At 43.9% G+C, this 576716-nt stretch overlaps 2 protein-coding genes, 1 non-coding gene and 1 pseudogene across 6 annotated transcripts; all 4 read left to right on the plus strand.

Moving 5' to 3' along the window:
- Positions 1-81837: 81837 nt before the first annotated feature.
- LOC128332243 (uncharacterized) lies at positions 81838-81964 on the plus strand (annotated as a pseudogene).
- Positions 81965-164506: 82542 nt separating this feature from the next.
- CPNE4 (copine 4) lies at positions 164507-481831 on the plus strand. 3 transcript variants are annotated; one of them, XM_053263929.1, is made up of 17 exons: positions 164507-165102; positions 223331-223457; positions 227868-228055; positions 329661-329840; positions 335236-335307; positions 341816-341890; positions 363385-363468; positions 366518-366607; positions 419250-419348; positions 442030-442116; positions 444584-444643; positions 452780-452913; positions 465689-465755; positions 468390-468441; positions 469126-469259; positions 470710-470946; positions 481256-481831. In XM_053263929.1, the coding sequence occupies exons 2-17, from the start codon at positions 223442-223444 to the stop codon at positions 481385-481387; spliced, it is 1707 nt and encodes a 568-aa protein (XP_053119904.1). In that variant the 5' UTR covers positions 164507-165102; positions 223331-223441; the 3' UTR covers positions 481388-481831. The 3 variants fall into 3 exon arrangements, with proteins under 3 accessions (XP_053119904.1, XP_053119906.1, XP_053119905.1); XM_053263930.1 differs by having other exon boundaries at positions 164512-165102; positions 465689-465743; XM_053263931.1 differs by lacking the exon at positions 223331-223457 and having other exon boundaries at positions 164508-165102.
- Positions 168930-169001, plus strand: TRNAA-GGC (transfer RNA alanine (anticodon GGC)). Its single transcript has one exon. It is a non-coding gene; the product is annotated as a tRNA-Ala (tRNA).
- A 12933-nt stretch (positions 481832-494764) lies between the features above and the next one.
- On the plus strand, positions 494765-544485 carry MRPL3 (mitochondrial ribosomal protein L3). 2 transcript variants are annotated; one of them, XM_053263524.1, is made up of 10 exons: positions 494782-495118; positions 496473-496654; positions 497416-497507; positions 499797-499895; positions 508987-509086; positions 510265-510325; positions 516331-516439; positions 522797-522874; positions 523514-523591; positions 543853-544485. In XM_053263524.1, the coding sequence occupies exons 1-10, from the start codon at positions 494886-494888 to the stop codon at positions 543997-543999; spliced, it is 1179 nt and encodes a 392-aa protein (XP_053119499.1). In that variant the 5' UTR covers positions 494782-494885; the 3' UTR covers positions 544000-544485. The 2 variants fall into 2 exon arrangements, with proteins under 2 accessions (XP_053119500.1, XP_053119499.1); XM_053263525.1 differs by lacking the exons at positions 522797-522874; positions 523514-523591 and having other exon boundaries at positions 494765-495118.
- Positions 544486-576716: the final 32231 nt, after the last annotated feature.

Below are 576716 nucleotides of genomic sequence, written 5' to 3' on the forward strand. Positions count from 1 at the left end.
CTTCACAGGGTTGTTGTGAAAGAGAAACTCAAGTATGTAGTACACCGCTCTGGGCTCCTTGGAGGAAGAGCGGGATATAAATGTAGTAGTAGTAGTAGTAATAATCATCATCATCATCATCATCCACAATTTACAAAACCTTTTAAAAAATCATTTAGGATGATGTTGTATCTATCTATCTATCTATCTATCTATCTATCTATCTATCTATCTATCTATCCAGCACACGCACACACACAAAATTTACTATGCTTTTTGTTACCACTATTCAGCTTCATTTAAGATTTCTTTACTTCATGAGCTGTGCTTCAGTGATAAGGCCGGCATTTTAAAATCTTGTCTCTGGGCCCACTACAACCTTGCTATGCTCCTGCCCCCCATTCCTTTGCAACTGATTCTGTTTAGCTCTAAATCCTGGGGTGAAATCCAGGACTCCGTTTCTTGTGGGAAACGTTTGACTGAGTTGCATGTGAGAGACCGATAGAGACACTGTGTACAATAAAGACAAATAAGAAATATAGAGGTCATTCACACCATCGAGAACTGTGTTCTACCCAGGTTTGGGAGCTGAGTATGCTCCCAATTTGGGAACTGATTGTGTTCCTAATTTTTCGTTGTGTGGAAACAAGGTAGGAGGGAAAGCTGGGTAGCTTTTCCTCCTATCTTGCTTCCACTACCTTGCTTCTACCCAGATTTTCCTCTTACCTTGCTTCCACACAACACAGTTTTTGATTGTGTGAATGATCTCATAGAAGCATTGCCGCTGTGTGATGATCTTAACTGATTATCGTCGGTATATATATGTTAAAAATGTTTCTGAGCTAGGGCAAGGCATGCACACAATTGTGTGTGAAAATGGCTACGTGATGGGTAGTGTTTGATAATATTGGCAAGATAATATTGGCATGCTGTGAATGTCCAGTTTTTCACCGTGTCCTTGCAGTTCTTCTGCAGCAAATTTACAGGGAGAGGTGAAGGAGGTAGGAGGCCTGCAGGACATTTTCACTTTTGGCCTGCAAGGGCATTTAAGAACAGCCCTGCTGGATCAGGCCCAAGGCCCATCTAGTCCAGCATCCTTTTTTGCACAGTGGCCCACCAGATGCCGCTGGAAGCCACAGACAGGAGTTGAGGGCGTGCCCTCTCTCCTGCCATTACTCCCCTGCAACTGGTATTCAGAGGCATCCTGCCTTTGAGGCTGGAGGTAGCCCACAGCCCTCCGACTAGTAGCCATTTGTAGACCTCTCCTCCATGAAGTCATCCAAACCCCTCTTAAAGCCATCCAGGTTGTTGGCTGTCACCACATCCTGTGGCAGAGAGTTCCACAAGTGGATCACGCATTGTGTGAAAAAGTACTTCCGTTTGTTGGTCTTAGACCTCCTAGCAATCAATTTCATGGAGTGACCCCTGGTCCTAGTGTTGTGTGAGAGGGAAAAGAATTTCTCTTTCTCCACTTTCTCCACACCATGCATGATTTTATAGACCTCTATCATGTCTCCCCGCAGTCGTCTTTTTTCTAAACTAAAAAGCCCCAGGTGTTGTAGTCTTGCCTCATAAGAAAGGTGCTCTAGGCCCCTGATCATCTTGGTTGCCCTCTTCTGTACCTTCTCCAGTTCAACAATGTCCTTTTTAAGATGTGGTGACCAGAATTGTACGCAGTACTCCAGGTGTGGTCACACCATAGTTTTGTATAAGGGCATTATAATGTTAGCCATTTTATTTTCAATCCCCTTCCTAATGATCCCTAGCATGGAATTTGCCTTTTTTACAGCTGCCGCACATTGAGTAGACACTTTCAACGAGCTGTCCACCACAACCCCAAGATCCCTCTTCTGGTCCATCACCGACAGCTCGGATCCCATCAGCATATACTTGAAGTTGAGGTAACATTGAACCGCATTTGCCATTTTGTCGCCCACTCCCCCAGTTTGGAGAGATCCTTTTGGAGCTGCTCACAATCCGTTTTGGATTTCACTACCCAGAAGAGTTTGGTATCATCTGAAAATTTGGCCACATCGCTGCTTACCCCTGCTTCTAGATCATTTATGAATAAATAAAAAAGCACTGGTCCCAGTACAGATCCCTGGGGGACCCCACTTCTTACTTCCCTCCATTGTGAAAACTCTCCATTTATACCTACCCTCTGTTTCCTGTCTTTCAACCAGTTTGCAATCCACACATGTACTTGTCCCTTTATCCCATGACAGCTAAGTTTCCTCAGGAGTCTTTGATGAGGAACTTTGTCAAAAGCTTTTTGGAAGTCCAGGTAGACTATGTCAACTGATCACCTTGATCCACACACTCGTTGACACTCTCAAAGAAGTCCAAAAGGTTGGTGAGGCAAGATTTACCTTTGCGGAAGCCATGCTGGCTCACTCCCAGCAGGGCCTGTTCTTCTAGGTGCTTCACTTCAACCTTGCTATGACTCTGAACAGGATTAATTAAAAATTACCTTTTGAACATATTCTGGTCATTGAGGCTGTGCAGTTCTTCTTCTGTGCTTCAGCATTTCACATAAGATACTTTCAGCGAAGTTCCAGTTTTGTTCACACACAAAATTGGAACAAAAAACTTCTCTGCCGGCACTTCCTGTCTCTGTTGCAAAGATCTCTAGTACTGCAAGAATATATGTGAACAACTACACTCCACAGGGTTTCTTAACCTTGAGCCCCCAAATGTTGTTGGATTACAACTCCCATCATCCCCAGACATGGCCTTTGTGGCTGAGGATGATGGGAGTTGTAGTCCACCAACATTTGGGGGCCCAAGGTTAAGAAATTAACTGCTAACTGCTAACTGGGAAAACAGGCACCTTTTACCGTGGTGATTCTCTTTATTTAGCAGGGGGAGAGTAACTGGCCATATCCACCCCCAGGACAGGACCTCCAGTGACTGTTGCTGGTGTCTGTCTTATGTTTCTTTTTAGAATGTAAGCCCCTTGGGGACAGGGATCCATCTTATTTGTTTATTTCTCTGTGTATTCACTCGCCCTGAGCCATTTTTGGAAGGGTAGTATAGAAATTGAATTAATAATAATAATAATAATAATAATAATATTCAAAGGTCTACAAATCGAAATTGAAAGGCTGTGGCAGAAGAAAACCAAAATAAAGCCTTTCAATTTCAATTTGTAGACCTTTGTATATTATTATTATTATTATTATTATTATTATTACAAAATACAAAGATCTATAAATTGAAATTGAAAGGCTGTGGCAGAAGAAGACCAAAATAATTCCAGTGGTAAATGGCACCCTAGGTGCAATTCCAAACAACTTAAAGAGCACCTCAACACCATAGCAGCCACAGAAATCACCATCAGCCAATTACAAAAAGCAACTCTACTGGGAACAGCCTATATTCTGCAACGATATCTATAATAACAGCAACAACATTGATAATAAAATTCAGCCATCCCAGGTCATTGGGAAGGACTTGATGTCTGGATAAAACAAACCAGTCAATAACACCTGTCTGACTGTGCAAATAAATAAATAAATAAATAAATAAATAAATAAATAAATAAATCCTGACACTCCACATGCATTTCAGGTTCCAAATTAACTATTGATCACTCTGTTACCCCTCCTGGTGTGTTACCAACTACCCTCTGAGCTCTTTACCTTTTGATAGTTGTCCAGACATGCCTTGCTGTTGTACATAGGATTCACCATGCAGAATTGGATTGGGGTACACGTTTCTCACCCTAGCATTGGCTTCTCCAGGGATGCAGGCAGAAGTCTATCTCAGAGATGCCAGGGAGGGAACTTGGAACCTTTCATAAAAGGAAACTATCTGTCTCCAACATTATACTGTTAAATGCTTCCTAAATCCCAAATGACCCTTCATGACTTTCAATGCATGCAGCTCCTAGAATTTCACTTTACATCTCTTGGCCAATGAGCCAAAGTTTTAATAAAAACAGCAGCATCAGATCTTCAAAGATAGCTTTTTTTCAGAAAGAGAACAGCTGCTGAGCTTTTAATGTGTCACCAGAGGGTTCAGTTAGATTAACAAGTTGCTTGGAACTTTCTTGACTATGTTGACAACCGGCAGCTTTCTGTTGCTAGAGTGCTGCCCCAGATCCCATCTCTTGGCCCCTTTTCTTTTGGGAGGTCTCTAGAGGGCATCAGTATCAGAGACAAACAAGCTCATCTTGGATTCTCTTTTGGGATGTCAACTACATCTGAGATCAGACAAATCAAGTCAATTACAATAATGATGCCTCTGGTCACAAATAATATATAAGCTATCTCTTTGTGACCAGAGGCATCATTATTTATAGATTATTTGTGGCTTCTGGTCACCAATAATCTATAATCTATTTTTGATAAGAGGCATCATTATTTTAATTGACTTGATTTGTCTGATCTCAAATGTAGTTGGCATCTCCAATGAGAATAGGTAGCTGTAGTGTTATTGAATAGCTGAAGCTGACAGAGGTGCTGATTTCTTTGTTGTGGAGATCCTTGACCAAATAAGAGCTAGGGATGTGCGAAATGTTTCGGATACAAAACGTTTTGTACCCAAAACAGCCTGTTTCAGGTGTTTTGTAGACAAAACAAAACACCCATTTTCCAGATCCAAAAGTTTTGTATACAAAACAAAATGTCCCTGTTTTGGCTACAAAACGTTTTGTTGTTTCGGACCTCCATTTTGTGGTGATCTGAGTCAGTCTCCATTTTGTGTTTGACATCTCTTTGAATTTCCCACCCTTCCAGCCTTCTGATCAGTGACCTAAATCATGGGCTGACCTGCTGACAATTCCCTCCTTGTTCCTCATTGGCTCTTTTGCTTCTTCCCACTCTTTACTGACCCCACATTGGCCAGGGGAAGGGTTGCTAACCCATGGAGTGCCGAGTTCTGCTGTTTCTGTGGTGCTAAGTGTAGATTCTCTGGTAGCATATGAGAGTGGATTCTTGTTTTTCACTGAAAATCTCATATGCTACCAGAGAATCTACAATGAACACCTCAGAAACAACAAAACCCAGTACCCCACAGGCCTGTGGGTGTGGGGGTGGTTGGCACCTTATGTGCACTACACAACCCCTCGCTCTGGGCAACCCCAGTGCCCCACAAGTGGAATTATGGGGCTGCTGAAACCTCCATTATTCCCCATGGGAGAAATCTTAAAGACACGTAAACTTCAACAAATCACAAAAGACCAGCCCTTTGCCCAATTCCTTTGAAATAATTCTGGAAGTTTCCTTGCCCCCATTGGGCACTACCACCCACCACACTCTGCTCTGGGTCATCCCTTTCCCCTTGATTTGAAGCGATACATTTGCTGGAATCCCCATTATTCCCTATGGGAAAATTCTTAAAGATGTGTAAACTTTTTTTAAAAATCACAAAAAAAAAATCAACCCTTTGCCTAATTCCTTTGAAATTTGGGTCGTAACTTCCACCCATTGGACACTACCACCACCACCCACTCTTTTTGCCCTTGGACCCTTTTTAAAAATCCAAATCGATTCGGATTCGGATTCGGAAAATTTGGCTACAAAACAAAACAGGGCTGATTCGGATTCAGAAAATTTGGGTACAAAACAAAATGGGGATGTTTCGATTCGGATACAAATCGAAACAAGAAAATTCCAAAATGCACACCCCTAATAAAAGCACTTGTAAGAAGCAGAATAAAGAATATTTTTCCTCTGTGGGAAAGGAACATTCTCACAATAACCCTGTGAGGTAGATTACGTTGAGAGAGATAAGTGACTGTCCCAGAGTCACTCGGTGAGTTTCATGGCTGAACAGGGATTTGAACCCGGGTCTCCCCAGTCCTACTCCCAAACACTAAGCACTCAATATGATGCAGCTCTCCCCTCCTTTGCTTGGCTTATTTCATAGGTGATGAGTGCTTTGTATTTTCTAGCTCACCTTCTCAGGGAGTGTAAGGGAACCAACCTTCCCCTGCCTGTCACTTGCCATGCTATTTCCTGGCTTGGCGGATATTTCAGAATCCACCTCCTCCACCTCTCTGGGCCTCATCCAAGGTCTCTTAATGGAAGTGCATGGGCAGCCCCCCCGCCCCCTCGCCTACTAGATTTACAGATGTCATGTGCTGCTCTGGTCTTGGGGCTTCTTTCTGGGTCTTACTGCCTGCCTGGTTCTTAGCTGTCCTGCCTTCCCTCTCTGTCTGAGACCCAGCTGACGGGTCCAGTTGCTTCCATCTCTATCAACTGGCTGGGCTCACATGCATGTATAAAAGTTGGATGGAATTTACATCCCATAGCAGATGCATGACGAGTAATCTTTTTCTGTTTCTTCAACTATGGTGGCATTGTTTGCACCTGTGAAAAGATAACGCCCATTACCTATAGCATTTCAGTTTCAGAAAGTAATGCTCCAGAGCTCCATGCCTGCATGTGCAAATGAGCCATCACAAATCATACGGAACAGTCAGAACATTCGCAAAGCATCACCTTAGATGCAGAGGTGCACCTAAGTAATTTTGGAGCCTGGACCTAAAGGCCCTTCACACACACACACCAGCCCCAGCCCCCCCCCCCCCAATAAGCTGCAATGCACTATTTTTTTACACCAGAACATGCTCAGGGAAAGCTGGAAACCTTTTTTTAAAAGAAGAAAATTCTGAATAAGATACTGCCCACAGATCTGCAGATATCACATTTTGCATGGACAAACCTGCCACTTCCATTAGTTGAATGCACTACCCTCCACCCATCCACTCACGCTCACTGTTACCTGTTGCTGTTCTCTGGACTGGACTGGTCTGGTGGTGGTTCTCTGTTGGTGTGTATGTGCATGGTGGCAAGCAAGGGAGGTGTGTGCTGGCTGGCTCGCTGCAGGTGCTTGCCTGGTACTACTGTTTCACTCTGCCTCTCCACTCATGCCTATAGTCACTGTTCAGCCAGTGGGGGTCTCTCTCTCTCTCTCTCTCTGAGTCTGTCTATGTTTCTAGTGCTACTCGCTTGGAGGAGTATCCTTGCATCAGTCTCCACTCACGCTGATGGTGTAGACACGGGTAGGCGGCACAGACCCAGCCACACCCGGCCCAACCACTCCTGGCCCTCAGTATCTCTGTGCAACAGGAGATCTCCGTGCAAAAAGAGATCAGGCAGGCTGTGGGCAGGCTGGCTGTATTGGCTGTCTGGCTGTGCGAGCTGCAAGCTATTGGGAATTCTCTCTGGTAAGAGAAACCCTTTTTCATTATAGCAGAGTGCACAGAGGCACAACACAGCGGAATTTGGTTAGGCATGCGTGTATGCTGAGAGTAAAGTAACTTGGAGCCAGTTCATAGTTTTAAATCAATATAAGTGGTATTTATTAGAGAACTCCATTCTAGATAGGAAAGTGAGGAAATAGAATCTCTAATCTACCTGTCTAGCTGGATGCAGATGGATTCTGCATCTCTGCACACATGGTGCAGGGGAGAGGAGCTTGCATGTTGCAAGGTAGAAGGAAGGGAAGAGAAGGGAAGGGAAGAGGAAGTGGCAGGAAGGAAGTCCCTGAGATTAGCAATCTACATATCAAAGGGATAGTGTCAGAGCAGTAGAGAAGGGATGACCAATGTCTTGACCCTCTAGCCCTCTGACTCACTAGTCTGTCCTCCTATGTCATTGAGACAAGAGACAGCATATAGTCCTTCACTTCCAACACAAGCCTGCATGATTGGCAGGTGGATGCTGCCGGGTGTCCTGCAGCAGAGGTGCAGGCCAGGCCAGTGGTGTGGCCATCACCTGCAGGACATTTGGGGGGGCCCCCAAGTGGTGGAGGACTGGGCTTTGGTCCAGAAGTCCGGTCCAAAGGGAGCAACTGCCTGGATGCTGTTCAATGGAGGTAGTTGCATGTTAACTCAGAGTTGCCAAGTGATGAGAAATCTAGTGGTGATACACATGTATGAATGTTATGGAGTGGGAAGAGATGGTGTGCCCCTGCTAACTCAGCAAAGAGACACCTTTTATAGTGGTGCTTCTCTTATGTTAAGCAGTGGGAAAGCAACTGGCCCTATCCAGCCCTAGCACAGCATCCCTCCAGTGGCTGTTGCTGGCATCTGCTTGTGTTTCTTTTTAGATTGTGAGCCCTTTGGGGACAGGGGACCATCTTATTTATGTATTATTATATTTTCTATGTAAGAACTCTGGTTGAAGGCGATATATAAATATTTGTTGTTGTCATTGTCAAGCAACTCTTTCTTCATGTGGTGTTGCTGAACTCTTGCCTGGAAACAGGCACCTATTTTGCAATCCTTAGCTTGCAATCACACAGAGCCAGATAAAACCTCATGCTGTTCAATTTCTTTCACAATGAATGTGCAGGCACTTTCTGTGTCTGTCTATCTATCTATCTATCTATCTATCTATCTATCTATCTATCTATCTATCTATCTATCTATCTATCTATCTATCATGTATTTATTCATTTTAATTAGAGGAAGCATTGATCTTGGTTGAGAGGGTATGTTTTTCATAGATACACACTCAAAGAGACCAACAGACACAATCAGATCAGTTCATTAAAAAGCAGCACATGTAACACTCTTAGTAATTAATTGCTTCAACTCATATGAAGGAATAGAGTGACATCTAGTGGTTACAATGTTTTTGTGCAGGGTGGGTTCTGGGGTTGTTCCCTTCCCTTCTCCCAATCAAGAACAAGAGCCCTTTGCTTTTTTTTTTTTTTTTTTGCATTGTAAGAGGGGGATCACTTCCAGATTGGTCTGGTAGTTTTCTCCGTGCTTTTATTTATTGCTGAGACGACCATGGAGACATAACTGTGATAATGCACAAATACTGGGAAAAGCCTGCAGTTATATATTGAGGCCAAGGACCCTAATCTAAATTGTGTTAAACTGGACACGGTGGAAAGTATGCCTGCTGCACTGCAAACTACAGCTGTGGGTATGAAGTGGGATGTAGATGTATCTTCAATATATGAAAATATAGTGGGTTTTGTATGTAACACACACAGTGTAACCCCTGCTAACTGAGCAAAGAGGCACCTTTAAAAAGTGGTGATTTCCTTTATTTAGCAGGGGGAGAGCAACTGGCCCTATCCAACCCCAGCACAGCATCCCTCCAGTGGCTGTTGCTGGTGTCTTTCTTATTTTTGTTTTTCAGACTGTGAGCCCTTTGGGGACAGGCAGCCATTTAATTAATTGATTGATTGATTCAATCAATTTTTATTATAGCCGTTGGCCAGCCAAAGATTGACTGATTAAATAAAAAAATAAATAAATAAATAAAATTTCAATTAATTAATTTTAATTAAATCAATTAATTAAATCAATTAAATTAAATTAATTAATTTCTGTATGTAAACCGCTTTGGGAACTTTGGTTGAAAAGCTGTATATAAATACTTGTCGTATTCGTATTCGTCATAATGTACCTATCTGCCTATAATGCTGCATGAGGATTCAGATTCCTACTCAACATTTGAGACTCACTGAGTGCGGGAGTTAAGGCCAAATTATACCTGATGTTAAATCTGTCTTTAGGAGACTTGTTTAACCTGGACCAGAATCAGTCCTTTTGTCTTTATCTTTATTAAGTATTTATCTACTTATTTTTTTATCCCACTCCTCCATTCTAAGGGTACTTCACAAAAATAATAAGCTGAACACTAAAAACTAGCAGACCCTGCGCAGAACGTTTGTACCCTCTTTCCCCGGGCATCTTTGACGCCCGCCAGGCCCAGTCCCCCCCCCCACCGGGAGTGGGGGGGGGGTTCCTGTTGAGGCAAATGTGGGGGGGAACTGTGTAGGAGGAAAGTATTAACCTTCCTCTTGCCACACACCTGGCTTGGATTGGGCTTCATCGGGCTTATTTTTTAAAGATAAAAGGACCACTTCTACATTAGGTGCATCTTCTTAAGTCATGTTTAATGTTGCATGTAGTTTGGCCCTTAGACTGGAGAAACTCAGATTTTAAATTCTGCTCAGCCAAAAAGCTTCTTGGGGGACCTTCAGCAAGTTGGGGATGCACATTTTCCCTCCCTCTTCTAGTCTAACCTGTCTCAAAAGGTTATTGAGAAGAAAATATGGGTGTACGCTGCCCTGAACTCCCTGAAAGAAGTGGGGGGGATATAATACTATGCAAGCTGACATGGGCTTTATTATGAAGCTGACAGTCCCTGACTGTCTGGAGAATAAAGTTGAACATGAAGATGACAAGTTGGCCATCCTTGTTTTCAACTAAATGTCAATATAAATGAACATCAAGTATAAGACTCAAGGAAGAGAACAGAGAAGATTTTTGCATTATGCACAAAGAGCATGGTGAATCCAGCCAAATAAACTCTTGATCTCGTTGGGAGATGGTGAAAGACATCATTAACTCTCCCGTAGAAACTACTTCAAACTGTTCAAGTTGCAATAAATCGTGCCCTTATTCCCACACACCCCAGTCACAGGCAGGCATCTTCAGCAGAGGAGGTGCGATTGCAAAATATGATGCACAAGTTTGTGAATAAAGCAATCAGAGCTTGCTCTGTTGTTTTGTTTGCTACAGGCAAGCCTGCCAATGTTCTTGGAGTAGTTTGACATGAGATCATTTCCAGATAAAAACAATTGTTTTAAAGACCACTAAAAATTCAGTACAGGCAACTGGATTTTGTTGGCAGCTTCTCTTTGCCATTCCTGTTCGATACTTTCTTGCTCATTAGTATGAACATTTCTATTTCTCATGTCTTCATCTTCTCTACGGAAACTAAGGCTGAATTCAGATGTAACACAAATATTGAGTGCCATCTGGAAGGCAGCAATAGTGGTTCCATGCTGTGAAAATGAATTGCATTATACAGAGTAGTCAGTACAATGAATTAGACATTACAAGAATAATCTAGGCCAGGGGTAGGCAACTTGGCTCTCCCGTGTCATTGAACTGCAACTCCCATAATCCTCAGCCAAAATAAATGGCTTTACTGTGGTTGCCTATCTCTGATCTAGGGGTGTACTAGATCAGGGTTGATCTAGATTCAGATTGCCTGCCCCTGATCAAGCCAAAGTTAAGCCCTTTTAAGTCACATTGAATTTAAAAAGGATTAGAAGTTCTAGACTTTGGATGGATCATGCCTCAATCATTATTGTTTAGTTAATTGAATTGATGTAAAGCTGTTGTCAACTCTGTTTATAATAATCTGCTCTGGCATAATGGTGGCTAGTTCTAGAAAGACATCCTAGAACTAACCACCATTGTTCCAGAGGAGATTATTATAAACGAACAGAGTAGATAGCTTTTTCCCAGTTCAATTAACTGAACAATAATGGTTTGTTTATTTTATTTATTGAACATATTTTTATACCACCCAAAACTTGCATCTCTGGGCAGTTTACAACAAAGCAAGATAAATGACAGAAGAAAAGCTTAAAACATCAGTTAAAACAAAATACATGAGAACAGAAAAAGTTAAAACATTACAATTTAAAATTTTTAAATTTTAAAACAATGTTAAAACTATTAAAACAATATTTAATTAAATGCCTGGGTGAATGGATGCATTTTTAAAAACTTTTTTAAAGTTGTCAGAGATGGGGAGGCTCTTATTTCAGTAGGGAGTGCATTCCAAAGCTTCAGAGCAGCAGCAGAGAAGGCCTGCCCCCAAGTAGCCACCAGACGAGCTGGTGGCAAATGCAGACGGATGTCTCCTGATGATCTCAATGGGCACTGGGGTTCATGACAAAGAAGAAGTTATCTTAAATACCCAGGGCCCAAGCCATTTAGGGCTTTATAGGTTATAACCAGCACCTTGTATTTTGCCCAGGAACTTATCGGCAGCCATTGTAGCTCTTTCAATATGGGAGTAACATGGTCTCTCCGAGATGACCCAGAGACCAACCTGGCTTCCACATTCTGGACCAACTATAGTTTCTGGACTACATACAAGGGCAGCCCCACATAGCGCGCATTACAGTAATCCAGTCAAGGTTACCAGCAGATGTACCACTGTTCTGAGGTCGTTTATCTCAAGAAATGGACACAGCTGGCATATCAGCTGAAGCTGATAGAAGGCACTTCTGGCTACTGCCTCAACCTGGGACACCAGGGAGAGGCTTGGATCGAGAAGCAACCCCAGACTGCGCACCTGTTCCTTCTGGGGAAGTGTGACCCCATCGAGAACAGGCAGATCAAATTCATCTCCTGAGTTTCTACCCTGCACAATGAGTACCTCCGTCTTATCTGATTTCAGTCTCAGTTTGTTATCCCTCATCCAGCCCATCACCACCTTCAGGCAGGCATTTAGGGAGGTTATGCCCTCTCCCAATGATGCAGACATGGAGAAATAGATGTGGGTGTCATCAGCATACTGATAGCACCCTGCACCAAATCTCCTGATGATCTCTCCCAGCAGTTTCATGTTGATGTTAAACAACATCAGAGACAGTATGGAGACCTGAAGCACACCATACAAAAGTTCAGATTTTGAAGAACAATAGTCTCCAAGAGACACCATCTGGAACTTGCCCAGGAGGTAGGAGCAGAACTACTGCAAAGCAATGCCTCCCACCCTCAACCCCCTCAGATGCTCCACAAAGATACTATGGTTGATAGTATTGAAAGCCGCCAAGAGGTCCAAAAGAAGCAATGGAGTCACACTTCCACTGTCAATTCCCAATTAGACATCATCCATCAGGCCAACCAAGGCAGTCTCCACCCCATAGCCCACCCAAAATCCTATCTGAAATGGGTCTAGATAATCAGTTGATAATAAATGGTTGGGGCATGATTGTCACAAGCTCACCCGATGAAAGACACCGGTCAGCGATATCAGGTTTCAGTTGTTTTATTTGCTAGAGAGGCAGATTCAACACTCTCACCAGGGATACAGGAGTGAGGAGTGAGAAGCCCAATTTCAAGGTCAAAATCTCTCCGATGGAGGCTCAAGCCGATTTGATGTGTTGTTTCCAGCAGTTGTTCAAGGCAGAGGTTGCCTGATTTATAGTCCTCAGCCCCGTACACTTAATCAACACTCCACCCCTGCCAGCTGTCATAGATTCAATCTGGCTCTGTTGCCTCCTCTTGAGGTGATGACTCCTCCATAATTCCCTCACCTGCTGCTGATGTTTTTTCTGTCTGCGTCTTCGAGGAGATAGTGGCCGTTCAAACTCTGGCTCAGATCCCGACCCTTCTCCCCAAAAGTCCCTGGGTCGTGATGGCTCCTCCTACGCCAAACACTCGCCCTGGCCTGTCTCAGTTATCTCACTGGACCGCTCCTCCTCAGGTGCCCCCCACCTTCTAGTAAGTTGCCTGCCCCCCACTCCTCTCCACTGTCCTCGAGTGGAGGCATGACAGTAATCCAACCAAAGTCTAGAACTTCTAATGCTCGTTAAATTAAATCTGATACTTGTTGCACTCCAATTGAAAAACAATCAATACATGTATTTACTTGTAGCCAAAAGCCATTGCAATCAGTCTTTATTCTTCAGCTCATGAATAAATATGTGTTCTCATGAGTGGATGAGAACTGTATATACTAAAATTATGCTATATTTTATATTGATTGTGAAATGCTCCAGCCCTCCTGTTTGTAGTAATATTGTAGAGGGAAAAGCCATGACGGAGAAAAAAATTGCAATTGCATGGCATTTTAGTTGAACTGCTCCCTGAAGTTCCCTAGCAAAAGTATGTGTGTGGGGGTGGGGGTGGGTGGGGGAGCTTTCCCTCACATGAACCCAACCTTTGAAAAACAATGGAGACACCAGCTGTGAAGACTAGGCTTCTTGGTTGCCCATTAAAGAGTTAATTTGGTTCACTCCAGAATTGTCACGGATGGTTGAAGCAGCAAGTTTCTCTGTCTGTAGGGAAAGGTAACAACTATGGCTGACATCGAGAAGCACCCAGAGGGAGGAGCTGTTACAAATTCATCACACCCTAGTGGTTGAGTGAGTGACTTGATTCAAGCAGGGTGGAGAACACAATCTCCTGTGTGAAGTATCAAGTCTGAGGTGATGAAGAAAGGTCAGAAATATCCCTAGCTTAGAGTCAGTATTAGGAAGTAGATGCAACTCTTTTATTTTTGTTTTCATTGCTGGTCATTTCCCCCCTTAACCTTTGAATTCCTTGTTCCTGTTTAGTGTGTTGGAGATGCAGCTCCTAATGGCTGGAAATGCAGCTCCTCATGGCACCGAGGATTGCTAGGAGCACTAGGGGTAGAGAAAGGCAAAATTCACACGTAATGAGGAACCGGAGTTTTAGGGGGCAGAGGTTTTCTCACTGTGTCATCCAAATGCTTGCAACTTTGGTTCCATGAGGTGATCCACTTTCAGTTTGGATTTTGTAACTGCAATCTGTACTCTTGGGTTGTGGTGAGTTTTGCCTCCTCATCCTAAGGTTCCATGCAGCCTGCGTGTCTTCCGATTCAGAACCACAGGCTGTGTTAGCTGTAGCCAGAGTTCCGGGAGAAAGCTCCTCCCTCCCTCTGGCTGTGGTTGGCTGTGTAAGCTGTACTTCATGGCAGAAGGAAGCCCACACGGCCAGTTACCCCTCTCTCTGCAGTGTCACTGACTGCAGAGAAATTGCTCTCCGTGACGTCCAAATTTGGACAGAAGAGCGGGGGGGGGGGGAGAGGAACTGCATTATGCATGAATGTGACCATTGTGAGCAAGGGAATCCCCTCTCTGACTATGCTTTCTCTACCCCGCCCTTTTAGACTGATGGTCTCAGGTTACACTCTCTCAGCTGAGAGACAGACTTCCTCTCCCCCCTTCCTTTCCAGATGTAGCAAACAACCAGACATGTAGCCCTTTCCTATCTCTCTGATGGATTTCTTAAATAAACTAATTTACTTAGAACTTTAGTTCCATATCTCCAGACAGTATTAATTAGCATTGCTCCGCTTACCCGTGGACTTCCACTGCGGCTGGAGTAGATAATAATAATAATTCGATTTTTATACCGCCCTTCCAAAAATGGCTCAGGGCGGTTTACAAAGAGAAATAACAAATCAGATGGCTCCCTGTCCCCAAAGGGCTCACATTCTAAAAAGAAACATAAGACACACACCCAGCAACAGTCACTGGAAGTACTGTGCTGGGGGTGGATAGGGCCAGTTACTCTCCCCCTGCTAAATAAAGAGAATCACCACGGTAAAAGGTGCCTCTTTGCCCAGTTAGCAGGGGTAAAGAAATCTCCCTTTCCAGCTCTCTAACATAGTGTCCAATGAACAAGAAGATTTTAACTGTTAAATTGGAGTTTGATGGTGTTGTCTAAGCACTCTGAGGAGAGAATCGTTCCCACCTACTTACTACTTGAACATGTTATCCTCCAGACACCCAAGGGTGGGATATGTCAGGGGAGGCTTGACTTCACAGGTGACACACGTTCTCCTAAGGGTGTCCTCCTAACAGAAGGAGGTAGTGGCAGCATACCAGGGGACGTTAGTAAATGGTTGGAGTGGGGTGTGTGGGGGCATCAACCAATGGAAAAAATGATTAAAGAAAGATGCAAAATTGGAATAATGAATCAATGTTATAATTTGTCCAGGGCCAACAGTCCTTCTGGATCCACTTGGCTTCCTGTTCTCTGCATTGCTCAACCTTCATCTCAGGGCCAACTTGCTGCCTCTAATCCCCAGCCCTCTGTTCTGCCACCCTTCTCTTCGGCCTCATTAGCCTGCTGTCTAAATACTGTAGGCACTAGGCAGGATTGTCGGAAGTCCCATGCCTGTGTACTAGTGCTGCAGGCAAAAATCCTGAGCTCTTGCAAGAGCTTGTTCCCAGGAATGGGGCGGAGCCACTATTGGGTGAACGGGTTCAAAGAACCCGGGCCACCACCCCCAGGGTCTGCGCCTCATGGCCCCAGGCACACACCCCATGTCTGACATCAGATGCGAGGGGAATTATTTCGCTTCCATTTGGGACCAAAATCGGTCTGCACTGCATTGGCATTGCAGCCTGAGTGACTCTCCCTCCCTTTTAAAGGCAGGGAAAGCCACTCCTAGCCTCACTGCCAATGCAGCAGGGCTGATCTCCCTCCCAAATGGGGCTGCGTAGCCCATTAGGGAGGGAGACCATGCCCCCATGTCTGACATGGGGGGCGTGGCTAGCCGGCCCCCTGCATCTGACCTCAGATGCAGGGGGTGGGGCCAGGGGGCCATGGTGGCAGCCCAACATGGGCTGCCACCAGTCTCCCTCTGCCACTGCCCAGGAGCTAGGGCTGCTTCTGGCTCATTCCTGGTTAATTTGGTGCATTGCTGAAAAACAGACAGAGCTTGAAGTGCACAAAATCCAACCAAGACAAAACTCCAAAGTGGCTGATAGGTCTAAGAGGTCCAAAAGAACCAATGGAGTCGCATGAAAACTGTCAATTCCCAAATGGACATCATCCATCAGGCCAACCAAGGCCGTCTCCACCCCATAGCCCGCTATAAATCCTATCTGAAATGGGTCTAGATAATCAGTTGATAGTAAATGTTTGGGGCATGATTGTCACAAGCTGGTCAGCAATATCAGGATTCAGTTGTTTTATTTGCTAGAGAGGCAGATTCAACCATTTCACCAGGGATACAGGAGTGAGGAGTGAGAAGCCCAGTTTGCTTCTGGCTCATTCTTGGTTAATTTGGTGCATTGCTGAAAAACAGACAGAGCTTGAAGTGCACAAAATCCAACCAAGACAAAACTCCAACATGGCTGATAGGTCTCCTATATTGACTGCTGTGATTCAGTTTAATTGGATGCTGAAGGAAATCAATGACTGGCTTCCCATCAGCCGTTATTGAGTTTCATCTTCACTTAATTCTGTGCAATTATTTAGGGCACTACATCGCATGTTCAGCAAGAGTCAGATGTAATTCCTGATTGATTGTTTGGTTTGTTGGTTGGTATGCCTCTGCTGCTATACCTGTCCTGTCCCATAAAGATTTATTTTCAAGTCTGGGTACTGACAACCCTAAACTGTAGGACAATTAAGGGATGGTTCCATTTAACCCAGCATTCCTTCTTTGGTTTTGAGGTATGTGGATCATCTCACCTAGCACATTGCTACTAAGTCATTCAAAGTGATTCTGTCTCACACCTATCATGTCAGGACCATGTTCAAGAAAAACAAAATACTTGCTGCAAAATAGGCCGTTAGTTTTCTCTTGTTTTTGCAGGCAATGGCACTTGTGATACCTGTAAGGACAGTTTTCACAAGGACACCTGTATGAAGATGGAGAAAGAAAAATGAAGCAAGCAAAGCGAATGCTTAAACATCTAGATTTTTAAAAGAAAATGTTGTGTTCTATTGTATATGTGATAGCCATCTTCCAGTGGTGTAGGGAGGGCATAGGTGACCTGTGTTTGGGTTGCCTACCCCCCATATGGCAGCCCCCACAGTACCCCTCCCCACACACAGCAGCCCTTCTCTCCTGCACATGCAGTGGCAGCCTCCCTGACTGAGCAGCCTGGGATAGGCTTCCCTGACCCCCCACAATTGTCTACTGCACGTATGCGGTGGCCAGCTGAGCAGCAGGGGAAGGGCAGCCTACCCTAGGCTGCGAGGTCAGGGTGACCACTGCAGCACGGGAGTCACCACTGGGTGCCTGCGGTGGTGGTGGGGAGGAGTAAGTGTGGTGGCCCCACAAACCACTGGAGGTGGCCCCAGTGGCAGCTGCACATGGGTTCTTGGAACCCAATTACAGCTCCTCCCCTGCCATTGCCTAATAATCAAATTATTTGTTGCCAAACAACCCATTGGAAAAACCCAGTGCACAAAACTTGGATTAGCAGGAAGCAGCGGTGGGGTGGGGGACTCCACTTCTGCAGACTGCCTCTAGTTTCTGGAGCGTCTGGACCAGGGGCAGAGCCACCATTGCACGAACCCAGGCCGTGCGCCTCAGGGGCCACGCCTTGCACCCCAGGCACTCCCCCTGTATCACACGTCAGACGTAGGGGGCGAAGTTTTGTTCACAAATGGGGCAGCACGCCCCATTTTTGAGCAAATTCCCAGCCAGTGCTGCATTTGTAGCATGGCCGGGAGCAGCTATCCCTGCTTTAAAAGGCAGGGAGATCCATTACCGGCCAGGCTGGGAAACCAGTGCTGGGCTAAGCTGCTCAAAAATGGAGCCACATGGTTCCATTTTGAGCAGCTTAGCCCAGATCTGGCTTCCCAGCCTGGCCGGGAACATGACAGGTGCAGGGGGTGTGGCTGGGGGGGGTGCCTGTGGTGGGTGGAACAGGGGCTGCCACTGGTCTCCCTGCATGCCTGATCTGGACCTAGGTAGGGGTTTGCATGGAACCAGCTGGTCCGGTCCAGTTCGAGTCCGAACTGGACGTGAACCAGTCCAGGCTAGTACGGTCCGGCACCCCCTCTAATCCCCCCCCGGTCAGGTCCAGTCCAGTGGGGTTCATGATTTTTTTAATAAATTAATTTTAATTACACTTACCCCTTCCGGGAGGAATTGTTCGAGATGGCGGGGGGGAAGGGTCCACGGAGGTTTCCCCTTCTCCACCAGCCTCCCTTACGCCATAGTTGGTCATCCCAGGCCACACAGAGGCCAATTGTGCAGGCACTGTGATCTCCAAAATGGCCGCTGAGCCGAGGGGGAAAGGCCAACGAGCAGAGGCTTGATGTCACATGCAAAGGAGGCATGATCTGGGTTCCAAAGAGGCCGAGCAAGCTCTTGCCGCTCATTTCAGGATGCCATTTGCTGCCTGAACACTGTTTATTTCACTTTCTCTCCCTTGCTGGAGGGAGAGGAAGCAAGTCCTCTGTGCTGCTGTGGCGAAAGCATGGATAACAGCACTTACTTTCTTTAAAACATAAAAGGGGGGTACTCTTCTCTCCTTGCCCCCCCTCCACCCTCCCTGCAGCCAACCACCTTACACCACCCTCATCCCGCCATGGCAGCAGCAATTTTTTGAGACAAGGGGGGATTTCCCCTTGTGCGCCCCCTCCTCGCAGCTACCACAGCCCCTACAGAGGCACGACAAAATTTGAGGAGTGGCAACTTGCCACTCCTCAAATTTTGCTGCCGTAGGCAGATGCCTACTCTGCCTATGCCTTAATCCGCCATCGTTCCCAATGCTGGCTTGGCTGACAACATGGCTGGGCACCTGGTCCCACTCTCCTCCAAGTTGTGTAGGCACGGCTGAGCATAGCTGCAGAGCACAGTGTCCCTCCAAGCCCTGACAGCTGGTCTGAGCCTTTAAAGCCCTATGTGGCCTGAAACCAGGATACCTTAAAGGCCATCTAAACCTGTACGAATACAACCTGGGTTTTGAAATCAGCTTCATAATTCCTGCTCTCCAATCCACCATTATTTCAGACAGGTTTGACAGTGACCAGAGGCGGGTCCTTTTTTCCAGTGGCACATATGGAATACCATAAAGCTGCATCAGGTGCCTTCCTTAGTGAGTTTTAAAAGAGCAACAAAGACCTTTTTGTTTCATCAAGAATGTGCGTAAGAGTATTAACTGTGTGTTGCTGTTTTTAACTTCTTTGGCTGTTATTTTATAGTGGTTCTAGGCTGTTGTTTTTAGATGAATTTTATTATGTATGTATGTATTATTTTATTTAACATATACTGCCCCCAAACTTATGTCTCTGGGCAGTTTACAATAAAACAGCACAAATTAAAACAAAATTAAAATGTTAAAACATTGATATAATTTAAATTTAAAACAATATTAAAATCTGCAAATCCAATAAAAAGTCTAATAAAAAGTCCATTGTGTGTGCTTTCTGGCTTCTTTGTTTTAATTCTGTTTTCTTCACCCTTGTAAGCTGCTTTGTGAGGCCAAATGGCCTGAAAAGTGGAATGGAAAACTTTTAAAAACTACATAATACAGAAGATATTTTTGCTCTATTTGTATTATTCAAAAAGACATGAATGCACGGAACCCATCTGATTCAGTATGACTATAAGTTATCAGTATGAATGTGTCATGAGTTAGTGTGTTCCTTGTTTCTTTTGTTAAATTGGCTGACTTATATTACTACACTTCAGACCTGGTTCTATGGCAACACATGATGATCACGACATTTACAGAGCACATTTCAAGTATTCGAAGGGTTTCACATACATCATGCCTGCACAATGGTATAACCCACTGAACTGCATGGCCATGGAGCCCGCCGGCCATTATATGACAAGATCCCTGTTCTTTGAATCCCAGGGAGTCAGAAAAGCAGACTCCTAGGGCTTTTATTAAGCTTTGAACAGCTTTGCCTGAGGATAAGCCTCCATGTGGAATAAAACCTGTCACTGAATACCAGTGAAGTTTTGCCATTCAAACGTATTGTCTGAATTCTGTGCTTCTAATTATGTTATTTTTCTCTCTTCAGAGAGATGGGAAGTGCGGGGGGGGGGGACCACCAAGGTGCCAGGATTAGGTGAACCTCCCTATGGGTGAACAAATAATTGCTCTGGGAGTAGAGGTGTGCATAAAAACCAGTTTGCCCTGTTCGGTTCAAATTCGAACAGGGTTTGCACCAGGGTGGGGTGGTTTGATTTTGGTTTTGCTCGAACACTCCCCCTCCCTGTTCGATTCAAATTAGAACCAGGTTTGAACAGTTCAATTTCTCAACCACTCCCTCCCTCATGATTTCACTGAAATACATTTTCTCAGCTCAGAAATGTAAATTCCATTGGTTGTTCATGATTGCCTCTAAAAGGGGGAGAGCATTACAGCCCCTCAAAGTTCTTCCCTGGCTTGGATTTTAATTTTAGCCAAAGAAGAAATATAATCCTCCGCTGCACCCTGTCTCCCATCCATGCACACCTCCACCTACCTATCTCTGGTGGTAGAAGCAATGGATTGAAAGAAGAGAGGAAGGCCTCTTCCTCCTCCTGCTTCTGGTGCCTGGGGCAGAGTTATAGCTAAGAGCCAGTCATCAAAAGCAAGAGGGAGAGAGAGACTTCCTTCCCTTCTTTCAGTTTAGTGCTGTGACTGAAGCAGCAAGCCAGATAGGGGGGTGAATAGGAGGTAGGTAGGAAAGTGGGCAGGTGGGTAAGTGGGTGGGGGAAGAAGGGGATTTTGAGAGAGTCAGATAGGCAAGTGCATGGTGGGCTCAGAGATTCAGTGGCGGTCTGTCAGGTTCCTGATATGGGAGGTCACAGGAAAAGTGGGGATTGAAGAGAAAACAAGGGAATACAGTTGTTGGTGCAGAGCAACAGTGATAATGCTGATGATAGTGCCAGGGAATAACACATGCATGTGACGTGGCATTTGGGATCTTCTTTTACCCTTCATGTGTCATACTTTAGGACCCTGAGGTATAAGGGAGAGGAAGTTGTAGCTAATTAATAATTTTTGTCTTATTTACAATAGCTCAAGTTGTTTCCTTCTCAGTTTGGGAGGCTCTTTGTGCCAAAGCTTATAAAAGTCCACTCATGGCTCCCTTCACATTAGAGATTAAAAACAAAACAAAACACGATGATGGATAAAGATACGGTTCCATGAATTTCTGCCATTATGCACAGATGCAAAAGCTAGGAAACGTTGACTTCATACATCGCATTTGACTATACCGTTTGATTGTTCATTGATGGAAGGGCCAGCTTTTACAAAAGAAGTGGGAAGGAAAGTTTTGACAAAATGGGTTAAAGATTTCTCTCACTCAGTCAAAAGGACTAATGGTCTCAAAACTGCAATTCAGCACAAAGGTGGAAATTATCTGGAGAAAGCCAGGCACTTTCCCAGAATGCGCTGAGGTCCTGAGAGGGAGCATGAGGAACATTTATCTTGTATTTCTTTGCTGAGGCTTCACTTTGTGCATTGTTTACTTGTGCAGTAGATGTAAATGGCTCTTATTCTGGCACATCCTTTCATCATATCCTTTCAGAGCAGTAAATATCATGCCAGGGAAAAGCAAAATGAACACATTCATATACCTTCAAAGTATACGTTTTAAATATGCTTGTCCCAGCCACGTTGGCTATAGCTTGCTTCATGGGGGAAGCAACAGAATGTTCACAGCTACTCTGTCCTGCTGCCAACTTTTGCCAACTTTTGAACCACTTCCTGTGCCTTTAACGGTGGCTGAATCAGCAGGTATTAGATATGACAATATTAATCTCCATGCAATTAAAGGCTTCTCCTACTGATTTCTGCAGTTCAAGTAGCTGGAAGGTTGTGAGAGGAGACCAGGCTATTTTTCTTGGTCAGTTGGCAACCCAACGTTACATATCTGCATATCTCACTGCAAGAACATGACTGAAATGAAATACTTTTAGAATGCAAGTATGTATCCTTTTAGGGTGGCAAAATATGGACTTACTTCAAAACAGGATTGGGCTGCAGAAGATCCATGGCATTTTAAAGTACTTCATTTTGATTGAATTGCACCCACTGTCATTTACCCTAAAAGACCACACTCATGTATCCAGATTCTGTTGACAAAATCCACCCATTTCACCACATCTTTCACCATTTTGCAAGTGAAAATGGATTCTCTTATGAATATGTGATGCTGTCTTATACCAAGTTAGATTATTGATCCATCTAACCCTGTATGATGATCTACTCCCTAGTGTAGACAATAAGGGCTACTCTCCCTAGAGCGCGGGGCTTCTATTGGACTCTTTCCCCTGAAGAAACCAGTTCTATGAGGAACAGTTAAAGGAACTGGGTATGTTTAACTGTACTAAAAGGCATCCTCAAAATCTTCTCAAAGACAACGTAACAGAGGGTGCATCTCAGAAACCAGGAACTGTCCTCAGTAAACAGAAGCCTTTGGAAAATATCCCAGTGCCAGTGACCTCTGAGCTAATTTTATGACGTATTAAAGCAACTGTTCCTTGATAAATATGAGATGACTTCACAGCTCAGGCACCCATTACAATGCCTTATTCCCCCCACCCCCAGGTTAATGCCCCAGGAAGAAAACTGAAGTTTGCTCTTCTAGTAAGTACACAGAGGCTTCCTTTAATAGCTGGTTATAGCAGGCCTGCACAACTCGTGCTCCACTTCGCTAAGCTCCTCAGTCATGTATTATGGCCCACCAGATGCCTGAGAACTCTGCCCTGTTTCTGGACTTGCATCCAGACAGGCAGAATATACAGGAGGGTTATCTGTGGGGAAACGATATACAGCTGCTGGGCTTCAGTTTTCTTCCTGTGACACTTTGGAGGAACAAAAGGAAGCAAATGCTGACCAGAGAGGAGCCCAAACTCTTGAGGCTGCATGCTAGATGTGTCACTCCTATCTTGGCAGCACTCCCAACACACTCTAGTTCAGTCGCTTGTCAAGTTTTAATAGGTTGTGCACAAGGTTTGCCCTTTTAAAAAGGGCAAAAAAAAAAAAAAAGTGGGTGGATCCTTTTTAATGCCAAGCATGTGAGGACTTGAGATGCAATTCTCTCACTGATCTATTTTTAATTGTTTTGCAGATCATTGGAAAGTTCCTTTAAAACATGGCTTCGATGTGGCAAGAAAATGGCTCCATAATGAAAACCATAATTCAGAGCTGACTTCAGCTCTAGCTGTTGCTGCACAACTCCCACAATCTCTGTATATTGGCCACTGTAGTTAATTATGAGCACTGTAGTCCAACATCAGCTGGAGGGCTGAAGTTATGCAGCCCTGCCCTAAGTGAATTAAATAGGCGCACTTTTGCATCATCTTCAGCAAGTAACAATTGCAGTAGAAAAAACTGTTGGTCAGAACAATGAACCTCCAGGTGTCTAGTTGTTTAGTGGCGGATGCGTCTTTTCATTGCTTCCTGAAAATAAAATCTAAGAAGTCATGCATGAACATAGGAAGCTGCCATGTACTGAGTCAGACCATAGGTCCATCTCACTCATTATTGTCTACACAGACTGGTAGTGGCTTCTCCAAGGTTGCAGGCAGGAATCTCTCAGTCCTATCTTGGAGATGACAGGGAAGGAACTTGGAACCTAGATGCTCTTCCCAGAGCAGCTTCATCCCTTAAGGGGAATATCTTACTTATAAAAGTTTGATATCTTGCAGCCTGCCTTGAACTAAGTTGAAACTTTAGACCCTTAGCCAGGATTTCCCTCTTTTCAAGGAAGACAGCATATGATCTGTTTAAAAATAGAAAGAAACCCTTGGCAACAAAGACTTCCAGTACAGAGGCTTTTCAGAGCTATATTTAGTCTGATATTAAAAAAATAGATGTCTGAAGGGCAACAGAAGGCTAGTTTTGTAGATCAAAATCCTACCATTGGAACAGCGAGAGGCCTGGACATAGCTTTTAACCTGTGTGTTCTTTGAAAAAGTACCACTTAAATGAAGCAATTATTTGCTTCAGACTGGTGCCTTTGTGTTGCTGAGCTGTGGATTTGTAGGCAGATACTTTTAAAATATCACAAAGGGTGCAATCCTATGCATACTTGCCTAGGCATTGAACACAATGGGACTTGTGTCTGAGCAAACACAATATTTTCACACTGTTCATAGTTTAAGGTAGTCCAGAAATGGCAAAGAATGGCAGCAGAATGAATCAATTTATTTATTTAAAATTAAAGATCATTTTACTGCACTCAAGGCAACTTACAATAAAATTGCAATTACAATGTCTAAAGCAATCCAAATTAAAAATGACAACATGCAAAAACAAAATAAAAGAACTCAACACAGACCTCAATAAAATGTTGAAAGGCATAAAAAAACAGACCACAGAGGGAACAGTGTTATTCCCAGGATTCAGATTGAAACAAAATGGCTTTGACCTACTTTGGGGAGACTAGCAGTGATCTAATGCAGTAGCCTTCATAGGGAAGGGCATTCCACAAAGGAGACACTTTCACTTTTTTTAAAAAAAAAGCCATATTCCTTGCCAGCTTTGCTGCAGACAAGGAGGGGAGCTGGGACAGGGCTATATCCATAGATCTTAATGCCTGGCAGGATTCATATGGGAGAAGATACTCCGATTTACCCAGACTATTTAGAGCTTTACCGGTGAAAACCAGCACTTTGAATTCAGCCCAGAAACAAATCAGTAGTCAGTAAATATCTCTTAAAACTGTCATAAGGTGCAGCTTTTCCCCCCATAGCATGGTCCCAGCAACTAGCATCAATTAACAATGGTGCGCCCTATTCTGGACCAGTAGCAGTTTCTGGACTGTCATCAAGGGCAGTTCCTTCTGCAAAATTGACAAAGTATCTTTCTCCTAAAAGAGAGCACCAGTGGGGATGAGGCCATAGCTCAATGGCAGATCATCTGCTTTGCATATAGAAGATCCCAGGTTCAATCCCTGACATCTCTCTGGTAGGAATGGGAAAGACTCCTGCTTGAAACCTTGGAGAAGCCACTCCCAGTCAGTACAGACAATACTGAGCTAGAAGGACCAATGGTCCAACTTGGTATAAGACAGCTTCCTATATTCTGTGTTCCACAGCAGGTGAACCAGCTGAAGCTGGTAAAAGGCATCAGTAGTATAGGTACATACCTGCTGTCAAAAGCCATCTGCTTTTGTTTACAAACAAATGCACATGGCTGGAGGATGACGTCATAGTAACGTCACAGGGGGGCAGGGCGTGCAGCTGTCAAATTGTGCTGACGTCACCGGAAATACATCACTGGATATGCATCAGTGGAAATACGTCGGCGGAAATGGTCAGAGGACACCCCCCATGTGGCTGGAAAGGGTCAGAAGTAGGGGTACGCCCTCACCCCAGAAGTTTGGCCCCCGCCCTTCCACTCCTACCCCCAGAATATGTCCAGACATGTCCCAAAGGTGGGCATGTGACCCCTCTACAAACGCGGCTAGCCATCCTGGACCAATAGGAACAGGTTTCAGACCCCGGAAAGGTCTGTGTGTGCAGCCGTGATAATGGTCAGGCGGCCATTTTATGTAACTTTATTGGCTGAAACGAGGTCAAGTGTCCCCTCTATGAACAAAACTCACCACCCAAGACCTATGAACAAGCCCCCACCACTTTGCCAGCATGGCTAACAAATAAAGTCAAGGAAGCTTTAGAGGGAAAGAAGACTTCCTTCAGAAATTGGAAGGCCTGCCCAAATGAAGAGAACAGAAAAGCGACACAAACTCTGGCAAAATAAAATGCAAGGGGTAGGTGAATAGCCTGTGTCTCTCTGAGCCATCTTGTTTTTGCAGACTCACTGTTTGTGTGATCATGGCGTCCCCAGAGAGATCACTGGAGCCAACTTGTACCCCTGACAGTTGTAAAACTCAGCCCAAGAAAGCATTCTATTAGCACAAGTTCTGATGATGAGAAGTTTCCACCAAAGCCCACTAATTTCCTTTCTTCTCACAAATACGCACATGCACACTTTTTTTAAAAGCAAGACTTTTCTCTCTCTCACACACACAATATAAACATTTATGGGATATATATCCTTTGGTTGCAAACCTAAGCACACAACAGTTACCTGGGAGTAAGCCCCCATGGGTTCATTAAGGCTTTGACTTAGAAACTGTATAGAATGGTTGCAATCTGGGCTGCTATGATTTAAACTACTTCACAGAACTTAATTTTAATGATTTAAATCTCAATTTAAATCACCATTTTCTAGTAAAAGTAAATTCTTGTTGTCTAATATAACCTTAGTACGTATTCAGAGATGTAATACGTATTCAGAGATCATAATGCTGTTTCATTCAGGCAACCAGACCTTGCATTTCTTTGTTGCACTGTTTGCATTTTTGCACACATGCCTGACTTACCCACATGTACAGAAACTTGATTAAAATACTCCCAAGTGAGGTCTCTTTTAAGCGTGCAACCATGATAGGTGTTTCCCTTCTAAAATGGAGGATACACTTAGAAAAGGTTTCCTCCATGTTCCTGTTGCTTGCCCAGATCTATTCCAACCTCCCCAGATTTCCTTGGCCTTCTTTATCCCGATTCAGACACTATTCTGTGGAAGTGTACACAAGTTGCCGTGAATTACTGTACCTGGGTTCATTTTAAAAATGCAAACCGGGATACAGGCCCTTCAAGTGCATGGTACAGATAGGAAGTATAATGCTGTACCTGTGTAACATTTGAATGACTGTACCTGTGCACAGATTTTTACCTGTGTGTACACTCATTGTACAGCTGTTGAACATAATGTGTGAATGGACCAGCAAGTTCACTGAATATAATTAGGAGTTATGATTAACACTCATGTTCCTGATATCTTTGACCTATGTTCTTTTAAAAAATTAATTGGTTTAAGAAAAAAATCCAATTTAAATTAAAAAATCTGGATTCTTTTTTTTAATCATTGTTTTCTATCACCCCCGGCTGTAATTCTATGCAACATTTACTTTATCAGTTTTAGCAGTGGGGTACTACTCAGTTTATGTTCTAGGATTTTGTTTTTTAAGTGTTTAGACTCTTTGGTGTCTAATAATCTTTCCTCATAATGAATCCCTATGAGGATTCATTACACACCAAAGAGTCTAAACACCTCAAAAATTCATAAAATATAAACTGAGTACCCAGTGGCTTGTGGGTTGGAGGGTAGTTGGCACATGCGATTCCACTAATTCCCCACCCCCACCTGCAAAGCAGTGGGGTCAAAATGAAGGTGTGTAATGAAGATATAAAAGAATCTATACACTTCAAAAATTCCTAAAAAATAAACTCAGTACCCCAGTGTGTGTTGTGTGTGTGGGGTGTAGTTGACACATGGCAGTTGACAAGTTGGCACAGTCCAATGACAGTCAAAATGAACAGAAGAAATGAAGGCATATAAAGAATCCTCATGAGGAAAAGTTATACAACACCAAATAATCGAAGCACTTCAATATTCCTAAAAAATAAACTGAGTACCCCACTGCCTTGCAGGTGGTGGTGGTGGGGTGTAGTTGGCACATGGCAGTTGACAGCTGGCACTGTCCCTCAGGGATCACCCCAATCTGTCACCAATACTTTTTAACATTTACATTAAATGGCTGGGTGAGTTCTTCAGGAGATTTGGTGCAGGGTGTTAACAGTGTGCTGATGGCACCGAAATCTATTTCTCCTCCTCCTCCTCCTCCTCCTCCTCCTCCTCCTCCTCCTCCTCCTCCTCCTCCTCCTCCTCCTCATCATCATCATCAGGAAATGGCATTCACTCCCTAAATGCCTGCCTAAGGGCAGTAATGGGCTGGATGAAGGATAACAAATTGAAGCTGAATCTAAGCAATATGAAGGTGCTCATTGTGGGGGATCCAAATTTGAGGGATAAGTTAGATCTTCCTGTGCTGGGTGGGGTTACACTCCCACAGAAGGAAAGTGTATGCAGCTTGGGAATGATCTTGGATCCAGGCCTCACCCTGGTATCTCAGGTGGAGGCTATGGCCAGGACCCACCTTGGCATGGATTCACACAATCATGCTAATGTCTGTAGCCTGCATTAAACCTAGATTCGAACTGTGTGAACCAGGTCATCCTGTATAACAATTCCAAAAGTGAAGCCTTTATTTTATTTCAGTGATTTTTCCTCTGTGGCACTCAGCACATCTCTTTCTCTTTCCTAAGAGGTCTCCCATCTGTGCAGCTAACCATACTAGCATTAGCATCAGAACTGCAAAGTGTATCTTCACATCATTTTCTAGGTTTCATGTGACCTTCATGACATACTAGAAATTTAGAATGGCAAGGATTTTCAGGGAGTTACATATTTCATCACTTTGCCTGGAGGCAGACTTTCAAATATTCCTGCGTAGTGCCTGGCAAATCTAACTTGTTTTGTAAGAGTCTGGTGACAGGAATGAACACAAAAATACTTGCTACAGAATGGATAACCACCTTCTGCTGGTCTGAAATACTCCTAGCAAATGAGATCCATTTCATATTAATTATGACAGCAGCTGGCAGAAGGTTTGACAATCATGTTAGTTAAACACGAGCCTCTGGTAAATGTACAGGATAAACATGTTTTGTGTGATAAGTTGTCTGGGAATTGTTTATAGATATTTTCCAAAATGTAGGAGTGAATCTAGCATTGCATTTTGGAAACCAAATGGAATTGACCCATTAAGACAACACATGACTGATGCCAGAAGCTGACAAAACGTATTTAGTCAGAGAGTTTGAGAGAGAGAGAGAGAGAGAGAGAGAGACACACAGAGAGAGAGACAGAGAGATAGACAGAGAGAGAGAAACCAGGAGGCAACAACACTGAAACACCTCATTTTGTACTGTATCTTTTGCAGTGGGGCAATCATATCATTCACTGCCCCAAGCTTTACTAAATATCTGCCAAGTCCTGACTTCTGCAGTGAACTGTCAAACAGGGATCAGATCACTCATGATGCCCAAAGACATAAATACTGGGTAGTATATAAATATGACAAATAATAATAAATAAATAAAATGCACTAACAACTGTGTGGAGTGATTTGAAGCAGCCTCCACAGGGCAACCCTAATAGAAAGCTGGTGGCTAACAGAAGATGAACACACACCCTTGGCAAACAAGTATTCCTATATCTGCATTTACTGAGGTGATCTGGGTGTGAATGTGGAGATGGGAGGAATTTGCAGAGGAGAATTGGTAGATGAGAAGAAGAGTGTTGAATCCTTCTCATACCAGCTGATTCTTTCCTGCAAATGTTCCAATGCTGTGTCCCTTCATTAGAGCTCATTTTCTTGGTTTTGGAATCACCTGGAATAAAAATGGCCTCCATCATGGGAAAACTGGTGGATAAGGGAAGGGTCAAACATCCCTTTGTGCATATGTCCTCGCCATTGCATTGGGAGCCCAAATTTGCCCCATGTTTTGCCACATGTTTTGCCACATTTGCCACATGTTAGGCTTGTTCACATAATCGTTTGAATATAGGTGTAATGTGGGTTAGCAACATTGAGGTGATTCTGTGAGGCTCTTCACAAGATCAGTGTGAAGAGCCGTAAGGGGGTTTGTGGGGAGAGCGGGCTTAGCCCGTTCTCCCCACAGATGATCTAACGTCGAGCCCTGGGCAGTCAGATCGGCCACCTACACAACTGCCAGCTCCGTCACGGAGCTGATGGGGGGCTGCTGGGATTGGGGGCCGTACAGCCCCAGGAAGTTCCAGGATGCCCCACGCGAGCATGTGGGGCATCCTGGAGAGACCCCTGAGCTAGGGAGGCTGCTTGCAGCCTCCCAGTCGGGGGTCTATTCATGTGTTGCCACATGCCGCAGCAACACATGATCAAAAAGATGAAGTTAACAGAGCTCTCACTCCATTAACCTTGTCTACGGGGAGGGGTACTTTGGGAGGTTTGCTGCTGGGAGCTGTGTGGCCCCTGTTGCAGCACACGATCGCTCAAAAGTGGGCTAGGCTCCCTTAGCCCATTTTGGTGGATCATGAGACTAGGCTCTGTGAATCCATGCCAAGGTGGTTTATACCCTGCGATTCCCACCTTGGCATAGATTCACACAATAACAAGCCTAGATTCAAATGAGTGAGCCTCTTCTCACAATCTGTGAGAAGGGCTAGAGGATGGAGAAGAGAGCTGGTCTTGTGGTAGCAAGCATGACTTGTCCCCATAGCTAAGCAGGGTCTGCCCTGGTTGCATATGAATGGGAGACTTGATGTGTGAGCACTGCAAGATATCCCCCTTAGGGGATGAAGCCGCTCTGGGAAGAGCAGAAGGTTACAAGTTCCCTCCCTGGCATCTCCAAGATAGGGCTGAGAGAGATTCCTGCCTGCAACCTTGGAGAAGCTGCTGCCAGTCTGTGAAGACAATACTGAGCTAGATAGACCAATGGTCTGACTCAGAATATGGCAGTTTCCTATGTTTCCTATGTCTATGGGGAGAGTGGGTTAAACTTACACTCCCCACAGATGATCATAGAGCCATTGCTGGGTGTGCTCCCTGGATGGCCAGATGATTCCCCACACACCAAGGCAGCGGGGAAGGTTGGGGACTGGGATATGTGATCCCAGCCCCCAGAACTACCAGGATGCACCAAGTGAGTATGCAGTGCATCATGGGGATCCCCCCTCCCATCCCTGGGCTCCAAACAGTGTGGCAGCTGTGGCTGCCATATGAGCAAAAAAACCCTTAACCTCATTTCTGAGGGTAGTTAATTAGGTGGGTTTGTCCCTGTAAAGCCTCTGAGATCACGGGATTGGATTCACACTCACTTGCAAAACCAGGCTGGACTCCCTTAGCCTGATTTTGCACGCATGTGTGAATAGCCTCATTGTATGAACAGGCCATATGTATAGTTCCACCTAAAAAGGAACAGCCAGCAAGGCCTTGCTTTATGCATGCAGGTCCCAATCTGCATGTTTGTGTGCCAAATTAAGGCAGAACCAGGACTTAATTTGTGCCAGGGCTCACCCCTAGCATCAATTTCCAATGCCAGGTCTTAGTTCTGAAACATATTGAGGGTATTCACATGAGCAGCCCAACCCAGGCTAGAGAAGCAACCCTGGGTTGGGCTGTTCATGTGGAACACTGGGATCTCTCCCAATCCTGGGGCTTTCACCTCCGCTAGCCCAACTTTCAACCTTGGCCCTTAACCGGGGTTAGAGGGTGTGAGTGTGTCCTCAACCCAAGGGCCTGGGTTGCATGTGTGCTAGGACTCCAAGCGCACACATAGTCAGGAGCCCAGAGCACCTGACTCATGGATTCATTTCCCTAATGCACTGCACTCGTTGCACAGTGCATTGTGAATTATCTAGAAGTTGGGACTCATTTTCTCTGCCTCCAGGATCACTCACAGCTCATGGCGACACCCATAATTTCGGTGTTGCAAGCCGCATGGCTCAGTTACACTATGGATCGTTTGGGGGAGAGGTAGGTCTAACCCTGCCCCCCCCATCCACTCTCCCCGCTGCTGCCATGGTAGTGTGCCTGACCTCATAAAGTTTGAATTGGTGTGTGTGCTTGAAGGAAAGTGTGTAAAGAGTACAGTCTGAGTACTGCGTACTTACACTTCCGGAACACAAGACACTGCCACTGTGGGTGCAGCCATGGCATACAAAGGATTCCATGTAGGCTTAATAGAATCCTGTTCCCCGCCTGGCTCCAAGTTCTTGTGCATGGGCTTTCACAAAGACAAGTGCAATGACATGTTGGCAGGGATGGGGGACTAGTGTGCTTTCCCCATCCACATCAAGCCCTCTCTCACTGCATCTCGCAAGTGCCTTGCACTCTGAATTACTGGTTAGGCTACCGCAGTATGTAAGTAGGAGTGCTCAGTGCCTTTCGTTTATAAACGTTGGTAGTGACATGCTGCTCCAGCAGCATCACGTAAGACCAGCCCATTCATACAGCAGTGTAAAGCAGCATGGGTGCACATTTCCCCTGGCAGGACAAGTTGCAGAACAGGCCACCCTGCCCGTCCCCACCCCATCGTATGTGGCATGGCTCACTTTGCATCCTGTAGCTGCAAGCACTAAACTTGACAATTAAAGGCACCTCTTGTTTGAACAAACTAAATAGTGGAGCTTGCCAGGTTAAGTGAGCTGAGGTCACATTCACCCATTACCTCTCCTAGAAAACAATCGGTCCCCGCCGCCCCGATTTTTGAACCAAAGAACAAAGTACTTCTTGTTTACTTTTCCAGATACCTGTGTCCACAGGCACACTTACCTCTGCCATCAATTCTCTCAGAATTTGAACAGAACAAAATCAGCATAATATTTATGACTGAAAGCCACCTTAAGTGGCGCAGCAGGGAACTGCTTGACTAACAAGCAGAAGGTAGACAGTTCAAATCCCCGCTGGTATGTTTCCCAGACTATGGGAAACACCTATATCGGGCAGCAGCAATATAGGAAGACTAGCTGACCCCTCACAGAGCATCTGTGTGCTCTTCAGGGCCAGCAGTTACCTCTCCTCCCCAGTCTCCGGCCATTTCTGTGGTTGGGCCCGCCGGCAGACCGAGTACTGCCTCCTCAGCTGGCCTACCAGCGGGCCAAGTGCCATCTCCGCTGGCGGGCTGAGTGCTGCCTCTGTGGCCGGGCCCACCGGCGGGTCGAGTGCCGCCTCCGCTGATGGGCCCGCCACCAGGCCTAGTGCCTCCTCCATGGCCGGGCCTGCAGCCGCTGCCGTTTTCCTCCGTGGCCGGGCCCACCTGCTGCTTGCCTCCCTGTCCATGCCCGCCATCGCCTCTGGTCTCCTGGGTGTGCCAGCGCCCAGCCAATTAGCTGGGAGCTGGGATGCACATTCCATGGCACACCCAGGAGAATTAATATAATAGATGCTGAAAGGCATCATCTCACACTGCACGGGAGGAGGCAATGGTAAACCCCTCCTGTATTCTACCAAAAGACAACCACAGGGCTCTGTGGGCGCCAGGAGTCAAAACCAACTCAACAGCACATTTTACCTTTACTTTATAACTCATGTAGCTAGGTTTGCAAGTTGAACGCAACAGCAGCTGAGGGGAAGAATATCCCAGTTATCACATACCCAACAGCCGTCACTTCTCACCACTCTTCTGTGCCTCCACAAATTGCACTCCATGTTGCCCCCCCCATTTCTTAATCTGTCAGTCTTGGGGAAAGGTGTTGTAGAGAAATCACTTATTCTCTATAAGTAATTGAACAGGAAGCAACTTTAACTGAGAAACAAAAGTTTCATATTGATTACTAACTAAAACATAGGTGGGGGGGCAAATAAACTGACTAACAGTCTCTTATGCAGAGAAAGGGAGAACCTCTCAGTTTGAATTCAAGGCAGCAAGTAAGGTGTTGACAAACAAACCATGACTCCACCCCCCCCCAGCCAATACATAGAGACATCCACACAGAGAAGCATATGTAGGACAAGAACTGAGATAATACTGCACAGTAAATTCCAACAAAAGGAACCCCCTTCCATAGGGTCTTACTGACTCTGTTGTGGCCACTGCTGCCTCTTCCTCCTCCTTCCAGACATCTTCTTTCACAGCTTGTGAGAAAGCAAAGGGTAGACTTAGATATCACAGAGAACTAGGGATGCCACACGTTATACTATAGACATTGCATATGAATGAAAAGCCTGCTCTTGACCTTTGTTTCATAGTGGCATCCAACCCAAAGGGACAGAAGTAAGTATGTTTTTCTACATATTTCAATTCATATTTCTATCGTGTGTCTCCCATGCACTGCTGCTTGGGGCAGCTCACAATAAAACATGATAAAGCGCCTACTCTCATGGTTACAGTGAATCCCTCTGCAGATGACCGCCTCTGTAACCTTGAGTGGCTGAAGAAAGGGGGTGAATGGCCGCTCTGGGGCGGGACTTCCTACCTGCTTTCGGAGCTGTAAACATGAGTGAGGTTTCTGTCAGAATGAAATCATGGGACTTATGTGTTTTACTGATGCTCCGGGCTTGTTGGTTAATTAAACCGGTGAGTTGTGATTTGGAGGACTGAATAATGATATCTCAGCCATGTTCTTGCCTGGGTCCTCAAAGCAAAGCTATGACAAAAGTGTGTGCTAACCCTCTAAGGAACTGGGAGGGCAAAGAATGGAAGGTGGAGGAATTACAACAGTATTCCAGTAAGATATCTCCCATTTAATATAGAAGAATCCTTCTACTCTTCAACTCAGTGGGTGGTGGCAGCTATTAATTCACTGAGATATTTTAGGGTGAATTTAGTGCTGTGATAAAGCTGGAGCAACTAGAAACCCATTTAATTCTACCTAGTGACCCCTGAAGTGTCAGGATAAGGAGAGAGATAAGGACTCTCCAAAGGACCCTAGGGACATCACATTATGTTTCCATTACATCCCTACTGCACTTGTAAAACAGAGGTAAATTTAACTAAATTCTATTAACCTTTTAAATTGGCTAGGAGATGTCCTTTGAAGTACTCTAAGTCAAGATTCTCACTTGTTCTACTGACTGCAAAACAGCTTTTCAGACTGGATATGCTGTGGTATATCAGATATTTTCTTGGAGTACACTTACTTTTTGTACAGGTGGTGGAGCTGTTGCCCTTAGGCAGATACAATTTTCTAACAAAAGGCAGTCTAAAACAGGTAAATTACATATCCTCTGATGCAAATGAGTAGTCTCATGCCCCATCCCACACCCAAAATAGAGCCAAAAAGAAACTAGGGAAGGTATTTCAGCTTGTTGAGGTAACTTTGTTAAAGGTATGTTAACATTCAACAGCAGTCAGATTCATGCACATAAAATTGGAATCCCTTGAGAAAAAACTTTATTTGTTTCAGATCCCCAAGCAAGGAGGTCCCCTGCTAACTGAGCAAAGAGGCACCTTTTAAAGTGATGATTCTCTTAATATAGTGGGTCGAGAGCAACTGGCCCTATCCATCCCCAGCACAGCATCCCTCCAGTGACTGTTGCTGGTGTCTGTCATGGTTCTTTTTAAGATTGTGAGCCCTTTGGGGACAGGGAACCATTTTATTTATTTATTTATTTATTTATATGTAAACCACGTTGAGAACTTTTGCTGAAAAGTGGTATATAAATGTCCATTGTATTTGTATTCATGCTTGCATTTGGTTCAGATTCATTCATTCCATTCCAAATTTACTGGTCAATGACCGAGATAAACTTATCTACCTATCTACCTATCATTTATTCAAAAAACAAATGCACACTTTTAGCTATCCAAACTTTGCTGGGCAATGGTCATAGTATCAGGAACTAAGCCCCCTATCCCTACCATGAAGTGTTGATCTTTATAATGAAGAGTTCCTAAAATTATCATTGAGCTGAATTATACTGAATGAGTGTAACTGACCTGGTCAAGAAAGCTCCACACTTTATATAGCCAATATAACTGCTGTTTGTGTTACATGTGTCTACACACATGCATGCCCCTCAGGTCCAGTGTTCCCAGCTGCATGTACATAGGTGTTGACAGACATATATACACACTTTTTTTTCCAAAACTTTATAATTTTTCCTCTCAGTTTGGAGAAAATATCAATTTTAATCTGAGCAAGAGAAGAATTTGGGTGCATACAATGCTCACCATTTTTTGGAGGCAAGCATTATAAGTGAACAAGCTCATTTCTGTGCCCAGCTGTCATGAACTTTACAGGAATCTGTAGTCTACGTTTACATTATTTTGTTTACCATATTGGGCTTTACTTCAGATCCACCTGTCTCATATTGCAATTTGTGGTGTGTGTGTGTGTGTGTGTGTGTTTTGGGGGGAAACTGTTTAGTGTTTCATGCATGTGTGTATATACAATCTTTCTTGCTTTGTTCTTTCCTTCCACCAACCATTAACCATTTGCCAAAGACTTTAAATGAAGCCTTGGAGGGCTGAAGAGATAATTGGTTTGAGTATATGCACAGCTGCTTTGTATTTGTCTCTAGATAGCCTAATGTAGTGGTTTGAGTCATGTCACCCTGAAACACAGCCATATGTTCATGGGGGGAGCACAGTTTTTGTAGACAGTGATTGACACTGGCCCTGCATAGAAAGACTGGTAAAGTTTTTCTACACAGAGAAAAAGAGGAAAGTTCTGAAGGGAAGCCTATTGAGTATTTATACCAATTTGAAATGCAATAAAGTAGAGGGCCACACATCATTGTATATAGGCTGAATGTACAAGTGGGACCTTTTGTTACTCCAGCCCAAGACAATTTACCATATGGATGTCTGTCATGCACTAAGCTATGAAAGTCCCGAGTGGGATTATAAATCTGCCCAAGATCAGGCTCAGGTTGTTAGGGGAAACAATCTAACTGAGGGAAGTTGGGTAAATGAAGACAGGTCAAGCTGGGATGACATGATTTTGGGGTTTGATGGAATCTGAGCCACTCATTAGTTGATCCTTGGAGGAGTATCCAAATGCACAGGGCGGGGACAGGAACATGAACATGGAGACTGAGGAAGTGGAGAGTGGTCTGGCCTAAGCAGGAAGTGAGTGAGGCCTGACATGAGGGAGAGCAATGTTTCAAAGCAATAAGGTTAGTGTTCTCTGAGAACAGCTACAGGTCAGAAGAAGACATTATACAGGGCTATACTGAACTGCAACTAATTTCACACAGAAGAAGATGTGAAGCAGGTTAAAAAGTGAACGAAACTACTTGGCCTTAGGAATTTCACTTGCAATGAGGGAGAAACTGGCGATGAGAACAAGGTTCCAGGGAGCCTGAACATGCTGCACTGAAGAAGCAGCTGTGGAGGCAGCAGTAAGGCATAACTAAGTTGGTGTGGCAAACCTGTGGGGTGACTTCACTTTAAAAAAAAATCATTTTTGTATATTCCACTCTTCCTCCAAGGAGCCCAGAGCGGTATACTACATACTTAGGTTTCCCCTCACAACAAACCTGTGAAGTAGGTTAGGCTGAGAGAGAAGTGACTAGCCCAGAGTCACCCAGCAAGTCTCATGGCTGAATGGGGATTTGAACTCAGGTCTCCCTGGTCCTAGTCCAGCACTCTAATCACTGCTAGGGATGTGCACAAAACCGGTTTGCCCGGTTCGGTTCGGATCCAAACCAGGTCTGAACCAGGAGGGGGTGGTTCGGTTTTGGTTTTGTCCGAACCACCCCCTGGTTCGGTTTGGATCCAAATTGGTTCAGACTGGTTTGGACCAGCTAGGATCAGTTTGGATACCTGAAAATTTGTAGGATGGTATCTGGCACCCAGGGGTACCTGTCACCCAAACCCCAAAGCAATGGGACACTCGTACGATTTTTTATGAATTTTTGAAAAATATTTTTATTTTTTTCTCATAGGATATAATGGGACTCGAACCAGACCATTATTCCTTATTGTGGAGCACCCATGGGTGCCAACAACCATGCAAACCCTGAAGCAATCAGACACCCCTATGATTTTTTATGAATATTTGAAATATTTTTAATTATTTTTCTCATTGAGTATAATGGGACCCAAACCAGTCCATAGCCCCTATTGTGGAGCACCTAGGGGCACAAAAGTGGGGTGGGTGGTAGACAGACAGGGTGCCTACCACCCAAAAAATCCCAAGGCAATTGGACACTCCTCTGATTATTGGTGAATTGTTAAAGTATTTTTGAATTCCTCATAGAGAATAATTAGGATTGCAGCAAATGTATAGCTTCACGTCGGGGGGAAAGGGGTGTCGTAGAGTGCTGTGTGGTGGGTGGTAGTTCCTAGGGTGGGCAAGGAAGCTATCAGAATTATTTGAAAGGAATTGGGCAAAGGGGTGATTTTTAAGTGATTTTTGAAGTTTACGCGTCTTTAAGGTTTTTCTCCATAAAGAAGCATGGAGGTGTCAGCAAATGTATAGCTTCATGTCGGGGGCAAAGGGGTGGCCTAGAGCAGTGTGGGGTTGGTGGCAGTGCCAGGTAGGGGCAAGGAAGCTATCAGAATTATTTGAAAGGATTTGGGCAGAGGGATGATTTTTAAGTGATTTTTGAAGTTTACACGTCTTTAAGGTTTTTCCTCATAATAAGTTATAATGGAGCTTTCAGCAGCCCCATAAATGCACATGGGGGGTGCTGGGGTGGCCCAGAGCAAGTGGTGGTGTGGTGCACATAGTGTGCCAACCACCCCCATGGGTTTCTAACCCATGGGGTACAGGGTTCTCTTGTTTCTGAGGTATTGAGTGTGGATTCTATGATAGCAAATGAGATTTTCAATGAGACACCATGAATCCACTCTAATATGCTATCATAGAATCCTATCATAGGATCGGTGACCTAAATCATGGGCTGACTTGCTGACAATTCCCTCCTTGTTCCCCATTGGCTCTTTTGCTTCTTGCCACTCTTTACTGACCCCACATTGGCCAGGGGAAGGATTGCTAACCCATGGGGTGCTGGGTTCTGTTGTTTCTGTGGTGTTCTGAGTGTAGATTCTCTGGTAGCATATGAGAGTGGATTCTTGTTTTTCACTGAAAATCTCATATGCTACCAGAGAATCTACAATGAACACCTCAGAAACACAAAACCCAGTACCCCAAGGGTTTGTGGGTATGGAGGTGGTTGGCACCCTATGTGCACTACACAACCCCTCGCTCTGGGAAACCCCAGTGCCCCCCAAGTGGAATTATGGGGCTGCTGAAACCTCCATTATTCCCTATGGGAGAAATCTTAAAAGACACAAACTTCAACAATTCACAAAAGATCAGCCCTTTGCCAATGGAGAGGAGAACTGGTCTTGTGGCTGAGCATGACTTGTCTCCATAGCTAAGCAGGATCTGCCCTGGTTGCATCTGAATGGGAGACTTGATGTGTGAGCATTGCAAGATATTCCCCTCAGGGGATCAAGCCTCTCTGGGAAGAGCAGAAGGTTTCAAGTTCCCTCCCTGGCTTCTCCAAGATAGGGCTGAGAGAGATTCCTGCCTGCAACCTTGGAGAAGCTGCTGCCAGTCTGTGAAGACAATTCTGAGGTAGATATACCAATGGTCTGACTCAGTATATGGCAGTTTCCTATGTTCCTAATTCTTTTGAGATAATTCTGGAAGTTTCCTTGCCCCATTGGGCACTACCACCCACCACACTCCACTCTGGGTCATCCCTTTCCCCTTGATTTGAAGCAATACATTTGCTGGAATCCCCATTATTCCCTTTGGGAAAATTCTTAAAGATGTGTATACTTTAAAAATTCACAAAAAAATTAGCCCTTTGCCTAATTCCTTTTAAATTTGGGTGGTAGCTTCCACCCATTGGACACTACCACCACCACCCACTCTTTTTGCCCTGGGACCCTTTTTAAAAATCCAAATCGATTCGGATTTGGAAAATTCGGCTACAAAACAAAACAGGGCTGATTTGGATTCAGAAAATTTGGGTACAAAACAAAACGGGGGTGTTTCGATTTGGATACAAATCGTAACAAGAAAATTCCAAAATGCACACCCCTAGTAGCAAGCATGACTTGTCCCCATAGCTAAGCAGGGTCTGCCCTGGTTGCATATGAATGGGAGACTAGAAGTGTGAGTACTGTAATTCCCCTCAGGGGATGAAGCTGCTCTGGGAAGAGGAGAAGGTTTCAAGTTCCCTCCCTGGCTTATCCAAGATAGGGCTGAGAGAGATTCCTGTCTGCAACCTTGGAGGAGCCGCTGCCAGTCTGTGAAGACAATACTGAGCTAGATAGACCAATGGTCTGACTCAGTATATGGCAGTTTTCTATGTTCCTACTTTTCTTAATTTAGTGAATTGAAGCAAGATAAATCATAGGCTAACAACAACAAACCAAACTCAAATGAGCAAAGACTCGAAGTATTTTCAGCATTTTATAGAATTGTGACATTGTTGGCAGCACCCCCGTGGTGAGCATGATGTGTGCTCTGAATTTTTTTTGCTATGGTTAGATTGTACTTATTGCTTAATTTGTTTGAGAGGTTTGTTTGTTTGTTTTAAATCAGGAGGAAGTATGGCATTCCTACGATGTGCCAGATTTATTCATGTGTCATTCCGTGATCTTGAAGACACAGAATGTTCTGTATATGTGGAGTTGATCAATCAGGAAGGTCGTATTTCATGGTAGGATGCTGGTGTAGATTGCCTCTTTGCAGCTCTGAATTCCTATCCAAACATTATGTTGTATGAGTGTACTGTACACTCATACATGTATTTGTGTGAATGACTGTACTTGTATTCATTTTAAAAATAAACTTGGGAACAGGTGCCTCAGGTGCATGGTACAGCTAGGAAGTCTACTGCTGTACTTGTGTTCAACATAATGCATGAATAACTGTACTTTGTACAGATTTGTACCTGTGTATACTGTACACTCATACATTTGATTGCTGAATATAACATCTGAATAGCGCTTATAGAAATGGGAGTTGAAATTGACATTCTCCACAGTGAAATTTGAAAGAGAACTTTATAGTTTCTCCAAGGAGAAATTGAAATTTGAAGGGAATTTCAGGGTTCCTTACAAGGAGTAACCTTAAGTGGTGCAGTGTGGAAATGCTTGACTAACAAGCAGAAGGTTGCCGGTTTGAATCCCCACTGGTACGTTTCCCAGATGATGGGAAACAACTATTTGAGGCAGCAGTAATATAGGAAGATGCTGTAAGGCATCATCTCATAGTGCCCAGGAGATGGCAATGGTAAGCCCTCCTGTATTCTACCAAAGAAAACCACAGGGCTCTGTGGGCTCCAGGAATTGGAATAGACTTGATGGCACACTTCACCTTTTTACCTCCAAGGTGAAACATCAGAAAAATTTCTGAGATCGTTTCTCCACATCCCTAAGAAGTGCAAAACATCCCTAAAAGGTATGCTGAAAAAGGCATCCAGCTCAAATTCAGCCCTGCACAAGACTCTGTTGATTTGATTCATTTATTATCATCTCTTTCTGAGGGTATCACATGTGGCATCCCCTTAATTTTTGTTGTAAATTGCCCAGAGACGCGAGGTAAATAAATAAATAAATAAATAAATAAATAACTTTTGATATAAGTAGGTCTCCACACTAATACATTTGGTCACCCATTTAACCCATTGACATTTTACCCTTCTAAACACTCTATGGTAAGGATGTGCAGAACATTTTGACTGTGGATTATTATTATTATTATTATTATTACTACAAAACAAACCATGGATACCAAACTTCAAAAACATCAGTTAAGCTTTCCCACCTTCTTTTTATGGACGATCTAAAACTTTATGGAAAGTCACCATCCGAAATTGAGTCATTACTCAATATAGTTAGAATTTATAGCTGTGATATCACAATGGAGTTTGGACTGGACAAATATGCTATGCTGGGAATAAATCGAGGAAAAATGACAACTAGTGAAGGAATTGAGATGCCAAATGGAAACAACATAAAGAGTCTGTCACCTGAGGAAAGTTATAAGTATTTGATCATTCTCCAAAGTGACAAGATCAAGCATGCTGAAGTGAAGACCAAAGTTAGTAAGGGATATCTCTAGCGAGTACGAAAGACACTGAAGTCCAAACTTAATGGTGGTAACACTATCAAGGCAATCAATACATGGGAATTCCTGTAATCCTATATACAGCAGGTATTGTTGATTGGACACAAGCAGAATTGGATGTGCTGGATCAGAAAACCAGGAAAATAATGACCATAAATCATGCCCTGCACCCAAGAAGTGATGTTGATAGGCTGTACCTGCCATGAAGTGAAGGTGGACATGGAATGTTGCAAGTCAGACAATCTGTTGGAGGAATACATCAATGACGACACAAAGATTTTCTGACAGGGCTCTGACTACGGCCAAGAAATACTCCTAAAATGTGTCACAACCTTGTCTGTCCACTGTCTGGTCCAAGGTCTCTCTATCAGAGAAGCTGGCAGCACAAGAGAACTAATCACTACCAGTACCTAGTCCACACTGTTCCCCCAAGACCTAGGTCTCTCACCAAATTCCAAACATCTTGGGCCCAGAGTCCAAGGCGACATAGAGGGAGATGTAAAGGCTGTTGATGAGTCTCCTCCATCAGTCCATCCGGAGAGAAGCTATCCGCCGCCTAGCTCAGGAATCCAGTTACAAGCAGGAGAGGCCAGGAACTCAGGAGTCCGATCACAAAGCCAGGGGATTCCACGTAATCGAAGGCTGGAGATGCAGCAAGCTCAAACGACGCATTGCTTCCATCAGCTTGTTCCTTGACTGCCAGCTGATTTATAGTCCTTGACTAATTGCTCTCCTCCTCCGACCAGCTGTTAGAGATTCAGTGTTTATCTTGCCTGTTAAGGAAGTGCTGACTCCTTCTGAGTGTCTGTACCTGCTGTCGGCGTTTTGCACATCTCCACTCTTGGAGGGTTAGTAGTTGATCCTCCGGCTCAGGCCTTGGCTTTTCGTCCCCATCTCCTCTGCTCCCGAGGGGCCTTCTTGTCCTGATCCTTCACCCTGGCCCTGGCTACTGAGTAAAAGTGCCCTCTCATCCTTTATCTGCCTCTACTCTGCCCCTTGCTCTTGATCCAGTTCTTGTTCATTGCTGCGAGCTGACCAGGCAACCAGAGAAGCAGCCTTTTGTTTGATACATTTCTTCTCTGTTTAGGTTGATCCTCTTGCTTTTTCTAGAAAGAAGATAACGCATAACTCTCATAACTCTAGAACTCAGGGTCACCCCAATGAAACCAATTGGCAAGATGTTCAGGACAGATAAAAATGTACTTCTTCTGACAGCACATAATTTACAGAATGCACTCCCACAAGGGGTGGCGATGACCACTCGCTTAGATGGCTTTAAAGGAGAGTTAGATAATACAATTTTAGAGTTGGGCAGCCCATGGAGGATTTCTAGGCCAACACCCTACTCAATGCAGAAAACTGCTTCAGCATCCCTGACAGATGGCTGCCCAGGGATCAGCCAGGATGGAAACTTCCAGTGAAGGATTGTCCACTACTGTACAAAGCAGACTGCTCCATTCCACTGTTGAGCAGCTCTTACATTTAGGAAATTCTTCTGATGTGTGGCTTAAAATTGCTTCTTTATAATTCCAAACCATTGGTTCTAGTCATACTCTTGGAGGCAACATTAATTCATAGAGGACATCTCTGTCAGGGGCTACTAGTCATGATAGCTATAGGCTACCTCCAGGTTCAGAAGCCCTGTGGCTTTGAAAACCAATTGCTGGAAGCAGCAGCAGGGATGATTTATCTATATGTCCCACGTCTGCATTTCCTAGAGGCATCTGGTTGATTACTACGAGAACCTGGATTCTGGACCTTTGCTACAAATGTTCTTTGTGGCTGTCCTTCATCCATATCTAAAACCCTCTCTTGTTCATGGGTGTGTAGTAGTAGTAGTAGTAGTAGCAGCAGTAGTAGCAGAAGTAGTAGTAGCAGCAGCAGTAGTAGTGTATTGGGTATGTTGTATGTTGGGGTGAGTGGTGGGTGAATTTTACAAGCAGCTCTTCACTTTGGCTAGTGCTGTCAAGCAGCTGAAACCAAATTTTCATTCCCATGCAAAATACAACAATTTGCATGTGTGCAGCACCAACAGCATGTGTGGACCAACATTACAAGCTGGGAGAGAACTCTTGGAAAACAAAAGAGTGTCTTTCAGATGCTTACAGAAGAAATTCATAAATACTAAGCTAATTCTGAATAGAGCTGAGGGGAGCTCACCCATCACTACTGGAGAGCACCCTTCAGCAGAGTAAAGAAAGCCAATCGAGTACAGTTTTTGTGAAAAAAACCATAGTTGCACAGTAAAGGAACCATCAAATGGAAACTGGCCTTGAGTTCTGCATTTGTTGAACAGCTCATGTTCAGATAGACTAGTCGGTTTGTTCGTCATTGAACTTATAATTGTGCTTGTTGCATTAACCTTAAGAGCATGATAGCAATACTCAAAGAGACTTCTATATGATGTTGTGTGAGTCATTCCTTATCAATGTCTAAAAAGTCAAAATATGAGCATGTGTTCCATTGCTTCAGAATGCTTGTTGTTGAGATCAAACACATTTTATTTTTTCTTTCACCTGCATTTTTATCATTTGTTTCCATCTTGTCTTCATATTTCTGACCTCTGCCCTGCTGGAAACTTTGTTCACAGGGGAAAAAATGTCTTACTGTCTGATCTTGCCTTTGCTAGGAGGCAACTGTTCTGTCAAGGGAAATCATCAGGGCCTGCAACTTCCATTTTGCAAAAAAGGAGAAATATGGAGTGCGATCTGAAAAGAAGAGAAAAATGTTTATGGAACAGTCGGTTTTGTCTTTCAGTATACATTTTGTTACGTCATCAGTTACAAGAAGTCGCAGTGGATGTGATACAGCCAAAATAAATGTCAGGAGTCTATTAGTAAGGTGAAATTTTTGGATGGGACAGAAAATAAAATAGAGGCCAAAGTTTCCAGCTTTAGGGCTGAATGTTGACTCCCTCACCCCAACCCATCCCAAACTGTAGAGTTGGCAGTAATGCACTACTAGGAACTAGGACTGGGACACAACTTTGAAAGGGGGAAGCTGGAAGTATGAACTTCCCATCGTGAATAGGCTGGCCCTGTTTTGAGCTGGGCCTGACTTGAAATAGAGCTTGCAGCTCTCCACCACAGCTTCACTGCCAACATCTTCCATTTCCTTAAGAAAAAAGCTTTACTGGGGAAAGGCTAATAGGCAGTGGAGGGCTCCCTTCAAGCCAGAAAGGCCACACAGATTTCATCTCTCTGAAACAAAACCCCTCTATCGCTTGTGACTCCCTCCCCCTTCTGCAAGGTAAGACCTATTTGATTTTGTTTGGTTTGTGCCATAGCAAGCATGCTCAGAGGCCAACTGAGCAGTGGGGTGGTGGGGCAGCCTGCCTGCAGGATGCCGAGTCAGTTGCCTCTGCTCTGTAGAGCATTTGGGGTACAGGTAATGGTCAGGTTGGCCACTGTTTAAAGTGATATTTTCCTGCCCTCACCGCCCGCCCCGAGCAGTGTTTACTGGCTGCTACTGACAGAAGGTTGGAATTTGGCCCGGATAAACAACCAGAGAAAGGCAACCACATCATATGTGTCAATTTAAAATACGTTCCTAACTACATGTATGTTTTTCATATAAAACGTTTACCCTCTACCTTTCGATTCCAGCAAAGGGATTATCAAGGTGGCTAACAGCATTGAATAAAACAATTCATAGATAAAACAACAATTTAGAATCATTTAAAACAGAAACAGAAATATAACATAAAATTCCCGAGTATCCCATTCTTCTCCTCCAGCATAAGTGTACATCCCTGCCTGCCTGCCTGCCTGTGTCTGGATCACACACCATGGCCTCAGATTGGTGCTGGGCCCTGGCTGACAGCCTGAAACTTGGGTTAGGGCACAAGTCCATATCTCACAACTGGCCATGACAGTGGCATGTGTCCGTGTCTGCATGTTTCAGCAGCACTAATGGGCAGACTGTGACACATCTGGTTTGTGCCGTTGACCAGGATGGGGTGAACTGCCAGCAATGTTGCAGTGGGTGGGAGTGACCATGAGTCACTCAGCCTCTGTGGCCAGCTCGGGAAAGAAGACTTCTTCTCATGGTAAGAGTCTAGAGGCTTTTTTTTCTTGTCAGACCACTGGACCACCAGGCCATGACTGCTGTTCTGTCCTCATGTCTCTCTGTGGCAGGCAGGATGGAAAGAAGGAAGGGAAGTGTCATGCCCTTTGTGGGGGAGGGTGGGGGGGAAGTTTGATTGCCCCCTGGTGGAGAAGGGAGGTTGTGCTAGCCTCAGAGTCATTTGTGTTGCTGGGTGCGCAGTGCTACTCCCAAGCTTGTTCTGCCCACAAGCCTTTCCCAGTTCTGCTCCCCAGTGCTCAGTAGGGTTCACAGGGCTCTTGCCAGTAGAACCTCTCCTCCTGGACTTGCCCCTCATCATCGGCCAGTCCTCCTTTATATAGTTCCCAACAGTCAGGGCAATTCTCGCGAGATCTTGTGAGAGACACTCCATGTCCCATGAGATTACGCCATTTTGTGCTGGTGTCTCGCTCACTCTCTGCAGGGGCCAGTCGGAGCCGAAGCAGGTGGCTGCCTCAGTGTCACACTCCCCCACATGGCCAGACCAAGCAAGAAAGAGCCGTGCGGAGGGGGCCCCACTTTGGAAAAGCCCCCGTTCGTCCGGAGTTCCCCACCCCTGCCTGGGGATATTCTCAGCAATGAGTAACTAAGCATAATATGCTTGCTGTGCTTGGTGTGCTATTGCTTGCTGTTAACTATCTGGTTTTGCTGGGTCTCAGATTGACAAAGGGAGAACTTGGATGCCTGCCTGTCTGCCTGCCTTGAGCTGTGGTTAGGTCTGTTTGTGAGATTGTGTCGGGGCAGCTCAGCTCTATGTGTCTGTGTGTAATATTTCTTGGTGATTGCTGTGATGAGCTCCACGTCTGGCCTTGAGACTAACTTGTGCACTCACTGCTCTTGTCTGCTCTGCATTGCAAGGTGTACTCAGTCATAAAACGCCTCCTAGTAGTAGATTTATCTAGAAACGTATTTTTATTTGCTTTATTCTCTTTTCTGTATCCCCCTCCCTCAAATAAATTCTTCTTTTAATTTGAAATGATCACCTTGACTCAATCCAGTCATTTATTGAGTCCAAACGTTTGCACAAATTAAAATTGGTGGAGCTGACCCACTTTAACAGCGAATTCTCCCACAAAGCCTGAACATTAGGGTGCTAAACCAACACCCCAATGCAGTTCCATTAACACTGGCCACATCTGCATGTAATGTGGAACCACTGGTTCAATGGATCTATGGTTCCACTCCCCCTGATCTCCTGCCTGAATTCGGATGTAACAAAGAGTTCCCTGCAAAGAGACTGCAGAGAGGAGGAGGAACTGGATGTGCGGGCTTCCTTCTTCCATGAAGGACAGCCTGTACAGCCAATCATGGCCAGAGTTGAGGGAGGCGCTTCCAGGGGATGCAGCCTGCAGTTCTGAATTTAGATGCAACATAGGCTGCGTCCAACCTAGGGTTGCAATGTTGAGACTCACTACAACCTGAGGGTTTAGACTGGAGTCAGGAAACTGAAACCTTGGGTAAGTCGCTGCGTGGAACCGTAGTTGCACGCAGCCACACATAATGCTTGTGGAATCCCTGGCCCCTTCAACTCTGGTTCTGCATTATGTGCGAATGCGGCCTCTGAGTTATAAAGGTAGTAAGGCTATTCACATGAGCGCTCTAACCCAGCCTGGGTTAGGCTGCTTGTGTGCAGCATTGAGACTGATCCTGATCTCAGCACTGCCCTTCCGCCCAACACAACCTTTAACCCCGGCCTTAAGCTGGAGTCAAACCAACCTCAGGTTCATCTCACTTCAGCAAGCGATTGTAAGAACAATTGCCACTGGGTTAAAAGGCTTGCACCTGGCCGGCCGCCATTTCTGGCAGCGAGCCGGGGGAAGGAACAGCCATGCCAAGCACGGCTGCTCTAATGCAAGCTGCCGCTGTGCTTGTGGCACATCCTGGGATGTGGGAGGGGGGAAGTCCTCTCTCTCCTGGCTTCAGTCTTTGTTGCATCACTGCTCGCATGGGTGCGTGGCACGGCAAAGGCAATGCGGGTTGCTGCTCATCTGCCAGTTCCTGGAGAGTTCCTGTCTTCCCTGCAGCCCTCCCAGCAGCCGCCATGAGGTCATGTGCCCTACCTCAGTATGTGGTTTACAGAATATTGTGTGTTTGTATATTATGATTAAAACTTAATTTATTTATTTTTTAAAAAAACACCACCTTAAAAGAGGTTGCTTTTCCCCTTTAGCAATGCAATCCTTTCCAGAGCAGGCTGTAAGCCCAGATCAGAACTAGCTTTCCTATTAACCAACACCACTTTTCTATTGCCTTACTTGGAAGATAACATATACATTACTGGGAAATCTTTTCTGTGATGTTTACTGGAAGTGTAACATTCCAAGTAAAATATTTTTCTGCTCCAAGCCGAGCCCTTTGAATATATTTCAATTAGGTGAAACTGCCTCAGGTAATAAGTTCTAGGAGAACGTTAAATAGGAATAGCAATGGATATTTTTCTGATGGCCTGTCTCCCCCGCCCCACCCCCAGTCGTAGTCTGACAATGGGCTGTGTAACTTGGCATTCCGATTAATCTTTTGAAAGCAACCAGTGCTTGTCTGTCTCTTCAATGGTTGCTTCAGACAGACTTTTCTCATCCTTCCCCCAAGAAGTGCACTAAAGTAATTAGTTTCAAGACCTTTTCTTTTCCTTATCACCTGTAGAAGAATACAGTATCTGCACATAAGGAGACACAGACGATAGCATAGAAATTTTAATTTCCTGCAAGCAATATTTCATGGTGTGCTACAAGGCTTAGTTTTGTTTGATCTGCCTCAGAACTTTTATTAAGGCACTGCTAAAGTATAGATTTAACTTTGCCATTTTACTAAGGTATATATTACAGCAATGGCATTTATAACCTGGCAGGTTCTGATATGTTACAGGGTTATAAATAAGGTGAAGGGGGGGAGCAGGTTTTTTTTTTTGGAGGGTATATGTGGCTGACATCCCAGTAATCTGGAGGGGCTTAAGCTCCAGTGACACAAATATTGACTTGAGGGGAAATAGCTATCATTAATTCATGATATGGCAAACTCCAGTCTCAGGGCCCAACACTGGTTTCTGAAAGAGATTCCAAGGATTTTTGAACTCAACCACACTGTAGTAAATGCTCAGATGATCCGGGTAGTCTTACATGCAAGGTAGGGCAATATTATTGTCCCCATAGTATACAGCAGGTGGAGAGTTGAAGCTGAGATAGTGGGAAGGTTCAGATGATACGGAGGAAGTAAGCAGGAGGCAACTGGAGGTTTCCAGCACAAGTTAGCACTTTTTATGTTGTCTGCACCCAGATATGTTGGGTGGATAATGTTGGCTTCCCTCTGCTACTGGACATTCTTTTGCCCAATTTCATCTCTTGATCACATATGTTGGATGAATGTTGGTGGTGGATGGAAGTCAATATTTTCCACCTTATATTTCTGGATTCCAACCAGATAGCGGGGCAGATTTCCGCAGAAAAATGAAGACAATGTGCTTTTTAGAAAAAGTGTGAAACTTACAGGGATTGTGCAGTTCATGGTCCTAAGTGTTTACAGATAAAGAGGTCTGAACTATGTGCAGACAAAACAAAATGGCGGCAGTACAAAGTTAGGCCTCATGTGACATGGGATGGATTGCGTTAAGTATTATGCTATTTATGATAAAAGCACAAAACGTTCAGGGATTGTGTAGTCTATGGTCCTAAGTGCTTACAAATAGGGATACTTGAAATATGTTCACACAAAACAAAATGGCAGTCATGCAGAGTTAGGTCTCAAAGGCACAGACAAAACACCTGTAACTTGTGAACCAATAGGTTAACAGACAATTATAAACATGAAACTTGTTCTTCGCGCTCCATTTGTGCATGAAATCTTATTGCAATGAAAAACTGGTCCGTTCAAAACAGAATGATGGCTATCACCTAAATTTAACCAAGTGTGAGTTAATGGTTGCTGTTCCCAGTAACAATGTTTCCCGTTGATGATGAAGCTCAATTAGTTTTCACAATTGCCCTTGCACTTGTACATTGATGTACACTGGAAATAGAATCTCATGCACTTGCAGTCCTGTGCACACTATGTGTAGACAACAGCAAGCCATAACCTCTAAACATGATTTCAAAGCCTCTGGAAGTGGTATCCAAGTCAGTTCCCAACCCATGGTACCATCCATCTATCCATCCATCCATCCATCCATCCCCATTCCATGGGTGAAGGTATCATTGGCTCTTTGATGTTTACCTGACTCCAAACATGACCAGCATATGCTGCCCTCTTAACATGCAGCAGAACTGCATCTTGCTTGTGTGTGTGTGTGTGTGTGTATTTTCCAGAGTACAACTTTTATGAAATAGAATAGGAATTGTCTTGAAGCATCAATATCAGTTTCTGAACATGTACAGTTGTACATGACTATCACAAGACATTGAAGGGTGTTGAAAACACCAAGTGATACCTCCTGTGCGTGGTCATGATATAGCAGTGAAAGCTGTTGTCTCTTCTCGGTATTTTGTCCAAGCTTCCTAGGCTGATTTCTTCCCCCATGTGGCAAATGCTGACACTATAATGCACCCAGAGAAGGCATGAAAGGCAGGCAGTATAGATGCTTTTTCATGTCCCATGGCTGCAGCAGCCCATGGGCAGAGATTCTTTGTACATTCTTCCCTGTTCCTAATTCAATCCACAGCTTCACATCCATGTACTGGGCAGTGATAGCAATGCCTGACACCAGGACAGCTGAATCAACATGAGGATTCATAGACATCCATGCTGAACAGCAGAATGAGCATGCAAGGTGAGTCATGTGTCCGCTTCTTACTTACTAGACAGACACACAGATGCCAGGCAGATATCAGTAGTACTTGCTGCATCCTCTCCAACTATTGTCACCACAGCTCCAACATTAGGTGTGATGTTCCTCACATGCACACTGAGGAAGTTAAACTCTTTCTTTTCTTCCATCTTTGGCAGGGGCATTTTTGATGTGACACAAGCCCAAGTGCCTATTCCATGTTTCTGTAAAGCAAATGCTTTCAAGGAATCCTAAAAGAACCTCCAGTCTGGTAGGGCACCTAAACTGTGTCTTCAGATAGGGAATAAACCCTTTATCCTCATAGTCTGCAAATGATTTAATGGCTTCAACTGGCCAAATAATGATTGCCATGATAGCTCCTTCCAACAGCATAACGTCTAGTGTTTCAGGCTCATCATGATAATGTAGCAACTGCTCCACACAGCCTATGATGTCACTCATCTTGGGCATTCAAAACTGACCACACCTATGTGTGGCAGCTGTGAAAAAGGTCAATTCCATGCTTGGAATCATTAGGAAGGGGATTGAAAATAAAAGTGAATATAATATAATATAATATAATATAATATAATATAATATAATATAATATAATATAATATAATATAATATAATAATGTGTAGCCACATTACGAGTACTGTGTACAGTTCTGGTCACCATATCTCAAAAAGGACATTATAGAACTGGAAAAGATATTCTGTTATGATAATAACTTGAAAAGGTGCAGAAGGGGGCAATCAAGATCAGGGGCACAGAGCGCACAGACAGAGGCACTCTTACCCCTGGACTTCAGGCCCAAGTCCAGGGACTCCACAGCCTTTGGGGGTATGGTTCTGGGTGGTATGGTCACCCGGTGGAGCATGATGATGCTTAATTTGCAGAGGCAGGGGGACTCCAAAGGCCTTTAGGTCCAGGGTTCAAAATTACCTAGGTGCACCCCTGTGCACACCACCTTAAGTGGCGCAGTGGGGAAATAAATGCTTGACTAACAAGCAGAAGGTTGCCGGTTCAAATCCCCGCTGGTACTATATCAGGCAGCAGCGATATAGGAAGATGCTGAAAGGCATCATCTCACACTGCACTGGAGATGGCAATGGTAAACCCCTCCTGTATTCTACCAAAGAAAACCACAGGGCTCTGTGGGTGCCAGAAGTCAAAATCGACTTGACAGCACACTTTACCTTTACCCCTGCGCACAGATGAAATTATTTCTTCAAGCTGTGGATCAAGGTCTTTTGGACTACCAGATGCTCATCACTGGCCCTTCCTCACTGGAAGAAAATGTCACATTGCTTTCATCATCTTCCCCTCTGTCAGTTCCGAATAAGTACTCTAATTCCTGCATAAAACAGCATCTTAAGAGGAATGTTACAGCATCTCAGCTTAATGCAGAGACAAGCCCACCCAGAAACAATGTGGTTGGAACTCCAACTGCTATAGATAATATCTATTTTGTGAACTCTAGCCTGGCTAGGTGCCCTCCCTACAATTTGGAGTGACACTCCCCCCAGCAGTGTCCTTTAATGTGTATCTCATGGAATATTGCTGGTTGGAAAACCAGAACAAGGACATTTCATTTGTCAAGTATATTTCTGATTATGACCTTTTATTTTTACGGGAGACCTGGCTTTCTGAGGATCCTTATTTGCATGGATTTCCATCATAGGAACATAGGAAGCTGCCATATACTGAGTCAGACCATAGGTCCATCTTGCTAAGTATTGTCTACACAGACTGGCAGCGGCTTCTCCAAGGTTGCAGGCAAGAATCTCTCTCAGCCCTATCTTGGAGATGCCGCCAGGGAGGGAACCTGGAACCTAGATGCTTTTCCCAGAGTGGCTCTATCCCCTGAAGGGAATATCTTACAGTGCTCACACATCAAGTCTCCCATTCATATGCAACCAGGGCAGGCCCTGCTTAGCTAAGGCGACAAGTCATGCTTGCTTCCACAAGACCAGCTCTCTTCTTTTTCATTAAGAGTGGTTCTGGGTGTAGGGAGAGGTAGACTCTGTGGAGGTTTGAGTATGTTCATCTCCACAACAGTACAGGCCACAGTTCCTAGCCTGCCATCATTTGAATGTTATGCAATGGCTTTAACAGTCAAATTCAGCAATGTTACCCTGCTGTTGATCAATGTATTCATGTAACCTATTTGCAAACATTCACAGATTAAGACCATGCTGGCTAAATTTGAATTTTATGTAAAAGCGCTGCAATGCTCTTTACCTCACGTGCTCTTAGTAGTTGCTGGAGATTTTAATGCCAGATTGGGAATAGATGATAGATCACTGTATACTAAATTTTATCCGAGCTCCCATGATATTCCATCACGACTTTTTTCTCACCAATTTAAATATATGGTAGGAAATTATGCAGGTCTAAGTTTGGTTCAACCCTTTTTTGATAGACTTTTTTATTTGTTAATGTTATTACAGCTGGATTACCCAGCCAAGTATACTTTGGGGGCTGGTACTAGATTATCCACCATCGATTATATAGCAATTTCCTCAGGCTTCTTGACTCATTTGGAGTGTTTCAAAATTGCTAGCTGGCTGGATAGTAGTGACCATCTGCCTGCAGAGCTGCATTTCAATTTTTCTGAAAGTCTCTTATATTTAGAACCTACTGACTTTTTGAATTCAGGGCTTGAGGTGCGACCCTCCCATGTTAGATGGTCTGAAAGAACAGAAGAGCAGGTCGCCTTAATACTGAATTCAGAATTTCTTATCCTTCTTCATTCTATTTTATTAGCCACTGGGATGGATAATAGCATTTTGGATTATTATATTAAGATGGTACAGGCATTGCAGGCAGCTTTAACTTACACTGGTTCATGGAAATTTCATGGTACTACACCCCACTCCAAGAGTTGGTTTGATACAGACTTTATTAATGCAAAGGGGCCTAGAGCACCTTCCTTATGAGGCAAGTCTACAACACCTGGAGCTTTTTAGTTTAGAAAAAGATGACCAAGGGGAGACATGCTAGAAGTCTATAAAATTATGCATGGTGTGGAGAAAGTGGATAGAGAGAAATTTTTCTCCCTCTCGCATAACACTAGAACCAGGGGACATCCCATGAAACGGATTGCCAAGAAATTTAAGACCGAAAAAGGAAGTGTTTTTTCACACAATACATTATTAACCTATGGAATTTCTCTGCCACAAGACGTGGTGACAGCCACCAGCTTGGATGCCTTTAAGAAAGGCTTGGATAAATTCATGGAAGACAAGTCTATCAATGGCTTCCAATCTAAGGGCTATAGGTCACCTCCAGTCTCAGGGGCAAGATGCCTCTAAAGACCAGTTGCAGGGGAGCAACAGCAGGAGAGAGGATCCAAGCTACGCACATTTGGTGTCCCATGATGAGACCCAGTAATATGCCTCTCTCAAGAACCAGCCTTTGCCTCCAACCTCCCTCCCCCTCACTAAACCCTGGCGCTCTGCCATTCCCCCTTCCAAGCAACTCCCTCCCCTCTCTCCTTTCCAGTCTCTTGCTAGTTAGAAGTAATTTCTGAGATGACATGCATCTCCATACATATGACAGGAACACTGCTTTGCTGTTACTAGTAGGTATAATTGATTGTTTTGTTGTCTGCTCAGTTAGATTGATGCTGTTGCTCTGACAGTCTTTTATACTCAATAAAGCCCTTTGAATTATGTGAGAGTGTTTGGTCTCTTTCTACCTTGGAGCCCAGACTAAACATGGTCACCATATAAAGAACTGGTCACTTTGTAACACTGGTGAAACAAGCCTAATTTCCTATGCTAGCTCCGGAGCATATCTCGTGTACAAATCAGTCTTGGCTCACAGCACCAGAGGTATCAGGTGGGCCATTGTGTGGAACAGGATGCTGGACTAGATAGCCCTTGGGCCTGATCCAAGAGAGCTCTTTTTAGGCCACCAAGTACAGAACCTTCTTCCACATTCTCAACAATGATGCAATACCATTGCAGTTCTTGGTGCAGAACAGCATGGGTGGAACACTCCCCACCCATAAGCATTATTGTATATTGTTGTATGTTGCCATTCAAAACCACCCAGTGGCATTGGATCATGTTGCTAAGGGGCAAAAGAAAAAAAAAGGTGGGGGGAGTCACTGCCAAGATCAGCACGCACTGATGAAGGCTGTGGGTTGCTCATTCAAATGACTTGTAAAGAAGGTACATTTCCATCATGTTGTTTTTTCCTCTGAATAGAGGAGAGAAAAGTAATGGTAAGATTTACCACACGAAAGAATGAGAAATGTGCTCAAGTATAATGAAATGTTTCATTTTAATGAAAATGTTAAACTGGTCTAAGGACCGTAATAAACTTACTATTTCTACTCATTTTAATCCTCCTGTATTTAAGGAAAAATTTTTCTGTGAGGCTGAGAAACACTAATTGCTAATCAGGTCAGCTTTAATGAGGCTCAGACATTGTATTCCCATATTAAAAAAAAGAACAAGCAAGTCGTGCTGGTGTTTTTATTCCTTGGGACCAATTAAGATGACAACAACAATAACAACACCACTCTCTAGTTTTTAGTCACTTGAAATAAAAATAGCTTCACAAGGGAATCTTCTTACAGTTATGACTATGTAGGTTTTTGAAGGAATCCAGTCATTTTCTCCAGTGTTTCTCAACTTTTAAAAATGGGCTAACTTTATACAATCCTCATAAGTATTGCTTTTCCTCTTAATTAACCCCTGCAAGCAGAAGGCTGCTGGTTCGAATCTCCGCTGGTACTCTATTGGGCAGCAGTGATATAGAAAGATGCTGAAAGGCATCAGCTCATACTGTGTGGAAGGAGGCAATGGTAAACCCCTCCTGTTTTCTACCCAAAGAAAACTACAGAGCTCTGTGGACACCAGGAGTCGAAACTGACTTGATGGCACACTTTACCTTAACCTTTACCTTTAACTAGTCAAGAAATGCAACTTTTCAAGTGGTGTCTCTTTCTTATTTGTCAGGGAGAGAAAAAGATTGTTAGATAAGTGAGGTGATATACCTCAGACTGCCCAGAAGGGGTGTAGCAAAGCTAGAGGGGGCCCTGGGACAAAATGTGAAGATGGGCCCCTCTCCCCTGCCTTCTTCAGACTGGTGAGAGAGTGAAGAGCAAGTTCTTGCTCAGCCAAAGGCCCCCTCCTCCCTCAGGGGCCCAGGGACATTTGCCCTCCCTATCCCCGCCACTTGTTCAATTATACCTATGCCCCTGCTGTCCAGTGAAGGCCAATTTGAAACAGCATTTGAAACAGTTGTATGCTACTTTCCTTTGATTATTATTATTTTTAAAAGCAGCTGCAGGAAGCAGCTGTTCTAAGCAGTAGGTCAGTGGAGAAGAGGCACTTAACCCTTTGCTTGTCTACCATTTTGCCACTCAAAATCTCCCTCCTTTGGGGAGAAAAAATAGGGCTTTCCCACCATTTGGGTGGGGGAAAAGGGCTACCCATCTGTGATGTATGCTAGGGGTGTGTGAGTTGGCTTGAGGTCAAGCCAGTTCACACGGCCTGGCTCAAGGCTTGCCCTTGAACTGGACTGGGCCCAGTTTGGCTTGAAGTCGAGCCAAACCCGCTGGGCTGCGGCCAGTTCATGGTTTTTTTAAAATAGTGGACTTACCGCCATTGCCAAACTCCAGGGGGTGCTGTCATGGCCATTGGGCATGCATGGTGGCCTCCAAAATGGCTGCTGCCACCACAGAGAGGGCTGTAATGGGCCAAAAATGGCAATAGCACCCCCTAGAGTCTGCCTCCCCCCAATTTTTTGTCTCACCACCACCACCAAGCTAGGTCTAAACCAATTCGGACTAGAGTGGGACCGGGATCGGCTCTAGTGTTATGTGAACTATAACTGGACCAGACCCAGTTTGGTTTGAGTCTGGTTCTACTTGTACCGGACCGAGTTTTCCGGTTTTGTGCACACCCCTACTATATACAGTACTTTTGCAGTTATAGCTTTACAAATGAATAAGGGTTTGAACTAGGGTTTTACCTATCCAAATGGGCCCCTCTCAATGTCCCCTTTCACCACATGGGTTGTTTTTATAGGAAGCTTGAATATTTTAACATAGTATTCCAGGGTTGCACAATTCGGACCCTCCAGCTGCTATTGTTCTACAACTCCCATTATCCCAACCACAGTGGCCAATAGTTCAGGGATGATGGGAATTGTAGTCAAACAGCAGTTGGAGAGCCATAGTTGTTCAGCCCTGTTCCATTGTTCTTTTTATTTCATTTCTCTCTCTTTAAAGACCAAGGAAAGGCTTTTGGGACTTGAACCTTTCTCATATAGATCAGCAAGTTTTCTATCCACCAGCAGCAAATTAATTATCTGTACTTCAAAGAATAAGCTCACCTGCTGAGCTCAGAAAGAAACATCCCTCTGTGATATAGATAGTGCATGATTAGATGCTGTTATGAGGCTTTTACACCTTCTGATTTATTCCCAGTGGTGATACCAATTTTCCTACAAAGAATGCATTCCTCATACAAGGATTTATTCTTTGTATGACATTGCCTATTAGTACTGTTTGTATGTAAATATATTTTCTCATCCTGTTAACAATGCTTTTCCAACGAAGGTGAGTGTCGTGGCAAGAAAGTACCATTCAGCAGCTGAAGGATACCTGAGGCAACCATTGCTGTGTTACTAAGTGAACCAGTTGTACTGACAGGGCCAGAAACCAAAAAGGATGGTGCATTTGAGTGAGTATTTTTGTTAGAAGTGTCTAAAATAATTTATTACTGTAACAAAATCAAAATTACAGAAAGAATAAAGAAAGCATAGAAATATTGCCACAATAAAAATGACTATAGAGCAGAGTTTTGAGACATCCTTTTCAGCCATGAAGCAAACTGCTCCATGGTTTCCCATTAACAGCGTGCATATATTTGGAGTAGTTGTTCAAACATTCTTCAAGCTGCAATATTAAAGAGGTTTGCTGCCAAAAATGTTCTGGCCACACAGGGATTCATTATATCCCAGAATGCATTTTGCATTCTTGTGAAGTTACAGGGAAGAGTTATCTGGTAGCTATACACGTTGGCAAGCCACTCTGCTCCTTCATGCCTGTCTGGAAGAAAGGTAAAGCATTGCATCTCTGATGTGACTATGGATCCTGAATATCTCTCAAAGCTTGCCGAATATTTAAAACTGCATAATGTGAGTCTGCTTAATCAGCCCACCTTCCCACTGTACAGGCAGTGGAGTTACCTTTTTAAAGAAAACTGAAGCTTTGTCTAGGCTTTTGGGCGGGGGGAGTAGGGTGCACAGTAATTTAGCAATAGGGTCTCAGAAGGCACTGCCCTGCCAGTGATTCCCATGGTTGGGGAGCATCAGGAGACAGTCATGGTCTTATCTACATGTCCTGATGATCCATTCCTCCCTATATTTTCTGACTCCAAGGACTGCTCCTTGGAACCCTCAGCAATACAGGATGACATGTCTTAACTACCAAAACACCCTACAGACCATGGGAGGCTAACCAAATCTGCCAGAGCCAGTGATGGAGAATTCAGGCACAGCCCCGTTAAGCATTGAGTTTCCTCTGGGGATGGAACTGGAAACACCAAGTGGACAGCTCAGAACTACTTCACTCACTTGGCTCCAGATTGTCGCTGGAGCAATAGCCTAGCTTATTCTTAAATGCTTGTATCCAATCTGCCCCCGGGCTCAGCTCTACACTGAGCTGTCCATGATCTTGCTCCCCTCCCTGGTCTCCTGCTGAAACCTTTATTGGATTCATTGTTGTATTCATTGTCATCGTTGCCCCCCTCCCCCTGTGCATTCAATGCTTGTCTGTAGAGGCAGCTGCTGAATGTGAAAAGAGTTTCTTTCCTTGTTCTAGTTCGTAGTCTAACATTCTAAGGTAGGGGTTTCCAATTTGTGGTACTTCAGATGTGGCTTAACTACAACTCACATCACTCCCAGCTACAAATTATTGTGGCTGGCGATGATGGGAATTGTAGTTCAGCAACATCTGGAGTACCACAGGTTGAGAACCCCTGTTCTAAGTGAACACATAGAAGTGAATGCTGGGAGAATGGAATATGAAAAGGGCTACTATCTTAAGGATGTTCGTACTGATGCCCTCAAGAAGTGGTGATCCTCCAACCAAAGCTCCACCTAACCACTTTTTGTTACTCTGATCCCTCATGCCTGGCTTCTACTCCCCTGTCTCCCCATACCCCCATTAGCCTCAGACTGGGAGAGGGAAGGTGGGGGGGAGGAAGTTTCCACTCAGCCCTACTCTTCCCTCCCTTGGATGGCTTCACCTGGCTTGCACTAAGGGCTGGTGCAGTTATCAGCTAGCCTTAGGTTTCCTCCTTGGTCCCTAAGTTGGCTGCAGTGCCACCATTCATGCGCCTGATGAGGCAAGTTGGCAACTCATCTGGATTGAGGTCTCTCAAGTCCTCATCAAGTGACCCCACTGGTGGCATTGCCACTTACCCATCTCATGCCACAAGCATCCACAAGCATACTTCATCACCTGAATCACAAGCATACTTCATCACCACAAGCATACTTCATCACCTTCATCCTCCCCACAAATCCTCCCCAATGAATCTGCTCCAGCTGCCATTTTGGGGCTCTTCTGATATTCGTTGCTATTCCAGCCACTTCCTGATTCCCTTCCCCATAATTCCCCTTAAGTATCACATAATTCCCCAACAAGCAGAGGGGGGTTGGGAATCATGCTATCTGGGATCACCCTCCTCTCCATGCCACCCTGCCTGGCCATGCCTTCTGGCAACAGTGTGCCCAGCTTCTATAAGAAAAGGGTCCTACTCATGTACTCATGGTTCCCGTTTGGGGAGTATGTAACTAGAGCCATTTTCTCATGAAAGCTGAACATGGAACCACCAGCAGACATGGCCAACAAGTGCATTAGCACCAGAATATGGAGCCACAAGTTGCGGTTCTGCTCCCCCTGCATTCATTAAATGCTTTTTAAACTTACATAAGAGGCAGCTATGCTCAATGGTATCCCCAAAGTTTATAATTAGAGGTGAGCCATATAGCAATAATCCATTCTCACATTTGTATAAATATTCTATCTATCTATCTATCTATCTATCTATCTATCTATCTATCTATCTATCTATCTAACATATTTTTATACCGCCCCAAAGTCCTGTCTCTGGGCAGTTTACAATAAAAGTAGTACACATTAAAACAGAATTAAAACATTAACACATTAAAACAATTTACAATTTAACACTACCAGGATATTAATATAAATATACTATCAGTGTCATAGCTATAATCGAACAAAGGGGTGCCAATGTTTTTTAAGAGATTCTTTTAAAAGTTGTTTTAAATTGGTATTTATATTTGTATCTCTGTTTTAATTGTTTTTAATGTTTTCTGTTTTAATTGTAAACCGCCCTGAGCCATTTCGGAAGGGCGGTATATAAATCAAATAAATAAATAAATAAATAAATAAATGTCCCTAAGGTCCTGAGAGAAGGGAGCCCAGGCAACAGCTTGCTCTTCGTTCTCTCCTCCTTCCTCTCCCACAAAAGAAAGAAAGAAGGGGGAAGCCAGGGGCCCCTCTGTCCCAGGGCCCACTCCAACCTGGCTGTGTCTCTGTATACTATCACTCAAGAAAAATTGCCTACAGTTTGACCCTAAACATGCTTACTCAAAAGTAAGTCCAACAGAGTTCACTGGGACTTCCTGCTTAGCAAGTGTGTCTAAAAATCTCTGTGGCCAGAGAAGGGAGGAATTTACACCTTAGGTGCCTCAGAGGAGGCTCCTGCTGGCCCCTCTCTGGCTTGCTGAGTCCACCAGTCATAATGCCACTCTGCCTTTCAGTTTGGATGAGTGCTGGAAATTCAATCTCTGAAGACTTTTCAAGAGTATTTCAAGGTTCCTCCCAAGAAGAAACTTACACTTGATGAGTATTTCAAGATTGAGCTCAGAGAAATTTTGGACAATTTTTTCAGATGGTTTCTCCACAACACTAGAAAGCTGACCAAGAAACCCCCTGACATCTCTGGTGCTCCCCAGAGCATGGTGCCCTCAGGCCTGGGCCTATCTAACCTATTGGGAAAGCCATCTCTGGCCTAGACTCCTGTCCTGTTATTTTGAAATGAAGCATAGAAAACAGCTCTAGCAACCTGTGAGATCCCTTGCTTCAGCTTCTGACATTTCTGAAAGGTAATCATGTCACTTCCCTTTGGTTTTATCACTCTGAGGGAAGAAAAGACATCCCCTCAGATTTTATTGTTGGATAAACAAAGGCAGTTTCTTAGATGTGTGAGACCCTGAAGTTCAGCTTTAGAATACTAAACATGAACTCTATTCCTTTCATACTGGTGGTGCTTCCTGCAATGTAAACTCTAGCATTTTTCTTATGTCTTTTCTGGGGAATTTACAAATTAATTACCAGATGCATAATTAAGCTGTTCATATTTCAAATGCTAAAAAAAACAAGTGTATCCTCTTATCCCTAGTCTTGAGATCCCAATTGTGCCCTTGGCAGCTCTCAAATGCAATTTACCAGGGATGGATCTATTGAATAGATGTCTCCAAACAAAGAAAAAAAATAGAAGCAGGAACACTTCACACAAAGGTATAATTTAACAGAAGCATGTAAGAGAGAGAGGGAGAGCACTTCCCCCTTCAGAAGTTATTCTTTCCCATTGAAAAGCACTAGATTTTTTTGCTCATCTCCAGTACACTAGGAGAAACACAGAGCACCTTAATCTACAATTATTGTGTTCTCAGAAGATCAGAAATTAACTTACAATGGAACCACCAAAGAATTATCACTTTTGTTCACTGTGCTTAAGTCTCAGGTGACTTTATTGAATAAGATACACAACTCCAGTCATTGGGCCCTGGCATGATTTTCAAGGACATCTTGTAGAAACATTATGAAGGCAGGAGAGTGCGGGTGTTGGGTAGGTAGATTGATTAATGGTGACCGGCTGGAGGGCCATTTTGAGTGAGGGGGGACAAGGAACAGCCTTTCGGGGTTTTTTGTGGTCTGGAGGGTTGGGAATGGCCCCCGCTTGGAGGAGGGGGGTGGCTCAACTCACCAACTCATAGCTTTGGCAGCTTGAATTGGAGGTGGGCTGGGTTGCCCACGGTGAGAGCAAGTCAGGACCTGGGGCCTGACCGAATCAGTATCCTCCAACTAAGTAAACTCAGTTTACTCCAACTAAGTATGCCCTGTCTTCATTGGGGCTGGGGGTGCAAAGATTTTGAACCGCAAACATCCATTTTGCCATAGTTATCTAGGTCAATATAACTGATTGCAAATAACCTCAACAATTGTTCTTTAAATTCAAGTCATTTTTACTAAACAACTCTTGCAGCTTTTCTTTCCTGCTTGCCAAAAATAAGCATGGGTTTTCATGATGTACTTGGGGCAATACATTTTCTGATTTTTGCTAGGCAAATAATGACAGCCAGCCTTGAAACCTGCAGGGAGTGTGAATTTTCTTGGGGGAGACTGCCAAAGTGACAGCAGACTCTGATCTGACTCCCAGTCATGGACCATCTTCAGTCACAGTTTCTGTCTGTGCCCTTCCAAGCAGCACACCACTGTTGCTATGATATGACTAAGCCGGGGCGCTTCTGAAAGCTGCCCTCTTGTCTTCAAAAGGAGAGTCATCAACACATGGAAGGGAGAGAGACTTGAAAAGAGTTATTGCCACCCTGAAGAGTAGGGAAGGGTCACTGCCTTCATGCCCTGCTTTGTGGAGGCTCCATTGAAGCATCTTGCTGGCGGTTGTTGGAAACAGGACGCTGGGTAGATTGAGGGGAAGGACCATACCTTGGTGGCAGAGTGCATGTTTTATATGCAAAGAAGTTCCAGCTTCATTCCCTCCCTGGAATCTCCAGGTAGGTCTGGGAAATACCACGGCCTGAAACCTCAGAGAGTTGCTGCCAGTCATTGTCAACAGTAGATGGAGCAATGATTTGATTCAATGTGAGGCAGCTTTGTCTGTTCATCTGATCCAGCACAGCGGCTTCTAGTGATAGGCAAACACCTCTGCCTTGGAATTTGTCAGAAACAATATGATTTCTTCCCCGCGAATGAAAAGTCAGATCATTTCCCCAACAATTCTGCAAAACTTTCCCCGCTCTCGGCTTCTGCCTCCTGCTCTTCCAGTTCCAACCTTTCACTCAGAGGCACTCTTACCCCTGGGCCTCCGGGTGGAAGCCCAGGGTCTTCCCAGCCCCTGGGGGCCTCCAAATTATCTTCAGCCTGTCCTGGGTGATGTGGTTGCTGCACTGCAGCAAGCGGCTGAGCCTGACTGTGACCTGCACCGGGGGGGCAAGTGTGATCTCTGCTTTATAGACAGAGTGCAGAAAGAAATATGGGGGATGGGAACGTGCTAAGCTGTGTGTTGAAATGATTCTGCGAATGCATATTTGCATAAATATACCCATTTTATATTTGTTCATTCTTTTGAGTTCTGTTGCTGTTCTGTTACCCTCAAGAACCCATGTGTTAAAAATACTGTGTGTCATGCTGTGTGTGTGTGTGTGTGTGTGTAGATGCTTAACTTGCAATGGGGGTGGTTTGGGGGGTTTCCAAAGGCTTTGGCTTTAGTTCTAGCTGCTGCTCCAAACTCTACCTCCACACCAGGCCTACACCCTGGACCACATGCAAGGTGCTATGTACAGAAACATCACCATCCTGTCAACCTCTTTTATTTTAAAATCACCAGTGATGAAACTGGAGTTTCTAATAGGCATTTGCTTGCTTATTTGATTTCTAAACTGCCTTTTGATCCAGAAGGAACTCCAAAGTAATGTACATAAAATTAAAGATTACAATTACATTGGATAGCTGCTACTCCCCTTAGACACATCATGTTGCTCTGGAGTAAAAGTAAAGTGTGCTGTTGAATTGGTGTCGACTCCTGGCAAACACAAAGCCATGTGGTTTTCTTGGACGAATACAGGAGGGGTACAGTATGAGATGATGCCTTTCAGCATCTTCCTATATCTCTGCTTCTCAATATAGGTGTTTCCCATAGTCTGGGAAACATACCAGTGGGGATTCGAACCAGCAACCTCTGGCTTGCTAATCAAGTCATTTCCCTGTTGCACCATTACGTGGCTTGAGTAGGACCCTCCTTTCCAAATCAGAGTTCATGTAGCTGTTCCCATCCCATTTCATCCTAGTTCACTTCTCTGGCTGTTGGCAACTGGGTGATCTGTTGCCTGACTGTGTATTCCTTCCCTGCTTTTTCCCCCTCAGTCATTTCACTGTCTAAGGATGGAGAGGGAGGACCCAGGTGCATCAGCTATATACTCTATGAAAGATTATAATTTATTGTTCATTAAACATTGTTAGGATGTGTGGGGAAGAATTTCTGTTGTAGCATTTTTAATTACTCTAGCCATTTGGGGAAAATGTGGTTAAATATTTTAGGAGTAATTAATTAATGTTAATGGAGAGCCTCAGGCAGTGTAAAAGTTATTATTAAGCTATAAGGATTGTAGCATGCATAGAAACATACATACACACAAAACTAGGAACCTAAGCACAGTCTGACTTCTTATGGATTGCAGTATGTTGATACAGGACTGCCTATTGTTTTTAGACTGTACTTATATCTACAAAAGATTTCTCTCTCAGTTTCTGCTATTTCTTTGCTTGACAAATGCTTGACAAGAGGCACCGCAGGATTTGGATGTTGGTGCATGCTGAAGCACTCAGATTCCAGTCTCAGCCTGTGCAGAGTTTTACCAAGTTAACTAAAAAGTCATATTCAGGCTAGAAAACATGCCAAAATTAGTTCTGGCATTGAACGCAGAACTGCTGTTAAATTTTATAGAATCCACAGTTTGTGGCAAGTCTGTTGGCTTTAGTTGTGAGATATTTTGCAAACCTGGGTTATTTTTAAGAACATAAGAAGAGCCTTGTTGGATAAGGGCCAAGGCCTTTCTAGTCCAGCATCCTGTTTTCCACAGTGGCTCACCAGATGCCTCTGGGATGCCTAAAGGCAGGAATTGGAGGCATGCCTTTCACCTGCTGTTCCTGCCCTGAAACTCTACATGGTATACATAGGCATGCTTTCTCTGAACCAGGAGGTAGCACATGGCTATCAAGACTAATTGCCATTCATAGATTTGTCCTGCATGAATTTGTCCAATCTTGTAAAGCTATCTAAACGAGCTGCCATTACCAATTCTTGTGTGAGCAAATTCCGTAGATGAATTTATTAATTATTAATTATTATTAATTCCCACTTATAACCGACCTCCGTTGTCAGTTTGTGCCTACTCTCTGCTTCCTGTCCTTTAGCCAGCTACCAATCCATAAAAGCCTCTTAACCTACAACTGCTACGTTTATTCAAGATACCTTAGCGAGGGACTTTTGTCAACAGCTTTTTGAAAGTCCAAGTATACAATGTCACTTCTGTCCACATGTTTGCTGACCCTCTCAAAGAACTCTAAAAGGCTAGTGAAGCAGGACATCTCTTTGCAGAAATCATGCTCCTTCAACATGGCTACTTCTTCTCCCATGTGCTTAATAATTTCATCTCTTATTACGCCTTCAACCAATTTACCTAGAACAGATGCTAAGCTAACCAGCCAATAATTTATTGGATCTCTTTTTAAAATCAGTGTTACTTAGGCTATCTTTGGAAGACAGCCAATGTAACATGGCCAGAGGCTAATCCTAGGGATCAGTTATATATTTTTGTTAGACTTTGTTAGAATGTTAGAATGTGTTATAATAACATATTTTGATAGATTTTCACATTTGAGTTCTTTAAGAATTCTTAGGTTGATGTTGTATAGACTTGGTGATTTGTTAATTTTTAATATTTCAGCATACCCTAGAACATTATCTCTTGTCCCCTCTGTTTGACTAAGTTCTGCAGACTTCCTCCTTGAGAAGATCAGTTTAAGCCTGGGTATCTGCCCAGCGTCTTTGATAGTGAAGAAGACAGATGCAGCAAATTCATTCATCTTCTCTGTAATCTCCATATCCTCCTTAAGGACCCCTTTCTCTGCCTTGTCATCTAAAGGCCCAGCAGCCTCTCTAGCAGCTTTCTTGCTTCTGATGTATTTAAAGAAGCCTTTATTGTTCACTGCCTTATTATTAGCCACATGCTCCACAAATTCTGTTTTTGCATCCTTTTGTCCACTTACATTTTTTTTGCCAAAGTTTTTCTAATCATCTCACAAAACACCATAGCATTTCTTGCAAGAGAAGTGTAGGTGCTTGTGCTGCTAAACCAGGAGCATGCAATGATAAAAATGTAAGAGCCTCCTCACTCAGAATGAACTTGGGATTCAGTTTGGTAGGAAACGTAACACACACTGGACAGGAGCTAGCTAAACATAAAGCACCAAGCTGGCAAAAATGAATGATAAATGTGAGGTGCCAACAAGTTCTCCCGAGCCTTTTAAGAACAGCCAGTGCAGAGGACATGGTGCCTTTAGTGATTAACGTATTCCTGAAAAGTATTTCAGCACCTCTCTTCCCTTTCTATATTTATTTGACATAAACAAATGCTTCTTTCCCTGCAAAAATCCCTACTGCAGAATCCTAATGGCAGATATTTATCTGTGACTTCATAGTTGTGGCAGTTATGTTGCAATGAAATTACTGAAATACCAAAAGGTGAAAAACAATAGAGGTAACAACCAATAGAAATAAGTATCTAAACAAGGTACAAAAGTAAAGCAGTCTAAATTTTTAAAAATATACAGGGACCAAATGCACGGAATTGTTAAAAGGCATTGTAGCACAGCATCACAAGATGCCCATTTGAATAACTCTGGTTAATTTAATTCCTGACAAAGGTTAGATTTCGAAGTCTACGTAACTCAATGAAGTCAAAATTTATGGGTAGTTCAGTGGCTTATTGGTAGCCAGTCACCATAAGCAGAAAGGCTCATGGTCAACTAGTCAATAAGATGCTAGGGCTTATGGGTAGCTGGGTACTGGACCCACTTCCAAAAAAGTATTCAAATGAAAAGTGAGCTGTCTATAGGAGTTATCTGCATATTGGCATGAGTGCATAAATGAGTGCAAATTGCAGTTGTGAAAACAATCCTACAAATTCTCAGTGTTGGTAATGGCAGCAAGCTCTTCAGGTATCCAAGATGAAATTTTCTAATATTTACAAATAGTATAAAGCCAGTTCTAAACTCTAATGTCAATTCAAAAAATTTAAAAATTGTAAAAACATAAATGCCTATAGTTTTGAGAACTCTTAAATAAACCAAAAATGTAAAGCTTCCATAGCATGTAATTTTCAAGATACAAAAGAATCTACAACCTGAAATATAAGAAACAATCTGAATGTGGTACAATAAGAACTGACACTAAGGGCCCTGTCAGGTGCAAAGTGGAGCCATGGATAGGCATTTGCATAAACTGTTCAATACCGAATCGCCTTGGCAGCTTGATTGTGAACCAAACTGTAAGCGGTTCAGTCAGCAATCAAACCAAAGCAAGCCCGGTTCTGGCAGACTGGTTTGACAGTTTGACAAGGGCAGCCACGGGATTGACAAGAGAAGCAGTTTTAAGTTCTTATTGGCCTGGCGTGGATGCCAGCACCGCCGCTCACCCCCCCAGATCACCCCAAGGTCATGGTGATCCCTCTTCAGCAAGCTGCCCACAAGGTGGCTGTGGGTTCCAGCCTCCGCAGATGCATGGCATCCACAGAGGCTGTAACTGTGCAGCCACACGGGCGGCCGGCTGAAGAGGGATTGCAACATCCTTGCTTGGGCTTTGCCAGGGGGGGCGGGTGGCAGAGCTAGCAGCTATGCCAGGCTGGTAAGAAATTTAAACCACTTCTCTCACTGCCCTCCCCCTGGCCGCCCTTTAGAGTATTTCCCCACCTCTTTGAATCCTGACTGGACTCCGCTTTACAAGTATAACCTGTGGAACCACCAAACTGGGTCAGTCAAATCTATCTATCTATCTATCTATCTATCTATCTATCTATCTATCTATCTATCTATCTATCATATTGGACTGGATCGGCTGGTCAATCCAACCAAAACATTTTGGGGACAGATGGTTTGGTTTGAATTTGGTCCGAATTAAAACCAAGCTGTAATTTTCAGTTCATGCATATCCCTAGCCACGGAAACTTCTAAACAAGCTTCCAAAAACGAGTGGTTCATCCTCTGCAGATGAACGGATAGCAGCATGATTTCTTTTGCTGTGGGTGGTAGCCATATTTTCTTTGGCCCCTCCCTCCACCATTCACTGTTTCTTGGCTGCTCTGTGCCAAGCCTCTTGCAACAAGTGGAGAATAAAGCTTGGGAGTCAGTTTGGATGCCGCATGATTGCAAATTCAGCTATGCTTAAAACAAATAAGCCAACTACACACCCTGTTTTCAAAGCTTGGCTTGTTTGGCAAAATTGAACCTTGGGAGAATCTGAGGGGCAGATTTGGACAGGAAAGCACAGCGGGGATTCTCAGATTCCACCAAGGATCTGTGCTGCGTCTGAAACAGCCCCAAAATATTCCAATTTATAGTGCTCATTATCCTATCGTGGTGTCTCCATGTGCTGGGGTAAATGATCAGGAACTCCAGACTTGCAACATTTGTTTAAAAATCATGTATACTGGATCACAACTGGTTGAATGCATAATTGTGGGCTCTTAAAAATCTTTGTATCACTCCTTAAGGAGATGCTGAGATGGAGAATACCTTAGGGAAACTACTTTAGCAATCCCTCTGGACTGATTTATCAACTCAGTTCTGCCACTGTATTGTACTACAAAAATTTGTGAGTTTCCCCATGCAAATCAGTGGATCAGTGAATTTATTTTATAAAATTCCACTGGAACAGAATTGCACCGTCATGTTCCCCCAGACATAGCTTCAGTGACTCCAGGAGCTATGAAGATCAAAGATGGTTTAGGTTTTCATAGTGCAATAACAAAGATCAAATAATACTATAGGGCTATTCCCATGATCGGGAAAAATCAGGCTAGGAAAGCCTAGCCTGATTTTTCCCACTCGTGGGAACCACCGGGCTCGGCTGTGAGCCCAGTGGTTCCTAGGTGGGTAACCCGCTTAAGTGCCCCTGCCCTTAGCCTGGGTTTGTGGAGCGAGCGCTCTGCAAAACTGGGCTCCCTGATCGTGAGTAGCCACAGCACAGCTCCGTGCTGCAACTACTTGTGTGTAGACCCCCAACCAGGAGGCAAAAAGCCGCCTCCCGGCTCCTGGAGTCTCCCCAGTATGCCCTGCATGCTCGCAGGGCATACTGGGGCTTCCAGGGACTGTGTGGCCCCCAAGCTCCCCAGCCCCCGCCGGCTCCATCTCAGAGCCAGCGATTGTGTGGGCGGCCAATCCAGCCACTCAGTGCTCCTTCCCCGCTCGTGAGCGGGGAGAGTGGGCTTAGCTCGCTCTTCCTGCTCAGCGCCCCAAATCGGGTCTCACGGATAGCGAGACCCGGTCCTATATATCTTTGTGTATGGAAAATAAATGAAAAGAAAAATTGTTGTGGATCTCAGAAATTCAGCACAGGATAAGAGTTGACTATGCAAAGATTCTAGCATTATGGGAGCAAAATTGTTGGAAGGAACATTTCTCCTCGGAGGTTTTTCATTGCATTTGTCCTTCATCTTGATGCTTAAGAATCAATTCAAATTCTTGAATGTCAAATCATCTACATTCCAGCGCCAGCAATAAATATTAACTCCTGAATTGTTAAATCCAACAATAGGAGAGGACAGGGAAGGGTTTCACTTTCATGTGTGCTTCTATTTTTATTCCATCAGTCTCATTACCAGTTGGAATGGGCAGCTTTATACTGTGCACCATTGTTAAAAGCTCTTTATGCTCTTTGCAGCTCACTAAAACGTGAGATATTTTAAGGCTGTATTCATGCATTATTATGTGTGCTGACAGGAATTTGAATATGGAAGATTCTGGCTTGATGCAGACATTTGATTTAGATGAACTTCAGATTTCTCTTAGATTATCCCTTTGTTTAAATCTGCTGGCCATTTGCTGTGTGGTGGTGGCGCAGTGGTAAAACTGCCGCCCGGTAACCAGAAGGTTGCAAGTTCGATCCTGACCAGGGGCTCAAGGTTGACTCAGCCTTCCATCCTTCCGAGGTCGGTAAAATGAGTACCCAGAATGTTGGGGGCAATATGCTAAATCATTGTAAACCGCTTAGAGAGCTTCCAGCTATAGAGCGGTATATAAATGTAAGTGCTATTGCTATTGCTATTATGGAGCAGTTGTTAATAGGACTACTCCAACATAATTATGCCTGTTTTGAAACAGCTACACTGGCTGCCAATATGTTTCCAGGCAAAATATAAAGTGCTGGTTATTACCTTTAAAGCTCCGAACGGCTTAGGTCCAGGTTACCTCAGAGAGCGCATTCTTCTGTGTGATCCCCACCGCACATTAAGGTCATCTTAACCGACGAAAGGCGGTATATAAATGTAAAAATAAATAAAAAATAAAATAAATCTGAAGAAGTCTGTCTCCACCTACCACCGGTGTTTCTGGTGGCGATTCAGAGGCAGGCCTTCTCTGTAGCTGCTCCTGGAGTGTGGAAAGCACTCCCTGCAGAAATCCACAATGTGAATTCTTTATTGGCCTTCAGGAGAGCCCTTAAAATGTTTGGCCTAGCCTTCCAGGGTTTTTAAAATGTTGTAACTGGTTTTAATGTTGTAACCTGGTTTTCAGCTTCTCCGTTGCTGCCCCGAGGCTTTGGAACACACTTCCTGCTGAAATAAGAGACTCCTCATCTCTTACAACTTTTAAAAAGGCAGTCAGGAGACATTTGTTCACCCAGGCTTTTAATTCGATGCTGTTTTAATTGTTTGATTTTTAACAGTTTTAACCTTTTAAATTTTAAATTAATTTGATGTCTGAACTGAAGGTGCCCAACCACTCCTCCATGTGATTCGACTGATCGGTTTCAGTTTGTGACTCCTGAGGATGTGGACAAGCTGCTTGGAGCAGTGAGGCCTACCACTTGTTCTCTTGACCCTTGTCCAACATGGCTTACTCTATCTAGCAGGGAGACTGTTGTAGACAGCCTGGTGGAAATAATAAATGCTTCTCTGAGGGAGGGCAGGATGCCTCCTTGTCTTAAGGAGGCAATCATTAGACCTCTTCTAAAGAAGCCTGCATTAGATCCCTCAGAGTTGAGGAATTATAGGCCTGTTTCCAACCTCCCATGGCTGGGCAAGGTAATCGAGATGGTGGTGGCCTCTCAGCTGCAGGTGGTCTTGGAGGAAACTGATTTTCTAGACCCATTTCAAACTGGGTTTTGTGCGGGCTATGGGGTGGAGACTGCCTTGGTCAGGCTGATGGATGATCTCCAATTGGCAATTGACAGAGGAAGTGTGACTCTGTTGGTCCTTTTGGATCTCTCGGTGGCTTTCGATACTATCAACCATAGTATCCTTCTGGAACGTCTGAGGGGGTTGGGGGTAGGAGGCACTGTTTTACAGTAGTTCCACTCCTACCTCCTGGATAGATTCCAGATGATGTTGATTGGAGACGGTTGCTCTTCAAAATCTGAGCTTAAGTATGGTGTTCCTCAAGGCTCCGTACTTTCTCCAATGCTTTTTAACATCTACATGAAACCGCTGGGAGAGATCATCAGCGGATTTGGAGCTGGGTGTTACCAGTACACTGATGACGCCCAGATCTACTTCTCTATGTCAACTTCTTTAGGAGCTGGCATATCCTCCCTGAATGCCTGCCTGGAAGCATATTGGGCTGGATGAAGGAGAATAAACTGAGACTGAATCCAGATAAGACAGAGGTACTTATTGTGCGGGGTCAGAACTCTAGAGACAATTTTGATCTGCCTGTTCTAGATGGGGTCACACTTCCCCAAAAGGAACAGGTTCGCACTCTGTGAGTACTTCTGGATTCACACTTCTCCCTGGCTCCTCAGGTTGAGGCGGTGGCCATGGGTGCTTTCTATCATGTCTGGCTGATATGCCAGCTGCACCCATTTCTCAAGTTCAGTGACCTCAAAACAGTGGTGCATCTGTTGGTAACCTCCAGACGACTTCTGTAATGTGCTCTATGTGGGGCTGCCTTTATACATAGTCTGGAAACTTCAGTTGGTTCAGAATGCGGCAGCCAGGTTGGTCTCTGGGTCATCTCAGAGAGACCATGTTACTCCTTTACTGATGGAGCAACACTGGCTGCCAATAGGTTTCTGGACAAAATACAAAGTGCTAGTTATAACTTATAAAGCCCTAAATGGGTTAGGCCCTGGGTATCTAAGAGAGTGTCTTCTTTACTACGAGCCCCACCGCCCATTGAGGTCATCTGAGGAGGTCCGTCTCAAGTTACCGCCAACTTGTTTGGTGGCTACACAGAGACGGGGCTTCTCGGTTGCTGCCCCGAAATTGTGGAATGCGCTCCCTGCTGAGATACGATCCTCCCTGCTCAGATACGATCCGAAACTGATGTGAGTGTTAAGATCTGGAGCTACCAGAACAGCATGTCTTTCTCTAGTACCATTAAATGACTTGCATCGTCCACAATTTACAAAACCATTTAAGATTTTAAAAAACTTTTATTACTTTATATGCATGCAATGCAATTTAAGGTACTGCTACTTGGCTTTATGCTTTTTATTGTAGCCATAGTTAAATCATTTCAATCTACTAGTAAAATGTAATACAGAATCTATTATGTCTTTTATTTCAGCCATAGCTATATTTTAGTGCATTCTTATGCCTCTTATTGCAGCCATGGTTATATCTTAAATCATTTTATGCTAGTAATGCATTTTAGAGTTTTTTATGTTTCTTATTGCAGCCGCAGTTATATTTTATATTTTTAAAAAATCTTATGATAGTAGAATGTAAAAGCTACTGCTACTTCAGCAGCACATGACCAGAACCTCCATTTCGGTCTTCAAGCCCATGAAACATACCATCAAACCAGTGGTGTCCATTGCTTAAATTTGGAGATGGAAATCCCACTCCTCTGTGGAAAGTCCTCTGAAGGCCCCTTGGCCTTCCATCATGCTTTGTGCTGCCAGCAGAATGGAAAAGCATCACAGTAGTCAGTGGCTGTCCTCTGATTAGCCACAAAGGAGCAGGAAGAGGAAGCAGCCTTGCTGAAGCTGCACCATCTTCAGGATTATAGAGCATGTTTTGCAGAGTGTCACGTCCACAAATGGCAGCCACTTTAGCCACAGCTCTTTGTGGTTCTCATGCAGGGGGAGGGTGTGCTTTGTGTGATGGCTGGACAGAAGAGCCATGTCGGTTCTCACAACCAGAGAATCAAAGTAGGGGAGCTCTCTTCTCCTCCACCCTCAGTTAAAATCAAGGTAGGGAAGCTGGGTTAATCTGCTTGGAAAAACCTGAGCTGGGGGGATTTGCATAAGTTCTCACAATCATTCAAAATAGGGTAGCCCAGTTTCTACCTTGATTTCGGTGATCCTGTGAACCAGCCTACTGTCAGCAATAATCATCAGTGGGTGGCAATGGAGGCAGGAGATCTCTTAGCCAGCATCGTGCAATTGACTGGTTGCTGCCAGGGTAGCAATCCCTGGGCCTGGGGCAGGTTTCTGATCTCAGCAGGGGCTGCTAGCCAAAAAGAAGTTTTAAACAAAAAATAGCCTAGTGCGACTCATTAAAAGAATACCAGATTGATTGACTGATTGATTGATTGATTGAATGATTGAACATATTTGTATACTGCCCAAAACGCAAGTCTCTGGGCAGTTTACAACAAAACAATAAAAACAACAAATAAAAGGTTAAAATATTACAAGAATGAATGAATTTTATATATATATATATATATATATATATATATATATATATATATATATATATATAAATTTGTACACCGCCCCAAACTTTCATCTCTGGGAGATTAACAATAGCATAAAAAAAGTTAAAAACATATGCAAAAAACTTAAAAACAATTTAACAATTTAAAAATAAACCAGAGATTAAAACCTAAAAAAAATTAGGAAGCTGAGAAAGCTTGGGTGAAAAGATGGGTTTTCAGGTGTTTTTTGAAAATTGCCAGAGATGGGGAGGACCGCATCCCAGCAGAGAGCGCATTCCACAATCTCGGGGCAGCGACCAAGATGGCCCGTCTCTGTGTAGCCACCAAACAAGTTGGCGGTAACTGGAGACGGCCCTCTTCAGATGACCTCAATGGGCGGTGGGGCTCGTAGTGAAGAAGACACTCTCTTAGATACCCAGGGCCTAACCCATTTAGGGCTTTATAAGTTATAACTAGCACTTTGTATTTTGTCCAGAAACCTATTGGCAGTCAGTGTAGCTCCATCAGTAAAAGAGTAACATGGTCTCTCCGAGATGACCCAGAGACCAACCTGGCTGCCGCGTTCTGAACCAACTGAAGTTTCCAGACTACGTACAAAGGAAGCCCTACGTAGAGTGCATTACAAAAGTCAAGTCTGGAGGTTACCAGCAGATGTACCACAGTTTTGTGGTCACTGAACTTGAGAAATGGGCGCAGCTGGCATATCAGCCAGACATGATAGAAAGCACCCATGGCCACCGCCTCAACCTGAGAAACCAGGGAGAGGTGTGAATCCAGAAGTACTCACAGACTGCGAACCTGTTCCTTTTGGGGAAGTGTGACCCCATCTAGAACAGGCAGATCAAAATTGTCTCTAGAGTTCTGACCCTGCACAATAAGTACCTCCGTCTTATCTGGATTCAGCTTCAGTTTATTCTCCCTCATCCAGCCCATTACTGCTTCCAGGCAGGCATTTAGGGAGGATATGCCAGCTCCTGAAGATGTTGACATGGAGAAGTAGATCTGGGTGTCAACAGTGTACTAGTAACAACCTCTCCAGCCATGGGAGGTTGGAAACAGGCCTATAATTTCTCTACTCTGAGGGATCTAATGCAGGCTTCTTTAGAAGAGGTCTAATGATTGCCTCCTTAAGACAAGGAGGCATCCTGCCCTCCCTCAGAGAAGCATTAATGATTTCCACCAGGCTGTTTACAACAACCTCCCTGCTAGATTGAACAAGCCATGTTGGACAAGGGTCAAGAGAACAAGTGGTAGGCCTCACTGCTCCAAGCAGCTTGTCCACATCCTCAGGAGTCACAAACTGAAACTGATCCAGTCGAATCACATAATCGTTTGTTATTTCTCTGTGTAAACCTCCTTGAGCCATTTTTGGAAGGGCGGTATAGAAATCAAATTAATAATAATAATAATAATAATAATAATAATAAACAAACCAGTCAATAACACCTGTCTGACTGTGTAAACAAGAAATAATAATAATAATAGGAGTCATTGGCCACCTCCAGCTCAGAAATCAAATTAATTGTGGAGTCTCCACCTAGGTTGGCTCAAATCCAAGAGATTTTATCTGCGAAAAACCCTTTAAACACATCACAGCGTGTAACTGATTACTCCAAATTCTGGTTCAAGGGAGGAGGGGCAGATACTCATCCCCTCACAACCCTGAACAACTCCTCTGGACGTGAATTCGCAGAGGCAATACAGGCAGAAAAGAACTGCCTCTTTGCAGCACGTATTGCCTGAGCATAGATCTTTAGATGTGCTCTATGTCACAATCTGTCAGATTCGAGTCGAGTCTTCCTCCACTTGCTCTCCAGTCGCCTACCTTGCCATTTCAGCCCCCGTAGATCTTCTGTATACCAAGGGTCCAATTTTGAAGCGGGTTGGAGGGGACGCTTGGGAGCAATCGTGTCTACTGCCCTGGTGAGCAAGTTGTTCCAATTCTCAACCAGGGCATCAACAGTATCACCAGCAAAGCCAACATTAAATCCCTCCAAGGCTTCTTGGAATCTTAATGGATCCAATAACCTCTTTGGGCGGAACATTCTAATGGGCCCCTCGCCCCTGTTTCCCTGGTGGGAAGTGGTTGTAAGTCAGGCCCGCTCAACTTAGGCCCTCCAGCTGTTTTTGGACTACAATTCCCAGAATCCCCAGCCACACTGGCCAATAGCCAGGGATTATGGGAGTTGTAGGCCAACATCTGCAGGAGGGCCGAAGTTGAGCAGGCCTGTTGTAAGTCCAACCTTAACCAGATGGTGGTCCGTCCATGACAACGGGGAAATCACAGGAGTCCCACCCATGGAACACCACCCTGATCAGAGTAAAAGACCAAATCAAGCATGTGACCTGCAATACGCGTCGGTCCAGAGACCACTTGGGATAGGCCCATAGTTGTCATGGCTGCTATGAACTCCTGAGCTGCCCCAGACAGATTGGTCCCGAAATGAACATTGAAGTCCCCCAGCACCAAGAGTCTGGGAGACTCCAACGCGAGTTCCGCGACCAAGTCCGTGAGCTCAGTAAGGGATTCCGCTGGGCAGCAGGGTGATCAGTACACCAACAGAAGTCCCAATCTATCCCTGGTCCCCAAACTCAAGTACCCTTTCTGTCATTTTGCTCTCGCAATGACATTTCTGGATGTGCTGAGGGAGAAAAGGAAGGAGGAAGGAGAAGTGGTGGGGCTGTAAAACAGGAGGTTATTATGCCCATAACGTTTATATTTCAGTCATACCAAATGGATTGGTCCTTGCCAGGACCAAATTGCCAGCCGTTAATTTTAACATTTCTTCATGCTGTATTACAGTGACAGTCATGTCAAAGTCAGGTTACTCTTGTGAAAACCGAATTGAGGAAGGCCAACTGAAGTGAGAAAGTCTTTCTGTCAAATGGCAGGTCAGTGCTAAACTTGCAGGGCCTACTAAACAATTTCTCTCAGGTTTTAATATTAGCATTTACTGTAAGAGCTTTACCATGGTGTTTTTTTAACCTTTGGCATGGAGGTTCTTGCTTTGCCTCAGAAATGGCACTTAAGGCAAACATTTCACTGTGTTTCGCTGAAGACTGCATCTTTTCTATTGGCAAGGGCTGTCACTTTTCAAAACATGAGGTAACAAGGACTTCTTGTAAACAGGTGTGTGGGCGAATTTCTTGTTCAGCTGAAGTCAAAGTCGTTCTGATTTCCATTCGTGCAGCTAGAGTTCAACTCTGCATGTAAAACCTGTTGCAGATGGAGAGCTGCTGACTGATCTGCTTCAGAGAAGTTCTTCCTTGGTGGTGGTGGTGGTGGTGTGTGTGTGTGTGTGTGTGTGCGTGCGTGCGTGTGTGTTTTGCCCCAGTCTGGTTGGAACCAGTCTTTTGTGTTTGGTCAAGCTGTGCAATGCTTTGTTCTGCTGGAACAAAGAAGTTTGGTTGTTCATCCCAATAGATCCTCCTGCTTTCTGGCTTTGGGGCAAACCTATCAAGAGACAAGCTCACCCAGTGAGTACTTCTCAGTAGACCCACATGTAGGAAGAGATTACAGGGTGCACTTCAATGCCTAGGTTTGTGACCCTATGCACACATTTTTCGGAGGGCGCCCTGCCCGCCAACTTGGTGGGACTTGCTTTTGAATAAGCACACATACGTAGGATCAGAGTTGCTTTTGAATAAGCACACGTACAATCAGAGTGCCAGCATAGTATAGTGGTTAGAGTGTTGGACTAGGACCGGGAAGAACCGGGTTCGAATCCCCATTCAACCTTGAAACTCACTGGGTGACTCTGGGGCCAGTCATGTATCTCTCAGACTAACCTACCTCACACGGTTGTTGTGAGGATAAAAAATAAGCATGTACACAGCTCTGTGCGCCTCAGAGGCAGAGCAGGATATAAATGTAAATGTAAATGTAAAAAATATTACCATAACAATATAGCAGATGATATTATTTATTTATTTTATTTATTAAAACATTTTTATACCTCACAAAACTTATGTCTTTGGGCAGTTGACAACAGGATAAAAACAAAGTAAAACATTTGTTAAGACAAAAATGGGGAGGGGGGAAACACACACATTACAACAATTTAAATTTTTTTAAATAATATTTTAAAGCAGCATTAAAACCATTAAAACAACATTAATTAAAAGCCTGGGTGAAGAGATGTGTTTTTAAAGACTTATTAAATGAAAACTAGAAATCTAACTAAAAGCCTGGGTGAATAAATATGTCTTCAGTTGCAAGAGATGGGGAGGCTCTTATTTAAACAGAGGAGAGGAGAGCTGGTTTTGTGGTAGTAAGCATGACTTGTTCCCCTAGCTAAGCAGGGTCTGCCCTGCCCTGCATTTGAATGGGAGACCACATGTGAGCATTGTAAAATATTCCCCTTAGGGGATGGAGCCGCTCTGGGAAGAACACAAGGTTTCATGTTCCCTCTCTGGCTTCTCCAAGATAGGGCTGAGAGAGATTCCTGCCTGCAGGAGAAGCCACTGCCAGTCTGTGTAGACAATACTGAGCTAGATAGACCAAAGGTCTGACTCAGTATATGGCAGCTTCTGATGTCCCTATGTTCCTAACAGGGAGTGCATTCCAACGCCCAGGGGCAGCAATGGAGACGGTCCGTCCCCGTCCCGAGTGGCTGCCAGACGAGCTGGTGGTAACTGAGTCTGCAGACGAACCTCTCCAGATGATCTTAATGGGCAATGGGGCTCAGGGTGAAGAGGACATTCTCTTAAATACCCTGGGCCTAAGCTGTTTAGTGTTTTATAGATAATAACCAGCACCTTGCATTTTGCCTGGAAACTTATCGGCAGCCAGTGTAGCTCTCAGTTCCCTTCTGCTTATTTGATAGAATTATGACAATAACTAAACTTATGAAATCTGAATTCAAAAGGTTGGTCTGGAGTTGCTCCATTTCAATATATTACAATAAAGAAGTTGTGATGGAGAAATTAAAAATGTAGTGCTTAAAAAAAAAAAAGCAATGCTCACGAGATGGCCACTTGGTGGCAGTCTGTTAGCAACTTCTTCAGTTTGAAATTCAATGGTCTTATAATTCATTGGGCTTAGTGTGTGCAAAGATGTCATTGTATAGAAAGCTTTTGGTATTTCATATACACACAGCTAAATGAGACTTTCAGAATTAGAAGAAAAGCACCCGAATGGAATGTATACCACTTAAAACATAAATGTTATGATTAATGGGCTGATGTTACAGAAAATCCAATTGGAAGCTGCCTTATACAGAATCAGACCATTGGTCCAATGGTCCACCTAGCTCAGGACTGACTGTCCACTCTGACTGACAGGAACTCTTTCAGACAAGTGCCTTTCTCAATCGTATCTGGAGATGCCAAGGACTGAACCTGAGAACTTCTTCGTGCAAAGCAGATGCTCTACCATTGAACTACAGCACCACTCCCAACTATAACCACTTGCTGCAAAGGTGAACCATATAAAGTATGCAGTCATTTGTCGAGGCTGACCTAACCTGCCTTCCAGTAGTCCTACCACTAGGGATGCCATTCCCTAGCTGTGTGGGAGCTGCTTTTTCTGTTAGTGGTTCCAAGTCAAATGGGGTAATATTCAAATTATCCAACCCCAGGGATAGAACCTAGATGTGTAGGTCCCACTCCCAACCACAGAACTGGCATCCTGCTAGGAGGGGTGGTGCTGATTCTATAACTCTTAGGATCAGTCTCACGCACATGGCTGGATCACTTAAATGTTATCTCAGCTGCAGGAGAGCTGCTTGTAGAAGACCTGGACAAAACAACATCTTTTTAAAAAGTGCTAGTGTTAGGCATTATCATATGAGCAATGGTAAGGCTAGGGATGTGCACGGAACCGCGGCAGGGCGGTTCGGCATGTGTGCGTGTGTAGCTTTAAGGGGTGGTGGTAGTACTTACCCCCCCGCTCTTCCCCCTCCGGCGCTGGTGCTGTTAAAAATCTTCTTGGGCGGCAGAGTTCCTCCCTGCCGCCCCTGCCCCCGTCGTTATCCTTGCTAGCTTAAAATCAGGAAGAGCTGGTGGCGCGCATGCACCCTTCATGGCGTGCGCGCTCATCTCCGCCGCTGGCGTGCGTGCAGTGTGACATATGCAGAGTGCGTGCCAGCGGCAGAGACAAGCGCGCATGCCGTGAAGGGCGCATGTGCGCCACCAGCTCTTCCTGCTTTTAAGCTAGCAAGGACAACGACGGGGGCAGGGGCAGCAGGGAGGAACTCTGCTGCCCCAAGAACGTTTGGAAAAGCGCCAGTGCCTGAGGGAAAGATCGGCGGGGGGGGGTAAAGTACTACCACCCCCCCTTAAAGACACACTCCCCCCCCGGGCCGTACCGAACCCCCAGAATTCCGGACCGGTTTGGAGGCCTTGACAATGGCCTCCAAACCGAACCATGCACACCACTAGATAAGGCTTTGACCAATGATGTAATTTTTTCAAGATACTCTCCTCTGCCTCAAGTATAGCCCAAAACATACTGGCCCACATGCTCCACAACATTACAACCATGGAAGTCAGGTGTTCTCACTAGTGCAAGAAGGTATAATAGCTGCTTCATGTCCAAGTGCGCAAGCAGCACAATTGTGCAGGTTATCTTGTGCAAGCAGAGGCTGGACTGCTAACTGTTCTTGGGCAAGCACACCATGTTAGCATTGGCTTATTTCTTGCATTAGCACAGTTGCACAAGTGGAAACACTGCTCCGCAACACAAGCTCTGCTCCGGCATAGTGGAACTTTGGCCCATGAATGTTGCGCTACCGTAACGTTGCACATCTTCCATGCATCCTTGCAGCCTTCCATGGATCTGGCACTAACTATAGGTTAAGTGCTAATGCATGTAGGAAAATCCTATTGCCACTTTTTTGAAAAAAGTAAAGCAGTTTTGGGAGGGGGAAATTCTGAACTGAGAAGCAGTGTGCTTCTTAGGAGGAGATGGTTAATACTTTACTTGCCCAGCCAATAATCCTCTCCAAGCAGCTTTCCCTCCTGTGGGATCCAGCAACACTGCTTGCAAAAATATTCAGCAACATCAAACCACTCTCCTAAGTTATCTCTAGAAACTAACTGGTACCAGTTCAGTGGTTTTCACCTTGAATCCAAAGTGAAACTTCATAACATGTTGACATTCATCAATGTACAACATCCCCACCACCACCACCACCACCACCACCACCAGGGAAACGTCTTGGTATTTTTATTTTATTTTATTTTATTTATTCAATTTTTATACCGCCCTTCCAAAATGGCTCAGGGTGGTTAACATAAAAACAAAACCATTAAAATCAATTAACAGTTAAAACAAAAACTATAAAAACAGCATACAACAACAATTAAACAATTAAAACATCATAAAACAATAGTTAAACAATCAGAACAATTAAAAAACCCTGGACGGCCAGGCCAAACAGATAGGTTTTAAGAGCTCTCCTGAAGGCCAATAAAGAATTCAAATTATGACTCTTGGCAATGGCGTCTTGACGGGAGGATCTCAGCAGCTGGGCTGCTGATGACTCCTTCGCCTATTTGGTCCATAATTCTTCAATCGGAATGATTGAAGACCAGAGGGCATGTGGAGCTTGACCTTCTCCTTGTCTAGGAAGATTCCAGGTTTGATAATGCCTGGACTGCCTTGGAGGACAGATCTGTCCACCTCAAGCTCCAGACTGAGTAGTATGTGGCACAGTCACCATGCTATCTTAAAGACTGCCTGCCTTTATCTACTTTTTATGCTAAATCTCTGAGCCTATAAGATTCTTCCCCCCCTCCTCTTCTTATGTATTTTAGACATTTTTTACTTTTTCCTTTGTTTTTCTTTTAAATCCGTTAATGACTCCCATGGATTCTTTAGAAGGTTACCCCGATGTTCCAGACTTAAGATGAGATAAGGTGCCATAAGTTTTAGATGTTTATGTTGCAGTTTAACCATTTTATTGGAGCAATCATAATTAGCACATAAGAAGATTTAACAACGGCAGCAGTGAAACCCTGATTGGAATGTCTACAAGATTTATGGTTTGTTTACATCTTAATTAGATTCACAACATTTATCAGAATGGGAGGTGTCCCCCCACATCCGCTTTTGGTTGCTGTAAGGAATAAACTGGACTGTGATTGATGGGCTCAGAAGTATTTTGAGTGTTTGCAAGATATCTAGGTTTTTATTTTTTATACCTTAGCTATTTGAATGCCATACACTGACTTCTTTGTATTTGTCAGATTGGGAAGATTTTGTTGGGTGTGTTAAAATTGGATATTTCAGAACTTTAATTAGCTGAGGGAAAGGATTGGATCAAAGTAATTTAATTTTATTTATTTTTTACTCTGTTATTCTGCTATGAAAAATTTTCAGCTTCTTTATCTCAGAAGGATTTATAGTAAAGAGTCCAGATCTTTCTTTTCCCTCCCTCCTCCTCCCCCCCCCCCCCGACCTGGAAGAACATATTTTCTCACTGGATCTCGTTAGCATCTGTGGTTTTTGGAACTATCATCTACGGAGATGATATCATTGTTCTGAACTGGAAGGATCTTTAGCAAAATGTATTGTTTTTCTCAGCGCAGGAATTTATTCTCCCATCGATCCTGTTACAGTTGTGTTTAGTCTTCTATTTCCACGATAGACGGGCCTTGTTACAAGATGTAACTACAACTTCTTACCACATGAGGGGACAAGATTGTTATATGTTTTCACTAAACTGACTTTACTACAATTGAGATATTTTACTTATCATATTTGAAATTAAAATTGAATCAATACAAAGAAGATATTAAGACACGAAGAAGCTCAGCATGGCCCTTATGAATGGATGGTAGCTAAATGTTTGAAATAGTCCTTATTTTGTGTCTTACTAGGTACCTCAGTACCCAAAATAACTGTAATTTTTATTTAACAATATTGGCTTTTATTCTAAATAAATAGGTTTAAATTTTTGTTAAACAATTGGAAACATTATAAATCTCCTGTTTGAGCATTTTCAAGTATTTTGAGAAAACTGGAGCTTGAATTAAATACAACTCTTTATAAGATATTAGGGATTTGGTTTATTCTGTTTTTGACAGAAAATCTGGGACAATAAGATGTATAATCTCCTTGAACTTCGAACTTCTTCTAAAAGTATTGTTTGTACTTGATTATGACCCTTAATTTCACAATTTGTAATTGGTTTGGCTTTTTCTGTGGCAATTAATTCTAGGGATTTCTGTTAGGGCTTCTTCAAAGATTGGTCATTGGTTTCCCCTGTATACAGTTACATAAAAATGCATGAAAGAGGGGATTTGAAGGAGAGGTCTTGCTTAGTTACATAAAGATCGGTGTTATTCCCTGAGATAATAATTACGAGGCTTGGAATAGGGAGACGGAATTGAGAGGTTTTATCTAGTTATATCCTAAAGATAAATGGTTGATGTTATAATTATTATCATCATTTGCCTGTTTTGGAGTAGAGATATAAATAAGTAATTATTTTATCATGACTAATATACTTTATATTAAACAGATCAACTAGTTTTTAAAACTCAAGGAGAACTTTTCATTGAAGGGATTTAATGCAGGAGAATATGGTTCTATACTAGAGATTAGATCTTCTTACTAGTTTTCAAAGATTATCACTAGGGAGATTGAAGTTTTTAGTTGTATATTTCTATCCTCCCCCCCCCTTATTTTTCTATGTTGGTTCGTTCGTTAAACTTTGGCTTGCAACACATCAGCAACATTAACATTAATGTGCTTCAACACATTAATGCTGATATTATAATAAACAATTATTGGTATTGATAATTGATAATAATTGATAATATTAATTATTGTTATGACAATATATTAATAATATTTTTAACTTATATTTTTAAACTTTTTGAGAAAGTCTGTTCCATGGGGGCTTGCTGAGTTTTGTTTTGTTCTGGGTTTTTCCTCCTCTCCCCCCCCCCGTTTTGTCTTTTTTTCTCCCTCCCTCCCTCCCTCCCTCCCTCCCTCCCTCCTTTTTTGATTTGAAGTATATGAAAGGTTATGGACTTATTAATACAAGTAAACCTGTAACTCATTTTTTGAAGAATTTCTAGGGAGAAGTAACATTGGGGAAGAGTATCTATAAATATATGTATCTTTTTGTTACAAATGGATCCTTTTGATGTTCTTAGAAGTATTGCTGTCAGTTTCAGTTCCATCTCCACAGAGGCCCTACAGAAGTCTCAGTTCGATCACCAAAGTAGCATTTTTAGTTTTCATATGTTTGCTCCTTTTTGGTTCGCCTTTGGAAATAGGTAACCGTCCAATCAGTAACATACATTAAAGTTCTGAATATGTTTTGTTTACAGGAAATCTAACCAGAATATAGAAAATTGTGGATAATTTAAAATAATATTCAAAATAACTGTAACATTTTTGTTTTAGTAATATTGGTCTTTATTTTTAAATAATTTGATCTCTTTTCTCTCTCTCTCCTACTTATAGTCAAATTACCATTTTCTCCAAGACAAGATTATTATTTAGGTATTAGTTGACTGAGAGGTCTGGTGGGAGTTGCTCAATTACTATTTTCTCTTTTTCTTATAATTTTCTTCTTTATATCAACTGGGGGTGTGTTAGAAAGTTATTGATGGGCAAGATCTAGCTTATTTTTGCATTTGTTCTGTATGTAAACAATTAACTATGATAAGTATGAATGAATGTAGCACATACATGGGTATGAATAAGTGTGATATGCCATATTGTGTGTTATTGGACAAGTTGGTGGCTCAGAGTTGTAACCTTTTTCTTATTTTTCTATATAATAAAAAGCATTTTTTTTCAAAAAAGAATTCAAATTACAGATTTCTGCAGGGAGTGCATTCCACAGTCCAGGATCAGCTACAGAGAAATCCTGCCTCTTAGTCGCCACTAGACGCACTGGTGGTAACTGGAGACGGACCTCCTCAGATGACCTTAACGTGCAGTGGGGATCATGTGGAAGAAGGTGCTGTCTAAGATAACTCAGACCCAAGCCATTCAGGGCTTTAAAGGTAATAGCCAGCACTTCGTATTTTGCCCGGAAAGATATCGGCAGCCAGTGCAGCTGTTTCAGAACAGGCATAAAATGGTTTCTCCGGGTTGCCCCAGAGACCAATCTGGCTGCCGCATTTTGAACTAACTGAAGTTTCCAAACTATATACAAAGGCAGCTCCCCGTAGAGTGCATTGCAGAAGTGAAACCTGGAGGTTTGACTAATGCTTGACATATGATGCTACCACATCATCATATCTGCCAACAGGTCCCTATTTCCCCATACTGGCAGGTATGCAGTCTTCCTTTACAAAGACCTTCACATGCAAACAAGTTGTACCTTAACAGCCTTTTATGTAAGTGCAGGAAATATCTAGTGCAAGAAACATCTGAACTACATTTGGAAGTCTGACTCGGCCTATCATTCCAGAGACAGAACCCTTAATTTAGTATACAGTTCTAAAGATAATTTACTCCACTCCTTCAAAATAAAAAGAGATTAACATGGATGCAAATGTTATTAGAGTGGTGTAGAGGGCTCTATGGATAAGTCAGACTTGAAACTTTGGACTTTTCAGAAGGGAAGAATCATTCATAAGTAGACATATGGTAGGTCTCTAATGTGATTGGCTGTCTATTGAGAGCTGTGTGGAAATGACTGAATACAGTTCTCTGAAGATTGCTTGGAGACATCACATCAGTAGGCTATTAATTAAAATCAGATGTGGAGGATGTGCTGAATTACCATAGCCATATTATCCACATTGACTAAGAGTGATACCCTTAAGGAAGAGGTTTACTGAAATGTGAAGAGAAATCCTTCAACTTTAATCAAAATTTCTAAGCAGCCAGGCTACAGTTTCTTTCCGGTTTGGATGAGCAACCTCTTCTTTTGCTCTCCATCACACACCAACAAAACAGCCAAGATTTTATTTTATTTTATTTTTTTGGTATTGTAATATTAGTGTTTTGTGTCTCTTTAGGCAAAGCAGGAAATATATATTTTAAAAGTAAATAAAAGTTGGGAGGCCATCTCAAGCTATTTATTAAGAAGTTCAAGACAGCCCAGAGGCATCTGCATACATGTGCTCTAGTTCAGAGCACCACACAAACATCACTTCCACCGAGAGCTGTGACAGATTGGGCTCCACAAGCACTCAGAGGTGCCAGGGTGGATCCAAGGTTGGTTAGATCAGGCACTGGTCAAGAACCTACACCCATCAGAGGGCCCACCAGGCCAGCCTCTGGAGCTTCAGTATCCGTGGGAGTGGTGAAATTCATTCATTCATGCATTCATTTTATTTAAATATTTATACCACATTCATTCAGTACACTACTGCTCAGGGTGGCTCACAACATTAATAAAATAGATATAGTGTAAAACAACAACAACAACAACAACAACAATAATAATAAACAAACAAAGGCATGACAAGGTAACAGCAATGATACATTGGGACTTCTGCAAAAATTACAAACTACCTGTAGCCAAAAATTGGTGGGACCACAAAATTGAAAAAGTTATAGAAATTGAAGATGTAAAAATATTATGGGACTTCCGACTACAAATAGATAAACATCTGCCACACAATACACCAGATATAACTGTAGTCGAGAAGAAAGAAAAACAAGTCAAAATAATTGACAGAGCAATACCAGGTGACAGCAGAATAGAAGAAAAAGAAATAGAAAAAATAACAAAATATAAAGATCTTCAAATCGAAATTGAAAGGTTGTGGCAGAAGAAGACCAAAATAATCCCAGTAGTAATTGGCACCCTAGGTGCAATTCCAAAATACCTTGAAGAGCACCTCAGTACCAATGAGGTCACGGAAATTACCATCAGTCAATTACAAAAAGCAACTTTACTGGGAACAGCTTACATTTTGCAACGATATTTATAACAACAATAACAACAATATTGACAATAAGATTCAGGCATCTTAGGTTCTTGGGGAGGCCTCGATGTCTGGATAAAACAAACCAGTCAATAGCACCTGTCTGACTGTGTGAATAAGTTAAACAAGTTTTAAAGTTAAACAAAATAATTTAAACTGTGTGAATAAGTTAAATAGGTTAAGCAAGTTAAAAGACCAGTCTGAAACCACTTTTAAAATTACAAGGGTGTTAAAAGTTTCAAATTAAAATTTATTAATAAAAAGCTAAAAATGGAGAACTATAAAAACTAAAGGACCTACCAGATATAAGCAGCAGGTAAAACATTTAAAAGCCTCTTTAAAAAGATGTGATTTTAATTAGTTTAATTAAAAAAACACTGAATACTGAGTAGTCATTTGACAGGCTTACACTGCCACTGCATATGACACCCCCATCTACAAATGCAAGTATCCCCCAGAAAGATGGTCATGCACACACACACACACACACACACACACACACACACACACACACACACACAGAATGAATGAATGAATGAATGAATGAATGAAATGAAATGAAATGAAATGAAATGAAACTGCAGTGACTTTTTTTGTGAAACTCAGGCAGAAGCTTGTCCTCCTTCCACCCTCCCCATCTGCCAATGGGCTTTTTCTCAAAAGCCCTTGCACTGACACAGAGGCCTTTGAAAGAAGGTCATTGACTTGTGGAAGAAGGACAAACTGCTGCCATCATTGAGGAACTCAGCGGTGGCAACAGCTCCTCTTCTTCCCACCTTCCATCTGTTCGAAGTGAACGACTCTGCACTGTCTCATGTCTCAATGATAGAGGGGGACAGATTAGTGAGTCAGAGGGCTAGAGGGGTCAAGACATTGGTCATCCCTTCTCTACTGCTCTGACACTATCTCTTTGATATGTAGATTGCTGCTCTCAGGGACTTCCTTCCTGCCGCTTCCTCTTCCTTTTCTTCTGCCTTGCAACACCCATGGTCCTCTCTCCTTGCACCATGTGTGCAGAGATGCAGAAACCATCCCTCTGCATCCAGCTAGCTAGCTAGATTAGAGATCCTATCTCTCCACTTTACTATCTAGAATGGAGTTCACTAATAAAGAATCCTTATATTGATTTGAAACTATGAACTGGCTCCAAGTTTATTTTACTCTCAGCATACATGCATGCCTAGGCAGACTCCACTGTATTGTGCCTCAGTGCACTCTGCTGTAATAGAAGGGTATCTCTTACCAGAGAGAATTACCTACACCATCCCCATCAGTGAGAGGTGGTTGGATGTAGTGGTGGCTCCTCAACCTCGGGAGGTGGAAATAGGAGGAGCTGCCTCTGATACAAAGATTCCTCCCATTCACTGATGGGGAGGGTGGGAAGAGTTGCTGCCTGTCGCCCCCCTATAGGTAAGATTGGGAGTGGTCACAGGGACTAAATGTGCCACTGGAGAGGCTGGTGAGGGCCAACGTGCCATGGGTGGGGGCAATGCAAGGCTTTTCTTCAGGGCTCTCAGAAACTGGCACAGACACTACAGGGCACTTTTTCTTGCCATAGCTAAAAAGAGGAAATCCTAATCTGTGTTTATGTGGCTCTATTGCTGGATCACAATAATCATGTTCCAACCTTTACTTTACTACAAACAGCAAACAGATGTACATCAAGGAGGATAACAAACCTAACAGGGCGATCTGCAGACCTGAGGGCAAAGGTGGCCAACTTGTTGTTGGACTGTATTTCCTCTCATCCCCAGCTGCAATACATTCTGGCTGGGAATGATGAGGGTTGTAGTCCAACTACAGCTGGAGATCCTCAGGTTGTAGTATTGCATGCTACAAAACTAGTTTACCCAATGCTGTAGAAAATATTTTAAAACGGTTGAAATAGAATAATAGTACAATCATTCTTGTCTCAATGTACCGTGACTTTGAAGGACTGATCCAAACCATTATTTAAAAAACAAAATGAAATGTGATGTTCTAAATTGCCTTATAATCAGCCTTTCAGCATCATGCTGTTGTGATCAGTTTTCTTGTCATACTGTCATTCCAAGATGATTTCTCTGCCTCAGTATTCAGTCATAGGTAATTTATTATATTCAGTCATAGGTAATTTAAGGCACGTTTTTCACCATTGTTGGATTTTATGCACAAGTAATCTTATTTTCTACAAGGAAAAAAAGTCATTTTGGTCAACATTAGTAAAGGTGACACAATCTGATATTGTTTGAATAATCTGTGGGCAATGCTTTTTTTAACCATTGTTTCTGGTTTTTCCAAATGAGGAGGAAGCAAGGTTTACTTTAGTGCTTCACAATGGGAGCTACTGTGTTGCACTGAACAGCATTGCTTTGCATTCCGTAATGTGGTAAATCAAGGTTCATGTCACTTAGGCATTGCTAGCAGTTTCACCACCACCACCAAACACCTTAGTGCAGTTTGCTTCTTAAATGTGGATTCCCCTTTACAGACACTTGAACTGGCAAACCAGTTCGAGCCGGTTCGGTTGGACGGACAGGACAGGACCAGCTGATCATTTCGACCGAACCAGTTCGCAGACTGCAGTCTGGTCCAAATTCTGACAGTTTGAACCTTTTGGGATGTGAGGAGCATGATGTGTGAAAATATTCAAATGTAGGCCATCCAAATATGAAACTCTATTTTCTGGCTGGTAAGGGCTGTCTTCCAAATGGTTATGAACCTGAAGAGTCAGCGTATGAACAGGCTCACTGTGTATTACATGCATAGACAAACCTGAATAGATTTCTGACACACCTCTACAACATTATAAGGAACTAGTCATTAAGCCCGTTTCATTAACGGGCGCTAGAAGAGTGGTGTAGAAATGCTACGCGGGCACACATGAGGCAGGAGATGAGGCTGATCTTGCTGCCGATGTACGGCGTCCCCCCACTCATGGTGGTGGTGGTGGAGGCGGCGAGGGGGGCCCCGCTCCCAGGCTGCCGCCTCCTCCTCACGACCTCTCGTGCCTGAGGCGAGCCCGGCCAGCCCAAGTCGCGGACGATGACGACCACAACGCCGTCGCTGCCTCCTGCTGCTGCCTCACCGCCACCTCCGCCACTTCCGCTTGGCTGGCCCCGCTGAGGTCCCGCTCCGTCCCCGCTCTGGCCCCCACGGCCTTCCTGGCTACATCCGCCCCGCTCAGCCCCTTGTTCTCAGCCTTACCCCCTCCAAGTTTTTTTCTATGGCAGGCTGCCTGGCCAACTGCTTTTTCTGGCCGGCTGGCTGGCCGCCTGCCCCCGCCCCCTTGCTCTGCTGCCCAGCTGCCGCTGCTTTCTTCACACACACACCCGCCACTTTACCCGGCACCACTTTCTTCACCTCCACCCCCACCGCTGCCATTTCGCTTTCCCCGGCACGGCTCTCTCCCCTGTCCATCCATTTCTGCCCGTTCCCTTTTTCCCCAGCAGCTCACTCGCAAACACCCAACATGGCAGCCGGCGCCCGCTCCGCTTCCCTCTCGCCCCGCCACGCATGCGCAGAAGCCACACATGCACAGAACACCCGGCCTCTAGAGACATGGATGCAGATACCCAGACACGGATGCAGGTACCCTAGCCTTTTATTATATAGGATATAAGATCCATGAAAGAAAGGAACCCTGGGGAAAATGCTGCTTTAATTAGGCAACCAGAGTCCTCATATTGTTAGTGGGAATACTCAGTTCATAGACAACACTGAATTTGGAGGAGAATAATTTAAAACATCATTTAAAAGATAAGGTCAGAAAGCCTCAGGAACAAATATAATTGCAGAGATTATATCTTTTAGAAAAACCACATATGAGAGATTACAGGAAGCAATTAAAAATGATGTACAGGTTATGTTGTGGACAATATCTAAAACAAGGCTTATTTTAAAATGCTGATTTTTTTTAAAAAAAGTAGAAATTACCTTTGTGTTAAAATCCCATTTTGCTTGGGTAATTAAATATGATGACCTGGACCCCGATATGAACAGCTGCCTCATGCTTTCCTTCTCCCAACTTCTTTGCCATCTGGCAGAAAGAATACACTGTCATGAAACATTCATTATGTTTTTCCGGCAGCACCTAGAACCCCATTGTGTAAGGCATTGTGCAAGCACAAGAAAAGGTCACATCAAGTGCTTCAGTCAAATACTGACCAAGTTCAATCACCTCCCACCTCCCCCAGGAGTAAGAAGTGTGTTAGAGTCACTGCTTGGATGAATTTGGAAAGAGAAAATGCCAGTCGCATGTGAGCAGAAATGCAGGTGTTCTGAGGGCAAAATGACTTCATTTATATCCTATTAAAAATAGGATCTATTTTTATTTATTTATTCAACACATTTGTATACTGCCCCAAACGCAAGTCTCTGGGTGGTATACAACAAAACAATACAAACAACAAATAAAAAAGTTAAAACATTACAACAATTTAAAATTTAAAATGTTAAAACTATTAAAAACACAATTAAAACAATATCTAATTAAAAGCCTGGGTGAAGAAATGTGCCTTGACTGCCTTTTAAAAAGTTGTAAGAGATGGGGAGGCTCTTATTTCAGCAGGAAGTGTGTTCCAAAGCCTAGAGGCAGCAACAGAGAAGGCCCGTTCCTGAGTAGCCACCAGACGAGCCGGTGGCAATTGTAGACAAACCTCTCCAGATGATCTCAATGGGTGGTGTGCTTCATAGTGAAGAAGGCATTCTCTCTACTGTTGATTGACTGATCGATTAAGAGCCATCAAGTTGGTGTTGACTCTACTGTTGCTTGTCATTTATATAGCACTGTCCCAGCAAACTGGCATACATCCAAGCCACATTAACTGCTGTCCTTTCTCTGCATCCAGTCCTTTCTCTGCTCCAGATGCTAAGTGAGTTATTACTGCTGTTATTACAATGGTTTTAATTTTACTTTTTATTTTATTTTATTTATTTATTTAACAAATTTCTAGAGCGCCCAAAACATATGTCTCTGAGTGGTTTATAACAAAAACACAATTAAAACAAAATTTAAGCATCCAACAATTTAAAACTTAAAACAAGGTTACAAATATTAAAACAGTAAATCTAATTAAAAGCCTGGGTGAACAGATGTGTCTTGACTGATTTTTTAAAAGTTGTCAGAGATGGGGAGGCTCTTATTTCAACAGGGAGCACATTCCAAAGCCTCGGGGCAGCAAGGGAGAAGACCCATTATACATGTTATACATTTAATATGTATAAGGCAACATTCCATACACACAGTGCATTACAGAGTATTGTCATTTTTAAAGCTAGGTCCAGGGGCACAACTCCCATTGAGTGGTCATGTGTAGTGAATGTGGACCACCAAGGGGTGCCATCACAGGTGCCATCACAGGCCCTGATATTTGCCTCGGCTGCCTCTGCTGTGTTGGCCAACCAGCAATGGGGGGAAGCAGAGAGCCAGTGGTGGCAGTCAGAGAGGGCTGCAGCGTCACTGGCAGGTGAGTGATCAGGCTGGCTGGCCGTTGGCCGGCAGAGGTAGCAAATGGCAGGGCCAATGATGGGTGAGCAGAAGTCAGCAGATGGGTGGGGGCTGTGTTGGTGGCAGTGGTGGCAGAGACTTGAAAAAGTCTTCAAAATTCAGCAGAACCCATGGCACTGCCCCAAATGGAGGGTGGGACGTAGGCATGGCTCAAGTGTTGTACATGGACCCCTTCAGAGCCTATTATACTCCTGGGCAGGTCTCTGCCAGAAGGATTTTATGTTAGGTGGAGGAGATTTAGAGACAAAAGATAAAGAAACCAATCTCTGACTATACTAGATGGTATTTGGGGGGGAGCTCTGTGCCTTGCAGGGGGATGCATCAGGCAGAAATACTGAGCTCTCTCTTGGAACCAGCTTTCAGTTCTGTATCCCTTGTGTGGCTCTCATCAGGGACGTAACTATTATAGGGCAAAGGGAGACAGTTGTCTGGGGGCCCACTGCCTTGGGTGGCCCCCCAGAAGCAAGTCACATGATTGACTCCCCCAGCTGCGCACCTGCCCGGGCTTCCTTCAGTTGTATTCATCCTCCGAAATTGATGTGAGTGTTAAGATCTGGAGCTACTAGAACAGCATGTCTTTCTCTAGTACCATTAAATGACTTGCATCGTCCATGGCTCTCATGTGCTTTCTTCAGTTCAAACAACTTGCCCTGGAGTTTTGAGATGCTCCCTGCTAGTTTCAGATGAAGACACCAGCTGCAACATCCTCAGGGCAGTGCAGTGCATTACTGTACAAAGCAAAGACAACTTTCTAGCTGTTGTGGGCCATATTGTATTCATATCCTCATGTTCTGGTTTGATCACTTCCTCTGCTAATCTTAAATATTAACCTCTCATTTGACTGCCAATGCTTCCTCACATATTTATACTTTCCTTGGCTTGTTCATTCACAAGGTTTCAGGGGGGAAATCAAGGAGAAAGAAAAGAAAATGGGGTAGCCAAAGCAATTCAGCAATTTCCTACTTTGTCCCCAAAGACTCCTCCTAATTAAGGTGTCAGCTTACCAATACCTTTCACTGTATTGTAACAGATTTTTTCAAAGTTGCATCTTTAACTATAAAGCATGTGCTGGGCACAAAGGAACTGTCACTGGAGAGTGGGAACCATTTCTGCATGTACTGAACTTTGCTGAGTCCAATACAGTTCTGTCTGATTTCTGAGAACTCACATAGTTTTTGTGGTTATGTTTTAACTCGTACCAGCAACAAAGCATTCATTCTATTCTGTATGCAATAAAGAGTGAGTTAGTTTTGTTACCTTCTCTTCTCTCACTGATGTATTAGTCAACCTGAACAGAGCTAGCAAGATGCCATCTTGTTCCATGCTGGTAATATACAGAAGCAGCTCACTTAATTTATAAATCTCTGGTGAAATGCACACTTAATTTGAGGGAAGACGACTTCATACTTTTTTGTTTGTTTGGATCACCAACGTAATTCTCTAGTGAGACTGTAAGTCACACAGCTTGTGCCTTCTGACACTAAACAGAAATAACTCTCAATTGTATCTGATGCCTACCCGTATAGTGAGAGTGAGCAAGATCTTAGTAATGTGATTTAAAGAAAAGAAGTTCTGCCATTCATGTAGCCCTCTTCACAGGCATGGTGTTTTTGCTTTTAATTTATTCGGAATATCTCAGTCTCCCAGTTTCAACTTGGCCTTTCTTTGGATGTTTTCCTAATTAGGGTCGATTCACTCAACCAAGCTGAATGGAACACAAATTGAATGTTCCAATGTGGGTAGAGATGGCGGCTTGTGACCTGGATGTGTGATGGGAACATTCATAGCATGCCACTGAAAAAGTCAACTCTTGTTAATGTCAATATGCTAACAATGGTCATATGAATCAGCCTGAAAAACTGCAGTGTAGACAAAAGTAACCCATACTTTAAACCGCCCAGAGACATAAGTTTGGGATGGGAAAGAAATACGTTAAAAATAAATATACTTGAATCTGATCCTATGCTCACATATAATTCCTTAAAGCTGCAGTCTTATGCAGACTCACTTGTGAGTAAGCACCATTGAAATCGATATACTTGCTTTTACTGATTGTTTAGCAAATGGGTTCATTCCCAAACTTGGGTCCCAGATGTTGTTGGACTACAAATCCCACCATCCCTAGCCACAGGGACCAAAGGCTGAGGTGATGGGAGTTGTAGTCGAAGAACATCTAGGAACCCAAGGTTTGGAACCTCTGGGTTAAGTTTTGTAATATACGCTGATGGGGTCTGAGCTGTTGGTGGCTGACCAGGAGAGGGATTTGAGGGTTGTGGTAGACAGCTCATTGAAAGTGTCGACTCAATGTGTGGCAGCTGTGAAAAAGGCCAATTCCATGTATGAAAACAAGACTGCTAATATTATAATGCCCTTACACAAAATTTTGGTGCAGCCACATTTGGAGTATTGCATGCAGTTCTGGTCACCGTATCTGAAGAATGACATTGTAGAACTGGAAAAGGTACAGAAGAGGGCAACCAATATGATCAGGGGACTAGAGCAGCTTTCTTATGAGGTAAGGCTACAACACCCGGCACTTTATAGTTTAGAAAAAAGACGACTGCGGGGAGACATGATAGAGGTCTATAAAATCATGCATCATGTGGAGAACTCCTTCTCACATAACACTAGAACCAGGGGTCATCCCATGAAACGATTGCCAAGAAATTTAGGACCAACAAAAGGAAGTACTTTCTCACACAACATATAATCAAACTATGGAATTCTCTGCTACAAGATATGGTGACAGTCAACAGCCTGGATGGCTTTAAGAGGGGTTTAGATAAATCCGTGGAGGATAGTTCTATCAATGAGTACTAATCTGAGGTCTATAGGCCACCTCTAGCCTCAGAGGCAAGATACCTCTAAATACCAGTTGCAGGGGTGTAGCAGTAAGAGAGAGATCTCTTGCCTGTGGGCTTCCCAGAGGCATCTGGTGGAATATGTTTATTTCCACTGTGTGAAAGAGGATGCTGGACTAGATAGGCCTTGGGCCTTATCCAGAAGGGCTTTTCTTATGTTCCTATGAGATGTGTGTTGTAAAAAAAAATGCATTAAAGTACTACGTGCAACAAGCATCACAGTGGTGAGTTCTCTGAGACTTATCCTCTGGTCTCTGTCTTGTCCCCCCATCCTTTTTTGTCCAAGGAACAGGGATGGTCCAAAGGATGAAGAGAAAAGCTGGTTGTCTCCAATGCATTTCTGTCCCTTTAGATGTGAGAACTAGGGTCACAGTGTCCCTTTTGCCAAGCAGTGGTGGGAGGAGAAAGGAGATGGCAAGGGGTGGGGCATCAGCTCTGAGAGGCAGCCAGCAGGAAACGTGGCCACACTAGAACTGATGTTTTTCTGGGCTGCTTTGAGCCAGCCTCTCAATGGTAGCTGGAAGAGCTTGTGCACGAAACCCTGGTTACAGCAGTGGCAGAATTCGGACGACACAATACTGCCTGCAAACCTGAGGTTTGAGCAGTGAAACTTACTACAATCTGAAGGTTCAAAGTATGATCTGGGATTGAAAACCTCAAGTTGATTGCGTGATGAATCCTCAGTTTCACACATTTGGACGACCATGAAATAAAACCTCTGGCATGTTCGCCTCCGGTTTGTTATTATGTCCAAAGGCGGCTGTAGTGTGTTAAGAAGACAGGGCATTTTGGCAACTGGAGATGGATGGATTTTATTGAATGAGCGTTGACTATTCTACAGTGGAGATTGTCTTGGGTTGTTTTAGGCATTTTATTTGTACTGCCTCATGATTTGTCTTTGTTGTTGTTGTTGTTCTGATATTTTGCAATTGGTTTTTATGATTGTCCATGTTTTCATTGTATATTTTTGTTGCTAGCCCCTTGGGATTGGTGACAAGAAAGATGGGGCGTGCAATACATTTCAAAATATAAATAAATGCCTCTTATGCAATAAGCTGATACACGTTGCACCTTTCTTCAAATGTCAGCAGCTTCCTGTGTCTGTAGTTTGGTACTAGTAGTATACAACTAGGAGTTTCCTTCTTTTAGTTGTATGAATACAAGGCATGAAATCACCAGGAAAGCTCAGGTTTGCTTCCATGGTAAAGGAAACTAGGTATTTCTTCCAGATTCTGACACAGATTTGGCACAGCTGTACTAAGTGAATAGAACTGGGAAGATTTATGCCAGCAAAGCTGGTGGCCCACAGGTGTCTGAGCAATTGTTATTACTAATAAAAGGTCATTGCCTTGGGAAATGTCAAAGAATCACCTTTTTTTTAAAAAAAAACTTTAATCTGGTTAGAATCTCAGCTCTGAAAAACTGAAAATGGATGCTATTTCATTGGAGTATAGGTGGCCTTCATTATTTGCAGGGTTCCTGTTCTCACCTATAGGTGCGAATATGGAAATCATGAATTATGAAACCTTGGGTCAATGAGAATTGAGGGGTTAGGTTCCTAACAGAGAAGGGGGTGGGGTTAAAAAGCAAGAGGTGCAGAAGTACATGAAGAAAAGGACAGTACCTTATTCTTCAGGTATTCAGCAATGCCCCCTCCAATCCCCCAAAATTTGCATATATTATATTATATTATATTATATTATATTATATTATATTATATTATATTATATTATATTATATTATAGAGCCACAAAATATATTATATATTATATTATAGAGCCACAAAATGGCTTTCTGCTGGAAAATGGCAGCTGGAAATGAAATCAGAAGTCATCTCTAAGTCATTTCTGGCCAGTCAAAACAGTGGATAGGTGAATTTTACATATCTTTCCACCCACAGATAATGAAACTGGGTCTCTAAGACTCAATCACAGATATGCAAAACTGCAGATACGGAGTCCGCAGATAACAAGGGCCACCTGTATATGGATTATTCCTTTATCTTCACAACTGCAAGTTGCAGAGGAATACTGAAACATGAACCAGAAGTTTACAAAGCAGGTAAGAGGCTTTAGAGCTCATACACTGAGGCAGGTCTCACGATCCGTGAGACCCGGTTTTGTTAGAACTGCGGGGAGAGCAGGCTAAGCCCACTCTCCCTGCAGACGAGCAGGCACGGAGCCAGCGGGGGGTGGGGGGAGCGGGGGCTGCGTGGCCCCCACAAGCCCCAGTATGCCCTGCGTGAGCGCGCAGTGCATACTGGGGAAACCCCCGAGCCAGGAGGCTGCTTTTGAGTAGGCGCGGTGTGAAGCCGCGGTGCGGCTACTCACGAGCCTAAAAAGCAGGTTTGCTGGAGCGCTCGTTCTGCAAACCTGCTTTTTAGCAGGGGTTTTCGAGTGGGTTACCCGCTCAAGAACCACCGGGCTCGGCTGCGAGCCCGGTGGTTCTTACGACCAACAAAAATCGGGCTAGGCTCTCCTAGCCCGATTTTTGTTGATCATGAGAATCGCCCCACTGACTATGAAAAGCTTCCTAAAAGCCAGAAGAAACACAAAAGCATTAGGAGTCTTCATTTTCAGTACCCACCCATTAGAGACTTGTTGGTTAATCAGTCTTTTGTCTTTTAACCAGAGAATTGCTTCATTAATTGATTTAATGTATTATGTTTTTTTTAAGATTTGCATCACCAGCACAACAGAATAAGGGACTTTCTGGCTTAAGATCTGTGAGATGACTCACAATGAAATAAATTTGAAATCATAAGAGTTTGGATGCTCAGAAAACACCAGCAATTTCAAAGACTTGTTTTGTGTTATTTTGTTGTGTTTTTAATTTGAGGAACAATGAGTGATTTACTGAAAATTCAGCATTGCAGAAGTAAGAACATAAGAACAGCCCTGCTGGATCAGGCACAAGGCCCATCTAGTCCAGCACCCTGTTTCACACAGTGGCCCACCAGATGCCTCTGGAGAGCTCAAAGGCAAGAGGTATGTGCATGCCCTCTCTCCTGCTGTTGCTTCCCTGCAACTGGTATTGAAAGGCATTGTGCCTCTGAGGCTGGAGATGGCCACAGCCACCAGACTAGTAGCCACTGATAGACCTGTCCACAATGAATCTGTCTAAACCCCTTTTAAAGCCATCCACGCTGGTGGCCATCACCTCATCCCATGGCAAGGAATTTCATAGATTAATTATGCGCTGTGTGAAAAAGTACTTCCGCTTGTCAGTCCTAAATTTCCTGACCTTCAGTTTCATGGGGTGACCTCTGATTCTAGTGTTGTGAGAAAAATTTCTCTCTGTCCACCCTCTCCACTCCAAGAGTGTAATTTCATAGACCTCAATCATGTCACCCCTTAGTCTTCTGTTTTCCAAAGTAAACAGCCACAGATGCTGTAGCCTAGCCTCATAAGGAAGGTGCTCAAGGCCTCTAATCATTTTGGTTGCCCTCTTCTGCACCTTTTCCAGTTCTACAATAGGGTCAGGCATTAAATATATCTCATACGGATTGCTTGAAAGTGTGTCACTGGCTGAAAGGTTAAGCCATCAATCCTTATGAAATATTATTTAATGCCTTAGAAAATCCTAAAAAATCCAACCCCATCACTCCTATCAATCTGGGGATTTCTTGGAGGGACTGAGGCCATTTTTACCATGGCCCCAGACCCACTTTGGGGTGCTGCCACCCCACAGAGGTGGGGTTCGGGGCTCCCCCAAATCCTCATTATATCCTATGGGGGAAATTCCCCCCCCAAAAAATCCACCAAAAAATACTAGGGTCACCCATCAATTGCCACCCCAGATTTTTTGCCCCTTTCTGAGCACCTTAACACCACCCAGGTCAGTCCACCTTACCTACCCAAGCAACTAAGATGACACAGACCACCAACTAGTGTTGACAATGTCAATGATCTAAAAAGCCACTGCTGCCTGCCAGCACAGCACACACAGAGAGAAGAAGCAGACCTGCTCTGCCGCTCCTCCAGGATGGATGATGCCAAAAAAAACCAGCACCCCAGTGCCTGCCCACTGAGGCCACCATAGACAGAAGCTGACCTGCTCTGTTCTGCTGCTCTCCTCCTTCATCATGGATGCACAGCTGCACACGCTACATCTGAAAAGGCCAAGAAGGGGTCCAGGCAGGCCTGGGGACCAATCCAAACCAAACCAAGCACAGACTACTAGCTGCTGCTACTACTAGTAGTAGTAGTGCTACACCAACATCACACACCACAGCATGAGCATAGCACACAGTCAGCAGTTGCTGCCCACACAAGCCAACAAGACCTAACTAGATGGCACACAGCAGTAGTAGCCTACCCGTGTGATGACGCAACTGCAAGGGGAGGGCATAATTATTACAGGCAAGAGGCAACTCTAATACATATAGAAAGTTAAAATATACTTGGTAAGAACCACCAGTGTATCTACATAGTGCAGCTGAGAGCTGAGTGTGATGATAGAGCAGATCATTGAGCACTGAGCATTGCAACACTCACTTGCTGGTTCAGTAGTTCTCTCTATTTCTCCAGTCTTGTCCAGTGTCACTGTCTTCTTCATCTCTTTGTGTGTGCAGTGCATGCCTTTTGCCTTGCTTGGGGAAAGAAATGGGTCTTTCTGGTCCACCACATCTTTGCTCTAGGACACAGAGGCCCAAGGCAGGTGGTGGCACCAGTGTGAGTGCATGCGTGCTTGTTTGGCCAGGTGTTGTGTGTGCGTGTGTGTGCTGCTAGCTAGGAGAGGGGAAGGGAGGGGGGGAAGGAGAGGGGAGGGGGATGTTCCAGAGGGGATTGAAGTGGGAGGAGGGTCTGGCTCAGAGTAGGTTGTATGCCACATATATGCACACACGTTATGTGTCTGCTTCGGTGGTAGACCAGTTCTCATCAGCTTGCCAGACCAGGGGCAGGTGGGTGTGGAAGGGAGGATGGAAGGGTGATGAAGAAGAGGATGGAAGGAGGGATGAGGGGAAGGATGGAGGGGAGGGGAGGGGGGAAAACATGCAGACACAGACAGACAGACACCACACAACAAGCATCCATCCACACACACAGACAGTACTAACAGCAACATCCATCCACACATACAGAACAGAAACAGCCTACACACACACACACCCCTTTCTCTCCAGACAAGTACAAGCAGCACAGAGAGACACAGACCCAATTCCCTCCCCCACAAAGAACCCAATCAATCAATCAATAAATATGTTGTGTTGACAAGTAAGTTCTATAATTATAATTTGTCAGTCAACATCAACAGTAACCATAATCAACAACATGAGAATTCATTCAGCAAGCATTAAAAAGATGTTAAACACATTTTTAATGAAAACCAACCCCACACATGATTTCTTTGATAACATATTTTAAAAAATCAATACTTTTTGGAGTCATCATTTGTTTACAAGTATGATTTTCAATATGTTTGGAGGGTTGATTAACAGAATTTTTTTGGAAATTGTTATTTACATATTTACATATTTACAGAATGTGTACCAGCCGCCGCCGGTGCTAGTCTGATGGTATTATTGTGGGGCTGTGCTACTTTTAGGTGTGTGTGCCGTGCCCATGCCAGGCCCCCGAATGCTGACAGGTGGAGATAAGGGCTTGTTGTGGTCAGCATCGGGTTTCTTATGTGGGCAGGGGGGTGTATAAACGTTTGGCCAGTTGCAGCACCAGTAGTAGGCATGCTGTGACTTGGCTGGCACAGCTAAGCATCTGTCACGTCAGCTCAGCTAGAGGTGGAAGGGGGGAGGGGAGGGATGAGCAGAGGTTGAGCTAGGCAGGTGACCAACCATGGGGCAACCATGGTAATCACTCACCCAGCTCAAACTCCAGCTTGGGGTAAACCAGAAGGGGGAGGTTGACCTTAAGGAAGACCAACTGTTCCACCAGAGACCAGCGTCCAACCGTGAGCAAGAGGGTGTCACCACGTCCCTGGCACGTGAAAACACCCGCCCGCTCTGGACACTGGTTTGGGGGAAGGAGAGGAGGCACACAGCAACCACCGCCAGGTCCAGCCAGACTTGGCGGTGGGTCGCCCAGAACTGTGCATGGTCCATTGAGCTGTCTTCCTCCACAGGCTCCTCCAAGTACTGGGCAACGCATTGCTCAGCACTGGAGGGCCTGGCAGGTCGAGCTCCTGCACACCAGGCAAGGCGCCAAAGCACACCGGCTGAAACCACTGGGTGGATTTCACAGCGGGAACAAGTGCCTGCTGCGTTGGCGCTGCCTGGAATGCCACGCTGCTGGACTGGGAAGAGGAAGGGAGAGGATAAGCTGATGCCACCGCACTGCCGCTGGATGCGGGTCGCTTGGGGGGAGATGCACCCGCACCACTGCCACCCTCCTGGTCTCTCCTGGTCCTAGCGACCTCTTCCTCCCTAACTTTCTGGACCAGGAGGTCCCTCCACCCGGGCAAGTCACTGGCACTCATGACATTGCCCTTGATGGTCAGGTTGCAGAGACAAGCAAGGACATACTCCTCCCTGCTACCCAACTCACCAACAAGCCGCTTGGCCACCACAGACTTCAGACTTCCAGCCAGAGCACGACCCTCTGGCATGGTCAGAGAAGTCTGGAGCTTGCCCATCAGCTTCTCCAGACCCAGAGCTGTGGGCAGCACCTGGCTCAAGGGAGTGGTGTCACCACATAAGCCCTTCGTGGCAAGCTGGAAGGGCTCGAATGCCGACACTGCCTCGGACATCTGCTTCCACTCTGCATTCGAGAGGTTGCAGATCGCCAAGGACTCATCCCTCACCAGGGTGCCAAGGGCTCTCTCCTGCTCCAGCAGGCACTGAAAAAGGAGGAAGGTGGAGTTCCACAGCATCTCTACATCCGTTGGGATGAGATGACAAGGAAGTCTGAGGTCATCCTGCTTCTCGCGAAGCAGGCGCCTGGACTTTTCGCTGCGGTGGAAGTGGCCAGCCAGCTTGCGAGCCTTCTCAACAAGCATGGCTGTGGCAGCAGAAGCAGCAGCATTGGGGGGACATGGGGGGGGTCCGGCTTGGACGCCTTCAGCTCCCTAAGGCTGAGGGTGTTCCTGACAGCCAGATGGAGCGTGTGTGCCATACACCGTATGTTCACACAGCCCAGGACTGTCTTGACAGTGGCAGTAACGTTGACTCCGTTGTCTGTGACAATGAAGCCGTGGGAGAGGTGTGGACACCCGCCAATCCACTCCTCAATCAGGCGGCCGAGTATGGCTGCCACCTCATCCATGGTGTGCCTCGTGTCCATCGTCTCCACATGCAGAACAGCCCACCTTTGCCATAGTGCAGTGGGATACACGCTGGACCCAGAGGCACTGCCCACGGACGTCCCCTCTCTCTCCGGGCCCCACCAGTGGGCAGTGAGGGCCAGGAAAGCAGCGTGCATCCCACTGACACTGGTCCAGAGGTCAGTCGTGAAATGCACGCTGGTGCCCACCGGGGCCACACACAGCCCAGCTGACACGAGCTCCCTGCACTGGCGGTACAGGGAGGGGATGATTTAGTTGGGAGCAAGGTACTGGAGAATGCGGCGGAAGCCGGACTTCTCGACCACCTGAAACAGCTGGTCATCGGTGGAAATCATCTCCCCTATAAGGCAGGTGAGGTGATGATGGTCCACATAAACAGTATGCTTACTGCCCTACACCTGTGTCCACTGCTGGACTGGCAGTGTAGCCTGCTTTCTGGCTGGCACAGGCACACTACCCTTGTCCGCCCTTGTGGCAGGAGCACCAGGCACACTAGTGCTGCCAGTGGAGCCAAGGAGAGCTGGGTGATGACGGTCCATGTGTCTCCACATGGGTATCGTACCCAGGTGCTTGGGATCCTTGCCCTGACTGACCTGCACCCTGCAGTGGACACAGCGGGCATGGTTTGGGGCATTTTCAGTGATCTCAAAATGCTGCCAGACACTGCTGCCCTTGGCCTCCTGCGCCCTGGGTGCTGTCTTAGGCCTCTTTCTTCTGGGTGGCTGCAGTCTGGGGGGGGGCAGCCGCTGCTGCCTGCCCACTGCTGCAAGCCAACCCCCTTCTGCCCTGCATGGAAGAGGAAGGGCCCGGCTCCACTGGCAGAGGAGAGGCAGGCCTCTCCACTACCTCAGCAGCAGACCCTTCCTCATCGGAGCCAGAATGGTGGGACCCACCACCACTGGACGCTGCCACGACTGCCCAGGCATCATGGGGGGGCCCAAGGGGCAGGAAAAGTGTAGGGGGGAGGGCCCCAAGAGGGAGGGAGAACCTGGCTGCATCGCTGCCAGCCGTAACATCCTCCCTGCCCTCTGCCTGCTCCCCCGCACCAGCAGTCTCCTCCACCATCACTGGTGGTGCCCCAGCAGCACCTGGCGCTGAGGGACCCATCACATCCTTAGTGCCTCTGCCTTGGCCTTGGCCTGCAGCAGGCTGGGGAAAATCTAGCCTGCACACAAACCCCTCAGCTGGAGCAAAGAATTCTGCAATGGGGAGGACTGGGGTATCGTCAGGCTCATCCCCGCGTCCTCTCCCTCTCTGCCCCACAGCCAGGCACAGCCCGCCCCCGGTCTCTCCCACCTCTGCCTGGCAACCTTAGGTGAGGCCTGGCCTGAACATGGTGCTCGCATTGCTCAGACATAGTAAAGGTGGGAGACTGTATGAGAAAGGCCAGAAAGGGGAAAAAATAGTTTGGAAGGGGGGAAGGGGCAAAAGGGCCAATTAATTTGGATCTGAGAGGAATTTTTTTGGGGAAAAGCCAATTGGGGTGAAGGGAAGACTTTTAGAAGGGGGGAGGCCAATTGAGGTGAGGGGAGGGAAACCTTTTGGTTAAGTCTGAAAAAATCACCCCTCTTCTTCTGGTCCTTCTCAATGCCGCACACTGCTGGTCAGATGCGCAAACCAGTCCCCCCGGGCTGGTACACAGACAGGGCGGCACAGGCAGCCAGGGTGGTCAAGGACAGTTGAGGGGGGCAGAATGAGGAGCCACTATTTGTGACTCAGCCATCCGCAAGCAGCGACAAATAAAATGAAATACTTATAAAAAAATATAAACACTGATGGCAGGTGCTGTGGGCTGCAGCTGTGGGAATGAAAGAAGGAAAGGAGACAGGAAGAGAGACTAGAGCAGAGCAGACAGAGAGTGAAGGAGGAGAGAGCAGAGCAGGAGTTGGGGGGGAGAGAGCGAGAAAGCGCAGCAGCACAGAGAGAGGGGGGGCTGAGTGGGGGTAATGTAGCTGGGAGTGGGGGAGTTAGGAGGTAGGGAGCAGCAGCAGCAGCAGGCCCAAGGGGGCAGAGAGGAGGGGGTGATTGGGGGTGATGTAGCAGGGAGTGGGGGTGTTAGGAGGAAGGAGGCAGCAGGCCCAAGGGGGCAGAGAGATGTGGGGGTGAAACTAGCTGGGAGGGGGGTTTCAGGAGGAAGTGGGCAGAAGGCCCAAGGGCCACACGGGGGTGTGACTGGGGGGAATCTGGATTGGAGGGGGAGATTAGCAGAGCAGGAGCAGGAGTGGGGGGCAGGGAATCAGCATCAGCAGGGAAAGAGATGAACAAAAAGAGAGGCAGGGTAACATTAAGGAAATCAATGCAGTTGTATGGGGGTGGGTGGGGGGAGGGCTAAGGCCTAGGGCCCTGGCCAAATAATAAAGGAATGAAAGAATGAATGAATGAGAGAAAGACAACTCAACAACAATAATAGATGGGAAAAGAAGCTTAAAGTAACACAGACACAGTGCAGAGAATGGACAAAAGAAAGAGCAAGAGGACAGACACAGTCAAGGACTCACACAGACACCAGCTAGTTAGCACAGCAAGGTCCATCCAGATGATCCCACAACTGCAGCCAAAGAGAATTTTCCAGGCCAAAGGCTTGGCTTAAATAGGTTTGAAACTCCCTCCTTTGGAACCCCCCACCTTTGCACTCCCCCCCCCCACCGGCCAACAGGGTGCCAGCTCTCAAACAGCGGCACACTCAACAGCCTACCAGAGCGCAAGACTCATTCTGGCCAATCAAATGATCAATAGCCCAGCCAATGCAAAGTCTGAAAAATAGGCTCACAAAATGGAAGCCAGGAGCAAAAGTGAAGAATATTCCACAAAATGGAACACACACACACACACACACACACAAAGTCTTAAACAGACCCTAGGCACTCCATGGCACATCCGAACCGGTTCAAACCGGTTCAAACTCGGACCAGAAGGGCAAAACCAGAGCCCTGTCTGGTCCGAGTTCAAACTGTTGAACCGAGCCGGTTCGAACTCGAACCGGTTCGCACATCCCTATCTTATAGTGCTCACACTTCTAGTCTCCCTTTCATATGGAACCAGGGTGGACCCTGCTTAGCTAAGGGGACAAGTCATGTTGCTACCACAAGACCAGCTCTCCTTCCAGCTCTCCTTTCCAGCAAAGGACTTTCAACTCTTTGGCTAGGTTAAAACATAGGCCCCATTTGGACATAATGGAAAACTGGAGTTGGAGGGACCTGATTTTTTTGTATGTCTGAATGTGTGCAACTACGGTTCGGACACCAAAGTGACCCAAGGTTTCTCTTCCCAAACTTCAATTTGAGCTATCGGTTTGTAGTGAGTTCTTGTACCTGAGATTCCACTCCTTGCCCATTATGTCTGAATGCTATATACTTCCTTAACTGGAGTTGCGGGAGGAAGTTCCTCCCTCACTCTGGCTGTGATTGGCTGCTGGGGCTGTCCTTCATCCCAGAATGAAGCTCATGAAGCCAGTTACCCGTCCTTTCTGCAGTCTTCCTGACTGAAGTTGAGGTCCCACCATTTACATCCAAATGTGGACAGGTAACTGCGCAAGCTTGTCCATTGCACCCGTTGTTACAGGTATGTTCAAAGGCGGCTTAAGTCTGCCCACAAACCATAGTTTGTTTGGGGCTGAGAAAACAGGATCTGAAACTATGGTTTGAAGCTGGTTTGCAAACCACAGTTTCTCTTACATAGTTTGCTGTTATAGATAAATTCACCAGTCATTGGGGCTGTTCTCACGACCAACAAAAATCGGGCTAGCAGAGGCTAGCCCGATTTCTGTTGGTTGTCAGAACCACTGGGCTTGCAGCCGAGCCCGGTGGCTCTGGAGCGGCTAACCCGCTCCTGTAGCCCACCCCTTAGCTCGGGTTTGCAGAGCAAGTGCTCCGTAAACCCAGGCTATCTGCTCGTGAGTAGCCGCGGCACGGCTCCATGCCGTGGCTACTTGTGAGTATACCCCCGGCCAGGAGGCTTAAAAGCAGCCTCCCGGCTCGGGGGTCTCCCCAGTATGCCCTGCGCAGTCACGCAGGGCATACTGGGGCTTCCAGGGGCCGCGCGGCCCCCGAGCTCCCCAGCCCCCGCCGGCTCCGTCTCAGAGCCGGCCATCGTGTGGGCGGCCGATCTGGCGCCCAGGGCTCTCTTCCCGCACACTTCCCAAAACCGGGTCTCACAGATCGTGAGACCCGGTCCATTGACAAACAGAGTTAGGGACACTGCGCCACCTCAAAAGGCTGCTATACCATGGTGACAGGAGGGAATTTATAAAGCTAAGTCCTTGAGAGAGAGGAAACAAAAACAGACAAGCATCTCCAAATCATAGTTTGCCTGCTGTACACTTGGAAGCACAAACCATGTTGTGGGTTTTTAGCACAAACCGTGTTACATCTCAACCCAGAAATTGTCTCAGTAATCCTTGCAATAGCTCCCTAAGGGTGTGTGTGTGATGGGAGACTGAGAACAATGGCTGGTCTAATGGCCAAACTAGATGTGGCAGTAAAGACATAGTTGAATCCTGTAACTGGCATTCTTGAAGTCTTTTTTCAGCAGAAACAGTGAGGGATGCCAATCCAGTTCAAAATTGTGGTGCAGGAGAAAGGGGGGAAATTTAAGGAAGACCAGCCTGCCAAGTCTCCTTGGAAGTAAAGTAGCCTGTCAAGTCTCCTTGGAAGGCAGCAACGTAGAGTCGTCCAGTTGGACACTTTAAAGAAATTTGCCAAAGTATGTGTGGTAAGTGGACCATCAATTATTGTGGAGGCTTTCAAGGTAGCTGGTGGCCTCCACAATTATTACTATTTTTTCCGACCCTCTGACAAATTTCTTGACACTTTTGCAATCTGCACCTTTTGAAGTTTTCAGCCTGGAAATTCATCTCTCATCCATCAACATGTGACAAGTATTATTTCTGGTTGTTCTGTACTGCACGTGAATGGCAAGAAAACAAACAATGGATAGTGGCTGGTTCACCATTTAATGATGTCAGAGCCCTCTTGTGCCATATCTGTTCATATCTTCTACCACAGGGGATGTCTATGCTTACTTTGTTTCCCTTCTCCCTATGGTTTTTGCACCCTTCAGTACACAAAAAATGGCATAGACCTGTGAGATTCAGGGAAATAAATCACTGAAGCAAGCCTAAATCTGGCAATATACTTATCATAAATATGTGAGGAAATTCAAGGAATTCACAAGTTTCTCAATGTCTTTTTTTAAAAAAAAGGTTAAAAGAGGGAGAAAATGCCTTACCACATTCATGATATGTGTACAGGTGCAACCTACGTAGGTCTGTACTTGTAGCTACTGAAGGGAAATTGGTTCTCAGTGTGAGAAATCTGCTTTTGGTTGTATAAAATGATCCTTTCTTCCTGATGGTGGTTGGTCTTCTGTGTCCATGTCATCACACACTTGTCAAGATAATTTTCACTCCAGCTCTATTTCTCTTACTGACTCTGCACATTGGAAGGCAAAGATGTATGTGATTCCCTGTATCATCTGTAAAGAGAGTGAAAAGCTGAAGGGAATGAGTGAACCCAACCAAATCTAAAAACCATGTCATCTGTTCTTTGAGAACATTTCTTGCCACTGGGTTGCTGATTTGAAGGATGAAGGAAGAGCAGCTGCTTCACAGAAGGAACAATCAACCATTGATGAAAACTGAATGAGTTCAGAAACATATTCTTGACCACAGTCTATTACATTAAAGGGTTCACACTGAATCCACATGGAGATGCTGACAGGTATTTGGGAGTGGCAGAATGACTTAGAACAGCACATTTATTTATTTTTATTTATGTATTGTATTTATATACCTCCTGATATGTGTATCTCTAGGTGGTATACACAATTTAAAACAATATAGAATAGAGTTAAATAGAATAAAATGGAGTAAAAACATTAAAAAAAATTCACAGGATAAAAAAAATTAAAAACAATTTCATAGAATAAAAACAGTTTGAAATTAATTTCAGTTAAAAGCATGAGAGAACAGTTGTGTCTTGAGGGTCTTCCTAAACGCAAACAAAGAAGGAGATGCTCTTATTTTGACAGAGAGCATATTCCAGGCAGCGACAAAGAAGGCCCAGTCCCAAGTCACCATCAAGCAAATCAGTGGCAACCATAACCAGACCTCTCCAGATGATCTCAATAGGCAAAAGGGTTCATGACAGAGAAGGCACTCTCTTAATTACCCTGGACAATTTTTAAATCGGTTTTATACCGTCCCTTTGGGTTGTTCCAGAGACTAGTCTGGCTGCTGCATTCTGTCCCAATGGCAGTTTTTGGACTATGTACAAAGGCAGCCTTATGTAGAGAGCATTACAGTAGACAAGCCTGGAGGTTACCAGCATATGCACCACTGCTTTATGGTCATTTATCTCCAGAAATGGGAATAGCTGACGCTGATAAAAAGCGCTCCTGGCCACTGCCTCGGCCTGAGAAACCAGAGCAATCCAGCAGCACTCCCAAGCTACATTCTTTTTTCTTTTTTTTTTTTAATTTAATGTTTTTAAACATTTCATAACAATTTATATTTTGCAACAACATGCCCAAATTGCCCCCCGCCCCCATGCCCCCCCCAAGAAATAAGAGGAAGGGGAAAGAAAGAAAGAAAGAAAAACAGAAGAGGGGGAAAGGAAGAGAAGAAGGGAAAATCACCATTGCACTAGAAGATGTGGATAGGTCAGAAGGATTCTTATTCTAAGAAAAGATTAAGAAAGTTATCCCAAATTTCAGACCATTGATCCAATTTATTTACTTTTAAGAGGGCCCATTTTTCATGAGCCGCAAGCTTAAGGAGAGGAGAGCTGGTCTTGTGGTAGCAAGAATGACTTGTCCCCATAGCTAAGCAGGGTCTGCCCTGGTTGCATCTGAATGGGAGACTTGATGTGTGAACACTGCAAGATATTCCCCTCAGGGGATGAAGCCGCTCTGGGAAGAGCAGAAGGTTTCAAGTTCCCTCCCTGGCTTCTGCAAGATAGGGCTGAGAGAGATTCCTGCCTGCAACCTTGGAGAAGCCACTGCCAGTCTGTGAAGACAATACTGAGCTAGATAGACCAATGGTCTGACTCAGTATATGGCAGTTTCCTGTGTTCCTATGTTCCTAAGCAGGTCCTGTACCCAATCCTCGCACCAAGGGGGATTGGGAGATTCCCACAGCCTCAATATCAACCTCTTGGCAACCAGCAGGCTCCGCCAAAGCCATTGTTTAGACCAAGCTACATTCTTGATCTTTCAGGGGCAGTGTAACTCCATCCTTGATAGGCAGATGAAAACCATCTCATGGGTCCCGGACCCTGCCCCCCCAACACACAGTCAGTGCCTCCATCTGATTTGGATTCAACTTCAGTTTGTTATCCCTCATCCAGCCCACTACCGAATCCAGGCAGGCATTTAGGGAAGTTATACTATTTCCTGATGAGGTCAATATGGAGAAATAGATCTTGGTGTCATCAGCATATTGATAATACCCTGCTCCAAACCGCCTGATGATCTCTCCCAGCTGTTTCATATAGATATTTAAAGAGCATTGGAGATAGCATGGAGCCTTGTGGAACTCCATTCTTTAGTTCTCGCTTTTCAGAGCAGCAGTCTCCAAGCAACACCATCTGGAATCTGCCAGAGAAGTAGGAATGGAACCACTGTAAAACAGTGCCACTCAATCCCACCTCCCTCAGGTAACTGCATAATCAACTTGTGGAATGCTCTGCCACAAGATGTGGTTACAGCCAACAATCAGGATGGCTTTAAGAGGGGTTTGGATCAGGGTTTCTTAACCTTGTGCCCTCAGATGTTGTTGGACTACAACTCCCAGAATTCCCAGCCACAAAGGCCATGTCTGGGGATTCTGGGAGTTGTAGTCCAACAACATCTGGGGGGGCCAAGGTTAAGAAACCCTGGTTTGGATAACTTCATGGAGGAGAGGTCTATCAACGGCTACTAGTCAGAGGGCTATAGGCCACCTCCAGCCTCAGAGGCAGGATGCCTCTGAATACCAGTTGCAGGGGCATAATAGCAGGAGAGAGGGAATGCCCTCAACTCCTGCCTGTACGTTTCCAGTGGCATCTGGTGAGCCACTGTATGAAACAGGATGCTGGACTAGATGGGCCATAGGCCTGATCCAACAGGGCTGTTCTTATGACCCAGAAGGATGCCATGATCGATGGTACTGAAAGCTGCTGAGAGATCCTAAAGGAGCAGCAGAGTCACACGTCCTTCCCTCTGCTGATAGCTGATTGGAGATCATCCATGGGGCCAACTAAGGCAGTCTCAACCTCATAGCCCACTTGAAGGCCAGTTTGATATGGGTCTAGATAATCTATATAATCCAAAACAGCCTGGAGCTGAAAGGCCACCACCCACTCAATCACCTTGCCAAACCATGGAAGACTGGAAACGGGTCTGTAATTAGCTAACTCAGAGGGATCCAATGCACGAGTGGTGTAATAATAGCCTCCTGAAGACAAGGAGGCATTCTGCCCTCCCTCAGAAAAGCATTTATAATGTTTACCAGACCCTCTCTGATAATTCAATTACCAGATAAAATAAGCCAAGTTGGGTACGGGTCAAGAGAACAGGTTGCAGGACATACAGTCTGAAACACTTTGTCCACATCCTCAGGCATCATAAACTGAAAGTGATCCAATTTAATCCTATAAGAGGAGTTGCTGCTGGATACTTCCACATTTGACTCTGCAGTAACTGTGGGATCCAGTTCAGCCCAAATATGAGAGATTTTATCTGCAAAAAAAAAAAATTTTTTTTCATTGAAGACCTCACAGCAAATGATTGATGGTTCCAAGTTCAAATTCAAGGGAGGGGGGCACATACTAGCCCCCTCACAACCCTAAACCACTCTGCTGGATGTGAATTTGCAGAAGCAATGAACCAACATTCACCAAGCATGAATTTGTGTAAGTCCCTAAACCGCAAATTACCCAAGTTAAGTTAACCAAGTTATTAATATTTATTTACAGAAGTCACTGGTGCATAAAATGATGACATCTCATTTTCACATGAGGGGGCTGCTCTTTTTCCCCTTTCCCCTTATCTTGGGTCTTTCCATATTTTAACTTAACAACCTCAGTACATCTATAAATATTTAATTTGGTGAGACCTGGAAGCTACAATATCCCTTTGGCTTATGCCTTATCTCATTTTTGTGTATGTATCAAGATTAATTCTCTTAAATAGGCTAAAATGCATCGAATGCTATAAATGTTGTCAGTGCTAGTTATAGAATTAGTATCACTAAAATAGTTAATTTTGTAACTAACTATAAAATCCAATGTCTGTTAAAGATAAGCCTTACATAAAGACTATATGCAGGAAACAGGGCTGGACTGGGTGATATTTCTTCCTTGATCCAGCTGATCACATGGAGCATTCCCGGATGGAGCTTTCAGCTCACTTCTCCATTGGAATGGAGGATTTGGCACATTGGCCGGATTTGCACTAAAGTCCTTGCGAGATATTGGCGAGCACTTCACATACGCCTTGGGTTTTTCATTGCGCGTTAGAACCTAACCAGATTTATGTCCAGGGTTAAAAAATCCACTTTTTGAGTCGGTTTTGCGGGGCAAATTTGAACTTGAAATAAAGCGTCATAGTAAACTCATGGTAAAGCCTGCTGTCTGGGAAAGCTCATGGAAAGGAATGGTAGCCTACCGTCCCCCCACCATCTGGTGTGCCTGCCCTGCTTCCAGTGTCCCTGTACATCCACACAGAAATATTGTATTTAAAAATGGCCTACACATTTGTTTGTTTGTTTGTTTGTTTGTTAGATTTATATACCACCTTTCATAAAATTACCCCAAGGCGGTTTACAGAATACAATAATATCCAATATTTATTTACTGTTAATATGTAAAATCTGACACGTGAAGGTCAAAATTGCATGGTAATCCACATAGATCTGCACTTTCTTAACATTACGTCCTTGTATGGATGTGAGGGGTCCAGGGATGCCAGAAGGGAGACAGAAGGCTATATGCTGTCTCAGTCCCCTCCATGTGCTGGTCTGGATTGGTAGAGAAGTATAATCCAATCTTGCCCATTAGCATTTTCTGACATGCACAGCTCTCTTCAGAGAGGTCTCCCAGGCCAAACTAGGCAATGCCATGTGTGTTCAGGTGTCTCTGCTATGTTATGTGATCCATCATATCAGCAGTTAAGTGGCACACTAGGCCTATCAGCAAAATGGAAGCTCCAGTTGGGCCCTGACGCTAGTGCTTGTCTCCTCCTTCCAAGTAGGGCAGAAAGAGGAAGGCACTGGGCTGTCAAACAAGCAATATGTAAGGGTTGGCTTCAGCAGAGGCCCTTCATCACTTGGGTGTGGAAGGTCTAGAAACAGGGTTGGGGTCCCATGTCATGGATTCCCTAGATATTGCAGTCTCCTTGAGTAGGGTGTCATCTAGGTCGCGACCTCAGGAGGCATTGACTTCCTGTGATCCCAGTCTGGGCTGAGAGGTGCAATAGGATCCTGCTCCTCTTTGAAGGAGATCTCATCAGGCATGGGGTACAGGTGGGTCCTGACAGTAGACGGCTTGTTAAGAAATTTATCATTTGAGCACTCCAAGTTCACAAGTCGTTCTGGTTGTGCTTGTCTGAAGAATGTGGAATTGCAGCTCATTAACAGGGGAAAAAATTAGCAGCTGTTTGTTATGCAACTGGTCTGAAGCACAGAGGACAGAAATGTGTTCAGTGAGCCACGACATCCTGAAATGCATTACATAATCCTCTGCAGACCATATTCTTAAACATAAGAAAGAGAACATTGAAGAAGCATGGACAGAATTGTGATAAAAATGATGGTGTGGGAGCAGAGGTGTGTGTGTTTTAATTTAGCAGAATGTTAATCATTCTCCTGCATATGGATGGCTCTAAATTCCCTAGGTCATTGAAACCTCCAGTGCTGATTCTTCCATCTAATACAACAAGGGACTGGAAAGAGCAAGCGTAAGTGAATGGTTCATCGTGATGATGAGGCTCTGATTATTCCTGGCAGGAAAAAGGAGCACTGAAGCACTTTTGAACTTGATGATGCTGGCTGCTGGTTGGGACTTTGGGAAAAATGGCTTAATGAACGCTGCTGCAGATCTGTTAGAATTTTGCCCTTGACATCTGGTGGTTATTAAAGTACAGTGGCTTTTTAGAAAAACTGATGCGAGCTATGTTTGAATCCAATAAGACCCACCCAATGCTCCAGAAATGCTCATATTTATTTTATGTGACTAATTATACAAGCATGGCAGGATCTGGATCTATGGCTCTTCATTTTGGCATTGTAATACATAGGTCTCACTGCTCTTTTCCTTGAAGAGGAATCGGGCATCAGCACCCACTGATGTGCATGAAAACACCCTTGCAAAGAAGTCAGGTAAATCTAAGCAGATGAGGTGGTGTGTGAAATGATGTAGTAAAATAAATGTATATATGAATGGTGGTGTGTGTTTGTGGTGAGGCAGCCTCACCCCCTGCTCATGTTGAATTGCCTTGAAAGTAAGCTGAGCGATTTTCAAAAACCTAAGAAGTAACTCAACTTTTCCTGAGCCAGGCTGATTCCCCCCACCCCCAACACCTTCCCTTTTTCATTTAAATAAACACCCACCTACCGGGCCAGTGGCAGTGCTCTGGCAGCTTCAGGGAAAGGGAAGAAGGGGTGCTTCTTCTTTTCTCTCCCTATGCTGCAGATGCTGAATCACTGCTGCTGCCACCACTACTGACCTTGTCTCAGTAAGTAAACTTTTAAAGAAGTGTGGGGGGGGGGAGGGTGTTTGGGAGAGGCTGTGTTGGTAGGAGGGATGCACTTTTGAGGGCAGGCAGGGAATCCTTCCTCTGCTTGGATTTAAATCCAAGCTGGAGAAAAATTCAGAGTCTTTGTAATGTTCCCATCTTCTTTGAGATGAACATTCTTGTGCCCAGAAATAAGCTTCAAAACCTATTTGTAGGTACAATCACAGTGGACATTGATGGAATCTTTAGCTTTAACAGATCTGTGATGCATACTCCGTGTCCACAAGCCACATGGTACCCATGCACAGCTTGCACTAGTTTACATACTGGGCAGCAGCCCATGGGCACTGCGGGAACTGATATAGGTTCATAGCTGCATGATGGATGACCATTGCAAATAATGGCTGTCCGTTGCACCACTGTGTTTATGCAATATCCTCTGTTTTTGCAAGAACACACTTGCTCAGCTGCAGCCACATTGTGTTACAAGCACACAGTAGTTCTCACAATGCCCACAATGCCCACATGACACTGTGCATCATGTAAGCCACTGATTCCTCCAACAGACTTCAGTTCTCTGCATCTGTCGTGGGATGCAAAGAACAGGTATGGAAGGGATGCTCCAGATGAACACCACATCCAGCACCACATTCTAACTCATATTATTCAAGTGCTGGAGTAAAGAACACTTCTGTGCAAGCATCTTCTAAGCTGTGTCCCAGTGCCCTTCATTTGATGGTTCACAACATGATTGAAGACAGGCCAAACTAGCAGTATCACACTCCCAACTTTGGGGAACAAAAGAAAGAGAAAGGAGATGGAAGGAGAAGAACATTGCCCACCACAGCAGAGGCCCCTTGAAGCTATTGGAGCCAGCATCAATCTGCAGAACTGAGTGGTGGCCCTTTAAAGCTGTCAGATCCTGAAGACAGAAGAGTGGAGCCAAAGCTAACAAGCAGCAGCTATGGGTTCCTTGGAGGAAGAGTGAAATCTAATGGGAAAATATATATTTTTAAATGTTCATGGCATGTTCCTGTTGACTGTGTTTGCAGGGGGACTATCACTCAGAGCCAACTCCTAAATGTTGTATCTGTTGGGGCAGAGGGGTTAAGCTTAAGGCTTTATGGAAAAGATGAATTTGGAGGTGGGGGTGCAAGGGAAAGAGATCTGGGGGTCACAAACCCTTGTCTGTCTACCACAAATCACCCAGAGATCTACCAGTAGATCCTCACGTACCTTCTGCCTGCCCCAGGTCTAGGGGGACATTTGGCCAGCCTGTTTAGAAGGAACCTATTAATTGTTCCATGACCAAGCCAGCCGGGTATTTCTCACAGCTAGCAAAGCTGTGCAAGAACCCCTGCTGTAATTTCAGAGATGTCGTTATTACAGACAGTGTGATACAGTGTGATACATTGTTACAGACAGTGTGCTTCTGTGATTTGTTTTCATGGAGTGAAGAAATTCCAATTGCTGCAGAAAGCTGGGAGTGCTTCTCCGAACTCATTTTCACTCTTAATATATGTGTTTTCCACTGTAGTTTATACTAAGATTGATGACGTGAATCACAACACTGCCCTCGTGCTTGTATTACATGCCTATTCCATACACCTACAGTCAGTGAATGAAAAAACAGTTCATAAATTATAGTCCCTCATTGGCATTCTCCACAACAATATTATGGAAACAATTTATAGCACTATTCTTTCCACCCTTGTAACAGCATAAGCCACAACGTGGAGCTTGTCCCACTCAAATGGAAAGTAATTGGAAATTTGCCACTGATTTTCATTAACCAGAGTTAGTCAGAACCCAGAATTGCTCTTATATATTTGTCTCTTTCATATAAAACACATTTTATATGCTACATCATGCAATTTTGCTACATGATGTAATTTTATTGTATACTTCTCCCCACCTGCGGGAGTGATAGCCTAGAGTCATAAGTCATATCTTGTACAACTGGAAGAGAAAAAGATGTGCTGGATGAACATTAAGTATTTCCTTTTCATAGACTGAAAATATATATCTTCTAGTACTGTCTGATATTATCAAATACATTGATGAAAAAAGAAAGGTATATTAAATAGGTTAAATTATAGGTTAAATTTAGTTTATTTTTTTAAAAAATGTTTAAAGTGATGCTCGGAATACTCAGACATTCTGAGTTCATTTCGTCTGAACAACCGGCTCAGCCGGTTGCTCCAGTGAAACATTCTGCAAATCTGCATTCCATTCCAAAATCGGAACGGAACACAAAACGTTCCATGCATTCCTCTAGTTGATTGTAATGTTACTTGCTCCAATGCAGAGTAGGTTAGAAGTCCAAAAAACCCCGATTTCATTTCAATTAATATAGCAACTGCAGAATGACCCATCCTCTTTAATCCACTGAATATTTGGGTTCTATTTTTAACAACCCACATTGACTTTTATACCTCTCTCAGAAACCTTCTTTCTCAGGTTTGCTCAATTTGATTGTTTCTTTAATTTGATGCAGAGTGAAAAGCTGCAGCCTTATGATTGGTTTCACCCACTTTATTGATTTTAACAAGATCATGTAACTGGGTAGCAAGATTGCAAACTACAGCTGTGTGCTGTTGCTCATGCAGTTCTGTTGAAACCAATAGAATGTCTGCTATGTACATAAATGGTTCCTGGGTTGCAGACTGTGTTCATCCTGGGCTTTATAAACTTATAACACAGGGGTGTTCAACCTGTGGTACTCCAGATGTTGCTGAACTACAACTCCCATCATCCCCATCCATAATACATTGTATCTGGGGATGGCGGGAGTTGTAGTTCAGAAACATCTGGAGTACCACAGGTTTGAAACCCCTGCTATAACACAACTTTATTTCTTGTAAATCTGCAAACAAAGATATGTTCATGACTGGCTCAGGGAATTCCCTTGTCCCCTGTCCCCTAATCTAAAGATTGTTGAACCATGTGAAGAGGGAAGTCCCATATCTCTGTCAGCAGTGTGATTTGTTTTGCTGGCCTGTAGGAGTGCTGGTTGCTATTGTGAGGTAGACTACCTCACAAATTTCAGGCAAGAAGCATAAAAATGGCTGAATTTGTGCATAACATAAAACCAGAGGTTGCCAAACCCAGAGTTAATTTTTGTACCTGTGAATTACATCACAGACGTTCATTCCACCATAGCCCAGCAACCACTGGTTTCAGGGTTGGGGAGCCACTCCCCTCTTCCTGTTCTGCTGAGTTCACATCCCAGCAAGCTCCGTGGCACTCATGTCACCAGACAGTGGGCAAGGAGTCAGCATGTCTCCAGACAGCAGAGGCAAGGAGGGGAGCCCTGATTATTTCTGATCCCAGGAGAGCAGGGTTGCTGTGCCAGGCAAAAATAAACATGGATATGTTCCAATGGATGACCGGACTGGCAGAGGGCCTGTTTTGACTGCTTCTTCATGGCAGTGGCCAAGACAGGAAGAGGTGTTCTGTTGAGCAACCATGCTGGGTGACATCTGGCATCCATCCATCCTGCATGTCTCCATGGCCTTTCACTCTCATGAGAGAGTGGTCCTTGGGAGAAGGGCTATCATCACATAATATCTATCTATCTATCTATCTATCTATCTATCTATCTATCTATCTATCTATCTATCTGTCTGTCTGTCTGTCTGTCTTGCTATCTATCATATTTCTATACTGCCTGATATGTACATCTTCGGTAATAAAGATGGACATGTGTGCCAATGTTCAGCTTTTTATATGCTGTGACAGTCTTTGAACAATTCTGGCAATGGAAGAGCTATAGAGCTGTGACAAAAAGTACAGCTGCTGTAAGGGAGGTGGGTAGTCAGAAACCCCAAATGCTGGCCTTCAGTAGGAGAGGATTTCAGGAAGTGCTTTGTACTTTTGCACTGGGTTATATAAAGCTGAACAGCAATATTATTATTTATTTACACAGTCAGACAGGTATTATTGACTGGTTTGTTTTATCCAGACATAGAGTCCTTCCCAAGGACCTGGGATGGCTGGATTTTATTGTCAATTGTTATAGATATCGTCGCAGAATATAGGCTGTTCCCAGTAAAGCTGCTTTTTGTAATTGGCTGATGGTGATTTCTGTGGCCCCTATGGTGTTGAGGTGCTCTTCAAGGTCTTTTGGAACTGCACCCAGGGCGCCAGTTACCACTGGGATTATTTTGGTCTTTTTCTGCCACAGCCTTTCAATTTCAATGTGTAGATCTTTGTATTTTGTGATTTTTTTCTATTTCTTTTTCTTCTATTCTGCTATCCCCTGGTATTGCTATGTTGATGATTTTCACTTGTTTTTCTTTTTTCTCGACTACAGTTCTATCTGGTATATTGTGTGGCAGATGTTTGTCTGTTTGTAGTCAGAAGTCCCATAATATTTTTACATCTTCATTTTCTACAACTTTTTCAATTTGATGGTCCCACCAATTTTTGGCTACAGGTAGCTTGTATTTGTTGCAGATGTTCCAGTGTATCATCCCTGCTACCTTTTCATGCCTTTGTTTGTAGTCAGTCTGTGCGATCTTTTTACAGCAGCTGATTAGGTGGTCCACGGTTTCATCTGCTTCTTTACAAACGCGGCACTTGCTGTTTGTGGTTGATTTTTCAACTTTTGCTCTTATTGCATTTGTTCTTAGTGCCTGTTCTTGTGCAGCCAGTATTAAACCCTCTGTTTCTTTCTTCAAGTTGCCATTCTTAAGCCATTGCCAGGTCTTGGTGATGTCTGATTTTCCACTTATATTGTGCAAATATTGACCATGCAGTGGTTTATTTTTCCATTTTTCTGCTCGGTTCTTGACTTGTTCTTTCTTGTAGGCCTGCTTTGTTTCACTGGTGTCGTATTATTATTATTATTATTATTATTATTATTATTATTATTATTATTATTATTATTATGCAGCTCCGAAGCCAAAGGATTTGGCTCCAAAAATAGGAGCTGAGGCAAGGTGATGGGAGGGAGGGAGCGTGAGCACACACATTGGGCCTAAGGAACAGCAGGGGACTGTGTGCTAATGAAGAGCTGTATTTCACAAATAATCGAAAATAACCAGCCAAATCTTTGACTTTTGGCCTGCAGTGATAATCTAAAAGGGCTATTTAGTTATAATTTGGGGGTTTGAAGAACCACTTAACACACAAGCTCAGAGATCAGCTATCTGGGGGCTCTAGTCCTACATGGACTGACTACAATATATTATTTTTGAAGTCAAGGTGAAATTCAATTGCCATTCTCTCTGCTGAAGTCCTGTTGGCATCAGTGGGATGTTCTGTGAGTACTCATGCATTGTACCAGTTGCTACAGTCCTGTGCAGGCAAGTCTAATTGAAATCAGCATCCTAATATTAAAGAAATGGAATGACTTTTCATTCTAACTTTCAAAAAGCACCACTGTCTCCAACACAAATGTAATGTACCATTTTCAGTGCAAAATTGTCCATCTCTCACTTGTCAAGGAAGACTTTAATGTGAGTAAGTCTTGCATTTCATGTGATCTGTATGGAAGATAGATAAGGAAGCTGTAAAGGATCCTGAGATCCACGGAAAATGGTAATTAACAGACAAGATTCAATCACAGCTGTAACACTACATCAGACAATTATATGGGGTTCAAAAGTACCTTTAAAAATGTAATTCAAAAGCAATTCCATGGCTGCTGGCACCAAGCAGAGCATTGTTAGAGACAGGTTTCGGGCAACTAAGTTTTCTACTTGGTTTTTTTTTTCCAGAGTGAGGGGTAGAAAGAAGACCCAGCCAGCAAATGAAGCACTCACAGCTGGGAGAGATGGACATGTCTGATTGGTCCCTTCCAGTCAGTAAGCACTTCATTTGCTGGCTGTGTGTGGGAGGGGGTGAGAAGGTGCTGTGGCAGCCCTCCAGACCCAGGGACATTTGTCCCCCTTCTTGTCCAGTGGTGGCTAAACCCATGGCTCTGTAACCAGGTTCACTTTTAAAATGAACCCATGTATAGTCATTCAGACAAAGGGCTGGCTCAAACGATACTGGTCCAGCATGTGTGAAGAAAGGGAGAGCATGCCTACTGTGACATCCTTCATGAATATTTCAGTGCCCTTCTGGTGAAGCTCAATAGCTTGTGAGAGCTGTTCATCCAAATTTTTAAATGAAGATTTTTAGCGCATGTTTAGGGGGCATTTGGATGAACAGTGCTCCCCCGCGCTGCCCGGCCACACACACACACAATCAAGGGATGCACCAGAAGGATGTCAGGACATCCATGGAGGACGTCCCTGTAGGCACGCTTTCGGTGTGCCTCCCCTTCATGTGTGCTGGGCTGGTATCATTTGAACCACCCCAAAAATATGTACATATGTACAGACACTTGAATGCTGAATGTCTGAAAAGGGCTATTGATTTACTTGTATGTATGGCAAAAAGGGAATGGTCTTTTGATAGAAGCCAATGAGTGGGAGAGGCACACTGATTTCTGCTATTTCTCTTAGGGTCTAAGGTTGGGAATGTATGGTCCTCCTGCTTCTCCCTCTTTCCCCATATAGCTCAATATTGTCTACTCCAGGGCTTCCAACAGGGGTTACTTGAAGGGTTTGCGGGGAGTCCTCAGAGTTTTCCTCCCTCCCCAAGCTGCAGCCATACTATTTGTTCCCCATCTGAGGATTGCTGGCTTGAAGACAACATGTCCTCACCAAAGTGACCACAGCAGAAGTGGGAGGGAAGACGTTCCTCCTCTGCTCCTGATTGTCTGGCTATGTACTGAAGCTCAACATACCCTTCCCGTCAGCCTGACAGACTTCAGAAAATTAGCACTGAGTAACATTGAAAGCCACCTAATGGTGCAGCAGGGAAATAATTTGCGTAGGGAGCAAGAGGTTGCCGGTTTGAATCCCCACTGGAATGTTTCTCAGACTATGGGAAACACCTGTATCGGGCAGCAGCGATATAGGAAGATGCTGAAAGGCATCATCTCATACTGCATGGGAGGAGGCAATGGTAAACTCCTCCTGTATTCTACCAAAGACAACCACAGGGCTCTGTGGTTGCCAGGAGTCGACACTGACTCGACAGTACAGCTTTACATTACTCCTATTGAAATTAACAGACAAAGACAAAGATGAAGATGATGGATATTTATATATCGCTTTGCAACAAAAGTTCCAAAAGTGGTTTACATAAATATGAATAAATACATAAAATGGCTCCCCGTCCCCAAAGGAAACACAATCTAAAAAAAGAAACATAAAATAGACACCAGTAACAGCCACTGGAGGGATGCTGTGCTGGGGGTGGATAGGGCCAGTTGCTCTCCCCATGCTCAATAAAGAGAGCCACCACTTTAAAAAGGTGCCTCTTTGCTCAGTTAGCAGGACCAACTCAATTAGCAGGGCCAATAGGACAAATAAACTTGTCTCATTAATGTCAATGAGAATGCTTGTGAGTAACTTAGTATGAATGTGAGCCAGTGCCTGTAGCAGCCTCTCTCCCTAATTGTATATATGTTTTCTCCACACACACACACACCCCGCCAATGTTATAGATATGAGATGGGCTACTCCAGTCACTGGCTGACCTACATCCAGATTTTGTTACTCATAAGCAATCTTACTGAAATTTATGGGACAAGTATACTTGACCCATTAATTTCAATGGGAGTACTGTACTAATGAGTAACTTAGTCTGAATGCAAGCCAGAGACTGGCGTCACCTGTCTCAGAACTGTCACATTTAAATTTGTGTGCACACAATATGTACTCAAAACCTGAGCTGAAGATTTGCGACAGAAGGGGTCCACTAGCTTTCAGAGGTTGGGAACCTCTGGTCTCCTCCATTGGCACTGGCTCTCCAAAGCCTTGGGCAGAGGCCTCTCCCTAAGGCCTACTGCATGCAAAAGCATGGGCTACCTCTAAGCATTTCTCTCTCTCCCACTGAGTTCCTGGGCCTCTTTGCTGAAACTGTCTTCCACTGTGCCTAGTTTTTCACTTTCCACCACTTTGTTGTATCTCCTCCCCCCCCCCCCGGTCTTCTTCCCACTTGGCCTCCATGCCTCAGTGGCTACATGATGATGGCTAGGTGACCTCAGGCAGTAATGGTGGATGCATTGGAGAAACCACTTCTTAATTCTCCTGTTCCTTCCCAATAGATGGAAATTCTGCAGATATCATCGCTTGCGAACGCGCCTCTGGGTGTGTGTGTGTGTGTGTGTGTGTGTGTGTGTGTGTGTGTGTGGCAGGAGTCAGCTTTAAGAGTAAAGTAATTCGGGACTCACCTCTGCCGCCGTGGTACCTGGACGCTATTCAGAGCCGCAACATGCCGCCCAGCACCCCCTATGGCAGGGAAGCGCCTCCGTCACTCATCTGGCCGCTGGCGGGGGCTTGGCTCCATGGAAGCCAGGTGAGTGGCGGAGCTGCTTCCCTGCCGTAGGGGCTGCTGGGTGGCATGTTGAGGCTCCAAATAGCATTCAGGTGCCACGGCGGTGGAGGTGAGTCCCGAATTACTTTACTCTTAAAGCTGACTCCCGCCACCCACCCACCCAGAGGCGCGTTCATGGGCCGCCACGGGTAGAGGGGAGGCTAGCTGAATAACTTCATAACCTTGAGGACAACATGCAGGAGCACCATTTTCCTTAAATGAATCCTGAACACTCCCCTCTAAAGCCATCTTCCAAATCCTAATCCAGATGTGGTGGAAAAGTGGAACATTTACCCCTGAGTCTGTGTGTGTGTGTGTGTGTGTGTGTGTGTGTGTGTGTGTGTGTGTGGTACACTGATTGCAGAACTTCTCCAGTAGCCATCACCCTTTTGGTGCTGACTGTCAGAAATTGCCTGGAGGCACTCACCAGCCAGGGTCAGCTGCTGCCTTTTCAAACTTGATATGCAGTTGATATAATGGTAAAATTCCACTGTCATTTCATTTGACCAAAAATGTTCATTTGTGATTTCCAGTATTTCTCTTCTCATGATATAGAAGTTCAGTCCCTGGCATCTCCAGGTAAGACTCCTGCCTGTAACCTTGGAGAAGATGCTACCAATCTGTGTAGACAATACTGAGCTAGATGGACCAATGTCTGACCTGGCATGGTAGCATGGATTGTCCCCTTTGCTAAGCAGGGTCTTCCCTGGTTTGCATTTGAATTGGAGATATGTGCGAGGACTGTAGGATATTCACCTTTGGGGATGGGGCTGCTCTGGGATGAGCATTTGCATACTTGCATGCAGAAGGCTCCAAGCTCCCTCCCTTTAATCTCCAAGTCAGGGCTGAGGAATATTCCTGCCTGCAGTCTTGGAGAAGCCTCTGCCAGTCTGTGCAGACAATACTGAGCTAGATGGACCATTGTTCTGACTTGGTATAAGGCAGCTTCTTACATTCCTATGCAGTGGATGGTGGAAAGCACACACTACAAGTCTCCAGTCACAGACATCTGACTCACTTCTATAACCCTTAGGTTAGAAGATCTTGGTTCAGGATCTCAAGAATGGATGAGTTTCCATCTTTAATTCCTGTGGGAATTGCTAACACCTGTAGGCCCCATCTGGGTTTGTCAGGTGTCCTATATTTTAAGGTGCATCCTTATTCCTGTTCTCCAGAACTTAATAAATGCTCTTTTATTGCACAACAGCTCCAGAAAAAATCTATTGAACAAGCATCAAAGTTGCACTTGTGTTTGAAGATTCTTTTTAATTTTGCAATCCCTAGCTCTAGTTGAAAGGGAAAGGATATCAAAATCTTAACTGCAATAAAATGCTGAAGGAGGTCATACATAATACGTATTCACTGCAGTTCATTAAAAATCACAGGATAAGTCATGAATAAATGTGTACACTTGCGGTGGCTCTTCATATTGATTTAAATGGATGATTAAACTAATCATCGTACAATTCTAGGAAAGCAGGATGTGTTCACTGTTACTCTAGGGTGCTTTTCCAGAAGAATGGGAACAAGCAAGGGCACAATTCAGCACCAGCCTGTGCATGATCATCTGAACCCACATCAAGATAGGCATGGGCATATGATTAGACAGTCGTCTGGGGGCCCACTGCCTTGAAGGGCCCCCCAGAGACATGTCACATGACTCCCCATTGCCCCTCAGCCAGCCCTCCTGGACAGCAATCTAAGCAGCCAGCCTGCAAGCTGCTAGAGAGCTCCTTCTCTCCCCACCTCTCAGCTGATCGAAGGGTGGGCAGGGCTTCCAGAGAGGCCTCTGTGCCTTCCTTGAAGCCTGAACTTGAGTGCCGGCCGGCAGGCAGCAAGGAAGGAGGGAGACAGTGTGGCCATCACTGGCTGCCTTTTGCCCACTACAGTTCTCTGCAGACCCTCTGCTCAGCATAGACCAGCCTTTGCCTGCTTAGTAATGGAGGTATGATGTGAATTCCTTTCTGTGGTTACCCCCCCCCCCATATATAAGGATCTGCTTGCCATAGGGCTTTGATAGGGTCAGGGGACGGGGGGAGACTGAGAAGTCTCTGAATATTTGAAACAGATTGGAAAATTTGCTGGCTTTAAAAAAAACTATCTAAAAGGTCTAAATCTATCTAAAAAGTCTAAACTATCTAAAAAGTCTATCTAAAAAAACTATCTAAAGTGGTTTGTTTCATGGCAGAAAATTACAAAAACTTCTGGAACAAACAATATTCATTCATTCATTCATTCATTCATTTATAAATGCATTTATGTTCAAGTTGTTTTGCAACCCAGAAGTTCTGAGTGAGAACTGTGAAGCATGTGTTGTGCTTTCATTTTATTTTTCTTTAGAAATGCCAAGCTGGTTGGGCATGTTCAAAAACCTCACTCACACTATTGATACTGTATGTCATCAGTCAGTATGATTCTCTAATGATATGAAATGTTAAGAAGGCCCTGCACATGCTGATTTGTCCCCCAGCCCCACACCCCACTAGGGATGACCCTGCTTCTGAGCATTTGCAGAGAGTGGTTTTTATCTCAGTAAAGTGGGAGACCACAACCAGCCCTACTTCCACATTGGGGAGCAGGGAGAATGACTTTTAGGACAGAGGGCATAACTTCATAACCTTGAGCCCTGGCACGTCTCATCTATCTTAAAATTGTACCAAGAAGAGGAAGATTCCTCATTCTCCCCATCCCCCCCACCTCTTTTTCTCCTGAGGAATTGTGCTAATTCTTGCTCTTTTCTCTATTTCACCCCACCTATCTTACTTGCTTCAGTGGGACTTACTGGTCTCCTATAGGGAGCAAAATATGCTGGGAGCACAAATTAGTTTGGTTTGCTTTACATCCCTGAGCATGTGCATTTACCAGGGAAGGATCTCAGACAGTTGAATGCAATGGAGTTTATTTTTAAGTAGACATGCTTTCCTTGCTAGTAAGTCTTTTAGGTTTCAGTGATATGTACTTCCAGCTAAATGTGGTTAGATTTGCTGCCTGAGGCTGCAATTCTCCACACACTTACCTGGGACTTTTACATACAGCAGGCTTTACTGCAAGTTTACTGGAAGGCTTTACTGCAAAACTGAAGTTGTCCCAAAGAACCAATGCAAAATAGTGGATTTTTTTTTTACTCCAGATATAAATCAGGCTACACTCTAATGAGCAGTGAAAAACCTGAATTGTGTGTGAACTGCTCACCAATCAGTGGCGTACCGGGGGGAAACGGCGCCCAGGGCAAGCTATGGCCCTGAAATGGCGCCCCCCCACCCCCACATACCTGGCCCGGAGCGGCAGCCGGCGATTCGGCAGTGGCGGGGTGGCGGCGGGTCACGAGTGGCGGCGGCGGCGGGTTGCCTGCCGAGTGCGGCGGTGGCTGGTGTGGTGGCTGGCGGCATCCCATGGCCTGTGTAGCGGCGGCGCGGAGTGCAGGCAGCGACACCGAGACGAGCGGCCCGGCGGCGGCGTCCCAACTGCACAGGTGGTGGCGTCCCAACTGCGCAGGCATGAAATATGGATGAATATTTGCAAATAAATTAACTGAGACCTGCAAGGGACTTCCCATGTGCTCTGGCATTGGTGCCCCGACTTCATAGTTTTTTTGGGGGGATGGGGAGGTTTGAATTTTTTTTATACCACCTTACCCAATTCAGCTCAGGGCATTTCACAAACAAAACAAAAACAGTTAAAATCAATCACCAATAAAAACAAAACATTTTAAAATACCATAAAACAATCAGTTAAAAACAATTTTAAAACCCTGAAAACAGAAGCCAGTATTTGGCTCCTTTGGTTGTTTGGCGACATTTTGAAGACTGAAAGTCTTTGGGTTTTTTGTTTTTTTTAAAAATGGGTACAAACCATTCTTGCACGACTTTCTGGAATGTCATACTGATCAACCTGTTAACATTTGTAAAGTGTGTTTAAGCTGTAAAATGTCCCCACTAGTGCTGCTATTATTATTACCACAGTGGCTACTTTTCACTAAAGGCTCGTGCTGTTCCTTTATGATGCTACATTGATGATGCTACAGAGAGCAGAAATAATATGATGAAGAATTGTCACCTAGCTGTCACATTGCTACAGTGGGGGTTATTCAAGCTCTGTGACCTGAACTTTCAACAACCATTTTAGCTGTCAGACTTCAGATAAGATTGATTTTTGCAAAATGGGATATTTGAATAGGTTATTGAAAATTACCAGATGCATTTGCTGATGCATTTGAATTGTGGACTTATTCAAGCATAATGAATTGCTCTCTCTTAGTTGTCGTGCCTAGCTCTAGAAGGCTCATCATGGCAGACCACATGCTTTGTATGCATAAGGCCCCAGGCTTAATTCCCAGTATATCACTTAAAGGCCTTCTAGGAGACAAGGCTAGACATGACCTTTGCCTGAAAGGTAGCTTTGAGGGATGCATGACCTGTCCAAAGCAGCTTCATGTACATGTTGCAGAGTGAAGGGTCAAAGCTGGAAAGTGGTTGATGATTCCACAATTGTCATAGAAAGTACCAGCATTACTTTGCAACTCACAATAAACTCTGAATATAATTGCTTCAAATCAGTTTGTCGATGGTTCCAAAATGTTCTAAACAAAGGGAGTGTCTAAAATTCTCTTTTTTTAAGGGAAAGTATATTGGAAAGAAGGTCTGGTGGGATCACATTAACTGTGAAAGAATGACTGCTGGGTTGAGTTATATAAAGTAAAGTGTGCCGTCAAGTCTATTTCGACTCCTGGTGCCCACAGAGCCCTGTGATTTTCTTCTGGTAGAATACAGGAGGGGTTTACCATTGCCTCCTCCTGCATAGTATGAGATGATTCCTTTCAGCATCTTCCTATATCGCTGCTGGCTGATATAGGTGTTTTCCCATAGTCTGGGAAACATACCAGCGGGGATTCGAACTGGCAACCTTCTGCTTGTTGTTGTTGTTGTTGTTGTTATTTTATTTTTATTTTTTACATTTACAGTATATCCCTCTCTTCCTCCAAGGAGCCCAGAGCGGTGTACTACATACTTGAGTTTTTCTTTCACAACAACCCTGTGAAGTAGGTTAGGCTGAGAGAGAAGTGACTGGCCCAGAGTCACCCAGCTAGTTTTATGGCTGAATGGGGATTTGAATTCGGGTCTCCCCGGTCCTAGTCCAGCACTCTAACCATGACACCACACTGTTAGTCAAGCATTTCCCCACTGCGCCACTTAAGGTGGCTGAGTTATATAGAACTATGTAATAAATTGTTAGGGCTATGTGAGGGTCGGGATGGATGAGTTAGAACATTGTGGTAGGCTGCTTCTCGGAATGGTTCACTCTCCAGGTCTGTGGGTCTTTCCACAGGAGAATGACTTATTGTAGTAGTAATTGGAGGGGTCTGCATAGTGGGTTACGGGAAAGACACATGAGTAGTTGCATGGACCATATGCAAGGATATGAATCTACCCAATAAGGAAGACTGTAAGAAAGGCTAAACAGGGGCATAGCTAGGGAGAGGGGGGCCGTGTTCGCCCCACTCCCCCACAGCCCCTCAGTGAGCGTGCTAACGAAGAAAATAGGGAGGCGTAGAGCTGGGGCCCCTGGGTTCTTTGAACCCATCCACTCAATTATAGCTGTACCCCTGGGGCTGAGGATTACATCAGTCAGAAAGAATGTAAAGAATGTGGCTCCAATGAAAAGAGAGTACAAAAAGATTATGTAAAGCAACAATCAGGGTAGCCATCTGTCAGCCCTTGCACAGGTGATAAGGACGTTCATGCACCAGAAGTGCACAGAACCTTCCCCTCTCCCAATGCCTTTTCCTAATCATGTAGGAAGTGGTTTGTCCAAACCGCCTCCTACATGGATACCAGCTTACTAATTAATACAAATTTAACTAGTCTTTATCCAGTGCGCAAGAGCTGATGAATGAAATATTGTCCAAACTGGCTCAATCAGATGTTCAAATGGTAGAATGGATGGTATCACTTAAATCTAATTGTGTGTGTATATGGGGGGCAGGCAGGGAGTTGCATGGTTGTATGTTTCCCAAGGAAAATACCCTTGTATTTCCCTTGTGTGGGCCTCTAAGGGGGCCTGTAGAGTTTGGTCTCCATTCACTAGTGTCACCAGTGAGTCACCATTGGATGCTAGTGCCTTCAGTGAAACAAAGCATGCTGTCTATATGCATCTGCAGTGATTATTTTTTTCTTGCAACTAAGAATATGAATACTTCCATGTGTTGATTTTTAAAGTTTTGGGTCTGTCTGTTTTTCCCCCTGAGTAGGAGATCCTCAGTGAGGGTAGTGGACTGCGCATGCCCGAGACAGAACTGGACCATGTGACTTGATTGTAGGCGGAGCCGCCTCCTAGCCCCAGTTCCAGTTCTGTCTTGCTCGGGACAGGACGTAGGAGAGAGCTCTGCTGCTTTGTTTACATTGGATTACTCTTTCGTGAACGCTGAATTTTATTTCTGCTCTACTCTCTCTCAATTGTGCAAGTGGGGGAGGAGAGTTGTGCTTCTTTCGGCCACCAAATTTCAGGTAATATTTTCTTCTTTTTCCTTTCTGATTCTGCTCAATTGGCTTTCGCAAATTAGTGCTTTATTTTTATTTTCCTCGTTTTCATGGAGCTGGCACACGCCGAGGAGTTCCTCCAAGGTTCCCTTTCGGAGGGAACTCCACTACCACAGGACCTGGGTAGCATAGCCACATCGCTCCTGCCTAAAGCAGCAGCATTGAAGGCTTCCGCTGTGCCTATGGATCCCTCCGCCCATGCTTTGGCGTCCGGCGCGGCGGTCGATCTAGATCCCGGGCGGCCCCCATCCAAAGCCACCAAAAAATCTAAGCACATTGGGGAGTCCCCAAAAAAGTGAAAGAAGAGAGCAAAGGAGAGTCTACACAAAGCGGAGACTGGAAAGCGCCTTAGTGAACGGCTCCTGATTCAGGCAGTTTGCCGCCGTTTGAAATCGAAACTAGTCAAAAATGGTGCCAAAACCGCGGGAAATTCTACCAAACGCCCCACTTTAGAGGTGGTTGACCGGAGCCCGGTGGGCATTCTCCCGGCATCCATTCCTCCGCCCCAAGAGGGCTCAGTGGTTGAGGGGGAACCGGCTAGCCCGCGCATTCCCTCCCCGCTGTCGGATCAACTACCTGCCGGACCAGACCGCACAACGCCAGCGCAACCTCCTGTAAGTAATGACCCTTTCTCGCCCAGAGCCACGCAATGGCTCAGAGATTTTTTCAGAAGGGAATTTGCTCTAGAGCCACCTGCGGATCCTATCTCCGGTCCGGGGGTTCAGGCACAACTGTTGCCCACTGGGAAGGACCAACCTATGCCTATAGGAAACCCCCCTCCCAGATTCAGATGGTCTCAAACTAGGAAAGGATCGGATAGACTATCGTCTTCTTCTCCCGACTCCAGCCCATGTCGCAGGGCCATTCCTCTGTCTGAAAGAGGTTTGTTTGTCCCTAGGGTCTTACCCCACAAAACCAAGTGCAGACACAGGAGCTCATCCTCCTCCTCTCCTAATCCCCAGAGAGACAAGCGAGTTAGGGGCTTCAAACCACCAGCACAGCCCAGACCTCAGCACCCTGTCCTCCCTCCCTCCCCTAATCCTCCACAGGTCCCTCCACCCCCCCAGGTACCCGCCAGACCATCAGTCCCTGACATACCTATTATTCCCTCTGGGAGTGACTCGGAACACTCTATGCCACTGGAGCCCTCTGGACCCATAGACTCCGAACGGGAAGAAGGAGAACTGTCTGAGGAGGATGTACCTCCTCCCATTTCTAATTCTATTAGACTTTTCTCCTCAGCAGATTTCGAAATCCTCCTGACTAAGGCGAAACGCACGATAAATGACATTACAGATCCCGTTCCTACGCACCCGACCTCCACTCTGGATTTGCAGGTATTTCCGTCTACAGAACCATCTGCACCGATAGTTCCCTTCCCACCTCTGTTCCAAAAGGTGCTGACTGCAGAGTGGCAATGCCGCACTTCCACTAAACCTGTCGGCAACCTCCCCAAAAAACATTACCTTCTACCCTTGGAAGTAAATAAATTACTGACCACCCCTAAGGTAGATCCACCTGTGGCGCAAATGGTCTTGGGCGCCATGGTCCACTCAGAAGGTCAAGAACAGTTAAAGTCTCAGGAGGACAGGCGATGCAACACCTTCCTTAAAAAGGTTCATGACGCCTTGGCCTCGGCCATTAAAATGGCCACAACCAACTCCATTTTTGCACGGGCTTCAGTATTGTGGGCTAAAGAGTTGGTCAAGTTGGTTCCACCTGAACTCCCTAGATTGCGCCAAAGCATCAATAAGATCACCAAGGTGGCAGCTCTGTCGGCCGACTCGAGCTTAGATTGCATCAACACTCATCCAGAGCCATTGCTGCTGGCGTGGCGGCTCGTCGCACCCTTTGGCTCAAACCGTGGAACGCAGACTCCAAATCCAAATTGGTCCTGACAGCCGCTCCCTTTGCCGGCATAGACCTCTTCGGACCGGCCTTGGATCCCGTCCTCATTGAAACTCAGGACAAAAAGAAGGCCATGCCATCCTCACGTAGGGGATCAAGGCAGTTTTTTCGAGGCTCACGTTCTTCCTTTCGATCTTACAGACAGGCCCTGATGCGGAACTTCCAGCCCAGGGACTCCAGACCTCAATCCTTCAGAGGCTCCAGCAGGCCCCAATGGCGACAGAGGTACCGCGGCAACTCCAGAGGTTCTGCCCCTAAACAGTTTAGCCCACCATACACGCAGCGGAAGCAATGACGCCATCCCAGTGGGCGGACGACTGTCAGAATTCTCCGCAACCTGGCTCTCCACGACGTCCAATGCCTGGGTATTAGACGCAGTAACACACGGCTACTGTATAGATCTGTCCTCCTCCCCTCCAAATCGCTTCATCCCAACACCCAGGTCGACCAACCCTCTCAAGCATCGGCGGATGCTTCAGGCAGTCCAACATCTGCTACAGATTCAGGCAATAGAACCCGTGCCATCTGCTCAAAGATTTCTCGGCACGTACTCCATCCTTTTCTTAGTCACGAAGAAGGACGGCTCATGGAGGGCCGTACTCGATCTAAAGTCCTTCAATCGCTTCGTTGAAAAACGGAAATTCCGGATGGAGTCCCTCCACACTATAAAGGAGGCTGTTCGTCTAGGGGACTACATAGCATCGATCGATCTCTCAGAGGCGTACCTACATGTCCCGAGCAGAGCCTTTGACAGGAGACATCTCCGCTTCGCATACAACGGCAAGCACTTCCAGTACAGAGCGTTACCCTTCGGCCTGTCATCAGCCCCAAGGGTCTTCACGAAGATTATGGCTTCACTGATCTCCCATCTACGCCTCCAGGGGGTGCATATCCACCCATTTTTGGACGACCTTCTAATCAGGGCGCACTCCAAACTTCAGGCCCTCAAGGACATCCAGACTACTCTGATGGCCCTACAGGACCATGGTTTTGTAATCAATCAAGAGAAGAGTCACTTGAGCCCGACCCAGCGCTTGGTTCACCTAGGGGCCCTCTTCAACACAACACAGGGCTGCATTTTCCTCCCAAGCGGACGACGGGTGAAAATCGTGACCCAGTTTCAGCCCCTGCTCCACAAGACCAAGGAGGACGTTATGGTGTTAGTCCAAGCTCTAGGATCGATGATCGCCTGCCTGGAGTGCGTTCCATGGGCACAATGGCACTCCCAGCCACTTCAGTGGGCATTGTTACCTCATCAGAACGCTATTATGGCGGTCTCCCATACAAGCATCGCAATTCCCTGACATGTCAAACAATCCCTTCAGTGGTGGCTATCTGCAGCCCTCCTCAAAGGGAAGCTTCTGACGGAGCCTCAACGGGTCATTCTCACAACAGATGCAAGCCTCTCAGGGTGGGGAGCTCACTGCCAGGGCCAGGTAACTCAGGGCACATGGTCCACAGATGAATCCAAACAGCCCATAAACTGGCTGGAGCTCCGAGCAGCCCGGTTGGCACTACTACACTTTCAGTCCTCCCTGCAGGGCCAGCATGTCCTACTCAGGATGGACAACGTGACCGTCAAAGCACACATCAACTGGCAGGGGGGCACCAAATCCAGGATACTCATGTCAGAATCCAACAGGCTTTTTCACTGGGCAGAGGCCAACATCATGTCCATCGTCGCCGAACATGTCCGGGAGGAGGACAACGACCTAGCGGACTGGCTCAGTCGGAGGTCCCTAGACCCGGGGGAATGGTCTCTTCACCCGGATGTCTTCAGCCAGATGTCCAGGATCCTGGGACATCCACAAGTGGTCCTTTTTGCCTCACCTGCCAATCGTCAGCTGCCCCGCTTAATCTCCAGATACCACTGCCCCCTGGCGGAAGCGACGGATGCTCTCCACTCCTCATGGCCGAAGGGCCTCCTGTACGCCTTTCCGCCCACTCCGATAATCCGGAAAGTCATCAAGAAGATGCTCCTGGAAAATGCAGAGCTGATCCTGGTCGTGCCCTTTTGGCCCCGCAGACCGTGGTTCTCCGATCTACTCAGCTAGCCACCCGCCCTCCCTGGCGACTCCCGAATCACCAAGACCTACTCCGGCAGGGCCCTCTTCACCACCCCGACCCCCTCTGGCTACAGCTATCCGCCTGGAGGTTGAGCGCGAGAAACTTAGGGCCAAGGGTTACTCTAAGTCAGTCCAAGACACCATCCTAGCCTCAAGGAGACCCTCCATGCACCGTGTGTATCAAACCACCTGGAAAGCCTTCCTACGATGGGCACGGGATCACCGAAAGGACCCCCTTAAAGCAGGAGTTCTGGAAGTTCTCTCCTTCCTCCAAAACAGTCTGAAACTCCATCTCCGCCCTAGCACCCTCAAGCATCAGGCTTCTGCGTTGGCTTCAGTCCTAGACATCTCATCCACCGTATCTGGTCAGCCAGCTCTTCATCCTCACATCTCCAGGTTCCTTCACGGTGCGACCAATCTCGCCCCGACTCCCGTCAAACGTTTCCCCTCCTGGAACTTAAACCATGTGCTAAATGCACCCACAAAGCACCCATTTGAACCCATCTCTGACATTCCTCTCAAGCTCCTGTCATACAAAGTTCTTTTTCTGGTGGCAGTCACATCTGCCCGTAGGGTTTCAGAGCTTCACGCCCTCTCAGCAAGGAAGGAGTTCTGCACCTTCCAAACGGACTCAGTGCGTCTCCACCTAGACGTTCTTGCCCAAGATCAATACCGCCTTTCACAGGGCTCAGCCCATTGTTCTTCCCTCCTTTTGCCCTAACCCAGTGCACCCCAGGGAAAAATTATGGCACAACCTAGACGTACGTAGGGCCCTGCGTACGTATCTCCGTAAGACCCAGGATATCCGCAAGACGGGTTCCCTCTTTGTTTCCTTTCACCCCCCCTACTCTGGGTAACAGGGTATCTAAAGCAACACTGGCGGGGTGGATCAAAAACTGTGTCATCCTGGCATATGAAGCTCTGCATCTTCCCCCTCCTGGGGGGGTGGTTACGGCTCATTCCACCAGGAGTACGGCCACTTCGGCAGCCTTCTCAGCCCACATCCCACTATCTGAGATTTGTAGGGCCGCAACCTGGTCCTCTATCACTCCCTTTATTCATCACTACAAAATTTAGGTTTTCTCGGAGGCCCAGGCAGCCTTTGGATGGACAGTCTTGCAACAGGTTGTCTAACTCTCATCCTCCCTCCCAGAGACGTTAAGGAGCTCTTTCTGAAAGCTTGGGTATGTCCCTCACTGAGGATCTCCTGCTCAGGGGGAAAAGGAACATTGGTCCTACCGTGAAGGGTTCTTTTTCCCTGTAGTAGGAGATCCTCAGGCCCACCCGGATATGTGGCAAGACTGATTTTTTTGCTGTAGTTTTTTCTGGGGGATGGGTACACAGCGGGTCACTGCTGCCAACTCTCAGGGTTTGTAGAATGTTAACCCTTCACTATCTATTTCTCTGTTGACTGACCTCTCCTCTAGTTTCTTTTTCTTTCCATATTCTTGAGTCTGTAGATCACTCGACACACACACACAGAGCTCTCTCCATGGACCTTACCTCGCTCGTCAGTCCTGGAACTGGGGCTAGGAGGCGGCTCCGCCTACAATCAAGTCACATGGTCCAGTTCTGTCTTGGGTATGCGCAGTCCACTACCCTCACTGAGGATCTCCTACTACAGGGAAAAAGAACCCTTCACGGTAGGACCAATGTTCCTTTCTTTGTGGGTCAAGTGGGCAAAGAGGCTTGAAGACCTAATAACAAACCTCATTTTCACTCTGCTGTGGCAGTGGCCATGCCTCAGTAGACAAAGGTAATTTAAACATACATATAATTTACTCCAGGTAAATCCTGCATATATGAATTGATTTGTCTGAAGCAGAGTACAGTGGTCCCTCGACTTACAAACTACTCGACATCCGAAGATTTCGACTTACGAACGACAAAAATGACCGGAAGTAGTTGCCGGTTTAGATGCGGCTTCCTCGACTTATGGATTTTTAGATGCGGTTTCCTCGACTTACGAATGTTTCCAGACCTCCATGGATGCGCTTTTCAACTTACGAAAATTTTGACCTACGAACGTGCGTTCGGAACGGATTATCTTCGTAAGTCGAGGGACCACTGTAGTTGTAAATGTATCATGAGAAAGATTCATAGAAAGAGAGAAAGGCCCGGTTCAGATGTAACAGGAAACTGGAGGTCCCTTCACCTCTGGTTTCCTAACCCAAATGTCCGAATCTGGGGAAATGGAGTTTGCAGGGGAAAGCAACCCGTGATTTCCCTTGCCAAACTCCACTCTGAACCTTTGGTCAGTTTTGCTGCCACAAACTCAATTTCTGCTATGCTAGCATTACATCCAAACACTGGCACCACAATTTGGGCACCACAGAACCGTAGTTGAGGAAGGAAGCTTCTCCCTCACTCCGGCCTGATTGGCTTTTCCTTCAGAAAAGAAGGAAGCCTGCCCCACACAGCCAGCAACCCCACTTCTTTGCAGTCTCTCTGACTGCAGAGAGGCAGCTCCCCACAATGTCCGAAAGTGGACAGGAGGGCGGAGGGAGGGGGGCATGGAATCATGGGTCCATTGGACTTGTGGTTCATGTTAAGTCTGAACCGGGCCAGTGCAGCATGAGATATTTCACTCAAAATGACCAATGTTCACCTCAATCCAGGGCTCCGATGATGCCCTGTCCCTTCCAGAGAGGTGGTCATTAGGCCAGTGCAAAGTTCTGGCTCCGAATATCTTAATTCTTTGCACCATCTTCCTGGCACCACATGGAGGCAACCATTTCTGCCAATCATCTCCACACAGTGATGGTGGGGGCCCCTTAAAGAGAAACCCAGTGTCATCATGCGGAGAAGGGCAGCCCATGCAAATAGAAGTGCTGTAGTCAAATCATCTGCTGGCTGGCAACCTTCCATAGACAAAGCTCTGGATGACTATAGAAATCTGATTGAACAGGCCTGCTTCTCAAAGATGAGTCAATGGGGCACAAGACCACTGATGCTAAGCTACACACAGCAGAGGATATTGGGTGGAGGGAACCTGTTCATGTTATGGAGAAAGTTTCTAGCTTTGTCTTTCTGTGAACAAGGGTATTTTCCTCGGGGAACATTCAACCATGCACCCCTATACACAGATTTAAGTGATACCACCCAGTCTACCACATGAACATCTGTTTGAGCCAGTTTGGACAATATTTCATTCATCAGCCCTTTCACAATGGATAGGATTAGTTAAATTAGTATTAATTAGTAAGCTGGTATGCATGTAGGAGGCAGTTTGGACAAACCATCTCCTACACCATTAGGAAAAGGCGCTGGGAAAGGGGAAGGTTGTGTGTGCTTGTGGTGCATGAATGTCCTTATCATCTGTCCAAGGGCTGACAAAATATCATCTGAAACAGGGTGCAGATTCTCTGAGCAGTCCCCCGATTTTACTGAACTCCTCCCAAATATCTTACTTCTTCCCCCCAAAACAATCATGAGTGAGGAGTTGCTCCTCAAGCTATCCTTCTGTCTGCACCCCTGGTCTGAACCCTTGTATGGACTGGATCTAAATGAAAGCTGTTATCCTGCATCATATGACATAGGTCAGCAAATCTGCCCCACTGCACTGTTTGTTGTTGGCAATTCCATTGCAAATGTTTATTAGCAAATATTATGCCTGTACTGTAGGTGTAGCTGGCTTTTTGCTAGCCAACTTCCTTTAGCTTCTCCATGTACGAAGGTCATAGTTGGATGCCCTTTTCCAAATGTCCTTCTCCAGGCATCCCTACCTGCTAAAAATGTTGACTAGAGAGATGGTCTTTTTGGCTATGCCATCCCTTTCTTATACTGATCTCCCCAGGTCAGTTTGCCAAAGGCCTACTTGTTCATCTCTCCAGCACCAAGCAAATCCTTTTTACCTGAATGGGCTTCTGCTTGTCACCTGGATGGGTTTTATTTTGCTGCTGTGATGCTTTTCTGTTTATATTGCTTTTGTTATTTTGATTTGTTACTTGGAGAGGTTGCTTTATTGTTTTAATTGTTCTAATTGATTGTAAGCTGACCTGAGAGTACATTACTGAAGGATGGGATATCATTTTTTAAAACAAATAAATATGGAAACCGTCTGAATCCTACCCCATCCCTCACGCCACCATGGTCCCTTTCTGCCCAGTTCCATGCATTACAACAGTTGGGTATGATGCCGCCGCCTAATCAGTAATGTTCATGTGTGCTACTGCAGGACCATGATGGGTGGAGCCCCCTCCTGATGGCAACCCAGCCCTGCACACATTTTATGTTTATATTGGCATAGCACTGATTGTGGTCTAAGCACGTTTACCAGTACAAAACATAAGAATTTGTTAGGATGTGCTTTTACAATCTTCTTTAATAAATATGACATTTTATTTTTGAAGATTTAACACTGATAATTGCTCTTACTGTGTAACTTGTAAATAACCAGTTGCACATGAGCCTGCTAGGAAGACTGTGCAGAGCAGCTTGTGTGGGATTTTGCTGTAAACAAATGTGCTGTGGAGAATGGGATCTCCTGAGAACAAAATGTTTGGAAAGAGGGATTTATTTTAAGCCCTTGCTACATTTGCGGCTGTATTTTGAAATGTACTGTTTAATGGAGAAATGTCCCTGGGAGATTCTTGCCTCCTGGATCTATAACAATTTGCTTAAGATTTACAATAACACATTTTAAGTAGCATGATGGTTTATATGATTGGTGGCTGGTGAAGGCGGTGCAGGTGGGGCAGTGCCAAGAGGTACCTTTAAGAGGCTTTCGTGGTGATACTGCCGACACCTGGAAGCCACCCAGCATCCCACATGGCGGCTGCCCCACCTACGATTCTCACCCAGTCTCTGTGCTGCACTCACAGTGGCCATTTGCGTGGTCAGCATGGTGTTGCTGATCACAAAAATGGCCACTATGCATGTGCAGAACCCAGGTGAGTGCCATAGGTGGGGCAGCCGCTATGCATGATGCTGGGTGGAGTTCCACTGCTTCCTGTGGCTTCCAGGTACTAGTGGTATCAATGGTGAAACTTTTAAAGGTACCTCTCACCGCCACACACACACCCTGTGCCGCCCTCACCAGCAACCATTGTGATTAGGAATAATGATTTTGGCACTTAGAGTTGTCAGTCCTTCAGGGTGGGCCTAGAGTCTCTGGGTATGGACATTAATCTCAAAGTGACTGTTGAAAACAATTACAGAGGTTTCATTATTTATTTACACAGTCAGACAGGTGTTATCGACTGGTTTGTTTTATCCAGACATCGAGTCCTTCCCAAGGACCTGGGATGGCTGAATTTTATTGTCAATGTTGTTGCTGTTGTTATAGATATTGTCGCAGAATATAGGCTGTTCCCAGTAAAGTTGCTTTTTGTAATTAGCTGAAGGTGATTTCTGTGGCCCCTATGGTGCTGAGGTGCTCTTCAAGGTCTTTTGGAACTGCACCCAGGGCGCCAATTACCACTGGGATGATTTTGGTCTTTTTCTGCCACAGCCTTTCAATTTCAATTTGTAGATCTTTGTATTTTGTGATTTTTTCTATTTCTTTTTCTCCTATTCTGCTATCCCCTGGTATTGCTATGTCGATTATTTTTACTTGTTTTTCTTTCTTCTCAACTACAGTTATATCTGGTGTATTGTGTGGCAGATGTTTGTCTGTTTGTAGTCGGAAGTCCCATAATATTTTTACATCTTCATTTTCTTCAACTTTTTCAATTTTGTGGTCCCACCAATTTTTGGCTACAGGTAGCTTGTATTTTTTGCAGATGTTCCAGTGTATCATTGCTGCTACCTTGTCATGCCTTTGTTTGTAATCAGTCTGTGCGGTCTTTTTACAACAGCTGATTAGGTGGTCCACGGTTTCATCTGCTTCTTTACAAAGGCGGCACTTGCTGTTTGTTGTTGACTTTTCTACTTTTGCTCTTATTGCATTTGTTCTTAGTGCCTGTTCTTGTGCAGCCAGTATTAAACTCTCTGTTTCTTTCTTCAAGTTGCCATTCTTAAGCCATTGCCAGGTCTTGGTGATGTTTAACGTTCCAGTTATATTGTGCAAATATTGACCATGCAGGGGCTTATTTCTCCATTTTTCTGCTCGGTTCTTGACTTGTTCTTTCTTGTAGGCCTGCTTTGTTTCATTGGTGTTGAATAGTTTCGCATTATTGACCATTTGAAGTGCATCTTCTTCACTGTCCTTGATATATTCTTCAAGGCCTCTTTTCTCCTCCTCTACTGTTTGATGGACTTGCAGCATTCCTCTTCCACCTGAGCTGCGAGGGAGGTATAGCCTATCTACAGTACTGCGGGGGTGCAGAGCATGATTGATGGTCATTATTTTTCTGGTCTTACGATCTAGCGTCTCTAGCTCTGCCTGGGTCCAGTCTATTATTCCTGCAGTGTATCTGATAACAGGTATAGCCCAGGTGTTTATGGCTTGTATGGTGTTCCCGCCATTGAGTTTGGACTTGAGGATTTTTCTAACTCTCCTGATGTATTCACTTGCCATTTTTCTTTTCACTTCAGTGTGTGCGATGTTATCAGCCTGGAGAATGCCCAAGTATTTGTAATGTTCTTTCTCTTCCAGGTACTTGATGTTGCTTCCATTGGGCAGTTCTATTCCTTCTGTTTTTCTTATTTTCCCTCTGTTCATTATTAATGCAGCACACTTGTCTAGTCCAAACTCCATTGCTATATCGCTACAGAATATGCGGACAGTGTTTAGCAGTGATTCGATTTCTGACTGGGACTTTCCATTATTATTATTATTTCTTGTTTACACAGTCAGACAGGTGTTATTGACTGGTTTGTTTTATCCAGACATTGAGTCCTTCCCACGGACCTGGGATGGCTGAATTTTATTGTCAATGTTGTTGCTGTTGTTATAGATATCGTCGCAGAATATAGGCTGTTCCTAGGGATGTGCGTTTCGTTTTGGATACAAAACGTTTTGTGCACAAAACAGGCCGTTTCGGCTGTTTTGTAACCAAAACAAAACACCCAATGCTCAAAACAAAAAATTTTGTAGCCAAAACAAAACATCCCTGTTTCGGATACAAAATGTTTTGTTGTTTTGGCTGTTTTGGAACCCCATTTTGCAATTGCAAAAAGTCTTTCTCCTTCAGTCTCCATTCTGAGTTTTGACATCTGTTTGAATTTCCAGCGCTTCCAGCCCACAGACTGGCCAGTGAAAGCATGGGCTGATCTGCTGGCAATTGCCTCCTTATTCCTTTTAAGCAAATTTGAGGGTAAATTTTACCCTCATTGGCTAGTGGGGCAGTGTGCGTTTACCCTCATTGCCCAGTGGGGGCAGTGTGCATTTCATTGTTGTTGTTTCACACTGTTGTGTGTAGATCAATTGCATTTTGGGCGGGGGGGATGTGGATGTGCATGATCTTTGGAAATCTGCCTGATTTTTTCCAAAGCTCTGCTGTTGTTGATGTGTGATGTTGATGTTATTTGGGGTGGATTGGGGGCAGAAAGGGGGCTTTGGCAGCAGGTAGTAGTGCCCCAATGGGTGCCTGCTGCCACCCAGATTCCATAGGAATTGGAAAAGGGCTGATTTTTAAAGAATTTCTGAAGTTGACATGTCTTTGGGGAAGATTTGGGGAAGATTTGGGGCAGAAAGGGGGCCTGAGGGGCAAAACAGTGGGTTGGGTGACCGTGCCCCAAGGGGTTCCTGCCACTTGCCCTATTCCAAAGGAATAGGGCAAAGGGCTGATTTCTTAGGAATTGTTGAAGTTTACGCTTCTTTAAGGCCCCGCCCCCAGGGAATATTGGAGGTTTCAGAAGACCCATAACTCCACCTGGGGGGCACTGGGGTAGCCGGGAGCGAGTGGTGGTGTAGTGCACACAGGGTGCCAACCACCCCCATGGATTGCATGGGGTGCTGGGTTCTGTTGTTTCTGAGGTGTTCTGAGTGTAGATTCTCTGGTAGCATATGAGATTTCCAATGACAAACCATGAATCCACTCTCATATGCTACCAGAGGATCTGAATCTACACTCAAAACATCTCAGAAACAACAGAACCCAGTACCCCATGGGTTAGCAACCCATGGAGGTGGTTGGCACCCTATGTGCTCTACACCACCACTCGCTCTGGGCCACCCTGGTGCCCCCCAAGTGCAGTTATGGGGCAGGAATTATGGAGGTCCATCATTCCCTATGGGGAAGAACTTTACAGACGTGCAAACTCCATTACATCTTTAAAAATCAGCCCTCTGCCCAATTCCTTTGAAATAATTCTGGCAGCTTCCTTGCCCCCACTGGGCACTACTACCAACCCTACTCTGCTCTGGGCCACCCTTTCCCCCCCAACATTAAGCTATACTTTTGCTGAAACCTCCATTCTTCCCTATGGGAAAAATCCTATACTTCAAAAATTCACCAAAAATCAGCCCTTTGCCCAATTCCTCTGAAATTTGGGTGGTAGTTTCCACCCATTGGGCACTACCACCCCCACCCACTAGTTTTTCCCCGGGGCCATTTTTCAAAATTCAAAACGTTTCAGATTCAGATTTTGCAATTTCGAACAAAGAACAAAATTGGGGGTGTTTTGGATTGGCTTATTTCGAACAAAGAACAAAACGGGGGTGTTTCGGATTAGGGCCAAAAACAAAACAGAAAACAAAACAAAATGCACAACCCTAGCTGTTCCCAGTAAAGCTGCTTTTTGTAATTGGCTGATGGTGATTTCTGTAGCCCCTATGTAGGGATGTGCACAAAACCGGTTCACCTGGTTTGGTTCGGATTCAAACCGGGTTCGAACCAGGAGAGGGTGGTTCGGTTTTGGTTTTGTTCGAACCACCCCCTGGTTCGGTTTGAATTCGAACCGGTTCTAACCGGTTCTGACTGGTTTGGACAGGTTTGGACACCCAAAAATTGGTAGGATGGTAGCTGGCACCCAGGGGTACCCGTCACCCAAACCCCAAAGCAATCGGACACTCGTACGATTTTTTATGAATTTCTGAAAATTATTTTTATTTTTTCCTCATAGGATATAATGGGACTCCAACCAGCCCATTATTGCTTATTGTGGAGCACCCATGGGTGCCAACAACCATGCAAACCCCGAAGCAATAAGACACCCCTATGATTTTTTATGAATATTTGAAATATTTTTAATTATTTTTCTCATAGAGTATAATGGGACCCGAACCAGTCCATATCCCCTATTGTGGAGCACCTAGGGGCAAAAAAGTGGGATGGGTAGAAAGACAGTAGAAAGACAGGTGTGCCTACCACCCACAAAGCCCCAAGGCAATTGGACACTCCTCTGATTATTGGTGAATTGTTAAAGTATTTTTGAATTCCTCATAGAGAATAATTAGGATTGCAGCAAATGTATAGCTTCATGTTGGGGGGAAAGGGGTGTCGTAAAGTGGAGTGTGGTGGGTGGTAGTTCCTAGGGTGGGCAAGGAAGCTATCAGAATTATTTGAAAGGAATTGGGCAAAGGGCTGGTTTTTAAGTGATTTTTGAAGTTTACGCATCTTTAAGGTTTTTCTCCATAAAGAAGCATGGAGGTGTCAGCCAATGTATAGCTTCACGTCGGGGGGAAAGGGGTGGCCTAGAGCAGTGTGGGGTTGGTGGTAGTGCCAGGTAGGGGCAAGGAAGCTACCTGAATTTTTTCAAAGGATTTGGGCAGAGGGCTGATTTTTGGTGAATTGTTGAAGTTTACGCGTCTTTAAGGTTTTTCCTCATAAGCTATAATGGAGCTTTCAGCAGCCCCATAAGTGCACTTGGGGGATGCTGCTGTGGCCCAGAGCGAGTGGTGGTGTATGGCACATAGGGTGCCAACCACCCCCATGGGTTTCTAACCCATGGGGTACTTGGTTCTGTTGTTTCTGAGGTGTTCTGAGTGTAGATTCTATGATAGCAAATGAGAGTGAGTGGATTCATGGTGTCTCATTGAAAATCTCATTTCATCTGGTGTCTCCTTGAAAATCTTGAAAATCTCCACTGGGGTTATTTTGGTCTTTTTCTGCCACAGCCTTTCAATTTCAATTTGTAGATCTTTGTATTTGGTGATTTTTTTCTATTTCTTTTTCTTCTATTCTGCTATCCCCTGGTATTGCTATGTCGGTTATTTTAACTTGTTTTTCTTTCTTCTCGACTACAGTTATATCTGGTGTATTGTGTGGCAGATGTTTGTCTGTTTGTAGTCGGAAGTCCCATAATATTTTTGCATCTTCATTTTCTTCAACTTTTTCAATTTTGTGGTCCCACCAATTTTTGGCTACAGGTAGCTTGTATTTTTTGCAGATGTTCCAGTGTATCATCCCTGCTACCTCATCATGCCTTTGTTTGTAGTCAGTCTGTGCGATCTTTTTTATTATTATTATTATTATTATTATTATTATTATTATTATTATAATATTTATTGTTATTATTATTAATATATTATTTATTCGATTTCTGTATATCCCGCTCTTCCTCCAAGGAGCCCAGAGCGGTGTACTACATACTTAACTTTCTCCTCACAACAGCCCTGTGAAGTAGGCTAGGCTGAGAGAGAAATGACTGGCCCAGAGTCACCCAGCAAGTATCATAGCTGAATGGGGATTTGAACTTGGGTCTCCCTGGTCCTAGTCCAGCACTCTAACCACTACACCATGCTGCCTTGATATTGGGGAAAATATTGGGGGGAAGGGCAGAATATCCTCTAGGAATAGCAGCCCTGCTGGATCAGGGCCATAACCCTTCTAGTCCAGCATCCTGTTTCACACAATGGCCCACCAGATGCCACTGGAAGCCTACAAAGAGGAGTTGAGGCATGCCCTCTCTCCTGCTGTTACTCCCCTGCAACTGGTATTCAGAGGCATCCTGCCTCTGAGGCTGGAGGTCGCCTATAGCCCTCTGAATAGTAGCCGTTGATAGACCTCTCCTCCCTGAAGTTATCCAAACCCCTCTTAAAGCCTTTCAGGTTGTTGGCTGTCACTACATCTTGTAGCAGAGAATTCCACAAGTTGTGGAATTCATGCGTTGTGTGAAGAAGTACTTCTGTTTGTTGGCCCTAGATTTCCTGGCGATCAATTTCATGGGATGACCCCTGATTCTAGTGTTATGGGAGAGGGAGAAGAATCTCTCTCTCTCCACTTTCTCCACATCATGCCTGATTTTATAGACCTCTCTCATGTCTCCCAGCAGTCAGCTTTTTTCTAAACTAAAAGGCCCCAGGTGTTGTAGCCTTTCCTCATAAGGAAGGTGCTCTAGGCCCCTGATCATCTTGGTTGCCCTCTCCTGCACCTTTTCCAGTTCTACAATGTCCTTCTTTAGATGTGGTGACCAGAATTGTACGCAGTACTCCAAGTGTGGCGGCACCATCGTTTTGTATAAGGGCATTATAATATTAGCAGTTTTATTTTCAGTCCCCTTCCTAATGATCGCTAGCATGGAATTGGCCTTTTTCACAGCTGCCGCACATTGAGTCAACATTTTCAACGCTCTGTCCACCACGACCCCAAATCCATCTCCTTGTCAGTCTCTGACAGCTCAGATCCCATCAGCGTATAGTTGAAGTTCCATGGGATCTTTGTGAAATCTACCCTCAAGATATGCCGAGGGCATGGTTTGAGAACATAAACTGGTAAATGCCTTCCTTGGTGGTGTGTTAGTGAGTGTGAGCAGGTGCTGTAAAGTGGATCTGTTTTTCTTGAAATGTGGATACCATAGGGAGACCTTTGAATGTTGGACCAAACCAGCATCTCGACTGGCATCCCACACAAGGAACCAATCATGGATTTCTCCCCCTACCACAGGACTTAAGTTCCTGTAGTGAAGGAAGAATATATTTGTAGAATACAGGATAGCATATTTGCCCACTGATTCCCCTCTTGGTAGTGCCAGTAGCATGATATAACTAGATGGTCTTCTGGAAGGTTGTCAAAATATTTTAGCAGTATCAGATGGGCTCTAACAGAGATTGAGATCTTAGGTGCTCAGCAAGAATGCCCAGGGAGGATTTTTCTGGTAATAGTCCATGTGTGCCCTGTCTACTTGGCCACTTACCACTGGAATTCTAAATGTACTAAAGTGTCTACATTTAAATTTTAAATCTACTGGATTTATTTATTCATTTATTGGTCAGGCAATCTTTATTTAAAAAGCCAAACCACAGCCAAGGATAACAGACTCTGTGCAAAATATGTGAAATGCAGCCTGGCTGGAAGGGGGATGTGTCTTGAATCTGGGTCTCTTTTAATGTCTGTCTGTGGTTAAATGGACAAATGAAAGCAGTTTCTTCCAAGTTAGTTCTGCATTATTAACTGCATAAAGGCACAGCTCAGGCCTTCAGGGCCTTGTTTCTCTTTAGCACCATGTAATGGTGTGGCTGCTGTCAGTGGTACTGCAGAGAGTCAGGTCAATGACCTGTGCTTATAATTAACCAACCATGCCTTCTCCCCACTCCCAGAATTATTGCTGTGGATGCCCTTGATACAACCTGCTCCCATGATGCCATTTTGGCTATTGTATCGCATTTGTAACAGCTATATTACAAATTGTAATACATGCCATCTGTAACAGCTATGTTTCTAGTCTACAGTCACCCCTCTCCAACTGCGAGGGTTCCGTTCCAGGATAACCTCGCGGTTGGCGAATTCGCGGTTGGCGAACCATTGAAACCAATGGCAAACAGAGGAATGGGGGAATCATAGTTGCGAAAGGACAGCAAACTACAGTTAAAAATAGAAAAACAACCCTCCAATTCTCCCCAAATCACCATGAGTCAGTAAGAGGAGTGAAGGGGAACCCAGAAAATCACCCCTGAGCCCTGAAAATTGTGACCCCACCCCCAAAATTGCCAAGAAATCTTGCCAAACAATAGATACTTGGGCGAGACCTTCCACAATTTTCCAGTCGCAAATACTTAAAACCACGATTGGGAAACCTGCGGTTGACGAGGAATGACTGTATGTGCTTGTAGTTTCACAGCTATATGTTTCTAGTTTCTAGTAATGGCACAGTGCCATAGAACATGGCCCTGCTAATACCACTTAGCAGTCCCATTACTAGTATCTTCTGACAGGACAACATATTACCAACAAGGGGGCTGCTCCTCCTGCCCCAGAGAGCACTGGCCGGCTCTCTGTTGGCTGTGTTCTGAGACTTAAAGCCGCTCCAGATGAACATGCTCCCAAATCCTCTGTAATATACAAGACTTTTGTGGCAGAAGCAGACGGGGTTATTTGACAGACATCGAGGCTATTCACACACACGCAAAACCGGGCTAAGGAACCCAGCCCGATTTTGCACACTCATGTGAACCACTGGGATCAGGCCCGATCTTGGTGGCACCACAGTGGCAAACCCACTTGTGGAGCATCCCACCAAAATGAGGTTAGGAAAGTGAGTGGTCTCCTAAGCCCGCTTTTTGGATAGTCTTTCAGCTGCGGCTGCAAGCAGCCATGGCTAACAGACTCGGGGAGAGGAGGGAGGATCTCCATAATGCACCACACACTCGAGGTGCATTACTGGAGCTCTGGGGGTGGGGCAAGGTGGGGCAATGCATCCTGATACCCTGACCCTTAGAGCAAGTGGCAGCAGCCGGTGATCGTCTGGGTGGGTGATCCGCCAGCTCAGAGGCAAAGAACTGCTCGTTTGCATGGACGGTAAACTTTTCGAGGCTTCGTCCCCTCACGCCGTCGGAGCCCTTTCTCTGCTTGTGAGAAAGTAGGTAGATAGTTTGAAGCCCACTAAGCTATGCCATTGTGTTTTAGCTGCCAAATACTAAATGCCATTGCTTGCCGAATATCAACATTCAGATACCACATATCACTGGGTGCCAAATATAGATATCAAATATCTGGCAGATATCCCCATATAGAACGAGAATACTTGGGGCACATTTTGAGAAGACTATTGGGAGCAAATTTCATTTCAGCTCTAACCCACATCAGCACTGGTACAGTACAGTAGCAGAGCTGTGTGCTTTACGTGAACATATGACACAAGCACAGTAACTGATAGTGGGTACAGAATTTATCCTTCTGAGAATCATCGTTTTCTTAAAATTTCTAACCTTTAAGATGATAAGATGATTGAACCATATGATGATAGGTTCAAAAAAACTGTTTGGGCATTTCCAGGTTGTAGAATTCACCTTTTCTTGATGATGAATTGGTTGCCTTGGTAATGCAAAATTTGGGCTTAAAAAAAAAAAAAAAAGTCCTATGTAGCAGTTGCTACTACCTCAATGCTGTTCCTTTACCATCCCCGATCCTACGTTTTGCTCTTCCAGAATGTGATTGTGGGAGGAAAAAACCACAGAACAAAGACATTGAAAGAAAAATCAGAGTTAACCTAAGAAGAAAAAAGATGAGAGAAGGGGAGCGTGAAGGCACACACTGAGTTAGGAGGCTGAGATAGAACACAAAAAGATCAAAAGTAAATACTGATTTTTTTCTCCCAGTGAAGGCTTTCTGCAGTTGCTAGTTTGAGGGTCAGAAGCAGACGTCTCAGTGTTTCCTGCGGAGAATGAGCTAATATTTTTATCATATGGAGGCTGTTATTATTAAGGGTGTTCTCTGACAAATGATTAAATGACTTCAGCACATGTGATCAGCTTCTGCGGAAAACCAGGATAGCCCTTGGCAATGTTTTTTTTTAACTTGTGAGAAGTTAAAAAGGGCATGCTGAGGGAAAACCTTTCCTCATTAGAAAGCCTGTTTAAAAAAAAAAATCACAGTACCCTTGAAGTCCTCTTTGTTACATGAAGGTGCTGTCTTCAGCAACTCGGTAGAAAAATATCACATCAGCAGCATTAGGCATAGGAGAATATGAGTACAAAAGACAGGACTTCCTGTAGGAAATCTAAGGGGCACTTCATCTTGTTCTTTATGACACAGAGTGTTTAAAAAATGGATTCTGTTTCAGGAAAGGTGGCTCTTGACACGTGGGTGTCAAATCACATGCACCAGAATGAGACAAATTCAGCTCTCTTTTTTAATGATTATTGTTGGCATGCCTATGCATTTCAGTTCTTTCCATGGTTGGTTTACTTTTCAATAAAAAAGTAATCAAAGTATTTTACATAGGAAAAGAAATAAGATGGTTCATTTGTCACCAAAGGGCCCACAATCTAAAAAGAAATATGAGGTAGACACCCGCAACAGTCACTGGAGGGATGCTATTCAGGGATTAGAGAGGGACCATTACATCCCTGCTAGATATAAGGTAGGATCAAGTCAAGCACAAAGATGATGAGACAGAATCAGACCCCAGCACCATCTGGCCAGGAAGCAGCAAATGGATAAGACCAAAGTCTAGTTCATACATGAGCCAAACATTTGAAGTTCACACACTCTCTCTTCCCATGACTCACATTTATGCACCTCCCCACAGCTTGTATAGAATTTAGTGTGAATTGAGGCCTACGTAAATAAGCACCTAGGTGAGCAGCTGTCTTGGTCAAGCCTGTCACAGCCCTCGTGCACAGTAGTGACCCTCTTGATAGCGGACTAGAATCTGAGAGAACCCCCGAGTTGGATTCCCCTGATGTAGTTCGCTGGGGGCCTGAGTTCCCTGGGGCAGCACCCTCAGAACTTCAGCCTACCACAGAGCCGGCCTCTCCCACACCATTACATCTTCCCCGCACACAGGGTTGCCATATTCTGGCTTTCCAAATCCGGGTGCCTATTTTGCATATTATGTAATAGTTTTTGAGCAGAATAGTAACTGCATGTTTTCCTCCATAATTCAGCTTCTACAAGGGCTAGAGCTTAGCTTAAAAAAAGAAAGAAAGAAAGCTGAAATCTGGGCAAATCTGGGTGGGCTAAGCAATCTGAGTGAGATGCTTAAAATCTGCGTGAAACCTGGAATTTCAGGGGGCTTGGCAAGTCTACCTGCAAACCAACATCTGCACGCCAGTGCCAGCAAAAAGCTTGGCAGCAGCATATAGAACAGAGGGCAAGTGCCATATTCAGACCAGAAGGCTTCCACTCTCCAGGCAGAAGCCCAGGCTGAGGTTTACTTCTAGGGCTGTCATAGAAGATGGTGATAGGAGTAATATTTAGCTGCTGCTGCCCCTCCTATAAATTCTGCCTTCCATTCAGCTGGAACACAGTAGAAGCAGGGGGCGGATTCAAATTTGAGTTTAGAGATGTGAAGGCTTTGGGGAAACTATGGGTGGGGGTAGGAAGAAGAAACCCTTTTTCCTGGGGTTTTTTTCCTCCCAAGGTCAGAGATGGAAAAATGGGAAATTAATATTTTCTTATGAAAAGATTACAAAATAAAATGATGCATGAAATGCTTCACAAGGCATGGTTTTAAATTATTAATTTTTATATCCTGCCTCTCCCCAGTATGATACTGCTCAGAGCAGCTCACTGAGACAATAAAACAGAGGAAACAATACAGAATTCATAAAATTCAGTTAAAAACTAGACCCAGTTAAAATCAGATTTACAGACTAAAGACTTACTGGAACAGATAAGGAATAAAAGCTAAAAGCCTCTAAAAAGACCAGGTTTTCAATTGTTTCTTAAAAACCCAGAGGGATATGTGTATCACTTCCCATTGCTCTTTCAAAATGCAATGTGTGCAATATGAAGATGTTTTATGTAAGACAATGGAAAATATTACCTATTTACAATTCTAATCCTGCACCATGTTGGATTATCTATAAAACTCTCTAATCCCACCCACCCCACACAGCCCCCAGATAGTTGATCACGGAAGCACACACAAGAGCAGTTTTGACATCTTGCTCTGCAAACAATCGTGATGTGACCATGAGTGATACCTCCAAAAGGGTGAGTGACGCGTCAGGCAGGACTTCTGGCCCCACTTTCAGCAGTGTAATCATGCACACCGCCACTTTACAATGATGTCTGAATAGAGCAACTATGTTTCACCTTCCTACAGGGAAACAAACAGCCTATTGCCCTACCTGCTTGTGTGGAGAGAGTTTAAAGGAAGTCAAAGGGGGCTACAGGCACAGTACAGATGTGCAAAAGGCTTGTGGTGGGCCACCAGGCTGTTTTCCACACAGAGCTTTTAAAGCCCTTTAGTTTGCATCTCCTCCAGAATGGAGGGTGTGTGTTCACATATTGAGCAAATTCACTTTCAAGTCCCTGCGAGCTATCAGGGATAACTTCACACACAATTTGGGTTTTTCACTGCACATTAGAATGTAGCCCGATTTATATCCGGGGTAAAAAAATCCACTTTTTGCATCGTTTTTTTAGGACAACTTCAAATTTGCAGTAAAGCCTTGCAGTAAACCTGGGGTAAAGCCTGCTGTCTGGGAAACCTCCAGCAAAATCTCAAGAGAAACCAGTGCAGACACTATACCTCAGATTGTAGGGGTTTGCAGGCTAATCCCTAGCACTGGATATAACTGTAACTATCGTTTGGTATATTATGAAATGTAATGTTAGAATTGCCTTCGTTTTGTTTTCAAAAAGGAATCTTAAGTGCCGACTATGCTGTACACTATTCATTTTGTTTCTTTAAAACAGTAAATTATGTTTCAATATGATACCAAAATAAGTATGGGTTTTTGTTTTTAAATTCCTACAATTTCTGTTTTTTTTTCTGGGCAAAAATTGAGAAAAAACTATGCCCCCCCCTCAACCCCACGTCTTCAAACTTTCTGGAAATTGTACATCTCTTTTTGGGTTTAGTTAACTTAAGATTGGGAAAGAACTTGCTCTTGCACTGTTGGTGGACCCAACACAGATAGTTTCTTGCCACTTGCCTCCTCTCTATCCCCTGCCCCTTGAACTCCTCAGAGAAAACAGGAGTTGTGGAGTTGTGCATGGGGAAGTATGGTCAAATCCTCTTTTGGAAGGTCTGAGAGTCCAGATTTGCCTGATGGGTGGCTATTTGAAACTTACTGAGAGACACATCCACTGCCCACATTATCATCATGTGATAAACATGGTCATCATGGTCATGTTGTTTTTCAGCCCCCGCAAATGTCAGGCCGCTTCTTGTGTAGTGAAGGGGAAACATGAATGCATTTGGATATGATTCTGTAATTGCTTTACTGATATAATTGGAAGTATTATGATGACCTTCCAAACTTTCTCCCAGCTGCTAGATAAAAAATGTAAAAGACTTGTTTCATGAAAGAAGAAAATAGGCCAGGATGTTCTTCTCACACACAGAGACTCAAAACAAACCTTTATAACTGAGGAAACATGCCACCTTTTTAATTTTAATACAAGTCACTGTAAAATTTAGTGAACAGCATGGACTCAAGGGAGTTATACCAATTGCTCTTATTCATGAGCAAAATAAAAAAATGTAGCGCCTTATAGGAGGGCAAATTTAAACTTCCTGCATGCCATTGACTCATCCACGTTGCACAGAGCAGTGCTTCCCTACATCTTTCTCCCCAAGGCAGTTATGTTCAAAAGAGGGGCACACACTGCCCCTACAAACAGCTACGGCCCCCCTCCCTCTGGCAGTGGCAAGGCTGCCACATGATTTTATATATGTATGTATTTTGTTTTGCTTCTTTCCTCCTCTGTCTTTATACGTATACAGTTCTTATTTGTATTTACAGAATTACACATTAGGGGGAGCAGAGGTAGAATGTGACACAGGGTTGCCAATTTCAACAGCAACTTTATGTTTGTTGCCACATCTAGTTCCAGCCTCAATTAAGTGAATAGGATAGAGCAGAGGCTCCCAACCTGGAGGCCTCCAGATCATGTTGCTGGACTACAACCTCCCCAGCCATAATAAATTGTAGCTGGGGCTGATGGGAGTTGTAGTTCAGCAACATCTGGAGGCCCCCAGGTTGGAACCACTGTGATAGAGCAATGACAGCGTTTGATGGGAAGAAATGGGCTCAATGAAACCCTTGCCCAGGCACAGCATTCTTAATGAGTCCTTGGACCATCTCCTAGCCTAACCTACCTTACTAGGGTGTAGCAAGAATGAAGTAATGTATGCTGCCCTAAACTTGAGAAATATTCTAAATCATATACTTGACAACCTCACTACATGTTGCTGTCAGGGCACTGATCTGGATTAGCAGCATAGTAAGGGCGAAAGGTTGAAGCTCCTCTTTCTCTAGACAAGGGTTTCTTAACCTTGGGCCCCCAGATGTTGTCGGACTACAACTCCCATCACCCCCAGACATGGCCTTTGTGGCTGAGGATGATGGGAGTTGTAGTCCAACAACATCTGGGGGGCCAAGGTTAAGAAACCCTGCTCTAGACCACTATCCTTGTTTGGACCCTCCCCACAAGCTGCTTTTTAGGAGGACAAATCAAGGATGTAATTGACAAGCTTATACTTGTTGTAGCAGGTAGTTTGGACCTATGGCATCCCTTCCACAATGCTGGGCATATTTGTGGGCATCACAAAGTTCCCACAAAGCATCTTTGCTTTGTGACAAAGATTAGAATCTTTATTCTAATAGGATTAGAATGGAAGCAGCAACTGAACAGGAAATGGTAAGTATATTATGGTTTCACCTTTCTGGTTTTCCCACAACAGAAGTACTATCTTTTTTTAAAAAAAGTAATCTAGGTCCCCTGTAACAAATAAATTATGATCTCTCTCTCTCTCTTCCCCCCAAAATAATGTGTGGCTAAATTTGCAGATTAATCCTAGCTGGAGTGGTTATTTTATAGAGTTTAGGAAGGGAGAAAGATGAGCCTTTGTTGCTAAGCAACTACAGGATACATTCTTCAATCCATACATCTCCTTTTGAACTTTTAGGTGGCTGGAGGACATGTGCCATTATCAAGTAACTGTCATGAGTTAACCCCTGTTTGTGAGATCTAGATAAGTGGAAACAGAACATTCAGCTAATGGAACAAGTTGTAGAGTCTCTACTGCTTGTTAGGGGTGTGCACGAACTGCATTTCGAACCGTGGTTCAAGCACAACCCTACTACTGGTGCTTTAGAAGAAATAGATAGTCCTTTCCCCAAATCTATATTTATCATGTGAACGGTGAATGACAGATACTTTTCTTTTTTATAGATTACTATACAACAGAATCCATGAGAAACAACTTGGTTGTCTGAAAGATGTCCAACATGTGATTAACTACTTAGTTACCAGACTTTCAGCAAGCCAGATTGTTTAATCTTACCAAAAGATGTTTATGGACCCTTTCAAATGCCACTTACCAGGATAAATGTGCATTAATGTTTGGATTGGAAAAATTGTGCGGTGGAAAACTGGCCTTCTGAATCTGCCCTGAAATTTTAAATATATATTTGAGGAATTGCTCTAGCTGCAAAGGCGAAACTAATCATCAATGCTCTCCTCAGGAAACAAAAATAGACTCGTTAAGGGCAAGTCATAAATGTCATGGCCACAGAGAGTGAGCAGAAAGCAAGCACCACATTTTTGTCCACACACACACCTGCCTAGAGCCCACAGTTCATTAGTATTCTTGTTATAAGTCAGAAAGCCTGCACCCAGCTACTCTACTAGCTTTCTTCTGCTGCAGAGCTGGACCTGTGTGCCCAGAGGGAGGGAAAAGGTGGTGGCAAGCAGGAGGAATGCTGCCCCGGTAGTGAGGACAGTGGGGAGAAAAACAGGGTTGCGGGGCAGTAGGGAGAGAAATAGGGCAGGTGGAGAGGCAGGGAGAGAAATGCGGGTGAGGGAGGCAGAGAGAGAAATGGGGCAGCAGGGAGAGAAACGCAGCAGTCTATGATAACATCTTACTGGAAAGCCTGCACCTCTTTAAATCCCTGCACCCCACTTTCTGTTTGCAAAAAACAGGATAACACAGGTACTATGCACAGAAAGAAGGTAGTTAGTAAGGATGTGCACAAAACAGATTTTGCATTCTGTATCAAGTTTAAAACAAGATGCAAAATGGCTGAAATGTTGCATCAAAACAGTGATCAAGCCAGCTGTTTTGACAGAACAAATTTGAAACGTTTTGAGTGTTTTGGCCATTGGGAACAATGGGGGAACTTGACATGGGAGAACATGGGAGAACATTGTTCCCCATGGGTAGCTCCTAGGAATACCAAAGTGGGTTGGGTGGTAGGGCATGATGGGTGCTTCCTACCAAACCACAAAAGAAATGGGCAAGCATGCGATTTTAAACTAACCTTTCTCCCCAACTCCCATAGGATTGATAGAAAACCAATCACCATGGGGAAAATAGGTCTCCAAAATGGCACTCAGAACATAAAAATATTTCAGTCAAAGTGAGGGTTCTGCTCTGAGCTTGGAAACAGGCCCTTTGTTTAAAGGGTGTTCTGTTTTGAGCTCGAAACACTCAAAATGGCCCATTTCACTGGTGAAAAATTCTGCACAACCCTAGTAATTAGACATTTTAAAAGAAAGAATCAAAGAGGAAACTAGCTACTAATTAAAGGGATAGTAGTCCCAAAAAGCCTCAATTGCACTTGGCCAGTCCACACTGGACAGGCTGGCTCTGCAACTGTAATTTAAAAACAAAGGAATTGCCACAAATCAAGTCTGAAAATATGTGGAAGGAGACCACAGAAACACTGGAATGGTATGGGTTGGCAGCAACATCATCCAGATTCTGCATAAAAACCAAATAAACAAAGGATGTTTAAATGGCTAGTGTGGAAATGAGGTTAGTATTCAGAAAGCCTAAGGATCATGGTAATAGTCTGCTCATTTCAGTATTAAATTATTTCAAGAAACAATTTTCTGTCCTCTGCATATTATTTTAACCTTCTTATCACTTGCATTTACTCCCGTTTCTGCTCCTCACACCTTCTTCTGTGACTTCATAGTGCCTGCATTGCTATCCCATTTGTCAAATAGCACCTGATTATGCCAGTTTCATGCTATTTCCTTCAAGGAGGAGAACTGTAAAGCTTGTTTAACAGTGGTGATCTATTGTTCTTACTCTTCAAAACTGGCTGAGCTGGAGAAATAAAAGGCATCTTTTATCAGGAATAATGGCCTGCTTTAAAACACCCAGACCCATTCTACTAAAGTTTGCACGCACAACAGGGAGCATTTCTGTGCACCAGCAACCAAAAGTATTGCTTGACTGGATTAGAGCCCTCATCTTGCAGTTGCAGAGTTCAGAATCCCATTGGTTCCAAAGCAACCTGCATAATAATAACCACCTTATCTGAAACCAGGGGCGTAACTACCATTAGGCAAGGGGAGGCAGTCGTCTTGGGGCCCCACTGCCTCAAGGGGCCCCCCAGAGGCACATCATATGACTCCCCACCCGCCCATGTTGCACCCCCTATGAATTATGTAGAGTCTCTTGGAGATCGGCAGGAGCAGAGAGTAAAAAAAACTAGATTCAATGTGTACTAGATTTTCACCGTATTCATAATGGGGATGTGAGTGTGAGTGCACAATATATTGTGAAGTGTGTTTGTGTGTGTATATCAGCGAGGGGCCCATTTTAAAATCTTGTCTCTGGCCCGCCTCCAACCTTGCTATGCCCCTGTCTGAAACACCAAAGACCCAAGCAAACTGATGTAATTTAGGAGATAAGATGCCCTGTTTCAGGACATGCAATCTCTACATGGCATGCGTTTCAGTTCCTCTAGTGCCTTTACTGGGAGTGGGACAATTATTCAGTCTAATCTACTGAGTAGAGGACAAGAAGTATTACGTTAACCCTTAGAGCAGTGTTTCTCAACCAAGGTTCCTCCAGATGTTGCTGAACTACAATTCCCAGCATCCCCAGCTATAATGTATTGTGGTTGGGGATGCTGGGAGTTGTAGTTCAGCAACATCTGGAGGAACCCCAGTTAGAAACCACTGCCTTAGAGAATTGATTTAGGCTCAACATTAGGAGGAAGCTGTCTTAGGCTCTTTGGGTAGAAATGTGGAGTCTGTTGGATCCAAAGTGTGAGGCCTTTTTGTCTGTTCACCAAACAGGACAGGGCAGGAGGTGCTTTCCCTCCATCCTTGTTACAGTGCTGCTGGATACATGTGGGTTGGCCACTGCTATGCTACCCAGATCATGGCTGGACCTCCAAGTGGTCATGTGGCTAGCATGTGACCACTTCCCACTCCTCCTATCTCAATTTTTGCCAGCACACAACCATTTCCCAGGAGCATGCACAGGGCTTGGAGCCTGATTGGATGCTCCTCCTACATAACTTCTGGATAAGACAACAAGTCTAATCTTTCATGGATGCTTGATTTGTTTTGAACCACTCTGGGGTCTTCAGGCCAAAGGTGGTCTAGATCAGGCATCCTCACTGTTGGGTCTCCAGATGTTATTAGACTTCAACTCCCACAATCCCTAATCAAAGGCCACTGGGGCTGGGGATTATGGGAGTTGAAGTCCAATAACATCTGGGGACCCAACGTTGAGAATCCTTGGTCTAGATATACTGGATAAAAATAAATGCATACATGCATAAGCAGCACTTGCTGTCTGTCATATCCCCACCACCACCACACAGCCCAGTGTAATGCCACAATGCCACATTTATATATATATTTCTCTTTGGCATACCCGTCGCTAATCCCATGCGTGGCAGCTTTTGCAAGAGTTCGGGAGCTGCCGGCAGGGGAAGAGGAAGAGGGAAAGGCTTTTGGGCGGGGTGGGGCAGGGTGAAAACGGTTGGCGGGCAGGGGGAAGAAAGTGGAGGATGGTGGGGGTGGAGAAAGCAAGGGCAGCGGTGGGAGAACTAGAGGCACAGATCCTCTATGCCCGGCCCAGCTAGTAATAGTAGTAGTAGTAGTAGTTGCTACTAAATAACTAAAGCAAATTTTATTTTTTAGCCACCACAACAAATGGTTCTCTGGGCAGCTCACAACACAGCATTAAAACATCAAATAAAAACAACACACGAAATCAAAACACACACACACAATATACAATGTTAAAACCTTTTAAAAAGTCAGTTTTAAAAATCTAATTGGAATCTGCTTAAAAACTCACATGGGGCACTGTGGAAACAAAAACAAGGTGGGCAGCCATTGGGGTCTAGAATGCTGTTGTGTTTCCAGCCTGCCAAGGATGAATGAAACCTATGGACACCAGCATTGTAAGAGGAGGGGGCCCACCCACCCAAATACTAGTTGGTGGCTGGACATAGTCCTCCCAGGGAGGCAGGGCAATTCTCCCAGGTGGGCAGGGCAAGCAGTACCCACTCCCAAGGTGCTGGGTCTTCAGAAATTGTCCAATGGTACCCTGTGCTGATGCTTTGCCCCTGGGAATAATATTGAACTGTCCCACAGATGGGCCAAGGGCCTGACTCCGTATAAGGTAGCTTCTATGTTCCATGGGACTTCCTTTATATGCACACCATTCTATGGATTTTGTAGGTTGATCATGGGATGGGGGACAGCTGACTGGAGAATGATCCTTCACTTGGGGGCAGGGGTTTGGAGTAAATGGTCTTGTGATTCCCTTCAGTTCATTGACTCTATTGACTTGACTGCACTGTCCGGATGTCAAGTAAGATGTCATGGCAGTGACTATATCTATCTATCTATCTATCTATCTATCTATCTATCTATCTATCTATCTATCTATCAGCATAGGGGGGAAATGGTGCCAGGAACAAATAATAGGCAATCGTTGAATGCCATGGGTCTAATTCAATTATGGGAATCAGGTGAAGTCATAAACCATCAGAGCAATTCTGAAGTGATTTGTCTCTTCATTACGACCTTGACATTTAATCATAGTCCCGTCATTCAAAGAGTCCCTGACTTTGATTATTTTCTATAATTCAAACAGTAGCTCCAAGCCTCACACAGAGAAGGATGCACTGGCAGCAGCTCATGGGAGCTGTTTGTTCAAATGTTATTGCCAAATTGACAAGAGGATTGGGATGGTTCCCTGCCTTGGGTACCATTCTGCATCCTTCTACATGCTGCGGCTCTGTTTCCCTTGAACCAGCCTGTAATGAGATGTTAGATACAAAATTAGGATGATTTCTGAGTGGAAAAACCCAACACTCTCTGTCCCTTGCCAAGGAAGATCTGGATCCCTGGATTCAGAACAATAACTAAAGAATTTGTTGACTTGAAAAACAAGAAACTTGTACAAATGACAGGTGATTTTCTCTTAATTAACAGGAATAAATAGGAATGAACATCTTTATTCTTTACAGCAATCTAGATCAGGCTTATAAGGACAACAGTGTCAATGCAGGCGGTTTTCAGGGTATTCCAGGAGAGATCAGCTCTGGAGACCCTTCTTGAAGTGCCTTCACCTTCATACGTGAAGTGGATGGCTACTGGTGGGAAGGTCTTCTCTGTGGTTGTACCCTGATCATGGAACTCTCTCCAGTGTAGATCTATCCAGAACCTTCATTAGCCTTCTTACAGTAAAACATGTCCTATTTATTCAGGATTTGGGGGACACATTGTTTTGTTGTATTTGCTGGGTTTGGGGGAATTCTTCAGAATATAAATGAACATCCTTCTACTGAATCAGACCATTTATCTATTTAGATCAGTATTGTCTACATTGACAGGCAACAGCTTCCAAGAGTTCTAGACAGGGGTCATTCCCAGCCCTATCAAGAGATGCCAGGGACAGAACCTGGGATCTTCTGTACGCAAACCATATGCTCTGACAGTGAGTTATAGCCCCGCAGGTTGGTCCATCTGCTGCTGACTATTTAATGGCCACTGCTACTGTAACCCAATGGCATTTGATTTCCCCCCCTACTGTCTATGATATTGATGTTTTTAATAATATTTTGTTAAATACACCTTTGGAAAACCAATTATGGCAGAATGGTGGCCAAAAAAAATCAAATGCATAAAAATTAATAATGGAATGTAGGTGGGGGCATTAGTTCAATGTAGAAAGAAGGGAAATCCAACATATTATTTAAAATAAATTTGAAATCAATTTGATACATACGTTAATGTTAAATGAAAAAGTTACTTGAGAGTGATTCATACACTGGGTAGACCATAGCTTCTCCAGGCCTGGTTCCCACATTGCCTCAGTAATTCATGACATCTCTGGGTCCAACCTTATCATGTTGTTTCTTTCCAGAATAGTATCAGCAGCCAGTGTGAGAAGGAACAAGGTGATCAGGACAACCACACATGCTTAGCATTTCCTTACATTACTGAGGCAGCATAGGAGCTGGCCATGAGAGAACTCAGGGACCCCGACCTATTCTAAGCTATACCCAATAGCAGTCTCATGTTCCAAGTAACAAACTGATCTCTCAGTTCCCCCTCTCTAAAAAAAACCCCTATTTTTGATGCTTTGGGGTCCCTTCTTGAATAAAACGCCGCTTACATGCAGGGGAAAAAATTAATTTCTGGCCTAGGAGCCTTTGCACTGGGGGGTGAATAACTTTTCCCAAGAACCTACCCATTTCTCTTGGACCTGGTACCCTTTCCTACCATTTCCTGGCTTGTTTTTAACCTTCAGAAGCACTGGAACACATTGAGGTCATTCACACAATTAAAAAAACTGAGGCTCCACACGATCATTGTGTAGAGACTCATGGGATTATGTGCAGTTGCTTATTGCTGGGCAGCCGGATTGGCCACCCAGACAAGAGGCTGCTTTGGTCGGGTGCTCCTGCAGGAGCTCCAGGGGTCGGGAGAAGAGGAGCGCTGCTGTGTGGTGTCCCAGCCCCCCAAAGCTCCAGGAAGGCACCACATGAGTTCACGGTGGCTTCCTGGGGTTCCCCCGAGTGTGTCAAAAATCGATGATATAAGGAACACACGATCCAAGAAACAAATATAATGGAGTGCTCACTCTGTTAACCTCATTTAAGGGGAGGAGTTCTTAGGCAGGTTAGCCACCGTGAGCTAGTGTGGGCTAGCTGCCGTGGGCTCATTTAAGGGGAGGGGTTCTTAGGTGGGCTAGCTGTCCGAGAGCCCGGTGGCTCTCACAATGGGGGGAAACCGGGCCCTTAGCCTGGTTTTCCCCCATCGTGAGAATTGCCTCACTGAGCCGGGTCTCACAATCAGTGAGACCCGGTTTGGGGAGCTAAGTGAGGAGAGCGGGCTAAGTCCGCTCTCCCCACACAAGAGCAGGGCGGGAGCCCTGGGTGGCCAGATCAGCTGCCCACACGATTGTCGGCTTCGTGACAGAGCTGGCAGGGCCTGGGGAGAGCGGGGGCCAATCGCCCCCTGGAAGCTCCAGCATGCCCTGCACGAGCGTGCAGGGCATGCTGGTGAGACCCCCGGAGCTGGGAGGTGGCTTTTTGCCTCCCCTCCGGGGGCATCCTTGTGAGTAGCCGGGGAGCCGCGCCACAGCTACTCACAATTTAAAAAACGAGTTTGCGGAGCGCTCGCTCCGCAAACCCGGATTTAGGGGAGGAGTACTTAGGTGGGTTAACCACCGGGAGGCAACCGGGCTTGCCTGCGAGCCCGGTGGTTCCCACGATCAGCCAAAATCGAACTAGGCTCCCCTAGCCTGATTTTGGCTGATCGTGGGAATAGCCTCATTGTGTTCTACCCAGGTTTGCTATGTGTGCTCCCAATTTTCAGTTCCATGAAAACCTGGGTAGAAGTGATGGTGTGAAAGCAAGTTAGAAGGAAAAGCTACCCAGGTTTTCCTCCTACCTTGCTTCCACATAACCAAAAATTGGGAGCACACACAGCTCCCAATGCTGGATAGAAAACAGTTTTTGATTGTACGAATGACCTCAGTGAGATACAGTTATGTTTTACTTGTTAAAACCTGTAGTTTTTACCCAATACCTGTGAGAACAATTCCTGTTAATGGGTGAGTACTGCTTACCTTGTGTTTATGTTTGTCATCAGTTTCTCTCTAGTTAAGCACGATTACATTTTACTAAAGCTGTATAAACTTGTGGTTTGTTTGTTTTTTAAAAAAATCCTAAGTTTTGCAACCATTTGAACTGGAACATGCCTGCAAAATTTTGCATAGCACATGCACAAAGGTGGTTAAAATTCTGGCAGTGTTCTGCTACTGATTATTGAAATCACTAAATTAATTTAAATTGCTAATTTTTTTGGAAAAAATCATTTGAACACATGACAAAAATAGAAGCCTTCCTCTCCAAGGCATAATTATTCTTTCCCCTCCCCCCACACCTTTTGTTAAGTTACTTCTTCAATCCTTCTTTCTGAACAGATCATTGTACACCAAAGATATTTTGATGCCACCCACAGGAAGAAGGTGGTATTTTTTGCTCCTCTGCCTGCCTTTAAACAGTTGCATCCTACGGATGATAAGAAAAACCTGATCTTTTCAGCAACACTAGATGGAGACTCAGCAGTTAAATCTAGCAAACAGTCAAAACTGTGAGAAGCATATCAGAGAGATATATAAATAACCACAGGGTGATATTCAAAGCTGCTTCTTATATACACACTAACGCCCATGCTCTGCAGTTCTGCTGGGGTTTATTTTGTCTCAAAGGCTGGTGTGTAAAGACAAGGAAAGGCAGGAAGTGAATTTTAAAATATTACTCTTGAAACGAAGATCCAGTCCTGAACATAAAATGCATTCTTCTTGCCTATGATTATTATTCTCCTAATTTTCGTTCTAGGATAATATGTCATCTGCTCTAGGGTCATAGTGGGTAGTTAAGCAGCTTGTCTGAAATAAAAGGATCTATAGGGCTGAAGGGAACAGAAATCATATAGGGATGAAGAGGTGTAGGGTGGAGAAGGAAGATGATGGAATAGTTATATTGGATTCACTGAATGCAGAACTTACTGCAGGAATCCAAGCAAATGTATTTATGCCATATATAATTTGTTTAGTGTGTATGCCTGGATCAGAACCAAATACTTGAGCTTTTGGCATACTTTTGTGTGTGTGTGTCAAGCAGTGGTTTGGCAAAAGGAGGAAAAAATATGGGCAAGGATGAATGGGAACATATGAAGTTGCTTTTACCTAACTAAGCCTTGTAGGTAGTAGCTCTTTAGTCTTGGGCATGGGTCTTCCTCTGCATTGCTGCCTGAGAAGCTTTTCAAAGGAGATGCTGACCACATGACATTTATGCATGTAAAGCCTGTGTTCCATACTGTGCCCTCCTAACAGTGGTGCACAGATGCTTGCAAAACCATGAGAGCTAGGAACTTCTTTTTTTGAAATGAAAGCAGTTTCTCATTTGCTTATGTGCTAATATGAGCAAATGTAACATACAAACTGGACATCCAGATAAATTCAAAAGGTGTGTGTGTGTGTGTGTGTGTGTGTGTGTGTGTGTGTGTGTGTACATGCATGCATTCAGTTACTGGGGAAATTAGCTACTGTGATTTTGAAACTGGTGCTGGCAACATATTCATGATCACCCAGTTCACATTATGTTTGCACACACCACAGGAAAGCTAGCACTGCTTGCGAGGAGGAGAAATGTAATGTATGAACAAACACAGATTCTTAGAAATTTTCCAAATTTGTGCTCTGGATCACACATAGAATTCTGAAAGATGAATCACCCTGGCTTATGCAGACCCAGTATGTTGACTAAATATGATTTTATTGTAAATATAAGGAAAATCTACCTTTTTTTTCCTTCCCATTCCTTGGTTATTGGACTCAATTTCTTCCTTCCTCCTCTCTGATAATCATGTGACGAATGTAGGACAATGTGATGAAGCTTGCTGTCCCTGATGTTATTAACCTGCAGACCCCTATGTCTGTATACAAAGCCAAGACACAAAGATTATCTCTGCTGTTGAAGCCCACAATTAGTTAAATATCTAAGCTATTTTGCTGTAGGTGTTCTAAATAAGGCATCAGGAAGGCAACCCTGCCTTTACATTGACAGTAATAGTTATAGGAAGGAGGTGAGTGGAAAACACATAGGAAATTGGTAATTATTATGAGCAGATATTACAGGTAGATGAGGTTTTTATGTAAATCTCTCTCAGAATTATAGTAGGAAATTAAGTTTGTTTTTGCAGATGCTTCATGCCCTTCCAGTTTTCTCTTTTTCTTATTTAAGATTGCAATTGAATCAGAAGATCAGAGTGCTTTCTGTAATATAATGTACTCTGATAAAAATGCTTATTTAATGCACTGCCTGTCTGCACTAAGAAAAACCAAGGTATAAGGATTTTTGTCATGTGTTAACAACAAAGCAACAAACATACCAGGTAGTTAATACCTTCTAATTAGAGAACTAGTACTTGCTGGCAGAAAACATGAGCTCCATTACAAGTTGTTAGTTCAGTGGCAAGGCAGGTGGGCGGGCGGGCGGGGAGGAGGGGGAAAAAAAAATCTGATTGTGGGCAATGGCAGCAGCCCAACAGGGGTGCAGTCAGCAGGGAAAAGCTTGAGGAGCAAGTCTTCACTTACATTTTTTGCAGGGAGAGGCAAAACCTTTTTGGGAGGAGAAAAATATGATTTGGGCAAAGTTTGGTAGAATGAGAGGGGGAACTCCTCGGCTGATTATTGTCTTCTGTACTCAGTGCCTCTCTCAGTGCATGCCCAGTACCAGCATTACAAGGATTTACGAATGTGTCATCTACCTAACTTCACTATACTGAGTGCAACAATTATTCATCTTGGTTTAGCGTTCTGTTTCCATGAAGAATTTGCTTCCCTAGAGAAACTTGGTCCATTTCTTTCTCTGTCTGTATGTGAGTCAAAGAGAGTCACATGTGGTGTTGGGTTGACTAGACCTTGTGTGAAAGCAAGTTAGGACGAAAAGCTACCCAGGAAAATGGATGTTGTACCCAGGCCATTTCTGAACAGGTAGGGCCATGCCTTCCATGAAATGGCTTTCTCAGGTGGTAAATTCTGGACACTATTAAAGCAGTTATTTAATTTACTATTTTGTTCTTACTGAAAAGGCTAGTAATTTATTTTTAATTACTGAGGGCTGCAATAATTACTGAGTGGGCACTGCTGGGATTTTTTTTTTAAATTTAATTTTACCTCAGGCACCAAAATGTCTTTGGCTGGCCTAGCTCCCAGGATTAAGAACGTTCCTTAAGAAAATCCCACGTTAAAGCAAGGTTTGTTATAACGTGCTGCTGTTCACATTTTGTGCAATACAAAAAATATTGTGCTGTGTAAACTAAGTTGTGCAGTAGGGCCTATGGAGTGTAATAAGTAGGTTGTTTCTTTAAAATAAATAGAGGAGGAAAAAGAGAGAAAAGTGGGAAATAAAAATGAATACTGTTTCCTTTCCATTTTCATAACCTTATACAAAAAGTACATGAAAGCCTTCTTTTCTTAACTCCCCTTCTTCCTGTCCATCTCTTTCTTTTTCTACTCATTTTCTCTTCCATTCCATCTTCGTTCCTTCCTGTTAGAAAATTCTGGAATAAGGAGATGATGGGGATGGGCTACACCCACTGCTTGTGCAGTAGGAAACAAGGTTTAGACTACACCTTGTAATAAGGCATGAATAGAACCTATTCAAATGTTTGGGGATGCTCAGGATGCAGCCCACATGACTTCCTCCTCAGCATGCTCATGAGGGTAGGTGGAGACTCAAAGCTTTATCCCAACATTCTGCCTTCCCACATGCAGGGAAAGGTTGGCTCGGTGGCTCAGGGTTGTAGTACACCTTAGGTCAGAGCTCCCTGAATGGAACTGGAATGGCATTTTTTTTCTTGCAAAAGCAGCTGTGATTTTGACCTGGTGGCTCTTTCAAACAGCGGATCCCCAACAGGTTCTCCGAGATCATACAGTCTGAGGGGTGTAGGTATAATTGAGCGGGTGGGTTTAAAGAACCCAGGGCCCCCAGCTCCACCCCTTCCTATTTTCTTCATTATCTCCCTCACGCCAAGGGGCCACTAGGGAGAGAGGGAAAGAGCCTCCTCTCCCCTGGCCACGCCCCTGCATAGTCCCATGAGGACAACAGCGGAGGCCAGAGCCACGGGTCACATGATACAGAAGTGCATCCCAAAAGCTGGATGGTGGTTTTCTCCAAGGAAAAGCAGCTGCAGGGAAGGGATCTGAAACAGAGAGCTTGTGGGGGGGGGGGGGTGGAGGGGGAGGGGAGGGCATTTGTATATCAAAGTCCATGTCATTTTGAGCTACTGAAGCTAGTGGAAGGTAATTTAAACCAAAAGCTACCATTCGTTGCCAGATGAAGCGGCCAGCTTCAATGTCTTCTTTTTCGTTTACAGCAACAAATGAGAAGCAGCCGAGCGCTTCCCCGCCCGCAAAAAAATCTAAGCGTACTTTTAACACACAGTCCCGTCCCATCAGTTAATATTGACCTTCACTCCTTCAAAGTGGCTTCCACGCACAGCTCTATCAACTAAACTCGACAGCCCTAGTCAAAAACTCTGACCTCGTTTAAAAAAAAAAAAAACTCAGCTAAAAATCCCCTACCCCGCCCCACCCCACCCCACCCCGGCGTCGGGTTGCTCGATCCGCAAGACGTGGGACTTCTTCAGAAGGAATTCTTATCGCTCCATGCAAGAGGGGGAAGCGAAACATTTCCAGTTAACTCAACTCGGTTGTGGCGCCCCCTGCGTCCAATGCCCTCAGTTGCCAAAGGCGGGAGGGGCGGGGTGCGCTTGGTCCTCCCCATCCGAAATCAACTTGGAGCGCGGCACCCCCTTCCGCCCACTCCTTCGTGCCACTTGACTCTAGCCGGAGTGCCGTAGACAGAGCGCTTGGGAGACCTTTAAGGGGAAAGGCATCTGATCTCTCCTTCGGTCAAATGCCCCCCTGGGGCTGTTCCGCTTGCGGGAAAGCGAGAGCTAAATGATACCAAGTAGTGCAGGGGAGGGGAAGCGCTCGGGCTCGGGGGTGACGCCGTACTGCCTAGCACCTGCAGGGGGCGCGCGAGTGGGGCTTCTCTGCCCAGCATCTGCCTCCTCCGGAGCGGAGGCGCCCGGGCTCCTCAGAAGGTGGGAATCTCTCCTTGCGTGAAGCCGCCTACTCGCCAGCCCCACACCTCCCACTTCTTCTCTGCAGCCCGTCTGTCAGCGAGCGGAGCCAGAGTCCTCTTCCCCTCCGGCGCGGAGGATGGAGCCAGGCTCTCCGCAGGGATGAAACTCCTCTCTTGCCAGCAGCAGCAGCTCCATCGCACACGCCAGCTGAAGTAGCTGGAAGGGCGGCTTCAAAGACCCGAGGAGATCCCCTCCATCGCCACCGTCCTCTTAAGAGAGAACGAGATCCCGATTGCAGAGCAGCTGCCTCCTTCCAGATCGGTGGCTCAGGTAAGGTTGCGCTCTGAAGCTGCTGGGGTTTTCTCAGAAGTGTGCGGGCTAACTTTTCCTCCCTCCGCCAGCCATGTTTTGCCGTTTATCCTTCCAAGATCAGGCGCTCGTGGCTTAGTCAATTTCACCCAAACTCCCTCCCAGCGACGAAGGACGACCTATACTGGGATTTCATGTGGGAAGTTTGCATATAGCCCAGAAGGAGGCCGTACGGACGGGACTCCTGTACAAATCTTTGATTTCCAGGCAACCATAGTGATGGTTATATATCATATGTGCTCCTTTTTACTAATCGTAGACTCAGATGCTGCCTTCAGTTCGCTTAGGAAAAACAGACGGCAGGATAGGACCATCGGGTTTCCCTTTATGTATTTTCTGCTGGTGAAGATTTTGAGGAGCTGCTATCGCAGCTCGGCCATACCCTACGCTAGGCTCGCTGTTACTTAACATCTTGATAAAGTTAGGGGGTCAAAGGAGGAAAAGAAGGAGAGTAACCGGTATCTGCGGTAGTCAACGAACGTCCACAGAGGTTGGAAGGGTTTTCAGTTCAAAGCATAAAGTGTACAGATTTATTGAAATATTCATCCAGGGAGCATATATTTAAAACTCCGGGTATTTGCTTTGAAATCGCAAAAGGAGGCTTCTGTTCTGATTTCTCTTCCGAAATCCCGGTGTTCCCTTTTTCTTGTTTCTTTCACTCATCTAGTCCACAAACTTTTTGTTCTGATTTATTTATTTATTTATTTATTTGGCTAAAAAGCCCACCAATGAAGTGCTGACATTACTTAGGAGAGCACACCTGTTCCACTTCAAAACTGCTATCTGGAGATGGGTTTGGGTTGAGTTGGGTTGGTGTTGTGTTGGGTTTTGTTGTGTCCATTACCTAATGCTGATGCTTTGATGACCCATACTTAGTCTCTGGTGAAATTTGTTGGGAATCTCAAACTGACTTTGGGGAAATAGTGACATTTACATGCCTTTTTCCTGGCTCAATATAACCCTAGGTCACTATCCTTGGTCTGAACGGCTCATTATCTGGGCATTCATGGTTTGGGGCAATCTAGAGACCTAAGGGTGGCTTGGTGAACAGAACCGTGAACAGAAACATAAAAGATCTGAACTCAAATCCATGGAACTGTTGTGTAGACTTGGACCATTTGCTATCTCTTAGCCTTTATCTTTCATCTGTATATTGGCATCCATAGTGTGGTAGCTGACCTCATGGGCTGGTTGTTGGGATGATGCACTGGATGGTGTTGTTTGACTTGAGCTTTAAGGAAATGCTGGGCTATAGCAAGAATGGAGTTGCAGGTCAGTGGTAGAGCATGGAGTGCAGAAAGTCCCACCTTCAACTCCAGGCATCTCCCGATAGTGCTGGGAAAGAAACCCCGGAGAGCTGATGTCAGTGAATGTAGATCATACTGACCTAGATTAGATGGACCCTCTCTAGATGGTGTGATCTGTCATGAGACTGCTTCATATGTTCAGATCTAAATAAGAAAAGGGTTTTATTCCCAGTTCTTTCTCTCCCACTAATGCTTTCCCATTAATGCTTTCCAGAGAGGAAGGGGATGAGAGCAAATATGAAGGTTTTTTGCCTTTAGTCCAAAGTTGTTGCTGCAGCTCCTGAAAAGGTCTGCATGATGTCCCGTTACTTGGAATCAGTTAAAAGCCATGTATGTTATTGAAAGAAAATATTTACAGGGCAGTTGCTGATAAGCCATACCTTAGTTAGCAGGCCACTTGAAATACATGCTGTGCTTGCATAAAGATCCATAGGGTGATACATAGAAAGACTGGCAGTACATGCAAGAGGAAAGGAAATGTATGGGGAAAGCAGATAAAGTTATGAGTGATTCTAAAAAAACAGAAATAGGGAGTATTTGCTGATAATATCAGAACCAATTGAATTATCAGAATAATAGCTGATAAATAATATATGTTCCTTATAGTATCAGAACCAATGTGACATTTAAAGGAAGAGGGAGGGAAATATTTGTTACAGGGTGCAGACAGTTCTCCAGTTTATGATTCTGATGTAAATTCACCTGTCTGGCAGAATTCATCCTGGGACACAAAGTTCAGTAACAGCATTTTCACATGCGAGGTTAATTCAGGTTTATTTTAAATTGGCTCCTGATGTGAATTGATAGGTTGTGATGTAAATTTGATAATTTTTTTGGTCAAATTTCTGCCTTTCATTCATGATGCAAAAAAAAAACAAAACCCACCACAAACATGTCCCAGGTTCAAACTTACTGTGTGCAGCTTAAGCCTAGGCAGGTTTACTCAGAAATATGTCCCACTGAGTGTAATGGGACTTGAACATGAGTGAATTCAGTGGATTCTTCTGAGTAAAGAAGAGTAAGCAGGACACCTGAGATGATGATGATGATGATGATGATGATTTATTCCATTTCTATACCGCCCTTCCAAAAATGGCTCAGGGTGGTTTACACAGAGAAATAATAAATAAATAAGATGGATCCCTGTCTCCAAAGGGCTCACAATCCAAAAGAAACATAAGATAGGCAGCAACAACAGTCACTGGAGGTACTGTGCTGGGGGTGAATAGGGCCAGTTACTCTCCCCCTGCTAAATAAGTAAGCATGCATAAAGTTGCATTTCAGCATTTGATGGCTTGATGCTTTTCTAAAACTCATTCTCCACATACTGAAGAGGAAAAAGAATCCTGGGTTTAGCTTTAGGGTTTACCCTTCAGTCATCCCCAGTGGCTGGGCAGAGAGATCCCTCTTCCAGTTGTTCAGTGAGGAAAGCCTTCTGTTTATCTGAACAGAGGGGAACGAAAGCTGTTTATATAGTTAAAGTGGAGAAGAGGGGTGAGAAGGTGGAAGACTCCCTACAAATGATGTGACAAGGGAGAATCCTGTTTCTGCAGGTTGCTCCTAAAGTTTGAGTTTGAAACTGCATACCCTCACTTTCATCCACAATAAGAACACACAGACTTTGTTTATTGTATAGTGATGATGATGAAAGTGGGGAAGTAACTTGCCTAGGGTGCAAGAGGTTGTTGGTTCGAATCTCCGCTGGTATGTTCCCCAGTCAATGGGAAACACCTATATTGGGCAGCAGCGATATAGGAAGATGCTGAAAGGTATCATCTCATACTGTGCAGGAGATGGCAATGGGAAAACCCTCCTGTATTCTACCAAAGACAACCACAGGGCTTTGTGGTTGCCAGGAATCGAAATCGACTCGACGGCACAGCTTTAGTGATGATGACATATTGAGATCTTTCACCCGACCTCCGGCGGCCACTGTGAAAAGTTGCGAGGAAGGCAGGAGATCACCTGCCTCCCCTGGTAGATGAGCAGGAGATCACCTGCCTCCCCTGGTAGATGAGCAGCACCCAGCCTCTACCCTGCCCCACCACACGCCCGCACTAGCAGAGGTGCAGCCATAGCAGGAGCTGGGAGTGGGAGGAATCCCTCCTCCCGCACCCCAGGTTGCCCCATGTTACGCGTGCGGCGGCGGTAGTTCTCGCTAGAGCAGCTGCTGTGCTTGGCACAACCGCTCCTTCCCCCGACTTGCTGCTGGGAATGGCGGTGGGTCGAGGGAGTGGGGAGCTCTTTAACCTGAATTTTAAATATAAAGCAGAAAAAAAGCCTGGAAAACTCTTTCAAAAAGCATGTGAATGATTGCCAGCCGCGGTTAAGTGAACCTGTGGTTGGCTGAACCTTGGCTGAACCTCGGCCAGGGTTACAAACTTGGGCTTGGTGGGGGAGTAGCACTGGGGTTGGTCTTGATCCTGGCACTTCACACACACAGCCTCGCCCAGGCTAGGCTGGGCTGAAAGCAACAATGATGGGGCTGTAGCTCAGGGGTAGAGCATCTGCTTGGCATGCAGAAGGTCTTCGGTTCAATCCCTGGCAGTTCCAGGTAGGGCTGGGAAAGATCTCCACCTGAGACCTCAGAGAGCTGCTGCCAGTTATACGCTCCGTTAGATGGACCGATAGTGTGACTCATAACATAGAAAGCTACCTTAGCACAACTCATCATTACTGCGCATTGCCAGAATGGCCAGAAGCAAATATCAGCTCAGGGTCAAGATGACGACGATGGCGAATATTTATATACCACTTTTCAACAAAAGTTCCCAAAGCGAGATATACAGTACATACATAAATAAAATGGCACCCTGTCACCAAAGGGCTCACAATCTTATAAAGAAACATAAGATAGACACCCGCAACAGCCACTGGAGGGATGCTGTGCTGGGGATGGATGGGGCCAGTTGCTCTCCTCCTGTTCAATAAAGAGAATCACCACTTTAAAAAGGTGCCTCTTTGGTAAGTTAGCAGGGGTAGTGCTGAAGACTAGAGTTGCTTGAAGTTTTGGAGAGAAGGTGGACCAAAAGTCTTGCCTAATGTAAAAGGCTTTCAGGGAGACCAAGTCCAGTTTTGGAGGATACAGTGATCTTTGGAATTCACTGCCAGGGGATGCGACAACTGTTCACAGTATAATTTGGTCCAAATTCAGGAGGGAAATGCTTGACTAACAAGCAGAAGGTTGCCAGTTTGAATCCCCGCTGGTATGTTTCCCAGACTATGGGACACACCTATATTGGGTAGAAGCAATATATGAAGATGCTGAAAGGCATCATCTCATACTGCGTGGAAGGAGGCAATGGTAAACCCCTCCTGTATTCTACCAAAAGAAAGGGCTCTGTGGGCTCCAGGAGTCGAAATCGACTTGATGGCACACTTTACCTTTACCTTTACTTTTTCCAAACAGCCAGTGCATATTTAAACTGGGTTTCTGCACCTATGCATTCATAATGAGCATGCCAGGAGTCAATGGCTCAAGTGAGTTCTACACTGGCATGCTAAAACCACATGGTTTTAAAAGAGAAGCTGACTTCATAAGACATGTAAGTGTTCCTTATATGCCCAGCATTATATTTAAACTGGATCCCCATCCCACTGACAGTGCAACTCCATTCATGCTTTCTTAGAAGTAAGACTTACTTTCAAGTAACTGTATAGGAATGCAGCTTTAATACATTTGTGGAAGTGGGGAATATCTATTTCTCTCCATATATTTATTTATTCATCATATTTTTCTACCGCCCAATATGAACATCTCTAGGCAGTGTAAAAAAGAAACAAATTAAACTACATGAAGCACAATTAAAACAGTATAAAACCGTTATTAAAACTAAACTAATTATAATTATATTATAATATAATATAATGTATGATAATTAAACATTTTAAATTAATATCCCCGTCCTGAAACATATGTATTTAGAACAATGTCCTGTTAATTTCCTTGTATCTTGCATCCAAGTACTACATTTAGGATTGCGTTTGCCTCTGAGGCTGTAATTCTAAACATACTGGTCAACATCCAGACTAAGTCCCATTGAAATTAAGTTCGTCATGATCACATTGGGAATTACGTCTGAGTGTAGGATTGTGCTCCAACACACTTTTGTGAAAGCCAGTTCCAGTGAAGTTGTTAAGACTGGGCATAAAGAAGTCTTATGAGGTATAATTCTCATGTTCAGGAGGATATCCTAAAACATACCCATAGAGACTGGTGTGACGTTTACTCTCTTCTGCTTTCCTAAATTATCAAGGGCTATTGCTAGAGATGGACCAGAGGGCCAGATCAGTTGTTTTCCTCAACCAGTGAGGCTGCTGTTCTGATCTGATTCTGCCATCCCCTTTTTGCTTCAGATGTTGCTCTGTTGGTCCTACAGACTGAAAGAGACAGAGTAGATAAGGTGATATCTTGTATTGCACCAGCCTCTAATGTAAGAGGACTCTGTAGACTTTCCAGCTCTTCTTAGTCAGATTATGGGCTGGTTCAGACATAACATGGAATTACAGTTAAGCTTGGTCCTGCACCATGTCTCTGAGATTTGTGAGTGTGCCCTCCTTCCATTCCATGCCTATGCAAGTGTCCACTTATGATTTAGATTAGAATAAACCCAGATCAGTCATGGCAGCTGAACTGATTGCTCTGTTTATTCTAACCTACTTACCCGAAATAAACCAAGATCTTTAACTCACTTCAAACCTAATTTCAAGTAAGTAGGTTAGAATAAACCAAGATCAGTTGCTTTGGATGTTACATCTGGGTTTATTCTAACCTAAATCAGAAGTGGGTGCTCTCACAGGAATGGGACAGAGGGAGGATGCACTCCTGAGCTTCAGAGACATAGGCTGCATTCGCATGTGACGCAGAACCAAAGTTGAATAGGCCTGCCGTTCCGTGGAATGTTATGTCTGAATGTGGGGGAACATTCAGCATGCGGCATGACAACGAAACAGAGGGTTCAGGATTGGGACTCCAACATGAACCCTCGGGTTAAATTAAACTTTGTTGCCTCAACCTGAGGTTTCAGGCAGCCTGTGGTAAGTCCAAATTTGGAACTGCAAGCTGCTGGCCCAGGAAACAGTGTTGAGGGAAGAAGCTCCTCCCTCAACTCTGGCCTGATTGGCTCTGTAGGCTGTCCTTCTGTCAAGAAGGAAGCCTGCACAGCCACCTCACCAGTCTCTCTGCAGTCTCACTGACTGCAGAGAGGCAGCTCTCTTGAACATCTGAATTTGGATGGGAGAGCGGGGGGGGGCAGGGAACTGTGGGTCCAGTGGACCCAGGGTTCTGCATTACATGCAAATGCGGCCATTGTGTGGGACCAAGCTTAACCATGGTTCCTTGTTGACTGGTTCCTGAACTAGTCATGCCTCCTTTATGAAAGTTGCAGTAGGAATGGATTTTACAATCCTAACAATGGGGTTATTCTCACGATCAGCCAAAATCGGGCTAGGAGAGCCTAGCCCGATTTTGGCTGATCGTGTAAACCACCAGGCTCGCAGGCAAGCGGCTAGCCCGCTTTTTTAGCCTTCTCCTTAGCCCGGGTTTGCAGAGTGAGTGCTCCACAAACCCAGGCTTTCCGATCGTGAGTAGCTGCGGCACGGCTCCATGCCACAGCTACTCATGAGGAGACCCCCGGAAGGGAGGCAAAAAGCTGCCTCCTGGCTCCGGGGGTCTCCCCAGTATGCCCGGCGCGCTCATGCAGGACATACTGGAGCTTCCACGGGCCGCGTGGCCATCGAGCTCCCCAGCCCCCTCTGGCTCTATCACGGAGCTGGCAATCATGTGGGCGGACAATCCGGCTGCCCAGGGCTCCCGCCAGGATTGTCTACAGGGAGTGTGGGCTTAGCCTGCTCTCCCCACAAAAGCGGCAAAAGCGGGTCTTACTGATCGTGAGACTCGCCTCAATGTTGAAAAAAAGAGAACACCCAATGCTAAGGTGGCTGTCCTAAGCATGCTTACTCAGAAGCAAATAACACTGAAATGAATTTAATTTACTCCAGAGTAAAGATGCAGAAGATCAGTGTGTAAGAACAGTTACTTGCCTGCATACACGTACTTCACTTGGTTTCTCTACTCTTAATGACCTGAACTGCCTCCATTCAAAAGTATTACATTTGAAGTGATGTGAAACTTCCGTCTGGAGTGGTCTATTGGCACATGGGAGTCATCAGCTGATGCTGTGAACATCGTATGATGAGCATATACATGTGAACCAGCCCTGAGCCTAACCTGCTTCTAAATTAACATGTTTCTGATGGGCTGCCGCTTTAAACCACTGATGTACAAGTGTGTTCAATGCTAGTTCTTGGCATTAATGAATGAATCTTCATCTCCCCTTCAGCTATATCCCTGCAATCTAAATAAATTGACTTGTTTAAGTCTTCCTCTGCCTCTGTTTTCCCCCCTCACTCACACATTTCTTCACTTTTGCAACTGCCAGTTCATCAGTTAGTTTCAGTACAAGGAAAGTGCCAGTGAATGATATTTTGCAGCCTTCGATTCAAGAAAGAGACTTTCCTTTTTTCTGTTTAAGGTGCTTTGAATTAAAATTAGCTTAATATTATTCCCCCACCCCCACTATCCCTATGAATCTTCACTGTTAGTTCCACATTAGCTTAAACCCTGTGTAAAATATGCAGCTAGAAAATGCTCTGACTGTTCATGCTGTGAATTTTATTTTATTTTCTATCTAAGAAAATGATGTAATTAATTCTAGGCATGGCAGATAAAACAAAAACAAGTACATGATGCTCTGATTGAAGCATGTCTTGTGAATTTGTGTAGATGTGATATTACTCGAAACAAACCATTTCCATTATTTTCCACTGATGAACTGGGAATACATTGGCCACATTGTTAATCTTTATAAGTCAAATTCTATATTAAAGTCAGCAGGGATCTCTGCCTGTTCAAATATTCCTAAATTAATGCCTGAAGTTAGTTAGTTAGATAGTGGGCTTTAAGTGCGCAATATGAACTTGATTAAATAACTTTACAGCAGAGTTTCTATTAAGTTATTGCAGAAAAGTTCAATTCGTTTTAGAAGCTCATTTTTAAAGTCTTGGATCTACCAACCAGAGGTATATATACAACAAGAACACTGCAGTTTCTTAAAGGCAAGAATTCTCCAACTTGGATCCCCAGACATTGTTGGACTACAACTTCCCCAGCCAGGCTGGGGATGATGGGAGTTGTAGTCCAACAACGTCTGGGGACCCAAGTTTGATAACTCCTGTCTTAAAGGTAATGACTGACGTACTGCATGGTGTTACGTGCACGTTGCAATGTAACATCTGCACAGTGGCACAAGAGCACTGTTGAGCTAAATGCTAGAAGTGCACACGGTTGCACAATTGACAGTCATTATTTCCACAGTGGCCATCATTTGTGCAACTGCTTTGTGCAATTCTGGCATTTAGCACAAAAGTGCTCTTGCCCAACTGCATGAGCATTAAATTGCAACTCACACATAGCATTGTGCAGTGTGTCAGCCAATGCATTTGTTTGTTAGGAAACCAAAGATGGATATGATGTTGGTTTGACATATTAATGGTCTGATCCTAAAAGCATGATGTGAAACCGACTATTATTCATGTGAAACCCATTATTGCAATGGGACCTTTGAGATGAATAGAATTATTTCTGTATTATAGCCACAATTTAACACAGAGTTAAGTACTCCCAAATCCATTGATTTCAAAGGGTGTAGACACATGTCTTGGTTGGTGTTGGATTGTGGCCAACTTGTTTTAGTAAGGAGTGTGAAACACAGTGATATCAGGCAATAAAGTCTAATAAATCCATAGACCTTTTCAATTATATGTGTGTTGATTATGCCACTAAGCCATTGTACATCATTGATTTTGATCTTCCTCCCCTCCCCTCAGTTTGTTAGCTCCCTCTCATTGTCCAGCTCATTAGGAAAGAGCTATAGTAATTCAGTAGAGCCAAGACCATGTATGTTGAAAGACTTGGATCTGAGCTCTGGGATCTCATGTAGGACTGGCTAGGGAGATCTTTGGTCCCTTTAGACGCAGACTGAAAATCAAGCTCAAAAACACTGGATTATGGGGGAGATTAATCTGACCAATGGTCTTAATGCATTTTCTAGAGAATAAATCCCATTGAACTCCATGAGACTCAGAAGTGAGTAACATGCTGAAGATCTTGCCAGGCAGCACAGCTCTTGGAGGAACTTGCCTCTTATTTTGCTCTGCAAAATGCAATGCTTTTTGACAGTGCTTTGAAAAGTATTTTGTAGCAATTCTGATCTTATACATTTCCATTTGGAAATGCACCGTGCAGTAGTAAGTGAGGTAATGTATCCTGTCCCTTTGAAGAGAGTGGCAGATCATTCCTTGACTTCACTGATCTCAGGATTTCTGCCACAGTTCAGTGTATATATATATAAAAAAAACTTTAAAGGAGGAACATTAATTTCACTGAGGATATGAGGAGCATGTCTTAGAAATGCCAGCGTGGTGTAGTGGTTAGAGTGCTGGACTAGGACCGGCGAGACCCAAGTTCAAATCCCCATTCAGCCATGAAACTAGCTGGGTGACTCTGGGCCAGTCACTTCTCTCTCAGCCTAACCTACTTCACAGGGTTGTTGTGAAAGAGAAACTCAAGTATGTAGTACTCTGGGCTCCTTGGAGGAAGAGCGGGATATAAATGTAATAATAATAATGTTTCCGGCATGGATTCCATACATTTCCAGATGTTTTGCTGTAACTTAATGGCAGAACACATGGCCATTCTCAACGGCTGGGCAGCCAGGATGGCGGGTGGGTGGCCGGGAAGGCTGCAGAAGCCTGCCTTGCCCTCACGCTATCTCCAAGGACCGCTATCTCCAAGGGCAGGCTGATTGGACGCACAGTCTGCCACTGCCCCAGGGAGTGCAGAGGTGTGGGTGCTGGGATGTGTTGTCTTGGCCCCTGGAAATCCCACAGTGCACCGCTCGAGTGTGAGGTGCATTGCGGGGTCCCTCTTCCGGCGGCTGGCAGGCCCCTGCCAGTGCTTCAGCACTGGCTGCAAGTAGCTGGCACATGATCGAGGGAATGTGGTTAAGGGAGCACTCGCTCTCCCTTAACCTCATTTACGAGTTGGGATCCCTGGGTGGGTTTGCTGCCGAGGTGCCGCCAGTAGCCGTGTGCCTCCCAGCAGTTCTTACGGGCAGCCAAGCCCAGGCTTGGTTTCCTTAGCCCGGTCTTGGCTGCTTGTGAGAACAGGCTCGTGATTTGCAAGTAGAAGGTTCCAGGTTCAAATCCCTGGCACATCCCGTTTAGACTGAGAAAGACCCCTGTCTGGAACCTAGGAAACTTGCTGCCAATCAGTCAGGGGCGTAGCCACCGTTGGGCGACTGGGTTCAAAGCACCTGGTCCGCCGCCCCTCAGGGGCTGCGCCTCACGGCCCCGACACACACCCTGTGTCTGACAACAGATGCGGCGGGCTTGTTTAGCCCCTGAGTGGGGTTGTGCGGCCTGGTTCGGGAGTTATCACAATTTATAATAGCTTTATTAAAGTTTAAGTAAAAAGAAACAGAAAAGGTTTTTGTGAAGTCGGCATCTTCTCTCTCTACTTGCAATCTTTTCTTTTTACTGGAGCTGTATTTTTCGATTTTGGTTAAAATTGAGTTTTGGACAGGTGGGTTTAGCCTCTTTGGCTATGAATGATGGTTTTAATTCGAGCTGGAAACGAGCTGTGTTGAGCAAATTTTCCTCTTTTGGCCTCTCCATATAGGATTTGCATACTGTAGGAATTGAGCAAGCCAGGAAGTTAGTTAAGCAACATGTCCTGGATATAGAAGTTCAACAAGAAGGTGCATGGCTCAAGCAGGGTTTATACTTAGGGAGTCAAGCTATTAATCTTAAACCAGCTAAATATTTTGATGTGGTGCTTGTCCCTAAATTTAGACGAGCCCTCACTTTAGCACATTTAAATGTTCTTCCTACAGCAGTATTGGATGGCAGATTCAAGGGAGTTCCGCTATTTTTACGTCTTTGCCCATGTGGCAAAGGGGTTATAGAATCCACCTCGCACATTATTCTTTATTGTGATTTTTATAGGGAACCCCGTTTAAGACTTTTATCTCCTATGTTAGACAATTTGCCTGGCCGGTCTGATGAATTTTATTTAAATTATCTTTTAATTAATGAGGACACTGATATTATTTCTGTTATGGCCAAGTTTTGTTATATTATTTGTAAAATACGTACTGGTTTATTGTAAATGTTTGCTGGTCAATGACCGAATAAACTAAAAATCTTTTCTTTCCAGTTCGGGAGTTAAATGGCCAGTGCTGCGTTTGCAGTGTGGCCAGGAAAGGTTCTCCTTCAGGAAGAGCCACTTCTGGCTGCGCTGTGAATGCAGCACTGGCCCTAATCCAGCTCCCGGACGGGGCTGGGTGGCCCCGCTTGGAAGCTAAACCAGCCCCCCCTGCGTCTAATGTCAGCACTGGCCTGGATCTAACTCCTGAACGGGGCTGCACAGCCCCATTCAGGAGCCAGACAACATACCTTCATGTCTGATGTCAGATGCGGAGGCATGGCTAACCCCCATGTCTGACATCAGACATAGGGGGTGGGGCGAGTGGGGCTGCCGTGGTGGCAGGACATGGGCCACCTCTGTCCTGGCTCCACTACTGCAGTCGGTGTAGACAGTTCTGAATTAGATGGACCAGTGGTCTGATTCAGATGTTCAGTGGTCACCGAAGATGTTTAGTGGTCACCTAAGGTGACTTCATACCTTCCACAATGAGTGCTAGAATACAGTGACAAGGCATGGACTGATGTAATAGTATAAGTTTTGTAGACAGACCTTTTCTGGAGTTTCCAAAGACTGTTGCTGGGGAAGTTTCTGCTATTGGGGCCCGTGGGAGAATTCTGGAGAAGTTGAAACAAGAGGTCTTGTAGTCACTTTGAAGAGATGCTTTAATTCCAATCAGCTTGTACAACCTTTGAGAAAGATGCAGTTTGGTAAAGTTCATTCATTGTCAATGGAAGAAAACAACAAGAACTGACTTATTCTTAACAAGCTCCAGGTATTATATGTACACAGATCATATCATTCTATGTATCATTCAGGTATTATATGTACACATATTGTTGATATAGTTGTCCTCTTCTATTTCAGTTAGAAAAGTAAACTGGGTTTGTTACACTGTCATAGATGAGTATAACATCAGGGCAGAAAGAGTGTGATCAATAGTGTCCATGTTAAAAGGAGGTTTTCACTTGCAACAATCCCACAGTGGGGTTGCCAACTTTTGACCTGGCCCCTGTAGAGGTTTCATCTATGGTTTACTTTTTGGAAATTAGCAGGTGATAACATTGATGCCCATGCCATGAATAGCTTCACTTGCTCCTGATTTCTACAGATCAACCTGCTGTTAAATGTACAGGAGCAGGTCAGGTTGTTTTGGGATCAGTTGGCAATTCTGTTTCTCAGTGACATTGAGACTTGATTACTCATGAGTAGACCTATTGAAATGAATGGGGCCATAGCTCAGAGGTAGAGCATCTGCTTTGCATGCAATAGGCCAGAGGTTCAGTCCGTGGCATCTCCCGGTAGGGTTGAGAGAGACTCCTGCCTGAAATCCTGGAGATTTGCTCAGTCAGTGTGACCAGCTGGAGAGGAAATACCTGCCATTTGTGGATGCATTGGATAATCTTCTGTCGAGTAGGTTGCAAGGTAGAAGACCCATCCACTCCTGTACCCTTTTCATATAGGTTTTTATAAAATGGAGGACTTAAACCTAGTTATCCCCCCTGCCCCCTGTCTGAATGAAGCAGTTGGGAACTTCTTTGTTTCTTAACTTTACCTTTATTTACTTTTTCATTTATCTAAATAATGGCTTGAAGATGGACTGGGAGTCGTGGTGATGTGGGCCTCCCCTTTCTTTCATAGGAATATAGGAGGCTGCCGTATACTGAGTCAGACCATTGGCCTATCTAGCTCAGTATTGTCTTCACAGACTGGCAGTGGCTCCTCCAAGGTTGCAGGCAGCAATCTCTCTCAGCCCTATCTTGGAGAAGCCAGGGAGGGAACTTGGAACCTTCTGCTCTTCCCAGAGTGGCCCCTGAGGGGAATACCTTACTGTGCTTATACATGTAGTCTCCCATTCATAGGCAACCAGGGTGGACCCTGCTTAGCTAAAGGGACAAGTCATGCTTGCTACCACAAGACCAGCTCTCCTTCTTGAACAGAGCTATGCAAGACACCAGCCGCAACCGGCACTGCTCAGACAGGGGTGGTGGGATGGTTGGTAAACAGCAGCTTGTCCCCACTCTCCTCTCCCACTCCAGCTGCCCCACTCTGCTTGCAGGGTTGACCCTTGGTTCACTGGCTAGTTATTCCCAAACGGCAAATAATCAGCTTGCGCAGCTGGGGCTAATACTGTGGTGAGTGAGGCCACAAGGCAGAGTGCAGTGGACGGGGTGGGGAGCAGAAATCAGGAACCCCCCGCACCTGTGGCTTGTTTACTGCACCCCCTTCTCCCTGTTCTAGGTTCGGTTGGGAGAAGCCCATCTGAAACCCTGGGGAGCCCCTGCAGTCAGTGTAGACAGTGCTGAACCAGAGAGACTGATGTTTTGATGATGCAACCGGTATCGCTGCCTGGTGGCTTCCCATGTGGAGCACACACATGTATGGGTTCCCACCCCTAGCCCTGGTGCCAATCCAATCTGCTCCGCAACCACCTCATCTCCATCTGCACTGCCGACCGATTCAGATGGTGCTTTATGTGTTAGATTAGTCAGGAGCTGTGTTGGCAAGGGGTTGTTTTGTGCTACTGACAGCACAGCAAACACCCGAGAAAGGGGAATCAAAGGTTTTGCAAAAAAATGAGATTTTCAGATAAGGTGGAGAATCTAAAATTGGGGTATACATAATCTACGTTTTTGGAAACCCAGTCAGTCAATCCAGATTACTATAACTATGGGAGGAGAGTAGCATGAATTGTCCCCTTTGCTAAGTGGGGTCCACCCTGGTTTGCATTTGAATGGGAGACTACATTTCAGTGGTGGATTACCTGTGTGAGCATTGTAACATATTCCCCTCAGGGGATGGGGGTATTCTGGGAAGAGCACCTGAATGCTTGCATGCAGAAGGTTCCAACTTCCCTCCCTGGTATCTCCAAGATAGGACTCCTGCCTGCAACCTTGGAGAAGCCGCTGCCAGTCTGTGTAGGCAGTACAGAGCTAGATAGACTTATGGTCTGACTCAGTAGAAGGCAGCTTCCTATGTTCCCAGTGCAGACTACCACATCTTCTCCATGCTATCTCTCCTGCATGTGGGATCACGTAGAAAAAGCTTCAGTGGGATTCACCTTGTACACTGCCAAAAGCAGCTGGTAGTAGCCATTTCTGTGATAATGGTGGCACCCTTTTCAGCCTGAAGAAAATGGCTGCTGCAGGTTGCAAAGTTTTAAAAAATAAATAAATCTAAGTTTCTGTATGTGGGTGAGGGATAAGATTATAGACATTATTTTGGAATCAGATTATTGTTAATTTAAATATGCGTATTTGACATGGCCATTATGATTACAGTTTTGGGTATGATTAATCATGGGTCTTGTTACCAAGTCTACAGAACTTGACCTAGCCATTCAAGCGGACTTTCAAATGAACAGCGCAACCTGTATTTGTGTAATATAGTTCAAGAACACTGTCGTTCTTCACCATGTTGTTATCAGTGTGTTGTCTTCCAAGAATGAAATGCACTAGCCAGCCTTTGTTGATAAACAGTGGACCGGATCTCACGATCAGTGAGACCTGGTTTTGTCTGGTGAGTGGGAAGGGCGGGCTAAGCCCGCTCTCCCCGCTCACAAGCAAGCAGGGAGCCCTGGGCAGCCGGATCGGCCGCCCACACAATGGCCGGCTCCGAGCCGGAGCCGGCGGGGGGTGGGGGGAGCGGGGGCCGCGCGGCCCCTGCAAGCCCCAGTATGCCCTGCGCGCATGTGCAGGGCATATTGGGGAGACCCCCGAGCCGGGAGGCTGCTTTTAAGCCTCCTGGCCAGGGGTCTACTCATGAGTAGGCATGGCGCGAAGGCGTGGCACGGCTACTCACAATCGCAAAAAGCAGGTTTGCGGGAGCACTCGCTCCACAAACCTGCTTTTTGCCAGGGGTTCTCGAGCGGGTTAGCCGCTCCAGAACCACTGGGCTCGGCGGCTCGGCAGAACCACCGGGCTGAGCTCGGTTGGTCGTTGGCCTCTGCTAGCCCAATTTTTGTTGGTCGTGAGAATAGCCCCAGTCTTGGCCAAATCAGCATTCTATTTCCCCCCAGCAATTTATCCCTGTAACTTAGAAATGAACGGTGTCCTGTGACGTTATAATATGGTTGCTGCTCCCCCCACCCTGATAGTGATGCTGGGCCTGTAACAGCTGCATAATGGCCATAAGTTCAACAGGTGAAGCTTTTACAGATGTGCAGGTGTAGTAGTTAGTGGCTGAACCTGTTGGTTTCTGCCTGCCATTCAGATTTTATAGTGAAAACAACCCTGCTAGGAGCAAAAGTGGTACGTCCCATTGTGATTTGTAATAATGGGATTTGGCGCACGGGGGGTGGGTGGGTGGGGTTCGTCAGAGATTTGTAACACTTTGTGAGACATAACTATTTTGCAGCTGTTTCCTTTCTAGAATTACTTGTGCTCAACTCCTAGCTTAGGAATCCCCTGGCAGGGATTCCCAGCCTTGGTTCTCTACAGGCTACTGGACTACAACTCTCATAATCCCCAGCCATGTCTGAAGGTGCCCACAATGGGAGTTGTGGTCCATCAACATCTGAGAACCCCAGATTGGGAATTTTGGGTCTAGGTGTCCATATTTCAAAGGAGGCAAGGATTCTATCCCCCCGCTTTTTTTTTTTTAGCTCTGGAGAAAGTGGAGGGTGCACCTGTTGTACATTAGTGTTGCAGTGCACTGGCAGGGGAAACTGCATCTGCTTTGAGTGACTTAGGATTTTTAATGGGAAAACCTATCTCATCCCATATGAAAGATGAGGAGTCTCCTGTTTTTTAGACAGTATTGCTAAAATAATGTTTTCTCTTCAGGCTGTAACAACTTTTTTTTTAAAGGGAAACCAAAACACACTATCTTTGCTTCTAAAAGGGTTTCAGATACTGAATGCTGAGTTTGTACAGCTGAACTGTAAAAACGGGGTGGGGGAGAGGATGTAAAGTAGGACATGTACATTAAAGAAGCAAGAAGAGCAAATGGGCTGGCAGCTGCTGTTTGAATGTCCAGGCACCAGAGGGCACTAGAGTACCAGCTGAAATGTGGCTCTTGGGAAATGCAGAGGGAATCCCCCTCCCCTTGGGGTGATCTCTGCTCCAGATGTGCATCTGAGTGTGGCGGTGGTGTGATTTTGCATCCCTCCTGAGTTGCAGCCCTGAGATACGTTGGCCATCCTTGTTGTCTACTATCCTCTAGCTGCAGAAGCTGCAGTCTCTCCACATTGCCCAGTTAGCAGGGATACTTATTTAATTTACAGCATTGCTTTAAGAATTAGGGTTGTAAGGAGCACAGTAAGGTTCATCTTAGAGCGCCTCCTTGCACTTTTAAAGAGGAAGGAATAACCCACCCTGATTCGGCACTTGTAGCCACTACTGAAGATTATAAATGTCTCCCCTCCGCCGTGTTTTAAATCCACGATGTTCTTGCACTGAAAGAGTGGCAAAGAAATACACCCTCTTCCCATTCTTTAATCACCCCAATCTGGTAGATCAAGCCAAGCCCTATCCCGTCCAAGATTCCATTTTCAGCAGCGACCAGCCAAGATGTTTTGGCTGACAAAGAAAATGTTGACATGTTCTACTAGATCTATTTAGCACTAACTATAAACTTGTTCTGCTACATGAGAGAGCTGCACAATTTTTCCAAGGATCCAAGAGCTGGATTCCTCATACCTTACAGGTCTCAACCTCAGCATGTCTTAGGCCTGTAAAGTGTGCTGTCGAGTCGATTTCAACTCCTGGCGCCCACAAAGCCCTGTGGTTTTCTTTGGTAGAATACAGGAGGGGTTGACCATTGCCTCCTCCCGCGCAGTATGAGATGATGCCTTTCAACAGCTTCCTATATCGCTGCTGCCCGATATAGTAGCAGCGGGGATTCAAACTGGCAACCTTCTGCTTGTTAGTCAAGCATTACGCCACTTAAGGTGGCCTGCACAAAAATGTCAGAGCTGAGACTGTCCCAGCCCAACGCTGCAGGGAAATTGTTGGGCAGGGCTGACATAGCCACACGCAGTGGTCAAGTCAGAACTCCAACATTTCTCTGATGTTTTGTCTTCAACATTTCCTCACCATTCCCCACACTGAGGAGACCCTGCCATCTCCTCCCCCTCCTTATCTTGAGCCTGATCATATGTGTGCAAAGTAAAATGTAGACTACTTTTATGGTAATGACTGTAGGAACATAGGAAACTGCCATATACTGAGTCAGACCATTGGTCTATCTAGCTCAGGGTTGTCTTCACAGACTGGCAGCGGCTTTTCCAAGGTTCCAGGCAGGAATCTCTCTCAGTCCTATCTTGGAGATGCCAGGGAGGAAACTTGGAACCTTCTGCATTCAATCATGCAGATGCTTGTCCCAGAGCGGCTCCATCCCTTAAGGGGAATATCTTACAGTAGTAGTCTCCCATTCATCTTACAGTACATGTAGTCCATCTTAAAGTACATGCTCCATCCCCTAAGGGGAATATCTTACAGTACATGTCGTCTCCCATTCATATGCACCCAGGGCAGACCCTGCTTAGCAAAGGGGAGAAGTCATGCTTGCTACCACAAGACCAGCTCTGCTCCTCACTCCACCAGCACCAGGTGGCTGGTGGAGTGAGTGCTCCCTTTAGAGAACTACCAGGATGTGATCCTCCCGAAGTGGAGCTTCCCACTCTGCCTTTCACCCCAGCTTGACTGTTTAAAAAGTCAGAGCCAAATGCTAGTGTGAGGCCGGTCCTCTGCATCATGTCTTCTTCACTCCCACTGGTCAGTCTCTTAGCCAATATGCTACACCAGTTCTGTATGCAATAGCAGTTATAGCTGCCTGATCCTATACCTGCCAGGTGGACCAATAATCTTCTCTCTGCAGCTTTCTGGCTTCCCACTTACAGTGGTAAGCATGAAGCCAGGATGTGGATCACAGGCAATGCTCTGAGGCCAAACTACACATTACATCCTACATGATAGGATTTGCAGCCTAGCATCTTTTCCTGGAAAAGTTAACCACACCAGTCTAACTGCAGTCAATGGGACTAGCTTAAGCATGAACAATTCCAGATGTAAACCAAAGGCATGTGCAGAGAACTGCATTTCTCCTCCTGGTCTCTGAAGGGAAATGACCTGAAGACACTGAACATGTCCCTGCCCCAGAGGAAAATGAGACTCTAGATCTCCATAGCTTCATGATCACAACAGGGTCACTGAATCATAACCATCTTATGAATGTAAATCCTGTTTTGTTGATTGCAATTCATTTCCACACTATGGACAGCGCCCCAGCTAAGTTAGCCATGACTAAGTCCTATTGAAATTAATGACTAACTAGTCTGGTTGTTGCCCAATATATCAAAGTATTACAATATTTTTATGTCAGTAAATTCTTTTATGTCTGAATTTATTGACCTAAAAACACTATAATACTTCGATACACTGGGCAGCAACCAGACTAGTTAGTCATTAATAGATTTACTTTCCATTGTAACGCAGTTAGGTGGTTTCTGAAATTATCAAGAAAAATATAATCTAAAAAAACTTGATTTTTAAAAATATTGTGTTTTTTTAAAAAAAACCCTGCAAAGCTTGAGCTAGTAAGATTTAAAGCAAAGCGGACAGCTGTGCTTTGTTGGATCTGCAGTTAATTACTTTCCCAAACTGCTGCTTATCACCAGTGTGTATGGCAATTGATGAGTGTCTAGACATGTATGTGTGCGCGCACACGCACACACTCCATATGTTGGCTTTTGATATGGATTTGGTCTCTATACACGATGCGTTCTGTCAAGGCTGCAGCAGATGTTTCATGAGAGTCATTATATTCAGTGAATAATATAGAGATGGTTGAAGATTATGACAGGCATCTCAACCAAACCATCTTCTATTTAGATGAGCCAAGTCAAAGGGTTCGTTGTGGGTGATTTTTAAAAATAAAAATTGCACATAACTTTTCAACGAGTTAAACAGGAATCGGCCTATAGGAACACAGGGAGCTGCCTTATACAAAGCCATTGTATAAGACCCTTTGCCCATCTGGCTCAGTACTGTCTACACAGATTGGTAGTGACTTCTCCAAGGCTGCAGGCAGGAGTCTCTCTCAGCCCAATCCTGGAGATGCCGGAAAGGGAACTTGGAACCTTCTGCATACAAGCATGCAGTTGCTCTTCCCAGAGTGGCCCCATCCCCTGAGGAGAATATCTTGCAGTACTCACACATGTAGTCTCCCATTCAAATGCAAACTAGGGTGAACTCTGCTTAGCAAAGGAGACAACTCATGCCTGCTACCTCAAGACCATCTTTCCCTACTACAGTGTAATATTATGCATGCTTAGAGTAAAGACCTCAGCCAGGCCTGGCCAACCTGAGACTCTATATCTGTTGTTGGACTAAAACTTCCACCAACTCCAGGTGCAATACATTACGTGTGTGGATAAGGGGAATTGTACTCCAACAGCAGCTGTAGAAGCTCAGCTTGGCGAGCTCATCCTAAACTGATCTCAATAAGATTTACTCCCAGATAATCTTGGAGAGTGACATGAGAGTTAAATCATTCTTGCTTAAAGAGCTCTTTAATGTGAATGTAAACTTTAAGTGGGGCAGTGGGGAAATGCTTGACTAACAAGCAGAAGGTTGCTGGTTCAAATCCTGTTGGTACTATATTGGGCAGCAGTGATATAGGAAGATGCTGAAAGGCATCATCTCATACTGTGCGGGAGATGGCTATGGTAAACCCCTCCTGTATTCTACCAGAGACAACCACAGTGCTCTGTGGGTACCAGGAGTCGAAACAGACTCGATGGCACACTACCTTTTAAAGCTCTACTTGATAAATAGCCAGCCTGCAGGAGTGTGGCTCTCATTAATGCTGGGGTGGCAGCCTGAATGAATCCCATCTCAGCTCCCTGAAATAGTGCCCTCAGAGTATGAGCCCCTGAAAAAATACTCGAAACCCAAGCTGGCTCCTCCAAAATTCAGGCTGCTGTGTCGGGGCCTGTAACTGGGTCTAGTGCTGGTCCTGCTTCCCCAGGGTCAGAATCAGAGGCACTACACAGAGCTGGCCTCATGACTGCCAGCACGCTTCCAGTTTCCCCACCATGAGTACAGGGCAGGCATTGTGCCTGCACAGGGCTTGTCTGTCAGAAACAGAAGCGACTTGTCCCAACAAGCCAGGGTCCCAAGTATATGTATGTATGTATGTATGTATGTTTGTATGTATTTGATTTCTATACCACCTTTCCAAAAATGGCTCAGGGCGGTTTACACAGAGAAATAATAAATAAATAAGATAAGATGGCTCTCTCTCCCCAAAGGGCTCACAGTCTAAAAAGAAACCAGCAACATTCACTGGAGGTACTGTGCTGGAGGTGGATAGAGCCAGTTATTCTCCCCCTGCTAAATAAAGAGAATCACCATGTTAAAAGGTGCCTCTTTGCCAAGTTAGCAGAGATATTGGAAAGAAGGTGTGGTGGGATCACATTAACTGTGAAGGAATGACTGCTGGGCTGAGTTATATAAAGTGTGCCGTCAAGTCTATTTCGACTCCTGGCGTCCACAGAGCCCTGTGATTTTCTTCTGGTAGAATACAAGAGGGGTTTACCATTGCCTCCTCCCGTGCAGTATGAGATGATGCCTTTCAGCATCTTCCTATATTGCTGCTGCCTGATATAGGTGTTTCAAAATAGTCTGGGAAACACCTATACTACATAGTCTGGGAAACATACCAGTGGGGATTTGAACCAGCAACCTCTGGCTTGATAATCAAATCATTTCCCCACTGCGCCAAAGTAGAGCTTGCAGACTGGTTAAACATTGGCCTCTGGCTCATTAGGTCAAGCCGCTCCTGGTCAGAGATTTCAGTGTGAGATAACTAAACAGAAGCTTATCTCTCACATTACATTACATTTAAAAATATACTATTTTAACTTAACATTTGCTAGATTAGTTCATTCCGGTGTTTAACACCAATCACAATTAACAGCCCAATCCTGCGCATGTGTACTCAGAAGCCAGCCCTGCTGTGTTCAGTGGGATTGTCTCTCAGGTTAATAAGCAGAGGAATGCTGCTCCATTCTTCTAAAATATGATGGCCCTGTAATGTTTTTCGCATTTGTTTTTCTTTTTAGACTAAGTGCTCCTTGTACATCAGAATGCATAGGGATGCAATTTTGGCCTCTCGTTTTGAAATTATGAAAAGCATTTGTCTCTATGAATTGCATCTAACAGAAACAATACTGCACTTTTAAAGTGCAGTGCTGGTGGGGGAAACATGTTGGGAGGGGTAAGAGCATCCCCGCCCTTATAGGTATCCTCCCCCCCCCCACCTTCGAGCCGCCCCCTGCTGGTTCTGTGCACATCCCTACTAGGAGTATTATGATGCAGCCAGCTCTTTGTGATAGCCAAAGCTCTCCTGTGACTCATTGTTTCGTATTTATACATTGATATCCCACTTTTTTGTCCATCGTGGAATGCAAGGTGATTGTCCGGCTACACGTCCCTGTCTCCTCTTCCCAGCTTGGCTAGACTTATAGGAACGGCCTCAGAGCCTGAAATGGTTTCTGCTTGGAGGAACTTTGTATCTTTCAACTGAATCAAACTATCTTTGAGTACAGTTCTATACATAGGTGCAGTTACTCACATGCTCAACACAGGATCCTGTAAGCTATGATATCAGGTACAGCAGTACACTTCCTATCTGTGCCATGCATTTGAGGGGCCTGTATCCACATTCACTTTTTGTCCAGCTACACGTCCCTGTCCCCTTTACCAAACCTGGCTAAGCTTATCGGGTCCGGCCTCAGAGCAGGGACAGGGAGGGGGTTGAGCATCACCCTGTGCCTCCTCGGTCCCAGGCTGCTTGCTCCTTGTGCCTGCCGCTCTCTGGGGGGGCCTGACTCCACCAGCCAGCCTCTCGTCCCTGGCCAGCTCCTCATATGCCTCCTGACAGGCTATGCATTGCCCACCCCCAATTACGGGGCCAACGCCCCTCTTTATTACCTGTAATTGATTACCCCTTTCAGCTGTTGCCACGGCCTCTCCCCCTTCTCCTTCCTCCTGCTCAGATCTCCTCCCTTCAGGAGGCATACTGCTGATATTATCCTCGCACACCTCCCCTTCAGTCCTATCAGGGCTCTGCTTCTCCTCCACTGGAGCTGAGTCCCTGCCTGTTGGCGGTCTTTCCTTCATCTCTCCCTGGCTGCCACCCTCCCTGCCGCCTTGGGCCCTCTCACCACTCTGTCCTTGGAGGTAAGGACAACCTCGCCGGACAGTGATGTAGATGGGGTTTCCAAGCAGTCACCTCTCCCGACACTGACCATACCTAGACCTGCTTGGCCGTGTGTAGTGTGACTCCTGCTGTTGCCACCAGTAATCCTGTGTGCTGGAAGTCTGGGAAGGACCTGACCACTGGATGCTCTTTGGCTGAGACATGGGAGAGGCTTGCCAGACATGGGTAGGTTCCCTGCAGTGCACCAGAAGTGAGGCCAGCATAATGGGGGAGAGGAGCATTACAGTTTATAGCAGGGATGCCTCTCACGTGCACACGTGCACATGGCTCTGTGTTTAACTAAGTTTCATAACTAAAATTTAGTTAAGGAGGGAGATCTCTGGGTTTCACTGTCCCCCTAATTAACTTGTATCTCTTTCTGTGGAATCTAAAGAGTAGCACACAAGGATAAACTACAGAATATGGTTGCCTAGAGAAAATATAGATTTACAAAGGATTTAGAGATACTTGGTTTACTTGCCATGTATACTTTCAGTTTGGACCAATGACTTATAGCATACAGTTTCAAGTGCACCAATTCTAAAATGTGTGTACTTCAGTTTGGAGACCAGGGATAGTTTGGGACTTCTGTTCATGTACTGATCATCCCACTGCCCAACAGAGTCCTTAACTGAGCTGATGGACATGGTCTCAGACTTGATGTTGGAGTCTCTGAGGCTTGTGGTGCTGGGGGAATTAGATGTTCACTTTGGGACCAACTTTTCTATGGTGGCTCAGGAGTTCATAGCAGCCAAGACAACTATGGGCCTATCCCAGGTAGTCTTGGGACCAACTCACATTACAGGTCACATGCTTGATCTGGCCTTTCACTCTGATCAGGGTAGTTCATAGGTGGGGACTCCTGTGATTTTCCCATTGTCATGGACAGACCACCATCTGGTTAAGGTTATACTCACAAACAAGCCCACCTCTGCAGGGGTGGGGGGCCTATTAGGATGGTCCACCTGAGGTTATTGGATCCAGTAGGGTTCCAAGAAGCCTTGGAAGGATTTAGTGTTGGCTCTGCTGGTGATCCTGTTCATGCCCTGGTGGAGAATTGGAACAGCAAATTCACCAGGAGAGTAGACATGATCACTCCTAAGCGTCCTCTCCAACCCTCTTCAAAACTAGCCCCTTGGTATATGAAAGAACAACAGGAGCTGAAGCAACAAGGTAGATGACTGGTGCGCAAGTGGAGAAAGACTCAACTCGAATATGACACATTATAGCAAAGAGTGCATTTGAAGATCTATGCTCAGGCAATACATGTGTCAAAGAAGCTATTCTTTCCTGCTTGTATTGCATCTGCAAGCTCATGTCCAGCAGAGTTGTTCAGGGTTGTGAGGGGGCTAGTACATGCCCCTCCTCCATTGAATCAGAATTTTTTCGATACTATCGGACATAGTATTCTTCTGGAGCATCTGAGGGGGTTGTGGGTGGGAGGCACTTCTTTCCAGTGGTTCCACTCCTAACTTTCAGGCAGATTCCAGATGTTGTTGCTTGGAGACTGTTGTTCTTCAAAATGTGAGCTTTTATATGGCATCCTCCAGGGCTCCATACTGTCTCCAATGCTTTTTAACATCTACATGAAACCGCTGGGAGAAGTCATCGGGATTGCTAGTGCAGGGTGTACTGATTTGGGTGATGACACCCAAATCTATTTCTTCATGTCAACATCATCAAGTGAAGAAGGCATAACCTCAATTGCAGCCTCGAGGCAGTGATGTGCTGGATGAAGGATAACAGACTGAGACTGATTCCAAATAAGATGGAGGTACATATTGTGCAGGGTTGGAACTCAGGAGACAAATGTGAGCTGCTGGTTCTGGATGGGATCACACTTTCCCCAAAAGGAACAGGTACACAGTCTGGGAGTGTTTAAAGACACATTTATTCACCTAAGCTTTTTAACTAGACATGTGGTTTTAAATTGTTTTAAGGTTTAATTTTTTAAAAAAATTGTTTATGTTGAGATGGAAGTTTGGTGCAGTGTACAAATATAATTAAAAAAATGAATAACTACTATATCCCAAGCTACTTTTGACCCACCCCAAACAATGGTACTGCCTTTATACTATTCTCCAACAAACCCCAGTAGTAATTTAACTACTTGTGCTGGTCAACGACCGTAATAAAGATTATTATTATTAATTTAACTTTTTTTATAAGTCTTAAATTTCAAGATTATATTTCTTGTGGGGACGCAGAAGGGACCAGTGGCTCTTTGTTAAGAAAACAAAAGGGGCTGTCCATAGCCTTTTTTTCTAAACATGTCTCTCACATTCTTTCCCTTTAGAGCTAAGTGTGTTATCACTGCTGCAACCTTTCCCCCATATAGTGTAATCAACAATGATCTTAATAACCTTTTGGAACCCCACTGGCATTTCCAGTCTGTCAGCCAAATGAATGCTTAGGAGGTATAGGCTTGTGTGGCTTTGCATTGTAATCACACATTTAGTGTGCCTCTTTCTAAAAATACAGTTGGATTCTTTATCTGCTGTTGTTGCTAGCTGGCATTGATGCCACATGCCCACACTGGTGTGCAGTGTGAAAGGTTAGAAAGCTGCCTTGTTTGTCATTTGAAAAGGAAGATTTCCTTGCAGGGCAGAGGTGCAAAACAAGCCTTAGCAGATCTTCATGGTTCCCTCTTGGTAGGCAGCTAGCAGCAGGGGCTGTGTTAAATCCTTGATGTTCCATATGGTTTGGAAGGAGAGGAAGATCCTATTTAGCTGGTGAATGTGTTATCTTAATGCCATTGCTTTGCAACTGGTGAGAACACAGTGTTGTATTTGAACAAATCTCTCATAGCTTAGCCAACTTGGTTTTATTCCTTAGCTAGCTTGCATGATTTTATTAGCTGATGGCAGGAGAGCATGTTCCCATTGCTCAAAGAGGTATTACCCCTTGCCCTGCCTCTCAGGGCCCCTTCATGAATTGTAAAAGATACAAGTCCCAGCATTTATATTATGCAGATGCATTCAATTAAGCCTCATTAACTTCAGTGGGGGAGTTAAGCACACAATTTGCTTTTCCTCCAAATGAATCCCATGGGACTTAAGAGCTTAAACTTGACTGGACAGTGGTCCAAGTCTCTATACTTATTTGCCCCTCCCGAATATCTCCCAGAGCCATAAGCTCTATTAACATATTAGGCCTGTTCACACAACTGTCAACATAGGGTAGAAGGCCTTGTTCCTTGGTTTACATGGTTGTGTGAACTTGCAAAAATCTCTCCAACCCAGGTTGCTCAAAGCAGGGTAGCCCAGCTTCTGTACCCTGCTCTTAACCAAGGTAGGAGGAGAAGAATGCTATCCTACCTTGCTTTTCTGCTCATCTTTTGTACCTCATCTTTTCTTGTACCTCATCAGGCCTGGAAACAATTGAGAGCTGTGGCTACAGGGGCTGCCATCTGTGGATGTGCCACTCTGCAAAACACACTCTATGACACTATATTTGCAACCACTTCAGCAGGGCTGGTCGACCTCCTGCCCATTTGTGGCCAATCAGAGGGTAGTTGCTGATTGTAATGAGGCTTTCTAGACTACTGGCAATGCAAAGCATGCTGGGAAGGCCTGCAAGGCCTTCGGAGGACTCTATGCTTCCAGCTCCCAATTTCAGCAGAGATGCCTCACCTGGCTTGCTCATTTGTTTCTTGGGTTTACTGACCCAAACAGAGGCTATGGTTGTCTGTTGGCATTAGGCTATGAGCTCTCTAAACCTACAATGCACCCAACTTGGTAATGTGAAAGGCCCTAATATGTCCAATGCATGTATAATCTGTATTCAGAGCATGTATATACAGTTAATCACACATTATTTCTGATGCATGCCCTATCTGTACCATGTAGAAGGGGCCTGCCCTGTACTGAGGTTCATTTGAAAAATGAATGAATGTGCATTTTTTTTAAAAAAGTGCATTTTAAAGAATGTGCATTTTAAAACATGAGCATGTGTACAGGCACCTCTGTGCACATGCAACGTAATATCTGAAAAGATCTTCAGTGTCAGCCAAAAGCAGCATTTCCTACGGCTTTCACAGAGTGCACTTTGAAATGTTGAAGTACTGGCTTAAATTGCAAATGATGGGAAACAGATTGAAGATCATTTTCCTATTTTAGTCTTTTCCTTGCAATAGAAATTATTTGGCAAATTCATTTGCTAGTCATCTGGAGTAGTTGCACTCATTAATGATTTGAGTGATTCTGAACTCTATCTGGGTCTATCATTCAGCAGGTGCCAGACTCCAGATTAGATCTAGTTTACAGGAGTGGGCAGTGCAAAAGCATATGAAGCAAACTGGAAGCTCTAATTGTGCACCATAGTCTGGCTTCATTCCATCAGTAAACAGTCCAGAAAATTAGTAATAGAAATTTGAGATCTCTTGACTAAGGGTGTTTGTATTACCTTATATGTGTGGGATTTTTGCCATGAAGCTCTGATTTCACTCACCTTTTCTCTTGTACCGACACACACCTAGCTCCATGAAGATCCAGGCAGACTTTCAACTTCTTAATAGGGATGTGCACAAATGCTGTGTGTGGGGGTTCCCTTTAAGGAGCAGGGAGATAACCCCCCCTTGCTTCCCCCAACCGGCACTGTCTCCAAAAACACTGGCACAGAGCTGCTGCATACCTCCTTGCAGCCCCAGTCAGCATTGTACCGGAAGTGGCCAGTGTGCATGCGCATGTCACACACATGTACATGCACCGGCTACTTCTGGTATGATGCTGACCAAGGCTGCAAGGAGGTATGCAGCAGCCCCCACGCCAGCGTTTTTGGAGATAGCTCCGGTGAGGGGGAGCAGGGAGGAGGATGGGCACCCTCCCAGCTCCTTAAAGGTAACCCCCCTGCCTCCGAATTGGTCCAAATGCTGGACCTCTGAACCGGCCTGTGCACATCTCTACTTCTTAATCCCACCCATCCTGAACACTTGGCACATTTATCTGATTATATATTAAATTAATGCTTAAAAAAATAAATACATCATTTTTTAATATTTGAAACACTGCTTTGGGCAGTAGAGAGGGAAGTGGCTTTGTGATTGTCACAAGGGTCCACTAATCAATGCTCTGCCCGATTCTGGTTTCTACCAGAATCGGGAAGACCAAGTTGTTTCTGAACTCAGCTAACTGGAGAATTTTATGCCCCATTAAAAAGGAGAGAGATCACCACTCAAAAGATAGCCCCTTCTCCATGGTCATAGAGATGATAAAATGACTTGGGGCCAACAAACAGTGAGCGGAAGGAGAAAATGACTTGGTGTTGTCTCTTGTCTTCTTACAATCCAGAATGACAATGCATTACAGCTTTCACTGCACCACAAGATCTGTGGTGAATTAAGAAGATCCACTGTTGCATATAAACCCTAGTGGGCCATCCAAAAGGCTTGTGCAAGCTTTTGAAAAAGCTTGTGCAAATGGAGGATCTTGTCTGGATTTGGGGTCACTGTTCTGAAGCAACACTGCAACACTCTTCCACTGAGCTACAAACAGCCCTTCTGTGAGTGGCAGAGGATTTCTGCTCCTGGAAGAGTATGCTTTAGATCTGAGTCAGGGATGTGCACGAACCACGGTTCAAGCACATTTTGGGAATTTTAAGAAAAAGAAGAGCAAGTCCTTCCCTGCTCTCCACCACCGCATTCAGATTCCTGCTGGGGCAGCATGCATCCCAATACCCCACCCCCAGCACACACATTGAGTTGGCACATGTGCACATGCATGGTGTTGCTGACCATGCAAATGGCCCCCATGCATGCACAGACACCATGTGCATGCTGACCTATATATTCTAAATAAAACCAATAAAACCAGCCACCAGGATTGGGTGCAATCCTGGCAGTTCTCACGTGCAGCCCAGACCAAGCTTGGCTTTCTTAGCCTGGTCTTGGCTGCGTGCAGGAACAGCTCTATAGCCTGTTTTAACAAAATAGCTCACACTGGCTAATGTCCTGACTAAATTACTTAATGGAAGCCCTATTGAAATTAATAGTATAAATTGTCCTATTAATTTCAATGGAACTTCTGTCAAGTTATTTAGTCACGGTGTTGGCCACTGTGTGCTACCACGCTCTGCTGCCTTAAGAGTACTACCATATATCCACTCAGCCTTCTTATTTCCTAGCTAAATAACTCTTAGTGTTGGATCCAAAGGTGCCATTCCTCCAGCAGAGAATTCCTTCCTTCAAAAGAAAGGCGCTTTGAAATCAAACTGTTAATCTCTATTCATACATTTCCAATTCATATAGTTCTCCTAGCTGCTCTTCCCTGAATTTGCTGAAGTCTGAATTTGTCCTTCATCAATTATAATGACCAAAATTGTATACGGTACTGATATTGTGGCTTGCAATAAGGTACACACAGTTCCCTACAGCTACTGGGAATGGCGCTCCTAAAAAAAAATACAAAAACTGCTCCTTTTTGAAGTTGTTTTCTTCTGGGCTTAGTTATAGCTAATTACTAATAACTGTCATAACGAGTAATTACTATGAGTCAGTTTCCCAGGAAACTTGGCTTTTAAAACTGTTGTCTGAGATTCTCAGGAGCCCAAACTGCCTGCCATGTTTCCTACTGCACAGTAAGCCAGGAAAATATGGCAGTGTCCACAGTGAATTGTTTCTCGATGTAAATGGCATAAAACACAATCAATGTGCTGCCATATGCCTTGTTTTGGCTAGCAAATTGATCAGTAACCTTGAAAACGGAGGAGCCCTAAGGGCTGGCTGTTAGTAAAGTGACAAATTTCCTCCTACCTTTTCCATTTGCCATTTATATTTTATTCAGCAAGCATATTTTGAAGATGGTTCTACCAATATTTGCACTTCCTTGGATGCCTGCAAATTCAAGTCAAGCTTGCCTTCCAGTCAACATTCCCCTGCCCGTTTACACATGGATGCACTGTGGAGAAGGCAGAAGCCTGCAAAGAATTTCCATGGGCATAGCCCTTAAAATATTTTGTAGTTCCTTGCACTGAAGGCTGGTAAATGCATTATGATAAGGGAGTTCTCTGTGTTGATTCTGTCTAAGCATAGTTGTTGTTTTTCAGATACCATCAGTAACTGTGTGACAAGATACTGTTTGTTTACAATTTCCTTGTCACAGTTTTGGCACTCAATTCATAACCATAAGCTCTTTATGTTAAAAATAGTGCAAAGATTCGTTGTAGTGCAATGCAATAACATGTTGAAGTCTGTCTCTCTCTTTTTAAAAAGGGAAGTTAATACATCGCACCACTGTCATATGTAATATATTATTCTCAGTCATAAGGACTGAGAATAAGATATTACATATAAAAGTGGTGTGATGTATTAACTTCCCGTTAAAAAGAGAGGGAGAGAGAGTTTTTTTCCTTTTCCATTGTGTCACAGGAAGATTCCAAAGTAAAATGGAAGTTGTGAAATGCTGAAAATAGCTATTCAACACAGAGATGTGTGTGTGTGTGTGTGTGTGTGTGTGTGTGGGAAATGTTTAAAAACAAAACAAAACATTTTTTATGTATGCAACCACGGCGGCCAGAATAGTATATGCGCAGAAATGGAAGGACAATGAAATGCCCTCAAAAGAAGATTGGTTGATAAAAAATTTGGAATATGCTGAGATGGCAAAACTTACAGTATTGATAAGGGATGAAAACTTGGAATGTTTTAAAGAAGATTGGAAACCATTCTTACTATACTTAAAGAACTATTTTTCTAATATCGATTTTTCAGCAGGGTTTGAAATTTAGTAGTAATAGCAAGTTGGGTAGAGTAAAATCGAGTTTGCAATGTGTAGGATATATGAATTGCTATAGCAGTGGTTGACTTGTATAGTTAATGAATCATGCTGATTGGTGAGCGGGAAGTCAATATTTACTTAATTAGATGTAATGGGATTGTTAAGATATTGTAAAAACCAATAAAAAATTTTTTAAAAAGAAGAGAGATGTGTGGAAAACTCATCATAATTTTGCTAGCATTGTTTAACCTCTCACATCCCTCAGATATGCTTTTCCACCCCTGCAGTCAAGAATCTTTAGAATAGGCAAAATTTAGTGGAGAGGAGAGCTGGTCTTGTGGTAGCAAGCATGACTTGTCCCCTGAGCTAAGCAGGGTTGCACATGAAAGGGAGACTAGGAGGTGCTTCCCACGATCGATGTGAAATGCCGTTCGGGGTAGTGCAGGCTTAGCCCGCTCTCCCCGCACACAGGCAGGGAGCCATCCCTGGGCGGCCGGATCGGCCACCCACACAACTGCCAGCTCTGTCATGGAGCCAGCAGGGGCAGTGGGGATCGGGGGCCTCCCGGTCGGGGTCTACTCGTGTGTTGCCGTGTGCTGCAGTGACACACGAGCAACCAAATGAGCTTAACAGAGCACTCGCTCTGTTAACCTCTTTTAAGGGGAGGGATAATTAAGCGGGCTAGCCACCTTGGGAGCACCGGGCTTGCCTGTGAGCCCGGTGGTTCCCACGATCCCTGGAAAGCTTTCCACGCCCTTAGCCTGCTTTCCAGTGATTGTGGGAATAGCCTCTGGAAGTGTGAGCACTGTAAGATATTCCCCTCAGGGGATGGAGCTGCTCTGGGAAGAGCATCTGGGTTCCAAGTTCCCTCTCTGAAATCTCCAAGATAGGTTTGAGAGAGATTCCTGCCTGCAATCTTGGAGAAGCTGCTGGCAGTCTGGGTAGATAATACTGAGCTAGATAGACCAACCGTCTGACTCAGTATATGGCAGCTTCCTATGTTCCTATGTTAGTGGCCACTATTGTCCCATATCAGTCTATCTTTTATTTTACATTCTATATAAATATGCTGCTTTTTCAACAAAAGTGTTCTCCAATCATATACAATGTTTAAAACAATCAAAACATCATAAAGACATACAACCACCCAGATGGAAGTTTGGATGGTCTACAAATATGATATATAAATAAATACAAGAGCAAATAAGAAGCACTAGCCAGTAATTGAAGAGCTTATCTCTCAAAGGTTTAGAGGGACTTGAAAGGCAATAGGTTAAGTAGATAAACTCTGGGCCATCATGGAGAAAGACCTGCACCTGCTGGAGGACTATTTATTTATTTAATTTTATTTAATCACATGTGTATACTGCCCCGAGCTTCCGTCTCTGGGTGGTGTACAATCTTGCATCTAAAAATATACCCAGAACAGAGTTTTACTGACTGATCATCAATCTTGTAAGAAGAAAGGGATGAATCATAAAGGAGAAGGTGCTCCCTCAGATATTCAGGATGCAGATCATTGAAAGTTGTAAAGGCCAAAACCTGTATCTCAAATTTATGTATCTGATTTATATCCCACTTTTCTTTTATCATGAAACTAGAGGTGTGCACAAAACTCGAACTGGTGGTTTGGTTTGATTTGGTTTGAATTTGAACCAGACTCGAACTGCAGGTGCCAGTTCAATTACCGTTTTTGTCAAACCAGCCACTGTTCTGGCTCGAATTCGAACCAGACTCAAATCAGTTCAAGTTGGTTCTTCCATAGGGAATAATGGGAATTCAAACTGGCCCATTATTCCATATGGGTAGCACCTAGGAACACTAAAATGGGTTGGGTAGTAAGGCCTAATGGGTGCTACCAACCACCCAACCTGCAAAGCAATCTGGCAATCTTTAATGAATTTTTGATTTTTTTTCAGGGTCAGTAGGTTAACCCTAACAGGCAGCACATCCTGCACCCATAAGGTGCCAAGGCACCCATTTGAACCATAGGGTGGAACGAACAGGTGGAAATGCTGGCTATGTTGGCACTGCCAGGGACACCATGATGCTCTACTGGGAAGCGTTGCTGATGATGATGCTGGGCATGGACTGTGCACTAGAAGTAGGCACTCAGCACCCTCCTCCTGGTTCAGGCCCAGCCTCCTCTTCTCTGCTTGCCTAACCTCTTGAACCAGGAGGGCCCTCCACCTGAGCAACTTGCCAGGGGTGACGGCATTCCCCTTCATGTTTAGGCCACAAAGACAGGTCAAAACATGCTCTGCCGATTGACCTAACTTGGTACTGAGCCAATCCACCAGTCCAGTCTTCAATGGACCTGCCAGGCATGTATCCGCACAGTGGTCAGTGTGGTGTGGAGCTCACCTATCATCTTCTCCAGAAGAAGAGCAGCGGGCAAAGCCTAGCTCAGAGCTGCTGCCTCGGCACAACAGCTGCTTGTCACAAGGAGGAGCAGCTCAAGTGTCAAGACTAGCTCAAAAATGAGCTTCCAGTCCGCAGTGGACAGGTTGCACACTCCCAAGCCAAGGTTCTTCACCAGGGCATGGATGGCCATCTCTTGCTCCTGTAGGTGCTGGAGCAAGAGAAAGGTGGTGTTCCACTGCATCTCAACATTATATCCCTGCTTATGCAATCAGTCAACAGTCAGTCGGCTGTATTCTGAAGCAGTCAAAGGTTCCAGAGAGTTTTCAGAGATGACTCCATGTATCCAGTCTTACTGCCCAGTAGACGGAAAGTTTCTTCAGCAGCCCTGAATTCCCAAAAAGACAAGTTGTGTGGGGAAGGGCTAGCTTTTGGCTTGTTTTTCAAACAGAAAATGTTTCAGTGGCAGAGATGTTAGAGATGATGTGTGTAGGGGTATGTAACTGGTTCCACTTTGGGGAGAAGGAGAAAATGAGTTGTTTCTTGAATAAACTCTTAATTAAATCTACATAAGATTACATTATGTGTATGAGGAAAGAAGCTATAAAGCAAGCTCTTGGCATTCACTGAAACATACCCTGGAAGTTCTGAGCTGAGGAAGGGGCAGGAAAGGTCAGGAGAGAATGCAGACCACCTTGTAGAGAAGCTCTGAATAATTGCTGTAATCAGTTAATTAGTGTTAGCAGATTAGCGAGCAGCTCTCCAAAGAGCGCCCAGTAACTTTGGATACGAGAGTCTGAAAATCAGTCCTCTTGGCAGCCTTATTGTCCCTGATTTCACAAACTGCCAATATTGCACAAGGCAACAGTATTAGCTTGTTTCAGGAAGAACACAAAATATTTGTTACGTGAAAAAGCTATTGGTCTTCTAAAGCCTATTTTTCCCAAGGCAGCTATCTAATTATTTTGGAATCATTCTAAATTTGTTAAAGCTTGCCTGGAAATTCAGGATGAGAGCCTGACTTTTGTCAATGCATCTTTTGCTGAGTTCCTTGTGGGCTCCCTTGTCAATGAAGAAGGTTTCTGTCTCTGTCTCTCTCTCTCTCCCTCCACTTCTAAAACACACAATTGCTTTGCATCATGGTTAGAAAACCCCAGATTTACCATGCACAAAGTAATTCTCCTTACTCCTTTTACTTCCTGACCTTGTTATCTAGTGACCCCTGTTTATTTATTTACTCAAGAATATTGTACCTCGATTTATTACTCTCTCTCTCTCTCTCTCTCTTTTCAAGGCATCTTACACAGATTAAGATTAAAACAACCCAAAATAAATAACATTAAAGTAGTTTTACTAAAAATATTGTCCTTACAAGATCCTAAACCACCAATAAAACAGGAAAAATAGATTAGTTGTAAAGCAGCAGTATCACATCTACTGAATATTAAAAGGTTTTAGCCTAGTGTCTATACTTTATTGGACTTGGTGCTAGTGAGCAGCTGAGGAGGAGAGCATTCCAAAGTAGGATGCCAAACCAGAGAATCCCCATTCCCTTGTTACTATTTATCTTACTTCTGGCAGTAGGACATCTAATGATGATTATAGCCTAAGTCAAGACAATAGGAATCTTCCCCTTTGCTTTGATGGAGTTATGTTTGGATGTTACAAATGAATAGCTGGCATTTGAATGAACATAGTCCTGAATAAAATGCATGAGAATTCCATTCCAGTGGAATTTGGTTCCGTGTTCCTGGACTGTATTTGTGATGCTGTCTGGCAAAGCAGAGCAAGAAATGTACTGAAACAGAGAGAAATCCAATTCTGTGTAGCAGAAATATCATCTTATGTGATTCCCTATGCTGCGTGTTTCTTTTCAACTGAATAATGTGATCTTGCTTTGGGTATTCTATTAAGCATTGCTTTCACATATATTTGGTTTCCCCTTAGATTTTGACTAGAAATATGAATAAATTAAAATTTCCAGTTTTCAGTAACATCATGAGCATTGTAATTCTGAAATCAAATTAGCTGTGCTTCTTTGTCAGGAGGTATATATATTTTGTATCAGCAATAAAGTAATAGAAAATGAAATTATTTTAAAAAGCAGCTCAACCCACCCTGTCCGCTTTTTAAAAAGTAGCTTCCACTTTTTGGTTGCAGTTACAAGGATATATTTTGTTTTGCACCTTGGAAACAAAAGCACTGTCGTGCACCCATAAGTATCTAGTTTTATGTTAAGTTCAAAGTTCAACATAATTAATCATTTATACAGGAGTTTATTATTTTATTTTTTATTTAATTTATTTATTCAGTTTCTATAACGTCCTTCCAAAAATGGCTCAGCGAGGTTTACACAGAGAAATAACAAATGGAACCCTGTCCCCAAATGGCTCACAATCTAAAAGAAACATCAGATAGACACCAGCAACAGTCACTGGAGGTACTGTGCTGGAGGTGGATAGGGCTAGTTACTCCCCCCCCTGCTAAATAAAAGAGAATCACCATATTAAAAGGTGCCTCTTTGCCAAGTTAGCAGGGGTTTATGACTTATTTTTGTGCATGTCAAGCATGCTTAAGCCAATTGATTTCAATGGGCTTAGGTGCACCTGACTCTGCAGAGGACTGGGCTATTAGTCCAAAGAGTGTTGTACAATACTCATCTTTTTAGTACTTCTTCTTAAAATAATATTTTAAAAAATCTGCTGCCCAGTAAAATGGGGCATCTTTTTTAATAGGGATGTGCACCGAACAGATTATGCATTCTGTTTTGAGCTCAAAACAAAATGTAAAATGGCCAAAATGTTTTGGCAAAACAGTGGTCGAACTGACAGTTTCGACAAAACAACTTGAAACTTTTCAAATGTTTTGGCTGTAGGGAGCAATGGGGAAACTCAAAACACTCCATTGTTCCCGAAGGATAGCTTCTAGGGACACCAAAGAGGGTTATGTGGTAGAGCATGATGGGTGCTACCTACCATCCAACCCACAAAAGAAATGGGATAGCAGGCAATGTTAAACATTTTTTTTGCCTTTTCTCTAACCCCACATAGGATCCTTTCTCCAACCCCTCATAGGATCCGTTTGGTGGAAAGGTTAAAATTTGGTGCCAGAAATTTTTGGTGCCAGAAAACCAATCACCAAGGGGAAAAAACAGGCCTCCAAAATGGGGCTCATAACGTTTTGATCGAAACAGGGTTATTTTGCTTCGAGCTCAAAACAGGCCCTTAATTAAACTGTGTTCTTTTTCGAGCTTGAAACATTTGAAATGGCCCGTTTTGAGTTGAAACATTTTGGACATCCCTACTTTTAAAGTAAATCAAACATATTTTTAATCCATTAATCTGACTGAGTCAACATTGCAGCCCTAAATCTAATATTTCCCATGACTTCAAGTATACGTTGATGGGATCTGAGCTGTCGGTGACTGACCAGGAGAGGGATCTTGGGGTCATGGTGGACAGCTCGTTGAAAGAGGAGAGCTGGTCTTGTGGTACCAAGCATGACTTGTCCCCTTAGTTAAGCAGGGTCCACCCTGGTTGCATATGAATGGGAGACTTGATATGTAGGCACTGTTAGATATTCCCTTTAGGGGATGGAGCTGCTCTGGGAAGAGCATCTAGGTTCCAAGTTTCCTCCCTGGTATCTCCAAGATAGGGCTGAGAGAGATTCCTGCCTGCAACCTTAGAGAAGCCACTGCCAGTCTGTGAAGACAATACCATGAGAGGAGAGCTGGTCTTGTGGTAGCAAGCATGACTTGTCCCCGTAGCTAAGCAGGGTCTGCCCTGGTTGCATTTGAATGGGAGACTAGAAGTGTGAGCATTGTAAGGTATTCCCCTCAGGGGATGGAGCTGCTCTGGGAAGAGCAGAAGGTTTCAAGTTCCCTCCCTGGCTTTTCCAAGTTAGGGCTGAGAGAGATTATTGCCTGCAACCTTGGAGAAGCCACTGCCAGTCTGTGAAGACAATATGGAGCTAGATAGACCAATGGTCTGACTCATTATATGGCAGCTTCTTATGTTCCTAAAGTGTTGACTCAGTGTGCGGCAGCTGTGAAAAAGGCCCATTCCATGCTAGGGATCATTAGGAAGGGGATTGAAAATAAAATTGCTAATATTATAATGCCCTTATACAAAACGATAGTGTGGCCACACCTGGAGTACTGCATACAATTCTGGTCACCACATCTAAAAAAGGACGTTGTAGAAATGGAAAAGGTGCAGAAGAGGGCAACCAAGATGATTAGGGGCTTAGAGCACCTTTCTTATGAGGCAAGGCTACAACACCTGGGGCTATTTCATTTAGAAAAAAGACGACTAAGGGGAGACATGATAGAGGGCTATAAAATCATGCATGGTGTGGAGAAAGTGGATAGAAAGAAATATTTCTCCCTATTACATAACACTAGAACCAGGGTTCATCCCATGAAATTTAGGACCAGGAAATTTAGGACCAGCAAACGGAAGTACTTTTTCACACAACGCATAATCAACTTATGGAATTCTCTGCCACAAGATGTGGTGATAGCCAACAACCTGGATGGCTTTAAGAGGGGTTTGGATAACTTCATAGAGGAGAGGTCTATTAACGGCTACTATTCGGAGGGCTATAGGCCACCTCCAGCCTTAAAGGCAGGATGCCTCTGAGTACCAGTTGCAGATGAGTAACAGCAGGAGGGAAGGCATGCCCTCAACTCCTGCCTGTTGGCTTCCAGTGGCCTCTGGTGGGCCACTTTGTGAAACAGGATGCTCGACTAGATGGGCCTTGGGCCTGATCCACCAGGGCTGTTCTTATGTTCTTATGACTCACTTAACTGCTACAAATCCCCAGATGGAAACTTGGCTCTGAATCATAGAATGGTTGAATCGTAAAACTGGGAAGGTCCTCAAATGTTATCTAATTCCAGTTCCTTGACCTGGCCAGGATTAACTGTGCCAAAGCCATTCCTGAGATGTTTATCCAGATTCTTGTCGAAACCTTACAGTTTGACAGAGATTCTCTATCCTTCTCCAAAGACATATGTTCCTCTGCTGATATATCTTATTTTTAGTTTGAACTTCTTCCTGATTTTTATGCTACTCTAAAATAAACTGCTTTTATTATTGAAGCACAGTATGTCCAAAAATATTTTGAGAGAGAAAATGTTTTTGGCCTCCAAACATATTTGACCAAAATTGTTTGACAAATATTAATAAGACATGAATTAGTTCAGGGAATTAACTGGAGACAGAGGGAAAGCTTGAGGAGCAAGACCCCAATTACATTTTTTTTGTGGGGAGAGGAAACTCATTTTTGAGAAGTAGAAAGTATGTTTGTGGGAGAATTTGTTAAAATGAGGGGGAAATCCTCAAATGCTTGGGGAGGATCTGCACTGCTGTATATATGATGTTTTGTTTTTGTCTTTTGCTCTTCTGGTCTGACTGGATCCAGAGAATATGGATTTTATTCCTTTTTAAATTATTCAATAAAATTTATCAATCAAATAATCATCTCCTCATCCTCATCCCTCTTCTAGAAAGCTCAGAGCTGCCTGTATGGCAGGGATTCTCAACGTGTGGGTCCCCAGATGTAGTTGGACTTCAACTCCCATAATTCCCAACCAAAAGCCACTGGGGCTGGGGATTATGGGAATTGAAGTCCAATAACATCTGGGGGCCCACACGTTGAGAAACCCTGCTGTATGGGGTTCCCAGTGGTCACTATCAAGGCATAGGTCAGGTCTACACCTCTGCTTCCGCAAGGAAATTTCTGCTCGAGACACAAGGGATCAGTCAAGATGGAAAAGTGCACCTCAGGTTGTAATATGTAAGAGAGCACCTTCTTTTACATGATCCCCACCACACCTTAAGATCATCTGAGGAGGTCCGTCTCCAGTTGCCACTGGTTCGTCTGGTGGCGACACAGAGGCGGGCCTTCTCTGTAGCTGCTCCTGGGCTGTGGAATGCACTCCCGGCAGAAATTTGTAATTTGAGATCATTGCCGTCCTTCAGGAGAGCCCTTAAAACCTACCTATTTGGCCTGGCCTTCCAGGGTTTTAAATGATTAACTGTTTTAAATTGTTTTAAATTGTTGCCCTGATTTTCAGGGCTTTTAGCTGTTTTATTGGTTTTATTGTGTTTTAATAGTTTTTAATTGTTAATTTGTTTTAATTGTTTTTATCATGCTGTATACCACCCTGAGCCATTTTGGAAGGGCGGTATATAAATCAAACAAACAAACAAACAAACCAAAATAAAATTAAAAACAACAGACCACTGTAGTGGCCATAATGGATATACCATCCCCTCTCTTCAGTCCCTTTCCCTTGGGCCAGTTCAAATGTCTTGAGGAACCAGAGTTAACTCTTGGTTCCATACCATGTCCCCAAATCTTGGAAGCCTGCTCACTCCTCTGCCTATGTGAGCTTCGGAATAATTCTTCAGATTGCTGTTAATGGCAAACCAAGATCAGTTGTGGCTTCCAAACCAACCAAGCTTGGTTTATTCTGACCAAGTTTCTTTAAACAAATCAGTATCTGAACCCAAGGTTTGAAATTGATTTCAAATCCCTGCCACACCCCTCCAGAAGTTACTCCCAAGTAAGTGTGTCTACGATTGGAATCTGAGTAACCTTTAACTGACTTTAAAATAACCTTGACCCTCTGAGGAATGCTAGGTTTATATACACCACAATCCCAGCACTCTTGTGTTAGATTATAACTCGGCTCACTTTGAACAGCAGTCAGAATTCAGAGCTCTCTACTAACCAGTGCCCCTTGTGGTGACTTGCTGCACTGCAGCAACTTTTGAGTCTAGTTCCTAGGCTGGCCCTGCCCTGTGAGGCCCACTGGCTCTCTGCAAAAAAGGAAGTCTATAAGATGCTCCCTGTCTGTTGTATATTTGGCTAAAATATTAAACAGCAAAAAGTAGTTGGTGGTAAAGTAAAACTTAAATATTCTGGCTGCCAATGCAATCTCTGATCTATCGATCTACACACACACACACACACACACACACACACACACACACACACAGCCACAGCTTTGTCTGAGGGCTCCTTCACATCTTTTTTTTAAAAAAAGATGCACACCTTAAAACTGCCGTATGTGACAAATGTCACCTGCATAATAGAAATCACTTTTCATGAATTACAAAGACTTCCACCATTTTCATTCACAGCTGGCTGACTAATGAGGCTAGGTGAGGTGACAGAAATGCCAGATTGCCTGCCAACCCACTGCCTCCCAATGCCCCCACAACCACCGCCCATACACACCACAGCCTTACCCAGCCCCACATCCTGGCATTTTCAAAAACCAGAAGAGAAGAAAGCAGATGGAACTGTGGAGGAGCAGAGTGCTCGCCTAGAGTAGAGCCCCTCTAGCCCACCCATCTTCTCTCCTCCTCCTCATCCTCCTCCTCCTCCACCTTCTCGCTCCTCCACATTTTCTGCCATGCCATTCTCCTCTGTTTTTTGAAAATGCTAGAGATGGGAGCAGGGAAGAGTAGGGGTAAGGGGGTGGGGGAAGAAAAGAAGCTCTGATGAGGAGGGAAGTGTGTGGGAGTGCGCTCCAGTGGGGTGAGGAGTTAGGAAAAACAGGGCAGGGCAGGGATAAGAGCCAGCATGGGTGAGAAGAGCAGCGTGCATGCCTCTGAGAAGGTTGGGGAAAGAGTAGGGGAGGGGAAGAGCTGTGATGCGGCAGACAGAGTGATGCATTGCTGATGAGGTAGGAGGCTGGGAGATGATGGCTCATCGTGCCACAGACTGTGGGTTTTCAAAGTAGCGAAGCTCATTTCCATATCAACCTCCAAAACCCTGCACTTTGGTCCCCTGACTAATTTAAACTGTCGAAAGCATGTTGGTTTCTTTGATATGTATATTCTCCAGCCATGTTATGGCGAGCCTATTTTCTCACTATATGTCCTTGCTGTTGCAATGTAGGCCATAGTGGATTTTGTCTACTAACTGTACCTATATAACAGACAAAAAACCCCTCTCTGCTTTACTTGGAAACTGGATAACAAATCATTAGTAGTACCTTAAATCTCATAATTTGCAGGTACATTACAATCAAAAGGTACACATATACGACATTTGAATATAAATGTTGTCTGGAACTTAAGGAAATGTGTGTTTCCAAGTTGATATTTCAAATAACCCTTTGGGACATGCCACAGACCTGTGGAAATGCCTGCATCATTTGCCTCGTTTGCTGTTATAATAGGTTCTCTTGCGTGTTGAATTAAAAAAACAAACATCTGTACCTACTTTCTTCTGTGTATGTTCGAAGTTATGCTAATGTGGTGCTAAAGTAATATATAATCAAGTTGGTGTCCCAGTTGCACTTCTTCATGGACTATACAAATGTGGCAAACAAAATTAAAGAAGGCAAGGGAACCAGCAGGGGTATTCTACACAGTCAGGAATAAGGCACCCTGGGATATCATTTGTGGATAAAAGTGTGTTTAAGATACAAAAGTACCAGCTCACCACACATCCCTCAGTAGATGAATCATGTAGGTAAACCCCCTGATATTTAATTGCCTGCTATATGATGAGCTGCCACTTGCTGTGTTGCTAATTAAAACTCCTCTTGTACACAAGCCCTAACAGAGCAACGCAGACGCCCCGTTTCATCCATCATTGCCTAAAATCATATTTCTCTCTGCATTGTTGCACTCTGTAATGGTGTACTGGAGATCTGCTATTACAGGATGGCCTTTACCATCCTTCAGTGCTGTAAGAATAGAGTATGTGCACATGTCAAACAAAGTGTCAGAATGTTTTTTGAACACTTCCAGGAATACAAATGATTAGAAGTCTGGTTGAAATGCTAGTGTGATGTTACATTTCTTTTTCAGCTGGCCCTCATCATATTTCCATTTTGTTCATTATAAAAGGAATAGACTGTGGCTTGGTGGGCATGAAGTCAATTTTCTTCCCCACTACCATGTGTGATACAGTTCAGCTATACCTGGATGATCCCAAGGCTTCATTGTGGATAAGTACGCTAACAGAACTGAAAGCTGCTGATTGAGCTGCCAGGTTACATTAGGAATAGTGACACAAAGGTCATCCATTTGCCCTTATCTATTACATGACTGCCTACTTGCTTTCTATTTTCTGCAGTTTACAAACTCAGTAGTGCAGGGTTCTCGACTTTGGTCCCCAGATTTTTAGCTACAACTCCCATCATCCCTAGCCACAATGGCTGGCAGTGGTGGCTGGAGATGGTGGGAGTTGTAGTCCAACAACTGGGACCCCAGTTGAAACCCATAGTTTTGTTTTTCAAAGAGGCTTGTGTCCCACCCAAACCTGTTTTCTGATCCTGAAAATGTGAAAGAGAATACAGTGTTACAAAAACACAAGGCCTCCTGCCAGCCCACCAGCCAGCCAAGTATTTGGGAAGATGGGAATGGGGCAGTAAAGCAGGGCTCTGGGTGAGTGGTGGCTTGTGGAGGAGTTTGGAAGAGATATTTGGGCGCACATTACAACTACAAGGGCATCTGGAAGGCTTGGTGTTCCCAATGCATTGTGATGGAATCCTTATCAAGGGAAGTTACACAATTGGCTTCTTCATAAATCTGCTTAGCAAAACTGGATGCTGTTCAGTGGCGGCTCTGTTCTGGAGCTCCGTTCGGGAGTTAGGGCGGCTCCGTTCGGGAGTTAGAGCCAGGCCGGCACTGCGTTTGTAGCGTGGCCATTTAAACTTGCCTGATTGGCGGCGGCCTGGGTTCTTTGAACCCATTCACCCAATCGTGGCTCTGCCCCCGATGCTGTTGTAATGTTAAATAAACCGTGGTTTTCTCTGTGTGTGGCTGGGTCTTTTCACAAGTGTGCTTGAGACCTCGATTTGTTTGTGAGAGTTGTTTGAGCATCATTGCCTTTCCAATCATGTCAGCAGGAGCACAACAGGTTTCTGAACGTTGGGCATATGCACAGAAGAAAGAGCCTCCCCCGCAATGTGTGTGCGTTGGCAATGATTGGTTTTGGGTGAAAATGATCTGAGTCTAATTCCAAATAGAGCCAAGGAATTAGGCTTAGATATTTGTTTGGTTTCCTTGACAAATCTCAGAGGTTTCTCTTTGGGAAGAACCCTGAAACGCACTTTGAGTCTCTTTACGGAAATGCTAGTGCCAACCCTATGAAAAACTGTGAGGCTATTCACATGACTGCGAGGTAGGGGTATGCACGGAACTGTAAGCAGTGGTTCAGTTTGAATTCGAACCAAACCGCTGGTCTGTGAACTGGTTCATTAGAACCAGCCAGCAGTTTGGTTCATAGTGTTGAACTGGGTCAAATTGGTTGACCCAGTTTGACCCAGTTAGAGTGCCTTGCTTGTAAAGGGAAATCAGGTAAGGGTCCTCCTTTACAAGCAAAGGGGGTTTCCTACCTAAAAAGAAGCTTAAGGGACCCGAGGGGGTGGGTGAGAGGGCACCTTACCTACTGTGGCAGCAGTGGCAAGAGCTCTCCTCAGGCCCGCTGGCACTTGCCTCCACACTGTGGGCCAGCAGGGTTAGGGTTAGCACAATGTGTGGGCGAGTGCCAGCAGGGCTAAGAGGGGCTATTGCTCCCAGCACCGCCGAGGGGCCACTGTTGCCACAGCTGATAAGGTGCACCCTGGCCCACCCCACCCCCAACCCTTTGAACCTCTTTTTAGGTAGGGAATCCCCCTTTGCATGGATCCTTACTGGATTCTCCTTTACAAGCATGACTGAGTCAGTCAACCTGGGCCGAAACAGTTTGATCCCAACCTGGCCTGGTTCAGTTTGAACTTGCCCCCCCCCCCCCCCGTTAGAGGGCCAGTCCAGTTTGAGCTGGTCAAACCGGGCTGGTTCAAATAAAACTGGTTCTGCACACCCCTACTGGGAGACAGGTGAAGGGGGGGAGGCTGTACTTTACTTAATCCTCTCCCCCAAATGATCTCTTTGCCTGCCTGGCCGCACGGCTCGACTGTGCACATGAGCAGCTCTCCTGGGAACTGCCCAGCTTCCTGGAGGCTTGGACAATGTGTTCTCATCTCCAGGAATCCAGCAAAGCACCATGCACTAAGCACGATGCATTGGGGGATTCCCCCATTAGATGGGCACTCTAGGCATCCATCTCTGTGTCCGCTTGGGCTGCAAACACATGATCCCAGCGCTGGGGTTAAGGGTGCGCTTGCGCCCTTAACCTTGGCTAAGAGCTGGGGCAACAGGCAGGGTTAGGCTGGGCGAGAGTGCCAGGATCGGGAGCAATCCTGGCACTCCACACAAGCATCCTATCCCAGGCTGTATCGAACAACTCTTTGAGCATTTTTAACCAAAAAGTGGTGCATACATCTAAATAATTATCAAATAAATGAAACATACAGTTAGAAGTTATTACAGCTCTTGGTTCCATAGCCAGAGTACATCTTTTTCTGGTCTATATGAAACACTCTCCTGTGATTGTTTCTTACTTGAAACAACAGCCAGGTTGCAACCCTGTGCAGACTTACCTAAGCCCCATCTAACACAGTGGGACTTACTTCTGAGCAAACATGCATAGGATTGTGCTGTTAATTCCTGAGTGGATGTGAAGAGCATTTGTGTTTCATTCTTTTCCATGCTTGCCTCTTTGCAGCTTGAAGTTTTTTCCAAAGCTGCAACCTCTCAACCAAGTGCTCAGATTCAGTGGAGGCCAAGGGACCCTTATGCCTGTAATAGGAATTTCAGGTGATGCAACGTTTCTCATTTCTGCATCACAAGTTTCATCTGCCCAGAATCTCTCTGATGTTGGGGACTTGAGTTGTGGGCACCACTGCTAGAAAGACTAGGAAACAGATGGCGGGAACCCCAAACATAAAAGAAGTTTTTGACTTCATACTTGTTTTTACATTGTATGTAAGCTACCATCAGCTTTCTGTGAATTGAAAAGTGGGATGCAATTTTTTGAGAAAAGAAGATAAATATGCTCAATTGCAATCTGGGGGTGGGGTGGGGTGGGGTGGTGGGACCTCTGTACTTAAAACGAAGCAGACCATACAAGGAAGTTAATGTTTACAGGAAAGTACTTCCCAGAAGAATTCTTCCTTTGCAGAACGTCTGTATATTACAATTAGCTGTTTCACTCTCAGCAACCACTGAAGCAAAATCTGATCACAATGCAGGGTAAAATGGAGTATAGTTAATGAAGGACGTTCCTTCCTTCCACTTGCTGTATAATTATGTTTCTGAGATCTCCAGTGGTTATAGTGTTGTCATAGTGACAATATCAGGCTTGTAAAGAGTGTTTTAGCCCTTGGGAAACGTGATCTGATGGACATATGTTGGCTGTCTCTTGTTTCCTAATTTCCAGTACATTGGGCAATAAACCCCAGCCACCCTGTCTGAGTAAGAGATAAACAGTTGGCTAAATCCATATGGTGAGGCTAGAAGGCTTTATTTGGTCAGTGGAACTTGCAACTGAGAGCACTCAGCTGCAATAGTTCTAATGAGGAAGAGCAAACACTGCTGGTGATGAACCATGAAAAGAAGAAACAGTAGACTTTCTCATTGCCTTCCCTTCTCTGTGACATTTTTAATGAGCTTTTTGTGGACAAAATATCTCGTATTCGGGCCAACATAGATTCGAACTCCACAATTGTTACAGAGTCTGATGCCACGGTGTCCAGCAGCTCCTCTTCTGTGATTACCTGGTTCAGTTTCAGTTTCCTGAGGATGTGGACAAGTTGCTTGGAATAGTGTGGCCTACCACCTGCCCTCTTGATCCTTGCCCGACATGGAAGTTGTTTTAGAGGGCCTGGTAGAGATCATAAATGCTTCTCCGAGGGAGGGCAAGGTGCCTCCTTGTCCTCCTTGAAGAAATCATTAGACCACTTGTGAAGAAGCCTGCCTTGGATCCCTCAGAATTAAACTATTACAGGCCTGTCTCCAACCTTTCATGGCTGGGCAAGGTGATTGAGAAGGTGGTGGCCTCCCAGCTCCTGGTGGTCTTGGGGGAAGCTGATCATCTAGAGCCATTTCAAACTGGCTTTCGGGTGGGCTATGGGGTGGAGACTGCTTTGGTTGGGCTGAATTGGGAATTGACAGAGGGAGTATGACTCTGTTGGACTTTTTGGATCTCTTGGCAGCTTTTGATACTATTGACCATAGTATCCTTCTGGAATGTCTGAGGTGATTGGGGGTGGGAGGCACTGTTTTGCAGTGGTTCTGCTCCTATCTCATGAGCAGATTCCAGATTGTGTCTCTTGGAGACTGTTGTTCTTAAAAATCTGAACTTTTGTATGGTGTCCCTCAGGGACACCATATTGTCTCCAATGCTGTTTAAAATCTACATGAAACTGCTGGGAGAGGTCATCAAGAGATTTGGTGCAGGGTGTTATCAGTATGCTGATGACACCCAACTCTATTTCTCCATGTCAACATCATCGGGAGAAGACATAACCTCCCTAAATGCCTGTCTGGAGGCAGTAATGGGCTGGATGTGGGATAACAAATGGAGGCTTTAATCCAGATAAGACGGAGGTACTTATTGTGCAGGGTCAGAACTTGGGAGATGATTTTGATCTGATGGTTCTGGATGGAGTCACTGGTTCTGGAAGGAACAGGTACTCAGTCTTGGGGTGCTTCTAGATCTGAACCTGGTGTTCCAGGATGAGGTGATGGCCAGAGGTGCTTTTGATTGGCTCCGGCTGATACATCAGCTACGTCCATTTTTTGAGATGAACCACCTGAAAACGGTGGTACATATGCTGGTAACCTCTAGGCTGGATTACTGCAATGCACTCTATGTGGGGCTGCCTTTGTATGTAATCTGGAAACTGCAGTTGGTCCAGAATGTGGCAGCCAGGTTGGTCTCTGGGTCATCTAGGAGAGACCATATTACTCCTGTGTTGAAAGAACTTCTCTGGCTGCCGATACATTTCTGGGCAAAATACAATGTGCTGGTTATTACCTATAAAGCCCTAAACAGCTTAAGCTCTGGGTATTTAAGAGAATGTCTTTTCCACCATGAGTTCCACCGCCTGTTAAGATCATCTGGAGAGGTTTGTCTGCAGTTGCCGCCAGCTCGTTTGGCAGCTACTTGGGAACGGGCCTCCTCCATTGCTGCCCCCGGACTTTGGAATGCACTCCCTGTTGAAATAAGAGCCTCCCCATCTCTGGCAACTTTTTAAAAGGCACTGAAGACACATTTATTCACTCAGGCTTTTAATAAGATTTATAGTTTTAAAAAAAATTAATACAGAGTTTTAAATGTTTTGAATGTTTTAAATTATTTTAATTGTTAATTGATTTGATGTTTTAAATTATTTTTGTAAACTGCCCAGAGATGCAAGTTTGGGGCATTATAGAAATACTTTAAATAAAATAAAATAAAATAAAATAAAATAAAATAAGTAAATAAAGATAGAAATGGTGCTACCCACAATATAGATGATTAGGATTTGAGAACTCTCAAATAAAGATTTCTGGTGTTGGACAACTCAAGTCCCTCATAGCTGGAATACCAGCACTGCTGACTTTGTGCTGACAAAGATCAGTGGTGGAATTAATGTGATGGACAGCCACAGTGTCATAACGATAAATTCAACTGAGAACACCACTACTACTTTCCCGTTGGTTATCAAATAGTTTAAACTAATACTAAAAAGAATTTATTTAGTTACATTTTGGCAACAATTTTCTTGGAACTGCTGTGAAAGCTCATCTATAGGACATCCATCTGTTGATGAGAATAATCATTTTCATCACTTCTGAATTATGATTTAGATATCTGGTGGTTGTTCCAAGCTTGGCCTAATTTACTTGAATCCACTCAGGAATCCCTCATTTAAGAGTACATGTTATGGATTGTTGTGATAGCTGCATCATCATTATATTTCAATTTATTTGTTTGCATCAAACTAGTTCTCACAATACTTCATCCTTCTTGCACCAGTTCATCATCATTCTTGTGGGCTAATTGCACATATATGAGAGCATCTAAGACCTTTAATTGACCTGAAGATAGAAAATATTGATGAAACAGTAATAGCAATAGAAATGGTTGCAATTCAAGTAGGCAAATGGATTTTTTATTGGCACCTGCTGTACAGGTTTAGGAAAATGAAATTCCATCTGTAAATTCTGAATGTTTCTGCCAACTTTCCAATTATGTATTTGGACTAAGTTCCATTCTACCATTACTGCTTCTCTTTTCAGAAGGCTGTATTTTTCCTAAATGAGGTATTCATCATAAATACCTAAGTGAAATAGTACTACTCCTTTTTACCTAATGATAGGAAAGAATAATTTTAGTGCAATGTATTATCATATCAAAGTTGTTGTTGTTGTTGTTGTTTTCCTGTCTAATTAATATTTCAGATAGTCCCCTAAAGATCTGTTTTGAGATGATCAGAAATTGAAAAACAAAATGTTCCAGAACATTTCATTCTAGAATCTAGAACATTCTAAAACTGGTGTAATTGTACATGAACAATGGGAAGTTTTGACCCAACATATTTGTGATTTGCATCCTAGCCTTTGGCAATAAGCACACCTTCTACATCAACCTTGTAGTTAGGACTGAATTTTGTCCCATATTGTCTGTAACTGACAGACTAAATTTATGGCTAACAATAGACTGGCTATGTGTAAAGGACAGATAGTTCCAAATGGCTTTAAAGTTCATTTCTTTCTTTCTTTTGAGCGTGTGGCTGTGTTTGATGGAATGTAATGTGTCTGGTGAAGTGAGAGAAAAATGCTTGACAGGCTTGAGGTGGTTCAATTACTTTGAAGTTCAGTAAGTGACAGCAAAGCTCAAATATGGCAAAAATGTGCTTTTCTCTTAATCCTGTTGTTGCTGTTGTGCTAAAATTTGACTGTTTTTGTCAAAACCTGAGCCTGATCATATGTGTGCAAAGTAAAATGTAGACTACTTTTATGGTAATGGCTGTAGGAACATAGGAAACTGCCATATACTGAGTCAGACCATTGGTCTATCTAGCTCAGTATTGTCTTCATAGACTGGTATCAGCTTCTCCAAGGTTGCAGGCAGGAGTCTCTCTTGAAACCTTCTGTTCTTCCCAGAGCTGCTTCATCCCCTGAGGGGAATATCTTGCAGTGCTCACACATCAAGTCTCTCATTCAGATGCAACCAGGGCAGACCTTGCTTAGCTAAGGGGACAAGTCATGCTTGCTACCACAAGACCAGCTCTCCTCCATACAGGATTTATGGAGACATACCAAGGACCTTTTTTGTAAGGCCCAGTTTAGACGTAATATGGAACTGAGGCACAGATGGACCCATGTTCCCTCTCCCCCTCCCGGCATGCTTACCCACCCAAATTCAGACGTAAGCGCTGGCCTCCTTTCTGATTCTGTGAAACTGCAGAAAGGAGGGGCAACTGGCTGCCAAGCTTTCTCCTTTGACTGATGGACAGCCATGGCAGCCAATTGGGATGGAGAAAGGAAGGGGCTTTCTTTCCTCAAATCAACATGAAGGGACCACATATCACCGATTCTAAAAGAACTGCACTGGCTGCCGATATGTTTCCGAATGAAATGCAAAGTATTGGTTATTACCTATAAAGCCCTCAAGGGCTTAGGTTCAGGGTACTTAAGAGAGCACCTTCTCTGTCGTGAAACCTGTCACCTGCTAAGATAATCTGGAGAGATCTGGTTGTGGTTGCTGCCAATTCGTTTAGTAGCAACTAGGGACTGGGCCTTCTCTGTGGCTGCCCCAGGGCTTTGGAACTCACTCCCTGCTGAAATATGAGCATCTGTTTCTCTGTTTGTTTTTAGGAGGACCCTGAAGATGTACCTATTTTCCGAGGCCTTCAACTGATACAAATTTTTTTTGGATTTTAATGTGTTTTTATCTATTATGATTTTTATCTTTTAATGAATTTTAAATTTTTTATATTTTATATTATGTTTTAATTCTGTACACCGCTTAGAAATTTTTTAATATTGGGCGGTATATACATTCAATAAACTCCAGTCCTGGGGAAGGCTGCCTCCATTCCTGAATTTGGACATAATGGAGGCAGCCACAAACTAGAGGCCCTAACAGTGAACCTCACTACAACCTGAGGGTTCAAATTGGAGTTTGGTGAGTGAACCCTTGGGTTGAGTTAGGGTCCAAACTGTGGTTTCCCAGATCCAGACATTCAGGTTTGGGGACCTCTGGGTGCTCTGCCTCCAGTCCCCCATTAGACTTAATGCCTCCAGTCCCCCATTAGAAACTGGCATAAGTTTGTCCAAACAAGTGGGAGGGACTGTATCACAGTGGTAGTGCTTTGCATGCATCCTAGGTTCAATCCCTGGTATCTCCAGGTAGGGCTGGGAAATACTCCATCTAAAGCCTTTGAGTGTCACTTCTAATTATTATTGATAAGGGAAGTTGGACCAGTGGTGTGACTCATCACAAGGTAGCTTTATCTGCTCATGGATATATAATCAGCTGCAAAGTGTGTTATCTAGATAATAAGTTGTCATTTGTTTTACTATAGTACTGGTTGCAATTTGGATAAGTACATATTGAAGTGGTATATAGCTAGTTGAAAGAACCTTGGAAATTAATGGAGACACAAGATCCTGAAATTAATAGGTTCCTGTTGCTTGATCTTTCATTTTGCCATTGTACAGAATGCTACAGAAGATTGGCTTACTAGCAATTACTTGGTGATCTGTGTTCACTAAACAGTGAATACTGTATTCACTGTAAATGATTATCTGTATTCACTAATAGATTAAGTATTCAGAGGGAGGTGTGTGTGTGTGTGTGTGTGTGTGTGTGTGTGTGTGTGTGTAGGTAGAACCACAGTCTAAAATTGAGCCAGCTGTTTCACTAGTTTTGAACAGAATTTGAAACATCACTACTCAACTTATATTGGGAGATAATACAGAAATTCAGCTTGAAAAGACAGTCATCCTGTTGCTTTTTCTCACTTTGATTAATGTCTAATCTAGAACTGAGCTGAATTAATATACCTTGTTCTGCCAGATATCAGACGTATAAATTTCTTTCTACTGCAGTGCTCACAAGTGTATACTTCAAACAGCGGGTTGTATGATAATGAGTCCTTTTGAATGGCTGGGGATTTATACGTTTCCATTTACACTCTTTGCACTTTGTTCCAAGACCTCCCACCCTGCTGTCCAATTGCATTAACTGCATTAGAAGATCTTCCTAGCATTCATAATTGTGCAACAGGCAATCCTTCTCATCTTGTGGCCTTGCTGGATGTATTGATGCTGCTCATTGTGGAGAGTTCTTTCCATAGATGTCATTTTAAATATCCATCCCTGATTGTTGTGTGAGTTGCAAAGATATTGGCAATGGAGCATGATAAATTAATTTTTCATGGCATTGGCCTTTTCTTTGAAGGGATCCAGCTCACCTCTTGCCCTTTTAAAAAAAAAGTGATAATATATATTCCATTTAGTTCTGACAGTTAACATTTTTTGCTGATTAACACAGTTCCTTTTAATAGTTTGTAGCATTTTTTAATCACCATAGAGACTGATCAGAGAAGGGCCATAAAGAAAACATTTCCAGCTCTCCTTATGTAGTTGTCTTGGGTGGTGGTTGATAGAAGACCCTCTGGTACTAAATGGGTGTCATTTAATTTTAAAGAGCTGTGAAATGCTTTGTGTGAATTTGAAGTGTTCAGTTTACCTTTTGGAAAATATTTGAAGTGCTTAAGTAGAATCTGGAATTATATTAAGGGTGAAATTCTATGCACACTTATCTAGAAAACCATTGAAATCAGTGAGACTTACTTCTGAGTCAACTTGCGTAGGATCAAGCTGTATGTCAGAAGGTGAGACCAGGAACAGTAGGTCTAACACACGAGGAGCAAGGAACAAGAAGAAATTTATAAAGACAAATGGAGTCATGGGCTCAACCAAACCAAGGGCAAAAGTGATTATCCCATCAGGAAACAAAGGTGATCCCTTCTGTTCCTTGAATAACTGAAATGTTAAAGCAGGGCTTTTTCAGAATATTTGTAGGAAGGGGTGCTAACTTTTTTCTCACCTGCCCCTTGTAAGAAATTGTGATTATCCAAATCAATTTAATTTAATCAGAAAACCCAGATTCTTTACTTTCTATCTTTGGCTGATTTCTGCCCTCCTGGGATCCAAGAAGACACACAGACAAGAAGTAAAGATAAAGAATATTTATTCTTACCAAATTTCTTGACAAGTCAGCAACAAAATACAGTTCTCAAGATATAGGTCGCTAACTCTAGTCATAAACACTAAATAGAGATTTATCTTAAAAAAAAAAAAAAAAAGGGACTAGCTGTTCTAAGCCCGGAGGTTTTCTTCTTCAGTTCTCTCCTTCCTTTTTGACTTTCTGCCCCACCCTTATATCTTGTCTTTGCATCACCCCCTCAAATTTGTTCCTTTGTTTTGTTCTAGCATTGATTGGCCAAATTAATCGTCAGCATACTCTTGACGTATAAACCCACTGGTCAATTAGCCTCGGACAATCAATTTATGTAAGAATTGTGTGAATTAATACAGGTATATTTGCATCTTTCATATCTGGTACTTTTGTCAAAAATCTACTTCAAAGGATCTATCACAAGAAAAACAGACAGGGACTTTTGTGGTCATGCCTCCATTACTATCCATATCCTTTCTGCCCTTAATTTTTCCTTTGATGTAGGACCTCATCCATGTTGGAAAGCCACTAAGGTGCATCTTCTGACAATTTGGAAACTGTCCGATGAACAATTTATGGCCCAAAACAGTCTATGTCTTAAATAAATAAATAAAAAACAGTCTGAAAGGCAAATTTCTGACTTTGTAGGCCTGAAAACCTGAATTTTCCTGAAATCTTGGTCAAGTGGTTTGGTAAATTTGGCCATAGAAAATGGCATAGAAAATGCCCTTCCTAGGTTCTTACATGTTCCCCCTTGTTAAATGGGATATCCCAAAATTCCAATTTAATGCACCTACTCAAATAATACTGGCAAGTAATACTGAGATACTGAGGTGTTTCACACAAGTAGTGTGAAACACCATAAGGGGGTTTGCTAGAAAAATCGGCGTGGCCAGCACTCCCCACACAAAAGCAGGCGGCGCAACCTTGGGCAGCTCGATCAGCCACTCACACAATTACTGGCTCCATCATGGAGCTGGTTGGGGCAGTGGAGATTGGGGGCTCTGGGGCATTCTGGGGAGCCCTCCAATGCTGGGAGGTTTGTTGTAGCCTCCCCATTGAGGGTCTACTCATGAGACGGCATGGTGACACACGACCAGGAAAATGGGGTTAGCAGAGCGCTCACTCTGCTAACCTCATTTAACCGGAGGGGGGGGAGGCATTTAAGAGGGATGGCTGCCAGGAGCTGTGAGGCTCCCATTGCAGCACGTGACCAGCCAAAACTGGGCTATGCTCCCTTAGCCCAATTTGGTCAGGTTGTGAGAATAGCCTCGTTATCTTGATAATACTGAAATCACAAATACAAATAAGTATAAATGAATAGAAATGATGATATATGATTATAAATGAAAACACTGATTACAAATTAATACAAATACAAACAAAATTGAAACACAACTTTAAGCAAGGATAGATGATAGCAGAAATGAAAATGAGCTTCTGAACCCCCCAAATCATATTGCATGATGAATGTAAGCCTCATCAAGTCTAACACTGAGTGCATGTTAAGGAATGTATGGTCATGGGTACTTATCAGTTACTGCAAAAGTGAAGAGTTATTGCAAGCCTGCATCAGTGCATATATCATCTTATATATCACCCCCCCCCCGCAAAAAAAAACCACCAGTCTGAAAGACACATTTCTGACTTTGTAGGCCTAAAAGCCAAAATTTTCCTGAAATCTTGGTCAAGTGGTCTGTTCAGTTTGGCCATAGAAAATGCCCTTCCCAGGTTCTTACACCCTTCCCTACTGCAACTCTTCACCTTAAGTTAGTTTTTACCTGGTAGGTTTATTTCCAGTCTCAGAATCAGTATGGAGGTAAAGAGGGGGGAAATGGATGAGGGGAGTTGTTTTGGAGAACATAAAAACAGCCCTGCTGGATCAGGCCTAAGGTTCATCCAGTCCAGCATCCTGTTTCACACAGTGGCTTAATCATTCAGCTTAATGTGCAATTCCATTCTGAGAAGCTGTGTATAATATATAGCCTAGAATAGAGCTGCATTGGAGCTGGCCATGGTGCTGAAGCAGTTGTCTACTGCAGAGCTTTCCAGAATAGGTTTGGTAAATGTGAGTTTAATTGATCACTAGCTGCCTTTTAGACAATCCACCAAAATATTTTATTGTGAAAACCTTGCTAAAATGAGGAGAACTCATGAATTAAATCATGCTGAAGGCACATCATTCGTCTTGGTGTGCTTGTTTCCCCCCTTGAAAATAGCAGGAGCAGTCCAGACCATGACTATGACAGGGTGGGGAGATTATTTCCAGTTATGATCTCTCTTAGGCTAACTTCCTCCACTTGTGCTGTTTGCCCTAGGGGAAAAGCTTCCATTGGCTCCAGTGGGAGTCTCCCCCCCCACCCGCCATAACAAATAGCATGAGCAGGGGAGAGAACAATGCAGATCAGGCTTCAGCACACATGCCATTTGCAGGAAAAAAGCAAGGAACAATTCTGTCATTAAAGTTGCATCTAGTCTGACCCTGAAACAATCACAACATTGCTTTACCACATAAGCAGCTGCAATGCTATTCTGTTAAAGCCATCGGAGTATGTCGCCATCTGTAGTCTTACAACCACATTAAGTAATTTATCTATCTATCTATTTATTTATATACTGCCCTTCCAGAATGGCTCAGGGCAGTTTACAACAGAATAAAAACAAGTAAAACCAGTTAACAATTAAAATCAAAACTATAAAAACAGAATAAAACCAATTAAACATTCAAACAGCTAAAAACCTTGGAGAACCAGGGCAAACATTAAAACAATTAAAACAAATTAAAAACACTGAAAGGCCAGGCCAAACAGATGGGTTTTAAGGGCTCTCTTGAAGGTCATTAATTATTAAGATTACGAATTTCTGCTGGGAGTGCATTCCACAGCCCGGGAGCAGCTACAGAGAAGGCCCACCTCTGAGTCGCCACCAAACGAACTGGTGGTAACTGAAGACGGACCTCCTCAGACGACCCTAATGTGTGGTGAGGATCATGTAAAAGAAGGCACTCTCTAAGATATCTTGGGCCCAAGCCGTTCAGGGCTTTAAAGGTAATAACCAGCACGTTGTATTTTGCCTGGAAACATATCGGCAGCCAGTGTAACCATTTCAAAACAGGCATAATATGGTCTCTCTGGGTTGCCCCAGAGAACAGTCTGGCTGCCGCATTCTGAACTAATTGAAGTTTCCAAACCATGTACAAAGGCAGCCCCACATAAAGTGCATTGCAGCAGTCAAGCTGGGAGGTTACCAGCTGATGCACCACTGTTTTGAGGTCATCCTCTTCAAGGAACAGGCGCAGCTGTCGAATCAGGTGAAGCTGATAGAAAGCACTCCTGGCCATGGCCTCCACCTAAGATACTAGGGTGAGGCCTGGGTCCAGGAGTACTCCCAAGCTGTGCACCTGCTCCTTCTGGGGGAGTGTAACCCCATCCAGCACAGGAAGATCTAACTCACCCCTCAGATTCTGAGCCCCCACAATGAGCACCTCCGTCTTGCTTGGATTCAGCTTCAATTTGTTCTCCCTCATCCAGCCCATTACTGCCTGTAGGCAGGCATTTAGAGAATGAGTTCCATTTCCTGAAGATGAAAAGGAGAAGTAGATTTGGGTGTCATCAGCATATTGATAACACCCAGCACCAAACCTCCTGATGATCTCACCCAGCAGTTTCATGTAGATGTTAAAAAGCATTGGTGACAGAATGGAGCCCTGAGGGACTCCATATAATAGCTCCTGTTTTGAGGATCAATTGTCACCAAGCTCCACCATCTGGAATCTACCTGAGAGATAGGAACGGAACCACTGCAAGGCAGTGTCCCCTGTCCCCAACTCCCCCACGTGATCCAGAAGGATACCATGGTCGATGGTATCAAACGCCACCGAGAGGTCCAGAAGAACCAGCAGAGTCACACTCCCTCTGTCGATTTCTCGGTAAAGGTCATCCATCAGGCCGACCAAGGCTGTCTCAACCCCATAGCCAGCTCTAAAGCCAGTTTGAAATGGGTCTAGATAATCAGTTTCCCCCAAGACTGCCTGGAGCTGGTCGGCCACCACCCTCTCAATCACCTTGCCCAACCAAGGGAGATTGGAGATTGGCCTGTAACTGTCTGTCACTAAGGGGTCCAGGGAAGGCTTCTTTAAGAGTGGTCTAACCATTGCCTCCTTCAGACAGGGGGGCACCCTACCCTCCCTCAGCGATGCATTTATGATATTAACTAGGCCACCTCCAACAATCTCCCTGCTAGATAGAAGCAGCCAAGTCGGACAAGGATCCAGAGAACAGGTGGTAGGCTGCACCGCCCCAATGTAGTTGCTGCATTACAATGTTTTGGGGATCTTTATTGTGCCAGTGGCAGCTAATAGGCAGGTAAGAGGGAAGAACCTGTTTTTCTCCTAGGTTGGAGTTGAACAGGCAACATAGGTTGAACAGGCAACATACTTGTACTGAAGCCTTCAGTTCAAGCTTTTATGTACTATTGTATTATCCCTCAAACAGATATTTATTTTTGAAGCTGATAGGTAGCATGTCCTCAAGTGCTCTTTATACCACATATAGAAAAGAGTGAACTTGGGTCCTTATGATATGGTCTTGGAATAAATTGCTTAACCTCTGTAATTTGCCATCTGTAAAATGAGTTGACAGGAAGTCATAAAAATTAACACTGGAATACTATTTGGGGATCATCAGGAAAAAAGTTGCTTGCAAACCATTGTTGTGTTATAATTACACTGAGAAGGAACATTGAGAACACTGAGATGAATATTTGCTTCAGTGGATTTCATTCATTAGTATGCATGGAAATTTAGTGGCCTTTCTTTGTGACTGATGATCTGGAGTCATTGCTGCATGCGTTTAACCAAAACTCAGCCCAGTATTGAAGCAACGTTCTCAAAAATTGCACAGAGGGAATATATAGCATGCTTGGAGTTCAAGCAGTCATCACATCAATTAAAATACTTTCCCTTCATCACTAATATGTTCATACCCTTCCTCTTACAAAACGCTCCATTCTAAACATGGCCGTTATGCACTTAGAGAACTTTAACAAAGTATTTTCTCTGAATGGGACCATTGGCTATCTGCAGTCCATAGAGAGATCATGTTGTCTGCTACTATAGTCCAAATGGACTAGCAAGCAGAGAACAGTGACCAAGATACTTAAATGGTCATCATTCCACTGCTAAAAACAAACCATTAACCTGAGATGTGCCTTGTTCAGCCAAGCAACAGTTTGGGGCTATGGGAAATGCATCATAGCAATAGCAATAGCAATAGCACTTACATTTATATACCGCTCTATAGCCGGAGCTCTCTAAGCGGTTTACAATGATTTTTAGCATATTGCCCCCAACATTCTGGGTACTCATTTTACCGACCTCGGAAGGATGGAAGGCTGAGTCAACCTTGAGCCCCTGGTCAGGATCGAACTTGTAACCTTCTGGTTACAGGGCAGCAGTTTTACCACTGCGCCACCAGGGGCTCTTTTGTTTGTGCTTTGAATTTTTTTTAAAAAAATACATTGTTTTAAAACATGCAAATAATTGCCTATGGTAAGTGGCTGGAGAAGAAGGGGTGTCAAGCAGGTGGGAAAGCAGGCAGGTAGGAAAGGAAATAGTGTGAAAGAACAGAATAAAACCAATGGCATTCAGTTACAGCAGATCTTGAAACTTTATAGCAGGGAGTAGCATTGTGATTGGTTCTCTGGGATCACCTGATGTCTTCCCAGGACCTGGAGAACATTGTTCTGGGTTACTGGTGTCCTTGCTTGAATTGCTTGCAGTTTCTTCCTCCTGCAAGTGGTAAAAGAGGTAACCACCCTGAGCCATTTTAGGAAGGGCAGTATATAAATCAGATAAATAAATAATAAATTAATAAATAATAGGAAACTAATGTTTGGCTGTAGGCTTCCTTGTCTGAGCCCCATAGTGCCTGACAAATGGGCCACTCTGGGCACACATTTCTCTGCATTGTTAAGATTTATCTATGGATGGTAGTGGATTAATGGCCTTGCCTTGTAGCAGGGATGGCCTCCTATTTTCTTCCAACTCAAATTACAGTAATGATGTAAAACTGCAAAATACTATAAGTCTTGCAACTCAGTCTATTCAGATGTAAACCCCATTGAGTTCAGTGTGACTTACTCTCAAATGTGCATAGGTTTGCAAGTCCCAGTCTGGCTAAGTACTAGAGATTTCAGTCTTTTCATTTCAAAAGAAAAAACACTGATATATTTGAGTGCTTTCTTTGTGTTAGTTTCAGGGGTGAAGCTGTTGAGAATACTACTTGCCTTCCTGATTTAAATCTGGTGCAGAGCTGCATGAATACTTCTTCAAATTTTCATTTAGACCTTTCCTGTAACCACCTATGCAAGCCAAACTAGGTGAGACCTTGAGGGCCACTGCATGTTTTACAGGTGTTTTTTAAAGCTGTACACCTCAAATGTGTGTGAATGACAAATAAGTATAGAATACAGGCATGCAGGATTGGCAGCTGCTTCCTGTGAAGTGCACACTCTGTGGCCAATCCAGGTTTGCTGCTGCATATGGCGTGGCATGATCCCCCGCAAGTTATAGTGTATTGATATTGTTGTATAGTATGTCAATTACCATGAAATACTGAATTAATACAAAGGAAAGATTTTTGAAAATTTGCAAAGAAATTGTAATTTGCCCATAAGGAACAACGGGGAACTTGAATCACCCCTTTGTTCCCCATGGGTAGGTCTTAGGGGCACCAAAGTGGGTTGGGTGGTAGGGCATGACAGGTGCTACTTACCACCCAACCCACAAAAAAGTGGGCAAGCAGGTGACTTAATTTTTTTAACTTCCCCTAAAAACCCATAGGATCCTATGGGAGTTTAGGTTAAAAATGTTTAAAAATTGCCTGCTTGACCATTTCTTTTGTGGGTTGGGTGGTAGGTAGCACCCTATTACACTGTACTACCCAACCCACTTTAGTGTCCCTAGTATCTACCCATGGCATGATTTAAGTTCCCCATTGTTTCCTATGGACGAAACAAGCGGAGTGCACACATTCTACAACCCTGCCTTGAAAAACAACACTGCATAACAGAAGCATAGACAGTCCCTGCAGAACAACACATTTTGCAAAACACACAGTCCAAAGATGACCAAAAAAGAATCTCTGACCCAGAATCCACTGCCAGCCACAGTGCCTGCACTGCAGTAATGTCATTGGCACAAATTGCCCTCTCACACACAATTATGACTCTGTCCTTATCTGCAACAGCTGCCACAGCAGCACCCTTAGCAGCAGCAAGCATAGCTATCAGCTGAACTAAAGCAATGTCTTCAGTCACATTTTGGCTGAGTACAAATTGCAATGTGGATTGCAGAGCAGAGAGTGAAGCACAAGTTAGTCTCTCAGGACCAGACATGGGGCTCATTTCACAGAAATCACTAAGATATGTGAGAGAGAGAGAGAGCGTGCACAAACCCCTCAAGGGCACACTAAGGGCTCTCACAGCCTCCCAGGTGCTTTGAAAACAATCCCCCCTTTTTGTTTCCTCTACCCCCAGCCAATGGGGCCACAGTTACCCATGACAACACTTGATTTGAATAAAAAGCCAACAAAGAAGCAAGGAGTTGTCAAGCCAATCAGAAGCCAGTGCCAGAAAGCCAATCAGCCAGGGTGGGTGACACCCACTAAAATGGCTGTTCAAATCATGTGAATCAATTCATGTCAAATTGGGGGAATTTGATTCTAACATGAATCATCCCCTTTATTTTAAGGGTGATTTGATTCATGTTAGAATCACGCAAATCACCCTGATTTGGCATAAATCAATTTGCACGCAAATTGAACTGCACATCCCTAATCTGAGTACACCGTACACACATGCTATGTCCACATACACATTACATGCACACATAGTTATACTGACTATGCTCTGCAGTATACTTCCCATCTGTTCCTCAGTTTGAGAGATTCTATATCCAGGTTCACCTTTAAAATGAATGCATGTACAGTGATTCACAGAACAGAAGCCCTGTTCATATGTCATGTTCAGTACTTGTGTAATCTGTGTACAGTGTAAGCAGGTACAGTTAATCAAATGTTATGTTAAACACAAGTATAGCAGTACACTTCCTATCTGTACACTTCCTATCAAGTTCATGTTTAAAATGAACACAGGTACAGTCATTTATACAAAACCGTGTGTGTGTGTGTGTGTGTGTGTGTGTGTGTGTGTGTGTACAGACATCTGAACGCAGGTACAATGTAATGTCTAAATAGGATTACAGACACATGTACATGTGTACAGGCACCTGAGCACACATACAGTGTAATGTCTGAATATGGCTTTGGTCATTTTGAAATGCTATAGAGGAACTACTGAACTATAAAATAGTCAAGTGGAGAGGAGACATGTATTAGATCAGAGCAGACGGAGAAGATAAAGCTCTATTCCTCTGGGGTGTTTTCTTTTCCACCACTGTTGAAGTCATCCCATTTTAATTTAATCCTCACCAGTCTATTACTGCACATCTCATTTCAGGAGTCATATGAGATCGGAATGATGTAAATGTTAACACCCTGACTAACCTGTTTTGAAAGCTGAAGTAGTGCAAGGTTTTAAATAGCCTGAAATCTAGCAGATGGGATTATGACCCTTTTTTCCTTCTCTGTTGTTGAGTTTGGATTAACACAGCCTTCCAATGATTATGTTATCCTAAAGTTGTGGCCACCCATTTTCCAGCAAGCTCAAAAGAGTTTCCTCCTACATGTCTCTGCCAGTAAGGAATCTTTCTATCTAATAGGCAAATCATCACATGGTCCCCGCCTACATTACAAACCCATAAGATCAGAATAATGAAAACCATGGTTGTTTAAAATTGAATACAATTGCAACATGTGACTGCATAACTGCATATCTTCTTTTAAGAATTTATAAAAAGTGGAGGCCCATGAGGCTAAAAACATATCCTGAGTATCCCTGAGGACAGCCTCATTACATCAAAACCAGCCAGCACAGGTACGCAAAGGTGGTATTTCCAATAGGGGAGAGCTGGAAAGAACAGATGATATGCCAGAGCTGACTGAGAAAGTCATCAAGTTTTGGGAGAGGCTCAGTGTTGCTCAGCACATGTTCACATGCAGGATTTCCTGTCATCCATAAACAACCTGTGGGGTAACGAAAATGGCAGAATGGTGCTGAGAAATATTAGGCTTGTTCCGATGATCATTAACTGGTAGGACAAGCATCCTACCCAGTTTCAGGAGCTGTGTACGCTCCCAATATTTGCGCATCTGCAAGTAAACAGGGTAGAAAGAGGGGGGAGTGTTTGTTAGTGAGGCTCTCACTTGGTAGGACAGCACCTCACTACCCAGTTCTCATACCCAGAAGTTGAGCAAAGTAGGGCAAAAAGTCATCCTACCCAGCAGGAGCTTCACTCATGAGCACTCCCTCTTCCTCCTACTCTGTTCTTTACTCACAGTCAATCAAATATCAGGAATATGCACAGCTCCTGAAACTGTGTAGGACAGTTGCCCTACCCATTTAATGATTGTCAGAGCAAGCCTTATGTTTGTCTGAGTTAATGGCTGAGCTGCTATCTGACTGGTGGAATTAGGTTCTGGCTCATCTTCCTAACCATTGTGCTGGCATTATGTTATACATATGTACATGTATCTGTACACATGTGCATGTTTTTATCTGAATGTCTGTACACACGTTCATTTTAAAAGGGACCCTGGGTACAGTCCCCCACAAATTCAGGGGGAAAATAGCGAGTGTACTTACATACTCTATTTATCTGAATAGAAGATGACTCTGAATTTAAGGTGACACCCTTAAAAAGTAGATTTTAAATACAAGTTACACCCCTGTTTACTCAAAAGGAATACAACTCTGAATTTAATATAACTTCCTGATTTCTAATATGTAAGAACCTGGAAAAAAACTACTTTTGGATTCAGGTAAATACAGTTCTGTGTACATAATTTGGCTGTTCTCATGGCCAACCTAACCCAACCTGGGGCCAGGGTTAGGCTGGCTGTGAGAAACGGCGCGATCCTCACAAATCCCTCCTCTCCTCACTTGGTTATCTTTCTAAAGAAACCCATCTGTTAACCAAGACTAAGGGTGCACTCACACCCTTAACCTGGCTGCTGGGTATTGTGTATCTCCTTGGGCTGAATTCAGCCTGAGAAACCCAGAGATGGGCTCATAGAGCACCCATTTGATGGGAGAATCCCCCAATTGTGGGATGTACGGAAGTCAGAACAACAAGTTCTGGCCCCGGATCCCTCCGCCCTCCTCCATGATTCACATAGCTGCACAGAACAGGGCTGCCGTGCGTGTGTGCAGAACACGCTCCCACCACGTTAAGATCACTCATCTGTAGTAAAGGGAAGGTTTACTCTGCCATCCCCATCCCTGCCTGCCCATAGACAATGTCGATCGTGTGAATCGCCTCAATGTGTGAATAACTGTATGTGCATATAGATCTGTAGGTGTGTGCACCATACACAGATAGTGCATGCATTGAACACAACATGCAAACAGGCCTCTATTTCTTTTAAAATCTTAATAATATCCCATAATGAATGGATATGAAGCATGAAATGCACTGAAGATATTGTGCATCAATATTATTATTGTGAAGTCATCTCCACTATATAGTTAATATATCTCTCACTTTTAGAAGCACTTCAGACATACTTGGTTTATTTTGTTAAGAACTGTTCCTAGAGTAATAATGGCGGAAACAGCTTCCTAATGAATAGTAGAATACTGTGTCTAAAATGGTTTGCAACTTTTTCACAGGGGAAAGAATGAAGAAAATGAGTAACATCTATGAATCAGCGGCCAACACCCTGGGAATCTTTAGCAGCCCATGCCTGACTAAAGTGGAACTGAGAGTTGCGTGCAAAGGCATATCGGACAGAGATGCCCTCTCCAAACCTGATCCCTGTGTCATCCTGAAAATGCAGTCTCATGGGCAGTGGTTTGAGGTAGGTGGCCGATGAAATACATTTTGGAGATACTGCTTTTTGGTGGTGCTTTAAGTGATGTTGTGCTACAACAGTGCCCAGTTCTGGGTCATCTACTGCTTTACACGAATGATGTTAAAACAAATAATGAATTATTTAGGCTGCAATCCAGAAAGCTCCATTAAGTATTTGATAAGCAAAGGACTCGTATCCCTTAAGGACCACTGTTATTTTAAAAAATCTAATCATAACAATGCCCTTCCATGTGCTAATGTTGCCTCACAAGCCGCTGTTGAACCTGATCTGAGTTTAAAAACAGCTGAGGGCATGCCACAACTGTTATCGGCACGGAAGTAGTTAAGAGAGCTGCTAACTTCTGTCGATGTTGTTCTGGGAATAATTTAACTTCTGATTATTTATTTATTTATTTATTTATTATATTTCTCTTCCTCCCAGAACTTGTGTCTCTGGGCAGTTTAATGTCACCAAAGTTAAGCACTTCCATGTCCCATTGAATTTAATGGGAGAATTCAGTGGTGGCTTGCTAATGAGGTGAGCCTCAGACAGCTCCTGTACCTCGGGGTGGCGAGTAGGGGCATCCTGCCCCACTGCTACTGCCTGAGGCCGTCACCTCACCCAACTGCTACCGCCCACTTTCCCACTGTAGCTTTCCCACTGTAGCTTCTGAGCTTGCGGGGATGAATGGAGTGAAAACCCCATCCATTCCCATGTCCTCAAAAACTATGGCAGCTTCAGAAGGAGGAAGGGAGAAGTGGTGCCTCGTGTGCCTTCTCCTACCTGGCTACCTTTTGAGCATGTGGGGATGGGTGGGGTTTTTAAACCCATCCATCCTTGCAGACTGAAGATACAGTGTCATGTGAATGAGAAAGCATCATGGGAGGAAGGTGGGGCGCATCTGGCTCAGCTGGTCCCACCCCTTGATGCTAGCATCTGAGTTGGGAGGTGTGGTTAGTGGCAATGCAGCACCACCTCAGGTGGTGACAGCACTTAAGTCAACACTGGGAGGATTAAGGCACACACTTAACTGTCTTCTTCTGAAATGCAAAGGGCTTAGAGTCAAAGTAGATTACTTTGAAAATGTGATTGGGGCTAGCATGTTTGCTTTTAATCAGTAAATAGTAGCCATGTTGTCCTACCCATAGACCAGAACTGCGGGGGGCGGGGGCAGGGGCAGGGGGAGAGGGAGTTCTGTCCTTCTATCTTTACTACTGTCCTAATTCAGATCACACTCCACCTGAGCTATTTGTCTTATTGGGGGAGCTCCAACTGGCACCAATAGAAGCTTTTCTCCAGGGCACATAGTAGTAGTCCCCCTCTGGATTTAGATGGACCATAGTAAGGGCGGAGGGTAAAAACCCATCCCTCCCCTTCATGCTATACTCCTGAGCCATGGGGGCCTGATCCGGTTGCTATGTATTGAATAAAAAACATACACATTCACCTCAAAGATGTTCATAAAGTATCGTCTAGTCTGACCCTAAGCTGTGCTTAATTCTGAGTTTAAAAAAACCACCTTTCAGAATTATACAGGGGCACCATTGGGAGGAAGCAGTAAGAGCAGCATTTCTTCTAGAGGTTAATAAGCTATATAGTTGTGCTGATGTACCTGAAGACTGAAAATATTGTAAGCATGACACATAAAAACTTGTTAATAAAGAGACCAGTTGAAGAAGATACCGGCGTGGTGGCCATTTTGCTTGCTGTCATGCATGCGCAAATGGCCTCTGGCATTGCAGAGGCCATTTTCGCATGTGTGGCAGCAGGAAAAATGGCTACCGTGCTGGTATATGGCGGCCTGAACAGGCAAGAAAGTGTGGCCGAATGGGCCGCGGCAGTGATTACAGAGGCCGACTGTGGGAGGGGGAACCTTCATGGACCACTAACTTCCCCCCCCCCCGCAGCCTTTAGGAAGCCCCCCAAAGGGGCTAGAGGTAAAGAATTTAATTTTAATTTTTTTAAAAAAAAAATCGCGAACCCACCCCAGACCGGACCGAACCCGGGGCGGGGGGTTTCGAAGGAGGGCCAGACCAAACTGGTCCAGTCAGGTTCAAGGAAAGTTCTCACTCAAACCGAACTGGGCCAGCTGGTTCCGTGCACATCCCTAGTGTTCACAAAAAGTTGGAGGCAAATAAATCTTTACTGTCCAGCAGTGTCAGATTTAGTCACAAGCTCAGTAAACTACAGCTCAGGGCCTCACATTAGAAGGGCCTTTTAATAATAATAATAATAATAATAATAATAATAATAATAAATAAATGAAGAAGACTAATTTTCAATTTGTACATAATTGGTTGAAATAAAGGAGAAAGGGGGTAAGACTCTAAAGCAGACATTATCATTCTAATAAGACAAAAATATATGTATAGGGCTACACAAATATTCATCACATTGAGCTTATTAATCTGTGCAGAAATAACTTGCAATTTTATATTGAGATTTTGTTAGGGCCCAGTTTAGAAGCAAAAGGGGGGGGGAGAGAAAAATTACACAGCACCACAAATTGAAGGCAAAAAGAGGGGAAGAACTAAGGTGCTGATAGATTTACTCAATATGTTTTTATCGGTACAATGTCATAAAATTAGTTCAGTGTTGCCTTATGCATTTCAAGGCAGTGCTCTTCTTCTTTTGTACCAATAAAAACATCTTGCGTAAATCTATCAGCACCTTGGGAGTTCTTCCCTCCCTCCTTTTAGCCCAGTTTAGACCAATGCCTACCATCACAGTTACAGGCATCGAATCTTCCCAGATTCTTTTTGAATTGATTTGAGATTCGAGTTTTCCTTATTCATTCCCCCTGATTCCCAGCTTCCATTAAAAAAGGGGGGGGGGAGCTAAGCTTTTAACTCCACTTCCTTGTAGGAGTGGAGTTATGGAGCAAAATGTGTGGTCACAATTTTTGAAGTGTTTAGACTCTTTGGTGTGTAATGACTTTTCCTCATAATGAATTCCTGTGATGATCCATTACACACAAAAGAGTCTAAACACTTCAAAATTTTCTTTAAAAAAATGAACTGGGTACCCCACTGGCTTTAGTGTTCCCTCTAAGGTGTGCACATGTTTGCACACAGACAAGTTTTTTAATATCCACTTAGTTAATTTTAGATCCTGTTCAGGTTGAATCAGGAAGGAGCCACTCTGAATTTGTGCAAGCCAGTGCACAAATACTGGCTTGATACTGTTGCCCAGAACAAAACTCAGTCTGCAAACAGATGAAAAAAATTAGAGAGAACACCGAGTCTGGCTTGCAGGGTTTTTTTTTGGGGGGGGGGGTAGTTGTCGCATGGGGTACCACTAATTCCCACACACACACACTCGCAAGTCAGTGAAGTACTCAGTTCATTTTTTAGGAATTTTTGAATTGTTTAGACTCTTTAGAATCCCTCATAGGGATTCATTAAGAGGAAAAGTCATTACACACCAAAGAATCTAAACACTTCAAAAATAGTGACTGCACATTTTGCTGTATAACTCCACTTCTACAAGGGCTAGAGCTTAGCTATTCATTAATTTTTTTAATGAAAGCTGGGGATCTGGGTTAGGGCTGTTTTGAATCCCCATTATTTCCTATGCAGAAATATACAAAATCACTAAATCAAAAATCTTAATTAAAAAATTAACTGATTGTCCCTCTACCTTGAAAGTTGGTTGCATCCATGGGGACCTACCCACCACCCCACTTTGGTATCCCCTGAACCTTTAAAAGCAGATCAAATTGATTTGAATCCAAATCAAATCAAATCTAACTTGAATGGAATCTGATCAGATTTGAGTTTGCAGTTTCGAGTTGGAATCTAATCTGGTTGATTCTATTCAACCTTGAATCAAATTACAAAAATTGATTTGTGCACATCCCTAGCAAGGGGAGGTGAGTGATGCACCGGGGTAGGACTTCTGACATATGGGGCCTTTACAGTTTGACGTAGTTTAGGACCTCAGCGTGTCATAATCTGGACCTGAGTCCAGGCTAACCTATCCAAGTGGTCTTGGGAGCATAAACAACATGTGCTTGTTCAGGAAATCTGAGCATTGCTCACTGCAAGGCTTGGCCCAGAAGTGCATATAGATACAGGGATAGGAGGAATGATGGGAGAGGAGGGTTGACAGTGCAAATGGTTAAGAAATGTGGTTAACTCAGATGCAAATGACAATAATAGCACTGCAGGCTGTAAAAAAAACCCAACACACACATCATCATCACCATGATTCAGGGACGTGTGCACTTTACAGGGGACATGTCCATTCATGTCTGTATCTCTGCATCTTAGTAAGATGACCGTTACTGTCAGCATTGCCTACACATGTAGCAGTGGAAAAGTGAACCTGGACCAATTCCCTGATCAGGGCTGCACATAATGGGTGGCATCCAGACTAACTCTGTCCTTGGACAAACATGATGCACTAGTGCAAGGATGCTGCTCTCACTGGATTTATGTACGAGACTAGTGTTGTGCTCTCACAATAGGGTGCACATGCACAACAAGGCAGAGAAGTAGATGCTCACATCCTATTCCACTATCTTGTTGTGCAAATGCAACATCCCTGTAACTTGAAGTCAAACATCCCTGTGACTTCACATAGCTAGGTATATTATCTTCTTGCATGTGCACAACTTTCTTCATTGTGCTAGATCAGCGTTAGTCAGCCATGGTTCCCCAATCCACAAACAGAAACTGTATCAGAAGCCTGGGTGTTGGATATGGAGCAAGGGGAACCATGCTCTGCATGCATGCTTCCCTGTCCAGCAAAGGGGTCTTTGCATGGAAATCTTTGGCCACATTCACACATATCATGAAACTGGAGGTTGCCAACCCCATGGTTAAATCTTCAAACTGTGAATCGCATCGCAGATGTTCATCCAACTGCAGTCCAACAACCTCTTTTTTCCGGGCAGGGGAGCCCCTCTCTCTTACTGGTTGGCTGAGGCCGCATCCCAGCAAGTTCTGTGGCATTTGCATCACCAGACTGTGGGCAAGGCATCAGCATGTCACTAGAGTGCTTGCCCTTGGCCACAATCTTCAATAGAAGAGGGCATGCCAAGCGCAAACATGCCTTTTTTGGAATGGTCTGCCTGCCCTTGGCAGGGAAAGGGCATTTAAATCCCTTTAAATTCCATTTAAGCCATTAGTACTCATAAGAGCCCCCAAACAAAACTGTCTTGCACAAGCACAATTTTTGGTGAGGGGGGAGATCGGGGGGGGTGGGGGGTGGGCACTCTCCTAGCCCAATTTTGCCTGATCGTCAGAATAGCCCTAGAGTGTGACTTTGCCCCAGTGTGCTTTTTGACAGGCTGACAAGCTTGGAATGGGACGTGGCAGAATCCCTGCTGTGCTGCTGGGCAACTGATTTTTGAATTGGAAATGGGGGGCAGGACGAGGGCTCAGAGAGGCAGCCAGCAAGAAGCACTGCAGGATGGAGCAGGTGCAATGCTGGGTGGGTCTGCACCACCATCTCTATTACGGTGCCAGAAAATGGAAAAAAGCACACTTATGCCACTGTCCATTTTGAACTGTAACACTGCTGCCGAAAAACCAGGTTCCAGTGTCAAAACTCACTACAAACCAAACGTTCAAACTGGAGTGTGGCGAGGCAAACCTCAGGTTGCTTTTGCCACAAAACCGCAGTAAAACACATTCGAACGTAACAGAGTTCCAGCCCCTGCCCCATTTTACTGCAGTTTCGCATTATGTGCAAATGCTGCTGCCTTCTCTTTGCTTAGTGTGGGTGTGATTCACTAAGATAGCCATTCAACCCCTTTGAAGGGTAGCACCAATTGCCTCCTTGTTTCCCAAAAGTAACTTCAAAGTAATCCTATTTCTACATAACTCAGAGGTATTGAGATATTTAACCTCCTGTGTTAAGCTGGGATATTATATTAAGGCACTTGTATGTTTAATATTCTGTTACATTTAACGAGAAAAAGAATAAATGCTTTGCATGTTATGAAATGAATAAGAATGGTCCCACTCATCCTACAGGGCAATGAATTGTTACTACGTGTATTTTAGAATCGGAGATTCTTATTTCCCACAAGATAGAAAGACACAACATTGCCATATGTAAGATCACAAAAGTGTAAAATGACCTTTAGATTGGAATTAATTTTAGGATAACAGGCATAAAAATAAAACCAACAAAACAGATTAATCACTGACAATAATTAAAGCTTGTTCTGTTATTAGATAAGGTCATTCAATTAAAAACACATTAATTATGGAAACAGATTTCACAGCAAATCTTGCTTTTATCAGGAAAGAGTGGTTCTGACATTAACAATATGTATTAGACACATTCATAAATACTTGCTTTTCCCTGTTTGAAAATGATACATCATAAAGAAATATGTATTTTTGCCACATGGCACATGTGAATATGAACATCTGCAAGTATGATTCTAGGTCTTTGGTTGTGTTATCCCTTTTGAAATAATACATTCATGGGGCATGACCAAAAAGGGTCAAGTCAGTGAGGCTATTCTCACATGCAGGGGAAACCGGGCTAAGAGAGCCCAGCCCAGTTTCCGCTGTGTGTGTGAACTGGCAGGAGCTGTGTGGCTCCCAGTGGCAAACCCACTTAATTCCCCCCCTCCGCAATGAGGTTAGCGGAAGAGCGTTCCACTAACCCCCTTTTCCTGATCGTGTGTCGCCACAGCATGGCTCTGTGCCATGGCAAGTAGCACCCCCCCCCGGTGTTGAGCGGGTCATGCCCATGCCACACAGAGGCCCATTGTGCAGGCGCAGCGGCCTCCAAAATGGCCATCGTGTCAATGGGGGAAAGGCCCGAACGGGCTGAAGAATGGCTGGAACAAGGCTGTTTTTGAAGGTGGGAAAGCTGGCGGGGGGAGGGGGAACCTCCACTGAACACCCCCTGCCGCCTCAGAGAACCCCCTCCAGAGGGGGCAAGTTTATTAATTTTTTTAAAAAAATTGTTTGCAAATGGGCTGGGGGAAGGATTTGGTCCAGGGTCGAGCCAAACCAGGGGTGGATCGGCTTGACCCTGAGCCTTCGAACTGAACTGGTTTGACTTCGAATGCGTTTGGTTTCAAACTTTAGTGGGGACCCCACTTGAGTGAGGCCCCCCACTCTCTCTGGTTAATGGTAGAACATTTCTACTTCAAACCCCCCCCCCCCGGGAAGCCCTTCTTGCACCCAAAGAAGATTTTAACTCTCCATGTGTCAGAGCCTTGCTGCTGTATGTGCAGACTGGGGAAACACCAGGTGTTGGGGTGGATCCTTACTCACATTCAAATTTCCTGGGTTCAGAGCAGTGTTGCACCATCTGCAGATTGGCTTCTGTGGGGAATCACAGGAGAGGGGAGCAGTGTTCACTCCAACAGGGATTCCCAGATGTTGTTGACTACAACTCCCAGCATTCCCAGCTGCAATAGCCTTTGCTTGGGGATTACGGGAATTGTAGTCAACAACATCTGGCAATCCCTGTTAGAGGGATCACTGGCGGCAAGCCCTGATTTTCAGTGACCCCAGGAGAGTGGGGTCACTGTTCTGAGCACAAACAAAGATGGACATGGTCAAATGGGAGGACGAGCTTTCAGAGGGCATGCTTTGACAACTTCTAGGCAGCAGTCACCAAGACAAGGAGAGCTGTTGGCAGGATACCCATCCTCACAGGTTTCTTATATAAAGCAACCTGGCTGAGCAGCATCTGAGCAGCATCTGGCTGAGCAGACCACATGGCTTGACACTCTCGTGAGAAAGCAGTCTGTGGGGGAAGGCGGATTGTCACACATTATTCGTGATTCTGCTTGACACTTGTGTCCCTCAAGGGGACGGGGCGGGACCCCCCTTCCCCAACATCATTGCACAAAAAATAGACCTTGACCATTCAAGAATCCCTGGTTGGGGATGGCTTTTTAACCAGACCCGGGGTGTCGGCGCCCTGCCATATGTTTCCATCCCTGCACTCTTATGGGTTGCCCTCGCTGTGTTGACATCTCAAAGTGATGTGCTTGTGAACATACATCATTGTTGCATCATTTTCAGGGAGCAAATCACTTGGTGCCTGTCTTGACATCCCTTCTGCTTTATTTCCTGATTTCCAGGATGGGGGGGGGGCAAGGCACAGAGTTGGAAGAGGGAATGCCCCCATGTGACTTTGCCATTTGGCAGGCTTTGAATCTTGGAATGGGGCATGGCAGCTTCCCTGTTGCCAAGATCAGAGACAGGAAGGTTGGCTTGAGTGCTCAGAGGAGTGGCCAGTGAGAAGTGCTGGGTCTGCACCATCCCGGGTGGGTCTGTACTACAGTCTATATGACTGATGCTCCAGAAAGCAAACAATGCCATGGTTATTGCGCTGTCTGTGTTAGGATGTAACGCTACTGCCACCAAACCTCAGGTTGGGGCGGAGAAACTTACTCCAAACCGTAGGCTCAAAGTGGGGTTTGGTGAGGCAAATCGCAGGTCGCTTTTGCTGCAAAACCACGGTTGCATGAATTTGGACATTATGGCGTTCCAACCTCTGCCCCATTTAACTGTGGTTTCGTGGTTATTGTGAATGCAGCTTCTGTGTGTATTCATGTGTATCCCCCTATACAGGTAATAGCTTTTACATTTACAGTCAGAAACTGGCCAAATTCGCAGCACATGGGTGGGGGTCCTAGGGAACCCAACAGGTTTCCCTCCCTAATCTGCCATGTTGGTTCAGGATGGTGGCTACTCCAGAAAACACCCCTTCAGTGTTCCCTCTAACAGGGAATCCCAGATGTTGTTGACTACAACTCCCATAACCCCAAGCAAAAGCCATTGTAGCTAGAGATTCTAGGAGTTGTAGTCAACAACATCTGGGAATCCCTGTTAGTGGGAACACTGCACCCCTTTGTAACCCATGTGTTGATGATTGAATACAAACCAGGTTCACATCACAGCAAGGGGTCCTAGGTAAGAGCCATCATTTCAAAGAAGTGGGCTCAGTTCTAGGAACACAGGAAGCTGCCTTACTGGTATTGTCTACACTGACAGCACCTTGGCAGCACCTTTCCAAGGTTTCAGGCCAGGAGTCTTTTGCAGCCCTTCCTGGAGATGCTGCCAGTGATTAAATCAGGGACGCTCTGCATGCAAAGCAGATCGTCTATCACTGAGCTATGGCCCCCATCTACTTAGAACTACTGGAGTAGTAGAGCTGGAGAAGACTTCTGTTTAAGACCCAAGGAGCTACTGCTAGTCAAAGTAGACAATCCTGAGGCAGAAGGACCAATACTGAGTTTAGATCCTTCCTAAGGACCTAATACCAGGACTCAGTATAAGACATAATACTATACCATACTGAGCCAGCAGGACTCATATCTGGTATAAAGCAGCCTCATCCCAAGTGCCAGCCTTCTATAGTGTATTGGATGGATTGATACACATTAATGGATTGATATGCATTCTTTATATTGCATGAATGCCTCTCTCTCTCTATATAGCCTCCATATATTGCCTCTGAGTACCAGTTGCGGGGGAGTAATGGCAGGAGAGAGGGCACGCCCTCAACTCCTGTCTGAGGCTTCCAGCGGCATCTGGTGGGCCACTGTGCGAAACAGGATGCTGGACTAGATGGGCCTTGGGCCTGATCCAGCAGGGCTGTTCTTATGTTCTTATGATTGATACACATTAATGGACTGATGACACATTAATGGATTGATATGCATTCTTTATGTTGCATGCTTTATGCACAGACTTCCCTTTGAATAGAAGGCAAATTTCTCTGGCAGATGGTTTTTCCATGTCTGATCCTGTTAGTCAAACTGCATTTCAAACTGTATTGAAACCTGGTGCACCCAGTTGGTGGTGTTCTGTGCTCATGATTCGGATGTGAAATCTTCAAAAGACACGACACTTTTAGAAACTGAAAATGTGATGACAGTGTATTCCCTGCAGGGGTTTGCTGCCAGATAGCAGTAGGTGTAGGTTACCTGAAGTGGTTCCAGTGGCTGCTTTCTTTCTTTTTGAAATATCTTATTACGTGTTAAGATAAATATAGGGGCCTGTTATGTCGGCCTGTTTTGGTTACACTAAAAGCAAGATAAAATAGATTTTAAACGACTGAACACACTTTCATCCATATTTTGATTTACAACACTAACCACATATTAGTTCATAGTTCCATGCAGAATAATTTTTCACATCCTCCTGCATTTTTGAGAAGATGCTAACCCTAGCATATAAATCAAGACTACCCTCCTAGATAGACCAGAAAACATCATTTCCATTTAAAAAACAAACAAAAAACACCCCAGTAATTGCAACTCTAAAAGGTGGTCTTCCCTTCAGGTTTTCGGTGCATTAGCTCACAGCTTGCCAGTGCTACCACATGAAATCAAATGCTTCCTCAAAATAGGCATTTAATGCAACTTCCCCACAGGAAACCTTTTATATGGCGTTTGACTGAAACTGCAAACTTACTTAAAATGTCACAGGAATAGTTCTGGGACTGTCTGTTCTAGGGATGTGCAAACAGTTTCAACACTGAACGGGTTCGAAGTCAAACCAGTTTGGTTCAGCAGTTCAGCGGTCAAACCGAGTCACCCCCTGTTCAGTCCGACCCGAGACCAAACCTGCTTGGCTGTTTACGGAGTTCGCGAGTCAATTAAAATTTTAAAAATGTTTATTTAGTACTTACCCCCTCTGAGGGCTTCTTCGAGGTTGTGTGTGTGGGGGGGGGTGTGTGTCTGTGAAGGTTTCCCCTCCCCCACTTGCCTTCCTCGTGGCAGAAATTGCCTGGTTCAGGTGATCTTTGGCCCTTTCCGGGCCTTTCCCCCATTGTTGTGGCCATTTTGGAGGCCGCCATGCATGCGCAAGGGGCCCCTGCATGGCCAGGTCATGACCCAGGCCCGGAAAGGACCAAAGAAGACCCAAACTGGGTGATTTTTGCCATGAGGAAGGCCAGCGGGGGAGGGGAAACCTCCACAGAGCCCCCTTTGCAGCCTTGGAGAAGCCCCCTGACGGGAGTAAGTACATACACATATATATAAAAAATGGTGCAACTTACACCTCAATTCCTTTCTCGTCCCCCCTTGACTGATTTGAAGATGTTTTCCACGTAGAGGCTGCATGTCAGTTGTGAGCCAAATCAGATATTTAACTCAGCATTGACCCACAGCAAACTGGTTGTGTAAATGGGTACCTTAGAGTACACTAGTCTCTGGCTTCCAGCATAAACAACAATATTTATTTTAGAAAACAATGCCGTGCCTTTGGACCAAAAAATGTGCTAGTAACCATCCTCTGTTGACTAGTGGATGCATCTAGAGAAATAAAAGTGCTTCCTTGAATCATGTTGATGGAATTTAGTAGTATAGATTCACTGGGAAGGATCCAGATCAAGTTAGTCATGACTAAATATCATTGAAATAAGTCAGTCATGAGTAACTTGTCTCACTTAAGACCCATTAATTTCTAGGCCTGTGCACATTCAGAAAATTCTGATTCTGATTCGACCTGATCTGAATTTGACAATATTTGATTCAGATTCTATGGACTCTGGCAGTGTCTGTTATTGGATCAGATTCAGAATCTGAAGTTAAATTCAGATTTTCTTTCCCCATAGAAGACAATGGGAAATTTTTAGAAAATCACCAGTTGGTCCTAGAGCCCTGAAACTTGCCACTCATGTGGGGAAGGAGGTCAGGGCCCCCTTTATTGAAGTTGAAGACAATTGGCCAATCCCCTTATTTTTGGTTAATTATTGATACTTTCTGGGAGAAATGGCTAAAAATGTGAAATTAGTGAAATGGTTAAACTTTACAAAAACTTCTGAAATTGAAGACCCTCCTTGGACCATCATTCTTCCAGAATGTGGAGGAACCTGCTCTTTGCTTTCATCAAACCGGGTAACAGCATGCCGCTTTTGCCCCCTCCTTTTTTATTTCTGGAAAAGATGGGCATTCAGTTATGAAATCTGGTGCACATGAAATACTCATTGGAAGGACTCTGTGTATTTCCCCACCCCCCAAAGCTATGGGCCAGTCCTCTAATTTTTGGTGAATTTTTGAATAACAATTTATAAAATGGCCAAAAATGGTGAAATCCCCCATGTGGAGGAAAAAGGGCATTCCTTAATAGCGTATTAAGCCCCCTCCATATTGCAAGGAAATAAAAGGTCTTTGGTAGGGGGTCTAAAAAAAATGAGGCGAAGGTCAGTCCTGCTTGCAATGCCAAAGCTACAAACAGGTACCCCTGGGCAGAAGCAAAGTGCTTTTCCTTTACTTTTCCTTTACACACTGCACGGTATTAGGGGATGGGTTTCTAGGCTAAAAGGTATTATTTACATGCAGGAAGAGCATGAGTAGCTCTTATTTTAATAATCAAAGCATGTGTTAATGATCATCTCCCTCTACCCCTCCCTTTCCCAACCTAGTATTCAATCCCCAAAACATATTGGGGCCATTCACACGATTAGCAAAAATCAGGCTAGGAGAGCCTAGCCCGCTTTTTGCTATATGTGAGAACCACCGGGCTCGGCTACGAGCCCGGTGGTTCCAGAGCAGGTAACCTGCTTGGGAACCCCTGGTAAAAAAACCCAGGTAAAACCCCTGGTAAAAAAAGCGAGCGCTCCGCAAACCTGGTTTTTAGAATCATGAGTAGCCGCAGCGCAGCTTCGTGCCGTGCCTACTCATGAGTAGACCCCCAGCCGGGAGGCTTAAAAGCAGCTTTCCTGCTCAGGGGTCTCCTCAGTATGTCCTGCACGCTCGCGCAAGGCATATTGGGGATTGCGGGGGCCGCATGGCCCCTGAGCTCCCCAGCCCCTGCCGGCTCCGTGATGAAGCTGGCAATCATGTGGACAGCCGATCCGGCCGCCCAGGGCCCCCTCCCCGCTCACCCTTCAGAACCGGGTCTCACGGATTGTGAGACCTGGCTCATTATCTCAGACCTATGCCCTTCAGCATTTCTTGAGAGAAGAATATCAATGAAGGGTCCACAGTGTGGTTGTTAAACACAGAACAAAACAAAATATCACCTTCTTCCTGGATAGATGATGGTACATCGTGTTAACACATATTGTATAAATACAATTTGATTTGCATTAATAGATTAAATTACTTTAAACATAAACTCGAGTTAAGATTTCTCCTATTTCACACTTCTGATGCCCAAAATATACCATTACTGTAGGTTCCTTCTCTATAACATTTCAATAATGAATAGCGTGGCTGAGAAATTGCTTTCTACAATCACTGTCGCCGTTTCAGTCAGCCAGAAGCTTCTCACCATGTGAGCACATTTTTTAATACGAATGTAACCCTGTTTGGGTGTGATCTGAATGTGTGGAGGATGGGAGCAAGATCGTGCATGCCTAGCCTTCACACATTCAGCACAATGCCTTCAAGAGTCCACTCTCATAGTACTCATGTATTCACACAGGGCTCCCTTCACAAGATCAGGAATTCTGGGTATAAGAGGTGTGCAGATCTCAGGCTCTTGGTCTGTCTATCTCAATATTGTCTACACCGGGCCTGCTCAACTTTGGCCCTCCTGCAGATGTTGGCCTACAACTCCCATAATCCATGGCTATTGGCCACTGTGGCTAGGGATTATGGGAGTTGTAGTCCAAAAACAGCTGGGGGGACACAGTTGAGCAGGCCTGATCTACACAGACTAGCAGCAGCTCTCCAGGGTTTCTGGTGGGTATTTCCCAGCCCTGCCTGGAGATATCAGGGATTGACCTTTGAACCTTCTGCCTGCAAAGCAAATGCTCTTCCACTGACCTATGGCCTAATCGCTTTTTGTCATAAGCAAATATTTTTCAAAAGCCATTCAGGTGCAGTTAGCATCTACGTTAGCCACCAGACCATTTTAATCCCATCCTCAGAGAAAAGGACTACTCCAGTCAGAATACCTTCACACACTCCCAGTTCCTCCCATTCTGGGGAGAAAGCAGACTTTCTGTTGCCACTACTTTTCAATGAATGGGGAGGTTAATGCAGGGGTGGCAGCATAATTTCCAGATAGGCTGAGGAAGCTGTGGTTAACTATGATAAGGGGAGAGGAAATGGGTAAAGATTCCACTTATCTCTCCTTCCCAGCCATTGTTAATCTCTCCTCAGTTTAGCCAGCATGGCATTGGCGGGAAAACTGTGCTGCTGCTCCCACTGTTGTTACGCTTCTATTGCTACTCCTCTGTTGCAGCCTGTCCCTGCAATTAAAGTGTTTGATCAGGCTGTGCAGTCATGTCAGTCCAATAGATGTGCAGGCCTTCTAATGCATGTTGTTGGAGGGAGTTCTGTCACCACAGCAGGGAGCCTCCTGACACTTGGAACTGTTGGAAACCCCCTGATGTTGTACCGGAACTCTGTGGCTATCTGACATGTCCCCTGGCTTGGACCTTCCCTGCTGTCTCCTCCTCCTCCTCCTCTTCCTTTTCTCTTCCTACCTTTGGGATTGGGTGGGGACAAGAGACAGGCTGTGCAATATCCTCTTTGCTACATAGGGAACACTCAACCAAAGGGGTGTGCACAGAACCCCCAGCAGGGGTTTGGTTCAAATTGGAACCGAATTTGAACCCAACGGCCAGTTTGCGAACTGGTTCATTAGAAACGGTGGGGCAGTTCAGTTCATGCACATGAACCAGGTCAACCCTTCAACCTGGTTCAGGATGTCTGTAAATGGGAATCTGGGAACTTTCACAAGCATTGGGGATCCCTAGAGACAAAATTTGGGTTAAAAAGGATGGCCAAGGGGGTCACCTTGCCTGTGGTGGCAGCAGGCCAGCAGAGGCTCCTCTAGGCCCCACCCATGCTCCCCCCATCAGCGTTGGGTGGCAGGGACCCAGTTCGGGCCTCTGTGCATGTGCAGAGGCCCAAACTGGGCCCCCGCTGGCCCAAGCTGATGGGGGAAGCACTAGTGGGGCCTAGAGGAGCCACTGCCAGCCCATCACTCCAGCACTGCTGCCACTGAAGGTCTGCCACAGGTAAGATGATGTCCTGCCTGATCCCCACCCTTTTCAGCCGAAATTTTGTCTCCAAGGATCCCTGATGCTTGTAAAGGGGTATCCTTACTGGATTCCCCTTTACAGGAATCCTGAACCGATTGAACTGGGCCTAACCAATTTGATCCGAACTGGGTCCCATTCAGTTCAGATCAGCCCCCCTGGGGGGGGGGGAGAGTCCATTTTGAGCTCGAACCAGTCAAACCAGGCTTGTTCAAATCGAACCAGGTTTGATTCATACCAGTTCAGCATACCCCTACTCAAACATCTGCCTTGCCCTCTGCAGCTTCTTGTTTCAAAGGCATGGCTGCAAGTTCAGAAAAACCTAAGAATCCCAGAGCTACCTGTGCCATTCGGGGATCTTAAAGGGAATTTTGAAGTGGGGGGGGAAGTGCCCTCTAAACAGAAGCCACACTTTGTCAAAGCATATAACTTCTTTTGTATGCATCTGAAATTTGTTGTTTGGGAAGAAATATTTGTGTCTGTGGTGTTTGAAGGTGTCCCCCCCCCCTTTAAGTTCACAGTGTGTACTTCGTTGCATGTCAATGAGATGGCAGTGCTGTGATATGACTATAGAATTTGCTGAGTAATAAGTATGTGTAATCTACATAGAAACCTTTTCCAATAGATTTCTCTGTGAATGTATATTCTTTGGGATTTATGTCTAATCCCCCCACCACCACTCCACTAGAAGTGGTGGTTGATAGGAGGCTGGGAATGGAAGGGAGGATTTGATTGAAAACATCCCCACACTTCTCAGGGGACTCGGTTAAAGGAGAAATGTAAGGGGTCAGGAAGGAGCCAGAAGCCATAATTTATATTTTGTTCTATGTATCTAGGCTGAACTCCCCTGAAGATTTAAGATATGGTGAGCTTTGCTTTTATTTTATTTTATTTTATTTTATTTTTCAAGCTTGTAGATGGTCCCAAACTTCCATCTCTGGATGGTTTATAACAACATAAAACAGATTTAAAATGAAAACCTTAAAAGAATTAAAAACCACAGCCCAGTTTAAAATGAATAATGCTGTACATTGACATAGGATGTATGGTAGAGACTATAGGCTACAGGGTTTTGAGAAACAGGTCCTTGGTTGGTATTGTGAGGTTTATCTCATAGGAAAATGAAGCATGTGTTCACTTCCTGTAATATAGGGTTTTTGCTAAGAAGGGAATTGTAGGAAATATGTTTCTGATTTAAACTATAGATGTGCATGAATCAAATTTTGTGATTTGATTCAAGCAAAAACTCAACTTGGTTTGTCAAAAACAGCTGGCTTGGTTGGCTGTCTTGATGAATCAACCTCAAATCACTAGATTTGAGTGATTCGAGCAACATTTTGAGGCCCATTTTTCTGAGAAGAGCTGGTCTACCAATTGGGGTCAGTGGGAAGACCAGCCCTCCGCTCTGGACTTCATGCATCAGCCTGCCTCAGAGGACTGGTCTACATGGTAGACTAGTTCTCCAAGATGGGTAGACAGTCCAGAACAGAGGGCTGGTCTACTCCTCAACCACAATTGGTAGACCAGCTCTCCCCGGGAAAATGGTGCAATTCTGAGGCATATCTTTCTGGGGAGAGCTGGTCTACCAATTGGGGCTAGTGGGTAGACCAGTCTTCTGCTCCAGACTTAGCGTGTCAGCCCACCTCAGAATCTACTCTACTGGATAGACAATTTGGTAGACCAATGTTGGTACAAAGATAAGGTAAAGGGAAAACTTTCTCCTGCTAAATTGGTCAGACTACTGTTAAAGGCATAATAGCAGGACTAGTTCTGGTTTTTTTTTAAGGGTGGCAAGCATGGAAGCCAGCCGGAGGGAAAAACATTCCCTTCAGGTTTATTCACAAGAGTATAGGAAGATTCCCCACCCCACCCCCTTTTCAGGCTCTTGTAGAATAGGCTTACAAGCAAGGATTTGCTAATTGTCTCTGAAAAATGTCCACATAGTCTTTGTCTAAAATTGTGAATATTTATTGGAATATTATCTTTTTTAAAGGGAGAATTAAACTAGCTGGGTTTTTTAAATGAACACCAAATATAATAAAGTAATTGTCTCTTTATCAGTTTGCAGCCTTTCCTTGTTTCTCAATTTAATGCTTTTTATTTTTCAAGTAGCCTAATCAGCCACTTGAATAGATAGAAATGAATTTAGCAGAGATACAGAAATATTAGGTCCTTTTAGACTAGAGCTCCCCAACACTGATCCCCCCCCCTTACTGTTCTTGCATTGTTAGGACTGATTTATCCTTCTGGCCTCTTCTGTCTTCACTTCCTTCCACTCTGATCAGTTGTGCCCGATTTTAAATCTGAAATTCTCTTCCCAGAGTCCAAAGATCCTTAAGGAAAGAAGTTCAGTACTCAGGTCCATAGATCTGAGGGGTTTCGGATTAATCCACTCCGGAATCCAGGCGATTTCTTACATAATGTTTTAGTTGCAGGTTAGTCCAGTCTTTGACTGGGGGTGGCACAGATAGAAAACAAGCAGGATAATAAACAGCAGTCTGTGTTTGCCTTGCTATGCTAAAGAACCAGAATATTTTCTTTAATAGATTCTTAATTATACTCCACTGCCTGATCCTTGTGTACTACAATCCCTCCCTCCCTGGATTCTACAAGAGCAACATCGTTGGAGGTGAGATGTACTTATCTGGTGTTCAAAAGATACATGATCCATGATCCCCAGATATTTTGTGGACCTCAGAGACATGGTACTGGAAAAGAATTATTTTCCGTTCAAGAACCAGTTCTGGTTTCAGATCAGTGAAATAGCTCTGGGAACATTAGCATTAAATGTCTTTATTCCTTGGATAGAAGAGAATCAAAATTCTGGATAAGGAAGTGTTCTATATAGAGATAACACAGGTGGGCTCTTTTTGGATATTAGAGGTTTGTTCTGAAATCTCAGTGATTTCAGGATCATGAACATTGCCAGCTCTGATCCAATAAAAGTGTTGGCATACCCTGGGGTAAATACTGACCTTTTCAAACCTTCCTTGGAAGAATGCCCATGCAAACATTACGTGTCTGCTCTGCTTTATGTATTTGTTCATAAGACTAGGTCTTTGGTGTATTCAACTCTTTACACCAACACAAATAAAAAATGGCACCAAATGTGTGAGCTGTGTTAACATAACAGGTTGTCTTTTTATGTAACAACAGAACCTGTGTAATTAGATTTAAGCTGAAAGAGAGTAATCTATTGAGCAACAATTTCAGATTCCAATGGAGAATTCCAGCAGTACAATGTTTATTTCTAAAATGTACCTGTTATGATAAGAATAAAAGTTCTTATTCTGTTCAGACAACTTATCTGCATAGATTGTGTAGAGCAGGGATCACACCCATTAACCCCATACTGACTTCCCCACATAACTTCTGAATGGAAGTTATGAAGAACAGAATGGAAGAACACCATCCGTGCTCTGGATACTCCTTTCTAAGCATCAGTCCTGCTTGGATATGTTGTCTGAAGAAGGCTCCAAGACTTTATGAGTTCATGCACACGACCTCTTTACTTACTCAGAGCCAGGGAGGGACAGAGGGGAGGCAGGATCGCTCCCTTCTTCCCCCACATGATCTGAGCTGAAGCCCAGCTCGCTATGCTGCGCTCGCTGATGAGTGCTGCTGCAGCAAGCAGTGTGGCAGCAGGGAGGCCAGGAGGGAAGGACTCCCAGCCTCCAGATATCCCAACGCGTGTGGTGCATTGGGGGATTCCTCCCAAGCTGGGCGCTATAGGCACCCAACTCTTATGTGCCCAAGCATATACCCTAACCTCTTGTGCCCTTTAACCAGGTTAAAGCCTGGGTTAAATTCCCAGGCTTACGGGGCAGGAAGTGCCAGTGCTTTGAACCCAGCGCTTCACACGGGCAGCCAAACCCAGGCAGAGCTGACCAAGCCTGGGTTTGGCTGCTTGTGTGAACTGCTTGTGTGAATTGAGTCACACTATTAGTCCAACTAGCCAAGTTTTGTCTACTGTGACTGGCAGCAGCTCTCCAGAGTCTCAAACAGGGATCTTTCCCCTCACTTGCTACTGTTAACTGAAATGCCTGGGATTGAACCTGTAGCCATCTCCATGCAAAGGATATGCCCTACCCCTGAGCTACAGTCCCTCTTTTTACAGGATAAAGATATACTTTCCCACTATGTTTTCCTGTAGTCCAGGAACCAGAGCGGCTGAAACTAAAGGATTCAAACCTACCCTTGGCCATTTGTAAACGTAACCCTCTAGATATGTTTAGATGCAGGACTATGGAATGAACCTGAGGGCTGGAAGTTCACGCCTTCATTTATATTCATTCAACGTATCTCTAAAAGTCACTTGCTCATAGGCACTTTCATTTCAGATTGCCAGCAAGCCACCTCCATTCATGTATAATTTTAGAAACTATTGACTCTGTTCATTTGTATGTATTTCTGGCTGGTCAGTGACAATAATGACATTAAAACAACAACAACACAATACACCAGGTATAACTGTAGTGAAGAAGAAAGAAAAACCAGTCAAAATAATCGACATAGCAATACCAGGTGACAGCAGACTAGAAGAAAAAGAAACAGAAAAAAAAAACATACAAAGATCTACAAATCGAAATTGAAAGGCTGTGGCAGAAGAAGATCAAAATAATCCCAGTAGTAATTGGCACCCTAGGTGCAATTCCAAAACATCTTGAAGAGCACGTCAACACCACAGAGACCACAGAAATCACCATCAGCCAACTACAAAAACCAACTTTACTGGGAACAGCCCACATTTTGTGGTGATACCTGTGACAACAATATTGATAACAAAATTCTGTTATACCAGGTCCTTGGGAAGGACTCGATGTCTGGATAAAACAAACCAGTCAATAATACCTGTTTGTCTGTGCAAACAAGAAATAATAATGATAATAATAAAGTATTATCACATAAAAAGGTGATATGATATGAATGCACGTATTCAGTTGGCAGAAAAGTTTGTACATGAAACAGGTGAATTGACTAACCTTCTGCTTTGAGCTTCTGCTGGTCAGACTTCCGGATCATGCACTCTAGCTATGTTCAAATGTAACACCAAGCCATAGTTTGGTGTTATGAGAGCACGTTTCAGGATTGCGCCCGCCCTTCCAGTGTGGTGTAGTGGTTAGAGTGTTGGACTAGGACCGGAGAGACCTGTGTTCAGATCTCTGTTTACCACAAAACTCTGGGCCAGTCACTTGTCTCTCAGACTAACCCACTTCAGGGGTTTGTTATGGGGATAAGTATAACCATCTACAGCACTCTGCGCTCCTTGGAGGAAGAATGGGATATAAATGTACAAAATAAATATACACAGATATTGGATTCTTCTGCTCTTGATTTCTGACAAAAATCACAAGTTTACAATTTTGTCCAAACAGGCAGACTATGAGCCAGTTCTCACAACCACAGATTATTGGGTAGGAGGAGGTTAGCCCAGGTAGCCCAGATCTGTTACTCAGGTTAAAAGGGAGTTAGGGTGCAAAGAGAGACATCTTACCTTTTTATTTTGTTCACCTGTGTTTCAAAGTGCTCCTGGGAACCTGCGGCCATGTTTTCCAGAGAGTGCTGTGACTTGCAGGGCCAGGCAGAATAGAGCTGCTGCAGAATGAGGGCTGCCTCTCCACTGCTCACACAATGCATTGAGGGATGAGAGAGGACCTAGCTTGGGTTTTCTCCCCTCATGGAGCCCACAACAGCCCAATTGTGTGGGAGTTGGGTAAGTAAACCCAACCAGGGGCTTGGGTCATCTGGGAGGCATGGGGTTTGAGCATGCCTCCCCTCCACTCCCATATGGTTGTGAGAACATGGTTTGCAATTACCAGCAAACCTTACTGAGACCCTAATTTGTGGTCTGAAATTACAGGTACCCACAAATCACAGAGGCTCTTCCCACGATCAGTGAGAAGAGCCTCTAGGGAGTTAGCGGGGAGAGTGGGCTTAGCTCGCTCTCTCCACACACAAGCAGGGCGGTAGCCTGGGCGGCCGGATTGGCCACCCACAACTGCCAGCTCCATTATGGGGCTGGGAGTTTGGGGGCTGCATGGCCCCTGGAAGCTCCAGCATGCCCTGTGCAAGTACACAGGGCATGCTGGAGAGACCCCCGAGCCAGGAGGCTGTTTTTCAGCCTCCCAGTTGGGGGGTCTACTTGTGAGTTGCCACGGCAACACACGAGTTTAAAAAAAGGGTTTGTGGAGCGCTCGTTCCGCAAATCTGGTTTAAGGGCAGGGGTTCTCTGGCGGGTTATCCGCTTAGGAGCCACCAGGCTCACAGCCGAGCCCATTGGTTCACACGATGGGAGAAAATCAGGTTAGCCTCTAGCCTGATTTTCTCCCATCATGTGAATAGCCTCACAGTTTGCCTATTTGGATCAAATGAAAAATTATGGTTTGCTGCATACCTGGATTGGATGTTTCCAGAGACTCATATCTGCTCATTTCCCCTAATGCCAAATCATGGTTTGATGTTATGTCTTCATGAACCACTATGTGAATTATATTCATATTCCCCAAGCCCAAAGTCTGTATCTAGCTATAGTGCATTGTAATTTTATTATTTTCCAATCTGTGTATTTTTAGCCTACTTTCCTTAAGGAAAGTAAGCTTATGAGATCACCCTGCATTGTGTGAGTGTGTGTCCCCAGCTATCAATTTTGCAATGCCTAGACAAACATGAACCAAAACAGGTACAGTTGTAGGGACACATAGGGAAACCTCAGTGCTATAGTTTGTGATGATATCATCCATTCTGATTCAAGATGGCAGACACATGAACATTTGAGGTGCAAATGGACTAACCTGTAGACCACCTAACCAATCTGAACCAAATTTGATGCAGTTGTAATAAGTGACACAAAGGGACACCTCAGTGGCATAGTTTGTGATGACATCATCCACCCCATTTCAAGATGGTGGATGCATGAACGTTTGAGGCACAAGTTGGCTGACCTATGAACTGCCTAACCAATTTGGACCAAATTTAGTCCAGTTATAGGCATAGTGAAAGGAAAGTAGGCAGATTAGTTCTTACCAGAACTACTTGTATTTCAAGTTAGAGGCTGATATCTGGCAGACATCTCTGCACTAAGGCTGATATCTCTGCATTGGCTCTATGGAAGAGGGATGGTTTTTGCTGTGCTCCCCTTCCCTTAGAAGCCCACTGTGTCTTCCAAAAATATGTCTCTGGGGAAGCGAGACATATTCAGAAGGTGATAGATTCAGAAGATGCCGGTGATGGAGGCTCAGATCCATGTGAGGGGGATACTTGGCTGGTGCAGCTGCTGTTTGTCCACATTGTTTATCTGCAGACAGATGATACTTGTCAGAGATATATGTCAGGTACAGCCCCCTCTTGCAATTGCATCATTTTGACAGAGAAAGCTGCAGCTATTGAATATCTCCCTGCTGTACAGCCCCTAAAAGCACATAAGTCTTATTTGGATTGGGCTTGCTTAACATTTAGAGAACACAGCTTTGCTTCAGTAAGCCAGCTGCTGTGCAAGGTTGCTGGGCCTTGTTGTTATTAAGCATGCTATACACATCTGTGTGTATTTAGAATTCTTGAGGCTCTTCTCGCGGTTGGTGAGAAGAGCCTCTAGGAGGTTTGCGAGGAGGGTGGGCTAAGCCCGCTCTCCTCACAGACGAGCAGACAGTCTGCTCTGGGCAGCTGCAGAGGCCGCCCACATGACTGCTGGCTCCGTGATGGAGCGTGCAGGGCATACTAGAGAGACCCCCCGAGCCAGGAGGCTGCTTTTAAGCCTCTCCGCTGGGGGTCTACTCATGAGTAGCCATGGCACGGAGCCGCGCTGTGGCTACTCATGAAAAACCAGGTTTTGAAAACCGGGTTTGCGGAGCATTCTCTCCGCAAACCCGGTTTAAGGGGAGGGGTAGTTAGGTGGGTTAACCACCTGGAAGCCACTGGGCTCAAAATCGGGCTAGGCTCTCCTAGCCCAATTTCACCTAATCGTCAGACTAGCCTCCATAGCTTTCCTGCTGCTTGATACACTGTTTTCTGAAGAAGAAACCTCCCACAGTTCAGTTATCCACTTCTTAATGGAAGATTGTAGCATATGTTTTATGCTTGCCACAGTATCTTGTGATTTGTCAGGCTGATCTCTGTTTGAAATCCATAATTTTGCTTTTTGCTGTTAGATATCCTAATGAGATTACCATCATCAAATTCTATTTCCTTTCCTCACACTACCACAAAAAAAACCAGTCGACTGCTTCTGCTTAAAACTATTCCTTCTTTAACTGCTTTTCATGATGCATTCTCTGGAAAGATCTGTAGCATTTCAAACCTTGGGTACAGATCAGTGTTCCCTCTAAGGCAGGCCTGCTCAACTTCGGCCCTCCTGCAGATGTTAGCCTACAATTCCCATGATCCCTGGCTATTGGCTACTGTGGCTGGGCATTATGGGAGTTGTAGTCCAAAAACAGCTGGGGGGGCCTAAGTTGAGCAGGCCTGCTCCAAGGCATGCACACGTTCACATATTTTTTAATGTCTGCTCAATCAATTTTAGGTCTCGCTCAGGTTGAATCAGGAAGGTTCCACTCTGAATGCCCATGAGCACTCACTGCCTTGATACTGCTGGGCAGGACAAAACTCATTCCTCACACAGAAAAAAATTCCTCACACAGAAAAAAATTAGAGAGAACATTAGTACAGATCTTGGTTTATTTAAAGCAAATAGGCTAGAATAAACTGAGATGGGTGCGTTTGAACATCACAACTGATCTTGGTTTATTATAATCTAGACGGGAAGTGGACATTTGTGCAGGGATGGGGTGGGGGGACATACGCTCCCAAGGCTCAGAGATGTCACATGAAGCCCAGCTTTACCTGAGTTATCATGTGGCATCTGAAGCAGCCCTGGGTTAATCCAGCCCTCTATCCATGGTACAGCTATGACTTCTATGAACTCTGAGAGGATACAAAATCTGAGATTACTTAAAGCTATGCATGTTGTCAGGTAAATTGCCTGGGGCTTGACTCTAACCTTTTAGACCTTTAAAGCTCTAGGGACTGACTAATACAGTAAGGTTGCTTGCTGCTGCTGCTGCTACTACTACAATAAATATTTATATACCGCTCTTCAAGCAAAGTTCTCAAAGCAGTTTGCATAGGTATAAATAAATAAATAAGATGGCACCCTGTCCCCACAGGGCTCACAATCTAAAAAGAAACATAAAGGTAGACACCAGCAACAGCCACTGGAGGAATTCTGAGCTGGGGTTGGATAGGCCCATTTGCTCTCCCCCTGCTAAATAAAGAGAGTCACCACTTTAAAAAAGGTGCCTCTTTGCTCAGTCAGCAGAGGTGCAAGCAAACGGGCCATGGTGAGTCATTCCTCTCCCAGCTATAACAACTACAAGCTGTCACAGGGCTATAGCTGGATGTGGCGGGGAAGAGAATGGATGTGCTACTTGATCTGAAACTCTGATTTGCTCCACCTAACTTGTGGGGTTTTGTTGTTGTTGTTGTTTTTAAAAAACAATTAATGGGATTTTAAATTTGTGGTCTTGACAGCTTCCATTTGAAGCATCCAAAAGCCACAACTGGACAGTACCTTTATTACATCTAATCAAAATAACATAACATTGTGAACAGAAAACTTTCAGGTTTTCCAGAACTCTTCATCAGGCTGGATGGTTTTAAAAAAAAAAAAGTTGCAAAGCTGAGCATGGTAGAGCCACAGTTCAGTACTGTTTATTTTTGGTCGCTGACCCTGACCAGCCAAATATATACATACTGCCCAAACAATAACAATAAACTAATCCAAATATTCATAAACCTTGTGAAATGTAACTATCCAGTTATTCTCCTACTTTGAATTCTCATGGCAACAAGGCAAAACTTAGCGACTGCATACATAATTTTATCATTGCTGTTAGATAAAAGATAACTAACATAAAATTCATCCGAGCGGCCAGGGTAATTTGCAAGAAGGTAATTCGCTAATTCATAACGAATGTCCCTGTAGAAACTACAGTATAGTAGCACATGGGACAGTGTCTCAATAGCTCCTGCCTTGCAAAGACAAAGCCATTCCCAATAAGGGACTTTTCAGATCCGACCTTCAAACACAGCAGAAGGTAGAACGTCAAAGTGTGCAAGTGTAAAGGCTCTACAGTAATTTGCTGTTGCAAGCTTATCTAAGTAACTAGCAGGTTTCATATTCAGAAGCCTCAGAGACTGCATTTTAGAAGAGTCTTAAGGTGGCGTGTAGGAGGGACAATTAGAATAACCTTACTAGGTGGTAGACATGGAAGCTATTCACATGCACGTGCAAAACCAGGCTAAGGGAGCCCAGACTGGTTTTGCATGTGTGTATGTGCCACTGGGATTGGGCTGATCCTGGCGGCACTACAGCAGCAAACCCACCTATGAAGCCTCCCTTTAAAACAAGGTTAAGGGAGTGAGCATTCCCTTAACCTCATTTGTACGATCATCTGTCAGCCGTGGCTGTAAGCAGTTGTGGCTGGCAGACTCAGGGAGGGGAGAGAGGATCCCCATAATGCACCGTGCATTGTGCGGTGCATTAATGGAGCTCTGGAGGGTGGGGCAATGTGGGGCAATGCAACTTGTCACCCCGACCCTCAGAGCTGCCGGCAGCAGCCGGTACTCGTCTGGGCAGGTAATCCGCCTGCCCAAGGAAAGTGGAATGATCGTCTGTGAGGAGGTAAGCTCTTTAGGGTTATTAAAGGTAAGTTATTAAAATTAATTCTAATTAAAAGCTTGCAAGAACAGGAGAGTCTTGAGGGTCTTCCTGAAAACAAACAGAGAAAGAGGTGCTCTTATTTCAGCAGGGAGCATATTCCAAAGCCCTGGGGCAGCCACAGAGAAAGCCTGGTCCTGGGTTGCCACCAAACAAGCCAGTGGCAACTGTACCTGGACCTCTCCAGAAGACTGTAACAGGCGGCAGGGTTTATGAGAAAGGAGGCGCTCTCTTAAATAGCCTGGTCCCAAGCCTTTAAGGGCTTTATAGGTAATAACCAGCACTAGGTATTTTACCCGGAAACATATCGGCAGCCAGTGCAGTTCTTTCAAAACCAGTGTTATATGGTCCCTTCATGCTGCATTCTGTACCAATTGTAGTTTCCGGACTACGTACAAGGGCAGCCCCACGCAGAGCACATTACAGTGGTCATGTAGTCAAGTCAATTAGTGCTCTGGGAGGGAGGGAGGGATGGATGGATAAACTTTATTACAGTCTTTGACCAGTACACAGAAGCTGAAGAATGTTTTTCCTCTATCAGCCACAACATGAAAATGTGTAGTTGTGGTTAGATCAGAAGTTCATAATACTGTTCTTTTTCTTAGAAACCTTTTGCTGTTTCCGGACAGAGAATGTTTATTCTGTTGGATTCCAAACCCATCTGACACAGTGAATCAATTTCCTCTTTAAAAACTTTACATTATGAGTTAAAGGGATTCCAAAACCAATACCAAATTAATTTAGAATGAGTGCAGTTCCATTATAGGAAGTACTTTTAAAATATTTTCACAATGTCAAGAACATGAATAAGAGTCTGTTTTGCCCACAATATATAACCTTTAGTGATAATTCTGAACATTTTTTGTTTTATGATTGTAGAAAATATTTGTAGTAATGCCAAAATTATTTACAGGAAAGAGAAATGTTGTGAATGTGCATGCCTTCAATGCAATGTTGTGACAGGAAACATGATTAGAATTGGGGAGTTTTTGCTTGTCTATTGGCAGTGAAAGGAATAGAAGGCGTTGTCAAAACAGATGCTTTGTTCTTTATGAAACTGTGTGGTAGAGATTGATTTCCCTCCAGAGTTGTGGTTTTCTCCTTAATGTGGTGCAAATCATGAAATTTAAGCTATACCATGAACTTCATGGCCCTAAGCTTTGCATAACATAGAGACCCATGACGCACACATGCACAACTCAAAGGTAGCTTGCCATTTTGTTGGGTAGCCATGTTCTCAGTAGTGTGCACAAATGCACATGTATTTGTTATGTACATTGGCATGGATTATGCAGGTTTACAGAACTCTAAACAATCTAGTTTAGATAATTTTCCTGTCTCTTATATCTTGCTGTCTGTCATATCTACTCAGGGAGAACAACTGTCCCTAACCACCATAGCATAGCATACCTTAAGTGGTCATTGCTGGTTTCTCTCGTATTTCTTTTCAGATTGTGAGCCCCTTTGGGACAGGGAATCATTTTTCTCATTACTTTCTGTATGTAAACTGCTTTGTAAACCTTTTCTGTCAAAAAGCAGTATTTTTTACTATTGCTAACTATTATTTATTATTTATTTATTGCATTTCTAGACTGCCTCATCCAAAGGCTCTGGGCGGTACACAACAATTTTAAAAAAAAACACAACACCCCACATTAAAACAAACACCATTTTAAAATACACTGCTTAAAACAATATACAGTGGTCCCTCGACTTACAAACTACTCGACATAAGTATTTTTCGAGTTACAAACAGCAGTTTTAGATCCGGTTTTAGATGCGGTTTTTTCGACTTACAAATTTTTAGATGGGGTTTCCTCGACTTACAAATTTTTAGATGGGGTTTCCTCGACTTACAAATTTTTAGATGGGGTTTCCTCGACTTGCCTGCCTGTTTACTGCCTGTTTATTCTTGAAAAGAAATGTTCCTGTGCAGTTTGCAAGCCTTACTGGGGGTCTGGGTCTTTTTTCTAGGCTCCAGAATGCATTAATCCGTTCCCAATGCATTCCTATGGGAAACCGCTTTTCGACTTACGAATTTTTCGACTTACAAATGTGCATTCGGAACGGATTAATTTCGTAAGTAGAGGGACCACTGTAAAAACAAATTTAAAACAATTCAGAGTCATTTAAAAACCAATTAAAATATTTTAAAACAATTTAAAAACCTTGGAAGGCCAGGCCAAACAAGTAGGTTTTTAAGGCTCTCTTAAAGGCCAATGAGCCTAAATTATGGATATCTGCTGGGAGTGCATTCCATAGGCCTGGAGCAGCTACAGAGAAGTTTTGGCTCTGAGTCGCCAACAGATGTACCGGTGGAAACTGGAGACAGACCTCTCCAGGTGACCTCAACCTGTAATGGGGATCATACAGAAGAAGGCAATGTAAGGTAGCCTAAAGCCAAGCTGTTCAGGCTATGGCAGCATTCAGACGTAACACAAAACTGGAATTAAATGGGGCAGAGGTTGGAACTCTGTGCAACCACGTTATCAAGCTGAAAGCAACCTGTGGTTTGCCTTCCCAAACTACAGTTTGAACCTTCAGTTTGCAGTAAGGTTTGCGCTGAAACCTGAGGTTTGGCCAGCGAAGCGTTATGTCAGAATGTGGACGGCACCATAACCGCACTTCCATGCAGTTTCTGGAACTACAATCATAGATACGGAAGTGCAGACCCGCCTGGGATCATGCCCACTTTGTGCCTGTGGTGCTTCTCACTGGCCGTCTTTCCAAGCATTCACTCCATCGCTCCAGTCTCCAATCCAACAGAAGCAGTTGCCTGGCAACAGGGATGCTGCCATGTCCCAGACCAAGCTTGTCAATCAGCAAAGTCACCCAGACACATTCTCTCTTCCCACTCTGTCCCTTTCTCCCCCCGCCCTCTCCTGGCAAGCTGGAGGGATTGGGGATGGGATAAGACAATGGGCACTAAGCGTCTTGCTCCCCCCAAATTAAGCAACAATGATGTATGTTCACAAGCACAAGCAGTCTAGGTGGCAACATCAGCTGGACACCCCATTAGAGCACCGGGATGAAAATATATTGCAGGGTGGGAATATCTGGGGTTGGGTTTAAAAGGCAGCCCCAACCAGAGATTCTTGAATGGTCAAGGTCTGTTTTTTGTACAATGATTATGGGAAGGGACCCCTAGCCCCTTCTCCTTGGGGGTCCCTAGGCTTACTCATGAGAAGGGCTGGGCAGCAGGATCAGCATTGCAATTCAACATGTATGACAATGATGGATGCTGATCCTGAGCAGGCCACTCACTCATGAAAGTGTAAGGCCATGGGGATACCCCCTCACAACTCATGAGAAGAACCATCTGTGGGGATAGGGATGTTGGCCAGAATCACCAATAACATGCAACAACAATCTCCTTCCTCCCTCAGACTGCTCTCTCATGAGAGCGTAAAGACTATGGGGGCTGGATAGTAGATGCCACCCAGCCAGTTTGCTCTATACAAGCTAACAGCAGGGATGGGTACCCCCGCCAACAGCTCTCTCTGTCTTGGTGACTGCCACCAAGAAGCCTTCCAAGTGTGCCTTTTGCCAGCCCATCTGTACATTTGGAAATGTCCACCCTTGCTTGTGCCCTGAAATGGCAACTCCATTCTCCTGTTGTTGCTGAAAACCAGGGCTTCACTCTCCCATGACTCCCTGCAGCAACAGATATGCATACGGTGCAACACCAGTCTAAACGCAGGAATTGTTAATCAGAGTAAAGATCCATCCCCACATTTGGAGTATTCCATGTCTGCACATGCGGCAAGGCTCTGACACATGGACAGCAACATCTCATTTGGGTCCATGCAGTGCTTACCAGAGGAGGAGGGGGCTGTAGTGCAAATGTTCTATCATTAACCAGAGAGAGGGGGGGGCCCACACATGCAGGCCCTCCTTTGTTGGGTTTGCTCAACTCATGAGTGTGCAGTCTGATGGGAGACCATGGTGTTTGACCCTAAGGAACTCCCCAGCAGACTGGCCCACTCATCAAAGTGCTAGTCCACTGTCAGCAAGCTTTGGTTTGGTTCACATGGACTGCTTTGCTGGGGTGAGCCCTCGCAAGAGCATCCTTGATCACAGTGGGCAAGACCCCCCAGGATCCTTTGCCCTCCCTCATATACATATTCCCTCCTAGGAAGTCATTATGTTCCCCTCCCTTTCCTGAGTTACAGGAAAATAGTGCCCCCCCCAGATCCACCCCCCCCATGACCCGCTCCCCTTAATCATGCATGTGCAAGAAAGTATTGTTTGGGGGCTTTTAGAATAGAGGTGGTGCAATTGCTTTCAGAAGAAGCACTGATATGGCATGGCATTTAAAGGGATTTAAATGCCCTTTCCATGCCGAAGGTGGGTGGACCATTCTGAAAGGCAGGATCATGCATGGCACACCCCCTGTAAGATTACGGCCAGTGGTAGCCACTCTTGTGACATGCTGACTCCTTGCCCACAGTCTGGGGACGTGAGCTCTACTGAGCTTGTTCGGATGCAGCCTTGGTGGACCAGGGAGGGCCTCCTCTCTCCTGAAACTAGAGGTTGCCAGACTGCGGTTGGACGAACTTCTGTGATACGATTCACAGTTTCGTATCGAAACTGTGGGTCCAGCTACCTCTGGTTTTGTGTTACATTCAAATGTGGCCATTATGTTGTATGTGTGTTCAGGTGCCTGTACATTGATACATTGTTGTGTGTGAATGACTCTGGATATGTTCATTTAAAAAGTGAACCTGGGTACAGTCCCTAGTACAGATATGAAGTGTCATGTGGTATGTGCATTCAACATAATGTGTGAATAACTGTACATTCAAACAATGTACACAGGTTGTACATGTGTTGGACATAATATGTGAATTTACTAATTCTGCACTGTGAAAAAACTTGCCCTTGTTGAATAATGCTGTGGTGATTTGCCAAGGTGGTAGTTATATGCAAGGATCTTCAATGGCTATAGCATTTGCTGTTGGTTTTGTTCCATTCTTTCCTATGACTAATAATGCTACCCCTTGCTCATGGATTTTCGAGGCCCCACAGTGCTGGATTTAGGCACAAGCTGAGTACACATTATACATTGATTATTCATGAGAGAAAGTGTATTGCCTGCATCATCTCAAAACAATGCATTCAAAATTGTAATCATTTTCTCAAATAATGAACACAAATCTATTGATAAACTTTATTACAATCGTAGATCAGACAGTGCAACAACAACAAAAACATTACATAAGACTAGAGTGTATAATACAAACAATGTAGCAAAACCTAGTCACATTGAAAATGATCTCTTTCCAAAAAGTTAGATAACAAAAACTCTAAATAAAATTCATCAAAGTGACCTGGAAACTTTCCCAAAAGAGGAGAAATTAGTTTTAAATGAGTATTGCTATAAAATTTACAGTATAAAATAACATGAAGGGTAGTTTCTACGGCACCCATTCCACAGGGGCAAATCCTTAGAATCCCTTTATATCTACCATCCCTAACATCCGTTGAAAGGGTGTTTAGGCAGGCAAGAGTAAATGGATGCCTAAATTTAGAGATAAGAATATTATCTAAATATGCTGCTGGTTTGGAATTAAAAAGTTGTTTCCCCAGATAGATACCACTCCTTAGACAGGCTGTATTCACTTGTAATTCTGTATCGGCAATACACTGTTTAATAACTTGCCAGGCCTGATCATGTCCTAATCTAAGAATTTCCTCATGGGAGAACCCAAATTGAAGAAGTTTATTTTTAACCAAGGTCTTCCACTTATAATTAAAGTCATCAATCAATCAGGCCTATATTGGCAAAAACCAGTTTTAACCAAAACTTTATAATACAGGTCCAGTAACCCGATTCAACCCTAGCGAGACCTACTTCTTAGCTGGTAAGAGAGTTGGGAACGCAGGGGGGAACTTGAAGAATAGCTCTAATAAATTTAGACTGTACAGCTTTCAGCAGGCCAAAATTACTAGGAGGCATAACCCAATTGTGATATCTTGGACATTTGGCAAACACTAAGATTTTCGTTGTGTGATAATTGACCTCAATGGATTCCTCCCTACAGAAATCATATAATATACCAAGGGCACGTTTTAATCCTATGGGAGTCTGAGTCATGATGGCCATATCATCTGCGTATAGAAGAATGGGAACATGTCTATTGGCCAGTTTTGGAGGGTGAATGAAATTTGGTCTGTATTTGCCATCCATGGTGGGGCAGGGGATAACTTAAATGCCTTCTCAATGATAAGTGAAGGAGGACATGATTCAATGGAAGAAAATAAATATTCAGATGCTAGCGCCCATCATCATATAAACACACGTGCACACAAAACTCCATGTCATCTAAAGCAGGGAAGGAAAGCTTTGGCTTCTTTTACATTTAATTGTAGGTGCTTTGATTTGCTTTCTTATTCTCTTAATAAGGCTGATGATTGTGATTATTATTTTGAATGTTAGTCTCATGTTAGTCTCCTCACCTACTGTATACTGGCTTATACTGAATCAGATCATTGGCCTTTCTAGCATTCTCTAGTCAGTTTGGCAGTAGCTTTCTGAAACTTTAGGCAGGTCTTTGCCAGCTCTGCTGTTTGAGATATTTTAACTAAAATTGCTGGAGACTGAACCCATGCCTTGTGAGTAGCATGTTGAGCAAACTAAGTGTGAAACTATGGTCCATCAACTGAGCCAGTTGCTGGAAATAATTCCTGCAGAAGTGCGTCTGTGCCCAATGTGATTTGAAGTGATGAACTCATGCATGAAGAAGTAAGGATGAAGTAGAGATTATGCAGATTAATTACCTAATGGAAAGTGAAATGATAAACAAAGGTACTTAAATAGTGGGAAATGCTTGCATACAATGCATGCCTGTTCCTCCAGTTCATATTGTCGTGCTTTGTGCCTCCTTTGATGCTTTCTCTGTTTGCAAATGCTCTGATTTTCTACATCTAACTTCATAATTGTTACACAGATGATCACGGATGATAACTGTAAATACCAGGATACCAATAGGGCTGTCCTTAAGGCAGGCCCCACTCTTTTAACCCCCATTAGAATTAACTGGAAGGGGCCCCCACACTGGCTGATTTGCCCCAGGCCCCTCACCCTACCAGGTCTCTATAAGGATAGTCCTGCATACCAGTGAACCTGCATATCATTCATCAAGAGAGCCACATATTGTAGTGGTTAGAGTGTTGGACTAGGACCAGGAAGAGCTGAGTTCAAATCTCCATTCAGCCATGAAACTCACTGGGTGACTCTGGGCAAATTTGTTGTGAGGATAAATATAACCATGTACACTGCTCTGGGGTCCTTGGTGGCTGAGTTGGGATATAAATGTAAAAATAAATAAATCCAGAAGTAAACATGTCTGGGTTAGACTCATTACAATAGCACTGGCATTCCTTGGTATTCAACTTGTAGGTAATCCATGCTTTTTACATCCGGACAGCTATGCAAGGAGGTACAGGATGGAGGCGTGTGAAACCATCTCATGTTAAGGGAATTGGGCTGCAATTGGGTTAAGGGAATTGGGCTACAAATATGCTGGCCCATGAGATACAATTAGCAGTGGGGACCACTGTGCAGAGGTTTGTTACCATGCAACTCCCACCACTCCAACTGTACCTGAAGGATTAATCAAAAGTAGGGCTGAGAAGAAAGGGCTATATGATCTTCACAATAGTGTTTAGCAGTGTATGAAAGCACCCTTGCTCTTCATGATTTTTCAGAGGTTGCTCTGAAAGGGTGGGTGAGGGATGGCCACCCATTCAGAGTGAAGGCAATACAAACTTGGAAAGCATTGCCCTCATTCTCAATTGGCTTTTGCTTGCCCTTAGTGACATAATTATGTTGTCATTTGTGATAGACTATTGTGATGTCCTAATGTACACTGTATGATCCCTAAATGGCTCAACATAAATTGAGTGATCATCACATGATAACTCATGTAAACAGAAAACAATGGTACCAAAGGAGCAGCAAAGTGGGGAAACAACGGGAGAAAATGGGAATGAAATCCAGCATTCACTTAATTTGGGTCTGGAGGCAGAACTAATCCACCAACAACACTCCCAGGGCCACTTCTGGCCTGGAAAACAAAAATGGCAAACATCAATAAAGCTCTAATCACTGACTAGAGCAGTGGTTCCCAATCTGGGAGCCTCTAGATGTTGCCAAACTATAACTCCCATCAGCCCCAGCTATAAATTATTGTGGCTGGGGATGATGGGAGCTGTAGTTCAGCAACATCTGGAGGCTCCCAATTTGGGAACCACTGGCCTAGAAATGTTATAGAAATGTAATAAATAAATAAATAAATAAATAAAAGTTTAAATTCCTTGTGGCTGGAATCACAGTAAAGATTGGAATGTTTTTCATAATTGTGTTAAGATAAACATGCAGAGTAATAAATCATTCTGTTGTGCTTTGAATTATCATCTTAATATTCCTAGTATTTTAAAAGTCACCAGGCCATTTGATCTTTCTGCAGTAAATCATTGTTGATTCACTAAGCTTACGCCTTAGCATTCTGACAACTTAACTTCTATTGTCTTTATCTAAAAATAATTCTAGCCTGCTTTGAAATTTTGGAAAATGTGCAAATGTAATAATTTAAAAATAGGCTTTGAAATTTCATTTTCTCTTTTGGCAATGTTGGTTGCTATGGTGTTCAAGTAATAGGTTGTGATTTTTAACACTGAATTAATTACTACTTCTCACTCACAGAGAACATCTAATTATACATATTCATGAAAAACAGTGTTTGGTATTCTTGTGGGAGCAAGAAAACTATTTTTTGTACTTTGTATACTGCATTTAGTTTCATGCATGTCTCTCCTTTTACAGATCTCTCTGTCTCTCTCTCTCTCTCTCTCTCTCTCTCGCCAAAGTTTTAAACTGTCCAAGACTTTAGAAACTTTGTAGATCTGAAAGAGACTCTCTTTACTTCTCCTAGCTGGATTGTATGATGGTAACACACACATTTCATATGATTGTTATAAGCCTGAACATTTGCATGGTCTTAAGGCACATGGTGCTCCAACCTCAGTGTAGCTAAGTAGATCTTGGTCTGATCAGTGCCTGGATGGATAACTGTGGAAACACAATGTATGCTGCTTTATATGCCATGAAAGAAGAAAACTGAGACAGAAATGTAATAAATAAGACTTACAAGTTGTAGCATAATATGCTAACATCTTGCATATCAATGACATTTAAACATATGTAATTTCTCAACATTGTTTGCTGGCCGTCTGCTGACAACCAATTAAAAAACCCTTTCCTTTTCAAGACTACTTGTATTCAACTTTTAAAAGGGATGATTCACATATTGTCCCCAGATGACCAGCAGATGGCACTAAGAAATGAGGGTATTTGAATGTCGTGTGGATGCCTCGTAACCTCTCCTGTCGGAATTTGTGTTGAGGTTGGAATAAATTGCCAACTAGATAAGTAGTAATAAGAAATTATTATTATAATTTAGCATTAACAATTTGTGTAAGGACCTGTAGCTACAACACTTACAGGTGTTGTGGACATGTGATTCAGGTTTTTATTACCTGTGCCCACTGAGACAGCAATTTGTGAATCTGCTGATCGTCATAATTTGCAGAAATCAAACATACTGACTACTCTCAGATCTCTCTCTTAAAGCAAAGTTGCTTTGAGAGGAGAAATTTACTGAAGCGAAGTAATGGGGAAGGAATTGGGGCATAGCTAGCCAACATTGGACAAGGTGGGACAAATGTCCCTGGGCCACCAGGGTTGGGGGGAGGATGGTTCTCCTCCCCCAGGGCACCCCCTTGTCCTCCTCCTGCACCCAGCTGGTGAACAAAGTATTCTCTGGCTGGGAGTGTGAGGCACAGACCCTTTAATTTCCACCCAGTGCTTCATTTGAGTGCTGGCTGGGTGCTTTCTTTCTTTCTTGGCCTTTCTCAGAGCAAGGCAGAGAAAGAAAGCCAGTGCTTGAACAAAGTGCCAACTGGAAAGAAATGGGAGAAGGGCTGCATGGCCCCGCTTCCTGATTCTGGCTATATCTGCTGCATCTGAAATTGATGCAGAGGACATGGTAGATGCACATGTACTAGCACACATGTGGCAGCTGTTGGGGAAGGGATCACCAATGGGAGCTTATCTCCTAGCCACCAGCAAGCTCCCTACACCCCTGGGAAAGAAGGGGGCATGTCTTGTCATCAGGTTGGTTGTAGTTAAGTTCTTGCCCTCCACACCTGGACAGGTCGGGAGTAGGGCACACAGGAGGAAGGAGCATGCAAGCAGCATCTCTGGCACCACCTCACGTCACAGTAACCTGCTTCAAAAAGGTCTCCCTTCAATAGATGCACTTGCCAATGCTAGTCCCTGTGTAGAGGCTTGCTAGCGTAAAGGTAAAGTGTGCCGTTGAGAGAGTTTCAACTGCTGGTGACCACAGAGCCCTGTGGTTGTCTTTGGTACAATACAGGAGGGGTTTACCATTGCCATCTCCCATGCAGTACAAGATGATGCCTTTCAGCATCTTCCTATATCGCTGCTGCCCGATATAGGTGTTTCTCATAGTCTGGGAAACATAGTCATAGTCTGGGAAACATACCAGTGGGCATTCGAACCGGCAACCTCTGGCTTGCTAATCAAGTCATTTCCCCGCTGCGCCATTAGGAGTACCGAAAATTCCCTGCCCCAAAATTTCACTTCCCACACCATTTTCTTCTTCAGAAATAAAACACATATTTGCAAGGGCAAAGGGACTGTTTTTTGAGTAAGAAGCAACGCACTGCTCTGTACGATAAAAGCAACAAAGTGCTTGAGTCTCAACTGTAATAACGCTACCCTCTTTGTAACTGGCTAGTTGTGCTTCCACAAACTGAATTCTTTCAAAATACATCTGGAAGCTTTGAAATAAGAAAACTTCTATGTGTGCTGTATCACAAAGACATTTGGGGGGCAAAGAGAACTGATCTTGTGGTAGTGAGCATGAATTGTTTGCTAAGCAGGAATAATCTGCTTTGGTTTGCATTTGACTGTAAAATGACTGCTGGGTGAGGTCATCACCTAGAGAGAGGAGAGCTGGTCTTGTGGTAGCAAGCATGACTTGTCTCCTTAGCTAAGCAGGGTCTGCCCTAATGGCATATGAATGGGAGACTTGATGTGTGAGCACTGTAAGATATTCCCCTTAGGGGATGGAGCTACTCTGGGAAGAGCAGAAAGTTCCAGGTTCCCTCCCTGGCATCTCCAAGATTCCTGCCTGCAACCTTGGAGAAGCCGCTGCCAGTCTGTGTAGACAATACTGAGCTAGATGGACTTATGGTCTGACTCAGTATATGTCAGCTTCCTATGTTCCATCAGGAGATTTGACTGTAAAATTATTGCTGGGTGAGGTCATCAGGAGATTTGATTATCAGTATGCTGATGACAGAGGAACATAGGAACATAGAAAATAGGTTCCTAGATGCTAGATGACACCCAAATCTATTTCTCCTTGTCATTTTCATCATCAGGAAATGACATTTATCCCCTAAATGCCTGCCTACAGGCAGTAATGGGCTGGATGAGGGGTAACAAAATGAAGCTGAATCCAAGCAAGACATTGTAGGGGATCGGAATTAGGTCTTCCTGTGCTGGGTGGGGTTATACTCCCTCATAAGGAACAGGTATGCAGCTTAGGAGTGCTCTTGGATCCACGCCTCATCCTGGTATATCAGGTAGAGGCTATGGTGAGGAGCGCCTTTTATCAGCTTCAGCTGATTCAACAGCTGTGTCAATTCCTTGAAGATCTCAAAACAGTGGTACATCAGCTCATAACCTCCAGGCTTGATTATTGCAATGTGCTCTACATGGGGCTGCCTTAGTACATTGTCTGGAAACTTGAGTTAGTCCAAAATGTGGCAACCAGATTGGTCTTTGGAGTAACTCGGAGAGACCATATTATGCCTGTACTTATGGCCACCAATATGTTTCCGGGGAAAATACTAAGTGCTGGTGATTACCTTTAAAGTCCTGAATAGCTTAGGTCCAGGTTGCCTTAGAGAGCGCCTTATTCTGTATGATCCCCACCGCACATTGAGGTCATCTGGAGAGGTCCATCTTTGGTTACCACTGGTACCACTGGTAGCGACCTGGAGCTGGGTCTTCTTGGCAGCTGTTCTTGGACTGTGGAATGCACTCCTGGCAGAAATTTGTAATTTTTTTCTTTTTTGGCCTTCAAGAAAGCCCTTAAAATGTATTCGTTTGGTCTGGCCTTCCAAGCAGTGTTCTCTCTAACAAGGAATCCAAGATGTTGTTGACTACAACTCCCATAATCCCCAAGCAAAAGCCATTGTAGCTAGAAATTCTGAGAGTTGTAATCACCAACATCTAGGAATCGCTGTTAGAGGGAACACTTCTTCCAAGGTTTTTGAAAATGTTCTTGAATGTTTTTAACTATTTTCAAATAGTTTTAAACTGTTTTTAAATTTGTTTTAAGTTGATTGTTATAAATGATTCTTAGTTTTTGTTTTGTTCTAGACTGCCCTGAGCATTTGGATAGAGTGGTATAATACTCCAACTAGTGTAAGAGCCTTTATGATAAATTGGGCAGATATGGCCGCTCCCCACCATAGTTGCTTTCATCGGGATATGAAGCTGCCAAAGAGACTATCAAACAACGCATTGCGGATATGGAGAAGCCATCTGATTTAAGTATTGTTATCCTCTGTAGTATTTCAGACAGCTTCTCAAACTACCCTTAGCAGGCTGCGTACCTTACAATTTTGACTACCTTAAATCAGAGGAGAACTTTTTCGTAGGCACAATTCAATGTCTTGCCGTCTGCCATTCTGGAAGGCAGATTCAAGAGAATTCCTCTCAGGAATCTTTTATGTCCATGTGGTTCAGGCAATATTGAGTCTATTACACATGTTCTTTTATCGTGTGTGTGTGTGTGTGTGTGTGTGTGTGTATAATAATTTTACATCCTGCTCTTCCTCCAAGGAGCCCAGAGTAGTGTACTACATACTTAAGTTTCTCCTTACAACAACCCTGTGAAGTAGGGAAGTAGGCTAGGCTGAGAGAGAAGTGACTGGCCCAGAGTCACCCAGCAAGTATCTTGGCTGAATGGGGATTTGAACTCAGGTCTCCCCAGTCCTAGTCCAGCACTCTAACACAGAGATATTCGCACTGTTATGACTAAACCACTTCTAAAGAATATGCCAGGCAGATCAGACAAATACTATGTATCTTTCCTTCTTGCAGAACAGAATATACCAATCATAGCTGAGGAAGCTAGGTTTCGTGCCACAGCATGTAAGTGGAGACGGGAGTGAGTTGACTAATTGTAATTGAGATTTCTGCATGTGTATGTTAGGACATAAGAACAGCCCTGCTGGATCAGGCCCAAGGCCCATCTAGTCCAGCATCCTGTTTCACACAGTGGCCCACCAGATGCCACTGGGCGACTGATGATGCTCTACTACCCAGCCCTGTTGCTTTTGATTTTGCTGGTCTCTGGTCGCTGACTGTAATTGCTGGTCGCTGACTGTAATAAAGTTCATTTATTCATATTGATCATTTTCAGACTGATTTGAGTGCATAAATAAATAGCAGCTATGCTAATAGCCATAGTTTGCATTTGCCTCATGATTATCGTGAGTCTTTTATTTGTTTTTGTTTGTTTAGCACATTTTTATGCTGCACCATGTACAACTCTCTGGGCAGCTCACAACTTTAAAACACAAGCAACAATTAAAACATTAAAGCAACTAAAACAGTTTAAAATACAGATAATAAATAACTTCAAAACTTAAAACTTTAAAACTATGGACTAAAAGCCTGATAAAACAGGTATGTTTTCAGATTTTTCTTTAAAACATCCAGAGATGGAGAAGCTCTTATTTTGTTTGAGAGTGTAGGGGGAATGTTCTGTGAGAGTTCTATATTCTACTCCCTCTGATGATTAGGTTTTTAGTCGAGCCTACAGACATTAACAAGCCTTCTCTGTGTAGCTGTTTGAATCTCCCGTGGATATTTTAGGAGGTAGCCGAATGATTTTTGGAGGAGAGAGCTAGTATGAAGGGATTGAAGCAACCTAGGGTGTGATTTGAACACAGTGACATATAGAACTAACATATGTCTTGCCTGAGAGATCTTTCCCCTTTATTGTATGGATATTACAATATTATAAATGGTACTGAAGTGAACTTAATAATATATATTAGGATATATTTGAGACATATTTGAGGTACACCCTAAAATTACACATTTGTTTTTGATCTCTTATGTAGGATTTATCTTTATTTAGATTCCTGTATTTGTTATCCATAACATTGAAATTCAAATTCTTTGAATTCATTTTCAGTTTGGCCAGAATCATGGATGACCTGTGATCATTCTAGATTGTCTCAGCCCACCAGCATAACATATAAGTCAATATATTATAGCTCTCATTTAATGTTGATGGGATGGAAAAGGCTAGTAGATCCATTGTTTGTTTAGGAAACTTCCTTTGTTGAGTATTGGAGAATAACATACTACAAAACATACTTTATTAAATATATACGTTACAAGACATAGTTATCCCACTTACTGAAAGTTTTAATAAATTTTGTTTCTTATGATTACTTATACAGGTCTTAATTCAGAAGCTGGAAAAGATTGGAGCAAGGGGACTTATATTCCCCTCCCTATAGATTACAGAATCTTATCGATAATACCCAATATCATTTTTTGTGTCTGTGATGTTCAAACCACAGAGTACTGGAGATGCTTTGCCCCGAGTTCGAAATAATTGTATCATATCTACTTTATATATCATAGTTGGGTTGGCTCTCTCCTTCTCAAACTGTTTGATAGTGGGATGATCAATCACGTTGGGACAGACTTTTTCATTTCTAATTTCCCGTAGTGGAGTTCAAGATTCTTTACTGATTGCTATTGATGTCTGATGCCTAGTTTAGGACCCTTTAGATTCAACTAACACTACTGCATTTTTTCTTCATTTTGGTTTTAAAGGATAGACTTTGTATGTAAACTTGTTTGGTCTTGTTGGAGTCTCAGAGATGTAACCTTTCTGTTTCTACTTGCAATACTAATAAAAGCAATTTTTTAAAAAGAGAGAGAGAGAGAATATTCCAAAGTCCTGGGGCAGCCCTAGAAAAGGCCCTGGTTTGGGTCACCACCAAACAAGTTAGTGGCAACCACAACCAGACCTCCCCTGATTATCTTAATAGGCCGTGGGGTTCATGAAGAAGGAGGCATTCTCTTAAATACCTTGGACCTACTTCCTTGCTTTGTTTCTGCTGCAGCATGGGAAAGTGGAATGCCTCCATCTCCCGGGAAGCTTTTCACACGGGGCTTTTGAAGCCCTTTAACTCACATCTCCTCCTAAATGGAGGGGGTGCATTCACGTTTCGGCTAGATTTACCTTAAAGTTCCTGCGAGTTATTGGAGAGTAGTTTACACACAATTCAAGTTTTTCACTGTGCATTAGAGTGTAACCCAATTTATATCTGGGGTAAAAAAATTCCACTATTTGTGTCGGATTTTTGGGACAACTTTGAGTTCGCAGTAAAACTCCCTGTAAACTTGTGGTAAAACCTGCTGTGCGTAAAAGCCTCTGGGCATTTTTCACACAGGGCTTTTAGCTCACTTCTTCTCCAGAATGGAGGATGTACATTCACATATCAGCCATATTTACCCTGAAGTCCCTGTGAGCTGTCGGGGAGCATTTCACACACGTTTTGGGTTTTTCATTGTGCATTGTGCCTCATGAAATAGCATCGTAGGCAACCCCAAGTCAGCTTTCAAGCCCACTGATGTGATGAGCACTCTATAGGCATGTGCACGAAACGGCAGACAAGCCAGTTCAGCAGCAGGGGGGTTTACCTTTAAGGAGCAGGTAGGGTGTTCCCCCCCGACACACGTTTCCCACGCTAGCACTGTTTCCAAAATTGCTGGTGAGGGGTAGCATTGTACCTCTTGCCGCCCTGGTCAGCATCAGACCAGAAGTGGCCGGTGTACGTGTGCGGTGTGCACATGCGCACCAGCCACTTCCAGTCTGACGCTGACCGAGGCAGCAAGAGGGTACACTGTCACCCCACGCCAGGGATTTTGGACACAGTACCAGCAGGGGATGTGGCGGAGGAGAGAGCACCCTTCCTGCTCCTTAAAGGTACCGACAGACCAGTTTGGAGGTCCATAAAAGGAGCGGAGAGGAGAGCTGGTCTTGTGGTAGCAAGAATGACTTGTCCCCATAGCTAAGCAGGGTCTGCCCTGGTTGCATATGAATGGGAGACTTGATGTGTGAGCACTGCAAGATATTTCCCTCAGGGGATGGAGCCGCTCTGGGAAGAGCAGAAGGTTCCAAGTTCCCTCCCTGACTTCTCCAAGATAGGGCAGAGAGAGATTCCTGCCTGCAACCTTGGAGAAGCTGCTGCCAGTCTGTGAAGACAATACTGAGCTAGATAGACCAATGGTCTGACTCAATATATGGCAGCTTCCTATGTTCCTGTGACCTCCGAACCGGTTTGTGCACATCCCTACCACTGTACTGGAGCTTGAGGTGGTTGTTATGTGGACAGGATCCATTGAGAGTTTGTTGCACAGAGCTCACAAATTCCAAAATACATGTATTCCAGCTTAGGGGTTGCCAAATATTAAAATTAAAAACCTGGTCCATGGGCAGAGCCTACAAGCAGTGCTTAGTGGTTTCTGGTACACCTGGGAAGACCCTCATTCGCATGGTGTACAGCTGCTGCATGTTTTTACAGGTACTCTGCCAACAAGCAGTATCACATCGATGCTATCAGGTTCCCATACTTGTGCCATAACCAGAAAGCAGAAATAAACATCTATACTGCAGAGTAGATAACTCAATTTAAAAAGTTTTTTTTTAAAAACTACTCTCTACATTAGATAACACAAGAAAGGGAGCCAAACCACACACTGAGGCTGTTCTCACAACCAGCTTAACCCCACCTAGGGCAGCCCAGCCTGGGTTACATAGGAACATAGGAAGCTGCCATATACTGAGTCAGACCATTGGTCTATCTAGCTCAGTATTGTCTTCACAGACTGGCAGCGGCTTCTCCAAGGTTGCAGGCAGGAATCTTGATGGACCAATGGTCTGATTCATTATAAAGCTGCTTCCTATGTTCCCAAGTATTTTATCCACATGGTAAGAGATAATTCAGATAAAACACCTGTAAGGGAAGAATGGCGGTTCAGTTCCCAACTAGCAAAGCAGAACCAGTTGAAAGCAGCAAAGCAAGAGGTCTTGAAAGAGTTCTTTAGCATTGAAGAACTACAAGGATTTATTTAAAGAAAAAGTTACAAACAAATGTGAAAAGGCCTGCAGCTTAATCTCAGCTGTAGCTCATGGCTGAAGAGCCAGCATTGTATAGTGGCTAGAGTGCTGGACTAGGACCAGGGAGACCCAAGTTCAAATCCCCATTCAGACATGAAACTAGCTGGGTGACTCTGGGCCAGTCACTCTCTCTCAGCCTAACCTACTTCATAGGGTTGTTGTGAGGAGAAACCTAAGTATGTAGTACACTGCTCTGGGCTCCTTGGAGGAAGAGTGGGATATAAAATGTAAATTAAAAGAGAGAGAGAGAGAGAGAGAGCGCAAATCAAAACAGCCATTTCTGGAGAGACAAAATGGAGACTATCACTGGAAGAACAGGGAGAGGAGTTGTTCAGCACTTTTATCCATGACCCTAACCTCTTAGTGGTCACTATGAGATATGCAGCTGAGACCTGATGCTGTCAGGGTCCTAGCTCCAACAACAACAACAACACACCTGTGTGATTAACCAGCACTGAGGGTTTGCCAAAATTGGGTATGGGGGAGACATACATGTTCAGGCTCCTCCCCAACACTCTTGAGAGGCTCAGCAGACACATTCTCTGAACCAGCCTGCTGCTTCTGCTTCCACTGATCCTCTTTCTTAGTTTGGATGCTGTCCTCTGATTCTGTGATGTGTGTTTGGGATTTTAGTCCTTCCTGTCAGTTACTTTGCAGGAGGGGTGAGACGAGGACAGATCTGTTCTCACCACAGCACACTGGAGTCCCCTTGCACATCATAGAATTGACAGCTTAGGTTCCCATCCTTGAATATATGGTTGAGGGGAAATGTTATATGCAACATTCTTGCCTGGCAACTCTTCTGCCTTTTTTTTTACACACTTTCTTTCAGCTCCTTTAATGTTTCTCTCTAAACAAAAAAAGTGTTGTTTTCTGATTAATATTTCAGAATGATGATAGATGTCAAATGTAATCTCACTTGAATGTACTCAAGAATATAGAAGCCAGCTGTAGTAAAGCTGGTCATTAGTTTTCAAAAGGCTTCCAGGAAGGGGAAATCCCATTTAATTATGTGAAAAACTTGTGTTGTATTTAATATTTAAACTAATACGCGGTTGTGGAGTTCATGCTGCCAAGGCCATGATTTTTATTGCATATTAATGCAATTAAAATTGCATCAGATTTTGCTAAATTATGGTTACATCTGTTTAAACTGAATTATAAATTTTGGGTATTCTGTTTTGTACAAGGACTGCAAGTCTTTCAGAGAGAGGACATTTCCCCTCTATTTTAATCTTGAAGGTTTAGGGTAGGTCACAACATAAAACTCCTCATAATAATAAAAAGCACTGTAAAAATGTGGCAATATATAAATGATTAAAATTTCAACAAGCTGAAACAAGATTAAAACACAGCAGCTGAAATCTCTCACCACAGCTAACCCTCGCTCATCCCACATTATGAATTCTATAATGGCCTTTATTCCTGTTTTTGCTTCCTGTACTACTTAGTACAGCTTACTTGTATTATGAGCCTTGATCATAACTATGACACTTTTTATAGTAGAAAATGCTTCACAATTCAGTGCTGAGGTAGTCTTATTCAGATGTTAATCTACAAAGATCCATTCACAGTTACAGCTCCAAAGCTGTGCACAAATCCCGTCTGGAGCTGTCACTCACTCCCTCTCTCTAGTGCTCATGGTTATGGTGCCCTTTGTGTAAAGGGGAAGCACCATAACCGTGATAACTGGTGCTTCCATGAGCAGCAATCTGGATTGCCCAAGGTTGCTGCTTACGGAAGCACTGGCCATCATGGTTACAGCGCTTCCCCCAGGGATGTGCACAAAACAGGTTTGTCCTGTTTGGTTCGAATTCAAACCCAATTTGAACCAGGGTGGGTAGGTTTGGTTTTGCTCAACCCCACCCCTTGATTTGGTTCGAATTCAAACCCAACTCAAATTGGTTCTAAAAAGTTCTACATAGGGTATAAAGGGAACTTGAACTGGCCCATTATTCCCTCTGCAGAGCACCTAGGGGTACAAAACTAGGGTTGGTGGTAGGCACCCAGGGGTGCCTACCACCCACTGAACCCCTCAAAATCAGACACTCCTGTGATCTTTAATAAAAAAAAAATTGGAAGATTTTTCAATTTTTTTGCATTTTCCCCATAGGGAATAATGGGGACTCCAACTGGCCCATTATTCCCTATGAAGAACACCTAGGGGCATAAACCTAGCTTGGGTGGTAGGCACCCAGGGGTTCCTACCACCCACTGAATCTCAAAGCAACCAGACACTCCAGCAATTTTAGATGACCCGAAGCCGATGGGGTTCATGGTTTATTATTGATTATTATTAAAAAAGATTTTAGTCTGTTTCAATGCAACGAACAGTGTGTGACCTTAATTGCTGTGAACTCAGCAGAGTTCAGAGTTCACAGCAATTAAGTTCACTCACTGTTCTACTTATGAATGAGGGAGGTACTCCTAGTCTTTGCATTGAAACAGGCTAAAATATATATATATATATATATATATATATATATATATATATATATATATAAACAAACAAACATGAACCTCACCAGCTTGGGCCCCCCGAGGGGAGTTGTGGCCATACCTGCCATGCACCCAAACCTACTTTGGTGCCCAGTCACCTCTGGGGGGCAGTTGGGGCATCCTCAAATCCCCATAATTCCCTATAGGAAAATGCCAAAACATTGAAAAATCTTTTTTTAAAAAAATCTAAAATCGCAGGAGTGTCAGATTGCTTTGGGGTTCGGTGGGTGGTAGGCATCCCTGGTTGCCTACCACCGACCCTGGGTTTGTTCCCCTAGGCGCTCTGCATGGGGAATAATGGGCCAGTTCAAGTCTCCAGGCTCCCCCCCCCCAAAAAAAAATCATTAAAAATCGCAGGAGAGTCCGATTGCTTTGGGGCTTGGGTTTTGGAGGCTTGAACCTTCGAACTGGTTCTAACCGGTTTGAATAGAACCATGCTCTGTTTGGGTCGACCTCAGACCAGCATTGCCAATTCAATGTCCTGTTTGGTTCAAGTTTGAACCTTTGAACCGGTTTAGATTTAAACCTGTTTGCACATCCCTACTCCCCCCTTCAGACAAATGGTGCTGTAACCGTGAGCAGGGGTGGGCAAATTTGGCCCTCCAGCTATTGTTGAACTACAACTCCCATCTTCTCCAGCCACAATAAATTGTCACTGGGGATGAGGGAGATTGCAGTTCAAAAACAGCTGGTTTGCCCACCCCTGGGCTAGAGAGAGAAGATGAGTGACAGCTGCAGGGTGGTATTTGCAACCCACTTCAGAGCAGTAACCATGAACAGAGCTTTGTTAATTAAAGTCTGAATAGGGTTTATTGCTTGTCCAAGGCTACCTAGTGAGCAGTGGTTTGCACCCGTGTATCCTTCTGAATCATCTGAAGGATTTGAGAACAGGGGGTACTGCTTTGCAGTGGTTTTGTTCTTATCATCAGGCAGATTTTATATGGTGTAAATTGGGAATATTTGCTCTGTGAAATGAGAGCTATTGTATGATGTCCCTCAGGGCTCCATCCTATCCCTAATGCTTTTAACATCTGCATGAAACCACTGGGTGAGATCATCAGGGAATTTGGAGCAGGGTGTTATCAAGATCCTGGTGACACCCAAATCTATTTCTCCATAACATCATCATGAGGAAACTGCATAGCATTTAACTGCTTCACATTTAATGAGTTTTTTTTTTTTTTTAAAGTTTTTATATTTGTGAACCGTCTAGAGCAGTGTTTCTCAACCACCGGTCCCTGGACCGCTGCCGGTCCCCGAAGGCTTGAATGCCGGTCCCTGACTGGAAGTCAACCCCCCCACCCCCAACTGAAATCAAGGCACTCACTTCCTCAATTTTGCACATGGCACGGAAGAGGAAGAGTATCACGGAGGCATGGGACCCTTCTTGTGCCTTGCCTCCATGTGCTGCTGAGATCTTCCTACAGCTATCTTATTCCCTATCTTTACAGCTTCAAACTGTATGCAGTGCGGGGGCATGGAGGAAAAAGTATGGCAGTGGGCGCCACTTGAAGGGCTGCTGGTTCTTGCCTGCTCATTATTTGCAGCCAAAGGTTGGTTGATTGAAACCCAGCTGCCTGTTGTGGTCAAGGCGCCTTGAGAGGGAACGCTGTTTCCCTTTTGCATCAGTGGGGCTTGCTTGTATGTTGTTTTCATTGGCCCCATGTAGCTTTTGAATTTTTCTAATGGCCCAACATACCCTCTCCACTGAGTAATCAGAAGCACCTCCACCCCTACCCCGCACATACTGAAGACATACTGGAGACAAATTTGTTCACCCAGGCTTTTAGATTCAGGGGTTCTCAACCTTGGGTACCCAGACGTTGGTGGACTTCTACTCCCATAATCCCCAGCCATAATGGCCAAATGCCATTGTTGTTGGGGGTTATGGGAGTTTAACTGAGGGACCCAAGGTTAAGAACCCCTAATATTCCATGTTTGCAAAAGATTCCAAATTTAATTATTTTAATGCTTATATTATTTTCATTCTAAACTGCCCAGAGATGCATGTTTGGGGCAGTATAGAAGTCTGATAGATAGATAGATAGATAGATAGATAGACTTGAAACCAACCCCTTTACTAACTGCTGGTCTGGGAAACTGCGCATGAAGAATGTAGCGGTCCTTGAAACTCTGCACGAAGAATTTAGCGGTCCTTGACTCCAAAAAGTTTGAGAAACACTGGTCTAGAGCAGAGGTGGGGAACCTTGGCCCTCCAGTTGTTAAACTACAACTCCCATCATCCCCAGGAGTTGTAGTTCAAAAACAGCTGGAGGGCCAAGGTTCCCCACCCCTCGTCTAGAGCCATCAGAGGTGGTATACAAACCTTAATAATTAATAAGAATAATAATATTAATTAATAATAAATAAATTACACTGTCATACAATGAATTTCTTTGCCCTTCATCCCACCACCAGCCAAAGACGTGTAGAGCAAGGATGAACAAAAGGATGCCACTTTGGGCAGCAGTCCTGGGTTGCGCTTAACAACTTAGCCCTTTTCAGGCATTCAGAATGAACAATAATCACAGATGGGGTATGGCAGGCTCCCCTCAGGACGATGCTTGCTGATTAGCACAGGGCTTGACAAATCCTAAGCGCCAGGGAGCCATGGTGCTTAGAAATTTAACCGCAGCACCTAGACTAGGATATGCAGAGGTGAAGTTATTAATAAAACCTTTATTTTCCCAGCTAGCCCTGTTTCTGTTCCATGTTACTTCTAAAAGGGATAAAGAGAGACCCATTTACCCTCCCTTCCCACAATGTTTGTCATTAAGTCCAGTATTTATGTCAAGTGTCTATTACCTGGTTCCAAAATTTTGGCTCCTAGATCCAAGGAAAATTTAGCAAGCCCTACCTTAGCATGTTTTTAAGCAAGGGACAGGTGTACTGTACAAAAATCTAAAGAACCCATGTAGATTTATTTTTATTTTTATTTATATACCGCCCTTCCAAAAATGGTAGATAAGGGTAGAGTGCTTTAGAGCTGTGAGAGCCAGCTTGAAATCGAGCCGGCTAGAGATGAAACAGCTCAAAGGCTTGACCTTGAGCCAGGTCCAGTTTGGTTCGAAGTTGACTGAACTGGCTGAACCAGTTTGGGCCTGGTTCAAGGGTGATAAGGGGCATTAAAACGGAGTCACGCAAATGGCCAGTGAGCATGCATGGTGGCCCCCCAAAATAGCCACCGCGCATGCAGAGGGCCAAACCAGCCCGGGGAGACTCAGGAGAGGCTGGTGGGTAACTTCTGGAGACCTCCCCACCACCACACCTGCCGCAGCACCCTCTGAGGCCACCTCAGCCCTTGTCGGCAGCAAGCCATTACTTTCTTTACTCCATTTTAACACACACATACCCGGCCACCTTCAAACCAGGTCTGAACCATCTCAAGTGGGTGCCAAAACCGAATGTGCCCAGTCCAGCTCAAATCCTGCTCAGATACGAACCAAACCAGGCAAAGTGGTTTTGTGCACATCCTGCTGCCCACATGCATTCATTTTCAGCATTTCGAACACCTGAAAAGGACTATATGTCCCAGGTCACTTTCTTCCACCCTGTTCTCCACCCTTTACTGCCCGCCATATTGGTACACTTTTAGACTTATTCATGATGCTGCCGGGAGCCCAGACTGTAGTATTCTTACACATTGATATATACTTTGTGGCACACCACTCCACAAAAGTCAGCATTCAGAGACAGCCAATATCTATCCAAAAATGTTATGTCATTAGCTAGATATTCACTCCATACCAGAGTGGCAGGTGAGTGTGTGTTCTGATTTTCCTATCCTGACCACAGAGTTGGAGTCTGAGTTGAAGAGATTCTTAAGGACAAGATGGCAACTCCAAAGTCAAGCAAGTGAGCCCTTGTATACTACACAACATAACTTCTTTCTGTAGGCAGAATTGTTCTCCAGTATAATGCAAGTGATAGACTTTCTGTTTTGTGGGCCATCATCCTTATATTGCAAGTCTTCACCTATGTGACAGGATTGTAAATATTCTTTTTGTAGCTTGGCCATAGATTTTGGCCAAGAAATGTAGCAAACTGTTATATGCTTTCTCATTGATTTTTTGGCTCATGCAGCAGATGTTCCAAACACACTCAATGGTCTGGACATACCAAATGATGCTAATAAATATTTAATCTTTTGTTTATTAAAGAGTAATGTGGTCTTCAGCACTGTCCTTAGAAATGCTCTGCTGTGCCATATCAAGATTTAGGTGTGAACAAGAAAGGGAATTTCCTTCTCAGAAGACCTTCAACTTACCCTTCCACACCAACTCCTACCTTGAGAATCTAGAAAGCTTTTTTTCCCCCACTTTTATTTTTGAGATCTTGTTTACTGACTTAGGAACATAGGAAGGTGCCTTATACTGAGTCACAACACTGGTCCATCTAGCTCAGTATTGTCTACAATGACTGGGAGCAACTCTCCAGGGTTTCAGGCAGGAGTTGCTCCCAGACCTACCTGGAGATGCCAGGCAGTAAGCCTGGGACCTTCTGCATGCAAGCAGATGCTGTGTACCACTGAGCTACAGCACTGTATTTTACAGCAGACAGTGCTCACATGTAGTTACCCATTTAAATGCAAACCATGGTGGACCCTTCTTAGCAAAGGAGACAATTCATACTGTCTACCACAAGACAAACCGTTCTCCTTTGCTTATTCTAACAGTTATCTTGTAATTCGGTTGATTTCAATTTCTTCTTAAGGTGGATCTCTTTGAAAGCTATGCAGTATGAAAAGCAAAAAGCATTAGCTCTGATATTAATTTGAAGCATCTCATTTTCATGGATACTAATTTGAAGTATCTCATTTTCAGCATCCAGGGTTGCTTTATTATCATGGTATGTGTGTTCTTTTGCTACATAGTTATAATGAATGCAATAATTTCCAGCCCAAGAAAACTACAAAAAAAGAAACTCTCTTACCCCAGTTCACATAAGAATACACATTGTCTCCTACATGGAGATTAGATCTGTGTAGGAAAACGTCACATGTTTATCAGGCAGAGGCAAAAAGCACTCAACATCTTCCTGCTTCTTTATTTACATTTCTATGCCACTTTTCATTAATATAGCCTCCAAGTTGAAATAATGCAGCCAACGTGAAAGCACTGAACTTCTGATATCTCTGCCAGATCCTAATGAATTCATAACTGCAGGCGTCTTATCTTTCAGGTCTTCCATTAAAATAGGAAGCTTTATGAAGAATGGAAAGTGTGGCTGTCTTACATTTGTAGTAAAGATGCTGGCCAGTTTAAACTGACCCAAAACAGAATATAAGTGGTATATAAATACGATGACGACAACAACAACAAATATATACCACTTTTCAACAAAAGTTCTCATAGCACATTACCAAGAAAAATAATAACTCAGGATGGCTCTCTGTCCCCAAAGGGCTCACAATTTAAAAGAAACATAAGGCTGACACCAACAACAACCATGGGAGGAATGCTGTGCTGGGCCTGGATATTTGTAGTAGAAATAATAATATTAGTTGAAGCAATAATAATGATAATTGATAATTAATAAATATGTGTAGGATCATACATATGCTTCTGAACTCATCAAAAGGAACACTAAAATTTACTTATTTAATGTGCAGCTCCTTATTTGTCACAAAGACCAAAAACCAACAACAATGACCCTTTTCCATCTTTAGGAAGAAACACACAAACCTATCTCCTCTCCTGGACACCATGAAGATTCTATTCTCTTTTAGACAATGCTGGTCCCTGCCACTACACCAGTGTGATGAAGCGGGGGCAGGGGCGGGGTTGTGCCCCTATCACATGAGGCAGGCATGAGTGCCATCTTGCTTCCCCCTCCACATGGCAGGGGCTGGCCAGTGAGGGAAGGAGGTGGGCCGATTGGGTCCCGGCCTCCTCTATTCCAAACAGTCACTCTGCAGCTTGGCCCCCTCTCACCTGCAAAGGTATTCAGTGAGGGATCGCCGGACGCCTGCGGGGGCCGAGTAGGAATTTTTTGGGTCGCACCGGATTGGCACTAGGTGCAGCATTTTTTCACCTACTTCTCACTGAGTCCTTTGGGTTTGGGTCATAGGTAAGCACTGAAGGAACCGGTCACTTGGCAGGAGAGTGTGGGTGTTGGGTAGGTAGTTTGATTATCGGTGTTCGGCTGGAGGGCCATTTGGGGTGAGGGGGGCCAAGGAACAGCCTTTCAGGGTTTTTGTGACCCAGAGGGTTGGAAATGGCCCCCGCTCGGGGGGTGGCTCGACTCACCAGCTCAGTCTGGCAGTTTGAGTTGGGGGTGGGTCAGGTTGCCCCCCACCTCAGCAGTGGAAAGCCTCACAGTGAGAGGAAGTCAGGACCTGGCACCTGACTGAATCAGTACCCAGCCTTTTGACCAGATGTGGGCATGGCCCTTCCTAGGAGGCGGTCCCACACGGGAGGAGTACTCACACTCTGGTTAGTTAGGTAATAATAATTTGCAAGTCTTATTCGTTGCAAGTCTTATTCTGCTGTACATTAATAAAGTGGCCCTATTTTATTCCAACTAAACATGTCCTGTCTTCATTGGGGCTGGGGGTGCTATGTTGGCTGCTGGCTTACTATGGAAATAAGGACAGGAAGCCTTCAAGACAGGCTAAAGATTGTGTCTAATCTTCCTTTAAAAAATGCAAACATAAATACGAAGAGGAATATATGACTAAGAACTATTCTAAGATCTCTCCTATCAGAATAGTTTGAGGGGATTTACTGTACTGAATAAACAAGGCCAATGAAAATGAACAGCTGTAATTTAGGTGAACATGAGGTACTTTTATGTTCCGTTTTGAGGGATGCTGTCTCTTCCCAAAACCCAAATCCCAACTTGCATTGTCCGGTTTAAAATGATGCCAGATTAAGAGCAAGTAGACTTGAAAATGATTATTTGCTTGTAACGTTCTCCTCTTTGCGTACTGATTAGAACAGGCCAGGGTGCCTTCATGATGAGTTTGAAATGATAACATTCTTATCATTAAAAGGAAGAAAATATTTATATATAAATGAATAAATTGCATTATACAGAAAGAACTTATGTCACTGAGGTTCTTAAACCAGGAATATCTAGCCAGAGTTCTTACTCTCTGAGGAAGCTGCTGAGCTGCTGGCCGTATCTGCATGTAAAGCTGAACTGTGAGTCTAATGGACTCCTGTACATACCTCTCTCCCGTCCAAATTTGGACATCACCGAGAGCTCCCTCTCCTTTGGGTTTGACTCCTCAACCGGAGTTGAAGGAGGCAGCTTCTCCCTCGCTCCACCTGCTACTGGCTGCTGAGGCTGTCCTTCAGTAAAGAAGGAAGCTCAGGCAGCCAGTTCCCCAGGGAATCAAAGGTACAAATCACAATCTGGGGAGGGAAACTGCTGGTCCATTTTCTGTTGTAACTGCATTTGGACATACAGATTTTGAAACCAGAGGCCCCTTCTCCTCTGGTTGCGTGTGAATGCAGCCAGTCTGTGCTGTACTTCAGCACAATCACCACAGATGGCCAGAACAGCTTCCAACGCAGCAGCGTTGATGGCCCAAGGAGCCAATAGGTTTCCACCTGATCTGATAAAGTATCTGATTCTAGCCTGGTTTCTCAGGCACAGATTAAGCTGCTCTCCAACTGCCCATACCTACTAATTTGTTTACCTGCCTTCCTGCTTCCCAACTCACCTCCCTACCTGGTTAGTGCTTGCTTGCTTTTAGCCCTGATATAATTAATTTTCCAACTCAATTGAAATATCTCCAGCTTACTTCAGTGGAATAAACTGAAATAACATTATTCCAGTTTATTGAAATAAACAGCTTGATTAGGTTTGAAGACACAAATAACAGTGTGCTTCAGCTCTGCTGGACACAGTTTGGAACAAATCTTGGCCATAGAAGGGGGCGGGGGGTGGCAGCGCAAGCAAGTTGAGCTAAATCATCCAGTGATTTAGCTCAACATCAGATTTAAGTCTTATAAACTGTTCATTTTTGATGAGCAAAATAACTGTATCTGTGGCAGATGGTTACCATTTTCTGTCTCATATATACTGCTGCTGTCTGTTATACAAATTACCATTGTACAGATGCCGTGCTCTGTATTCTGCGATTCTTACAGAGTGACCCTAAGCTCAGAAGTTCAATGTGACATACTTCCTACGAGTGTATCTAGGATTGCAGCATTAATTCCTATTCTCATCATCTAATCTATCCTCTCTATCTAACTTGGGTGTCTCCATGAGCACAAATCCACCCCAAGGGACTCTGGTTTTCTTTTAAAGAGGCTGACAAGCAAATTCCCATGATGAAGAAACAGCTCAGCTTTGATAACTGAATGTCTGGTGATGTGTCTTGATCAACCTGGAGGCAAGGATAGCAAAGCACCTAAAATAATAAAAGAGTAGGTACACACTTTTAATAAAGTTGATTAAAATGATTCCCAAAATGGTAACTGGAGTTGTAGAAAACCAGCAAGTGGTTCCAGGCTACCAGCAAGTGTCTTTTAGGGCATTAAGGAGTTGAAGGAAGTTGTTTGTTGTTGTTGTTGTTGTTGTTATGCTGTTTACACACAGTCTACCAGATGTTATTGACTGGATTTGTTACTTTAATTATCGGGCCCTTTCCAAGGGTTTAGGATAACTAAAGAAAAATGAAAGATAGCATCGTAGTATTCGTGCTGTCCCAAGTAGTGTGGCCTTCTGTAGTTGATGTGTTGTAATTTTACTGATGCCCAAGGTAAGTTCTTTTGGTACTGCACCAAGGGCACCAACAACTATTGGCACCACTATTGTTTTCTTTTTCCAAAGCTGCTTAATTTCAACCTGAAGGTCTTTGTATTTAGTTATTTTCTCCAATTGTTTTTCATCAACTCATCTATCCCCTGAGATTGCGACATCAGTAACCAGAACCCGATTCTTCTCAATGACTGTCAGATTAGGCGTATCATCATCATCATCATTGTCGTCGTCATGGTCATCATCATCGTCATCATCGTCATTGTCATGCTGTTTACACATAGTCTACCAGATGTTATTGACTGGATTTGGTGCTTTAATTATCAGGCCCTTTCCAAGTGTGGTGGTTGTTGTTGTTATTATTATTTCTGGTTCAGCAGTTGGAACTATTCGTGCTGTGCAAAGACCAAACTTCATTTTTTGTGTGTGTGAGGGGCGGGGGGAAGGTTTAGAACCTCAAATCTAAATAGGTCCTGCTTTCTCCACTTGGTGACTATTAAGAACCTTGAGTGTGTCCACTGCTTCTATGAAAAACATTTTCATCAGACCAAAAGGACATCATCAAAAGCCTTGACTTCCCCCCTACTAGAAAGTCTGAATTGCTAAGCTGTTTAAGCACTCATGCAGTGTGACATCCTTTGGATTGTCAGCTGGAAGAAATCTCTGGCTGTGCTTGAAATGTACACAGCATTCTTGGTCTGATTTAAAAGCAGAGCAATGAGCAGTTCAACAGTAGCCCCTTGTGTGTTCTCCACTAGCAAACACAAAAAGAATTCTTAATCACATTTACATGTCTTCTCAGACTATTGGCCGCTACTGACTTTTCACAACAGCTTCCGTTGGGAAAGCATATCCTTTCAGCTTTCAAACTTTCTGTCTTTGGGGAGGGGCACTCTCCACAGCGTAAGGGTGGTGGCCCAAGGTCTTGTAGCATCTGGGGTGAGGTGCAAAATGCTGCCTTTCCCCATGCCCCTGGTGGGGGCCAGCCCCATTTCAAAACCAACCCTTGCAAGCCTTGAAAATGCATGGGAGGCAGAAAGTGCATGGGAGGCTGAGGAAGGGTTGCTGACAGGCTCCTATTCTCTCCTCATGCTTCTTGCAGAGTTTGAAAGGCCCAATCAGACTTTAGGGTGTACTGAAACACATTCAGTTCATACAAGACACTGGTCAAGCTCATTGGGCCCTTCACTCTCTTGTAGCTACAAGTTGGGATGGGGCCACAGCATTTGCGTGCTTGCATGCAGAAGGGCCCAGTGTCATCTCCAGGTATGGCTGGGAAAGACTCCTGATGATAATCTCAGAGAGCTGCTGCCAGTGTTGACAATACTGGACTAAATGGGCCAATGAACTGACTCAGCACAAGGCAGATCCTGTGATCTGACTCAGTATAAGGCAGCTTTCCTAAGTTGCAAAGGGATCTGTGGTGGCCAAGAGAAATGTATTTGTCATCATTGCTCTTCTCGTTGAGGAACCCATTTTTCAAGGGACCTCAGATTTCCCTAGCACACAGTCAGGAAAGCATCTCCCCTCACCAAAGACAAGTTAAAACCAGGGCAAAATAACCCCTTCCATCAGCAGTCACTTGTTGGTTAACATAGTGCCATATTGCCTATATTATTGCACTTTAGTATACTGATTTCTATCAGAAATTTATCTGCTGGGATGGCCAAAGAGGAAAATAGAAACAAAAAACTAACAAGTGGGTTTTGATGATAAAAAGATATTCCACGTTTTCACAGCTTCACACAGGGGTGGAGCTATAATTGGGCAGATGGGTTCAAAGAATCCAACCCACTTCGCTCCTGGGAGCCATCTGGCTTGCCCTTCTCCCTAGCTCTGGCTGGCCTCATTCCCAGCCAGCCTCGTTGTCAGCTGGGTGTTTTCTTTGTCCTCTCCTTTGCTGAGGGAGTGAATGAAGAAAACACCCAGCTGACAATGAAGCCAGCTGGGAAATGAGCCCTGGAGGGCCATGCCTGGCCCTTCTTGGTCCTGGCCATACCCCTGCATGTGACATCATACACAGGGGATAAGGGGCCACCAGAAAGAGGGGCAAACAAGAGCCCGCTCTCCCCTAGCTATGCAGCCCTGGCTTCACACAACTGTGTGCAATGTGAAAAAGAAGAGAAGACTAGATTAGCTGCTAAACACCACCCATATAATTCTGGGTGAATACCTGCTAATAAGAGAACAGTCTCCATCTTGTTATGGGTTGTACCTAAGAAGTACATATTCCCCAGAAATCTTTGAACACTGCATGCCAACCTTACCTCCTACGGAAGTAAGGCTCTCTTTTTCTTTTAAAAGCAAGTTTCCATCAATGATTAGGACCACATTTCAAATCTATAAAAGACCTGGGTGCTTATGGCCCTGCTTGTGCCATAATTCCTAGAGCTGCTATATTTCTTTCCCTCATTAGAAGTTGCCTTATATTGAGTCAGACCACTGGTTCATCTAGCTCTGCATTGTATACACTATCCTTCATCTGGATACTCCTACATATGCACCTCCCTGCTAACTAAGCAAAGTGGTGATTCTCTTTTATTTAACTAAGTGGTGAATCTCTTTTATTTTATTTTATTTAACAGGGGGAGAGCAACTGGCCCTTTCCATCCCCAGCCCAGCAGCCCAATTTTCTGTGGATTCTACATTGTTTCTAATCAGCTCACTCCAAGTTTAGCAAAAGCTCAAATATTTGGTATTAAGAATGTGCAGAATGTTCCGCACGTGGAATGTTCCGCTTCAAAATGGAACATTTCAAATGTTCCAAGCTCAGAATAAAATGCCCTTCAAATGAAGGGCCTGTTCCGAACTTGGAACTGAATGGCCTGTTTCAAGTCGGAACGTTCTAAGCATTCCTAGTGTCATTTTGGAATCCAAAATGGCTCTCTTCTGGCCTCTGTGCATGCATGACAGCCATTTGAGTGGTCAGCACCACCACGAAAATGGCTGCCGTGCATATGCAGAGTTCAGAAGAGCGCCGTTTTGGATTCCAAAATGGTGTTAAGAACGTTCCAGGTTGGAACGGGTCTTTCTGGGCCCGTTCCAATGTAATGTTCTGAGGATTTAGCGTTCTGTTCCAAGCTCGGAATAGAATGCTAAATCAGTTTTGTGCACATCCCTATTTGATATGATCTATGCTAAATGATTATGTAGATCTGAATATCAACTATACTGTACATTAGGGATCTGCATAAAATAGATTTTGCATTTTTGTTTTGAGCTCAAAACAAAATGCGGATGGCCGAAACGTTTCGTCAAAACAGCAGTCAACCCAGTTGTTTTGATGGAACAAAATTTGAAACATTTCAAATGTTTCAGCCATAGGGAACAATGGGGAAACTCCAAACACCCCATTGGTCCCCATGGGTAGGGCACGATGGATGCTACCTACCACCCAAACCACAAAAGAAGTGGGCAAGCAGGTGATTTTAAACACAGGTTTAATATTTCCCCCAAACCCTCATAGGATCTCAAGTCAACACCAGAAAACCAATTAGCAAGGGAAAAACATGCCTCCAAAATGGTGATTGAAACATCAAAACATTTTGAATAGAAATGGGGTTCTTTTGTTCTGAGCTCGAAACAGGTGCTTTATTTAACGGGTGTTTTGTTTCAAGCTCAAAACACTAGAAACAGCCATTTTGAGTCAAAATGTTTCAACCTCAAAATGTTTTTCACATACATGTGCAAAACCCTTCAGGGCTTATCACCTGTTCCTGTTTACCTTCAGGACCGCCTCTCCCGGCCAGTCCTGTGAGATCAGAGGCGTATCTAGGGAAAATAGTGCCTAGGGCAAGCACTGAAATTGCGCCCCCTGTCCAAACATCTGACACCCATCTTTCAGATAACTTTACCATAATATTAGCTCAAAAATACAAGTCAAGCTCGTTAATATTTTAATATTTCAAAAACTATTTAGCAGTGGATGTAGCCAGACCAAAAAATGCTGGGAAACTACAAATTTCAGTATGCTGGGGCTCATGAAATACCCAAATACTATGTGGAGGTGTACTTGGAAAACTAAACAGAAGTGCCTGTCTAATTCTCTACTATGCATTGTAGCATCACTATTACACAAGTTTTAAAAATCAATGGAGAATTTGGCTTTTTCCAGATACTCTGAAAATAATTAAAGGATATGAAGAGTAAACTCTGTCACTGCTTGGAATATATTGTAGTATTTCAGAAAGACAGTTAAAATGAGAGAAAGAGAGCAAGAAACTCCCAGTGGGCCTTAATACTAAGGATTTTACACTGATTCAAAGACAAACGCACCATTAATAGCCAGACTATTAAGACATCACATTTAACTCACTTATCACAAGAAACAAAGTAAGAGCAAATGAATACAATCCTAGCTCATAAGCTTCAGCTCAGTATTCACAAACCTTGATTCTCTGTACATAGTGCCAAACTAAATATGTGTACAGGGACTTATATTAATTTAAATTTTTTTACCTGTAGCCCCTTTGGGGGGCTTCCTAAAGGCCATGGGGGGGGGAGTCTGCAAAGGTTCCCCCTCCACCTCTGGCCTCTAGGGCCTCGCAGGGACCATTTGAGCATGTGCAGTGGCAATTTTTAAAAATAATTTTTAAAAAACATTGCCGCTGAAAACAAAATGGCCACCGCACATGCTCAAATGGCATCTGTGAGGCCTGGCATGGCCTAGGGCTTCACAGAGGCCATTTGAGCATGTACAGTAGCCATTTTATTTTCGGTGGCCTTTTTTTTTTTTTAATGTAATTTTAAAAAATGGCACACACCCCCTTCAAGTGGTGCCCGTGGCATGTGCCCTGCCTGCCCCACCATAGATATGCCCCTGTGTGAGATCCTCTCAGGTTGCCCTTCTTTCTGTCCCTGGTCCTAGAGAGGGCCTGTGGAAGGGCTTTCTCTGTTGCTGCCCCTTTACTCTGGAACTCTCTTTGCCCCCAGATTCGGTCTGCCTCCTCCCTTTCAGCCTTTAAATCCTTATTGAAGATATTTCTTTTCTGCCAGGCATTTGCCCTTTAGTTTAAGTTGTTTGTTTGTTTGTTATCTTGGATGCTATTCTTGCTTTGTATACCGCCCTAAGTTTGTGGATTGGGTGGTATATTAAATCTTTGAATGAATGAATGAATGAATGAATGAATGTGGTAAGGGCCTTGCATGTGTAGAACAACTGTCGCACACATGCAGACCTATACTGGACCCTCCTAAACAGGATATTATAGGGTTTTTTGTATTTTGTATATTATATATTTTAATATCGGGTTGTTCTTATATTTTTAGCTAAATACTTTTAATTCATTTTTATTATGTGTTTTAACTTTTGTAAACCGCCTTGGGGTTGTTTTTAGCGAAAGGCGGTATAGAAATCTAACAATAAATAAAAAAAATAAAATAATAATATTGCAGGATGCAGCTGTGCAGAGGCAAAACAACCTAATTGTATGTAAGGCAAAGGAGGCATTTAGTTATCTCACTGGGCCATAAGCAATGCTATCCCAGCACCCCAGCAGGAGAGATGGAATTGCCTTTCAATCTCCCAATGAATGAATGCATAGCCATGATTTCTGTGCTTTTCTGTGTAGTCCGACTTCTGGTGCAAGAGTATTCTCAATGCTTTTCCCCCACATAAATGTCTCTGGATTGTGGCCAGTATCATTAAGGTACATTATCTTATTATTCTAACAATAAAATACTATCTCGGAGAGGAAATAGCCTGTGGTTCTCTGTTGTTACTAGCAACAGCCTTTCCATTTGGAACCGTGATGACATTTTGAGCTTTTTGTATAGTAAACGGAAGCACCCTAGGAAGTTCATGGCAGAATAATTTCTTCCTAGAGAGCCTTAAATGAGGCTAAATCATTTTTTTTCCTGTATGGGGAAATTCTATAGTTCCGGTTAACTCCTAGTGTTGGGGTGGGGCTGTGGGGAGAAAGAATCACTTTATATTTACATAGTGCTTTTTTCTCATGACAGAGTCATCGTAGAAAATCCTTCTTTCTAAGTGTAATATTCAATAAGGAGTGTTTTTTTTAAAGGGGCAGGAAACGATTTAACAGACTTTAAATTCATTCATATTCTGCAGAACACTGCTTATTTTAAAGCTCTAAATTGGTTTAATATGATCAGGGCTAAACAAGAAGTAACGGGGCAACCGTGTGTATTTATCCTTCCATGCTCTTCCTGACCATGAGGGTGAGAGGTCTTCTCCCCCCACCCCTTGTTTAACTTGAGTGGAGCAGAGCCACCCCCTCCCCTGCCTCACCTGTCTGTGCTTTATTCTTGAAGCATTTTTCTCCCAGCCCAGCTCTCATACCTGAAATGAACCAGATTGGAGGGGAAATTTCTCGAGTCAGTCTGGCTTGAAAATGGCCACATGATGAGAACAGCACCATTTTAGCTACCATTTTGGATAGGATGTAATTAGGAATGGATGGTTCTCAGAGAGGATAGCTGGTCTTGTAGTAGCAAGCATGACATGTTCCCTTAGCTAAGTAGGGTCCACTCTGGTTAGATATGAATGGGAGACTAGAAGTGTGAGCTCTGGAAGATATTCCCCGCAGGGGATGGAGCTGCTCTGGGAACAGCAGAAGGTTCCAAGTTCCCTCCCTGGCTTCTCCAAGATAGGGCTGAGAGAGATTCCTGCCTGCAACCTTGGAGAAGCTGCTGCCAGTCTGTGAAGACAATACTGAGCTAGATAGACCAATGGTCTGACTCAGTATATGGCAATTGGCAGCTTTCTATGTTCCAATATTTTTGTTAAGATTGGCCTGATTGATGTTTATCTTTTTATTATACAGGTGCTTATTAATTCATACCTAAATTATCTTTGGGCCAGTATGAATAATACCGGTTCTGCCCATGTGATTAGGAAGGGGAAGCACCTCTGCAGACATGCCTTTATCATATTGGGGAGGGAGGATATGAATTGCCCCTCTACATGGACTCCAAATACTTATTTAAACAAGAGAGAAGTGATAGAATGTACATCTTTGACTCTGAATATTAAACAGAAGAGCTTACTGAGAAAATATGAGCCACAATTTACAATTTCAACCTCATTAATATGGAGGGTGAAAACAAGTACAGGTGTGGTATCATTAGCAAAGATGCCTGTCTAGCTTTGCCACAGTCAGATCATACCTCCCGACTAATATTTGTTCAAGAATGTAAGAAGAGCCCTGCTGGGGGCCAGTCTAGTTCAGCATCCTGTTTGTTACAGTGGCTAGCCAGATGTTTCTGGGAAGCTCTCAGCAGAGCATGAAAAATACAGTCTCCACCCCCCCCGGTAACTGGTATTATTATTATTATTTATTATTTATTTACACAGTCAGACAGGTGTTATTGACTGGTTTGTTTTATCCAGACATCGAGTGCTTCCCAAGGACCTGGGATGGCTGAATTTTATTGTCAGTGTTGTTGCTGTTGTTATAGATATCGTCGCAGAATATAGGCTGTTCCCAGTAAAGCTGCTTTTTGTAATTGGCTGATGGTGATTTCTGCGGCCCCTATCATGTTGAGGTGCTCTTCAAGGTCTTTTGGAACTGCACCCAGGGCGCCAATGACCACTGGGATTATTTTGGTCTTTTTCTGCCACAGCCTTTCAATTTCAATTTGTAGATCTTTGTATTTTGTGATTTTTTCTATTTCTTTTTCTTCTATTCTGCTACCCCCTGGTATTGCTATGTCGATTATTTTGACTTGTTTTTCTTTCTTCTCGACTACAGTTATATCTGGTGTATTGTGTGGCAGATGTTTGTCTGTTTGTAGTCGGAAGTCTCATAATATTTTTACATCTTATTTATTATTATTAATTAATTTATTTATTTATTTACACAGTCAGACAGGTGTTATTGACTGGTTTGTTTTATCCAGACATCGAGTCCTTCCCAAGGACCTAGGATGGCTGAATTTTATTGTCAATGTTGTTGCTGTTGTTATAGATATCGTCGCAGAATATAGGCTGTTCCCAGTAAAGCTGTTTTTGTTGTTGTTGTTATTACATTTATATCCTGTTCTTCCTCCAAGGAGCCCTCTGTCTCTTAACTTGTGTGTTCCATTTAACTATTATGCCTAATACACTTTGATAGCCATGTCCTCCATAAACATCTCTAATCATAAGTTTGGGGCAGTATACAAATGTGTTAAATAAATAAATAATCCCTTCTAAACCTGTGGACAGCTTCCATCATGTAATTATATACTAGGGTTCTCCTAGTAAATATAGAGACTGTCCCCTGCTGCCCACTCTAAACCTTCTGCAAGCTGATGGGGAATGAGCTACTAGGCCCTATCCACCCCCAGCACAGCATCCTTCCAGTGGCTGTTGCTGGTGTCAACCTTCTGTTTCTTTTTAGATTGTGAGCCCTTTGGGGACAGGGGACCATCTTATTTGTGTATTATTCATTTTTCTGTGTAAACCGCTTTGAGAACTTTGGTTGAAGGGTGGTATATAAATATCAGCAGTAGTAGTAGTAATAGTAGTAGTAGTAGTAGTAGTAGTAGTAGTAGTAGTAGGTTCTCCTCCTGAATCTTGCCAAAGATAATACTACATGGGAGGTTTCCACATAGTAAAAGGGTCTTTTGAAAGTGGTATGTCCAGAAAAACATTTGTGTGCTATCATTTTTCAGCTGTGGTTGTATATTACAGTGTGCAGGTCCTTGCACGCAAAGAGGTCATTCACACAACCAAACTCACCTTCCCCTGAGACGATGGCTGCAAAGTTGCTGGGAGTGCAGGATGCTCCATGCTGCACGCCTGTAGTACAGAGCTCAGGAGGCCAGGACAATGCGTCCTGGCCTCCAGAGATCCCACAATGCACCATACAACACACACAATGCATTGAGGGATTCCCCCAGGAGATGGGTGCCCTAGGCGCCCATTTCTGTGTCTGCTGGGTCTAAAAATAGCCCCAACAAACACACAATCCTGGAGTTAAGGGCTTAAGGGCTTGGTCAAGCCCTTAACCCTGGATAAGAGCCAGGCTACAAAGCAGGGCTAGGCAGCACTGCCCTGCTGGGATTTCTCATGCACAGCTTAACCCAGGCTGGGCTTCCCTAGCCTGGGTTAGGCTGCTCGTGAAAATAGTCTGTGTCTTCAACCAGTGGGTATTTATGTTGTTTATTTAATACATTTGTCCCATTTTCTATTAAAACATCAAAGTGGCTTACAAGTAAAATCAAATTTTTGAAAACAAGAAAACAAAACAAAAAAAATACATTGGATACAAAAATCCAATACATTGGACACAAAAATCCAATGACAAAAATTACAATGAAACAACATAAATAAATGCAATTCAGCCACTAAAACAAAAATATCTAAAATACATGATTTAAAAGGAGAGAAAGTCAAGAAAAATTTTTAATTTCTTTTTAAAACACTTTAGTACAGAACTACGGGTGACCTCATCCAGTATTTTCATAGAGTTACTGAAGAGAATGGAGACAAAATGATTCCCTGAAGCATCCCAGATAGCAGTGGGGAACAGAAGTGTCCCAATACCACTTCTGGAACTAGCCCTTCAGATAGAACCAGTTCCACTATACAGTGGTGGCCCCCAGTTCCAATCCTGAAATTTGCCGCAGAAGTATACCATAGATGTTTATATCAGTGGCCATTAAGAGAGTTGGGGAAACCAACTCCTGGCATAAGTCATTCATTAGGGCAACCAAAGCCGTTTCAGTTCCATAGCCAGGCTTGGAATTGGAATTGATCCAAGTAAACTGTCTCATTCAGAACTGAGTTGCCAATGGCCCACCATCTGCTCCAGCACCTAGCCCAGAAATGGTAAGTTAAAGATTGGGCTATTATTGTTCTGATGCATAGTCAAAAGAGGGTTTTTACAGAAGTGGGGAGACCGCTGCCTTCTTCAACAGGATGACAACGACAATAACAACAAATGTATTTGTTGGCCACCCTATAACAAATTGTTCTCTGGGCAGCTCATGAAGGATAGGAACTATACCCTCCATAATGGAGCTATGTACCGCTTCTAATACCCAGACACTCAGTCCCACACTGGCAGTTTTAATTAGTCAGGAAGGGCAAGGCTCTATTAAGCAAATAGGCTTCAGAGCTCAAGTAACCTGACCACATCCTCAGGCAATATGAGAGGAAATGAATCCATAATAACCCGAGCGGATGGGAAATTGTGTAGAGTACATCCATCTCTAACCTGATAGAATTGATTACCAGTTGGTACTAGAATACTGATTTGAGGATACTGAGTGAATTCTAGCCCCCTATCAAAAACTTAAGCCACCTAATGGTGCAATGGGGAAGTAACTTGCCTAGGGAGCAAGAGGCTGCTGGTTCGAATCCCTGCTGGTATGTTTCCCACCTATATCAGGCACCAGCAATATAGGAAGATGCTAAAAGGCATCATCTCATACTATGCAGGAGATGGCAATAGTAAACCCTTCCTGTATTCTACCAAAGATAACCACATGGCTCTGTGGTCACCAGGAGTCAACACCGACTTGACGGCACAACTTTACTTTACTTTACCTTACCAAAAGCTTACTTAGCCTGATGATTAGTTGTGAGAAGGCTCTTTTAGCCTAGTAACAGAAAGCTGTAAATGATGAGAATAAATCACCGAGTGGGTGTGTTGATAACCTGTTCCATACTTTCATTTATGGGTATGATGTATTAAGTCAGAGGCATATGCAAATACACATATAGACTGTAGTGTTTGTGCATTTATGTGTAGTCCAGTAGCCAAGCACATGTAAGAATTTCAAGGTTTAATCCATGGTATTTGAAAAGATTATCTGGGTCCTGGAGACTTTGCCAGTCATCAGTGCCAGAGCCAGCGTGGTGTAGTGGCTAGAGTGCTGGTCTAGGACTGGGGAGACCCGAGTTCAAATCCCCACTCAGCCATGATACTTGCTATACTTGCTGGGTGGCTCTGGGCCAGTCACTTCTGTCTCAGCCTAACCTACTTCACAGGGTTGTTGTGAGGAGAAACCTAAGTATGTAGTACACCGCTCTGGGCTCCTTGGAGGAAGAGCGGGATATAAATGTAAAATAATAATAAAATCATCATCATCATCTGATCATCATCATCAAGTGATGGTCTAAGTGGAGTCAGTCAGTGTAAGGTTCATCTTTATATTGCATGCCCAGATCGTCCATGACTTCCAGTTTCACCCTGAAATATTTTGCCCAGCAGAGAAAACTATAATCTTGCCAGTCATTTCAGGGTATTGGTATTCTGATCCCATTTTGGGATGGGGGAGAAGCCACTATATTCTAACCAGAAGAGCATTTTTAATTTGCTCAGCAGTGCAAGCATCAAGATTGATTTGCTTTCTATCACAGTAGAGACTCTAATATGCTCGGATCATAATCTATTGCTTAGATTCCGTATTATAGTTCATCCAACTCAATCAATGTACCTTAAGCCAGCATCAGGTCTTCTTTCTGATTTTATCTATAGATTGTGTCTCATAGATTGTTGTCTCTGAACAAAAGCATACTTGTACATTGAGAATTGCACATCTCTGTTTAGTAGAAATGCCACACAAACATTGGTTTTCTGTATTATACATACTTAACAGGCTACCTAACCAGGAGTTGGGTATGTTGGTCACATGAAGTGCATATCCCCTGATCTTCCTTATTTCTTTCTACATAAATTAAGAATCCATCTGAGGAAAAGAAGAGTGACTAATATAACATATCGCAGGCTGAGGAATGTGATGCATTTTTTTTTAAAGTGTGAAGTTGTAAATAGAGGTGGCAAAGTTAAGGCTACCAATGACAGATGCACTTAACAGAAGGTATGCAGTTAGCTGTTAGGAGGAGAGCTTTCTGGCTGCGTAAGAGTTTGAGAGAGTGGGAGGAATGCTCTGAACCCCAATGCACATGTCAAAAGACCTCTGTTTCCTTGAGCTAGTGAGGTCATATCACATGCAAAATGAACGCTAGATATCATGTTCAGTGTGAAAAAAATCTGTATTTCTTTCAGAAATATTTGAAAATCTGTAGACGTGTTGGACTACTAGATCAACATGTCAAATATAATAGGCACAATAGTCCTATCCACACATAATGTTCAGCACATGCACAATCTGTGTACAGTGTACACATGTACAGCTCTGTGAGCAAGTACAGTTATATACACTATATGTTCAATGCATGTGAAATAATATACTTCCTCTCAGTACCTCACATTTGAGAAAGCCTGTACCCAGGTTCTCTTTTTAAATGAATGCATTATAGTTACTCACACAAAGCATGTACATGTATACAGACACCTGTACACACATACAAAGTAATGTCTAAGCAGGGCTACTGTCATGGAGCTTTTGGATGTGCCATGGAGTGGTGCTCTTTGAAAAGAAGTTGCATCAATTTATTATATTCAGTAGAATATAGTCATATGAAACAGCCCTCTAGAAGGAGAGAAATCCCTTCAACTGAGAGACATCTATTATCAGTAGGCCAGTGTTTTTAGCACATATGGCAGCAGCACAAGAAATCTCAAGGATTTTAGGAGCTTCTAAAAGGGATAAAGGCAGAATGGGGAAAATAAGACAGAATGCTGGGAAAGGTGTTGATTCTCCCCTGCATCATAGTAACCTCCCAGCAACCTGCAGTGGGTTACACACTATTATATTCCATGCAAACAATTTATTGGACATCAATCATACTTCTCTCCTTCTTACTCCTTGCTGCATTAACACTTGTTGATGGGACCTGAAACATCCTAGGCATTGCACTGGTTGTTCCTGTTGATACAAATCTCCTAAGAGGCAGGGTAGTAGGGAGCTTTTCAGGGCTCTCTGGGCTAGTGTTATCTTGAGTTATTTATTAAAGCACCTGTTTCATTGTGATATCTACATTTTGGTAGGATTCAAAGGACCTCACCCAACTCAAATTCATGCAGGTAAGGGAGTCACGGAGTCACTTTTCTAGGTCTTCTACCCACATTGCTCCAGGACTATTTGATACAGGGATCATATGGGTGAGGCCTGGTTGCCTGGTTCCACCCCTCCCTTGTGTCTTCTGACTCAGAAGAGGGAGGTCTGGGTTGGGAGGAACCATAGAAGGAATAATTTAGAGGCATGATGCCTCTAAATACCAGTTGCTGGGGAGTAGCAGTAGGAGATTGGGCATGCCTTGGCTCTTGCCTATGGGCTTCCCAGAGGCATCTGGTGGGCCACTGTGTGAAACAGGATGCTGGACTGGATGGGCCTTGGGCCTGATCCAGCAGGGCGGTCCTTATGTTCTTATATAATTGGCCCCATCCATGTGGTTTATGGATGCAGCCCTGAAACAGCATGGCAAAAAGCCATAGGGTATTTTCTCCCTGTTGCCACTGCTGGATAATTCTCAATTGGATTTTGAGTGGCTGTTTTCCGAGATGTGACGAAACTACAGTGCTGGGGTGTGGGGTTCTGTGTGTAACTTAAGGGTCATCGGATGGATTTCTCTCTGATATGTTAGTTTTCCATATACAGGGTATTTTGATATGGACAATACATTCAAATGTACAGTTTTCACACATGCATTCTGAGGAGGTACAATCCAATGAAGTCTGAACTATATGGCATTACTGAATGTTTGATTCTGCTGTTACCATTCTGGAAGCCTCTCACAGGAATGATTGAGGCTTAGGAAGTTGGATTCCTACTTTGTTGCGACTGCTGCTCATACTGGTCTCTGCTTCTCTTTTCTTCTCTGTCTCCCCACTTTATCTTGGCCCCTCATCACAACAGTGCAGAGTTCACATCAGTTCCAGCTTCATAGGAATCTGCTGGTTATGATTTTGTTCTATCTCCTTCCCTTCCATTTCAGATTTGGTGAGAGTAGGTCAAACCCCTGCTACTTAGGCAAAGAGGTACCTTTCAAAGTGGTGACTCTTATTGAGCAGGAGGAGAACAATTGGCTTTATTCAGCCTGAGCACAGCATCCTTCCAGTGGCTGCTGTTGCTAGTGTTTGTTTTTAAAATATGAGCCCTTTTGGGACAGGGAAGGGACCATATTTTTCCTTTTTCTGCGTGAACAGCTGTGAGAATGCTTTTGTCAAGAAGTGGTACCAGTAGAAAGGGAAGGCATTAGTAGTGTGCACGGATCGGTTCGGAGGCCATTCCACTGGCCTCCGAACCGATCCGGACAAGGGGTGGTTTTGGTTCGGGAGGGTTGGGGTGGGGGGTTCCATTAAGGGCGGGGGTGGCTTTACTCACCCCTCCCGCGCTTTGCAAGTTTGGTGCCATAATTATTTTTAAAAATGCGCCGCAGAATTTCTCGTTGCTCGCCGCTCCTTCTTGACTTCAAAATCGGGCGGCAGGATACTTCCCTGCCGCCCCCGAAGCCCCCTCAAGCCATTTGAGCTCTTGAAATCTCGCCCGGACCGAGTGCCAAAGCGCTCGGGCGGGCGGCGGGGAGATGTCTGTCCGTCCGCCCGCCCCCTTCCCTGCCTTCTGCGAAGTGCAGGGAGCCTTCTGCGCGCGCGTGCGCAGAAGGCTCCCTGCTTCTGCGCGCGCGTGCGCAGAAGGCTCCCTGCTTCTGCGCACGCGCGCGCAGAAGGCTCCCTGCACTTCGCAGAAGGCAGGGAAGGGGGCGGGCGGACGGACAGACATCTCCCCGCCGCCCGCCCGAGCGCTTTGGCACTCGGTCCGGGTGAGATTTCAAGAGCTCAAATGGCTTGAGGGGGCTTCGGGGGCGGCAGGGAAGTATCCTGCCGCCCGATTTTGAAGTCAAGAAGGAGCGGCGAGCAACGAGAAATTCTGCGGCGCATTTTTAAAAATAATTATGGCACCAAACTTGCAAAGCGCGGGAGGGGTGAGTAAAGCCCCCCCCGCCCTTAATGGAACCCCCCACCCCAGTGCCGAGCCGTAGGTCCGCGGTCCGGTGCACACCCCTAGAAGGCATAGGCAGCCTGAGTTAGGGCCATCTAGGCATGGAGCCAGTGAATGGCAGCCTGGATCCAACCCTGCCTGGCAGCCCCTCTAGCAACATCCCATGCACATGATGTCACGCACACAGGGCATGGCTCGGGCTCCGGAACAGCCCCAAGAGAACTCCCCTCACCCATGCCCGGGCTCCGGAGAGACCCGAGTGAGCTCTTCCCTGTCCTTTAGAGGCAGTGTTTGCTGCCTGACAGCCTTTTATTTCCCTTTCTCTCCCTTCAGCAAGGCAGAGAAAGGGAAATAGATGTTCTCAGGCAGCAAGCGGTGCCTGAAATGACAGGGAGAGCTCTCTCGGGCTCTCTGGAGCTCGAGGTCATGCCCCTTTTGTGTGTAACACCACCGGGGCATGGGCAGGGGGAGTTCTCTTGGGGCTCTTCTGGAGCCCGAGCCATGCCCACCTGTGGGCTTTGGTGGCCCTTTCCATTGGCAGCCCAGGTTCTTTGAACCAGTTCGCACAATGGTGGCTCCATCCCTGGAGCCATCTGCCTTCCCAACCTGGTGGCGGCACCCCTTGCACGGCACCCCTTCTCACTACCACTGTGGACACCCAGCAGTGCCCTCCCCCCATGGTGCAGCCTCCCTGACAGAGCAGCTTGCGGTAGGCTTCCCTGCCCTATCACTCAGCTGAGTGGTCATTTGAGTGGTTGGCACAGCAGCTGAGTGCCATGCTGACCGCTCAGCTGGCCGGGAAGAGAATGTGTTCAGTGGTTTCCACCTCCCTAGAGGCACAGGGGCAAAGCCTTTCCGTAAAGGAGATCTTCCTGTATTTGCCTTCTAGAAAAGCAGATGGAAGGGCATGGCAGCGGGCAAGGATGAATGCCCTTCTGTGGCTTGGTGTTTCCACCTGAGTCAAATATGTGCAGTGAGGGGATACCATGAACCTAGAGCTGTCCGAGGCCAGGTAGCCAGGCACCATACTTAGATCTGCCTGGTGTTCCATATCCAGGATCCTCTGTTTGATGACTATTTTCACCTTGCCACTGCCCATAGCAAGGAGGTGAGATGGGGAGAAGTCCAATAGTACTATTATCAACTGCCCACTTCCAGGAGGATTGGAAGTTGTCCTGCATTGCTAAGGGGGCCAGGCCCTGTGAGCAAAGGGCTAGTTTGAGCCAGTGGGAGTGGTTATCTGAACTCTGGCCTCAACTTCTATCATGCCAGTTTCCAGACGCAGAGTGGCATTGGAGATACAGCAAGGCACCCGTAAGGCTGCTCTTAGGAATTTAGATTGGACACACTCCAATATACTAAAGTTAAAGGGGTGTCCTGAGTGGGTACCATAGCGCCAGTGGCTTGGCTCCATATAGCCAAGCACTGCAGGTACATAGTGACCAGCTCTAGTTTGATGGAACCTCAAGATGGCAGTGGAGCTCCTCTGTGCCTCTAGGGCAACGTGTTCACAGTAGGCCTTTCTTGCACCAGAGACCTGGAGGGCTACCCCCAGATTTGTGAAACAGGTGACCTGTTCAATTCTGTGACCACTGATACGCCAGAGGTGGATCTTTGGTCTTCTGGCGAAAGCCATGATCTTAGTTTTTGGTAGTTTATTTCAGGTTGTTCATCTTAGCAATACTGTGACAAAGCCGCCAGCGCCCTTATGAGGCCTATGGGGGACCTCGAGAGGATTGCAGCAGCAGTCTAGAGTAGGATAGACAAGGATTTTTCAACCAACTTGGGAAGACGGAAATCGGAGTTGTTGAGGCAGCTCACCATAGTACTGATGTAGAAATTGAACAGAAGTGGAGCTAGGATACAGCCCTGTTTGACTCCCTTCTGGGTTAGTACAGGGTTCATGAGGTTTCCTTGAGGGCTACATCTCACTCTGAGTGTTGTATCCGTGTGGAGAGCGCGGATCAGAAAAAGCAGGCGTTGATCTATTGTGGATTCAATTTTCCCAAAGCTTAACTCGAGAAATAGAGTCAAATGCGGCTCTGAGGTCTATGAAGGCAGCATACAGGGAGGAATTGTTGTTAGAGGAATATTTTTCAATAAGATGTTGGAGCACCAGGCACTGGTCAGTGCTTTCTAACTCAATTTTAATCCATTGCACTTGATTATGAGAATGACACCATCCAATATTAGGACAAATGTTGACATTTATATTGTTCAATATCTCCTGTGAAAGGATATTATATTCTCAACACCTTCCCATTACCATTCAAATGGATTTTAAATGCTCTCCAATAGCAAAATTGTTGAACCTGCTGTACACTCATTTTGATGCCTTCAGTTACATAATCCATTGGAGGCTAAAGATTAATGCACCTTCTGGCACATGGTTTGTTTATCAGAATTTCAAAATCAATTTAGGAAGGAGGAAAGGTTCCTGATAATCCAGTTTGGCTCTATGATAAAAGCCAGTTAGGCCCTTTCCATCTAAGGCATTTGGAAAGATTAACACCAGTCCATCCTGTGTGCAACTATGGTGTTAATCTTTCAAACCAAAATATGTTTGAAAGGGATGTTTAGAATGAACATGAACACACACACACACACACACACACACACACACACACACACACACATATGCTTCCAGGCAACTTTCAAAGATTTTAGGTTCTACAAGCCAAATAGGTAAAATGGTGGTAGAACCACCATTTCCGAACACCCTACACATTAACCCTACACATTTCATTATTTAAATTTGCTGTATAAACATGTTTAAATTTTCTGCTGTATTGATTCCTTTTTGTTTGTTATATTTATAAGCCACCTAACATATGAAGGCAGTGTACAATGATTTTAAAACAATATAATAAAACACAATAAAACATTTAAAACAATTAAAAATTGTTTTAACAAAAGGCCTGAAAAAACAAATATGTCTTAAGTAGTTTTTGGAAGGCAGAGAGATGGAGAAGTTCTTATATTGACGGTGAGCGCATTCCAAAGCCCTGGGGTAGCCACAGAGAAGGCTTAGTCCCATGTCACCACCAAACAAGTCGGTGGCAGCTGTAACCGAATCTCCCCACATGATCTCAGTAAGTAGACAGATTCATGACAGAGAAGGTACTCTCTTAAATACCCTAGACCCAAGCCATTAAGGGCTTTATTGATAATAACCAGCACTTTTTATTTTGCTCGGAAACACATTGGCAGCCAGTGGAGTTCTTTTAAAATTGGTGTTATATGGTCTCTTCGGGTAACCCCAGAGACCAAGCTGGCTTCTGCATTCTGCACCAGTTGCAACTTCCAGACTATGTACAAAGGCACATAGAGAGTGTTACAGAAGTCTAGCCTGGAGGTTACCAGCATATACACCGCTGTTTTATGGTTGTTCAGCTCTTGAAATGGGAGTAGTTGGCATATCATCAGAGGCTGATTAAAAAATACTCCTGGCTACTGCTTCAATCTGAGAAATCAGAGACAGCTTTGTGTCCAGGAATACTTCCAAACTACGTACTTGTTCTTTCTGAGGGAGTGTAACCCCATCCAGAACAGACAAATCTAAACCATCTCTCTACTCGCAACCCCACACAATCGATACTTCCATCTTAGCTGTATTAAAACTCAATTTATTATCCCTCATCCAACCCATTACCACTTCCAGGGTGGTAGGGAAGTTATGCCATTTCAGGATGAAGTTGATATGGAGATTTGGTTGTCATCAACACAACATCCTGCACCAAATCTCCTCATGATCTCTCCCAGCAGTTTCATGTAGATGTTAAAAAGCATTGGAGTAAGTACGGAACCTTGCAGAACTCGATATGGTAGCTCTTGCTTTGAAAAGTAACAGTCTCCAAGAGACATCATCTGGAATCTGCCTGAGAGATAGGAGCGGAACCACTGTAAAACAGTGCCAACTAATCCCAACTCCCTAAGATGACTCAGCAGGATGCCTTGCATCGAAAGCCACCGAGATATCTAGAACATAAGAACAGCCCTGCTGGATCAGGCACAAGGCCCATCCAGTCCAGAATCTTGTTTCACACAGTGGCCCACCAGATGCCTCTGGAGAGCCCACAGGCAAAAAGTACTGTATGTGCATGCCCTCTCTCCTGCTGTTGCTCCCCTGCAACTGGTATTGAGAGGCATCATGCCTCTGAGGCTGGAGATGGCCCACAGCCATCAGACGAATAGCCATTGATAGACCTGACCTCCATGAATCTGTCTAAACCCCTTTTAAAGCCATCCATGGTGGTGACCATCACCACATCCCATGGCAAGGAATTTCATAGATTAATTATGCGCTGTATGAAAAAGTACTTCCGCTTGTTGGTCCTAAATTTCCCAACCTTCAGTTTCTTGGGGTGACCACTGGTTCTAGTGTTTTGAGAGAGGGAGAAAAATTTCTCTCTGTCTACCCTCTCCACTCTATGCATAATTTTATACACCTCGATCATGTCTCCCCTCATTTGCCTCTTTTCAAAGGTAAAGAGCCCCAGATACTGTAGCCTAGCCTCATAAGGAAGGTGCTCCAGGCCCCTGATCATTTTGGTGCCCTCTTCTGCACCTTTTCCAGTTCTACAATATCCTTCTCAAGATACAGTGACCAGAGCTGTATGCAGTACTCCAGATGTGGCCACACCATAGAATTGTATAAGGGCATTATAATATTAGCATTTTTTATTTTCAATCCCCGTCCTAATGATTCCTAGCATGGAATTGGATCACCTTTATCCGCATGCGTGTTGACACTCTCAAAGAACTCCAAAATGTTAGTGAGGCAAGACTTTTCCTTGCAGAAACCATGCTGGTTCTTCTTCAACAAGGCCTGTTCTTCTACATCCTCAACAATTTTGTCCTTAAGGATGCTTTCCATCAATATACCCTGCACCAAAGTTAAGCTGACTGGCCTGTAATTTCCGTGATCCCCCCTGGATCCCTTCTTGAAAATTGGAGTCACATTGGCTACTTTCCAGTCCTCTGGTACAGAGCCTGATTGTAGGGACAAGTTATATATTTTTGCTAGGAGATCGGCAATTTCACATTGAGTTGCTTCAGAACTCTTGGGTGGATGCCATCTGGCCCTGGTGATTTGTTAATTTTTAGCTTTTCAAGACAGTTTAGAATATCTTCCCTTGTCACCTCAAATTCACTCAGTTCCTCAGCCGCTAAACCTGAAAAACTCAATTCTGGAGAGGGTATATGGTCAGTATCCTGCACCGTGAACACAGATGTAAATAACTCATTCAGCTTATGTGCAATCTCCTTATCCTCCTTAATAATCCCTTTCACACCCTCATCATCTAAGGGTCCAACCACCTCCCTGGCAGGTTTTCTACTTCTGATATATTTAAAGAAGTTTTTGTTATTCCCCTTGATACTTCTAGCTATATGCTCCTCAAACTCTCTCTTTGCATATTGTGTCCTTGCATTTCTTTTGCCAGAGTTTATGTTCCTTGCTGTTGTCTTCATTTGGTCAGGACTTCCATTTTCTGAAGGAAGTCTTCTTCCCTTTTATAGCTTCCCTGACTCTACTTGTTAGCCACACTGGCATCCTCCTGAACTTGCTGCTACCTTTCCTCCTTCTTGGTATACATTCCAACTGTGCTTCTAGTACTGTGGTTTTAAATAGGTTCCATGCTTTCTGGAGTGATTTGATCCTCCTGAATTTCCCTTTCAACTTCTTTCTTACCTGTCCCCTCATTTTTGAGAAGTTTCCTCTTCTGAAGTCCCACGCATCTGTGTTGGACTTCCTTGACAATTCTCCACTCACATATAAGCTGAATTGTCTCACACTATGGTCACTGCTACCCAATGGTTCTGCAACTCTGACATCTTGTACCATGTCCTGGGCACCACACAGGATTAAATCCAAAGTCGCCATCTCTCTGGTTGGTTCCACGACTAACTGTTCTAAGGCACTGTCATTTAGCACATCTAGAAATTTGGACTCTCTGTCATTACCTGAATGTGAATTTTCCCCAGTCTTTGTGTGGGTAGTTGAAGTCACCCATTATTACTGCCTTGTCTCTCTTTGATGCCTCTGTTATTTGTTTCTCCAACTCCAGGTCACTCTCAGCGCTTTGATCCAGAGGGCGATAGCACATCCCTAGTAACACATTTCCTTTCAGTTCTTGTAATGTTACCCATAATGATTCTGTGGAGGACTCTGGTCCACTTAGGTTTTCTAACTTGTTGGAATCTATCCCTTCTTTGATATACAGCACCACTCTTCCCCCAACCCTCCCCTCACTGTCCCTTCTATAGAGTTTATATCTAGGAATAATCATGTCCCACTGGTTCTCACCATTCCACCAGGTTTCTGTTACACCCACTATATCTATGTTTTCATTAGGAACCAAGTACTCCAGCTCACCCATCTTCTGGCATTGGTATACAGACACCTATATGCTGGGTTCCTCTCCTGGTGTTGGTGTGTGCTATCCCCCTTACTATCATTTGACCTATTTGGCAAGCTGTCCTGGGTTTCCTTCTGCTCAGCTCCTGGCTCTACTCTGTCCCCTTCTGGTTTATCCAAAACATGTTCACCCTCTCACCTTAGGGGATTTTGCTGGCTGAAGCAGATACCACCCTGTTCCCACTGGCAATCCCCCAGGCGTCATTTTAAAAGCTGCTCTGCGACCTTCTTGATTTTTAGCGCCAGCAGTCTGGTTCCATTTTGGTTCAAAATGGAGCCCGTCCCTTTTGTACAGGCTTTGCTTTCCCCAAAATGTATCCCAGTGCCTAACAAATCTAAACCCCTTCTCCTGGCACCACTATCTCATCCACGCATTGAGACCCCTCAGCTCCGCCTGTCTCGTTGTCCTTGCACATGGAACAGGTAGCACTTCAGAGAACACTACCCTGGGGGTCCTGGACTTCAGTATGCTACATAGAAGCCTAAATTTGGCTTCTAGGACCTCTCAACTGCATTTACCAACATCGTTGGTGCCAACGTGCTCCACGGCAGCTGACTCCTCCCCAGCACTGTCAAACAGCCTACCTAGACGCAGTGCGACATCGCAAACTTCGCACCAGGCAGGCAAGTAACCATGCGGTCTACACGTGGGTCACAGACCCATCTCTCTATGCCCCTAATGACTGAGTCACCCACTACTAAGAGGCCCCCACCCCCTGGAGGAGTATCCTCTGTGCAAGAGGATATGGGCACATCACCCAAGGAAGGTGTCCCTGCTAAGGGAGTGTTTCCCTCTTCCTCAGACCGATGCCCTCCTTCTCTGAGACTCGCATTCTCCATGACAGCAGAAGTGCTGTCAGCATGTGAGTGGGATGCCTCTACCACTTCTAGAAAGGACTACTTTGCTGAGTAGGCTCCAGTGTGCACCCTTGCAGATAATATTGCAAACAGATGGTGTTGTAATGAAGAGGCAAGACATGGAGGCTACTCACACGCGTGGAGGAAACCGGGCTAAGGGAGCCCAGCCCGGTTTGCTCTGCATATGCAGCTCCCGGTGGCTAGCCAGCCTAATTGCCCCCCATTAAATGAAGTTAGCGGAGCAATCCTCCTGGTGTCAGGCACCCCCCCCCCCCGAATGCCCCATGCACTCGTGCAGGGCATCCTGGGAATCCTGGGGGCCAGGCAGTCCCTGATCCCCACTGCCCCTACCAGCTCCATGACAGAGCCAGTAATCATGTGGGCAGCTGAAATGCTTGTGTGCAGGGAGACTGGGGCAAGCCCGCTCTCCCTGCACAAGCCCTGCAGGCTCTCCACACTGCTCATGTGAAGAGCCTCATGACCTCTCAATTGCAAAAAGGGTCGCAGCTTAAGGATCTTTAAGGAAATCATGAAATATCCTGGTTGACATTCAGAGCTATGGAGCGCTTGTGGGATTAGGTGGCATTGCTTGTGGGAGAACATCATAGTCATGCAAAATTGTTGCACGGATTAGCTGTGCTAAGTGTGGCATTTGGGCTCCAGACTAGTGTTGCGCTTCCACAAGCATGCTTGAAGCTGTGCAACTGTAGCATGCCTCATTTATTCTAATATGCACAAGAGAACAATTGTGCAAATCCCCATTTTTAGGGCAAATAAGCTAACTTCTTGAACTAGCACAAATTGGCTTGTTCTTAAAATGTTATATTGCACTGAAGGTCAACCACTATTTGCACCCCATCCCCCGGTATGGGCAGCTTTCCTCTTAGGATGTGTTGGTGGAGATCAATGCTTCCACCTTTCCCCAATATCTGGACAATCTCACCCTGGTTCTGAATCCCACAGTAGTACAGCTTTTCATAATGTGCACATCCTGAAGTTCCTGTCAAGGCAAGTAGCCCTGACAGCCTGTTCTAGGGGAAATGATCTTTACCCTCCAAATGATACTTTGGAGGTTTCACCAGGGTAACATATTTCATTTTTCTAGACTATAATGACTCACACTGACCCTGTCACACTGAATCTATTTAAGTTCAAAGTCCATGCTCAACAGATACCCCCTCCAACTGGAGTGTGAAGCAGGCATAACACCCTTCTTCCCTTGGCTAATTCAGGTCAAAGGGGGAAAAGATTTCTACTTGGTCCCCAAAATGCCAACTGGCTAATTCTGCACTGTGATGACTGGGAGGTTGAGTGGATGGTATACAAGACAGCAAGTGCAACTGGAGGCAGGCCTTGTGGTCTTAAATAGCCAGACCAGGCCCATTTCCCATTGGCTGGCCTGAATGAGGCCAGAGGCCAGAGCTGAGCTCCACCTCTCCCATTCCCAACAGGCCACTCACAATGCAGGTGGAGAGGAAAGAGTGTGAATTGCACAGTGCTTGCTTAGATGGGTTTTCCAGGAAGAACCAACACTTTTGACATCCTGGGGCATCTTGACATCCAGTTTAAGACTATTTCAGTCATTCACACACACACACACACACACACAAAACCACAGAGTAGGTAATACACTGTATGACATCTAGACTAATGCTGTTCTAGCACTATGGTGGAGTAACAATTTTTTGCTGCTCTCCCCTTGCCTCTGAAATCCACAGAGTCTCCTGAAAATATGTCCGAGGGCTGTGTGACAGTGGACTTCAGAAGGAAGTGGAGATTGCACAAAACCACCCCAGCAGCACAATGTTAACCAGCACTGCATTAGTCTAGGTGTCAGATGCTGTTTTAATATCAATTACATATTGAGTACAAACAGAAGTGGACTAGGAGACAATTTCCCTGGACTTTCTCAGAAGATTTAGAGCTAATGTAGTATAATGCCTGAGAGATCAAGCTGAAGCAAGATGTTCCTGGCTTAATTGTGCTATGAGTTAATTAGGTGGCCCTCAGTAAACCATATTCACTCAGCCTCCCACCTGTGCTATGGATATAATAATACTGATCTACCCAATGGGGTTCTATTTAAAGTGCTGCAACACTCTAAAGAGCTATGTAAGTGCTTAATTGGAATGCATATTCTAATCTATGTTGACATATTTTTGTGCACTTAACTCCATGTAGTGATTGGGAAGCAGAAAAAATAAATGGGAGAAGGAGGAATGCGTGCTAGGAACACAATTTATTGTGGTAAGCCTACGTTTGGGTCACAAACCCTTTTCTTCAGAAGCAATTCTCCATGTATAATTCTTCCATAAAGAAATGACTCTGTAAGTGTGCTATCCGTGGTCTTACCACAATAAGCTGTTTCTTAGCATGCATTGTGGCTTCTTCCCAGTTCCCTTTTCTGGTGCTGTATCTCTTTTTTATTTCATGGTTGGGAACCAAGACATCACTGAGTGATGCAGCAGATAGAGGGAAAATATATCTATTTATAAAATGTACACAACATTTCTCTTAAAAACAAAAAACAAAAACAAAGCAATGTGAAACAAAAGAAGATAAAACAACATTTTAAATGAAAACAAACAAGATGTTTTTAAAAAGCAGCAGCTCAATATCAGCATATGTTGAAAAGTGAACTGCCTACAAAACAAGGGTAATGAAATAACATAGGACCATATTAAGCATTGAATTCTATGTCAGTTTTCTGAGGGGTGTGTGGGTGGGTGGGTGGGTGTTTGTCTTTGGGGAAAGAATTCAGAAAAATCTGGAAGTTGCAGAGAAGGGATTTGTCCAAAAACTTAAGGAAAGAGAGAATCCTCCACATCAATAGCTTCCATTGATGATGTGATGTCCCCAAATTCCATGGTGAGCCATGTCAGAGGATTACGTGAGAGAGAAACTTGCCAGAGGAATGCTGATTCTTGTGGCAAGTGTAATATCTAGAACAACTGACTAACATGTTCCGTGTTCAAATTTTAATCTTTTGAATCTTTCCCTCTAAAATGATTTGAGGAAAGTACAGAGCTTTTCACATGACCTATGCCCTCCCCACTCGACTGAACCCATTGGTTCTAGTTCTGTCCTCAAGAACAACAGACACTTCACATTCTGTGATGCAGCCCTTCAGGTATTTGAAGACAGTTATATCTTCTCAGAATTCTGTTCTCCAGGCTAAACATTCCCAGCTCCTTTAACAGTCCTCATAAGACTTGGTTTCCAGACTCCACACCATCTTTGTGACCTCCTGTTCCAGTTGATCAATGTCTTTTTAAACATGCATTGCCCAGAATTGTACAGCTTATTCCACATGAGGTCTGACCAGCACAGAATATATCTCCGTTAATGATGCCCAAGATTGCATTAGCTTTTTTAGCAGCTGATGCTGGCTCATGAGGTCCACTAAGACACCAAGATCCCTTTTCCATGTTCTACTTCCAAACCAGGTTACCCCCATTCTATACTTCTGCTTTTGATTTTTCTGATCTTCATCTTGTTGGTTTTTGTTCAGTGCTCAAGCATAGTAGGAAGCCTACGGAATATCTGTAGTAAGAACCTTAAATACAAAATCCTATAGCCAGATCACACCATCAGCCTCTGCAGCTGTATAGAGGTGCAGCCAGTTTGCTTTTGCTTTCTGTGTGAGAGGGTGACTACCCTCTTTTCTTACAAATAGCTATGATTAGGAAAGATGTAGTGACCCAAATATGCAGGACAATATAGCTAGGGCTGATATTCCTGTATGGACTTTCAACAGAAGACTAAAGCAAGACTATGAAGTACTTGTCCCACTGAATCTCTGGAAGAGGCCTTTGGAGAATGAAGCTATATAATTGCGGTGTTTTTGGTTAATCCATTCCTCGATCCAGGCCGGCTTTTGAATGGGGCTTTAGTTACTTGCATTCCAGTCCTGGAGTAGAGGCAAGGCTAACAAACAGACAGCAGCAAGAGCCCTGAAAAGCAGTCTGCACTTGCCACTCTGTACATACTATCTATTTCATTAAACTATTAATATTCCTGATTCCACTCCACTGACTTGTCCTTGCATACGACAACTCTTTCCCCTGGATGCTACAATAATAATTCTGTATAACTGTGAATGCTTCATTATCATGTTCTCTGAACTTAGTAGACTGGAGTCATAGGGGAGGGGGATCTCCCATTTCTCCCTTTCTTAGAAGCCCAGTGATTCTCTGAAAACCCCTGCAATCATATGCCTTAGGGGTGTCTGAGATGGCTGGTTATGAAATATTTGCTAGCCCCATGCCAACTGAGTTTTCCTTACTTGCCCTTCGGACACCCACTTAGTTTTGCCACAGAATTCCAGCACTGCTTTTTCTTATAGCCTAGTTGTTCTTTAGTGTCTCTTGACAGTCAGTCTGGCTTAATTCATGGTACTGTTTGGTTCTGTCTCAGGCATAACAAGGCCTCCGCCTCTAGCAGCAGGGAAGCAACCTGCCTAGAGAGCAGGAGGCTGTTGGTTCGAATCCCCACTGGTGTGTTTACAAGAATATGGGAAACTCCTATATCCGGCATCATACTGTGTGGGAGATGGCAATGGTAAACCCCTCGTGTATTCTACCAAAAACAACCACAAGACTCTGTGGTCGCCAGGAGTTGACTCCGACTCAATAGCACACTTTACCTTTTACTGCATCATGTGCATTCAGACCATCACCTGAGACATCTGTCACTGGTCTTCTCCCCAATCCAATGAGTTGTTGGAAACAAGTGGGCTCTGATGCACACATGGACGTATCTTTATGTTGAAAGGTACAACCTTTCCTTTCCTATGATGGAAAAGGGCCAGGCTTGCTTGAGGCTGAGGTCTTGTTTTGCTTGAGGCTGAGGTCTTGTTATGCCTGAGACGGAACCAAATACTACCATGAATTAAGCCTACTCTTTAGCAGTATTCGTTGACAAAAGTAATAAAAGATTAACAGTTTAATTAGTTTTATTTTTGTTCATTCTGTTTCTCACTTGTATGGATAAGTACATTTTCTCTTAATCTGCTCTGCTGCACTATCTGATTTCCACTGATGAGAGGAAAAGACTACCCTATGAAGAAATAATAGAAAGAAGCTATTAGAAGAGATGGTTCTGTCATTAATAACAATTGTAAAAGGATTGGATTTGGGGAGATAAAAGATTGTTTGAAGTTGATTTTATTTTTTTGTATTGCATTTTTTCCTCAGCATTAGCAATGTGATATCTCTGATGGGATCTCCTGCATTAGGCTTCTCTCTATTTGAAACTAGACAGCACAGTTTTGTCTGTGTTAATTATTCTGTCATTCCCCAGGGTTTTATTCAGGATGAGTGGCAATAAGATACTGAACTGAACAATGTGGTGCATAGATTCTATCGCAGATGTCTCTGCTCACTTTTCTCACTCTTCCACAGCCTTTGTTCTTTTCCTGTCAGGGCTATAAATTAGCCAATTCTCCTCATTTCAGGTAATGTCACACCATGAAATAATTAATGCCACTTCCTGAAGCCAGAGGTGAACAATCTAGATCATTTCAAATGATAATGTCAATGGTACTAGGGCTTCTGGAAAGTGGTGGGTGTTCCTCTCAGAATCATTAGTGGAAATCTTTTTTAGAACTTAGCTGTCCAGATAAATTGAAACATGGGTGGGAAAAGACTTTTTTTGTTGGGGTTTTTTTTTTTTTTTTGGCTGTTTTTTGCTTTAATAGCAGCTAAAGTTGTGCTACAACAGTGGATGGATCCAAAACTCATTTTAAGTTAGATCTAGGGTCAGATATCTGAAGATAGCTATGAAGAATGAGTAATGGATTGCCTCCTCCACACCAGAAGACAGGGGGCAATAAAGACTAGGGGTGTGCAAAACATTTTGAGCTCAGAACATTCCAAGTTTGAAATGGGCTGTTTTGAGTGTTCTGAGCTTGAAACAAAACACACTTCAAATGAAAGGCCTGTTTCAAGCTCAGAATGGAATGACCACATCCTGAGACAGAGCATTTTGAGTGTTCTGAGCACCATTTTTGAGGGCTGTTTTTCTGGGGAGAGCTGGTCTACTGAGTGAAGTCAGCAGGTTGACCAGGCCTCTGTTCTGGACTTAGCATGTCAGCCCACCTCGGAGGGCTGGTCTACCCATTGTGTGAGGTGGGTAGACCAAGCCTCTATTCCAGATAGCATGTCAGCCTACTTTGGAGTACTGGTCTACCAGGTAGAACAGTCATATGAGACGGGCTGATGTGCTAAGTCCAGGGCAGAGACCTGGTGTACCCACTGACCCCAATAAGTAAACCATCTCTCCTTGGAAAATGGTGCTTGAAACATTCAGAACACTCAAAATATTCCAAGCTCGTTCCATTGTTCCAATGAAACATTCCGGGGATTTGTGTTTCATTTTGAGCTCGAAACAAAATGCAAAATCTATTTCATGCACATCCCTAATAAAGATGGTGGCTGACCTAATGCACAGCAGTAGGTTGGCATAAGAAGCGCTGCAGGTCCACACAGAGCCTCCAGTGTCCCTGGAGTGGTGATGCATGCAGCCAAGCAGACATGGAGGGGGATCTGGAGTTATTTTCACTTCTAACCCTTCCCTCCAAAAGGTCTTCCCTCTTGAAGGAATCTGTTCCTAAGGGTTGTGCAGCTTCATGGATGTTGGCTATAGCCCTCTTTAAATACTATGTTATATTGAGAAACCTTAATTTTAGAGACTATATGGGGGAAAGGATTTTCTGGGTTATGAAAATCCAGAACCTCCACACATCTTGCTCAATCCTCACCATCAGTGTTGCCTAGGATGAGCTCATCACCCAGTTCTGTCAGGGTGTCCATTGCGAACAAGAGATCACCAAAAAATGTGTCACAGGAGTCTCAGATCTTTATTTAACTGACATTACATTGAGCATGAGAACTGGCACTAAAGAACAATCCCATAAAGTCGATCAGTATTATGATCAACTTTATATTGCAAGCACAATGGGGTGTTGCTAAGACATACAGGCTTGCTTAAGACCACCTAATGAGTTCATGGCTGAGATCTGAAACAGAGATTTCCCAGCTTCATACCAACGTTTGATGTAGCCATGTCTTATGTAGATGTGATTTTTAAGACCTGGATTTTTTTGTAATTAATTAATTGGGTTGGGTTTTTTTAAATCAAAACAGCAAGTATAACTTTGTGTAGGCTCATTCATCTGACCATATTTTGTATATAATTTAGATCAGAGTTTAAATATCTGTTCAAAGGTAACTAACAAACAATTCTAATGGTTTGATATTGCAGTATAATATGTACCTTTTTTTTGTTTTGGTGAAGATTATTAATAATAATAATAATAATAATAATAATAGTATAGTACTTGAAGGAGTTTACATAGCAAAGTTATAAGTTATAGCAAAGTTATAAGTTATAAAGGGGAGCCATTTCTCCAAAAGATTTTATCTATTATTTGTATTTTATTTAATTTGAACTGAAATGTTCAAATTAAACATAGCACCATAATCTCCCAGATTTTTTCAAGCCAGTTTGAGATAATTAGAGGATTTTTGTTTCCAGCTATCTGCTGGCAAAAATTTAACAGCTTGGTTAATAAAATATCATTAGTACAGCATTTTATAATGAATAGTCGCTTCCTGAAATTATTATCAAATAATAATATCAATTTGGCGTCTGCAAATGAATGTTTAAAACCCAAGCAATAGATTCTAAAATATTGAATATCCCTGCACTATCTCACCTACATTTTTTTAAACTTCTTCTGCTCCTTTGATGGATTGACTCTCTCAAGGCAGCTGCCAGATACTAGGGGGTGAATGTTTGACCTAAGCTCTTAAGAGGTTGTCTCTCAAAGTATGGACTTTCTAGTTCTCCACTTGCAAGTATCACTAGATGGTATTAAGCTGAGGGGTTTGAAAGATGTAGGCAATTCAGTTCCAATTGTCATTCAAATAGACTTGAGTTTCCCTTCAGTTGGAATGGAATGGAATGGAATGGAATGGAATGGAATCTTTATTTTGGTTATTGACCAGACAAAAATACAATACAATAGATAAGTAGTAACCTCCAGCAATCATGATCCTGCTAGTACTTTCTTACAAAACACCATTTACAATATAACAATATATAGTACAGTCAACACTCATGATTGTACCAATTGCTTCCTTATACAGCTTGCAATGTGGCAAAATTTTGCCGCCTTGGTGGAAATATTAATATCACTGTCAGGCAAAAGAGAGACACATACGAGGCTGATGGCCTACCTGGGAATCTAGACAAAATAAGTGACAAAAGTGCTAGCCTAATATCTCTATAAAATAAACAGTAAAGCAACATATAATCAGTTGTCTCAACCACTCCTGACTGACACGGGCATAACCTTTGAGCAAAAGGAATATTGAGATAGCGACCCTCTAAGAGAGCTGAGGGCAGTGCATTCAAGCGTCCCAAGGCAAATGCCCTTCTTGATTTGGCAATAACAAGCTCATGTAAATATTTAGCTGGTCTATGAGGGTGAGTTGCATTTACTTAAGGAAAGTAAATGTCTGACTCGGGCCCTGTCTTCCTGAGTCACTATGTCCCAAATCCACTGCCTAATTATCTCCTTGGCTTTTAAGATCGCTAAGGAGACCAACATGGGGATACTTAGCCCATAACTTTCTAATTTCTTCTCAACTCCCTCTTTCCATGCAAATGGAAAGTTGTCGTTCAGGACCAGAGGTGCGAGGCCTGCTTGACCAAGATTTAATTTCAAATCATAAGAGATCTTTGTGACCCAGATATTTGCTTCAGTTGGTAATAACCCCAGTTCCAGCCTTAACTGCATTGGGCATCCCGCTTGGCACCCCAAGGATTGTTCTAATAAATTTGTTTTGTACCAACTCTAGGAGGTGGAAATAATTGCTCAACTGGGCTCCATATAGTAGTTGGGCTAAAATTTTCCCTTTGAAGACTTGATTTGCAATGGGGACATAACCATCTCCCTTCCTAAAAAAGAATCTAATGAGCACCGTTGCACTCTTTTGTTACTCTTGTGTAACATGGAGTAGATGTGCTTTCCAGTGACCATTAAATTGGAAAACCATGCCTAAATACTTAAAGAGCTTGACTTGTTCTATATCTTGGCCATCAATTTGCCGCTTATGCTGCACAAATTTCTTCTGCGACACCATAATTTTGGTCTTCAGATAGTTAATTTCTAGTTCTTCCTCTGGGCAGTATGTAGCAAATTTTTGAAGGGCTCTGCACAAGCCTATCTCTGTAAAGGAGAGAATTGCTGTGTCATCTGCATACAGCAGCACTGGAACTGGTTGCTGGCCTAATTTCGGAGGATGGAAATCTGACTCTAATAGAGAGTGTGTCAGTGAGTTTAAATTAAAAAATGGAGAGGAGAGGGGCCAAAATGCAACCCTGTCTCACTCCCCACTGAATGGATATCCTTTGCATTAAATAGCCCCAGGTACTGTATCTCACCATAAGCCAGTTGTTATCATGCATACGTATAAGGGCCAAGAGGTGACGGTCTATGGAAGAGACCTCCAATTTCCTCCATAGTCTGTCCCTAGCCATCGAATCAAACGTCGCTTTAAAATCTATGAATGCTACAAACGGAGCACCCTTTGGCCGGGCACAGTATCTGCTGATAAGATGTTGCAGAATCAAGCAATGATCTATTGTAGAGTGTCCTTCTCTGAACCCTGCCTGTTCTTCAGTAATTATCCCCTCATTGTCCATCCACTCTCTAAGCTTACCACATAAATGTTGTAGAATTTTCCAACCACACTTAGCAGACTTATTGGACAGTTATTTGTAGGATTTGATTTCACCCTTTTTTAAAAGAGAGGAACAATAAGTGCCAAGTTCCATTTCTCTGGGGCTTTCTTGGTATAGTAAGTGGTTGTAACAAGTGCTGCTAGAACTGGAGCCCACCAATCAGCATTGGTTTTTATCAGTTCTGCAGAGATATGGTCATAACTAGGAACTTTTCCACCTTTCAACTGGTCTATCAGTCCCTTCACCTCTGAGATTGTAACCAAAGGCCAGACAGGTAGCTCATTAAATTTAAAACTAGAGGCCTCTAATAGCAAATGGGCTGCCTTAGATACATAATGGGAGCAAAAAATAAATAAAAAATAAAATCTCCCATGCCTTTGCTGTCACATGGGATCCTGTTTCAGCTGGAGATTTCCATAGGTCAGCTCTTATTATTGACCAGAAAGTTGCAGAATCTTTACTATCAGTAACTTGGACCAACTTTGCCCAAACTTCCCTTTGTGCATTTCCCTTTTTCTTTTTGATCAACCTTTTATACTGTCTTTTATCCCATAACAGTGCAGCTGGAACAGAGTGATGGCCACTCTGCTGTGTTTGAACTGTTCCACCAAAGATTTTTTTGCCTCAACACAATCACTGTCAAACCAAGATCTAGAATTTCCCCTATAACTACAACAGGCCTTCATGTGTGTGACTTGCTCATTAAAACAGTTTGAAACCCTTTAACCAGATCTTGGTGCAGTTGTATAACTTCTTCAGATAAAGCAAGCTCTGTAATTTTGGAATGCATTTGCTGTGTACTACTCAAATTAAGAAAATCCTCAACTGCTTTCCCAATCCTATCCATCTATTTAATTTTACCAGTGTTCATATCTGACTTGAATCCGTCTAAAAATTCCAACCCACTGCAAACGTCATGCCTTTCCAACTGTATTATCAGGGTAACAGGAAGATTATCACTGTCAACCCTTAAGCCCACAGCAAAATAAACAACATAATTCAACAGTTTATATGAAACTAGTATATAGTCTAATGCAGGGATTCTCAACATTGGGTCCCCAGATGTTATTGGACTTCAACTCCCATAATCCCCAACCAAAGGCCACTGGGGCTGGAGATTATGGGAGTTGGTCCAATAGCATCTGGGGACCCAAGGTTGAGAATCCCTGGTCTAACGTGCTAGATCTGCACCCAGACCAGAATGTAAGTTCACCTGGGTAATCATTCTTAATAGACCTATTCAGGACTGCCAAATCTAATCTGCTTGCCATTTGTAGCACTTAAAATCCCTTCCAGTTAAATATAGGATCTTTGGATTGTCATGAGAGTAAAATATTTTCCCATGCACTCTCTGGGGGGATAGCATTGTAGTAAGACTAAAGGGTCCCATCATCTGGGCCAATTCTCACATTAAAATCTCCCCCTAGTACTACACAAGCTTCAGGGTGCATTATTAAAGCATCCGGAATATATTTTTCCCATTGATCTCACTTAACCTTATTCATAGCTTGTGTTCCATTTGGTGGTAAATATACATTTACAATTAGCACATCAATCTTTCTGAACCTCACAAGACAAGCCATGGCAAAATGGTCACAGGGTTTCCTGTTGGGAATTATCCTGCACTGTATTTCACTACTGCTATGAGCCAACTATTTATGTACTTTTCTCAGCATGAGCGTGCCATATAGTTTTATATGCAAAGTACTACTTTATTAAAAAAATAAGCTATATAGTTCGAGATTTAACTATCTCTACTTGAAATTTAGAAGCAGTTAAAGTGACCAGTCCTCCCTTTGCCCTGCCTTTATCCCCTTTCATCGCAGGTAACCAAACACAGACTGTAAACCTATCAATCGCCATCCAATCACATATCCAGGTCTCTTGTAGCATAATAATGATATGATTTTATAATAATTATATGATTTTATATAATTCATAGAAGTGAGGTCTGATTTCTTTGCCTGCCAGCCAGCTATGTTCCAACAAAGAAGTCTGATTTTCTTGGTTGGTTCTAGGAGTCAATCATTATTTGTACTTCCTTGATGATCTGGCAAAACGATGACCTCACTCTCAGGGGGATCATCTCCCAGCAGCACTTTGCCTTGCAGTGTGATCTGCTCTGCTTCATCTATGACATGAACATCCACACTACCTTCCACTGCTGTTGGTGATAACTTTAGATCAACAACCATCTGTGATGCAGGCAGCACTTCCTGCGAACTTATACACTCCAGGTTGTTTCCAACCTGAAGTTCATGGGCACAGTGAGGAAGTTTTGGAGATCTGCTGATGCTCCTGTGTCCTTTGCCATGGAGAGTAATTGCGTAACAGAATAAAACTGTGGGTTATTTTCAAACATAAATTTATGATCCAATTTGGGCCTCACTGACTCTTTCTGTGTTGGAATCTCTGTGTTAAAGGCAGCAAAGTTATCAATAGTTTCACATTGAGCCTGGCAAGTTGTCACATCATCCTTAACCTAATTCGAGAGTGAGTGAGAAGGTGAAGAGACTTTTTTCAGCTGCAATCCTTCCTGCCCCAAACAATTTAAATCCAACAAATGTTCCTCCACATCAGCCCTCAGTTTTGTCATAGTGGTGTAGTGGTTAGAGTGCTGGACTAGGACCGGGGAGACCCGAGTTCAAATCCCTATTCAGCCATGAAACTAGCTGGGTGACTCTGGGCCAGTCACTTCTCTCTCAGCCTAACCTACTTCACAGGGTTGTTGTGAAGGAGAAACTCAAGTATGTAGTACACCACTCTGGGCTCCTTGGAGGAAGAGCGGGATATAAATGTAATAATAATAATAATAATAATAATAATTAGCACCTTGCTCCTTATCTTCCTTTGATCATAACATTGGCAGCCCATCCACTGCTGAGCAGAGGGAGACAAAAGAATTTCCAATCTCCTGCACTCTGCTAGTTAACGTCTCCATTAAATCATTACTTGAGGTGGCATAGGAGTTGTTCATCTCTATGTTTATGTCAGCAGCCAATTCCTTATCTTTGCATGCATCTTTACATCTTTGAAAAGTGTTCTCCTATATATATATTTGCAATGTATATACTTTTTGCAATGTAAATTGCTTTGTGAAATTATATATACATATTATTAGAATAATAATTAAAGCTGCTTCCAGTGAAACTCTCATGGCTAGATCTCTTATTATTATAAAAATGTTTTTATACCACCCAAAATGTACATCTCTGGGCAGTTTACAATAAAACAAAATAAATGACAACACAAAAAGTGCAAACATTACAAACAATTTAAAATTTTAAATACTGTTAAAACTTAAAACAGTATTTAATTAAAAGCCTGGGTGAACAAATGCATCTTTTAAAACTTTTAAAAAGTTGTCAGAGATGGGGAGCAGTGTTCCCTCTAATAGGGATTCCCAGATGTTGTTCACTACAACTCCCAACATTTCCAGCTGCAATGGTCTTTGGCTGGGGATTCTGGGAGTTGTGATCAAAACATCTGGGAATCCCTGTTAGAGGGAACACTGATGGGGAGGCTTATTTCAGCAAGGAGCACATTCCAAAGCAGTGGAGAAGGCTCGTTCCCGAATAGCCACCAGTAGGGATGTGCACGGAACCATGGTGCTGCGGTCCGGCACTGGGGTGGGGGTTCCTTTAAGGGGGGATAGGGTGTACTTACCTCTCTCGTCGCTTTTCCCTCACCGGCGTGCATATTTTAGTAAGCATTTGGAGCGGCAGGGTACCTCCCTGCCTCCCCTTCCCCCGGTCGTCAGGAAAAGGCTTTAGAAACCCTTTTGCACGTGTGCACGTTGCGCATGCACGTCACAGAGACATGACGTGCGTGATGTGCACATGCGCAAAAGGCTTTCTGAAGCCTTTTGCTGATGACCAGGGGAAGGGGCGGCAGGGAGGTACCCTGCCGCCCCAAATGCTTACTAAAATACATGCGCTGGCAGGGGGAAGGGTAAGTACACCCTCCCCCCACCCATAAAGGAAACCCCTCCCTGGCATTGAACTGCTGAACTGCCCCATGTCCAGACCGGTCCGGAGGCATTTAGAATGGCCTCTGGACTGGTCCGTGCACCTCACTAGCCACCAGACAAGCCGGTGGCAACTGCAGACGGACTCTCCTGACTATCTCGATGGGTTGGGGGGTTCATGACGAAGATGTTCTCTGAAATACGTTCTCTTAAATAAGATTCTCTTAAATCTTATGTTTGCAATGCATATGTGCTACCACTGAGCCATGCCCCCATCTCCTAACTGTATACTATATATGGTGGAATAATTTGAGTTGTGTTCCACCGGCATTCAACTGTGTTAGAGTTTCTACTGTACTTAAACTAGCAAGTGTCACAAAATGGAAGTATTACCTTCATATAACCCTTGCTGTCCAGAAACAGAGGACTTTAATTGATCAAATATAGCAATGTTATTCTTAGGAAGATCTTTATCGGATCCTTAGACATCAGTGTGTTAAAAGTGGGGAAACCTCATTACATTGTTCCTGTAATTTACAGCTTAATGAATTGCCTATAAATAGAAATCCAGTAGGGCATTTAATGCTGCTAAAGACCTCCTCATGTATACACTTGGGTAACCAAAGCATTACTAATACTCATTCACCGAGATGGGTTTATGAATCATGTCAATTGATACAGATCCAGTGAGGCTGTCAGTTTAAGAAACCTATCTGCTAATAACATACTCTTAATGAAAGATTTATTAATTCACTTTCAGTTGTATAATTCAGATGGCAAATCAATTATGTCACTGAGGCATTAAAATTGGGGGAGCCATAGAGTGTGCCATTATGTAATGTGCTGTCCTGGACCACTATTCTTCGCAACCCTCTGTGGAAAATAAAAGCTTTCGAGACAAAGTCCTTGGTTCAGAATAAGCATATTTCCATCGAAATACCACCGGAAATGACTTCCCATTCACAATGGGAATCCATATATTATATTCCCATTCTCAATGGGAATCCACATATTCTCAATAATAATCCACATATTATTCTGTATCTAAAGTATTTTCCTGTCAGGGACCCCTTCAATCATGGGCGTCTGCAGGGCTTTTTCCAGGGGGGAGGCAAAGCCAGCAATCCAATACACCCCCCCACCGGGAGTATGCCCCATTTAATTCAATAGGAACTGGCTCAATGGCGGGGGGACTACCCCATCTTGTCCCCGCTTTGGACGCCCATGCCCTCCATTGGGATCTTGAGGAGTTTTTGGAGAAGGAGCCTATGATCAGCTCCCAAATCTCCCAATCTGGAGCCAGAGATTCCATCACTATTCAAGCCTACACCTCATGGCTATACAGAACACACAGATGAGATCACATCTACTGTAAAGAAGACCACATCCCAGAGACCTCAGGCAGCCCCACTAGGGGACTACTAGCATCCCTCCATGCTCCCAGGAACCATGTTGCCAAACCCAGGCCCACATGTGGCAACAATAGCAGAACACTCAGTTGGCAGCTCACAGACTGCTTTAGGAAATGTCTCCTCGTGCGAGGGGTTACCTTGAAAGGAGGAAATGCAAGCATACAAAGCTGGCAGGAGGTGAGACTGAGAAGGACCAGGAAGAGGATCCTACCTTAACACCTCAGTTCCAGCCTTCCAGTGCTGATGCAACAGTCCTTTCAAACTTTGCTCTTCCATTTCTGCACCCCAGTATCTGCTCCCAGCTTCTTTGAGCCCATCTTGATCCCTGCCTTTTCCTCCCATCAGTGTTCGTGTGGACTCCACCAGCCCAGGTCCATAGTAATCCAACCTTGCAGGCTGAACTTGCAGAACATATCTTTAGCATCGACAATGCTGCCGCCACTAGGATAGTTTCTCCTTGCTCCACCGCTGTAAGAGAACAGAACTATGACCTTAGCCCAGATCATATCACGTGGTAAAACACATGACAGCAGGGTTGAGTCTGACTACACAACCTTACTTTGCTCATTAGCCAACTAGGCCCCTTGGCCTGAAACCTCTGTCACTACCACCTCCCCATTTCCTTGCCCTGAATTTGTAACTTCATGAGTATTCCATGCATGGTTTAGTGACACAGAATCTGCTAGCTGTGGATGAAAGCTGTTCCTTAAGTCATGCAGTGATAGAACAGATCCTTTGCATACAGAAGATCACAGTTTCAGACTCTGGAATCTCCAGGAAGCTGGGAAACATCCCCACCTGAAACCTTGTAGAGTTGCTGTCCATCTGTGTAGACAGTACCGAACTAGATAGACCAGTGTCTCCGTAGAAGGCAGCTTCCTGTTTTCCTACATCTTTTTGTCCATCTAAGAGCATATGAATCTGACAGCAGGAGAGCTCTGTATGCAAGTGATTAAAGTGTTGCACTATTATCAGGAAGCAGAGAAAAGAGTACCTAGAACCTTCTGAAGGCATAATTTTAAAACAATATATTCTGGGGTATTCTGTTGATCCTTAGATTTGCTCTGATTTGTAATCTGTGGAAGTAGATTATGTGATGATAAGCTCTTTTAACCATGCTCAGTCATTTGTTTTATAAATACCATGGGCTAACTTTTTAAATCAAGGGAATAAAAAATGGGTAGCCACCTAATGGCACAGTGGGGAAATACTTGACTAACAAGCAGAAGATTGCCGGTTCGAATCCCTGCTGGTATATCGGGCAGCAGTGATATAGGAAGATGCTGAAAGTCATCATCTCATACTGCGCAGGAGGAGGCAATGGTAAACCCCTCCTATATTCTACCAAAGACAACCACAGGGCTCTGTGGGCACCAGGAGTCAAAATCAACTTGACGGCACACTTTACCTTTAGCTACCATTATTCCCCCAAACATCTTGGGCAGCCATTTAATGCAGGGAAATATAGTGTTGGAACCCAGCAGCTTCCCCCCAAACTGGGATGAATGTGGGTTATCCAAAAGGTGTGTGTGAGTAATTTGTCCGTTATAAAAGTGTGTCCACAAGAAGGTGCAAACATATTCTCTGTCCCCTTTAGTTATATCCATAGATGCAGATTTGCTCATTCCCTACCCACTCCATGACAATCATTAAAAATAAAGGATAATATGAAACATCCATGTCATTCATGAATATATTTCAAAGCATGAAATAAATTAGTTGAATTTGTAGACATTCATTTTAGAGGTTCAGTATATTCTGTAGAGATGTGTTTGGAAACAAAGGACTATCTCTGAAAATAAAGAAGGCCTGTTAGACCTTATTCCTTGGAAATTTGACTCTGGGCTGTCCTTGGTAAATGAACTGTTGCTAGAAAAGGATGTATAAGATGATTACTCTAAACACTGAAGTTTCAAATAAAAAGAGTGCTGGGGCTAGATGTCAAATTCTGTGTCTGAAAGATATTTGTTTTCTATTGAGGTAAAAAAAGGTTGTTGAGCCTTTTAACTTTATTGTGATACTGTTGTGCTCCTTTGTTAAAATAAACAATATTTCCTCTCTGTTGATCTCTCCAGAGATGTAGTAAAAGAAGACATCTTAAAGCACTTGGGTAAAATATAGAGCAGTAAACTCAGCAGCAAAATGTATATTGTGAATTTTCTTATATCACCCAATAGACAAATATGCACAAGTTACTGTTTGCTTGCTTGTTTTGTTTTATAACGTCTTTCTTTTGACTTGCTTGTAGGCGCTATATACAAGTGAATAAAGTGGAAATCATTCATCAAAATTTGTACTCCCAGAATTTAGCTCTTGGTTGCCAGGATAAAACATAGTTTAGAGTATCAAACACTCTGCCCACACCATTCCTGCTTAATCTTGACAGCTGTTTGTCTAAAACCACTTCATACTTGTTCAGTCAAGCAACAATAAAATGTGATTTTGGATTACTTATGGTAACTGAATCCTTAGCTAGGTGATTATCTCCTCCTTTAATTCAGCACTGTTGGCCCTGAAACATTGTAACAGTCGATGTTAACTTAATTGTACACATTTAAGTGCTAAGCTGCAGGTCTGCACAGCACACGAGGAGGGGAGAACGCTGTGTATCCAGTGTGCACACTCCTGATTATGTGTGGTTGGGCCAACAGATGAAGTATCACCCAAACTGGCCCCTTCACAAACCCTGTTCAGACATTATATTGTACATGTGTCTGTACATATGTACATGTCTTTGTGTAGTCCTGTTCAGACACTATGTTGTACCCGCATTCAAATGTATGCACACACATACATGTTTTTGTGTGAACAACTGTAACTGCGTTCATTTTTAAAAGTGAACCTGGGTACAGGCTCCCTGCAATGTAGCATACAGGTAAGTGTACTACTGCATGTGTGCAGAACATAGTGCATGTACAAATCTGTATGTGCTTGCACTGTACATAGATTGTGTGTGCATTGAACATAACATGTGAATAGAGTTTTAGTAGCATCCCCTATCATGGCCAAGGGGAGGTTAGAAACATAGGAAGCTGCCATATACTGAGTCAGACCATTGGTCTATCTAGCTCAGTATTGTCTACACAGACTGGCAGCGGCTTCTCCAAGGTTGCAGGCAGGAATCTCTCTCAGCCTTATCTTGGAGATGCCCGGGAGGAAACTTGGAACCCAGATGCTCTTCCCAGAGTGACTCCATCCTCTACGAGAAGTATCTTACAGTGCTTACACATCAAGTCTCCCATTCTGGGCACCATGTCCCCAGAACTCCAGGACTCCTCCAAGTGGGCAATTGCTAGGAGACATGACAAGCTCTGATTGATCAGGTTCTCCCAGATCTAGGGAGCTTTCCTCAGGGGTCTCGCTGGAACATCCTCTTCCCCCTCCTCCCCTCCCCCTCCCCACGTATCACCTCCAAGTCATAGAGGCGCTTCACACGACACGTGTGAAGCGCCTGAGGAGGTTCTGTGGGGAGAGTGGACTTAGCTTGTTCTCCCCGCAGATGAGCAGCTGCTCGTAGCTGGGCACAACTGCCACACGACTGTCACATGACTGCCGTCTCTGTCATGGAGGCGGCAGGGACTGCGGGGATCGGGGGCTACACAGCCCACGCAAGTTCCAGGATGCCCTGCATGAGTGCGTGGGGCATCATGGAGAGAACCCTGAACCCTGGAGGCTGCTTGCAGCCTCCCGGCTGGGGGTCTACTCATGTGTCACCGTATGCCATGGCGACACACAAGCAATGAAATGCGGTTAACGGAGCGCTTACTCCGTTAACCTCATTTAAGGGGAGGGTGTTTTAGGCGGGCTAGCCACCTTGGGAGCACCAGGCTCGCCTGGTGGTTCCCATGACCACTGAAAAGCGGGCTAAGTCCCTTAGCCTGCTTTCCAGTGACCGTGGGAACAGCTTCATAGTCTGGGTGGGTCCTGACATCTGAATATTGTTGGGGTTTTAAAGATGGGAACTTCAGTATTATTTTATCTTTCAATTCACAGTTATTGGTGATCGCGGTAATCTGCTTAAAGAGCACTGGTCTAAACACAAATTCATTGAATCCTTTGCATTTTTTGAAGGCTTCTGTATTCAGTTCTCTTGATAACTTGATTGATAATTTTCTTTATTTTAAAGTAAAATCCCTTTTTGCCTTAGTGGTATATTTTTCCATGGCAAGCAATTGCTGTTCCATAGTAAAAACAAACGTGTGTGTCAAAACACCCACCCACAGATATATCCCCTCACTTTTTTTTATTAGTGGAAAACTAGGCTTTTGACATATGTAATGAATATCTATTATCTCAATAATAAGATACTTTGAGGCACACATTGAATTACTTGTCACAACTCTCGTGCTCTGATATAAATCTTACATGGAACTTGCCCTCCTTTTCTTAGCCGATTTCTAGAGTATTTTGTTAGTCATTTTCAGAAATGGCTTCCTCTTGAATATGGCACTTAATAGAAAAATCTGATATCTGAATTGCTTAAAATATCAACACATCTTCATGTCCCACTGAGCATATTGATAACTGATAGCCCATCTTCCACATACTGCTATAATTTCAATTTCTGCTTAGATTCATTTCCATACATATGAAATTTGGGTCCCAGAAATAAATGCATGCAGAAAGTAAAGATGATTTGTGGCCTCTTTGTTCTAAAACTAATTATTCTAATTTTTATGCATACAGTTCTGAATGCTCTGTTTGAGTCAGCTTTTAAAATGGCCTGAGCCTTAGAAAGAACTTTATACCTAGCAATGGCCCCTAAATCTCACCTAATGTAAGAATTTAGAGAGGTGAAATACCTGCAGAAATTAGGTGAAATACCTGCAAAAGTTTCAGGTCAAGAGAGTTTCAGCAATGTTTATAAAAAAGGTTAGAGGGGCAATTGTGTATCTGTTGTTGCTACAGAACCTCACCTAAAATAATATTCAATACACATTTTAAAGGTCCTGCTTGGATAAAAGAAATTGATGTAGGTACAGACTATGCAGAGTCAGTGAGCTGGATCCAGAGAAAGTTACTCATATTTAGGCACCATTTAAATAAGGGGTCTTATTTTAGTCGTGACTTAATGGCACAGTATACTTTTTGCATGTATCAGGCCCTGAGTATGCCCAGCAATCTGTAAAGAAAATTGAGGATATAATCCATGGCAATAAGGCTATTAGTAAGTCAATAGAACTGGCTGCTGTGTGGAGGATATGGGTATATTATAGCACTGAGAGAAGTGCATTAATTGAATGGTGGAGAAAAAAGCATGAAGCATAGAATTCAATTTTTTAGATATTATTTTTCACACCTTCCCATCTCAGTAGAACTGTATAACATTAAAATTTCTCTCTCTGTGTATCTCATATTTTAATGGAGAGTCACACTTCCTTGGAATTCTGGACCTCTTTGAAGAAGTGCATTTGAATATACTTGAAAGGCACTCATCTCAAGAATATCAAGTGCCTAATGATTATATTCAAGCGGCAGTCCAGAGGAAGTTTATGGCCTTCTCAGCAAAAAAAGAGAGAGAGAGAGAGAGATCAGGGAGACTGCAGAGTGGCAGACTGTATGCGTGCATGAGAGAAAGACAGACAGAAGTCCTATTCACATTTTATCTATACAATCTATGTACAGTGGCTGACATCTTGATTAACAATAGGGCAGTTTACGTAAACGTAAACTGGGTAGGAGATGTCTTCTATCCTAATTCGGGAGCTGGGTGCTTTACCAATTTGTGATTGTGTGTTTGATAAAAACATGGTAGGAAGCAGGGAGCTTGATCATCTGTCAAGCCCCAGCTGGGTAGGATGAGTGTACCCTACCCAGATTGCATTCCCAGCTTCTGAATGAGGTACACAGACAAATCATACTACCCAGCTGGAGCTTGACTGATGATCCAGCTTCTCGTCCCCAACCTTGTTTTTGTCTAACACATTATCGCAAATTGGGATTGTACCCAGCTCCTGAACTTGGGCAGGAGGCATCTCCTACCCTAATAATCATTGTGTAAACTGCTCTAGTGTGACACAAAGTGAACATGAAAGTGAGTTGTCCAAAGCTACATCGCTTGATATCTCATTTGATGACTTACCTATTGACTTCCGGCTGTATGTGCAAACAGTCTTGATGGAAAAAGATTGTGTTTGAGATTATAGGCCTATTCAGACACTGGCCTGGTTCACACAATCATTCAAATCTTAGTTTAATGTGGGTTGCTGACAGTGTGATTCTGTGAACCAACACTAAGATTGTTTATGGCCCAAGGTGAACTTGAGATTTCCACATTGGCATAGGTTCACACAATTTAATGTTGGTAATCCACATTAAACCTAGATTCAAATGATTGTGTGAACCAGACCATTATGTTGTCCCTGTGCTCCCATGTCTGTACACTTGTTTATGTGTTTGTGTGAAAGACTGTACCTGCATTCATTTTAAAAGCAAAACTGGGTACACATCCCTTAAGTGAATAGTACAGATAGGGAATGTACTGCTGTAGCTGCATTCAACATGACATGTGATTAACTATACAGATCTGTACCTGTGTACACTATGCAGATTATACAAGCGTTCAGTATAGTGTGTAACTAGGACATACTGTACACCTTGTCTGTGGTGTTTGATTTTTGATGGCTGTTTCAGACCATGCAAATCATCAGTTGAGGCCACAGTGATGTATGTGCATATAAAAACTGTCAATCTTAAATTGACTGAACAGATGATCTCTGGAGTAAAATGACTCTTGGGAATAATTGGGCAAATGCTTTCTTTCTGTTATGTTTCAATGCTAAAGAAGATGAAACTTCACATTAGTGACTCGTCACTATTTTCAAACATCCATTAATACAAAAACAATGGCTATAAAGTATGGTGACCTTTTTCTTATGGCTTTTCATTTGTGGAATGGAGATGAAATGGTGTGAAAGCGCAGTTAATAAAATCTTACTCATGAGCTACCAAGTGAAGTGTAAATTGCTTTGAGCTTGTATCAGAATCTCATATAAGTTATTGCTGCCTGGAAAGTTTCATCTTGTTAATTTCTGTTTGTTCTTAAAATAACACTGCTCTCCCTTGCCACACACGAGGTTTGCTTTTTGAGCAGACTGGCTTCCTGGATGTAATCAATACTTATGAACTGGCATGAAATGATTATATATTCACATCATGCTTAAATTTTATCCAATATATGTTGAGTAAGTGCTTTATGTCACCAGATTAGCACAGGGCAGGTTCAATAGCCAAAGACTAGAGTCTGTAATGCCATTTGTGTATCTCAGGGGCGGAGCCACCATTGGCCAAATGGGTTCAAAGAACCCAGGCTGCTGGCAATCAGGGGCCGTGCCTCGTGGCCCCATCATGCCCCCCGCATCTGTCGTCAGTCGCGGGGGTGCTGGTTTAGCTCTGGAGCAGGGCCACGCAGCCCTGTTCCGGAGTTTGAAAACATCCTGCAGTGCTGCCGGAAACGAGCTGATTGAAGCTCGGCTCACCACTCACTCAGCTGTGCTCTCTCGGCCCCAAAGCTCCCTTCCACTGCGCTTTTCACCAGCTTGCCGCCACCATGTTAAGATCTGCTGCAGCACGGACTGCATCAGTGGAGGTGGGGAGGAAGCGGGAAACCCGCAGCATGGCCTGGGCTGCCGAGAGCCCAAGCAAGCTCTAATCAGGGGAGCTGCAGTGGTGTCACCTTCACATCTGAAGGAGTTGCGGGAGGGAGAGAAAGAGGGAAGGAGGGAGGGCTTTGGCGGACACAGCCTCTCTTCAAGCTCCATGGGCAGTGCTGCTGCAGGGAAGTCAGGCCACCCAGGCCCAGTGCCGCTCGCTGTCCATGGCTGCGACAACAGCAGCAGCCGCCTCTCCACACAGCCCGGGACCTGCCCTGCCTGCATGCTTGGCCGCTGCACCTAGCCGGGCGCTCCGTCTCTCCACCTGGCTCCAGTCACGCAGTGCTGCGCCCCTCCTCTTGCCACTTCCCCCGCCGAGACCCCCCCGGCTGCCCAGCAAAGCCAGCTCTCCCCACCATATCCCCACCCATAAGAGCAATGGTGAAGGGAGATAAAGAGGGGAGGAGGGAAGGCTTCCGCTTCGTCGAGGGGAAAACATTCTATCAGCGCCAACTGAAATGAGTTGACAGATGAGTTTGCTCGGGCTCTCAGTAGGTGGGAGGGGGGAATTCGCTCTATGCTCCTCTGGAGCCCGAGCCATGCCCCCATGCACGTGACGTCACGCGCATGGGCATATGTGGAGGGGGCCCACTGAGCAGGGCCCGACCCAGGCCGCCATTTGGCTTGCTCTGCACCTGGTGTATCTATACCTCACTAGTCCTGTTTTTCTAAACGTTTAAGCAAATTCTAAAGGATACAGAAAGCTTCAGTTTTTTAAAGTGTGAGAGATCTCAGACCATGGAGAGTTGTTATGATCTTCCTTCCTTCCTTCCTTCCTTCCTTCCTTCCTTCCTTCCTTCCTTCCTTCTAGTTGTATGCCGTCCACTACCGAAGTCTCTAGACGGTTTACAACAATTAAAACATATTAAAAGTTCAAATTAAAATAGCTGCCCATAAAAATGCACCAACTAACTAAAAAGCTTGCCTGAAGAGATGTGTCTTCAAGTGTTTCCTAAAAGTCAACAGGGATGGAGCAGCTCTAATCTCAGCAGGAAGTGCATTCCACAGTTCCGGGACAACTACACATCATTCTTTGCCGATGTGAAGCACAGAGAGAGAGCCACAGTGCTCCTCCTGGGATTTCTGATCTCCCTTTCTCACATAGGGACTCAAATACAATTGGCACAGTTGAACAAAAGTTAGTTGTAACTAAGGGTGAAAGTAGAAGCAGTGAAGAACATGGGACTCACACCAGAATCCACAATCTTTTACTTTTTAATCTCCCCTTTTCTTCCCAAGGAGCTCAGGGAAGCTCCTGATTTCCCCTCAGACCCTTTACACATCCTTTACCCCAAATTTGGGATTGTGTGTATGAGACATACACAGAGTCGGGTGCCTAGAGTGTCTGACTCCTGGGGAAATCCCCCAATGCACCACAGTCATCGTGCAATGCACTCTGGGATTCCTGGAGGCCGAGGCGACGAGTCACAGCCTGAAGAGATCCACGCTCCATGGAGCAGCACAGTTGGTGTGGGTGTGCAGTGCTGTGCTAAAGAGGACTACAGGGATCATCTGGGGGGGAAGGTGGATTCCACTCTGCCTTCCCCCCACCCGCCCAATTGTGTGAATAGCCTTAATGTGTAAATAACTGTACCTGTGTACACCATACACTCATCGTACAAGTGTTGATCATAACGTGTGAATAGGGCTATAGTGGTTAGTGTGGACTAGGACAGGAAAGACCCAGTTTCTGATTCCCACTCAGTCATGAAGCTCATTGAGTGGCCCTGGGCCAGTTATCCTCTCTCAGCCAAATCTCCCTCCCAGGGTTACTATGAGGTTAAAATGATAGGAGGAAGAACCATGTATCCTGTAATAAGTTCCTTGAAAGAAAGACAAAACAAATGTAATCATTAAATACATGGCTGTGTGAATGAACTTTCAGTCTAGCATATTTTATGCATTCCATATGTTCAGATCATGCAGAGCAGTGCTTTAGCTGCTTATCTCTTTTTCATCTGTGAATGTGATATGCATGTTGGTTTCACTTCTAATGACAGGAGCGAATTTTCTGCTTTCCTGGAAAGATGTAATTGTTAAACCTTCCCCAATCCTGTTCACAATGAGTGAAAAAACCATGAGGTTTTTATCTTGGTAGTTTGTTGTTGTTGCTGCTGCTGCTGCTGTTGTTGTTATTTAGAAGTAGCAGCTCTATGGTAACTGAAAAAGCCCAAATGGGGCAGGTAGGTCCCATTTTATCCCCCCCCCCCAAAAAAAGATGGGGGGAATAAAAAGTTTACTGGAAATTGGAACTGTGATGTGTTCCTGTATGTTGCTTTCTTCAGGGGCATTTCCCCCCCCTTGTGGTTCTTCACTAATAGCATGTAGATAGACTTTTTGAGGCTTTGCCTTCAGTTTATTGAATGACAAATTTCAGTTTATCATGGCAAATTGCCATTTATGTCCCTTATTCCTCTTATTGAAAGAGTTTTTAGTTTCATTGTCTGACATCCAGATTAAGTTGTTCAATAGTACTACTCAGAGGAGTACTTAATTTTCATCTAACTTCTGTTAAGTAATATAGTCAAGATGCTATTTGATTTATTCCAGTAGAATGGAAAATCATTACTGTAAATTCTCTCTTGATTGACAGGTTGACAGGACAGAAGTGATTCGAACTTGCATAAATCCCATCTTCTCAAAGCTTTTCACAGTGGACTTTTACTTTGAAGAAGTTCAGCGGCTACGATTTGAAGTCCATGACATAAGCAGCAATCACAATGGGCTGAAAGAAGCAGACTTCCTTGGTGGCATGGAATGCACTCTTGGACAGGTAGGAATCTTGGCCTTCCTTTCTGCATTCATTTCCTTGGCTGTCTCCATATGACATCTGGATGAGATAAAAATTTGGATATGGTAAAAATCCCTTTCCACACAATTCTCTGGGTTTGTTGTGACTATAGTCTGTGTGTGGTAGCTTCCAGCTTGTGGCAAATTAGTCCATTCATTTATTCATTCATTTATTCATTCATGCAAAATATTTATCAGGGATGTGCAAATTGATTCAGGTACAAAATGATTTGTACCCAAATCTAGCTGATTCAGGTGATTTGTAGACAGAACAAATCACCCCTGTGCGCCATTGCCCTGATGCTGGTACAAAACAAATAACCCAGATTCGGACCTGAAAAAATTTGGAGAGTCCAACCTCCATTTTGTGGCCACATTGGGTTGGGTGGTAGTTCCCAATGGGTGGAAGCTACCACCCAAATTTCAAAGAAATTGGCCAAATGGGTGATTTTTAACAAATTTTTTAAATTTTGCACATCTTTAAGCTTTTCCCCATAGGGAATAATGGGGATTTCAGCAGCCACATAACTCCGTGTGGGGATACTAGGGTGGCCCAGAGTGGGTTGTGGTGGGTGGTAGTGCCCAATGGGTGGAAGGAAGCTACCACCCAAATTTCAAAGAAAGTGGGCAAAGGGGTGATTTTTAACAATTTTTTGAAATTTGCACATCTTTAAGCTTTTCCCCATAGGGAATAATGGGGATTTCAGTGGTCACATAACTCTGCGTGGGTGGCACCAGGGTAGCCCAGAGAAGGTTTTTGTGGGTGGTAGTGCCCACAGAAGAAAGCTACCACCCACATTTCAAAGGAATTGGCCAAAGGGGTGATTTTTAACAAATGTCTGAGGTTTGTGTGTCTTTAAGCTTTTCCCCATAAGGAGTAATGGAGATTTCAGTAGCTCTATAACTCTGCACGGGGGACACCAGGGTGGCCCAGAGCAGGTTGTGGAGTAGTGCACATGGAGTGCCAACCACCACCCAAATCACAAGCCCATGGGGTACTGGGTTTTGTTGTTATTTTCAGTTTTTGAGGTGTTCTGAGTGTGGATTCTTTGGTGCAAAATGATAGTGGATTCTCTGGTCATTCATCATTTTGCACCAAAGATGATGAATGAACAAATATGTCATATATGTTCATTCATTATCTTTGGTGCAAAATGATGAATGAACAAAGAATCCACTATCATTGTTCATCTTTGGTCATTCATCATCTTTGGTGCAAAATGAATCAATGAATTTTGTGCTGAAATTAATTTGGTGCAAAATGAATTTTGCACCAAATAAACCACTCTCAGAACACCTCAAAAACTGAAAATAACAACAAAACCCAGCGCCCATTGGATTGTGGTTTGTGGGATAGTTGGCACCCCATGTGCACTACATCACAACCTGCTCTGGCCCACCCTGGTGCCCCCACGCAGAGTTATGGGGCTGCTGAAATCCCCATTGTTCCCTATGGGGGGAAAGCTTAAAGATGCGCAAACTTTAAGTTTAACCAAAAAAATTGTTAAAAATCATCCCTTTGGCCAATTTGTTTGAAATTTGGGTGGTAGCTTCCACCCATTGAACACTACCACCAACCCCACCCTTTTGTCCCAGAACCCATTTTTGCCCCAAATCGATTCAGATTCATATTGATTCAGATCCAAATCAAATCTGGGGTGATTCGGGGGGGGGGCAGATTCAGACTCAGAAACTCCCTTGGCAATTTTAGCAGTACAATGAATACTAGCGAGGGCAAAAAGAGCCAAATGCTTGCCCTCACCCTGAATGAGAGGGAGAAGGGAATGTGTTGACCAAGTCAATTGGACCAATGCCCCACTAGATGTGACATTTGGCCCTGAATGTGTGGGGATATTTGATTAAACTGTCCTTTTCCCATTTTCATTTGTCCCTCAAAGTGGCTATTTGCTCTGCAAGGGAAGGCATACACAGTTACCCATACAGTAGCTGCATGTTTCACTCTGCAGGACAGATTTAGGGGGAAAATTAAATTGGGAAACAGGACGTAAACAAGGATTATTCCCAATCTTCTAGTGCTAAAGACCCAGTCTGATTCCTCCCCCTGGTGCTTTTACATTCCTAGAAAAACCCATTAGAAATCTGAAGACACATTTCTTGGTGTCATATCTAATATGGCCCTCAGAATGAAGGCATGCAGTTAGCTTCATTTGCTCTCATTGATGTCATAACAGACAAATTTGTACGGTACTGTGACATCGTTGTATTCATGATCGCTGATTGCCTGGGCTCACATAATGAATAATGAGAATAAGAGCAACAAAATGGCACTTGGAGCAGCATTGTATTGAGGAGAAGCACAAATGAAAAATTACATTTTGGGATTATTTCACTTTTCTGGGTGGCTTGCACCCCCAGAACCCCCTGGGGCCACCTTTGCCTTAAATTGGTGGGGGCTTGGGCCATTTTGTTCTTATCTTAGTGAAGATCACTGGAACAAAGTCAGAAAACCATCTGGTACACACATTGGCAGATACAATTTGATCCTGTGAAAACCAGTTTTCTCCTGCAGATGGAGTTTTCAAACTTAGCTATTCTGAAGCAGTTGGCTTTAAACAAAAATCTGCCCATTTTGCCATATCAGTCTTCTGCCATGTCTCTCGACCTCTGAACTTCTGGTATTTTAGCATTCCCTTATTTAGTATATCAGCCTCTTCTAATATCTGTGCATTCTGCTTGGTTGGAGGTTGCTTTCTTGAAAGCCAGCAGTCTTTATGATCTTTCTTAGTAGGGGATTTTTACTCCCATAAATAAGACGCATAAATAAGCAATAAACATGATGTATAATTGATGGCAGTTCCCAAAAGGTGACTAGTTAAGAGGCACAGCTTAGCATGCATATTCAAAGGGCAGTTTAATGCCAGTAAAAATTGATTTCCTCTCAATTATATAAATGATGCATTGCATTCCCTAATTATTAATTACTATTGAAGGCAATGATGAAGACATTTAACTGCCAAGTGGGTCTGTTTTACTACCCATCTGCATGACAGCTTTTGGCTGGAAGAACACAAAAGTAGCATTTCCTTGCAAGGAGTATAGTCACTCTGGCAAATTACACTTGGTGCACTGCACTCCTTTTTAATAAGTGATTGGATGAATGACAGAATCATCAAAATAATTCTAGTTGCCAGCTTTGGGGTGAATAGAAATCACAAAATCCTAAATGCCATTAGAGATCTTTTATTGCTTCTCAAAACTAGACATGTTGTCTTTGTGATCTTTTTCTTTTTTTAAAGGTACCGTGTTTCCCCGAAAATAAGACAGTGTCTTATATTAATTTTAGCCCCAAAAAATGCACTAGGGCAATTAGCGGTACATCAGAAATTACAGCTAGGTCTTACTTTCGGGGTAGGTCTTACTTTCGGGGAAACAGGGTAGCTATCCAAGCACAATCTGTAGCGGGACTATGGTGTCAGGAGAGGTGTGTTGCCCCATACCATTTTGCCAATAAATATCACTCTCCCACCTCACAAGGGGCAGCAATGTGCAGAGCCTCAAACCAATCAGAACGTGACATCCTGAGGCTGTTCTCATGAGCAGCCAGGACCAGGCTAAGGCAGCTAAGCCCAGGATTGGCTGCCCGTGAAAACCTGTGGGAACCAACCAACTCCCAGAGGTGCCTCTTAAACAGGGTTAAGGAAGCGAGCACTCCCTTAGCCACGTTTGCTGGACCATGTATCAGCACTGGCTGCTTTCAGTGGTGCTGACACACTGATAGGAGACCACCCATCACTGGGGGGGAGGGGTCCCCACAATGCAATACTCACTTGCATGGTGCATTGTGGGATTTCTGGGGGCCGAGACAATGCATCTCAGCCCCCACACCTCTGCACTCTCTGGAGCAGCGGCAGACCATTTGGAAGCGGCGGTCCTTGACGATTGTCTGCAGGGAAGGCAGGCTTCTGCAGCCTTCTCCGCTGCCTGCCCACCACCCCGCCTATCTGGTCATGAGAACGACCTCCCTGCCTCTCCGGCTGCATTGTTAGATACTTAAAAGGTCTGGGACCGAGGACTGTGATAATTAAACCCTTTTATGATCTCTAAAGGAATCCAACACTCTTTTCCAGTATTTAAAAATATTAATTACCAATGCATCGACCAAGGTTTTAACTATTAACTGTTTTTTAAAAAAATTCTGTTGTCATTTATTTGTTTTAACTAGTGTTGTGACTCTTCTGTTGTCATTTATTTTGTTTTCTTGTAAACCGCCCAGAGATGTGGATTTAAATATGTTTAAATAAAATTAAATATCAATCAATCAATCAATCACTGTCAGGCAACGTGGAGTTCTGGGGCAAATGCCCTGGTCCAAGGCACAAGTCCAGGTGGCCCAATGCTGCCAATGCCCCTGTGCCTCTCTACATGTTTGTTAAAAACAGCCTCAATTCAGATTAGGGCCATGGATCTTGCTCACAAAATTCCCAATGAAAAATACCCCCTTGAAGCTGCTATTTGCCCTGTTAGGGAAAACTGTAATGTAATTTTCTCCTAATAGGACAAATAGCAGCTTCTTGGGTGGGCAGATATTTTCATCAGAAAACAGCATGTCAGGAAGGGTAGTTCAGACTAGAGAGGAGCAGAGGCCATTTAGATGTGGAGTTGTGCCAGTGAGGTCTAGTAGCTAGAGTAATGGACTGGGATAGTCTTGGGTTCAAATCCCTAATTAGTCCTGAAGTCTATTGGGTGAGGTTGGATTAGTGACACACACTCAGGCTTATCTACTTCTCAGGGTTTTTGTGAAGAGAAAATGTTGCAAGGGGAGGTCATGCACAATATCTTGGATGGGATAAAAATGTCATAAAATAGATACAATTATAGCAGGGCAATGGTGTGACTACTTCTCCATAGAATTCATTTCTGGAAGGGGTTGTTTGCTGCAAAGTGGACTATGAGATGGTCCAGACAAAATTAAGCATTTGTAAAGCCCATTCATTTCTGTAGGGTGTAGTTAAAGCAATTGTTCCCATTCATTTAATGCAGCTTTAAATGCTACACCCATTTCACCTGGACAGTTAAGGATCAACTTATCAAGGAACTGCAGAACCGTTCAGCTTTGACTTGATAAGTTAGTCACTTGAACTCTTCTAGCTTTCACTGGGAGGCAACCATTATGGCAGCTTGTTAGGTGGCAAGAGAAATGATCAAGACTTTGCCCAGGAAAAGAGAGCTATTTTGAGATTATTCATTGATGCATCTCTTTGAAAGAGAGTATGATATCATGTGGTGTGGAATTATTTTATCTCTGTTTTAGTTCATTATTTGGTAGGCTTCGTTCATAAATATTTTAGAGGAAAATTGCATCACAAACCTAGGAACAAGTTTGTTTTCTGATGTCCTTTTTTAACCTTTTTTTACAGATCGTTTCACAAAGAAAACTCTCAAAATCTTTATTGAAACAGGGCAATACAGCAGGAAAATCTTCCATAACGGTAAGTCTATCTGAATATTGTCTCTCCCTTTTTGCCTCAGACAAAAAAAACTAGGTAACGCTCAGCAACCTTGGCTGTTTCCTATACACCTATACATCTAATTTTACAGGCGCTTAGCATTTGCTGACTCGCACCAATTGTTTTCCAAAAACCCACAATGACAATGCAGATGACAGAAGCACTCCACCCTTTTAAAAAGTTATTAACATTACATTAGCATTTACTAGCTCATCCTGTCCTTGTATAATTTGAATTGTGTTTTAAACACTATTGTAAATTTTATGAGCATGTTAAGAGTTGTGCATCTGTCCGCTATTCACACAGTATTCTAGCTAAACTAAATGCAGTGAAAGTTGTAATGGTACTGATAGCTTTAGCCTTCTGTGGATTCAGACTATTGTGGAGGGGGAAGGATTACGATCACTCTACATGCACACACACACCCAACTACTGTCCCAGTTTGTGGAGAGGAGGGCTGGCCTGATCCAACTATTCACTGAAGAAAAACAAAGACTTTCAATATCACATGTAGTTTGGCCCGAAGGGTAAGAACAGTATTTTCCAAACTTTTTCATCCCAAGGCACACTTGCAGGGGCGGAGCCACCATTGGGTAAATGGGTTCAAAGAACCCGGGCTGCCACCAATCAGGGGCCGTGAGTGCAGCCCCAGACATACCCCCTGCATCTGACGTTAGACACGGGGGGCATTATTTCAGTCCCAAATGGGGCCATGTGGACCAATCTGGAGCCGAAATTGACCCGTGCTGCATTGGCAGCATGGCCAGAGTGACTCTCCTTTTAGGAGAGAGATCAGTCAGTGCTGCATTAGCAGCACAGCCAGAATGGCTCTCCCTGCCTTTAAGGCAGGGAGAGTCACTCCGGTCCACGCTGCCCAAGGCAGTGTGGGCCGATCTCCCTTCCAGATGGGAGATCGCACACGGGCCGCCACCAGCCTCCCTACACTCCTGCACACTTGCATTTTAAAAAATGGGGGCACAATGCTCCCAACACACTTTTTTGTTTGGGTGGTGTTTGTGGTGGCAAAGTTGCCACACATTTTTTAAAAAACATTATTTATTTTCACTTCCTTCTTTCTCCAGCCCAGCAGCATGCAGGGTTTCAGAAATAGCACAGGACGCACCATAACCATCACCTAACATTTCTTTCTGTCAAAAGAAGTAGTTTTTGGGATCTGTCCATGTTTAGGGAGGAGGGATTCTCTAATCAACCTTACCACCCTCTCGCACTAAATTATAGGCACGGGCATTGCCTCAGAATTGGGGGAGCAGGGAAATATATTCACACCACTCCTTCGCCTATCAGCAGGAGCAAAGGTCTGAGCTCTTCTCCAGGAGTCCACCAGACCAACAAACCCCATCCCTGCTGATCCTCTCATCTTCGGCAGCCCCTGCATTAAATAAAGCCCTACATTTAGGACACTCCTCCCCCCCTTCCAGCTTGCTCCTTCTTCCCCAGCCAGGCAAGCGGATTGACCACCCAATCCCTGGCCTTCCAAGGGGCCATTTTCTCCAACTCCACCCCCTTCACTAGCATTTCCACCCAAGGCTGCAGCTGTGGAGCTGTTATCATCACTAATCCATCTCCACCATTCAACTGCCTCTTGGGCTGCACCCACCCACCCCCAGCAACTGTTGCCCCCCCGCTGAGCCCTTCCTGACTTCTGGAAGGTAATTAGTGGGGTTGTCCTGGTGACTGGAGCCCTTTGCTTCAATACTTCCATTTGACTGGGTAAACAACCCTGTCTCATGGAGGAGGGTAGGAAAACCTGACAGGGTCATTCAGTTAAACTGGTTGGGCTGGGCTGGGCAGGGCAGAACAGGGCAAATCACCCTCACCATATTCGATACAAACATACTCTTTTTGGTTCTGTGATTATCTTGGAAGAACAGGCTCTTCAGGATTTTATTATTCAGTTTGAACTGAGGAAAACATAGCTGTGGAGTGGCACATCCTTCCCAGTTCATTATGGGGTGAGTTTGCTCTTAAAGTGGGGAGTTTAAATTCCTCACTTTCTGAATTGAGGCAAAGTGAGTCAGAGGAGCACACAGTCCAGTATCCCATGGCACAGTAGCTGCGAAATGTTGTGTTATAATGTGAAGTCACAGGCCAGCCAGGAAAGGTGCCTACCTTTTCCTTATTGCACGCATTGTTTATATCTTTATTGCACGCATTGTTTATAACTGTGGTGAGACACCTGGCAGTAAGTAATCCATTGCCAATCATTTGGATTCAAGTGCCTCTTCAAACACATGACACAAATGAAAAGCATTAGTTCACACAGAAATAACATAATGATAACTTTACAAGACCCTGAAAGAGGTTGAGATCTTTTTGTTCTTGTTGTTTTTGAAAACCTCATCTTACCAAATAGACTGCTTAGCAAGATCTTCATTTGCCAATATGAATTTCCTAGCTTTGGAAATCTGCAAACCAATTTTATGATGTTGTCAGTCAAATAACTGATATGGTTTTCATCTAAGAGGAATAAGCTGCTGTTGTTTTTTGGAATTATCTCGTCAGTATTATAATAATATGTGTCCATTAAATGTGATGTGCACCATTAAAATCTTAGGAAATATTAATAGGATTCACAATTTGTATTTAGGAATCTGTAACCTAGTTAAACTGACTTCTTTGACTTGAAACCCATTGTGTGAATGGGATTAGAATGCATCATCTAGCCAGTGAGCCTGGAAAAAGCAGTTTTGTCTAGACCATAAGGAGCAGTCAAATGTTCAGAAACATTTGTCTTAAAACATGTGCATGGAAATAGGTAATGTTCTGTACTTTAAATCAATGAAAGCATATGCTCAGAAAAAGCTAGGGCAACGTAGCAAACACTGCTTTTAAAAAGTGTAAATGATTGACATACCAGGCACTTTAAGCATTAGTTTGATGTGCAAAATGGCTCAGTGGTAGAGCAGGTGCTTTGCATGCTGAAAATCTGAGGTTCAATCCCTGGCATCTCCAGTTAAAAGAATCAGGTATTCGATAAGAAAGACTCCTGCCTGAAACTCTGGAAAGCTGTTGCTCATTGGTATTGAATAAAAAGGAGCAATAGTCTGACTCAGAAAAAAGGCAAATTCCTGTTTTCACTATACTTTGTATGCTTCTGTGTTCCCAAGAGGTGGGAAAATCTGGTTTCCAAGATTCTCCATCCAACATTCTCCTGACTTTTATAACCAAGCTTTGGAGCTGGGCAGAGAGTGTTGGGAGAATTTCAGGTGCGGAGCACAGGAAGTGAAATTAAGATGGTTCGGACATCATGCCCACTGGGAGTGTGCTCTCTTGGTTCCCAACATTTTACTGACATGTTGCCCACTTAGAGACTTGTTGGTGGTCATGTGAAGCTTCCCTGTATGTTCAAATGTTATATCCTATTTCTTTCCAGGAATTCAACAGTCCTTTAATGTCTTGATTTCATAACAATCATTTTACCACATAGCAAGAGGCAAAATGTGTACCCAGAGCCACTCTAACCCCTGGACTTCCAGGACGAAGTCCAGGGTCTCCACACCCACTGGGCCCCCCCAAATCCTTTTTAGTCTGTCCCAGGTGGTGTGATCACGTTAAGAATACTGTGTGGGTGAGGGGCATCCAAAACCCTTTAGGGCCAGGCTCCAAAATTATCTAGGTGCACCTCTGTGTGTTCTGTGGTGGCCAGGAGTCAACACTGACTCAATGGCACACTTTACCTTTACCTCTGTGTGTACCACTTAGTGGAAAAAACCACAATAATACTTTGAACCAGAGATAGCCAATTTGCAGCTGATGGGCCAGACCTGGCCCCCAAACCATTTTTTTCTGGTTTCCTACAGTAAAGGTAAAGTTGTGCAGCTGAGTCAGTGTCAACTCCTGGCAACTACAGAGCCATGTGGGGTTTCTTGATAGAATACAGAAGGAGTTTGCCATTGCCATCTCCCATGTAGAATGAGATGATGCCTTTCAGCACTTTCCTATATTGCTGCTGCCTGATAGAGGTGTTTCCCATAGTATGGGAAAGTATGGGAAACATACCAGCAGGGATTCGAACCAGCAACCTCTTGCCAGGGGCGTATCTAGGGGTAGGGCAGGCAGGGCATGTGCCCCGGGCACCACTTGAAGGGGGGGCGCCATTTTGTAAAATTAATTTTTTTAAAAAAATGGCTGCCAAAAACAAAATGGACACCGTGCATGCTCAAATGGCCTCTGTGAGGCTCTAGGTCATGCCAGGCTTTGCAGAGGCCATTTGAGCATGCGCGGTGGCCATTTTGTTTTCAGTGGCCTTTAAAAAAAAAAAGATTATTTTTAAAAACGGCCACTGCACATGCTCAAATGGTCCCTGCAAGGCCAGCGGGGTGAGGGGGAATTTTCGCAACCCCCCCAGCCTTTAGGAAGCCCCCCAAAGGGGCTACGGGTAAAAATAAAAATAATAAAAATATAATATAAGACACTGTACACATATTCAGATTGGCACTATGTACAGAGAATCAGGGCTTGTGAATACTGAGCTGACGCTTAAGAGCTAGGATTGTATTCATTTGCTCTTACTTTGCTTCTTGTGATAAGTGAGTTAAATGTGATGTCTTGCTAATATGGCTATTAATGGTGAGTTTGTCTTTGAATCAGTGTGAAACCCTTAATATTAAGGCCCACTGGGAGTTTCTTGCTCGCTTTCTCTCATTTTAACTGTCTTTCTGAAAGACTAGAATATATTCCAAGCAGTGACACAGTTTACTCTGCATATCCTTTAATTATTTACAGAATATCTGGGAAAAGTCAAATTCTCCATTGATTTTTAAAACCTATGTAATGGTGATGCTACAATGCATAGTAGAGAATTAGACAGGCACTTCTGTTTAGTTTTCCAAGTACATCTCCACATAGTATTTGGGTATTTCATGAGCCCCCACATACTGAAATTTGTAGTTTTCCAGCATTTTTTGGTCTGGCTAAGTCCACTGCTAAATAGTTTTTGAAATATTAAAAGATTAATGAGCTTGACTTGTATTTTTCAGCTGATATTATGGTAAAGTTATCTGAAAGATGGGTGTCAGATGCTTGGACAGGGGGCGCAATTTCAGTGTTTGCCCTAGGCACTATTTTCCCTAGATACGCCTCTGCCTCTTGCTCCCTAGGCAAGTTACTTCTCTGCTGTACCATTAGGTGGCCTCGTTTCCTAGCCCCACCAAATTTTAATCAAGGCACATGGTAATGATTTGACCTCATAAACAATATTTTCAAGTTGTAAGAGAGCAAGAAAGAATCTTTTCTTTGATGTTATCTCTCACTTTGAATAGTGAATTTAATGCCTCAAAAAGTGTACAACAATGAAAAAGCATCACATACAGCTAATGTATGTAGTGCCTTCTCATTGTTTTTAATTGTTTTAAACTGCCTTGAGATTTTATTATTTTGTTGGTATATAAATGTAATATATGGACCAATGGTACTCAGAAATGAGTACCATTTCTGTTCTGTAACTGTGAAGATCTGACTGCTAGATGGTGCCAAATTTAATGTGGAGTCTAAATTTCTGAGAAGGTCAGTTTGTGTAAAAATACACTTGTGGTCCCGAAACCAGCATTTGGAGGTTAGAGTAATCCCCACAAATACAGAAATTAGTATTATGAAAAATATTCATATACCCTTTTTTAACAACCAAAAACGATCTAAGCTGTTTGCAGTGCAAAAGGGATGAGAACAAGAATGAGAAGATGGTTCTCTGTGCCCAAAGGCTGCACAGTCTAAAAAGAAACACAAGGGAGACAACTGCAATAGCCACTGGAGGAATCCTCTGCTGGGCTGAATATGGACAGTTGCAAACTCCAGTGAAAAATAAGAGTCGCTACTTAAAAGTGTCTCTTTGCCCAGTTGGCAGGGTGATCCCTGCTTTAGATTATAATCATGTTTGTGCTGCTTTTCTGGCAATGTGGCTGGCACATTGCTACAGTTTGATAAGGCTTAGAATAATTATGCCACCTTCAAACGTAACGCGGAACTGCGTGCCCCCTCCATCCGCTCTTCTATTCTCATTCATACACTCGGGAGAGCAGTCTCTCTGCAGTCAGCAAGACTGAAGAGAGGCGGGGGAGCTGGCTGTGTGAACTTCCTTCTCAACAGAAGGACGGCCTGCACAGCCAATTAGGCTGGAGTGAGGGAGGAGCTTCCTCCATCAACTCCTGCTCCATGGGGCTGAAACTGCGGTGCCAGTATTCGGATGTAACGCTGGCACCACAAAACTCAAGTTAAGGATAGTGAAACTCTGCTCTGACCAAAGGTTTAGAGTGGAGTTTGACAAGGGGAAACCATGGGTCCATTTTTGCATTCAACTCCAGTTTGCAGAATTCAGATGTGCGGCAAAGGAAACCAGAGGTGAAGGGACCTCTGGTTTGCTATTTTGTCTGAATTATGCCTTAGTGTCCCCATGCATGTATGTTAGTAAACCGCACTGCTTCAGATTTCATTTCCCCCTCCATTTAAACATGATTGTGCCTTTTTCATTTAGGTGATTGCTGAAGAATTATCTGGCAATGATGACTACGTTGAACTTTCCTTTAGTGCACGGAAATTAGATGACAAGGTAAGGTAGCCATTTGATGTTAACCTTACTGGAAGACAAAAGAATGCAGACAAATGTGATTTAATAAGACATTCCCCCTTGCATCTATTTTTGGAGCACTGATGTTATTAAAAATATCAGAGATCTCAGATCAATGCTCGTAATGAGGCTTTCCTCAAGTTGCATATTAATCAGAAAAAAATCCCAATGGAATGCAATTAAGACCAAGACAATTTAATTATGCTGAGACCTCATGTATTTAAATGCCACCAATCAGATCATTCAGCTTTTTACAAGGCATCAAAGACACAATATTCAAGGATCACAACTTAAAATATAAATTTGTGAACTCTGAGGAATAACAAGAGTGCGGGGGTTTTCAGGAGGAGATTTTCCTAGCTAAATGTATCACACATCAGGGAATTTGATTATTTTTGTGTGTGCTTGGCAAAACTTTATGCTCATTCAACCAAAAATGTAAGCACTGATTAAGAAAATGTTCTTCAATCTGGGAATATACTACCGTATTTTACGGACTATAAGACGCTACAGACTATAAGACGCACCTTAATTTTAATCCAGTTTTTCAGAGTTTTAACATATTAAACTGTTAAAACATATAAGACGCTCCTGAATTTTGACAGATATTTTTCGAGGAAAAAAGTGAGTCTTATAGTCCATAAAATACGGTACTTGTCAAATCTATGTATTTTAATGACTGCACAATACTATTAGTTACATTGCTATCTCATTATTCCTCCAAGGAGATCATATCAAGGGTGGTATACAAACTGCTCCCCATTTAATCCTCAGAACAACCCTGGAGATCAAAGGGATTAAATCTGGGACCTTCTGCATGCAAAGCAGATGCTCTCCCACTGAGCTATGGCCCATTCCCAAGGGCAAAGCAGATAAGGCCAAGGCAAGTAAGTTAAAGCAATATTCTGCTCAGACTGCAGAGCTAGCCTGGGAACAGAGGGCCTGGTGCTTCCTCATTGGCCTATGCAGTCAGCTGACCAGATTCAGACTAGGGGTCAGCTGAGCATGTTCACAATGGGGTCAGCTAGAGCTCCTCAGATCAGTACTTCAGCCTAGAGGGCAGCTCTGGACTCACAGAGCCTAGTCTCCCTGGCTTGCTGAAGGACCAGTGTTGATGATAATTTGCCAGCTACATAGGCCATTTCCCATTGTGTTGACCTCTACAAAGTGCTGCACTTTTGCCAGTATTCCGCCCCACCTTGAGCCCTTTTGGCTAAAGAAATTGAGCCCTTTTGAGCTCCAGTGAAATCTTGAAAGGCACACATGGAGCATTGTGTACTTGAACCAGTGCTCTTAAACTTGTTTATAAATGATCTAGAAGTTGGGGTAAGCAGCAAAGTGGCCACATTTTCAGATGACACTAAACTATTTAGGGTAGTGAAATCCAAAACAGATTGTGAGGAGGTCCAAAAGGATCTCTCCAAACTGATGGAGTGGGCAATAAAATGGCAAGTGCAGTTCAATGTAAGCAAGTGAGGGACTGGCTCGCTGAAGGAGAAGAAACTTTGGTGGAACGAGACACTGTCGGGGACACTGCCAGGCAAAACTGACATCCTATTCCACACCTGGCTTGTCAATCCGCTACAATAATCGTCTGGAATATTCATGGTTGGGGCTCTAAACTTTTAGATTGTGACCTCCTGAACTTTCTCTCTAAGTTTGACATCATAATCTTACAGGAAACATGGTGGTTAGGTGAAATAAAGCTCAAAAACTATATTTCTTACACGAGGCCAGCTCTGGCTAGTAAGAAGGCTGGTAGACCATTGGGAGGCCTTGGTATACTTATTACCTCACGCTTTAATACGCAGGTGGTGAAGGTATCTTGTCCTGGGGAGTGGGCTATGGCTATACTGGTCTCTGATCATAAAACCAGCTTTCTGTGTGTAAACTTATATGTCCCAACGCAGAGTTGCATCTCACAGACGGAGGCGCTCTGGGGAGAAATTGAACAATACATCTTTAAGCTCATAGATGAATACCCTAATACGCCTCTGATTATAGCTGGAGATTGCAACGCGAGACTAGGTCACAATGATGTCTCACTTTATGGAAGTTTTTCTTTGTGGCCCCCATTGGATGAGTTAGAACTTGGTTTATCTAATCGTGTTTCTCTAGACTCAGCGTGCAATTTTGCAGGGCTATGTTTAGCCCGAATGGCTAACAAACTGGACTTATTAATTCTGAATGGCACTGCGTCTGGGGATTGCCCAGGAAAATTTACCTTCCAACGGGGCACTAATCAATCTACTATTGATTATGTATTAGTTTCTAGAGATGTATTTGAAGCAATAGCCAGATTTAACATCATAGCTAGGCCAGAAAGTGACCATTATCCTTTAGTATTAAATTACACCTTCATGAAGCAAGATATGAGTTCTAGAGTTATGCCCTTTACACAACAGGCCACTGATGGGACTCCCAGAATCAAATGGAATTCCCAAATTAATCAAGTTTTCTCCGAATGGTTTAACTCGAAGAACGGAGAATCACTTAAGGAAGGGCTGCTGGATGCACTGATTAAAAGAGACCAAAATGCCCATATTCTTGAAAAGTATGAGGTTCTCACAAGATCAATTAAATCTCTACTAACTAAAGATCATCACGCCAAACCTAAAAAGAAAACTGGCCATACCAAAAAGTGGTTTGACCAAGAATGCATAAGGACAAAAGGCATCTTGTCATGCTCTCAAAATATGCTATTCTCTGCCCATCTACACATACACATTTAGAACTGTATAAAAAGAAAAAGGAGTATAAAGCTCTTTTTAGAACTAAGAAATCGATTGCAACTCAAAAGGAATGGCTATCTTTGATAGAAGCAGCTAGGAAAAATGATTTAACAAATTTTTGGAAGCTGATTTCATTATCCCAAAATAAGGTGAACTCTGAACAGGCCTGTCCAATTGCCCCTGAATTATGGGAATCACATTTTTGGAAACTTTATAGCAACCACACATTTAAACTCCAGATTGACCTACATATAGATACTTTACCTTCCTGGCCTACAGTCTCCACCTATGAGGTAGAACAACTAATTATGCAGCTGAAGGGTGGAAAAGCACCCGGGAACGATTACATCCCTCCAGAACTATTAAAGGCTCATATAGACTGGTGGGCCCCAGCACTGGCTCTTTTGTTCACCTATATAGACCAAACTGCACAATTCCCTCAGGAGTGGGGCTCAGCCATGGTGTTCCCGATTTATAAAAGAGGAAATAGGGAGGATCCCTTTAACTACAGGCCAATTAGCCTTTTGAATATAATAAGTAAATTGTACGCCAAACATCTGTGTGTAAAACTTTGCTCTTGGATGGAGCAGGAGCATATAATCCATGATGAGCAAGCAGGTTTTAGACCGAATAGATCGGTTATGGACCATTGCTTAATTTTACAACAACTTGTGGATAAACAAGTTAGGGTCCATAAAGGACCACTGTTCGCCGCTTTCGTGGACCTTAAAATGGCCTTTGACTCAATTTCAAGGAGTCTACTATGGACTAAATTGGCTAGTACATCTATAGATCAAAGGCTTTTATTATTGCTCATCAAGCTCCATGAGAACTCCTCTTTAAGAGTACGTTTGGACACTGCCGGCAATTTCACCAATTCAATTCCAACAGAGAAAGGTGTGCGGCGAGGGTGTGTGTTGGCCCCTTATTTATTCAATCTGTACATTAACAATCTGATTAATCGGCTGCAAAATGTTGATATCCACGCACCTAAATTAGCCAACAAAAAGATCCCGATCCTGATGTATGCGGATGACGCGGTTATTTTATCTCAAACCAGGGTCGGGCTCAAAAGAGCTTTAGATGTTCTAACATCTTATTGCCAAGAGGAACACTTGACGATCAATTATAATAAATCTAAAATTATGTGCTTTAAAAATAAACCAAGGATATTTACATGGATCTTGGATGGACACAAATTAGAACAGGTCAATCAAATAAAATATCTTGGGGTGGTTTTTCAACAAAATGCTGGGAGAGCGGCACATATGAGAATGGTAGCTGACTCAGCAAAATGCAGTGTGGTGGCAATTAACAGATTTTTCAGAACACAGGGAGCAGGTTTCATTCCTGCGGCTTTAAAACTGTATTCAGCAAAGGTTATCCCTCAGCTCTTATACGGGATCCAACTGGGACCTTATGCGAACTTTGACATGCTAGAAAGAATTCAATCCGGCTTTTTGAGAGCTATCTTTGGGACTACAAGATGCACCTCAAATGTAACACTGCGCATGGAGGCCGGCCTCATAAAGATTGAATCTCGTGCCTGGCTTTTAATTATTTACTTTTGGATGAGAGTCCACCTACGCCCGGTGGGCCTAATTCCTCAGTTTCTATCGTTAAACCCACAACCGCAGTGGTGCACTGTAGTTAGCAAAAAGCTTGCTGCTCTAGGAATAGACCCTGAACAACTGCTGGAGTTAGACTTGTCAAATGCGAAAAGAATAGTAAAACAGCGTTTGACAGATATTGAATTGCAAAATAACCGGGCCTCTTTGACAGAATTCTACAAAGGAGTAAGAACTAGATGGGATCTTTCACCAGCAAATTATTTGTCCCATATTACACTCAGCAAATTCCGGTGGGCATTTACAAGGGCAAGAACAAATTCTTTTCCCTCTGCATTATTAGCCGGGAGATACAGTGGTGTTCCCTTGGAAGAACGCTACTGCAGATGCGGCAGTGGGGAAATAGAATCTATTGAGCATATTCTATTATCCTGTAAATTACATAGGCAACCAAGGGAGCACTTAATTTTACCTCTGGTCTGTAAACAGACAGATCGATCTGCTGAACAACTTGTTAAATACTTACTTTCTGATGAAAATGTTTTAAATTTTAACTCCGTAGCCAAATTTTGTTATATTGCTTTTAAGATGTATAATGAGAACCTATAGAGTTTTCTATAAATTGTTCTGCTGTTTGCCTGCATGGATTGTTTGGTCTAGGACCGTAAATAAAACTTGACTTGATTTGACTAAGCAAGTGTGTAAAAGCAAGTGTGCAAGTGTGTAAAAGCAAGTGTAAAGTAATGCATCTTGGGGCAAAAAAATCCCAACGTCACATATATGCTGATGGGGTCTGAGCTGTTGGTGACTGACCAAGAGAGAGATCTTGGGGTCATGGTGGACAGCTCATTGGGAGTGAAAATAAAAATGCTACTATTATAATGATTATAATGTCCTTATGCAAATTTATGGTGCAGCCACATTTGGAGTACTGTGTGCAGTTCTGGTCACCATACCTTAAGAAGGACATTTTAGAACTGGAAAAGGTGCAGAAGAGGGCAACCAAGATGATCAGGGGCCTGGAGCACCTTCCTGATGAGGCCAGGCTACAGCAGCTGGGGCTTTTTAGTTTAGAAAAGAGGTGACTATGGGAGACATATTAGAGGTGTATAAAATTATGCATGGAGTACAGAGAGTGGACAGAGAGAAATTTTTCTCCCTCTCTCACAACACTAAAACCAGGGGTCATCCCATGAAATCGAAGGCCGGGAATTTTAGAATTGAGAAAACGAACTACTTTCCCACACAGCACATAATTAATCTATGGAATTATCTGCTTTGGGGTGTGATGATGGCCACTAACTTGGATGGCTTTAAAAGGGGCTTAGACAAATTGATGGGGGACAGGTCTATCAATGGCTACTAGTCTGGTAGCTGTAAGCCACCTCCAGCTTCTGAGGCAAGATGCCTCTAATGCCAGTTGCATTGGAGCAACAGCAAGAGAGAAGCTCTCCATGCCTTCACCTCTTGCTTGTGGACTTCTCAGGGGCATCTGGTCGGCCACTATGTGAAAGAGGATGCTGGACAAGATAGGCCTTCGGCTTGATCCAGCAGGGCTGTTCTTATGTTCTTCTCAGCACTTCCCCCATAGAGCTCTCTGAGGAAAGCGCTGGGAAAGACTACCCATACCAGAATTCCTTGCACACTTTCCAAGATGGCATAGAGCAAAAGAGGGCTCCATTTCCTTTAAAGGAATCCCACCAATACTGGGCAAAGTACAGCACAGTAGCAACAGTCACTTTCATATGGTGCCAGGGTGACACAACTGAACTATGGAGGCAAAAGGAAGAAGGCTGTTGCAACAGTGTTGATGACTGCTGCTTTGCCAGTGCTTGAGCAGGGATGAGCGAGAGTTATTTAACCAAGGAACCACTGCTGCTGCCTTGGTTTGGATGCTTACAATATCAGACCAGACATTTGAAGTCAATGGACCTATACTGACTTGAGGATGAGTATTCTGGCTTATGCAGCACATGCCTCGCAACCAAAGATTGCATATGGCCATGCAAGTAGAACTATGGACAACAATGAGTTCTGCTAACATGGGAGGAATTATGACTATGTGTAGCATTTACCAGCCAAAGCTGTATGTGATTAGTATTAGCAAGTCTAATTAAAACTGCCAGAAATATTTAGGTTGGCAGAGTGTAATGAATTTGTAATTTGACTAAGGCACAGAGGTTAATAGCATCCCTAAGTTGGGGATCTTTAATCATGCTAAACATTCAGGACCTTGGCTTTGTGTCTCATCTGAAAGGTGAATTATCGCTCACTAGGAACAGAACTGCTAGTTCTTGGTCTTTTTTGAAAACCTGCCCATTATATTTAACTCCTTGGAGGTGAGTCTAAAAGGCTAAATATAGACAGGCAAATTATAGGAGAGTTGTCAGCTGTGGCTTGTGTACTTGTGGTCAAGCAAAAAAAAAATAAAAAAGGCCAGTACAAAAGAGCAGGTGCTCAAATTGTCAACTTTCCTTTGTTTTTATAAACAGACTCCATATTCTGATGGAAACAATGCCCTCGCAGGCAGTTATTATTAGATATTCATTCAGAAGATTTTACCCTGATATGTTTAATAATGTTTAATAATAATGTTCACATAAGCTAAACTGAAGTGAACAGAGGAGAGAAGTGTTAGGGGAGACTGCACTCACATAATCTAAACATGAACCATAATCATCATGGAACACATAAGAGACTACTAGTTTTCAGTTCAGAAATAACTCTGTAATGCAACTCTGTTCATCGGGGGCATCCTGATGAACCCTGCTTAAATGTACTTTATGTAAAATTATTTCCCTGCACAGGATAAAAATGTATATTAGAAAGTTGGATAGGCTAGAACAGGGTTTCTTAACCTTGGGCCCCCAGATGATGTGGGACTACAACTCCCATCATCCCCAAATATGGCCTTTGTGGCTGAGGATGATGGGAGTTGTAGTCCAACAACATCTGGGGGCCCAAGATTAAGAAACCCTGGGCTAGAGCATTTCTTCCTAATGCACTAGGGATTTTTGATATGCAGGGCAGTGTTTTTAACAAACCTAGGAAGCTGCTTTATACCAAGTCAGACCATTGGTCTATTTAGCTCAGTATTGTTTGCACAGTCTGGCAGCGGCTTCTCCAAGGTTGCAGGCAGGAATCTCTCTCAGCTCTATCTTGGAGATGCCCGGGAGGGAACTTGAAATCTTCTGCATGCAAGCATGCAGATGTTCTTCCCAGAGCAACCCCATCTCTTACAGTGCTCACATGTCATCTCCCAGTCACATGCAAAGCAGGGTGGACCCTGCTTAGCAAAGGGAACAATTCATGCTTGCTACCGCAAGACCAGCTCTTTTTCCATACTTTAAGTAGTTGTGTTAACTTAATGATGGCTTCATTCACACCGTCACAAGGATCCTGGTTAAAAGATTACTCAAGATTTGTGAGCCCAGTGGAGCTGATTGTGTGAATGCAGAATTTCAGGGCAATCCTGGTCAAACCGCTTTAGTTAATCAGCATTTAACCAGGAAAGAAAACCAGCATTCAAGCTTCACTGGGCTCACTAATCCCAATTAACTTTTTAACCAGGATTTTGATTGTGTGAATACAGCCCATAAGAGTCATTATTACTTTCAGAAACATGAGCAGGGTTGTCACACAAACAGGCATTTCCTCCACTTTGCACACCTCATATAACTGTGTGTGCAATTTTGCCAGCTACAGTACATGAACTGGCACTTATAGGGATGAATTGTTTTGCTCATATGTGTGCACATTTTCAGACACATGTGAACTATAGGCCTGATATGTCTGCATCCCCATACATATTATACTTCAGCATGCATCTGTGTGCTGTAGCCAAGTCAGAAAACACGTTTTTTTCCTGGCTTTTCATTGTCAGTGTTTGTCTCCCCACTTGGATGATAAAATTCCACCACCAGGGTAGCATTGGCAGCTACGTTGACCCAGGCTCAGGACTTTGTAATAGTGATGTGCACGGAACCACTAAGTGTGGTCATAGGAACATAGGAAACTGCCATATACTGAGTCAGACCATTGGTCCATCTAGGTGAGTATTGACTTCACATACTGGCAGCAGCTTCTCCAAGTTTGCAGGCAGGAATCTGTCAGCCCTCTCTTAGAGAAGCCAGGGAGGGAACTTGGAACCTAGATGCTCTTCCCAGAGCAGCTCCATCCCTTAAGGGGAATATCTTACAGTGCTCACACATCAAGTCTCCCATTCATATGCAACCTGGGTGGACCCTGCTTAGCTACGGGGACAAGTCATGCTTGCTACCACAAGACCAGCTCTCCTCTCCAATTTGGTTTGAACTGATGGGGGGGTGGGGCATCGGCAGGGCCTAGGTGAGCACTGCCAGCCCGCCGCTGCCGCGTACCACAGTGGCATGTAAGGTTACCTCCCACCTACCTGCCACCCTCCCTGCCCTTTTTCACCTCCCCCCCGCCCCGATGCTTGTAAAGGGGAATCCTTAACAGATTCCCCTTTACAAGCATCCGAACCGTTCGAAATGGGCTGAACCAGTTTGATCTGAACTAGGCCCAGTTTGGATCAAACTAGGACTGGCTCCTCTTTTTGGAGGGCCAATCAGGTTCAAGCCAAAACTAGTCAAATCGGGCTGCTTCTACTCAAACTGGTTTGAGCTTGAACTGGTTTACATGTCCCTACTTTGTAATAAAGTTGTGTTTCACTTATGTTTTGTATTCCATATATTAAACTGAACATCAAAACTTCATTCACAGCGCTATTTAGACTTTTTTCTGGCCTGGATGGTGTTGTATTTTCCTTCCTTTCCAGCACTCTTTAGACTCTGTACCTTCAAAATCACACTCCCTCCACACAAGAAGCAGTAAGGGAGGGTGTTAATTCATGTCTCCTTTGACTTCCTGAATTATGTGAGCAGTTCTCAAATTCCCAATAAGCAGAGAACTGCTCTTCAAGATTCCCATTTTCCTACTATTCCCATTTGGAGATATATTTAAGGACTTGTCAATTCCTGGTTTGAACATTCACAGTATCACAGCAACTGATGCAGCAAGCCAAACGGCTCTTGCACGCAGCAAGGCCATGAACTTGAAACATGCTTCTGACAGAATAGAAGGCGACATAATGAATTCATCTGAGAGTGGAATTAACTTGTGAATTTTTCATATATCCTGAATAGTAACATAGAAACCTCAATAGCACCTCTGCTGCAGATCATGTCAACTGCAACTCAAGTAGAAAAAAGTCATTTTTATGTGAATATGCCATTTACATATTCCTTGTTCATGAATCCGGGGCGTACCATTAATTAGGCAAAGGGAGACAAATGTCTCCTGGCCCACAGCCTCTGAGGGCCCCCCAAGGCCAGCCTTTGCCCTTTATCTTTTCCCCATTTCTTACTCTTTTCCTTTTTGTGTTGCTGCGGCAGCAGCAAAGTGATCCAATACCCACTTTTCCTTCTTTTTGCCTCCCGCCTGCCTCTCAGCTTGGCTGCTCCCGGCCAGCTGTGCTCTGCGCAGACTCACTCACAGAAACTGAGAGCATGTCGGCTGAGTGATGTAAGGCAGCAGCAGCAGCAAGAGGGAGTGCTGGAGATTTGAAGCCAAGCTGCTGGCTGGAGGCTGCATAAAGGCCTCATTTCGTTTTTGTTGCTGACAGGCAGTGGGAGGGGAAGAAGAATGTAAAGGAAAAGAAAGTGCCTGAGGGCTGCATAACTGCCTTGTTCTGCTGTGCTGACTGACCCTCAAGAAGGCAAGGCAGGGGGCGGACGGTAAATGAAACTTTTATTTTTAAAAGTAACCATTGGGTCGAGGGAACAAGTGGAATGTGAAGGAGAGAAATGAAAAAAGGGGGAGAGATTATGAGAAAGGGGTGGGGGCTGCCTTGGTACTGCTGTCTCACAAGAAGGGGAGGAACAGAAGGTAAAAGAAACTTGCATTTTTAAAAGTAAGCATGATGGAGGTAGAGAGAACAGTTGGTGTTCAGTGTTGGGATCTTACAGGCTGAGTCATCCATTTGATAAGGGGCTAAAGAGCTGCTGAACAAATGCTTTAAAGAAAAAGAGAGACTTGCATCAAAATAAAACTTTGCAAATCAGTTGATGATGGGGATATATATATATGTGTGTGTGTGTGTGTGTGTGTATATATATATATATATATATATATATATACGCCTTTCTCTCCTGTTCCTGGAATGTTTACTACTTAAATCCCAAGAAACGAGGATGACTCCATGTATTCCATTCTGTTGTCTGGTTTGAAATCAAATTAGGAGATAGAAAGATAGAGATTGATTGTCTAAACTGATTGCTGGTGGGTCTTTCTGTTGGCATAGCTCAGGGTAGTCTTTGTATGATTCTTTCTTCCTACTTTCATTCTTACAACAATCCTGTGAGGTGGGTTAGGATGAGAGAGAGTATAGTTTAAGGTTATCCCCTGAGCTTCCTGGCTGAGTATGGAAGGATTTGAACCCAGTTCTCATCCAACACTCTAGCCAGGCTTTTAACTAAGTGGGGTACTGAGTGCAGGAGACAAAGGAGACTAAACTCCTTATTTTAGCTATGAAACAAGTACTGGAGTGGCTAAACATTATTAAGGTTGGCTGGCATAAACTAAACACACACACACACACACACACACACTTACTCCATATTAAACCTGTGTTCCCTGGGATGAACTCAAGATATTTTTTTCTTCAGGACTGAATCTGTTCCCTATGAGCTGGTTGAGATATATGTGCAAATGTGAAGTGGAAGAAAGGAAAAAAACTGTGAATTCCATTTTTTTCTTTCATATTTGTGTGTGTGTGTGTGTGTGTGTGTGTGTGTGTGTGTACACTTTTATCTATAATGGCACACAAAATTTGCACACATTGCCTTGATACCGCTGCCCAAAACAAAACTCTTTCTGCACATGGATGAAAGAAAATAGGTGGAACAGTGGTGCCGAGGGCTGGCTGACATCCAAAGCAGAAGAGCAGCAGCACAGCGTGAGAGAAGGTGAGAATCAGAGCAGAGGGGCCAAGAGCAGACAAACAGCCCTGTGGCATGTTAAAGCAGAAGCAGGCACTGGGTAGACAGGCACCAGAAAGTTGATGATTCCCACTAATTTAACAAGAGCAAGTTAAAAAAAAACCAACCATCTCTACCATGGCTGGCCTTGTGCTAAATGCTTAGCTTTCAGCCTTGGTGTTCATTACCAGCATGGTTCCCTTTGACTAGGTGTTTGTGCAGTTCTGCTTTCCAGTGTTCTGTGTTTTATGTTCGAATCATCCCTAATCTGTGTTAACTGTGGTGTACGTTTGTCTGTTAGGGATCATGGGGCTCTAGTTCTGTAAAAGAGCACATGTTTTGCATGCAGAAGGGGGATCCCAGGTTCAATCCATGGCATTGTCAGAGAGGGTCGGGATAGGGCCCTTGAAATTCTGGGTGGCCAGAATTTGACCGGTAGGTGGCCGTTGGTCTATTAAGGGAAATCATCCACAATAAGGTAATACCTTCATTGGGACCAACTAAAATATCACCAGCAAACGTTGCAGTTATCTTTTTCAGGCTGAATGTTAAAGAGAGACAAGGACAAGCCCCAAATCCTGGTGTTAGGCTTGAGTTGACATACAGGAGGTTAAGACTGATAGGGCTTAAGTCGAGTGTGTGTGTCTGCCTTGAAAGAACTCTTATTTTTTTGGTTTTTTAGTGCTGGACGTAGATTCAACTAGCTGCTAGATTTTATATTAAAGTGTGGGCAGGGCAGCCACTTTTTTCTTTGTCCCAGTGCCCCACCCCCCACACCCCGCTGTACTGAGATCTGTTCTGCACCTAGTAGAAGGTGAAGGAGAGGTAGGCAGTGAGGGGCCCATTTTACAATCTCGTTTCTGGGCTCACTCCAACCTTGGTACTCCCCTGCATGAAATGACTGCTTTTCTCGTGCTTGCTGCCATCCCATCTCATTCCTGAAGTGTCAGGTGTGATAAAAAAACAGATCTTCCTTGTCTGAAATGAAAGACTAAGAAAGAAATAGTGGCCGCTGAAACAGTTTGCTACCAGCTTAATGAATAGTACAGATTTTTCCACAGCAACTTCTATTGAGATTGAGGATAACTGAATGAATATAAACTGGCAATTCCTCTTGGATTTGAGATATGCTAATCAGTAGCCTAAGATTGTTCTCTGCTGTACTGAGCTGGTCTTGTGGTAGCAAGCATGATTTGTTCCCTTTGCTAAGCAGGGTCTGCCCTGTTTGCATATGAATGGAAGACTACATGCACTGTAAGATATTCCCCTTAGAGGATGGAGCCACTCTGGGGAGGACATTTGCATGTTTGTAAGCAGAAAGTATCTAGGAGATGCCATGTTTCCTCCCTGGCATCTCCTAGATAGGGCTGAGAGAGATTCCTGTCTGCAACCTTGGAGAAGCCGCTGCCAGTCTGTGTAGACAATACACCATCCAGAAGCCATTTTGCAAAATGTTTAGTGAATGAGAACACGTGAAATGATGCCATATTGGGTTGATATACTTGATGTGCCAATAAGCCCATAAGTCACTAAGGTGGTGATGGTTGTTGTTATGAGTATTGTTACGAGGGGAGTCACCTATCCTCTTTAGGGACCTTTTAGGCTAAGGTTATAAAGAAGGCAGTTTCCCAGAAAGTTATAGCCATAGGCTTAAAATACAAATAAAAATATAAGTATTTTATTGAGTACAGAGTCTAGAGGCTTGGATTGTGAACCAACACATAGGGCATTCCCATGTGACACAGAATACACAAGTTGGTAGGCCTGTGTGCATTCAGAAAATTCAGATTTAACCCGATCTGACTTCACCAATTTCAAATTTGAAGGCCTCTGGCAGATCAGATTTGGAAATCCAATGCAAATTCTGACTTAAATTTGCATTTCCCCCCAAAACAGCCAGTAGTGAACTTTTAAAAATCACCCAAAATCACTCATTTGTCCTAGAGCCTTGAAACTTGCCACTCATGTGAGGAAGGAGGTTAGGGCCTTCAGTTGTGAATTTGAAGAAACTCAGTCAATTTCCTGATTTTTTGTGAATTTTTGGTTAAAATGGCTAAAAAGGGTGAAATCTGGCTTATTTCAAGCTGGAACTTTACAAAAATGTCTGAAACAGAGCTCTCACATTTGACCTCTGCTATACTGACTATGCAAATGCATGTGCTATACTGAGGAGTCAGGGAATGGAGGAGGGTGGAGGATGTTAAGGGAGAAAGGGTGAAGGATAGATCCAAGCAGACAGATAATCCAGACTTTCACCCACCTAAAATTGCAGGAAATAACATTCCCATACTATTGTATGAAGATGATGTAATAGTCATTTCACGAACCCAAACTGGACTTAAAAGAGCATTGAGATCTATAACTCAATATTGTAAAGAGAATAGGTTGGTCATCAACTTTCAAAAATTGAAAGTGATGGTATTTTGCAAAAAGGGTGAAATTGCAAAAGTGGGTAGTTGAAGGAAACAGAATAGAACAGGTTCATTATTTTAAATACCTTGAGTAGTATTCCTGGAGTAGTATTCAGTTCCACAGGGATTTGGACGTCCCACATTGAGTATGTTATGCGAATGGCATTAAAATCTTAGATGGCCATTAAAAGAAATTTTTTCATGAAAGGAAGATAAATAATTCCAGCAGCTCTAATCTCTTTGAGGCTAAAGTTCTGGCCCAAACTGTATATGGGACACAGGTGGGAATTTATATCAATTGGGATGTTATGGAGACAATTCAAGCTAAATTTTTAAGGACTATCCTCTCTAGCCCTAGATACATGTCTAACACAGTACTTAGATTAGAGACTGGTATGCCTAAAATAGAGGTGAGAGCTTGCAAGTATATAACTAGTTATTGGCTCAAGGCTCCGTATTTTCCAACAGGACTAGTTCTGTTGATAGATGAGCACTTGTCTAGTTGGAAGTCTGCAGTTTCAAAGAAGTTATCTTTCTGTGGGCTCTCGATAGATTTTCTCATTTCTTTAGGTTATGATCAGGCTAAACAAGTATTTCTTCAGAGGTTGAATGGTGGTATGCATATTTATTTTATGACAAGGTAAAAGTAAATAAAGAATTTTTAAGTCATTATGTTAGAAAAAGTCTATATATGGTATGGACGAAAAATAAATTTTTGTTAGAAGCAAAAATCCCACTTTGGGTATCTCCATTGGAAGTTATATCTAGAAAACAGAAAAATATGCAACAATCTTGGCCCACGTATCGACAATTGCTCGTCCCTCAAGGTGTAAAATACAAACTTAAAAAGTTAGAACATATGCAGGATTGGAATATCTCTTGGTTTCAATACCATCAAATCAATGCTTTATTTAAGCAAGACTGTAAAAAGGGTTTTAACCTACTAAAGTCAGAATTTGAACTACAGTTGTGCTATAAGGAAGAAAAACTCGTATCCAGGATGGCCTATTACTATTGGAAGACACAAGAACGGAGGTAGTAAAAACCTCAGTGATTAAATGGGCCCAGGACCTTGGTTATAACATTGATTTGGAAAAATGGGAAAAACTTTGGATAAAAGATATAAAATTTACTGCTTGCTCTAATTTAAAGAAAAATATTTTGAAAATGATGTACAGATGGCATCTTACGCCCAAAAAGCTGGCCGTAATCTACAAAAATATGTCAAATAAATGTTGGAAATGTAAGAAAGAAGAGGGTTCCTATATACATTTATGGTGGACATACAATAAATCGAGAGGTTACTGGGACTTAATATATAATGAGCTTTAAAAAGTATTCAAAACTACTTTTCCCAAGAGTCCAGAATCAATATTATTAGGTATTGACAACAATGCTCTCCCGAGGAAATATTAGACCCTCTTCATGTACTTAACAGCAGCAGCAAGACTGACATTTGCGCACAAATGGAAAGACAGTCAATGCCCGTCTAAAGAGGATTGGATTCTTAAAGTACTAGAATTGGCAGAAATGGCAAAATTAACATCACTACTAAGAAATAAATTTGAAGATTTTAAAAAAGAATGGGACCCTCTTCTTGTCTATTTAAAAATACACCACAAAATGGATTTTTGTCAGGCTTTTGAGGGCTAACAACAAATGTTTTAAAAACACCCCAAAGCTGTTTTCTATATGAACTATTGGAGAGAGAATGTTTAATCTATAGGCAAGATCCGGTTATTGTTAACAACACTTGTTCCAATGGTGAGATGGAAGTCTTTATTGTGTGTGTTTGTGAGTGCTTGTATCATTTGTGTTTGTCCTTTTGTGTTGTGAAAATTGAATAAAATTGAATAAAAAGTATAAGGCAAAAGGAAAAAAAGAATGGTATGGAATATCAGAATGAAGTCAATAGAATATCACAGAATATGAAAGTTTGTGCTGTAAATTTTTTTGGAGAACCTGTGAATTATTTAACAACATTCACTTTTCCAAGATTGCGGAAATAGTTTTTTAGGGCTAGACATAATGTTTTTCCTTCTGCTTTGTTGGAAGGTAGATATTTTAAAACTCAATTTGCTGATCGAATCTGCCCGTGTGGGTTGGGGATCAAAATGATTCAGCATGTATTGTTATATTGCCCTTTTTATGAGGATGCTTGTATGAGTCATATTACCCCCTTATTGTTGAAATACCCGGGTAGCTCAGATGGGTTCCATACCACGCTTCTTCTTTCTGATACAAATCTATTTATAACCTCTCTGGTAGCTAGGTGTTGTGTGATAGTTAGGTTTTGTGTGGCAGCAGTGAACACACAACAACAAATGACTTAGTCATGAAACAATTTTGGGGTTTTTGGAAAATTGTAAAGTTCTAGCTGATCTTTGATCATAAATAAAGTTGTTGTGGATCCAAGCAAGACTGGCAAAGAGGGAAGACAAGGTCGGTGACGAGATTCAGAGAAGGAACAGAGGAAAGAGTAAAACAGACCCCAGTGGGTTTGGGGAGAGAAAGTGGATTGGGCCAATCTGGAGATCCAGGGAGGAAATGGAGGAAAATGGAAGAGAGACCTCAACAAGTTTGGGGGAGAAAAGCAGGTTGAGTCAATCCAGGCACCTTTGTAGGGGTGCAAATGGGAGGGGGGTGTACAGGCAGTCCTATTTCTGGACTCTGCAACATATTTATGTGCTGGTTTTCAACAAAAATGTTCAGAACATTCAGAACATGGTTTATAGTATAAAAGGAACAAGAAAATAGTTCCCTGTCTCAAAGGGACCAACAATCCGGAAAAAAATGGGGACAGTCACCACTAGTCACTGGGAGGGGCATTATGCTGAGGTGAATAGGGCTGGCTGTGCTCCTCAGTTACATATAAGAGCACTTTGAAAGGTGCCTCTTTGCCCTTTGCCTGTTAAGCAGGGGTTAGAGGCTGGACAGGGCTAGGAAGCTAGCAGTCCTCTTTGTATTTTGATTTGGTCCCTTGCAATTCCACCTTAGCAGAGTATCAAAAGCAGAGTATCTCCAATGGTAATCATTGAAGAAAGCTGACTAAAAGAAATTTTTTGAGGAGAGCTGAAAGCACAAGAGGCCGGTTCAAACAATATCTTCCCAGTCCATGCGATTAAGAGGAGGGTGCACTGCATGCCCTTCATTACATCTTTTGTGATGTCCTGATGCCCTCCCACATGTTATTTTACAGTATGGATAATAGTATTCGGGGTAGACTTAAAGCTGCCATTTGGATGAACAGTCCCCCCACAACCACACACACAACACAACACACAAAATAAAGGGATGTATTCATGAGTGTATTGGTACATCATGATACATCACAATGGGCACGCACTCATCATACCCTCCTTTTTTAAATGCATGGGCTGGGAAAGTATTCGAACCGGCCCGGCGTGGAAGAAGGAGGAGCATTTCTCACTTCCACAATACCTATTTCATTTTTCTTTTTAACTTTGCTTTCCCTAGGTCCCAGCCTACCTGGTGCTGGTGAAGGGTGTGTGTGTGTGTGTGTCTGTGTGTGTGTCTGTGTGTGTGTGTGTGAGAGAGAGAGAGAGAGAGAGAGAGAGAGAGAGAGAGAGGGCGCATCATTCCTTGGATATGTGTCAACTCATGAGAGACTGAGTGTATTTCCATGCAGATATGCATGGGTTCACATGGCCATTAGATCAGGCAACATGTTTCCTCGATAGATAATTGATATTGAGGTAATCTTTATCTATAAAGTCAAAGATATATAGCAGTAGAGATTACTTGTTAAAAGTAGTATATGTAGCTCTTCCATGCACAATACCAAATTATATTCATCTGTAAAATTGTGGAATACCTACTGGTCATTGACTCCAGTTATGCTGTAACACAGGGGTTCCCAATAGGGGGTACTATTGGGATACTTGAAGGGGCTCCCAGGGGATACTCAGAGCCCTCCTGCCTCCCCACACTGCAGCCACAGTATTTGCCCCCCATCTGAGGATCACCAGGTTGAAACCAACATGTCCTCAGCTATGTGTCCACTGGAGAAGGGGAGGACGAAGGGTGAAGACCCACCTCTGCTCCTAATTGCCTGGCTACATGCTGAAGCTCAGCATACTCTTCTCCTCAGCCTGACTGACAGGCTTCAGAAATTTGGTGCTAAGTACTCCCATAGAAATTAACAGAACTTGTCTCATTAATTTCAGTAAGACTGCATATGACTTAATGTGGATGCAAGCCAATGGCTGTAGTAACTAGTCTCCCTAACCATTAGTTAAATTTGTGTTTTTATGTATCTAGGTATATACACACACTCACACACAACTTTCAGTGTTACTGTTATGAGATGGGTTACTCCAGTCATTTACATCCAGATTAAGTTACTCATAAGTATTCTTACTGAAAGTAATTGAACAAGTTTACTGTAACATTGAAATTTGTGTGTGTGCATGCACACACAATCTCTATGGGGTACGTAAGCGGAAAGGTTGTGACTACGGGTGTGCAGACAGGCTCATCGAACTGGTTTGATTCGAAGGTTTGGGGTCAAGCCAAACCCCACCTCCCCCAGATTCAGCTCGACCCCAAACCAACCCCCCCAGCTACCCCCCACCCAGCTTGGGGGTTCGACGAGCCTTCATTTTTTTAAAAAAAAAATTACCCTTTCCAAAGGGATTCTCCAAGGTGGTGGTGGAGAGTTGGCGGAGCCTTCCTTCCTTTAAAATTGGCCCAGTTTGAGTGTCTTTGGCCCTTTCCAGGCCGATTCCCTGGCTTAGCAGCCATTTTGGAGACCACCATGCCTGCACAATGGGACCCTGCATGACCAGGTCATAACTCAGGCCATGAAGGGTCCCACTGAGCAGGTGCAGCAGCCTCCAAAATGGCCACTGCGCCAGGGAATAGACCCAGAAAGGGCTGAAGACACCTGAACTGGGCGGATTTTAAAGGAAGGAAGGCCGGTGGGGGGAGGGGGAACCGCTCCCCCGCCACCTTGGAGAAGTCCCCCAGAGGGGGTAAGTTTAAAAATATATTTTTAAGGCTCGTCAACCCCCCCCCCACCGGACTGGATTGGACTGGGGTGGGGGTTTGAAGGGGGCCAAAACCAAACGAGTTTGGTTCAAACTCGAACCTAATCAGGCCAGGTGGTTTTGTGCACATCCCTAGTTGTGACAGAAGGGGTACATTTGTTACAAAGGTTGGGAGCCCCTGCTGTAACAAATGCAATAAATATTAAAAATGACTTTTCAAAATAAAAGTCTTGAACATTCACTTCTATACATATTGTTCTGGTTTCATAATTATGTCTTTTAGGTCATGAAAAGTATTTTCATGTATTTATTTATTCATTGCAAGCAAATTTTATATCCACTGGGTTTTTTTTTATTGACACAGAGTTATGAAAATAAAATATAATGTCACACAGAGTTGTGAAAATATCATTAAAATATAATGTCATGAAACCCTTTATTTCTAAAGAGGTCTTCTCCAACTGTGGTGTAATGAAACAAAACATGCCATTAAGGCCAGTTTACATTTTGAAAACATAATTAGCTATGAATTGAGATCTGCTGAATCGGAACTAGCAGGAAAAACATTTTCTTAAGCAAAAATTATTCTAGATTGTTTCTAGGCAATAATGATATCAGAAGCTAATGATGTCAGAAGCTTTTTTAAAAAACCAACAATTCATCTAATCCGCTTCAATGTAAATATACATATTCCTCCCACGCTGCCTTACATCTCTGCTCAATACCAAAGCCCTATGCCAAGTCATTCTCAGTAATCTAAAGGCTGGGGCAGAAAGGGGGGTGTTTTAGATTCTTCCATATGGGGGTGGAATGATGGTGTATGGGGGGGGGTCCGTTCCAGACATTTTTGTAATTTTCTGCCATGGAACAAGCCACTGACAGGACTTTTTTTGATGGTTTTTAAATATACATAATCAACAAATTCCCCAATCTGTTTCAAATTAAATATTCAGAGTCTTCCCAGTGTGCCCTACATGTGTGCCCAATATCAAAGCCCTACGGCAAGTTGTTCCTTAAATATTCAAAGCGGGGGGGATAGCCACAAAAAGGAAATCACATTATACCTCCATTACTAAGCCTGAGGAGTCAGACTGAAGGCAGGCAAAGGCTGGGCTGGCTGGGCAGGATAGGGCAGAGGGTCCGCATAGAGCCAGTGCTGGTCACTCTGCCTCCTGCCTGCCTGCCGCAGGCAACCTGCCAGCCAGCCGGCACTGGGGACCTTCAGGCTTCAGTGAGGCTTGCACCAGAGGCCTCTCTGGAAGCCCTGCCCATCCACCAAACAGCTGAGAGGTGGCGAGGGAAGGAGCTGTAGCAGCTTGCCTGGAGGGAGCCTGCTACATACACACACACACACACACACACACACAGTCAGCTCTCGGGCTGGGCTGGGCGGGGAAATATACATTATTGGAACTGGGAGATAGCCAGGCAGGCTGCAGTGTGCCCAGAGCGGGGCCTGTACCCAGGCGGGCTGAGGGTGGTCACACCGGTTACCCCGCCCTAAGGACAGCCCTGGCTCCTATGGTGGCAGTATATTAATAATTACTTTGCTTATGGGCAAAGAAGCCTCCATGTCTAAAATCTGGCAGAGTCATGGTCTAATATAAAAATACAACTTGAAATAAAACACCAGATCTCAAATTAGACAGTTCTCAGCTGTTGAAAATGGGCCTCCAAATATGAACATCACTACAAGAGATAGCCCGGGTCAGCATGACAGCTAAGAGCAAATTCATGCACTCACTGGTCCAATTGGAGTCTTCCTATGGTGAGAGACAGATGTGCCCCATTCTTGCCTCCACCACCACGATAATATTGCATGTAATGTGGAGTCTCCATGTGGGCATCCCATGGCACAGATGCCACCCTGAGCTGGAGGAAGGGAAGGATGCAAATGTAATAAAATAAAGAATTGCCAAATTCCAATGAGCAATAAATACTTTTTTGGATGCAGAAAAATTGCACAGATCAGGCATCTGCATGCAGAGGTGCTCTTACCCCCAGACTTAGGGGCTGAAGTCCAGTGCTTCCATACCCACTGGGGCCCCCCAAATCCTCTTTAGTCCGGACTGCCGAGTGTGACTGTTACGAGCGTGACGTCTGCTTTAGAGACAGAGGGGGAGTGGGGAAAGAAATATATAAGATAGGAATATGTTAAGTTGCATGTTGAAATATTTCTGCTAATGCATACTTGCATATTTGTTTTATATTCTTACATTCTTGTGAGTTGCTGTTTGTGTGCTCAAGAACCCACGTGTTAAAAATACTGCATGTGTCATGGTGTGTGTGTATGTAGGAGGAGGAGGATGCTTAATTTGCATTGGGGTGGGGGATGGGGAGGGTGCCTCCAAAGGCCTTTAGGTCCAGGCTCCAAAATTACCTAGGTGCACCTCTGTCTGCGTGACTGGGGGTTCAGTGATACAATTCTAAACCTGCTTATTAGAACTGGAAGAAGGGAAGAAAGGAAGCTGGCAGTATTCAGAAGCAGGACTCCAGTTAGATGTGAGGGGATTTAGCAGCTGAAAAAATAAAAGGACCTATCAATGGATACCGCTCACAACTACATGACTGAATAACCAAGCCACAGAATCATGCATATCCTTAAATGGTTATGCTATGAAACTAATATGCTCAGAAGTTTACTTCTGAGGGATACTCAGAAGTAAAGTGGAACAAACCTATTTTTGATCAGAAGGGAAGCAAAGAGAGAAACATCTAATGAGCCCTGAGAATAAAGCTCAATATGTTTTCATTTCAGGATTTCTTCAGCAAATCGGATCCGTTCCTGGAAATTTTCCGGATGAATGATGATGCAACCCAGCAACTTGTTCACAGGACTGAGGTGAGCAATTAGCCAGTTTTAACCTCAGCTAGGCATGGCTGGCAAGGAAGAATACGTTTGAGTCTCATGACATTTGATATGCTGCAAAACAACTCACCATTACTGAAGGGAGGGTGGGGGCACTTCCCACCTTTACCCCTGCTCTGCTTTTCTGTAGCCACCTACCTCAGTAGGCTTCTGGTTTAGGCTGCTGAAGGAAGAGCCATTCCAAATGGTGAAAAGATAAGCACTTTACTTTCAGCATTTTACTCACCTAGAACTCTTCTAGCTATCTAGTGTTAACCCCGTGTAATGGAAGAGGGGTAGCCTTGCTGAGCACTGAAATCCTCTGCTGTAGAGCAGAGCTGCACACCTTCAGCCCTCCTGATGTTTTTGGACTACAATTCCCAAAATCCCGAGTGAACAACAGTCAGGGATGATGGGAGTTGTAGGCCAACATCTGCAGTGGAGAGCCAACATCCACAACCCTGCTGTAGAAAATGAGAAAGCTCTACCTCTCTTCTGGGTTTTTCTTTTTAGAAAATCAGGAGAATGCATTCCAGTGTTCCTGAATTTAAAAAAGGAGCACATACTTCTCAAAGAATTCTTTGTTGTTGTTTTAAAAAAGGACGAAGTTGAGGGGAGGGAAGGTGCATGCATTTATAGGGGGTGTTGTGGGGAGGAGTAAGCAGCTGCTGTGCACATACACAATTGGATATTTGAATGGTATAACAAGCCACTGCCCAGGAGTGCAGCTATAACTGAGCGGATGGGTTCAAAGAACCCACCCACCCCCCAGCTCCACCCCTCCCTATTTTCTTCATTATCTCCCTCACTCTGAGGGGATACCAGGGAGAGGATTGAACATGGATCCCCTCTCCCCTAGCTATGCTCCTGCTATTGCCCAGCCTCGGAAGAAGTAAATAAAATAAATACTATATGGTTTGCAAAATGGCACAAGCACTGTGTGGAATATCATTAGGCAAGTGTTGCAGGCACTTATTGAAAAGTAGAGATGTGATACGGAGGTGGGTGGGTAGGTGAGTTTGAAAAACGGAATATGTTACCTGAAAACAAGATGAAGATATGCATTGCTCTTATACAAAGGGCTTTCCCCCCCAATACAATGTTAATAAGCAAAAAAAAAAAAAAAAGTACTTGTGGCATCGTAATTGATAAGTGACCTAACTCTTTCCACTCTTCTGCTCATATGAGTCTTTGAGGGAAACGATTCTAGAACTCCCGCGAAGCTTTTGAATGTGTAGATTCAAAGTGATGAGGCCTTTCCTTCATTTATTTTGAATCCACCTTCTCCTTCTGCCTATCAGTTGACAAGGTCGTAATGTAGCTTTTTGTGATACTTTGTGCTGCTAGCATTGCCCCCACACCAGTGAGATGTGATGCTGTCAGCAGTGCTCTGAAATCCTTATTTTTAGCATGTGGTGAAGGACACTTATAGCGGCCAAACCATTCCCTCACAGCACTGATATCATAGTAACGGATTCATATTAAGAAGTGGCTGTTCAGGTCCAAAACAGATAGAGGGTTACTGATAGCCTGTATGCCTCAAGATTCATTTAGACTCCCAGAGCCAGAAATGCCAGCTTTAGGGACATACCTTTTTATCCCTATTTCCTCCTCATGGGATAACATTCTTCATGCCTCACATACCTCACTATGTAAGAAATATTGGTTTCATCAAGGTGGCCCAAAGGGGAATTATTCCTGGCTTACAAACTGCTCCCCCGCCCAAAACATAAATTTAGCACAGGCACCATGCCTTCCTTCAACTTATTTCTACCTTTACATAGTGCCTGGTTCCCTGAATATCTGGGTTGCCAGTCCCACCTTCATTATGGCTCTATTCCATGCGATTCACTAATGTTTGGATGAGTAAGATCATGTGATGGGGCTGATAGTGCTGGAAATTTGTGTGTCCGTTCCCTGGGGATGCAGTGAAGCTCATATGGGAACTTGTGATCCTCCCCTCTGACATGGATTCAGCCATCCTTCCAAACACTGATTGATTGATTAAGTGCCATCAAGTCGGTGTCGACTCTCTAGCGACCACATAGACAGATTCTCTCCAGGATGCTCTCTCTTCAACTTGGCCTTTAAGGTCTCTCAGTGGTGCATTCATTGCTGTCGTAATTGAGTCCATCCACCTTGCTGCTGGTCATCCTCTTCTTCTCTTTCCTTCAACTTTCCCCAGCATTATGGCCTTCTCAAGGGAGCTGGGTTTTCGCATAATGTGTCCAAAGTATGATAATTTGAACCTGGTCATTTGTGTCTTGAGTGAAAATTCCAGATTGATTTGTTCTATGATCCATTTGTTTGTTTTCCTGGCTGTACCAGAGTGATGTGTAATGGAGCCACAGATTCTGTGAGCCAGTGGGACCTGCATAGGACATGCATGGAGAGCAAAGCTTGTTCCCATCAAACAGATGTGTTGTCTGTGCTCACATTGTCATTCCAGGCTTTTCCATCCTGTACCTTGAATGGATGCAGACCTCTGTTTACTTGTCCTGTGCTCTCTGTATTTTGGCTGATCTGATTATAAGGCAAAGGGAATCAGTTGAATGACTCCCAATAACTCCAGAGAGCCTTGGAAAGAAGCCGATTTGCTGAATAAATGCTCAAATGTCAAAGCCATAGCAGAAAAAGAAGCATGCTTAGTATTATGTTAAACCAATTAGCTTTCTCTGTTATATGGCCACAAAAAGTATATTAATATATTCCGCACTTATTAAAGGTATATTCTCCTCTGTTCAAGAGCAGCCAGTGAGGGCAGTGCCGGTGGGGAGGGGGAGGATTGCTGGTGGAGTGCCGCAGCTTGCAGGCGCTGATTACACAATGGTAAGCACCTGCTTATTACCTCCTCAAAGGTGGCTCTTGCTGCCCCCCAGCGCTGCCCTCACGAGCCGGTTGCCACTCCTGCCTCTGTTGTTGCTGTTTTTTAAAATCACTGTAATCACAATCCTTCATTTGATACCAATTATCGTAATATAGAATTTTGTTTTTGATGTTTTGTTTGATATGTGCATTTTTAATAGTCTTTCTTTATTCCCAGGTGGTGATGAACAACTTAAACCCAGCCTGGAAATCATTTAAGGTGTCTGTAAATTCTCTTTGCAGTGGAGACCAGGATCGCAGACTAAAGGTTAGTTATTTGCATGAACTATGGAACAAGAAGGTTTGCATTTATAGAACTCTTCTTTCAAAACCTTTGCATTAGAAGACTACGACTGTTTTTGACAAAGGCACATCATCTTGCAGCTGTATTTATACTTTGCCGATTTGAATTAATACTCACACAGTAGTGCGTTTTCCTAATGATTGCATTTAATATTGTAAAGGTCTTTCAGTATAACACCACTTAAGCCAGCAGAATTGGAATGTTTCAGCAAGCAAAATAAGGTCCCTGCATCTGTCAATCAGGTTTGAAAATACTCTCTTTGCTTAGCTTTTGCCTAAATCCAGCACTGCTTCTGCCCAGTTTATGTTTAGGGAGAAAGAGAAAGAGATGCACGCACACACCAACCTCCGGGGAAAGAAGCTCTCGCTGATGAGAGACGCATTTTAGTTGCATTCCCCCTTACATGATGGTCCTTATCCAGATTTTCACCAGTTCCAGTGAGAACTGGCTCTGGATCATGCCTTTTATGTCATGAACGTTGTTGTTATAACAGTCATATACATTGCAAATGACTTGTCAGATTAATTACTACTATAGATTTGGGCTAATTAGAGCTGATTAAACACTTTGAAGATGAAAGGACTGTGTACCCCTGCTAAGTGAGCAAAGAGACACCTTTTAAAGTGGTGATTCTCTTATATTTAGCAAGGGGAGAGCAACTGGTCCTATCCAACCCCAGTACAGCATCCCTCCAGTGGCTGTTGCTGGTGTCTACCTTATGTTTGTTTGTAGATTGTGAGCCCTTTGGGGACAGGGGACCATCTTATTTGTATATTATTTATTTTTCTATGTAAAACACTTTGAGAATTTTGTTTTATATAAATATTCGTCTTCGTCGTCATTGAAGTATGCACGTCCTGTATAAGGCCTGCATTGCCACCGCTGCTGCTTGCTAACTGTCTTGGGGGTGATCTGTGGGACTGTGGCTGCTGCTGCTGCTCTGTGGAGTGTTTGTGCAGGACTGGGGCCCAGCGTGAGTCAGCAGTTCCTGAGTACCACCTGCCCAGCCTAAACAACTTTGGGCCTATATAGGAACTCTGTCTGTGGTGGTGGTGGGGGGGGGGGACACCAAAGTGGGTTGCCCCTTTGGGGGAGACACTCTGAGGGATAGCGAGAGTGAGGGCCAGTCCCCCTGGCCTAGGAATTTACATGTATGAGTGTTCTGGTCGTGTGGTGGTGGGTGGGTATTTTTTGTTATGAAGCTGAAGCTCCCATTTAGAAAGCTTCTGTTTGAGTCTTGGGTGCGATTGGTTTATAATGTGTTTAGGCTGGAGAGATGGGGTGTATCCATTAATTGTGGTGGTGGGGAATAGAAATAGAAACGTTGGCAGGTCAGCAGGCCATTACAGGGGAAGGGAAATAAGAAATTTAATAGCTGTTTCCCCTTCTGGCTGTCCTGCCAGCTCCTTGACCTTGGGAAGCAGTGCCAAGTACCCACAGTCTTGCTCCTTCATAATGTCAGGTTGGTCCAGAAAGAATCAGAAATCATCCATGGTCTGATTATGGATGAAAGGGTTGACCTGGTATGTATCACAGAGACCTGGTTGGGGGAGGCTGGTGGCTCAATCTGGTCCCAGTTTATCCCTCCAGGGTACTTTCTAGAGGAGCAGGTGAGGGGGTGTGGGTGGGGAGGTAGAGTGGCTGTGGTCTACAAGAATAACATCTCCCTTACCAGGATCTCTACCCAAGTGTCTGACATATTTGAATGTGTTTCAGATATTTGGGGACCAGGAATAGACTGGGTCTTCTGTTGGTGTACTACTGCCCCAATGGAGTCCCTAACTGAGCTGACGTACTTGGTCTCTGGCTTGGCATTGGAGTCTCCCAGGCTTGTGGTGATGGAGGACTTCAACGTTCACTTGAGGACCAATTTGTTTGGGGCTGCTCAGGTGTTCATAGTGGCCAGGACAACAATGGGCCTATCCCAAGTGGTCTCGGGACCAACACACATTGCTGGTCACATGTTTGATTTGATCTTTCATTCTGATCAGGGTGGTGTTCCATGGGTGGGGTTTCATGTGGTTTCCCCATTGTCACAACCACCATCTGGTTAAGGTTGGACTCACAATCATGCTCCACCTCTGCAGAGGTGAGGGACCTATTAGGATGGTCCTCTCAAGAAGATTATTGGATCCAATAGGATTCCAAGAAGCCTCGGAAGGATTTTGTGTTGGCTCTGCCAGTGATCCTTTTCATGCCCTGGTGGAGAATTGGAACAGCAAACTCACCAGTAGACTGTAGTCATGATCGCTCCTCAGAGTCCTCTCTGACCCTTCAAAACTGGCCCCTTGATATACAAAAGAACTATGGGAGCTGATGTAGCAAAGTAGATTACTAGAGCACAAGTGGAAAAAGGCTCTACTTGAATCCAACAGATCACTACATAATGCATATTTGAAGATCTATGCTCAGGCAATACGTGCAGCAAAGAAGTAATTCTTTTTGCCTGCATTGTATCCGAAAGCTCACATCCAGTGGAGTTCTTAATGGTTTTGAGAGGGCTATTACATATCCCTCCTCCCTTGAATCAGAATTTGGAACCATCGGTTACCTGCTGTGAAGTTTTTAAAGAATTATTTGTGGATAAAATATCTCATATTCGGGCCAGCTTAGACTCAGATTCCACAATTATTGCAATGTCTGGTGCAGAGGTGTCCAGCAATTCCTCTTATGTGGTTAGGCTGGGTCAGTTTCAGTTTGTGACTCCTGAGGATGTGGAGCAGCTGCTTGCAGATGCGGCCTACCACCTCTTCTCTTGATCCTTGTCCAACATTGCTTGTACCATCTGGCAGTGGGCTTGTAGTAGAAGGCCTGGTAGATATTATAAATGCTTCTCTGAGGGAGGGCAGAATGTGTCCCTGTCTTAAGGAGGCAATTATTAGACCTCTTCTGAAGAAGACTGCATTGAATCAGAGACAGCCTCAGAGGCCAGTCTCCAACTTTCTATGGCTGGACAAGGAAATTGAGAGAGTGGTGGCCTCACAGCTCCAGACAGTCTCAGAGGAAACTGATTATCTAGACCTATTTCAAACAGGCTTTCAGGCAGGCTATGGGGTGGAAACTGCATTACTTGATGGATGATCTCCAATTAGGAATTGACAGAGGGAGTGTGATTCCGTTGGCCTTTTGGATCTCTCGGCAGCTTTCGATACTATCAAACCTAGTATCCTTCTGGACATCTGAGGGGGTTGAGGGTGGCAAGCACTGCTGTGCAGTGGTTCCACTCCTACCTTTCAAGCTCATTCTAGATGATGTCCCGTGGAGACCATTGCTCTTAAAAAACTGAACTTTTATATGGCTCCATACTGTCCCTCAGGGCTCCATACTGTTTCCAATGCTTTTTAACATCTACATGAAACCACTTGGATCATCAGGAGATTTGGTGCAGGGTGTTATCAGTATGCTGTTGACACCCAAATCTATTTCCCCATGTCACCATCACCAGGTGAAGGAATAACCTCCCTAAATACCTGCCTGGAGGCAGTGATGGGCTTGATGAGGGATAACAAATGGAGACTGAATCCAGATAAGACGGAGCTATTTATTGTGCATGGTTGGAACTAAGAAGACAATTTTGATCTGCTAGTTCTGGATGGGGTCACACTTCCCCAGAAGGAACAGGTATGCAGTCTGGGGGTGCTTCCATTTCTTGAGATAAATGACCTCAAAACAGTGGTACATATGCTGGTAACTTCCAGACTTGACTACTGCAATGCATTCTGTGAGGGGCTGTCTTTGTAGATAGTTGGGGAACTGCAGTTGGTAAGGAATGCAGCAGCCAGGTTGATCACTGGGTTATCCTGAAGAGACCATATTACTCCTATATTAAAAGAACTGCAGTGGCTACCAATATGTTTCTGGGCAAAATAAAAGGTGACCCTATAAAGCCCGAAACAGCTTAGACCTAGGGTATTTAAGAGAACGTTTTCTTCGCCATGAGCCCCACAACCCATTGAGATCATCCAGAGAGTTTCATCTGCAGTTGCCACCAGCTCGCATGGTGGCTCACAGGGACTGGTCTTCTCTGTTGCTACCCCAACCTCTGGAATGTGCTCCCTGCTGAAATAAGAACCTCTGACATTTTAAAATTCCTTAAAAACTTTTTTCCTCACTCAAGCTTTTTAACTTGCTTGTGTTTTTAAATTGTTTTTGTAGGGGAAGAATGGCAGTTCAGTCCTGAAATAGCAAAGCAAAACCAGTTTGGTGACAAAGCAGCAAAGCAAGAAGTCATGAAACAGTTCTTTAGTGTTGAAGAACTACAAGGATTTATTTAAAGAAAAAGTTACAAACAAATGTGGAAAAGCCTGCAGCTTAATTTCAGCTGTAGCTCATAGCCAAAGAGAGACCAAAACAAACAACCATCTCTGGAGAGACAAAATGGAGACTAAGACTGAGAGAACAAAGAGGGGAAGAGTCCAGCACTTTTATCCATGACCCTAACCACCACCACCCGCAGTGGTCACTATGTGACATTGCAGCTGAAAGCTGATGCTGCTAGGGTTCTAGCTCCAACACTCCTTCTCATCAGCTTGTGCTGCTGTCTGTAAGTCCCGACTTCTCTCTCAAGGTTTTGAAATGCTCCCTGGGCAATGGCTTAGTCAGCACATCTGCTACCATTTGTTCACTTGAACAATACATCAATTTTACAAGTCCCTTTTCTTGTGCATCCCGTACATAATTATATTTTGTTTCAATGTGTTTTGTTTTAAATTTAGTTTTCTCCATTTCTGAGATCTGGATGCAGCTTTGATTATCCTCAAACATCACAGTGGGTTGTGGTTTGTCTATGTTGAAACCTGACATTAGCTTGTGCAGTCAAGCCACCTCTTGAAATGCTTGAGTGGCAGATACATATTCTGCCTCAGTACATGAGAGAGCAACTATTGATTGATTGGAGCTATGCCAACTGACTGCTCCACCACCATAAAAGAATATATAACCACTGGTTGACTTCTGGTCTGTTTGATCCTCAGCCCAGTCTGCATCCATATAACCTACTAATTTGGGTCCACTACTAGCAGGCAACTTTAATTTTAGATGGATTGTCCCTTTAAGGTACCTGCCTAGTCTCTTTACCGCAGTCCATTCATCTTTGCTGGGTGTATTTACTTACTTTCTTGGGTTTCCCACAGATGCAGCTATATCCAGTCTTGTTATCATAGCTACATATAAAAGTTTTCCATTCGCTGTCCTGTACTCACCGTTGGAGAGTAGAGCTGATCTTGTAGCAAGCATGACTTGTCCCCTTAGCTAAGCAGGGTCTGCCTTGGTTGCATATGAATGGGAGACCTGATGTGTGAGCACTGTAAGATATCCCACTTAGGGGATGGAGCTGCTCTGGTTCCAAGTTCTCTCCCTGGCATCTCCAAGATAGGGCTGAGAGAGATGCCTGCCTGCAACCTTGGAGAAGGTACTGCCAGTCTGTGTAGACAATACTGAGCTAGATGGACCTATGTTCTGACTCAGTATATGGCAGCTTCCAATGTACCTGTGTTTTCTGGCAGACTTTCATTCTCCTCCTCCTGTTTTAAGTAACCTGTTTCCATAGGTGTACTCATTTCTTTGGCCTCTATAAGTCCCAAATAGAGTAGGAAATAATTTATTTTTTGTTTTTGGTTAAGCAAATAGCTTCCATCCTCTTCTACTCTATTGTGTATCCCAAGATAGTGTGAAACAGGCCCAAGTTATTTTTCTTCTATCTCACTATTCAGATGCTTTATTATTTCAAGGCTGTCCTCTCTGTTTTCATAACAAATTATCAGATTAGCAACGGAAGTATAGTCCATCTGTTTTCTTTGAGCCTCGAGTACAGGCAAGGATCAGCCTTTCCTTGGGTAAATTCCTCATTAACTAGCAACTGGTTTAATTTGACATTCCAGGCTCTTGCAGCCTGCTTAGGTCCATAAACACTATTCTGCAGCTTACCTACAAGTTTTTCTTTACCAGGCTGCACAAATCCTGGAGGCTGCTCCATATTAATATCTTCTTTGATGTCTCCATCAAAGAGATGCAGTTTTCACATCTCTATGATCCACTTGCATTTTCATTGCTGCTGCAGTGCTTAGGAGTATCCTTACTGAGATGTGTTTTACAACTGGAGCAAATGTCTTGTCATAATCTTCCCAAATTATTTGCAAGAATCCCCTTGCTACCAGTCTTGCTTTGTAACGCTGTACATCTCTTTCTGCATTTTGCTTAATTTTAAAAATCCACTTTCACCCACAGTCTTTCTTCCCTCCGGCAGCTCTGTGAGTGTCCATGTGTTATTTTTGTCCAGTGATTCCATTTCTTCTATCGCAGCTCTTCCAGTTTTGTGCTTCATTTGCACGTAAGTTATCAATTTATTTCCACGTGCTTGATTCTTGAAACTTTCTCCCTTTGCAATGTAAGAAAATTTCTTAGGCGGAACTCCTTTATTTTATGTTGACCACCACACCTTTTGTTTGTCATCAGCATCCTCTTCTGCTGAATCGCTGCCAGGTGTAAAACTTACAGTAGATCCTTCCTTTTGGTCATATTGCCTTAATTCTTTCTCCATCTGAAAATTGGGCTCTAATTTTTGCAGTTCACTAGTGGTTGGTTTTTCATTTTCACTGAAGTATGCTACATTGCATATTTTAATTGTTTCTGTGGCAAGATCTAAAATCCTATATCTTTTACATCCTATAGAATAGCCAACAACTATTTCTTCATCAGATCTACAGTTGAGTTTGGTCCTTTTGGTATATAGGTGTATACTTTAGATCCAAACACTCTTATATGACTCAAAGTGGGCTTGTTGCCATGCCATGACTCATGTGACATTGTTCCTGTGCCTTTGTTGGCAATCTGTTTTGCAGGTAATTAGCAGTCATCACTGCCTCTCCCCAAAATTTAGTAGCCAAACCAGCATCTACAAGCATGCATCTCATCATTTCCATAAAAGAATGATTCTATATTTCTGCCACTCCTTTTTGCTCTGGAGTATCAGGGACAGTCTTTTGGTGTTCAATGCCCTCCTCCTTTAGGAATCTTATGACATCATTCCCAGTGTAATCTCCAACATTGTCAGTGTGAAGGATCTGTGGCTTTCTCCCAAACTTGTTGCTCATTCTTGCCACATTTTCTTTTAGTTTTTCTAGTATTTGTCTCTTTTCACTTAACAGATATGTATATGTGTATCTAAAATAATCATCAATGAAAGAAAAAACATATTTATTCCTTCCTGATGTATTAACTTGCATAGTTCCACAAACATCACTATGAATCAGATCCAAAGGATGCTATTTCTCTTTCTTTGCATGGAGGAAAAGCAGGCTGTGTTGCCTTTGCTCTTATACAGCATGCACACTTTGATTCAGTGCTGCAGTGGGCTATTTTAGACCCTTTACCAAAACCAGCTTTTCAGCCTGACATATCATTTTGGCATCTCTATGGCCTAACCTTCTGTGCCAGAAATTCAGACATCCTTTGTGTGTGTATTCCTTCACACTTTTGGCCTTTTCAGTCACACATTCTACTTCAAACAATCCATTCTCTCATAAAACAAGCAGTTTCTGTTTATGAGTAATGAAACAGTGCCTTCCTTTAAATTTTACTTCATAGCCCTGCTCAACTTGGGCCCCCCAGCTGTTTTTTTACTACAGCTCCCGTGATCCCCAGCACGGTAGCCAATAGCCAGGGATTATGGGAGTTTTAGTGGGGAAATGACTTGACTCCCAAGCCAGAGGTTGCCGGTTCAAATCTCCGCTGGTATGTTTCCCAGACTATGGGAAACATCTAGATTGGGCAGCAGTGATGTAGGAAGATGCTGAAAGGCATCTTCTCATACTGTGCGGGAAATGGCAATGGGAAACCTTTCCTGTATTCTACCAAAGACAACCATAGGGCTCTGTGGTCGCCAGGAGTTGACATTGACTCAACAGCACACTTTACCTACCTAGGTTTTTATAAACCTCTCCCTTTCTCTAATCAGGTTGCTTGTAGCACCTGAGTAAATGCAAATGCCACTGTTGCATATCTCAGACTTTCTCATTTCAGGGCTTCCAGAACTTTATCTGTTCTTGCAAGGTATATCCTTTGTGTATTAGCTTTAGTCCCTGATTGCTTGTAAGTTATGTACTCTGTGTTCCCAGATGACTCACTCTCTTTGCAACTTTGTTTTGCTTGCCTTTTGTCTGCAATCTCTTTATTCTGGGACACTTATTCTGCAAATGTTTGGGGCTTCCACAAATAAAGCATTTCTTATTTCTTTGCAAGGTTCTAAATGCACTTTCTTCACTTCCCTTTGGTTGCCTATCATCCCTTCTGTGCAAATCAAAGTCCTCTACACAGTTAATTACAAATTGTAAGTCTGCATCCTCCTTGACTTCCAAAGCACTAGTCACACTATCAAAGTAATGTGGCAAACTATTCAAATTACTATCAAAACTGCATCTGGCATGATTAGTTCTTGAGCTTGCAGCTGCCTAGATATTTCTAACATTTCATTTATGTGCTTGGACACGCTTTCTCCTTCTCTAAGTCTTTTATTTCTCAGTTTTCTTACTAGATGTACTTTGGAAACCACAGACTTCTTTTTAATATAATCACTTCAGAGTTTCCCACATCGTGTTAGCATTTTCTTTGGCTCTTAGATACACTAAGATTGGGTCACTCACCTCCAAGCAAATCATTCCTGATGCCTTTTCATCTCCTCTGTCCCATTCTTTCTGCTTCTTTCCATCTGCAGTATGCTGGGTGCACAGAACACTGCCAAGTCCATGACTCTTGAGGAGCATCTCCATCTTGAAAGACCAGAGCTTGTACTCAGGACCTTGCAACTGTTCAATCATCTGGAATCCTTGTTCTGTCTCCATTTTCAAAGCTTTTCTCTTTACTTTGCTTTCTATAACTATTGGCTTTTCTCTTTTATTTACTGGCTTCTGGGCCCATAACCCTTTGTAGGGGAAGAATGGCAGTTCAGTCCTGAAATAGCAAAGCAAACTGGTTTGATGAAAAAGCAACAAAGCAAGAGGTCTTGAGACAGTTCTTTTGTACATTTGTATTTATTTATCTACACTGGCTGCCAATTGGTTTCCGGGCAGAATACAAAGTGCTAGTTATAACTTATAAAGTCCTAAATGGCTTAGACCCTAGGTATTTAAGAGAACGCCTTCTTCGTTATGTGCCCCACCACCCATTGAGGTCACTTGAGGAGGTCTGTCTCCAGTTACCATCAGCTTGTCTGGTGACCTCATGGAGACAGGCCTTCTCAATTGCTGCCCCGAGATTGTAGATTGTACTCAATTGCAGAATGCGATCCTCCCCATCTCTGACTATTTTTTAAAAAAAACATCTGAAGACCCATCTCTTCACCCAAGCTTTTTCAGCTTTTTAAATTTGTAGGTTTTAATTTTATACTGTTTTTACATTGTTAAACTGTTTTAAACTGCCCATCCCATGAGAATGTATACCTTTTGAAAGACGGGGGGGGGTGTTTCTAAATATTGTTCTGTACTCTTTGATACTCTTTGGACAGATGAAGAAGAAACTGATTACTCTGCGCATTATATAAGAGCTTGTGCTTCTAAAAAGGGGAGCGGGGTATTAAAAACTGCTGCCTCCCTGCTGCACCAGTGGCAACCTAAGAAGTTTAGAAGTGCTCTTAGGGTGTTCTCTTGCTGTACTAACACTTTCTTGCTCTGAATATCAGCCACTGATCTGCTGTACTGAACCCGCATTTCCAGTCCACATAGCCAAGCTAAATAGGCTCTGCAGCCAACAGTGCTCCCCAAAATGGGGTGTGCATTCTACATGGTTGACTCTTGGTCACAGAAATGGGCACAATCATAGTATCTTGATTAGCCCTCATAGATCAGGACCATGATGCGGAGGGTGGTGGCTGGATGAGGCTTTAGCCCTATCCCTCACCATGTTTCTAATAGAACTCTATAGGGAAAGCACTGGAAAGGACTCCCCACATGCTTTTCCAGATGTCACTGGGGCTTGGCAGAACTCTGTTTCTCTTTCAGGGGGGATTTTTCTCATAAAAGCTGGCAATGTACAGAAGTGAAAGGTGGGAATGGTTGCCTCTGCACAGTGTAGAGCCTTCATCTTCAGGTATTCCATGCTGAAGCTTTGCACAGGCATAGTATTTAAACTGCATGTGAGAAGAAGTTTGCGTGATCTCATGATGATCATGATTATGTGACATGGAATGGCACTCTGGAATGGGAGCAGGAGGTGCCCACTCATACCTTTTCATCATATGATGGGCAGAGCCAGCAGGCAGTAATATCTGAATTGGCCCATGGTTATATTTGCCATTCACTGCAGAAGAACTTGCTTCCTTAGCAATACTCCAGAGGAAGTGTGACTCTGTTGGTCCTTTTGGACCTCTTGGCGGCTTTCGATACTATTGACCATAGTATCCTTCGGGAGCATATGAGGGGGTTGGGAGTGGGAAGCACTGCTCTGCAGTGGTTCCGTTCCTGCCTCTCAGGCAGGTTCCAGATGGTGTCGCTTGGAGAGTGTTATTCTTCAAAATCTCAACTTTTGTATGGTGTCCCTCAGGGCTCCGTATTGTCTCCAATGTTGTTTAACATCTAAATGAAACCGCTGGGAGAGATCATCAGGAGATTTGGTACAGGGTGCTATCAGTATGCTGATGACACCCACATCTATTTCTTCATGTCAGCAGCATCGGGAGAGGGAATAACCGCTCTAAATGCCTGCCTGGAGGTGGTAATGCACTGGATGAGGGATAACAAACTGAGACTGAATCCAGACAAGACGGAGGTACTCATTGTGTGGGGTCGAAACTCAAGAGATTATCTTGATCTGCCTGTTCTGGATGGGGTCACATTTCCCCAGAAGGAACAAGTACGCAGTCTAAGGGTGCTTGTTGATCCAAGTCTCTCCCTGGTGTCCCATGTTGAGGCGGTGGCCAGAGGTGCCTTCTATCAGCTTCGGCTGATACGCCAGCTGCTCCCATTTCTTGAGATGGACGACTTCAAAACAGTGGTACATCTGCTGGTAACCTCCAGAATGGATTACTGCAATGCACTCTATGTGGGGCTGCCCTTGTATGTAGTCCAGAAACTACAGTTGGTCCAGAATGTGGCAGCCTGGTTGGTCTCTGAGTCATCTAGGAGAGACCATATTACTCCCGTATTGAAGGAGTTACACTGGCTGCTGATATGTTTCCGGGCAAAATACAAGGTGTTGGTCATAACCTATAAAGCCCTAAACAGCTTGGGCCCTGGGTATTTAAGAGAACGTCTTCTTTGTTATGAATCCCAACGCCCATTGAGATCATCAGGAGAGGTCCATCTGCATTTGCCACTGGCTCGTCTGGTGGCTACTCAGGGACGGGCCTTCTCCGTTGCTGCCCCGAGGCTTTGGAATGCACTCACTAGTGAAATAAAAGCCTCCCCATCTCTGACAATTTTTAAAAAGTCTTTAAAGACACATCTGTTCACCCAGGCTTTTAGCTCATATTGTTTTGATGTTGTTTTTAGAATATGGTTTTTAAAAAAAATTAATTGTTGTGTTTTAAATTTCTTGTTTTGTTTTTAACTAATGTTTTGCCTTTGTTTTTATCTTTTTGTAAACCGACCAGAGACCTAAATTTTGGGCGATTTAAAAATATGTTAAATAAAATAAAATAAATACAAAATATTACACTCTGCCCCATACTTATTCTCCAGACAAGGTTCCCTCTGAACCTTCAGATATAAGTGGAAGAAGCCCACAAATCTTTAGAAGAGAATAAATAAGTGTGGTGAAGAATCAGGGCTGGTCTTGTCACAAAGCAGACTGAAGTATGGTAGGCAATTTAAAGCAGCAGATTTAGGGGCATTTGTCAGACTAGTTTACTTACCCACTTGTAAGTGAACTTGCTTAGAATTTCTATATGTGCATATAGACAAATCCAAATGCAAATCCTTAATTTCACATTGGCTTCCCTAAGCAGATATAAAGGAAGGGAGTAGGGTGGTTTAATAGAAATGACAGGGGAGAGATTCAAAGGAAGGAAGGAAACAGGGTGATCTTAATAGAATGAAAGAGGGAGGGGAGGGAGGGGCACCATTCGTGATTCCCTTCAGGCCGCACAATGTCTTGGGCCGCCACTGAAAGGAGTGTGTGTGAGAGAGAGGTGGGCTGGTTCTCAAAATCTCAAGTATGTTCAAGGAGGTTCCAACTAAGATTCAGCAGCCCTGCATATTCCCAAACATTGATCGTGTGGGTGGCAGAAATCCCAGTCGGAGGATCAGGAAGTGAACATGTGAGCGGAATAATCCTAGTTGGCACAGGCAGCTGACACTGGTAATTCTGGATTTGATCTAGGGTGGAGGAGGTTCACTGCCCATGCCAACCAACTAGGATTGCTCCTCCCACATGATCACTTCCCAGACCACTGATCAGGATTTTCACCATCCACATGATTGATTTTGGGGAGCACACGCAGCTGCTGTATCTGGTGGAAGCTCCTCCAACTTGCAACTGTGAGAACCGGCCAAGAGAGATATTTCTGAATAAAGGTAACTATGAAGGTATGCTTGTTTAAGAATTTATATCCTACTATCCCAAATACTCTGCAAAGCAGTTAGAGCCCAAATGCAAAATATCTAAAATCTCAAACATGAAATATCTGAACAAAACCTACTCTAAAAACCACACATTGCACAAATGCTACATAGTAATGCCAGTAGAGGGCTGGGGTGGTGCGGGGGGAGGGGGGAGACTTAAGAGGGGGACCAGATTGGATTTTGTTGGTAGTGTTTAGCTTTTCCATGTCAGAGCAACAAAGATATGTAAATACTTACCCTTTTACAGGGCTGTTCTTATACTTCATGTATTGTTTCTTTCAGTGGGAAAGAATGCCCACCAATAGTGCAAATCTGCTATTAGTCATGAAAGATTGGAATTGGGGAGCTGTAGACATTTGTTACTTAGAGATTAATGGAGCTTGGAATCTATGAAAGCTGCTTGAGATGAGGCTATTCTTATGTCCACTTTGATTTCCTAAAAGCCAAATAACATTTTCTTCTCCGTTTTTGTGCAGAGCTGGTGCCTAAGGACTCTGTGCTCCTTCCTATTTCCTGTTTTAGACATCAGTGATTTAATCTTTAGAAGAAAGGATAAAAAGATTGTTTCTGCTAAAAAGATGCTGCTTTGATGGCTCATCTCACATGGGTCAGCTGTCCCCAGAGCTGTCGTTTCCTGCTTTGTAGATGAGGCTGTAACTTTGTGACAGAGCACATGCGCATGCAAGTCCCTTGACGTCTCCAGGTAGGACTCGGAAATACTCCCCCAGGAAATGCTAGAGAACTGCTGCTAGTCAGTGCAGACACTACTGAGCTAGATGGACTAGTGATCTGACTTGGTCTAAGGTTGTTCCCTACCAGCGGCAGAGCTGTAATAGTTCTGATGGGTTCAAAGAACCTGTCAAACCTTTCATTGGGGAGCTGCTGAGCCTCCAGGAGGAGCTACAGAGCTACCCCCTCCCTGAGGCCGAGGCTCCTGCTGCTGCCACAATCCACCTTCAGCCACTTCCAGCCACCTCTTTTGGCCGCCACTTGGCCAGCTGCACACATCCTCCTTCCATCAGCTGGGCGCCTGACTGATGGAAGGAGGATGAACGCAGCTCACTGCAAGTGAGAGGGCCGCCCATGCAGGGCTGTACTTAGGGCATGGCAAGCAGGGTGACCACCTCAGGCCACACTCTTTTAACCCCCATTAGAATTAACTGGAAGGGGGCCCCCGCACTGGCTGATTTGCCCCAGGCCCCTCACCCTGCCAGGGCTCTATAAGGACAGCCCTGCGTCCATGTTCTGAACATGAGCTGCTCTTCCCTTGCGAAGCTCTTGCTCCTTACAGACCTTTGATATGCAAATTTTCTTTCTCTCTGCTTGCCTCTTATATTCCAAGGCTTTCAAGTTTTCTCTCAATTTGGCTTAATGGAGTTGTGCAAGAGCCAATTGCAGTTTTGGGATGGCAACTTGGTCCAATGTTTGGTTTCTGAAAACAGATATGATCAAGGAGTGCAAGCGATTGGCAATACCATTACATGCAGGAGATCATTGTATTGTATTGTATTGGCTCTGGGGACTGCATGGCCCGTACCCTGGTGAGTTAAAGGATAGCTAGGAGCCAAGTTGAATCTGCAGCCTATTGGAGTGTGCAAAGGAGGCCTCCAAAACCATCAACTGGATACTCAGTTTTTTAAGTTGAAGGGGGATGGTGAAGAAGAAGAAAACTCAAGAAAAAAGTCAACTTCCTTTACTTTCTTAGGAAAGAATATTCAAAAATTCGCTATTTGAAATTATTATACACAAATAGTAATTTGAATGAAAGAATAATAACTTAACAATTTGCGTCAAATAATGTAATCATCATCATCTATTTATTTATTTAATAAATAAATAAATAAATAAATGGGATTATCAGATTTTTCCCAAGCATGTGCCCTCATATATTTACTGGTGCCTTTTCCATTAATATTGAACAGGAAACAACTTAAACATAAGTCCAAAGTTAAAGCCTATATCCAGAATGCTCCTTTAAAAACTGCCTTTAATAATGAAGATGGAATCTTGATGCAGCTTCAGCATTCTGACCTTTTGTAGCTTCTCCTCTGTGGAGAAAACCTGGCTCTCATTGCCAAGCGGTTTATTCTAGCATCTTTCCTGTAGAATAGTCACTCGTGCATGACTCACTCTGTAATGTAGGTCTATGGCAAACCTTTCTTAAATTCTGTTCTTATATGGTCTGTCTTCTTTTTTCTTCTTCTAATGACTGTTGGTATGTCATTAAAATTAGCATTTTTGCGGAGAGAAAAGCACTCGTGAAAAGTTCAAAACGGGGGAACACTGTACTCATATATAACGCTCCCACAAGCCCAGCTCCAACACTGACACATTCAAAAGCCTGTCCCCATGCTGTCCACATTTATAGCATTTGTCCACCAAGACCATCTCTGTAAGCATGACAAGATTATTTCCGCAATCAGAAGGCTGGGTTACCCAAGCCTTCTGATTACAAAAACAATCTCTTCATGCTTACAGCAATGGTCTCTTCTAACACTGTCAGTGTAGATAGTGCAGGCAGGGCCTCCAAGAGCGGGTTTGGGCCCCAGTGGAAAACAAATGGGGAGGGCCCTGCTGCTGCCACGAGGCCTCCCTGCCGCTGCCACCGCCACCATCATCACCACCACTGACACAATACTGACCTACTGATCTTTAAAATAATTCTAGCTGCCATGCGCATGCAGGGGGGGTGAGCATCTCAGCGCACCTTCATAGTTTGAATCGAGCGTTGACGTTCTATTCAAACTGTACAGGCATGCTGGAGCACCTCGCAGGTCTCAAGGGGCTCTGGGCTGGATGGTCAGGTTCAGTGGACGCTCCCACTCTGCCTGCCGCCACGGGGGTGGTGGTGGTGCTCGGCTCACCCCTCACCCTCTGACTGCACACATGGTGGCTAGAATTATTTTAAAGATCAGTGGTTTGGCCTCATGGTGGCGGCAGGACAGGCACAGGGTGGCAACAGAAGGCAAGACAAAAACTTATGCAACATAGTCAGGCCCTGGGCCCTCTTCTGGACCACCGGGGCCCAGTAATTTGTACTGGCTTCTCCCCCACTCGTTGGCCCTGAGTTCAGGGGAGAGGGTTCTGAGTGTGTCAATGCCAAGTCAGGGCTTGTGGCCATGCTCTCAAGTACTCGAGTACAGCATACCTTTCTTTTCATATCTGAAAAGGGTTAAGGAAAAGCAAAGATGCCCATATCAAACAGCCATCTAAACAGAGATTATTTCCTGACAACAACAAAAAGGATTCAGGTTGTGTTGCCAAATGTGGCAACTTCCAAATAGCAGCACCCTCAATATTAGGAGCAGGGGTGGCCATCCTAAGGCTCCCCAGCTGTTGTTGGATTACAAATCCCATCATCCTGGATGGCTTTAAGAGGGGTTTGGATGACTTCATGGAGGAGAGGTTGATCAATGGCTACTAGTTGGAGGGCTGTGGGCCACCTCCAGCCTCAAGGGCAGGGTGCCTCTGAGTACCAGTTGCAGGGGAGTAATGGCAGGAAAGAGGGCACGCCCTCAACTTCTGTCTGTGGCTTCCAGCGGCATCTGGTGGGCAACTGTGTGAAACAGGATGCTGGACTAGATGGGCCTTGGGCCTGATCCAGCAGGGCTGTTCTTATGTTCTTATGTTCTTATCCCCAGCCACAATATATAACACTGTGGCTGGGGGTGATGGCAGTTATTGTCCAGCAACAGTTGGTGAGCCTCAAGTTGGCTGCCTCTGCTCTGGAGGGTGAAGTACTATTTCACAAGTAGATGAAGGGGCAGGAAGCAATTGCAGGGGATTGAGAGAGGGAATCCCAACCACTTTGGGATTGTTTTAATGAAAGTCAGTATATAAATTTAACAATAAATAAAAATAAAATAAAATAGATTCTCCCGTCCTTACCTCTTTTGTTGCCACTGCTTTAGGGAAAGGAAAAGAAGCCCCATGTGGGATCAAGGAAAGTCTGGGAGATTGTCTTGCAGTATCAAGCATGAGTTGTCCCCATAGGCGGAATTGGAGGGGGGGGCAGGCAGGGCACGTGCCCTAGGTGCCACTGAGGAGGGGGCGCCACGCCAGTTCCTACCACCCCCACCCCACCTCCCCAGCCCCAGTGCCCCTCAGCCACTTGCCTCCAGCTCTGGCCTAAGATCGGCAAGGAGGTCTAGGATGAGAGCAGCCTGCAAACTGCAGAGCTTTCTCTCCCCGCCTCTCAGCTGATCGGTGGGTGAGCGGGGCTTCCAGAGAGGCCTCCGAGTAGGCCTCCCTGAAGCCTGAACTCGGCAGGCCCCAAAGAAGCCAGGAAGAAGAAGGCAGGCATTGTTCTGCAGCAGACCCTCTGCCCAGACCAGCCAGCACAGCTTTTGCCAGGTAGGCTGTGAATTCCTTTTTGTGGTTGCACCCCCCCACCATATATAGGGATCTGCTTGCCATAGGGCTTTGATATAGTGGGGGAGGGACTGAGAAGTCTCTGAATATTTAATTTAAAACAGACTGAAAAATTTGCTGGCTTTAAAAACAAAAACTATCTAAAAAGGCCTATAAGTGGCTTGTTTCATGGCAGAACATTACAAAAACTTCTGGAACAAGTATATTTTATTTATTTATTTATTTTCATTCATTCATTCATAAATGCACTTATGTTCAAGTTGTTTTGCAACCCTGAAGGTCTGAGTGAGAACTGTGAAGCATGTGTTGTGCTTTTATTTTATTTTATTCTATTTTATTTTTCTTGTGTGTGAACTGCTCTCCAATAACTTTCAGGGACTTCAGGGTCCATCTGGCCAACATGTGAATGCAGCACCTCGATTCCAGAGGAGATGTGTGTTAAAGGGCTTTAAAAGCCTTGTGTGAAAAACCTCCTGGAATCAAACTTTACTGAATTTGTTCAGAATTCTGAAAAAACAAACATAGGCTCACCCTGCATGGTTGAATATCTCCTTTGCTAATCTGCAGTGAGGGGAGCATTTTAATAATTAGCGTTGCTACACTGTGTTCTAGGCATTAAAAGTAGCACAAATATATAGTACTCAATGTATATCACTATATTCTGTGAAGTGTGTGTGTGTGTGTGTGTGTATTCGGTGAAATGTATTTCCAGTCAACATACTTATTTTGAAATATCAGACATAAATCCTTGTGGGCCTGGGGTGTGTGGAGGCCCTGGACTTTGAGGGGCTGGGGGCCCATTTTAAAATCTCATCTTGGCCCATTCCAACCTTGCTATGCCCCTGGCGGTCACGACACATGGGTTTCTGCACAACACCTGCACAGAAGAAACTTGCATGTAGAAAATGTGTCTCTTGTAAATTGACCTTGAATTTTCCATCCATGACTGGGATATCTGAGAGTTAGAGTCAATAATAAAAGAACAGCACACTGCTTGTGACAGGAAGGGGCGAATTACAATGATTTCTTAGTCTGGCAGGGGCTGGTTTTGGCCCTGGCAGAACTTGGCTGTCTGCTCCTGTTGCAAATGCCTCTGTCTAGTGTGGCAAACTAATGTATCCTCCTTCCGCTTGGTGTCAAAGTAAGCACTAGTGTGTTGAATGCACATATACCCCATCATGAGCCAACAGTCATCATAAGACAAAGGCTGGCAGGAATCATTCACTGGTTTATAGACACACACACACACACCCCACCACCTTCTTCTTCCCCGATTTTGCTAGTGGCTATTTGGGCAGGTGATCCTCTAGGACAAAGTCATGTTTTTTAAAGAATGAGATGAGACAGAGAAAATGACACTTGGAATCCTCGCATAACTCCTGACTGTTGTTCTAAGTCTTTTACAGAGATGTTTTTGATCAGCAACCATGTCTAGATGGTACAGTGTTCCTTTTAACAGAGATTTCCAGATATTGTTGACTACAAGTCCCATCTATTATATTAATTCTCGTAGACGTGCCTCTGTGGGGATGCGTCCCGGCAACCCAGCGGATTGGCTGGGTGGTGGAGACGCCAGATTGGCTGGCCGCTTCGGAAGATGCTTGCTAGAGGGAGGGCCATGCAGGAAGGAGGCGGCTGAATGCTTGGCAGCCCGAGTCCGACACTGGGGACTGGAGGAAGGAGGAGGCAGCAACGGCCAGCGGGGAAAACACAACCAGGCTAAAAAGTGGGGGGGGGAGCACGAATGAGAGAGAGAAAAAGAGAGAAAGAAAGAGGGGGAAACAGAGGAGGGAGCAAGCTGGGGCAGAAGGCTTGGGGGGAGGGGACTGGGGTAGAAGGCTTGGGGGGAGGAGAGTAGGGCAGAAGGTGGGGGGAGTGTACAGAGTGAGCGAGAGAGGCGCTTTGGGGGGGACAGAGCGAGCAAGAGAGTCGCGTAGGGGGAGAGACAGAGCGAGCGAGAGAGGCGCTGTGGGGGGGACAGATTGAGCGAGAGAGTCGCATAGGGGGAGAGACAGAGCGAGCGAGAGAGGCGTGCAGGGGGAGAGACAGAGTGAGCAAGAGAGGCACATGGGGGAGAGAGCGAGAGCGAGAGAGGCATGGGGGAGAGACAGAGCGAGCGAGAGAGGCGTGGGGGGAGAGACAGAGCGAGCGAGAGAGGCACTGTGGGGGGACAGAGCAAGCAAGAGAGTCGCGGAGGGGGGAGACAGAGCAAGAGAGAGAGTCGCGGGGGGAGGAAACAGAGCAAGCAAGAGAGGCACTGTGGGGGGACAGAGCGAGCAAGAGAGTCGCGTAGGGGGGAGAGACAGAGCGAGCGAGAGAGTCGCGGGGGAGGAAACAGAGCGAGAGAGAGAGACGCTGTGGGGGGACAGAGCGAGCAAGATAGTCGCATGGGGGAGAGACAGAGCAAGCAAGAGAGGCGCGGGGGGAGAGACAGAGCGAGCGAGAGAGGTGCGCGGGGGGAGAGAAAGAGCGAGCGAGAGAGGTGCATGGGGAGAGACAGAGCGAGCGAGCGAGTCGCGGAGGGGGGGAGACAGAGCGAGCGAGAGAGTCGCGGGGGGAGGAAACAGAGCGAGCGAGAGAGGCACTGTGGGGGGACAGAGCGAGCAAGAGAGTCGCATGGGGGGAGAGACAGAGCGAGCGAGAGAGTCGCGGGGGAGGAAACAGAGCGAGCGAGAGAGGCGCTGTGGGGGGACAGAGCGAGCAAGAGAGTCGCATAGGGGGAGAGACAGAGCGAGCGAGAGAGGCGCACGGGGGGAGAGACAGAGTGAGCGAGAGAGGCGTGCGGGGAGAGAGACAGAGCGATAGAGAGAGGCGCGCGGGGGAGAGACAGAGTGAGTGAGAGAGTCACGGAGGGGGGAGAGACAGCGAGCGAGAGAGGCGCGCGGGGGGAGACAGAGCGAGCGAGAGAGTCGTGGAGGGGGGAGAGACAGAGCGAGCGAGAGCGGCGCTGGGGGGGGGACAGAGTGAGTGAGAGAGCTGTGGGAGGACCAGCCAAACGAATTCTCCCAACTAAACCCAAAAAGGAAGTGAACTACCGCACAGATGCTCTGTGCAGGTTCAGCTAGTCATTCCTGTTTGGACAGGGGCGCAATTTCAGTGCTTGCCCTAGGCGCTATTTTTTCCCTAGTTACGCCTCTGGTTGTCCCCTTTGCTAAGCAGGGTCCATCCTGTTTTGCATTTGGATGGGTGACTATCAGTGGTCCCTCTAATTTTTTTCATCTCTGTGCGGAATGAGTTTTGTTCTGGGCGGCAATATCAAGGCACTGTGTGTGTACATGCATTCAGAGTGGGGCCTTCCTAATTCAACCTGAGAGGGATCTAAATTAACTCAGTGGACATCAGAAGACTCGTGAGAGCACTCATGTGCACATGCCTTAGAAAGAACAGTGGTGACTATATGAGGACACTGTCTGCTGTAAGATATTCCCCTTAAAGGATGGGCCTGCAGCTCGGTGGTAGAACTTTTGCTTGGATGCAGAAGGTCCCAGGTTCAGTCCCTCCCATCTCCTGGTAGGCTCCTGCCTAAAACCTTGGAGAGCCACTGCCAATCAGTGTAGACAATATTAATCAAGATGAACCAAAAGTCTGACAGCTTCCTTTTTTGTTATATTCCCCCTGCTTAAGACTCAAGAAGGAAAATAAGGGGGAGGGATGAGCAGGGCCAGCAGTGAAGGGACACATGCAGAGCCTGAGGAAGGGGTAGGCAGGGGACAGCAAGGGAGGGGGAAAGTGGACAGGGGCACAAACAAGGCAGAGATTGGCATGGGCACAAGATGAGATGGAGGAGGTATGAAAAGACTCTCTTTCCTCACCCAGCATGTCCCCAATTATATTTTCTACTGGCAACAAATTTGTAACTTCTATTGTTCAGAGACATTTCAGTGCAATTGAGTCTAGCCTTCTGGCTTATTGAAACTTACAATGTAAATTAATATATCATTCCAGCTTTGTTTGCTGGATTACATTGCTGAAGTGCATTTTGCTTTTATTGTAACTCTCTAGAAATTGCATATTAAGCAGCAAAAAGTTGGCATCAAGCATCAACATTAACCAAGCCTTTGATTTCACACCTGCAATTATTATGCACATAATTAGGCCTATTTAGACAATCAGGTATCAGGTAGGTATTCAAGACTAGCAGTTAAATATTTAAATAGACTGACCTACTTCTTGCTACTGTAATTAAAGGTGAACATTTCGACACTGATGACTGAGAAACCTGACCCTATATTTTCTCTCTTGAAACACAGTTTTCTTGTCCTTATTTATTCTTTTAAAATAATTAATGCCAAGAAGGTGTTTTATAAAACAGCAGTCCTATATATTGCATCTTTCCTTCTGATCAAGTGGTTCATCTACCACCGTAGAGCATAAAAATGATTCTAAGCATAGGTATGTACAATATTTTGTCCCATATTGTGGAGATTGCAGTCTGTCACATTATCAGTAGCAGAGCAGCATTATTCTGATAAGTAATCATATAAATTTAATGGTTCCAGCATATTTTTACAGAGATATCCCAGGCAATCAAATCTATTCCTTCAAATCTCAGTAGATCTTAATATTGTCTGTGGGTTGCATTAACTTTATGAGCAGTGAAGGCCTACCAGCACACATGAAGGCCTTCAGTACATTTAAAAGTTAACTCTCATTAGGCATCCTCTATTTGCCATTTTATGGGAATATTTTTTAAAGGCTTTTAATCCACTTGAATAGCCAAGCCAACTGCAGCAAAGAAGAGAGGCTGGTGAGATGACATGGTAAGATAATGAACAAGAACCTCCATTTTACTGCAGTGTTCACTCAAGCAATCTCAAGTGGGTTTAAAAAAAAATCTGCCAGTCAGATAGATGGTGGCTTTTCACATGGTGTTTTAAACTCTGGTACACCTAATGGCAGAGCGGGAAATGACTTGCCTAGCAAGCATGAGGTTGCTGGTTCGAATCCCCACTGGTATGTTTCCCAGACTATGGGAAACACCTATATCGGGCAGCAATATAGGAAGATGCTGAAAGGAATCATCTCACACTGCGCAGGAGATGGCAGTGGTAAACCCCTCCTGAAGAAAAAGAAAAACCACAGGGCTCTGTGGTCACCAGGAGTTGACACCGCTCGACGTCACACTTTACCTTTACAATCATTTGCTCAATACAAAATACTTGTGTGCTGCATACATTGGGTATGGTGCATGTATCATATATGCATTATTCACATTCCTTGATCCTTTAGAATACATATAGAAACATAGGAAGCTGCCTTATAGCGAGTCAGACCATTGATCCATCTAGTTCAGTATTGTCTACACAGACTGGCAGCTGTTTCTCCAAGGTTGCAGGCAAGAGTCTCTCAGCACTATCTTGGAGATGCCAGGGAGGGAACTTGGAACCTTCTGCATGCAAGCATGCAAGTGCTCTTCCCAGAGTGGCTCCATCCCCTAAGGGGAATATTTTACCTGTAGTCTCCCATTCAAATTCAAACCAGGGTGGACCCTGCTTAGCAAAAGGGACAGTTAATGCTTGCTACCACAAGACCAGCTCTCCTCCCTTATTGGGATTGAAACTGGGATCTTCTGCATGCCAGCAGATGCTCTGCCACTGAGCTACGGCCTCCATCCCTTATGGGGAATATCTTACAGCAGATGGTCTCATGTGCAGTCACCAATCCAAATGCAAACCAAGGAGAACCCTGCTTAGTAAAGGAGAAAGTACCTGCTCACTACCACAAGACCTACCAGCCCTCCACAGAAGCAGGGAATCTAAACCTTTTCATCTGGCTGTATGGCAGTGGTGGGGAAAATCTGCATGTGGTGGCCTTCAGCTCACTGTGAGTTGGCCCTGTGCATCCACTGCTATATGCAGAGAATTTGGCTTTCAGGACATGGTGGGAAAGGCAGTTAACAATTGCTTCCTGCGCATTCCATGAACACATCCACCTCACTAGGAGACCCAACATGCAGGCCTTTCATGCACTTTTTGTGGCTGTCATTCCCCATGATCATCTAAATGAATCTAAAAAGCTCTGTAAAGGCAGGGAGGGAGACAGGCGAAGATGCTGTCTCAACTCCCAACATGCGCATGTAATTTGAATACTGCCTCACTTCCCAGCCACCCCTTCTCCTCAGTCCTACTTCTTTCCTGTCTCCCTGCTTCTGCTCGTCTTGGTAGGGTGGGAAGCATCAGTCCAGTTGCCTTGGTGACCAGGATGTGTTCCTCACTAATTGAGGGACTTGGGAACCTTATGGAAATTTGGGTCAGGAGGAAGGGAGGAGATGCAACCAAGCAGCTATCCTTAAGGGCAGCAGAACTCTGGCTGGCCAAGGAGGAGGAAGAACTGAGGTGGCCCTTTTGGTGAGGTCACACTACAATGACCACTTACCTCAGGCCTGACTGTGATTGACATTAATAGTAATTGTAGGCTTCATCATACCTCTGCACTTCACAGTGGACACATAATACACGAAGAACTATGTATAATCATACTTATCCTTGGGATGCCACATTACCTGATGCCCACACAGCCCCATGAAGTCCAGCGGGGCATGTGGGGAGCGTGGCGTCCCTCCTTTGAGGCTTCCTCTTTCCCCCGAGGGGAAGAAGGTGAGATGGTTCCAGGTCTGTTGGTTCCTGGGAGGGGTGAGCAGCCAGGGCAGGGAAAGCTGTGTGAAACAACTCCAGTGCAGCTGCCATGTTGGGAGAGGTAGGAGGCAGGAAGTGAGACTAGGGAGGGGGTTGGGACTAGGTTTTGAGCCCTGTCAGCTCTGAACCAGGGCATTTAAAGCAAGGCAGCTGATGATGAGGGCTGCTCTTGGATGTGGGAACCAACTGAATGTGGCAAACCAGTAGGAGAATTGGGGTGATTAAGTAACCTCCTCCCCTGGTGTACTCTGAGGTTGACATTGGCTGTTCTTACCCTGGGATTTTTAGTGTTAAAAAGGGACATGAACACACCTCCTCCCTCTTGGAGCATGACACTTATCACAACTAAACTGTCTACATCTTATGCAAACTCACTCTTCTCTTCGTCTGCTAGGTCTTTTTTACACCAGTTTAAAACACTAAGGTCATTCTCACAACCATAATAAGGGTGGGGCGGGTGGGAGGAAAAGCAGGGATGGACCTATCTTCCCCCCAGGTAACCGGCAATGTCCACTTCGGTGTACCATCACATGCCCGCATGATCCACACTGCTCCATGCAGTGCAGATTTCTGGAGACCGGGACTTGTTTTCCCAGTCTCCAGGAATCCCACAACATACCACACAATGAGTGAGGTTCATTGGGGGATTCCCCTGGGAGACGGGCACTGCATGTAGCCTGAGCAGTATACTCATATATTATATCATCATATACTCATGACCCCGGACCTGGGATAGAGGGTACACTCATGCCTTCTAACCCAGCTTAAAGCCTGGGATACATTCTAGGGCTTGTGGGGGAGGCAGCGCCAGGATTGCCCACGATCCAGGTGCTACATACTAGGATCTGCCCAAGCCTGGGTTTGGCTGCTCATGTGCACAGCCTCATATTCTGACTGTGATCCTTTTATAGCTCTTTCCCTTCCTACATCCTATTAACCTCCCTCTTCCTTGGTTCTGTTATCTTCCATGAGTCTCTTATCAACAGCTTTGTCAAAATCGCCTTCTCTGCCAAATTTCTCTTATCTGCTGTGACAGTTAATATCTGGAAATTTTCCCAGTAAGAGTTAAATTAACATCTCTGGCAGTTCAGACCTTTTAGAAAAGATTACATACCAATTAAATGATAGTGACAGCTCTGCTTCCTGGAAGCCTGGGAACCAGCTCCACACATGGAACAAATTTTGAGCCAATGTGATCTCTTGGTACCATGTTGCTCTTGGCCTTGGGAAACCCCAGACCTACACTCAGATCGGCTCAGCCATCCTCTTTGCCTTTTCATCGTACAATTTCCATACGTTTCTTCAGCTTTCCCTTCCTTCCAGTGACTGAAAGCAACATCTATAAGATGACAAAAAGCAAAATAATATCACAGTATTATTTTATCTGTCTATCTATTTAATATGTATACCACCCCAAACGTATGTCTCTGGGCAGTTAACAACAACATAAAACAAGTTCAAACACAAAAGTAAAAACCTAAAGACAATTTAGAACAGAGTTAAATTAAAAAGCTAGGGTGAAAATATAAGTCTTTAGGGACTTTTAAAAAGTTATCAGAGATGTGGAGGCTCTTATCTCAGCAGGAAGTGCATTCCAGAGTCTTGGGGCAGCAATAGAAAAGACCCGTCCCTGCAGTTGCTGGTGGCAATTGCAGACAGACCCCTCTGGATGATCTCAATGGGCAATGGGGATCATGAAGAAGAAGATGTTCTCTTAAATACCCAGGGCTTAAGCTGGGTATTTAAGCAGCACAGTCTGCTCTGCTGTGCTCTTACAGGAAATGCATACAGAAGATTAGTCCTTTTTCTCCTCTTGGAAGTTTTTCACACCCAGCTTTTAATTCGCATCTCCTCAAGAATGGAGGTGTGTACTCACATATCAGACAATTTACCCCAAAGTCCCTGCAAGCTATTGGGGAGTATTTCACACACAATTTCATTGCATGTTAGAGTGTCATTGCATGTTAGGGTTTTTCATTGCATGTTAGTGTCACCCAATTTATATCAGGGTTAAAAGAAAAATCAACTTTTTGCATCATTTGGCGGGGGCAACTTCAAACTTGCAGTTTGAATTCAAGCTTGGATTCAAAATAACACACAGTTGTTCCCACAAGTGCAAGGAAGCTTTTCTGCTTTCCTTCTAGTAGCTGCCAAATATTGGGGACCCTCTAGGGTGATGTTCAGAAGGCCTATGGGGCCGTAGCTGGAATGGTATCCCTTGCATACATGTAGAAATGCCTTCAAGTTACATGCAGATTGGATTGAGTCACCACAGAAATGGCAGGCATCACAGTTGGAGTGTGCCCCTCTGCAGAAAACTGCTGCTGGCAATGAGTGGCACACTGCCTGGATTGATTGACAGGCAGGCAGGATTGATTGACAGGTGGATGGGACTTCTAGACCCGCTTTGAGATGCTAGACTGTTGATGAAACTGCCTCGAGGGTGATTGGTCTGCACTCCCAGTTCGGGCGAATGTGGGGAATTTAGCTCAAAAGGGGAGACAGTTCCAATCAGCCTTAATTTGTGCAAGCGTATGAACTCAAGAAAATCAGCTTGAGAGAGAGATTTTAATTAAATCAAAAAGGAGTTTATTAAAAGTAAAATCAGACTAAATTACTATGTGGCCCTAGTTTAAAAGCACGACATATATGCTAAGAAACAGACTATTGTAAGGCACATTTAGCTTAAAGTTCAAAATTATAATTCACAGGTGGGATAGAGAGGTACTTTAAGATAGAGGGGTGAGATTTCAGAAATAAGAGCAAGGGATAGGTTCAGCCCTGAAGGAGCCAGGCAAGAGGCTATGTCACCCGTCCTGAAGAGGAGAACACCAAGGTGGTCTGCTGGAGTTTCTTGTTGCAGTCTGATGGGGTCCCAAGTGAGAGGCACTGATATGTTTCATAGTGGGAGTCCTAGGTGTAATAATACACAAGAAAGCACATTGGGTCATAGAATTAGGGATACTTATATCCCGAAACGTGCCTTGAAGGCAATTGTCTTTTGTCCTGCTCTGCTGAACAGGGGAGCCCAGACAACCTTTTTGGAATGCATTGTGTCTGATCTTCCCTCCTGAGTAGGAGTAGGAAGGTGTGTGAATTGCCTATTGTATTCAAGGCTGATTGTGAGGACAAGTGGAGTGTGCAGTTGTGTTTAAAGAGTATCCTGTGCTGGGAAGGGCTTCCCAAGAGTTCTATCAAGAGTTTCGATGGGCACCTTTTCAAAGTTACATCACTGACTCATCCCTATTGTAATGGAGTCTGCTGTCTTATCTGCCTCCGTTTCCTGGCCTGAGTGCTTCATTAACACAGGTGTTATCTCTCTTGTGAGAGGAAGAGGGGAGTTTAGATTTCATTCCAAGTCTGAAATGATCTTGAATGCCAGACACTTGCAGTACCTAGTTCTGGAGTCTGCTTAGCCAGGACCCCCTCACAGAAAGAGGGAGTGTGGATCTAATCCCCTTTCCAATTTATGGGGCTTGCAGCCAAACCTAGGGACAACCAGTTCACTGCCAACTAAGTGACTTGTCCCCATGTATAACATGTCCCCATGTATAACATAGACTGGGAGCTCACATTGCGGTGCAGCTCCTGAACATAGCAAAAGTGCAATCTTCAAGCTTGGAGATGCAGTTGCAACCAGGGAGGCTTCTGGGAGCGGGCAGAATAAGCTCAGCTGGTAACTGTACTCAAGTACAACGTCTCTGCTTCATAATGTCTGGATGAGGCTATGGTCTCTTGCACATGATGCCTGAGAGCCATTTGGAGTTTTTTTCCTGTTGGAAACACACTGTGTAAGAAAGATCAAACACATTAACAGTGGCTTAACACTGTTAATTCAACATTTTGTTGAATACCCATTGCATTCCATCTATATTAGTATGGCAAACAACATTAGTAAATTTCATTGCCCAGAAAGTGGTTTCTTGTTATAATATGAAAAGAAAGACAACCAATTAACAGGGGTGGGGGGGGGAGATACTTTCCCCCTATTTTAGAGGTCTTTGTCAATATCTTGATTTGAGGTTTTGCTTATTAATACTAGCTGGCTAACAGATCACTTGTTAATAGGTTCTGAAGTACTCTGAGGGGAAAAGCTATCTTGTAAGACAGTAGGTGTCCTCCATGTGATGGGAGGGGCTGATGTCCAAGTGTAAGATGGCATGAAGGACAGCCATGACAGCCATTAGGAGAGAGAGAGAGGGAGGAGCTTCCTACCCTCAACTTTGGTTACAAACAGTGATAGCCTTCACTTTTCCACTTTTCCACTTTTCTTTCTTTCTTTTCTCCAGGTAGGTGTGTGAATGGTCAGTGAAAAGAAACAGCATTTTAAGGTAACCTCTGTGCGAGATGGCCACATACTCAGTTTTTGGAGAGACTGGAATGGATAAACTCATGGGGAGCTGAAGCACTTGGGGTGCATGGCCACTCTTTGGGGAGTGATGTAACTTGCATCTGACTTGTAGGAGTGCTGTGGCATTGCATCTCCATCCAATGCTCAACTAGTACATTGTGAATAAGCCAAATATTACAAAGACACCATAAGTCTCCCGTGACCTCATCTCCAAAGGAAGATGCTGCTTTCACACATAACGGCAAACACATAATGCTGCTTTCACACATAACGGCTGCTTTCACACATAACGGCAAACCACGGGTCCAACAGTTTGCCCCCATTCCCCCGCCCTGCTCTGATCTGGAGTCTGGGAGACTGGGCAGGGGGACTGGCTGTTCAGGTTTCCTCCTTGGCATGAAGGACAGCCATGACAGCCATTAGGAGAGAGAGGGAGGGAGGAGCTTCCTACCCTCAACTTTGGTTACAAACAGTGATAGCCTTCAGAAAACATGACGCCACTTTCTAACCAGAGGCTTTGGTGGTGAAACTGTAGAGGACCCAAGGATACAAATTCAGGTTTGTGATCAGAAACCTTGGGTCGCTTTTCTCATGCAACCAAGGCTTTCCACATTCAGAGGACCACAAACCTGACCATCTGGCATGGTTGCCTCTAGTTTGGTGTGATGTCCGAAGGTGGCCTTAGAGCTGCACCTCTGGAACTTCTCACCACTCACAGAAGTGGGGAGCAACACACAATATTAAGTTATTTGTTTATATTAATGATGTATATCCTTCCTTTCTCAAAAACAGGCAAAAGATGGCTCACAATATTAAAAAAATAGAAACATACATTAACAATAAAACCATATAAAAGCAGTAATTAAATAAACAGATTAAAGTTTCACATATCTGATATTTGGAGTCTAAAGGTGAGGTGAATATCAAAGGTCTTCATGCCATTTAAAATCAGAAAAAGATTTTAAAGTGTATCTGCCCAGTGAAACTTTCTACAGTTTCAAGAGCAGTTTGCTCATGGGCTTGTGAGCAGGGTCTAATACTAAAGAAGAACAAATCTAAAGACCCTTTGGGCTCATAGAACTAATTTTATCATTATCTGTATTCTGACGGCTGTGTTTGTCACAGCATGCAAGAGATGATGGCATGAAGCTGCATTAGCAGTTGCCAAAAAGAAAGCGCAAGAAACCAGGGTTCTACATCTCTGGCAACGTTAAAGAATGCTTTGCCAGCTGACTCATGTGCACTTAGCACTGGCTTGGTTATTTTTACATTTGTAGCAACCTTTGAAATTTTGGAAGGAAAAAAACCCTCAGCAGAAGAATCATAGTGCCATGGCTTGAATAGTCGCAGTCAGAATAGATGAATTGCATGATAATTTGCTATAGTTCCGGTGCCTTTGGTTTGTGCCTGATACAACTGCTCAGCTGTGGTAGGAAAATGGAGGCAAATGACTGCTGGGGATGGTAGTGAAAGCCAGAACCACCCACGTTCTCAAATCAAGAGTATTTGTATTTCACCTGAGTTGAGCGAAATGCACTTATTGCTTGGCTTGTTCAACTCGTGTACTTGAACCAATGCAGATGGCAGCATGATGTATCCACACGGGCAGAAGATGCTGTCCTCCCATAATACTTGAGCCCATTTAATTATCGCTTAAGAGTTCAGATGTAGCACGGGACCGTGGGCCCAGTAGATAAGCATCCCCTCCCCGCTGCTCTCCTGTCTGCGTTTGGACGACAGGGAGCGCTGCAAGACTGCAGAGAGGTGGGGGAGTCTCTGCGAGACTACAGAGAAGTGAGAGAGCTGGCTGTGCTGGCTTCCTTCTTGACAGAAGGACAACCCGCACAGCCAGTCAGGCTGTAGTGAGGGAGGACACTGCGGTGCCAGTGTTTGTACATAACACTGGCACCACAAAACCAGAGTTAAGGGTGGTGAAACTCCACTCTGACAAAAGGTTCCGGGTGGAATTTGGCGAGGGAAACCCTCAGGTCCCTTTTCGCCCTTAACTCCAGTTTTCCAAGTTCAGATGACCAGCTTCAGAAACCAGAGGTGACAGTACCTCTGGTTTCCTTTGTCATCTGAACTGGGCCATGGTTCAAATTCACAATCAGGTCCCTTAAAGGATGGTAAGAATATGGCTTCACTCTTGCAGTAACTGCTTTTGGGTGAAGTGGTGTGTGCCAGGAGAAGTGTTTCTGTGTAAGGTGCTCATGCCACTAGTATGAGTCTGGATATTTTTATTTTCTGCATAAAACTCTGGGTCCATCTTATAGATCTGTATAAGTTGATACCTTCTATATATTCCCTGCAGAGGGAATGGCTTCTCAATTTACATAGGGAGTATTTTGTTTTGGCCTACTGTTACAGGCTTGACTTGGCCCCCAGGGACTGGATGGGGAGTAACAGAGGTACTGGAAGCATCAGGTAATGGTAACTTGAAACCAAAGGTCAGGCTAGAATCAATGAAGGTCTACAAGAAAAAACAAGAGGCAAGGCGGGAAACCAGCTAGATTCAAGAACTGCTGGACTGTAGACAATTGGCTCCAACAAACCTCCGAGAAGAACCAAGCCCTGTGCAGTAGTGTAAGCTCTGAAGACCCTCAAATCCTGCCTCCTCATTGAGAAGTGGCCCTTTTAAAGGCATTTCATAAAATCTAGCACTCTATTGGTGTTCTTTTTTCTCTTTGAGGGCTCTTGTTTAATTCCGGCATGGGGAATTGGGGAATGTGGGGTCTGGGGCCATTGGTAGGAACAGCTTCTTAGAGGTTGTAGACTATGTGGGTAGTCTGGGTTGCTGGTACCTAATTCTCCACGGGATAGGAGCAGTGGTCCCTCTAACAGAAAATCCCAGAAGTTGTTGACTACAGCTCCTAGCATCCTCAGCAACATCTGGGATTCACAGTGAACACTGGACAGAAGACTCTTTCTGCATGAGAGTCCTTTATCAGGACTTGAAGGCTGGTACACAGACAAATGGATAATCTAGAGCTGGTATTGCCTTGGTTTTCTTGAGAAAGTCCAGAAAAATCAACATCATAGCCTCAGTGAATAAGTGTTAGGCTTCATGTTCCTTGAAACCAAGTGATTTTTGACCCTACATCTTCCAGGTCAGTGTCAGGGTCACTGCCCTAAGCAATGTGGGATGTAACAACCATCAGTCCTTCAGCATTGATGTCTGAATGGTTAGGTAAGGCCATCATAGTTGCTAATGGATGAGAAGAGTGATAGCATATGTTCAAAAAGAGACTTGAGTTATCCATTTTCAGAGAAATACTGTAGGTTGCCCTTGCAGAAGAGACTGGAACAAAGAAGAAATTAAAAGAGGGAACAGTTATTGTAAAAACGGCTGAGACAGTTTGGCAGCTTTACCAGTTGAATGAGAGAGATTCTGAAAGCAGTGTTTGCAAAAGTGGCAAATATGCATATGTTGCTTTTGTTATATTTTAGAAACAGTGCCCTATTTTGCAGAAAGCTATATGACAACATTGATTCACAGGGCCAGATTCTCATTTGATCTAATTAGAACTATGCTATGTTACATCTGGCACTAGCAGGCTGTTGAAAAGTAACGATGCTGGTGCTTCTCTAGTCCTTATGGGGGTCTTGTTTTCAGGTATTATTCAGTATTCCCCCCCCCCCCCCGTTCTGGACCTGCCTTTGAGAAGGAGGTCAAGGAGGACGATGGTAATGGAGACTTTAGATGTTAACCTCCAATGCCAAATATTATGCATTGTTTAGGCAAAGTAAACAATTAGTATCTCAGACCTTAACACTGCAGCAGACAGAACAAAAGGACTGTTCCCATCTAAGCCACCCTCATGCATGTATAAGCAAATAATGGCATGACTGATTCTGAGGGTCACAATATGTGAATACTGTATTTATCTGAATCCGATATTAGTTTTTCCCCTGTTAGAAATTGGGGGGCCATCTTAAATTTAGAGTCCTCTTCCTTTTGGGTAAAAAATATAATCTATATTTAACCCCTGTTTTTAAGGCACTCATGTTAAATTCTGGGTCATCTTCTATTTGGGTAAATATGGTTTAACATGGAAGTAAGGCACTGAACATGGAAGTGTGTCATCCCAAGGAACCCAAAGCGAGAGGTTTTGGAAGAGTGCACTGACTTTTCTTTTCTTTGAATACCATAAAGATGTAGGGCATTTCTTTGTCTTGAAAAGTCTATTTCTTAATTGAGGCTATGGTGACTATTTTTCTGGCAAGGCAGAAAATTTTGCTGGCAAGGCAGTTAGGTTGCAGAATGCTGGAGAGCTCCATTCAAGTGATTAACTTGCCCCAACAGAGACCAGACCTTGAATGAGCTCTTAAATACTTACAGTATCAGATGAACCCTTCTAGGCTCCACCTCTCTGCCTGAGCAGCAGAGAGATTTAAAGGCTCAAAGAGTGCTGATTCTAGGGCCTCTGGTTTCAGGATTGCCTGCCTGGCAGGCTTAGGCTCAGCCTGGTGACAGGTCTTAGGGCTAGGACTGGGCTTGGGGCTGACTCCTCTGGCTTGACTGCTTCCCCTTCCTCAGGGGTGGACTCTGCACTATGTATGTATGTGTTGGTTGGTTTGAAATATTTCTACCCCACCCCACCAGTGCACTACAGCTCAAGGAGGCTCACAAAATTAGTAAAATGGATAAAATATAAAACTATATAAAATTAATACAAATTAAATGCCCCAGTTAAAACCACATTTAAAAGTTACAAATTTTACAAAAACTAAAAACCCACCAGATATGAACAATGGATAAGATGTTAAAAAGCTTCTCTTAAAATATGGGTCTTTATCTTTTAACAAAAAATCTTTTAAAAGCCCTGAGGGATGGAGCATGGTGAAGCTCTCCCAACAGGGCACTCCAAGGCCAGGGACCCACAACTGAAAAGGCCATATCTCTAGCCCCTTCCAGTTGGATCTCTATTAATGGTAGGGACATGAGCAGGGCCTATTAGGGATGTGCGAACAGGTTCGATGTTCGAGAAGTTAGACGTCGAACCTGTTCAGTTCGAAGGTTCATGGTTGAACCCAACCATCCCCTGTTCAGTCCGACCCTGGACCGAACACTCCCTGACTATTTGGGGGAGTTCGCGAAGTGGTTTTTTTAAAAAAGAATTTTTTTTACCTTACTCCCCCTTGGGGGAGTTCCTGGAGGTGACAGGGAGGGGGTCCATGGAGGTTCCCCCTTCCTCCACTGGCTCTCTTTATGGCCCCCTCTGGCCAGTTCAGCCACTCTTCGGCCGGTTTTCGGCCTTTTAATACTTTGGGGGTTGGGGGAGTCTAGGTGTCATGAATTACTCCTCAGATAATAATGTAAGTTAACGTAGCCTGCTCTTTTAGAAGCTGATGTACAAAACTGTCTGGATTTTATTATTTTTATTGTCATGTATTTTATAATCTGTGACTTTTAAATAGATTATTCATTCTTCAGTTTCTATACCACCTTTCATAAGGCATCTCAGGTGGGTAACAAAAGTTTAAATACAATGAGGTTGTTCTCATACACAGCCTAACCCAGGCTAGGGAAGCCCAGAAGGAGAGAGCTGATTTTGTGGTAGCAAGCATGACTTGTCCCCTTAAGCTAAGTAGGGTCCACCCTGGTTGCACCCTGGGAGACTAGAAGTGTTTGCACTTAAGATATTCCCCTTAGGGAATAGAGCCACTCTGGGAAGAGCATCTAGGTTCCAAATTCCCTCCCTGGCATCTCCAAGATAGGGCTGAGAGAGATTTCTGCTTGCAACCTTGGAGAAGCCACTGCCAGTCTGTGTAGACAATACTGAGCTAGATAGACCTATAGTCTGACTCAGTATATGGCAGCTTCCTATGTTGGGGTCCTATGTTGGGTGTGCATAAGAACTGCCAGGATTGGGCCCAAGCCTAGTGGGGCAGCACCGCCTAGCCTAGCTGTTAGCCTGGGTTAATAGAGCCAGTGCTCTAGGATTGTGTCTCCTGGGGCTATGTTTAGCCTGAGGAGATACAGAGTGCCCAGAGCGCCCATCTCCTTGGGGAATCCCCCAATGCACTGTGCTTGGTGTGTGATGCATTGTGGGATACCCAGAGACTGGGACATATCGTCCCAGCCTCTGGAGCTCCACATTGCCTGGAGCAGCAGCAAATCATCTAGGAATGCAGTTCACTCTCCTAGCAACATTTCATGGCTCATCTGGTGTGAAGGTAAGCTTTGTGCAGCCTTCCCCCTGCCTGCCCATTTCCTTGCCTGCCCGGTCATGTGAATGGCCCTAATACAACTCCATAAAAATCACATTTCATGTGGTTATCTTAAAGACTGTGTTACATTTTTGTGTCAGAGACAAGTGATCAAAAGAGCATGAATGTGCTAGAAATAAAGTATAGCCTGCTTTTACTTGTGATAAAGGGTCTAGGAAGAAATTATTTGAGAAAGATAATGGAGCTAGGTAACAGCAGTGCTGGTGTGCAGATATCAAGGGGTCTGATGATGTGGGAGAAGCTGGCTCTGTTCTGGACTCAAGTTCCGAGACTGCCCCAGAGAACTCTGATTCTGAAGGAGCTAGCTCAGGGGTCTCCAACTCTGGGGCACTCTCAGGTTCTAGTTGGTGTCGAGATGGTTCAGAGGCAGTAAGCCTCTGAATACCAGTTGCAGCGGAGCAACAATAGGAAAGGGGGCGTGTTTCCATCACTTGCTTGTGGTCTTCCCTTTGGGCCTGATCCAGCAAAGCTACTCTTATGTTTTATCCAGGGGGAGGATGTCTTTATACACCATTCTTGGTGGAAGGGTGGGGAAAATGTGATAAATATACAGTCTTGTTTTGTTTTTTTAGAGCTAAAATTGTATCTGCTACCAAAAATTCTCTTCAAAAGATGTTTTTGTGAGAATATTCAAACATTCTTTTGGAATCTGTCTGATTCACAGCTATAATACATAGGTAGTTAGTTGAATTGCAGGTTGAAGGGGAGAGGTACTTCATTCTCCCATAATTCTGCCAGCATTGGCTCAAATTCCCCATATCAGTACAGGAATTGCACCTGTACTAACAATCCCATCCTTCTAGCCAAGGATGGCTCCGGGGACAGGGGGCATGTGCCCCCCCTCCAAAAGTGGCTTTCATTGCCCCGCCCCCCCCTTTCTGTTTCAGAAATCAAATATGTGGGGCACAGTTTGCCAACCCATAAATGCACTTTGTCCCTTCTGTACCCCAAGCATTTTTTTTATTTTGTGTGTGTTTGTGCCCCACTACTAGCCCCAGAGACCAGTGAAAAGGAAATAGAAACTAAGGAGTGAAAGCTTCCATGTCAAGTGAAAGCTTGTCAGAAGAGGCGTTTTGCCCTATGCATGATGTCTGAAGGCTGGCAAGCCTTTCTACTGTACTTTCCAATACTTTCTACTGTAGATCAGTTTGTCTGTCTGGCATATAATTAGTTGCCTTCATCTTTGCTTTCTATAGTATGCTTATTTTTCAATAGTATTTTTTATATTATTTATTTATTGTTTTTATTATTTTTCAGAATATGAGTTTTGTAATGACTATACACCACTTTGCATTCCACTTGCATGGTAGAGAATGCAGTATATTCTTTAGAGGTCCCAAGGCACAATGCAGCAAATTTACTGTAGCTAATTGTTTTGAGGCCTGGTTACTGCCTGTAGTATGAAAGGTTGCCTGACAATCCTATGTATGCCACCTTATGTTCCATTGTAGAAGCAAGGTAGGATATACAATCAGGCGCAGAGGGAGGCTGGCGGCGGCCCATGTTCGGCTGCCACCACAGCCCCCTGGCCCCACCCCCATGTCTGACATCAGATGCAGGGCGCCAGCTAGCCACGCCCCAGTGTCTGATGTCAGAAGTGAGGGGCGTGGTCTCTCCGTTTGGAAGCGGGCTGTGAAGCCCTATTTGGAAGCGCAGACAGGAGCGACTCTCCCTGCCTTTAAAGGGCACCCCCCGCATCTGACGCCACATGTGGGGTGTGTGCCTGGGGCCATGAGGCACAGCTCCTGGGGGTGGCAGCCCAGGTTCTTTGAACCTGTTTGCCCAATGGTGGTTCCACCCCTGTATACAATGTTATGCCTGTTGAGGCATTGCATTGTATATGCATTCAGGTCTGTCTACACATACATGTTTTTGTGTGAATGACTGCATATGTGTTTGCTTTAAAAGTGAACCTGGGTACAGACCCCTGAAATGTAGCATACAGATAAGCATACTACTGAATGTGTGTTCAACATAACATGTGAATAACTGTATGCATATACAGATCTGAATGTACATTCAGATTGAGAGCCAGAGTGGTGTAGTGGTTAGAGTGCTGGACTAGGACTGGGGAGACCCGGGTTCAAATCCCCATTCAGCCATGAGACTTGCTGGGTGACTCTGGGCCAGTCACTTCTCTCTCAGCCTAACCTACTTCACAGGGTTGTTGTGAGGAGAAACTTAAGTATGTAGTACAGCGTTCTGGGCTCCTTGGAGGAAGAGCGGTATATCAAATGTAAAATAATAATACTTTCACAAATACTAAATAAAACAGGCCTCGGATAGCAAACATCTAAAACATCACGTAAAATCAACCATCTGCTGTACATGGACGATCTGAAGTTGTATGGAAAGTCCCAGTCAGAAATTGAATCACTGCTAAACACTGTCCGTATATTCAGTAGCGATATAGCAATGGAGTTTGGACTAGACAAGTGTGCTGCATTAATAATGAAGAGAGGAAAAATAAGAAAAACAGAAGGAATAGAACTGCCCAATGGAAGCAAGATCAAGAACCTGGAAGAGAAAGAACATTACAAATACTTGGGCATTCTCCAGGCTGATAACATTGCACACACTGAGGTTAAAAGAAAAATTGGAAGTGAATATATCAGGAGAGTTAGAATAATCCTCAAGTCCACACTCAATGGCGGGAACACCATACAAGCCATAAACACCTGGGCTATACCTGTTATCAGATACACTGCAGGAATAATAGACTGGACCCAGGCAGAGCTAGAGACGCTGGATCGTAAGACCAGGAAAATCATGACCATCAATCATGCTCTGCACCCCCGCAGTGATGTAGATAGGCTGTACTTCCCTCGCAGCTCAGGTGGAAGAGGAATGCTGCAAGTCCATCAAACGGTAGAGGAGGAGAAAAGAGGCCTTGAAGAATATATAAAGGACAGTGAAGAAGATGCACTTCAAATGGTCAATAATGAGAAACTGTTCAACACCAATGAAACAAAGCAGGCCTACAAGAAAGAAGTCAAGAACCAAGCAGAAAAAATGGAAAAAATAAGCCCCTGCATGGTCAATATTTGCACAATATAAGTGGAAAATCAGACATCACCAAGACCTGGCAATGGCTTAAGAATGGCAACTTGAAGAAAGAAACAGAGGGTTTAATACTGGCTGCGCAAGAACAGGCACTAAGAACAAATGCAATAAGAGCAAAAGTTGAAAAATCCACAACAAACTGCAAGTGCCGCCTTTGTAAAGAAGCAGATGAAACAGTAGACCACCTAATCAGCTGTTGAAAAAAGATTGCACAGACTGACCACAAACAAAGGCATGACAAGGTAGCAGGGATGATACACTGGAACATCTGCAAAAAATATAAGCTACCTGTAGCCAAGAATTGGTGGGACCATAAAATTGAAAAAGTTGAAGAAAATGAAGATGTAAAAATATTATGGGACTTCCGACTACAAACAGACAAACATCTGCCACACAATACACCAGATATCACTGTAGTCGAGAAGAAAGAAAAACAAGTGAAAATAATCGACATAGCAATACCAGGGGATAGCAGAATAGAAGAAAAAGAAATAGAAAAAATCACCAAATACAAAGATCTACAGATTGAAATTGAAAGGCCTTGGCAGAAAAAGACCCAAATAATCCCAGTGGTAATTGGCGCCCTGGGTGCAGTCCCAAAAGACCTTGAAGAGCACCTCAACACCATAGGGGCCACAGAAATCACCATCAGCCAATTACAAAAAGCAGCTTTACTGGGAACAGCCTATATTCTGCGACGATATCTATAACAACAGCAACAACATTGACAATAAAATTCAGCCATCCCAGGTCCTTGGGAAGGACTCGATGTCTGGATAAAACAAACCAGTCAATAACACCTGTCTGACTGTGTAAACAAGAAATAATAATAACTAGCGGACCCGCACAGAGCATCTGTGCGCTTTCGGTCTGGCTGTTTTCCCCTCCTGCCCAGATCTCTCCTCTCTCCCCCTCCCTCCAGCCCCGCACTCTCCTGTGCTCCCGGCTTCCGTTCCTCCCCCCCCCCACGGAGCCACACCAGGCAGCGGGCAGCCAAAAAGAGCCCCGCCGCTGCCGTTACCGCATGTTGCCCACTCAACCCTGCTAGCAACGCTTCCCGCCTCGTCCAAGCCCGGGCTGTGGTGGTCGCAACCACCGCCGGCTGCCGCCTCCTCACATTGGCTGGGCTGCCCCTGGCCACTCCAAGCGGTGGGTGGCCAAAAAAGGCCCGGCACCCCCGTTATTGTCCGTTCCCCTCATCCCTGGCAGCCCGCCAGGGCCAGTCTGTTCTACTGCCTCCCGCCTACTCCTAGCCCAGCCCAGGCCGCAGACGCGACGGTCGCAACCGCGGCTGGGCTAGGCTGCCTCCTCCTCCTCCCTCCTCCTCCTCACAGCGACCGAGCGCTGCGGGAGCTAACGTGCGGCTGGAGGCACCGCTGCCATTCCCCACCCCACCCCACGGCTGCATCTCAGCTCCCGTTGCGAGCTGCCTCCGCCCAGCCAATCCTGCACTTCATCTGGGTTGCTGCCGGGACACATCCCCACAGGCACGTCTACGAGAATTAAATATATGGATAATAATAATAAATTGATGATAAAATTCAGCCATCCCAGGTCCTTGGGAAGGACTCGATGTCTGGATAAAACAAACCAGTCAATAACACCTGTCTGACTGTTTAAACAAGAAATAATGATAATAATAATAATAATTCACTGTACACAGATAACACATGCATTAAACGTAGCTACTACAACTCCTATGCAATATATATCGCTTTTCAGCAGAAGCGCTCAGAGTGCTTTGCATAGAAAAGTAAGTAAATATAATAATTCCCTGTCCCAAAAGAGTTCAAAATCTAAAACAAAATATATATTTATTATTTATTTATTTATTCGATTTTTTTCTATACCACCCTTCCAAAAATGGGTCAGGGCAGTTTACACAGAGAAATGATACATCAATATATAACGTAGTCACCGTCAACAAGCATTGAAGGGATACTGTGTTGCAGTTGATGGGGAATGGACAGATGCTCTCACCCTGCTAATTATGAGGACTGCTACTTTAAAAGGTGCCTCTTTGCTCAATTAGCAGGGGATAATGTGTACATAGGACTTGCATACATTTTAAATAGATAGCAACTCATTTTTGTTGGGTGTATATATGGCAAATTAGTAGTAAATTAAGGACTGCAAATGTGGACAGCATGGTCTTTAAAATGGCACATTAATTTGAAAACCATAATTTTTTTTTAGTTGTTAAAGCATTCTTTAGGAACATGTTACAGATGGTGTTAAGTGGTCTGGAGTAGCAATGAATGTCCATAGCCAAATGTAAATCTCTTATATTATCAGAAATTATAGTAGGGCAGTTTTCAGGCAACCTTGCCATTGCCCTAATTATAGTTTTGCAAACAACACTGAGATAATAACTGTTTCTTTTGTCCGTGATCTCAGTGGCACTAAGGACTATCTGGCTTCCCAAAAGCTAAAGTTAAAAGTCCACAGGAATGAAACAAACAACTAGCTTGGTCTGTGTTAACCTTGACCTTGTTAAATGTAATTTGATTTTTAATGATCTCCAATTAAAACTCATCTCAAATAATCCCAGACACTCCTTTCTTCTTCTGAACAACTTTCTGGCTTTATAATGAACTGCAGATAATGAATGGATATTTAGAACAATCATGATGATTCTTTGATCTTTTTCTTTAATCAACAACCAGCAATTGTGTGTTTGTTTTTTAAGTGGAAGCGGGGGGAAACAGAAGAGGTTGTACTCTTCCTATGGTAACTGAATTTCATAAAAGATAAAGGAGCTAAATGAAAAGAGGGGTGTAAATCAAATGAACAGATACCATAAAAATAACCAGAAGCCCTGTTCAGAAAACATTTGTTCCATGGTCAGTGAATGTGTAAGGGTAGAGTGGGATCATGCTCAGCAACCAATCTCCCTGCACCAACACGTCCACTGGCTTGTTGAGAAAAAAATGGGGGCTCCAAGAAAGAGAAAAGAATGGGGGTTCCAAGAAAGGTTTTGCCCTCTAGGGGTGTACTGCACCCCAGCTACATTTTGGGGATGGGGGGAGAAAGAAACACATGCACATATTGAAAGAAAATGACATATATCTGAGCATGTCTGATAATGTCATGGCCCAGACATTAGTCAGAAGAGTCAGAGGAGGAGCTGGAGGATTTGGTCGGGAGAGCAGGCTCAGAAGCACAGCAGGAGGATTTGGCTGTGAGAATAGACTCTGAAGTGGAGGTGGAATGGCAGCAGACAGGGGAATCTGAACAGCTGGCAGAGATGAGGGCTGAGGAGACTGATCAGGAGTAAGCTGGAATTTCACCTGTGTTAAGAAGACACCTCAAGAGAAAGGCTCAGTGGGAGACAGGCAGGAGTAAGATCTCACAGGAGAGAGAATAGAAATGCTGAGTCAGGAAAGCCTGACTGGCTGCCGGTTATCTCGAGCCCTATATCAAGCAAACGCTGTTCCTGAGATGGTACTGTCAGCAACGTTGCCTACCGCAGACAGTGTTCCTCGTGCTTATAATTGTTCAACTTTTCTTGTTTCGGCCTGTCTTTGTTCTGTTCCTTTCTTGCTCCTTTATTTCAGTTATTGCTCAGATATCATAGAGGGGGGTACCTAGTTTAGTTTCAAGAGGACTTTATTTTTGTTTCTACTACTTTATCTTTGAGAGTCATCCTTCGCATTCGTCCGTGCAGCTAAGCTGCTACTTTCTTATCTACAGAATTTCTATCTTGACTCACAGAAGTGGAGCTGGAGGGATCATAAATCCTGTCAGGTCAGCCGTGCCAACATATCTACAACAGATAACCAATTATGAACCTAATATTCCATACAGGGCTTTTGGGTGATAATGTATATTGCCTTCGGATAAATATATTCAAGTACTAAACACAAAGATGCCAGATAAGTGAGGAAAACTATTAATGAGAATGTTATGAATACTAGTGAGATGCCAATCAAATATAGGAATTAGGGATGTACAAACAAGTTCAGGGGTTTGCGGTTCGCAGTTTGGAGGTTTGCGCAGGCGCACAGCCCCCAATATGGCTGCCGGGCGAAGGCCGAACTGCAGCCAAAGAGCACCCGAACGGGGCGAGGGGGTTATTTAGAAGGCTGGTGAGGGAAAGGGAACCTCCATGGACCCCCACTCTGCCGCCGCCTCCAGGAACTCCCCCGCAAGGAGTACAAGGTAAAAAAGTTTTAATTTTTTAATTATTCTTTTTGGTCTGCAACCCCCCTGAACTGAACCAAATGGGGGAGGGCAGGTTGAGGGGGGGCCCGAACCAAACCGGGCCAGCCTGTTGTGTGCATACCCCTAGTAGAAATGACTATGAAAGTATAGCCACAAAGATGGGCTTTAGATGAACGGGCAGGTGAGTGCTGACTATTGCTTACCTCTGTATGTAATTCTTGATGCCTTACTTCCAGACCCTTTAAGTATGTTGGCACATTCTTGGTTGCTAAACATGCAAATAGGTCTTGGATGAGGATGTGGACTGGTGTAATAACTGTTGATATCACAAAGGGTTTGATGACTACATAATATATTGATATTTCCATGTGCAGTTCCTAGGAAGGATGAGAATTTGGAAGGTTCTCTCCCAGATGAAAGGGTGCAGGTTTCCCAAACACAATATATTACCTTGCTCTTTGTGTCAGTTGTTCAATTGTAGCTCTCCTGCCCACATTTGCAAAGCACTTCAAGACAGAGGAGAATGCAGATTTGTTTGTAGAGGTATGGGACATTGGTATCTTATAAATGGCTCCATGTAATCCAGGTTTCTTGCAAGTCAGTGAGATTCAGGCCTGAATTCTCTGAATTGCTAGGCCTGAGATTCAAAAGTGCTGGGATCACTTTGGGGGCTTGGATATGCAAAGATACTCTGTCACTAGAGGAGTAGTAAAATATATCCCTATGGAAAGTGGTAACATCTGGATCTATACTTCCTAGTGCATTGTACAGGTATTGAAAATCCATACTGGCCAAGTCTCCTGGTTTAAGTCATGGTGTCCCCCATGGTAGTTCTATGGATAGGCTAGGAAGAAGTCTCAATGCCTTCATAAAACTGCAGTTCCCAGAATTCTTTGTAGAGAAGTGACAATAGTTAAAATAGCTTTGTGGTATAGATGTATCGACTGTGTTGTACTGGAATTGACTACAAACTTTCAAATGGGTTCTTCAATACTTCAACAATCAGCAGAGCTGTTTTGCACTTTTGCGTTTTGTGCAGTATTGATTTGTTTTATAGCTGTTTCTCTCATAAACACAAAGTAGTCTTAATCTGGTTTAACTGAGAGTTTATTCAGAAACTACTCCATTTTCTCCTTCTCCTTTCCCTTCCTTTTCTAACTCCACCTCCCATACTTTTTACAGGATCGCCACTGGGACAAACTTCTAAACAACAAAACAAAAGATACTGGATAGAATATATAACACATCTTTCCTCTTTATAACAACCAGTAATCAATTGATTGAAAAATCAGTGAGAAAGTATTGAAGTCTTTTAGGTGATCTCCTGTCACACACACTCCTAATTATTGGGTTCCTGGTACAGGAACTGTTAGTGTTATTCTTTCTGGTAAAGAAGGTTCTTCATGGTGGTGTTCTATGCCTTACACCTAAGGGCTTGCACCTGCTCAGAGACCCCAATTTGGAACATTCCAAACCAACAAAACTCAGTTAAGTTTTCCATTGATTCTATTTTAGTTTTCCGTTCCTATCCAGTTTTTCTGCTTATCATTTTGCATCTTTATTTTTACCTCATGTTCCCCCCTCCCTCTCCCTCCCCAGCCAGGAATTGTCCCCTTTTGGGCCTTCCCCTTTCGTATGGCCCTGAAAATCGTAAAGGTCACCCTTAGGAAGTGTACCGGCTGTGCCACCAAATTACCATCTATAAATGGCCACAGCCGGTGCCTTTTTTGCCTGGGAGAACAGCACGAAGGGGAGACCTGCGTCCACTTCATGAAGCAGGCCTGTAAAAACCAGGCCTCCAGGCTCCACTCTTGGCCTTGGGAACAGGTCCTGCATGCCTCCAAAGTTGCTAAAATGTAGTCCACAGGGCCTGAGCCCTCTACTCAAAAACCGGGTACCATTGTAGCCTGCAGATCTTCAACACCTCCCCCAGCTAAACAATCAGGTCTCAGCACGAGCTTGAAGCTGCAACCGGAGCCTACGGCTCATTCGGACTCGACCTCGGTACCAACCGCTTTGGTACCAATGGCTCAGCAGACCCTTCCAAAAAAAGAAGCATCCTATCCAGTCCAACCCTACTGTGGCCACACAGAAGGCACAAAAGAGATTGACATTGGCAGATCCTGCCCCATGCCTTAAAAGGAGAAAAAACGATCAAACCCATTGCATTCCTCTGCTGCATCCAAGGGCATAGTCTCTGCATCAGATTTGATTATTCTGGCAGGACAGGCCTCCCCATGCTTGGTGGACTCTCATACGGTCCTGAAGGACCCGGACCCGGTCTTTGACCCTGATGAGTTCAAAGCAGAGCTTGAATGTGAGGCACGAGGAGAACTGGAGGATGAGACAGAAGAGGTCTATTTGGACCCAGACCAGGCTTGATCCCTAACTTCAGCGCTAGAGGCCGAATTCAAGGACTTATATCCCCGCAGACCAGACTGAGAACCGAGGGCAAGCTGATTGAGAGGACTACCACTAGCCCTTGAAGTATTAGACTCTTAGCTCCTATTATTATTTCGAACCCAATTATTCTCAAAAACCCTATCGCCATCAACACTACGAACGACCTCGAGAAGAGGCATACCCGCCTAGACACTAGAGATCCTTTACTCATTCTTATGATGAATCCTGGGAAGACCACTATCATACTTGCCCTCTCTCCTGTTCCCGATCACCTGAGGCTTGCCAAGCTAGGTATTTTTCTGCTTCCAGAAGCCACAGACAAAAGACCTCCGCTTCCTCTGGACATCCACTGCCTACAGAACAGCCATCTCCCTCACATAAACCACCACACAAGCCTCATCCTCATCTCCTCTTTCCACCACCCCGTTCCTGCCGAACTGGATGACAAGTTACAGACCCCAGCCCAGGTCTCAACTCACTGAGAACCTAACCTGGTTGACCCCGAGTCAACTGAGGAGGAAGAAGAGGAGGATGCAGAGGAAGGTGCAGTGGCAGATGACATTCTCTCTACAGAAACTCTTTCCTTGGGTTCATCCCCTAACGACCAACTAGTGGATCCGAAGTCAGCTTCCCCTTCAGACAATTACAAGCTATATTCCCACTACTTGTCTCGCATGGCATCCTCCCTAGGTGTACAGCTTAACCAGCAGAATAAGGCAGACCTTGATCTCCTCTTTGGACTCATAGATGCTGACACATGCGCTCCTATCTCGTTGCTACTGAATGCACCTACTATCACCTTATGATCAGGCCCCAACATCTAAAGTTTCTCCACTTCAAAATAGGTGATGAGGCAGTTCAATTCAAATCTCTCTCCTTGGGACTTGCCTCAGCTCTCCGTGTATTTATGAAATGCATGACTCCAGAGGTAGCTTTTCTTCAAGATTCAGGAATTCGCCTCTTCCCATTTTTAGACTGGTTCATTGTGGGGGAGTCCCCCTTGGAGGTAGTGGACACAGTCCATATCATGATCCGACTCCTCAACAGCCTGGGCCTTGCCATCAATTACAAGAAGTCACATCTCGCCCCTACCACTGCCATCGAATTTCTAGGACTCATTTTTCACTCCGGCCACGCCAGTGTTCACAGAATTTGGACCCTTCACAGAATTCAGACCCTCTACACTCTGGCTATCAAGGTGGCTTCTACTACTGCTTCTTCAGCAAGAAGCTTACAGCATCTACTGGAGCACATGACCTCGACTACTCGTGTCCTCCCGTACACTCGTCTCTACTCCCACACCCCTCAGTCTTGGTTCCTCCACAATTTTGACCCCCAAGTGGACCATCCCTCATCCGCCCTTCCTCCCTCCAGCATTTGGGGTCTAGAATAGAATTTGTAACATTCAGCAATCACATTCAAAGTAGGGTTGAAATGATCATCTAAGACTTGCTTGAAGAGAAGCTTCATAAGAATTGGCATCTCCTTCCAAGGTGGTAGGAAAGGACAGATGATTATATATTCTTTGGCCTTCAGGGCCCAGGCAGTGAAGCAATACAGCATTCTGATTTGCTGGAGTAAAAAGCAGGGGTCTGTATAGTGAGGAGGTAACTGCAGAAATAGAACCTCATTTTTTTCCATGGAAGAGCCGGTTCTCCTTGGGTAGACAAGGATCTGAGTCATGCTGCAGTGAGCATCCAGTAAACAAGAGTGTCTAGGATTGATAAGTTAAAAGTACTTTCAGGGGTTGTATAGGTCAGGAAGTGGAGAAACAAATAAGTAGCAGCAATAATAGAAAGCAGTTCAGGCATGTAGGCCCAGTGATGCAATGCAAAGAAGTTGCAGGAACATTCACAAGCTTTGCAGGCTCACACGCTTAGCTGGTTCAAAATCTCATTGCCAAATATTTTGTAGCTGCTTCCCTCATGAACACGAAGTAGCCTTAACTTTAACTTTAACTAAGAGTTTATTCAGAAACAACTCCATTTTCTCCTTCTCCTTTCCCTCTCTTTCCTTTCCTGACTCCCCCCCCACACACACACACTCTACAGCAGGGCTTCTCAACCTGTGGGTCCCCAGATGTTACTGGACTTCAACTCCCATAATCCCCAGCCCCAGTAGCCTTTGGTTGGGAATTATGGGAGTTGAAGTCCAATTACATCTGGGGACCCACAGGTTGAGAAGCCCTGCTCTACAGGATCGCCACCAGGTGCGGAGCCAGCCAAGTGGCGGCCTGGGTCCAGCCCCACCCGGCGGTCCCTCTGCTGACATCCCATGCGCATGACGTCATGTGCACGGGGTGTGCCTCGAACAAAAAACCCCTGCCCCTGCCTGGGCTACCAGGAGCCCCGTGAGAGCGCTTGCCAATTCTTTTCAGGCAGCATTTGCTGCCTGAAAGCATCTATTCCCCTTTCTCTTCCTCCAGAGAGGGAGAGAAAGGGAGGATAGATACTTTCAAGCAGCAAGCACTGCCTGAAATGATATGGAAGCGCTTGCTTGGGCTCTTCGGAGCTTGAGGCCACGCCCCCTTTGCATGTGATGTCACGTCCAAAGGGGCATGGCCTTGAGCTCGGAAGATCCCGAGCGAGCTCTTCCCTGCCTGAAAAGGATCGACAAGTGCTTGCTCGGGGCTCCCGGTAGCCCAGGCGGGATCAGTGGGGTTCGTTCTGTGCTCTTCTGGGGCCCAAGTCACGCCCCCTCCGAGGGCTTCAGCGGCCTCTACCATTGGCCGCCTGTGTTCTTTGAACCCGTTCACACAATGGTGGCTACGCCCCTATTGCCACTAGGACAAACTTCTAAACAAAAAAACAAAACAAAACAAGATACTGGTGAAAAACAAAAAATACTGGATAGAATATGACATGATTCTCAAACAATTTTTAAATTTAATTTTGTACACTGGAAAGCAGCCCCCACACTTCAGCTTGATTTGCAGAGAATGGCTGCATTTATTTATAATGTTGCAAAACGTCTTAATGATTTGTGTTGCCACTGGAAGGCAAAAGAGATGAGAGGCAGCCTAAGGCTCAAATTACATATTACATTAAATTACGTGACTCTTGTTCTTCCAAATTGTTGTTTAGAAAACAAGAGGCTACTTTAGTACTTTACCTTTTCCTCTCTGATCATTTTAAAGTTCAAAATACCTTTCCCACGCTGCTTTTTCACTCTCATGAGGAAAAAATATATGGGAACTCCTGATCCTCTGTCCTCCTGGTAAGGCTTAGTGAAGCAGACAAGGAGACTGATAGGGGGAAGCAGGAGGAAGCACAAAGATGGCAATACATTTTACTTCAAACTAACTATTTACTGTTAACAAACACTGCTTGAAACTAGGGATGTGCACGGAACCAGTATGGTGGAGGCGCTGCATACTCTGCAGTTACCGGAGGCCCTAACAAGGATGCAGCCACCATCCTGCTGTTGGGGAGGCCGGTGGAGGGTTTAGAGGAGCCACTGGGAAAGTAAGTTCCCCTCCCTCCCCACCCTTTGGGATTCCCCCTTTGCTTCAGCAGATTCCCCTTTACAAGCATTGCCCCGAACCGATTAAAACTGGTTCTGTTCAAACCGGGGTTGGTTCAGTTCAAACTTGGACCAGTCAAACTGGCCGGATTCGACTCAAACCCCGGTTCATGTCAAACCGGTTCGCACACCCCTATTTGAAACACTTCCATATGGGTGGAAAAAGCAGCTTGTGGGGGGTGATTTTGTGCTGAAAAACAGCCAGAGGGGAAATTGTGAAGGAGCTTCTCCCTGTCCATTCTCCTTCCACAGAAGCTCTGTTTTTCTATTGAACCCCCTCACTTTCAGAATGAGGAGACAACCTTGAAATCAAACTGGAGGCTATTTGATAGCAACCTCTTTTTAAAAACTGTATACCTCTAAATATATAAACATGGACACAGAGGGACACATTTCTCCTACCTCTGTCAAGCTTGTCACCACACAAATGTGCTTTGCAGAGAGAAATGCACTTCATCTGCTTGATTCAAACATCTTTCATCCCTTTGGGATATAAAGGTCAAAAAGAAGACATAGACTTATGTGCTGAAAAATGACAGAATGCTCCAGAGCCATGGTTTGTTTCCCTCCCCAATCAGTGAGGAAGAGTTTCTCAACTCTGAAAAGTCACCAGGATATCCTCCTCAGCAGTCTTTTTAAAAGGAGTGCTTATTAGTGTGTTCTTGACTATTCCCTCTCCTCCCTGTTTGCCAGTGTGTAGGGAAATATTGGTCTATAACAGCCAAAAAGTACTATAAATGCAATAGAAGCCGTGTAATAAAAGTTATACTTTTGTATAACAATATGTTTTTATAACAGAAATTAGTACTTTGTACTAACAAAAAAGTATTCTGGTTTGAACTTTGCATTTAGTTGAAAATTCCTGGTCAATTTCTCTACCTAAATCAATCCATTTACATTATTTCCCACTGCCTCTTGGGCAAAGAGGCATCTTTAAAGTGATGGCTCTCTTTTATTTATTGGGGGAGAACAACTTTCCTTAGTCAGCCCAGTGTGGCATCTCTCATGTGGCTGTTGCTGATCTTTCTCTCTCTTATTAGATTATGGGGACGGAGAACCATTTTCTCATACCTTTTGCTATGTCAACCACTTGGAGAACCTTTGTTGTTGCTGAAAAGTGGTATATAAAAGCAGTCCCTGCCAAAATTCATCTAGACATCAAGTGGCTTATTGTATTCAAAAACAACAAGAAGAAGAAATAAAAACCCTACCCTTAATATGTCTCAAGTTTTTCAACAGTTTCTACTATGTCCGACGTGGTACTGTATTTCTACAATGTCTAACATGGTACAGTGCGACTTAGATGTAGAACCATCTCTATGTTTGAGGTCCTGAATGAGCCTCTCTCCCCTTATTGCTGCAGTGGACTCATGACTCTATCTTGGCATTGCGGCGAGAAAAAACTTGGCAACTGGTACACTGTTGTTGCTGCCCCACTGAGAATGAAGTTCACTGCCATGGGAAGAAAAGTGGGGCCCACCTAACTGGCAACTGTCAGTAACTACTAGGTTCAGTGCTCCCTGGGGTCAGGGAGGCATCACTGGTGAACTCTTGAGGCTCTGAACACTTTGCAACCGCCCAAGGGTACCGTATGTCACCTAATGGCGCAGCGGGAAAATGACTAGCAAGCCAGAGGTTTCTGGTTCAATTACCTGCTGGTATGTTTCCCAGACTATGGGAAACACCTATATCGGGCAGCAGCGACATAGAGAGATGCTGAAAGGCATCGTCTCATACTGTGTGGGAGATGGCAATGGGAAACCCCTCCTGTATTCTACCAAAGACAACCACAGGGCTCTGTGGTCGCCAGGAGTCGATATTGACTCAACAGCACACTTTACCTTTAAGGGTGCCATGCCCTTCCGGTTAGAGAATGTAAATATCATATGGGGCCGGTTCAGATGATACTGTCCCAGGAGTCTTCAGCACATGTGAAGAGGACAGGAATGCACCAAGAGCACACCTGCCCTGATGTTGCTGTAGGACACCCTGATGCTCTCAGGGAGGTAGTGGAGGGGGGATGCACAGGGACAGAGCACCAGTACTTTTTGGCTTCTCTGGCTGTTGGGATGGGCATGGCAAGGGGGGTGTTGTGGAGAGTGCCTGCACTTCTGCAATTGCAACTACATCACTGGTTGGGATGTGCTTCAATCACACAAGGGGGTGAAAATCTGAATTGCTCCTTTATATGCACCCCATACCCCTGTTTAACAGAACATAGGCACATAGGAAGCTGCCATAAACTGAGTCAGACCATTGGTCCGTCTCGCTCAGTATTGTCTACACAGACTGGCAGTGGCTTCTCCAAGGTTGCAGGCAGGAATCTTTCTCAGCCCTATCTTGGAGATGCTGCCAGGGAAGGAACTTGGAGCCTAGATGCTCTTCCCAGAGCGGTTCCATCACCTAAGGGGAATATCTTACAGTTCTCACACTTCTATTCTCCCTTTTGTATGTAGCCAGGGCAGACCCTGCTTAGCTTAAGGGGACAAGTCATGCTTGCTACCAGAAGACCAGCTCTCCGCGAGACCACAAGACCAGCTCTCCAGCTACCACAAGACCAGAATTTCACGATGCATGTAGAGGGGCAATTCAAATTATTGCACCCTTATTAAATTGACAGCATATTAGGATGATCTTCAGTGACATCAGGGCAGTCATGCTCTTGGCACATTCACACCTTCTTCACATGTGCTGAGGGCTGCTGGGCCTGTATTGTCTGAACAAGCCCATGGACATGTTTAAAGTTAGGCATCAGTCCTTCATCAGTTACACATAGAGAAGTGTTTGCTTTTGAAGATGCTGGTCAGGAACTGAACAAACTGTACCACAAGACCACGAGAGCTTGTGTCTTGTGGTAGCAAGCATGAATTGTCCCATTTGCTAAGCAGGGTCCACCCTGGTTTGTATTTGAATGGGAGACTTGATGTGTGAGCACTATAAGATATTCCCCTCAGGGGATGGGGCCACTCTGGGAAATGCATCCGTATGTTTGCATGCAGAAGGTTCCAAGTTCCCTCCCTGGCATCTCCAAGACAGGGTTGAGAGAGACTCCTGCCTGCAACCTTGGAGAAGCTGCTGCCAATCTGTGTAGACAATACTGAGCTAGATGCACCAATGGTCTGACTCAGTACAAGGCAGGTTTTTTTTTTTAACCTATGTTTGCATTATGCTGAATATCAGGGCTGTTTCACATATTGTGCAGAGAATTGGTGTGGCATTAGTGGGGCAGTGAAAAAAGAGCAGGGCGGAGCTACTGAGACGTATCCACCCCTTGGGGTTCTTCTGTCCCTCTGGGCCATGCCCCTCCCCCTTCTCACTGCCGGCTCACCACTGCTGCCACCATTCCCACTCTGCACCTCCGTGCCCCCCTCCACTCCTCTTGCGCCTGCCTGCCTGCCTCCTCCTCTGCCACTGCTCCTGCACATGGGATATGACAAATGCCAATATGACAAATATTATTTATATACCGCTTTTCAACCAAAAGTCCCACAGCTGTTTACATAGAGATAGATAGATAGATAGATAGATAGATAGATAGATAGATAGATAGGCTCCCTGTCTGCAAATGGCTCACAATCTAAAAAAGAAACATAAGATAGACACCAGCAAAAGCCACTGGAGGGCTGCTATGCTAAGGATGTTCTAGAAGCAGGAAGTAGTTGTGGACAGAGGAGGCCAAGGAGGAGAGGGAAAGAGGCAGTTTGCAAGCAGGGAGGGGAGAGGAGAGGTGTCAGCAGGCATATGTGTAGGCAAGCCGGCGGGAGAGATGGCAGAGAGTGAGTGGGGTGGTGGGCATTCTGCATGCATTGCTCCTGTGGATGGGTGAGGGGCACATGGAGCCATATGCCGGGGGAGGGGTAAGCACAAGCCTCCTGCGCATTAGTTACGCCAGTGTCTGAATTCTTACAGCCTTGTTGGAGGCAGAGGCCCTGGTGTAGCCCTGCTTCCAGATGGATAAGCATCGCACAAACTGGGAGGGAGCACCAGCTGATCAGCTCTGCTTTACTTGTCAGACGTAAAGAGATTGTTTGGGTGCAGCAGCACAAATTACCATCTGAACCATGCAGCTGAAGCATTTGATGTGGCTTCCAGAGATAATGACTGGACAATGGACTTTGCTTTGGAAATCTGTATACTGGGAAAAGGCACTCGCTCTGTGTAGCCGGAAAATATCGCTTAAGATTATGATGCTTCATTAGATCACATTTATCAGTATGAATGTATTACTGCAGCATTGCAGTAAATGTCTCTGTAGTATATCTAGGATTGTTGATGAAAATTGTTAATGAGGCTATTTAACATGTGCAGCCCTACCTAGTCTTGGGCAGCCTTGGCTGGGTAGGCTGTTCATGTAATGCACCGGGATTGACACCAATCCCAGCACTGCCCTCCTGGGCAGCCCGGCATTGTTACCTGACAGTTTACCTGGGTAAAAAGATGTGAGCACACCCTTTTACCTAGTTACAGGGTCATGTGAATGCTCGGGCTGCATGCAGTGCTGGGCACAGAGCGCCCATTTGGGTGCCTAGAGCTCCCGATTCACAGCAGGATCCCTCAATGTACCACACTTATTGTGTGTTACATTGTTGGATATCTGGAGGCCAGGACACATTTTCCAGAACTCTGCACGGCTCACAAAAGTGACAGTTGTGTGGGTTTGTGAGCCAAGCGATTTGGGACTACACTACACTTCCCCTACGCATCTAGGGGGGAAGTAGGGGCCCTCCCCAGAGCTCTCAAAGGTCATGTGAACAACCTCAATATGTTGTATTTTGTTTTCCTGAAGGCTACTCCCCTTCATCTTCCTGGTACTTTCAGGCAGGGGAAATGTGTCTGATACACCAATCCAGAGCCCACATCATCATGAGAAATTTAAGTGAAGATCATGGGCATAGGGACAGAAATGGGGTGGCAGGGGTGTCATGTTGACTCATTTTCCCATCGTTTGCATTCTCGTGGCAAGGCAACATGCTGAAATGATATAGGGAATCACTGCTGTATCTGCTACTTTTCTCACTTGAAGTCCACAAAAAATTACTAGATGTTGGAGCCAGCTGACCAAGCTGGAGCCAGTGTGATTGATTCTTCATGCAGAAGATCCAGGTTCACATCTTTGCTCGGCTGTGAAGTTCACAGCCTAGCACTCGATTGTCTCAATATCTCATTCTGACCTCCTCTGACTGTTGTGGGGAGAAACAAAATAAAACACTGGAAAACTCTTTGTATGCAATTTTGATTCTGCAGATAGTTTTTTCATGAAATCAGCTCCAAAGTCTTTTTTAAAGGAGAAAAATGTTCTTTGTTTTGTCTTTCAGTGCATAGTCTGGGACTGGGATTCCAACGGCAAGCATGACTTTATTGGAGAATTTAGTTCAACATTCAAGGAAATGCGAGGAGCAATGGAAGGGAGACAGGTAGGCACAGGTGAATGTGTGAAATTCGAACGCAACCACAGAATCAAAATACTCCATCTGTGGCCCACGGAGCTGAATCAATGCAAAATGTTGTACTGCCTTGCCATTCACATAGTTCCATTTATTTAAGTGATGTCAACATCCAAGCCTATTTATTACTAGGTCTTTAAGAAGGTTTCAGTGATTCCTCAAGATCCTGGGGTTGGATGGGGCCTCCCATAGGAGCTCCACTGTGAGCCTGGGCCTCAGCAGGGGACGGAGGATGTAAGGGAGTGGGGTGGTTCTCCACACCAGAATTCCTGTCTCCTTTGGTTCTGCAACTTGTCTGGTTTCATGGCCCTCTATCTGTTGGCAGCTGGGCTTCTCAGGATTCCTCCTTGCTAAAGCCTTCATGCCCTCCTTATCACCAGCCTGGCCCCTAAATAGTTCCTGGCAGACCCCACAAGTTGGGCCAAGGTCCAATCCTGCAACATCTCATTTCATGAGTTCTTGCATTCTCATGAAATCTCGGTCCTTTTTCCGGCGTCCCAGGCACCCTCACCAGCCTCCACCAGCCAGTCTTCCCTCCCTGGAGCAGCCCAGTCAGCCTCTAGCCCTGCCATAGGGATCTGTAGGTGTGACCAAGCTCACCCTGGCCTCTGTGAGATGAACGTGGCAGTCCAACAGTTTCTTAAAAGGAACTTGGGCTAACAGTGGTCACAGTGCACACCTAGAGATCTAGACTTCTATATCATGGGTCTGGAAAATAAGCTAAATGCTTACAAGAGGGCTAGTCTTCTTACAAGCCTGACATTTCAAAATCGTTCTAGTTGTGGAATGAGAGAGGCAGTCGAGTGTAGCATTTAGACTGGTGGATTAGGATGGTGGAATTCTGTGTCCAGGTCCCAACTTATCCATGAAGCTCACTGTTTGACCTTGGCTCAATTGCTGCTTCTCAGCCTAAGATTAGAGAGTTGTGAGGCTAACATAGGAATGAGGAGGACCATGCTGTCGCCACCTTTATGGAGAAATAGTGGGATAAACATCTCAGGGGGAAAACTGCAGCTGAGCAAGAAATAACAGAAAAACAGCAGAACTTTTCTGCATTCAGCATTGTTGAAAACATTTATGGGATTCAGAGCAAACATAAGTCTCAGACACAACCTCTGTCTCAAAGCAGATCATGAGTTAAACACCTGATTAAGTGAGTTGCATCTCTGGTCCCTTGTCATTATGACACCCACTGGTGGCCCAGGTCAGTACACTGCTGTTATGCAACGTCTACACATGAATGGGCCAATCCAAACTGTAAGACAGGGCACGTGTGGAACTCTTGCATGGACAAGCACCTTGTTCATGGCCACTGTCTCATATATTTGAGATCCCAACAAGCAGTCATATATTATATTTCTCAGACTATTCTTTTGTGGAATGTATACTGTTGTTCTTTCCCCCCGATCCTCTTTTTGTTTTGTATTTGGGCTGAGTTAAGATGTCACCAGTGGTTTAAACTGGAACTAGAGCTGAGCTAGATTTTAATTGGAATTTCTGAACAAGCTTCTTATTCCTCCCTGGGTACGTGACCTCCCAATTCATAGTGTCAACTTATTAGCAACCTTTAGATCTAGAAAGCTGTCAGTTTGCATCTGGGAAGGATATTAAAACTTCAGATTCAGCATGCCAGTGGGCAATCTAGTGTTCTCTGCAGCGGTGACTCTGATGCTTTATGCAAGAGGGGACTGCTTCTCTTTTCCCTACTCTTCCTGGTTTCCCCCCTAGAATAAAAACATTTGGGAGGAGGCCATATTTTAAAAATTTAAGCTAAAGCAGGGGTTCTCAAACTTGGGTGCCCAGATTTTAGACTATGTCCTGCCAGCAATGGCCTTTAGCCATTGTGGCTGGGGATTATGGGAGTTGTAGTCCAATGCAGTCCAATGATATCAGGGGACCCAAGCTTGATAACCCCTGGGCCAATGAATTTTTCTCCAGCACTTAGGTCATATGGACTCTTTGAGCTCATATTTCTACAAACTCCCCACTGTCTGCAGTATAATGATGTAATGAAGACCTGCACACTCTACCATGTTGAATATCAGGCAAAAAGGGAGCCTTTATACCTTTATAATTTTTTTAATATGCTATCCTGTATTATTGGTGCCAGACATAGATCTCTAGACTGAGGTGACAATCTTTTTATCCAAAAAGCAAGAATTGCTAGTAGCCATACCAAAAGGGGAGATAAACAAGTTGCTCTTTTTATTAAGGAGATTATAATGCTTTCTTAGGTACTTTCTCTGCTTTTGTAGCCTCAGCTGTGATCTATCCCATCATAATGACACAAATTCACTTCTACAATGGATAATAGATGAAGGGCCCTGGTAAAGATGGAATTAGCACCTCATTAATAATTCCACCTTTGTACAGCAGGCTTATCCATGCACACAGATCTGGATTGATGACGACTGCTGAATATGATGAATGATTTAGCATATTTCAGGCTAGGAAGTGTCATTTCCCATTATTGCATAATACTATGCCCATTAGTTTTTCATCAATTTTATTGGGAAATTTAAGCAGTGACACTTGTATGTTGCTGTTCTGTTGCAACAGATTAAAGGCACAAAAAGCACAAACTGGATTTTAAACATTTGCTGGCACTTTCCAAGGAAAGTGGTTATTGTATAACCATTATCCTAGTTCATTCAGAGGGATTTGGAGAAACACAAAATGTGATGGATAAATAAAAACTCCCATTCTATCCTGAGATCAATTGATTCAATTGTGACCTAGAAACTGATGACTTTTTAACCTATAATAATTATTTTTTGCCTGAAACTTCATTCTTCTATTTTTCAAGATGTAGTTGTTTTATGTTCTTCAAATATAAGAATTAGTGGATGAAATTAAATCTACATGGAATGGGTTAATTATTTATCTGAGCTGAAGTAACAATAGATCAAAGAAAGATGTAAACAAGCCAGCTTGTTTTCTGTTAAGAGAAGACTGGAATGCTGGTATATATCTCTAGGTTATTATTTCTGCTTAATCATGAGAAATTTTAGAATAAAAAAGCATAAATGGGAATAAAAAAATAAGGTAGCTCTTCAGCACCTCATCTGACATTTTACTGGTTCATAAGAGTTGTGGATGAAATTGAATTAAGAATACACGCATAGAATTTATCTTTCTTATGAAACCCTTTCTCATCAGTTCTCTTTTGATGCCTTGCTTTGTTTATATTTTACATTCTACACATGCTGTGCTAGAAGAAGGTATATGAGTAAACACAAACTCACGTAGTGGTATATTATCTAAATTGGAGCTTTGCACACTCTGCAATTTTCTTATATAGCCTAAGGGTAATCTAAATACAGAAAGTGTGAAAAGTCACCTAAGGCAATCCATGACAAAAATACTGCAGGAATTTGGGCAAATAGTATCAGAGGTTACTACAATACTGTGTTATAGAATTCACCTCTTCTTATCCAGGAAACCTGCTACCCTTTATAGATGCACAAGTTCCATCCATCAGGTACTATGTGCATGTTTAATTTCAGTACCTCAGCAGGAGAGAGAGTTTGTGGGGGGCCCACCACAAGATCCTGAAAACTTTGGAGCCAGTGTTACTGGCTGGCGTACTCTTTTATCTTGTTTTCTGTTGTTTGTTTGCTACATTTGTATCCTACACTCTTATCCTGCCCTTCCCCCTAAGAACTCAGAACAGGATAATGAATTATTCTGTTTTCACAATAATCCCTGAGATAGATTAAGTCAGAGAAGGTGACCAGCATCCAGACTAGCAGCACTGGCAGAAAATAAAGTCTCACATGCACAGCAGGGGAGGGGCAATTTCCACCAATCCCTCCCTTCCCTCAGTTGCCCTCAGTGGCCTCTAAAAATATGTCCCTGGGGGTTATGGGATCCTTACGGACATATTTTCAAAGGGCATCAGGGGCAGCAGGGGGAAGGGGAGATTGGCAAAAATCACATATTGTTAGTCTGGAGGTTGACCAGTGAGAGGTTCATACAAAATGCCAAATCACAATTTAGCATTACATGAGCAAACCTGTGTGTCCATACCCTAGTCAAGGAATGCAGAGAGGCAGGCTGGAGGCACGAGCTTTAATAAGTGCTGTTGAATGAGAAAAGAGCTGGTGACAACTCAAGGCCTATCTTACAGGGGGGCCCTCCCAATCCTGAAGGTGTAGGGCAGCCCTCTTCCCAAGGAGTCACCCAAGCCGGTCTCCTCCCACCCTCCACCCCCCGCCGCCAAATGAACCCATTAGGAGGGAGCTGAAGTTCCATCCTGGCTCTGTGTTACCTCTGTATCCAGAAATCCTGGAGTCATGGAAGAGGGCTCTAGCAGAGGAACCAGAAGTCCAGCAGGGGGCAGTGTGTTCTCAGCACTCCAGGACACCTCCAAGGGAGTGGCAGGCGCCAACCTATGACTCCAGCGGGCTCTTGCCTTAAATGGGAGCCCAGGCCAGGGTGGACTCCCCTTCTTCCTCCGAATTAGTGTCCCCTGGGTTGATGTCTGGGCAAACCTCACGCCTGGGCAGTTCAAATGTGGTTTCTGATTTTGTTTTGGGGAACAAGTGCGAAGTATAGTTTTCAATTAAGATGTAAGAGTAGATGACGGTTTGTGATGAACCTGGAAGTAAGAATAAGAGTGTGAAATAGGAGGAGGAGGATGGAGCACAAGAGCACAAGACTTGCTCATGCAATGCCAACTCATGCTTGGTGTTGCATGTGGATTGAGTCAGTGATTTGCTCATGGCTGCCAGTGAATATCGTTGAGCATGGATTTGAACTCGGGTCTCCTTAGTTGAAGTCAAACACTCTATCAGTATGTGACAGTGAATTTCAAAAGGAATAGCCTCTTGATTTGACATCTGTGACATTTCCCCTGCTAAAACCGAAGTGTTGTGTTTTTAAAAAATAAATCTTATCTGTACATTTTTAGCAAATTGCTTTGGCCATTCGGAAGAGAAAAATATCAAATCTCATGTGTCATATAAAAATGACTTTTCCCACAGCCAGTGCTACATTGTTCACAACAGTATAGGTACATCTTCTGTCAAATCATGGCACACATTTTGTACAGAAATTTTGATAGGGAATTTTGATAAACCCGGTCACAGATCCTAGGGAAGGGAAATTCCTCTGCTCAGCTGAAGAGAACTAGAGGGATTTGAGAAACAGACTTACAAAGAAGAAGCACCTGGACAATTAGCAATGGGAATATTACATAACAGAAAAATCTGTCTCTGCAGTAGGAAAAAAATGTGAATATTGAGAATCTTTCTTACATTTGCAGTCTCCATGGAAATTTCCAGAAGACGAGAATGCTGTTTAGCTTGGCTTGCTTTCATTTGTTTATTAAAATGTAGCCATGTGATTCCTTCCTCATCTCTGAGGAGTCAAAGAAAAGGTGTGGAGAAACATGCTTGAGATGTCAAGCCTGGATGTCATTACTATATAAAACTCAATATTATTAACTGTATTAAACATTTTACCTATAGCATCTGGGCATAGCCTAGAGTCAGAAGTTTCAAAGTGAATATTGAAGGCCAAAACCTAATGCCATTTACATTGCATACAATGTAAATTTAAAATAGTATTTGGTGTGTTAACCTTGGGATATGGTTGGGGAAATGTATATACACATATATTTTTACATCATAAAAATAGAATACAATCTCAGGTAGATAAACTGAACATGCACTAAATGTACTGAGCTTCAGACTTGCTATAGGAGATTCTAAGACTTAAGGCAACAAGGGCAACAGTTGGTTTTTGTTAATGACACATTTTTTAGCTTTACTTCACAAAAATGCTCAAATTTTCCACCTGAAGGAAATATAAGGCTCTGTCAATCAGGGGCGGAGCCACCATTGGGTGAACAGGTTCAAAGAACCAGGGCCGCCACCAATGAGAGGCCACAAGTACGGCCCCAGACACGCCCCCCACGTCTGACGCCAGATGATGGGCATTATTTCAGTCCCAAACAGGGCTGCATGGCCCTGTTTGGAACCGAAATTGGCCCGTGCTGCGTTGGGCAGTGCAGGCTGGAGTGACTTCCCCTGCCTTAAAGGCAAGGAGAGCTGCTTCTGGTCGGGCTGATCGAGCTCCCTCCCAAACAGGGCCACGCGTCCACGTTTAGGAGGGAGATCGGCCTGCACTGCATTGGCAGCGCGGGCAGAAAGGCTCTCCCTGCCTTTAAGGCAGGGAGAGTCACTCCAGCTTGCACTGCCCACTGCGGCCCTGTTTGGGAGGGAGACCATACCCCTGCAATGCAGGCCAGCCCCCTGCATCTGACATCAGACACTGCCACCAGCCTCCCTATGCTCTGCTACCTTCAGGATCTGGGGTTGCAATGCCTTATTCTGTATTTTAAAGAGATGGGGTTATTGAAAGAGGAGGGGGAGTTCCTTTTCTTTTTCTGTTCTCCTCAGATTTCTCATTGCAGAATACTGAATGAGTAGGAAATCAGAAAGGGTTCTCCATGTTTTCCCACTTCTCAATATTTATTACATTTATAGGCCGCCCCATCCAAAGACTCAATAGCGTTTTATAACAAATCCAGAGAGAAAGTGGTTCCTTGCTTATGCCAGTATTGACCACATTACAGAAGGGGCTGGTGTGGATGATACTATCTGCCAGTCCCTCCCACCACACAATTAGGGACATGATTGCATGCATCGCGCTGTTTCCAGCTTGTGCTTGAACTTTGCATAATTGGCAGGGAGGATGGATTGTCCAAACAAAAAGAGCGGAAATTTCTCCAGTTGAAGGGAACTCCCTCAAGACAGTCACAACCCCTTCTGCTTCTGCAGGGGGAGGTTTCTAAAACTCTTTCGTTTTCTCACCAGCCATATGTTAGTTTCGTGTTTTGGAGGGGGAAGGGGTTTGACACATTTAAGCTCTTGGTGTGAAGGGTTAACCTCCCCAAAATAACATAAAAACAACTGTATTCATGTGAGCTGTTCTGGGGAAGGGAAGGGGAAGTTAGAGACTGAATATTTCAAGCTGCTGATCATTGTATGAGTACGCACAGGCACACGTGCGCACGCACACAGAGTCACACAATACACTGATAACATTCACCATTAAGTATAAGCTATTCCATGATCCCTTTCCCTTCCTGCACATATTTAGCAAATATTGATGAAAACATTAAGCTGACCCCTCACCAACCATTAACTCTTGAAACTTTAGGGATGAATGAAAAGGAGCTGGGACTGAACACCAGTTCCCCCTCATCACAACAGCGCCCAGAAAACACAAAAAATGAATTCCCCCCCCCCCTCGTTAGAGCAGGAACTCCTGTTCTTGTTGCTAACTTTTGTTTTTTTTTCACCATTTTAAGCCACAGGCTGAAGTAACACATGCACACATAACACATTTTCTTGCAGGCCTCTGCTTGTAGTTAGATAAAAACCAAATCCACAGATTTGTCAAAGGCTCACCAAAATAAAAAAGATATTACAACCTTTTTTGAAACATAAAAAAGAGAGAAGAAGGCTCTGTGGGGGCAGATGGGTCTTTCAGCAATCTTGGGACCACTGCCATAAAGGCTTTGCATCTGGCAGTAGATGTTCTGGTTTCACATAAAAGTATATGGGGTAGGTCCTAGCCTCAACTATGCAGGGCTGAAAAAGAGAGAGATAGTCCATATGGGTTGTGGATCTTGTGTCATGAGAGTTGAAACCAACATCTTGCATTGGATCCAGAAGCAAACAGGTAGCAAGTACAGTTGACGAAAGCACCACTTGAATATGCTCAAACCTCTCAACAGCTATTGAGAAGCAAATTGTGGCATTCTGCACCAGCCGCTACAAAAATTTCAATTACAATCCAAAGGATTTTATTACTAAATATTATACCCCACTAAGCAGACCATAAGGGCTAGTTTAGTGACTCACTGTTCCCAATAATAAAAATACAATAAAAACATAGCATTATTCAAAATAGTAAATATGTTTAAAATTACTTCCATGTTCCTTTGTGGGGTAGTTCACATAAAGTGAGTCTCCTTTCTAACAAAATGCTAGCCATTATACTTTTTAATGACTTATGATGACTTTAAATGACTTATTAGCTGACATTTTGTAGTTCTGATAGTTCTGTAGTTCTATTCCAAGATTGTGGGTGTTTCTGGGTTTATAGTTGGGTAAGTTGTCAACAACAACAACAAAAACAACAACAATATGAATATTTATATACTGTTTTTTAACAAGAGTTCTCAAAGTGGTTCACAGAAAAATAAATAAATAAAATGGTTCCCTCTCCCATAAGGACTCCCAATCTTAAAAAGAAACATAAACCAGCAACAGCCACTAGAGGGATGCTGTGCTGGGGCTGGATAGGGCCACTTGCTCTTTCCCTGCTAAATAAGAGAATCACCACTTTAAAAGGTGACTCTTTGCTCAGTTTACAGGGGCTTTGTAGCAAAGGTTTCTAAGTAGGTTTCTATGTAGCAAAACTCCCTTGGCTGAAATGAATCTCTAGATCAGTGCATCTTTATATTTCATTGGATGTTTGTACATTAGCAATGGCCGTATTCGTACGTAATGGGAAACTGAAGGTGAAGGAGCCTGAGGTTGACAAACCTGTATATGCAAATTCATGAAACCCCAGTCCCACCAGAAAAGCAACCTGAGGTTTCCCTTGCCAAACTCCAATTTGAAACCTTGGGTTGTTGTGAGCTTCGCTGCTCATACCTGAGGTTTCCAGCCACCAGCGTTACATGTGAATGCGGAACTGCAGGCTGCTCTCGCTGTAACCAGAGTTGAAGGAGGAAGATCCTTGATCTTCATCTGTGATTGGCTGCCAAGGCTGTCTTCATGCCAAAAGGAAGCCCACACAGCCAGTTCCCCTTCCTCTCTGCAGTCTCCCTGACTGCAGTTCGGTTCCTGTCTGTTTCGTCCAAATGCGGACAGGTAAGCACGCGGGGTGGGGAGCAGAACCATCTGTCCATTGGACCCTCAGTTCCAGGTTACGCACGAATGAGGCCATAGCATCTGAAAAGAGGGTTTGAAACTTCACAGATACCATTCTTTACCAGGAGATAACGGTGTCAAAGCACTAATATTCCACTCCACACATTGCAGCCAGGGGCGTATCTAGGGTAGGGCAGGCAGGGCACATGCCCTGGGCGCCACTTGAAGTGGGGCGCAAATTCTTAAAATTAATTAAAAAAAAAAAAAGGCCACCAAAAACAAAATGACCACTGCACATGCTCAAATGGCCTCTGTGCCCAATGAGGCCTCTGGCCTCTTTCAGCTGATATTATAGTAAAGTTATCTGAAAGATGGGTGTCAGATGTTTGGACAAGGGGCGCAATTTCAGTGTTTGCCCTAGGCGCTGTTTTCCCTAGATACGCCTCTGATTGCAGCTTTTAACCTTGGCACTGAAGGATGGACTGGGGAATAGCAGTTCAAATTATGTCCAACATGTGGCCAGATCTGAGTTACTAGGTTGGTACATAAGTATATGTATTAGTTATTAGGTTTGTACATCTCAGCCAAATTTGTTTCCCAATGTCAGTGTAGCAAACAACCATTTAGATTGCAGTATGGGGGGTAAAGTGAACTTGAACAAAGCTGTCTAGAGATTGGCAGGGGAATAGTTATGGGAGGGGGGCATGAACATGTGCTCCTGTGTCTGTCTGTTACCTCGCCCGGAAAAAAAATAATTTCACAAGATGAATAATGAGCTCCAGGGCAAATTGGAGAGCATTCAGCTGCCTGTGTGGCACACTGTTTGGACATACTTGTCTTGTTAAATTTACCGAGTTATGAGTTCCATTGCCAGGCTTTGAGATGACAGGGTTCAAAGTTCTGTTTGGAGAACATGTTGTAACCTTTTGGTGGGTTCTTGACACTCAGAGACCAGCAAATACAGCCAGCAGGAGGGCCACTGATGACGAGGCAAATCTGAATTGCATCTGTTCATACTGCAGGTGCAGAGACATAAGTGAATGTTCTGCCATACCAACAACAAAAACAACAACACATCCATGCAGATCAAAAATGGGTGTGTCGGAAACAAGGGCTTACCTGAACCTTCTCCCTGCCATCTAATTTTCTGGGTGCAAGGAACCTTTTTGTATAGAATGTTAAATCATGTGTGTCCCCCACCTGCGATCTGTATAGTTCAGAAGCACAGGTTTACCACCTCATCTGCTGTTTTGTGGGAATTAGACCTGTGATGTGTTATTAGGGGTATAGCCACCATTAAGTGCCCTGGGGCAAGTGTCCAGAGGCCGTAGATGTCTGGGGGCCACCAGCTACCTCCCTGCCCCTCCCCTGCACTGGGTGCTCAGTCTCAACTCACACCAGCTGATTGCTCTCTGACATCACCAAGCCAGCATGGCGGCAGCTGTTCACTGAAGCAGAGCTGCCCCAATCCCAGCAAGAGCTGGCACCCCCTTTAAGGCAGGCCTGTTCTCACTGGCATTGGGCAAGCCCTGCCTCAGCAGGTCATGTTGGCTCAACCAGCGCTCAGACATCCAGGTAGGCATAAGGCGAGCAACTAAGGTGGGTGGTGGTGAAGGCTGGCAGCAGAGGTAGGAAAGGGCCATCTTCAAATCTTGCTACCTTGCTATGTCCCTGTGTGTTATGTGTAAGTTGCTTCTTTGGGTCCCCCACCCCAACCCCCACCAAATAAATAAAAATTAAATCCAAATTTACCACATATTTTGAGGTGTTGCATGGCCACAATACTTCCTTTATGGTATAAATGATAGGTTACTGAAGTCAAGAGGTCAGTTAAGCAGGGCTGGCTTGTCCACTAGGCAAATCTAGGTGGTCATCTAGGATACCAATTCTTGGAGCTCCCTGGGCAGAAGTTGAGTCGACAGGGCCAACCTCCTAGCTGGTCTCTGGTTTGCTTTTCTCCTCCTCCTGCTCAGCGCATGCTGTCCCCAACCTCCTCCCTGCCTCACTGCTGCGGCTGCTCAGATGGGAGCCTCCATCCTGATTTCTCAAGTGCCCACACTCAAAACCGGAAGCAAGTGGTGCACATGCCAGTTAGCTTGGCTGCAGTCAGGCCTGTTTGGTTGTGGAGGGAAGCTGCCTCTCAAGGGAACAGTGAATTTGGTTGGCCTGGGAGATTGCAGAGCCTGCACCGCTGAGGGAAGGGAGGGAGGGAGGCAGTGGCAAACGAGAAAAGGCAGGCATCAGGTGGGCTCCGAGTTCCTCAGCTCTTCCCCCTCGCCCACTTTATCCTCAAACCACTGCTGGCTATTCATTCCCTGGCCATCCACATGAGCTGGTTATTCGACCCAGCAAATAAACAACCTGCATGGCCCAAGTTGAAGTCAGGCCTCTGCAATTTCAGCTGGCGGGGTGGGGCGCCAAAATCAGACTTCCTGTCAGGCACAGAAGTGTCAAGGGCCAGCCCTGCTGTTCAGTTATTAACCTTGATCATGAAGCCAAAAGAGAATCCAGACTAGATTGCAGTCAGTAGCATTCCTAACTTTCTACAACCGAGATAAGGGATATATGTTATTTTGGAGGCTTACAAGAAATAATTTATTTTTTAAAAAAAATAAGAGATTTGCTTAGAAGAAGAGAATTCTAACGTAGCCACCTTCAGTTATTCACAGGTTTGTACTTGCACTTCATAACACTGTGACAGCTTTAGTTATCTAAATAAAATCCTCCTTCTTCCTGAAAAGGTGAATATTAATGTTCACTAGTGTTATGGTAATAAGCTCACACAGACACATTTGTCAGGAGAATTTGCTTCATATATTTTTAGAGCACCTTTGGAAAAAGTGTATTACTTTTACATATCAGTCCCAAAACATGCATACATTAAAATCCCTGTATGATAATGCCTGTAATTAATGCTTTTAATATGAAAATGTACATTAGCATATGGGATACCTTAATACATTTTTAACCTTGTGCAGTATTGGGGAAAAGTCATTACTAATAAAGCCAGTTTGAAGCGCTGATAATTCTAAAATGTTGAGGCTGTTCTCACGAGCTGCTTAGCCCAGGCTAGGCTGCTTGTGTGGAACACTAGGATCCGTGTGGATCCCGACACTCCCACCCAGCCTAACCCTGCTCCCAAGCCCAGCTCTTAGCTGAGGTTAAGGGAACAAGTGCTCCCTTAACCTGGTTGCCGGATTCATGTATCTCCTTGGGCTCCATGGAGCCCAAGGAGACACAGAGACAGGTGCCTAGAGTGCCCATCTGATGGGAGAATGCCCCAAGGCACCATACTCATTGGGCAGTGCCTTGTGGGATATCCTGAGTCTGAGGAAATGAGTCCCAGCTTCTGTTGATCCACGCTGCTCCTGGCAGCGCAGTTAATGGGTGTGTGTGGCTCACATCCCGAAGCAACTAACATTGGTCACCTGGGGAAAGGTAGGTTGAACCGCCTGAACCCTCTGCCCACCCAACCACCAACCCACACAGTCATGTGAATAACTCCATTATGTGAAGTCAAGTCCCATTGACTTATTTTCAAATTATTACTGAAATCTGCAGCTCTGCTGGATTTCATTGTATATATGTACAGAGAGAGAAAGAGAGAAAGAGAGATGTATACGAACAAGGCTGATCCACCCTCTTCATAGTAGTCACATAGTGTTCCATGATATCAATGATACTGCATACCAGCACATTCCAGCACTGAAGAAAACAGAGCAACCTACCTTATTGTATATTGTTCTGTATCCAGACTGGAGTCGCCATATGTGCAATAAAACTGAGCACCTATCAAAGTAAAATTGATAGTAAAAAATTTAAAGAAACAATTCCAAAATGCATGGTTGAGTTACAGAATATTTACTCTGGTGCAGTACTTTGACTTTTGTCTACAAAGCACTTTAAATGCACATTTTTGCATCAAACAGGGTTCATTCTTTAACTTTAGAGGAAACGAAGCCATTAAGTGTAAATTGTCACTTTGTGACTCCAGCTTTAATGGGTCTACCCCAATGTAAGTGGATGATTATTTACCCTCCAAGGAATATTTTCAAATCCATTAAACAGCATAACACAGATTAATAGCCTGCAGAAGCCGACAAGACCACTAATGGATTACAAGCACTGGAGTGTGATAACATCAGTGTAAAATGTAAATTCTATGCATATGGGTGGTAGATTGAGAAGTACATTTGCTTTGATTTAAATTACACTATATTGACTTAAAAATAAATATTCTGGTTTAACTGCTTTGGGTAGTAAATCTGAAATGCTTTCATTGAGGCAAGAGCAAACAGCTTCAATAGCCATAACCATATTTTAAGGGTGTACTTTTGAATAGCTTCTCTCTCCAACCCTGGTTAATTTCAATAAAATGTATTTCTCAAAGGCCCATCTGTATGCATAAAGATTCTTGCACTGAAGACTTGGAAGTTTATAGTCTCATCGTCAAATTATTTTTGTCAGACAATTGTATTGAACCGGTTTAGTCAGTTGAGCTAAGCTGTAAGGTGCTAGGAACCTTGAACCAAGGACTCCAGCAGCCTTAGCACTCTATTTCCAATCAATCAATCAATCAATCTTTATGATGGTCTTAGACCAGCATAAGGTAAAAGGAGCATGTAATATTAAAAGCAATTGAAAGCAGATTAAAAGCAGGTTAAAAAAAATAGAGTCTATGCCTGTTAACAAAGCGACTGTAAGGAGGAGAGGTGGTCTTGTGGTAGCAAGCATGAATTGTCACATTTTCTAAGCAGGATCTGGCTTGGTTTGCATTTGAATGGGAGACTACATGTGTGAACACTGTAAGATAGTCCCCTTAGAGGATGGACCACTCTGTGAAGAGTATCTGCATGATTGCATGCAGAAGGTCCAAAGGTCCCACCCCTGCGTCTCCAAGACAGGCCTGAGAGAAACTCTGCCTGCTACCTTGGAGAATCAGCTGCCAGTCTTTGTAGGAAATACTGAGCTAGCTGGACCAATGGTCTGACTTGGTATATGGCAGCTTCCTGTGTTACTATAGGATTACTCAAATTGCTAAGACAGTAGCGTGTGACTATGGAGTTGCAGTAGGTTACTATAAAAGTTACTATAGGATTACTGAAAGGCTGAGAGCGATGGGTGTCTGTAAAAGATCTGTAAAATTGCTAAAACAGTAGCATATGACTATGGGGTCATAGTAGGGCTAGAATCTATTAGAAGCTGTTAAAAATTATATGCTATAAAATTGCTCCATTGCTAAAATCTGTTAAGACAATTTCTGTAAAATATTGAAAGATAAACTGAAACACTGAATGCAGTAGGGCTGAATGACAGGAGGATTAATTCTGGCTGGCGGGAAGAGCCTGGAGAATTCTAAATGCTGCCGTGCAGAACTTGGCAACACTGTATGTTATAGATGAATTACAGACTAAGCTGGATGGGGTTACACTCCCCTGGAAAGAGCAGATACGCAGCTTGGAAGTACTCCTGGACCCAGGCCTCACCCTGGTATCTCAGGTGGAGGCCATGGCCAGGAGTGCTTTCCATCAGCTTTGGCTGATTCAACAGCTGCGTCCATCCCTTGAAGAGGATGACCTCAAAACAGTGGTGCATCAGCTGGTAACCTCCAGGCTTGACTATTGCAATGAGCTATATGTGGGGCTGCCTATGTAGTCTGGAAACTTCAGTTAGTTCTGTGGGGCTGCCTTTGTACATAGTCTGGAAACTTCCAGTTAGTTCAAGATGCAGCAGCCCGATTGGTCTCTAGGGCAACACGGAGAGACCATATTATGCCTGTTTTGAAACAGTTGCACTGGCTACTGATATGTTTCTCAGCAAAATACAAAGTGTTGGTTATTACTTTTAAAGACCTGAATGGCTTAGGTCCAAGTTATCTTAGAGAGCGCCTTCTTCCGTATGATCCCCATCGCATGTTAAGGTCATCTGAGGAGGTCCGTCTTCAGTTACCACCAACACGTCTAGTAGCGACTCAAAGGCAGGCCTTCTCTGTAGCCACTCCTGAGCTGTGGAATGCACTCCTGACAGAAATCGGTAATCTAAGCTCATTATTGGCCTTCAGGAGGGCCCTTAAAACCTATCTGTTTGGCCTGGTCTTCCAGGGTTTTTAAACTGTTGTAAATGTTCAGCCTGGTTCTCCAGGGTTTTTAACTGTTTAAATGTTTTAACCGTTAATTGGTTTTATGCTGCTTTTATAGTTTTGATTTTAATTGTTTTGTTTTTATTTTGATGTAAATGGCCCTGAACCATTTTTGGAAGGGTGGTATATAAATTGAATAAAATAAGAAGAAGAAGGAGGAGGAGGACGAGGACGAGGAGGAGGAGGAGGAGAACAATAATGAGAAACTATTAAACACCAATGAAACAAAGCAGGCCTACAAGAAAGAACAAGTCAAGAACCCAGCAGAAAAATGGAAAAATAAGCCACCGCATGGTCAATATTTGCACAATATAAGTGGAAAATCAGACATCACCAAGACCTGGCAATGGCTTAAGAATGGTAACTTAAAGAAAGAAACCGAGAGTTTAATACTGGCTGCACAAGAACAGGCACTAAGAACAAATGCAATAAGAGCAAAAGTGGAAAAATCAACCACAAACAGCAAGTGCCGCCTTTGTAAAGAAGCAAATGAAACCGTGGACCACCTAATCAGCTGTTGTAAAAAGATCACACAGACTGACTACAAACAAAGGCATGACAAGGTAACAGGGATGATACACTGGAACATCTGCAAAAAATACAAGCTACCTGTAGCCAAACATTGGTGGGACCATAAAATTGAAAAAGTGGTAGAAAACGAAGATGCACAAATATTATGAGACTTCCGACTACAAACAGACAAACATCTGCCACACAATACACCTGATATAACTGTAGTCAAGAAGAAAGAAAAACAAGTCAAAATATTCGGCATAGCAATACCAGGGGATAGCAGAATAGAAGAAGAAGAAATAGAAAAAATCACAAAATACAAAGATCTACAAATTGAAATTGAAAGGCTGTGGCAGAAAAAGACCAAAATAATCCCAGTGGTAATTGGCACCCTAGGTGCAGTTCCAAAAGATCTTAGAGAGCACCTCAACACCATAGGGGCCACAGAAATCACCACCAGCCAATTACAAAAAGTAACTTTACTGGGAACAGCTTATATTCTGCGACGATATCTATAATAATCGCAACAACATTGACAATAAAATTCAGCCATCCCAGGTCCTTGGGAAGGACTCAATGTCTGGATGAAACAAACCAGTCAATAACACCTGTCTGACTGTGTAAACAAAATAAATAAATAAATAAGAAGACATACTTTTTGCCTAAGCATCCTGGCGACCTGTCAAGAAGAGGGAGAATAAGGGCATTTCTCTTGTCTCTGTAGAACAGGCAGTGAAGGAGGACATGCTCAATAGTTTCAGCTTGCCCCAAGTCACAGGGGCACAGATATTCCGGGAAAGGGATCTTCCTGTATTTTTGATCAAGGACAGCCGAGGGAAGGGCATCACAGCAATCCAGGGTAAAGGCCCTTCTGTGGTTAGATACTTCTAGCTGTGTGAGATATCAAGCAGGTGTTGTTATGCACCTTAGACATTCAGAGAGAAGGATGTTTAGCGACCTACTGTAACTAGGTCAATTTGGCATTCTGCGTCAATTTTGGCCTGCTCATAACCCATGGAAAGTAGATGAGATGGGGAGAGTACAACTAAAGATAGTTTTGCAGATAGAGATCGCTTCCATGTGGATTGGAAGCCATCTATCAATGTTGAGGGGGCTAGGCCCATTGGGAGAAGGGATAATCTCAGCCAGTAGTTGAGTATGGACAGCCAGACTCTAGCCTCCACTTTCACCAGGCCTCCTTCCAATTGTAGGATGGCATTAGAGGGAGCCAGCGTGGTGTAGTGGTTAGAGTACTGGACTAGGACCAGGGAGCCCCGAGTTCAATTCCCCATTCAGCCATGAGACTTGCTGGGTGACTCTGGGCTAGTCACTTCTCTCTCAGCCTAACCTACTTCACAGGGTTGTTGTGAGGAGAAACATAAGTATGTAGTACACCACTCTGGGCTCCTTGGAGGAAGACCGGGATATAAAATGTAAAATAATAATAATAAAAAATAATAATCATTAGAGACACAATGGGGGACTTGCAGTACTGCTCTTAGGAATTTGGATTGGACAAGCTCTAGGGAGGCAAAGTTGTTATGGGTAACTAGGAACCAGTTAGGTTTGACTTGGCCCTATAACGCCTCAGATGCGATCAGCTTCCCCAATCTGAGCAACTTCCAGGTGGATAGAAGAAATAATCATGACCACTGGTTAAAATTGCTTTAAAAGAGTAGGCATAAGTCAGGGCCATCAGCAATTATTGGCCATGATGGCTAAACAGAACTGCCAGGTTCAAAGGCAGAGTACCTCAGAGGCAGGGTACTTCCGAACACAATTGCTAGGGAGCACACAGGAGAGGATGTCTGTTGTCTTCCTATACTTACAGACATCCCAAAAGCATCTTTCTGGTGGGGAAAAGAATGCTGGAATAAATGAACCTTTTCTCTGACCCTGCAAGGTTCTTCTTCTCTTCCAGGTGATCCAGGGAATTTCAATATTTACATAGTTGAACTGAGTGCTCCAGAATTGTGTTTTACATTGGCTGCATTCACACATAACGTGAAACTGGAGATTAATGATCCCGCAGTTTCAATTTTAAACCGCAAATTGCATCGCAAATGTTCATCCAGCAACCTCCAGTTTCAGGAGAGGGGAGCCCCTTCCTCATCCTGGTCCACCGAGGCTGATCCCAGCAAGCTCCATAGCACTTGCATCACCAGACTGTGGGCAAAGTGCTGCGATCTTGAAGGGGGCGTGCCGAGCGCAATCGTGCCTTTCGTAACAGTCTGCCTTCCCTCATCAGGGAAAGAGCATTTAAATCCCTTTAAATGCCATGCCATGCCAGCACTCTTTATTACAGCGATCGCACCACTCGCCTCCTAATCTCGGAAAGACCACATCACTCCTTTGCTGATAGAGTTACACTGGCTGCCAATAGGCTTCCAGGCAAAATACAAAGTGCTAGGTATAACTTATAGAGCCCTAAATGGCTTAGGCCCTAGGTATCTAAGAGAACGCCTTCTTCATTATGAGCCCCACCACCCATTGAGGTCGTGCGGAGAGATCTGTCTCCAGTTGCTGCCAGCTTGGCTGGTGGACACACGGGGATGGGCTTTCTCGGTTGCTGCCCCAAGACTGTGGAATGTGATCCCTACTGAGATACAATCCTCCCCATCTCTGACAATTTTTTAAAAGCATTTGAAAACCCACTTCTTCACCCAAGCTTTTTCAGTTCTTTAAAATTTTAAGGTTTTAGTCTGCGGATGATTTTTAAATAGTTAAATTGTTTTTTAAGTTTTTGTATATGTTTTAACTTGTTTTATGCTATTGTTAACCGCCCAGATATGAAAGTTTGGGGCAGTGTACAAATTTGAATAATAATAAATAATAATTGCTCTGACAGCTATTGCATCTCTCGCAACAAAACTGCCCTACTCAAGCACGATTCCAGGGGGGATCTTGGGGGACACTATTTTCCGGTTACTAAGGGAGGGGGACATCATGACTTCCTAGGAGAGAATATGAATATGAGGGAGGGCAAAAGATACTGGGGGGTCTAACCCACTGTGTCCTAGGATGCTCTTGCAAGGGCTCACCCCAGCAAAGCAGTTCATGCAGACCAAACCATACTCCTGCTCTCCTGGTAGCTTGCTGCTGGTGGACTACTACTCTCATGAGAGGGCCAGTCTACTAGAGAGAACCTTGGGCTGTAAAAGCCTTGGTCTACCATTGGATTGCACACTTATGAGTTGAGCTAACCCAACAAAAGGAGCGGTTCAAGAATCCCTGGTTGGGGCTGCTGACCCTGGGCACGCACACACACACCCGCCATGTGTTTCCATCCCAGCGGTCTAATGGGGTGCCTTACTTATGTTGCCACCTGGAGTGTTTGGGCTTGTGGACATACATAATTGTCACTTCATTCTCGGGGAGCAAAGCACTGTGCCCATCCTGTCATCCTGTACCCTTTCCCTCCTGCTTGCCAGGAGGGGGGAGCTAGGGACAGAATGGGAAGAAAGAATGCCCCTATATGACTTTGTCACTTGACAGGCTGACAAGCTTGGGATAGGATGTGGCAGCATCCCTGTTGCCAGACAAGTCCATTACTGGATCAGATACAGGAGGTAAGGGACTGGTGCTCGGAGAGGTGGCCAGCAAGAAGTGCCGCTGGCATAGAGTGGGCATTTTCCTGGGTGGGTCTGAGCCTCCGTCTCTATGATTGCAGTTCCAAAACTTGTATGAACCACGATTATGCTGGTTTATGGTCTCGGCGGTGACCAGAGGTTTGGTATGAAAACTGAAGGTTCTTACTGAAAACTGAAGGTTCAAACTGGTGTTTGGTGAGGCAAACCCCATGTTGCTTTTGCCATGAAAATATGGTTTCACACATTTGGACGTAACATAGTTTCAACCTCCGCCCTGTGTAAGTCCAGTTTATCATTATGTCCAAGTTCGGCCACTGAATGACAGATTTAGCCAGGGGCGTATCTAGGGTAGGGCAGGCAGGGCACGTGCCCTGGGTGCCACTTGAAGGGGGGCGCAAATTCTTAAAATTAATTTTTAAAAATGGCCACCAATAACAAAATGGCCACTGCACATGCTCAAATGGCCTCTGTGAGGCCCTAGGCCATGCCAGGCCTCACAGAGGCCATTTGAGCATGCACGGTGGCCATTTTGTTTTCAGCAGCCATTTTTTTTAAAAAAAAACACAACAATTATTTTTAAAAATGTCCACAACACATGCTCAAATGGTCTCTGCAAGGCCCTAGAGGCCAGTGGTGGGAGGGGTAGCCTTTGCAGATGCCCCCCTCCCATAGCCTATAGGAAGTGCCCCGAAGGGGCTACAGGTTAAAAAAATTTAATTTAATATAATATAATATAGGTCACTGTACACATATTCAGTTTGGCACTATGTACAGAGAATCAGGGCTTGTGAATACTGAGCTGAAGCTTATGAGCTAGGATTGTATTCATTTGCTCTTACTTTGCTTCTTATGATAAGTGAGTTAAATGTGGTGTCTTAACAATATGGCTATTAATGGTGAGTTTGTCTTTGAATCAGTGTGAAATCCTTAGTATTAAGGCCCACTGGGAGTTTCTTGCTCTCTTTCTCTCATTTTAACTGTCTTTCTGAAATACTAGAATATATTCCAAGCAGTGACACAGTTTACTCTGCATATCCTTTAATTATTTTCAGAGTATCTGGGAAAAGCCAAATTCTCCATTTATTTTTAAAACTGATGTAATAGTGATGCTACAATGCATAGTAGAGAATTAGATAGGCACTTCTGTTTAGTTTTCAAGTACACCTCCAAATAGTATTTGGGTATTTCATGAGCCCCAGCATACTGAAATTTGTAGTTTTCCAGCATTTTTTGGTCTGGCTACATCCACTGCTAAATAGTTTTTGAAATTTTAAAAGATTAACGAGCTTGACTTATATTTTTCAGCTGATATTATAGTAAAGTTATCTAAAAGATGGGTGTCAGATGTTTGGACAGGGGGCACAATTTCAGTGCTTGCCCTAGGCGCTATTTCCCCTAGATACGCCTCTGGATTTAACCCACACACAGAGCCAGCAAACCTGGAAGCAAACAGGATGGCTTCTGGCCGTGGCGCACCTAGGTAATTTTGGGACCCGGACAGCTCCCGCTGTGAGGTCCCCTCTCTACCACAAGGCCCCCCAAAACCTGATTTTGGGCGCCTCCTGCCATCACCCCATGCCTGCCCCACTGCTGTGCCAAACCTCTGGTTTATTTGTTTTTTTAAAAAATTCAGCCACTGTGTGCCCAGCCAAGAGGTGGCGGCTGGGGGGTGAGCTGAGTGGCAGCCGTGGGTGTATTCACCACTGGGCCTGTCTGTCTGGCCCAGCAGCTCTTAAGAACTGTGAGGTGCTCCAGCGCTCCTGCACAGTTGAAATAGATGGTTGCAAACCTGAGACATCACGGGCTTGCAATCATCTATTTCAACTGCACAGGAGCGCTGGAGCACCTCACAGTTCTCAAGAGCCACTGGACCAGACAGACAGGCCCAGTGGTCACTCCAGCCGCCGCCGCAGGGGGAAGGCCTGCTTGGATCACCCTCAGCTGCCACCTCTCGTCCATACACATGGTGGCTGAAATTATGGGGGGGGGGGAATGAAGGTTCAACGCAGTGAGGCAGTGGCGCTGCAGATGTGGGGTGGTGGCAGGAGGCCCCCCCCCCCGGCCATTTGGAGCACCCACTGGACCTTGGAGGCCACGGACTGGGGCCCAAAGGTCCAGGGTTAGGAACGCCTCTGGCTTCTGGCTCTCTCCATCATGTCTTGCTTTTAAACTTGCCAGGTGCATCTGCCTAGCTATTGTCAATGACAGGGTGCCGGTTAAGATGGACCTTTTGCTCCATGTGATCTTTGTCTTTGCATAGCTTTGTAAAGTTTTATGCCAAACCACCTTTTGCACACATTTCTAAAGCAGGATAAATGATAGGCAAGATACCAACTAGTGTTGCACTTGCATTTGATTGATCGATTAAGTGCCACCAAGTCGGTGTTGACTCTTAGTGACCACATAGATAGATTATCTCCAGGATGATCTGCCTTCAACTTGGTCTTTAAGGTCTCTCAGTGGTGCATCCATTGTTGTAGTAATGGAGCCATCTACCTTGCTGCTGGTCATCCTCTTCTTCTCTTCCCTTCAACTTTTCCCAGCATTATGGACGTCTAAAGGGAGCTGGGTTTTCGCATAATGTGTCCAAGATATTATAGTTTGAGCCTAGTCATTTGTGCCTTGAGTGAAAATTCTGGGTTGATTTGTTCTATAATCCATTTGATTGTTTTCCTGGTTGCCTGTGCTATCCTCAAAAGTCTTCTCCAGCACCAAAGTTCAAAAGTGTCAATAATTTCTCTATCTTGTTTCTTCAAAGTCCAGCTTTCGCATCCATAGAGCGTCATGGGAAAAACTTTTGTCCAAACAATTCTAATCTTTGTCGGTATAGACACGTCACGGCATCTAAATATCTTTTCCAAGGCCTTCATTGCAACCCTACCAACTGTTAGTCTGCAGAGTATTTCTTGACTGCTGGATCCTTTACTGTTGATGGTTGATCCTAAAAGGCAGAAGCTATCCACCTCTTCAATGTCTTCATTATCAGTTATGAGACTGGTTGCTGTACCCGTTGTCATCAGTTTAGACTTCTTTACATAGTGTGAGAAAATGTATGCCTCTAAGTGACCTGTTCAGATGCAATAAATTACATGACTCTTAAGTGGTTCGTGCAACTCCACAGCATTGCACAACCATTAGTGGAAAGCCTTTTCCAGGACATATTTGAGACTGTATAATATGTTGTGCAACAATTAGGTAGTGTAATGTGTTTTGCTAGAGATAGTGCAACATATTCTGCTAGACACAACATCTGTAAGCAATGAAGCAAAATAGTGTTATGCTAATACAGCACTAATCTGAATCCTGTTCAGTTTTTGCATATTAACAAAGGGATATTTGCACAAGGGGCTGCATTAGGGCTAATTTGCTCTTGATTGGCTGATGTTTAGGTGTTTTGAACTTTGGATTATTTTGTGTAGTTTTCATTTTCATCAGTAGAGAGCACATTATGTACCCTGAATGAATTATTCAGTTTCTTACATGAAATGGCTTTCATGCTGCGACTTGTGTTTTCACAGGTACAGTGGGAGTGCATAAACCCTAAGTACAAAGTAAAGAAGAAGAACTACAAGAACTCCGGCATAGTTATTCTTAACCTGTGCAAGGTACTGTCATTTGAGCAATGTTTCTATCATCAGAACTGGAAGTTGGAGGGAGGGGTTGATTCTGAGGAAACATGCATGAGGAAAGGGAATTAGACTCAACAATCCACTTTTATCTGGACTTTTCTATGAAAAAAATAATTGAAAAATCATAGAAATTAATTGTGAGGGATTCCCAATGGTCGCAGAACAGATGGTGCTAATGCAAGGTGATCAACAGTTCCATTGGGATGACAGTTGGTGCTCAGAAGTGTTGATCCCTGCAGACTGGGTCTGTTCCTGGTGTGTATGCAAATGTTTATATTTGCTTACTGAAATTCGCTTAAGTGTGTTACTGCTTTCTTAATTCATGGCACATGAACAAAACACATTTAGAAATTAATCAGCAATTGTGCATGTCATCCTGTTTGTCAGGATGCTTTAAGATTACACCAAGAACTAAACTGCAAGACATGGTTGAAACAGACGAGCCTTTGGTTATTTGGTGTGAGATATACCATGATATTCTCCTAACAGGGGTGGAGCTACCATTGTGTGAACGGCTTCAAAGAACCCAGGCCGCCAATGGGAAGGGCCGCCAAAGACCCCCTGTCCACTGCCCGGGCTCCAGCAAGCCCCGAGCCAGCTCTGCCCTGTCATTTCAGGCAGTGCTTACAATTTCCCTCCAGCTATTTTTATTTCTCTCCCTCGATGGAGGGAGAGAAAGGGTAATAGAGGCTTTCAGGCAGCAAATGCTGCCTGAAATGACAGGGCAGATCTGGCTGAGGGCTCGCTGGAGCCTGGGCAGGGCGAGGGGTTCCCCTCAGGGCTCTTACGGAACCTGAGCCACGCCCTGTGCACGTGATCTCATGCACACGGGACGTCGCTTGAGGGGTCGCCAGGTAGGCCAGACCCAGGCCACTGTTCGACTGGCTCCACACTGGCTCCTAAGCATGTTCCCGTTAAAAAAGCATGGAATCTGTCTAAAAGCTTCTTTCCCATTAATTTCAATGGGAATGCTTGTTGCAGGATAGTTCCCCAACAAACTGTATTCCTTATTCACTAGTTATGTCATTGCAGAAAGAGCCTAACACAGAGGTGCACCTAGGTAATTTTGGAGCCTGGACCTAATGGCTTTTGCAGCCTACCCCCCACCCCCAGTATTTTTAACACATTTTTAATGTGACCACACCACCCAGGGCAAACTATAAGAGATTTTTGAGCCCCCCAGGGGTGTGGAGGCCCTAGACTTCGGCCCGGAAGTCCAGGGGTAAGAGCGCCTCTGGCCCAACATGTCTCTGAGATTCAGTTTGTGTGAGACAAGAGTCTAGTGAAATACATTCATCTATAAACAGATTACAGGGCTGTTCTCATGACTGAAAGTAAAGTAGGAGATGTCTCTAACCTTAGTGCAGAAGCCAGGTGTGCTCCCAAGATTTGATTCAAGATAATATTGTGTTGATGGTGGGGGGCTTCCACTTGTCTCTCAAGCCCTTGCTGAGTAGGAGGATTTTTCCTCCTACCTCAATAAAAAGCCGGGGACAGAACCTCGGTCGGGCATGCTTGTCCTATCCAGCTGAGGTTTGACAGGCGGCAAGTTCCCAACCTTACTTTTATCTCGCACAAGATCAAATATCAAGAACATACCCAGATCCTGTGCTAAGGTTGGAGACATCTCTCACCATATTTTCGGCTGTGAGAATAGCCCCTACAGTTGATAGGGAAATGATTTTGTGTGAATAACTGTGAAACTGTATAATTTCATTTTAACTTGCAATAGTGTTTTGTTGTTGCTGCTACTGCTGCTGAGAATAAGAGGAATTTGCACTGAAAGCACAAGACAAAATAATCCCCAGTGCCCTTTGATTTCAGTGTGATTTTATACCTATTGACTTCCTCTGGAAAGTACAAGATGCAGGGCTGTAGGAAGGTTGGTGGCAGCCCCTGCTACCAGTGGCATCAGCCCCTGCTGTCAGTGTCACCTTTGCCCCCACACATACACATTTGCCCCCCATCACCTGCTCCCCTGTAGGCAGAACTTCCTGGTTTTGACCTGGTTATGCTCCATGCACTGGCGTCAGCATGTCGATGCAGCCATTCCCTTGTCCCTGTTTTATGTTATACTCAAATCTACCTGTACCAAACAGAGGAACTGAGAGACAGCTGGTGCGTCAATGTCAATGTTATGGTAGTGCTCAAGTTGGTTCCCAGTACATGCAGATGACATGTTCTTTTCCTAGCAGCCCCTGCTAGAAAATCAGTTCCATTACTGTCAGCAATGACTGAGATGAATGACATTCTCTCTCTTTCATACCACCACAACGTTTTAATGGGTGTGTGGGGGGTGGTATGTTATTTCCTCTGTTCAATGCTCTCTTAGTGTTGTCTTTAAAAATGCCTTCTTCAAAGGAGCACATTACCATGCAATGCATGAAGAAGTACTTAAGCACATGCCATTTTGATCTGAGTTTCCTAGCTCTCTTATTTCCAGATTCACAAGATGCATTCATTCTTAGACTACATCATGGGTGGCTGCCAAATACAGTTTACAGTAAGTGTTTTTGTTTGTTTGTTGTTGTTTTAAAGTGGGAAGCTTCATTCATTCATTCATTCATTCATTCAGTGTTTGATCTGTGGGCTGAATTAGACACAAACAATACAATTTTTTCCCATCCATCATGCTTCTCAGGCTATCCCTGTATTCATATGAGAGACTGAAACCATTTGTGTTTATCTTTGTTCATTCATCTGGCATGTTTTAAATGCTAGAACTTGCATTAATCATGGTTTTGCATAACCAAGATCTGATAGCATGCCAAAATTAATTTTGCTTCCAGTCGAAGTTTGCATTGACAGCAGGTAGTACATTTATGTAAGAAATGCTGGAATGTGCAATTGTGGCAGTCTTCATGTATTCTTCATTATTCAATGGTGTGCCGATAAAGGTTTATTCTTCACATATTTGGTTTACTATTTTATTTTTGTGAACACCATCTTTTTAGATCAGTCTGTAAATATTATTTCTCATTATTTCCATCCTCAGAGACTAGTAACCATTAGTCAGTCTTGAAAATGTAATAAATAGCAATATGTTCCTGCTTGTGTGTTTCTAATGCTTTCCTTGTGGACTCTCAGCAGAGAATGGCCCCAGTATAAAACATTTGGCCATGATGGGAAAGTATGTACTTTTCTTTCAAAGTACAAAGTTCTCCCCCCCACCCCATATTGTGGCATTTTCTTGGTAATATATGTCCTTGGAATTCCACTCCCACCAATCATCATGTTAGTTTGGGTTGTGGAATGGCATTTCTTGCCAGAAACTGCATTGGCTATATTGACTAGAAATCAGAGTTATAAATCAGATGTTCACAGACACCACAGCAAATGTAACACAAGTCCAACAAAGCAAGGGGAAGGATACCACATGGTGCCTTTTCAGCCAATCCAGCTCAGCTATATGAGGCAGCTTTATACTGAGTTAGACCATTGGCCCACCTAGCTCAGTATTGTCTACACTGGCCAGCAGCTGCTTTCCAGGGTTGCCGACTGGGGTTCTTCCCCACCACTACCTGGAGATACCAGGGATTGAACCAGGGACATTCTGCATGCAAAGCATTGTGCTCAAACACTGAGCTCAATCCTTCTTCGTCTGGTGCACACTTACTTGGGGCTAAGTCCTACTGAACTCAGTTGGACTGATTTCTGAATAAATATGCTTAAAATTATTTCTGTTGAAACCAATGGAACAAGATAGGCACAGTGAATTTTAATCCCATTGCTTTCAAACAGACTTAATCACAACTAACTTTAGCTGTATTGGGACCATCCTCTCTGCAAAAGCATAATTTTTAAAAAGCTCTATGGCATAAAAATTATTCACATGTTTCTTGATAGTGATTTTACACACACACACACACACACACCCCACAAGATTTGTGACAAAACCCAAATAAGAAAATAGGCACCATTTTGGGTGTGTGTGTGTGTGTGTGTGTGTGTGTGTGTGTAGTTCTTATAACAGATTAAGGACTATTTCTGAGAACACAGGTGCAGAATTCTGAAGTTACTCGTAACTCAACCCACTCTCTTTTTGTTTTCAATTTAATTATGTTTCCATTGAGTTCAAGCAGCGTGTAGACAATGAGATGCAGCTGTGATCTGAAAGGCCGTTTGATAGGGGAGGGAAGCTGAGATGCTAAGCATGGGTTTGTGAACAAAAAGCTGTGGTATGATGTACCTGCTAATTTGAAGAGCTAATGAGGGCTTTTGTAACATCATGCTGTGTGTGTTCTGAAGATGCTCTGCACATCCTTTGTAAGCACATCATTTTTGGCTAGAAAGAACATCTCTGATAAATAAAAGCAAGGTTTTGGTCCTTTCAACACCATTTTTAGAGAACCTATGATCATGCCATTTTCAGTATGTGATGTGAAAATAGCAAATATGGCCTCTACTAAGCAGTTTCCAAATTGACCACAGCATGGCAAACTCATATTGGCATTAGTGGCTAAGAAAAAAAATGAACTCATTGTTCACTCCACTGTTAGTGGGGTGGAATTTGTGCAGCAGACAGTAGCATAGCTCTCCTGAGTACAATAGAGATTTATGCTGGGGAAATGGAAGTTACTAATTTCGATCAAAGCGAAAGTGGGTCGTTCAAAAAGCTAGCATGTGAATATGGTTTTAGGTTGAAAATTATCTGGTGGGTTTTAATCAAGTCACCGATATTTGATGAGATATGACTTCAAGAGCAAGCAAGGGGAATTCCAGAAGATGTTGCTCCATGCAATCTAGTCCCAGGAAAAGGAGCCTCTACCTCATACCTTACTGATAAATGTGGCTGTTAAAACATAGGGGGCAGGTTCAGACTTCCTCTCCATGCAAGGAGGATGGGGCAGCAGCAAGAACGTGCCCTCCTCAACATCACTCAAGGACATGCCGACACAATCTCAGCCTGTCCTATAATTGTGTGTGAGGGTGTTTATCATTATCCCTCTACACACACTCCAAAACCTTGCAGGGTTTTGGAGCACATGTAGAGGATTGATTTGGATGATCACACCTCACATGTGATTACATGACATCCTAAGGTCACGTTGGCATGTCCTTGAGTGATGCCAGGACATGCGCATGATTGCTAGCTGAGCAAAGTGGCACCTTTTTAAATTGCCAATTCTTTTTATTTAGCAGGGAGAGACCAACTGGCCCTATCCATCCCCAGCACAGCATCCCACCAGTGGCTGTTGTTAGGGTCTATCTTGTGTTTCTTTTTTAGATTGTGAGCCCTTTGGGGACAGTGAGATATATACGTACGTGTGTGTGTGTGTGTGTGTGTGTGTGTGTGTGTGTGTGTGTGTGTGTTTGCGTGTGTGTGTGCGCGCGCGCCACTTTAGGAACTTTTGTTTAAAAGCAGTATATAAATATTTGTAGTATTCATATACTACAATACTACATACGACAATATTTATAGTATTCCACTGCCCCGTCTTGCTCACATGGAGAGGAGGATGTTCATCTGAACCCATCCAGAAACAACTTTCAAAGGAGACACTGGCAATCCTGATTTGCAAAGATCAATGTGTTCTCTGTCAATAAATCTTGTTTGTTTTCCTCAGTCAAAGTTGATTCCTAATTTAGCCAGTATTCTATATACTGGTTATTATCTAAATGAACTTTAAATGTCCCTGTGTAGCAGTATGTCATTGTGAAGATGTTAATAGTTTTAGTTTGGTGTATATCCATCTGTACCTCTTTTTAAATTGACATAGGTAAAGCTCTTCAGGCCTCTTTGCTAAATAAGATTACATTATGCAGCAGAAAGGAGGCTTAACATCATGTGGAGGGGGGGAAAGACTGCAAGGTGAATTGATCATTTTGTTGATAAGACCAATAGCACATGTTAACCTAGGTGAAGCAGAAGCTCTCAGCCAATCTGCAACATTTTTTTCCTCAGTTCAGGTACATTTTTGGAGTGGCACATTCCTCTACATGAGGAATTATATTATTGATTCAGTATGATTCCTGGTGTACTATATTGCCCTTCAGTTTGATTCTCTCTTCCTTTTCAGATGCCTATTTATAAAATTCTACCAAGCAGCAAAATCACAAGTCTTATAAAAGCCTCATGCTAGAGAACAGGAAATTTAACATTTGTGGATTTAGAGGCATTATATTACTTGATTCTGCATAGAGAATCTCTAGTTTAAAAAAATGTTTCAGTAAAGAGCAGAGTGCAAATTTGCAGGGAAAGATGGAATCATTCTCAAAAATATTCTGCTTTGATTTCTAAGGGGAAAAAAGATTGATGTAGTCTGCCTTTCTGCCCATCAAGGCCCTCCAGGCATCTCACAACATCAACCCATAAATAAAATGCCAGTTAGTAATAAGAATCCAAAATAAACTACACATTGGTCTCTCTCTCTGTAACTAGTTATTGGTGCTATTCAGACAACCAGGAGGACAGGCGGTGGTGGCGCCGTGGGGAAGAAAAGGCACCAACCTATCTTCCCCCAAACGGTTGCCATTGTATTCTTCAGCCACGTGCCCACACAATCTGTGCTACTCCGGGCAGCACGGATCTCCAGAGGCTGGCAACATGCACCATGCAATGAGCATGGTGCATGCAACGAATGTGCTGTAAGCAGCCTGAGCACACGCATGACCCCGGCACCAGGGTTAAGTGTGCGCTTACACCCTTTACCTCAGCTAAAGGCCAGCATAAAAAGTAGGGTTAGGTGTAGGGGTGTGCACGAGCATGCGCCCTGGTCATTTGCATGCTGACACTGATCGGGACTGAAGGCAGGAAGTGTCATGGGCATGCTGGAAGACTCTGAGGAGGAGCTGGAGATAGATACAGAGCTGACAGCAGAGGAGAGTGGGCAAGGACCAGAGATGGCAAAGGAGAGTGGGTCTGAAGCACAGGGAGTCGAGGATGAGTTAGAGCCGGGTGAGGCAGCTCTTGTGGAGGAGGCGCAATCAGTCTCAGCTCCAAGAGACAGCAAGAGCTAAGAAGATCCATGCGTATAACAACAGGCAAAGCTGCTGACTCAGCAACTCTTAATTAACAGCACGGGGTGGGGGGAGCTCCACCTATTTAAGACGCCTGTAACATGCCTTCCCTGCTGATAGCAACAACAGTTTCTTGCCTGCTGATCGGCTGTGTTCCTGTATTGCCTTGACCGTGTTTGGACCATTGGACTGTGTTGATCTTGCCTGTGGATTTCGCTTTGGACTCTGTTGGATTTTTGGACTGACTCGGACTGGACCTGGTTTGGAGAATTTATTCCTGTTGAATTTTGTTGTGCAGCTTCTGTACCTGTTGCGCTTCGTCTGGCTAGCCTGACAGATTTACGACAGGAACACTGCAGCCCTGCACGACTGTTTCTAAAACAAGTGCACGGTGGGGGGGGGGTGGCGGCAGGGAGGGGGTGAGCTGGTAAGGAGCTCCTTACCTGTGTGTTATAGGCAGCCCTCTGCTGCCCGTCATCAGGGGCATAACTACTATTAGGCAAGGGGAGGCGGCTGCCTGGGGGCCCCCATGGCTCGAGGGCCCCCCCAGAGGCAAGTCACATGAGGCAAGTCACATGACTATATATTGTGAAGTGTATGTATCAGCGAGGGGCCCATTTTAAAATTTTGTCTCTGGGCCCACTCCAGCCTTGCTACGCCCCTGCCCGTCATGCTGGCTCAAACGCCAGCATTCAAACAGATTTGGCACTCTGGAACAGGAGTACCGAACTTGTTCATGCATGTCCCTAGTTAGGTGGACAGTCAGCGCCAGGATCCACATGGTCCCAGTGCTGCACACAAGCAGCCTAAGCAAGGCTAGGCTGGGCTGCCCTAGCCTGGGATATTTTTACCAGCCTTTCAAAGGCATCAGTTAGAACTGACCTGGCTGGCTTCTCTAAGAACAGAATTCCAAAAGAAAGATGCCCCCACAGAAAGAGCTTGTAGTTGTCAACCTTGCCTCAGAATGCAAGGATATCCCAAGCAAGACCTCACCTGAAGATTGTAGAGTACCTTGGGATTAATATGAAAGAATATGCTTCCTTAAGATGCGTAAGGTCCAGAGTGTTGATGATTTAAAGGTCAAAACCAGTACCTTAAAATGTGCCCAGAAACAGCTGGTAACTAGTGGAGCTTTTTCTATACCTGAATAACATTCTTCCTGCTACTGATTCCAGTCACCAGCCAGGCAGCTGTATAATCTGGATCATCTCAATTTTCAGAGCTGTAATAGTTTTCTGTGGTTTGTAAATAATAGAGGCCATTGAGGCACCAAGGAAATGAACAGGAGCAAGTGCAATTTGTGGATAACTTTGATGGAGCATTTCTTGAAGGGAAAGCCAAGTATCTACAAACTGCACTTGCAACCTTTTATACTCACATCCACTAGTGGCACATAGCCATCTTGTTGTCACTTATAATCATCAGTTCTCTTCCTCTTGTTCCATTTTTATCAGCTGCAGAATGTTTGCTCTTAGTCCACAAATACATGATGGGGCTGTAGCTCAGTGGAAGAGCATCTGCTTTGCTTTCAGAAGGTCCCAGGTTCAGTCCCTGGCATCTCCAGGTAGGGCTGGGAAAGACTCCTGCCTGAACCCTTGACAATACTGAGCTACATGGACCAATGGTCTGACTCTCTGTATAAGGCAGCTTTCTATCTTCCTATGACTTTTTCTGCTATTGAACATCATTCCATTTTTATTTTTCCAGTTCATGTGATCATCTAGTTTATCATACATGTTTGTCTTGGTTCACCGAGGGGACTCGACGATGACACAGTCCAATTGTCAATTATCTAGAAAATATGAAAAACTTTTCAGAAAGAGAAAACATGAGTTCTAAAAAGTTAAGGAAAGCCTGTCTTACTGCCAGATGCCTCTTACTCCAAAAGAAAATTAGAGTGTGGTATACCAAAACCTATGCAAAGCTCAAATTTTTATTTTACCTCCTGGCTCACCTTCAAGCTCTCTCCCATCTGGGAAAGAAATGGGGAACAGTTAATTAGTTTATGAAATTATTTGGTTATGGAAAGTGCAGGACCAATGATTTTTTTTTAGAGTAATCATAATAAAGTTTAAACAGCATGAATGAAATGAGTGTAGACATCTGATACTGTCTGGAGTTTATATATATATATGGTGTGAAACATTTTAATTTTGCAGAGATTTTATACTAGACAGATGTGTGAACCTGAAAGCACCTGAATGTGGGAGATTAAATTACGCTCTGATTGCTTAGAATTTATAATTAGACCAATGAACATTATAATATAATTGGAAAAGACTGTGTTTCATTTGTTTTATTCTGGTAAGTTTTGTAGAAACAAAAAACAAATGAAATTTTATGCAAGTATATTCAGATTCGGTGGCATTTGCAGTTTCTCAGAGTAAAATAGCCAAGTGTGTTTTAGTGAACCTAGAAAGAGATTGTCACATGCCCTCTGTGTTTGGAGTAGAACTAAAGGAGGCAGTGTAGCTCAGTGGTCAAGAGCATATTTTGAATGCCAAAGGTACCAGGATGAATAGGGGTGGAGAGCCTGTCTTGTGGTAAGGAGCATGAATTGTTCCCTTTGCTAAGCAGGGTTGCCTTGGTTTGCATTTGGATGGATGACTACATGTGAGCACTGTCTGCTGTAAGATATTCCCCTTAGCAGATGAGGCCGTGGTAGAGCATCTGCTTGCATGCAGCAAGTCCCAGGTTCAATCCTTGTAATCTCCAGGTAGGAAAGTCTCCTGTCTGAACCATTGGAGAGCTGCTACCAGTCAGGGTAGGCAGTACTGAGCTAGATGGACCAATGGTCTGACTCAGTATAAGGCAGCTCCATATGCTCTCTCACAGCTCAGCCATGGATGCACTTATGGGTCCCTGAAGGAATCTTAAAGACCTAAAAGCCCCTTGATCAGCCTCTACAGTCCAGACTATAGCATTCCACAAGCAAAAAACAAAAACAGAAAGCCACTCCATTCGTGAGAAGCAAAGGAGTGTTGCCATCTTTCAGTCACAATTCTCCACTTGTCCAAAGGAAATGATGACCTACCTCTTAGCAGTATTTGAGGACGAATGTCACTTTTAAATAGTGGTGTTTTTGTATCGCTATGTATTTTGTTTTAGTAATGCGTGTTTCTGACTTATATTTGATCGGAATGTGGAATGCAATACATATTTTAAAGCCCTTTGCAGAGTTTTACTGATATATAATAACAAATGCAACCCTGTTGTTTACATCACATCACTTTTACTATGTGTAGCACATTATGAGGTGCTGAGTTGGTTTGGAAGTGCAACACATACCGCTGTATTGTGCAGTAGGCCATTGGGGCTCCCTGCCCCCCACCTCTCAATTTTTAGTGCTTATCACCATTCTAGTGGAGACATACACAAGGGTGTATGGCGTCCGTGTATGGCCCAAGACATTTTGCTGCCTGAGGCAAAGGACATTCTGACGCCCCTCCTGCCTGTGGGAGGGTGCTCAGCATTCTCAGGCCATGCTGTTAAGACTGCAGGAACCACATGCGAGAACTATATGCCAACAAGTCAGGCCCCTCCCTGCACCTGTCCTGGGCCCCTCCCAACACCAGCCCTTGAGGTGACTGCCTCAGCCTGCCTCATAGAAGGGGTGCCCCTGGGCACACTGAAGAGAAGGCACCTAGCACAACCTTTTATTCTCTCCTTTCTTTTCCAGGTAGCTATAGATTTCACAGCTTCTAACGGTGATCCCCGGAACAGCTGCTCACTCCACTACATCCACCCCTATCAGCCGAATGAATACTTGAAGGCACTGGTAGCTGTTGGGGAGATCTGCCAAGACTATGACAGGTGAAACAAAACCACATTTATTCCAGTGTAGTTTCTAGTTAGCATTCAAGTAATTTGATAATAACTGGTGGTTAAGTGCCAATGGCTTTAGTGCAACACTTTTGTCTGCTGCACTGAAAATCTCTGGGTTGCCACTTACTTACTTACTTACTTACGTATTACATTTCTATACTGCCCTCTCCATCCAAAGATGGGTCTTTCTTCTCTGTGCATAGGATTGTGCTGAAAGAGTTCTTGTTAAATAGCACTGTGTATGTGGTTTCAGATAACACTCTAAGTCTAAATAGGGCAGAGGCGTAACTAGGGAAAACGGCGCCCGGGGCAAGCACTGAAATGGCGCCCCCCCACCATGCCCCCCCTTAGGTTTTTCCTCACAAGCGCCCGCCGCCGCCGCCAAGCCAGGCCACTGACTGGCAGCCAGGCACCAGCAAAGCAATGGGGGGGGGCGCGCAGGTGGCGCAGAAGGGACCGCTCGTGGGGAAGGGGGCACCGACACGCTCCCTTGACTGCTGCAGCACTGCTGCACTGAGCAGGAAACATTTGTATTAACAAAAAATTTTAAAAAAATTTAAAAAAAATTGGTCATGGCGGTGCCCCCCACGTGACCAGAAAAGATGGCGCCCAGGGCACGTGCCCCCCCCTGTCCCCCTATAGTTACGCCTCTGAAATAGGGCCTGTTGAGGTATTGATTGTCAGCCTCAGACCTGCTAGTGAAGCAGCTTCATAAGTCCAGATTCCAACCCCAACTCCCACAGTCAGCCATTGCCTTGATGCTCCCAATGCATTCATCTGACGTCCAACCACTTCCGCCCTTGTCACTTCAACCCTTTAACTGTAATGTATTCACATGTGTGTTTAACTATCTGCCATGTGCATTTCTGTACAACAGTCAAATGTTCACACAGGGCCAGTTTAGATGATATTTCCTCCTTCCCCAAACTGGCCGATGCAATTAAGAAGGGGAATGCACCAAGAGTATTCCCATCCTAACGTCTCTCCTGGATGTCCTGATGTCCTCTATTCCCAACACATTCCTTTATCGCATGGAGGGGCAGTTGTCCAAACTACTGTTCCACATGTGACTCAAATATTCATTTAGACTAGTATTTGGGTTGCATATAGAGCAGCAGTTTGGACAACGCCACCACGTTCAATAAAGAAATGTACCAGGAGGATGTCAAGTTGGATATGCTCTCAGTATGGCCACCTCCTTAACTGCATGGGACTCCAGCAGCCCAAATGATTCAAACAATCTTTGATCGTTGTTAAGTGAATTAGCCTATTAGTCAAAGAATTCTGCTTTGACTATACAAAAGTGTTTTGCAGAACATAATGGGTTCACGGGCATAAACATAAAGTGTTTATGCCCGTGAAAACATAATGGGTTCAGATGAACATCCTCCTCACCTTCTAGCCTGGAATCTGGCACTCCACCACCACTCTGTCCGCTCCTGCCAAGACGGTTGCTGGCACTGGTGTGCAGATATTGGAGCACATGATGGTTTGGGAGAGGCTGGCTCTGTGGTGGTTTCAGGTTCAAAGGGTGCTGCCACCACGACCCCAAGATCCCTCTCTTGGTCAGTCACTGACAGCTGAGATCCCATCAGCGTAAACATGAAGTTGGGGTTTTTCATCCCAATGTGCATTACTTTACACTTGCAAACATTGAACCACATTTGCCATTTTTTCGCCCACTCACACAGTTTGGAGCGATCCTTTTGGGTGTCATCTTCAAATTTTGGCCACCTCACTGCTTACACCAACTTCTAGAGCATTATGACTAAATTAAAAGTCTGAGTACAGATCCCTGAGGGACGCCACTACTTACCTCCCTCCATTGTGAAAACTCCATTTATACCTACCTCTGTTTCCTGTCCTTCAACCAGTTACCAATCCACACATGTACTTGTCCCCTTATCCCGGACTGCTAAGTTTTTTCAAGTCTTTGATTATATGAGTGCACACAGCCTTCTCCCCCTCCATATAAGTGCATTGTGTGAACTGCCCCCACTGTGTGATTTAAATACTAATTTAATGAAACATTGAAATCATACATTGAGGACAGTTTGGATGGTCATTTGCTCCAACACAATTGTGCAAAGCCGAAGGGTATACTGGGAGGAGAAGCAGACATTTACTCTCATGCTCATCATATGGAGGGCAGGGCTGGTGGGCAGTATTATCTGAGCTAGCCCATTCTTTCACTTACTAGCCAGTCATTCTTTAAGCCAGATCTTATTGATTTGGGCTTCATGTTAACGAGATCCTTCTTTAATTAGCACAGCAGCCTCTACTAGATGTTTGTCATCTTTATCTGGATATCCTTTTTTGATGGAGAAGTGTTATTTTTCCCATGTGCTGCTCCTGATATAGTGTCTGTCATATATGGTACCATGAACATACAAAATATGAACTATCACACTGAGAGTGAGTGCCTTGTCCTCCTGATGCTAATTATGCCTTCTGGGTCATTTTTTAGGAGCTTACTGTTGTCTTCCATGTATTACACTATGGGGTGCAGTAATTAGCCTGCTTCAAAGGATTGTTATTTGCATGGTAATGACACTTTCTTTCAAAGGCAAGTGAAGGAGTTGAGTGGCACACTACTAGAACAGTAAAAATGGAACGTCTGCAAATTGGAATAAAACCTCTAGAGAACCAGTGATTATGTGTGTGCTAGCAAAGGGCCAGGATAAGAACTGATTACTGTTGAGTGCTTTGCTCCTTCTTTTGTCCAAAAAATCACATGGCACCATTTCTCATTATAGTAATAGGAATTGCATTTTCAGTCAATAGAGAAGTTATCAAGTTTAGAACTTAGAAAATAAAGAAGAATGCTTCCAGATGGGAAGAGAGTACAATGCATCCTGGGTAAATTTATCATAAAGAAGTATCCTGTGCCCTCATCAGTATGCATGTTCACAGGAAGCACTGTGCTTCCCTTTCTTTGCAATTTGCCAGGCAGTCTTATATTTCTCGCATCAACTAATCTTCTACCACCCACCCAATGTGTATAATAAGTTGTGGGGAAGAAAACAAAAATCTTAAAGAATATTGCTCATTATTAGCAACACTAATTTGTATTATTATTGTTATTATTATTATTATTTATATATAAAATGGCTGGGGGGAAAGAATTCATAAGTGTTCTCACTTTACAAAATGTGTGGATGCTGCTTTACTATGAAATAAAGCATGAGTGGAATGGTATCTTAACATGTGACCCTAATGCCAATGTATCAGTTTTATTTAAGTGTATTAAAACCAATAAAATAAATAAATAGTGTCATTTTAATATCCCACTGGTACACCATAATCCTATGCAGGATTATTTATTTATTTTATTTATTGAATTTATATACCACCTAACATTGAAATTCCTGGGCGGTGTACAGAATTAAAACATAATAAAATATAAAACATTTAAAATTCATAAAAAGATAAAAATCATAATCAATAAAAACACATTAAAATTTTTAAATGCTATGTGTACTCAGCATGTGCTTAAAATGCTGATGTGCCGAAATGATTCGGCTTCCTGGAGCCGAAATGTTTTGGTGTGGGGCAAAAGATTTCTTTAAAAGGAGGCAGGCAGGTCCTACCTGCCCCTCCTGTGAGAGCCTCCACTGCTCTGCACTGCCCCATTGTGGTGCTGTTCTAAGAGAAACATCCCTATGAAAGTGACAGCCCGTGCTGCAGTCTCCTTTAAAACGTCCCGCCATGCGAGGGATGCTGAGGGAAGCATCCCGCTGCCGCAGCAGGGTGTTTTAAAGGAGCCTGCAGTACATGCTGTTGCTTTCACAGGGATGTTTCTCTTAGAACAGCACTGAGGTGGGGCGAGGCAGCAGAGGCTTTCACAGGAGGGGCAGGTAGGACCTGCCTGCATCCTCTTAAGGGAACCCCGCCCTGCCCTCTGGGATGTGCCCGAAGTATTTTGGGCACATCCCTATTTAAAAGTAGGTGATCGGGTGGGGGGGGATCCAATGGGGTTTGGGGGGAAAGGTTAAAAATAAAACCACCCCCTTGCCCATTTATTTTGGGGGTTGGGTGGTAGGTAGCACCCATCATGCCATACACCCAATCTAGGACCTACTCATGGGGAATAATGGTATGATTCCCCATTGGGGTGATTCCTCATTGCTCACTATGGCCAAATAACTCAAATTGATTCGAGTTGATTCTTCAAAACAGCTGGCAATGGCTGCCCGTTTTGATTAATCAATTCAAGGATTCTTCTGTTCTAGTCGAGCTCAAATCAAATCACAAAATCCAATTCATGCACATCCCTAATTCCAATCACTGGTGTGTCTGTATTAGCAGTCACAGAATGTTAACGATCAGTGTTGCTAATGTGAGGGAAGCAAAAAACTAGAAGAGAATGTCACAGATGGCCAAAGGACAGGGGAGGCTGTGTGCTGTTACTAACAAAGGAATACAGAGAGGTGATGAGGGCTAAAGTTCATGCATTTATGCTGGCCTTGGGCCGAAATAAACAGATAAACAATAATAAAGTTCATGCATTGATTCAAAATGCTAGCTCTTATACCTATAAGTCCATAATGTATATATTATAGCAATAGCAATAGCACTTACATTTATATACCGCTCTATAGCCGGAGCTCTCTAAGCGGTTTACAATGATTTAGCATATTGCCCCCAGCATTCTGGGTACTCATTTTACCGACCTTGGAAGGATGGAAGGCTGAGTCAACCTTGAGGCCCTGGTCAGGATCGAACTTGTAACCTTCTGGTTACAGGGCAGCAGTTTTACCACTGCGCCACCAGGGGCTCATATTATTATCTATTATTATCTATTAAGAAAGCTTCAGGTTCTGGCGGCCCTGCCATTTGGATTGTGCCAGTTAACTTGGTTAGTGGAGTCAGACATCTTTATTCTGCTCTGGCCTTGATGCATTTCTTAAATCACTGTTTGCTTCATTTTTGTGCATAGCCCAGACATTTGAGAATATATTTGGTGTTTTTTCTCTTTTGCCAGAGTGTCTTATTTTAATACTAATCAGTGAAATTTATGGATATAGTATTTGGATTCAGCTTTGTTAGTTAATTCATTAGTAGATGCCTTCCAGTAGTTGGCTTCAGGGTGCGTGTATTCCCTATGTTCATTAATTATTCCTCTTGTAGGTAGCAGACTTGTGCTTCCTCCATGCACTTTAAGCTCAATTATAGATACACATTATCCATAGTCAGCAGATTCCACTTCCCTGAGGCACCTTAGGAGCAATTTTGTTGATTTTTTTCATATAAAACTGACAGAGCAGTAATTAAACTGGTGCATATATTTGAATCCCTGTGTTAAAACATTTATCATGTGATCTTGTTAAAACAAAAAACAAAAACCCTTCACCACACAGCAACTACCTCATGTTACTGCAGTTTTTCAGGACTCAGAGATGTATTTTAAGTATGTAAGGATGCATGTCAGCCTGCACATTTGAAATCTCCTCTGCCTGGTGTGGGTGCTCCTTGAAATGGACTGTCGTTGTTGGGGATTTGCTAATGTTTTAACCTTTCAAGGAAAGGGTAGATAGAGAGGAGTCAAAGAGCTGCATATATGGGTTGGTGGGAAATGTGGGGAGTGGCTGGCAGAATGTGCTCAGTGTTGTTTTTCTCTTTCGGAGCCGCAGGTAGCACAGCCAATGTAGCCACCTTTAGTTAAGGTCCTTTCTGGCCTAACCGGCTACCACCATCCTGCCGAAACCATCTGTACTCAGCATATGCTTACTTGCAAAGAGTGTTGGTATGGCTTGAGGCATGTGCTAGCTATGGAATTCTTGAGGAGTTAATGGAGAGGTCTGCTGGCTGCCAGATATTATTATTATTATTATTATTTCTTGTTTACAAAGTCAGACAGGTGTTATTGACTGGTTTGTTTTAACCAGACATCGAGTCCTTCCCAAGGACCTGGGATGGCTGAATTCTATTATCAATATTGTTGTTATTATTATAGATATCGTTGCAAAATATAGGCTGTTCCCAGTAAAGCTGTTTTTTGTAGTTGGCTGATGGTGATTTCTGTGGTCCCTATGGTGTTGAGGTGCTCTTCAAGATGTTTTGGAATTGCACCTAGGGCGCCAATTACTACTGGGATTATTTTGGTCTTCTTCTGCCACAGCCTTTCAATTTCAATTTGTAGATCTTGGTGTTATTTTTATTTTATTTTATTTTGCAAGGCTTGAGAGACCAGGTTGTCATGACTAATTAGCTGAACACCCTACTCACATATATATCTGTGACCAAGGTCACTATTATCTAGATCAGGGGTGGGTAGACTTCAGGCTTCCAGAACCTTTTTTAAATACCAGAGCCTTGGATCCTACCAGTACAAAATGGTGGCTTGAGGAGAGGGAGTGAGTCACAAAATGACTAGCATGTACAAAATGTGCATTAACAGAGTAGGGGAGTTTAACTTCGAACCCCCTGAATTCCCAGAGAATTTTGTAGTAGGACAGCAATGGAACAAAAGAGACTGCTTGGTAGTGGAAGAAACTGGAGAGAAATTACTGGGAAAGTTAAAGCAGCTATGAGAGAGGGATTTTAAAAGGTGCAGCCATGTCCTCCCTCAGCCAGACAATCAGGTCTGCAGTATTGCCTGGAAGGGGAGGGAGGGAGAAGCAAGCCCAAATGCCTGGAGAGCTACTTCGGACAAACCCAGGCTGAGATATTAAATCCCACCCCTGATCTAGACAAAGCCTATTATAACCTGTCAAGTCAAACACATGCCATTACATCTGTATGGAACTCCTCAAAAAGCTCTGCAAACCTATATTTGCTGCTCTCTGCAAAAAGAGCTAGAACATTGTCAGGCACCTATCAGACCACGAAACATGAATGATGAGCTGCATTTGGTTTGATGGTTGTAAGTTATACATACCTGATGTAAATGACAGATCACTTTATTAAAAATTCTGAAAGCCCCATTGACATGAATCAGACACCAGTTCCATTCCACCCTTGCTTCCCATAGCAACAGTGTTGTATTGACCAGTAGATGAAACCCTTGCTACCATATATTCTTATTTAACATCTTCCACAATAACAGGAAAAGGACCTGCTTCAAAATTAGCCCCATGGTATTCAGAAGAATTATGGGAGCTAAAGCGGCGAGGTAGACAACTAGAGTGCAAATGGAGACAGACTCTACTCAAATCCGACAGGTTACAACATAAAGCACATCTGAAGATCTATGCTCTGGCAATACGTGCGGCAAAGAAGCAATTATTTTCTGCTCGCATTGCAAGTGCAAGTTCACTTCCAATGGAGTTGTCTTGGGTAGTGAGAGGGCTAGTATGAGCCCCCTCCCCCTTGAATCCAAATTTGGAACCATCGGTTACCTGCTGTGGCGCTTTTAATTATTATTTTACAGACAAAACGTCTCTTATTTGGGCCAAACTGGATTCTACAATTAGGGCAGAGTCTGATATGGAGATATATAGCAACTCCTATTATGTTGTCAGACTGGATCACTTTCAGTTTGTGACCTCTCAGGATGTGGACAAGCTGTTTCAAACTGTGCGTCCTTCCACCTGCTCTTTTGACCCTTGCTCATCTTGGCTTATTTTATTTATTTTTATAATAAGGCAGTGGCCAGGGACGCTTTTTATCAGCTTTGGCTGATACGTCAGCTACACCCATTTCTGGAGGTAAATGACCTTAAAATGGTAGGACATATGCTGTGACCTCCTGGCTTAACTACTGTAATGCACTCTACATGGGGCTGCCTTTGAATGTAGCCCAGAAACTACAACTGCCACAGAATGCGACAGCCACACTGGTCTCTGGAACAACCCAAAGGGACCATATAACACCAATTTTATACTGGCTGCCGATACACTTCTGAGTAAAATACGACATGCTGGTTATTACCTATGAAGCTTTGATCCAGGGTACTAAAAAGAGTGTCTACTTTGTCATGAACCTTGCTACCTATTAAGATCATCTGGGGAGGTCCGGTTATGGTTGCCACTAGCTTGTTTGGTGGCAACTCAGGTCTGATCCTTCTCTGTGGCTGCCCCAGGGCTTTGGAATGCACTCCCTGTCAAAATAAGAGCTTCTCCATCTCTGATTGCTTTTTAAAAGACCCTTAAGACACACCTGTTTTCTCAGGCTTTTAATTAAAACTAATTTTAAATTGTTTAATTGTTTTACTTTGTGAAATTGTTTTCTTTTATTCTGTGAATTGCTTTTGTTTTTATTCTGTGAAAGCATTTTAATTTTTTATTTTGTTCTTATATTGTAACTTGGGTTATATACAACACACACTCAGGTATGTATGGTGAGCAGAACTAGAACTAACAGGTGTTGTCCACCATTACTGAACTTACTGTAAGTTAAAGGAAATTAGGAGATAGTGGGATACAAAAAGATGAGCAACCTTTGTTTAATAAAATGGCAGAGCCCGCTATCATCTTAATTACAGCATGTTCATAAGTGAAGTGTTTTGAAAGCTTGACTTTCCAAAGACTATTTGAAATATTCATTGTTTAGTTCATTCATAAATATATTTGTAGGCTTGATGGAGAATAAGACTGTGTTATCTGTTTTATAAACCAGTAGAATATACCAAGTTTGCAAAAGCACAGGGATGACCCTAAAAATATTCCCCATTCCCCCATCTGCCAGACTGGAACTTTACAACAAAGTATCAGATAACACAGTCACAGTATATTATGGTCCTATAGCTTGAATTAATTATTTTAAAGAGTTCCATTGTTTACAGAAGCCTCATTCACTCACTGCTCGACCTCAGAACAAGCAGTAGGAGCCAGTGCAGCCAGCTAGGAGATTCCTCCAACCTCCCAGGAGCCAGGCTAATCCCTTAGCTTCCTTCTTGGCCAGGAACTGGGCTAGATGAGATCATGTGTATAGTAGGGATGTGTGAGTCAGCTCGATTCGAACTGCGGTTTGAATCAAACTGACTCGACTCGGGCAGTCTGAGTTTGAACCAGACTGGCCTCCCAAAGTGGGGTGCTGGTCTAGGTTCGAACTCACGGACTGGTTTGGGTATTCCTGTATAGGGGAATCCAGTGAGTATTCCCCTTTACAAGTAAAGGGGGATTCCCTAACATAAGGCGGGGGGAGGGAAAGTAACTTTTAATTTAAGCCTGCGGCAGCAGAGAATCTCCGGAAGCAGCAGCAGGGGCTCTTCCAAGCCCTCTGCTAGCCTCACAAATAACAGCTTGGGCCAGCTGCAGCCCGGTTCAGGCCTCTATGCATGCACAGAGGCCTTTTGCCTCACCAAGCCTGCAAATATACCCCTGCACCAGCCCGCAAACTGGTTCAGCCCGGTTCATTGGTGAAACCAAACCCGACCTGGTTCATCTGAGCCTGAAGCCGGACTGGCCCGGGTCAGTTCGAATCCAGTCTGAATTTGAACCGAACCAGCCAAACCAGTTCCGAGCACATCCCTAGTATACAGTAGGGTGCAGGGTCCTCTGCCCTGCAGATTTCAGCTGTCTTGGTACTGACCTCTCTCCCCACCCCATAGGGATGGGCCCAAACCAGTCCGGAGGCCATTGAAAAGGCCTCCGGACCGGTCCGGACCTGGGTGGTTCGGATTGGGGGTGGGGGGTCACTTTAAGAGCGGCGGGAGGGTTTACTTACCCCTCCTGCCGCTTTCCGCTGTGGCACCGTAATTTGTAGAGTAATTGGGGCGGCAGGATACCTCCCTGCCGCCCCATCCCCACTGCAGCTCTGCAAAGCTCCCAGTAATGCTTTGAGCGTGCGCACGTGAAGCGCGCGCATAACGTGCATGCGCGCAAAGCATTACTGGGAGTTTTGCAGAGCCACAGCAGGGACAGGGCGGCAGGGAGGTATCCTGCTGCCCCAATTACTCTACAAATTACGGCGCCACAACGGAAAGCGGCGGGAGGGGTAAGTAAACCCTCCCGCCGCTCTTAAAGCGACCCCCCACCCCAGTGCCGGACCGCAGTGTGGTGTTTCCGTTCACACCCCTACCACCCCAGTCTTTCCTGCCATGTGGTCTTGGAAAGGAAAGGAAATTTAGCCTGGGAAGCAGACTGGAAGGTTTGGCTGAATCCCAAAAGACAGTATTTTCTAAGACAAATCTGGCGCATTTTCAGAATATTTTTTAAAATGTCAAGCAAGCATTCATTAAGAAGGTAAATAAGCCAACAACGTTAACTACCTTACCTTCATAAGTATTTAATGTATAACAAAATTTTCACTCCCCTGATAATGTTCTTTGCCACCCCTTTGTGCCCCCAAACTAGTTGTTCTAGACTCATCCCTGCAAAAGCATGTACAGTTCCATGCACAGAGATGCATGGGTAATTGTGGATAGGACTGTAGCCTGAATTATTTTGATTCCTCATACATTTTAAAATGAATTTCTAAATCCTATTCCAACTTTTAATTAGTATATAGTTGTATAACAGGAGTTTTCAATCCTTTTGCTCTGCTTTTGTGCTAAATTCTTGGTCCTTGAATATTTTTGCATTCCAATTCCTGATTATTAAATGGGATTTCCCAACTTCTCCAGCCTTTAATCAAAGAGAAGGCAATCAGCAGGCAATTAGCATAAGTCTAAAATTTCACCACCTAATTTGTTTTTGACACCCCCTGTAAAAATGTCTCATTACCATGTGAAAGAAGCTAGCCCTTGTTTCCAAGACTGATTGTCAATATGCTGCAGCCCAGGAGTACAAAGCATTGCGTTTGTCATGTTTTATGCAGAGAATACATTGCTTAGGATCTATTGTATTCTACTGAATGGATAAGAGTAGCATTTGCACAGGACAGGAATGCACTTATTTCATGCTTGTGATCTAAAAGAAGTGAATGTTTTTGCATTTTGTCATCTCCTCTCAGCGGCGTTCAATACCATTGACCATGGTATCCTTCTGGGCCGCCTCTCGAGTATGGGAATCGGAGGCACTGCGTTGCAGTGGTTTCGGTCCTTTCTTGGGGGGAGGGTCCAGAAGGTGGTGCTGGGGGACTACTGCTCGGCCCCGTGGCCATTGGCCTGTGGGGTCCGGCAGGGATCGGTCTTGTCCCCCATGCTGTTTAACATCTACATGAAGCCGCTGGGAGAGGTCATCCGGGGATTTGGACTGAGTTGTCAGCAATATGCGGATGACACTCAGCTCTATCTCTCGTCATCTGATCCTAGGGAGGCGGTGGATGTCCTGAATCGGGGGCTGGAGGCCGTGATGGGTTGGATGTGGGCTAACAAACAAACTGAAATTGAATCCGGATAAGACGGAGGTACTGTTGGTCAGTAGGAGAGCCAATCGGGATAAGGAGATTTTACCGGTTCTGGATGGGGTTGCACTCCCCTTGAAGGAGCAAGTACGCAGCTTGGGGGTACTACTGGACCTGGCTCTGCTTTTGGAAGCTCAGGTGGAGGCGGTGGCCAGGGGTGCCTTTGCACGGCTTCGGTTAGTGCGCCAGCTGTGTCCCTTTCTCAAGAAGGCAGATCTGGCCACAGTTACCCACGCCTTAGTCACGTCGCGGCTGGATTACTGTAACGTGCTCTACGTGGGGCTGCCCTTGAAGAATATCCGGAAACTGCAGCTAGTGCAAAACGTGGCAGCGAGGGTTTTATTCGGAGCTGCCCGCTGGGAACATATCGCCCCCATTTTGAAAGAGCTGCACTGGCTGCCGGTTCGTTTCCGGGTCCAATTCAAGGTGCTGGTTTTGACCTTTAAAGCCCTAAACGGTTTGGGCCCGGGGTATTTGAGGGACCGCCTGCTCCCAAGGGTTGCTGCCCGCTTGATGAGGACATCTGAGGGGGCCCTGCTCCGGGTGCTGACAGTGAGAGAGGCCCGGCTGTCGTGCACTCGGGACAGGGCCTTCTCTGTTGCTGCTCCTAGACTCTGGAATGCTCTCCCAGTGGCCATTCGTTCCTCGGACTCCATCACGGCTTTTAGAAAGCTTGTAAAGACTTGGCTTTTTACCCAGGCTTTTACATAATCGTTTTTACTGCTGCTTCAGTGTGTTTTTATCTGTTGTATTGTTTTTATGCCTGTTTTAATATGTTTTTAGCTTGATGTTTTTACTGCTTTTTATTGTATGTTTTAATTTTTGTAAACCGCCTCAGGGTTGTTTTTAACGAAAGGTGGTATAGAAATGTAAAAATAAATAAATAAATAAATAAAATCTTCTATCCAGTATAGAGCTTATAAAAAGTATTAAGGCTGCAATCTAGTACACACGTATTTGAGAGTGAGTCCTATTAAACTCAGTGGAACTTACTTTCCAGTGATCAGACTGCACATCAGTCAGGCCTTCACAGAATCATATAAAACGGGTTCTCAAACATCTAACTCCTTTTGTTAGTCCTATTGTCTTTATTAGGGTGCCTAATACTAAAAAGTACACAGACCTTGAACACAATTCTTCTAGTCCTTTTTGTTTCAGTAAAACCTACTTCTGTGTTAGGATCACAATACAGAACTGTAAAAGATCTTAGTTACATGAAAATGTGGATGCCAAATGACCAGGAGTCATTCAAGTAGGAGAGCTATATAAATAACTGTGCCAAAGGAGGTGAAAATCTAGTGATATCTGTGCTTCAGAATCCTCAATAAACAAGAATAGAACAGAAGAATAAACGTGGGGTGAAGAGGACTAGTATCTTCGTACACTTAAATGACAATGAACAAATAACATGTTGGATCTATCGAAACACTTTTCTGCTCTGTGATGAAATGGACTTCTGGTAAAAGAGCATCACTGCGACTGAGAGGGGGTGGAAAAAGTGAACCTTGGTTTGTTTGTGTGTTTTTTGTTTCAGCGATAAAATGTTCCCAGTCTATGGTTTTGGAGCCAGGATACCTCCGGACTATAAAGTAGGTGTACAGGTGAATCTTCCTCATTCTCTTGGTGTGTGTATATATAGCACAGTATATGGGTTGCTGGAGAGAGAACTTATGTGTGGGGACAGAACATGGAAGACTCTGGGTGAGCAGGCTGGAAAACAGACAAACACAGCAGGAGAGGAAGATAAGTGGCAGAAGCAATTTTAGAGTAACCTGAAATGCTGGCAACTCTGAGGCTCTGCTCAAATCATAGCACCATATGCATAACTGAGTCCCAAACCAATGTTGTGTCTATGAAGATAATTTGAAAGCCTTTGGCACTTCACATAATATTATTACCAAATTAGAGTTCCCATACTATTCAATTTTCCCTCCTGTTGTGAAACATTTTTATTTTTAGAAAACTGTACTTTTGATATTTCAGCTGGGTGTCAATCATTTGAAAAGCATGGAATGACTATTCTTTCTGGGAAGAATATGTATGTGAATTCATTGAAGGGAGGCAACCATGCTTTGTGATTCAAGAATGGGGTATAAGCAGTGTCCAGAAGATGGCTGAAGGAGGGGGAGCTGTACAAAGAAAGGAAGAAAGAATATATGTCTAGAAAAGTTCCCTGGAACTGATGTTCTATGCCTGTAACAGAATTCCCCCTGAGTACTTAGATTATTCACGGGACTGAGTGGCTGACATTTCAGTTAATGGTAGCCAATAATAGTGGGCCACAACTAAGATTGTGCCATTGAGTGTCAACTCCTGGTGACCACAGAGCCATGTGGTTTTCTTGGTAGAATACAGGAGAGGTTTACCATTGCCTTTACCATTGCGCAGTATGAGATGATGCCTTTCAGCAGCTTCCTATATAGAGGAGAGCTGGTCTTGCGGTAGCAAGCATGGCTTGTCTCCCTAGCTAAGCAGGGTCTGCCCTGGTTGCATTTGAATGGGAAACCACATGTGAGCACAGTAAGATATTCCCCTCAGGGAATGGAGCACCGCTCTGGGAAGAGCAGAAGGTTTCAAGTTCCCTCTCTGGCTTTTCCAAGATAAGGCTGAGAGAGATTCCTGCCTGAAACCTTGGAGAAGCTGCTGCCAGTCTGTGTAGATAATACTGAGCTAGATAGACCATTGGCATGACTCAGTATACAGCAGTTTCCTATGTTCCTAAATTGCTGCTGCCCGATATAGGAGTTTCCCATATTCTGGGAAACGCACCATTGGGGATTCAAACCAACAGCCTCCTGCTCACTAGGCAGGTTGCTTACCTGCTGCGCCATTAGGTGGCTAGTCATAACTAACCACCACAGAAATCAATGGCTGGCATCCAGACGAAGCTATTCAATAGTACTACCCAGAGGTTACTCTTAAAACATAGGATGTTGAGTAATTTAGTCAGGATGTCACCAATGAGACAAGTTAGTCATGACTATCAAGTTCTATTAATTTCAGTGGGTCTTAGTCATGACCAACTTAACCTGGATGCTGCCTTTTTTCTTTGGTTTAAGTCTACCAACGCAGCACAGAATGAATTATGTTGTTTGCAGCACTTTGTAGACACAACAAAAAATCCATCCAACATCCACACATGCTCACTGAAATGCTTTGGGGACAATTGTTAATTTTTTAGGGTGAAATGAATGAATTTGAAATGAATGAGGAATAAGTCAGATAAAATGCTGGAAATGCACACAGGCATAGGAGCTCTTCTCACGAACACAGAGAAGAGTGCCCAAACCTCCCCGCAGACAATCACTTACCCTTCCCTGGGTGGGCGGATCACCCTCCCAAATGAGCGGTGGCTTGCCTATGGCCCGCCCGTGACTTTCCTGGCAGCTCCAGGGGTCAGGTGCAGAGAAGCACCGCCACGCAGTACCCCCCCCCAGAGCCCCAATAATGCACCACGCAAGTGCACGGTGCTTTACCGGGAGCCCCACACACCCCGAGTGTGCCCACTGTAGCTGCAAGCTGCCACAGCAGACACACAATCAACAAATTGTGGTTAAGGGAGTGCTCACTCCCTTTACCACATTTAATGAGGAGGCTGCTTTGGCAAGTGTGCTGCCGTGGAGCCTTCAGGATCAGGCACAATCCCGGTGGTTTACACAAGCATGTAAAACCGGGCTGGACTCCCTTAGCCCGGTTTTACATGCTCGTGTGAATATCCTCATAAGTTTTGAAAAAACAAACAAAATGTTCCTCTGAATGGTAAATCTGATTTGTTCTTCTCTTGGTGATACATACAGAAAGAGGGAGGTGTACTTGGCTGATATTATTAAGCACTTAGTAGTAAAGTTGGAAGTTTTGCCCCCAAGCACATATATGAATATTGCACCTAGTTGCACACACTTTAAGCCTTACACACACACTTAGCTCACCTCAAACTGGAAATCAGCAGAGTGTGATTGTGGATCTACAGCCCACTGTAGAACTGGCTGCATCCTCCAATCAGTAGAAAATAAAGCACTGTGTTCTCCAGTGGCACTGTTCACCAGTGAATGATGCAAATTCTACATGTATGAAACAATTATAGAAATAAACACATGCATGTGAAGAAACTGGTGTTTTTGTGATTGGTTAGAGAGAGCCTGTTTGAATTCACCATCTGCTGAAACTGGAAAACAACTCTGAATAGCTTTTCTGCACTAAAATTGTATTTACTTTTTTGGGGGGGTGGTCCATAGGTCTCTCATGATTTTGCAATCAACTTTAATGAAGACAACCCAGAATGTGCAGGTAACCATTTATTTTGGCAAATATTGCATTATCAGTAAAGCAAGATGGTGGCCACCATGCTGGCTGCTGAAGAGTGTTCCGGGCCATCACTAAGGCAAGTCTTCACGAGGATGTGGGGAGGTTTACCTTTGTGGTAGTGGCAGCAGCCTGGAACACTTTGTGGCAACCGTGCTGCTGGGTTAGTCATTGGATGGCCCTGGGCCCTCTGACATTGTTTGAATTGGCCAACCTCTGATGCCAGCCTTGGTTATCACCATATAATGATTGTCTGTAATTGTAATACATGCACATTTTCTGGTGCCCAAATAATTAATTAAAGCCCCTACTGAATAGAAACCTAATGCATTTGCAAAGTAGGTTAATGCCATACAGGACAGTTAATATCTACAAAATACACATTAAATGCTGTTGGCAAAAAGAGAAGCTGGCTCATGAATTATATATTGCATAACATCTAAAAGAGGTCAGGTCAGCAGGGGAGAACTGCTTTGAAAAAAACTCTTCGGATTCAAAGCTGTGCAGAATAAATTGGCAGGATAGTAAATCAGTTGTGCGAGTGAAATTGCATGAATCACTTAAAAAAATTATTCGGACGGAACAGTGCTCACTTACAACAGAAGCATTGCCTCCAATCATCTTGCTTAATAACTGATTCTAACATTTTTTAAAAACAAAAATACAAAGGAATTCAAGGAGTAGTCGAAGCATATCAGAATTGCCTCCCTAAACTTCAGCTTTATGGGCCTACCAACATTGCTCCCATCATTCAGAAGGTAGCTAAATCGGCATCTGAAGAAACCAACACTAAGGAGTCATCGGTAAGAATCACAGCAGACTTGTAAGCTAAGAAAACTTACTTTATCTTTTAGCATCAGCTGCATTAATCTGCTCACAGATTATCATATTTTGGCATCAGCTGCATTGTTCTGCTCACAGTCCAGATGTTCAAGGCATGGTAAAGGGATAGATTTCCCCCCATGCTTCCAATGTAAAAGAATGTGCATTCTTTTTGTGGTTTTAAGTATGGAACCCAGAAGCCAGGGGTGTTTCCATTTACTTTCAATTAATCAACCTGCTTTGAAAGAATGTAATATTTTGTATGTATCATTGGATCCTTGGTGTGAAGTTGTAATAATCAATTCTATATTTATTATTTGTATATTTATACTGCCCTTTGTCCAAAGACCCCAAGGTGGTTAACAACAAGAAAAAAACAGTAATAAAACCTCAATAAAAACAAACTACAAAAACACAGCTACATTAAAAAGAGAGCTGTGGGCCATTAATTGGCCAAACGCCTGTTTAGAAATGGCAGTCTTCAGATATCAGTTACTTTTTTAAAGAAGTAGTATAATACTGGTCCTGATCCAGGGGGCACTCCGAATCATACTCATTTGGGAGTAAATCCCATTGATGCCGGTCTAATTGACGTCAACTGTATTGCTTTCGATGGGACTTCATCAAAACTAAAATGAGCTGGCTTGGGGCCAGTGTCTGACATCCAGAGTAATGGCACACTTGCAGAATGAGCAAATTTGCACAAGAAGTTAGTTGTGCTGTGCTAAAAACTTGGGCTCTGTGCAAGAGCACTATTCTGCTATAGCACTCCTGGCAGAAGTTCCCATTAAAACAAATGAGGTGAGCGTGCATGCTCACCGTAGCGCAACACTGGTCTGGAATGCAAGCTCCAGACGTAGCGCATCTACTGTAGCTAGTGCAACAGTTTTGCACTAGCCGAACATCCTCCCACAAGTGCTTTGTTGCTCTGGATGTCAGCCACTTTGATTTTTTTTCTACCTTTGCAACAATTTATGCAGCAGTGATCAGCAACTAGGTTGGTCATCCAGCTGTCTGTGTAGTACCACCACCTGCACTGTGGCTTGCTGCAGGTTTCCCCTTGCCACTCAGATTATGTGTTGCTGCCTTGATACTCTCTGTGATTATTCTGCTGTTGTTTCTTGGATTCTCAAGTCGGGTTCCCTAAGGCTTATTCAGGGGAGTGGAGCCAAGCTGGGGATGTTGGGGCAGTGAAAGACTATTGCATGAGTTTTCTTAAAGAAGCAAATCCTACTGCAATAATCATGAATGGCAGGTATTAACTGTATATTCATGATTTGTTTAATTTTGTATTTTTATTTTCCCCCTCATTAATATCATTATCAAATAATAACCGGGGGAAAGTTGCCAGGGGATCTCCGAAACACTTGTTTAGCCAATTGGCTGCTGGAAATGGATTAGCATTTTGATTTTCCTCTTCAAACTCTCCAGCAATATTTCATCTTGCTGATTCTGACGGATGGTGTCATTACGGACATGGCCGATACCCGTGAAGCCATTGTTCATGCCTCCCATCTTCCCATGTCGGTCATCATTGTTGGAGTTGGAAATGCCGATTTCAGTGACATGCAGATGCTAGATGGAGATGATGGGATCCTGAGATCTCCCAAGGGAGAGCCTGTTCTTCGTGACATTGTTCAGTTTGTGCCATTCAGAAACTTCAAACATGTAAGATTAATTTTTACTGTGTTTTCTTATGGAAAGTTTTGTTTCTACGTCCAAGGATTCTTAACCTATGTCTTGGTGAGCCCCGCTGGGTAATGACAAAACAAAGTTTGAGCCTCCCAACGATAACACAACAGTTCACCAAGCAACATTCATGCTTCAAATGGGACAGAGATAGGCCAACTGAAAGAAGGGGTTGGAAACAGAGCCATGTGCGTCCCACCAAAAACATTCCTAAAGAAAAGAGGTGGGGCTGCTCTTATGATCCTTTGTGATGATCCATGCCCAAGGAAGGAGAAGTTGACAAGTTCTTTTTTACTTTTCAATCACAAATAACACAGATATCTGTGAGCAGGTATACTAGTAAAATTTGGGAGCAAGGGCTCATAATTTGAGGCTGTTTTATATATATTATATATAATCAGAAAGGCAAAGCAATTAAGATCCTCTGATAGAAAAGGAGATAGTAAATCATCGGGCTGTGCACTGAATCAGATGCAGGCTCCATCAGACAAATTTTCATCAGATCAGATCTATTGAAAAAATTGTCTGGTAGGGCCCGATTCATTCAAATCGGATACAACCATATCCAGAACAGCCTTATCTGATTGGATCAGTGTGGGGGAGGAGGTCTTACCTGCCGAAAGTGCAGTAGGCTCTCCTCTGAAAAAGTCTGAAAAGGCTTCTGTGCCAATAGGTGGCAGCTGCACCATTTTAAATTTCCACTTTTCTCCTTAGCAGCTGGGCCATGCTTCAGGGAAGGAAACAATGCAATGATGTTGCATCCTTGCCCAGTGCATGACTGGGGGAGAGGGGATGGCCACTCCCCAGTAATGCAATAGGGAAAAGATGCAATTTCATAATATTAGTTCCTTCTCCAGAGCACTATAGTTTGGCTGTCAGGAAAGAAAGCAACAATTTAAAACACTGTTGCTACTGCGTATGAAGGCAATAGCTTTTTTCAAAGTCAAGAAAAGGAGAACCCACCACACTGCCAACAAGGAAGATTTCTGATACATTTGCTCAATTTGATGTGGGTACCCCCTGAACCAATGCATTTGATCAGAATCTGATCCAGTCCAATCTAATTCTGATCATTGCAGCAAAGCACAGCCCTAGTAGATAGATTTGGATGGCGCACTTAACTGCCAGCTTTAGTTCCAATCTGTTTGTAAAACTAATGAACACATGCAGACAAGTATGTTTTTTATCTTCTTTATCATTAACTAGTAAGTGAAGCCTGTTGTTGACCGAGCAAAGTCATTTTGCATAGATTACACTGATAAGAAAGTTCAATAAATTAAATAAATGATATAGATTTTTTTAAATTAATCTGCTTGTGAAAGGAAAGCAAAATAGGATTTCAACTTCAAACATTATTCATTTTATTGAAAAATCGCTATATAGGGTAAATTTGAATCACAGATTTGAATCTGAGAAAGATCTTCTGCTTCTCTTGGACATAATGTCATTTTGGAATTATTGATCTGATTATTGAGTGTTAAAAATCTGTTGAGAGCAACTATTAAAATACTACCTGAACCCGCACAGAGCATCTGTGCGGTAGTTTACTTACTTTTGGGGTTTTAGTTGCGAGAATTCATTTGGCTCGTCCTTCCTTTGTAGCTGGTCCTTCCTTTGTAGCTGGTCCTTCCTTTGTAGCTTGTAATTGCACCCTGTTCCCCTCTCTATCTCCCCCCACCACAACTGTCTCGTTTGCTCTCCCCCAACTCTCTCGCTCGCTCTTTCCCCCCGCAACTCTCTCACTCGCTCTTTCCCCCCACAACTCTCTCGCTCTCTCTCCCCCACAACTCTCTCACTCACTCTGTCTCCCCCCACAACTCTCTCGCTCGCTCGTTCCCCCCCACAACACTCTCACTCTCTCCCCCCACAACTCCCTCGTGCTCTCTCTCCCCCCCACAACTCCCTCACTCTCTCTCTCTCCCCAACACTTTTGCTCACTCTCCCCCCACACAACTCCCTTGCTCTCTCTCTCCCCCTCAACACTCTTGCTCACTCTCCCCACAACTCTCTCTCTTGCTCTTTCCCCCACAACTCTCTCGCTTGCTCTCCCTCCCCCACAACTCTCTCACTCACTCTGTCTCCCCCCCAACTTGCTCGCTCTCCCTCCACAACACTCTCACTCGCTCTCTCCCCCCAAAACTCCCTTGCACTCTTTCTCCCCCCACAACTCCCTCGCTCTCTCTCTCCCCCACAACACTTTTGCTCACTCTCCCCCCACACAACTCCCTCACTCTCTCTCCCCCACAACACTCTCGCTCACTCTCCCCACCACAACTCTCTCGCTCGCTCTCCCTCCCCAACAACACTCTCACTCACTCTCTCCCCCCCACAACTCCCTCGCGCTCTCTCTCCCCCAACAACATTCTTGCTCACTCTCCCCACCACAACTCTCTCTCTTGATCTCCCCCCCCCACAACTCTTTCACTTGCTTGCTCTCCCCCACAAGTCTCTCGCTCACTCCCCCCCCCCCCGAAGTTTAATTTAGTCCCAGGTGTAGGTTTTTGTTCTTAAGGGCAGCTGTTTGTGCTCACAGTTCCCAGCATTGTAGGCAATGCTGGCCCACACAGTCCCTTTTTTTTTTGGTGGGATGAAGGGCAGCTTTGGTTCCCTTTTAATTTTTTTGTATGGTGGGGTCAGGAAGACTGTCTGAGGTTTTTTGTGGGGGGGACTGCCAGCAGCTGGCCCACACAGTCCCCTGGTGGTTTGTTTGTTTTTGAAGGGGTGACTGGGAGCTGAGGGGTTTGGGGTTTTGGGGGGGGGTTTGGTGGTGTGGGGTGTAGAAGACTGGCTGGTGTTTTGGGGGGGGAGGGGGGCCCAGAACAATGGCACTGGTTTTTTCTTTTGGGGGCAGGAAGGTCAGCAGCTCACAATCCCAATGGTTTTTAACAGCCCCTTACCTCCCGGCTATTTTGGGCTTCATTTGACATTCTCTGTTCTGCCGTCTACCCGCCAGCCATCCCCTCTCTGTGGTCAGTTTTCTCTGCCTTTCTTTTTGTTCCTTTCCTTTCCCTTTCCTTTTCGTTCCCCGAATCTGCCGATTCCCACCTGCCTCCCTCGCTGCCACTCCCTCTCCAGGCAATGGTTCCTCCTCTCTCCTCTGCCTATCCTCCTTTCTTCGTCCGTCTCCTGAGTCTGCCAATTCCGCCTGCCTCCCTTGCTCACTGCCGCTCCCTACTCAGGTAGTGGTTCCAGGCATCCAGACACATCCAGATGCATCTGGATGTAGTTCTCTTTTATCTATAATTTATAGTGATGATTATATTCAGAATTTCTCTCTCTCTCATATTATATATAAAAATTATAAAAACTTTTGCCCAAGCATATTCTGGTGTAAAACGTAGCACATTCAGCTAATTTAAGTGGCAGGATTGTTCATGCAATATCTCGTATCTGTAACTAATCAGGAAGTACGATGTTCAGAATTTCTCTCTCTCTCTCCACACACACACATACAAACACACACACACACATCTCACTGAGCATATTCCTCAGTAAAAAGTAGTGCATTCGGCTTATTTCAGTGATAGGATTGTTTTGTGCCTATGCAAAATTTGGTATCTGTAGGTCATTGGGAAGTATGACTTTATTTCATACATACCAACCAACCAAATAGTTCTTCAAGATATATAATAGATAGTGTAACGTGTGAAGTGCAATCCAGTGCATTTTCTGTGGAAGTAAGTCCAGGTGAGTTCAGTGGGCCTAACTCTCAAATAAGTGTTCATAAGATTGAAGCCTAATTTGTAAGGAAATCTGTATGTCAAGAAAAAAAGAAGTTATTTTTTCCCTCTTCATGCTTGGAGGCTGCCATGATCATGAAAGAATATCTTTACACTGTATCAAGCAGCGGAAGACATTTTGGCCAGAGAAGGAAAACCCTGATTGTTGCCTTTTTGCTTTGGTAGTCTTCAATATACAGGACAATGGGTTGGTTGTGAAGTGTCAAGCCAATTCCTAAGTGTAGGTAATAATAATATAAAACAATAGATATCCTACCTACTAGAAATTGTCCAAATACGTCAACATATTTTTTTTGGCAACAACAATAAAAATTAGTTTCAAAACTGCTGTGATACTTTTAAGGTCTAGATTAAAGTCACATATTTACTCCAAAAATTCCATTCACTTTTTCTGGAATCTTTCCTTTTTATTGTTGCTGTTTCAGTGTGAGCATCTTTCCCTCTTGTGACTGCCACATTGTAAGGAGAAACTCAGCCCTCTTGCATCTGTAGCATCGTAATATTTGTCCCTCTGGAGTGATGTGATTTCTTTCCTTTCTCAAAATTCAGTTTAAAGTCCAGATTTACTTGATAAATATATTAGACATCAATAACCCCTACTAGGCCCACTATAAAATAACAGCTTTAACAAGGCACACCTGGGAACTTCTCATATATCCTACTGTATATCTCATCTGTTCCTGACACAAATCACTGTGTGCAGTTTGTCACGGGAGGGCACAGCTTTTTGTAAAGGCATTGGAAGGGGAGTTATTTATGAGTTGGTGCTTGGCCTATTTTCGGTTTATTGAAAATACGCGTCTGAGAAGAACCACGAACCGCAGCTGCATTTAAAGGTACAGTGTACCGTCAAGTCAATTTCGACTCCTGGCACCCACAGAGCCCTGTGGTTTTCTTTGGTAGGATACAGGAGGGGTTTACCATTGCCTTCTCCCACGCAGTAAGAGATTATGCCTATCAGCATCTTCCTATATCGCTGCTGCCCGATATGGTATCAGTGGGGATTCGAACCGGCAACCTGCTGCTTGTTAGTCAAGCATTTCCCTACTGCACCACTTAAAGTGGTCTAGCTGCATTTAGCATCTTTGTTTTTATTATGATTTTTCTTTGTTACTAATGATGCAAAAAAGACTAAGAAACATTACAAATGTGAAAATAAACTGTATGGTTTGATACTATAATTAGAATTAGTATTTGAATGGTGGGATAGGAATAAAACCCACTTTCCAACAAAGTTTTGTATTTTCATGTCACTTTGTGACTTTCTGACACATAGAAAAATCTTTGGTAGAATGGATGAATGCTGATGCAGTTCTGCTGGCCATTGAAAATGTCGTATTCCTGCTAAGTAAAGTGTGTGTGTGTGTGTGTGTGTGTGTGTGTGTGTGAGAGAGAGAGAGAGAGAGAGAGAGAGAGAGAGAGAGACTGAAGTGATTTTAGGCTAAGTGGCTCTGACACACAAGAACAGTTGTCTAAAACATAAAGTATCTCCATAAAATGCAGCAAATGTAGCGTCTACTCTCCCTATTCTATTTTGCAACTCAGTGAACTCTGTTTCAGCTACAGTACTGTCTATTTCTCTGTCCTGCCCTCTGAAGGAAGATTTTCTTTCTTTGCCCTCCCTCAGCCAGAACCACAGAGAGGTAACTTGGGAATGGGGCTAAATGTAGCTTTGGGGCCTCCCTCCTGTACACGTGCCCCCAGTACTGCCAAAATAAACCAATACATTATGGGCCCCCAGCCTTGTGGGCCTCTGGGACCGTTTTCCCCTTTTCTCCGTACACCTACCCTCAGGTTCTGTGCACTGGAGTTCATTGCTCCTAGTGGAGGGAGGAACAATGCAATGAGCTCCAGACAATAGCAACGGGGGTGGTGGTGGCTGCACCAGGGCCACCGTGCCTTGCCACTGCTTGGGGACCATCAGTCACCTCCCTCCCTCACAGTGGCCCCTGCACCGCATGTTCTTGAAAGCCTTCTCTACTGCCTGCCTGGCCACCTTCGCCACAACTGTGCCCCCGTGCCAGCGCGGCCTGATAATGTCGCTGCTCCTACACACTGGCTTGATGACATCATCAGGCCACAGCAGTGGCAATGGTGGCAGTGAAGGCAGTTGGCTGGCTGATGGCAGCAAAGAAGACGCCAGGCAAGCCGGTCGGGCACCCATCCTTAAATCCTGAACGAGTGCTGCTTCCAACCATGCTACACCCTGGACTAGAAGAGTAAGACAGCTGCTTAGAAACTCCTTCCAAGTCTCACTCATTCTACCAGACTATTGCTGCAGGAAGTAGACAGTAAGTGAGGAAGAGGAGCAGTGACCTTTGTTAAGTTTGATAAAACAAAGAGAGGTTCTAAGCTTGTCATTCTCCTGCCTAGCAGTGCCTAGATCATGGGAAACAAGGTAGGAAGACTCTTGATGACATCCACAAGCCACCAAATCATGGTCTCCCTGAAACAGGTCTGCCCACCTTCAAGGATTGGCCTTGGGTCTCCAGGACTTGACATTTATATTTGCGTGACTATTGAAAGCAATTCTGACTATGTTAATGGCTTGATAGTGTGAAACATGTTTGAAAACACATTGGTGTGTGGGTGGAATCTCTAGTAATAGCTTCAGTCAGAGTTGGTGACCCTATCCTGCAGCCTTCTACATGTAGTAGCTATGGGGACCATTACAAAAGTTAAAGGGGGGCAGGCCCTCTCTGACACTCCCCCCACCCCCATAATTTGAGCACTGTCTTTGCTGTGGTTGGAGATTTAGCAATAGAAACTTGTTGGTAGATATAATTTGTTTCCAGCACAAGACTTCTTCAAAGAAAATACGCATTGTTCCACAAAAACAAAAAATAGACTTATATCTTAAAGACTAATTTCAGCATAAGCTTTCATGGAAACAATTGCATGGCTTTTTAGAAACCCTAATCTCTTCCCTTGGCCTTTTTGGCATCAAGCACTTTGCATACCACAAAGAAAGCCACTATTTTCTTTACTATCATGAAGAATTTACTTATTAGACCACTAGATTTCTAGGCTATAATGTTAATCACATTTAATCAAACGTAGTTAAATGGGTTTACTTCTACATCTATTTAGAACTGAAGTGTGAGTTTGCATACAGATGAATAAAATTAAAAGCAATTCTGTTGTTCATTATGTAGTTACCTCATTCCATATTGCATTTTCAGATTTAGATTTGAATACTTTAATAATCAAAACTGAACTGAGTCATCTTAATCTTTTTCTTTTTCTTTTTCTTTCTTTTTATTACCTCTGTGATTTCTCCCCGTCTTAAGTGTTTGTACTGCTAGCAGGATTTCCAGAAGCTGCACAATAAAGCATACCTAATATAAACAACTCAGATTCTACATGCATTCTATTCTATAAAATGAAGTGGGAGAAATAGTCACTTTCCAATGATATTTAAAATAGAGAGACCGTGCTATGCATTTTCAAGCCCTTTTGACTTCAGTGTATGAGTACTGGCTAGATTGGTTGTAGCCGTATAGAATGAAACCTCAATGTCAGCTGAGCCCTCATCAATCAGTTTAACAGAAGTAAACTAATAGGGGTTTTCACACATAAGTTTTAAATTATGTTTTTGTTTAAAAATAGTTTTAAAAGTAAATATGGAACTTGCACCAGCTAAGAAAACATTGAGGCAATTCACATGAGCAATAGAAACTGGGCTAAGGGAGCCCAGCCCGGTTTATGCTGCTCATGTGCAGCAATGGGAGCTGTGCAGCTCCTGGTGGCAAGGCTGCCTAAATACCCCCCCCAAACGAGGTTAGTGGAGTGAGCGCTCCACTAACCCTGTTTTTTTGGTTGTGTGTCTGTCAAGGCTGCTTGGAGCCATGGCGGACACACTTAGGGAGAGGGGACTCCAGGAAATCACCGCGCAGTCGTACGGTGCATTACTGGGGCTCTGAGGCGCTTCCCTGCGCCTGACCCCCGGAGCTGCTGGATGAGCCGTGGCCAGGCACAGGAGCACCCAAGCGAAGCTGCCGCTTGTCTGGGCTTCACAAGCAGCGTGAAATGCCAAATGTAGGCTACAGGCAGCCGTGGCAGACACATGATCACTTAGCCCACCCAAAACTTGGGTTAAGCGGCGGGTTACATAAGAGGGCTTGCCACCACCGGGAGCTGCATAGCTCCCGGAGGTGCTCACACGCAGTGAAAAACAGGCTGGACTTCCCTAGGCCAGTTTTCGCTGCTCATGAGAATAGCTTCAGTATGTAGTTACTATCCCTCATAAACCACCCCGAGCCATTTGTAAACCGCCCTGAGCCATTTTTGGAAGGGTGGTATAGAAATCGAAATAATAATTAATTAATTAATTAATTAATTAATTAATTAATTAATAGCATGCACACATGGCACAAACAGGAGGAGAGGCTCTAAGGTGCTTTTTAACGTAACATATGAGAACAACTAAGACAAGAGACTTGCGTTTTGGGTGGTATACAAATGCGCTAAATAAAAATAAAATTAATAAATAAATCTTATTCATGGCCATTTCACACATTACACAGAGCAAACCTCAGTTTGTGACAGAGTCACCCAATGCTGACTCCCTGACAAGTGAATCTGTATAATACAAGTTTGCCCACATGTCTATCACATTCACAATTTACATTTTACTATGTACACTTTAAAATGTAATATGTAAAGCAATCTCCCCTAACCCAGCCTCTATGTCAAATCTGAGTCTCCCATAAGAGAGGGAGGGAAGGTGAACAATAACTAAAATATGGCATTAAACTAAATGACAATTATATGCTATTTTCCTGCAGTGATGATAGAATATTAATGGCTAAGAATTTGTATGACAGAATAGTTGTTAGAAAAATAGCCGCTAATAATAAGCATAATTCTGTACACTGCCTAGGGATTCTTATACTAGGCGGTATATAAATTCAATAAGTAAATTAATAATATTGAACACTTTGTAAACATGGACATGTACATATCTAAAACAAGTAAACTACAATGAATACATTAAATGGAATACCATGCATTTCAAAAGTGTAAGTATATAAAGAATAGAGTAATATTAAATAATGTAAAGCTATAGAATATATGTGATGGTACTCCTGTTAGAAGATAAGAGATACTGCAGTAAAGGCTCACTGCAGACTCCTACAACAATCTGAAAAGCAGAAGCACAGAATCGAGTGTGGTGGAAATAAATACTTAATGCTCCCAAAGACCTTTATAAAACTATAAAGCTTCACATAGTGATGATTTGGATAATAATGCTCCAAATTTCTCAGTCTCTAAACAGTAGTTTGCCACCTGGATGCATGATAAATGACATGCTTTACTCAAGTTATACAGTCATAGATGTCAGTCACACAACCAAAAACTCCTCCTACCTTGGTCAAATGCTGGGTAAGACAGTGAGGTGGGTCTCATTAGTGAGACCCGCTTTTGCGGGGAGAGCGAGCTAAGCCCGCTCTCCCCACATATGATCCCAGCGGGAGCCCTGGGCGGCCAGATCAGCCGCCCACACGATTACCGGCTCCGTGATAGAGCCGGCGGGGGCTGGGGAGCTTGCGGGTCGCGTGGCCCCCGGAAGCTCCAGTGCGCGAGTGCGCAGGGCATACTGAGGAGACCCCTGGAGCCAGGAGGCAGCTTTTCGCCTCTCCTCCGGGGGTCTCCTCGTGAGTAGCCACGGCGCGGAGCTGCGCCATGGCTACTCACAATCAGAAAGCCCGGGTTTGCTTGCGCTTGCTCCGCAAACCCAGGCTAAGTGGAGGGCTAAAAAAGCGGGCTAGCCGCTTGTAAGCCACCAGGCTTGCCTGCAAGCCCGGTGGTTTACACGATCAGCCAGATTCGGGCTAGGCTCTCCTAGCCTGATTTTGGCTGATCGTGAGAATATCCCCAGTGTTTTATAGCTGCTTCCCTCATACATACAAAGAAAACTTAGGTAGATTTAAATAAAGGTTTATTCAGCAACAACTCCATTTTCTCTTTCTCCTTTCTCTCCCTTTTCCTTTCTGACTCCACTCCCCACACTCTGTGGGTTCCCCATTGGGACAAACATCCAAACAACAAAACACAAAAGATAACTGGATCGAATACAACAGACAGCACTGTCCTACCCTTCCTCCTACCTTGATTCCACACAATCACTTCTCCCTCCTCCTACCTAGTTGTTTGCTCCCACACAATCAAAAATTTAGATCACACAGCTCCCAAAGCTGGGTAGGACCCGGTTTTTGGTTGTGTGAATGACCTCAAAGTGTGGTTGCACAATGCAACTGACAAAATTAAGGCCTTAAAAGTGCCATGTTGAAAAGTCTATATTGGAAGGTTTGATGTTATTCCTGATCTTGTAACACAATTACTGAAATGCCTGGAAGTATGTGAGCAGTCTTGTCAGCTATTGAGAACATATACATGAATAATATTAATCATACAGGTGCTTAGCTAAACTGAGGACATATGTCCAGCAACTTACTGCATCCTCTCATCACTGTTGACTATGAAAATGGTGGCACCTTTTGGACAGAAGTGAGTTAACAACTGTTATTTTCTACCATTTCCTGCAGGCATCCCCAGCTGCGTTAGCAAAAAGCGTTTTGGCTGAAGTTCCAAATCAAGTGGTGGACTATTACAATGGGAAAGGGATTAAACCAAAATGTATGTCAGAGTATGAGTCTTCCAGGACACTAGCTCCATGAACTTCCCTGGACACTTTTACAGCATTCAGAAATGCTACTACTTAACAACTACTGTACTTAAATGAAAATAGCACGTTTTGGTGATTTTTAACTCAAATACTTTTTTTTGCATGTGTAGCCTAAAGGCTTGCAGGTAAAGGTTAAGCAACTGTATTGTTGAAGACTTTTTATGAAAAAACAAAAACAAAATTATAACTCTTTACATTACAGCATGTCGCCTTGAAATGAAAAAGTTATCTGTATCTGTTTTTTATACAGGTTTGTTGAAATTTTGCTAAATTTCTTATTATCTTTACACTGTAAAGCATTTTGAAACATTTATTGGAAGTTGATAGCCAAAACGTCTTTGGGTTTATCTGCTATGAAATGAAAAAGATTTTTCAAAATGGCAGACGCATGGACTGTATTTTGCATGTTCCAAAATAAAAACAACACAGTTTTGCAGTTGTGTTTATTTCTCTCTTGCCACAAAGCTGCCTGCTCAAAAATTTTCAACTCTTCCATGCTTCAATAATAACACTTTTTAATCACTCCAAAGCATTCTAGGTAGTTACACTCTGAAAGCATGAATCTATGATGTATGTTTCAAGCATGGCAGAAACCTGTATGAGATGTGCCCAAATATAGCCAGAATATGCAAGTTTGCAGACTATATTTAAGAAATCCAAAGGATGCACAGAATTTCTGTAACAGCAGAAGACTAAAGCCTCTGCAATACTTTGTAATATGCAGGTATTGTCTAGTAAGCCTACATGCCATATTATGTTAAAAACCATAGTCATCACTAGCTGTTACAGAAATAATAGGCTATTATTTGGACACATCTGATCATTTTCATGATATTAACATTTTGTTTGTTCCTTTAATTTCATTCACAATCAATCCCAAGTTTTGTACGGATAGTACTATGAGACCTAATCTGCATGGACACATCTCATCTGGTCATTGGAAGGCTGATTCTCACATAGGCTATTTATTTCCTTTAAGGCCTATGGTTCTTGTGTACCAAAACTAGAAGGAGATGAGCACCACACAGTTTTTAAAAAATCTACAAAAGGGCAAAGTAAATCAGAAAACGATTTCAAGAAAACAATTCATTGAAACATTGATTTTAACATTTCCCAGAATGCTCAGTTCTTCCTCAGGGGAAGCAGAACAGTCTTATCAGTAGTTACAAAGGAGACTTAAATCCAGCCATACCTGGATGGAGGACAGTTGCACCCCTAGGCCCCAATAAAGACAAGACACGTATAGTTGGATGAACTAGGGACACTTATTAATTTAGATAACACAAATCGTGCAGCGAGGCATGACACCTCAGAATGCAGTTACTCCAACTAAGAGTCAATCTTATGAGGACCACCCAACTCCGGGCGACAGATTGGGCGTTAGTTCTGCCCGGACTGAATCCAGACCTCATAACAGCTACGGGGTGAAACCACGCTGAGGGGAGGTCAGACAGCCCCACCCACCCAGGCCACAAAACTCTGAGTGCTGGGTGCCAGCCTGCCCCCGAGTACGGGCAGATCCCAGCCCAAGGGCCGCAAAATCTGCAAGGGCTGTTCCTCGGTTTGCCTACTCTCCATCAAATGGTCCTCCAGTCAAACACTAATTAATACACTTAAACTAACCCACACTCATCAGCAAAATGACCAATCAAAAGGTGATAACCCTAAATCAGTTTCAGTGAGAAGCAGGAGGAAAAAGTCTAAACCAAGGCCAACCAGGCGTGACCCAAAAAATTCCTACTTGGCCCCAAATGGTGACTGGACTTCCCTCTCTGAAATGGGTGGGAGGGAGGGCTGCTCGGTCCAAGCAACTAAGAGCGAGTGCTATGGAACCAGCTTCTTAAAATGCCACTCTGAAACCAGATTGGTTGGTCCAAAATGCCACTCTGAAGTCAGATTGGCTGGTCCGTGTCACATGGCGGACTCCAAAATGGTGTCCTCCATGCCTGCCTCAAGGGCCTGGGAGCACAGCTAACTAATGTATAATCCATGTGCAAGTACATTTTTGGGATTTAAACCCCCTTTGTAACAACTAGGCTCCCTCATCTTGACTGAGGACGAATGCAGGCATTCAAAATGAGTGGGGAATTCTTGGAACTTTTTTTTCTTAAATCAATTTTTCAATCAATCATTTTCATGCACTGTTTGGCTTTGACCTCTTATTTTTCTGGCATACCAAAGCATTAAGTGCATGCTTGATATATCTACCTGATCCTACAAGCTGCTATACTTTGCTCTCTCAGACTTGCATAACTTGTCTGTGCTGCATAGAGCAAGGCAAAATTAGGAGAGGCTACCCATAGCCAGTGGCAAAGGATGCTATGGAATATTAATGTCTCTGTAATGTAGCCCAATCCATAATCTCAAGTACATGTGTTGGAATTCAGTACTCTAGAAATTAATGGGATTTGGTTCCAAGTAGGAATTGAGTCTGAAGGCAGTTTCAGGGAGTTTAGATGTATAGGTAAGCTAAACAGATGTTTTGGTACAGGCTATCTTTTGTTCAAGCCCCCATAGAACAGAATTGCCCAACCTACAGCTACAGCATGGATCAAAGTACGTGTTGTAGTTCAGCAGGCAAGCACATGCTCCTACATATTGAAGATCCCAGGTTCAATCACTGGCATCTCCAGGTAGGACTGAAACATACCCCCGACTGAAATTCTAGAGAACCACTGCCAGCAGTCAGTGTAGACAATACTAAGTCAGACAGACCAATGGTTTGACTTAATATAGGGTAGCTCGCGTTACTCCGAAAGCAGCCCATATCACATAAAGTAGCCAAGCCCCTTGACAAACAGCTCTTCTGACAATGTGGTGCAGATCCTGGATCAGGTTTATTAAGTCACATGTGTCCTCCTGCAGTGTCCCCCAAGACAGGGCAGCTCTATGTGAATTGTTCCTTCAGTACCAGGCTGCTGCAGAAATATGTTTGACTCTGTTGCTGACTTTTGCTGTTGGCAAAGTAAATCCTTAGGTTGTTGTGATCTTATTCACAACCTTGTGAGGGTTTACTCAGAAATAAATCCCACTGAGTTCAATGTGATTTACTCACAAGCGTGTATGCATTGGAAATATGCACTGGACTGGGCTATTGGTATTATACTGCGGCATTCAACAAAATGATTAATCTCTGCAAGCATAGACACTGAGTTAGAGTGCCAGTACTAGGCCTATTCCCTAACATAAGGCAGAATCCTCCCTTGTTCAACCCTTCATAGATCAGTCTGCACAATTCAAAACACACTGGGTCATAAGCAGAGCGCAGGTGTACCAGATAGGGCACGGCAGGCAACCTTGGCTCTTCAACTGTTGAATGACAACTCTCATCATCCCCACCACAATTTATGGTAACTAAGGATGACGGGAGTTGTCGTTCAGCAACAACTGGAGAACTATCCCTGAGATAGGTGTTCACAGAGAATAAAGCTTCAGATAACGCCTAGCCACACAACATTTAGAAACATATGACCCTGTCCTATGTATTAAGTCACACCATTGACTCATATAAGGGCTGCACAATTTCAATCTGCCATCTGTTTTTAGACTACAGCTCCCATCATTGCCAGCACTGTTCCCTGTAACAAGGATTTCCTGATGTTATTGACTACAACCCCCAGCATCCCCAGCTGCAATGGCCTTCAGATGGGGATTATGGGAGTTGTAGTCAACAATATCTGGGAATCCCTGTTACAGGAAACAGAAGTTGTGTAGATGAACCAATGGTGGCCCTAGATCACGCCAGCTCAACTTAGCCCCCCCCCCCACTGTTTTTGGACGACAATTCCCATAATCCCAGCCACAGTGGCCATCAGTGAGGGATTATGGGAGTTGTAGGCCAACATCTATAGGAGGGCCAAAGTTGTGCAGCCCTGACCTAGCCCTAGGTCTCAGACATGGGTCTTTCCCAGCCCAGTATCCAAGATATTTTAACTGGAAATGCAAGTATGGAATCTGGAGCTGTATATGCTCTACCACTGAGCTATGGTTTCTTCCCAAAAGAAACATGGACAGATCCATCACACTCTGCATTGTGTCCCTAGTGATTACACTCCCTGACAGCCCAGGGCTCTGCAAATACATTAAAACGGTATTGTTAGCATCAGAATCTGAATAAGGAGGCCATTGCTCCTGATGTTTGATTTGAGGGCATACACTGCTGCATTCCTTTTGTTCAGCTAGGGCCTAAGTAAGGCAGAAATACAGGGAACGATTATCATGTGGTGTAGCAACAATCCCCATCTGCAGATTGCTACAGAGATTTTAACATAAGAGACAACCATGTAACTGAACGTAAATAATGTATGAACTAATGTGAGACAGTGTGTTCAATGCTTAATGGACTGTAGCATGCAAGGCTTTAAAGATTTGAAATTCATTGTACTAGATGGAATGACTCAATTCAATAAGATATTAAAGGTCTAGGTGAGGAGGAGAATGGTTAAATATGCAGACATAAGCCACAAAGGAAAGGTTTTTCTTTCTTAAAGTTGTCTAGATAGATCTCTCTTTTAAGGCTGCTTTACCATTAGGTTGGCCAGGGCAGATCTTTCAATATTCTAAGCAAATCTATACCCCTTAGCACTAATGTGTAATTTTAATATCCGAGGGTTCTCTGTCTGTATTCTATTTTTTCAAAGGAAACCTAATTTCCTTCTTATAGCCTTTCAATTATGCAGACACTTTTGAATCCAATTCAGAAATGATTATCAGAGTTAGTTTAATTCAAATGTTAAGATCCAAAATATAGAAAACAGGGAGTAAGCTGAAGTATAAATAGGTAATAACTAAAGCCCCATACAGAAGATAATACAGTACATTACCTGGTCTAATCACTGGTTTCGGTGTTTATTATTTTGTGTTGCTGAGTGTAGTGATGGCAGGGGTGGTGGTGCTTAAGGTGTTTATAGGTTAGCTGGGTTATTTTAGAATGTCATACATTTAAATTAATTTAAATATGCAGATACATAGATAGTGAGGCATTTTCCCCTTTGGGGGACAGGTGATAACTCTTTGTGCTCTAATGAAGCTTACCAGATATTAACTTGTGTCAGTTCCCCATTTCTTATGACATTTTCCTGCTTCCTACAGTGTTCTTCTCAGCCTTCCTTTTAAGTAACAGTTTTGAAGATTTCCAGACTAAATCAGTTGAAACCAAATGCTTTTCCTATTGGAAACGGGATTAAATTAGCAGCAGAGTGTGAAAAAATTACACCCTCATTTTGTCAATCTTTCCACTTTGGAAAATAAGTAAGAGTGGCAAATATGGATGACCATATGAAGATGTTCTTCTTGCTTCTTCAAACCTATCCCAAACCACCACGCACACAACCATATTTTTATTACTGCTGGATATTATTTCCTTCAGTTTAGGAATCTGTTTGTGTCCACAGTGCACAGACTGCTCTGACTGACACAGCAACTAAGTAAAAACGTGATTACATGCTGATCTTTAATGAGCTGCCACTATGCAACCAAGGAAACTATTATGGGCTTTTAGAGCATAATAATTCTGCCCCTGAAGAGCAGAAGCAGCTTCAGGAAGTGAGCAAGCTTTTCTAAACAGAACAACATCAAGCCTTCCCCCCGCCCCCTTCAAACTAACTAACAGGAGGAGGGGAGATTTTGAGGGGCTAGTTTCTCTTTAAGGGATAAGTCCTAGTGTGTTTATTATTTGCCAGGGCTAGCATTTGCCAGGGCTAGCAAACTCCTGTGGCATCCAGTTTTTGATTGTCCCTGCCTGGAGGGGGTGGAGTCAGCTAGGGCTGTGGGAGGTCCCACATTCCTTTGATCCACATCCCGTATCTCAGTCTGAGGCTTACTCTCTACATAAGAGGTAAAGGCCCGAGAGCACAGCGAACAAGGCACTGGAATTTTGCAGGAGTTTAGCGGGAAGGGTGCAGGGGAGCCTGGAACAAGACCCTGTGATCACAAGGAGCCCGATGGAGAAGAGAAGGTAAGTACAAACCCCTTCCTCATATAAGCACTCCCTCATATTCCTGAGAAAGGCTGTTTGGACAGTTAAATAGCTGACCAATACAGCTGAGACCTAGCCTTCTAATAAACTATCTCTAAATACTGTAAACAGCCAATATAACCAGTTATGAAGATAGAAAGGCAGCAGGGGAGCGGGCACTTCCCAGTGTATTGCACAGAGTGTCACATGTATTACTATTTGCTCAATTGGCAGAAGTCATGGGTGTGTGCTCGGTGCAAGCAGCTCCTGGCTCGCAGGGAACAAGTTCATTCCCTCAAGACCAATGCGGCAGATATGGAGAAGCTCAGAGAGGCATGCGGATGAGACCTTCAGGGATGTGGTAGAGGCATCCCACTCCAGGGCTGGTAGCTCCTCTGCTGTCAGGGAGAATGAAGGTCTTGGGCAAGGAGGACATCGGTCTGAGGAAGAGGCGAATGCTCCTTTAGAAGGGACCCCTTCCGTGGAAGATGAGCCCATATCCTCTCGCAAAGGGGATACTCCTCCGGGGGGTGGGGGCCTCCTTGTAGGGGGTGATTTATTATTAGAGTTATAGAGAGATGGGTTTGTGACCCGTGTGTTGACCGCACAGTGACTTGCCTGCCTGGTGTGAAGGTTGTGGACATCACGCAGTATCTAGATAGGCTCTTAGGCAGTGCTGGGGAGGAGACAGCTGTCGTTGTGCACATCGGCACCAACAATGTGGGGAAATGTAGTCAGGAGATCCTGGAAGCCCAATTTAGGCTGATAGGTAGAATATTGAGGTTCAGGACCCCCAAGGTAGCATTCTCAAAAATGCTACCTGTTCCACGCACAGGTACTGTGAGACAGGCAGAGCTGAGGGGTCTAAATGTGTGGATGAGATGTGGGTGCTGGAGGAAGCAGTTAGATGTGTTAGGCATGAGGATACATTTTGGGGCAAGCAAGGCTATACAAAAGGGATGGGCTGCACTTGAACCAAGATGGAACCAGACTGCTGGCACTTAAAATCAAAAAGGTTGCAGAGCAGCTTTTAAAATGGCACCTGGGGAATAGCCGACAGGAGCTAGACAGTATCCGGTTCAACAAATGCCATCCTTTAAAGTGCGAGGGTGCAGAGGATTCAGATAAAACAGAAGGGGACAGAGCAGAACCACATAAACAGCAGACAGAAGGCTGTGCTAGCTGGTCAAAGAGTCAGAAGAAAGATAGCAGACACCAGGGAAGAGATTCAGCGTATAGGTGCTTATATGCCAATGCCAGAAGCCTCCAAGCCAAGATGGGCGAGCTGGAGTGCTTGGTTGCTGACACAGAAATAGATATAGTGGGCATAACAAAAACATGGTGGAACAGTGAGAACCAGTGGGACACAGTTATCCCTGGATATGAACTCTATAGAAAGGACAGGGAAGGGCACCTTGGAGGTGGAGTAGCACTGTATGTTAAAGAAGAGATAGACTCTAACAAGGTAGAAAACCTAGGAGGACTGGAGTCCTCCACAGAAACCCTGTGGGTGACAATACAAGGCCTGAAATGAAATGCGCTACTGTAGACGTGCTATCGCCCGCCGGATCAAAAAGCTGACAGTGACTGGGAGTTGCAGGAGGAAATCAGGGAGGTGTCAAGGAGAGGCAGGGCAGTAATAATGGGTGACTTCAATTACCCACACATAGACTGGGTAGATTCACAGTCAGGTAATGACAAACAGGTCAAATTTCTAGATACGCTGAATGACTGTGCCCTAGAACAGTTGGTCTTGGAACCAACCAGAGAGAAGGCAACTTTGAACTTAATCCTGAGTGGCACCCAGGACCTGGTGTGTAATGTCAGTGTCATCAACCCTTTAGGGAACAGTGACCATAGTGCAATCAAATTCAGCATACATCTGGGGAGATAATCACCAAGGAAGTCTAACACAGACACTTTGCATTTCAGAAGAGGAAACTTCTCCAAAATGAGGAGTATGGTGAAAAGAAAGTTGAAATTGGAAGGCCTGCCCAAATGAGGAGAACAGAAAGGAACACAAACTCTGGCAAAAGAAATGCAAGGTGACAATAAAGGAGGCAAAAAGAGAGTGTGAGGAACATTTAGCTAAAAGCATCAAGGAGAATAACAAAAACTTCTTTAAATAAATCAGATGCAGGAAACCTGCCAGGGAGGCAGTTGGACCATTATACAATGAGGGAGTGAAAGGGATTATTAAGGAGTATATGAAGGTTACAGAAAAGCTAAATGAGTTTTTTGCATCCATCTTCACGACAGAGGATACTGAGCATATACCTGTTCCTGAACCAGGCTTTCCGGGGATGGAGGCTAAAGAACTGATTCAGATAGAAGTGACAAGAGTCTGGAAAAACTGAAAACCAGCAAATCGCTAGGGCCGGATGGCATCCATCCAAGAGTTCTCAAAGAACTCAAATGTGAAATTGCCAGCCTCCTTGCTAAAATATAGCACTTATCCCTGCAATCAGGCTCTGTACCAGAGGACTGGAAAGTAGCAAATGTAACACCAATTTTCAGAAAGGAATCTAGGGGTGATCCAGGAAATTACAGGCCGGTTAGCTTAACGTCCGTTCCAGGCAAATTGATGGAAAGCATTCTCAAGGATAAAATTGTAAAGCACTTAGAAGAACAGGCCCTGCTGGGAGAGAACCAGCATGGCTTCTGCAAAGGTAAATCTTACCTCACCAACCTTTTGGAGTTCTTTGAGAGTGTCAAGAAGTGTGTGGATCAAGGTGATCCAGTTGACATAGTATACCTGGATTTCCAAAAAGCTTTCGATGAAGTACCTCATCAAAGACTCCCGAGAAAACTTAGCAGTCATGGGATAAGTGGAGAAGTACATGTGTGGATTGTTAACTGGTTGAAGGACAGGAAACAGAGGATGGGTATAAATGGAGAGTTTTCACAATGGAGGGAAGTAAGAAGTGGGGTCCCCCAGGGATCTGTACTGGGACCGGTGCTTTTTAATTTATTCATAAATGATCTAGAAGTAGGGGTAAGCAGCGAGGTGGCCAAATTTGCAGATGATATCAAACTCTTTTGGGTAGTGAAATCCAAAACGGATTGTGAGGAGCTCCAAAAGGATCTCTCCAAACTAGGGGAGTGGGCGACAAAATGGCAAATGCACTTCAATGTTGGCAAGTGTAAAGTGATGCAACCCAACTTCAAGTATATGTTGATGGGATCTGAGGTGTCGGTGACTGACCAGGCGAGGGATATTGAGGTCGTGGTGGACAGCTTGTTGAAAGTTTCGACTCAATGTGCGGCAGCTGTGAAAAAGGCCAATTCCATGCTAGGAATCATTAAGAAGGGGATTGGAAATAAAACGGCTAATATTATAATGCCCTTATACAAAACTATGGTGCGACCACACCTGGAGTACTGCATACAGTTCTGGTCACCACATCTAAAGAAGGACATTGTAGAACTGAAAAAGGTGCAGAAGAAGGCAACCAAGATGATCAGGGGCCTAGAGCACCTTTCTTATGAGGCAAGGCTGCAACACCTGGGGCTATTTAGTTTAGAAAAAAGACAACTGTGGGGAGGCATGATAGAGTCTATATAATCATGCATGGTGATTATAAAGTGGATAGAGAGAAACTCTTCTCCCTCTCCCATAACACTAGAACCAGGTGTCATCTCATGAAATTGATTGCCAGGAAATTTAGGACCAACAAACGGAAGTACTTTTTCATACAACACACAATCAACTTTAAGAGGGGTTTGGATAACTTCATGGAGGAGAGGTCTATCATCAGCTACTAGTTGGAGGGCTAAATGCCACCTCCAGCCTTAAAGGCAGGATGCCTCTGAGTACCAGTTGCAGGGGAGTAACAGCAGGAGAGAGGGCATGCCCTCAACTCCTGCCTGTAGGCTTCCAGTGGCATCTGGTGGGCCACTGTGTGAAACAGGATGCTAGACTAGATGGGCCTTAGGCCTGATCCAGCAGGGCTGTTCTTATGTTCTAGTTTTACAAAATTAATAGGATGAAAAAAGTAATGTCCACAGCTCGTCTTTATTTATTTATTTATTTATCTATCTGTCTGTCTATTATATTTATATACAGCCTGATATATACATCTCTAGGCAGTGTACACTATCCAAATTACAACATAAAAACAAAAACAATTAGAACATTTTTACAGAATAAAACAATTAAAAACAATTCAGCGAGTGAAACAAAATAATTTCACAAGAGAAAAACAATTTAAAATGAATTTTAATTAAAAGCCTGAGAAAACACGTGCGACTTAAGGGTCCTTTTAAAAGAAATCAGACATGGAAAAGCTCTTATTCTGACAGGGAGTGCATTCCAAAGCCCTGGGGCAGCCCCAGAATGTGGTGTGTAGTGTGAGATTATGTTATGTTATCATGCCAGACATAGAGGCTGTACACACGATTGGTGTATAGAGCCGGATAGGGTTTGGCAGGGAGATCGGGTTCCCACACACGAGCATCAAGCCCACCCTGGGCGGCCAGATCAGCTGCCCACACTATTACCGACTCTGTCACACGTAGGGATGGCGGGGATTGGGGGTTGCCCGGCCCCTGGAAGTCCCAGAATGCCCGGTGCGAGTAGGCAGGGCATTCTGGGGAGGCTCCTGACATCGGGAGGCTTGCTGCAGCCTCCAAGTCAGGGGTCTACTCATGAGCAGCCTTGGCATCTCATGATCTTAAAAACGGGGTTAGTGGAGCGCAGGGTTACTTTGGTGGGCTAGCCACTGTTGAACCACTGGGCTCGCCCGGCGGTTCTCATGATGGGGGAAACCAGGCTGGCCCAGTTTTTCCCCATCATGAGAACAGCCTCATATATTGAGGCCTGCAAACTGGTGTAACAAAGTGGCTAAAAGACTGGATCAGGAAGTCCCTGGTTTGAATCCCAGCACTGTCAATACTACTCACCAGTTGGCCATAAGCAAGCCCCTCCCCTTCAGCCCTCCCTCTGCAATATGTGGATAATAATACTCATCTAACAGTGTTATTGTAAGGATTTCATGCAAAGTGCTTTTGGTGCTCCAAAGTGCTATACAAATGCTAAATGTTGTTATGTTATCATTTGACCTTGGCAAAGGAGAGGCCTATCTATGCATGTACAGCAAGGCCTACTCGAGTTACTGACCCTGCAGGACTGTCCTGCAGTCTCCAGGTATCAGCATCAATCTCCAAATAACTACTGGGTATTTTAATGGCTTGGTATAATAATAATGATGATGATGATAATAATAACAACAACCACCAATTACAAAAAGCAACTTTACTGGGAATAGCCTATATTTTGCAATGATATCTATAATAACCAACAATATTGATGATAAAATTCAGCCATCCCAGGTCCTTGGGAAGGACTCGATGTCTGGATAAAACAAACCAGTCAATAACACCTGTCTGACTGTGTAAACAAGAAATAATTTTTTTAAGGGGTGTGTGTGGCGGCAAAGGAATTTTTTAAATTTTACATTTATATCCCACTCTTCCTCCAAGGAGCCCAGAGCGGTGTACTACATACTTGAGTTTCTCCTCACAACAACCCTGTGAGGTAGGCTAGGCTGAGAGAGAAGTGACTGGCCCAGAGTCACCCAGCAAGTATCATGGCTGAATGGGGATTTGAACTTGGGTCTCCCCGGTCCTAATCCAGCACTCTAACCACTACAACTGTTCCCTACATAGAGGCATCAACCCACTCTGTGGAACTGCATAGCAGCTTGTATGTCTTCAGTTTTACTATTATTTATCATTTATTGGATTTTTATACCGCCCTTCCTAATTTGGCTCAGGGTGGTTTACAAACAGAACAAAAACATTTAAAATCAGTCAACAATAAAAACAAAAATTTTAAAATACCATAAAGCAATCAGTTAAAAAACATTTTAAAAACCCTATGTATGTTAGTGAGAGTGGCGCACCTCCTCCCAAAAAATATCTTCCTAAAGCACCTCTTTGCGGCAGCATTTTAGGATTCAAGGACTGGGCTGTGGTACAGGCCTGCTCAACTTAGCGCCCCCCCCAGCTGTTTTTGGACTACAACTCCCATAATCCCCCGCCACCGTGGCCAATAACTAGGGATCATGGGAGTTGCAGGAGGGCCGAAGTTAAGCAGCCCTGCTGTAGTTTCATGTCACAGTATGCCCCAGGACAGTGTGGCTAGACCTGGGGAAGGCAGCATGCTACGCAGCCACTCCCCTTTGTTCATCTTGCTTCACAAGAGTATGATAGAGGTTCATACAATTATACTTGTCATGGGAAAGGTGCCTGGATGAGAGACAAGGTGGGAGCGCCATATATACAGGTGAAACTCGGAAAATTAGAATATCGTGCAAAAGTCCATTAATTTCAGTAATGCAAATTAAAAGGTGAAACTGATATATGAGACAGACGCATTACATGCAAAGCGAGATAAGTCAAGCCTTAATTTGTTATAATTGTGATGATCATGGCGTACAGCTCATGAAAACCCCAAATCCACAATCTCAGAAAATTAGAATATTACATGGAACCAAGAAGACAAGGATTGAAGAATAGAACAATATCGGACCTCTGAAAAGTATACAGTGTACTGTGCTTGATTGGCCAGCAAACTCGCCTGACCTGACCCCATAGAGAATCTATGGGGCATTGCCAAGAGAAGGATGAGAGACATGAGACCAAACAATGCAGAATTGCTGGAGGCCGCTAATGGAGCATCCTGGTCTTCCATAATACCTCATCAGTGCCACAGGCTGATAGCATCCATGCCACGCCACATTGAGGCAGTAATTGCTGCAAAAGGGGCCCAAACCAAGTACTGAATACATATGCATGCTTATACTTTTCAGAGGTCCGATATTGTTCTATTCTTCAATCCTTGTCTTCTTGGTTCCATGTAATATTCTAATTTTCTGGGATTGTGGATTTGGGGTTTTCATGAGCTGTACGCCATGATCATCACAATTATAACAAATTAAGGCTTGACTTATCTCGCTTTGCATGTAATGCGTCTGTCTCATATATCAGTTTCACCTTTTAATTTGCATTACTGAAATTAATGGACTTTTGCACGATATTCTAATTTTCCGAGTTTCACCTGTACTGCCCTGAACAACATGGGGGAGGAAAGGCAGGATAGAAAATGTAATATACATTATGTTCAGCCATGAACACCAGTTGCAGGGGGGTAAACACAGAGACTCGTGCCCCGTTTCAGAGTCCCTTCACGCATTCTGGCCAACATGGCACTGTTTGAAACTAGATTTTGGTCTGTCTGATTCAGCAGCAGCGGGAGGAAGCGTTCAATCCCCATTCAGCAGCACTGCACCAGTCAACCGACTTCAGGTCACAGCAGTGACAACTTCCCACCAGCAGGAGACGCTCTTCTCGCCCCGCCTTTTCCCGAAGATGGCAGCCATGGAGACAGAGGTCGTTCCATTCCGTTCGACCGCCTTTTAATCTAGTCTCTACTAGTTAAGAGGGGGAGGAGGGGGAGGAGGAGGGCACCCTCCTCTTCGGGAGGGCCCTTGTAACAGCTCCGCCCTCCGATGAGAGAAAGGAACGACTAGGGATGCTTGTAGGAACTAAAGTTGCTCGGAACTTACGTAGGCGGAAGGCAGGGGAAGGTTTTTTCGAGCGGACTGTTCTCTTCCGAGCTGCACGGGGCCCGGCGAATGTGACTCTTGGAGGGGCAATGCCGGGCGTGGGGCTGCTGTGCCGTTTGGGGTCGAGGCTATTATCTAGTGGCCTCAACGGCTCAGTTCACGTGGTGACGCAGGCTGCAGAGACAGGGATTAGGAGCAGGTAGGTGGGCAGGGGACGCGCGCAATCCCCCCCCCCAGCGCGCTCATTTCGGCTCGATGTCTCTCTTTCCTCCCAGCATGTGAAGTACAGCTGGGGTTTTTTTGTTTTTTCCTCCCCTTGATCAGGGATCCTGGGCTCTTAACATCGGCAGGCCAGGCAGAAATTCAGCAGATGATGGTTGCCACATCTCTGTATGGTGATTCCGGGGGAAAGCTCATCTGCTGGATCAGTGACTGCCCGCTAACGCTGAAAGAGCGCGCTTGGCATTTCCGTTTGGAGATGCTCCGATCCTGCACTGTGGTGTGCTGTGTCGGAGACAGGATTGAAAGGGGGGAAACTGAGCAATATTAGCTCATCAGTTCTTGACTGTGAGTCAGTGCTGTCCCACTACTCCCTCTTTGTCTCCACAACACACTTATGGATTTAATCCTCCCCCATCCTTCATGCCTTTTTGATTTGGTTTTATGTTAGGTGGGAGCAATAGGGAATGTGATTTTAAATACCTGTATACACAGCAGGAAACACTTACCCATTTTGAGAAACCTGATGTATGTATGTTTGTGACAATCTATATGTCTTCCTGCCTAAAGGCTGCAGTTTTGAAACTATTCCCACCACCACCAATGAAAAGATGAAGGCCAGACAGTTCACATAAAATATTGCCTTATTTGATGTAGCCTAAGTGTTTACTTCTACCACTGCTAAAGGTTGTGATCAGCGCGGTTTCTTATCTTTCATGAAATCAGTCTGTTCCTATCTCAGCTCCTCAAACTTTCTGCTCACATCAAGCTAGGAACTTTATTGTACATAATGTACCAATGATGGACATTTCCTTAGTGCTGCTGTGTCCACTATTTGGCAAACTATTACATGCACATGCCTGTCGCCACTCCTTCCTCCTGGCTTATTTACACACCCTTTCCCACAAGATTTCATTCCCAGCCTGTGGAAGTTAGGGTGTTGAAAACTCGTTCCTTCTTTTTCCACAATTTGAATTGGAACATAATCCACACACTTTAGGAAGCTCCAGAACAGAGTTCTTCTGAGATATGCAAAAATCGGTGTTGTATTTCACCCCATAGCCTGGTTTGAGATGAACCACAGTAGTGTGTTCCAAGGATATTACTAAATGTCAAGACGTCTTAAAAATGTCTAGTAATTCTACACCTGTCATCTTGGCAACAGTCTTCTGTTCAAAGCTTTATTTGTTGAGGACTATCTTTGTTGACCTATGTTATGGATGAACAGGGAATATTTTAAAAATAGACAGAGTAGCAGAACTGAATGCTAGGCAATAGTAGAAATGCTACTGTGCATCTCATATTCTGGACCCATTTATATCTTCTCTTTATAGGGGCTTGTGGTGTGTAATAACCAGGCACATTACTAACAATGCTACATGGTGGGATGAGCACCTTTCAACAGAGAATACCAAGTTTCTTAAGAAGTTAACAGCAGAAGAATACAAAGCTCAAACAGCCAGTAAACTGTGTCCGCTCAAAGATGAACCCTGGCCTTTACACCAGTGGGAGCCAGGTTTGTATAATATGGGCATATGACAGTGGTTTTTGAAGCCAAGGCAGCTGTTTGCAAAGTGTGTGTTAACCTCATTTTGTTGAACTTTCTAAAAACCCCAAGACTCACCTTTGTTATCAACTCATGCTATCCCCTAAAAAATTAACTTCTGTAGTGTTTTGCTATATAAGCTCTCCTCCTACAAACGGCTTTAGTTGTTCTATGAAACATTGCAAAGAAGTTCATAAATTTTCCTAATCTACAAAACTGCCTACTAATAAATATTTTAACAACCTCATTTTTGAGGGGGAGGAAAAGAAACTCTGCACACCTCCCATATCCTTGCCTAGTCTTCTCTCTTTCTGCTCAGTCAAGGAACGTGAACTTCTGAACTTGGAATCCTTAAATGAGCAGAGAGGCTGAGCTAGATGCGCACACGCACACACACACATATAATGGTGCACAGAGGCTAAGCTGGATGGGTATATAGAGGTGCACGCAAGCACCTCATTCCCCTGTAATAGCGTGATGTTCCATGGGTGCACACACAACAGGGGGGAAATTAGTTCTGTTCTTGGAAATCTAGTTCTAACCCTACAGGAATCTCTCTACACTTGGGTAATATTTTGCAGGGGGTTGAATCAGCTCCCTTTTAAAAATTTATTACTTGTACTGACCCATTGGAATGTGATAGGTTACCCACTTAAATATTTAGGAGATCAATATTTTTCTCCTTTATGTTAAGTTACATTTGGCCATAATCACCTTTCCTTTACACATAGGTTCTAAAAGAGTTGGTGTGGTCGCACTAAAGTTGGGAATGATGCCGTTATGGACCAAGACTGGCGAAAAAATTGCTGTCACCTTACTTCAAGTAAGGCAAATAATATTTTAAATGTTGGGGGAGGGGGGAATGTGTTGGTGATGAAAAGCACAAACAGTTTGTTTTCTATTCTATGTTTTTCTGTCTTTGAGCCTTTTTAAGAATACGGACTTTATATGTATGTATGTATGTATGTATGTATGTATGTATATGTATATATTTTTAAGATGAGCCTGAAGAGCTATGTAATTCCTTAAAAGCAAATGGGGATTCATTTGAATCTTTGCATCAAATTAAAAATAGTTTAAAAAAAAAAAAAAGTCTGCTACCGTTTCTACAAGAGCTCCTATAGTGTTGCCATGGCAGTGTCTCAGGGCTGTGTTCCAGGACTGTATACCAGTGCATGTTGCAAATAAGAGCCTAGAAGTTCCCGTTGCACAAAAATGATTACTGGTTTGCCTGTCAGCATATCCCTGTTCTAGTCATTTGTGGTACATAAATAGCCTGAAAGAAAAAGAGACAAACTGCTCCCATTTTACAAAAGCTTCACTGCCTAGTCACCTGAAAGAGGTTCTTCCTTGCCACAGACAAGTATGTGCTATTTACGTGAGCCAACTCACAAGTGCTTTGGATTAACCAGTGGAATCCTTTACAGGAGATAAGCATGTGGGTGGTAGGTAGGTAGGTAACTAAAGGACTGCCTTCTCCCATTAAAACCTGTCCATCAGTTAAGGTAATCTTCAGAATTCCTTCTCTAGATGCCCCCATCTTCTGAAGTTAGGTGGTGGTTATTGGAAGAAGTACTTGTTCTGTGGTTTTACCCAAATTATGGAACCCTCTAGATACGTTTGCCTGGCACTCTCTTTGTGGCTCTTTAGGTGCCAGGCAAAGTCTACCTTGTTTTTTCATTCTTTTAGTGGTGCTTTGTGATCCAATTAATTATCTGCAATTTTTATCCTCTTATCTGCTGGTTCTGTTGTGTTTATCTTGCTGACTGTTGTTTAGAACTGCATTTTATTTTTGTCTCCTCCCTTGAGGCCATTTACAATAGAATATTCATTCTATCAATGAAAGTCAACTTTTATCCAGTAGAAGTAGTAGTAGTAATAGTTCTTCAGCAGATTATGGCTGTATTCAGATAATTCATGAAACCATGGAAGAACCAGATCCTGGTTTGGAGGGCTTGCTCCAACCACAGTTTGCTGGTTTAGATGGAATGACAAACTATGAGGTCATTCACACAATCGAAAACTGTGTTCTACCCAGGTTTGGGAGCTGTGTGTACTCCCAATTTTTGATTGTGTGGAAGCAAGGTTAGAGGAAAACCTGAGTAGGAGTGATTGTGTGGAAGCAAGGTAGGAGAAAAAGCTACCCAGGTTTTCCTCTAACCTTGCTTCCACACAATCATTCCTACTCAGGTTTTCCTCTAACCTTGCTTCCACACAATCAAAAATTGGGAGTACACAAAGCTCCCAAACCCAGGTAGAACACAGTTTTTGATTGTGTGAATGACCTCTATGTTTTGCTCCAACCAGGCAGTAACTGATTAAATCACGCAAGGGACGAAGGGTACACTCAGGTCCCTGACTCATCTCAATGCAGCCTTTTCTTTGTATGCTTTGGGAACAGTCAACCGAAAGAATCAACACAACACTAACTTTTTTTTTAAGCCAGGCTTTTAGTAATACAGTCATCCCTCGCCAATTGCAAGGGTTCCATTCCTGGAAAACCTCGCAGCTGGCAAATTCGCGGTTGGGAAGCAATTGGAAAGCATTGAAAACAGGAGGTTATGGGAATCACAGTCACAAAAAGACCGGGGGGGATTTAAAAATAGAAAAAAACATGCCCCTGGACCCCCAGAAATGGCCCCCTGACCCTGAAATCCCCCTCCCAAACCCCACATTTCCAAAAAATCTCACCAAGCTGCGGATACTCGGCTCACAGTTGGCAAGACCTGTTGCAATTTCCCAGTAACGGATACTCAAATCTGTGATTCGGAAACCCGCGGTTGGCAAGGGACAACTGTATTTGAATGTTTTAAATTGTGTTAAAGTGTTTTAACAGTTTCTTATTTTGTGTGTTGTGAACCACCTAGAGCCTTTGGAGTCAGGCAGTATATAAATTGAATAAATAATAAATTGATAAATAAAATGTTGTTAGGATATTATGTTAGGAAGGAGAATATGCCTTTGAGTATAAGGAAGAAGTTTTAAGTAGTTGAACATTATGATACCGTACATTATAGATTTCTCCACATTATTTGGTTGTAAAAGCATATATGTAGGCTTTGAGGTCAGTATTTGTACGTCTTGTTGACCATCTTGAGTCTTCCTTTTGAAGGTTCGAGACTGCCATGTTTTAAAGTACCTATCAAAGGAAGAGTTTAATGGAAAAGATACAGCTCTAATGGTTGGAGGAAAAAATGTGTCACCATTTCATGTAAGTCTACTATGTTGATTTCCCCCCCTAAATGCTTCTATAGACTGAAAAGAGTGCAGTAAATCTGCAGTGATAAGAAACTTCAGGTGCCTCTCTGTATATTTAAAAGCCTTCTTTTTTAAAATAGCCTTACATGTGCCACTGTCTGCAATCATTTTTCAAAACTCTGCTCTTCTACATGCTACATGCTTCCTTCCCTCCACTGCAAGCCTGGCTAAATGCAAAGCTTCCTGAGCGTAACACCACTGTTTCCCATCATGTTCAAACTAGGAAACTGTAGTTTAAGTGATCCCTACAAACCAGGGTATCGAACCATGGTTTGATCTTAGTTTGATACCCTGGTCTGTAGGGGCCACTTGAGCCATAGTTTCCTGGTTTGAACATTACGGAAAATCATGAATGTTGTGAGAACCACTGGGATCACTCCCGATCCCGGCGTTCTGCATTCAGTTAGCCCGTATTTGAAACCAAGACTAAAAGTAAGGTAGGCGGATGCATGTACCTCATTGCCCGGTTGTGTGGCTGAGTGGGCTGCTGGCAGAGATACTTAACATAGAAGCTGGGGGAAGGAGCATCCTGGCAGCCAGGATATCCCAGTGCACCTCGCTGCTCAGGTGGTGCATATCTGGAGGCCAGACTGTCTTCCCCCCACCTCCCACTCGCCGCGCTGGTTGCCACCATGTCACTCGTATGGTTGCGTGAGCAGTGGAGCCCTTCGCAGGCTCAGATCATGTGGTGGGGAAAGCAGGTAGGCTCCTGCCTTCCTCCCTAGCCACAGCCTTGTTGGTCATGTGAATAACCTTATGGTCTAATAAGCCAGGAGGCTTTGCATTTAACTGGGCACTCAAGCAGAGAGAGATGGGAGCACACGAGCTTGTGATTTCCCCCCTCATTTGTTCATGATCCAACAAACTATGGGTATGTACACAGAAGAGGAATTTCTTCATTCTGACATCTAGGCTTTGGAATGCACTACCTTGGGACATTTGGCTGGCCCTCCTCTCTTCCTGCATTTCAAAGACTATTGTAACCCACTTTTATTTCAACAGATTTTTAGCATTGTCTAATATGGTCTTCTCCAGAATTTATTATTGGCAATGAGTTCTGCTGCTGCTGTATTGTTTCATTTTGTACTTTAAATTTCATTTTTATTATTATTGTTAGCTGTATGGGTGGGTGGGGTCCCATTTTGGAACAGAAAGGTAGGATATACATTTTTAAATAATAAAGCATACTCTGGTCTTGCATTCTACCATGTCGGTTTTTTGAGAGCCAGTATGGTATAATGATTAGAGTGCTTGGGCCAATCGCTGCTCAGTCATAAACTTGGGCCAATTGCTGCTCATCCGTGAGGTTAATACTGAGCAGCTAAGCCCTTGCAAAACCCGGGTCTTCTTCACTGGGTTTTCTGAGGCTAGAATGGGATCGCTCCATTGTGAACTGCTGAGTTCTTTGGAGGAAGGGTGGGATATAAACATACTTAATAAGAAAAGTTGGCATTAACTTGAAGTCTCAATAGCTGATTCTCATCTTTCTCCATGGGTTAGTTTGCCTGTCCACATGGATCAACTACAGAGGCCTTCTTGCACGTACCATCTGAGGCTCAGTTGATGGGGATTCACAAGAGGGCTTTCCCTGTGGCTGTTCCTAGACTTTGGAACCCTCTGCCCAGAAAGACTAGTTAGGGCTCCCCTGCTAACGTTCATCATTGTTTGAAAACATCCAGTTCCAGCAGGCCTTTGGTGTATAGGATATATCTGTTGTTGTGGCCCTTTGTTTTTGTTGACTTCTTTGCTCAATTCAGTTACGATCAAAGATTAGCACACAGATCAAATCCAGATACAAGAGTCCCCAAAAGTGAATATCGATACCAGTGCTTTTATATATATATATATATATATATATATATATATATATATATATATATATACACACATACACAAACAAACATACACATAAAATATATAATTAAGAATGATTACATAAAATATAAAATGGAATAAGATAACAAAGTAAAAACAAAACTTAATTAAAAGCCTGTATTAACCATCTCCGGCACACCGTTTGCAGGTCTTAATCGCAGCTGTACAGAATTTGGCCACCATATGCTAGACATTGGTATACATATCAGAAAGAAATAAGTTTATATCAAATGCATCAGAATTATTTGGATATCTAAAAACAAGAGGGGCAATAAGTCTAGATGCAGATCACGATAAAATGAGCAGTATAGAAGCACATGACCTACTGTTTCAACATCGCCGTTCCCACAAGGACACAAGCTCTCCAAAAAAGGAACCCTCCTAAATCTACCCTCTAATACCACAGAGAGCAACACATCCATTCGGGCTAGAGTTGGGGCTCTTCTGTGGGTCGGATGTGTCAGATTATACAGATAGTTGGCTGGTTTTTGCAAGGGCTTAGCTGCTCCAAACCACCTGTAACTTGATGCCCGGCCTAAATCTGTCTGGTGTCCCATATCAATAATACGCTGCTTAAGGATCACTCTGGCATTATTATAGCCCAGGGGGAGTAGAAATTCTGTTGACAGGCCATATTCTTTTAATTTTTCAGTGATTAAGAGGGTCCAGTCAGGGGTGTTCATACTTAAAGATTAAGGGAGCTAAGCCAGAAGGGGGAGAAAATCAATTTCAGCCAAAAGTTGAAAATATAAATCCAGGCAGAGGACTCCAAGTTTAACAAACCAGCTTCCAATCACAGCTTGACATTTGACACACAACAGGGGGTTGAAAAAATAGCCCTGAGAAATTTGAACTGGATCCCTTCAAGTGAACAAAAGTCATGATATATGCAAATCTGTGAGCCATAAAGAAGCTGTGAGATTACCTTAGTTTGAAAGACCTTAAAGGCAGCTGGAACATATCTGCCCCCTGCCGAAAAGAAGAATCTCAAAATCGCAGTAGTATACCTCAGGGCGTTTGTTACGATGGCCTTATCTTTTTATTTATTATTTATTATTATTTTTACATTTATATCCCGCTCTTCCTCCAAGGAGCCCAGAGCGGTGTACTACATACTTACATTTCTCTTTCACAACAACCCTGTGAAGTAGGTTAGGCTGAGAGAGAAGTGACTGGCCCAGTCTCACCCAGCTAGTTTCATGGCTGAATGGGCCTGGAGGATGACCCCCAAATATTTATATTGCAATGTCTGTGCTACATCAACTCTGTTAATTTGCCATTTATGCATAATAGGTTTCTTGGCAAACATTATGACCTTAGTCGTCTGGTAATTGATGGAGAGGAAGTTTTCATGACAATAGTCAGCCAAAACTCTCAGCATTTTCTTCATCCCCACCAGAGATTGTGTCAGAAACACAGCATCATCTGCATAGATAAGGATAGCTAGATGTCTACTGCTCAGTTTTGGTGGGTGAAATTCCAAATTAGAAAGTCTGTCCAGTGTCCACTATATCATTAATATAGAAGTTAAACAGTAGTGGGGCTAATATACAGCCCTGCCAGACCCCCTTTTCTGCTCTACTGGGGGTTAAGTGTCCCTTTGGATTGCAGCACACTCTGCAAGAGCCCCTATAAAGATTTTTTATTAGCAGAAGTAACCTTTGGTCGATTGATGAATTTGATAATTTCCCCCATAATCTATCACGAGAGATATGATCGAAGGCTGCCTTGAAATCAACAAAGGTAGTATACAGTGCACCCTTTGGCTTGTTCTTATTCTTGTGTATTAGATACCTCAGGACCAGACCCTGGTCTAAGGTGGAGATCTCTTTGCTGTGGTTGTCATAGTTCTTGCTTTGTGGGGGGCAGTATTTTTCAATAATAGCAATAGCACTTAGCAATAGCACTTACATTTATATACCGCTCTATAGCTGGAGCTCTCTAAGCGGTTTACAATGATTTAGCATATTGCCCCCAACATTCTGGGTACTCATTTTACTGACCTCGGAAGGATGGAAGGCTGAGTCAACCTTAATAATGTTGGTTGTTAACCTCCTTGAAGTGTATTTATGTGTAAATAACACAATGTATGCAGCTCAGGAGTTCATAGGAAGCAGCTCAGGAGTTCATAGCAGCCATTACAACTATGGGCCTATCCCAAAGGGACTTAGGACCAATGCATGTTGCTAGTCACACACTCGATTTAGTCTTCTGCTCGCATCAGGGTGGTGTTCTGTGGGTGGGGACTCCTGTGACTTCCCCATTGTCACAGACGGACCGTTGCCTGGTTAAGGTTGGACTTACAACCACAATCCACCTTTGCAGGTGTGAAGGATTTTTTTTAGAGTGGTCTGTCTGAGAAGGTTATTGGATCCAATAGGATTCCAAGAAGCTTTGGAGGTTGAAAGTTGTTTCTGCCAGCAATTCTGTCAATGCCCTACTTCAGACTTGGACTAATGAACTTACTAGGGTGGTAGACACAATTGCTACTAAGCGCCTCTTCCAGCCTGCTTCTAAATTATCCCCTTAATATACAGAATAACTACAGGGGCTGAAGTGGCAAGGTAGCCCCCTAGAATGTGGGCGGAGAAAGACTCGCCCTGAATCCGATATATTACAACATAGAGTACAAATGAAAACCTATTCTCTAGCAGTGCATGTGACAGATAATTTCTTCTTTTCTGCCTACTTTGCATTGTCAAGCTCATGTCCAGCAGAGTTGTCCTGGGTTGTGAGAGGGCTGATACGTGCCCCTCCTCCCTTGAACCAGAATTTAGAACCATCAGTCACTCGCTGTGACATTGTAAATGAGTTTTTCATGGATACAATTTCTTGGATTCGAGCTGAACTGGATTCCATGGTTATTCCAGAGTCTTCTATACAGTCTAGCCATCCCTTATGTGGTTAGACTGGATCAGTTTCTGTTTGTGACTCCTGAGGACATGGACAAACTGCTTGGAGAGGTTCACCTTACTACCTGTTCTCTTGATCCTTGCTCTGCATGGCATATGTTAAGATCATTAATGCCTCTCTGAGGGAGAGCAGGATGCCTCCTTGTCTTAACGAGACGATTGTTAAACCAGTTTTGAAGAAACTGCACTGGATCCCTCAGTGGTAGGCAATGACAGGCTTGTTTCCAGCCTCCCATGATTGTGTAAGATGACTGAGAGGGTGGAGGCTTCTGAACTCCAAACTGTCTTGGAGGAAGCAGATTATCTGGACCCATTTCAAACTGACTTTCAAGCAGGCTATGGGATGGAGACTGCCTTGGTTGGCCTGTTGGGTGATCTTCAATTGGGAATCGACAGGGAAGAGTTGATTCTTTTAGATCTCTCAGCAGTGTTGATTTTTTTGGATCTTTCTTTTGTATGGCGTCCCGCAAGGTTCCATTTTCTCTCCAATGCTTCTTAACATCTACGTGAAACCTCTGGGAGAGATCATCGAGAAGTTTGGTGCAGGGTGTTTTCAATATGCTGATGAGACCCAAATCCATTTCTCCATATTGGCATCATCAGGAAATGGCTTAACCTCCCAAGCACTCCATGCCTGCCTGGAGTCAGTAATGGGCTGCATCAGGGAGAACAAACTGAAGTTGAATCCAAACAAGACAGAGGTACTTATTGTGGGAGGCTGGAACTTAAGAAGTGGTTTAGATCTGCCTGTTTTGGATGGGGTTACAGTCCTCCTTAAAGAGCAGATACATAGTCTGGGAGTACTTCTGGACCCAAACCTCTCCCTGGTAACTCAGGTTGAGGCAGTGGCCAGAAATGTTTTTAATCAGCTTTGGCTGATTTGCCAGCTACATCAATTTCTGGAGATAAACTATCTTAAAACAGTGGTGCATATGCTGGTAATATCCAGACTTGACTATTGCAACACACTCTACATTGGGCTGCCTTTGTATGTAGTCGATAATCTGCCATTGATGCAGAATGCGGTAGCCCGGTTGGTTTCCCAGGCTACCCAAAGAGACCACATTACTCCTATTTTTAAAGAACTACACAGGCTGACAGTAAGTTTCAGGGCAAAATACAAAGTGCTGGTTATTACCTAAAAAGCCCTGAATAACTTGGGTCCAGGGTATTTAAGAGAGTACCTTCTTTTTTCCTGAACCCCGCTGCCTACTAAGATCGTAGGGGAAGGTCCGGTTGCAGTTACCACCGGCTCGTTTGGCAATCCAAAACCAGGCCTTCTCTAGGGTTACCCCATGGCTCTAGAACACACGGCCACACAAAACCAGAGCCTCCCCATCTCTGGCTGTTTTTAAGTAACAGCTGAAAACACACCTATTTTATGAGGCTTTTCGTTCATAATTGTTTTAAAGTTTTGTTGATAGTTATTTTTAAATTGTTTTAGATGATCTGCTGTTTTGTTTGTTTTAAACTGTAAACTGCCCAGAGGTTTTATAAGAGGTGGTATATAAATGCAAAAAATAAAATAAAAAAGATACAGTAGAAGTTTTACCAATGAAAAAATGGCTTTTAAATGTTTGTATTCTGTTAATTTCCAGAAACTAGGTACAGAATCCAAGGATGTGAATGTACTTTATTCAGTGATTCCCAGAGAGAACACTGACAACCAACTTTATTCAGTCTCATATTTCATTGTGATCTATCATCCCGATGCAACATGCTCTACTAGATTCAGAATCAAAGCTCTACATCTTGCAGACATTAGCTGTTCATCATGTCTTCTGGGTGGGAGGGGCCAAATGGTCTCTTTTCCCAGCTTCAGGAAATGCCAGAAGGTACAGGAGATGCAGCTGAAATTAGTGCCCAATAAGTAGCTAATAGAACAATACCCGTGTTTGATATCCAGAGCTTTCAGATACCTGTTGCAATAACTAGAGGTATACCCATAATCTTAAATTAACAAGGGCTAGATGTGGTGGATTCTGTAGCATAATTGGGAGATGGACATTTCCTATCCTAGCCCATAAAGGTCAATGTGCAAACTGCATACATACCCTGAGTTCATGTCCCCTATACTCCTTCAAACATACGCACTTGAGAATACATTCAGTGCACTCTTTAGTATAACTTGCAAATGCCTTTCTGGAAATTAAAGTGTTTACCTGAGCCATCTTCTATCACATGTCTTGATGGAACATTCCTTGTAACCCTACTCAGACTGCATTGTATCTCTGTTCAGGACTGCTCCTTCCTTGTTTTGTTTGCTTTTTACTTCTTAACATAAGTGGGATCCACTTTTATTGAAGGCAAATATCTTTTAATGTGTACATTGTAAAGCTTATTATACTAGTGCAGTTCTCCTAAAATATTACTTACACACACACACACACACACCCTAGTTTATTGTATACAATCCTATCCTAGAGGCATTACTTGAAAGGAAGTTCCATTGATTATATTGTGGCTTACTTCTAAGAAAGCATACTTGGAATTGAATGTTCATTTTCTAGAGCTGACCTGTTGATTTTAGCATTTAATGGGGAGTGGGGCGGGATAAGAATGAGTGAGTCCCTCCTGGGGTTAATAGCTGGGGAGGGCATGCAGTTTTCATTGGGAACATGGTGCAGGGGAGAGAATTAAATTTCCTCCTCCCCGTGTACAATATTTCCAATCCTAGTCAGTTGCCCACCACCACCACCACCACCTTGTAGAAATGTATAAAGAGGGGAAAGGCAGAAATCTTAATGATTCCTCTAGCATTATGTGTGCTTTGGTCCTCAGGAAGGTGTCTGACAAAAGCATTTTAGCCTTTGTCTCTATCTCCAACACAGAGTTGTAAGCATCATTGATGTTATGCACAAAGTAATGAGCAGGCTGCAGATTCTTCTAGGCGATGCTGTATAACCTTAACATTGTCCTGATGAATTCATCTAAAAGTTCAGGATAGCATTTTCAGTGGGAAAAGGGAAAATTCAGATAATTTCTTCAATGCTGACCGCCTTACAGATGGTGATTATCCAAGTGTGTCGCTGCTGTCAGTCATGTAAATTGCTTTCTAGGGGGATCCATTTGAAGAACAAAATTCAGCTGTGCAGCATCTTCCATTTTCAGCTTTCATTCATTTGGCTTCCATTTAGCTGATGTGTTGAGAGAGAAACTCAACTTCAATTTCTGAATTAATCCCCCCTAAAGCATTTATAAACTTGAGTTTTTTCTATGGTTAGTAATGACTGCTCCTCTTATTAAGGATTATTGGTATGTTGAATTAAGATTAAATATTCGAAAGTATTAGTACTTTCACCACTTTAGTTCTGCCTCTGCAGTTGTATATAATGTATTGAACTTGGCCTTTTCCACTTCAATAAGTTTAAATTCTATTTGTGTAAAACTCTGTGGAATCAAGGAGCTTACTGTAAAACTTGTAGGGAGGAATTTTGTGCATATAGTAACAAACACGTTCAAAATCATACTTGAAAAGCATTGACCGTCCCCCCACCCCACACACACACCATACACATATTATTAGGTATATGTTTACAATAAATTGCACAACTAGTGTATAACATCCAAAGCCAATATTCCATAGTTCTAGAATGCGAGGAGATCTTGGCTGACATTCTCACTCAGCCTTGAAGTTTGCTAGGCTATCTTGGGCCAATAAGTATTTCACAGGGTGGTTGTGAAAATTAAAATGGGGCAGCAAGGAGAAAGCCATCTATGCCAGGGATTCTCAACATTGGGCCCCCAGATGTTATTGGACTTCAGCTCCCATAATCCCCAGCCACAGTGGCCTTTGGTTGGGGATTATGGGAGTTGAAGTCCAATAACATCTGGGGACCCAGGGTTGGATAGGACAGTTACTCTCCCCCTGCTAAATGTAAGAGAAATTACTTTTAAAAGTGCCTCTGCTCCATTAGCACATCGGTTACGTAACCAGTTCGTCTTTTGTGTAGATATGCACTAAGTGTACAGTTGCCTGTGCCATGGTTAAACAGTGCATCTGGCATTTATTTTTTTTATTTTTTTGCAATTAGAGTGGAAATTGAACCAGATCTCTATGATGAGGAAAATAATTTTATTACAAGCCTATGCTTCATGGATTCTTTGGAGAAAAGCTCCTGTTCATGTGATACAGAATGATTAGAAAGTCCACTTTTGTCTGATATTTTAAAGTATTGTGTAAAATCTTTTAGCATTTTTAATGACATGGACTTGAATTTCTAATTTTTTCCCCCTTGTGGGTTGAATTTCTTCCAGAAAGGAGAGTCTGTATTGCAGATGTACAGAGAAGTTGGCGTCCCTCCAAAGCAGAAAATAACACTATGTAGAGTGTCACCTAATGCTATCATTAAGCCAGGTAATCTTTTCATAATGTAGGATCTTGAATATAATTGAGTGTAGTACTCTCCTTTTATAAATCAAAGCCATTGTGCAGAGGTGTAAAAGTGTGGTGGTATGTTTTAATATCCTGTGATTAAGAAAAGAACAAATCCCATATATGTAAAAGGTCAGAATTAAAGACCACTTATTTTCCAAGTTAAAATAACTATTCTCTGTCTTGTATGTCTGCTGTTTTATTGGCGGGGGGATGAAACTTGGTCCCTTGCAGGTGAGATGCCTTTGTGTAAACGAATAATTAATCATATGGCCTTAGACCTGGATGTCTTGTTCTGTGATCAAGACTTTAGATTGCTTATCTAAAAGCCATGGTAGGGTGATACCTTTATTCTTGACAATTGAAATATCAAAAAGCATTGAGCCAACTTTTCAGTTTTCCAGAACTCCTTTTTCAGCTGGATGTTAAGCAAAACAAAAGAGAAGTGATGGCAGTAAATGCAGGGCATGATGGGAAAGCCCCAAGGTTTGCCGACTGTAAGACTTAAGATACGGTGTAGGAGGGTGTTGCACAGTCCCATCTACATCTGCGCTAGATACAAAACAGATTTCAGGTTGCACCAGAGGATACTGGGACAAAGAAAGAATAGATGTTCTTCCATCCCCCTCCTTCTTTGTCAGAACCTACTTTCGGGTTGCAGGGAGCACTTCTGAGGGGATGGGAAGCCAGGCAAAAACTGTCCATCTTCTCCTGCACACACAGAGCAGCTCTGGTTCATTAAATGCTGGGGAGGTGGTTTGCATGCTATGCCTCTGCACCTACTGAGGATGTCAGCCAGTGGGCTCGTTAAGACATCATGTAGAACCTCAGTTAAAGGCAGGCTCTGTGGAGATCCTTCAGTCTCCAGAGCACAGAGGCTCCCCACTGCCCGCATGAGCATCTACTTAGTTAAAATAAACCGAGAGTAGTTGTGACAGCCGGACCCCACTGATTCCACTTTATTCTAGTCTACTTACTTACAATAAGCAGAGATCTGTAACTTGCTTCAAACCTTGGATTCAGACTTGAAGCAATTCCATATTTCCTAACTTGCAGTCGTAAAACTTGTGGACTCGCACTAATGCATTGCAATGCAGTGCACTAGCTTAACTTTTTTGGCTTTACTTCATTTAATTCACACACACCCCCAACTCTTTAAGGTACTCCCTTGTATGCTGCACACTTTCGCCCTGGACAATATGTGGATTGCACTGCAAAAACGTAAGTGTTCTTTTTAAACTTTTAGCTATTTATATCCTTGGTAGTTTTTAACTACAGAATAATTAGCATTCTTTGTTGCCTGTTTTGAGTACATTATGTGATCATTCTGACACACTTGTCTTAAATTATGATTTCCACTAGTATTGTCCTTCATTTTTGAACAGATGCTGTCTTTAAGTAGTCTGTCTAGAATATTTTGTGGTGGTGTTTTGTCATTATTCCCTCTCATATTTTGAGACACCCGTTAATAATAACTGATATAGGGATTTAAAAATTAACATAAAGCCAACTGGATGTAGAAAAAATTGCAGTTTTTAAAATCAGCTTAAAGCTGGTATCTAAATAAGGGGTCTCCACAGAACTTCAGCACCAAAGCTTGTTTGCATATTCACTGCAGATGGGGCCATAGCCCAATTGAAGAACATCTACTTTCCATGCAGAAGATTCCAGGTTCAATCTCTGGGTTGGGTTGGGCTGGGAAAATATCCTTCCTGAAACCTTGGAGAGCTGCTGTCAGTCAGTGTAGACCAGGAATTCTCAACTTTGGGTCCCCAGATGCTATTTATTGGACTTCAACTCCCATAATCCCCAGCCCCAGTGGCCTTTGGTTGGGGATTATGGGAGTTGAAGTCCAATAACATCTGGGGACCCAATGTTGAGAATCCCTGGTGTAGACAGTACTGAGCTAAATGGGACAATGGTCTGACTTGGTAGAAGGCAGCTTTCTATGGCCCTGTTGCCCAGCAGAAAAAGGAACACTGGTTCACTTACCGTGAAGGCTTCTTCTACCTGCTGGAGCCAAGGACATCTCTGAGTGGGTTATCCTTCCCACGTGTTCCCAGGCAGGACTAATTGAAATGTTACAAGAGCCCCACTCAGTTCTTTTAGGCCAAATGCGTGATTAGCACTGAACATACATAACAACTAGTGAAATATATAACAGTCATAGAATAAGGCATGAAAAAACAGGATGATACAGAAAACAGCCACCAACTAACACAGGCCTGGTTTAGAGATGTGTGATTTCCACTATGCTTAGATTTCCCATGGAGTAGACCAGGATGCCACCTGGGAGGGCCAAGATGTCCTCTGCTCCATCAGCAAGAAGAAGCCTTCACAGTAAGTGAATCAATGCTCCTTTCTCTGCTGTCTGGAGCCGAGGACATCTCTGAGTAGGACATACCACAGCTCTGGCCATAACACTCTCTGGGAGGGAGCATCCTTGCCTACTCCAGGGGAAGAACCTGCTGTAGCACCCTGCGACTGAATGATGCTTGGGAGGAAGCATATGAATCAATCTAATTGTAAAGGTTGAGGGCACCTTCCATGTGGCTGCTCTACAGATCTTCTATACAGGAGCATTTATGGGGAAAGCAGCAGATATGTCCGCTGCCCTCGTGGAGTGCGCCATTATGTGTTCAGGGGAGCGTAGATGCAGAGATTCATATGCTAACAAGATACAAGCACATATCCATCTGGCAATAGTTGGAGCTGTCACTCGGTTTCCCATGGATGCCGGTAGAAAACTAACAAACAGAGCTTGTGTACAGCTGAACCCCTCAGTGCGTTTTTAATACATTTTAAGACATCTCCGAACGTCCAATTTGTGCCATGCCTGTTCCTTTGTGTGCAGAGGACTAGGACAAAAAGATGGTAAAATAACATTCTGTTCATGGTGAAATGATTGTTATTATTTATTTATTTGATTTCTATACCGCCCTTCCAAAAATGGCTCAGGGCGGTTTACACAGAGAAATAACAAATAAATAAGATGGCTCCCTGTCCCCAAAGGGCTCACAATCTAAAAGAAACATACGATAGACACCAGCAACAGTCACTGGAAGTACTGTGCTGGGGTGGATAGGGCCAGTTACTCTCCCCCTGATAAATAAAGAGAATCACCACATTAAAAGGTGCCTCTTTGCCAAGTTAGCAGGGGACGGGTTCATCTTGGGCCGAAAAAAACGGTCTGGTATCAGTCACACAGAGTCAGCTGAGAATATGCAGAGATTCTTGTGAGCGGACAAGGCATGCAGAAGTCACCGCTATCAGAAAAACAGTTTTGAATGAAAGGACTCTCAGAAGGATGTAACATATGGACTCAAACGGGGAGACCTGCAGTGCCCTGGGAACTGTATATAAGTCCCAAGATGGAAACCGATGGACTACCATGCGTGACAGGAGAGTAGCTCCCCTCAGGAACCTATTAAGGTGAGGATGGTTCTGTACCTTCCCTCTGGTGAACCCCGAAATAAGCCCTGCTTGAGACAATGCCTGGCATTTCAACGTGTTAGCCTTGAGCACCTTGTCCAGTCGCTCTTGAAGAAATGCCAGGAAGTGTTTAATAGTCACTGTGCCACAAGGAATCGCATATCTGTCCGACCAACGAATGAAAGCCCTCCATTTGTACTGGTAAATGCGTTTTGTGGATTCCCTTGTAGAAGCTTACATAGTAGTCAGCACACTGTCAGTATAGCCATGGTGCCTCAATACTCCAGGTGACTAGCTGTAGCCAGCCTGGATTGTGATGCTCCACTGGCCCCTGATGTAGCAAGTCTGCCGATACTGGCAGGAACCATGGTTCCTCTGTGGCCATGTGGAAGTGTTCCACAAGCCATGGTTTCCTGGGCTTTGAGCAGTCGAACTCTGCAAAGGAATCGTGTGAGAAGTGGAATCTGAGGGAATGCACATAGGAGGCCACTGCCTCCGCTTGTAGGCATGGGAATTGGGTGAAAAACCTTGGGAGTTGAGTGTTGAGAGCCGATGCAAATAAGTCTATTTGTGACATCTCAAATCGTTCTGTGATTCTCTGGAAGACCCTCGGGCTGAGAGCCCACTCTCCAGGCAGCAGCTGTTCTCGGCTCAGCCAGTCCACAATTGAATTGAGATCCCCCTGTACAAAGCTAGATGGTTCTCGCCCAACGCATGATCAGTGCTGCTTCAGTCTGTAGTGATCTGGATCTGGTCCCGCCTTGCCTGTTTATATGGGCCTTCGTGGTCATGTTGTCAGTCCTGATAAGCACATGCTTGTGGCTGATCATGACTTGGAATGACAACAGTGCCAAATGAATTGCCCTTGGCTCTAACCAATTGATGCTGTGTAAGGGGTCCCCCACCCTGTCTTGCTGGCATCCTTTGTCACTATAACCCGGGTTGGGTCGAGGAACTGTTTCCCCTGCTGCAGGTGGAGGTTTGTTATCCACCTCTGTACAAAAGATTTATTGCACATAGAAACTAGAGGCAGAAGAGTTCTAGCCAACTTCCTCCTGATATGCTAGTTTTATGAGTGTGAGTTTTTGTGTGTGCCTGGAAGAACTTTCAGTTGTGTGTGCCCCTACTTGCAGCATGAAGTGGTATAGCACCATTTTACCATCTTGGTCAGAACTAGACCTATTGTCTGCATTTGCTGACATTTGTCTCTTATCACTCTGGTCTCTCCCTGATTACTCTTCCTGTTACCTTGGCCTTTCATAATGTAACTTGCCAGTGATGGGAAAGAACAGACCCAGCTACTCAAAGTTTGGTTTCTTAACGGATTGACTTCCTACTATTAAAGCAGTTCATTACCTGTAAGTTAAAGAAATCCTTCATATTCAAGTCAGATAGTTATTTGAAGTGTTTTATATTTTGGTTTATGGGACTACCTTGTGGCAGGATGTCTTTCAAATATGTCTGAAAGTAATTTTTAAAGTAGAACTGCTTTCATGTTCTGTATTTCAGGGTCACAGTAGATTCCACCCTGAGCCATTTTTGGAAGGGCGGTATGTCAAATAAATAAATAAATAAAAATAAAATAAATGCAGGGTGACCAGTATGGGATTGCCTTTATTACAGTACAGGGAAAAGTGGAAGCATGCAAACATGAGATCTACTCCCAATCTCACTTCTGATTGTGAGTGGCAGATAGGAAAGTATTCTCCAAAAAGGACTCTGCTTCATTTTGTAGAAATATAAGAGAGCTCTAAACGTGCATGAGAACTGACTGCTAATGTGTCGCATTAAACATACTCATAAGAGTGACAGGGTTTATGCACTGCAGTAGCAAACTGCAATTTGTAGTCCATTAAATACTGGAAATTTTCTTTGGTAGTATACTTGGAGCTTGTTAAAACTTGAAGCAGACAAGGAAGAAATACTGTTCCCAGAGTGCTGCCTCTTATGTGTATACAATTTGTTGTGATGAAATTGCTTTTCGATTTTTATCCCATGAAAAGCGCTATTTATGGCTATCTGGATAATTCTCATGCGTGTTTTGTTTTTTCTTTTTAAAATGGCCCATCTAGATGAAATGGTGAAGTGGACGTTTAGTCCTGTGGCCCCAGGGATTATGCAGCTTGATTAAAGTTGATAGAGCTATTTTCTTTTGAAGCTTGGTTCCTTGATATTATGATTTGTGGCTGCGTAGGTGGCTTTGAGGGGCTGCTTTCACCTGAATTTTGCTCTGTTGCTAAAGCATTAATAATGTCCCTATTTCCAGTATGTGGTCAGTGATCCATGGTTGTGTCTAGTTTCAGCTTCTCACTAAACATGCTAAGTATAGTTTACAATAACTTAAAGTCTGTTATGTGGAAAGTCTTGCTATTAAATGGCTGTTAGTTAAATTAGCATTATGTCTATCAGCATGTCAGCAAAATATATTTAGAGCTTAGAATTTGAGAGTTGGAAAGGACCTTAGAAGTCTCCTAGTCCGACCCCCTGCACAGTACATTTCACTGCCAGCATGTTTCAACATTAATTACACTGCATCATATCAATTTTAGTTATTGGATTTGGACACTTCCCATTTCTCACCCTTTAATGAGAGCAAAGAATTTCAGATACAGCCATTCAAAATATATGATGTGAGGTAGACTAGATATCCCTCTCTTTAAGTGTCTGAATCAGTGTGTTATGATTCCTATTTACATCCCTTTTTTTTTTTGCTAATTAGCACCATTTGCATGACTAAAACAATGCATGTGTGGTGTTTAAATGCAGTCAGTTGAGGCAGTTTCAGTGCTTTGTTGTAGTTCTCAAGCTGTGTGGTTTGCATTTCTAAGAAAACATTGGTAGTTAAAGCCTCAGGTTCTCTGTTGATCCCTTCCCTCAGCTCTGTCTTGTATTATCACAAGATGAATGAAGCTATGTGGGCTATGCATCTCTTGCATATGTTGCAGTGTGGATTAATGGTACTTAAGACAAGCCACATGCCTTCCCTGACTTTCTGATTCAGACGGTGAACAGGAAATACTGAACATGTGGAGAAATGGAGTGGCAATAGGCAAAAAGTGGGGTTTCTGATTCCATAGAGAGGGCCTGTACAAGCAGGCTCAATACAGACCTTTGGCTGAATTTGCATGTTGGAGGGCAGAGCTTACCACCACAACCCTGCTTCTCTACTCAGTCCTTGTGAGCAGTGTATCCACAGGGCTACAGTGCCATCTAGACCAGTGTCCTCTCTAACTTTTTTCATCAGTGTGCGGAATGAATTTTGTTCTGGGCGGCAATATCAAGGCATTGTGCGTGGACATGCATTCAGAGTGGGGCCTTCCTGATTTAGCCTGAGCGGGATCTAAAATTAACTGAGCTGACATCAAAAAAGTGTGAGCGCGAGCACACATCCATGCCTTAGAGGGAACACTGATCTAGACCTTTGCTTTGCAGACCTCTAGTTCCCCTGGATGACTGCGATGCATCTGGATTTTAATCTAACCCCATGTACTTTTTATGTCTCAATTTGGTATGGCCATCCTGTTTTTTAATCTGTGTTTTCATATACTTTTCATGTCCTCATTTTATAATATACTTGTTACTTCCCTTTTTATAATTCCTTTTAATTATGCCCTTTTAAGAAATTATCTAATTCCTGGCTCTTACAGGTTTTAATAGCAGCTGTTGCTTTGGTTTTAGGGATTGTATCATCTTGGATACTTTTAGTTACTTTCTCTTTTAATGTGTAATCAACCTTATATTTTATGCTGTTCCATGACCGTAATAAAGATTGATTTGGTTTGGCTTGCTTTCAGAATTGGCAAAGGCTTTCAGGGAGTCATGAAAAGATGGGGATTTAAAGGCCAGCCTGCCTCCCATGGCCAGACTAAAACACACAGACGCCTTGGAGCAGTCTCCAATAGTGTAAGTATTAACAAGTATTTGTTTGCTTGTTTTTATCTGTCTATCTATCAAATTTGTAGACCACTCCAAACTTTCGTGTCTGGGCGGTTTAAAACAAATTAAGAAAAAAATGAAAACCTTAAAACAATTTAAAAGCAGAGGCAAGTTAAAAAGCTTGGATTGGGGGCGGGGGGGGGAGTCTTTAAAAACTTTTTAAAAAGTTGTCAGATGGGGCAACTTTATTTCAGCAGGGGGCTCATTCCAGAGTCCTGGGGCAGCAACAGATAAAGCCCATCCCTGTGTAGCCACCTGACAAACTGGTGGCAACTGCAGACAAACCTCTCCAGATTATCTCAGTGGATGATGGGACTCATAGTGAAGAAGACTTTCTTCTAAATACCCCAGGCCTAAGCTGTTTAAGGCTTCATAGGTTATAACCAGCACCTTATATTTTGTCCCGAAACGTAATTAGTAGCCAGTGTAGTTCTATTAGTATACAAGTAATATGGTCTCTCCAAGGTGACCCAGAGACCAACCTGGCTGCCGCATTCTGCACCAATTGAAGTTTCTGGTCTACGTACAAAGGCAGCCCCACATAGAGTGCATTGCTGTAGTCAAGTCTGGAGGTTACCAGCATATGTACCACTGTTCTGAGGCCGTTTATTTCAAGAAACGAACCCAGCTGATGTATCAGTTGAATACGTTCATGGCGAATGTATCAGTACAAAAAGGCACACATCTATTATATATTTTGAAAAATTTGTTTATGTGAAATAAAGTCATGCTTCCCAGTGACCCAGAGATACCAAATTTTGCACACACAATCCTGCCACTGAAATTAGCCGGATGAACTACTTTTGACACTGGAATGTGCTCGGGGAAATTTAAATTATGTTTTTTAGTTTTTAAAAAAGAAATTCTCAATATCGTAGTTCCTGATTACATACAGATACAAATTATGCATGAACACTCCTGCCTCTTAAATTAGCTAAATATGCTTGGGGACATGTTTGATTTTTAAAATTTATTTGTATATTTTAGCAGAAACTCTGAATTATCAATTTTTAGCTGCGGTTCTCAACAGATGTTTAACACTCAATAATCAGATACTTCCAAAATGATATCACGCCCAAGAGAAGCAGAAGGACTTTCTCAGATTCAGATTTACCACATATGGTCATTATACAAGAAAATCAATCTTGTTTGGAGGTGAAAAACTACAAATTTCCAACGGTTCTTTTACTTCCTTTTGCAAGCACATTAATAAAAAATTCTATAACATATACTTAATTTCTTGAATTTTCCTCTCAGTGTAATCTATGCAAAATGACTGCCAGGTCAAGGACAAACCTCACCTACAAGTTTAAAGTGTATGTCCAGAATATCTATACTTTTTAGGTGAAACAAAAAAAAATCACTAAATCAGGCATTCTGTTGGGATGGAAAACAGTGGCAGGGATAAAGGTAAATGGGCAATATCTACTCATGCTCCAATAAGTCATATTTGGCTAGATTACAGCCATCCCTCACTTATCGCAGTTTTCCCAGTCGCGGATTTGAGTATCCACAACTGGGAAATTGTGCCCGTTTTTCCTGAGTATCCATGGTTTGCTGATTGATTTATTTTTAATGGGGGGGGGTGATTGGGGGGGGTCATTTCCAAGGATCAGGGGGTCATTTGTGGGGGTCAGGATGATTCTTTCAATTTTTTACTTTGTTTTTGGTTGCTTTATGACTGCAGTTCCCCATACCCCCTGTTTGCCATTGAAACCAATGGCTCATCTATCCAGAATTAGCCAATCGTCAGGGTTTCCAGGAACAGAAGTCTCGTGGTTGGAGAGGGATGACTGTATAAATTAACCATTTTAAATCCAGAATAATCTATCCAAAACATGGCCTTGGTGGAGAATGAATCCACCTCTGCCCAGGTAGAAAAATTGGGAGCCAACTAGGCTAGGGAAAACAAAACCAAAACATACAGCATTGTAATAAGATAACTTAAATACTATTATGGCTGAATTGCCCTAAAAGTTTACAAAATGTCACTTCTTAGCCCCAGGCTCTTTGTGCTCCAAGCACAAGTAGCCAATGCAGCTAGAGTGTATTCTCTTGCCTGGATGCTTCTCTGAGCAGTGCACCTGAGCCTCTACTTCTGTGCCTGAGACTAAAAGGGACGTCTTTTAGTCAGTTTTTAAAAGTTCTGATTAGTCAATCTATCAGCAGTTAACTCTATTTTTTAAAATAACAACAACCTTGGCCCCCAGTGAGGCACACCTTGGCGTGGTTGTGGGGCTTGCGTGCTCTGAGGAAGGTGAGAGCTATGCCAGAGGTCCAACCATACTGGACAGATCTCATCAGAGGAGCCAGACAAAGAGTGCCTCTCCCATCAACAATATGGTGAGACGTAACTTTAATAAATCTATACCGAATCGGTCGTCACCCGGGTCAACAAGGACCGTGCCAGGTGCTGGAGTCCCTGGACATCTGGTGGCAAGTGGGCTACAGGACTCAGGATCTTCAGTTGAGCAACCGGGGCTAGAGACTGCAGGGTTACTGGAAGAAACATAACCGGGGAAAATATACGAAAAATGCCAAAAAGGTAATAATGCTCTGCTATTACAAGTCTAGTCCAACTAGAAGAGGTTATTTTAAAAGAATGTACCAAATTTGGAAAGAGAAGCATCCAGGTACAGAAATAACAGAACAAAGGCTAGCAGACCAGAGAAGATTCATAATAAGAAATAAAGTATTCACAGAAGTTGAGCTGGAAGAACTGCAAAGAGCAACACAGGCTCAGGATATGGAAGAAGAATGACCACCAACTGAAGAAGTTGCTCAGGCGCAGGTGGAGGAGGTGCTGGAAATAGAGGATGCCACTGTTGCTGAACTGTTTCAAAATCAAAACCAGGCAACATCCCCTTTGCCTTCACTTCAAAAACCTGAATGCCGTTTAACAGAAAAGCAACAAGAACTAAAGCAAAAAATAACTGAGCGCATGAACCAAGCAACCACCAGGGTTCGAATTCCAGCTCTAAAAAGAGTTGCCAAAAAACAACTTGCTCAGGCATTAAAAGATGTCAATGCTGCTCTTGCAGAAATAACAACCAATAATTTGCAAGAAACAAACCAACTAATGTACAGTGCAGCAACTATAACAACACAAGAGCTCGGATATAAGATCAGTGGACCTGTAAAAAAAGAAAGTAATACATCACCTAAATGGAAGATTAGATTAGAAAATAAAATCTCCAGGCTCAGATCAGATGCTAGTAAATTGAAAGATATGAAAGACAAGAAGCTGACAAATGAAAACACCAAACAGTATCTGATCCAAAAATACCATCTAGATTCAAGGAAAATTAGAGAAGTCCTGGAAATAATAAAGCAGCAAATAACAGCAGTGTCAAAGAAGATTAGCAGATACGAAGCCAGAATTGCACAACACAGGCAGAATCTCCAATTCCAGTCTAATCAGAGACGTTTCTACCAAAGCATAGAAGGAGAAGCTGCAAGAAACATAGAAACACCAAATAAAGTAGAAACAGTGCAATTCTGGGGGAAATTATGGGACATTCTAATAGATTATAATAAAAAAAGCAGGCTGGGTAAAAGAGGTCAAAAATGTAACCAACAAATGCAAGATCTAATAATAACACTAGAATTAATAAGTGAAAGAGCAAAGAAAATTTTAAAATTGGACTGCACCAGGCACGATGAACTGCATGGCTTTTGGCTTGAACACCTAACAAGCCTTCATAAACAACTATCAAAACAGTTCAATCACATTTTGCAAGGAGGCTATATTGAACAATGGCTAACAACTGGCAAAACTCATCTCATAATGAAAGACCTAGCAAAAGGTGTAGTTCCAAGTAATTATAGACTGATAAGCTGCCTGCCAACCATGTTCAAATTATTAACTGGAATAATAGCAGATGAAGTAATGCAACACTTATTAACTAACAAACAGCTTCCAGTTGAACAGAAAGGAACTTGTCCGAACACTAGAGGCACAAAAGACCAGCTGCTAATTGACAAAATGGTTTTGGAAAATTGCAAGAGAAGAAAAACGAATCTAAGTGTTGCATGGATTGACTACAAGAAGTGCTTCGGCTCATTGCCTCATACATGGATACTAAAATGTTTAGAAACAACTGGTGTCAGCAAAAACATTCAGATATTTATAAAAAAAGCAATAAGCATGTGGAGTACACAGTTAAAAATCAATGGCGAGACACTTGGACAGGTTAGCATTAGAAGAGGTATTTTCCAAGGGGACTCACTATCTCCTCTGTTTGTAATCACCATGACTCCACTTTCACAAATACTAAACAAAACAGGCCTCGGATACCAAACATCTAAAACATCAAGTAAAATAAACCATCTGCTGTACATGGACGATCTGAAGCTGTATTGGAAAGTCCTAATCAGAAATCAAATCACTGCTAAACACTGTCCATATATTCAGTAGTGATATAGCAATGTGTGCTGCACAAGTGTGCTGCATTAGACAAGTGTGCTGCATTAATAATGAACAGAGGAAAAATAACAAAAACAGAAGAAATAGAACTGCCCAATGGAAGCAAGATCAAGAACCTGGAAGAGAAAGAACATTACAAATACTTGGGCATTCTCCAGGCTGATAACATCGCACACACTGAAGTTAAAAGAAAAATTGGAAGTGAATTCAACAGGAGAGTTAGAAAAATCCTCAAGTCCAAACTCAATGGTGGGAACACCATACAAGCCATAAACACCTGGGCTATACCTGTTATCAGATACACGGCAGGAATAATAGACTGGACCCAGGCAGAGCTAGAGACGCTAGATCGTAAGACCAGGAAAATCATGACCATCAATCATGCTCTGCCCCCCACCCCCGCAGTGATGTAGATAGGCTATACCTCCCTCACAGCTCAGGTGGAAGAGGAATGCTGCAAGTCCATCAAACAGTAGAGGAGGAGAAAAGAGGCCTTGAAGAATATATCAAGGACAGTGAAGAAGATGCACTTCAAATGGTCAATAACGAGAAACTGTTCAACACCAATGAAAGAAAGCAGGCCTACAAGAAAGAACAAGTCAAGAACCAAGCAGAAAAATGGAAAAATAAGCCACTGCGTGGTCAATATTTGCACAGTATAACTGGAAAATCAAATATCACCAAGACCTGGCAATGGCTTAAGAATGGCAACTTGAAGAAAGAAACAGAGGGTTTAATATTGGCTGCACAAGAACAGGCACTAAGAACAAATGTAATAAGAGCAAAAATAGAAAAATCCACAACAAATAGCAAGTGCCATCTTTGTAAAGAAGCAGATGAATCCATGGACCACCTAATCAGCTCTTGTAAAAAGATTGCACAGACTGACTACAAACAAAGGCATGACAAGGTAGTGGGGATGAGACACTGGAACATCTGCAAAAAATACAAGCTACCTGTAGCCAAGAATTGGTGGGACCATAAAATTGAAACAGTTGTAGAAAATGAAGATGTAAAAATATTATGGGACTTCCGACCTCAAACAGACAAACATCTGCCACACAATACACCAGATATAACTGTAGTTGAGAAGAAAGAAAAACAAGTCAAAATAATCGGCATAGCAATACCAGGGGATAGCAGAATAGAAGAAAAAGAAATAGAAAAAATCACCAAATACAAAGATCTACAAATTGAAATTGAAAGGCTGTGGCAGAAGAAGACCAAAATAATCCCAGTAGTAATTGGCGCCCTAGGTGCAATTCCAAAACAAATTGAAGAGCACCTCAACACCATAGGGGCCACAGAAATCACCATCAGCCAATTACAAAAAGCAACTTTACTGGGAACAGCCTATATTCTGCGACGATATCTATAACAATTGACAATAAAATTCAGTCATCCCAGGTCCTTGGGAAGGACTCGATGTCTGGATAAAACAAACCAGTCAATAACGCCTGTCTGACTGTGTAAACAAGAAACAATAATATGTAAGCAATATAATTTTAAAGCCCCTATGATGATCTTCTCCTGATTTCTTGTTCCTTGTCTATACTTTAACAGTATAACAAATGTTTGTTTTAAACATTGCTCTTCTATGAAGCCTTGGAATTTGTTTGTTTTCCCCCCTTATCGCTATTTTGCTTAATAGCTAAAATATTTTAAAAGAGCAATTTTTAGTTCTTTTCAGGTTATTTTGTGTCTAATCCGGAGTCTTGTCAGTTTCATTGAGTACTCTGAGTTAGAACAAGAAATCAAGCAGATTTATAGACAAGGTGACTGAGAATGTCTGTTTTGTTGCGTCTGGTTTGAATTCTTCTTTTTACCCTTGTGAATTTTTCCATTTAAGGGCATTTCAGTGGTACATGCCTAACTCTTATTTGGTATTTTTGAGACAGAAAGTCGCAAGAGTCTTCAAGGGAAAGAAAATGCCGGGACAGTTGGGTAACCGCTTCATAACAGTTAAAGGGCTAAAGGTGAGGACCATTTGTGGCATTTGCTTTGACTCCATACAGTAGCTTCCAAGTGGGTGATTACCTTCAGGTGACGGCAAACATCACTAGGTTTGCTTCTTAAGAAATGCAAAAGAAGCAACCAGCAAAGGGATTGAAAGACTTCCATTGTTGCTACCCAGCCTGCACCACTGCTTGTCCACTGGCAAATCACAAAGAGGCTAAAGGAGTGGCCCTTGCCCCTTCCCATCCCACCTGCCACTGAGAGGGAACTAGAGGGGATTGGTTGGCGTAATTGCCTTCAGCCCTAGATGGTCCTTGTTGATGTTAATTCTACTGCTGGTAAGGACTACAGGCCAAACAACCTAGGGTGCTTAAATGCGCAGTGCAGCCCAGCCCATCTGAAAGACAAATGAGGGACCAACTGGGTAGTGTATGATGGTGGTGCTTTTATATGTTGCTGTATAATAGTGTGTTTAAGTTGTTATATAAAGATGCCACGGAGCTATATTTTCTTCCAGGCCTGTGTTTCTGATCATGTGAGTTTCCCACCAGACATTCATGCCTTCAGGAATATTTATGGTTAGGGTTGGCAAATCAAATAAAATACATTATAAAACCTTAAGGAAATAGATTTTCAGGTTGGTAATCTCAATCTTTCAGGTTTGGCGGATCAGCGTGAAGCACAACATCATCTATATAAATGGTGCTGTTCCAGGCCACAAAAGTTGTTTAGTAAAGGTAAGTTTGGCTTTTGAGCTGTTGATTCCATGCCAATACTGTGCATGTTTTGCACCAGCTCGACTCTGTTGTTGTCTCTGCAATAGTATCCCCTGCCACAATCCTGAGTGCTTTGTTTGCACTGTTCTTTTAAACTATGAGGAAATATTCTTTTGCTTCATTGAACAGACAGTAGCAAACAGTTAAAGCCATCACAAAAATTACTGTGGTCATGTTACCAGAACTTTGCCAAGGAACCCATTAACAAGCAGGATGTTTTTATATTAAGAAATTGCATTGACTACATCATTGTTTTTAGTTCACTAATAAGACACAAGCCAGAAAAAGTAGAAGATACTTGGACTTTTACGAATTCTTCAGAAATAAATCTGACAGCATTGCCTAGAACATGCAGTAGTAGCAAGTGTTACTTGAAGTGGATGTAATGCCTTTACTTTATTAAGGCCAGGCATATCTTAGCTTGGGCAGCGTTTGGATGGAATACTGCCTATTAGCTTCACATAAACCACACTTGATTTCCTAAAGGAAGAGCAGCATGAATCAAAGCCACTTCACGTATGATGATGATTGAATGTAAATGAACAGAAACCACTTCACATATCAAGATTTTCCAGTACAAAGGAGATGTAGATTGTGAACCTTTTTAAATTACTATTACCATTATTTGTGAAGAACATGCCAATGTCTGTTTCACAGTATGCCCTTTGTACAGAGTTTTTTGTGTACATGTAGGGTAGTTCACACCAAGTGATCTTCAGGCTTCATGAGGTTGCTGTGCATTGTGCTTCAAGCCAGAAAGTACTATCCAGAAAGAATTAAAATGGCACTGCATAACATTAACTAGACCCAGGCCACCAATGTGTTCTGCTGAAGCAGTGGTGTAGCAGTGGTTGGTGGTTTTTTTTTTAAGGTGGCAGACACTCTTTCAACTTTTTAGAAATGCACCAGTTACTTAGTAAAGTATGCATTTTGAATTACGCTGCTTGGGTGGTGTTCAGTTTAGTATTTAGTATTACATAAGGAGCCAGTGTGGAGTAGTGGCTAGAGTGCTGGACTAGAACCGGGGAGAGCTGAGTTCAAATCCCTATTCAGCCATGAGACTTGCTGGGTGACTCTGGGCCAGTCACTTCTCTCAGCCTAACCTACTTCACAGGGTTGTTGTGAGGAGAAACATAAGTATGTAGTACACCGCTCTGGGCTCCTTGGAGGAAGAGTGGGATATAAAATGTAGATAATAATAAATCCACTTGTACGGTATATATATTTTCTTAAAGGAATGATACAAAATAATGTAACTGGCAGGTTGTCTTTTGATTCCATACTTGCTTGGCAGGCGCAGAGGGAGGCCAGTGGCGGCCCAGGTTCTGCTGCCACCATGGACCCCCTAGTCCTGCCCCTGAGCCTGACATCAGACGCAGGAAGTGTTTAGCCATGCTCCTTGCGTCTGACATCAAACACGGGAGCATGGTTTAGCTCCCAAACTGGGCCGTGCGGCCCCTTTTGGGAATTAAATCGGCCAGTGCTGCATTCACAGTACGGCCAGAGCGGCTCTCCCTGCCTTTAGAAGGCAGGGAGAGTCGCTGTGGCCATGCTGCGGCCGATTTAGCTCCTACGTCTGATGTCAGACATGGGGGGCGTGTCTGAGGCGTGAGGCATGGCCCCTGAGGAGCGGCAGCCCAGGTTCTTTGAACCCGTTCACTCAGTGGTGGCTCCACCCCTGTTGTTTGGTTCAGATGCCAGATCTCGGTCACGCAAACTGTTACATTAAAAGTGCTTTGTGTTTTCAAGTTCTAAAAAGCAAAGTTTGTATAGTATAACATGAAGAGAGGATTTCCTTTTATGTTTCTTTGTGCTCAGAAAAAACTAACTTAAAGTGTTACCAATACGTGAAGTTCTGAATGTCAAATTGCTGGCGTTCTCTGATGGTAACAAGGCGTCAGCTCTGTCACTGAGGGTTCCCCTGGCTCTAGAGACATAGGCCACAGTACCCCTTCAGGCACACTGAAGAACTAGCTCAGTTTCCCAAGGCACATGGCAAACTGCTGCTGACTTTCTAAAGCTCCTTGCCATGTGATAAAGGGGCTCCGGATTGGCAGAGGGGAGCCCACAAGTTGCATGCAGTTAGTCATATGGCTCTCTGGATTATGGCCATTGTTACACTTAAACAGTTACAAAATTTATGGAATAAATACTTGGGACTGAGAGTTGAGAGAGTGTGTAATTTGGGTGGGGTGTAATCTACTTCAGCGGTTCTTAACCTGTGGTCCGCGGACCCCCGGGGGTCCACCATGCCCTCCCAGGGGGTCCGCGAAGGCTTGAAGAAATGTTACAAGCTTTTATACTTGTCACAAGGAGCCGGTTGTTTTTGGCTGTGTCGAGAATGTTCTCAAAGAAGTGCATGTATAAAAGGAGGATTGTTTTTGCTTCTGAGTCAGTCACTGTGAGTGAGTGTTCGGAGGCACTTCGGAATGATTGTGTTTCTTCGATTTCTGCAGTTGTTTGGTTCAGTTCTTTACGTATTGTCTAGTAATGTGACTTGTCGATGTTATTGCGGTGAATTTTGTGACATTACCTTTTGACTGACCTTCAGGATGGAACGCTGGCTGAATTTGAAACGCAAAAGTACTAATGGTGATGATGAGGGTGCCTCTTGTTCATAGCAAAGTTAAGCTTCTTCCAGTCATCTTAAAAAGTTTCGCCATTATAGCAAGGAATATCTGTCTATTGGCTTCACGTGTACAGGCCCAGAAGATAAGTAACTACCACAGTGTGTGTTATGTTACAACGTATTGTCCAATGAGGCCATGAAACCGTCAAAATTGTGAAGACATCTTGATACTAAACAAAGAACATGCTACAAAGGGCATCAGTTTTTTCAAAAGTAAGGAGCGGGAGCTTCTGGAAAGCAAGAAAATGGTAAAAAAGACTGCAACTGGTTGTTACAATGAAAATGCTGTGAGGACCTCATTTGAAGTTTTGGAAAACAGCACACAATAGCTGAAGAACTTATATTACCTGCTGCAAAAATCATGGTTTTTGCATTGATCAATGAGAAAGCTGCCAAGGATCTTTCCTAAATACCATTGTCAAATGACATAATTAAGAAGCGAATCGACGGTTTGTCAGCCAATATCAAGGAACAGTTATTAGAAAGAGTTCACATGTCCCCCTATTTTGCTCAACAACTGGACAAAAGCACAGACATACCAAAGAAAGTGACTTTGATGTGTTTCTTTAGATTTGAGCACAAGAGAAATATTGTCGAAGACTTACTGTTCATCTCCTCATTGGTACACACCACGCTGAAGAAGTATTTAACAGCTTAAACAAGTTTCTAATATAATATTGATTGGTTGAAATGCATTGTAATTAGCCCAGACGGGGCATGAGCAATGTCTGGAAAGCTTACTGGACATAGCACGGATTAAGGAAATCACACCGTCAGTGGCTTGGTACCATTGCTGCCTACATAGGGAAGCTCTAGTTGCTAAGAAGATACCAGAAAAACTAAAACAGACCTTTTAAAAAATCCGTCAAAATAGTCAGTTTTATAAAAAGCAAAGCACTGAATTTAAGACTTTTTGAGCAGCTTTGCAAAGAAATGGACAGCTATCAAGTTTTGCTACACTGTGAAGTTCATTGGTTATCATGAGGTAAAGTTTTGTCTCGTTTTGGGGAACTGAGAGATGAGATAAGATTATTTCTTATGGAGCAGCAATTTCACCTCTGTGATCGTTTGAGTGATTTTTCATGGTCAGTAAAAATCACATATCTGTCAGATATATTTACCCATTTAAATATGCTCAACTTAAATTTTCAAGGATTTACAGTTACAGTTTTTCATGTTGAAGACAAGATAGAAGCAATGATTAAAAAGTTGGAATTGTGGCATCATCGCCTATCGAAACAGAACTATGAGGCATTTCCAAACCTCACAAACTTTCTTGGTTCCGCCGACAAAGAATTGTCCGAGGAGGACACATCACTCATTGCACGGCATTTACAAGATTTGCTGCATAGTTTCCATGAATATTTTGCTGTTCCTGATGCAAGCAATAACTGGATTAGAGATCCATTTTCAGTTAATGTTTATGAACTAGAAGGGCTCACAGCAACAGAGGAAGACAAGCTCATAGAAATATCCATGGATGGTGCTCTGAAATTGCAGTTCAAGGAAAAGTCCCTTCTGAATTTCTGGGCTCACTTACAAGAAGACTTTCCGGAACTATCAAAGAGGGCTCTGAAAGTATTGATGCCTTTCGTAACGACATACTTGTGTGAAAAATTGTTCTCTACTCTCCTTTATCTTAGAAATCAGTATAGAAACCGTTTGGCAAACGTAGAGTCAGAACTCAGAATACAAGTTTCAGCTATTAAGCTTGCTATAACGAGACTTGTAAGTGAAATGCAGCAGCAGCCTTCTCATTAATTAATTAAAATTTAAAAGTAATATTAGGCCATCATTCATTGTTCAGTATTATTGTTATTATTATTTTAAATTTGTATGGGTTCATTCCTATAAAAATATGAGTATTGGAATAAACGTGTCTGCATTTATTTATTTCTCCCTTTCTAAAATAGAAGACCCTTAATGAGCAACCTTAAATAAATATTTGATGCACTTTAGAACTTCAAATATTGAGTTAAGTCCTGGGGGTCCGCAACAACAAAAGATATTTAAAGGGGCTTCATGGTAAAAGAAAGGTTAAGAACCGCTGATTTACTGAGATTCTGTTATCTGCTGACTGTTGTTAATGGAACTGCTCCAGGGTGATTGGCAAACACCCCTAGCGAGCTGGCATGGAGCAGTCCCACATCAGAATAATTTTTGTGCAAAGTTTTGGTCACAAGAAAATGGACTGACAGAGAGCTTGAAGTTCAAAAGGAGGAAAGATTTTATTTGGGGTTCAGGGGTACAGTGGAATAAGAAAGTTGATTTAAAGCAGTATTACTACTAAAAGTACATTACAAAGATTAACCAGATACTGCAAAGAGGCAATTTAGCTTAATGTCCAAATTAAAATAACTTCCAGGCTGTCTAGAGAAAGGATGCTTGAGAGAAACAGGTTTTTGGATTTAAGAAAAGGAGCAAGGATAGGGAGAGCCAAGAGGGATGCAGTGATTATCATACAACCTCATCCTTCCTTTAGTGGTGATTGGACCCTTGTGCCGATCTGGAGGCTGGAAGCATGGATGGCATGCAGAGCAAGACATGGCCAGGTATTATGGTGGGTGCAGAGTCTATCACCCATGCAATGGGTGACTCCATGGTGTAAAGACCAAATGAGGCACACTGGTTCAAGAAACCAGGGGCAGTTATAGCCCAAAATGTGTCCTGAGGCAACATTCCAGTTGCTCTTCTTTCCTGGGAAGGGCAAATTCTGGTGAATCTCAAAGGGATCCATTGCCTGTAATTGCTGTGCTGGAGTACGATGATTTGAATGGGTCAAGAGCAACCTGTGTGTAACCTGTATGTGCAAGCACAGTATCACTCAGGGAGGAAGGACCCTATAAACCAATCAGTAATTTTTTTTTTAATAAGCACCTCTGAGTTCCTATTGCCCACTCGGCTCTTTTGTGATGGGAAGGGAATTGCTTTCACAGTGCTTTATCTGACTTTTCTGCTGAGGTGATTAGTGTTAGCTTGTTTGAGGCAACTGCAGGGCGGGGGAAGTAGAGGGTCAGTCTTGGGACAGACTGAACTTGAGGATGCTAACTTGAAAGTTAACTCTGGAATCTACTTAGACATTCCCAAATATAGGGAAAGGTTCAAGGCTAATCACCTTTCAATTTGCTCGGTAGCTGGTGAACCTGCAAGGCGACTGTTCCACTGCCTGCTAAGTGACTTTCCCCCCAATATGCCAACAAATGGGGAGCCCACAATCCCGTGAGACTCCTGAGCATGTTAAGAGTGAGAACCACAAGCCTGTGGTCTCAGACATAAGCAGAGAGGCTTCTGGGAGCCCTCAGAACAGCAGTGCTGGCCACACTGTAGCTTTTTGCTCCAGTAGACCTTTGGCCACTGTGGATGATGGGAGCTGTAGTCTAACATCATCTGGGCACTCGTGTTTGAGAATGTTGGTGTTAGGCGGAGTTTTCTTTGTGCTGTGCTTTTTCTTTTTAAAGAAGTGGTGATGGTGATAGCTGGGTGTAATGTAATAGCCTAACGTCTACAGCAGGCCCACTCAACTTTGGCCTCCCAGCTGTTTTTGGACTACAACTACCATAATCACCAGCCACAGTGGCTAATAGCCAGGAATTATAGGAGTTGTAGGCCAACATCTGCAAGAGGACTGAAGTTGTACAGGCCTTTGTGTACGGTTTTTAACTGTTTTAAGATGGAGTACAAGAGGAATGAAGCAGACTCCTGTTGATTAACCTCACTAGGTGGTAGACACTAATCTCTGGCTGCACCCAGGGTTTCTGGGGTGAAGGAAAAACAACAATGGCTACTCCTCCATATTTAGAAAATATAACCCTATTCGTCCCTGTGTTCAATCTCCAGTGCAGATTGAAACATGCAGGACCTCCCAGTGGCCCTTTGGCCTCTAGGTGGTGCTAGTGGCCAGAGTGATCTGCCCCTTGCTACCACAGTGACAGGGCAACTCTTGATCCTGCAAGGGAATCCCTGCCTTGTTATACTTGCAAGGCAGAGACTTCATCAGGTTTGCTTAGTATTCTCTTTGCCCAGGAGAGAACTGTGGAAGCAAGAAGCTGCCCCTTAGGCTCAGGCCTTGCCCTTTTTGCTTTTTCTCTACCAAGCTATCACATTCAACTAGTGGCACCCTCTTCCCATTCCTGTTCTGTTGTCCAAGTACCCAGGTAGGGAAATTGAACCATGCTGTTTGAGGAGTCCTTGACACAAACCATGCTTCAGTCAGCAAAACTACAAACACAGGAAACTGAAAAATGCCGAGCCAAGCCTTGTTGCATAGCTGGTGAAATCTGACTGCATGAATATAAGCAAGCGAGACAACTTGACTTCAGTTGTCATAGACATTTTCTTCCAGTGCCATAGAAGCCAGTGTCTGCTTCTTACAGTATCTGTTTCAGTGCTATCAGATGTATCATGTGGAGTGTAAAATTACAGTCTCCCTTTATAATTACATGATGATGGATTTGGTCTGGTTCATACCTTATCAGTGCACAGGTTAGACACATGACTTTAGAAATGAGGCTCCATGCACCCAAACGTTGCCTTGATCTTTCAGTTGGACATTGAGCTGGGAAGGGATGAATCCAGGCAGACATTTAATAGATGCAGCTTCCCTAATCACTTCCTAGAGATGCCCTGATGAATTTCTGCCTGAAGACAAAGTGTGGGTGCATGGAGCCTTATTTCTAAAGACATCATCATATACCAGACTGTACAGAGTCCTTACAGTAAACAAATGAAGAGGGGGACTACCAAACAGGAAAAGAGAGGAGGCCATTATTGGCTTTAAGCTCTTTGCCACAGTTCCCACTCTTGACTCTTCTTCACAGTGCACTCCAGCGTCTTACCTATGCTGCATCAAGCCAATTTTAACAGCTGTCTGCATCTCCTACAGACACCCCAGCCAACTTCTTGCATTCTGGAGGAATGCTGTGCAGTGTGCCTGTAGGTAATATGCAACACCTAATATTGTGCAATGCTTACACCATTGTGTGACAATTTGAACTTGAACACTTCTTCTGATTTAGATATTTCAAAGCCCTTCATAGAATGCATCTAAGTGTTACATAGTCCAACATACTACAGTGAGACAAGTTGTGTTTTTTTCCTAACATCATTCCGCTTAAAATGTTGTGAGCTGGGAAGATGTTTGCCATCATGTTTGTTAGTTGTTTGTGCAATGCTGCATTCTCCTAAACCATTACACTAACAACTCTGCTCTCGAGGTGAGAGCAGCTGCATATGGAAATAATGTTTTATATAGACAGTGAGGTATACCCTTTCCTCTTCCCTTTTACAAGTAGTTTAGAAGTAGGAAATGGTATAAAGGGAATGGACAAGGAGGGGTTTACCCATTTTATTAAAAGGTGATTAAAATGCTTAGAACATAAAACCGGAGTAACCAAATAGCCTCTGCTGTCCCAGTGAAGCCTTAGTTGAAAGCTTGCTGAAATAGGCCACAAAGATGTTTCTCAAATTGAGATGGAAAGAAACTAGATGGGCCTGAATGGGCAGGAAGTTCTGTGGTTGTGCCACAATATCCCATGAAGTCACCAGTTTCACCTGATAGGAGAGAAAGCACTCCCTAAGATATGTTGGGCTTCATCCATTTGGAATTTTAAATAACAAAATTCTGGATTTTGAATTATGTCCAGAAAGTAACCAGCTTTAAACTCACTGTGCAAAGATCCAAGACTCGGTTTTTTGGCAAATATGGGTACCTTGTGCCAGCATTTCCCATGAGATTTTTCTTTTTTGATAAGGTGCTGTATTCAATTACCTTAGCATATACAACTTAATGAGTAAAAGGTACAATAAAAATTTCTGTTGATGTGGTCTTATGTGCATAAAAAGCGCAGCTACAGTACATCAGTGTCCTCTACATTGGTTGCTTGGCAACCATTAAGCCACTGTGCACCTTGGCAGATGTACATACATAGAAAACATTTTCCCCAGCAGGCTTGAAATAACCTAAATGAATAGCTTTAAGGCCTTTCTGAAATCCTAAAAATGTGAAGTCTCTCATAACTGAACATTTGATGTGTTTCTGGCTTAATTAAAATACTATTGTATTCAGCCATGCAACCATGTCACTTAATTTGTTTTCTGCTGTGGTTTAATTACATTTTTTCATTCATTTAAAGCAAGTAAAATCTGTAGTAAACATGTATATTGTACTATTTATAGTTCAGTACTTTTGAACTCAGCCACCTTATGGTGCAATGGGAAAGTAACTTGCCTAGGGAGCAAGAGGTTGCTGGTTCGAATCCCCACTGGTTGGTTTCCCAGACTATGGGAAACACTTCTATCGGGCAGCAGCGATATAGGAAGATGCTGAAAGGCATCATCTCATACTGCATGGGAGATGGCAATGGGAAACCCCTCCTGCATTCTACCAAAGACAACCACAGAGCTCTGTGGTCGCCAGGAGTCGACACTGACTCGACGGTACAACAACAGCTTGCAACTTTTGAACTCAGGACACTGAGGCATGTGAAGCAACTTAATTCAAGTATGGCAAGGTCTACCTATATATTCTGTGCTAAAAAAAACCCAAAAGTCTGGATTATTTATTTATTTATTATTTAATATGCCTCCTGACTCCAAAGGCATCAGGAAAAATAAAATACACAAAATACAAAAATAAACACAACAAAAACAAATAAGATAAAACTGTTAAAACAATTTAAAACATTCAAAGATTACCAAAAGTCTGGCTTTAAAACATCTGTTTTAAGAGCTCTTTTAAAGGCTGATAAAGATATTAAACCACAAACATCTATAGGGAGCGCATTCCATAGCCCAGGAATGACTACAGAGAAGCCCCATTCCCAGGTCACCGCCAGACAGGTTGGCGCCATCTGGAGACAGGCCTCCATGGCCTTAATGTGCGATGGGGATCATGCAGAAGAAGGCACTCTCCCAAGTAACCAGTCCTAAGCAATTTAGGGCTTTAAAGGTAATTACCAGCACTTTGTATTTTGTCCAGAAACCTATTGGCAGCCAATGCAATTGTTTTAAAACAGGTATAATATGGTCTCTCCAAGAAACTCTGGAGACCAATCTAGTCACTGCATTTTGGACCAACTGAAGTTTCCAAAAGACATACAAAAGCAGCCCCATGTAGAGCACATTTCAGTAGTCAAGCATAGAGGTTACCAAAGAGTGCACCACAGTTCTGAGATCATTGTCTTCAAGGAATGGACGTAGCTGTCGTATCAACCTTAGTTGATAGAAGGCACTCCTGGCCAAAGCCATACAATGGCAATAGCCATATAGCCCTATAATGGACACAGATTCTACACGGATTAAATTTCAGATGTATCCACAAACCAACACCATTTTAATTATTTAATTTATAACATAATTTTGACCCTTGCTCTGAAAGCCAAATTCAGAATAATCAAAAACATTGAGAATTTTAGTGGGTCATTTTGTGCCTGGTGGTAGTTTTGTTTTGTATTAGTGTCATCATTATCACTACTACTGAAGGTTGACATTTTTTAAATCTGTCTGTGTTCATAGAAGTTCTACCTGAGCTAATCAGATCAGAAATACAGCTCTGAAATGCCACAGTTTAGCATGAGATGTGCTGGCTCAGGCTATTGTAACCTCATTTGACAGGAAATCACCATGCATATGATGTTGACTTTCCTCAAAACGCAATTGGGGCATAATCTTGAAGTTTTATTTTTAAATTTCTAAGGTACATGATACAGTTAACCTTTTGAGCTGCAGTGAATAGGTTATGTTTAAATTAATGTAAGCAGCAGAATTGGAAACCGTGACTGGGAGGCACATGAAAGCCAGTTCTGCACTCTAGCCAGTTGCCCTTTAGCCAACAACCATTTCCTTTGGTGCACAGGAATAAAGTCTTGTGGAAACCGTTTCATCCTCCATAGCCCTTTGATATCGGCAGTGTTTTTACTGAGACCAAAAAAAAAAAAAAAATTCAGATTTGCAGACTTTGAAAATAAGTACATTTTCTTGCTTTGTAAGTGTCTGATAACTTGCGACAGTTCTTGCAGATACTGATACAGCCTGGAGCTTTACTAAGATGGAAAGTGAGCTGTGATTTCACTCTATTCCTAAGCATCCAGCTTGCTACATGCTCAAGCAAATATCAGCTGAATATTTTCTGCTGAACTCTGGTGGTTTATATTGACAGGTCTGCTGACAGGAGCAGTGGATGTAGGTTTCCCTGGAAGTCTACAATGAGTTAGTTTACTGCTGACCAAAACCCAGTTTAAGATGTTTGAATATCTACATCTAATTTCCAAACACATCCTATTTGCAGGTTTTATTGCACAATCAAAGTTTCCTAAACGGGGCTTAACTTGATGAAATACTTCCTACCGTATGTTTCCCGCCTTTGATCTCAAGGATCATCCAGTTGAGGTCCTGCTTTGTGTGTCCCTGCCATTGGAGGTTTAGTTGGTGAATATATGATCCTCATCCTTTCTGTACAAAGAGTTTTCCCATAGGAATTTCTTGCCCCAGGAAGTCCATCTGACCAGTCGACTCCTGAATATCTGTCTGTCTATTCGATGTATATACCACCCTTCCAAAAGTGGCTCAGGGTGGTTTACATCAAAATAAAACAATTAAAATCAATTAACAATTAAAAACAAAACTATAAACACAGCATAAAACTAATTAACTATTATTATTATTATTTTACATTTATATCCTGCTCTTCCTCCAAGGAGCCCAGAGCAATGTACTACATACTTAAGTTTCTCTTTCACAACAACCCTGTGAAGTAGGTTAAGCTGAGAGAGAAGTGACTGGACCAGAGTCACCCAGCTAGTTTCATGGCTGAATGGGGATTTGAACTCGGGTCTCCCCAGTCCTAGTCCAGCACTCTAACCACTACACCACGCTGGCTCTTTAATTAAAACATGTAAACAGTTAAAAACCCTGGAGAACCAGGCTAAGCATTTACAGCAGTTAAAAACAATTTACAACAAATTAAAAACCCTGGAAGGCCAGGCCAAATAGGTTTTAAGGTCTCTCCTGAAGGCCAGCAATGAATTCAGGTTATGGATTTCTACTGTGAGTGCATTCCACAGCCCCAGGGCAGCTACAGAGAAGGCCCGCCTCTGAGTCGCCACAAGATGAACTGGCGGTAACTGGAGGCGGACCTCTTCAAATGACCTTAATGTGCGGTGGAGATCATGTAGAAGAAGGCACTCTCAGAATATTGTATAGAATATTGTTGGATCTTTTTTGTTAGGAAGGGTCACTGGTATGCAACTGGTTTTAATTAGAAGTGTGTCTGTGTGTTTTGCTTCTGATTTACTAGTTGTCTTTTTATATTGGAACTGGGGGGAAATTGTATTTTATATTGTATCTTAAAATGTCTGATGGCCCAGAGAGCCTATATTGTGACAGATATAGTTCAGAAATGAGCTTCTGAAAATACAGCATTTGCAGACCTGCAGAAAAAAAATATTTACCAAGGAAACACTACGCTCAGAGTGGCTGACCAAGCTGTAAAGAATGAGAAGGAGAGTTTATGGGAAACTGTTTATGATGGCACTAATGATGTGCTACTTGATGTGCTAATGCTCTTTTGGGAGTGAAGTGGTGTCCAGAATTTAGTTCAGGTGCTCCCTGCTGCTAGATTGCATGTTCACAGTGTCTGTCTGTTAGGTTGGCAGACAGAGATTTCAGCTTAACTAACATTAAGATAAATGAGAGTAGTTGGAAAAGAGGATGATTCCACTAATGTATCGGTAACTGGTTGAAAAGCAAGAAATTGAGAGGATAAATAAGAAATTGGGTCCCTCCCTTAAGTATCTGTACTGTGACCAATGCTTTTTAATTTGCTCATAAATGATCTAGAATCAGGGGTGAGGTGGCCAAGCTTTTGGGTGACATCCAGTTATTTGGGTGGTGAAAACCCCAGCACACGGGAAAATACTCTAAAAGGATCTCCGCAAACTGGGTGAATGGGCAGCAAAATGACAACTATTTCAAAGTTGCTTTGGAATGCGCTCCCCAGTGAAATAAGAGCCTCCCCATCTCTGACTGCTTTTAAAAAGTCTGTAAAGATGCATCTGTTCACCCAGGCTTTTAATTAACATTGTTTTAATGGTTTTAATGCTGTTTTAAAATATTGTTTTAAAATTTTAAATTGTTCTAATGTTTTAAATTTTTTGGTTTTGTTTTAACTAATGTTTTACTTCTTGTTTTTATTTTGTTGTAAACCACCCAGAGAATTAAGTTTTGGTCAGTATAAAAATATGTTAAATAAACAAATTAAGTAAGCAAGCATAAAGTAATGGTTTACACATTGATGCAAAAAAAAAATTCCTAATTTCACATAAACACTGGTGGATAGCTCAATGAAACCCCCCACTGAGTGTGGAGATGGTAGTTATTGGGGGAGGCGATGTCCATCCTAGGGATCATTAAAAAGGGGATTCAAAATTAAGTTATCTGAAATAATGGTCTTATACTAGGGATGTGCACGAACCAAGGTGCACAGGTTTGGTGCCAAACTGGCTCAGCACCATGGGGAGGGGAGTGGCAAGCCGGATCTTCTTTTTTTTAAAAAAAGCAGGATCTTTTTTTTTTTTTAAAGGAGAGTGCATGCACAGGCACAATTTCTGTGGTCAGCAACACCATGCTGTACATGCAAATGGTGTGTACATGCGTGTGCAGATGCCATGTGCATGGGTACCTTCCTGCCATTCCAGCAGGATGCTGCATACAGCTGTGGAGAGCAGGCAAGGACCTGCTTTCCTTTTTAGCTTACTTCCCAGTAGGCTTATAAGATCACCCGGCATTGTGTGTGTGTGTCTATGTGTCCGTCCCTCCCTCCATCCTTCCCATCAACTTCGCAACGCCTGGACCAGTGTGAACCAAATCAGGTACAGTCGTAGGGACACATAGGGACACCTCAGTGGTGTAGTTTGTGATAATGTCATCCATCCTGATCCAAGATGGAAGACACATAAACTTCTGAGGCGCAGGTGGGCTAACTTGTGAACCGCCCAACCAATTTGGCCCAAATTTGCTACAGCTGCAGGGACACATAAGGTAAGTAAAATCTGCTGACAAGTCTATTTTGACTCCTGGCACAGAGTCCTGTGGTTTTCTTTGGTAGAATACAGAAGGGGTTCACCATTGCCTCCTCCCGCGCAGTATGAGATGATGCCTTTCAGCATCTTCCTATATTGCTGCTGCCCGATATAGTACCAGCAGAGATTTGAACCAGCAACCTTCTGCTTGTTAGTCAAGCATTTCCCCGCTGCGCCATACGCTAAGGGTGTGGTGTGTGATGATGTCATCCACTCCAGTTCAAGAGGGCGGCCACCCGGTATTCTGTGTGTGGCCGGGTGGGCTAATTTGTGAACTGCCTAACCCATTTGAACCAAACTGGGTACAGTTTCAGTGACACACAGGGACACCTCAGTGGCATAACTTGTAATGATGTCATGCACCCTGTGGTGGACATGTAAACTTCTGAGGCGCAAGTGGGCTAACTTGTGAACCGCTTAACCAATTTGAACCAAATTTTCTGCAGCTGTAGGGGCACATAGGGACACCTCAGTGGCGTCGTTTGTGATGATGTCATCTACCCCAATTCAAGATGACGGACGCCTGAACATTTGAGGCACAAGTGGGATAGTTGTGGACTATCTAACTTATGGTGGATATATAAACTTTTTAGGTGCAAGTGAGCTATCTTGTGAACCACTTAACCAATTTGAACCAAATTTGCTACAGCTGTAGGGATATAGGGACACCTCAACGGCAAAGATTGTGACAATGTCTTCCACCTCGATTCAAGATGGCGGACACATGAACATTTGAGGTGCAAGAGATCTAACTTGTGGACCTCGATTTGCACCAAATTTAGTCCAGATGTAGAGACAGTAGAAGGAAAGTAAGTTGATTAATTCTTACTAGAACAACTTGTTTTCTTGTTCATGGTTTTTTTTTTAATGTCCCACTTGCCGCTCCCCTCCCCATGGTGCAGAACCTGTACATGAACCTGTTTGTGCACATTCCTACTTTGTACAAACCAATGATGTGGTCACACTCGTAATACTGTGCACAGTTCTGACTGTACCATCCAAAAAAAAAAAAATGATGCTGGAAATGAGTGTAGAAAAAGGCAACTAAAATGGCCAGGGAGCAGATGTACCCAACTACAAAGAAAAGCTAAAAAGTCCCAAGTGGTTTGCTTTAGTGGGAGGAAAAGCATCTTAGGAAAAGCATGATGGAGGTTTCTAAAGTTAGCAATGGTGTGTTGAAACTAGATAGAAATTCTCCCTCCCTTCCCCTCTCATATACAAGAAAGTATCTGTTAAATTGGAAGATAGGTCAGATAGGGGCAAGTCCTCTCAAAATGCTTTCAACAAAGTTCCTCATCAAATACACTTGAGAACTTGGCAGCCATGGAATAGGGACAGATTCAGGTGTGGATTTGTAACTAGTTGAAGGACAGGAAACAGAGGGTAGGTATAAATGGACAGTTCTCTAAATGGAGGGAAGTAAGAAGTGGGGTCCCAGAGGGATCTATACTGGACCGATGCTTTTAAATTTATTCATAAATGACCTAGAAGTTGGGGTAATCAGCGAGGTGGCCACATTTGCAGATGACATCAATCTATTTATGATAGTGAAATCCAAAAGAGATTATGAAGAATTGCAAAATGATCTCTCCAAACTGGGGGGAGTGGGCAACAAAATGGCAAATGCAAGTGTAAAGTGATGCATACTGAGGCAAAAAAAAACCCCAACTTCACATATATTCTGATAGGATCTGAGCTGTCGGTGTCTGACCAGGAGAGGGATCTTGGGGTCATGGTGGACAGCTCATTGAAAGTGTCAACTCAGTGAATGGCAGCTGTGAAAAGGGCCAACCCATGCTTGAATAATTAGGAAGGGGATTGGAGGGGGGGGGAGAAATGTGAATATCATAATGCCTATATATAAATCCATGGTGTGGCCACATTTGCAGTACTGTATACAGTTCTGGTCACCATGCCTCAAAAAGGACATTATAGAACTGGATAAGATACAGAAGAGGGCAACCAAGATGATCAGAGGCCTGCAGTGTTTCTCAACCTTTTTGGAGTCAAGGACCGCTAAATTCTCCGTGCGGAGTTTCAAGGACCGCTAAATTCTCCGTGCGGAGTTTCCCGGACCAGCAGTTAGTAAAGGGGTTTCAAGTTTATCTATTAGTACTATGCTACAGGCATGCACGACTCAAATTACCTGGTGGGCCAAAACTGATCGTGACTTGGCTGATGAGGGCTGAGGTCAATTTTTAGGGTGCAGTGCTGATTATTAAAGTAACACTTAATATCAATCAATTAATTAAATCAAAGTTAAATTAATTAAAATGAATTTAATCAAAAATTAACTTTTAAAGTTCTGGCAGGCCAAGATTAATTTAAATTAAAATAAAATAAATTGAATTAAACATTCTAATAAAATAAATACAATACAAACTGTACAAAATATATAACAATAAAATGCATTGTTCTCCCTTTCCACCTCTGCCAAATCATCACACTTAACACGGAGCACTTCTAAGGAAAAAAATTAGAGAAGTTTTTCTCTTAATTTTTGATAAGAAGATTATACTTTGATCCTTTACCACACAGACGTGTATAAAAAGGAAAGAGAGAAGCGAGAGAGGGAAAGAATAGGGCAGGCTTGGTTTGAGAAAGAGAGCAGAGGGAATAGAAAAGGAAGAGGGGATGGGGCAGGGAGAGAAAGAAAGAGAAAAAGCTAGAAAATAAAGAGATGGAAAGAGGATAGGTAGGTTTGGCTTGAGGGAGAGAAAGATTAAAATGAAACTGATGGAAAGAACTACCACACCACACCTCACTCCGCTTGCTGCTTACATTCCCCTGCTGTGAACCTCCATGTATTTGAAAAAATTCCAGTGCCAGCTGGCGCGTAACCGAGGGGATGGCTGCCGGGTGGGGGGTGAGCCCCCACTGCCGCAAACCTCTGTTTTCCAAAAAATAATCTTTCAACTAGAAGATTGGGCACACAGTATCTGCGCCCCTAGTTTGTCGCTGCCACTTCCTCTCCCTACCACTTTTGACACTGGAAATTCCCTCTGCCCCTGCTTTCCCACCCTCCCCCCGCTGTTACCTCCCCCCATGCCATTTAGGCCCCCCTTTGCTGTCCCTGCTGCCTCTTTCTGTCATCCGTCTGTCCTTGGCGTCTTCCCCGGCGCATCTTTCCCCGCCGCCTGTGTCTTTCACTCCTCTGTGCTTGGCGTTGCTCCTGGAGCTTTCCTCTGCCTCCTCTTCGCCCACCCACCAGGCCTTCTCTCGATGCTTCTCTCACTGCCACAGGACCACCACTTTCTCTCCCCGCCGTGGTTTCTCCTCCCGCCCGCTCGTCTGTCACACTTCCTTCTCTTGCATGGCCCTTTTGCTGGTGCCTTTCTGGGCTCCTTCTGGCACCAAGAGCCCATCCGACTTTTCGGCATACAGCTCCGCAAGGCTTCCTCCCTTCCCCAGGGCGGCAGAGCCTGCATGCCTCCTTCCTTCGCTGGCCGCCCTATGCCCGTTGTCTTCCTTCCCTACCTGGCTGCAGGCCATCTGTTTCCCCGCCCATCTGCCAGCATGGGCCACCACCAGCTGCCACCATTTTCTTCCCCCATTTCCCCCCGGCAACAGCTATAGGAAGTCTCCCCTCTCCCCAAATGTGAGGCGTGCCTGCGCAGTTAAGTCTATTAAGTGCGCAAGTGCACCTTGCAGTTGTGAAGCGGTGCCGGGCTAGACAACAGGACACAGCATCGCTCTGGTATCAGCAGCTGCCACCGCCACTGGGGGGGGGTGTAGAAGGCTCACACACACCCACAGCCACCCCCTCGGCCGTACGGTGGCTGGAATTGGAAGATTACTTTTTGAAAAACACAGAGGTTTGCAGCAGGGTGGGATGTTAATTCCCCAAGGCATGGACTGGCACTCAACTCATCAGGGACCGGCGGTTGAAAAACTGTGGCCTAGAGCACCTTCCTTATGAGACAGGGCTACAACACCTGGGGCTTTTTAGAGGGGAGACATGATAGAGGTCTATAAAATTATGCAAGGAGTGGGGAGAGACATTTTTCTCCTTTAATAGCCTCTTCAGAGACCCTGCTCCAAGTGCCCCTGCCAAACAAGGTGAGGCGGGTGGCTGCTTGGGAGAGGGCCTTTTCAGTGGTTGTACCCCATTTATGGAACAGCCTCCCCAGTGAGGTTTGCCTGGCATCATCACTTGGTTCTTTTAGATGCCAGATAAAGACCTTTCTGTTCACTCAGGCCCTTTACATTTGATTTTTAAAACAGACTTTTAAAAAGTTTTTAAATTGTTTTTACTGTATTCTGTATTTTGTGTTTGTTGTATTCTTATTTTTATTTTTAAAATGGCATGGTTTAAAATAAACTTTCATCATGAGCATGCAACCTAGTATCTTAAAAATGAATTACCTTAAGGGCCAACTGCTCCCAGCTGAATCTATCCAATTGGTTAGGTCAGCTGGGAGGGGCTCTGCTCTGCATGTTGACACTAGCGGAAGCTTGTTTGTTGACCATGTGGAACAAGGCCTTCTCAGTGATTGCCCCCAGGCTGTGGAACTCACTCAGATGAGATCCACGTGGCTCTCTTACTCCCAGTCTTTTGGAGGCAACTGAAGACTGTCCTCCTTATTCAAGACTTTGGCCAATGAGTATCTCCACTCTTGATTTCCTTTTAGTTGTATCTGTGTGTTGTTGATCTAGTCCAACCCCTTGCTCAGTGCAGAACATCCAGAGCTACTAGAGCTGGAGGTCTACAAGCAGAGGTGGTCTTCTACTGAAGGTCTATAAGCAGAGGCTGGAGAGCCATCTGTTGTGGACAACAGATGGCTCTCCAGCTTCTTCTTGAAGACCTCCAGTAAGGAAGAGCCCAACACCCACCTAGTAATTGGTTCTGTTGTGAAAATAGTGCCATGAAGATGTTTGCCTTCCTTTAAGAACTATCAGTTTGCATGTGTGACTATATTCATTGTCATGTCTGCCCATTGAGATACAAGGTTTTAAACCCACTTCTTGTCTTTCCAGAGCCTACACTTATATATTAAATTCATACTTATTAAAGTTAGTATAAATCATAATTTCATTTAGCAAGTAAAGTTCTCACAATTAGTGAATTCCCAAGGCTTGTGTTTAAACCTGTTTGAAGGTCACATGGGAGGAACTGGCAATAAGAATGCCTTTGCTATCTTTAATTCCAAATATTCTTATTTTGTATCCAGAAGCTTTCACAATTCATCTGACATGCAGGCTTTGGGAAGGAAGGACATAGTGATTTCAGCTCGGAGATTCTCAGGCTTGAGAATCTCTAGGACTCCTCCACCAAATACACACTCTATCTGGGCTTTCAAGTGGGATGAATGGTCGGGTTAATGAGAATTAGGGTGACTTTGATCCCGGGGAACTGTGACTTGGAAGTAAATCCAAACGGTGGTTAGCAGGCTGGCAAAAGCTAACCAAAAATGCTAGACAAAATAATGAACAATTGCTGGACAGTTTTTGGAAGTGTGTGTGTGTTTGGGGGGGGGGGGATTCTCTAAAGACTAAGCATTTGATACCCAGATAAGAATTCTCATTCTAGAAGATGGAAGGTGCTCGACTCTTCTGTCAAATGCTTAGTTGCAAATGCTTAGTCTTAGTCGCAAGACTTCATCGATACCCAGATAAGAATTCTCATTCTAGAAGATGGAAGGTGCTTGTCAATGAAGTCTTGTGACTAAGCTGTGAACAGAGGTGCTTTCTGTTAGCTTCAGCTGATATGCCAGCTGCGTATGTTTCTTGATATAAATGACTACAAAGCAGTAGAACATATGCTGGTAAACTCCAGACTTGACTACTGCAATGCATTCTGTGTGGGACTGCCTGCTTTAAAATGTTTGAATGTTTGTTTTCTTGCAGGGGTTCTTAGGGTCTTCCCAATTCGTCCACTTCTGTTTGGTCTCTGGTAATGCCAGTGTAGATCTGAAAAGTCCTGGTACTGCCTGGGAGACCCATAAGCATAATTTGGGCTGAAGGGGGTTACTCCTAATACTTGACTTGGCAGTAAGTCCTAGTGAATGTAGTGGCACTTATATCTGAGAAATGTTAATGGGTTTAGGGTGCAACACTTTCCAAAAGGTGCATCTTTTAAGTTCTGGTTGTTTTTGAAAATTTGGGAATGAATATAAATTAAAGTTTCAGGTTATAGCTGAGCAATAAAATAATTTGCAACTACTTCCTAAATATTGCTGGGGAAACTGCACAGTGAAACTGTACCTGCCTGGAATACTAGATTTGTTCGAATATAGAACTTTTTAAAAATGTGCTTTGGATTTTGTCATTTTAGTTTTATTTATTAAATGTAGTCTGTAAAACAAAGGGAGTCAACAAGTATCCAGATGAAGTTACTGCAGCTGGTGCTGCCTTTTTGCAGTTGTTTTGTGTTTTGAGTTGTTAGGGAAATTCTGCTTGATGGATTGATTGAGTGCCATCAAGTCAGTGTTGACTCCTAGCGACCACATAGATAAAAGGAAATGCTGTTCACCTTTTAATTGGATCTTCATCAACCCCCTTTGCTCTCTTTGTTCTAGGTCAGCGATTCAGCTTTACCAGCTTACCAAAATGACTCTAAGGACTTGCCATTCCCCACATATTTTGCTGATGGTGAAGAGCTGCCGGATGAGTTGTATGATGAGAAAATCTTTCAGTTCACCGAGCCCTCCATCACATTCACTTAGTTACTGACAGCCTTGACAAACATGCCGCCTCCCCATCATAAATGTCAGCATGGAAGCTCCTAGCAAGAAGTCCTCCAAGAAGTGTCCTCTGACAGCAACAGACTATCTGCACAACCCTGGACAGCCTGCTCTTCTTGCCAGGCATTTTTTAAAAAAATGCAAACTGGTTCTAAAATTGCATTTAAATATGTAAGCTGGATAGTAATCTGAAGAGAAGCTGATGAACAATAAAGAAATCATGATGCTGCTGACAGACACTTCAAAATAATTAGTTTAAACCTTAATTTGTTTAAACCGTGAACAAAGTTTAAATTTTTTTTTCCAAAACTATCCTGGTCATTTTCATATATACAATACTAGAACTATTTACTTCAATCATGTTATGAAGTTTTAAACTGATATATTCTCTGGGTGTGTTTTTGTTTCTTTCCTTAGCAGAACATGGATGATAATTATTTACTTAATAAACACTTTATTTTCACTTTGTCTCATGCGGAAGTGTCTAATTGACAAAGAAGTACTTGCCACTGTTGCACCACTGGATACTTATTTAATATTTTTACCTCACCTTATTGTGTTTTATTTTATCAATACAAAAGCAAGTCTAAAACAGATCACTTGTTTCATTGATCTAATCCCCCAAACACAATGAGAGCGCAAAAGGCCTTATGAAAAAGATAGGCCTTCACCCACCATTCGCCTGGCCTCTGGTAACTGCCAAACAATCCTGATTAAAAGCCAGGCCAGAGGGCAGAGCCTCTGAAACTGATCTCAGGGCTTGGGCAGGTGCATTTGGGAGCAGGGGTTCTTGAGGTTGCCTCCTCCCAGGCTGCTTACAGTTTTACAGCCCAAAGCGTGCACTCTGAATTGAGCTGGAGCAAATGGGCAACCAGTTTAGTTGGTATAACGTAAGTGTAATGTGGGCTGTTCATCTGACTACCACCAAAATTCTGGCTGTTGTATACTGCACTACTTTCAAACTGTCTTAAAAAAAACCAACAGCAAAGTGGCCCAGAAGGGCTATCATGGGCAATGGTTTCAAATTCCTGGCAGATGTGATTAGCCATGAAAGGCAAGGAGCCAGGGCACATGGTAGGCTTCAGACTTCCACATTGTCCATATTCACAATCGCAATACATGTTATTGCAATACATGTTATCCGTAATAGCAGGACCGGATGAAGCTATAGCTGCATCCATCTCTGACTCTGCCACAACCATGGTGTCTGTTGGAACAGATGAAAGTAATAATTTAAATCTACAAAATGCTTTGCAAATAGGTCACAGCAGACCACTGAGTGTTTTTCGGAACCATTTGGTAAAGCACCACTGGACAACACTGCACTGTGCAACACAATGTAATAGTGGTGGAGAAATTTCTTTATGGCCACAGAGTAGGCCCAAAAATGGTCAGATGCCTTCTGAATTTTGTCCTCTGCATTCTAGCTGTCAATCCATTCATTTAATCACTAAGTGGCTGTCTGGGCATGCTGGTCATGGGCATCAAGGTGTGATCACACTGACCCAGTCATCTCATTCCAGAGCATGATCAAGGCCATTGGATGGGCAATCCTATCAGCAGGGAACTGTTACCACCTTTTGTGACTATATTTTGACTAAAGTAGAGAAAATTTAGCTAAATTGGTGCAAACCTGCATACCGCTATGTTATATATTCAAAGTATTGGGAAAGTTGATCATGGTAGGATACACTGGAACTTAGAATAGGCTGAGGCAAAGGAACGCAGACACATGCCTTGAAAACAAAGAAGCTCTTCTCACAATCAATGAGAAGAGCTTCTTCCGGGTCTGTGGGGAGAGCAGACGATCCAAAGGCAGCCCTGGGCAGCCGGATTGGCCGCCCACATGACTGCTGGCTCCATCATGGAGCTGGCGGGGCCTGTGGGGATCAGCGGCCGCACGGTCCCTGGAAGTTCCAAGATGACCTGCGTGAGCGTGTGAGACATCCTGTTGAGACACATGAGCCTGGGAGGCTGATTGCAGTGGCAACACATGAGTAAAAAGATGAGGTTAATGGAGTACTCACTCCGTTAATCTCATCTAAGGGGAAGGGTATTTATGGAGGCTAGCTGCCAGGAGCCATGCAGCTCCCATTGCAGCATGCGATCGCCCCAAAGCAGGCTAAGCTCCCTTAGCCTGCTTTTGGGTGATCGTGAGAATAGCCTCAAAGAGTTGCTTCATTGAGGGCTACAGGGTGAGGAGAGCTTAAGCAGAGATTAGTGCCCAGCAAGATGCTGAAAACAGTCTTCCCATGAAGTGGCGGCAGACTCTCTGGAAGTGGCTAAAACCATGTTTTAGTGCTAAGGAAGGGGGATAGAGGTTTGGGGTGAAGGTTTAGAGAAAGAGAGTGAACAAAGACACAGCCAAAGCGACCTGCTGTCTAGGTGGGGATTGTCTGTCCACCTCCATGTCTCTCCATGTGTGTGAACAAGATGAATCGAGCCAACCAACCAAATGTACGAACTGAAATGACTGGGCAAACCTCATAGGGAAAGAATCTTAGAGCCTGTGGGTATGAATACATGTGTGCCAACAAAAGGATTTTGAGTACTTATTCCATATAATGTATGATTCTGGGTCAGTCCTGTGGGCTATCACTTAGGTGTTCCCCTTAAACAAAGGAGTTTTCCTCCTAAAGAGGCAGACTCTAAAGAAAGATGGGAAGGGGCATACTCTTCTTTAGCATGACTTAACAAAACAGAGGAAAAGGTCTGTGGACATTTGCCTTATCTGTACAGGCTCATTATGGGGGAACTCAGCTTGCATTCCATTGCCCTTTGTTTCCTTCGTGCACTCAGGCTAATCTGCTCTGACTCTCTGTACATGCTGAGATGCAATCAGAGTGGCATATCCCAGCCCCATTGCAGCCTTGCTAATGACCTAAGGGAACCAGGAACACCTAGTCAGAACAACCCATCTCTATGTCTGGAATCTCAGGAATGTACAAGCTAAGACTTCACTTCCTTGTAAGCTAAAATGACCATGCTTCTGAATTAAGGGGATGCATTGAGGTGCACAAACATCATGGCAACAGAACTCCCCATGGTATTACAGGAAGCCACCTGGATCCATTTGCCTCTAGGAGTGGGTCTTCTTAACAGATTCATGACTGTGCAGAGACTGGAAGCCGTTCAAAGACCAAGGGTTCTGTTCACCAAAGGTGAATCAGTACTGCCCCCTGATGCATCACCTTTTGTCCTGTACAGAATTTCAACTCTGTACCCTGCGAAATACACTGTAGGGGTGTGCACGGAACCGCAGAGCTGCGGTCCGGCACTGTGGGGTGGGTTCCTTTAAGAGCGGGGGAGGGTTTACTTACCCCTCCCACCGCTTTGCCCCCTCTAGCGCTCGTATTTATTGTAGAAATTGGGGTGGCAGGGAGGTATCCTGCCGCCCCAATTTTTACAATAAATACGAGTGCTGGAGGGGGCAAAGCGGCGGGAGGGGTAAGTAAACCCTCCCCCGCTCTTAAAGGAACCCCCTCGACCCGAACCAAACCGGCCAGGTCCGGACCAGTCCGGACAATCCGGAGACCTTTACAATGGCCTCCGGACCGGTCCGGACCCATCCCTAATACACTGCAACTTATTTAAGACAAGCCCGAGGTTGTCATGGCAGCCATGAAATCCTGAGCAGCCTTGGCTATCTCTTCTAATGGTGTGTACGGAGCCGCACCTCCGCGATCTGGCACTGGGGTGGCGGGCTCCTTAAGGGCGGCACTCCCTTTTTATAAAGCATTTGGGGCAACAGGGTACCTCCCTGCCTCCCCTTCCCCCGTTCCTCGGCAAAAGGCTTCAAAAGCCTGACTGTGCATGAGCACATCAAGCACGTGCGTCGTGTCCGTGTATCGCGTGCATGCGTGTGTCAAGCGTGCGCTACGTAAGCACACACACAACGCGATGCACACGACACACGCACGCGACGTAAGCACACAGGCTTTTGAAGCCTTTTGCCAAGGAATGAGGGGGAGGGGTAAGTATAAAACAGCGCTGGAGGAGGAAAAGCAGCGGGAGGGGTAAGTACATCCTCCCCCACCCTTAAAAGTCCCCGCCGGCATCGAACTGCCGAACCGGCCCCAGGTCCGTACCAGTCCGGAGGCCTTTAGAATGGCCTCCGGACTGGTCCATGCACATCCTAATATCTTCCTAGGACCTACAGTCCTAGGAATCTCAATCTGGGAATCTCAGTTCTGTATTTCCTTTCCCTTGTCAGAAACCAGCATATACCTGTAAAACAAAACAAAAAAAGAACATGTCCTACTGTTCATAAAACAACTCATTGAGGCTCTACACACAATCCATGTGTAGAGCCGAAAGGAGATTTGCAGGGAGGGTGGGTTTGACCCATTCTCCCTACAGATGATCAGGGAGCCCTCGCTGAGCAGCCAGATCGGCCGTCCAGACAATTACTAGCCCCATCACAGAACTGGTTGGGGTGATGGGGTTTGGGGGCCTCCTGGCCCCCGGAAGTCCCATAAGGCACCGTGTGAGTGTGCGATGCCTTTTGGGAGCCTCCCAGTGCCAGGATGCTTGTAGCTGATGAGTTGGTGCGGCACAGAGCCATGCCACACTGACACAGGATCGTTTAACCCGCTTTTTGAGTGCTCCTGCACCTGAAACCTGGGTTAAGTAGCAGGCCACTTAAGAGGGCTCACTGCCTCACCACCACCGGGAGCCACACAGCTCCTGTTGGGTCTCATGACCAGCCGAAACCAGGCTGGGCTCCCTTAGCCCAGTTTCGGATGGTCGTGGAAATAGCCTTATTGTGTGCTATGGCGTTTCAAACATTCTACCTTGCCTTGACCCTTTTTGAATAAAGAGTAGTAATACCTTTCCCCAGCCGCTTTTCAACTGAGGCACCCTTGCATGTCTATTGCAGAACCCATCTTGATCCAAGGGGTTCTGGAGCATAATCTGCCACAAATTGTGCTGATGGCTCCTAGCTTAGATGATGTCTTTAAACGGGAATTAGACACATTTGTGGAGAAGAGGCCTAGCAATGGTGGTTAGCCATTGTGGCTAAATTGAATTTCCAGGTTCAGAAACAGGATGCCACTGGACACCAGTTGCTAAGGGGTGAAGAAAGGCTCTTGTTTTCTGCCCTTGTTCATGGACTCCTCAGAAGCATCTGGTTGGCCACTGTGGCAAAAAAAAAAAAAGAATGTTGGACTAGATCAGGGTTGCTCAACTTCGACCCTCATGCCAATGTTGGTCTACAACTCCCATAATCCCTGACCATTTGCCCCAGTGGCTGGGAATGATGGAAGTTGTAGTCCAGCAAATGCTGGAGGACTTGAATTGTGCAGCCCTGGACTAAACAGATCATTGGTCTGCTCCATGAGCTTCACTTAAGAGCCCCCATGTGCACCTAAGAACATAGCGGGCATTGGCCAGGCCTGCATAAACTCAGAATGCACCTTGCAAGTGCACTGCAGGAGACAAATGGTTGTGTAGAAAGGTTGTTCTTCTGGGAAATATGTCATTACTACATTATTGAGGAACCACTGGTAGGCTTCTAAAGAACCCCAGGAACCAGATCTTCAAGATTTAGTGTTACATTTCAGTAAGGAGTAGTGACCATTAAAACACTGTTCTGCTTTGAGAAGCTTGCTTTGCTTTATCATTTCTGCCCCTCGCTTCTAATGAGAGACCTTGCAAATGAAGATGAAGAGCAATCATCTCCTGAAATGAAACTTCTTGCAAGTGTACAATCAAATGATTGCTACAGTTGGGAGACACAAAGGCAATGTTTGGTTGAAGAGACTCTTTCCCAGGCATGCAAGAAAATCACCTTCTCAGTGGTGACTTCTTCTGCAGCACTGGTTACAGCAGATCTGACAGCCAACAAGACACTTTCTTTAATGGAACAGTAGTTTCAGCATCAGCTGTCAGAGGTGCTGAAGGGAAACCTGCAGAGAAGGCTGCCACAATGTGTGAGTTGACTTACATCTGCCTAAGCAACTCCAAGGCGCTTTACGGAATATATCTCATAGTAGGGAGGTGGTGAACGAGGCTGATAGTCTTCAAACAGAATTGCTTTTTAATCCGATTTCTTCCTAATTTAATTGACGTATATAAGGTGCTCTTTTCAGGAGCTAACACAATCTTAAGAGCAGCTAATTTCAGCTCCCTTTTCTAAGTTTCCCCAGCAACAAGGGGAGGAATACTAGTTCTGAAGCTTGTCTGTTTTACAGTTCACTGAAAGTGCTTCTGATGACAAGCCCGTCTATTCCCTTATTCATTGCATTTACTGTACATTTGTACTTGGAAGAGAGAGGGAGCAATTGGCCACCTACTCATCCCCAGCTTCCAAATTTGCCACATTCATCAATGTCCAAACTGTCTCCTTTGAGCTGGATTAGTGTCATGCCTCTTGTCTGAAATATAATCTCAAATCAGCCACAGTTATCAATTCTTATCAAAGTGAATGTTTTAAATATGAACTTCTAACTAACTAATCATTTCACATGAGCTACTCTACCTTATTAAAAATAATTGCTTGTTTATAGGCATAATGGGATTTGAATTTTTTTAAACCCCTCATATTAAATATAAATGATGTTTTGAAACTATATATCGAACCAATTAATCTCAACTTAAGAAACTTCCATAATTTATGATTTCATGGATGTACAAGAATATTCATATTAGTTTACATGGCATTTTGTGGCCATACTCCTTATTTCTGCAAGCCCACACACACATCCTTACTTAACTCAAAACCATGATGAGTAATATATTGACTTCCACACTTGCCTGTTGGAAGATATCATGTAAACATATTCATACAGGGTATCATTTATTACAAAGGTTCCCTACCAGCTTGTAAGGCACATGGGAAGGATGAGTTCAGAGAGTACGTTGATGGTACAGTGAGGACTTAGGTTGCTTATGATGGACAACAAGAGTACCTTGAAACCAGTGGGCAAGTGAAGAATTAAAGGTCGCAGCCCAAAGAATAATAAGCTCAATCTCTTTTAATTTATTATTGTGAAAGAAGAGGACTACAGACCACTGGTGGGGAGTGAAGCAGTACAGGCCAAGCAGCTGATTCATGTACACCATCAGGATATTTTCAATGCAGTGCAGACCAGTAAGGAGAACCATTCAGCTGCCGTGGCGAAGGAACAGGTACTGCAAGAGTTTGAGGATGTTTTTCATGGTGAAGGATGCTTGGCAGGAAAGCTAAAACTTAGGTAGATCCCAGTGGAGCATCAGTGAGAACCCGAAAGTGGAGGCAGAATCACTGAAGCAGACACTTGCCAGCCTACAGGTTAGAGGCATGATTGCTCCAGTAGACACCAGCACAGCTTGGATCAGCAGCCTGGTCATGGTACAAAAACTCTCCGGAAACATGTATATTTGTCTTGATCCTAAACCACTAAACAAAGCCCTAAAGTGCAGCCATTACCCACTACCAACCATTATACAAATACGATGAACATTGATATACTGCTTTTCAACAGAAGTTCCCAAGGCAGTTTACACAGATATAAATAATCAAATAAATAAATTGAATGGCTCCCTGTCCCCAAAGGGCTCACAAATGAAAAAAGAAACATAAGATAGACGCCAGCAACAGCCACTGGAGGGATGCTGTTCTGGGGCTAGATAGGGCCAGTTGATAGGGCCATCAACAATTGATGATATGGTATGGGGTCTATGCCGAGCGAAAGTGTTCTCAGTTTTTCTGTAAAAAACAAATTCTGGCATATAGAACTGGACATAGATTCAAGTTATCTCTGACCACTTTTGCAACTCCTTTTAGCAGAGATTGTTGGCTCCGTCTGCCAATAGGCATAAGCAGTACTCCAGTGCAGGCTGAACCCGGAGCTAGACTATAGAATATCCCAGGCCTAAAAATAATTGCAGATGACATCCTAATTGTGGGAGAAGGCCATACCGAAATGCCGCAAGAGATCATGACAAAAACACTGAATCCATTTTTTGAGCAATGCAGAGAGAGAAATATAAAACTGAACCCAGATACGGTCAGACTAAGACTAAAGGAAATGCCTTACATTGGGCCTCTGATGACAGCAGGGGGTCTGTGTTGGGGGTTATTAGTATTTACCCCCAGTAGGTAAAACAGCAGAGCACTAAGGAATGAGCGCACATTCCAGTTACAGAGTAGGTAGCAGAGGATGGTTTAGATGTTGCAGCTATTTAGACAAAACACACGGAGTTCCTTGTAGAACTAAAAACTAAGTATTAATTGGTTAAGTGCACTTGGATAGGAAAGACCTAAACCTAATCTAAAGGACTACATAATGAATAGGTAAGGAGGGAGAGAGATGTTTCCATCTTCTCTCTAGGAGGAAAGGAAGGATTGTGACTCAGCACAGGAAGTGCAGAAGAGTCAGATCAGGGGTCATAGAGTAGGGACAGACAGGGAGACCCTTACTCACTAGCTCTACTCACAATGCCCCTAGTGGCCATTAGGATAGTTGGTGCAAAAAATCGATGCACTGAAACGCCATCTCCAACAGTCTGAACTTCAACCTGGGAAAAGTTGAAGCAATTCAGAAGATGCCAAGACCTGTGGATGTGAAAGGAATCCAAAGATACCTAGGAATGGCAAACTCACTAGCAAAGTTTTGCAAAGGGCTAGTTGATTACTGTGAGCCACTCTGGCAGCTAATACACAAAGAGGCAGAGTGGGAATGGTCAGAATATCACCCACAAGCATTTGTGGGGATTCAAGAGGCAATAGCCAAGGCCCTTGCATTGATGTACTACTGTCCAGATGAATAGCTAGTGTTGCAATGTGATGTATCTGAGGCAGGGCTAGGAGTTGCCCTATTTCAGGATCAGCAACCAGTTGCATTTGCCAGCAGAGCATTGTTGGAAACAGAATGGAAAGAGGTTATGCACAGATTGAGAAATAACCTTGGGATGTACTATTTGGAATGGAATGATTCCATCAGCTCACATTTGGGTGGACTGTGCATATCCATTCAGACCACAAGCCACTGGAAACCATTATGCAGAAGCCATCACTGAGTGACTAGGACCTGGGCTGGACCTGTGTGTTAGTTAATAAAGATCGATGGCCGGGAGCAGTCACAGCATGGAATGAAATGACGGGTTGGGGGGGAAAGGGACTCTCCTGCTTCTACAAGCTTATAGTGTGTTTCCTGGAAGGGGGGTGGTGTTAAAGTTGGTGGAATGTGTGTCATGAGATTAAAATCTTCCCTTCAGGCATTATACAGGGATGTTTCAGGAGGAAGGAAAGAGAAAAGGATGCATTTTTTCCCCTTCCACTCTCCAGAACCTTCTTCCCAGTACTAAACAGAAATAAAATGCTCCAGTCTGTACCAGTAGTTGGGCTGATCTAGTGATATGCTATAGCTCTCAGACTCAGCTCCTGTGCTCATGTGTTACCATGCAAAGGTCAGAAGCAAGAGAAAGGTGAGTCTAAACTGGTGGTTCTCTTGTGATTTTTTTCTGGCTGCCACCTGCTGTATCCCACTCCTCTGTAATCCTTGAGAATAGAAGAACCACCTTGATTCCATTCCATGCCTTCTCTTGGATCTACTCATCTAGTCTGCTTCAGACATCCTAGCACTCCTCCTAAAGTTTTGACAGGTTGCCTTTCATGCACCAGACAGTCTCTGGCTGATCATCACATTTGTGTTTCCTTGGCAGATCTTAGATCTTAAGAATGTGCTGTTCATATTTTCGGGATGTTGTTGACAGGCAACATCCTAAAAGTTGATAATGGCTTGATAAAAATGCTATAATAAAAGCCTAAATAGCGTTCTTTGATTCCTTTATGGTAATTGGCAGCTACATCTTTAGATTTTAATTACATGCCACAAAAGAGATGGAAAGTGTTGGCAGACTGTGATAATCACAATCCTGGTGTTACATTGACAGGCTGAATCTCTGCTAGCAATGTACTGAAGTTGGTGGTTTCACTAAAAACATGTTGGAGTGAACTTGGACTTTAGGAACATAGGAAGCTGCCATATACTGAGTCAGTCTATCTTGCTCAGTATTGTCTTCACAAACTGGCAGCAGCTTCTTCAGGGTTACAGGCAGGAATCTCTCTCAGCCCTATCTTGGAGAAGCCAGGGAGGGAACTTGAAACCTTCTCCTCTTCCCAGAGTGGCTCCATCCCCTGAGGGGAATATCTTACAATGCTGCTCACACTTCTAGTCTCCCATTCATATGCAGCCAGGGTGGAACCTGCTTAGCTAAGGGACAAGTCATGTTTGCTACCACAAGACCAGCTGGGGTTCCGGAAGAGATAATGAGGTCATTCTCATGACCACACCCGTGCACTCCCTAGGGCTGTGGGGAAGGCAGATAAGCAACACCACACAACCACACAAGTGGCGGCATGGCAGAGGCTAGAGTTGGGATTAGAATTTCTCCCGCATCACAGTGCGCCCCATGCCAACAGTGTAGTGGCTGCTCTCAGTAGACCATCCGCTGTGGTCAGCACAGCTACTCCTGCCCCCCGGCTCACTGCCCAAAATGGCGGCTGGGTGGGTAGAAGCCAATCTAGTAGCGATTGTACAGACAATTGCCTGCCAAGGTAAAACAAACCCACAGTTCATTTTACCTTGGTAAAACACCGAGTAGAAGAGCTGGGCTACTGTTGACTGGAGCAGCTGGGAGAAGAGGGCTCCCAGTGCTCCAGCTGACATGCGCTGCCTGGGGAAACCTAGGCAGCTCATATCATCAGAATGCTCTCAAAGTCTCCTTTCATCAGAGAAAGGGAACCTTTGCCTTCAGGCTGTTAGTCCATCTGCTCCTCCCAAGTATGGCTGATACTAGCAGCCAAGCACTCTCTGAGGCCCATCAAATTCTCTCTCCTCCTCCTCCTTCTGGCAGATCATGATTTCCCATCACATCAAGTTTTCTGCCATGGGAAGAAGAAGTGGGAGAGAGGCTGTTCTCAGTTCACATGGCTGCTTTGGACATTATGATGGCGTGCAATGAGCGTGCACCACTTTAGGGAACTCTCTCAGTTAACAAACCCAACCCCTCACTAGTTAATGGGGGGGCAATTGATAGTCTCTTATCCCAGTGACTTCAAAATCCTGATGCTGGCCCTGCCTATTTTGATTTAATCACGAGGGATTTCAAGGTTAGTGCAGACAGCGTTGTCTATCCAGGATGATGCCACACTGAATGCCCAACTATAATGTTCTCTTTTTTTGTCTATGGCTTCCCACATTTCCAGTTTTTCACTCAAACACTGAATCCTGGGCATGGATTCAAACACAGTACAACATCAATTACATAATTAGGACAAGGAGTGATGTACAAATGGGTCAGACCAGAAAAGTGAGGGTGGACATATTGGGATTTTTCCATATACATTGTCTCAATTATTTGTACGAGGCATGCTTCTCTATTTGAATGTCTCTACGTACTGGCTTAGGAGTGGAGTCACGGTTTGTTTGTCTACTCACTTGTTGAATTCCAAAGGAGAGGTTCTCCCTCTCTCTGCATAAGAGACTGTTAGTCCGTTTACTGCTTCCTTAGCCTATGTTTAGTTTGGAATAAATATCAAACTCTTGTTTCTCAGTTAAAGTTGCTTCCTGTTCAATGACTTATACAGGATAAGTAATTACTCTGCAACAGAACCCTGCTTTACGCTTTTCCTTTTGCTGCTTACCTATTCATTAAAAAAATTTTTTTAATAAGACAATACATAAACATAAATAGTAAGACTGATACATAAAGACATCCATTAACCATCCTTCCAGATATGTAAATAATTAGATGGAAGAGAATGACTAAAATTATCTTGATTTGTGAACAGAATAAAATCTGACCATATCATTAAAAAATTATTAGAGTTAGCTTGACCTGTTCGAAGACAAATAATATGAGTCAATTTTTCAGATATGGCAATGAGCCACATAGACTGGTACCAAGCTGTCAAAGACATAGTTTTATGCTTCCAATGTTGTGCAATGCATAATCTAGCCGCAGTTAACATAAAAACTATAAGATCCTTAGATGATAATGCCAAATTAGCTCCTGAAAATACATTTAATAGAGCCAACTCTGGTCTCATATCTAACTTCTGTTGTGTAATTTTACCCATTTCTAAAAATACCTCTGTCCAAAAGCAGGAAATACTGGGACAAGACCAGCATAAATAGAAGTATGTACCCCTATTACCACAGCCACTCCAACATAACGAAGACAAACTCTTATTGATGTGGGATAATCTAGAAGGAGTCAAATACCACCTGTGAAAGAGCTTAACAAAATTCTCTCTAATTTGGGAAGAAGTAGAAAACACCAGCTTCCATTTCAGTATTCCATTCCATTGTGAGTCGCTAATAGTTTGTTATAGGCCATTTTCCCAAGCCAATTTAAGGCCAATTAATGGATCAGATGATTGAATTATTAAAATCTCATATAATTAGAAATAAGGCCCTTAGAATCTTCTGAAGCCTTTAATATTAATTCCTCAAACATAGTCAAATTCCTATTAGCCTGTTTAACTATATCAAGATGTAAAATAAAGGACTGAAACTGAAGAAAATTTAACCAAGAGTAATGCTTATTCACAAACTTCTCCCGAAATGGTTCTAAATCAATTGGTTTATCCTAATAATAAAAATCCTTTAATCTAATTGCAACATCTCTAAAACATCAAGTAATCAGGAGGGTGAGTCAAAAGCTGGAAATTTAAGATGACTACAAATGGTTAACAAGGGGGAATATGGAGGGGGGGGGCAAAATTTTATGCCATTTCCCCCAGATCTTAAAAGTGGTTCTTAAACACAGATTTGTAACAGAACTCTTAATAAATTCAAATATCAATAACAGGTTGTAGCTTGCCTTTGTAGGACATGGGAACCCTACGGTTCTCCCCATGAAAGAAAGCATATATAACAAACAAACATGTAAATTTTAAAATAAGAATTTTTTAAAAAAATATTATGGTCCTAATCTGGTCATGATATAATCACAGTTAAATTTAGCTGGATCTGAATGCAACAAGAAACCCAGTTAAAAACTATGCAAGGATTCCAATCTCTGTGTTCTTCTGTCTTACATTAATCATCCTTTCCATTAGGTTTCATACATTAACTGTAACCTGATGGCCAATATTAAATTCAGCTCAAAGTTCAGGCATGTGGCATTTTAGAAAGCTTATGCAGCAATAAAATGCCTACAAGTCAAAAAGGGGAAATGTGCTGATATATATAATATTAATAAGGTTAGAAAGGCTGTGCACACAGCCCTTGGGTCAATAGAGCCAATTCAATTTTCTGTTGTGAGGTGGAAAAATAGCTGCTATAGCATACTTATTTCAAATAAGTTAGTTCAGCATCCTGAGTGCACAACTATGGTGGCAAAGACCATAATTAATCTCCTAATCATGAAAATTAAATAATTCCAAAACAACCCAACTAACTTCTGGGGGTGGGGTGGGGGAGTTGGGGGTTCTATTGAGTTTGGAACATTTGTCAATCATTGACGCAAGCATTTTTTTCTGGCTGTTACAAACACACCCCACCTCCATTGGACAGTAATAGCCTGAATTTTGACTCGCATTTATTTATATATACATGCATACATTTGAATCCCACCTTTCAGCTCTTACTGAAGGCAACTTGCAGTAAAAAAATGTAATGTAGTGGCTGACATGATGCACAGCCTACCATCACCATAACGCTCCACACCCCAGGGCTTCTGCGGACTCGGAAGCAGCCCCAACACTGTTTAGAATGTTGTAGAAGAAATGTGACTGCAGTTTTTCCTATGCAGTTTTTCCTTTATGGAAGAGCATCTGGAGGCTGCTTGTGAGTTCGCAGCAGCCCTGGGGCCAAGGGCTATGGCAGGCCTGCTCAACTTAGGCCCCCCAGCTGTTTTTGGACTACAACTCCCATAAGCCCCAGCCACAGGGGCCAATAGCCAGGGATTATGGGAGTTGTAGGCCAACATCTGCAGGAGGGCCGAAGTTGAGCAGGCCTGGGCTATGGTGTCAGTAGGTTGTGCATCATTTCCGCCACACCCACGAGCATCATTAGTGATTCATTTGAAGTCATACAATAAAAGACCACACACTCGAAAAACCCTGTAATCAAAGCTATAAAATTGGACTTCCGTATAGCTTAGCATATCGGCCATGACAGAGAGCTTCATTTGACATGTGTTTTAAGAAACATAGCTCATGCACTGGAGTACCTGCTTGGTTCCAACCCAAGCCACCATTTTATTTATTTATTTATTTAGTGTATATTTTTGTTTGTTAGTATATTTCAGCAGCCTAATGCTCAAAGGTCCTGTAAAATAAAAACCATTTTCTTCGAGCCCTTCTCTTTGAACCACTAATGTGGATCTGGCAGAACTCCTTTGTGAGGAAATGCCCTAAATGGGGCAAGGAGGCACACTTTATTGCTCCTCAGTGTCAAACAGCTAGAATCCATTTCTGCTAGCGGGGTGCAGAATTCATCGCTGCTGCTTCTCCTAGTTCCTAAATTACTGCAACTGTGCTACCAAAATAATTCAAGTCTAATGCTTGGGTGTAAGGGATGCACATACTCTCATTTCCATCCATGTGGCATCAAAAAGTTGTGAATTATTAAAAAGCACTTAATCTCTCTCTCTTTTTTTAAAAAAAAGATATTGTGAATTAACAGCATTCTAATGAGTACCTAGGGGTGACATGGCAGGGGGCTTTAAAGAAGTGTAAATAAAACAGGAAGACAGCTGCTACCTAATAGCTAGAGCTGTGTGGCTCAGCACCCCTGCTTTGCTCGCTGGATGAACAGACCGGCCTTAATCAGAATACGGTGGTGATTCAAACAGCAAAAAAGGCTGTTCGGAAGGACTGCTGGGTTTTCATTAGCTCCACAGTTTAGCCTCCACCGTGATGCCATCAAAAACAGAAAGAGGCATTGTTGAGATGATCGTTAGAGTTGCTTTTTAAGAAGCAAAGGAAGAGGGGAGTTGAGTTGCCATTCAGGGACTGAGGCCTTGAGAGGAAGAGAAACAAGCAAGAAGAGGTACCAGAGAAAGCACTTCCAAGTTCCTAATGACTCCTTAAAAGCCTTTTCCTGGCCCTTTTCTTTGTCCCCACTTCCAAAGCTCAGATTGGCTTACTGTGTTTTTCGGCACAGAGTAAGATATAAAACTGGTCCGGGAAAGACCTTGTGTTTCCTGACACAAGTGTTTACTCAGTTGCTCTCTTTGTGTGGGCTGCATCCCCTTGAAAAGTCCAAGACATGAGCAGAATCACTAAATAATCCATCTGTTTTATGGCAACATGCTGCTTTTTACGTCAAATCGATGAGAAAGTGCAGACCATAACTTAAATTACACTGAATTGAAAATAAAAACATAGGAATGGACACTGGCCTAAATCCAAACATAGTTGCTGTGCATACACAGAGAGGAAAGCTGGTTTTCAGCTATCCCCTCTTCCCCCTATGGATAATAGAACAAATCAATCCAGAATTTTCACTCAAGGCACAAATGACCAGGCTCAAACTATCATACTTTGGACACAATATGCAAAAACCCAGTTCCCTTGAGAAATCCATAATGCTGGGGAAACTTGAAGGAAAGAGAAGAGGATGAGCAAGGTGGATGGACTCAATTACAACAATGAATGCACCGCTGAGAGACCTTAAAGGCTAAGTTGAAGACAGATCGTCCTGGAGATTATCTATCTATGTGGTCTCTCAGAGTCGACTCCGACTTGATGCCATTTAATCAATCAATCAATCTTTGCAGCTACATGTGCCTCCCAAAAATATGTCCCTGAGGGTTCCAGAAGGCTCAAGGACAAATTTTTGGGAGGCACCAATAGCTGCATAGGGAGGGGGGGCACCAAAAATCACTGCTCACCTCCATATGTGAAAGTGTTTCCCATACACAATTCTTAGTTTGAATCTAGACCAATGTGATGGTAGCAACTACTTTAGCAGGGAGAAAAGATGCCTGCTCTGCTGATGGCTGCCAGAATCATGCGTGATGGAGTAGCTTGGTCAGGTGAGCCAGGATGCTCTCAGCTCATCTCCTTGAGTCATAAACAAGGAATTTGGCTGGTTCAGACTGCAAAATTCCTTTACACAATTTCCACCATTAAAATGGCTTCTGGGGGGAAAGTGTAGCTGGAATCACAAAGATGCCTGTCAGTTCACTGTATGTACAGTATGGTACTTTTTCTGTGCAGTTGGTACCAGTGCGTATGGCCACCTGGAAGCATTTAGTAGTGCAAACACTAATCCAAAGGAAGCCACCATCAACTGCAGCCTCTTTCCTATCATATAATATGGGGATAATACTAGCACACTTCACAGAGGTGTTGTTAAGGGTTACGGGCTGATATACTATGCAATGTTCCATGTGTGTTGCAATGCAACGTTTGCACAGTTGTGCAAGAGTGCTGTTAGACTAAACACAAGAATTGTGCAGACACAGTTGTGCAACTGACAGCCATTATTGTCAATGGCCATCAACTGAGCCACTGCATTCATGCAACTCTTGCATTTAGCAGAACAGCACACACATAAGGCTGTGCATAGTTGTGCATAAGGTTGTGCATGTGTGTCAGCCACTGAAATAATGTATGCTATGTTCTTTAAGCATTGAGGAAAAGGCATTGTATAGATACATATGATCACTCCATTTATATAAGCCATATACGGGAGAGCTGGTCTTGTGGTAGCAAGCATGACTTGTCCCCATAGCTAAAAAGGGTCAGCCCTGGTTGCATATGAATGGGAGACTTGATGTGTGAGCATTGCAAGATATTCCCCTCAAGGGATGAACAGAAGGTTACAAGTTCCCTCCCTGGCATCTCCAAGATAGGGCTGAGAGAGATTCCTGCCTGCAACCTTGAAGAAGCCGCTGCCAGTCTGTGAAGACAATATTGAGCTAGATAGACCAATGGTCTGACTCAGTATATGGCAGTTTACCATGTTCCTATGTTCCATATATTTTGGAAATCTGTTTAGATTGAACGCTACCAAGAATGTTAGAACAGGATTGAATAATGCTAAGCACTTTCTAAAACAGGGAGTCTTCCATTGTGAAAAGAATGCCCCAACTTACTTTCTGCACTAGGCTTGTTTATTATTCTGTGGAAATCATAACATGGTGACTATTCCCTTAGCATATGACAAAGGAAGGTTGTAGCCCATGTGCCCAGATGGAAGACAAGCAGAATTATCACCACCTTTTTCTTGCACAAATCATAATCCCCTGACCCTGGTGGAAACTCCCACCAAAGAGATGATGCGTGTTGTGGTAGCAGCGCTAACTCCTACCCTAGAGTCAGACTGAAGCAGTGAAATAAATTACAGCTTCTATTTTGTGGGGGCCAGAAAGGGAGGAAGAGCTAAGACTGGCTGGGTACAAATAATGGCTGACAGGATGAACAGTTCCAACAAAGATCTTAGAACTTGTGGTGCCACTACCGAAGACCCAGAAGACGTGCCACTGTAGACAACTGGTGGTAATGCTATCAGCCTTACACAATTTCCCCCCTTTGCTATGATGGAAATAAATTTGGTAACTCTAGTAGCACTACTGCCAGTTCTCTACAGCGACACTGATATCTCCAGATCTACTGTAGCCACACAAGTTCCAATGTCTCCATTAGAACTGCGCATTATGTCAATCAATACTTTTCTGAAAATATGACACTAGCATTGAAAACGGCGCAGCAGCAGCAGCAGCAGCAGCAGCATTGCCCCTGGCATCCACGTGCATTTCCCTTGTCTCAAACAAGTAGTGCAGGTTTTTGAAACACAGCAGAAACCTGTAAACCCTGTTTACCAGAGACAACTGTGTGGTGAATGCACGCAGAAAAGGATACCTCTGTTATGCCATTTTCAACACTGGGGTGGGGGCCGGGAAGCCAGCTGTCTCCTACCTCTATCAGGCAGGACAAGAGCTTCTGTCTCTCCCCCACAGGCCTATCGCTTCTTGGGAACATGGCTCAGATGAATTTTAAGAACAGCCTTGGCACTAGCTATACTTTTGTGTATTCTCCCATGGAGATTTTTCTCATACAGGTCTTGAGTTGGCCTTGAACTGCTTTTCTTTCTTTCTTTCTTTCTTTCTTTCTTTCTTTCTTTCTTTCTTTCTTTCTTTCTTTCTTTCTTTCTTTCTTTCTTTCTGTCTTTCTTGTTGCCTGAGCAGCTACAGGGTTTGTTATTTCCTTCGCTTGCTCAGTCCCTTTGGGGTTACCTTTCTGCTTGTCACAAGTGCTTTCGGCTGTGTCCATGAGCAGCTTTCCACTCAGCTTCTGCAAGATGGGTACCACAGTCCTCCCAGTCTGTCAACCATCCTGCTCCAGCCCCCCTTCGCCTCCCCTCCCTCCATCGACTGCACCTGGGAATCACACCTGTCTGCTTCAGTTTGTTCTGCACAACTGACTCGCAGCCTTGATTTAAACCCTTAGGGTCTGGTTTAGTCTATCATTTACACTGACATACACCTGGAGTAACACTTGGGCAAAAGGGATGCCGGCTTCAGTCTGAGTCATGAGCAACAGAAACCAGCGAACGGTAAACAGCCGGCTGAGTGCTGCCCTGTGCAATCGATGTTGCCAGTGGAGGAGTAATAGCAGAGACTCTGGATTCGGGAAATGTCTGCATTATTAATACAGGATTGTGCTACGGTACTCTCAACAGACCTTATTAAAGAAATTATTGTGTTTGTGGACCTTTGCACAGCCCAGTTTGACCTCTTGTCTTCTAGGCATGGTTCAAGATGTGGACTTTGTAACATGCCTAAAATATTGCTTGCTTTCTTAAGTTCCATCATGATTTCAACCTCTGTAGTTATCCAATTAAAAAATACCATATTAACCCGAATAAAAGATGACTCAGAATTTAAGATGACCCCCTTAAGACTTGATTAGCAAGCCAGAGGCTGCCGGTTCGATTTCCCACTGGTACCTATATCAGGCAGCAGCGATATAGGAAGGTGCTGAAAGGCTTCATCTCATACTGTGTGGGAGATGGCAGTGGTAAACCCCTCCTGTATTCTACCAAAGACAACCACGGGGCTCTGTGGTCTCCAGGAGTCAACACTGACTCAACGGCACACTTTACCTTTACCTTAAAAAGTAGAGGTTAAAGAAAGGTTATACTTGCACTTACTCAAAAAGAACAGGATTGTGAATTTAAGATGACCTCTTGGTTTCTAATATCAAAAAACTTGGGGGAAACCCAAACTTGGATTCAGACAAATACAGTGTTGGTGATTTACATACCACACAGCTAATCGTGCACCCAAGCAGGATGTGGGTTCCCTGGCTGATCACCAGAGTCTTTTGGTGTGTCATTCACCATTCCATCACCACTCCTAACAAAGGTATGGGAATCACTGCTGCATCTGACTCCCATAATCCTCAGTATGAGTCAGGTGCAGCAGCGATGATGCAGAGTGTCATTGGCACAGAGCCTTTGCTAGAAGTGGTGATGGAATGGTGAATAACACACAGCTAGTGAGCCCACCTCCTGCTTGGGTGTGCAGCTGCCTGCACAGTATGTAAGCCACTGATACTTATTTTCCATGACAAGTCAGACCATGAGGGATGGATAGAGAGGGATTTCCAATGCCCCACAGCTATGGACCTCCCATCCTCTGCAGAGCAGCTGAAGCCTGAGCTTGGGGACCTTTTGGAATGATTCCAAGTCAAAATTTCAGAAAAAAATCTTGTAGTATAGTCCTCCCAGGATTTTCCCACTTCATGTGAAGGTAGATATTGTATATTGAAATGCAGCCTTTGCGTCAAAACCTCTGTAGATGAAAAGCTCTCTCATCAGGACTCTAGGCTAGTGATCTCTCTGACATCCATCAGAGAGATTACTAGCCACTAGATCTCTCCTAGAATTATCATTAGCCACTAGATGTCTCTGAAGTCCACCAGAGAGATTACTAGCCACTAGATCTCTCCTAGAGAGACCACTAGCCACTAGATCTCTCCTAGAGAGATCACTAGCGTCAAGAGCTCTCTGATGGACTTCAGAGAGATCACTAGCCACTAGAGCTCTCCTAGAGAGATCACTAGTTACTAGATCTCTCCTAGAGAGATCACTAGCCACTAGAGCTCTCTGATGTCTATCAGAGAGTTCACTAGCTTTCCATGTACAGGCTATTTGTGATGGTAAAAAGTATTCAAACATGTATTTTGAATTCTTGCCCCACTTACACTTTGAAGTGGTTCCAAGAAAATAATATTTCATCTTTAAGACTTTTTAATCAGTTGGGCTGGGTTTTGTTTCCCAGGGTTAAGTCTATGAGAGCAGATGTTAGCGTTCATCATTCATTCATTTCATTTATATTATTCACCAGAATAACTCAAGGTGTTAAAACAAAAGAAATAATACAAATGCGGAGTGGCTGGCTACTGCTGAAGTCCCATTTGTATTGACGGGCCATTGATCTATTTTATTAATCTTTAAATAACTAGTTAATAGATGTTCTAAACTGTTACCAGTCTTGACCCCCTAAAGTCAGAGCAAGCAAAATTCAAAGCGAACAGCATGATTTGTGTTTGATCAGACATTTGTCCATTTGAGTTCACTGGCTGACAAACCACGTAAGGGTACATCAGTCCAGTAATGTCGTGTGCATACAAGCAGTGAAACTGTGCAAATGATGTTACACAAGAATAAGCCCATTATTTGGAATAGGCTTACATATGTGTAACATAATTTGTGCAGTTGTGTAACTTGCATGCAAATATCATTACTGGGTGGATGGACCCTTGTGCAGGATGTCAGCCAATGGCTCTTAAGCCCAAGTAAATATGCATTAAAGTTGCAGACCAAACTGAGGTACACTGTGTGGATAGGCTGCATGCAACCTGCCAAGATACTAGCTGAGTTATCAAATGGTAGCAGCAAGGTTGTGAGGATTGTGGTTGGCAGGGGGGGACCTTTTTTGGCAGACTGGATTGGGTCGCAGGCCTTACATTGCCTGCCCCAAAATAAACAGCACTAAAAGTGCACATTTTCATTGCTTCTGTTTTTTAAAAGCTGTTTCTCTCTGAGGTCCATATCTCACTAATCTGTTTTGTGATCCCCCGTGGATTCACTCCACTGGGCCTTTCGTCTGAAAGATTGACAGCTGCGTGCGGTACTCCAGCTCCACCTTCTGCTTGCAACGCATCAATTTGTAAAGGTGGTTGGAAGTCACTAGCAATAGCAATAGCAATAGCACTTACATTTATATACCGCTCTATAGCCGGAGCTCTCTAAGCGGTTTACAATGATTTAGCATATTGCCCCCCAACATTCTGGGTACTCATTTTACCGACCTTGGAAGGATGGAAGGCTGAGTCAACCTTGAGCCCCTGGTCAGGATCGAACTTGTAACCTTCTGGTTACAGGGCGGCAGTTTTACCACTGCGCCACCAGGGGCTCTTTCCGCAGTCTCTTTCCAACCGTCCTTCCGACTCATCGGCATCAGGTATGTTGGTGGTGTTTTTGGTTAATCCATTCCTTGATCCAGGCCAGCTTTTGAATGGGGCCTTAGTTACTTGCATTCCAGTCCTGGAGTAGAGGCAGGGCTGAAAAAACAGCCAGCAGCAAGAGCACGGAAAAGCAGTCTGCACTTGCCTCTCTATACATCTCTATTATTAATTTATTATTATTATTATTATTATTATTATTATTATTATTATTATTATTATTATTATTAATTTATTCGATTTCTATACCGCCCTTCCAAAAATGGCTCAGGGCGGTTTACACAGAGAAATAACAAACAAATAAGATGGAGCCCTGCCCCCAAAGGGCTCACAATCTAAAAAGAAACATAAGGTAGACACCAGCAACAGTCACTGGAGGTCCTGTGCTGAGGGTGGATAGGGCCAGTTATTCTCCCCCTGCCAAATAAAGAGAATCACCACATTAAAAGGTGCCTCTTTGCCAAGCTAGCAGGGGACTATCATTAAACTATTAATATTCCTGATTCCACTCCACTGCCTTGTCCTTGCATACCACAACTCTATTCCTAGTATTCTACAGCATTTACTTTATTCGCTCTCTCTCTCTCTCTCTCTCTCTCTCTCTCTCTCTCTCTCTCTCTCTCTCGCGCACTTTTACAAGTCCAGCGCTTGAATGCCTCGATCTGTCAGATCTTCATGCCAGTTATCAAGAGAGTGAGGAACAATGGCTGGCCTTTACAAAAAGAGGTGGAGTTGTCAATCTTCCCAAGCAGAGGCTACTGCACAGGCGCGAACCCAGTGGTGTCAATAATACACGAGGATCACCAGTTACAGGCAAGCAACCTGGTTTTTTGGGTTTAAGTCTCACCACCCCCAGTTTTCTTATACTATGTGGCATGCAACATTTGCAGTTAGCCCTGGGAGGCTGCTGGTTCTTTTATTTCTGGTCTGCTTGTTCTGCAACTGCTGAGGCACATTAAGCAGCTTTCCCAGCAATCTATACTTCTGGTAGAACAGTCTGACCAAGTTAGGCTAAGAAAATAGCAAAGCCCACGGAGCAATCCCACTCCTCTAGCCAATCCGTAGTCTGCCACTCGACAGTACACGAGAAAGCAGCATTTGATCTGACCACCTAGTTTATTTTCTGGGTGGCTACTGCCTCATTTTCCTCTTCTGCCCAACGCTTGTTGGACCCATCAGTGCTGTGCCAAGTGGAGTATTACAGCCAATCTGTCAAATCTACCTGGTTCAGGAGGCCTGTGTAACAAATGGCCGTGAGATTTGTAATGCAGCAATCTGGCTACGTAGCGAAGCAATTGCAGTGTGTCCGAGCACAGCGGCACAGGCAATAATCACAGAACTACTCAAGTGCTTCTTCCGGCAGCATCCAATTAAACCACCAGGAAGATTCTGGGAGACAATGCTGTCAAGATTTCTCCACACTCCCTCCATTTTCAGTCAACTTGATGAGTCCTGAAAGATGTGGTATATTTTGCCAGTAGTGACAGTTTTTGAGGTGAGACAGTGAAGATATCAAAATTGCCAGCACTGTAAACAAGCACAAGTGTTGAGATTTTCCTTGAATATTGATTTTCCATGGAATTAAAGAAAAATGGATGTGCATGTGTGTGTGTGCGTGCGCGCATGCACGTGTGCGTGCATGTGTGCCTGTGATTGAGAGACTCTTGATCTTGAGAGACTCTTGATTCTCAATACCATTTATTTTATTCATTTATTTTATATGCTGTCTTTACAAAACGTATAACTAAAACAATTATTAACAATAAACCAAATACCATCAGAAGCAATAAAACCAATTAAACAGCTTCACAGCATTAAAACATTAAAGCGACCAGGCCTCTTTTGGCTGGTTCACACAATACATTACTAAAGCTTTCCAGGAAAGAAACATTCTGCCTGCTTATCTTACCCCTTCTATCTGGCCAAAGAAGCACCTTTTAAAGTGGTGACTCTTTTCTGTTTAGTAGGGGGATATGAACTGTTCCTATTCAACCCAGCATGGCATTCCTCTCATGGACTGTTGCTAGTGTCACCCTCACTCTTGTGTTTCTTTTTAGACTGTGATCCTTTTTGGGACAGAGAACAATCTTCTCATTCCTTTTGAGAACTTTTCCTGTTGTTGAAAAGTGATGTAACAACAGTCAAGGAGTAGCCTCTCAAATCTCTCTGGGGAGTACGTTCAATCAATCATCTTTATTGCAGTCATAGCTTAAAGTAAAATTGTCAAGTTGGTGTCGACTCCTGGCGACCACAGAGCCATGTGGCGTTCTTTGGTAGAATACAGGAGGGGTTTCCCATTGCCATCTCCCGCGCAGTATGAGATTATGCCTTTCAGCATCTTCCTATATTGCTGCTGCCCGATATAGGTGTTTCCCATAGTCTGGGAAACACACCAGCGGGGATTCAACCCAGCAACCTCTTGCTCCCTAGGCAAGTTACTCCCCCACTGTGCCATTAAGTGGCATAGATCAACATAAAATTCAGGGAGTGATTACACAGTACAAAGTATAACGCATAACAATATGTTAAAAGACCTAAGGAAACATTAAAAAGCATTTAAACGTATGAAAGGGCATAAAACAACATAAAGAGGCATACATAAAGGCATAAAAGGCATTTAAAAGGCTAAAAAGGGATAAAAGGCACAAAAAGACGTAATTGCATAAAAGCCTAAGTGATACATACAGTGAAACTATAGAACTATGTATAAAAAGCGCAAAGCTATAGAGCAAAAAAGTGGGAGGAGCATAAGTCTTTCAGATGGTGCACTGTATTGGATGAACGCATTATAGCACACAAGAGTCAGCAGGTCAGACTAGGGCTGCTTGGACCCACCGCTTGCCAGTAACGACGGATTTTGGATGCTGCCACACAGAACCTTGCAGTGCTGTAGGTATTGGTGGGCTTAGGGTCAGAAAGCAGCACAGAGACAGATATGGCTCGAACGTTCTGGGTACTTGCATAGCAATGGGTGGATAAAGGAAGAGCGAATGTCTCTGTAATACAAACAGTGCAGTAGGACATGCTCAGTTGTTTCAATGTGCCTGGAGCTGCAGGGGCTTTGTTGCTCTGCAAGTGGGATCTTTCAGAAACGACCTTCTAGCACAGCTGAAGGGAGGGTGTGGCAACGTGCCAAGGTGAATGCCTTCCTATGTTTTGGGACTTCCAATTAAGTAAAATATGATGCCAGGAAGGGTAAATATGTAAGATTTTCATTGATGAAAAAAAATTCAGAACCCTACTTAAATTGGTTTGGTGCTCTCTATATCCATTATATGCTGTTTAATAGAAGCTTTGGCCTGATCATAGCCCTTATTGAGTAAAGTCAAGGGGGGAAGGCCCAAGGACACTATTTTTGTCTCAATTGACCATTTCCATTTAGATTGGTAATCGTCACACACAGAGGCGTAGCTATAATTGAGCGAAAGGGTTCAAAGAACACGGGCCCCCAGCTCCTCAGGGCCATCCAGCTCCATCCCTCCCTATTTTCTTCATTATCTCTCTCACTCTGGGGGGCCTCCAGAGAGAGGGATGAACACAGGCCCCCTCTCCCCTGCCAGAGAGAGGGATGAACACAGGCCCCCTCTCCCCTAGCTACGCCCCTCGTCACACATCAGGTTAAGGGAGCAAGACCAATGGGGCGAAAGGATAGTCTGAGCCAATAGCTAAATATGGCCACCCACACCCTGGCCTATACTTTGATCAGGCCTGTCTCCAAGCGCAAAGTGGCATTAGAAACACAACGTGGAACTTGAAGGACTGCCCACAGGAATTTGAACTGCACACATTCCAGTGGGGTGAAACTGAGGAAGGGACCCAATTGAAAAGATTGAAAATTTGATTATGGTGGCAGAGCTCTTCTGGGCATTTTGAAACACATGTTCCTGTGTGCTTTCTTAGAGCTGCCAGAGTGAAAAACTACCCCCAAATATTTAAAGCATGGGACCTGCTCAGTCGTATGTCCATCTAGCCACCAAGAGTGAATTTTGGGCCATTTGGCAAAGACCATGATTTTAGTTTTGTGGTAGTTGATTTCCAGGAGATCTTCCTTGCAATACTGTGTTAAGGCCCTCAGTGCTCTTCTAAAGCCAATGGGGGTCCTTGAAAGGATTATTGCATCATCTGCATATAGCAAAGTGGCAGTGTGTCTCCCAGCAAGTTTAGGGGGGTGAAAATCCAGGTTGTTTTGCTGGCCCACCATTGTATTAATGTAGAAACTGAATAGGAGTGGTGCCAGTATGCATCTTTGCTTGATGCTCTTCTGGGTTGAGAATGGTCTTGAGAGATGGCCTTGAGGTTTGCACCTTAACTCAAGTGAAGTGTCTGCATGCAGGGTGCAAATTAAATATAGCAGACACCAGTCAATGGAGGAGGCTTCCAACTTCTCCTACAGTTTGACACGAGAGATAGAGTCGAATGCTGCTTTGAGATCAACAAATGCAGCATAAAGGGAGGTCGCATTGCAGGAGTATTTCCTGAAGAGATGCTGAAGATCTAAGCACTGGTCAATGGTAGAGCGGCCTTCCCTGAAAACAGCTTGTTCCTCTGCAAGGAGATTTTCTTGTTCTAACCAGTCCTTAAGTTTCCTGTGTAAGTGTCTTGCATATAGCTTAATGACTGTGCAAACTGATGGGTCTGTAGTTGGCGGGGTCGCTGCTTCTGCTCGTTTTGAATATGGGGACAATGACTGCCATTGAACTATGGCCCTATCCATTAAGAGAAATGTCTTACAGCAGACAGTGCTCACATGTAGTCACCCATCCAAATGCAAACCAAGTCAAACCCAACTTAGCAAATGGGACAATTCATGCTCACTACTGCAAGACCAGCTCTCCACCTCCACAGTCCTTGTCACTGGTAGCTGCCAAACAAATACCTGTCAAAAACAGCACTGAGAGCAGGACCCCTGAAACTAATCTTAAGGCTTTAGTCTTTGAGAGAGGTTAGGTCAGTTCCAGACTATTTATGGCTTTAAAAAGCCCAAACCAGCACTTTGAATTGAGCACAGGGCTGGCAACCAATGCAGCAAGCACAGTATAGGTGTAAATATGCAATTTGCATCAACTAATACCTCATCAGCTGCTTTCAGTACCACCTTAACTTTCCAAACAGTCTTCAAAGGCTGCCTCACATATGGAGTCCTGTAGTAGACTAGCCTGGATGTAATTAAGGCATCGCCTCTCATCCCAGATGAACCAGCATTACAAATAAAGTCCTTGAACTGTTGTTCTTCCCTTGGCCAATTCTGAGTTGTTGCCTCTTCCTCCAGCCCTCCTCCCCTGCTTTCAAAAGCAGTCTGACCCACAGAAATGAAGCAGGTGATACTTTCCCCACCACTATCACCCCAATAGAGAAATATTCACCATCTCAAATTGTAACGCATTGGGCACCAATATTTAGCATTTTAACACACAGCACACATTTCTCCTCCCAGTTTTCTGCCATATCTGTTTTGAAACATTTCCATTGCTCTAGGGATGTCTTGGGAGTGGAAAAGGAATACAAGCAGATAAAGGTGGAACAGATAGGGAACAGGATGTCCGATAAGGAATAGAAAACCATCACTCTTTAACCCTTAGCCCTACAGCAATGGAACATTTATGTTGGGCCATATGCAATCATGAGATTGCCATACATTCAAGGAACCTAAAACTCAGCATGGAACTCAGAAGGCCTGTTCACACAATCATCAAAATCAGGATGGGAGGCATTGTACCCTGGTTTGCACGATTGTGTGAACTCACAAAAATCTCTCTAACCCAGCTTGCTCAAAGTAGGGTAGCCCATATTTTGTACCCTGCTCTTAACAAAGGTAGGAGGGATGGGAGAGGAGAGCACTCCTACTTTGTTTTTCAGGTTGTGTAGATCCACCTACCTGCTTTAGCAGCCACCAGGATCCAGCAGCCCTGGAAACAATACAGAGCTGTGGCTACAGGGGCTGCCACCATGGATGTGCCACTCTGCAAAGCACTCTATGATCCTGTGGATGCAGCAGCTTCAGCAAAGCTGTGTCCGCCTCCTGTTCCTTTGTGGCCAGTCAGAGGGCAGCTGCTAATATAATGAGGCTTTCCAGACTGCTGGCAGTGCAAAGCATACTGGGGAGGCCTGCAAGGTCTTTGGAGGACTTTGTATCCTCTTAGCTCCCAGTTTCAGCAATGGATGCCTCATCCGTCATAATCATGCATTTCCTGAATATGCTGATGGAAACAGAGTATCTGATTGTCTGCTACTACCCTCTAGCCCACCTCCAAATGATCATGTGAAAGGCCTTAGACTCACAGCTTTCATAAAAAAAAAAAAAAGCCCAACTGAACAAAATATGTTTCTAGCCCCAGTGATGCCATGGAAAGCTTGAAAACACAAGCAGTGTCTGACACAATCTTAGAAGCTAGATGGCGATAGGGCCCAAATTAAGGTCCAAATTATTTGAGGATCTGAATCTTCAAAGTGAAATCAGTTATGTGAAATAAACCAATATATCTTAGTTTAGTCTGAATCATAATTTCTTTTGCAAAATTCTGACATATTTATTTGCAGAGAGGGTCCCTAACCTTAGATATGAATTATCATGCAACCCTCGATACTTGTAAGCCTGGACAGTAGGTGATATTGTTCCTGGAGGAAACCAAGGAAGTCTTACATCCTTCCATGGCCTGGCTGGAAGGACCAATGTTAACCACTGAGGGAATGAAAGGGTGGATAGATGGCAAAATGAACAAGCAGGTGGGCAGATGATAGACAACAATCAGAAATCCACTGATTAATGGGAAATGAAGGGTGAGTGGGTGAGATTAGGACAGTGATTGTGTTCGAGTGAGCCCCTAAGAAATCAATGTTGGCACAAATACTTAGGTATGCAGCACTGACCACCAGTACTATCAGATGGTTTCATGTGGCATGTTTAGGCCTGGGTAATAACTGGGAGCCATAATCTATACCCTGATGGCTCAAAAAATATGGTGCGGCCCAACCTACTTTTAAGTAATGGCATGTGCCTGGCCTCTGAAGCTGAAGGCCAAATACTCCCCTAAAAGAAGAGATGGATATTCTCTTCTGATCATCTGCATTTTAAACAACCCCTGTTAGTCTGGTGGTTTTTCAGGAGAGCCCAGCTGGAAGTACCTCCTGCTATTCTAAGGCTATTGTAATATAAGACTCAAGAATAACCCATTGTCCCTTCCCCTCCCTTGCAGGCTGAGACTCAGTTAGTTTCTGCATATTCTTTTTAATGTGATGAAGAATCAAAGGGAGAAATGCAAAGAATAAGCAGAAGTCATACATATGAATGTGCCCGTACATAGATGGTAACCTTTCCTGCTTCCCATTGTACTGGAGCAGTAAATGCCTATGCTATCAGTACTTTATGAGAATGAACCCACTGGTGCTTAGGAATTAGCCACCTGACATTTTGTTTCCGTTTACTCCTCTAAGTACATATTACAGCCCCAAGTGCAGATGTACAAGTGATTCACACTTTTGCACTTCCAGGGTAACACATTTGAGAGGTGGTGTCGTATAGTGGTCAAGAGACTGAGCACACCCCTGGTTCAGATCTTGCCTCTGCCGTTAACTCATTAGGTAGTCTTAGGCAAAATGTTCCCCAGTTGTGTTCCCCAGTTGCAAGTTGGGGAAAGCACTGGTGGAGGAAGCCAGCAAGCAGTCTGTGTTCCTCCTGCTGGTGCCCCCCCCCAGCCACACCCTCTGTGTCTGATGTCAGACACTGCTGCATCATACGTTGGGCATGGCTTCGTTCACAAACAGGGCTATGTTCCCCGTTTGATAGCAAATACCAGCCAGCACTGCGTTCACATTGGCGGGTATCTGCTGTCAAATGAGGCATGCAGGCCGCGAGCGAAGCGGGATGCCGAGGGAGCAGCTTCGCTCACAAACAGGGCCATGCACCCCACTTTGGAGCAAATACCATCCAGCGCTGCGATCACAGCGCATCCAGGAAAGCACTCCCTGCCTTTAAAGGCAGGGAGGTCAGCTCTCGGCCACACTGTGGACGCAGTGCTGACCGGTATTTGCTGTCAAACGGAGAACGCGGCCCTGTTTGTGAATGAAGCCATGCCCCGCTGTATCTGATGTATGACACAGAGGGTGTGGCTGGGGCGCCAGGCACAACACCTGATTGGTGTTGGCCCGGGTTCTTTGAACCCATTTGTTCAATGGGGGCTCCGCCCCTGGGGGAAAGACACTACTTACCTTACAGGGTTGTGGGAAGGATTCCATCAAGATACATGGGAAGCACTTTGCACACTCAAGAAGTGTTATACAAATGCTAAACATTCTTATTCACACTAGCAAGAAATGGACTCTTGCCACTGCAGGAGAGTCTTCACATGCAGGGAGCTGTGTTACTTCTTCCAACAGTCATATATAGTCCCACACATGGGTGATCAACATCTGGCCCAAAAGAAAAAGAAAAAGAAAGCCTGGAAATCTTGGTCAGTTTAGGGTAGCTTCCCAATCAACAGAAGGTGCAAAGGTGAGGTACTCATCCCACTGCAGAAGATTCCTCCTCCGTTCTTTTTCAGCTGCTGACAGTATTGGTCAGTGTGGAATCCAGAGGAAAGAGTGGTGGTATGCAAGACCGTGGAGTTCTATCAGGAATATTAACGGTTTAATGAGATAGATATTATTTACAGAGAGCCAAGTGCAGCCTGCCTTCAGTGCTCTTGCTGCTGGCTGTTTGTTAGCCCCACCTCTCCTCCAGGAATACAACAAACATCTACTAATATAACAAATATTTATATACCACTTTTCAACAAAAGTTCCCAAATCGGTTTACATTAATATAAATAAATAAAGATGGCTCCCTGCCCCCAAAGGGCTCACAGTCTAAAAAGAAATAGAAGGTAAACACCAGCAACAGCCACTGGAGGGATGATGTGCTAGGGGTGGATAGGGCCAGTTGCTCTCCCCCTGCTAAATAAAGAGAATCGCCACTTTTAAAAGGTGCCTCTTTGCTCAGTCAGCAGACTTTATCCATGACTGGAATAAAAGTAACTAAAGCACCATTCAAAAGCTGGCCTGGATCAATGAATGGATTAGCCAAAAACACCACCATCAGGAACCTCTGTTCCGAATGTATGTGGCCACTCTTGAAGAATTATGATTACAGGTCAGTACAACTTCCTTTTCCTTTTCCACATTGCCCTGACAGTACAAAGAAACAGCTGCCCAAGATGCTCATACCCTATGCTTTTTAGCACCTCCTGTAATGTGGGTAAGCCAAGCCACCCTAGCCTGGAACTAGGTAAAAGCCCAGATAGCTTTCATGGCATTGTATTCAAAAGCTCTGATTCCCAAACATGGAAGAAAAAGCTAATTGTAAGTGGTCCTCTGGTTTCACTGAAATAACTTTAGAAATGTAAATTCCTTGGCGTACATACTGTACAGCTAGCCATGTACCCAGGAGGAACAAGATCTCGCTGGCTGTGTATAACTCACCACTTCGTCTGTGCTTCTAGTAAAGGTGCAGCCAGTTCTGTGCCAACGATGCTCTATGTCACTGCTGCTGTTCCCAACTCCCATTGGGAATGATGGGAGTCAGGTGCAGCAGCAATGACACAAAGTGTTGTTGGCACAGAGCCTCCTGCACCATCACTAGAGGCCCAAACAGAGTGGTGAGTAATGCACAGCCAGCAATTGTGGGTATACAGCTGTCTGTGTGGTATGTAAGCCATTGTGTTCAATGCACGTACAATCTCTGTACCGTGTATATGTGTACAAATCTGTACACAGGTACAGTTATTCACACATTATGTTGAACGCAGGTACAGCAATACACTTCCTGTCTATATCATGCATCTGAGGGACCTGTAACCAGGCTGACTTTTAAAATGAATGTGTGTATAGCAGGTCTGCTCAACCTAGCCCCTCCAGCTGTTTGTGAACTACAACTCCCATAATCCCCAGTCACAGTGGTCAATAGCCGGGGATTATGGGAATTGTAGGCCAACATCTGCAGGAGGGCCAAAGTTGAGCAGCCCTGGTATAGAGTCATTCACACAAAAATGTGTACATGCATACAGAAATCGGTTCACATGTACAACATAATGTCTGAATAGCATTGTCTGGATCTAGTTTAATCAGGAGAATTCTGAGGCAGAGCAGTCTCTGATTTAACATTTCAATGAGACAAATTAGTTAGAGTGTTGGACTAGGACCAGGAAGTCCCGAGTTCAAATCCCCATTCAGCTGAATTCCGCATTCATGAATTCCCCATTCATGAAGCTCACTGGGTGACTCTGGGCTAGTCATGTATCTCTCAGCCTAACCTACCTCACAGGGTTGTTGTGAGGAGAAACATAACCATGTACACTGCTCTGGGCTCCTTGGAGGAAGAGTGGGATATAAATGTAAAAATAAATAAAATAAAAGTAAGTGATGCAAAAATCATGCACTGACATACTACACTGTGAAAAATGCATGGCTACTGGTTTTGTGTGTGTGAGAGACAGCCCCAACAGAGGTTACACACAAGCTGTTGGAGGGTGAATTTCACCTGTGATGGGTTTTGTGGTTAATTAGCAAACACTAAGGAAGCTAGCCACTCCAATTACGGAGTAGAATGCAGAGTTTAATTGTTGCAGCTGTTTAGAGGAGACACATGGAGATTCTTGTAGAATCAAAATACTGAGTAGATTTATTGGTGAACTACACTTTGGATAGGAAAGGCCTAATCCTGTCTACAGGCTACATAACGAATAGGCAGGGAGAGACAGAGAGATGTTTCCATCTGCTCTCTAAGAGGAAAGGAAAGGATTCTGACTCATCACAGGAAATGCCTGAGGAGTCAAGGCAGGGTCATAGAGTAGAGGTAAAGCAGGCACAGCGGGGAAATGCTTGACTAACAAGCAGAAGGTTGCCAGTTCAAATCCCCGCTGGTACTATATCGGGCAGCAGTGATATAGAAAGATGCTGAGAGGCATCATCTCACCCTGTGCGTGAGGAGGCAATGGTAAACCGCTCCTGTATTCTGCCAAAGAAAACCACAGGGCTCTGTGGGCGCCAGGAGTTGAAATCGACTTGACGGCACACTTTACTTTAAAGCAGAGACAAGTAAGGAGACCCTGACTAGCTATACTCCCAATGCCCCTAGTGGTCATTAGGATAGTCGGTGCAAAAGGTCGGTGCACTGGAACTCCATCTCCAACACATGCAGCAGCACAGGTGGTGCTCTAACTACCCGCATTGAACTGTGCGGTATGTGATCTGCTGTCAACCATTGAGGCATCCCCATAATGACATCACAAAGGCCAATAATAGACATGGAGAG

This window comes from Hemicordylus capensis, chromosome 6 (assembly GCF_027244095.1).
Source record: "Hemicordylus capensis ecotype Gifberg chromosome 6, rHemCap1.1.pri, whole genome shotgun sequence".
In the NCBI taxonomy this organism is placed as follows: Eukaryota; Metazoa; Chordata; class Lepidosauria; order Squamata; family Cordylidae; genus Hemicordylus; species Hemicordylus capensis.

Coding starts and splice junctions, on each gene's coding strand:
- CPNE4 (XM_053263929.1), top strand. Junction 228,056..329,660: donor CTCATGGGCAGTGGTTTGAG/GTAGGTGGCCGA, acceptor CTTGATTGACAG/GTTGACAGGACAGAAGTGAT. Junction 419,349..442,029: donor GAGCAATGGAAGGGAGACAG/GTAGGCACAGGT, acceptor GTGTTTTCACAG/GTACAGTGGGAGTGCATAAA.
- MRPL3 (XM_053263524.1), top strand. CDS start 494,886: ATGCTTGTAGGAACTAAAGTTGCTCGGAACTTACGTAGGCGGAAGGCA. Junction 522,875..523,513: donor TAACAGTTAAAGGGCTAAAG/GTGAGGACCATT, acceptor TCAATCTTTCAG/GTTTGGCGGATCAGCGTGAA. Junction 523,592..543,852: donor ACAAAAGTTGTTTAGTAAAG/GTAAGTTTGGCT, acceptor TCTTTGTTCTAG/GTCAGCGATTCAGCTTTACC.